This window comes from Schistocerca serialis, chromosome 2, assembly GCF_023864345.2.
Source record: "Schistocerca serialis cubense isolate TAMUIC-IGC-003099 chromosome 2, iqSchSeri2.2, whole genome shotgun sequence".
Lineage (NCBI taxonomy): Eukaryota > Metazoa > Arthropoda > Insecta > Orthoptera > Acrididae > Schistocerca > Schistocerca serialis.
The window spans coordinates 118,683,279-119,259,994 of record NC_064639.1 but is presented as its reverse complement, the minus strand read 5'-3'; the positions used below and the strand labels follow the sequence as shown (position 1 = coordinate 119,259,994).

The 576,716-nt window shown below is 43.2% G+C and overlaps 2 protein-coding genes across 2 annotated transcripts; both read right to left on the bottom strand.

Annotated features, from left to right (window-relative positions):
- Positions 1 to 28,686: 28,686 nt before the first annotated feature.
- LOC126455764 (uncharacterized) lies at positions 28,687 to 232,886 on the bottom strand. Its single transcript, XM_050091528.1, has 7 exons — positions 232,832 to 232,886; positions 153,368 to 153,548; positions 143,478 to 143,646; positions 125,674 to 125,756; positions 97,672 to 97,949; positions 87,705 to 87,866; positions 28,687 to 28,922 (listed from the first exon to the last, which is right to left on the bottom strand). The coding sequence occupies exons 1-7, from the start codon at positions 232,884 to 232,886 to the stop codon at positions 28,687 to 28,689; spliced, it is 1,164 nt and encodes a 387-aa protein (XP_049947485.1).
- Positions 232,887 to 294,091: 61,205 nt separating this feature from the next.
- Positions 294,092 to 537,506, bottom strand: LOC126456794 (solute carrier organic anion transporter family member 5A1). The gene is made up of 16 exons (XM_050092584.1): positions 537,405 to 537,506; positions 367,121 to 367,404; positions 359,742 to 359,868; positions 357,770 to 357,986; positions 352,241 to 352,399; positions 342,788 to 342,988; positions 342,260 to 342,367; positions 339,899 to 340,008; positions 332,570 to 332,699; positions 331,808 to 331,972; positions 330,318 to 330,516; positions 312,342 to 312,514; positions 305,788 to 305,986; positions 303,784 to 303,972; positions 296,158 to 296,306; positions 294,092 to 295,440 (listed from the first exon to the last, which is right to left on the bottom strand). Exons 2-16 carry the CDS (start codon positions 367,357 to 367,359, stop codon positions 295,142 to 295,144), a joined length of 2,664 nt encoding a protein of 887 aa, XP_049948541.1. The 5' UTR covers positions 367,360 to 367,404; positions 537,405 to 537,506; the 3' UTR covers positions 294,092 to 295,141.
- Positions 537,507 to 576,716: the final 39,210 nt, after the last annotated feature.

Genomic DNA, 576,716 nt, shown 5'->3' with positions numbered 1-576,716 from the left:
GAATTTGTCTTTAAAATTGGAATTTCTTTGCAGATCAGTCACTTACACCTGCTCAGGGGCAACTTCAACTGAAACGGCAAACTGTCTCGAAAACAGATACAGGATTGGCAGTGTTCTCAAAACGTTTGGTAAACTACCCTGGTAATTTTTTCAAGGTCACAGTGATTCCTCAGATTTCGCATTTTCTTTGAGGTCAATGAGCTTATGGAAATGGACTGTAAATTTATGAGAGTTTGTCCCTTCTACAGTTCGGTTTTCTTCTTAAATGCTTCCCCCATTAAATCAGAAACACGTCCTTTCTCACCTCGCAATGTTTCAATGTGTGCAGTGGGCAGTCAAGTGCACCTCATGTGTAAGGTCTGATATCCATTTTGCTGTTCTAGTTTTCGTTACTGTACTCTTTTTTTTTTCCTTCATAAATGAGCAATAGCGAGTTTTAAATCGAAAAATCGTTCCAGGTATACCACTTAACCAGTGTACTTTGAAGTACTATCGCCACCACAATCTTCGTTCATTTCCATTGAAAACTGTTGCAAAGTGACCGTAGAACGATGCGTGCAACTTCAGAAATTTTACTATTTGTACCACCAATATTTTCGCGTGCTTCGTGATGTACATAACAATCAATCCCGTTCGTAAATCCTCGTAATTTTTTGCTAGTTCATTGTCAACTAAGTCTTTAAATTCTCCCTGCACGGTACTGCAGTGTCATTCCAAAGCAAATTTGCAGTACCCATCGCTTATGTGACTGCGTAAGATACTGAGAATTCTCATCGCTCTCTTCCGTCATTCTCGTTCATTTTAAAGCCTTGTGACGACATACCACTAGATTGCCTCTTTTTGGACAAACACCCACTGACCTGTGAGCGTCCTTCGTACCACGAACAAATAGCGAAGGGTAAACACGATTCTGCCGAACTGAAGAGAGTCGTGGCGACAGAAAAATGTCACGTCGCATTACTAAACGAAATGCCGCGCTCTGCACCGGTTACTTCCGAGGAGGAGCGAGAAAAGCAGACACAGTCCGCGTCTCGGCCCGCACGCGGCTTGCACGTGCGACTCACGTGGAAATTTGGCACAGAGTGGCCGGCCCTGTTGTAGTCGGACAAAAATGGTCTGTGTTGTCATAATTACAAGGACTGACGACGGTGGGAGGATCGAAAGCGATCCCGTCTTCTGACTTATTTTATAACCTAATGGTATATTTCCCGACATGCGTCCCTCAACAGCCGCTAGAGGCGTGTAATAGGAATTGTGAAACATCCTGTATTTTTTTTTTTTTACCATCGGGTATGTAAAAATAAATACCAAAAAACATTCCTCCCTTTTCCCCAACCCATTTCTGATAAAACCCAAACATATTCTACTGGTTGCGTGAATAGCTGCAACGTATTCATATATAGCCTCACTAAGACTTTTTGGGGAGTGGAGCAGTGGCTGAAAAGTTTGTCTGCTGCATAACATGGCGACTCGTTCATATAGGCTGCCCAGAGGTGACAAAGCAGCATATTTAATGTAGTTTCAACTTCTTTTTACACTAAATATGATGTTAAAATAACGTTTTCTGCGAAATAAAGTGTCGTAATAAGATCTGAAATGGAGGTCCCAGTTGGAACTGCCCCAGTAATATACCTCTCGCCTTAGTTAATTTAATGAGAACTAAAAAGGGATCAATAAACCACAGCACGTCTTTAAACAGATCCACAACAAACACTCAATCAAAAATCATCTTTGTTCTTGATTTCACTAATGTAATATTTTGTGTTAAGAGCCTGAGTGTATCGAATCGTGCACTTAAATAATTTGTTGGTGACTAACTCGATCAAAAATTTCAGAAAATTTGAAGTTTCATGTTTAAAATCATCTGAGAAATTTTAAGTTACTTTCTTGTCTTCGTAATATCAGGTAAAAAGTTTTCAACTGTGTTGATTCACAGTCATGCAATACTTTTTAAAAGAGTAAACCGCCATTTGACTACATTTATCTTCTGTTCGATCTAGATTTCGGCTTTTACGCCATTATCAAGTACATACAATGCAAAAAGTTGTTACAGCGTTATTAAGTCACACCTGTTCAGGCAGTCCGAAGCAGGTAAACAAACCTAAGACATTTCTTTAAGAGGTAACTGTCACAGTCAAATGGCGGTTTACTCTTTAAAAAAATAAATAGGAGAAGTATCAGACAAATAAAATTGTACATACAACGCAATTTTACAGAAGTTGCTCCTGGAAAAATGTATAGGAATTTTGTTAGTAGGATGCTTAATAACGATCTAGAAAAGCGGTCCTTGTCACCATACTTAACTTGGTTAAAGCACTCATATGTATAGCTTTCGTGATTGCGTAAATGGGTTAAGCTCGTAGTTTCTGAGGTCAGACGTGTTTCATGATCCACGAACAGCAGCACAGAGAGCGTTCCGCCCCATTGGGCACCAATTTCATTTGACAGCAGTATCCAGACAAGCGATATCGTGAAACAAAAATAGACTGGCCTCTTCCCCACCGCCTCTTAGCTCAGACAACTGAACGCCGTCAGAGTTTGGGAAACACTAGTCCGCAAGCTGCAAGAAAGTGGAAAATGAAACAAGCAGGAATAGTTATGGGATAAAAGAGACAGCCAACAGGATTGTAATGGTCTACTGCATGACAGGAAAAATAAATACCACAGAAAGAAAATATCGAAGGGTGCAACGATCAGGATCGACAAAATGTGGCTGAGATGAGAGCGTCAGGAAGGTGTGCACCAGGAAAACTAGAGAACGAATAAACTGGTCCCAATAAAGGAGGAAATCAAAGCAAAGAGAGCACGAGCGCAATATCAATAATCAGACTGAAACATGCAAGGTTAGTCGTATATGTGATCAGAATGGAGGTGGATGGACTGGACAGAGCAGACGCTAAGACAGCGGGAGGACGACAGGAGAGGCCAGAATCACGGGTGGTAATGAACTCAGGAAGGAAAATTCTGGCAAGGAGATCAAGATTGAATGTAACAAGTGATAGAATTAAACCACCTAATAGTAGCGTGCAGCAGCAAACGCTCTCCCTACGCCCCCTCCCTGTACGTATGACCATTCTGACATTCTAATACCTTGCGTGTAGCACAACCTGTGAGCAAAATAAGAGCTATATTTACATGTTCGCTAAAGAAGAATAAAGGCGTTCAAGAACAAAACTTTCGAGTGGCCACTTTACGTAATCGCACAAGTAAAAATTGTACTTTGTACTACAGCCCGTATCATTGCTTGATTTTCTTTATAGTTTCGAAGGCTTAAACCTCCATCATCAGGTGGATTTACATTTGTCAGTATGACACATGTGTGTATTGTGTTAAGATTTTGGGGGAACTTGAGGCACTGTCTAGCGGAGAAAAAAACACTATTTCAGAACATGGTTTTGGTTTCTTTTTCTTTTTTTTGTCTGAGAACTAAACAAAACATTTATCAAACAGTGAAAAGAAAAGCAAGTAAAATAGAATACCTCCAGTGCTCACATGTTCCTTTCACTGTCGTACACACTACATGTAAACTGTCATATTTTGTAATCAAAGATGGTTTCCAGACGCCATCTTTGTTTACAAAATATGACAGTTAGACGTAGTGTGTTACGACAGTGAAAGAAACCTGTGACCACTGGAGGTATTTTATTTTACTTGTTTTGTTTTCACTGTTTGATACACGTTTACTTTTCAGTCAGACAAAAAACCAGAACCATGTTCCGAAATAGTGTTTTGTTTCTCCGCAAGACAGTACTACAAGTTCCCCCAAAATCGTAACACAACACACACATGTGTCATACTAACAAATGTAATTCTATCTGATGGTGGAAGTCTAAAGCTTAGATACTTCTCGAGGAGATAAATAAACAGTGACTGGTAACAATAAACTTCCTGTTTCATTCGCTTTCATATCATGCTGTGACAGTCACGATGTCTCCGCTTAAGTCGACCACGATAACTGAACAAAAAAACATAAAAGTAGCATCAATGTCGTGAAAGTAGCGCGATATCAGATTACAGCCATTTTGATTATGGCTTCTCAAGGTCAATGCCGTAGAACGCGACTGGATCTGCACGCGCTAATAAAACTACAAGAGACGGAAATTGGTATCAGTAACGAGCATCTCGTTACGCAAGACAGCGTAGAACTGCATGGACATTCGCCATTCTAAAGTGACATAAAACAGAGGACAGGAATGGTTATCTACTAGGGAGATATAAAACGTGCGATTAAAGCAGGAAAAGAAATGTGACTGTTGATGAAATTTACTTGTCGCATTTCTAAATACCGCGTCTGAAAAATTACTCCGGTATGAAGAGACTAATGAAGTTAAATGTGATCTATTTAACAGAAACATGATTTTTGAATGTTTCGGCGTTTTAGCAATAATAGTAAAAAAAGTATTTACTTCGTTCATAATCAGCTAATTTCTTTTATACACTAGAACTGAGGATGGAGAACTGAGTTTGTATAAAAATTTAGACTAATGTGTTACATTGATTACCCTGTTGCTTTAATGAGACCTAATTATGCCACAAAGCAACATCGCGCTCAAGTCACGAAATGGCACTCCAATTAGGTGTGAGGGAGGTTTAAGACACCTACCGCTCATTAAGTTTTAGGTTTACACCAAGAATTAACAAATGAGTTTGCTTATTACTGTGGGACCGGTATTTCATGAATGTTGACCAAAACCAAATGCGGAAACAAATTTCTCGGAAATAAAAATGGTTTTTTTAAATTTTGTTTGCGATACTGGTCTCTTATGTAAGCAAAACAAAACAGCCGGTCGAGGTGTCTGAGCGGTTCTAGGCTATACAGTCTGGAACCGCGCGACAGCTACGGTCGCAGGTTCGAATCCTGCCTCGGGCATGGATGTGTGTGATGTCCTTAGGTTAGTTAGGTTTAAGTAGTTCTAAGTTCTAGGGGACTGATGATCTTAGAAGTTAAGTCCCATAGTGCTCAGAGCCATTTAAACCATTTGAAAACAAAACAATGTTAAGACCATTATATTGTATCAGACGTATGGAGAATGAGAAAAAAGAGAACGACGTGCATTTTATGTAGGAACGGTACACTGAAATGACTTGGTGTTTCCCAGAGGAGTCTTCATTTTAGTTTTCACCACATTTTCTACATCTACATCTACGTGCATACTCCGTGAACCAGCGTACGGTGCGTGGCAGCTACGGTCGCAGGTTCGAATCCTGCCTCGGGCATGGATGTGTGTGATGTCCTTAGGTTAGTTAGGTTTAAGTAGGTCTAAGTTCTAGGGGACTGATGATCTTAGAAGTTAAGTCCCATAGTGCTCAGAGCCATTTAAACCATTTGAAAACAAAACAATGTTAAGACCATTGTATTGTATCAGACGTATGGAGAATGGGAAAGAAGACAACGACGTGCATTTTATGTAGGAACGGTACACTGAAATGACTTGGTGTTTCCCAGAGGAGTCTTCATTTTAGTTTCACCACATTTTCTACATCTACATCTACGTACATACTCCGTGAACCACCGTACGGTGCGTGGCAGAATGTACCCTGTACCACCATTGGTCATTTCCTTTCCTGTTCCACTCGCAGATAGAGCGAAGGGAAAAAAGACGGCCTATATGCCTCCGTATGAGCCCCAGTTTCTCGTATCTTATCTTCGAGGTCCTTACGCGAAATCTACGTTGGCGGCAGTACACTCGTTTCCGAACCTGAGAGCAAAACCCAATCCATGGACTGGTGTCATGCGGGTTCCCTCGGATGAAGAAACCAAGACTTTCAGCCAGCTTCAAATGCCGGTTCTCTAAATTGTCTCAATAATGTTCCTCGAAAGAAAACGCCGCCTTCTCTCTAGGGATTTCCAGTTCAGTTCGAAAGCAACTTCGTAACACTTGCATGTCGTTCGAACGTAATGGTAACAAATCCAGCAGCCGGCTTCTGAATTGCTTCGATGTCTCTCTTTAATCCTACCTGGTGCGACTCCCAAACACTTGAGCAGCGTCCTATATGCGTACAAATAAATCAAATTTTCTTAAAGGTCTACCAATAAACCGAAGTCGACCATTCGCCATCCTTACCACAATCCAAACATGCTTGTTCTATTTCATATCGATTTCCAGCGTTACGCCCACATATATAAATGGTTCAAATGGCTCTGAGCACTATGGGACTTCTGAGGTCACCAGTCCCCTAGAACCCACAACCACTTAAACCTAACTAACCTAAGGACATCACACACATCCATGCCCGAGGCAGGATTCGAACCTGCGACCGTTGCAGTCGCGCGGTTCCAGACTGTAGCGCCTAGAACCGCTCGGCCACTCCGGCCAGCCACATATTTAAACGAAGTGGCTTTGTCAAGCACGAAACTGCTAATGCTGTATCGGAACGTTACGGGTTTGTCGACATAAAAGTTTTCTGGGTACAGTACCGCGTCATATTATACAAAACTACTGCTGGAGAAAAACTAACGTTTCGGCCACGGTTGCAGCGGCCTTCTTCTGGGTCTGGTAGTTTTATATAATATGACGCGTAAACGTACCCAGACAACTTTTATGTTGACAGACTCTGGCCGCGGAAGCCTACGCAATTATATTACGGGTTTGTTTTTCACTCATGAAATTTAATGTACTCTGCTATGTTGTTGAATGTACCTGACTTTTTTCTGTAGTAATGCAAGGGGTATTCGGAAAGTAAGTTCCGATCAGCCGCGAAATGGAAACCACTGCGAAAATCAGACCTGTTTTATTTGCAACAATTACCTACAACCTGCAGCTACTTATCTACATAGTCGCTGCTCCGACGTAGGCATTTGTCGTAGCGTTGTAAAAACTTTCCAATACCCACGTCATAGAAGGCACTGGGTATTGAATCATGATTCACTACTGAGCGCGGGCCGGTGTAGCCGAGCGGTTCTAGGCACTATAGTCTGGAACCGCGTGACCGCTACGGTCGCAGGTTCGAATCCTGCCTCGGGCATGGATGTGTGTGATGTCCTTAGGTTAGTTAGGTTTAAGTATTTCTAAGTTCTAGGGGACTGATGACCTCAGATGTTAAGTCTCATAGTGCTCGGAGTCATTTTTTGAACTACTGAGCACAATGCGACGCCATTCATCAGCAGTCCAGGCTTCCGGGTCACGCCAGCACCCCAAACGCAGCCCTTTGTGTTGTGGTGTTAGCGGCAGCCTGTGCATCGGACCGTAATTCCTTAGACCTGTTGCCACTAGTCTGCGACCAGTGATGCGGGCTGATACAGAATGTTGTGGGCAGTCCATCAGCTGTTATCTAATGACAGACCCAAATGTGACGTGTTTACGAGGTGCCTGGTGCACGACACGTCGATTCTCCCTAGTAGTGGTCAGTCGTAGCCGACTCGAACGCCGGCCGGGGTGGCCGAGTGGTTCAAGGCGCTACAGTCCGGAACCGCGAGACCGCTACGGTCGCAGGTTCGAATCCTGCCTCGGGCATGGGTGTGTGTGATGTCCTTAGGTTAGTTAGGTTTAAGTAGTTCTAAGTTCGAGGGAACTGATGATCTCAGAAGTTAAGTCCCATAGTGCTCAGAGCCATTTGAACCGACTTGAACATTGACGACAACAACGGCTGGCCTCACGTTCCCGTGCCGTCCAGCATGTGCCACAGTTACATCTGAATGGCCCACAAGTGTGAATATTGTACGATACACCCAATGGACCAACTGGAGCACTACAATGAGGCCCCTTTCGAGGTGTGTAAGGTGCTGATAACGCTGTCTCACTCTAGCACGTGGTATCTCCGTGGTCTTCACTCAACATCTAACGCTGTTCTCGCCCATTATACACCCTACCAGACCCGAAAACAAAACCGAACACCAACCACACTAACGCAGTCTGGCGTCCGTTCTACCTATCACAGAGAACAGCGGCTCAAGTTATTTACATATCCGCCGTTAGTGTGTACGTGTGCGAAGTTACGTTGACATTCGACCATATCATCTGGGTGCCTGACCTTTTTTGTTAAGCAGTATTTTTTTACACTGTTCCTTAAACGCGGCTTATAATCAAATTGAGTATCGTCCCATCTGTGCGATTCGACTCGTGATTTCCTGTCAGAAACGTCACAGTTGGTACTACTTGACAGGAAGTTATCCAGTGAAACTGAAGTGATATCTGTGGTTCGTCGGGGAAGTGTTATAATCCATCTGCTGTTCCTAGTCTGCATAAACGATTTAGGAGACAATCTGAGCAGCTCTCTTAGAGTGTTTGCAGAGGATGCTGTCTTTTACTTCTGATAAAGTCACCAGAAGATAAAACGAGTTACAAAATGGTCTGCACTGTGCATAAACTGGCGTTTGACCCTAAATAATAAAGAGTGTGAGGTCTGCTCATGTGTATTACAAAAATTTCCGTTACACTTCGATTACATGGTAAATAATACAAATTTAAAGCTGTTGATTCAACTAAATACGTAGAGATCACAATTACGAAAAACTTACATTGGACCATCACATAGAAAGAGTTGTGGGGAATTCGCACAAAAGACTGCGTTTTAATGGCAGAACAGTTAGAAGATGCAACAAATCTACTAAAGTGGCTGCCAACACTACGTTTGACCTTTCGCTTTTGGAGTACTGTTGTGCGGTTTGGGATTCTTACCGGATAGGATTAACGGAAGAGTTCGGAAACGTTCAAAGTTTGTTTTGTATAATCAGCGAATAAGGGAGAGAGTGTCAGGAATACAATATGCGCTGGGGTGGCAACCATCGAGACAAAGGTGTTTCTCGTTGCGGCGATATCTTTTCATGAAATTTCAATCACCAACTGTCTCCTCCGGATGCGAAAGTGTTCTGTTGACTCCCAGCAACATAGCCAGAAATCACCATCGTAATGAAATAAGAGGAATCACAGCTCGCGCGGAAAGATTTGAGTGTTTACCTTTACAGTGTGCATTGGAGAGTGGAGTGATCAAGAGATAGTCTGCCACACAGTTAAATGTCAATTCCAAAATAGCCATGTAGATGTAGATGTTTAAGGGGCAATCAAATGACAGCGAGACAGATGGAAAAAAGTAAACCGTTTATTATTTCAAAAGCAGACGCCGTAGCTATTGATGCATTTATCCTACTGTGAAACAAGAGGGTCGATGCCTTCAAGGAAAAAGTTTACGTTTGGCTACGGAGAGATGACTGTACCCATGCGTGCGCCTCTTCGTCCAAAGCAAAGTGGCAATCACGAGTGTCTTTCTTCAGGGCCCCAAAAACATGGAAATCTCGTAGGGAGAGATAGTGAATGAATGGGGTATGGGTAAGGGCTCCCCAGCTAAATGTCTGCAGCGTATTCAAAACAACCTTAACAAAACGTGCGTCCGCTCATACTCTCCATACAGTCCCGATCTCTCCCCATGTGATTTCCATATTTTTGTGCCCTGAAGTAAAACATTCGTAGCCGGCGATTTATTGCCGACAAACAGGTGCACGCGTGGTTACAATCATGTTTGCGCAGGCAACCGAAAACATTTTTCCACGAAGTCATTGACCATTTTTTCTGACAGTAGATTAATGTATTAACAGTTATGGCTATTATTTATGGAATAACGTGTATTTACTTTTTTCCATCTGTCTGCTTTACATTTGACTGCCCCTTATACATTGTGACGTGGATGTCAAAGAGAGAATAGCTTTTTGCAAAATGTTCTGGAACGAAACTAGAACAGCTGTTAGCATGAGTGGCATAAAAGTAGATATCTTAGGTGTTGCGAAACAACTCAGATCACTTAAGAAAGACAAGTCTTCCGGTCCAGGTGATATTCCAATCAGGTTCCTTTCAGAGTATGCAGACACAATAGCGCCTTTCTTAGCAATCATATACAACCGCTCACTTGACGAAAGATTTGTTCCTAAAGACTGGAAAGTAGCACAGGTCACACCAACATTCAAGAACGGAAATAGGAGTAACCCACTGAATTACGGACCCATATCACTGACTTCAATTTGCAGTAGGATTTTGGAACATACACTGTACTCCAACATTATGAATCACCTTGAAGAAAATTACTTATTGATACATAACCAACACGGATTCAGAAAATATCGTTCTTGTGCAACACAGCTAGCTCTTTATTCCTATGAAGTAATGAGTGCTGTCGACAAGGGATCTCAGATCGATTCCATATTCCTAGATTTCCAGAAGGCTTTTGATACCGTTACTCACAAGCGACTATTAATCAAATTGCGTGCACATGGAGTACCGTCTCACTTGTGTGACTGGATTCGTGATTTCCTCTCAGAGAGGTCACAGTTCGTAGTGATAGACGGTAAATCATCGAGTAGAACAGAAGTGATATCTGGCTTTCCTCAAGGTAGTGTCATAGGCCCTCTGCTGTTCCTGATTTACATAAATGATCTAGGTGATAATCTGAGCAGACCCCTTACATTGTTTGCAGATGACGCTGTAATTTACCGTCTAGTAAAACCATCAGACGATCAATGATAATTACAAAATTATCTAGAGAGAATTTCTGTATGGTGCGAAAAGTGGTTCAAATGGCTCTGAGCACTGTGGGGCTTAACTCCTGAGGTCATCAGTCCCCTAGAACTTAGAACTACTTAAACCTAACTAACCTAAGGACATCACACACATCCATGCCCGAGGCAGGATTCGAACTGCGACCGTAGCGGTCGCGCGGTTCCAGACTGTAGCGCCTAGTACCGCTCGGCTACCCCGGCCGGCTGCGAAAAGTGGCTATTGGCACTACACAAAGAAATATGCGAGGTCACATGGATACTAAAAGAAATCCGATAAATTTTGGATATACGATAAATCGCACAAATCTAAGGGCTGTCAATTCGACTAAATACCTAGGAATTACAACTACGAGCAACTTAAATTGGAAAGACCACATACATAATTTTGTGGGGAAGGCGAAACAAAGACTGCGCTTTGTTGGCAGAACACTTAGAAGATGCGACAAACCCACTGAAGAGACAGCCTACATTACACTTGTCCGTCATCTGCTGGAATGTTGCTGCGTTGTATGGGTTGACGGAGGACATCGAAAAAGTGCAAAGACGGGCAGCTCGTTTCGTGTTATCGCGCAATAGGGGTGAGAGTGTCACTGATATGATACGCGAATTGGGGTGGCAGTCACTGAAACAAAGGCGGTTTCCTTTGCGGCGAGATCTATTTACGAAATTTCAATCACCAACTTTCTCTTCCAAATCTGAAATTATATTGTTGACATCCACCTAGCTAAGGAGGAATGTTCATCATAATAAAATAAGAGAAATCAGAGTTCGAACGGAAAGATTTAGGTGTTCCTTTTTCCCACGCGCCATTCGAGAGTACAATGGTAGAGGAGTAGTATGAAAATGATTCGATGAACTCTCTGCCAGGCATTTAAGTTTGAATTGCAGAGTAACCATGTAGATGTAGATCACGATATAAAATTCTCAAAATTAAAAAAATATTAAACGAAGAACTTTTACTGCCTAGACAATTAAAACGATGACTAGTTTCGGCTTTGTACAAAAACCATCTTTAGATCAAACGCCGGGTGATATAACTGAACAAAATCAATAGCGAACGGCATGCAAAATATGCATTCGTATTAAAAATAATCAGACTAAGACAATACCGATGTTAAAAATGCAATCAACGGTGAACCAGGTCGTAACCCACACCGTTGTGAAACGCAAGTAAAAAAGGAGGAGGGGTCAGCTGTAAACTAAAATTCTACCAATCGTCCATTACGTGCAATTGATGCAATCATTTTTGAAACGGCCTTACTCTAAATTCGAACAAAATGAGTGAAGAATGGTACCAGATTCTAGAAACATAGCACACCTTCCTGCATGAAAAGGGTCTTATTCCAGAAATTTTAAAAGTATTTTTGCGACATCGTTACACTGAAGTCATTTTGGAAGGAGCTTTACTCCTGGAAAAATACTCTTCCAGTGGAAATCATATTCGCGTGCCGTCTGTCGAATACCTAATGCGCTATGAGTTACGTTTCGCTTTTCATCGTTTAGGTCCTATGTTGAACGACACTGTTGAAAGAGTAGCTGCTGCGGAGCTTGTTCTACATAAACGCCGAGCTGGTAAGTTCTCTTGGAGCATAAAAATTACTGAGCAAGAATGAAAATATAGTGATTCACTTCTTGGTATTTGATTTGACTTCATGCAAAGCTTGCCACTGCCAAAACTGTTTGTATAGGCTATATTTTATCTTCGGCTTGTTATACATAATGTGAAGAGTAATGAATCAGTAAAGCATGCATACCATGAATGCACTGCGAAGTAAGGAGCATATGAAGTGTGCTCATTCCGATTTGATTATCTGACTTCATGCAAAGGTTGCCACTGCCAAAACTGTCTATATAGGCTATATTTTATCTTCGGCAGTTATGGGTAAAAGTATTTGGTATACTTAAGATGTATATACAATATGTACCAGAAAATGCCAAAGAGCTAGATCTGTTTTCCGACGGTTGAAATGGTTCAAATGGCTCTGAGCACGATGGGACTTAACTTCTGAGGTCATCAGTCCCCTAGAACTTAGAACTACTTAAACCTAAATAACCTAAGGACATCACACACATCCATGCCCGAGGCAGGACCGTAGCGGTCGCGCGGTTCCAGACTGTAGCGCCTAGAACCGCTCGGCCACTCCGGGCGGCCCGACGGTTGATTTGGACAAAATAAGAATCATTTATCACTTTAATCTTCTCTATGTAGTGGCCAACATAGGAAAGGGCTGTTGTCGAACGAATCAAAATGTAGACATGTTCTAAAATACTACAAAATCGTGTTTCAACCATGTTTGTTTACGCATTTTGACCATCCTAAGTAACAGTCAGGTACCATTGCTTTTGAATATAGAGCAGGATTACAGAAGTATACATTCGATCTTTTATTTCTGGAAGTGTCTGTTATTTTTAATTTTGAAAAGGCTTACACTGGAGCGGTGGTTATTAACAGGAACAAAAAGCAAGACCTCCAACGTTTACTTGATTGTATTTCGCATCAAAATAGATACCTCTTTGATGATTTCAGGAAATAGCCTATATGTAACACTGCTGCAGCTACTGTTGCAGGTGGTGATCAATGAAACAGTTTTGTACGTTGTATTGCAATATTGTAAAAAAATTAACAACTTAAAACACTGCTAAAAACGTAACTTGGTCAAGCTTATGCATTACTTTCTGAAGAAAAGGACCTCCTTCTAAGATTTTGGACATTTTTTTTTTTCAAAGAGATTGAAAAACATAGCAATTACAGTAATGGCAAAATATCCACTTTATTATGGTCGTAGACATGTTACAATCCATATATTCACCCACAGAATGTTTCCCTTCGTTCCTGAAGACTGTGGAGTAAGGTCCTTTCAAAAACAACTGTATCAATTGTGGAACAGGCAATACAGCGAGAACTTTAAGCAACTGACACAAGAAATTAAAAACTGTGGTCTAGACAGTAAAATTTTTTGTATAATTTTTTATAATTTTAACTATTAACTTTAAGACTGCTGTGCCCTTCCCTGATAATGTCAGGCTTTACAAACAGAATTCTTGTAATTTGCTTCTGTACTCTGAAAATAATCTCACTGTAAGTTGAGTTCCCCGAAAATGAATTCCATAACTCATTGGTGAGTGGAAATACACGGACTAAACTAATCTACTAATTTCTGAATCACCTACGACAGTAATCCTGCGTACTCCAAACTATAGGCGTTGGATTTTTCATTTAAGTTTGTGATCTGCCTGTAATTCTACAAACTTAGTACTTTTTACTTCTTGTATTTCCCTTTACCATTACACTATTTTAATAGCTTGTGGGGATCTGTCAGAAGCACTGAACAGTAAGTAGTGAGTGCTGTGAACATTTAATGATAATCTTTTTTGCCTTGATCCATCTTTTGATGTTTTCGAATATTTCGCTACCTGCATTTTCAGTAAAGGGAATGGTACTACTTTTATTACTGTGATTATGTATCTAAAAAGTCTACACCTGAGCTACTACTCTTACACTCATTTATCCCACAAACAGTTTCGAATTCCTGTCGTTCCAAGTCACGCAGTACACGCTGGTAGCATGATGTTTCAACACGAGCTGTCCAACGTGTTTACAAGTATTGGTGTACCGCCAGCAGCCTTGTAGCACAGTGCAAAACCACTGGTGGTAAAGAAATACTAACCGGCAGTGTTGGTTGACCAATGTGACGTCTTTTCAAGAAAATCTCGTTTCAAACACAACAGGAATTGCTGTTGTCAGTAAACGCAGATTAGTCTAAATCCGTTTGAAAGAGAAAATTGCTAAGGCAAACAACTGAACGCACATTAAAGTTGCATGTCTTAAACGGGCACGGAGCGAGGTACCGAAGCGGTTAGCAGCACAATGGACTCTCATTCGGGAGGACGACGGTTCAGACCCGTGTCGGGCCATCGAGACTTAGGTTTTCCCGTGTTCCTCCTAAATCGCTCCAAGTAAATGCCGGGATGGTTCCTTTGAAAAGTGCACGGCCGATTTCCTTCTCCATCTTTATTCCGAGTTGGTGCTCCGTCTCTAGTGACTTCGATGTCGACGGGACGCTAAACCCCAATCTTCCTTCTTTCCTTATTTAAAGTATGCAAGGCACCGAACGCCGTAAATAGTCGTTTAACCCTTAAGTGTGTGAATGTGAAGGGTTCGGTTCAGGCTGGAGACAGTTCTGTGTTGTTTTGGGGATTTTTATACCATTCGGTGGGCCCCCTCATATAGCCTACCGTGTACAAGAACCACCATACTCATTTCAACATTATCTGTGACCAAGTGTTGCCTTTTCTTCTACATGTGCGTGATAATTGTGGTATCACCGAGACGACGTGTGGCATCCCTGTTTAAGTCTTACATGTACCAGAGCGATAAAATTGGAAACAGTGTCGTGTTGTGAAAATATGGTGAATTCTGAAATATGTATTGCAAATCTATTATTTTGTGCTTGATTTCAGAGCATAATTCAGTACTTAAAATATTAATCTGCTTTGTTTCGTGTGGAGGACTCCTCTCCTGAATTATTAAGTAAATACATTAGTTTTTCTAACGGTCATAAGCTATTGTGATGACTCGGTGTTGTGTGCTGTCCTTAGGTTAGTAAGGTTTAAGTAGTTCTAAGTTCTGGGGGACTGATGACCATAGATGTTAAGTCCCATAGTGCTCAGAGCCATTTGAACCACCATAAGCTATTGCAGATCATTGTTGGGTCGCGACCATAAACCGCTAATAGCTTTATATCTATGTAATAATTTTCGAGCTTAGTGCTCAGGAATATTTTTTTGCGTATTAAATACTCTGACTTCGCTTGAAGAAATCTGGTAACAATGAATGTTTTATTAAAGACTTAACTTGAAGACAAATACAAAATAGATAATCGAAGTCAAGTTATTTTTCATTATGGATTCTCAAACAATAAAAATTATTTCATTACAATAATTTTTTATTACGTGAGTGTTTGTACTGGCAATCCCTCTCGATAGTGTATATTATATGTCGGTAAAACCTAAACAATTTCATACTGTTGACGTCATAGACGCGAGGCTTTACCGGACATATTCGTTAACAACATTTCATAATCTTTTCTCACGTAATGTCACATCTTTAGCAGTGACAAACGCAAGACAATTTTCTGTGCTTTGTCGTTGTATTTATTCCAGTTGTTTTCACACGCCAAGCGGGAGCGACGAGCGTTTATGTAAATAATTGCAGGCAATTCCGGTAGCTTAACCACCGTCCAAGTAAGATCAATACCATCATTCATTCTTAACTACTATTATATATATATATATATATATATATATATATATATATATATATATCAGATGAAAATATACAGTAAGAGAGGGAGGGTCACTATAGACGGCACACTTGTAGAGAGCGCAGAACATATACGTTACTGATTTGACAAACAGTCAAATGTCCTAAGGCACCTCTGCTGACCCGCTAAATTCTCTCTCTCTCTCTCTGGCTCTGAACACTATGGGACTCAACTGCTGAGGTCATTAGTCCCCTAGAACTTAGAACTAGTTAAACCTAACTAACCTAAGGACATCACAAACATCCATGCCCGAGGCAGGATTCGAACCTGCGACCGTAGCGGTCTTGCGGTTCCAGACTGCAGCGCCTTTAACCGCACGGCCACTTCGGCCGGCCTCCCGCTAAATCGACCTATCTTAATCCAATAACAGGGTGTTACAAAAAGGTACGGCCAAACTTTCAGGAAACATTCCTCACACACAGAGAAAGAAAATACGTTATGTGGACATGTGTCCGGAAACGCTTACTTTCCATGTTACAGCTCATTTTATTACTTCTCTTCAAATCACATTAATCATGGAATGGAAACACACAGCACAGAACGTACCAGCGTGACTTCAAACACTTTGTTACAGGAAATTATCAAAATGTCCTCCGTTAGCGAGGATACATGCATCCACCCTCCGTCGCATGGAATCCCAGATGCGCTGATGGAGCCCGTCCACAATACGAGCACAAAAAGCCTCTATATTTGGTACCGGGGTTGCGTAGACAAGAGCTTTCAAATGCCCCCATAAATGAAAGTCAAGAGGGTTGAGGTCAGGAGAGCGTGTAAGCCATGGAATTGGTCCTCCTCTGCCAATCCATCGGTCACCGAATCTGTTGTTGATAAGCGTACGAACACTTCGACTGAAATGTGCAGGAGCTCCATCGTGCGTGAACCACATGTTGTGTCGTACTTGTAAAGGCACATGTTCTAGCAGTACAGGTAGAGTATTCCGTATGAAATCATGATAACGTGCTCCATTGAGCGTAGGTGGAAAAACATGGGGCCCAATCAAGACATCACCAACAATGCCTGCGCAAACGTTCACAGAAACTCTGTGTTGATGACGTGATTGCACAATTGCGTGCGGATTCTCGTCTGCCCACACATGTTGATTGTGAAAATTTACAATTTGATCACGATGGAATGAAGCCTCATTCGTAAAGAGAACATTTGCACTGAAATGAGGAGTGACACATTGTTGGATGAACCATTCGCAGAAGTGTACCCATGGAGGCCAATCAGCTGCTGATAGTGCCTGCACACGCTGTACATGGTACGGAAACAACTTGTTCTTCCGTAGCACTCTCCATACAGTGACGTGGTCAACGTTACCTTGTACAGCAGCAACGTCTCTGATGCTGACAATAGGGTTATCGTCAACTGCACGAAGAATTGCCTCGTCCATTGCAGGTGTCCTCGTCGTTCTAGGTCTTCCCCTGTCGCGAGTCATAGGGTGGAATGTTCCGTGCTCCCTAAGACGCCGATAAATTGCTTCGAACGTCTTCCTTTCGGGACACCTTCGTTCTGGAGATCTGTCTCGACACAAACGTACCGCGCCACGGCTATTGCCCCGTGCTAATCCATACATCAAATGATCATCTGCCAACTCCGCATTTGTAAACATTCCACTGACTGCAAAACCACGTTCGTGATGAACACTAACCTGTTGATGCTACGTACTGATGTGCTTGATGCTAGTACTGTAGATCAAGGAGTCGCATGTCAACACAAGCACCGAAGTCAACTTTACCTTCCTTCAATTGGGCCAACTGGCTGTGAATCGAGGAAGTAGAGTAGATACTGACGAAACTAAAATGAGCTCTAACATGGAAACTAAGCGTTTCCGGACACACGTCCACATAACATCTTTTCTTTATTTGTGTCTGAGGAATGTTTCTTGAAAGTTTGGCCGTACCTTTTTGTAACACCCTGTATAGGTATGGATCTATGAATGAGCGAGCGGTTTTATACATTTGCTAGATATGGAGCTATTGTATCAGCATGCTATGAAGGGAATCTGACTGGTATACAATCCGCACCGGAGGCCTTGCCTTCATTAAGCGGATAATTGAGGACGTAGGTTGCAAGTGGTACTCTGAGATGAAGAGGTTAGCACAGGAGAGGAATTCGTGGCAGGCCGCATCAAACCAGTCAGTAGACTGAAGACTCACAAAAGCTGCAGTGCGTGGTACTCACGGTAGTAACTGGAGAAGGCGCTGACGGACGCGTTGGTGTAGTTCTGTATGGCCGAATCGCTCAGCTGCGGCCCGTCCGACCTCATGTACAGCAGCCGCGCCATGTTCAGCGTCTGGAACAGCCGAACCACTCAGCAGACACTCTCACTGGTACACGGCTAAAAGAACGTGGTAACGAATGCCGCGCAATGTGTTGCCGGTGTCGCTGCTCACAATTGTCTTTACCCCTTGATCAGTTTCAGTTATAGATTGTTGTTGTCGTGGTCTTCAGTCCTGAGACTGGCTCGATGTATCTCTCCATGCTACTCTATCCTGTGCAAGCTTCTTCATCTCCCAGTACCTACTGCAACCTACATCCTTCTGAATCTGTTTAGTGTATTCATCTCTTGGTCTCCCTCTACGATTTTTACCCTCCGCACTGCCCTCCAATACTAAATTTGTGAGCCCTTGATGCCTAAGAACATGTCCTACCAACCGATCCCTTCTTCTAGTCAAGTTGTGCCACAAACTTCTTTTCGCCCCAATCCTATTCAATACCTCCTCATTAGTTATATGATCTACCCATCCAATCTTCAGCATTCATCTGTAGCACCACATTTCGAAAGCTTCTATTCTCTTCTTGTCCAAACTATTTATCGTCCACGTTTCACTTCCATACATGGCTACGCTCCATCCAAATACTTCCAGAAACGACTTCCTGACACTTAAATCTATACTCGATATTAACAAATTTCTCTCTCTTAAGGAAGGCGGCTGCAGCCTGTACAGTATTGGCTTTGGTTTGGTAGTCAAGGCCGCGCATTTAAAAATGTAAGATCCAAACTATTTAACCTAGCGCAAATTTAAATAACTTATAATTTATGAAAAACAAGGGCCTGTATTCAGTTATTGCTGAAGGAAGTGCTATATAATGCGCCTTTGACCAGAGGTGGATGGGGCGTGGGATGAATTTCATTTATGAAAAGCCTGAATATAGTTACGGGTAAAAATGAACCCTTATTGACTTATACAACCCAACTAAAATTATTTGTGAACGTAATCAAATGTGACGATGGCTTGTCCTACTTAACATGTTATAACATCTGACAATGAGTCTCTTATCAATCGTGACGGCTGTTTCCAGTTGAATTCGGCATGGAATCCAATCGTCGGAAACCTTCGTGTCCTCCGTAGCCGGCGTAGTTATGTGATGAAACCGCGAGAAGACAATCGAACTGATGTCGATGCGGCGAGTTCTCACCACGGAGGGCGTACAACGCCAAGTGACGCCACCACGCAAATGCCGGAGGGGCTTTAAATACCAGAGCTCAGGGAGTTTTCGCCAGTATCACCTCAAGATAGCCAGCAGACTCTGCACCGAAATATTGTGACAGGAAGTTACAAACACCCGGCAGTTCGCACGAAATTTTGTGGAACAATATGTACGCCAGGAGGGTTTTCAATCTCACATAATGTTTGGTATTCTATAAAGCGATAGTTGAAAGGCCCATTTTTCTTCGCGGAAAATCGTTACCTGGACGTGCTTCAGCAGTTAGTTCCTGCTAAGACACATGGGAGGGCTACAGCCGACCATCATCTTCCAGCATGATGATGCTACAGCATGACAGGTGGATTGGTCGTGATGGTCCGGTCACATGACACCCGCCGCTGTCCAAGTTTCACGCCATTAAACGTCTTTTTATGGGGTTGCGTCAAGCGTGGCGTAATCATAATACCAGTCAATGACATTGCTACCCTTCGTGCAACAATCAAAGCCGCAATCATAACTGTTGATTCTGCAACAATGACCCGCACACGGACTGTATTCAGTTATCTCCTTCGTGATCTACGAGTGACAAGTGGGGCAAACACTAGGACTGTGGCATAACAGAAAAAAACTTTGAGAGCTGCTAAATGTTTTACGACAAACCGAAATCCGCTAGCTAATTTTTTGAAGTTACAGTCGAGCTTTATGGAGACTCTGTATGCTTGCAAAGAACGTTTAGCCACACTACGCTAGACTCTGACGAGGAGAACTCGGCATGTGCCATAACCTGATTTCTCAGGAACTTCGCTCGGTGGAGGAAGAGTCAAAATAAGTGAACACGTGTCTCGGGCTATATGCGGATACTCGACCGTTCCCGAGAAAATGACGATCAAAGTTTTTGACATATTGTAGGTATCTTTCAGTGCACTTTACTGTCAGCGAAATGGTGGCGCAGTGGCTAGGGTTGCGGTTCCTCATTTTTGTGTCCCGTTGTTTTCATGTACACTCCTGGAAATGGAAAAAAGAACACATTGACACCGGTGTGTCAGACCCACCATACTTGCTCCGGACACTGCGAGAGGGCTGTACAACCAATGATCACACGCACGGCACAGCGGACACACCAGGAACCGCGGTGTTGGCCGTCGAATGGCGCTAGCTGCGCAGCATTTGTGCACCGCCGCCGTCAGTGTCAGCCAGTTTGCCGTGGCATACGGAGCTCCATCGCAGTCTTTAACACTGGTAGCATGCCGCGACAGCGTGGACGTGAACCGTATGTGCAGTTGACGGACTTTGAGCGAGGGCGTATAGTGGGCATGCGGGAGGCCGGGTGGACGTACCGCCGAATTGCTCAACACGTGGGGCGTGAGGTCTCCACAGTACATCGATGTTGTCGCCAGTGGTCGGCGGAAGGTGCACGTGCCCGTCGACCTGGGACCGGACCGCAGCGACGCACGGATGCACGCCAAGACCGTAGGATCCTACGCAGTGCCGTAGGGGACCGCACCGCCACTTCCCAGCAAATTAGGGACACTGTTGCTCCTGGGGTATCGGCGAGGACCATTCGCAACCGTCTCCATGAAGCTGGGCTACGGTCCCGCACACCGTTAGGCCGTCTTCCGCTCACGCCCCAACATCGTGCAGCCCGCCTCCAGTGGTGTCGCGACAGGCGTGAATGGAGGGACGAATGGAGACGTGTCGTCTTCAGCGATGAGAGTCGCTTCTGCCTTGGTGCCAATGATGGTCGGATGCGTGTTTGGCGCCGTGCAGGTGAGCGCCACAACCAGGACTGCAATACGACCGAGGTACACAGGGCCAACACCCGGCATCATGGTGTGGGGAGCGATCTCCTACACTGGCCGTAGACCACTGGTGATCGTCGAGGGGACACTGAATAGTGCACGGTACATCCAAACCGTCATCGAACCCATCGTTCTACTAGACCGGCAAGGGAACTTGCTGAGGACAATGCACGTCCGCATGTATCCCGTGCCACCCAACGTGCTCTAGAAGATGTAAGTCAACTACCCTGGCCAGCAAGATCTCCGGATCTGTCCCCCATTGAGCATGTTTGGGACTGGATGAAGCGTCGTCTCACGCGGTCTGCACGTCCAGCACGAACGCTGGTCCAACTGAGGCGCCAGGTGGAAATGGCATGGCAAGCCGTTCCACAGGACTACATCCAGGATCTCTACGATCGTCTCCATGGGAGAATAGCAGCCTGCATTGCTGCGAAAGGTGGATATACACTGTACTAGTGCCGACATTGTGCATGCTCTGTTGCCTGTGTCTATGTGCCTGTGGTTCTGTCAGTGTGATCATGTGATGTATCTGACCCCAGGAATGGGTCAATAAAGTTTCCCCTTCCTGGGACAATGAATTCACGGTGTTCTTATTTCAATTTCCAGGAGTGTATATTGTTTGATGTTATTTTTTTAATCTATCTGCCCGTGTCTGTAAAAGGTTACTAGAGAAATGTTATTGTCAGGTTAGAGGTTACGAGGGCTTTATATTAATTGAAAAATTAAAACTGGGTTTCACAATAAGTGTCATACATTTATTATGTAACGTATGTGTGAATGTTATTTTCAAGGGCTATAATCTTTTTGAGTTCTCATATTCTTATACACACATCAAAAAGTTTTGCATCACCCCGGTTCCCAGAACTCCTGAAGATAGACGTTGACTGTGGATATTGTATCACAGACACAGTTCCTTTGATTGTTCAGAGATGTCACTAAACCCGCCCAAAGCTGCAAACAGTCATGCATGAGGAGCGCCTATTAGACGGAGGAGGTCCGACAGCCGATCAGTTCCAGTCATTCCACCAGGAAGGAGGTGCACGGCTCGTGTTATCTGTAGTTCAACCATGCCTAGACGGTCAATACCGAGGTTCGATCGCGTCCGCGTTGTTACTTTGTGCCAGGAAGGGCTATTAACAAGGGAAGTGTCCAGGCGTCTCGGAGTGAACCGAAGCGATATTGTTCGGACATGGAGGAGATACAGAGAGACAGGAACTGTCGAACATATGCCTCGCTCAGGCCGCCCAAGGGCCACTACTGCAGTGGATGACCGCTATCTAAGGATTCTGGCTCGGAGGAACCTTGACAGCAACGACACCATGTTGAATAATGCTTTTCGTGCATCCACAGGACGTCGTGTTACGACTCAAACTGTGCGCAATAGGCTGCATGATGCGCAACATCCAACGTCCATGGCGAGGTCCGTCTTTGCAACCACGACACCATGCAGCGCGGTACAGTTGGGCCCAAAAACATGCCGAATGGACCACTCAGGACTGGCATTACATTCTCTTCACCGATGAGTGTCGCATATGCCTTCAACCAGACAATCGTCGTTTGGAGGCAACCCGGCCACGCTGAACGCCTTACACACTGTCCAGCGGGTGCAGCAAGGTGGAGGTTCCCTGGTGTTTTGGGGTGGTATTATGTGGGGCCGACGTACGCCGCTGGTGATAATGGAAGACGCCGTATGGGCTGTACCATACGTGAATGCCATCCTCTGACCGATAGTGCAACCATATCGGCAGCATATTGGCGAGGAATTCGTCTTTGTGGACGACAATTCTCGTTCAAATCTTGCACATCTTGTGAATGACTTCCTTCAGGATAACGACATCGCTCGACTAGAGTGGCCAGCATGTTCTCCAGACTTGAACCCTATCGACATGCCTGGGATAGATTGAAAAGGGCTGTTTATGGACTGGGCAACGGCCTTGCTGCAGTGGTTACACCGGTTCCCGTCAGATCACCGAAGTTAAGCGCTGTCGGGTGTGGCCGGCACTTGGATGAGTGACCATCTGGGCCGCCATCCGCTGCTGCCATTTTTCGGGGTGCACTCAGCCCCGTGTTGCCAATTGAAGAGCTACTCGACCGAATAGTAGCGGCTCCGGTCAAAGAAAACCATCATACCGACCGGCCGACCGGGAGAGCGGTGTGCTGACCACACGCCCCTCCTATCCACATCGTCATCTGAGGATGACATGGCGGTCGGATAGTCCCGATGGGACACTTGTGGCCTGAAGCCGGAGTGTTTTTTTCTTTATGAACGACGTGACCCTCCAACCACTGTGAGGGATCTAGGACGTATCGCCGTTGAGGAGTGGGACAATCTGAACCAACAGTGCCTTGATGAACTTGTTGATAGTGTGCCACGACGAATACAGGCATGGATCAGTGCAAGAGGACGTGCTACTGAGCATTATAGGTACCGGTGTGTACAGCAATCTGGACCACCACCTCTGAAGGTCTCGCTGTATGGTGGTACAACATGCAATGTGTGTTTTCATGAGCAATAAAATGGGTGGAAATCATGTTTATGTTGATCTCTATTCCAATTTCCTGTACAGGTTCCGGAACTCTCGGAACCGAAGTGATGCAAAACTTTTTTTCATGTTGTATTTCATTCTTATATCGATTTTTATACTTTATTCTAATTTTTATTCTTCAAGAAGATTTGGTGCATTCCCTTGGATGATACTGATCGTAGAAACATTCGAAACAGAAATTCCGAACACCACGAGCATCGCGCGAAGGATATTTCTTCGTACGAATCTCACTTGGGAAAGAAACGTCGTAAACATTGCTGAAGATTCCACGCACTGGAAACAATTTCTTGGCAAACCGTCCACAGCGGATCACACTACTGAAAATTGGCGCTTGCAAATGATTATGAATCAAGATACACAACGGGAATTTCACCGATAACAATTTCAAATACCTATCTCATTCATTTATTTTTATTTAGGTTTTTTTAATTAATTCGCCAGAAATACAATTAGTGGGCGAATAAAGACGGCATTGTTTGATTTTACAGACCAAATCACCTAAAACTTGCACCGCAAATATTGAGGAAATGGAAACTGCTATTGATGTGCGGTTTTCACAGAATGTATTGATAGTCAGGGGCTCGTAGTGTTGGCCAATCAATAGATTGTAATAATAGAAATTGTGTCTTTTGTGCAATTTTTTTTTAAATGCAACCAATGCTATTGACATTAACAATCTAAAATTTGGTAAATTAGAATGACAGCGGCGTTTGTTGCAGGATTCTGTTCCGATACCGACACTTGTACCATACCTGAGGTAGAACACCACAAGTCATACACTAAGTAACGTGGATTCTGACGAGTAACGAGACAACTGAATATAACAAATTGTGCTCAAAATGACCAGTGGAAGGGGCAATACACACTTCCAGTCTGCTATAGAACGACTGTTGCACACGAGCTGGCATTTCAGCTGAAATGTCACAGCAGGCTGTAGCAATACTTCGTTGCATAGCAACGGGTGTGGCTCGTATGTCCTTGCAGACAGCGTGTTTCAGTTTTCCCCCAGAAAATAGCCTACAGCGTCAAATCAGGGGAACGGCCCGACCAAGGCACAGGCCCCTTGCGTCCAAAGCAACGATTCGGAAAAAATTCTTGAAGTCAAACTGTAGTCCTTCGTGCACTATGGGCTGGACAGCCATCACGTTGGTACCACTAGTTCCTTCTAGTCTGCAGAGGAACGTCTTCTAGCACACGTGAAAGATGGTCTGTTAGGAGGCTGTGATACATGTCCGCGTTCAGTGTTTAATCTACACTCCTGGAAATGGAAAAAAGAACACATTGACACCAGTGTGTCAGACCCACCATACTTCCTCCGGACACTGCGAGAGGGCTGTACAAGCAATGATCACACGCACGGCACAGCGGACACACCAGGAACCGCGGTGTTGGCCGTCGAATGGCGCTAGCTGCGCAGCATTTGTGCACCGCCGCCGTCAGTGTCAGCCAGTTTGCCGTGGCATACGGAGCTTCATCGCAATCTTTAACACTGGTAGCATGCAGCGACAGCGTGGACGTGAACCGTATGTGCAGTTGACGGACTTTGAGCGAGGGCGTATAGTGGGCATGCGGGAGGCCGGGTGGACGTACCGCCGAATTGCTCAACACGTGGGGCGTGAGGTCTCCACAGTACATCGATGTTGTCGCCAGTGGTCGGCGGAAGGTGCACGTGCCCGTCGACCTGGAACCGGAGCGCAGCGACGCACGGATGCACGCCAAGACCGTAGGATCCTACGCAGTGCCGTAGGGGACCGCACCGCCACTTCCCAGCAAATTAGGGACACTGTTGCTCCTGGGGTATCGGCGAGGACCATTCGCAACCGTCTTCATGAAGCTGGGCTACGGTCCCGCACACCGTTAGGCCGTCTTCCGCTCACGCCCCAACATCGTGCAGCCCGCCTCCAGTGGTGTCGCGACAGGCGTGAATGGAGGGACGAATGGAGACGTGTCGTCTTCAGCGATGAGAGTCGCTTCTGCCTTGGTGCCAATGATGGTCGTATGCGTGTTTGGCGCCGTGCAGGTGAGCGCCACAATCAGGACTGCATACGACCGAGGCACACAGGGCCAACACCCGGCATCATGGTGTGGGGAGCGATCTCCTACACTGGCCGTACACCACTGGTGATCGTCGAGGGGACACTGAATAGTGCACGGTACATCCAAACCGTCATCGAACCCATCGTTCTACCATTCCTAGACCGGCAAGGGAACTTGCTGTTCCAACAGGACAATGCACGTCCGCATGTATCCCGTGCCACCCAACGTGCTCTAGGAGGTGTCCGTCAACTACCCTGGCCAGCAAGATCTCCGGATCTGTCCCCCATTGAGCATGTTTGGGACTGGATGAAGCGTCGTCTCACGCGGTCTGCACGTCCAGCACGAACGCTGGTTCATCTGAGGCGCCAGGTGGAAATGGCATGGCAAGCCGTTCCACAGGACTACATCCAGCATCTTTACGATCGTCTCCATGGCAGAATAGCAGCCTGCATTGCTGCGAAAGGTGGATATACACTGTACTAGTGCCGACATTGTGCATGCTCTGTTGCCTGTGTCTATGTGCCTGTGGTTCTGTCAGTGTGATCATGTGATGTATCTGACCTCAGGAATGTGTCAATAAAGTTTACCCTTCCTGGGACAATGAATTCACGGTGTTCTTATTTCAATTTCCAGGAGTGTATGAAAAGCGAGCCTTTGAGCTGATGGTTTACTACCCTACACAACACGTTTACACTCCATGGACACTAACGTTCCAGCTAGCGAAACAAAAGGGGAGTGTCAACAGACGAACAGTGGATGTTTCGGCTGTTTACCTGGCCGTGTTTGGTAAATCTGGCTTCGCCACTAAACAATATACATGATACATCTGGAGTATCCTGACTTAATGTCCCTGAGTCTCATAATAGTTTCCATGCAGCTCTTCATGGAGGGAGATGTGGTAGGGATGCAACCTAAGCCGATGGAGAATGCGCAGAACACTTGCCTGACTCGTGTCGCTTCCTCGTGCGATTGCTCAGGAGCTGACGTGTGGATCAATTCCGACAGCACCGAGTACACGAATTTCCTCCTTTTCCATCGCCACTTGTTTCCTTGTGTTACACTGTCAACTTGTACTAGGACCTTCACGTAAGCGGTTGAAGATTTTGCTATGTAATAGCCGAGATTGTTGACGTCTATTCGGATATCTTGCCACATACACCGTTATTGTTGTTGTTGTGGTCTTCAGTCCAGAGACTGGTTTGATGCAGCTCTCCATGCCACTCTATCCTGTGCAAGGTTCTTCATCTCCCAGTACCTACTGCAGCCTACATCCTTCTGAATCTGTTTAGTGTATTCATCTCTTGGTCTCCCTCTGCGATTTTTACCCCCCACGCTGCCGTCCAATATTAAATTGGTGATCTCTTGATGCCTCAGAATATGCCCTACCAACGGATCCCTTCTTCTAGTCAAGTTGTGCCACAAATTTCTCTTCTCTCCAATTCTATTCAATACCTTCTCATTAGTTATGTGATCTACCCACCTAATCTTCAGCATTCTTCTGTAGCACCACATTTCGAAAGCTTCTATTCTCTTCTTGTCCAAACTATTTATCGTCGATGTTTCACTTGCATACATGGCAACACTCCATACAAACACTTTCAGAAACGACTTCCTGACACTTAAATCTATACTCGATGTAAACAAATTTCTCTTCTTCAGAAATGCTTTCCTTACCATTGCCAGTCTACATTTTATTGCATTTTTCTTACTCTCTTCACACGAGCATGTCGGCTTTTTCTGCGCTGGTAAATCTCACTGTGCACTCACGACCTACTGCTTTGACTGTCACTCACTAAGTGAGTAACTCCCTCGGGCATGGGTGTGTGTGTTGTCGTTAGCGTAAGTTAGTTTAAGTTAGATTAAGTAGTGTGTAAGTCTAGCGACCGATGATCTAAGCAGCTTGGCCCCACAGAACTTACACAAATTTCCAATTTTCGTAACCGAGTAACAAGTCGCAGCGCACTCAGGGAACACACAAGCACACTGTAAGCGAAAATAACAACATCGCACCTAGCAACTACGCAGGTTGAATGGCACAAACAAGTGTCGGTATGGAAATTTTACAAAATACCACATCTCGTAAATGACTCGTACATAACCCTGCAACAAACACCACAGACATTCTAATTTACCCTACTTTAGTTGGTTGATGTCAAGGGGCATAGTTCCACTTAAAAATGTGTATGTTCGCACAAAAGGTACACTTTAAAGCAGTACTGTAATCTACCAAATGGCTAACAGTACGAGTCCCTGGCTACCAATCCATTCTAGGAAAACTGCACATTAAGAGCACTTTCAATTTCCGTAATATTTGCGGTGCAAGTTTTAGGTGATTCATCCTGTTCATTGGAAAACATTCGTTGAGGAATCTTCTACGGACATGGGTAGATAACTGAAAAACTAAAATGAAAGTATATATATATATATATATATATATATATATATATATATATATATATATATATATATATAGTTAAGGCCCACCGGCCACTTGACCATCTTCTTCTGTGCGGATGCAAAAACAGTGCCCGAACTCTTACGGGAATCGGCAACGCGCCGCGAGTAATGAGTATAATGGGCGGGGGCACTACGAATGTAATGCGGGACAATACGTTGAGAATGTGAGTCTCGCTGGAGGTGAGCCAGAGATAAATCCCTGCAGTCGCAATATCCTCTGTGTCCTCGGTGTCTCAGATGGATAGAGCGTCTGCCATGTAAGCAGGAGATCCCGGGTTCGAGTCCCGGAAGGGGCACACATTTTCATCTGTCCCCATTGACATATGTCAACGTCTGAAAGCAGCTAGGGGTTGTAATTTCATGGTAATTAAAATGAAAGTAATGAATACGAGGTGCACAAGTGTGAAATCACTGCGCTAGCCATTGTGCTACGGCATTGGTTGTACTAGTCGCTCGCTGAAAGACATATAAACTACCTCGAAAGCTTTGACCGCCGTTTTCTCAGAAACGATGAAATACCTACGGATAAGCAGAGAGCAGAGCCACGTGTTCACTTATTTTAACCCCTCTTCCACTGAGCGAAGTTTCTGGGGAATCGGGGGTAATCACGCTGGTGGTGTTCTCCTCGCGAGGGGAGCACAGTGGAGAATGCTGACCTCGTTGCGCAGGCGCAGCCCGTAGCCCGCGGCGGAGAGCACGCCGGAGCGCTGGCAGGCCCTCAGCTGCCCCTGGGAGTCCAGCACGACGCCGCGCGGCGAGTAGTACATCTCCAGCAGCTGCGACAGCCGCAGGCGGCCCATCTGCTCCAGCCACGCGCGCAGCCCGCCCCCCAGCACCAGGCCTGCGGGGACAATAACACACGGCTGTCAGAGGCGTCTCAGGTATAGCCATACTGAACGTACATTTATTTACACTTCTGGCCATTAAAATTGCTACACCAAGAAGAACAGCAGATGATAAACGGGTATTCATTGGACAAATATATTATACTAGAACTCACATGTGATTACATTTTCACGCAATTTGGGTGCATAGATCCTGAGAAATCAGTACCCAGAACAACCACCTTTGGCCGTTATAAGGGCCTCGATACGCCTGGGCATTGAGTCACACAGAGCTTGGATGGCGTGTACAGGTACAGCTGCCATTGCATCTTCAACACGATACCACAGTTCATCAAGAGTAGCAACTGGCGTATTGTGACGAGCCAGCTGCTCGGCCGTCATTGACCAGACGTTTACAGTTGGTGAGAGATCTGGAGGATGTGCTGGCCAGGGCAGCAGTCGAACATTTTCTGTACCCAGAGAGGCCCGTACTGGACCTGCAACATGCGGTCGTGCATTATCCTGCTGAAATGTGGGGTTTCGCAGGGATCGAATGAAGGGTAGAGCCACGGGTCGTAACACATCTGAAATATAATGTCCGCTGTTCGAAGTGCGGTCAATGCGAACAAGAGGTGACCGAGACGTGTAACCAATGGCACCCCATACCGTCACGCCGGGTGATACGCCAGTATGGCGATGACGAATACACGCTTCCAATGTGCGTTCACCGCGATGTCGCCAAACACCGATGCGACCATCATGATGCTGTAAACAGAACCTGGATTCATCCGAAAAAATTACGTTTTGCCATTCGTGCACCCAGGTTCGTCGTTGAGTACACCATCGCAGGCCTCCTGTCTGTGATGCAGCGTCATGGGTAACCACAGCTATGGTCTCCGAGCTGATAGTGCATGCTGCTGCAAACGTCGTCGAAATGTTCGTGCAGATCATTGTTGTCTTGCAAACGTCCCCATCTGTTGACTCAGGGATCGAGACGTGGCTGCACGATCCGTTACAGCCATGCGCATAAGATGGCTGGCATCTCGACTGCTAGTGATACGAGGCCGTTGGGATCCAGCACGGCGTTCCGTATTACCCTCCTGAACCCACCGATTCCATATTCTGCTTACAGTCATTGGATCTCGACCAACGTGAGCAGCAATGTCGCGATACGATATACCGCAATCGCGATAGGCTACAATTCGATCTTTACCAAAGTCGGAAACGTGATGGTACGCATTTCTCCTCCTTACACGAGGCATCACAACAACGTTTCACCAGACAACGCCGGTCAACTGCTGTTTGTGTATCAGAAATCGGTTGGAAACTTTCCTCATGTCAGCACATTGTAGGTGTGAATGCTCTGAAAAGCTAATCACTTGCATATCACAGCAGCTTCTTCCTGTCGGTTAAATTCCTCGTCTGTAGCACGTCATCTTCGTGGTGTAGCAATTTTAATGGCCAGTAGTGTACTCACTGGCAAGACGTGTCTCGCCCTTGTCGGGCACCATCTGATCAACGTAAGAACGTCCTTTAACGTCAGCACATGGCATTAAGATAAAAATTCTGAGGAAACATTATCCTATCATGATCAGGTAAATAATATGTGCTGCCATTAAAGGACGGATATTGGCTTACCACATTACTTCTTACGTTAATTCGATGATGCCTCACGAGGCCGAAACACGTCATTGCCAATAAATATAGAAAAACAATTTTGCAGGGTTCAGTTTCCAAAAATAGTGAAACACGAATTTTTTTATTTCTGAAAAAGAAGCCAAAATCAAATTTTCATAGATTTTACTTTAAAATGCTTTCATAATGAAAAATTTGATAAATGCCTCCTTAGGGGCTGAATTTCTAAAGACACTGGAACACGTATTTTTTACAAATACTAATTTTCATAGATCTAGATCTAAAAATGCTTTAGTACTTCTTTAATAATAATTTATTTTCAAAAAGACTTTCACCCGCTATTTTTCCCCACAAGGGCTACATTTCAATGAAATGTTGAAGCACGTATTTCATTACTTCTGAGCGAGAAACCAACACCGATTTTTGTAGGTCTAGCTTCAAAATTGACTTAATAGCGACATGTTTTTTTTAAAAAAAGAACATTCATGCCTTACTCAAACGACGCCTACAGTATAGAATCAACACAGTGAGTCAGTGTGTGAATCAGTTGGTGGTAACATTGCCTTTTATATATAGAGACTGTGTCTGCCCTGTATCTGCTACACACAATGTAAAATAAAAGAAAAGTAAAAAGAAAATGCTGGGGATGCCACGATTGTAGCGAAACATTTTTACCTATTAAAGCAAAAGAAAATTTTCAATTGCAAGCACGGAAACGTAGCTCAACATTTCAATGCGATTTGATTTCCACCGTAAATAAGTACTTCATTCCCTCAATATACTACATCTTCGGATTTAAAATCAGTTTTCTCAATTTATTTACCTCTTTATAGCTGTGTGATCATTACGCCTTACCCAGTCGGCCACAATGGCCACTTGGTTGCTCTTCGACTTATTGATTATGTTTAGGTGCTGAAAAAATCAGGCAGGTATGGTGGTAGTGTAACTACACAACCTGCAGTTTTAGAGTTTCTAGATAGATTGCAGCTTATCTAAACAAATTCGCCAAATGTTAGGGCAGCCGTAACGCCCGCCCTTCCCAAAAGGGAAGTTCCAGCGCCATGGAGACGCTGAAGGACTCGAACTGCAAGAGTCTTGAAAATAGACGCCAAATATCCCGTCAAACTCTACAGTTACAAAGTTTCTAGAACTCTTTTTTTCATGATTTCTTACAATTAAGGTCTATGCCTAATTACATGCATGGGTTGTAAAATCAACAAACCATAATTTACTTACTATCTTTACAATGGTTCTAGCTTACATTACAATTACAACTTTATTCTTGCTTTGCAAAGACCACATTACAACTACCATACTTTACAAATTTCCTCCCTGCCTACTTTGTCTTGACAAGCTAAACTTGTTTGTGCCTAATGGCGGGGGCGAGGGCCGGCTACTAATTAGGTACAACCACTGCCTTAAGTTCCCATTTTTTTCCAACATTTCCCATCACCATTACTATCCTACATAAGCGCTCTATTAACTAATTTCTATTACTACAATACTAAGAAAAAAAAAGATTCAAATGGCTCTGAGCACTATGGGACTCAACTTCTGAGGTCATTAGTCCCCTAGAAATTAGAACTAGTTAAACCTAACTAACCTATGGACATCACACACATCCCTGCCCGAGACAGGATTCGAACCTGCGACTGCAGCGCCTACAACCGGACGGCCACTTCGGCCGGCGCATTACTAAGAGCCCCCTATTTCTAATATTTCAGAAAGAATAAGAGGCGCCACCAACTCGACGGAGGATTCAGTCCAAGGCATCCTGTCCAGCGCTGTGCACACAGCCAGTCCACCCGACGGCACTCCGTCGATCTCACAGTCCCGTCGTAGACGCGAGGGGAGCATCCAGCGCGCACCTCGGCGTGGTACTCCACCCTCGTGACTTTTCCGTATTCAGAGAGCTGTTTGTTTTGGTTAAGTATGTATAAAGTCTGCGTGTGTTTTGAGAACTTGCTAGCTAATCTATTACTTTGTCTTATATCATGTGTAGTTACGTTTCTCGTGTCACTTTCTGTGACTTCAGTGAGAACAGAGCAGTCAAATAACAAATGTTCTGGCGTACATGGATTGGCCCCAGAGTCGCAACCTTCTGATTCCGTTCTCCCTATCCTGTGAAAATACATAGGGTAGGGGCCATGTCCTGTAAGAAGATGCACTGTCCCTTTGTTGGGCTGAAGCTATTTTAGTCTAAGCCTTTCTCTTATATCTGGGAAGACTGCATGACTACTTCTTGTAGTATCCGAGTTGTTCTGCTGCTCTTGCCAAACATTAATTACTTCATTTTTGATTTCTCTTTTACTTGTCAAATATTTCCCCATAATGTCCTCTACTGTTTCACCGTTTCCCTTCTTTAATCAGTAACTCGCGGCTCTTTGAAGAATCGTCAGATTCGCTGGCCACAAGAACATAATGACCAGTAGATCGCAAGCCGGCGATGTCACAAAGGCCCAATCGATCTTGTATGTTGCGTCGTATTCTTCTTAAGTCATGAATAGCCTCACAAGCTGTGGGCCCATAGGCTGGGGCCGTAGCTCACCCTCGAAGCCATTATGTTTACGTGATATAGCTTGATAGTATGAGAACAGAGATGAAATCATCGCACCCCTGTACTAATCAGCTTGTGCTTCACCGCTGGAGCTTTTATACCTACTTGCTCGATATGTGCTCCAAAGTTCCATCCCTCATCCAGGTATACTCCCGGATATCTAGAAACTTTTTCGCAGTGGACTACACCTTCATTTATTCTAAGTGTGTGGTCTCTAGTCAGTTTCCCCTTTAGCATGATGTAACATGACTAATGAGGTGCTACTGTCATTTTTGTTCGATTACCATGGTCCATTAAGATACTTACTGCGGTGCTGCACCTATCTTCCAACTGTACTCTACTGTTGCCCTGCACCAGGAACAACAGATCGTCGGCATAGGCCACGGCCCGAATATCGATGCTTCTTGCTGCAGAGACTACATCCTTCGGTGACAGTCTTCGTAACAACTGTATTCGGGGACGTCATCCGTACCGCCCGTTTTACACAGTAATGGCCGCGCGGGATTAGCCGACCGGTCTCAGCGCTGCAGTCATGGACTGTGCGGCTGGTCCCGGCGAGGGTTCGAGTCCTCCCTCGGGCATAGGTGTGTGTGTGTTTGTCCTTGGGATAATTTAGGTTAAGTAGTGTGTAAGCTTAGGGACTGATGACCTTAGCAGTTAAGTCCCATAAGATTTCACACAGTAATGCGTCAGACAACCGTACAGCGGACCTAGGCACCGTATCTCCCGCAAACGAGAGAACAATGCCGGCCACCACAGGCTGTCAAAGGCACCATATATAGCTACCATTACGCCTAGGAGGTACGAGCAGGTAAACGAGGAGGCAAATTCGGCCGCCAGGTTGATGGCGTCCTCTGTGGAACACCCCCGACGACAATCGAAATGTCACACGTACGTATCTGATAGTTCCCAATGATTTGCCAATCGTGAACAGAGCAATTTGTCGAAAGTATCTAACGGACATATAGGCCTGTAAGATTTGAATTCACGTGGGTCCCTGTCCTGTTTCTTAGAATTACCGCCTTTGTCTGCTTCCAAATTTCGGGGAATTGTCGCAATTCCAGACATTTGTTGTACAACCTGGTCGGAGATGCTGCTATTTTGTTTGCAACGATTTAAAGAACCTCGACGGGGATACCATCGGGTCCCTGGAGAGTTTGTCGTTTTCATTTTAACTGTTTTCTGCGCTACTTCTTGGGACGAAAAGGGATAAACTGGCGTTTCGTCTATTGTGTCTCCAAGGACAGTCTGATCTGGGCTTGTGCCGGATTGTCCTGTTCTAGGCAATCGTCCGGAAACAGGACATCCTGCAGTACCTTCATCGTTATACTCTTGCGCTTGTTAACAACTTCCGGCCAGGAATTCCTTATTTTCTCACGAACCACCTTTTATGGTGTTCCCCGTGGAACTCGTGCGAGCTGGTCTTGCACAAATCTCTCCCAAATTGCCCGCCGCAATTCATTAATTGTTTTCTTATATCTTTGCCGAAAATATCTGAACACATTTAATGTATAGTCTCTATTTTCCTGGTTCAGTGATATCTGGTATCAACTTTGTGCTCTGCGCACGGACTGACGAAGTTCGACAAGTTCCGCAGTCCATGGCGCCGGTCGGACGCCAGGGCACGAAAACCGGTATTGCGTGTTTAATTGCCACTAAAATTGCCGTTGCGGCTCCACCAACATCAAAGGCGTCATCCAGTTCTGGAGGATTGCATTCCTTTGGAGCAACTCCCAGTCTGCCTTCTTGTAGTTGTACTGCGAAATCCAGTCCTGCGGCACAATTACGGCGTCTCTAAATAGGAAAAATAAGCTAACATTATTGTCACTGACAGTAACACCACCCGCGAACTTCCACTGATCTATTTTACTGGCGGCTTCACGGCTGACTTGTGTTACATCAGTATTTGCTTTAATTCCTGCCTTAGTTGAGTAAACAGGTATCGAACTTGAACAGTTTACCACACCTAAATTTAATTCACTGATTAAATCTTCTAGAGCCTGTCGTTTTTCATCAAGTTATCCGCTGTGTCACAGTTGTAACTTCGCATTTGCATCCGGTCCCACAACCACCTGTTCACCTTCTAAAGACCTACAAATCCATGTTATATGACCAGTCTAATTGAGAGGAACCACTGTGAAGTGCCTGCCAGAAGGTACGAGGGGTGTTCAACAAATAACGCAACATTTTCTTTTCTCGGTCAGTTTCGGTTATGGGACACCGTGGCATATTCTCGCTTCTCAGACTCTATAGTATCATGAAGTTTTGAAAGGTGACAGCGCTATGCGTTGTCTCCAAAATGCCGTCTGTAAGAGAGGTGTGTTCCAAACACAGAGCTGCCACTGAGTTTCTTTTGGTGGAAAATCAGAGTATCGCAGATATTCGTAGGCGCTACGGAGCCCTCGCAGTGAACAAAAGCACGACGAGTCATTGGCCGAAACGTCTGTCATCATTCCAACAAGTTCGTGCAAACCTGTCGGATTTCCCGCGTGCCGGCTGGCCGCATACAGCTGTAACTACTGCAATGTTGGAACGTGCGGACACTGTCATTCGAAGTCACCACAAAACCTTAAACGAACTTCTCTTTCTCCATTACAACGCAAGGCCTCACAAAAGTCTGCGCAGCCAAGGGTAGCTCACAAAACTTAATAGGACTGTTGTTCTTCAGTCAACTACAGGCCGGATCTCGCACCTTTCAACTTCCATCCGTTTTGCCCAATAAAGGATGCAATCCGCGGAAAACGGTACGTGGACGCCGGGGAGGTTACTGATGCAGCAACACGTTCGTTCCGACGTCGACCAGTACAGTGGTATCATAGGGCATATAGGCCCTTCCAGTCAGGTGGCATGAGGCCGTCTCATTGAACGGAGATTATGTTGAAAAATATCCAAAAGGGTGGGGAATAATATACGAGTAGTGTACACCAACCTGCATTCAGAAAAAAAATGTGTTCCGTTACTTGTTGAATGCCCTCGTATTTTACGTTCTGAACAGTTAAATCAAATTAATAATCGTTGCACCACTTGGAAATCTTATCAAGGTTTGGGTAAATATTTGTAGAGTTCCCAGAATGAGATTTTCACTCTGCAGCGGAGTGTGCGCTGATATGAAACTTCCTGGCAGCTTAAAACTGTGTGCCCGACCGAGACTCGAACTCGGGACATTTGCCTTTCGCGGGCAAGTGCTCTACCATCTGAGCTACCGAAGCACGACTCACGCCCGGTACTCACAGCTTTACTTCTGCCAGTATCTCGTCTCCTACCTTTCAAACTTTACAGGAGCTCTCCTGCGAAGAGCACTTGACCGCGAAAGCCAAAGGTCCCGAGTTCGAGCCTCGGTCGGGCACACAGTTTTAATCTGCCAGGAAGTTTCATATCAGCGCGCACTCCGCTGCAGAGTGAGAATCTCATTCTGGAAACATCCCCCAGTCTGTGGCTAAGCCATGTCTCCACAGTATCCTTTCTTTCAGGAGTGCTAGTTCTGCATGGTTCGCAGGAGAGCTTCTGTAAAGTTTGGAAGGTAGGAGACGAGATACTGGCAGAAGTAAAGCTGTGAGTACCGGGCGTGAGTCGTGCTTCGGTAGCTCAGATGGTAGAGCACTTGCCCGCGAAAGGCAAATGTCCCGATTTCGAGTCTCGGTCGTGCACACAGTTTTAATCTGATAGGAAGTTTCATTTGTAGAGTTGTTCATTCTACTTAATTGCGTAATCTGCAAAACGTCTGATGTTACTATTAACAATGTGTGTAATGTCATTAATACACAACATCAGCAACAACGTTTTCAACACACTCGCATAGGGAAGCGCCCTCTGCCATGCACCAGACATTTGTTTGCAGAGTATGGACGTAGAGTTCGAACCAGACACTACTTGGATGCTCAGCTTCAAACGCAGGCGCTACGAAAGGGTGAGTCATGCATCACGGACTAGTTCCTGTCAAAATTATAGTAACGGTCGTTTCATGAAGAGTTAGCAAATACATTACTACTCATATAAACTACCCAAAAACAACTGTAAACGTGTGAAACGTAAGAATAATGTAGAACAGAATACATAATTGCTCCTGAGATGTTACTATTTTTCTTTTTCGTTGCACTCGTCAGTAACTGACTTGTAATTTTATCGTGACATTTTTATTCTCTTCTTATGTATACAGTTAGTGTTTTATGTACCATGCTGTAATATCTTTTAACACTGAATGCATGAAGAAGCGTTAGTTATATACACTCCTGGAAATGGAAAAAAGAACACATTGACACCGGTGTGTCAGACCCACCATACTTGCTCCGGACACTGCGAGAGGGCTGTACAAGCAATGATCACACGCACGGCACAGCGGACACACCAGGAACCGCGGTGTTGGCCGTCGAATGGCGCTAGCTGCGCAGCATTTGTGCACCGCCGCCGTCAGTGTCAGCCAGTTTGCCGTGGCATACGGAGCTCCATCGCAGTCTTTAACACTGGTAGCATACCGCGACAGCGTGGACGTGAGCCGTATGTGCAGTTGACGGACTTTGAGCGAGGGCGTATAGTGGGCATGCGGGAGCCGGGTGGACGTACCGCCGAATTGCTCAACACGTGGGGCGTGAGGTCTCCACAGTACATCGATGTTGTCGCCAGTGGTCGGCGGAAGGTGCACGTGCCCGTCGACCTGGGACCGGACCGCAGCGACGCACGGATGCAAGCCAAGACCGTAGGATCCTATGCAGTGCCGTAGGGGACCGCACCGCCACTTCCCAGCAAATTAGGGACACTGTTGCTCCTGGGGTATCGGCGAGGACCATTCGCAACCGTCTCCATGAAGCTGGGCTACGGTCCCGCACACCGTTAGGCCGTCTTCCGCTCACGCCCCAACATCGTGCAGCCCGCCTCCAGTGGTGTCGCGACAGGCGTGAATGGAGGGACGAATGGAGACGTGTCGTCTTCAGCGATGAGAGCCGCTTCTGCCTTGGTGCCAATGATGGTCGTATGCGTGTTGGGCGCCGTGCAGGTGAGCGCCACAATCAGGACTGCATACGACCGAGGCACACAGGGCCAACACCCGGCATCATGGTGTGGGGAGCGATCTCCTACACTGGCCGTACACCACTGGTGATCGTCGAGGGGACACTGAATAGTGCACGGTACATCCAAACCGTCATCGAACCCATCGTTCTACCATTCCTAGACCGGCAAGGGAACTTGCTGTTCCAACAGGACAATGCACGTCCGCGTGTATCCCGTGCCACCCAACGTGCTCTAGAAGGTGTAAGTCAACTACCCTGGCCAGCAAGATCTCCGGATCTGTCCCCCATTGAGCATGTTTGGGACTGGATGAAGCGTCGTCTCACACGGTCTGCACGTCCAGCACGAACGCTGGTCCAACTGAGGCGCCAGGTGGAAATGGCATGGCAAGCCGTTCCACAGGACTACATCCAGCGTCTCTACGATCGTCTCCATGGGAGAATAGCAGCCTGCATTGCTGCGAAAGGTGGATATACACTGTACTAGTGCCGACATTGTGCATGCTCTGTTGCCTGTGTCTATGTGCCTGTGGTTCTGTCAGTGTGATCATGTGATGTATCTGACCCCAGCAATGTGTCAATAAAGTTTCCCCTTCCTGGGACAATGAATTCACGGTGTTCTTATTTCAATTTCCAGGAGTGTATATTGTCTGATTTGTTTCTCATAAAAAACATCTGTGGCTGGAATCTCTTTGATTCGTTTCAGTTTAGGTGATTATCAGTTACAAGTATGACTTCAAATTTGAGACCCCACCTCTTGTGCTAGGATACCTGTTTGGTTCTGCAGATTTTGACCACTACATAAGGGGCATTAATTATGTGGATTGCCATACTGATGTATACTATGACATGTGATCAAATTTGATCTTTTGTGATAATTCGTACCACCTACATATAACTGATTGGGCTTTTATATTCGTTTCATACTGTGCTCTGCTATAGGCAGATACCGGGATGATGTGTAAACCAACAGCTATAATAAAAAACAAACAGCTGCGTGTAATATTAGGTTTTTAGGTTTCATAAGGCCTATCAAATTGGTTCAAATGGCTCTGAGCACTATGGGACTCAACATCTGTGATCATCAGTCCCCTAGAACTTAGAACTACTTAAACCTAACTAACCTAAGGACATCACACACATCCATGCCCGAGGCAGGATTCGAACCTGCGACCGCATAAGGCCTATCCTTTTATTCCCTCATCCCTCTGGGCCTAAGCCCACACACGATCGCAGATATGCTGGTTTTTCATCTGACCCAATCACAAGCACAGGAAAACAACCGAAAAGCGAATACACAGACTTATCGAAAGTGGTTTACGAATGGAACTGGAATGGACGGAAAATTTTGTGCTACGCCCCTACGTCGAGCATTGTGCTGAGGCTTGCGGAGTGTAGAGGCAGTTGTAGACACTGGAAAATACGTGAAGCCAACATTCGAGATGCACCCACTAATAACCCAATGCTGGAATGTTACTTCTAGGAAGGACACGGACGATATCCCTCTCCATCTCTGCCCACTTGAGTTAATGCTCAGTCCCTGAAGACACCTATGTCCACGGGGTTTAACCTCCAACACTCCGTCTTTACAAGCCCGCCACAGACAACAACTGCGGTACACGTTGTAAGCCATTGTGCGACAACAGCAGATTTATTTATTGCAGAGCGCATTTTATGGTTGAGCATATTTTAATCAGACTTCCTTGGGTGATAGATTACTCAATTAAGTCATGTTTTACATTGTATTTCTCTGAGTCTGATGTTTATTGGCTACTTTTTCGTGTTTTTTGTACTCTGCTACTTTATTTGCCGAATTTAAAAATTTAAAATGCTTTTATCATCTACTCATTAAGAGGGATAACCTTTCACCAAACGCTTAACACATCCACAGAAAACATTGAAGAGAAAAACAGTTTATCGCTTACTACATTGAGCTGTTCACGCAACAAAACTCCAGCATCAAGAATGACGCTCGATACTTTAAAGAATGGCGGGAGAGGGGGGGGGGGGGAGTAGGGGAGCGGTTACTGATTATTTAGTAAACTGCTACATCACCCAATTATAAAAAAAAAATATGACCGAGCAGAGTTCGTTCGCCGAGCGTTTGAGTGCTTTAAACCTCCACAGGATAAGAGGAAGTACCATTGTTTCATTTAGTTGTTTCTAACAATAGCGTCTCTGAGCCTATTACGCAATTTAATATTCAGAAAAATAACCAGCTCGACTTCAACCATTCTACTTAATACTTCTACATCTACATCTACATTTATACTCCGCAAGCCACCCAACGGTGTGTGGCGGAGGGCACTTTACGTGCCACTGTCATTACCTCCCTTTTCTATTCCAGTCGCGTATGGTTCGCGGGAAGAACGACTGTCTGAAAGCCTCCGTGCGCGCTCGAATCTCTCTAATTTTACATTCGTGATCTCCTCGGGAGGTATAAGTAGGGGGAAGCAATATATTCGATACCTCATCCAGAAACGCACCCTCTCGAAACCTGGCGAGCAAGCTACACCGCGATGCAGAGCGCCTCTCTTGCAGAGTCTGCCACTTGAGTTTGTTAAACATCTCCGTAACGCTATCACGGTTTCCAAATAACCCCTGTGACGAAACGCGCCGCTCTTCTTGGATCTTCTCTATCTCCTCCGTCAACCCGATCTGGTATTCAGAATCATAACCAGCAATACTCAAGTATAGGTCGAACGAGTGTTTTGTAAGCCACCTCCTTTGTTGATGGACTACATTTTCTAAGGACTCTCCCAATGAATCTCAACCTGGTACCCGCCTTACCAACAATCAATTTTATATGATCGTTCCACTTCAAATCGTTCCGCACGCATACTCCCAGATATTTTACAGAAGTAACTGCTACCAGTGTTTGTTCCGCTATCATATAATCGTACAATAAAGGATCCTTCTTTCTATGTATCCGCAATAAATTACATTTGTTTATGTTAAGGGTCAGTTGCCACTCCCTGCACCAAGTGCCTATCAGCTGCACATCTTCCTGCATTTCGCTACAATTTTCTAATGCTGCAACTTCTCTGTATACTACAGCATCATCCGCGAAAAGCCGCATGGGACTTCCGACACTATCTACTAGGTCATTTATATATATTGTGAAAAGCAATGGTCCCATAACACTCCCCTGTGGCACGCCAGAGGTTACTTTAACGTCTGTAGGGTCTCATGAACAAATAAAGCGAGTTGGGTCTCACAACGATCGCTGTTTCCGGAATCCATGTTGATTCCTACATAGTAGATTCTTGGTTTCCAAAAACGACATGATACTCGAGCAAAAAACATGTTCTAAAATTCTACAACAGATCGATGTCAGAGATATAGGTCTATAGTTTTGCGCATCTGCTCGACGACCCTTCTTGAAGACTGGGACTACCTGTGCTGTTTTCCAATCATTTGGAACCTTCCGTTCCTCTAGAGGTTTGCGGTACACGGCTGTTAGAAGGGGGGCAAGTTCTTTGGCGTACTCTGTGTAGAATCGAATTGGTATCCCGTCAGGTCCAGTGGACTTTCCTCTGTTGAGTGATTCCAGTTGCTTTTCTATTCCTTGGACACATATTTCGATGTCAGCCATTTTTTCGTTTGTCCGAGGATTTAGAGAAGCAACTGCAGTGCGCTCTTCCTCTGTGAAACAGCTTTGGAAAAAGGTGTTTAGTATTTCAGCTTTACGCGTGTATCATCCCGGAGTGTCTGGATATGCTGTTTTGAGCCACTTGCTGATTTAACGTAAGACCAGAACTTCCTAGGATTTTCTGTCAAGTCGGTACATAGAATTTTACTTTCGAATTCACTGAATGCTTCATGCATAGCCCTCCTTACGCTAACATTAGCATCGTTTAGCTTCTGTTTGTCTGAGAGGTTTTGGCTGCGTTTAAACTTAGAGTGAAGCTCTCTTTGCCTTCGCAGTAGTTTCCTAACTTTGTTGTTGTACCACGGTGGGTTTTTCCCGTCCCTCACAGTTTTACTCGGCACGTACCTGTCTAAAACGCATTTTACGATTGCCTTGAACTTTTTCCATAAACACTCAAAATTGTCAGTGTCGGAACAGAAATTTTCGTTTTGCTCTGTTAGGTAGTCTGAAATCTGCCTTCTATTACTCTTGCTAAACAGATAAACCTTCCTCCCTTTTTTTATATTCCTACTAACTTCCATATTCAGGGATGCTGCAACGGCCTTATGATCACTGATTCCCTGTTCTGTACATACAGAGTCGAAAAGTTCGGGTCTGTTTGTTATCAGTAGGTCCAAGATGTTATCTCCACGAGTCGGTTCTCTGTTTAATTGCTCGAGGTAATTTTCGGATAGTGCACTCAGTATAATGTCACTCGATGCTCTGTCCCTACCACCCGTCCTAAACATCTGAGTGTCCCAGTCTATATCTGGTAAATTGAAATCTCTACCTAAGACTATAACATGCTGAGAAAATTTATGTGAAATGTATTCCAAATTTTCTCTCAGTTATTCTGCCACTAATGCTGCTGAGTCGGGAGGTCGGTAAAAGGAGCCAATTATTAACCTAGCTCGGTTGTTGAGTGTAACCTCCACCCATAATAATTCACAGGAACTATCCACTTCTATTTCACTACAGGATAAACTACTACTAACAGCGACGAACACTCCACCACCGGTTGCATGCAATCTATCCTTTCTAAACACCGTCTGTACCTTTGTACAGACCTATTCGCTCATCCTCAGAGTTCAACATGGAATCGTAGAAGAATTGTCAATTCATTCTCGTCGACTATGTTTTCGCCAGTGTTGCATGTCCCATACAACTCTTTAAGAATATAGGATGGAATATTTTGTTTTGATTTGCTCACAATAACTTTTTTTGTTCATTGTTACTGAGATCTAACAGTGAAGAGGGTCTCGAGTGTGGTTGTGTTGGCGGTAGCTTGTGAGACACGACTTCGCAATCAGGCATATGCAGAGTGCGTCTGAGACTGGAGAATTTCGTCAGCATCAAATGAACAAAATCACTTTCAAATTTCCATCTTCCCCTCAACAAGATCGAACATCAAGCTACGCTGATCTGAGTAACACGCCAAAGTGGAGAACGCCTTCGGAGACGACACCCGTCTATCGCTTCTGTTTGGTGGGTTGCGGGTTTGCAGGCAGTCGCACGTTCACCTTTCCAGAGCGCTGCTGATCAGCTGATGCGCAGTATGAACCCTACTCCACCGATAAAATTTCGGTGGTTGTTGAGGATATTTTCTGAATATTTTGGTATAATAAGGGACACTTGGTCCCTGATAGCTCGCTAAAGAGTGATTATGTGTTTATGTTTTATGTGGTCTATCACCCCCAGTTGTCACTGCTCCTGTAAAAATACCTTCACAACAGTGAATAATTTTGTGATATGCAATCATCGAAACGCACAATACACAGAGTAACGCAATAACCCTCAAATGATGTAAAAGTACTGTGATGTGGTTACTGTAGCTGCAGGAATAGCTTAGAATAGCGTCATTGAGCGGCACTTCCCTAGCACTCAGTGAACCCACATGCGAGGTGCATATCGGCCAAATCATTAGCACACTTGTAAATGGAGAAAGAAACCAAACGAAACGCAACGAGCCACCACAGACCATGGATCCCTTATACCAAACTACCTTGAATATATCCCTGGTCAGCCTCCAGAATCTTTCCGGTGAATTTCGGGTTCAACCTTTGCGGATTAATTCATATTGCCACAGTTAGGACACGCACTCTCGATGTTTCTATTTCATCTTATTTCACGGCAATGGAACTTTTAACTGAAATACTAAGGGAATTATCCGTCCATGACTGAGAGGAAACTTTATTGGCGATGCGAACCAGCTTTCCATAATACGGAAATTGCAGCCGAAACTTTATTTCATTTGTGGTTACTTTGTTGTCAATAGCTATGTCTAGAATTGTTGATAATATAACGCGCCAAACAAATACGGAGACACAGTTGGATGACGTCTTCTTGTTTAACCGCCGATATTCAACAGGTGCACATCCTGTCGTCTTAAAGGCAAAACTGCAGCAAGTAAGTGTTGTGCAAGAATTTAAAATCTCGCTATGCAGAGCATACCCCGAAAGACAACACATACATGCACACCCGATAAACTCCAGCGCCACCACACAACCAAAGATGACTGACATAGGAAGTTACCGACAACAAATATTTGGAAATTTGTGGTAAGGTCTTATGGGACCAAACTGCTGCTGATGTCATCGGTCCCTAAAGGACTCGAACCTCCGGCGACGGGTGGGGGGGGGGGGGGGGGGGGGGGAGCCGGACGGACCGTGAGAAGGCGCCTCAACCGCGAACCGCGAGGTACCCCGTGCGGCAATAAATATCAATTGCCAACGGGTGAAGTAACATTAACACTCCCCATCTGTTCTTTGTCTAGAGAGAGAGAGAGCAGGATTCCAATTAATATTTAAGCAAAAACCTCCGTCTGTATTTATAACGTCACCTGCTAAATTAATTTCAACTATTTCCTTAATATCACTCTCCCAACAGCTTGTAGTGCACGCCAGAATCTCCGTAGTGTTATATTCTACAGGATGACCAACGCGCATGCAGTGCTCTGCTAGGGCACATTTACTCGGGTGTTGTAAGTGCGTGTAACGCTATGCTCAGTAAGCTGGTCCTCCACGGTGCTGATGGGAGCAATGTAGGTAACAGAACAACTGCAAGATGGCAGTTTCTACTTGCATTCTGTTTTAACATCGCTCTTTCTTCGTGGTCGAACAACAGACGGACAGAGTTTATGCTACATCACCTCTTGCTAATTAGTATTTACTGTCGTTAATCACTGGCGGTCATCTGTGGTTGTGTGGCTACGCTAGTGTTTACTGTGTTTGTGTGCGTGTGTTGGATTTTGGCATATGCTCTGCGCGTCGAGGTTTTAAATTTTCGCTGTACTAGGTTCTCTCGTTGCGTTTGAGCCTCGAAAATGACAGGGTGTACACATATAGAAATATCGGCGGTTGTCGAAGATATCATCTAGACACATTCCCGTAAGTCGTTTGAACATTTTGTATGACAGGAGAAGCTTAAGTTTCATACAGAACACGCCAGTTTAGGCTACTCTATCCGCGAAGAAGTAAGGTATCCACATTGGAAATCACATACTCAGCCGGCCGGGTTGGCCGAGCGGTTCTAGGCGCTTCAGTCTGGAACCGCGCGACCGCTACGGTCGCAGGTTCGAATCTTGCTGTGAGCTTGGATGTGTGTGATGTTCTTAGGTTAGTGAGGTTTAAGTAGTTCTAAGTTCCAGGGGACTGATGACCTCAGAAGTTAAGTCCCATAGTGCTCAGAGGCATTTGAACCACCAGAGCCAAAGCACATAACGTTCATTAGTAAGCTAAACACGAGCCTATCACTCCCCGTGAAAATTTTGTTGTGGCAAACAGAAAACAAACTAAGATTATGGATATGACATAATTCATCGGCCTTTTCGAAATACAGTGGACATTCCTTCCCACCAGCGAACTTCGTCACGCATTATCAGTGTCAAAAAATTTTACCATCTTCCTTCTTATTTAAGTAAAAGAATTGAAGTATGAGAGACAATAAAAATTATCCATCCGTCAGGCAGATGGCTACGATTGTTTTCTGTTTAAGATTAGCGACTGCGGTGGTGCAGTTATTAGGTAAACAGATTCAGCATATGCGCACAGCAGGGTTCAGATATCCGTCCGGATATTCGGTTTTAGGTTTCTCATGGTTTCTCTGAGTCGATGCAGGCGAATGTCGGGCTAAATCCTTTGTAAAGAAACACAGGCTATTTATTTTCCCGACCCAGTCGTTGCTACGTCTTCAAAGAATCAACGTTGCTCCAATGCCGAGTATCTCGCGTGTGCTCAAGTTCTCGCATTCTATATATGACGGGATCGAACTGCATGCAAAATGCTTTTACCTTTGCACGGATCCGGTAATCGCCTGATGAAGCATTCCACCGGTTCCTGACACCAAACAGGGGCATCTACCAACTCCGTGTAGTTTTACTTTGAAGGGCAATCACTTGCTTTCTGCGCAGTGCAAAGCGTCTCTTTCTGTCTACAAGGCGGCAGTAATAAAACCGCCCCGTAAAATGTTTATAAGTGCGGAACTGGTCCTTCTTAATGAACACGAGAGTGGCGTAACACAAAAAATGCTGGAGACCACGATTTCGATGCATCAGCCGCTCCCGAATTCTTCGCTGTGTCATTGCGTTTGACTGAGTGAGATGAGCAGTGACCAGAACATGTGCCATTATGCATCAAAAATGAACCGTGGCGCCTTCTCTTTACCTCTGCCGTAGATTGTGTGTCGGCTCTTGGCTTTAGCTTGTTTTGCCGTGGCGTCATTGGCCACCTGAAGTTTAAAAGCAGCGGGCTAAGACGGGCTGAGAGCTGGGCTTCCAGCGAGGGTCGAGAGAGTTACGAACACGTTCCGGAGAGGGCAGTAATCTCGTGTACGGCCACGGCGGTCGCAGCAACCAGTCAGCTCTGGAGCAGTGTGGGCCGCTGTTGGTTTGTCGTGACGCGGAGGAGCGCCACCCCTGAGTGGGTCGGCGTGGCGAGGTCACATTGGAGTAGCGGAACTGGGGATGTCAGCGTTCCGCAGTGGGAGCCGTTGCTGTCTGTGAGGGGTCAGGCGTGGGTGTGGCTGCGTCCTGTCCTGTGGCATCAAGCAGTATATCTAACCCTCATGCTGTTGTTACAGACGTTGTCCTAGAGCGGGTGAGACGTTCTGAGTTCTGCGCTCCGAAATACCAAGTTGCTGGCAGTTATTTTTCTGGTGGAAACCGTGCCATGTTGTCATTGCACTATTTTGTTTTCTGACTCAGCATTGCCCGAGTCCTTCTCCTTCTATACTGCTATGCATACTTGAGCCGTGGTAAAAATTGCTGTTTTGAAGAGCGCGCCGCAGCGCGAAGTGTGAAGCAGTCGCTCTCCGTTTCTGGCGGTGGCGCCGCTGTGGCAACCGCAGCTTTGGTGTCTCCCTCTGGTGGGAAAGGGGAAAGGTCGCCTGTTCACGTGCATTTAAGAGGGGCTATGAGCTCGCCAGTGAGTCAGTCTGGGGCGAATCTGGTCAGTTGGTCAGCCGGGTCAGTGTGGGGCAGTCAGTGTCTGTCTGTCGTCCGCAGTGCCAGTATGTGTTAGGCCGCCGGTCTGCTCGAGTTTGCTCAGGCAATGGTCATTGGCGGTTGGATCGATCGTTTGGTCGGTGTTTGGTGGTGCATGTGAGGTCGCCACGTCAGTCCAGTAGGCCGCGCCGTATAGCGAAGGGTAGTGGCCTCGCGGCCGTCACGAGAGCAACAGAAGTTAACCCACGACATCGGTCTGGCCGGCGCGAGCTGCGACGCTGTGAGACGGGAGATCGGCGCGCCTTCCTGCCTCCGTTGAAGCGGGTGGCAGCGGACGGTTCGGGAGAGCGATTTCGGGGTGCTGCCCCAGGTCTTCGCCAGAAATCGCAGTTTATTAGAAGTTAAGTGATTGGAGATATGTTGTTTCATTTACTTGTTAAATACTACTTGTTTTCTTGGTGAGGTCACCAGCTGCTTTGTTTTGGGGTCGTCCCACCATTCTTCTCCGTTTGCCCACCAACGGGAAGGTGGTTATTTGTGAATTGGGTGCCCAGTTTTTCCCTTGTGGAGTTGGGGAGGGTTAGAGCAATCTGAGTTTCGGGTTGTTCAGTAATCCCCCTGCCAATCTGCCATACGTTAATAGCTGCCTCTGTCATGTTTGTCGGATTCGGTGTTAACGAATTTATAGAATTAAGGTGTAAAGGCCGAATTCCTGAAATATATTTTTATCTTGCCTATCATCTTGCAAGGCGGTATATATGTAATGTAGAGCATGTTGTACATTTTATGAAGTCTGAATTTTATGGGTTTTATTTAAATAGTCACTTTTATAAAGTTGCTACCCTTCCACCATAAGAGTCCTTTTAAAAACAAATTGCACTTTCGGTGGCAAATAATTTCTTAGTGTGAGTGGTTGTACTACTTCCATCCCTCTTTCGGGGTGCGTAGTTAATGTGTTTGTGTGAGTTGTTACAATTTTTAGTTTAAAGTAATCTGGTGTGTTGCAGATTTGCACCAGTGTAGTCTTTGTGAGCGGTCGTGAGTACGGCCGTGTTGAAAGGGAGCGGCAAGGTTCTCAACCCGAAGGCTCATACTGTCAATATTGTTCTGTCTGCCTCTAAATAAAATTGTAACTTGATATTTTGAGGGTGCTTTTCTGCTTATAAATTTTAAATCTGTTTTTGAAAAGGCTTTCATGAATAAAATTCCCATTTGTTAAAGGTAATTTTATTTTCATCAGTTACTCCCTGGCAACTACTTCCACGCTCACATAGTGTGACTAAATGTGTTAATGTTCTTGATGAATCGCTAGTAAATAAAGTAAATTCTTTAAGAGAAGATTTTGAAAGAAAATTCACGGTTCAATACTACAATCAGTTAGTTGTGCCTTCAAAATGAGTGTCAGGCACGTACCGTTTAAAATGGTTCAACGCGAAGCCGGTAAAAAACGCTAAGCTCCTGTTTGTGATTCTTAAACTAAATTCAATCTCGGAAGTGTCATCATAAACACTGTAAATTTCAAATCTGTCTACTTCACGCTAGTGAGGTTAGTTAACAATAACTATAGTTCTATAACTCGAGTTGTGCAGTTAAATACTAATACGCTGTCCATTTGCACTGTTATGTAAAGAAGAAAGACAGAAGCCGACAAGTCATAATTAAATTTCACGTCCTTGTCTGAAAGTTTGTCTATATGAGCCACAATATGTGCAGTGTGGTATTCACCGAAACAATTAGTTTCTCTGATCGGTCAATTCAGTGTTTGCTATCTTTGCTTAGTGCTGAATAAATGGTTGGCGACTTCATAAGACTCACAACGCTTGGCTATAAATTCATTGGTTTTTTTTTTTTCATGTTGCAAGTAGGCTGATTATGTGGTTCTATGTTGGCAGCAGTATGTAGTGCTCTGCATTAATAGCTCTGACAGCCTAGGAGACTCCGTGGCAGGTCGGGCTTGCAGTGGGAGGTGAACGGCCAGCAGTGATGGGAGGGAGTAGTCAGCAATGATGGATGTTGGAGATTGATAATTAGCAGTGTTGGAGGTTTGAAGCATTAGCACGAGCGGACGGTCTGAATGTGTCTCTGTCACGGAGATTTATTACTGATGATTACATAATTTTTGAACTGGTTGCCACATTATTAAGGTAAATACATTGTTTTTTCTCTGCAACAAACTCTTTCCTTTGCTAATCACATGCCTATCAGTAGTTAGAGCCCTCAATATTTTATTTAGCTGGCAGTATTGGTGCTTGCAGCATCGCTGTAGTTTGTGCAATGAAGATTTCTCTGAGGTAACTGACTTACGAAATGTATAGTTTGTTAGGATTTCCTCTAATTCAGGGCCATTCTTTTCTATTAATTATCTGAAGTTAGGTTACCAATTTTAAAGCAGTTAGATCGCGTTATCCTTGAATATTGTGAGTAATTACTGAATAGGAAAAGTTGGAGTTCTGTATTAGTCAGGGCAAATTCTGTAGGTCAGTGTTGAAATGATAAAGAATAACAAAGAGACAGTATAGTCAACTTCACTCAGCAGTTTAAGAAATTGAGTAAGCATTAAGCAGTGTAAGTAAAATCATATTTAGGACTTTCATCTTCCCAGTTATTTCAGTTTAAGTAAAAATTTAATAAAGAAGTTTCATTGTGTTGTACAGTTTAACTCGTTTGTCTGAGTCGCGTCCGAGGCTGCCTTAGGTTGGGGAGCAGTCAGTGTGGCCTACACCCTCTCAAGGGACAGTAGTAAACCGACACAATGTTGATGAGAAATCGCCTTCCTTAAGGAAAATTTTTATCTGTAAACAATGCTATTTTAAATAACAAGAAGTAGAGGGTACTGATTCAACTGGGTCCATCAGGCTGCAGAGTAGACAAACTAAAATTGCTGTTTGGAGGATTTTATTTTTTCCATTTTTCTCTGAGATGAATTGGTCACGCTTAAAGTCCCCTTGACAAGGGATTGGTTGTATCCTCGTGATGATTATTTTTTTATGGAAATATGATATTTTCTTAAACTGAAGTGTAAGTTCAGTTAAAGTATGATTTCATTATCCACGTTTATTTATTCATGTTATAAGAGTGATTTTTTTTTTTATATTGAGGCATTCATATACAAATATTCTACTTTTCTTAAGAATTTACGCTTTTGTTATTGGGTATTATATTTCACGGGATAATCGTCGATGGCTCCCAACTACAAATTTAATGTATTGTCAGTTTTAGTTTTTCATTTTATTGTTAAGTTTTATTTAAATAAAGATTACCGGCTAAGAACTGGATATTGTAGTCTAAATATGTATGCTGATGCTAGTGTGCCGTGCTATTATGATATTATGCTGTAGTAACTAAAGGAAGTAAAAAAGGTATTGTTATATTGTATCCTGAAATGGATCTGGCCCTCCTATTCCCGCATCCACGTGCTCTGTAGTCACCTATGAAGAAAATCTCCGACAGATCTTTGAACAGCCGGTGAGTAATCTCAAGATCGGTGTTTGACGCGCAATGTCTGGTGTCTAAATCGTAACATTGCTCTTTCACCAAACTGTTAAAGTTAACGTACGTGTCGAGAAACCGTTACACCCCTACGTGGATCAGCTAACAGACGATGAAGGGGTGTATGTATATTTTCAGCAAGACGGAGCAACGAACCACCTTCGCAACCTTGTCACGAGTGCAAGAGGTGTGCGGCGAGGAGAGGACAATCAGCAGAGACAGTGCAGTCCCCCGGTCACCCCGATGGCGTGATCGCTTTCCCTGTGATTCTTACCTGTCGGCCAAATTGAAGGGTGAGATGTACTCAAATAATCCTCACACACTGGAAGAGCTACAGCACAGCACTGAAAGCGCTAATGCTGCTGTCCCTCAGCAAGAGATACTTCGCGTGTCTCACAGTTTGATAAATCGGGCACTACGATACGTCGACGTAATTGGTGGCCATTTCCAGCATCTTCTGTGATGTTCGTTAACAAGAATCAGTCCAGCGTCAGTCTTATTGTAGACACTTTCCGAGCAATTTTTGTTCTGTCCACTACTCGTAGGAATTTTTCTGACAAAAATTTCTACCCCCTACGTTTTCGGCCTGAAGGACACCAAACTTAGCACACCTTCCCCATCTGAACTGCATTACACAATGACATTAAATGTTTGAGCCCATGATCAAAATTCATACTAGGTTATGTGCATCGATACGATAAAAGCGGATACAAACACAAATAATTCAAAAACCATTACTCCCATCACAAAACGGCACTAACCCCAAGAAAGTGTCTAACTACACGCTCCTACCAAGTTTAGTGGTCGTAGCTGTAATCAGGTGCTCACTAGAGCATGAAACTGCGATTACTGGTTCAGAAAACGTGAACACAACTGCGGAATCAAAGTGATGGGCCACCACAGTACGCAATTACTGGAAAATATTGTAACAAGAGTGGTCTCGTAAATACCGGCTCGTTCTTCAGCTGTGCCGACCGGACACTCCATACTAATAGTCAAATAGACTTTGTATCCCCACAACAGTATTTATTACATATAAATCACATTCCAGAAAATACTAATAAAGGCAAATCTAAAGCTAAATTTTTAGGAGACTATGGGAAGCTTTTGATGTGCTAACAGGTGTTGGACAGAGAGGTGATCTATCCCATACTTTGTTCAATTGTGGTCTTGTAAAGGTACTCCGAGAACGGGAAGAAGATCTAATAAAAGAAGGAAATAAATGACCATATGCAACTGGTCTGTAAATACGAGAATCTTAGAATTCAGTGTTCAGTTTTTGCTGACGATCTTGGAACACAATCAGGTGGTATAGCTATGACAACAAGAAAAATCAACATCTTGAAAATAATTGCATAAAAACGGGTCTTCAAATACGTTACACAAAAACTGAATGTATGACAAAACTCATGAACCCAGATTACGGGAAATTAAGTCAATAACTCGAAATACCTTGGTGAGGTAATACAAAAGAACGGTCGTCATCGGGAGGTTAAAAAAAACTCACAGTAAGGAAGTTGGAAAAGGCCTCTTAGGTAACTACAGATATATACAGTAAGCAAACATACAACCAGGATGATTGTACGCAGCCGAGTACCTGTATTTAACTGGGACAGTATAAATAGAAGAGATGGAAAAGAAAGACAGGAAAATCCTAAGAAAGATATTGGATCAATAAAATACAACGATGACTAGAGGAACAGGAATAACGAAATCTGCACAAGAAAAATGAACAACTAAATGCAACGATGTGATAATGTACAATGATGTTTTACGACCATCTGTTCCGAACGAACGAAAACATGATATGCAGGAGAATTGTTGAACATATCAGCCGACTGATCGTCCTGATGCAAATGGCTCCAAGCAATCAGAAGTGATCTGAAAGATATCAAGATTGTAGAACAGAGCTAGGTTTCGAAAGATCGTTTTAGATTCCCATATACAGAGAAATCCAGGAAAGAAAACTGTAGCAAAGTGGTCTGATGCTCGGTAACGGCAGCAGTCTGATCGAATGGAAAAGTAGTGGAAAAACTGGAAGTTAAATCATAAGTAGTTATTTAGGTAGTCCATACGAGGCTCAAATCGAGAAGAAAAAATCACATTAGCTTAATTTAGCCAGTTTTCCACTCTCACTTTTAGGAACGTAGGGGAACAGATATCGCGGACTAGATATTGGAAAACGGACGTTTCGTTGTAGCATAAGTACATAATAGGAAAGCGCGTTGTTGTTTTGGTGACTATTTGAGGCGTGCGTGGTGAGGCGTGCCTGGGTGAGGCTTGGTTGACATGACACCTGCCGCCGGTTACGCCTTTGGCCAGCTGGAGACTACCCGCCATACGGTACTGTTTGGTGGGTAGTCTATCAACGCAGGCTCAGTATTACATGACAGAGTAGGAGCATAATGTAGAAAGAAGCTTAATGCTGACACCCCTTCGACATAGAGGTCATTCTGGATGGAGCACAGGCTCCGATTGGAGAAGGATTAGGGAACTAAAGCTGATGCGACCTTTTCGGAGCAACCATCCCGAATGAGCGCCTTTGTGCCTGGACTGTTCAGTTGGTAACAGCATTGTCCGCAGTCAGCAAGATTCAGAGTTCGAGTCCCGTCACAGAGTTTTGGTCAGCCATAAATAAGCGCTAACTCCGCTGAAGACTGAAATATTCGTTTTGGATTTCTATTTTGCTTTAAAAATTTGAGGGAGTCACTGGAAACCTAAATCTGGATGGCCGGAAAGAGATACGATCCGCCTTCGCCACTGAATACGAATCCGGTGTTTTGTCTCTGTGTCATCTCGCTCGGTTTGGGTGAGAAAAGAACATCGTATAAGCAATGTACTTGGGTGAGAATAACGAACTTATTGCCAGCTACTTGTTTGGAGAGCCGCTACCTTAGATACAACGTTTTACAGAATTAATTTAGTCTTGCATTCCGTTCTTTTCGTAGGCATATATTCGCCCGGTTATCTTAAATACCCGTTACCGCTGTTATTATCGCTGTTTTTGAGATTCGTGTTCGCTGTAAACTTTGTTTCTCTATGCAACGTGTTTATTTTCCGGAATCAGAAAAGTTGAAGCTTAGGAATAAGTGCTCAGACAGGTTGTACGTTAACAATTGGTACATTGCAAAAGCTAGTTCACTTTGCAAATTAACGGCGAAACGCTGTCGCCGTCACCTTCCGTAGTCAGCTCCTCTCGACTGCCAATAATTTCATCGCTCTCATGCAGGGGTAGATTTTCTCATAAAATACTTACAGCCAGAAACCGAGGTTTCAAAGGTTATTTTAGCTAATCAAATAACCGTCTGATATAAGTTCAATGAAGACGATTTTAATTATCTTTGTTATGCTAGGTACCAAAAGCACAGTATGAGGTGGTAAGTCCAGCGTTTCGAACGTCCGGATGAACTGGCGAATTTAAACTTGTTCCTCAGACATCTGCGTAGTCTCATGTCTGATATCAAACAATTAGATCCTTTTTATTAACTGTTGTTCTGACAGCATTTCACTTTCAGGAGACAATCCACATCCAGTGTAGAGATGATCATGTTATTCGCGGTAAAATCCGAACGAGATACGGGTAACGCCTGCAGCTTAGGCCACACGGCGTTGCGAACTGTATTGCGTTTTATCTACATTTATCTGCACCGCAGACATAGCTACATCATCTACATCTCAACCTACGCCGACGAGAAAAAACATTATGACGCTTCCTGGTGGCGTTGGGAGCACGTGACCCTATAAGGAAAGTACAGGTTGGTTATCATTCAGCTTTCAGTACCGGATCCAGTATATACGCAAACTATAGATACTCAAGTTTATAAGGATGATTTTCAGGCTGTGCGCTGTAGGACATGCGTTGTTAGTAGTTTTGGTGTCATTATTTGTCGTTAGGCATCGGTACTGGTACAGTGACGTAGTGTTCAACTACAAGCAGACACTCAACACGTCGGGACAAGGTGAGCAGGACTTTACTCGCAAAGTTGTTTATTCAGCTCAAAAGCAGTAGCGCTGCTGCTCTTCGCGACTATCGACGTATTAATGGAACACTAAGAGGTTAAAGAACGTGACTGGGAAGTTTGAATGAAATGGCAATTTGGTAATTGGTCCTGGGTGCGACTGACGGCGAATTACGCCACAAATTGTTGAAGAAGTTAACATTGCGATGGCTGAGAATGTTGGACGCATTGTACGATGTTCAAGCAGTGCACGATCTGTGTCTCAACATCTGAACATTCCATATGCTACCGTAATTTTGGCGGCAGAGGATCAATCTCTACTGCGGTTCCAGGCCGTCGTGGATGCATATTATCGTCACACTGAGCAACATTTGTAACCTGGAGCGTTAACATGACATGCAATTAACAAATTCTACCCTCTCAAGTGGAAATTAAAATGTCTCTCTTCTATTCGTTATTTCTTTTCCCCATATCCTTACAAATGTTACCGCAAGGTTTCATTTCAAGGTGACGACGACAGCGTTTCATGTTCCGTGCAGCCGTGCAGTAGCGGAAGTTTCATTATAACCACCATCCTGTATACAGGGTGAGTCACTAAGTATTGCCACCAATAATAACCCCAAAAGTATGATAGTAGCTGAAAAGTTTGTAGGACAAAAGTTGCATGGGACAACGGGTGCCATAACATGACGTTGGTTTTTTGTTGCTAGGTGGGGTCGCTTCAGACATATGTAGGTCAACTTTATTTTTTTTAAATGGGATGCTATAGTTTGGTACTTATTTTCCGATAGCGGCTATCGAGAGGAATCCAATGACGTCTAACAGTAAGGTCTTTGAAGCTCAACGAAGGTCAAAACGGTTGCATGAACGTCCATTTACAGGTGGTGTTCGAAGTGATGACGATTGGTATCAATGCAGTGCTGCTATCTTCTTATCATGGACTGAGTGGTATTCTTTATCACATCGGCACTTATCGAAGCACATGCTATGACAATTCTCTCTCCCATATCTTCAGGTATAGTTGGGACGTCTTTACAAACAATGTCTTTTACGAATCACCACAAGAAAAAATCCAGAGGCATGAACTCTGGCGAACAAGCCGGCCACGACCCATCTCCTCCGCGTCCAACCCAACAATTTGTGAATGGTCTCTGCAACTCATTTCTAGCCATCGGCGAAAAATGTGCCGGACACTAATCGTGTTGATAACACATTCTGTTCCTTGTTCCTAAAGGTATTTCTTCCCACAATAGACCTAATGTTTCTTGCAGGAATATGGTGTACTTCCTACCATTAAGGTTTTCCTTCAATGAAATAGGGGCCTATAATTCTGTCCTCCAGAATCCCACACCACACCCACCGATCCCGGTTTTTGGTGTAGAACTTGCCGCAGCCAAAATGGATTTTCAGTTGCCCAATACTGCATGTTATGCAAATTAACATTTCCCTGGTTCGTGAATGTAGCATTTTCAGTAAATGCAATCAAATTAATAAATGTGTCATCCCTCTGAATCTGAAGTTGTCCATCGGCAGAATTCAATGCGACGCATACAATCCGTACCAGTTAATTCCTGGTGGAGACTGATTTGGTAAGGGTGATATTGATGGCTATGCAGAACACGAACTAAATTACTCTGGCTCATGCCAGATTCCCTTGAGATTTGACACGAACTAACAGAAGCATTTCGAACCACAGTGGTAAGAATGTCAATTTCCGTTTCCGCGTAAGCAACTTCCCTTTGCCGGATCCGTTTCCGATGCGTTAAAGATCCAGTTGTTCTCAATTTATCATACACATATTTAAATGTACGACGTTTAGAGTGAATACGTTGAGGATATCTTTCGGCGTATAAGTCTCTAGATCTCACTGAATTGCGTTGGCATTCTCCGTAAATGAAAAACATATCGACTTGTTCTTCCAAGTAATACATCATTCACATTCGGTCGATTCCACGACACTAGTCTTACCGTTCCTAATAGTATTGCATTGTGAAACCATCGAATGGTGTTTACATGTCAATGGCGCGTTAGATGGGTACTCCGTATTCGTCGAATATTTACTATTTGCACTATTTACGAGACAGAATTGTCAGAGCATGTGCTTCGATAAGTGCCGAAGTGATAAGGAATACCACCCAAACCATGATAAGAAGATTGCAGCTCTGCATTGATACCAATGCTCATCACTTCGAACACCTTCTGTAAATGAACGTTCATGCCACCTTACTGACCTTCGGTTGACCTTCAAAGACCTTAATGTTACACATCATTGGATTCGTCTCGACAGCCGCTATCAGAAAATAAGTACCAAACTATAGCATGCTATTCAAAAAAAAAAGTTGACCTTCATATCTCTGACGCGACTCTACCTAGCAACAAAAAACCAACGTCGTATTATGACGCCCGTTGTCCCATGCAACATTTGTCCCTCAAACTTTTCAACTCCTATCATACTTTCGGAGTTATTCTTGGTGGCAATAGTTATGTGTCACCCTGTATAAGCGGAGCCAACGCCCTTGCCTCATTGGTAAGGCAGCTTCCTGCCAGATCACCAAAGTTAAGAGTTGTCAAGTTTGGCTAGCACTTGGATGGGTGACCACCCAGGTTCGCCAAGCGCTGTTGGCAAGTGGGGATCACTGAGCCCTTGTAAGGACAATTGAGGAGCTACTTGATCGAGAAGTAGCGGCTCTAATCACGAAAACTGACAACGGCCGGGAGAGCGGTGCGTTGACCACTCGCCCCTTCCATATCCGCATCCAGTGACGCCTATGAGCTGGGGATGACACGGCGGTCCCTCTTGTTACGTGTCCGGAAACTGCGTCATTCAGGCGAACAACTGCTCGAAACATGCGGCCCGCCATGGGCATCGGCCGGTGGTGGTAGTGTTATGCTAGGGGAGATATTCGCTTCAGCTTTCATGAGAAGATACCAAGACAACTGTGGTCTACTTGAACATTGTCACGGATCACTTGCATATCTCCATGATTGATGTCTTCCAGCAGACGTGAACATTATCGCGGATCAGTTGCATATCTCCATGATTGCTGTCTTCTAGCAGGATAACTATCTGTGTCGCAAGCCGAGGTTCGTGACAGAGCGGTTCGAGAAGCACGAAAGTGTACTCGCGCTCATATCTCGGCCACAAAACTCGTCTAATCTGACCCGATGGGACACCTCTAGGATGCTGCCGGGCGTCAGCACGGTGCCGACAAACCACTGCCTAGTAATTTACGGGAATTGCATGACCTGTGGTAACGTCTGGTGCCACATTCTTCCGAAAATCTGCCAAGGACTTGTCGAACCCATGCTCTGGGTAATCGCCACTGTATTGTGATCCAAAGATGGACCAACATGCTATTAACTGCGTGGTGTATAATTAGTGCATAAAACACAGTCCACCTTACTGTGTATAGAGGAGTGCAATTCGCATACTTATATGATATCTTGCCCCTTCTACTGCATTTGCGAATAGATGGGCTCCAATATAGCTGATTTTTCCTTAGAAGTCATGTTGCCACATCTCTTACATAGTGAGTAATACAGTGAGTTTCAGTAGTGACTGTCAATAATTCACACAGGGCAAGTACGGGACAAAAGTAGCTAACAAGCTCCAACAAACATGGGTCCGCAAATCAACCGTTGACGAGGTATGGCATTAATTCGAGTTGGGAACCAACTGTGAGCACCCCTAGATATCGCGGTATTTGGTATCTTAAGGTTTGGGATCGACTATCTGTGTCCGCAGCTCGTGGTCGTGCGGTAGCGTTCTCGCTTCCCGCGCCCGGCTTCCCGGGTTCGATTCCCGGCGGGGTCAGGGATTTTCTCTGCCTCGTGATGACTGGGTGTTGTGTGCTGTCCTGAGGTTAGTTAGGTTTAAGTAGTTCTACGTTCTAGGGGACTGATGACCATAGATGTTAAGTCCCATAGTGCTCAGAGCCATTTTCGACTATCTGTTTGTTTACCCATCCGCAACTGCTTCCGTTTCCCCCTCCATGGACTGTGCAACAATCAGTTGCTACCTGAAGGCATCATGGAAGGAGGTTACACCAACGAAGAGTACGGTGACATGCACTTCATGTATGGTCAAGCGAATAGCAGTGTCCTTGAGGCTGCCCGATTGTATGAACAAGCTTTTCCTCTTCTCAGGCAGCCCGACGGGCGTACATTTAGCCGGTTACATAAGCGCCTTAGAGAAACTAAGAGTTTCGCACACCGTGTGCGAGAAGGTCGACCCAGGTCTGTAACATCTGATATTGAGGAAAGGGTATTACCCATTGTACACGTACCTCCGAGTGATTCAACAAGGAGCGAAGAGCGTGTCCTGAGCCATAGCAATGTGTCGCGGATTTTTACATCGGCAAGTACTCCATCCACACCATCTCCAGCAAGCGCAAGCCTTCAAAAATGCAGACTTCCCTCCAAGAGAGAATTTCTGCCAGTAGGTGCTACAACAGTGTACCCTGAATCCCCTGTTTGTAAACAGTATTCTGTTCACGGATGAGGCTGGGTTTAGCCGTGACGGTATTTTGACTACCATAACTGTCACATTTCGGCCTAGGTCAAGCCTAATTAAACACACGTATCACATCAGCAGCGTTATTCATTGAACGTCTGGGCAGGACTGCTCGGAGACCGCATGGCTGGACCACACTTCCTACCACAGAGACTAACCGGACAGCAGAACGTGCGGTTTCTGCCAACTGTACTTCCAGATGTACATGATGATGTCCCGCTGAACCAACGACTGAACCTGTGGTTCATGCATGATGGTGCTCCAGCACAATTTCATTTACGACTGCGACGGATTCTAACTCGGGTGCATGGTCAAAATTGGATAGGTAGAGGAAGGCCTGTGCCATGGCCTCCAAGGTTTCCGGATTTCAGTCCCATGGATTTCTGTGTGTGGGATCACGTCAAAAGCCTGGCCTACGCTACCGAGGTCAACTCTCTCGAGGAATTGCACTTTCGGATTGATGCAGCCTTCCAGCATTTACAGAATTCTCCAGGACTGCCCGAGAGGATACGCATTTCAGAGACGAGTTCAGTGTTGCAGTCAGACGCATGGACAACATTCCTAACACCTACTTTAACGTTAGAGATGCCATGTGTTCCTAGACACTGATGAACCGCAACAGCAAATGTGCTGTATCTCGACAGTGGTTGATCTGTGTACCCATGTTTATTAATGCTTTTTAGCTACTTTTGGCCTGTACATTCCATGTGTGAAATATTGACCATCACTTCTGAAACACCCTGTTTGTGTTATAGTGCAGTATAGACAGCCGAATTTTGTATTCGGTGCCTGCAAAACTGAACGAGGTAAAAGACGCAATCTTATATGAAACTTCCTGCATCAAAAAAAAAAAAAAAAATGTATTCGACACCGAGGAACCCTCATTAAACTTGATACGTAACGTTAACCTCTGCCTGCAAATTAACAGTTTGTAGTGCTTTCGGATGTCCAGCCGGCTGCAGTCGTTTACGATACACGATATTCGACAGCTTGCTTTGCGATTACCTTCAAGTGATGCCGGTAGAATGATCGTCTACGTTGTATCGCCCCTCCTTTACACGTTTATCGTTCACCTGCAGTTCTCCCACTACACGACCATAAGTCGAGTTGGGCGGAGCGGTGCAGGTCTGAATAGTGCTAAACTATCGATATATCAACAGTTTTTCAAAAATATCGGTATTTATTGGCTATATTTCTTTCGCCGTTATATCGCTATATCGATTTCTAAATGTCAGTATCGAGTGTCGCCTTTCTTGTTTTATATTATAATTTTTTGGCAATTTTCGCTAAATATTTAAAATTGTTCTTTTGAAATTGCAGTAGAACATAGTTTTACTTTCACTGTGTGAAGGCGTCTTATTATTTTTTGAGCTTTCATCACGTCCAGTCTTTCTCTGTTACCGTCTGAAGGAAGTATAGATGACACAAACAAGAAGTTCGATTGCACTGAGGGGGGGGGGGGGGGGTTGAATATAGCAACAAGATATCCAACGTGAAGAAATAGCGCACCAGTTGTGTTAAAAAAAAACAATTTTAAGGCAACTAGTGTGCTATTTCTTCACATCGGAATTCTTCAAAAACAGTTGCTGAAACCGATAAACAGAAATCTAAATCAGAAGATTAGAAGACTGGTCTTTGCGGTTGGCGGTGTGAGAAGAAGTTCTGATGTAATCGGCGCTCTGCGCTTCCAACAGAAACTGCAGTGTTTAACTTCACCATGCAATTTTTACACTATGACTGCTAGTTGGCTAGCGTTTGCAGAAATGAAAAGAACAGGAAAGTCAATATGAAATGTCCCATACAAAACCGGTATATGACGAAACCGCACGATTCATCGAACATCTTTTATTGTGCCATTTACGTGCAGTTATGATTGTTAGCGAAGTGGTTATCGCCAAGGGTGAACGTGCGTAGTTTTCCTTTCAATTCTTCCCCTGAGGGGCATAAGCAGGCTGCTAGCTTGTTGACATACAGAATATCTAATAATAAATCAATACTTAAATATAAAGTTCTAAAACTGGCAGTATATTTACAATGCGCAGCCTATACTTTTTTGGCCGGTATGTGATATCTTTTCATGGCGATATCTCAATAATTTTTTCGATATATCGAGGACCCATAATGACAATATTTTAAAAAATATCAACAGTCCCGTTCGCGAACACTGACCTCTCAGTACTTCTTCTGCCCACGTCGGGTGTGGAATTGATCAGGACGTATCTCAATAGCCTACTCTGGAACACAGTCGTAAAACAATGAGATCTGTCTTAGCACTATTTGTTCATACTCCGCTGAGTCCCCTGTCACCATGCAGTGTTCTGCAACCGCATACATTGTGGACTGATCGAGTTCAGTTAGTCTCCATCGCTCCTGGCATCTATCCTCTCCTCACTTTCTTAAACACCTGTTACAGTATTTGCCAATATTAATGTTGGTGTCCTAGGGTTATCTGTTCAGATGTATTCGTACTCTTTCTATTTCACTTCGCAACACTGCACTGGCTTTAATCCATTCATACCTCTCATCAGAGTTTCCAGTTCGCTCCTGCTTTTCTCAACTTCTCATATGTCGTAATCGTATCCGCAAAACTTTGACCTTATTCATCCTCCTGATAAACTCTTTTGTGGATTTACTCTTCGCGTCTTCACTTCTAGTGGAATCAATTCGATTCTGCATCCCTATACCGTTAATCAGTGACGATTCTTCCGCATTTATGTGCAGCTTAAATCCTCAGATGTAATAGTATCCTAACAGAGGAGCAAGCGGACCTACTAAAAAGTTGAGAAGAAAAAACGCTGAAGCAACCTAAAACAATTGGATGAAACATATACGCTTAAAAACAAAACTAAATTTCAGTAGCGACAGATGGGTAATGATTATTCTTATTCACAAGGATAACAGCACAGATAATTTTGAAAGCACTAATTTTCTTTGTGAAACGATTGTTACGTTATTCACTGTGCTTACTTAAATCACTTTGTAGTTTTCTATTTCGTTTACAAGCTCTTTGAGTTTCTATAGTTGTCGAGGACAAATCAAACAAGTTTGTTAAATAAAAATAGTTACTATTTACTTTAATACATCAACGTAAGAGAATCGAAGTGTTTCAGATGTGTTGTTACAAGTGAATGTTGAAAACTAAGGGCTCTGATAAAAAACGAGGTTTTCCACAGAATCAGCGAGGTAGACACGCGGTTCAAAAATGGTTCACATGGCTCTGAGTACTATGGGGCTTAACATCTGAGATCATCAGTCCCCTAGAACTTAGAACTACTTAAACCTAACTAACCTAAGGACATCACACACATCCATGCCCGAGGCAAGATTCGAACTTGCGACCGTAGTGGTCGCGCGGTTCCAGACTGAAGCGCCTAGAACCGCTCGGCCACTGCGGCGAGCTAGACACGTGGAAAATATTGAGAATAAGAAGAGAGAGGATGATAGGCCATGCGTTAAGGTATCAAGGAATAACTTCTTTGGTACTCGTTGGAGCCGTAGAGGGTAAATAGCGTAGGGGAATACGAATATTTTCAACAAATAATTGAGGATGAGGAATTCATGGTGGGCCGCATCAGTTCAGTGACAAAACTGATTAAAGGAAAGGAATGGTTATATTTTTGCTGTGAGATCCACACTTGTTTTGCAACCGTTTGTTCAAGACATTATACATGAAATTTCACTATCGAAAGCAATATTTCTGAAAATATCTAGTGGCAGCTGAAGCAAAAGAAGCGTTATCCACCAGTTCATTAGAGAATTACATGTGCTGAATTCTGAGTGGAATTTGGTGACGTCAAAGGCGTCTGAAAATTGTTTTTGCCGTGCGGGATTATCGAAAGTATCAGATTCTTAGGAGCCTCAAGAATCGGCGGATATTAATCTGAGCCGACATTTAATGAAATATCTGGAGAGTTTCTACATTATTACATTGCCCTACAGCATCACCGAATGAATTTTTGCAGTGGATGATTACGATGATGATGGTGATGTTTCGTGTGAAATACCCATCAAAACACACGAGGACTTTTGGAAATCGTCCAGAGCTAAAACGAGCGGATCGATGTAGACGTAGACAACGAATTTGACAATGAAATCGGCGTCGGAGATCCTGTCCTCACTAAATGAGAAATGAAGAACAACATTATAAGTATGTGCAGCTATTTAGACGTGCATTCGAATGGAGACGGTATCGAACATTCTGTTGAAACTGTTACGCTGAATGCGACAAAGGAAAAACCAACAACCGATTTTTTCCCAAAGTGAAAATAATGTATTGTACGAGGGTCATTCCATAAGACATGGCAACTATGGTAAATCGTGCGAACGTATGGCATTACCGTAATCGCAGAAAATACATTCAAAAGCCCACGACAGACACTGTCGAAATCACCTCACGGATTGCGACTGCATGCGAGGATGGCTGAAACATTCAGTGTGATGTTAGATGTGCTACAAGATGCGTTTTCCCGCACCGGTCCTCAGCCCATGAGACTTCCACCTCATCCCGCTACTGAGGTAACCATTGCCTGGGAGGCGCTTTACAACAAAGGCGAATGCCCTCACGGCATTTCGGCGGCGGTGGCATAGATCGATGGCAATACAGTGGCATTCAATTGGCAATACTATGTATATGCACTGTTAAGCTATTTTGAAGAACAGAAGTTGATTTAGAATGACTTTTGTTCTATTTGTGCTCGTGCAAAATAAATTTACACAGAGTTCCAATGGATGTGTTTCATCTCATCCTTTACCGTGACCTCCTGCAGTGGAACCCTATTTTTTGTTGGCATTCAGCTGCATTCTGCCGTACCGGTTCAATGCACATCGTGGAATTCTCATGCTCTCGCATTATCGCAAGACATACCATAGTTGCATGGCTTATGGAACGACCCTCGCATATAGACTTTCACTATATAGTATGTACCAACACGAATAACATTTAAAAAGGAAATGGAATTACTCGACTGTAACGGTACGTGACGAGATCGCAAATACGATGCTGCCTTTCTTGGCATGCATTATTCAATACGGAAAAGTACGGCAACAGTGTAGTTCTTGAGCCATGCGCGGCTGGTGTTCATCCCGTTTATTGTTTGTCATCTTCTCTTACGGTACTGCCGCCTCGTTTTCTTATTCCATTTACTGGGGTCGCTAACTTCCTGCCTTACCTGCCCGTGAGTGACAGTAGCAGCGCTTATCGATAAGTGCACTGTCATACCATCTCTGGAGCGACAGAAGCAGCAATGAGTCGGCGACGGAGCGCCAGTGAGGTGCGGACAGCCAGTGCTCACCGACCGCTGGCGATACACATGAACTGTCCAACGGAAGGAGATTGGAGCGGGACGAGCGTTGGTTGGTCGTTCGGTTGGTCGTCTCATCGCCCGACGTGTATTGGGTCTTTTGACCGTATCTATGCCTCGTCACTTGGTTATCGTGCCGGACATGGGTCGATTCCTTCCTTGCACAGAAATGTCGTGGCCAATGGGCAAGAGTTACCTCTGCATGGGCGGGTCCGAGCCAGTGTACCCCGGTCGCCGTGTCTCCGAGTTCCGAATGGACATGTAGTTGAGTCGGGTTGGAGCTGCAGTCAGCTTCGGACAGCCAAGACTCGCCCGACAGTTGCCGACACACATAACTTGAGTGGGGACGACCCGGGTTGGTCGTTCGGTCTGTCGCCTCACCCGACATCGTGTATTTGGTCGCCGACCGCTTCTGGAAAATCTCTGTGTGTGTCGAAGTGATTCGTCCTTGTTGTTCAACAGTGATTGCTTTAAAGGTTGTTCGGGTTCTTGTGCAAGTGTGTGTACGTGGAACCGTGTGCAGTTTCTGTGATTTCTACTGAGCAGATGAATGCTGTCTGCGTACTGGAGTAGTAAGTCGGTCGGTTGAAACAGAGCAGCGAGTGGAAGGGAATTGATTAGGCTGTTGGTTGGTTCCTCCTCAGCCGTCCCTAGGTCGTCTTGCCACCCGATTGTTCAGTGTTACGCTTGTGTGCCTGTCTCACCTAAACGGTTGTTAAGAGTTTGCTCCCCAGGCCGACCCTTGGAACACTTCTGACCACCACTGTTTGTTGTTTGTCATTGTCATTTCATTCGGTCGCAGGTACTGTGCCAGGCCTTGAGCCGTGTATTAATATTGTCTGTTTTATGTTTAGTATATGGGCTTCATCCGAACTTCATAACAATTTTAAATTAGGCCTTCAGCCGTGTTTCATTTAAAATTCTTGTTGCTCTGTATTTAGGCCTTTAGCCGCGTTTGTTTCAGAATCTGTGCTTTAATATGTAAATCCTTGTGTCTAAGGTTTCTCATCAACTATTTTGAATTCTTGAAACGGCCTTCAGCCGTGTTCTGTAAATGTTTATCTTAAGGTTGTATTTAATTATTCTTGAGTCATTGTTTGGGCCTTCAGCCGACAAGATACTTCATGTTTTCTTAAGATGTTTTTCTGTTGTAATGTGTAAAAGCTTATGTTTAAGTCCTCTCGCCTATTATGCAAAGACAAATTTTTTATTGGGCTTTCAGCCGAAGAATTAACTTGAATTATCCTTAATATGGTCTTTAGCCGGAATTTGTAAATGCTTGGCTTTTAAAGGATTTCCTTAGCTGATCTGAAATATTATTTCGGCCTTTATCCGAGAAGATATTGTAGTTTTGCTTACGTAAGGCCTTCAGCCGTTGCTCTAAATCCTGGTGTTTTGAAAGCAATTATTCAAATTTATTGTGGAGAAGTTACTTGGGCCTTCAGCCGTGAATTGATCTTTGTTGTTTTAAAGAGAAAACTGTGCATTGGTTTGAGGAATAAAGTTGTGTGTGTTCTTGTATAACTAACAGTAATTGATCTTGGCCCCTTTCCACAAACAGATCCGCTCTGTCCTGCGAAACCAGATTTCAATTTTGACTTACGTGATCCTACGGAATATGAGAACAATAGAATAGCGGCTCATTTGCAGTGAAGAGACAGTCTGATAATGTCCTGGAACCAGTTTGCTGAAGTCACGTGCTCAGGCTACGAATATAATCCGGTAGCTACTGCGCTGTCAAGGTTGCTGGTCCACGTGAGCTTGTCTTGCCTTGGGGATCCGTCGCTCACGTGTTTGCATGTGTCACGTCGTTGTTCGGAGAGATTCAGTGGTCGCTGACACACGGAGGCACGCAAAGTTTCCGTTCACGTGTCTCTGTGCCTTGCGCACAATGTCGTTCGGCTGTCGAACGAAACAGCCGCCACTTGCTTGCAGAGTATCTCTCCTTGTGATGTCGTCAAGTCAATGCTGTGAATGCGCTGCGAATAGCATCGCTGTGAGCTGCTCTTTCTCCCGTCACTGTAATGCTTAAGGAATTGTTTTAGCATCTGCAGTTTGTGCGTGCCTGTTGTTGATACAAAGGCTTGTATACTACCACCAGGAGTCACGTGCCGATGTAAAATGCTGTTTGCTGCGTGAAAGCTGCACGTGCACGCAAGCACGTTTGTCGTAGCGCTTCATGACAAAATAAAGTCTGCCAGTGCATCGAAAGAAGCGTGCACGGGTAACTCCTACAAACAGTCCGCTTTGCTTCAATTGGCTACGATTACCAAGTTACCAAGAGACATTTAATGGATCTGAACACAAGCACTAACACTAAACTATTACCGTGAATCTCTGTTTTTGGTATCCTTTACACAGGGTGCACAAAAATATGACCTAAAAACACTGCCGGCCGCTGTGGTCGAACGGTTCTAGTCGCATCAGTCTGGAACTGCGCGACTGCTCCGGTCGCAGGTTCGAATCCTGCCTCGGGCATGGATGTGTGTGATGTCCTTAGGTTATTTAGGTGTAAGTAGTTCTAAGTCCTAGGGGACTGATGACTTCAGAAGTTAAGTCCCATAGTGCTCAGAGCCATTTGAACCATTTTAGAAACATACTGACAGGAAAAGAAAATGGCTAATCACAAAGGAGCCGCAGTGGTAACGCCGATTACGCTCAGATCACCGAAGCTAAGCGCTGCCGGGCTGGTCTAGCACGTGGATGGGTGACCATCCAGTCTGCCGAGAGCTGTTGGCAAGCGGGGTGCACTCAGCCCTTTTGAGCCAAACTGAGGAGCTACTTATTTGAGAAGTAGCAGCTCCGGTCTCGTAAACTGACATACAGCCAGGAGAGCTGTGTGCTGATCACATACCCCTCCGTAACGGCATCTAGTGACGCCAGAGGGCTGAGGATGACACGGCGACCGGTCGGTACCGTTGGGCCTTCATGGCCTGTTCTGCCGGTCTTCAGTTTTTAAGAAAGTGTTGTGCGACATAAAGGAAAGTTGGTAGCCCTTTTTCTACATCTCAAAGATGATGACTGTTCAAATTTCACGCTATTCGCATGGCGACAGTAGCTAGATTTGATTTAAATACGCACTATAACGGTCATGAGCGTTAGTTTAGCTCGAGATTGGACGTGGTGAGTTGATTTCAGCCAAGAATGCCTTTAAGGCGACAAAGACGACATTGACAAACTGCCTATTCGCTTCTGTCTCGGATTCTTCTGCCGTCGTTCATCTAATGATTTTACTGACGTTTCGCCAGCACGAGTGGATGGCATTGTCAAAGCTCCACCCTCCATTGCCGGTGGTGAACTGGAGCCGAGCTCGCAGCCGCAGACTGTATGTACCTGGCGCGCCAACGTCCGAGGGCTTCTCCGCGGTCATTTCCGGCGCGGTTCTCCTCTTGCTACCTGCGACGGTCGTTCGCTGCAGTACGGGAAGCCAGGATCAGTTTACCTTAAGTCTTTCCTCTTTCATGTTGAAGCTGTTCGCGTGTTTTTGAATTTCTACAGCTTCTCTGAACAAGCGCGTGTGATAGTGTTTGTCAATGTCGTCTTTGTCGCCTTAAAGGCATTCTTGGCTGACATCACTCATCACTGGCACACAGTTTTAATCTGACAGGAAATTTCGGCTGATACTCTCTCTTCCGCGTGACATTAGATTTTCAACATCTCGAACGTTTGCTGTTCATGTTGTATATTAATGATACGGCAGACAAAAGTACCCTCAGATTTTTGCAAGTGGTGCCGTTGTGTACAATGAAGTATTGTTTGAAAAGAGATGCAGGAATTTTCAGTCATTCTACGTCAAAATTTCAAAATAGTGAAAAAAGTGTTAACTTGCTTTATGTGTTCATAAATGTGAAACAGTGCGCCCTATAAACCGCAGAAACGGAGTATCCTACTATTACAATATGAATGAGTCACAACTACAGTCAACTTGTACACGTCTCTGAATGAAAAGATTTATAGGGATATGAAGCGTCGTGCCATATAGGATACGTCCTAGCTGAAGCAGGTGGCAGAGTTCGGTTCATTACAGTCAATCTGTAAAGACGGCATCTTTCAAGACACTCATGCGACCCATCCTCGGAAACGAATAAAAACAAAACAAAACAGGATTAACGGCGTATATTGTGCGTGAGGCACCAGCAAGATTCAGCGAAAGGTTGGCAACAGTAGGAGTTTCCTTTGATTTTACAAAAGGATTTGACTGTAGGGTTTGTACAATATTTTCACATAAATCGGAACATTGTGGAACTGGGGAAAAAATTGAGATATGGTTCACTTCCAAGTAGGAAGCAGAAGTTTGTCTTCCAGTGCCAACAAGCAGAAAAGAAGTCTGAATTTGCAAAATGATTTAGACAACATATCTGTATGCTGCGAAAAGTGGCCATTGAGTCTAAATAATGGTAAGTGTGATGTGATCCACATGAGTACTAAAAGAAATCCACTGTATTTCAGGTACACGATACGTCACGCAAGTGGCCATTGAGTCTAAATAATGATAAGTGTGATGTGATCCACATGAGTACTAAAAGAAATCCGCTGTATTTCAGGTACGCGATACGTCACGCGAATATGAAAGCCTTGATTTCAGCAAAATACGTAGCAATTACAATTACGAATAACTTACATTGGAACAACAAAAATATTGTGAAAAAGGGGTCTGCTAGAAATTTACACATGATCAGCAGAGATAATCCTCGTCAGAGATAAAACTCAACTATCGATCGTCACCTGTCAGGGATAAAAACTTAACCTATCGATTTTGCACAGCTACTGTCCATGTATCACTAAGCTTAGTGGCTTCTTCTTTCCTGTTAAAATTATCCCCATCCTCATATGTGGGAAAGCTAACCAAAGACTGCGATTTATTGGCAGAACACTTAGAAGATGCAACAGTTCTACTAAAGAGACTACCGACAATACGCTTATCCGACCGCTTCTGGAGTATTATTGCGTGGAGTGGGATCCACATCAGATACGATAGACGGAGGACATTGAAAAAGTTCAAAGAAGGGCAGGTCGTTTCATATTATCGCGAAATAGGGGAAAGACTGTCATAGATATGATACGCGAGTTGGGATGACGGTCATTAAAACAAAGGCGTGTTTAGTTGCGGCAGAATCTTTCCACGAAATTTCAGTCACTAACTTTCTCCTCCGAATGTAAAAATATTTTGTTAGTGATAATTATAGTAAAAGAAGAGAAATCAGAGCACGCATGGAAAGATATAAGTGTTCGTTTTGCCCGCGCGCTGTTCGGGAGTGGAACGGTACAGAAATATCTTGAAGCTGGTTCGGTGAACACTCTGCCAGGCACTTAATCGTTAGTTGCAGAATAGCCATCTAGATGTAGATGACTGGGTCTTGATATTAGTACTCAACTGGAACTAAGATGATACTATTCAAAATTTTTTCTCGTTATAGATGCCATAAGTGTTATTGTGAAAGAAGTGGAATACGGTGTAAATTATCTAGGTAATAAGGTAGGGAAATCAGTAAAATCAGCACGTGACTTTCAAAGAACTGGATTAACTCGTAACTGAAACAAAACGTAGTTTTTAGAGTTCCTGGCAGTGAGCTGTCGTAAAAGCAACATTTTATTGTCTCAAGGCGTTCTGTCACTGACGACAACCATTTTAATTTCTTAAGAATGAAAATGGATGAAAAGCTTTGATGGAATTGTCACATTGAAGATGTAGTGCAAATACTAAATGCTGCTGTCCCACCACAAGACTACTCTCCACTGTCTTCCGGCACAGAAACGCGAAACTTTGTTTGCTCTGCCTACTTTCACACATCTTTGACTCGATAACGTCGATGTCGTTATCAGAGCGAAATTCAACATCGTTCAGAACTGCGCTGGACATCTTCAGAGCTGATAGTTGTTCCTCTGAGTCTTGCCGACTAATGGGTCAGACGTAGGAGAGCGACAGAAATACTGTGAAAACGGGGTGTGCTAAAACTTTAAACGTGATCAGCAGAGGTAATCCTTGTCAGAGATAAAACTAAATTATCGATTGTCACGTGTCAGGGACTGGGACTTATCTATCGATTTCGCAGAGCCAGTGGCCACGTATCACTAAACTTTCTGGCTTCCTGTTTTCTGTTAAAATTATCCACATGCTTATATTTTTCGATGGCTTCTCTATACAGCCGTGGATAACAGTTTTTCACTGAAGATAAAGTTTTGGTTTCATAAAACTTCGCTTCATAACTTTCAGACTGAAGAGCGTGCTCCACAGAAGCTGATTTTTCTGTATTCCCAAGTCGCAAAGACTTTTACGTTCTTACAGTCTTGTATTCACGCTTCACTTGGTAGCTTCAATGTAGACCTGTCAACAAGAAACCTTATGCACCCACAATCCGACAGAGGAGGGTTTTTATCCTTTCCTCATCGGAGTGGTTGACTTACAGGCTGACCCAAAAGTCCGTTACATTTGAAACTTCTTCACAGTGTAATGTAGAGACGTAAAATTTGACACAAACGCTTGAAATGACATGGGGTTTTATAGAAACCAAAAAAGTGCACGATATCGCCAACAAAAGGCGCTTCGTATAATACAAAACCAATAATTAGCGTAACAACTGATTTTTAAGAAAGACGATGTTCTTTGTAACAATTGTTCACCATGTCTGCAGTTATTCATCAACAATACCTGTAGTCGAATGACAATGTCGTGAACAGCACTGTACAGAAACTCAGTAGATATGGTGAGAAATTGCCGTAGGATGTTGTCTTCTAACATCTCTAAAGGGGTTGGTTAAAGGATATCAATGATACATTTCTATGTTTGTGAAGAACAACTACAGGACGTTTTGAAAGGAATAAACAGCCTAATGAGTACAGAACACGTATTGAGAGTAAATCAAAAAACACAAAAGTGATGACAATTAGCAGAAATGAGAATACTGAGAAACTTAACACCAGAATTGGCGATCAGAAAGTAGATGAAGATAAGTAATTTTGCTACGTAGGCAACAAAAAACCAATGACGGACGGATGAAGGACGTCATAAGCAGACTAGTACTGGCAAAAAAGGCAAGCTTGGCCAAGAGAATTGTACTCGTATCAAATATATGCCTTGATCTCAGGAAGAAATTTCTGAGAATGTACGTTTCGTGCACAGCATTGTATTTTAGTGAAACATGAACTGTGGGAAAACCGGAACAGAAGAAAATCCGAGGATTTGAGATGCGAGCTACAGAAGAACGTTGAAAATTAGATAGACTGATAAGATAAGGAGTGAGGCGATTCTCAGCAGAATCGGCGAGGAAGGAATATATGTAAAACATTGACAGTAAGAAGGGACGGTATGGCAGGACATCTGTTGAGACTTCAGGGAGTAACTTCCATGGCACTAGGGGGAGCTGTAGAGAGTAGAAACTGTAGAGGAAGACTGAAATTGGAATACATCCAGCAAATAATCGAGGACGTAGGTTGAAATTGCTACTCTGGAATGAAAAGTTTGGCGCAGGAGAGAAATTCGTGGCGGACCGTACCAAATCAGTGGGAAGACTAATGTCAGAGAGAGAGAGAGAGTCTGAAGATCCCTATGAACTTCAGGCAACGCCACAGAAATAATCACATTGTTTGAGGTCTGGGTAGCTGGAAAACCAAGTATGACGGAAGTGGCGGCTGAGCTCGCGATCCTCAAGTGATTTTTCACACGTGTAGCAATACGGGGCAGAGCTCTATCCTGCATAAAATTCGTACCTTCCAGCAGGTGTTTATCATCCAACCTGGGGATGATGCGATTCTGCAACATATCGGCGTACCTCGCACCCGGCCCACTGACAGTTTGAAAAACAACACTCCGCATTCCCTCGAAGAGAAAGAGTCCGATCACGAATGATCTGGTAAAACCACACCACATCGTGCCTTTCTCCTCAAGCAAAGGGTTTTCCACGACAGATTTTGGTATCTATCAACAGTTCTGCTTGTTGATAGACCTTCGGAGAGTGAAATGGGCTTCGTCGGTCCAAAAAACGTTAGACAACCAACGGTCATCTTCCCTCACTTTTTGAAATGCCCACACCGCAAATGCCCTCCGCGTCACAAAACAGATCATGATAACGCTGGAGTAAGTACGGATAGCATTGGATGGTATGCCTTGGTGTTTTCTGGACAATAAAGCGTGGAATGCCGGTGTGACGTGCAGCTTCACGAGCGCTGACTTCACCAGGCGGAGATGAACCTGCTAAGGTCTATATTTCGTCCTGAACTGTCCGGGCAGCAGCAGCACTTCTGCCTGGTAGCTCACTAGGGGGCCGATCGTAAATTCAAACTTCGTGATAATTTTCTTCACAGCTACATTTGTTAATGAACCTTTCCCCTGTCGAATATATATTTTATGGCAATAGGATCATAAATCTGCAGTAGCTAATTACTCATTCTGATAGTACAGCTTCACTAACAGTGCATTTTCTGTTAAAGCCAACAGGCTGCAACTGCTGGCGCATCTGACTCCTTCCCTCACGACAGCTCATTTTATACACGATTCTCACGCGGCGTTACTGACGTGTTGCTGTCCAGCGCCATCTTGTTGGCCCAATATTTCTCTAGTTTTTGTCTCTTGTCACTTCAAGCATGTGTGTCAATTTTTACCCCTCTACGGATATGATTCGGTACATTAGTGCAACTTCAAATATTAACGGACTTTTGGGTTGGCCTGCATTTTCTTAGCTGGTCTAAAACCTGGTCTGATGTCATGTTTCTGTAAAATGCTCGCGATCTAACCAGTTACTTTTTTGATGGCTGTAAGCACTATGGGACTTAACATCTGAGGTCATCAGTACCCTAGAACTCAGAACAACTTAAACCTAACTAATCTAAGGACATCACACACATCCATGCGCGAGGCAGGATTCGAACCTGTGACCGTAGCAGCAGCGCGGTGCCGGACTGAAGCGCCTAGAACCACTCGGTCATAGCGGCCGGGTACTTTTATATTTTTAAAAAGGGGACATAAACCGTGTTCTTCCATCATTATGTTCTATCGTTGTCCTTTGCCCTTCCGTTATTTGGTCGCATAATCCTGTTTACTTCTTTGCCTAAATAGCCATTTATCTCGAAAGCCCGTTTCAGGTGTTTAAATTCGGAGTCCAGGCGTTCTGGCGTACAAACTCCTTTGGATCTGTCAACAAGACTGTTAATGTCACCTTTTTGTTGTGGATGACGGTTGGAGTCCTTGTGTGAAAATCTGTCTTTATGCATAACTTTCCGAAAGACTGCATGTTTCAACCTTCCATCAGTCTGTCTCATAAGTCATACATCCAAGAAGAATACTGCGTTGTCATTCCCAGTTTCCATGCTAAACTGTCTCAAAACTAACACATCCAAGAAAGATATTGCGTGGATTTTTGGACTTATATCACCTAGATAACAAAAGAATTCTTCTAAAGTACTTTATCATGTGACCAGATCACTGATGTATCATTCACAAACCGATACCATCGACGTGGTTTATTATTTGATTTTTCCAGAGCTGACTGTTCGAATTTTCCCGTATAAAAATTAGCGTTCGCAGGACCTAATGGGCTACCCATTGCGCGTTACGACACCGTCAACGTCCTCATAAAATCCGTCGTCCCAACGGAACTAACCAGACTTAGAGCAGTCAAATCCTCTGGGAAAACATCCGTTATACAAATCATAACTTCGTTTATTGGAATCTCGGTGACTAAAGACACTCTATCGGAACTTATAAGAATGTCTTCAGGAGCCAAAGTTAGTCAAATTTCCTCAACAAAATGACGTCAGGTTTACCAATATTTGGTTGTAAACGAGTTGGCAGATATCCTACTGTTTGATATGCTGGGGAATTGATTGTTAATTTTGTTCAAGCCGTAAAGTATGGGACACATTGCGCAATTGATTTCTTCAGTATTCCGGCTGTAGGGTCTTTCTTAAGATTTTTTTTATACTGTCCTGAAGTTAAAAGAATCAAAAAATTTTGTTCCGATAATCCTCTTTATTCATAACAACAGTAGCGTTGCCTTTGTCAGCGGGGAGAACAGGTCACCAGCTCTATCCCTATCATCTACTCTTACACCAAGAACTGCACGTGAATCACTTCCAGAATCTTGTACAGTTCTGTCAGTGGACAAAGCAGAAAGTCCTCGCTAACCAGACCTTCTTCTCCTTTGTCCATTTTATCGATGAACGCTCCTTCTCAAGGAACAGGTAAATACAAGGGACATGCATTATTGATGCAGCGGAAACCCACGATGCCGTAGACAAGTGAAAAGCAGCGTCAATGGAGGGTTAATGTCTGATGAGGGGTGCTTGGTACTACAATTACTGCACCTTTATTTTATCAGTCGTAATCTAAATGACGGGGCCTAAGCCAGCTTTCTCACGCGGATTCTTCCTGGTCTTCTGGATGAAGTGCCGTTAAAAACCAAAATGCTTATTTGGCATCAACATAATTTATGTCCAACGCCAAATGCCTATTGTGCACGTCGTGTTCTGAACCAAAGCTATCCTCCCAGATATGGAATGGTCATGGAAGAACAGTATTCTGATTAAACTCCTCTGGACTTTTGTCTATGGGAAAGCATAAAACAATTGTTCTATCGCGACATTCCAACAATTCCAGAGAATATGCAGCACCTTTCGTGATTGCTTATAATTCACGCCAGCAGGCAACACTGAAAGTAGAGATGAATTCTTTCATCCAACGCTTGGATGAATGTACCACTGTCCACGGTCACTACTTCGAGCACCTTTGAATGCTCTACCCCTTTTTGGTCCCCAAAACTAAAAAAAATGATATGAACTGTCCCCGTTTCTGTTTCCTATTAAGTTGAATGTTGTATTGTGTGACACAGTTTTGAGCAGATCTTGAGGAGAGGAAGTAGATTACCGAATAAAAAATTCAGGGTGCTAATGTTCACATCTTCGTAACGAACGAAGTTACAAGAAAAGCAATCATGGTAACTGGTGTAACCCTAAGAACTAAACACCGTTTGCTTGATACATTATTTTATTTTGTTCGTGGGGCGGCCGAGATAAATGCGAAATCCTGTACAGGTTGCACATAAATACAGATGTGACGTATTCCTAAACAAGAAAACATAACCTCCGCAGCGGGCTGGTGAAATTGTAGGCACCACACAGCAGTCGTCAACAGAACATACTTTCCAGGTATCCTATCGCCAGAAGGCGGCATGGATAACAGAATTCCTTTGAGGTTACGAAAGAGCTAAGATTAATCATCACATCCTCGTCAGGATTAATTAACAAGATATCACTATAAGTGGAACTCTTGACTGACACCACCATTTTACATTGTGACGTCATGAGTAATGTACTTGATACTGATTATTTATATTCTTTAATGAATGAGAGAGAATATTTAATAATGTAGGGGTTGTTGAAATTACAAAACAGAAATAGTTACTAATGCGAAGCAAAAAGGAAACACGTCTTCAAAAACTATTTCCTTAACGTTAATGGATAATACCTCACGTGAAGTGTAAGTATTAAGTAACCATACCGTAAGGCTGGAGGTGAACTTCGTCATGATATGTTAAGCATCGATATATCATTCAGTGATCGAGCCATCTCTAGGATGTATGAGTTCAAATGCTTCAAATGGCTCTGAGCATTATGGGACTTAACATCTAAGGTTATCAGTGCCCTAGAACTTAGAACTACTTAAACCTAACTAACCTAGGGACATCACACGCGTCCATGCCCGAGGCAGGATTCGAACCTGCGACCGTAGCGGTCGCGCGGTTCCAAACTAAAACGCCTAGAACCGCTCGGCCACAACGGCCGGCGGATGTATGATTGATAAGTTATATTTGTCATTTATTTTATGCTTGCTAATGAATTCATTGTTGTAGTAATTCAATATTAAATGTCTAAAAAATGTGTTGTTTATGCTTCTGTGTTCCGTGGTCAAAGCAGCAACCGACTACGAACAGACGGCAGTTTTCCGTGCTACACGATGTGTTACTGCGTCAGCGGCCAAAATTCTAACCGGGTCGAAGGCCGTGTACAGCAAGCAGCAGCCAGAAGCTGCACTCGATTACTTCGTTCATTATTTTAATGTATGTCAAGAAGAATGGTTAGCCTGTATCGACAGCATGTGCCACCAATGTACTCCAAAACGCCCTGCATGAAAACTGACTTCTTCCAGGGCTCGTACCTTAGGTTCTGTTGGTGATAGAAGGTTAGGATCAAGTGCTCTGGATAGGTCCTGGACTAGTGGTCATTTGTGTACCCAACAGTATGATCATCTTTGTGTCACTATCCGACGCCACCCGGTCAAAACATGAATGTTACACACTTCCTCCTACTAGGCAAATGGAGCACATCTATTGGTTCTTTTTACATTTGATTGGTCTGAGGTGGGCCTTGAGGGAGTTTAGCAGGTACCGTGTTGGCTGTGCTCTCTCCGAGGTGATAGATAATGTTAGCACACGATATATGTTCCGGACTCCAGCTGCATATCGATGTTAATTATGTGGGCCTGTAATTTAGTGCATTACTCCTACTAAGTTTCCTCAATATTGGTGTGACTTGTGCAACTTTCCAATATTTAAGTGCCGATCTTTCGTCGAGCGAGCTGCTGCTGTATTTGATTATTAAGTATGGAGCTATTGCATCAGCGTACTCTCAAAGGAACCTAACTGATATATATAGTCTGGACCGGAAGACTTGCTTTTATTAAGCCATTTAAGTCCCTTCACTGCATTTCTAAGTAACTCGCGTTGGAAGCTGTTCTTGATTCGAGTTCTGGAATATTTACTTCGTCTTCTTTGGAGAAGGAATTGTGGAAGGCTGTGTTTAGTAACTCTCCTTTAATAGCACTGTCAACGATAGTACTTCCATTGCTGTCGCGCAAAGGAGCCATTTATTGTGTCTTGCCCCTAGTGTACTTTACATATGACAAGAAACTCTTTGGATTTTTCTGCGAGGTTTCGAGACAAAATTATTATAAGCATCTCGCATTGAAGTCCACGCTAAATTTCTAGCTTCTGTAAAAGATCGCCAATCTTGGGAATTTTGCGTTCGTTTAAATTTGGCATGCTTTCCTCGTTGTTTCTACAATAGTCTTCTGATCTGTTGTGTGTACCAGGGGGAGAGGGGGGGCAGCTTCGTCATTTGTTAATTTATTTGGTATAAATCTCTGAATTGCTCGCTACATCTAATCTACATGGATACCCTGCTGGAGTGACCTAGCGGTTCTAGGCGCTTCAGTGTGGAACCGCGCGACCGCTACGGTCGCAGGTTCGAATCCTGCCTCGGGCATGGATGTGTGTAATGTCCTTAGGTTAGTTAGGTTTAAGTAGTTCTAAGTTCTAGGGGACTGATGACCTCAGATGTTAAGTCCCAAAGTGCTCAGAGCCATTTGAACCATACCCTGCAAATCACATTTAAGTGCCACTTTCACAATAATTCTCTATTATTCCAGTCTCGTACAGCTCCCGGAGAAAAAGGAACACCTATATCTTTCCGTGCGAGCTCTTGTTTCCCTTATTTTATTATGATGATCATTTCTTCCTGTGTAGGTTGGCGTCAGCAAAATATTTTCGCGTTCAGAGGAGAAAGTTGGCGACTGAAATTTTGTTTCAAGATTCCGCCGCAACGAAAAAGTCTTTGTTTTAATGATTTCTACCCCAAACCATGTATCATTTCAGTGACACACTCGCCCCTACTTTGCGATAATACAAAACGTGCTGCCATTTTTTGAACTTTCTCGATGTACTCCGTCAATCCTGTCTCGTACGGATCCCACATCGCACAGCAGTATTCTAAAAGAGGACGGACAAGTATAGTGTAGGCACTCTCTTTAGTAGATCTGTTACATTTTATAAGTGTCCTACCAACGAAACGCAGTATTTGGTTAGCTTTCGTCACAACATTTTCTGTGTGTTCCTTCCAATTTAAGATGCTCGTAATTGCAATTCCTAGGTATTTAGTTGAATTTATGGCCTTCACATCTGACTGAGTTATCGTGTAATCGAAGTTTAACCGATCCGTTCCAGCACTCATGTGGATGGTCTCACACTTTTCGTTGTTTAAGGTCAACTGCCAATTTTTGCACCATACAGATATTTTTCTAAATCGTTTTGCAATTTGTTTTGATCTTCTGAAGACTTTACTAGTCGATCAACGACAGCATCATCTGCGAACAACCTAAGACGGCTCCTGAGATTGCCTCCTAAATTATTCATATATATAAGGAGCAGCAAAGGGCCTATAAAATTACCTTGGCGAAAGTCTGAAATCACTTCTGTCTTACTCGATGACTTTCCGTCAGTTACTAGCAACTGTGACCTATCTTACAGGAAATCACGAACCCAGTCACTTAACTGGGACGATATTCCATAAGCAGGTAATTTCCCTACAAGCCTTGCGTGTGGTACAGTGTGAAAAACCTTGTCAAATCCCTTGTCAATAGCACTCAATACTTCGTGTGCGTAAAGAGCTAGTTGTGTTTCACAAGAACGATGCTTTCTAAGTCGGTGTTGACTGTGTGTCAATAGGCCGTTTCCTTCGAGGTAATTCATAATGTTCGAACACAGCATATGTTCCAAAATCCTGCTCCATATCGACGTTAATGATATGGGCCTGTAATTTAGTGTATCACTTCTACTACCTTTTTGAATAGTGGTGTAACCTGTGCAACTTCCCAGTCTTTGGATAGGATCTTACGTCGAGCGAACGGTTGTATATGATTGTTAAGTATGACGCTACTGTATCAGCATACTCTTAAAGGACTCTAACTGTTATACAGTCTGGACCGGAAGACTTGCTGCCAGCTGACTGGACTTGTAACAAACGAAACCGGTAGTTAATAAACATAAATATGTACAGCTGATGGCACAAATATGCTTTTACCAAATGATTTAACAGCCGTAGATAATCGCCTAGGAAGAGCTCAATTTTTGTTTTGTTTTATTTACTAGGTTTATTTTACATTGTACTGAATCACGTACAAAGGACTGAAACCTGCTTTCCTAAGCTACGCATATATAAACGGATACAGAATCTGATTTCCCTGAACTTCGTTCTTCAGTACATTCCATGAGGCCAGGCAGCACCATGATACTAGTCAGTGGTTGTCTCTCAGAGAAACTTGAAAGAACCTGTTCACATACACAATGTGGCGAAAGATTCCATGACTGAACTCGTTCAAATAACCTGTCATTAAAAAGAATAAGAAACCGCTGGTTAATTATATGCAGAAGTGCCCTCCGCAGCTACACGTGTTGGGCAGGTTTCAAACCTGACACTTGCCACTTGTTGCCGGGCGGTGCAGAGGCCCCTCTGCTCCACAGTGCTCCGCCAAGCATGCCGATATCTGTCATCACAGGCAAGCTGAGAATATTACGTAACATTCGGTAACATTGCCAGGTGCACCCGATAATCTTACCTATACGAGAAAAAAACTTTTGTCTCTGTTTCCAATAACAGTTTAACAGTGAGAAGAAAAGCCATGCTAAGCGACTATTACTACAAACAAAATTTTACACGTGACAATTAAAATTTTCTGGGTAGCCCTCATAGAGCTAGAGAGATGATGTGCGCTTCTCCGACGAAGTATGCCATACATGCTGTATTTAACGAAGAATATCTCTTGTCCTCAATGATTTTTTAGTGCAACCTTCTCGTGTGTTTTACAGAATCTTACATAGGACAAAGAGTTATCCTAATTCTTGAGGGTGAAACCTTAAGAAGAAAGACCATTAGCCTTTCGATTGATTCAATCTCATACTTCGTCTCTCTCTATCCTTTCCTACTCTACCCTTTACTAACTTTGCAAGTGTTTTCCTACCTTGTCCTTTTCCATCTTATTCAGTCGTATTCTACACAGTGTTTCAGAATTACAACGATAAACTTCGAGAAGTTGTAGAAGGGAACTTGAGGAACATCATCAAACGACCCTACAGAGCGTCAAAGCTCCATGCGCCGTCGCCTGTATCTGTACACTACGTGATCAAAAGTATCCGGACACCTGGCTGAAAAGTACTAACAAGTTCGTGGCGCCCTCCATCGGTAACGCTGGAATTCAATATCACGTTGGCCCACCCTTAGTCTTGATGACAGCTTCCACTCTCACAGGCATACTTTCAATCGCGTGCTGTAAGGTTTCTTGGGGAATGGCAGCCCAATCTTCACGGAGTGCTGCTCTGAGGAGAGATATCGATGTCGGTCGGTGAGGCCTGGCACAAAGTCGGCGTTCCAAAACATACCTAAGGTGTTCTGTAGGATTCAGGTCAGGACTCTGTGCAGGCCAGTCCATTACAGGGATGTTAATGTCCTGTAACCACTCCGCCACTGGCCGTGCATTATGAACGTGTGCTCGATCGTGCTGAAATATACTATCGACATCCCCGAATTGCTCTTCAGCAGTGGGAAGCAAGAAGGTGCTTAAAACACCAATGTTGGCCAGTGCTGTGATAGTGCTACGCAAAACAACAAGCGGTGCAAGCCCCCTCCATGAAATACACCACCACACCATAACACCACAGCCTCCGAATTTTACTGTTGGCACTACACACGTTGGCAGATGACGTTCACCGGGTATTCGCCATACCTACACCCTGCCGTCGGATCTGCACATTGTGTACCGTAATTCGAAACTCCACACAACGTTTTTCCACTGTTCAGTCGTCCAATGTTTACGCTCCTTACACCAAGTGAGGCGTCGTTTGGCATTTACCGGCGTGATATGTCGCTTATGAACAGCCGCTCGACCATGATATCGAAGTTTTTTCACCTCCCGCCTAACTGTCATAGTACTTGCAGTAGATCCTGATGCAGTGTGGAATTCCTGTGTGATGGTCTGGATAGAAGTCTGCCTCTAACACATTACGACCCTCTTCAACTGTCGGCGTTTTCTGTCAGTCAACAGACTAGGTCGGCATGTACGCTTTTCTGCTGTACGTGTCCCTTCACGTTTCTACTTGAGTATCACATCGGAAATAGTGGACCTAGGGATGTTTAGGAGTGTGGAAATCTGCCATACAGACGTATGACACAAGTCACAACCAACCACCTGACCACGTTAGAAGTCCGTGAGTTCTGCGGAGCACCCCGTTCTGCTCTCTCACGGCCGGGCAGAGTGGCCGCGCGGTTCTAGGCGCTACAGTCTGGAACCGCGAGACCGCTACGGTCGCAGGTTCGAATCCTGCCTCGGGCATCGATGTGTGTGAAGTCCTTATGTTAGATAGGTTTAAGTAGTTCTAAGTTCTAGGGGACTGATGACCTCAGAAGTAAAGTCCCATAGTGCTCAGAGCCATTTGAACCATTTGCTCTCTCACGATGTCTAATGACTACTTAGGTCGCTGATATAGAGTACCTGCCAGTAGATGGCAGCACAATGCACATAATATGAAAAACGCATGTTTCTGGGGGTGTCCGGATACTTTTGATAACTTAGTGTACATATCTGTTACAACCAATATCTCCAGTTACTTGTCTGTCGCCGGCCGCTGTGACGGAGCGATTCTAGGCGCTTCAGTCTGGAACTGTGCGATCGCTGCACTCGCAGGTTCGAACCCTGCCTCGGGCATGGATGTGTGTGATGTCCTTAGGTTAGTTAGGTTTAAGTAGTTCTAGGTTCTAGGGGACTGATGACCTCAGATGTTAAGTCCCATAGTGCTTAGTGCCATTTGAACCATTTGAACTTGTCTGCCTGTTTCTGGACTTTTCACCACACACTGGTCCTCCACTGTCAAAGAGCCATCCAGATTTCGGCATTCTGTGATTTTCCTAAATTGTTTAAGTCGAATACTGGAGTGGTTCCTTTGAAAAGGAACGGCCGATCCCATTCCCCATCGTTACGAAATACGAGTTTTTGCTACGTCCCTAATAACATCAACATCTACGGGACGTTAAACGCTGATTTTCGTTCTCCTACTCCAAGTTTAGCTATTGTCAGATAACGTATGTTAGCAACTGCCCACGAATCTGTCCTTTATTCTGGCACGGGTTTTCCGTAGATTTATCCCTCATCTGTTGCGTTTAACGCAGCGGCGCCGACGTCTAATGCCTGACGACATGTGCCTGCCGACTGCTTAGTAGTGTATGGCTTTGTACTGCGTCTTTATAATAGAATGACAGACAGACGTGACTTGTTGACGAAACATGTACTGTGAATGAATCTATCCTGTAAATGAGATCTTGCGTTGGCGACATATTATCATTTTAGGCTTGGTCTCCGGTGTGGCTTGCTGCAGTTCCTCGACTGCGTTGCCATTACCATTACCAGCACAAGTTTTGTCCTCGTCATTAGTGTCGCTGTCGCTTGTGTCCACGAACGTATCTCTTTCGTCAGACAGCTCTGATGATGTTAGATCATAGATATCAAAATTTGGTTCTTCCAACATCCTCCGTAATTCCTGATCCGTGAAACTAGTCGTTTTTCTATGTTTACAAAATCAGTATGGGATTGTGGGTCCACATTGATGCAAAACACTTTCGTTTTATTTTATTTATTGTCATTCCCAAATTATTTTCAGCGAAAAAACCGCCATTGTCAGTGGTTTTTTTTCTTTATTCTAAAACATGCAAAAAATACTATCGTTATAAGCATCATAAAACATTGGTACATGTTTACTGTTTGTTCCAAATATTGTATTTCGTGAATAGTTTCATTAATAACTTACGCTATGTGATCATATGTATCCGCACGCCCCCGAAAACGTACGTTTTTCATATTAGGTGGTTTATGCTGCCACATACTGCCAGGTACTCCATATCAGCGACCCCAGTAGTCATTAGACATCGCGAGAGAGCAGAATGGGGCGCTCAGCGGAACTCACGGACTTCGAACGTGGTCAGGTGACTGGGTTTCATTTGTGTCATACGTCTGTAAGCGAGATTTCCACTCGTAAACATCCCTAGGTCCACTGTTTCCGATGTGATAGTCACGTGGACATATGAAGGTACACGTACAGCACAAAACCGTACAGGCCGACCTCGTCTGTTCACTGACAGAGACCGCCTACAGCTGAAGAGGGTCGTAATGTGTGACAGGCAGACATCTATCCAGACCATTACACAGGAATTCCAAACTGCATCAGGATCTACTGCAAGTACTATGACAGTTAAACGGGAAATGAGAAAACTTGTATTTCATGGTCGAGTGGCTGCTCATAAGCCATATATCACGCCGGTAAATGCCAAACGACGTCTCGCTTGGTCTAAGGAGCGTAAACAATGGACGCTTAAACAGTGGAAAAACGTTGTGTGGAGTGACGAATTACGGTACAAAATGTGGCCATCCGATGGTAGGGTGTGGGTATGACGAATGCCCGGTGAACATCATCTGCTAGCGTGTGTAGTGCCAACAGTAAAATTCGGAGGCGGTGGTGTTATGGTGTGGTCGTGTTTTTCATGGAGGGGACTTTACCCCTTGTTGTTTTGCGTGGCACTATCACAGCACAGGCCTACATTGATGTTTTAAGAACCTTCTTGCTTCCCACTGTTGAAGAGCAATTGCATCTTTCAACCCGATCGAGCACCTGTTCATAATGCACGGCCTGTGGCGGAGTGATTACACGACAATAACATCACTGTAATGGACTAGCCTGCACAGAGTTCTGACCTGAATCCTACAGAACACCTTTGGGATGTTTTGCAACGCCGACTTTGTGCCAGGCATCACCGACCGACATCTCTCTCCTCAATGCAGCACTGCGTGAAGAATGGGCTGTCATTCGCCAAGAAACCTTTCAGCACCTGATCGAACGTATGAGTGCAAGATTGGAAGCTGTCATCAAGGCTAAGGGTGGGCCAACACCACATTGAATTCCAGCATTACCGATGGAGGGCGCCAGGTGTCCAGATACTTTTGATCACATAGTATATTTACCTCAAGTCACAGCGTAGTTTTCACGTTTGTCACCGTCATTACCGGCATATTTTATATGTTTTTTTGTTGCTGTTTGTTCGGTATACAGAATGTCATCTGCAACCGTATCACTGGATGTTATTAACAAATATGAAAAAGTGAACTTATATACGTCAGCGTTATGCTAATGGGAACTGCGATAGTGTTGCGGATACAGTTCTGGCGTGCACTTGGTTGTTACGTAATTTGTTTTGTACTCACGTTCCTTGGTCGGCTTACAGTTGCTTTTCTATACAGAAAAACATTACGCTACCATGCTGTTAGCGTGTGTCGCGACAATAAATCGCACATTGTGAGACAGTTTTGAAAATGGTGCAAAAATAACGACTTTCTGTGTTTAAAAGCAACTGAAGGCGACCAAGGAACGTGACCACATGACAAGTTACGTAACAACCTAGTGCGCAACACAAGCGTATCCGCAGCACTATCGCATTTCCCATTAGCGTGACGCTGACGTATATAAGTTCCCTTTTTCATACAGTTGCAGATGACATGCTTTATAGCGAAGAAACGGCAACAAAAACACTGAATATAAAAGTAACATATTCACCTTTTTTGTGGTCCGATAGGAGCATTTTTCCGGTTATTTCCTTCTTTTCCCTGCTACAGCAGGGCATGTCGCTCATACCAAAGAAACTTTATGGGCCACTAAGAATTTGGTAATATACTTACGTGAAATTTAAATAACGCAACGCTATAGAATTTTATACCTCAGACCAAATTTTATGTGCAGAAAATTTTTTACATATGCTTGAGTACTACAACAACCTGGGGTCCCCAGATCAAAAAATGGTTCAAATGGCTCTGAGCACTACGGGACTTAACTTCTGAGGTCATCAGTCCCCGAGAACTTAGAACTACTTAAACCTAACTAACCTAAGGACATTACACACATCCATGCCCGAGGCAGGATTCCAAACTGCGACCGTAGCGGTCGCGCGGTTCCAGACTGAAGCGCCTAGAACCGCTCGGCCACCCCGGCCGGCTCCCCAGATCCCTTTTGATGATGGCGGAGACACTTTACAGTACATTTCTCCGTGTTAAATCACTTTATGAACTATGTCACAGCCTCACACCGTATTCAACGTGCGTATTTGACGTGTACAGGTAGGGTAAATTTGAACGTCTGTATATCGGAAACGGATAAAGATATTAAGAAAATTTTCAAGGATTTTCGAAATCTGGATCTTAGGAATGTGTCGTAAAAATTACAAATATTTGGTGTACATAGGCGTCTTCGAACTGCGACTCGGATTTGGTGCCAAAAACTATGTTTTTGTGGTGTTTCTCGATAACGGATAAAGATTTTTGGAAATGGGAAGGTATCAATTGCAAATAATAGCCTAGAGTACATACCGTTAAAATTAATTTGCAGCGGTCATTTATTATCTAGATTTCTCCTCACGCCGGATTTTATGTGTACAAGTAGGGTAATTGGAACACCTGTATCTCGGAAACGAATAAAGGCATCAAAAAAATTTTCAAGGTTGTTTGAGAACGGGATCTTAGAAATATCTAGTAAGAATTTAAGTCGTTTGCTGTGCGTATCTGTCTTGGGATCATACGTTCCATTGGTAGCGAGTCGGTGAAACGGACTCTCTCTCAATTCCTATCTCAAGCAGTTGTCATCGAGCAAAATCGAAACAGGACAAGCAACCATAGTCCGCATATCGCCATGTTGTTCTCTGGCTAGCGTCATTGTCTCGTTTAAAAAATCTATATCTACAGATGCATAAAATAGTGTAAATACCACAAGTTCATGTGTATGATGACGAATCAAGGATTCGTTTCACTACACATTCTGTGGAAAGAGTTAACATCTCCAGCTGAAGGCGAAGATACACTACTGCGCATTAAAATTGCTACACCAAGAACAAATATATTATACTAGAAATGACATGTGATTGCATTTTCACGCAATTTGTGTGCATAGATCCTGAAAAACCAGTATCCAGAACAACCACCTCTGGCCGAAATAACGGCCTTGATACGCCTGGGCATTGAGTGAAACAGAGCTTGGGTGGCGTCTACAGGTACTGCTGCATATGCAGCGTCAACACGATACCACAGTTCATCAAGAGTAGTGACAGGCGTATTGTGACGAGCCAGTTGCTCGCCACCATTCACCAGACGTTTTCAGTTGGTGAGAGATCTGGAGAATGTGCTGGCCAGGGCAGCAGTAAAACATTTTCTGTATCCAGAAAGGCCCTTACAGGACCTGAAACATGCGGTCGTGCATTACCCTGCTGAAATGTAGGGTTTCGCAGGGATCGAATGAAGGGTAGAGCCACGGGTCGTAACACATCTATAATGTAAAGTCCACTGTTGAAAGTGCCGTCAATGCGAACAAGAGGTGACCGAGACGTGCAACCAATGGCACCCCATACCATCACGCCGTGTGATACGGTAGTATGGCGATGACGAATACACGTTTCCAATATGCGTTCACCGCGATGTCGCCAAACACGGATGCGACCATCATGACGCTGTAAACAGAACCTGGATTCATCCGAAAAAGAGACGTTTTGCCATTCGTGCACCCAGGTTCGTCGTTGAGTACACCATCGCATGCGCCCCTGTCTGTGATGCAGCGTCAAGGGTAACCGCAACCACGGTCTCCGAGCTGATAGTCCATGCTGCTGCAAACGTCGTCGAACTGTTCGTGGAGATGGTTGTTGTCTTGAAAATGTCCCCATCTGTTGACTTAGGGATCGAGACGTGGCTGCACGATCCGTTACAGCATTGCGGATAAGATGCCTGTCATCTCGACTGCTAGTGATACGAGGCCGTTGGGATCCAGCACGGCGTTCCGTATTACCCTCCTGATCCCTTCGATTCTATATTCTGCTAACAGTCATTGGATCGCGACCAACGCGAGCAGCAATGTCGCGATACGATAAACCGCAATCGCGATAGGCTACAATCCGACCTTTATCAAAGTCGGAAAGGTGATGGTACGCATTTCTCCTCCTTACACGAGGCATCACAGCAACGTTTCACCAGGCAACGTCGGTCAACTGCTGTTTGTGTATGACAAAACGGTTGGAAACTTTCCTCATGCCAGGAAGTTGTAGGTGTCGCCACCAGTGCCAACCATGTGTGAATGCTCTGTAAAGCTAATCATTTGCATATCACAGCGTCTTCTTCCTGTCGGCTAAATTTCGCGTCTGTAGCACGTCATATTCGTGGTGTAACAATTTTAATGGCCAGTAGTGTATAAATCTCGAACGGTTTCATGGGGAACAACAAGAAAACAAAACGTTATGAAAGAGACCTGTGACGGATGAACCGCGAATCAAACCCCCCAGACGACAAGAATGTGGTAACGATCCCTGCCGATCACTACCGGGAGCAAAGAGAAAGTATGTGTAGCCTTCGCTGAACACCGGGCAGTGGAGCACTCACCGTCGATGCCGCCGCGGAGCTCGGCGTCGGTGAGGTCTATGATGACCTTGTGGCCGATGACGTAGTTGATGGGCAGCAGCGGGTCGTCCCAGAAGCCGGCGGCCCCCACACGGACAGCAGCCACGCGAGGGCCCTGGTAGATGGCCACCTCGGACAAGTCTCCTGTCGTGACATGCATAACGCAGCAGCGTCAGTAACGCTGATAAACGACGGGGCAACAAGATCGCAGATCTGAGCTAACAAGACGAGCTCTGCATTCTTTTAGCTCACTGAAACAGCAGTTGTGCTCTCCGAGTGTAGTGGACATTAAACAGCAAACCACTACCGTCAGGGTTGTAACACTCATATCGATTAGGAGAAGGTTTATTTTCTGTAACTGTGTACCTGCAATTTATGAAGTGTGTATTCTATATTGTTTAAACTCCTTTGTGTATGGCAAGAAAATTAGATATTTGTAATATATTTATGAAAAAAGCAAAAGAATATGATGTTGTTTTAAATTATTGTAAAATCAATATTTTTTTATTTATGAATTTGGCCAGCTATGGACCAGTATTTGTATGGAGTGTAGCCATGTATGGAAGTGAAACATGGACGATAAATAGATTAGACAAGAAGAGAATAGAAGCTTTCGAAATGTGGGGCTACAGAAGAATGCTGAAGATTAGATGGGTAGACCACATAACTAATGAGGAAGTATTGAATAGAATTGGGGAGAAGAGTAGCTTGTGGCACAACTTGACTGGAAGAAGGGATCGGTTGGTAGGACACGTTCTGAGACATCGAGGGATCACCAATTTAGTATTGGAGGGCAGCGTGGAGGGTAAAATGGCTCTGAGCACTATGGGACTCAACTGCTGAGGTCATTAGTCCCCTAGAACTTAGAACTAGTTAAACCTAACTAACCTAAGGACATCACAAACATCCATGCCCGAGGCAGGATTCGAACCTGCGACCGTAGCGGTCTTGCGGTTCCAGACTGCAGCGCCTTTAACCGCACGGCCACTTCGGCCAGCGTGGAGGGTAAAAATCGTAGAGGGGGACCAAGAGATGAATACACTAAGCAGATTCAGAAGGACGTAGGCTGCAGTAGGTACTGGGAGATGAAGAAGCTTGCACAGGATAGAGTAGCATGGAGAGCTGCATCAAACCACTCTCAGGACTGAAGACCACAACAACAACAACAACATCATCTGCAAAGGCTAAATATTTCACATCAGATTTGTTCTTTCCTTGGCCCATGCTTATATCATTTCTGCCTCTGTTTTTTAATGTGCTTTCCCATGTTTTTACTATTTTATCTAAAACCAAGTTAAAGAGAATTGGGGACAGTCCGTCTCCTTGTCGAACTCCTGTTATGATTTTGAATGGTTCAGAAATTTCGCCTTGAAACTTAATTCTTGATGTATCTGTGAGCGTTTGTTCAACAAGTCTTCTGGTGTTTTCATCTATCCCTGATTCATAACGTATCTGGAATAGTGTTTGTCAACTGAGTTTTAGCCCTTCTTGAAGTCTACGAAAGTAACTACTGTATTTTCATTTTGTATAGCTCTCAATCTCACAATTGTCTTTAAATTAAGAATCTATTCTGCACGTGATCTACATTTTCTAAATCCTGCTTGATAATCTCCTATATGAGGTCTTGATTGTTCCTCTATTCTATTTAAAAGTGCTTTAGAAAGTATTTTCTATGTTTATATGTTTATAAAAAGAGTATGTTTCCTAAAAGCTGGTTCTTACTTAGGGCACTCGTATTTGTAACATGTAAACGCTGTAGAAAAGTCTCTCCGCAACGAAAGTGGCATGGCGCGATGTGAAAGGTGGATTTGGCGGTCCAACTGAGCGGCTCTTTTGTGTGAACGACACGCAGTATGCGTCTAGCCTTAGCACGGTATACCTCGACGGTGCTAAGAGAGGCAATATGAAGCTGCTTTAGAAGGGATTTGCCTCGGATGTGGATCTGGTATTATTTTTTATTCACGAAAAAATGGAATGGCTCATATGTTGAAAATCAGACACCAAGAAAAGAATTTATACAGCATTCGCACATCAAGAGCCATTGCGCCTGCCACCAATCTTCATGCAACCTTCATACATTCAGCCAACTAATGTATATGGGCATTGACCAGATAATTCGTGTGTTGTTTCAATAATAATCACATAAAACATAAAGTGGTGTCCGTAACCATATTTTCAATCCTGATCACGAACCTACGCAGCGTCCTCGCCTAAGTGCTACTAAAGCCGAGTATCCTGATTTAAATGAACAGTCCTTGCATTCATGTGTTTAAAAGTGATTTTTTTTGTCTAAAGTAAAAGGAGTAGTAAAAATTAAAGTAAGAGTAACGTTTGGATGCTTTGTTAATGAACTGCTCCAAGTGAAATACAGTTTTGTAGGATTACAGTGCAAGATTGTGTAAATATTATTGCAAAGAATATCCGCTTCACAGGTAATTAAAGTTCAAGTGCATATAAATCTTTAATGAACAGATTTACGATAGTATTGTTAGAAGAAAAATTATGCATGATTTTAAAAGAAGGTGTATTTTTGGTGCCCATGATGAAAGTTTCTTTTTTTTAGTTAATTACGCCCAGTGTTGTATTTTATTGTCCTGCAAAGGAATTTAAGTGAATGATTAGCCTTTAGAGTTAGCCATTACTATTGCAATAATCAAAGATCTTTGACCAGTCAAACTATACTAGTTTATGGGTCCCCATCATATTCTCCACCTATTAAGAAAAAATTGAACTGTTACTGTTACTAACAAAAGCTGCTATATGGAGAGGAGCTTAAACAGTGTATTTACGATGTTATTCATCTTTATTTGTGTTTTTTTCATTTCAGTCAAGTAGAAGCCGCTCATGTCCAAATTTACTTCTGCTTTTCATGCAGTGACATTACAGTATTTGATTAAGTAATGCTTTTGAGTGTGGCTTTCATTAGTATGAGACTGGTGCAAATTTGCTGCCCATAATTTGGCGTGTGTGTTATTGGTAACTGTTGCTACACACAGTACAGAGTTCACTGTGTCAGTTTGTATCCTGTTTGTTATTCAAAGGGAAATCTCAACAAAAGTAACTTCAATAACCAATATTCAATTTTCTCAACGATATATTTCCAAAATAAATTCATTTATGAGTTTACCGCTTTCGCTAACTCCCAAGATTAAAGGCTGTTTGGTTTTTCTATTATTTCACCAAATTCAAAATTATAGTCCGATGCCCTTGTCCATTTGACCTCTCAGAGGATAACATTACCCGGCACTTTAGTGTTATAGGGTGTCTTCAGGTGTGTCCCAGGGTTGTGTGACGTAAATGATCTGACGTATAGGGTGAGGAGAAGTCTGCCGCTGTTCGATGATGACGCTGTGATGTAACGGAAGGCATCGTCGTTGAGTGACTGTAGGAGGATACAAGATTATTTACACAGCCTATTGGTGTGATGAAGCCGGCCGGCGTGGCCGAGCGGTTCTAGGCGCTACAGTCTGGAACCGCGCGACCGCTACGGTCGCAAGTTCGAATCCTGCCTCGGGCATGGACGTGTGTGATGTCCTTAGGTTAGTTAGGTTTAAGTAGTTCTAAGTTATATGGGACTGATGACCTCAGATGTTAAGTCCCATAGTGCTCAGAGCCATTTGAACCATTTTGGTGTGATGAGTGGTAGCTAATTCTAAACGTAGAAAAAAGTAAGTTAATGCAGGCGAGTAGGGAAAACAGTGCTGTAACGTTCGAGTACAATATTAGTGGAGTGCTGCTTGATAAAGCCACGTCGATTACATATCGAGTCCTAATGTTGTAAAGTGATACGAAATGAAACGAGCATGTAAGGACGTAGGACGGCGAGTAGTTGGCTTGGGTTTATTGGGATAATTTTAAGAAAGTGTGGATCATGTGTAAAGGAGAGCGCGTATAGTACACTAGTGCGGCCCATTCTTGAGTGCTGCTCGAGTGTTTGGGATCCGCACCGTGTGGGATTAACGAAAGACATTGAATTAATTCAGAAAGGAAGACGAAATGGACAGAGAAAGAAAAAAGGAGGACATGGACAGAGAGAGGATGGAGGAGGAGACGTACAGATGAAGGAAAAAGGAGAAGATTGACAGAGAGAGGGGTGGAGGAGATGAAGTGAGAGAATGAGGAGGACAAGATGGACAAACAGACGTAGAGGAATAGATAGACAGAGAAAGGACAGACGAGACAGATGGGACAGGGAGGAGATGGACTGAGAGAGGGGAGAGGCGATGGACAGACAGATGGAGAGGAGGAAGGGGAGATGGACAGTAGAGGGTCGTGGAGGAGATGGCGCGAGAATGGATTGAGGGGACAGGAGGAGTTTGATTCTGGGAAGGGAGTTAGACAGAAGGGATGGAGCTGATGCACAGAGGGAGAACGAGCAGATGGACAGATAGAGTGGGGAGTAGCAGCAGTAGGGATAGAGGTGTAGGAGGTGGACAGAGAATGGGGGACGGAGGATGTGGAGAGAGAGGTCGGCGAATAAGAGAAGGACCAAGAGGGGAGTGAAAGAGACGGATAGAGAGGGCTGAAAGTACGAGATGGACTAGTAGAATTGGAGTAAATACAAGCTCAGGCTACGCCGGGTAGTCAGCTAGTTTTGAACAAAAATAATCGGCAATGGCGGGTGAAGACTTCTAGTACAAGGAAGTCTTTCTCCTAACTGCCTTGCCAAAGAGGGCAGAATGGTGGACAGAGGTTTGGGACATCCTCTTGTCGTAGGGTGGGAAACTAGCCCTGAAAGGCGAAACAATCAGCAGTGACCAACTGCATGAGGATACAGAAGGCAATGAAAACCATTGCATTAAGGACACGTAATATGTATCTGCAGGACGTGGGGCCAGTAATTGAAATAGTGTCATGTTGATTTCGCATTGGCAAGAGATTCCGGATGAGCACCCATTCAGACTGCCAGTGGAGAAGTAATCATGAGAAAAAGACTGAATAACCAATGAAAGGGAACATTCTACGAGTCCTCTTTAGTTCGTAGTGATTTACCCACGTGTCATCAATGGATACTACGCGACTGAGAAAACCTTTTTCCTTTCGAAAATGCCTTAAATGTGATTTCGACGTTACCAGACGTTCATGTTTACTTTTGTCCCTATGAGCATAAACTTTACGATAGATATGAGGTTCAGGGTCGATTCAAAGTGTTGAATCGTGCCTAATGTTCAACTCATGCGCACTGTTAATAGTTCTGAACCGACAATCGCCACGAATCAGTGGGTCAGCTGCCGTGGTATCCTTTACCATTTTCGTACTGCGTAGCTTTCTCAAACGCTCCTCTCGTAAAATTTATGTTCACGAGGGGGCCCGTCATCATAATGAAGCATTTTGCGATACTCTCTGCAACTGTAGTTACTTCAAAGAACAACAAAAAACGTATCATTCCACCCATTTGTTCCTCGGCGGATACGGAGAATGGGGCACTGCGAATAAAATTCTCTGAAATCACTAGGGATAGAGCTATTCGCTGACCCGACACGGGTTGTGTACAAGAACAATATGTTAAGTCATATTACTGCTGAGCCAGTGCTGTCAACCTATGGAGGAGAAATAAAAAACTTAGGCCTCACCTAGCTCCTCTGTCAGTGTTGCATATGAGGTTTACTGTGGACACTGCAACGTGATCACGTTAGACCAGTAGTTATTGTGGATACTAGTAGGTAGCCACATTAAACGAGTGTTTCTGTCAACATTATGAGTTGGTCACATTAAAACGGGGATTATTATGGGCGTTAGCAGCTGGCCACGTTAAAACAGGTGTTACTATGGACACAAGCAGGTGGTCACTGTTGTGTCTAGGCATATAGCACGCCAATATAGCGGGGCAGCATCACGGGTTGCCGATACACAATATCTTAGGGGCCACGGCAACGAGAACCAAAACAACACCAGTTGTGGGCGACAACAACATGGAATGCTGTCAACGCCAAATCAAGACGCTACCGGTACAGCCCCAGGTCACTGGCCTCAACAACAGGTGGGCTAGTCCGCGACCAGTTCAAAAAAAATGGCTCTGAGCATTATGGGGCTCAACTGCTGAGGTCATTAGTCCCCTAGAACTTAGAACTAGTTAAACCTAACTAACCTAAGGACATCACAAACATCCATGCCCGAGGCAGGATTCGAACCTGCGACCGTAGCGGTCTTGCGGTTCCAGACTACAGCGCCTTGAACCGCACGGCCACTTCGGCCGGCTGCGACCAGTTCTTCTGACGGCACCGTATTTAAGGCGCCGAAACGCCACTATCCAGCAGTCTAAGTCTTCTCGCCAGAAGAGGGAACCAACGGAGCCTACCTCGAGCCACTAGCCGTCTGCGCCTATGTTACGATGTGACCTCATGACCTCACGAAGCTCTGCCACCAGAACTTTTCTATTCGGCTGTACATTACTGTGTTGTGTTCTTGGACAACCGCCCTTAACTGTCATCCTTTATGTGGTGTCACCGCCAGACACCACACTTGCTAGGTGGTAGCCTTTAAATCGGCCGCGGTCCGGTAGTATACGTCGGACCCGCGTGTCGCCACTGTCAGTGATAGCAGACCGAGCACCACCATACGGCAGGTCTAGAGAGACGTCCTGGCACTCGCCCCAGTTGTGCAGCCGACTTTGCTAGCGATGTTACACTGACACATACGCTCTCATTTGCCGAGACGATAGTTAGCTTAGCCTTCAGCTACGTCATTTGCTACGACCTAGCAAGGCGCCATTAACAGTTTATATTGAGATTATTAATGTACCGTCAAGAGCGATGTACACCAATTATGGATTAAAGTTAAGTATTACATCAACTACGTACTTTATTTGCTACTATTAATTCCCTTAACTGTTCCAGACCTCACGCCAGTCTGCGTGAGCTAAATGCGTGCCTTTCGGCTTCGTCTCATAGTGACTTGGCTGTCTTGCCAAGTCACAACACTTCAGCGCATAGACTTCTGCCTGTTTGGAGTCAGTGAAATTTCTGCTTTGACAAACAGTTACAATCTTTTGTTAGACTGCTTAAGTGCTCGAACAGAGATAGTTACAGTCACAAACAGCAGTTTGGTACAGAATAGTTAAATTTGGTTTTATGTTCTTATTATTTAACATTTTATTCCTTATCTATCTGGAGTGAGTTACTGCTTACCGAGTCCTCGATGGGCCACTTCAGTCACGTTGAAACAGCGGTTATGGTGGACATTAATAGGTTGTTACGTTAAAATAGGGGCTACTGTGGATGTAATGAGGTGAGCACATTGTAATGTGTTTTACTATGGACACTGTCATGTGGTCAGTTAGAACAGTAGTTGCCAAACGTGGTAACAACTTAGAAAACGGTAATCACTTCCGACATTAGAAGGTGCTACATTAAAAACAGGTGTCGCTGCAGACATTAGCAGGTGATCATACAAAATCAAGGGGCTACCATAGATATTAGCTCCATAAGGGTAATTAATGTGGACACTAGCCATTAGGAAGGGGTCACATTAAAATACGTGTTGCTTTTGATAACACCAGGAATTCACGTTATAACAGGGATCACTGTGCACACTAGGAGGGTGTCAGATTGAAAAAAATGGTGGTTACTACAGTCACTAGCAGGTGTCACAGTAAAACGCCAGTAACTGTTGAGATGGACACTAGCAGGTGGTGACGGTAAAACGGTAGTTACTGTTGATATTTGCATGCGGTCACGTTCAAACCGTAGTTACTGTGGACACTAGCAGGTGGTCACGTTAAAACAGATGTTACTGTGGACTCTAGCAGGTGGTCAACTTGAAACAGGTGTTACTGTGCTGTACAGAGCTCGCATTGCCACACCAAAGTCGGCAACGTGAATCTGTGCCACAGTCATTCGTGAGGGCTCGCTGCAATGCAGAACGATATGTGAGTGCCGCTCATGAAGACCACAAATCCCTTCTCAGCACAGCAGCGCCCTCACACTGAGGTCAATAAGTGTCAGGCTAGCTAGATTTCTGCCCCAGTTCGAGATCTCAGCTAGAGCAGCCAACATCATCGCCTAGGAGCAACAAGTAGTTAAAGTTTGAGATGAACTTGTAGTGTTGTTAATACTGAATATTGTTTGTTAGTTAGTGCAACAAGTGATGCTTTGTTAGGCCAAGATAGTTGTAAATCACTCAGTATTCCTGTGGCAAAGGAGTGTGTCAAACTTAAAAAAATCTTTTATTCCTTCATGTGATAAAGTGAACTAATACTTCACGTGTCCTGGTTTGATGTAGCATCTCCCACGGTACTCAAAGAACGCACAGCTGTGGGCAGACGAAAGTGTTTTCGCTTGATCACAACAGTTACTGTGGACACTAGCAAGTGGTCAAGTTAAAATTGGTGTTAATGTGTACACTGGCAGGTGGTCACTTTAAAACGGTTGTTACTGTGAACACTTGCAAGAGATCACATTTAAACAGGTATTAGTGTCGACATTAGGAGGTGGTCACATTGACGTGTGGATTACTGTGGACGTTAACAGGTGGTGACGTTGAAATGGTAGCTACTATGGACAGTAACGGTGGTCATGTTAGAACGATAGTTACTGTTGATATTTGCACATGGTCACATTAAAACGGTAGTTACTGTGGACACTAGCAGGTGGTCCCGTTAAAACAGGTATTACTGTGGTCACGTTAATACATATATTACTGTGGACACTTGCAGGTGGTCACATTGAAATGGTAGTTACTGTAGACACTAACAGGTGGTCCCATTAAAACAGGTGTTACTGTGGTCACATTAATGCAGGTATTGCTGTGGACACTATCAGGTGGTCACATTAAAATGGTAGTTACTGTAGACACTAGCAGGTGGTCCCGTTAAAACAGGTATTACTGTGGTCACGTTAATACATATATTACTGTGGACACTTGCAGGTGGTCACATTGAAATCGTAGTTACTGTAGACACTAACAGGTGGTCCCATTAAAACAGGTGTTACTGTGGTCCCGTTAATACAGGTATTACTGTGGAGACTTGTAGGTGGTCACATTAAATCGGTAGTTACTGTGGACGCTAGCAGGTGGTCCCATTAAAACAGGTGTTACTGTGGTCACGTTAATGCAGGTATTACTGTGGACACTTGTAGGTGGTCACATTAAATCGGTAGTTACTGTGGACGCTAGCAGGTGGTCCCATTAAAACAGCTGTTACTGTGGTCACATTAATGCAGGTATTGCTGTGGACACTATCAGGTGATCGCATTAAAATGGTAGTTACTGTAGACACTAGCAGGTGGTCCTATTGAAACAGGTGTTACTGTGGTCACGTTAATACAGGTGTTGCTGTGGACACTATCAGGTGGTCGCATTAAAATGGTAGTTACTGTAGACACTAGCAGGTGGTCCTATTGAAACAGGTGTTACTGTGGTCACATTAATGCAGGTATTGCTGTGGACACTATCAGGTGGTCACATTAAAATGGTAGTTACTGTAGACACTAGCAGGTGGTCCCATTAAAACAGGTGTTACTGTGGTCACGTTAATACAGGTATTGCTGTGGAGACTAGCAGGTGGTCACATTAAAATGGTAGGTACTGTGGACGCTAGCAGGTGGTCCCATTAAAACAGCTGTTACTGTGGTCACATAAATGCAGGTATTGCTGTGGATACTAGCAGGTGGTCACATTAAAATGGTAGTTACTGTAGACACTAGCAGGTGGTCCCATTAAAACAGGTGTTACTGTGGTCACGTTAATACAGGTATTGCTGTGGAGACTAGCAGGTGGTCACATTAAAATGGTAGGTACTGTGGACGCTAGCAGGTGGTCCCATTAAAACAGCTGTTACTGTGGTCACATTATTGCAGGTATTACTCTGGACACAAGCAGGTTGTCACGTTAAGATAAGTGTTATTATAGACCCGAGAGCTGCGTCACGTTAAAATTGCGGTCGCAGTAGACACTTTGAGGTGGCCGTAAGAACACGCCTGCAGGGAGCGGAGTGGTGGGGCTACCGTACCGGCGAGCGTGCTGGCCCAGAGGCTGTCTACGGCGGCGGCGCTGCCCATGTCGGAGTACGCCTTGAGGCTCTCCAGCTTCTCGCGGTCCCGCGGCGCGACGGCCGCGGTGCCGGCGGACAGCACGGGCGCCAGCCCCGCCTCCGCCGCCGCCGCCAGCAGGTCTCGCAGGCTGACTGTCTGCGGCTGCGAGGCGGCGCACAGCGCGGCCACCACCGTGCCCGCCGACACGGCGCCGCGCGTGTCGTTCACCACGCCGCGCTCCCGGCACCCCGTCGTGCTGCAACACCGGACACGCCGGACACGCCTCACAGCTGCTGTGATCCATTCAGGGTGTTTTGGACAACGTGGTTGTGGAGAGAAGCAGAGATTAGTATGATTAATCAATAATTACAAAAGTCTTAATCGCATTTATTATTATTATTATACCGCCAGCCGGTTTCAACCCGACGTAGGGGTCATCTTCTGGGGGTTTACACCATTGGTCGACTGCTGGTGATGTCACTTCTGTCAACATAACGGCAGGAAACTATGTAGACAGGAGTGACACCACCAGCAGTCGACCAATGGTGTAAACGCCCAGAAGATGACCCCTACGTCGGGTTGAAACCGGTTGGCGGTATAATAATAATAATAAATGCGATTAAGACTGTTTTCGAATTATGTTACTTATAATCCGCCTTGAATGCAAATTTTTTTTATTCATATGGCCGGTTTCGGTTCATTCAGAACCATCTTCAGATCTGATATTTCAGTTACATGCATGTGAAAGTTGCTGGATTTTGACGGGTTACTCCTGTAATTGTAATATCAGATCTGAAGATGGTTCTGAATGAACTGAAACATGTGAAAGTTGCTGGATTTGGACGGGTTAATCCTGTAACTGAAATATCAGATCTGAAGATGGTTCTGAGTGAACCGAAACCGGCCGTAAGAATAAAAAAGTTTTGCAATCAAGACGGATTATAAGTAACATTATACAATGACTGATTGCTGCTATCCCATCAGAAATTACGTCTGTTTTTGAATTATTGATCATTCAAGATGTGCGTTGAGGCTTATAACACTGTTAACAGCGTCACCAAACGGCGTAACCTGTCGCCCGGTTACCGGCTCCAGATGTGGATTCCCTTTCTAATAGCTTCCGAGAGCAACAAATACTTGATTTTCAGTACTTCATCGGTGTGCTACCTACGAACGACGTTCAATACTGATACGCCCTGCTAAACCCGCAGGACAGGACAGGTAGTTGGAGTTGTGGAAAGGGGACGAAAATGAGCGGCTGTCAGTTACACTCGAACTCATGTAACTTTATTTATTTGACCAAACATTAAAGTACAAATTCTTGAACTTAGTTATCGGCTGAATACGCCACATTATCTTATGCCTTAAGGGAACAACCACTATAATTTAAAAAAAAAAGACTAAAAGCCATTAACTCAAAATTCAGACACCAATGAGAATATTTAGAAGGCAGAAGGCCTCACATTAAATAAGTTCTATAATTTGGCTGAAGGCCCAAAAATCTAACACGTGAAAAGCAACAACCTTAATTTAAAGACGGCTGAAGGCCCCATGATTTAAGACTCAAGGTAAAATTAAATAAACAAACACAAGGTAGAAGACGATATCTTAAATTAAACTGAAGGCCCCAAACATTCTCACACTTGACAAGCAAGGAACTTTAATTTTAAAACGGCTGAAGGTTCATGCCTTAAAACACAACTAAAATAATTTTTAGTAGGCAGAAGGCCCAAGCCTTTATCTTTAAACAATATATTAATAAGACTGAAGGGCCAAATAATCGAACACTTGACAAGCAAGGAACTTTCATTTTAAAATGGCTGAAGACCCATAACTTAACAACACCACTAAAAACAATTCAACTTTAATTCAAAACCATTGGCTATGAGCCATAGAAATACACACGATAGAAAATAAGAAAAGGCAGTGCAGCTAACGGCGCTCAGAAGTTTCGAGGGTCGGTCAGCACTTGAAATACTAACGATCACTTACAAGGAGACAGCACGACCGTGGGGTCGGGGATTTGTCCACAATTTTGTGTGGTGAAAGAGGACCCCTAACACCTCACGTGGTTGAAATATTAGGACGCACTACGCGGAAAATCCCGAGAAAAATCGATCCAAAGTTTCTTAGGTGCCTTATGGCCATAAAATTTTAGTCCATTGTCGTGGCTCCGTCTGGCGTACATGGTTAGCGCTCGGACCATTACGCCAGATGTCTCGGGTTCGATTCCTCCGCCGGCACTTTTTTTTTTCTTCTGTTGTTTGCAAAATTGCACCGCAATGTTACAGGAGAATCGTGAAATTCACCATCAATTATCGTCACCAATATTCCGAGACATGATTTAATATGCCTGGATTGCCTCAAAATTGTCAGAAACTCGAAACATTTTCGTAAATGTTAATGGGGAATGTTTTTGTACAGATTTATTGCAAACGCCCTGTGATTGCAAAAAAATCCGCTTTTATATGTTGCGCAAGATGTCGCAAAAATTATTGCTTTGTTTGTTTTTACGATAATTACCACTGCGGTTCTTGTTTATAATTATTATATGTATAAAAATTGAATATTTCCCAATCGACTTTGTTATTCTGATTAAACAGCCAATGTTTCTGCTCATATACTTTACAATGAAAAATGGAAAAACCACCGCCATGAATTGTGTTGTTGGACGAAAAGAAAATAATTTTTATTCAATAATATAACTAATTAGTTAAAGATAATGTAGGTTTGCGAAACTTTCTGAATAATTGGTGGAATAACCAAAGAAAATCAAACAGAAGAAAAAAAAGTGCCAGAGGAGGAATCGAACACGAGACCTCTGGCGTACTTACAACGCACCTAAGAAACTTTGGATCGATTTTTCACGGGATTTTCCGGGTAGTGCGTCCTAATACACTCCTGGAAATGGAAGAAAGAACACATTGACACCGGTGTGTCAGACCCACCATACTTGCTCCGGACACTGCGAGAGGGCTGTACAAGCAATGATCACACGCACGGCACAGCGGACACACCAGGAACCACGGTGTTGGCCGTCGAATGGCGCTAGCTGCGCAGCATTTGTGCACCGCCGCCGTCAGTGTCAGCCAGTTTGCCGTGGCATACGGAGCTCCATCGCAGTCTTTAACACTGGTAGCATGCCGCGACAGCGTGGACGTGAACCGTATGTGCAGTTGACGGACTTTGAGCGAGGGCGTATAGTGGGCATCGGGAGGCCGGGTGGACGTACCGCCTAATTGCTCAACACGTGGGGCGTGAGGTCTCCACAGTACATCGATGTTGTCGCCAGTGGTCGGCGGAAGGTGCACGTGCCCGTCGACTTGGGACCGGACCGCAGCGACGCACGGATGCACGCCAAGACCGTAGGATCCTACGCAGTGCCGTAGGGGACCGCACCGCCACTTCCCAGCAAATTAGGGACACTGTTGCTCCTGGGGTATCGGCGAGGACCATTCGCAACCGTCTCCATGAAGCTGGGCTACGGTCCCGCACACCGTTAGGCCGTCTTCCGCTCACGCCCCAACATCGTGCAGCCCGCCTCCAGTGGTGTCGCGACAGGCGTGAATGGAGGGACGAATGGAGACGTGTCGTCTTCAGCGATGAGAGTCGCTTCTGCCTTGGTGCCAATGATGGTCGTATGCGTGTTTGGCGCCGTGCAGGTGAGCGCCACAATCAGGACTGCATACTACCGAGGCACACAGGGCCAACACCCGGCATCATGGTGTGGGGAGCGATCTCCTACACTGGCCGTACACCACTGGTGATCGTCGAGTGGACACTGAATAGTGCACGGTACATCCAAACCGTCATCGAACCCATCGTTCTACCATTCCTAGACCGGCAAGGGAACTTGCTGTTCCAACAGGACAATGCACGTCCGCATGTATCCCGTGCCACCCAACGTGCTCTAGAAGGTGTAAGTCAACTACCCTGGCCAGCAAGATCTCCGGATCTGTCCCCCATTGAGCATGTTTGGGACTGGATGAAGCGTCGTCTCACGCGGTCTGCACGTCCAGCACGAACGCTGGTCCAACTAGGCGCCAGGTGGAAATGGCATGGCAAGCCGTTCCACAGGACTACATCCAGCATCTCTACGATCGTCTCCATGGGAGAATAGCAGCGTGCATTGCTGCGAAAGGTGGATATACACTGTACTAGTGCCGACATTGTGCATGCTCTGTTGCCTGTGTCTATGTGCCTGTGGTTCTGTCAGTGTGATCATGTGATGTATCTGACCCCAGGAATGTGTCAATAAAGTTTCCCCTTCCTGGGACAATGAATTCACGGTGTTCTTATTTCAATTTCCAGGAGTGTATTTTAACCACATGAGGTGTTAGGGGTCCTCTTTCGCCACACAAAATTCCGGACAAATCCCCTGAAGTGTTGGCAGAAGGCCCGCAGCCCGTGGTCGTGCGGTAGCGTTCTCGCTTCCCGCGCCCGGGTTCCGGGTTCGATTCCCGGCGGGGTCAGGGATTTTCTCTGCCTCGTGATGGCTGGGTGTTGTGTGACGTCCTTAGGTTAGTTATGTTTAAGTAGTTCTAAGTTCTAGGGGAGTGATGACCATAGATGTTAAGTCCCATAGTGCTCAGAGCCATTTTTTTTTTTTGTTGGCAGAAGAGCCAACACCGTGTTGCTAGAGGAGGCCGAAATGCACGTTTTTAAGCTCACGCAGGCTGGCGTGAGGTCTGGAACAGTTATAGGAGCTGAGTCTAATAAAAAAGGTACGTATCTGGTAGAATACTTAACTTTAATCCGTAATTGGTGTACATCGCTCTTGATTGTACATGCTTCACAAGATAAATATCAAATGCTATGGCGCCTTGCTAGGTCGTTGCAAATGACGTAGCTGAAGGCTATGCTAACTATCGTCTCGGCAAATGAGAGCGTAGATGTCAGTGTAGCATCGCTAACAAAGTCGGCTGTACAACTGGGGCGAGTGCTAGGAAATCTCTCTAGACCAGCCGTGTGGCGGCGCTCGGTCTGCAATCACTGACAGTGGCGACACGTGGCTCCGGCGTATACTAATGCACCGCGGCCGATTTAAAGGCTACCACCTAGCAAGTGTGGTGTCTGGCGGTGACACCACATCTCCGACCCCGCGGTCGTGCCGTCTCTTTGTTAGATGAGACAGGCTGTCGTCCCGACCATTCTCGATCCGACGACAACCCAACCAACAGACAGTCAACGAACCCACCGACAAGGTAACTTGCGCTCCACTCGACCAGCACACAACCAGGAGTTCAATCCAAAACGTAAAATGTAACCAGGAGAAAGGATGATCTTCACTACGCAGGGTTAAATCTGTCTTTGGCACAGAAAGGGGTAAATTATGCTGCCACAAAAGTCTTTGGTCACCTACCAAACAGCATCAAAAGCCTGACAGATTGAAGAATAAAATTGATGAGCTTCTGCTTTGTTTAGAAGATATAGAAACTGAGAATGTAATAGATGTACTATGCCTGTCTGAGCATCACATTGTCACAGATATGCAAAAGGTTAGCATCAATGGGTACAAATTAGCTGCACATGTAAGTAGAGATAATAGGATGAGAGGAGGAGTTGCCATATATGTCAAAAGCTTCCACAGTGTAAAAAATTTAGAAACTAAAAAATTTTGTGTAGAGCAACATATGGAAGCATGTGCCACTGAACTAAAACTAAATGATGGCACTTTCATAATTGTAACAGTGTATATGTCCCCCTCAGGGAATTTCCAGCTATTTCTAGAAAACTTGGATGCTTTGTTGTGCTATCTGTCAGACAGGGGGAAGCAAATTATCATTTGTGGGGAGTTCAATGTTGATTCCCTGAATGAGTGTAATAGGAAGAATGACCTTGTAGTATTACTCAGTTCTTTCAATTTGAGCTCCGTCATTGATTTTCCTACTCGGATAACAAAGAACAGCAGGACATTGATAGATAACTTTTTTATAGACCACGATAAGTTTAAGGACATAAATGCTTATCCTGTTGAGAATGGTCTTTCAGATCATGGTGCACAGCTAGTTGCAGTACATGACGTATCTCCATGCAGTATATCAAATCAGAATTTCAAAGCAGTGCATTCAATTAACAATATAAATATTGCAAACTTTAGGGAAAGCCTACAGCAGCTAGACTGGGATGAAGTGTATAAGGAACCCGATGCAAACTTGAAATATAACTTATTTCACGATACATTTTTAAGGGTATTTGAAAATTGTTTTCCCAAGAAAATAGTTAAACATAATTCCAAGAAAACATATAAAAAACCTTGGCTAACTAAAGGAATAGAAATATCTTGCAACCGTAAAAGAGAGCTGTATCTAACAGCAAGAGGGAGTACCGACCCCGAAATTGTTCAATATTATAAAAACTATTGTGCGGTACTAAGAAAAGTTATTAAGAAGTCCAGAAGCATGTGTATCATGTCTGAGATCAGTAACTCTGATAATAAAATTAAAACAATTTGGAAGGGAAACAGGGCAACCAAGAGCACAGGAAGACTTTAGTGCCATAAAACTGAATGACAAGTGTACTAAAAAACAATCAGAAATTGAAAAATTTTCAATAATCATTTTTTAAATGTTGTGGAGAAAATAGGATCTAGATCTTCACTAGAAGAGGCAAGGCTACTAATAGAAGAGGCCATACCTGTGCAGTTTGAAACAACTGTAATTTCACCAACCTTTCCCTCTGAAATCAGTAAAATAATAAACTCACTGAAAAGTAAAAGCTCTTACGGAATTGATGGCATTTCCAGCAAGGTACTTAAAGCTTGTTCCCCACAGATAAGTAGGATTCTCAGCCACGTATGTAATAGCTCTATGGAGCAGGGTGTTTTTCCCGATAGACTGAAATATGCCTTTGTAAAACCATTGCATAAAAAGGGGGATACGTCGGATGTCAACAACTACCGCCCAATCTCTCTTCTGACAGCTCTATGAAACATTTTTGAGAAAGTAATGTATTCAAGAGTAGCCTCCCATATTTGTAAAAATAAAGTACTAACAAAATGTCAGTTTGGTTGTCAGAAAGGCTTTTCAACGGAAAATGATATACACGCTTTCACTGATCAAATATTAAATGCTCTGAATAACCGGATATCACCCATTGGTATTTTTTGTGATCTCTCAAAGGCCTTTGATTGTGTAAATCATGGAATTCTTTTAGATAAGCTACATCATTATGGTTTGAGGGGGGCAGTGCAAAAATGGTTCATTTCATACTTAACTGGAAGAATGCAGAAAGTTGAAATAAGTGGTTCATGTAATGTTAAAACAACAGCTGATTCCTCAAACTGGGGGGCTATCAAGTACGGGGTCCCACAAGGTTCTGTCTTTACTGTTCTTGATATACATTAATGACTTACCATTCCACATTGATGAAGATGCAAAGTTAGTTCTTTTTGCTGATAATACAAGTATAGTAATAACATCCAAAAACCAAGAACTAAGTGATGTAATTGTAAATGATGTTTTTTACAAAATTATTAAGTGGTTCTCAGCAAACGGACTCTCTTTAAATTTTGATAAAACACAGTATACACGTTCCGTACAGTAAATGTAACAACTCCAGTAATAAATATAGACTTTGAACAGAAGTCTGTAGCTAAAGTAGAATTTTCAAAATTTTTAGGTGTGTCCATTGATGAGAGGTTAAACTGGAAACAACACGTTGATGGTCTGCTGAAACGTCTGAGTTCAGTTACGTATGCTATTAGGGTTATTGCAAATTTTGGTGATAAGAATCTCAGTAAATTAGCTTACTATACCTACTTTCATTCACTGCTTTCGTATGGCATCATATTCTGGGGTAATTCATCGTTGAGTAGAAAAGTATTCATTGCTCAAAAACGTGTAATCAGAATAATTGCTGGAGCCCACCCACAGTCATCCTGTAGACATCTATTTAAGGATCTAGGGATCCTCACAGTAACCTCACAGTATATATATTCACTTATGAAATTTGTTGTTAATAATCCAACCCAGTTCAAAAGTAATAGCAGTGTGCATAGCTATAACACCAGGAGAAAGGATGATCTTCACTATGCAGGGTTAAATCTGACTTTGGCACAGAAAGGGGTAAATTATGCTGCCATAAAAGTCTTTGGTCACCCAGCAAACAGCGTCAAAAGCCTGACAGATAGCCAACCAACATTTAAAAATAAATTAAAAGAATTTCTAGATGACAACTCCTTCTACTCATTGGCTGAATTTTTAGATATAAATTAAGGAAAAAAAACAACTTAAACATTAGTGTCATGAAATATTTTGTGTAATGTAATATCTTGTACAGACATCTTTTATTAACCTGACACGTTCCAGATCATTACGAAGTGTCGTATTCATGATCTATGGAACAAGTATTAATTTAATCTAATCTAATCTAATCATGGACGCCCACAACCAAGCATACATTAAGCTATCAGACTACACACCGTGCTGGACAGCGACAACACGGTGAGGAAAGGACAGTGCCTGAATTTATGTTAACGGCCAGGGGAGGTAACCGGAACGTTAACGGCCACAAGGCAGAAAATTCCGCTGGTCTAGTTCAATTGCAAATATGAATATACAGCTAGACTCCACCAGGCGGTGGCTGAACCTTCGCCAACTCGAACACACACGTTGTTGTTCACGGGAATGTCCCATTAGCCAACAACGAGAACCAAACGGGACAATGTGAACAGTCTTGACTTGCTGGTAAATTAAACCCAAACTCAACTTTCGTGCCCAGGCTCAGTGAGCCACGAACCTCGTAGCAACGAGAACAACCTCCACACACTCCGACACTGTGTAGAGACCGCCAGCGGGCCCGGCCAAACCACGCCACGCGGACATTTCCTCGCTGCTCCACGCCAACCGACCGACTGCTCGCACACAGCACAGCCGGAAACTATAAGCACCAGACCGAAGATAGTACAAGGTGAGAATATCGATACACACCGCTGCTGCCTCTCATAGAGAGAGAGAACAACAGCATAATCGCAATAACCGAGGAAAATCAAACACAGAATAGATGCCAAGGTTTAAACCAACGCATAATATAAGCCCAACACAGCTCAAATATGTTACGCAACACATTTTTTCTAGGCCTATCTCGGTTGAAAAAAGGCCTAATTTGTTGTGGGACATCGCGGAATTCCCGCTTCAGCCCATATAGTTTCACGAAATTCCGAAAGATAGAGGCGTTATGCGTAGCCTTCAAAATGGCGCCTGTAACGGAGCTGTGTTCCAAGCAGAGGGCTGTCATTTAGTTTCTTTTGGCGGCAAAACAGAGCATCGCAGATACTCTCAGGCGCTTGCAGAGTGTCTATGGAGAGCAGGCAGTGAACAAAAGCACGATGAGTCGTTGGGCGAGGAGTCTACCGCATGCCGGCCGTCCGCACACAGCTGTGACTCCTGCAATGTCGAACGTGCGGAAACTCTCATTCGAGGTTTTATACGTATCACAGCCAAATACCCTGATGCATTAGTGGACGTCTCTGTTGGTAGTGCTGACACACTGCTCCATACTTAAAGATGTGTGCCCGGATCTCGAGTTCCATTTGTTTGGCCCAATGGAGGATGCACTCGGCGGGAAGCAGCAAGTGGATGATGGGGAGGTTGTTGATGCAACAAGACGATGGCTCCGACGTCGACCAGTAGAGTGCTCCCATAGGGCAAGAGACATATGGACTTTCCCAGAAAGGCGGCGTAAAGCCGTCGCATTATACAGCAATTATGTTGAAAAACAGAGTTTTATAGCCAAAGAGTCGGGAATAGTATGTTGTATTGGAATCTTAAATGAAGCCAACCTCATTATAGGAAAGTCCGCCCTGGTAGCTGAGTGGTCAGCGTGACAGACTGTCAATCCTAAGGGCCCGGGTTCGATTCCCGGCTGGGTCGGAAATTTTCTCCGCTCAGGGACTGGGTGTTGTGTTGTCCTAATCATCAACATTTCATCCCCATCGACGCGCAGGTCGCCGAAGTGGCGTCAAATCGAAAGACCTGCACCAGGCGAACGGTCTACCCGACGGGAGGCCCTAGCCACACGACATTTCCATTTCCATTATAGAAAAAAATGTGTTGCATTACTTACTGAGTGCCCCTCGCAATATGTTCCAAAACGCCTCACATAAAAACGTAATTTTTCTTCGGCTCATACTTTTGGGTATAGTGGTGACAGTAAGGTAGGGTCAAGTGTTTTGAACAGGACAAGGACAATTTGTATACTCAACATAAGGATTGTCTTACTGTAACTAATCTACAGTACAGGGTCAAAGTTTGGCTATTTCACACGTCCTCCAGCTTAGGCAAATGGACCAAACCGCTTCCTTCCTTTTGCATTATATGTGCTCCATATAAGACACTTATGGAGTCACTATTTAGTTTGTTGGAGTTTCCTGAGAAGACTTGAAAAACTTGGTTTTTGGGCACCAAAACCGAGCCGCGGATTCTAAGACGGCTATGCACAGAAAATGGCTGAAATTTTTGCAATATATTCCTAAGATCCCTATCTCAAACAACGTTGAAAACTTTGTAAGAGGTCCATGACTAAGGAATTGGTTGCTAGCGCACTCGAGCAGATGTAACTTCGATGGATTGCTCACGCGCTGCCTGCGATATGTAAGCTACAATAGAATCGCAGACCAGAGAGCAGTGTCGGCAGCAGTAGTAGTAGCAGCTCGGGGTCGGGCGGTTGGGTCGGACGTGGAGAGCGATGGCCGTGCATCAACGATGTAGTATGAGGTAAAAGCAGCCGTGCGCAGGTGTAATTAGTAACAACTGATTTTATACTATTGTTATATCAAGTCCCATGTAAATGTTTTTAAAAATCTTTTAATAAAAATCTTTCTTATAAAGATAACTTTTGACAATTACTCGTCTGAATTTAAAGGATTTTACTAATTTCTCCTATCCATGGTCATCCCTATTATCGCAAACAAAAATCAATTGTTTCTTTTTATGCATAACAAATCTAGTGGCCAGCATTACACTGGGCTCTGCCAGAAAAATTCCTTATAGGAGCAGGTGTATACTCGTTATCCGGCGACTTCATTGAGGTAAGATTATTCAATTTATTCAGAATTAATTTTCCGGGCCATGACAAAGCATTGGTGACGTCCAGATTTACCAGTTTAGGTTCACAGTCAGTTAATTATTAAAAGGTCATATGTGAGCCAAAATTTTTATTGAGAGATTGAAACGTCCCCTTTGAAAAATTATACAAGACTGTGCTTAAACTGACACACAATATTTTTTAGCGCAACGCAATCTGACTTTCAATAATCCCTACAAAAGAATGGCCCTGACTAACATTAACCTATACCTTTCACAAATCACTTACCTCACAAAAATCTTCGTTACTCGAACTACTGCAAATTTCTGAATTTTATTCCAGTGATAAATATTAAAAGAAGAAAAAAATTGACATCCATTTAGGGTAATTCCTGAGATCTTTAAAAGCGTTTAGAGAAAGCACAAAGAATAAGACGTATTGCATTGCTGTAGCTTCAGTAAAAATGTGCTTTCTATTAACTGAGTGGAAACACTCTAAGTATAGAGATTTCTGTTTTTTTTTTTTTTTAAATTTAATAACGGAACTTTTTAATCATTTTTTTCTAATTATTTCACATTCCATCGCGAATGTGTGACATGTTCGGCGTAATACGAAGCGCCTGCACGTCGTCCTGGAACGTTACAGCAGAGAAGGCTGTGAGACGACGCCAGCCAATAGAACGCTGACTAGGACGACACGACGACTGGAACGGCATCTACACGAAGAGAATATAAGCGCCGCTCTGCACTAGAAGACGATCCGTCAGCCACAACGCTTTAGCCGTGACTTGTGAACTGTGTTATTTGCTAGTATGGAAATTGTATATACCAAAGGACATTGATTATTTGCATGTCGCCATTGCTTGCGACATTTTGTAAAGACGCAAAGTATTGTCAATTTAACTTTCTGTAATAAACTACATTAATAAGATTTGCTTGTTGTCTAGCTATCCGAGAAAACAGCTTCCTAGGCGCCCTACATTAGACGAGTGGGCAGGATACGACAACAGATATATAAAAAATATCTTATTTTATATTGTCGTGCTAAACAAAACTGTTTATTTGCATAATCTGTGTATTGCAGGTTCGAATCCTGCCTCGGGCATGGATGTGTGTGATGTCCTTAGGTTAGTTAGGTTTAAGTAGTTGTACGTCTAGGTGACTGATGACCTCAGATGTTAAGACCCATAGTACTCAGAGCCGTTTCAACCATTTGTGTATTGCATGTGAGGAAAAACTCACCAGTAGTTAATTAAATTTTAGAAAATTTGCCATGAGAGTAGACGAAAACTTACAAACATGGTCAAAACTTTTCTGTAAACTATGCACTTGTTGTGCTATACGAAATGGAAATTTTCTGTTCAAAAAATGGTTCAAATTGCTCTGAGCACTATGGGACTTAACATCTATGGTCATCAGTCCCCTAGAACTTAGAACTACTTAAACCTAACTAACCTAAGGACGTCACACAACACCCAGTCATCACGAGGCAGAGAAAATCGCTGACCCCGCCGGGAATCGAAACCGGGAACCCGGGCGCGGGAAGCGAGAACGCTACCGCACGACCACGAGCTGCGGACAACTTTCTGTTAATGACGTCTCGTACACACGGTTATCAGAAAAAGACTGAAAAGCTTGTAAGGTTGTTGCAGGGGAGGCTTTACTGAGAAATGATTGTTAAGAAAAAACAATTCGATACGTTGCGTCGTTCCCGAGTTACTTAACATTAAAGATAGCATATCCGGTCGTCGCGCGCTTAAATTCAAGCAACCTCCAGAGGCTTTGTCGCCAAACTTGTTCTTCGTTTGGTTTCCTAATACCAAATAAACGCAGCTTTTGCTCACTCAGTCTAAATTTATCACTTCCGAAAACGGCACATTTTAACCGGTAATGAGCATCTGAACAAGTGGTAACTCAGATACCTATACCTGTCTGTGCATTACCGCATACCTTGAAATTGCGTGGATAACGACCTGGTTGGCTAGCTTCAGTGCTAAATAACTCGGAAGCGACGCAACGTATAGAATTTTTTCTTAACAATCAATTCTCAGAACAACATCCACTGCAACACCCTTAAAAGCTTTTCCTGCTGTTGCTGACCAGCTGTACAATTCCTATAGTGATCAGCGTATGTTACAACAATTTTTCACTTGGATAAAATTATCATAATCGATATTTTTCTAGCCTTTAACTTAGTAAAATCCTTCAAAATAGAATCTGGATCTATTGAATTCAAGATATCGCTTTCAGTGATTAAAGCCGAGCCAGTCCACACAATACTTCTAGCGAAAGTGTTGACTTAAGGTAAGTACCGAGTTTTGGAAATCTCCTTTCACCAGTAGCTACATACATATAACTATTCAAGAGGATTCGGAAGCTTACAAAAGATGTTTTTATTTTACACCCAAACATCTACCGGTTTCGGTCTTCGACCACCTTCACGGATGAAGGGTTAAAATGGTTTAAGCCACCACATTGCATTAGTCATTACTTGCAATGCGTAGTGCATGCCATGAGCCGCGCGGGGTAGCCGCGCGGTCTGAGGCGCCTTGTCACGGTCCGTGCGGCTCCCCGCGTCGGAGGTTCGAGTCCTCCCTCTGGAATGGGTGTGTGTGTTGTCCTTAGGAGTAAGATTAAGTAATGTGTAGGCTTAGGGACCGATGACCTCAGCAGTTAGGTCCCATAAGACCTTACCACAAATGTCAAAATTTTTCTATGCCATGATTTTAAATATATGACAAAGGACTTTGCTTTTAAAGTCCTGTGTCATATACTTACATTCCTAGCATACACTACATATTTTCAGTAATGACTAACGCAATATGGTGGCTAAAACCGTTTTAACCCTTCATCCATGAAGCGAGTCGAAGACCGAACCCGGTAGACGTTTGGGTTTAAAATAAAAACGGCTGATAGTTCAGATATGCATTTTATACATTACTTAACGGTTGTCCAAAAATGCTTACAAATGCGTTGGGAAGTACGAGGGTGGTTTGAAAAGTTCTCGGAATCACCACGAGAGGTCAGCTCCAGCACAACGAGCTGTTCACGTGATATTCATTGGATTGTTGCCTGTAATCATGTGCCACGTCAGTGCTCTTGGAAGAGAGCTGTGGCGGCGGCGTGGGTCTGTTGTTGTTCCCGCGTAGTGATTTGCAAAGATGGAAAAAATCGAGATTCGAGCAGTGATTAAGTACTTCCTAAAGATAGGTATGAAAGCAAAGGACACTCATGCCGATTTCCAGAATACACTGGGGGACTCGGCTCCTTCATATTCAACTGTTGCCAAGTGGACAAATGAATTTAAATTTGGTCGGGAGGGCATAGATGACGATCCGTGCAGTAGTCCGCCAAGCTGTGTCACTATTGCAGAAATCATTGCAAAAGTGCACAAAATGGTCATGGAGGATCGCCGATTGAAAGTGCGTGAAACTGTTCACGGTTGCAAAATGTCATCTGAAAGGGTTTTGTTTTTTTTCTGGTCATCGGTCTACTGACTGGTTTGATGCGGCCCACCACGAATTCCTTTCCTGTGCTAACCTCCTCATCTCAGAGTAGCACTTGCAACCTACGTCCTCAATTATTTGCTTGACGTATTCCAGTCTCTGTCTTCCTCTATAGTTTTTGCCCTCTACAGCTCCCTCTAGTACCATGGAAGTCATTCCCTCATGTCTTAGCAGATGTCCTATCATCCTGTCCCTTCTCCTTATCAGTGTTTTCCACATATTCCTTTCCTCTCCGATTCTGCGTAGAACTTGCTCATTCCTTACCTTATCAGTCCACCTAATTTTCAGCATTCGTCTATAGCACCACATCTCAAATGCTTCGATTCTCTTCTGTTCCGGTTTTCCCACAGTCCATGTTTCACTGCCATACAATGCTGTACTCCAGACGTACATCCTCAGAAATTTCTTCCTCAAATTAAATCCGGTATTTGATATTAGTAGACGTCTATTGGCCAGAAATGCCTTTTTTGCCATAGCGAGTCTGCTTTTGATGTCCTCCTTGCTCCGTCCGTCATTGGTTATTTTACTGCCTAGGTAGCAGAATTCCTTAACTTCATTGACTTCGTGACCATCAATCCTGATGTTAAGTTTCTCGCTGTTCTCATTTCTACTACTTCTCATTACCTTCGTCTTTCTCCGATTTACTCTCAAACCATACTGTGCACTCATTAGACTGTTCATTCCGTTCAGCGGATCATTTAATTCTTCTTCACTTTCACTCAGGATAGCAATGTCATCAGCGAATCGTATCATTGATATCCTTTCACCTTGTATTTTAATTCCACTCCTGAACCTTTCTTTTATTTCCATCATTGCTTCCTCGATGTACGGATTGAAGAGTAGGGGCGAAAGGCTACAGCCTTGTCTTACACCCTTCTTAATACGAGCTCTTCGTTCTTGGTCGTCCACTCTTATTATTCCCTCTTGGTTGTTGTACATATTGTATATGACCCGTCTCTCTCTATAGCTTACCCCTACTTTTTTCAGAATCTCGAACAGCTTGCACCACTTTATATTGTCGAACGCTTTTTCCAGGTCGACAAATCCTATGAAAGTGTCTTGACTTTTCTTTAGCCTTGCTTCCATTATTAGCCGTAACGTCAGAATTGCCTCTCTCGTCCCTTTGCTTTTCCTAGAGCCAAACTGATCTTCACTAGCGCATTCTCAATTTTCTTTTCCATTCTTCTGTATATTATTCTTGTAAGCAGCTTCGATGCATGAGCTGTTAAGCTGATTGTGCGATAATTCTCGCACTTGTCAGCTCTTGCCGTCTTCGGAATTGTGTGGATGATGCTTTTCCGAAAGTCAGATGGTATATCGCCAGACTCAAATATTCTACACACCAACGTGAATAGTCGTTTTGTTGCCACTTCCCTCAATGATTTTAGAAATTCTGATGGAATGTTATCTATCCCTTCTGCCTTATTTGACCGTAAGTCCTCCAAAGGTCTTTTAAATTCCGATTCTAATACTGGATCCCCTATCTCTTCTAAATCGACTCCTGTTTCTTCTTCTATCACATCAGACAAATCTTCACCCTCATAGAGACTTTCAATGTATTCTTTCCACCTATCTGCTCTCTCCTCTGCATTTAACAGTGGAATTCCCGTTGCACTCTTAATGTTACCACCGTTGCTTTTAATGTCACTAAAGGTTGTTTTGACTTTCCTGTATGCTGAGTCTGTCCTTCCGACAATCATATCTTTTTCGATGTCTTCACATTTTTCCTGCAGCCATTTCGTCTTAGCTTCCCTGCACTTCCTATTTATTTCATTCCTCAGCGACTTGTATTTCTGTATTCCTGATTTTCCCGGAACATGTTTGTACTTCCTCCTTTCATCAATCAACTGAAGTATTTCTTCTGTTATCCATGGTTTCTTCGCAGCTACCTTCTTTGTACCTATGTTTTCCCTCCCAACTTCTGTGATGGCCCTTTTTAGAGATGTCCATTCCTCTTCAACTGTACTGCCTACTGCGCTATTCCTTATTGCTGTATCTATAGCGTTAGAGAACTTCAAACGTATCTCGTCATTCCTTAGTACTTCCGTATCCCACTTCTTTGCGTATTGATTCTTCCTGACTAATGTCTTGAACTTCAGCCTACTCATCACTACTATATTGTGATCTGAGTCTATATCTGCTCCTGGGTACGCCTTACAATCCAGTATCTGATTTTGGAATCTCTGTCTGACCATGATGTAATCTAATTGAAATCTTCCCGTATCTCCCGGCCTTTTCCAAGTATACCTCCTCCTCTTGTGATTCTTGAACAGGGTATTCGCTATTACTAGCTGAAACTTGTTACAGAACTCAATTAGTCTTTCTCCTCTTTCATTCCTTGTCCCAAGTCCATATTCTCCTGTAACCTTTTCTTCTACTCCTTCCCCTACAACTGCATTCCAGTCGCCCATGACTATTAGATTTTCGTCCGCCTTTACATACTGCATTACCCTTTCAATATCCTCATACACTTTCTCTATCTATTCATCTTCAGCTTGCGACGTCGGCATGTATACCTGAACTATCGTTGTCGGTGTTGGTCTGCTGTCGATTCTGATTAGAACCACCCGGTCACTGAACTGTTCACAGTAACACACCCTCTGCCCTACCTTCTTATTCATAACGAATCCTACACCTGTTTTACAATTTTCTGCTGCTGTTGATATTACCCGATACTCATCTGACCAGAAATCCTTGTCTTCCTTCCACTTCACTTCACTGACCCCTACTATATCTAGATTGAGCCTTTGCATTTCCCTTTTCAGATTTTTCTAGTTTCCCTACCACGTTCAAGCTTCTGACATTCCACGCTCCGACTCGTAGAACGTTATCCTTTCGTTGATTATTCAATCTTTTTCTCATGGTAACCTCCCCCTTGGCAGCCCCCTCCCGGAAATTCGAATGGGGAACTATTCCGGAATCTTTTGCCAATTGAGAGATCATCATGACACTTCTTCAATTACAGGCCACATGTCCTGTGGATACAAGTTACGTGTCTTTAATGCAGTGGTTTCCATTGCCTTCAGCATCCTCATGTCGTTGATCATTGTTGATTCTTCTGCCTTTAGGGGCAATTTCCCACCCCACCCCTAGGACAAGAGAGTGCCCTGAACCTCTATCCGCTCCTCCGTCCTCTTTGGCAAGGCCGTTGGCAGAATGAGGCTGACTTCTTATGCCGGAAGTCTTCGGCCGCCAATGCTGATTATTTATCAAAATTTAGGCAGTGGTGGGTATCGAACCCGGGACCGAAGACGTTTTGATTATGAATCAAAGACGCTACCCCTAGACCACGGGTACGATACTGAAAAGGTATATCACATTTTAACTGAAGAATTAGAAATGAAAAAATTATGTGCAAGATGGGTGTCGCGACTCTTGACGCTGGATCAAAAACATGTGCCTTTGCCATGGCAAAATTATATGAACTAAGATATGAACTCTTGCCTCACCCGCCTTATTCACCTGTTATGTCTCCGTCAGACTTCCATCTCTTCCCAAACTGAAAATTTTTCTTGGTGGACGAAGATTCACTTCAAACGAAGAATTAATAGCCGGAGTTGACAACTGTTTTGGAGGCCTGGAGGAAACTCATTTTCGAGATGGGGTCAAGGCACTGGAACGTCGTTGGACCAAGTGCATTAATCTACAAGGAGACTACATTGAAAAATAAAATAGTTTCAGAGATGTACGTACTTCTATTCCGTTCCTGGAACTTTTAAAAACTACCCTCATATGTTAGTAAACTTGCTTTTGAAATACAAGAAAATAAACTTTGTCAAGAATTTCCAGCAAAAAGAACGCGCCTTAAGATCAACAATTCATCGTGTGCTGAAAACTGAGCGCAGTTAAGTGGAGACTTAATCGCAGATACAGTTATGCCAACTAGGACAATTTTTGTACTGAAGCCAGAGGCAGCTCGTAATCACGCATCCGAAATTTTCTCACTCGAGGATCCATGTTTGCTGTAACAGTTTTGCTTATGTTATCATATACTTCTACCTGTGTCAGCTTTCACTATAAATTGTGATCGATCTTGTATACAAAACATACACTTTTAACACCTCATCGACTGGGCCTTAGATCGGTCCTTAGTCAGATTACTTTCATTGATCCATAATGTCACGACTCTCTCAAACGGAGTAGTTCAAATGGCTCTGAGCACTATGCGACTTAACTTCTGAGGTCATCAGTCGCCTAGAACTTAGAACTAATTAAACCTAACTAACCAAAGGACATCACACACATCCATGCCGGAGGCAGGATTCGAACCTGCGACCGTAGCGGTCGCTCGGTTCCAGACTGTAGTGCCTAGAACCGCACGGCCGCTCCGGCCGGCAAACGGAGTAGTAAACAGAGAGACGCGAGAAGAGAAATTGTGTAGTGTGAAGAGTTTGTTACTTCTTTATGCAGTGAATACTTTCCACAGCTGAAAGCTTAATCGTTTTGTCAGATACCTACTGTGACGCTTATCGCAAACCAGACAGATCGGCATGCGATAAATTCTCTCAAGATACACATGCAAGGAAATCATTATGTAGCGCATTCACCACTCTCCCCACTCGCAAAGGTTCCGTAAAATACGCAGGAAACTGAATAACGGCAATTAGGGTCCTCTTATCTTCAGATAACACTAAAAAACCAGGAAAGTTGTTGAATTATATGGCATTGTGTCTTACGTAACTGCCATCGGATGACATTCCGTAGAAAAACTGTTGTCTTACCACTAACCTAAAAATTACCAAGATAACAAACAATATATGGTTTGTTGTATTTAGTGAGTGCTGGCTACAAGCATAATTTGCTTTCATCAAGTAGAAAGTGATGAAAATTTTCTTACAGGCAAATCCACATTTTTTTTTCTAATTAATGTTTCTTTATTTTGCTGAATGAGGAAGGTGTATGTGTTGCAAACAGTACATAACCGGTCTCTCAGTCAGCTGATAATGTACTATGACGTAACAGCCTTTTTTTAACCACTTGCAAACAGTACATAACCGGTCTCTCAGTCAGCTGATAATGTACTATGACGTAACAGCCTTTTTTTAACCACTTGCAAACAGGACATAACCGGTCTCTCAGTCAGCTGATAATGTACTATGACGTAACAGCCTTTTTTTAACCACTTGCAAACAGGACATAACCGGTCTCTCAGTCAGCTGATAATGTACTATGACGTAACAGCCTTTTTTTAACCACTTTTTTTCATTCCACGAAAACAGTAACAAAAATGCTTAGCTTGAACTTACAGCATCCGACATTACGAGAACGCAGCCAGCGCCGAATCGATTATCTGTTGCTGAGGGGAATGTGACGCATTTACTAAATGTCTTCAACTGTTACCCATTGCCACACTATTGAACAGAGGCGTTATCTCTTACATATACGAACTAATCCACGTAACTTTTTACGTTTAAATAGTGTTGTAGACGCCTGGAAACAATCTTTGCCTCTTCATAGATGGGATTAGCGGACAGAAAAATATCAAATACTTTACTTATCAGTATTACCGTAAGAATGCACTAGAAGTGGCCAAGTTTTGGCCAAATTTTATACAACGTAATGTTTGTTAACTTTCTGAGCTGTTGACGAGTCAACAAACACATTGTAAGACGGCGAGTCCGATGTAGCACAATCAGTTATCGACAAAGATGGTGATGGAAATACGTCGTGGTCTTGTCAAAGGAATTAACCAGACATGGCTCTGAAGTCGTTCAGGTAAAAAATAAAACTAAATGTGGAAGGGTGGACGGAGATGTGGACCCCACTTCTTTCAAACCAAGTGACTGTAACAAACATAAAATCTAAGAAGAAATTAGCAAAATGCATTAAACAGAAAAAAAATGAAATGGTGCCTTAACCGCATAATAAACTCAAAGATTTATTGGACTATTTGAAACTGACGTCTGTTCTCGTCATTTATTTAGCTTACAACGAGAAATCGTATCCTAGATTAGAGAGGAAGAGAACCTAATAAATACTATAAAAACCTGATTTCGGCTTACTCTCAGAGGAGAAGATAAGCAATTCGAACGAAGAGATGTATAGCGTCATACGTCGTTCTGTAACACAGTATAAAAATAATGGCACGATGTCTGTGGAGTCATCGTATAGCACTTTGTGAAAACGCGCACCTTATCTTTTACCTAACGAAGAAACTATGCCGCTAATGGCAGGACGACAAGAATTTGCGAGATTGTAACATTTTTTTATAATAATTTTTGACATCATTACTGAACACAGTGATCGTGCTTGAAATTTTAATAAAAAGCAACCCAGATCGCAATAATTTTTTTTTATTTTTAATTCTGATTACCGTTGTCCGTCTGTAAGACCATTCTCATAGGCCAGGGCTCCAGATGACGTCAGCATGTACCTCGATATAATAGACCAAAAACTGATTAACCAAAACGAAAAGTTAAAAAGATTTGTTGCAATCTGGACTGCTTTTTACTGCAATAATTGTTTGATAAACTTCAGGGTTAATAAATGGAGTTAGTCATTTAATACAAATACATCGATATAATGTACGCCTTCCTAGCTGAGTAGCTAGCGCGTCTGACTGTCATGCGCAAGTCCCGGGATCAATTACCGGTACCGCCAGGGATATTTCATTGTTGGGAAGATTGGAACTGGGTTCAGTCAGCCTCGCGGAACCAAATGAGGAGCCACTAGAATGAGAAGTAACGGCTTCAAAGGTCAGTAATGTCGACAACATCCTAGTGAGCTCTCTGATCCTCCTCTGCCCATCCAAATGACGCCATATGACAGAGGATGACACGGCGGTCGGTCGGTAGCGCGCCCCTCTGAGCCAGATCGCGGAGTTAGTGTTATCTTTTTGTGTTTTTTTCGTTTTTGGGGGGGGGGGGGGGGGTTCTTGGATTTCTGACTGATTTGATGCAGCCCGCCACGAATTCCTCTCCCGGGTCAACCTTTCCATCTCAGAGTACCACTTACAACCTACGTCCTCAATTATTGCCCGGAAGTATTCCACTCTGTATCTTCCTCTGCAGTTTTTACCGTCTATAGTTCCCTTTATGGCCATGGAAGGTATTCCCTGATGTCTTAACAGGCGTCCTATCATCGTGTCCCTTCTTCTTCTCTGTGTGTTCCACGTATTCCTTTACTCGCCGATTCTGCAAAGAATCTCTCCTTTCCTTACCTCATCAGTCCGCCTAATTTTCATCACTGTTCTGTAGCATCACATCTCAAATGCTTAGATTTTCTTCTGTTCTGGTTTTCACAAAGTCACTGTGCTCCAAAAGCACATTCTCAGAAATTTCTTCCTCAAATGAAGGCCTATGTTCGATACTAGTAGACTTCTGTTGGCCAGGAATGCTCTTTTTGCCTGTGCTGGTCTGCTTTCTATATCCTCCTTGATTCGTCCGACGTGGTTTATTTTGCTGCCTAGGTAGCAGAATTCCTTAACTTCATCTACTTCGTGATCATCAAATTTGATGTTGTTTCTCGCTGTTCTCATTTCTGCTACTTCTCATTACTTTCATCTTTCTTCGATTTACTCTCAGCCCATATTCTGTACTCATTAGACTATCCACACCCGTCAGTTGATCCCGTAATTCTTCTTCATATCCACTGAGGATAGCAATGTCACTACCGAATCTCTTCATTGATATCCTTTCACCTTGAATTTTAAACCCACTCTTGAACCTTTCATTTCTGTTATCGCTTCTTCGATGTATAGACTGATCAGTAAGGGCGAAAGCCTACATCCGTGTCTTACATCCTTTTTAATCGGAGCACTTCGTTCTTGGTCTTTCACTCCTATTGTTCCCTGTTGGTCCTTTTACGTACTGTCTGTCACCCCTCTTTCTCTACAGCTTACCCCTGTTTTTCTCGTAAACAAATATCTTGCATTAATGGCTCCAAGCACTACGTGACTTAACATCTGAGGTCATCAATCCCCTAGACTTAGAACAACTTAAACCTAACTAACCTAAGGACATCACACACATCCATGCCCGAGGTAGGATTCGAACCTGTGACCGTAGCAGCAGCGCGGTTTCGGACGCAAGCGCCTAGAGCCACTCGGCCACAACGTCCGGCTATCTTGCAGTTTCAAACGCTTTGGCTAGGTCAACAAACCCTATGAACCTATCTCGTTTTTTCTTCAGTCTAGTTTCCATTACCGGCCGCTGCATTAGAACTGCACACTCGTGCATTTATCTTTCCTAACAGCAAACTGATCATTATCGAACAGATCCTCAATTTTCGTTTCTATTCTTCTGTACATTATTACTGTCAGCAACTTGGATGTAAGAGCTGTTATGCTGACTGTGCGATAATTTACTTTACAACGATATGAAAATGCTTAGCGATACGATATGGACCGAGTACATTGGCTCACATTGTAAAATAGGTGAAGGACTTGGGCTTATGGGAAACTATAGTACGACTGTGAAAGGCTGAACTTATAAAACGCTTGTGTGATCTGTAATGGAATTCAAGTGGAACTAACAAGTGTTGTCAAATGTGTTCACAAAAAAGGCAAAATATATTGTCACGGGCTCATCTCTCTTACAGGAATGTCAATGAAAAGCTTGAAAATTCGATCCAGTGGACGATCGAATAGTGATACCAAATACCTCAGAAAAAACTACTTCACATAGTCCAAGAAACGTTTTTGAATGGTGTAACATCCACAGGATAAATTTTAGCTACAGTGCGACGAGAGGAAATTATTCCTCTAACAGTTATAAACATTATCTATCCGACATATGAAAAAACAGTGAAAACGATGATAAATATTAATTATTTATATAATATGTTATGATGTAATTGGACATATCGATGTGTATCATACAAAGACAATGATAATTGTAAATTCCTTTAATGATCGGCGTTTGTCTTCCTTTGTTTTTACCTTTTGTTGGTTAGCTTTTGTAAGTTGCGGACGCAATACGCATATCAGACTGAAGTCTGTTAAGAAATTGTAATTACACTCCTGGAAATTGAAATAAGAACACCGTGAATTCATTGTCCCAGGAAGGGGAAACTTTATTGACACATTCCTCGGGTCAGATACATCACATGATCACACTGACAGAACCACAGGCACATAGACACAGGCAACAGAGCATGCACAATGTCGGCACTAGTACAGTGTATATCCACCTTTCACAGCAATGCAGGCTGCTATTCTCCCATGGAGACGATCGTAGAGATGCTGGATGTAGTCCTGTGGAACGGCTTGCCATGCCATTTCCACCTGGCGCCTCAGTTGGACCAGCGTTCGTGCTGGACGTGCAGACCGCGTGAGACGACGCTTCATCCAGTCCCAAACATGCTCAATGGGGGACAGATCCGGAGATCTTGCTGGTCAGGGTAGTTGACTTACACCTTCTAGAGCACGTTGGGTGGCACGGGATACATGCGGACGTGCATTGTCCTGTTGGAACAGCAAGTTCCCTTGCCGGTCTAGGAATGGTAGAACGATGGGTTCGATGACGGTTTGGATGTACCGTGCACTATTCAGTGTCCCCTCGACGATCACCAGTGGTGTACGGCCAGTGTAGGAGATCGCTCCCCACACCATGATGCCGGGTGTTGGCCCTGTGTGCCTCGGTCGTATGCAGTCCTGATTGTGGCGCTCACCTGCACGGCGCCAAACACGCATACGACCATCATTGGCACCAAGGCAGAAGCGACTCTCATCGCTGAAGACGACACGTCTCCATTCGCCCCTCCATTCACGCCTGTCGCGACACCACAGGAGGCGGGCTGCACGATGTTGGGGCGTGAGCGGAAGACGGCCTAACGGTGTGCGGGACCGTAACCCAGCTTCATGGAGACGGTTGCGAATGGTCCTCGCCGATACCCCAGGAGCAACAGTGTCCCTAATTTGCTGGGAAGTGGCGGTGCGGTCCCCTACGGCACTGCGTAGGATCCTACGGTCTTGGCGTGCATCCGTGCGTCGCTGCGGTCCGGTCCCAGGTCGACGGGCACGTGCACCTTCCGCCGACCACTGGCGACAACATCGATGTACTGTGGAGACCTCACGCCCCACGTGTTGAGCAATTCGGCGGTACGTCCACCCGGCCTCCTGCATGCCCACTATACGCTCTCGCTCAAAGTCCGTCAACTGCACATACGATTCACGTCCACGCTGTCGCGGCATGCTACCAGTGTTAAAGACTGCGATGAAGCTCCGTATGCCACGGCAAATTGGCTGACACTGACGGCGGCGGTGCACAAATGCTGCGCAGCTAGCGCCATTCGACGGCCAACACCGCGGTTCCTGGTGTGTCCGTTGTGCCGTGCGTGTGATCATTGCTTGTACACCCCTCTCGCAGTGTCCGGAGCAAGTATGGTGGGTCTGACACACCGGTGTCAATGTGTTCTTTTTTCCATTTCCAGGAGTGTATTTGTTAATTATTACTTGAGAATAGAGTTCATTATTATTATAAATATGAGTGAATAATTATTTGTAACTTTAATTACTCTCTCAATAAGAATTATCTGTCTTAATTATTTCTTTCCACTGCAAGCAGCGCAGCCATTGATGATAGGGATTTGTATCGCGTTTTCATCTGTGTTTCTTAGGAAAAAATCAAAGGTTTGCTTGATGAAAACTAGTCTAAATAGTGCACAATATGAAAGTAAAGTTTAATAAGCGTTTCAGATACTTATCCTGTTAAAAGGAAAGTTGATCTAACAATAGAAAGTCTCTATCAATTGTCTGCCGCCATCTTAACAATTATCTCAGCGGCAAATTCAAATTACGCAACTCTGCAGACATAAATGCCGAAGGTAATAAAATCGTGTAAAAATAAATGTGCATCGGTGGTCCTGAACTCATTTTGATAAAAATAGTTCGAATAAGATTGGTTCTTTAAAAACAGTGCTCATAGCACAATCCATATAACAAACTTTTTCTTGCTGATGTATGGAGCCGAAATTAATTACGCACGAGTTGCGAAGAATATTGTTTCAGCTAACATACGTCAGTGTTGTGCGCGGCTGATATTCGGTGGTTTTAATGATCATTTTGCTGAAGATAACTGTTTCCATCATAATCAATAGTTGTATAGATTTAGTAACACTTACACAACTTACAGACAACACTTTAACACAACGCTAACTTGGAGTTCTTTAGCAGCTTGACCAAATCTTTCGCCGGAAGAAAAAAATTATTTAGTAATTACTCAATGTAATGAAATAAGATTATCATTTTCATTTTCAAATAACACTCCTGGAAATGGAAAGAAGAACACATTGGCACCGGTGTGTCAGACCCACCATACTTGCTCCGGACACTGCGAGAGGGCTGTACAAGCAATGATCACACGCACGGCACAGCGGACACACCAGGAACCGCGGTGTTGGCCGTCGAATGGCGCTAGCTGCGCTGCATTTGTGCACCGCCACCGTCACTGTCAGCCAGTTTGCCGTGGCATACGGAGCTCCATCGCAGTCTTTAACACTGGTAGCATGCCGCGACAGCGTGGACGTGAACCGTATGTGCAGTTGACGGACTTTGAGCGAGGGCGTATAGTGGGCATGCAGGAGGCCGGGTGGACGTACCGCCGAATTGCTCAACACGTGGGGCGTGAGGTCTCCACAGTACATCGATGTTGTCGCCAGTGGTCGGCGGAAGGTGCACGTGCCCGTCGACCTGGGACCGGACCGCAGCGACGCACGGATGCACGCCAAGACCGTAGGATCCTACGCAGTGCCGTAGGGGATCGCACCGCCACTTCCCAGCAAATTAGGGAGACTGTTGCTCCTGGGGTATCGGCGAGGACCATTCGCAACCGTCTCCATGAAGCTGGGTTACGGTCCCGCACACCGTTAGGCCGTCTTCCGCTCACGCCCCAACATCGTGCAGCCCGCCTCCTGTGGTGTCGCGACAGGCGTGAATGGAGGGACGAATGGAGACGTGTCGTCTTCAGCGATGAGAGTCGCTTCTGCCTTGGTGCCAATGATGGTCGTATGCGTGTTTGGCGCCGTACAGGTGAGCGCCACAATCAGGACTGCATACGACCGAGGCACACAGGGCCAACACCCGGCATCGTGGTGTGGGGAGCGATCTCCTACACTGGCCGTACACCACTGGTGATCGTCGAGGGGACACTGAATAGTGCACGGTACATCCAAACCGTCATCGAACCCATCGTTCTACCATTCCTAGACCGGCAAGGGAACTTGCTGTTCCAACAGGACAATGCACGTCCGCATGTATCCCGTGCCACCCAACGTGCTCTAGAGGGTGTAAGTCAACGACCCTGGCCAGCAAGACCTCCGGATCTGTCCCCCATTGAGCATGTTTGGGACTGGATGAAGCGTCGTCTCACGCGGTCTGCACGTCCAGCACGAACGCTGGTCCAACTGAGGCGCCAGGTGGAAATGGCATGGCAAGCCGTTCCACAGGACTACATCCAGCATCTCTACGATCGTCTCCATGGGAGAATAGCAGCCTGCATTGCTGCGAAAGGTGGATATACACTGTACTAGTGCCGACATTGTGCATGCTCTGTTGCCTGTGTCTATGTGCCTGTGGTTCTGTCAGTGTGATCATGTGATGTATCTGACCCCAGGAATGTGTCAATAAAGTTTCCCCTTCCTGGGACAATGAATTCACGGTGTTCTTATTTCAATTTCCAGGAGTGTAGTTAAATACCAAACCACTGAATAACACAGCGAACGCCACAATGGGTAATCCGGAATGTACTACGCGGTCCACGTAACGCCCTGGCAGGAATCGTTGAGGTGTGAGTGATCTAATCACAACTAACACAGGGAAAACAAGCTATCTTCTCGCAATCCTTTCGCTAGTACAACTGGAAGAACCCTTAAAGCATGTACAATTGTATATGCAAACTGAAGCGACGAGTGAAAATATGTACTAAGGCTGGGACTCTAACCCAGTCCTCCTGCTCACTAGGCAATGGGTTAACCATTACGACACCCTGGCACAGTGGCTTCGCCCAAGCGCTTGGTCTACCCTAGCACGCCTCCCTCGTCAATCCAAATTCTCATTCTCGCCTTAAACCGATGGTATTCCCCCTAAACTGTCTGGAACCATACTTTCATTTGATTAGAAGCGCATGAGCCCGGGTTTCCGGCAGATTCCCCTGTTTCGTTCGATGCTGAGCTGCTACTCCAATACAAATGGAGAGACTCTTCTTGTGAGCTGAGACATAAATGGGAATCTGGATTGAGAAAGGAGTTGCGCAAATCCACTGTGCCAGCGTGGTATCGTGGTTGACACATCCGCCTAATGAGCAGCAGCCCTAGGTTCGAATCCTGGCCTCGGTACAGTTTTTCATACGTAGCTTCAATCTGCATATAAACATCATAGATGTTTGAGACTTGAAAAGGTCTCTGGAACCAATAGTTTCATTTGATACCTTAATGCATGGTATACCAGAGATATTCACCGAGGAAACATGCAGCTGCAGATAAATGACGGCAGAAGCGGCTAGCAGGTACTTACATTGGTACACTTGAGTTGCTGGTCTCCTTTGAGAAGCACTCGGAAGGGTCAACTGAACTCGACAGCATTATATGCAGGGCACACTGTAAGAGAAAACACAAAGCCTTGATAAAAATGTCTTCTTTAACAAAGAGTGTATTAATTAATTAATGAAAAGCGCTAGTTTGCTTTTGTTCTACAGTATTAGTTTTATTGCGTTAACTGGTCCTCGGCTTACGGGTCCATCTTCAGGCATTTACTGACTATTGTCGCCAAAGAAATTACGATGTTTCTATACGACACTGGAGAAGAAGTTAGAAATTTAGATTGAAGTAGAAAAGTTGAGTAAATAACATCTTTGACAGTGTGATGGCAATGAAATGTAAAAAGTAAAAAAGCTGAACGGTAAATAAATTTAAAAAGAGTAGACAGGAAAAACTTTAACACAAAACTGGAACAGCACGTCTAGATAACAGATTATATTAATAAACAAAAGCAATAAAATAGAATAAAATTAGTACTTGTCATGGCTACATCAGGAGGTATAAAACATGGAGGGTGATACACTAACCACCTCAAAGAAGAAAGAATTATCAAGGTTACTACAGGATATATGGGGTACTTAAGCAATATCAGTAAGGTAAACAGAAATGCACGAAAATGATGGAGTGTGAGGGAACATACAGTAAATGCCATCTCTGAGAGTAAGGTGGTACTGCATTTTAAAAAGTAAGAAGTTAAACAATATACAAATATTAAATGAGCAAACAGGAAAAACAATAACACTATACTCAAAACTGTACCTATGTAACAGTTTGCGGTAAATAAACGATCCAAGTAAAATAAAAACAGTACTTGATGAGACAACTACAATAGGCATTAAACATGGAAAGCAATAAATGTACCGGTTAAAAGAAAGACTTAACAGTTGTAACTGAACTCTAAATGGATTACACAGACAGTTTCAATAAAATAAAAGAACTCAATGAAACAGGAAAATTAATTAATTAATCAGCATACAAAGACATTCCTACCTAGCACCTCACAGTATAAAAAATCGTATCGTACTAGGGTTCTTGGGAGAGTATCGGTGATGAACAGGTCAAGTCACAGCTTTATTTGACCAGGTGATAAGAAAAATTGCAAAGGGGCTTGCGGAGTGTCTGTTGTGCTGTTTTGCATACCCCTTTGATGCTGAAGTCCCATCTCTGGTGACCAGTAGGGAAACACTCCGTACGATCAAAAAAATTAATCAAAGGAGATAATAATGTTACATAATGGAAATATCTTACTGAATGATAATTAAAAGAGGTGACCCAGTCAAGCATGGCGATATGGATACCACACCACACACATAGACATGTTAGTAAGTATAGGGATCATGTAACCTATAAAACCAACAAGTGGTCACTATAACAGTCAGATTTACTATCGAAAAGCAAAACACATGAATTACCCATTGAGACATAGAGTCAAACGTTTACTACTTGGATAAAGGGTTGTCATGATGGAGTCTAATCTTGGCGCAAGTGGGTGAACACGGTACATGTAAAGTTACGCGGATAATGCACGAATACTACTGTAAGTTTCTTTAGTAAACTACAGGGAGAATACGGAAAAATAGGGTCGAACAATAGCGAGATCGCCAAAGCGTATATTGAAAGCAACTTCATGGCTTCGAAGTACTAAAACGGAATAACTGGCTCCTGAAGGGAGTGAAAAAATATCGCTTCCTTACGGATTGGCATTCGCATCGATGGCCCATCTTATCAACTCGTAGCGTAATTGCACAAGGCAGCGGCGGGGCCCGCTAGAGACCATGAGTTCGCGTATCTCCCTGTACTAGGCTCTCAAATGGAAACATTTCTGCACGGCCACAAGGCTCGACTCACCAGTCGTCCGGAAACAGGTCTTTGTGCTTCAAACTTCTAACGTGAAGTCATTACTCTCCAAGTAGTTAGTGTTCTCTTTATTGACTCTCTGTAATTACGCAGTTTCTGTCAGAGCAGGGATCTCTTTGGCCAGTGGTGGCAGACATTGCAAGTTCCGTCCTTTCATACATAAGTAAAGATTGAGATTTTCACTCTGCAGCGGAGTGTGCGCTGATATGAAACTTCCTGGCAGATTAAAACTGTGTGCCCGACCGAAACTCGAACTAGGGACCTTTGCCTTTCGCGAGTTCGAGTCTCGGTCGGGCACACAGTTTTAATCTGCCAGGAAGTTTCATATCAGCGCACACTCCGCTGCAGAGTGAAAATCTCATTCTGGAAACATCCCCCAGGCTGTGGCTAAGCCATGTCTCCGCAATATCCTTTCTTTCAGGAGTGCTAGTTCTGCAAGGTTCGCAGGAGAGCTTCTGTAAAGTTTGGAAGGTAGGAGACGAGGTACTGGCAGAAGTAAAACTGTGAGTACTGGGCGTGAGTCGTGCTTCGGTAGCTCAGTTGGTAGAGCACTTTCCGCGAAAGGCAAAGGTCCCGAGTTCGAGTCTCGGTCGGGCACCCAGTTTTAATCTGCCAGGAAGTTTCATAAGTAAAGATGTTAAACGATCTCATACTCTTTCTAACTTTTGCTATTTCCAACCAATAATGCTCTGGCGTGGGGTGAGACGCCTGATACTCATGCACGGACGAAAAACTGAATACTCTATGGAAAATAACACTAAGAATTAATCAGAACTAACGCAACTACGGTCACCATATGAACCTTCTGGGAGTAAAGTAGCTTGTTTCCGGTGCCCCACTGCCCATTTCATGTAACCCTCGCAACCTCACATTGCCGAAGCAAAACACCAATTGCATCGTGGTTCAATACTCTGGGCTCCATGTCAAATTTTCTCCAAGCGACTAACGCGGCTATGGTCACTGTATGAACTTCACCTGTGAGTCAAGTTGCCTGTTTCCGATGCACCACTGCCACTTCACTGTAACCCTCGCACCATCACCCCATTGACGATGCAACACACAAATAGAGCAGCGATTCAGTACTACAGGTCCCATGCCGACGTCTCTCCAAGCAACTAACGCGGCTACGATCACTGTATATGTAACTTCACCTGTGAGTAAACCAGCTAGTTTCCGATGTCCCACTGCCATTTTACTTTAACCCTCGCACCCTCATATTGTCAATGCAACACTCCAATTGCTCTGTGATTCAACACTCCGGGCTCCATGTCAGCTTTCCTCCAAGCGACTAACACATACGGTCACCGTATGGAACTTCTCCTGAGAGTCAAGTTGCCTGTTTCCGAAGCGCCACTGCCAGTTTACTGTAACACTCGTACCCTCACATTGCCGATGCAACACACAAATTGCGTCGCGATTCAATACTAAAGGCTCCAGACGACTTCTCTCCATGCGACTGACACGAGTACGGTCACTGTATGTAACTTCACCTAACAATCAGGTAGCTTGTTTCCCATGCAACACTGCCAGTTTACTATAACCCTCACACCCATGCAATACTACAGGCTTCAACCGAATGCTCTCCAAGCGACTGACGCGAGTACGGTTACTGTATGAAACATCTCCTGGGAGTAAAGTTGCTTGTTTCCGATGCACCACTGCCACTTAACTGTATCACACGCATCCTCACATTGGCAATGCAACATACAAATCGTGTCGCGATTCATTACTACAGGTTCAATGACGACTTTTGTCCAAGCGACTAATACGACTACGGTCACAGAATGGACCTTCTGGGAATCAAGTAGCTTGTTCACGAAGCACCATTGCCAGTTTACTGTAACTCTCGCACCCTCACAGTGATGATGCAACACGCAAATAGAGTCGCGATTCAATACTACAGGCTCCAGCCGACCTTTCTACAAGCGACTAGCGTGGCTACGGTCACAATAAATAAATTCTATTGTGAGTCAAGTAGCTTGTTTGCAATACCCCACTTCCAGATTACTGTAACCCTCAAATACTCACATTGTCGATGCAACACACCAATTTACTAGTGATTCAATACTCAAGGCCACTTGTCAACTTTTCTCCAAGCTACTAACACCGCTACGGTCACCGTATGGAAATAGTACAGTGACTCAAGTCGGCTGTCTTCGATGCACCACTTCCAGTTTACTGTAACTCTCGCACCCTCACATTTAGGATGCAACACACAAATTGTGCTGCAGATCAATACTACAGGTTCCAGCCGACTTCTCTGCAAGCAACTAATGCATCTACGGTCACCGTATGGAAGTTCTCCTGAGAGTGGAGTTGCTTTTTTCCGATACACCACTGACAGTTTATTCTAACCCTCGCACGCTCATCCGGCCATCCTGATTTAGGTTTTCCGTGATTTCCCTAAATCGTTTCAGGCAAATGCCGGGATGGTTCCTTTTAAAGGGCACGGCCGATTTCCTTCCCCATCCTTCCCTTACCCGAGCTTGCGCTCCGTCTCTAATGACCTCGTTGTCGACGGGACGTTAAACACCAATCTCCTCCTCCTCCTCCTCATAGTGAGGATGCAGCACACAAACTGCATCGCGATTCAATACTACAGGCTCCAGCCGTCTCCTCTCGAAGCGGATAGCGAGGCCTCCTGGGAGTCAAGTAGCTCATTTCCAAAGCACCACTGCCAGTTCACCGTAACTCTCACATCCTCACATTGACCATGCAACACACAAATTACGTCGCGATTCAACACTAAAGGCTCCAGCCGACTTCTCTCCAAGCGACTAACGCAACTACGGTCGCTGTATGAAACTTCTGCTAGGAGTGGAGTTGGTTGTTTCCGATGCATACTTCCAGTTTACTGTAACCCTCGGACCTCAACATTGCGGATGCAACACACAAATTGCGTCGCGATTCAATACTAAAGGATCCAATCAACTTCGCTCCAAGCGACTAATGCGACTACGGTCACCGTATGAACGTTCTCCTGCGAGTCATGTTGCTTGTTTCTGATGCACCACTACCAGTTTACAGCATCCCACGCACCTTCACTTTGGCGATGCAACTCGCAAATTGCGTCGCGATTCAATACTGCAGGTTCGTGCCGACTCCTCTCCAAGCAACTAACGCTGCTTCGGTCTTCATATGGTTTCTCCAGGGAGTCACGTTCCTTGTTTCCACTGCACCGCTGACAGTTACCTGTAAGACTAACACACTCACATTGACGATGCAACAGACAAATAGTGTCGCAGTTCAATACCACAGGATCCATGCCGACTTTTCTCCAAGCAACTAACGCGGCTTCAGTCACCGTGTTAAACTTGTACTGGTACTCAAGTTGGCTGTCTCCGATGCACCACTGCCAATTTACTGTAACCCTCGCACCCTCACATTTAGGATACAACACACAAATTGTGTTGCAGATCAATACTACAGGCTCCAGCCGACTTCTCCGCAAGCAACTAATGCATCTAAGGTCACCGTATGGTAGTTCTCCTGAGAGTAGAATTGCTTTTTCCCGATACACCACTGACAGTTTATTCTAACCCTCGCACCCTCATTGTGAGGATGCAGCACACAAATTGCATCGCGATTCAATACTACAAGCCCAGCCAACTTCTCTCCAAGCGACCGATTAGAATTTCTCCTGGGACTCATGTAGCTTTTTCCGATCTAGCACTGCAACTTTATTGTAACACTCGCAACTTCAAATTGAGGATGTAACACTCAGAATGCGCCGCGATTCAATACTACAGGCACCAGCCGACTTTACTCCAAGCGACTAACGCGGCTACGGTCACCCTATGGAACATCTCTTCTGACACAAGTTGCTTGTTTCTGATGCATCACTGCCAGTTAACTGTAACCCTAGCGGCTACAGTCACCGTATGTAAGTTCTTGTGGGACACAAGTTGCCCATTTCCGATGCACCTCTGCCAGTATACTATAACACTCGCCGCTACAGTCTGGAACCGCGCGACCGTTACGGTCGCAGGTTCGAATCCTGCCTCGGGCATGGATGTGTGTGATGTCCTTAGGTTGGTTAGGTTTACGTAGTTATAAGTTCTAGGGGAGTGATGACCTCAGCAGTTCAGTCCCTTAGTGCTCAGAGCCATTTGAACCATTTTTATAACCCTCGCACCCTTACATTGACGTTGGAAGAAACAAATAAAATGATGATTTATTATTATAGGCTCGAGGCAACTTCAAGCGATTAACACGGCTATGGTCACTTTATGAAACTTCTACTGGGACATAAGTATCTTGCTTCCGCTGCACCAATGCCAGTTTACTGTAACCCTTGCACCCTCACATTCATGATGCAGCACACAAATTGCGTCGCGATTCTATACTACAGGTTCCACCCAACATCTCTCCAACCAACTAAAGCGGTTTCAGTCACCGTGTTAAACTTGTACTGGTTCTCAAGTTGGCTGTCACCGATGCACCACTGCCAGTTTACTGTAACCCTCGCACCCTCACATTTAGGATGCAACAAACAAATTGCGTGGCGGATCAATACTGCGTCTACGGTCACCGTATGGAAGTTCTCCTGAGAGTAGAGTTGCTTTTTTCCGATACACCACTGACAGTTTACTGTAACCCTTGCACCCTCACACTGACGATGCAACACACAAATTGCATTGCGATTCAATACTACAGGCTCCAGCCAACTTCTCTCTAAGCGACTAACGCTGTGACGGTCTTTGTATGATACTTCTGATGAGAGTCGAGTTGCTCTTTTCCGATGCACCACCGACAGTTTATTGTAACCCTCGCTTCCTCACACTGAGGTTGCTGCACATAAATTGTATCGCGATTCAGTGCTACAGGCTCCAGACGACTTCTCCCCAAGCGATTAATGCTGCTACAGTCAACGTTTTGAAATTCTCCTGGGAGTCAAGTAACTTTTTTCCGATGCCCCACTGTTTGTTCACTGTAACACTCGCACACTCACATTGAGGATGGATCATTCAAATTGGGTCTACAGCCGACTTCGCTTAAGGAGACAAAGGCGGCTACGGTCAGCGTATGAATTTCTCCTGGGAGTCGAGTTCCTCGATTCTGATGCACTGCTGCCAGTTTAATTTAACCCTCGCACCCTCGCATTGACGAAGCAACACACAAATAACATTGCGATTCCATAGTACAGGCTCCTGCCAACAATTCTCCATGTGACTAACGTGGCTGCAGTCAGCATATGGACGTTCTCCTGGGAAGTTGCTTATTTGTGGTGCACCACTGACAGTTTACTGCAACCATCAGAAACTCACATTGAGGATGCAATACTCAAATTGGGACGCGATTCTATACTTCTCTCCAAGCGGTTAACGCGACTATGGTCAACGTATGGAAACTCTAGTGGAATTCAAGTTGCTTTTTCCGGTGCACTAATGCTAGTTAACTGTAAGACTCGCACCCTCACATTTACGATGCAACAAACTAATTGTGTTGCAATTCAATATTACAGTTTCCAGCCAACTTCTCTCCAAGCGACAAACACAGCTACGGCCACCGTATGGAACTTCTCCTGGACACAAGCTGCCTGTTTCCGATGCAACACTGCCAGTTTACAGTAACCCTCGCACCCTCACATTGACGATGCAACACACAAATAGAGTCGTGATTCAATACTGCAGGCTCAAGCTGCCTACCCTCCAATGGACTAACTCAGCTTCGGTCACTGTATCGAAATTGTACTGGGAATTACGTTGGCTTTCTCCGATGTATCACTGCCAGTCTACCGTAACCCTTGCATCCTCACATCGACTATGAGACACACAAATTTCGTCGTGTTTCAATACTACAGGCTCCAGTTGACTTCTCTCCAAGCGACTAACGCGTCTTTGATAACTGTTTGGAACTTCTCCTGGGAGTCAAGTAGCTCCATTTGGATGCACCACTGCCAGTTCACTGTAACTCTCACATCAAATTTACAGTACCCTCGCACCCTGACATTGACGATTCAACTCACAAGTGTCGTCGCGATTCAATACTACATTCTCCAGCCGACTTCTCTCCATGAGAATAACGCTGCCACAGTGCTATATGGACGTTCTCCTGGGAGTCAAGTTGTTTGTTCCAGATTCACCACTCACAGTTTACTGTAACCCTCGCACCGACATATTGGCGACGCAACCTACAAATTGCGACGCTATTCAATAGTACTGGCTCTGGCCATCTTTTATCCAAGCGACTAATGCGTTGCCAGGGTACTCAAGCTGCTTGTTTCCGATGCACCACTGCCAGTTTACAGTAACACTCGCACCCTCACATTGACGATGCAACACACGAATAGTCATGATTCAACACTGCAGGCTCCAACTGCCTACCTTGCAATGGACTAATGCAGCTTCGGTCACTGTATCGAAATTGTACTGGGAATTAAGTTGGCTTTCTCCGATGCACCACTGCCAGTCTACCGTAACCATTGCATCCTCACATTGACTATGCCACACACAAATTTCGTCGTGTTTCAATGCCACAGGTTACAGCCGACTCCTCGCCAAGTGACTAACGCGGCTATGATCACCATATGGAGCTTCTCGTGGAACTCAAGTTGAATGTTTCCGATGCATTACTACCAGTTTACTGCAACCTTCGCACACTGACATTGATTATGCGTTACACAAACAGAGTCACGCTTCAATACTATAGGCTCCAGCCGACTTATCTCCGAGCGCCTAAGACGGCTAATGTCACTGTATGAAACTCCTCGGGGAGTTAAGTTGTTTGTTTCCGATGCACCATTGCCAGTTTACTGTAACCCTCGCACCCTCTCATTGACGACGCAACACACAAATTGCGTTGCGCTCCAATACTACATTCTCCAGCAGACCTATCTCCAAGCGAATAATGGAGCTATCGTCACCATATGGAACTTTCCCTGGGAGTCGAGTTGCTTGTTTCCAATGCACCTCTGCAAGTTTACTTGACGTTGAGTGTGCAACACACTAATTACGTCGCGATTCAATACTACAGGTTGCAGGTGACTTCAACCAAAAACGACCTACGCAGCTACGGTCACTTTAAGGAACTTCTCCTGAGAGTCAAGGTCCTTCTTTCCGATGAGTCACTGACAGTTAACTGTAACCCTCGCTCCCTCACATTGACGAAACAACGCACAAATCGCATCCCGTTTCAATACTACAGGCTCCAGCCGACTACTCTACAAACAACTGACGCAGCTACGGTTGCTGTATGAAATATCTCCTCGTGTCAGGCTGCTTGTTTCCAAAGCAAAACTGACAGTTTACTGCAACCCTACGGTCACATTGAGGATGCAACACACAAATTGCGTCATGATTCAAAACTAAGGGCTCCATGGAGACTTCAACCGACTAACGCGGCTACCGCCACCCTCTCCTGAGAGTCAAGTTACTTGTTTCCGATACCACTGACAGTTTACTGTAACCCTTGCACCAACACACTGAGCATACACCACATAAATTGCATCGCGCTTCAACACTACAGGCTCCAGTCGACTTTTCTCCAAGCGACTAACGTCGCTACAGTTACCGTATGTACGTCATCCTGGGACTCAAGTTGCTTGATTTCGATACACTACTGACAGTTTACTATAACCCTCGCACCCTCACATTGACACTAGAACACTCAAAATTCGTCGCTATTCATTACTACAGATTAGAGACGACTTCTCTCCAGCGAATAATGTGGCTACGGACACCGTATGGAACTTCTCGTGAGACTCAATCTGCCTATTTCAGACGCACCACTGCCAGTTTATTGTATCCCACGCACCCACACAATGTCGATGCAACACACAAATTCCGTCGCAGTTCAATATTACAGCCTACAGCCTAGTGTTCTCAAAGCGACTAACGCGGCTACAGTCACCATGTGGACATTCTCCTGGGAGACGAGTTGCTTGTTTCTGATGCAGAACTGACAGTTTACTGTAACCGTCGAACACTCACATTGACGACACAATATTCAAAATGTTCTGCAATTCAATAATAGAGTTTCCAACTTAGATCTCTCCATGTGACTAAGCGGCTACACTCAACTTATTGAACTTCTCCTGGGACGCAAGATACCTGTTTCCGATGCACCACTGCCTGCTTACTGTACACTCGCACCCTCACATTGAGGATGAAACAAACAAATAGAGTCGCGAATCAATACTGCAGGCTCCAGCCAACTTCTCTCCAAGTGACTAACGCGGCTACGGTCACTGTATGAAACATTTCCTGGGAAGCACGTAGCTTGTTTCCGATGCACCACTGACAGTTTACTGTAACTCTCGCACCCTCACATTAACGGTGCAACACTCAAAATGCATCACCATTCAATACTATAGACACCAGCCGACTTCTCTCCAAGAGACTAACGTAGCTACGGTCACCGTATGGGACTTCTCCTGGGACTCAAGTTCCTGCTTCCGACGCACCACTGCCAGTTTATTGTATCCCACGCACCCTCACAATGTCGATGCAACACACAAATTCCGTCGCAGTTCAATATTACAGCCTACAGCCTAGTGTTCTCAAAGCGACTAACGCGGCTACGGTCACCATATGGACGTTCCCCTGGGAGACAAGTTGCTTGTTTCTGACGCACCACTGATAGTTTCCCGTGACACTTGCATGGGGGCTTAATTACATATTATGCAAATATTTTTAATTTTAGTGGGTGTCTGTCCGGTTACGCTGTCTCGTAACCGGTTGGCCCTGACTAGTATTAGTACGCAATCTGACTGCATAAAATAACAACAAAGAATGAAAGAAAACTTCCGTTAACACAATTAATTAATTAAGTCCCCAGCAACTATAAAAGCTACGAAACAAAAACTACGAACAACAAAGCACAAGTGTAACTGTTCTGTGTGTGGAAGTGTGATTCAACGTCCACATCTGGCACGGTTCTTCCTCAATAAAACAAGGTAATTTAAGCACCATTTACACTGAAGTAATTAAAAAAAACAGAAACACTATAATTGCACATAGAAACCAGAATTACACTCTAATACATGAACGCAAGCCAGATGCTTTGTTGACTGAACCTGTGACCAAGAGGCATTGTTATTTAGCACGTTTGAAATAAAAAATAAAAGATTTTCTTTACCTTCATAAAAATGGTTCAAATGGCTCTGAGCACTATGGGACTCAACTGCTGAGGCCATTAGTCCCCTAGAACTTAGAACTAGTTAAACCTAACTAACCTAAGGACATCACAAACATCCATGCCCGAGGCAGGATTCGAACCGGCGACCGTAGCGGTCTCGCGGTTCCAGACTGCAGCGCCTTTAACCGCACGGCCACTTCGGCCTTTACCTTCATATATATTGACGAAACATACACTCTGATCATTACGACATCCGCAATCGAACAGCATCAGCTGTCTAGCCCATCAGTACAACTGCATACAACATGCTCACAACTAGTCACGGCTACATCAGAACTCCTACTGCCCACTTCTCAATAAGTACTCTCCACGACGACTTCACGACAAGCACTCTCCACTATCACATCTCAACAAACACTGCCAGTGGAGGCGTCGGAATAATACTCTTTGGCGCAATCTCTGGCGCTGTGGCTTAGTGTAGCCACCTTTCACACTCCCACCCTGATATTGACGATCCAACACTCAAAATGTGTCACGATTCAGTACTCTAAGCACCAGCCGACTTCGAACCAAGAGACTGACGCGGCTACGGTCACTGTATAGGATTTCTCCTGGGAGACAAGTAGATTGTTTCTGATGCACCTCTGACGGTTTACTGTAACCCTCCCACCCTCACACTGACGATGCAACACACAAATAATTTCGCGATTTAATACTACCGGCCTGAGCCGATTTCTCTCCAAGTGACTGACGCGGCTACAGTCATTGTATGAACTTCTGCTATGAGTCAAGTAGCTTGTTTTCAGTGCGCCACAGCCAGTTTACTGTAACCCTTGCACCGTCACATTGAGAATCCAATGCACAAATTGCGTCGCGATTCAATACTATAGGCTCCAGACGACTTCTTTCCAAGAGACTAACGCAGCTACGGTCACTGTATGGGACTTCTCCTGGGAGTCAAGTAGCTTGTGTCTGCTGCACCACTGACAGTGTACTGTAACCTTCGCACCCTCACATTGAGGATGCAACACATAAATTGCATCGCGATTTAATACTATAGGCTCCAGGCGAAATATCTCCAAGCGACTAACGGGGCTGCGGTCAAAGTATGGACGTTCTCCTGTCAGTCAAGTTGCTTGTCTCCAATGCACCACTGACAGTTTACTGTAACACTCGCACCCTCACATTGACGATACAACACTCATAACGCATTGCTATTCAGTACCACATATTCCAGCAGACTTTTTTCCCAAGAGGCTAACACTGCTACAGACAGTGTATTGACGTTATTCTGGGAGTCAAGTTGCGTGTTTCTGATGCTCAGCTGACGGCTTACTATAATCCTCGCACCCTTACATTTTACAATATAACACTTAAAATGCCCCCCCGATTCAATACTAGACGTTCCAACTGAGTTTTCTCCCAACAACTATCGCGGCTACAGTCACTGTATGTAAGATGTTGTGGGACACATGTTGCCCATTTCCCATGCGCCTCTGCCATTATAGTGTAACCCTAGCACCCTAACATTGACGATGCTACACGCAAATTGCATTGTGATTCAATACTACAGGCTCCAGCCGACTTTTCTCCAAGCAACTAACGTGACTGCGGTCACGCTGTGGACCTTCTGGGAGTCAAGTATCTTGCTTCCGATGCCTCACTGCCATTTCACTGTAACACTTGCACCCTCACATAGACTATGCTACACACAAATTGCGTCACGATTCAATACTACAGGCTCCAGCTGACTTCTCTACAATCGACTAACGCTGCTACGGTCAGCGTATGGAATTTCTCCTGGGAGTGAAGCTGCTTGCTTCCGATGCACCACTGACATTTTACTGTAATACTCTCACCCTCATATTGACGATACAACACACAAACTGGGTCGCGATTTAATACTACAGGCTAAAGCCAACTTCTCTCCAAGCGACTAAGGTGGCTACATTCACCATATGGAACCTCCTGGGATTCAAGTTGCTTGTTTTCGATGCACCACTGCCAGTTTACTAGTACTCTCGCCCCCTCACACTGAAGATGCAACACACAAATTACGTCACGATTCAATATTACTGTCTCAATGCTGACTTTTCTGAAAGCATCTAACGCGGCTATGGTCACTCAATGAATCTTCTCCTGGCAGTCAAGCTGCTTTTTTCCGATGCACCACTGACAGTGTAACAGTGTGAGTGTAACAGTGCTGTTACACTCACACCCTCATATAGATGATGCAACCCACAAACGGCGCCGCGATTCAATTCTACAGGCTCGAGCTGACTTCTCTCCAAGCGATTAAGGCTGCTATAGTCAGCGTATGGCACTTCTCCTGGGAGTCAAGTTCCTTGTTTCCGATGCGCCACTGCCAGTTCACTGCAACCCTTCACACCCTCTTATCGACGATGCAACACACAAATTGCGTCGCGATTCAATACCACAGGCTCCAGTCGACTTCTCTCCAAGCGACTAACGCTGCTACGGCCACCGTATACAACTTCTCTTTGGAGTCAAGTTGCTTGTTTCCGATGCACCCCTGCCATTTGACGGTAACCCTCGCACCATTACATTGAGGATGCAACACACAAATTGTGTACAGGGGAGGTAGGAAGTGGGGGTACAAAGTCATTTAATTTGCTATGTGGAAAGATTTTATGTGACAGTAAGACACCTGTAGCATCCTTGTGGCAGGGTGTTTGGAGGGAGAAAGGATTAAGTAAAAGCATAATTCAGGAACACCGGAGGAATTTAAAGCAATTTTGGTACTTACTTGAGGTATTATAAGTATGAAAGCACTGTAGGAGTCAGATAACCCTACTGCCACCAGGGTTGGGGATGAAGATGACAAAAATGTCCCATCTAGAAAGTCCGACAACGACCTTTCAGACGGGCGGTAGCTGGTTCTTATCCCGACAAAAACGTTCACAGGCGTGCGCACAACTCGCCATAGTTTCATTGCAATAGGCTGAAGAGTGTAGCAGAGCATACAAACAAACTTCAAACTAACTTTAAGAGTATGGGACGCGATATGTCTCTGATTTGCATTGTTCAATGCATCAACCACAATGTAAAAAGGCACTGCAACGAACCAATAATTTTTGTAGTGTGTATGGGAGTCAAACTTCATGCCACATGACTGATACCACGGATACAAGCAGCGTCCTGTGTAAAGTCGCATGGTGTAAGACAGCGGAGAATCAATCAGTTGCTACAGACAGTTCTTTTTAGGGCTCGGCACCCCAGTAGCAGGCGCGGCTTGTAAGTAAAGATTTTTGGAAGGTTACTATCAACGGCCGTCAAGTAATGTATAAAATGCGTGTTTGGCCGTCAGCTGCTCTTATTTCAAACCCAAATATCGACTGGTTTCAGTCATGGACCATCTTCACAGATAAGCGTTAAAATGGTCTAAGCCACAACATTACATTTATCATTACTTAAACAATGTGTAGAGCATGTCATAAATATCAATATACGTCACAGGACTTTGAGAAACAAACATACTAACACCAAGTGTACACTGAGCAGTATTCAGTGTACACTTGGTATTAATGGGCTAAATGGCCCTGAACTCCAATTGAACAGGTACGATAACAAATAATGTCTCTATCATAATAGGACTCCAAGCCTAACTGAGGCTTATCACTGCCCCTTACAATAGCAATAGTCAACCAACTATTACCAGTTACAACCTCTGTAGTTGTACAAGAAAAATTAATCTTAGCTCCTACAAAAGTAATAGGTCCATTTAGCAACTCTTCCTGTGCTACATTATTAGGAGTAAGACTAAAAGTATCCACAGTCTTGTAAACAGGCATGGGCTTCTAAAAGTCCTTTGTCGTATATTGATATTCATGACATGAAAGGGTTGTGCAGAAAGGGTATGACTACGGGTCGCAGGATCTCATTCACGGAAGTCACACCGTGCACACATCAACCAGTGATTTGTGGTTGTACCGACCCACTCATTAAGGCCTTGAGCTGGTACTGTGGGCCTTGTGGGTTTGCTGTCACTGTGATGCCGCCCCTCCCCCCCCCCCCCCCCCCCGCCCCTCTTCTGTCACGAACCAAAATGCAGCCATCATTTTCAAACAAACAGAACCTGGGTCCGTTCGAAAACAACACTATCTGATGCCATTCCTGTGTCCAGTGCCATTGTTCCATACACCATTACAGTCTAGCATGCTTCTGCACATTCGTTCAAATGGCTCTGAGCACTATGGGACTCAACTGCTGAGGTCATTAGTCCCCTAGAACTTAGAACTAGTTAAACCTAACTAACCTAAGGACATCACAAACATCCATGCCCGAGGCAGGATTCGAACCTGCGACCGTAGCGGTCTTGCGGTTCCAGACTGCAGCGCCTTTAACCGCACGGCCACTTCGGCCAGCTCTGCACATTCGTCAAAGGTGAAGAAGTAGAGGACGCGCTCTTAACCCTTGTCATAACAAAGGGCGAAGGGCTGCCACCCCTAATAGTGTACGATGTGTTACACTGTTCCACTGTTGCGACAGAGCCGAGGATAAAGCAGGTCTGTCGCGCAATGCCATTTGGATGAGGTGTCGATCTTCAAGGGGGATGGGGTGGGGGGAGGGGGGGGAGGGGAGGTCTCTGCACATACCTGTTGCATTGCCGTAAGTAACACTTCGTCACACGTGAGTAGCAATTTTCCAGACAAATGCACCACATTTCCTCATGCCAATAATGCGCCGTCTTTCAAACCCACGGTGTGGTTCGCGCATTCGTCTGCGATTCATCCTGCACGTCTGTCCGAGTCACACTGGTCCATTACCTGCGGTTTATAGCAACAACGAGAGTCGCAAGCTAATTTTACTAGTTGGTAAATAAATGTCGTGTGACGACGGTCTCCCGTCGTGTAGACTGTTCACTGGGCGCAAGTCTTTCGATTTGACGCCACTTCGGCGACTTGCGCGTCGATGGGGATGAAATGATGATGATGAGGACAACACAACACCCAGTCCCTGAGCGGAGAAAATCTCCTATCCAGCCGGGAATCGAACCCCGGGTCCTTAGAACTGACATTCTGTCGCGCTGACCACTCAGCTACCAGGGGCGGACACCGGTAGGTGGTTTTGTGCCTCGATATCGATGTTGACCTTGAACCTTCAGGTCGACGTGGTTCAAATACTAATCACTTCTGCAGAACCTGCTTAATATACACTGCTGGCCATTAAAATTGCTACACCAAGAAGAAATGCAGATACTAAACGGGTATTCATTGGACAAATATATTATACTAGAACTGACATGTGATTACATTTTCACGCAATTTGGGTGCATAGATCCTGAGAAATCAGTACCCAGAACTACCACCTCTGGCCGCAATAACGGCCTTGATACGCCTGGGCATTGAGTGAAAGAGAGCTTGGATGGCGTGTACAGGTATAGCTGCCCATGCGGCTTCAACACGATACCACAGTTCATCAAGAGTAGTGACTTGCGAATTGTGACGAACCATTTGCTCGGCCAGCATTGACCAGAAGTTTTCAATTGGTGAGAGATCTGGAGAATGTGATGGCCAGGGCAGCAGTCGAACATTTTCTGTATCCAGAAAGGCCTGTACAGTACCTGCAACATGCGGTCGTGCATTATCCTGTTGAAACGTAGGGTTTCGCGGGGATCGAATGAAGGGTAGAGCCACGGGTCGTAACACATCCGAAATATAACGTCCACTGTTCAAAGTGCCGTCAATGCGAACAGGAGGTGACCGAGACGTGTAACCAATGGCACCCCATACCATCACGCCGGGTGATACGCCAGTATGGAGACGACGAGTACACGCTTCCAATGTGTGTTCACCGCGATGTCGCCAAAGACGGATACGACCATCATGTTGCTGTACACAGAACCTGGATTTATCCTAAAAAATGCCGTTTTGCCATTCGTGCACCCAGGTTCGTCGTTGAGTACACCATCGCAGGCGCTCCTGTCTGTGATGCAGCGTCAAGGGTAACCGCAGGCACGGTCTCCGAGCTGATAGTCCATGCTGCTACAAACGTCGTCGAACTGTTCGTGCAGATGGTTGCTGTCTTGCAAAAGTCCCTATCTGTTGACTCAGGGATCGAGACGAGGCTGCACGATCCGTTATAGCCATGCGGATAAGATGCCTGTCATCTCGACTGCTAGTGATACGAGGGCATTGGGATCCAGCACGGCGTTTCGTATTACCCTCCTGAACCCACCGATTCCATATTCTTCTAACAGTCATTGGATCTCGACCAACGCGAGCAGCAATGTCGCGATACGGTAAACCGCAATAGCGATAGGCTACAATCCCACCTTTATCAAAGTCGGAAACGTGATGGTACTCATTTCTCTTCCTTACACGAGGCATCACAACAACGTTTCACCAGGCAACGCCGGTCAACTGCTGTTTGTGTACGAGAAATCGGCTGGAAACTTTCCTCATGTGAGCACGTTGTAGGTGTCGCCACCGGCGCTAACCTTGTGTGAATGCTCTGAAAAGCTAATCATTTGCATATCACAGCATCTCCTTACTGTCGGTTAAATTTCGCCTCTGTAGCAATTCATCATTGTGGTGTGGCAATTTTAATGGCCAGTAGTGTACATGTCCTCTCTCTAGTCGCTCAAGGTGTTCTGTTTTTTCAGAACATTGTACGTGAGATATGGGTACGTGAGTAAAGTCATGGGCAAAAAGCTACTAACAAATAAAGGTGTGAGAGTCCACGGGCCGTGACATCAATTTTATTAGGTTGTATGTCTGCACTGCTCGTCGTGATGAAGTAGCCCCTGCTTCTAAATGCAAACATGCCGTAAACTTGATCGGTGCCACGCCGTGTCTTTTAAGGTGAGGTGCAGGCAGACGGTACCTTCTCGTGGTGCGTGAGGCTCTCCTCGGGGAAGAGCAGCGAGTTGCCCGGCAGCAGCTGCTCGGCCAGAATGTCCCACTTGAGCGCCTGCCGGCCGCTCTGCCTCACCGGCACCACAAATTCGCTGAACACCGCGTCCGGGTCGCGCTCCAGGCCGTCCGCGCGGAACCTGCAAGTAACAGAAACAGCACTCAGGATCTGTGAGCAGCGAACAGGGGGACTCACACCGTACTTAACAAAACGGGATGTTTGAAGTTGTACAACCTAATTAACGAGGCATACATTGTCGACTGTGGAAGTTGGACGTTAATATTTCTTTGGAGAGTTGGCTAGTGATTCTGCTGTGGTGTGCGTATACAAAATCTGAGTCTGAGGTATTAGCGCGAGTAATAGCGAGCGAACAGTTGGAGTCGGAAGGCGTCGGACGCAGCGTGCGGTGGAGAGAAGCCGCGACGACATGAGAGGTCGCAGACTGCCGTGGCCGAACTAGTAGCGCCGGTGGAGACTTTGGTATTAATTGATGATTTTTGGTAATTTGGACTCCTGCTGCACGTAACTGTTGCTTGCTTGCGCACTGGACGGATTTTGTTAGATTTGTGTACGCATTCATTGAGAGAAATTTCGTGCCTTTGTTGTGACCAGAGACGTTAAATCTTGATTATAAACATTGTGGAACAATTAAAGTTGTTACTAACCATAGAGTCGAAACAAAAGGAAAGGTCTGTGTAAAGGTTGTCAGTGTTTAAATCATCAATTTTTCGAATATAGTAAATAAAAGTCTTCATTGGGTTTTTTTCATTTTTTTAGACGTTTAAGGCTTGTTGCCAAACTCCTCCTAATCATTCAGTTTCTTTAAAGAAAATGTTAGTAGTTGTATTCGCAGTTGTGAGCATGGATTGTACTCTGCATGTATCTCAGTGTTCCAAAAAAAATGGTTCAAATGGCTCTGAGCACTATGGGACTTGGAAATGTCGTGTGGCTAGGGCCTCCCGTCGGGTAAACCGTTCGCCTGGTGCAGGTCTTTCGGTTTGACGCCACTTCGGCGACCTGCGCGTCGATGGGGATGAAATGATCATGATTAGGACAACACAACACCCAGTCCCTGAGTGTAGAAAATCTCCGACCCAGCTGGGAATCGAACCCGGGCCCTTAGGATTGACTGTCTGTCACACTGACCACTCAGCTACCAGGGCGAACACTATGGGACTTAACATCTGAGGCCATCAGTCCCTAGAACTTAGAACTACTTAAACCTAACTAACCTAAGGACATCACACACATCCATGCCCGAGGTAGGATTCGAACCTGCGATCGTAGCAGTCGCGCGGTTCCGAACTGAAGCGCGTAGAACCGCTCGGTCACCACGGCCGGCCGCAGTGATCCTTTTCAATTATTTTCAGCATGTTGCTGATCACGCAGTTGCACTAGCAAGAGGAGGTAACTTTTCTGGTGCGTACAGGAGCATTGGAGTATAGCTGTTAAGAGACGTTGGAGAATATACACTCCTGGAAATGGAAAAAAGAACACATTGACACCGGTGTGTCAGACCCACCATACTTACTCCGGACACTGCGAGAGGGCTGTACAAGCAATGATCACACGCACGGCACAGCGGACACACCAGGAACCGCGGTGTTGGCCGTCGAATGGCGCTAGCTGCGCAGCATTTGTGCACCGCCGCCGTCAGTGTCAGCCAGTTTGCCGTGGCATACGGAGCTCCATCGCAGTCTTTAACACTGGTAGCATGCCGCGACAGCGTGGACGTGAACCGTATGTGCAGTTGACGGACTTTGAGCGAGGGCGTATAGTGGGCATGCGGGAGGCCGGGTGGACTTACCGCCGAATTGCTCAACACGTGGGGCGTGAGGTCTCCACAGTACATCGATGTTGTCGCCAGTGGTCGGCGGAAGGTGCACGTGCCCGTCGACCTGGGACCGGACCGCAGCGATGCACGGATGCACGCCAAGACCGTAGGATCCTACGCAGTGCCGTAGGGGACCGCACCGCCACTTCCCAGCAAATTAGGGACACTGTTGCTCCTGGGGTATCGGCGAGGACCATTCGCAACCGTCTCCATGAAGCTGGGCTACGGTCCCGCACACCGTTAGGCCGTCTTCCGCTCACGCCCCAACATCGTGCAGCCCGCCTCCAGTGGAGTCGCGACAGGCGTGAATGGAGGGACGAATGGAGACGTGTCGTCTTCAGCGATGAGAGTCGCTTCTGCCTTGGTGCCAATGATGGTCGTATGCGTGTTTGGCGCCGTGCAGGTGAGCGCCACAATCAGGACTGCATACGACCGAGGCACACAGGGCCAACACCCGGCATCATGGTGTGGGGAGCGATCTCTTACACTGGCCGTACACCACTGGTGATCGTCGAGGGGACACTGAATAGTGCACGGTACATCCAAACCGTCATCGAACCCATCGTTCTACCATTCCTAGACCGGCAAGGGAACTTGCTGTTCCAACAGGACAATGCACGTCCGCATGTATCCCGTGCCACCCAACGTGCTCTAGAAGGTGTAAGTCAACTACCCTGGGCAGCAAGATCTCCGGATCTGTCCCCCATTGAGCATGTTTGGGACTGGATGAAGCGTCGTCTCACGCGGTCTGCACGTCCAGCACGAACGCTGGTCCAACTGAGGCGCCAGGTGGAAATGGCATGGCAAGCCGTTCCACAGGACTACATCCAGCATCTCTACGATCGTCTCCATGGGAGAATAGCAGCCTGCATTGCTGCGAAAGGTGGATATACACTGTACTATTGCCGACATTGTGCATGCTTTGTTGCCTGTGTCTATGTGCCTGTGGTTCTGTCAGTGTGATCATGTGATGTATCTGACCCCAGGAATGTGTCAATAAAGTTTCCCCTTCCTGGGACAATGAATTCACGGTGTTCTTATTTCAATTTCCAGGAGTGTATTAAAACAAGCAGTCGGATGCAAGAGAATTAATTTCTTATCATTTGTGGGAATTAGCGATCTTCTTGGGCGGGCAAACTGCTTATGATAAGATATGTCAGGACAACGTGGAGTATAAAATGCTGACGTAAACGCCTATTCCTGACATCTACGTTAAAATTGTTGACTTGTCCACCGAGACAGTTGGACCGGATCTGAACCGGTGACGCTGTGTCATAGTACACTGCCACAGGATATTAACGACTTACATCTGGAAAGCAAGTGTTAGGCACGTTTCATAATTGCATGGGGTTCCACATTGCTCACTCTTAGATTCTCTTCTGTTTCTCATATAAGTAAGCGAACTTCCGTCTAATTAGGTTTTGCAGGTCTAGACGTACTGCACTAATGTTAATTGTAACTCATGGTGAGTAAATGTTAACTATGGTTTGTGGAACACCTGAAACAATCGACTTCAGCCACATTTGCACCTCCAGTCATTGCAAATATTGGAGAGAGACAAATAATGAAGTTAACACATCTTCCATATTTTCATTTAATAATGTCATATGGAATAATGTTCTACGGCAACTTATCTGCAAGAAAGTGCTCAAAAACTGGAAGAATAATAATTGCTGCTCATCAACGATCGTCTTGTAGAGAACTGCTTAAGGAGATAATGCTTTCGCCAACTGCTTGACAGTATATTTATTCCTTAATGAAGTTTGTTGCAAATATCTCAGTACACTTCAAAAGGAGCAACGATGTACGTAGCTACAATACCAGAAGAAAACAGTAAAACAATGACCTTGAATAGTCTACATTATTACTGTATGTTGACCACACGTTATCTACTTTGGCTCAAAATAAATGCTTTTTTTCAGTTACATCACATGCTGAATGAGATAATTGCTGATATATGGTCACATGCACTGCGTAATACAGATGTAAGTGAGGATCGAGGACTTATACAAACGTTGGTACCGACTGCTACAGTAATGGAAATTTATCTACCCTCCCTCCCCCCATCCCCCACCCCTCCCCAGTCCCCCAGATAATTTCAGGCACCAGCACTTATGCGAGGAATGAACGGTTTTTCTAAGGCTATAGATGTAGCCCAGCCGTGAGAAAAAGAGGTTAATATTCCTCTTTTTTTTTGTAAAACCGCCTGTTTGGCATTGGTTGGTTGTTAGTCTAGAGCCCGAAGACTGGTTTGATGCAGCTCTCCAAACTACTCCACCCTTTGCAAGCCTCTTCATCGCCGAATAATTACTCCAGTCTGCACCCTTCTCTGCTTACTGTATTCATCTCTTGGCCTCCCTCTACAGTGTTTACTCCCACACTTCTCTCCAGTACTAAATAGGAGATATCTTGATATCTCAGAACGTGTCCTATCAACGAACCCCCTCTTCTAGTGAAGTTGTGCCACAGATGTCTTCTATACGCAGTTCTGTTCAGTATCTCCTCATGAGTTACATCATCTACCCATCTAATCTTCAGTATTTTTCTGTAACAGAAAGCTTCTATTCTCAACTTGTCTGAACTACCTATCGTCAATATTTCACTTACATACATACACTACGTTCAAAAGAGATTTGATAACACTTAAATCTACATTCGATGTTAAAAAATTTCGCATCTTCAAAACCGCTTTTCTTGTCAATGACATTTTATCCCTCTCTACTTAGATCATTGTCAATTATTTTACTGCCCAAATAACAAAAATTATCTGCCTCTTTTTGTGTCTCGTTTCTTAATCTAATTCCCTCAACACCTGATTTAATTCGATTACATTCCATTACTTTCGTTTTTGCTTTGTCGATTTTCATCTCATATTCTCCTTTCAGCGCACCGTCCATTCTACTCAACTGCTTCTCCATCTCGTTTGCTGCCTTTGGCAGAATTACAATGTCATCCGCAAACCTCCAAGTTTTTATTTCCTGTCCCTGACATTTAATTCCTATTCCAAATTTTTCTTTCGTTTCCTTTACTGCTTCCTCAATGTACAGATTGAGTAGCATCGGGTATAGGCTACAACCCTCTCTCACTCCCTTCTCTACCACAGCTTCCCTACCTACAGAATTTCAAACACTGTATTCCCGTCAACACTGTCAAAAGCTTTCTCTACCTCTACAAATGCTATAAATGTAGATTTGCCTTTCCTTAACCTATCCTCTAACATAATTCATACGATCAGATCTTGCGAGATGAGATTAAATTAATTAAATATGAAGCCGGCAATAACGACTATATTCCCTCAGTAGTTGATAGCATTTTGGATGAGGAAACCTCTAAAAATGTTCCACATTAGGTGATAGTATTGAACGCACTGGGTGTGACCGGCTGCAGATAGTAGCACATGTCGGAACGAATGACGCCTGCCGCTTGGGTTCTGAGGCCATCCTTGGTTCCTTCCGGCGGCTGGCTGATTTGGTGAAGACAACCAGCATCGCACGCGGAGTGCAAGCTGAGCTTAATATCTGCAGCATAGTGCCCAGAGTCGATCGCGGTCCTCTGGTTTGGAGCCGTGTGGAGGGTCTAAACCAGAGGCTCAGACGACTCTGCGACTATAATGGTTGCAAATTCATCGACCTCCGTTATTGGGTGGAGAACTGTAGGGCCCCCCTAGACAGGTCAGGCGTGCACTACACACCGGAAGCAGCTACTAGGGTAGCAGAGTACGTGTGGCGTGCACACGGGGGTTTTTTAGGTTAGAGGGACCCCCCTTGGGCGAAACGATAAAATACCTGACGGCTTACCAGAGAGGACATTATCATCGTTGATAAAGAACGTCTGTCCTCAGAGACCAAAAACAGGAAAAGTTAACGTAATATTGGTAAACTGCAGGAGTATCCAGGGCAAGGTTCCTGAATTAGTATCTCTTATTGAAGGAAATAGTGCGCATATAGTATTAGGAACGGAAAGTTGGTTAAAACCGGAAGTGAACAGTAACGAAATCCTAGACACAGAATGGAATATATACCGCAAGGATAGGATAAACGCCAATGGTGGAGGAGTATTTATAGCAGTAAAGAATTCAATAATATCCAGTGAAGTTATTAGCGAATGCGAATGTGAAATAATCTGGGTTAAGTTAAGTACCAAAGGTGGGTCAGATATGATAGTCGGATGCTTCTATAGACCACCTGCATCAGCAACCGTAGTAGTTGAGCGCCTCAGAGAGAACCTGCAGAACGTCGTGAAGAAGTTTCGTGATCATACTATTGTAATAGGGGGAGACTTCAATCTACCAGGTATAGAATGGGATAGTCACACAATCAGAACTGGAGCCAGGGACAGAGACTCTTGTGACATTATCCTGACTGCCTTGTCCTAGAATTACTTCGAGCAGATAGTTAGAGAACCAACTCGTGAAGCTAACGTTTTAGACCTCATAGCAACAAATAGACCGGAACTTTTCGACTCCGTGAATGTAGAAGAGGGTATCAGTGATCATAAGTCAGTGGTTGCATCAATGACTACAAGTGTAATAAGAAATGCCAAGAAAGGAAGGAAAATATATTTGCTTAACAAGAGTGATAGGGCACAAATCGCAGAATATCTGAGTGACCACCATCAAACGTTCATTTCTGAGGAAGAGGATGTGGAACAAAAATGGAAAAAATTCAGAAACATCGTCCAGTACGCCTTAGATAAGTTCGTACCGACTAAGGTCCAAAGCGAGGGGAAAGATCCACCGTGGTATAACAATCATGTACGAAAGGTACTACGGAAACAAAGAAAGCTTCATCATAGGTTTAAGAGTAGTCGAATCATAGCTGATAAGGAAAAGCTGAACGAAGCGAAAAAGAGCGTAAAGAGAGCAATGAGAGAAGCATTCAACGAATTCGAACATAAAACATTGGCAAACAATCTAAACAAGAACCCTAAAAAGTTTTGGTCATATGTAAAATCGGTAAGCGGATCTAAATCCCCTATTCAGTCACTCGTTGACCACGATGGCACCGAAACAGAGGACGACCGAAGAAAGGCAGAAATACTGAATTCAGTGTTCCGAAACTGTTTCGCTGCGGAAAATCGTAACACGGTCCCTGACTTCAGCCGTCGCACGGACGCCAAAATGGAAAATATTGAAATAAACGATATCGGAATTGAAAAACAACTGCTATCACTTAGTAGCGGAAAAGCATCCGGACCAGACGAGATACCCTTAAGATTCTACAGTGATTATGCTAAAGAACTTGCCCCCTTTCTATCAGCAATTTATCGTCGATCGCTGGAAGAACGTAAAGTACCTAGCGACTGGAAGAAAGCGCAGGTCGTTCCCATTTTCAAGAAGGGTCATAAATCAGATGCGAATAATTATAGGCCTATTTCGCTTACGTCAATCTGTTGTAGAATAATGGAACATGTTTTGTGTTCTCGTATTATGACGTTCTTAGATAATACAAATCTCCTTCATCATAACCAACATGGATTCCGCAAACAGAGATCATGTGAAACTCAGCTCGCCCTATTTGCCCAAGAAATTCACAGTGCCGTAGACACTGGCGAGCAGATTGATGCCGTATTCCTGGACTTCAGGAAGGCATTTGATACGGTTCCGCACTTACGTTTAGTGAAAAAAATACGAGCTTACGGAATATCGGACCAGGTTTGTGATTGGATTCAGGATTTCCTAGAAGAAAGAACACAACATGTCATTCTTAACGGTTCAAAATCTGCAGATGTAGAGGTAATTTCGGGAGTACCGCAGGGAAGCGTGATAGGACCTTTATTGTTTACAATATACATAAATGACTTAGTTGACAACATCGGTAGCTCCGTGAGGCTATTTGCAGATGACACGGTTGTCTACAAGAAAGTAGCAACATCAGAAGACTCGTACGTACTCCAGGAGGACCTGCAGAGGATTAATGCATGGTGCGACAGCTGGCAGCTTTCCCTAAACGTAGATAAATGTAATATAATGCGCATACATAGGGGCAGAAATCCATTCCAGTACGATTATGCCATAGGTGGTAAATCATTGGAAGCGGTAACGACCGTAAAATACTTAGGAGTTACTATCCGGAGCGATCTGAAGTGGAATAATCACATAAAACAAATAGTGGGAAAAGCAGGCGCCAGGTTGAGATTCATAGGAAGAATTCTAAGAAAATGTGACTCATCGACGAAAGAAGTAGCTTACAAAACGCTTGTTCGTCCGATTCTTGAGTATTGCTCATCAGTATGGGACCCTTACCAGGTTGGATTAATAGAAGAGATAGACATGATCCAGCGAAAAGCAGCGCGATTCGTCATGGGGACATTTAGTCAGCGCGAGAGCGTTACGGAGATGCTGAACAAGCTCCAGTGGTGGACACTTCAAGAAAGGCGTTACGCAATACGGAGAGGTTTATTATCGAAATTACGAGAGAGCACATTCCGGGAAGAGATGGGCAACATATTACTACCGCCCACATATATCTCGCGTAATGATCACAACGAAAAGATCCGAGAAATTAGAGCAAATACGGAGACTTACAAGCAGTCGTTCTTCCCACGCACAATTCGTGAATGGAACAGGGAAGGGGGGATCAGATAGTGGTACAATAAGTACCCTCCGCCACACACCGTAAGGTGGCTCGCGGAGTATAGATGTAGATGTAGATAGTAAACGGGAAGATGTGGATGGGAAATGATGTTTTATGTCAATACCGTTTCTGGTAATGTTTCGTATAAAATTAGACGACTTCTTGCTAACAAGGGAACCTCCCCATCGCACCCCCCTCAGATTTAGTTATAAGTTGGCACAGGGATAGGCCTTGAAAAACTGAACACGGATCAATCGAGAAAACAGGAAGAAGTTGTGTGGAACTATGAAAAAAATAAGCAAAATATACAAACTGAGTAGTCCATGTGCAAGGTACGCAACATCAAGGAATTTGTTAGCTTACGAGCGCCGTGGTCCCGTGGTTAGCGTCAGCAGCTGTGGAAGGACAGACCCTAGATTCAAATCTTCTCTCAGGTGAAAATTTTAATTTTTTATTTTCAGATAATTATCAAAGTTCAGGCACTCACACATAATCAACTTCGCTGTCCAAAATTCCAGGACATGTTCAGATTTGCTTGGACATGTACAGAATTTGACGGTCTACGCACGGAAACATTTGAAAACGTAAAAAAAACATATGTTTTGACAGAGCACAGGGAAAACTGTGCGACTCTGAAACTGTTGCATTCATTTGATGCAGTTTATGTGACAAACTCTTATGTTTTCATCACTTTTTTTGGAGTGATTATCACATCCACAAGAAAACCTAAATCGGGCAAGGTAGAAGAATCTTTTTACCCATTCGCCAAGTGTGCAAGTTAGGTGGGTCGACAACATATTCCTGTCATGTTGCGCACAAGCCGTCACCAGTGTCGTAAAGAATATATCAGACGTGTTTTCCTATGGAGGAATCGGTTGACCTATGACCTTGCGATGAAATGTTTTCGGTTCCTATTGGAGAGGCACGTCCTTTCGTCTACTAATCGCACAGTTTTGCGGTGCGGTCGCAAAACACAGACACTAAACTTATTACAGTGAACAGAGATGTCAATGAATGAACGGACAGATCGTAACTTTGCGAAAATAAAGAAAGTAAAATTTTCACTTGAGGGAGGACTCGAACCAAGGACCTTCCGTCACGCAGTTTCTCACTCTAACCACGAGACCACGGCGCTCATCAACTATTATAGTCCTTTATGTTGCCTATGTTGTACATGGACTACTCAGTTTGTATATTTTGCTTATTTTTTCATAGTTCCACACAACTTCTTCCTGTTTTCTCGATTGATCTGTGTTCAGTTTTTGAAGGCCTATCCACTGTGTCAATTTATAACTAAATCTGAGGGGGGAGCGATGGGGAGGTTCCCTTGTAAGAAATACAGCTGCAATGCAATACAGAGCACATCTCCAGATGGGACAGCCCTACCATTGACTCGTGGTCACTAGGTTTATAAAGCGGCGAGGCCGCAGGCAGCCGCTAGCTCCACCTACCTGTGCAGCAGCGTGTAGGAGAGCGTGCGAAGGTCGAGCGTGGCGGCGTTCTCCATGCGCTCCACCTTGCGCACCAGCGTCACCAGCGAGGCGGTGCTCAGCGGCACCGGGTTCGCCCCCAGGTCGCGGTAGCACTCCAGCAGCTCGTCCGAGATCACCCTGCCCAGCACCAGGCCCGCCCCTGCACACAAACACCGACAACGACTCGTGTTAAAGCGTCCAACAGGTAGGAAACAGAGGAAGACAAACTTCTGTTACGCCTATGCTGATCTCTCCAAAACCAGCGAGGAGTGCTTAGCGAAGGGCAGTTGTACTACATATTGACGTTTCTTCCCTCCCCATTCGTGTATGGTGAGCAGTGAGTCTGCTTAAATGTGCGCTGCAATCTACACTGATCGTCATAGAATGAAGGCTTTCACGACCGTATGACAAGGCCCCGGGAGTAGACAACATTCCATTAGAACTACTGACAGCCCTGGGAGAGCACGGCCTAACAAAACTCTACCATCTAGTGAGCAAGATGTATGAGACAGGCGAAATACCCTCAGCCTTCACGCAGAATATAATAATTCCAATCCAAAAGAGAGCAGGTGTTGACAGATGTGAAAATTACCGAACTATCAGTTTAATAAGCCACGGCTGCAAAATACTAACACGAATTCTTTACAGACGAATGGAAAAACTGGTAGAAGCCAACCTCGGGGAAGATCAGTTTGGATTCCGTACAAATGTTGGAACACGTGAGGCAATACTGACCCTACGACTTATCTTAGAAAATAGATCACGGAAAGGCAAACCTACGTTTGTAGCATCTGTAGACTTAGAGAAAGCTTTTGACAATGTTGACTGGAATACTCTCTTTCAAATTCTGAGGTGGCAGGGGTCAAATACTGGCAGCAAAAGGTTATTTACAATTTGTACAGAAACCAGATGGCACTTATAAGAGCCGAGGGGCATGAAAGGGAAGCAGTGGTTGGGAAGGGAGTGAGACAGGGTTGTAGCCTCTCCCCGATGTTATTCAATCTGTATATTGAGCAAGCAGTGAAGGAAACTAAAGAAAAATTCGGAGTAGGAGTTAAAATCCATGGAGAAGAAATAAAAACTTTGAGGTTCGCTGATGACATTGTAATTCTGTCAGAGACAGCAAAGGACGTCGGAGAGCAGCTGAACGGAATGGACAGTGGTTTGAAAGGAGGATATAAGATGAACATCAACAAAAGCAAAACGACGACAATGGAATGTAGTCGAATTAAGTCGGGTGATGCTGAGGGAATTAGATTAGGAAATGAGACACTTGAAGTAGTAAAGGAGTTTTGATATTTGGGCAGCAAAATAACTGATGATGGTCGAACTAGAGAGGATATAAAATGTATGGCTATGGTAAGAAAAGCGTTTCTGAAGAAGAGAAATTTGTTAACATCAAGTATACATTTAAGTGTCAGGAAGTCGTTTCTGAAAGCTGAGGGAATTAGATCAGGAAATGAGACACTTTAAGTAGTAAAGAAGTTTTGCTATTTGGGGAGCAAAATAACTGATGATGGTCGAAGTAGAGAGGATATAAAATGTAGACTGGCTATGGCAAGAAAAGCGTTTCTGAAGAAGAGAAATTTGTTAACATCAAGTATACATTTAAGTGTCAGGAAGTCGTTTCTGAAAGTATTTGTATGGAGTGTAGCCATGTACGGAAGTGAAACGTGGACGATAAATAGTTTAGACAAAAAGAGAATAGAAGCTTTCGAAATGTGGTCCTACAGAAGAATGCTGAAGATTAGATGGGTAGATCACATAACTAATGAGGAAGTATTGAATAGGATTGGGGAGAAGAGAAGTTTGTGGCACAACTTGACTAGAAGAAGGGATCGGTTGGTAGGGCATATTCTGAGGCATCAGGGGATCGCCAATTTAGTACTGGAGGGCAGCGTGGAGGGTAAAAATCGTAGAGGGAGACCAAGAGATGAATACACTAAACAGATTCAGAAGCATGTAGCTTGCAGTAGTTACTTGGAGATAAAGAAGCTTGCACAGGATAGAGTAGCATGGAGAGCTGCATCAAACTAGTCTCAGGACTGAAGACCACAACAACATGACATAGCTGCTGGTAAACCTTTTGGGATGTGATGTCGTGGTCTCGGACGTCCTACCGGTCAGTCGGCAAGACTCAGCGGAGGAGCGCCTCTGAGGGTATCCAGCGCAGTCCTGGAGGAAACGTCAGGTACAGGAGAATTTCTTCCACCACGACCTCACATACCGAAAGGTTTACCAGCAGCTACACTGATCAGCCAGAACATTCTGACCGCTGACCTACTATCGATATAAACCCGTCCAGGCTGCTGGTCAGACACACGCACGGTGCACGTACTATCATTGAGAGCGCTGTCTGTGATTAGAATGGGGAAGGCGCGATATCTACCTGAGTCTGACCGAGGGCAAATTTTGATGGCCCGGAGGCTCGACACGAGCATTTCGGAAACTGCACGACTTGTTGGGTTTTCGAGAAGTGCTGTGGTGAGTGTCTTCAACAGGTGGCGAAACCAAGGTGAAACCACGTTCAGACGTCGTGTGGTTTGGGCCGTGTAATGTCACTACCGTTTGGACGCAAAAATGAAAAACGTAAATCTAGTCCCCACACCCAAGTACAAGGCCCAAGCCCAGGATCAAAATCTCATAAAAAGAAAAACGAAGTCCCTCTGTACTAACATTGCATGACTAGTAGCAAGCAGACTGAAAAGAAAGTAATATAAAAAGAAATAGAGAAGAATCTTGGAAGAAAAGTAACTTCATGTTTTGAAAAAGAATAAAAAGAAATAGAATCGATTCGTTCCAAGATAAAATAATGGTAGATCGCAAAGTAGTAGACTTTTAGATCATGGAGTATAACAAGTGACCTCAAAGAATATTTCTTGTGAGTACTCCTTGAAGACAATGCGAAATACAGAAGCTAAAGTTGCACATTTTTAGTATGCTTCTGGCGCTTGCAGTGTCGTATCGTAACTGAACTTGTGCGCTCGTGCGTAACATTGGTAGGTGATACGAGATTGTTTGTTACATCTGAAGATTTGCGATCTGCTAGAAATGATTAAAAACTGAAAGAGGTAAATCATCAACTTTGAAAATATCTTTGAAGTAATTCAAGCTAGGAAAATAACCGAATACATCGTCTTCATTTGATTATTCCCAACGAAACACTGAACTTAGACCCAATGCGATAGACAGTTAATAGTTCAACTGATAGGAAGTGATGAGTAGTGTAAACTGTGAGGAATATACCTAAATTGCGTTAAAGTAAATAGCGTAATCTGGATCTTGCTGTAAACTCTTTGGCTGAATTTACGTAACTATCTGAATTTACGTAACCCATCTGAAAGAAAGGTTAGTTCTTTAAGACACTGATAGGATGTGCATAGACTAGCATAAACCGACATAACGTGAACATACAGTGTTTGACATTTCTTCAATCCATTTAATATTACGTGCTCATGAAACATTTATCTGTGCGACAACATAGATTATCAACAGAGCGCAGCATTCATAGATATTCTTTGGCGCTCTAGAGAGTTATCGTACTGATACAGACTTTTTATCTCAAGCGAATTGTAAACTTTCATAGATAGACTCTGGATGTATATAGACTGTAATCATGATTAGGGCAATAATCTCAGTTAGTATGCATTTACGTGTAGCTAGGCTCGCACACGTCGGGGAGCAAATATTCATCCGAGTAAGCCGATACAACTAACACGCACTCGGCGTAAATACAATGTAGCAAGACAATTCTTTGTTTGTGACTTTCCTCGCAAACATCCTACCGTGAGCTAGACGGAGCCTGAGCTTCATCCATTAACAATCAATCAATATAAAAGGCGAAGTTACAGCGGCCTCTCTTCAATACAGATGTCGGTCGGCGTAGACTGGGCAGACTGGTAAAACAGGACAGGCGGCTAACTGTGGCGGAACTAAAATGAGACTTTATAATGCTGGGTAGAGTACAGGTGTGTCTGAACACACAGTGAGACAAACACTCCTAACGGTGGACCCCTGCAGCCGACGACCCAAGCATGTGCCAATGTTAACATCACGACATTGTAACTAGGACTGAAATGGGCGCGTGGCCTTACGCACTGGACGATGGCGAAGTGGCAGAGTGTTGCATGGTCTGATGAATCCCGATACCTTCTTCCTCGCGCCGATGGGAGAGCGCGAATTCATCGTCTTCCAGGGGAACAGCTCCTTGACACCTGTACTGTGGGACGGAGACAAGCTGGCGGCGGCTCCATTATGTTCTGGGGAAAATTCACGTGGCCATCCATGGGTCCAGTGGAGCTCGTGCAAAGCACCGTGACGGCCAAAGAATATCGTACCCTGGTTGCAGACCACATACACCCGTTAATGGCGATCATGTTTCCCGACGGCAGTGATATTTTTCAACAAAATCCATGTCACAATGCCAGGAGAGTAATGGAGTTGTTCAAGGAACACAGTGGCAGGTTCCTATTTATACGCTGGGCTCCCAACTCGCCAGATCGGAACCCGATCGAACACGTCTTCACTGCATGTACATGAACTGGAAGGAAGCTGAAGACATCAGACGCCGACGGCACCACGCACAATCAGTTAGTCGTGCAGGTTGCAGCAAGCCCAGCCCCTACTGTACAGAAGACGTGGAACTTTGCAACCCCGGAACTCTGTTGCCAGACCAGCAGAGGGCGTCAGCAACACTGTTGCCAGGTCACCAGGCTTCAGCAATAGAGATCGTTGGGAAGCCAAAGATCTTCACACGTCCACCATGTCACGAGCCAAAAATAGGCCCGCTCATATCTCTCCACAAGGCTGCTATTTAGGCCCCGGCTCTAGCTCCGGAGAACAGTTCTGTCACACCCAGCAACTATGCTGTGCCAAGGTCTGGGACCCCGACTCCTGCACACTATGCTGCTTCCTCAGCTGGGACCCTAAATGATCAGTGATGTGCTCGTTGGGACTTGGTATAATTGTACTGTAGTTCTTCTAGCCAACGATATAGTATCAGACTGGAAGTTTCCATTCTTTTCAGTCTCATATACTTCGTTGCCATTGGCTCTCATGACTCCTTCAGCGGAGTACACCGTAAAAGTTGTTGAGTATTTATTCTTCTTGACTGAAGGTTGGGTATGAACTTCGGTTTTAAACCTGAAGTGACCAACTTATTTTTCCATGTTAGCCTAAATCTATTAGGACCTCAAGGCTCCACTCACTAAAGAGCGTGTGACTACAGAAATTTAATTCACTGTTTTTAAGGTGAAGCTGTTAAGACTTTAAGATCTTGTTCACTGAAGCATGTGTAACTCTTTCAGGTATCACAGAACTTATTTATTTACTTGGTAATTCTGAAGCTCTAAGTGGCTCCGTTATTTACGAACTACCATTTACTTTGTTTTACTTCCTGAAGGACTAGCATCCATTTTGTTTCACTTATTGAAGAACCAACCTTTCCTTTCTTCCATTTTGGAGACTATTTTTATGGAAATTGTTTTCAATAAACTTCTGTTTTTTTTCCATATAGTTGGGTTGCTTACTTGTGCACGCCACCGGCAGACACAACAACGGCAGCTGATCGAATTCGATAAACTTGTTGCTCGATATGCTAATTAGCAATCGAGGAACTAAGTCTAACGACGAATCGTGCTGGAAATTACATGAGCGTGGTTCTGAGCATGAAAGGGGACAAGAGACTCCGATTACAGCTGCCATTTTCACGTGCGGCAACACGTCGGGTTGTTGTCTAGGAACATCTAGGACCTTGTTCGGAATCGTAAAAGCCTAGCCAGTCATGTAAATTCACTTCAGAATTGTGCAAAGTGTGTTAATAATAATAAAAAAAGCACTTCGTAATTCGACGTTTGGGATTGTTTATAGCAATCTGAGAGATGCGTTTCCAGACTTATCTGTCCTTGTAAACCGACGCCCCTTGAAGGTTTCTCTGTTTTTGGAGACAGAAGGAAGTCCTGCGTGCCGAACATAGGTACTGGGACATCATTGCACAATTTTTTATCGTCAAAAATGTCCGCCCCCGGTAGCTGGGTGGTCGGCGTGACAGAATGTCAATCCTAAGGCCCCGGGTTCGATTCCCGGCTGGGTCGGAGATTTTCTCCGCTCAGGGACTGGGTGTTGTGTTGTCCTCATTATCATCATTTCATCCCCATCGACGTGCAAGTCGCCGAAGTGGCGTCAAATCGAAAGACTTGCACCAGGCGAACGGTCTACCCAACGGGAGGCCCTAGTCACACTACATTAAAAAAATGGTTAAAAATTCAGAACGCTTGGAAACTTCAATTCGCCGCTGTATTTGTTCGGCATTCCGCAATTTTGGGAGAAAAATTTCCTGTCACACATTTCATACCAAAAATATCCGAAAAAACTTATGGCTTGATCCAATTGATATGCCAACATCACACCGGCCAAAATTCGGCGATCGTTCATTACGATTTCTTTCACTGCAGTATATCTACTGTTCCAACGGTTAATGGTGTGTGTGGTGGAACGTCTAGGGCGCTCGTCATTTTCAACGTCTTCGTGGCCTTCTTCGAAACGCTTATGCCTCTCGTAAACTCTGATTTTACTCATAGGAAACTCACCAAAAGCAATATTCAACACTTCTAAAACTTTATTCCGTGCTTACACTAAAAATTAGAACAAATTATCTAATCCACTTTTATACAAAAGAAATAATTCCCGATGCCACCAAAACACACGTGACCTATTTGACAGATGACAACAGACTAAATATACGTCATGACCAATACTGTACAGATTCTTTTCAGACATATTTACCAACGCAACAACGGTATACTCGGTCGAATCTAACACAACACATGAAATTATAAAAATGACTTTACCTCGCATTAACCGTTAGAAGTAAATAATAAGTACTATTCTCTTCATAATCTTTATTCCTAAGTACTGATTGTTAACTTCATATTCGCAGTTAATTTTTGAGAAATATTAATTTTAAACTTTGCGTACTATTTGGTTGCTGCATAAGTTCATAGTGTTTTTCTTTCGCATGTTGGTACTCCGGCTGCAATGTATTTATTTATCGACCGTCATTTATTCGTAATTCGCTGTTGCTATCTGAGTTTGCATATTGTCATTTTTTCATTTGGAGCTGCGCACTCTAGAAAATGAAGTGCCAAGTGGAGAAATCGGAAAATTTCGGACATATTCTTCTGTTTGAATTCCATACAGGGGTGACGGCAGCGGAGGCAGCCATAAACATTTGCGCTGTCTATGGGCATAAAGGGTTAGTAAAAGGGTGAATGGCCTTTCAGACCATGATGCACAAATTTTAACACTAAAAGGCTTTTGCATTCAAATAAATTTCACATATAATTACAAACTATGTAGGAAAGCTATTCCAACGGCAATAGAGAGTTTTTTAAACTTCGTCAAAGAATCATATAACTCTCTTGGCAAATGCCCTTCCTAGATTGATGTCTGAAATACTCCTTTGTGATACAGACAAGGGAGAAATTGAATCAATAATTAAATCACTGAAGACTAAGGGCTCTCATGGATATGACGGATTGCCTAGCAGAATATTAAAGTACTGCGCTGCACATGTTAGCCCTGTACTTAGCCATATTTGTAATTTTTCCTTTACGAATGCTCAGTTGTAAGTAGGCTGTTTATGTTTTCTCTATGTAAGTAGGCTGTTTATGTTTTCTCTATGTAAGTAGGCTGTTTATGTTTTCTTGATGGCAACGTTACGTAGCGCTCAATATGAAAATCACTGGCTGTGCTGTGTGCAGTCTGTGGCTGCTTTGCATTGTTGTAATACTCGCCATTGTAGTGTTAGGCAGCTGGCTGTGAACAGCGCGTAGCGTTGCGCAGTTGGAGGTGAGCCGCCAGCAGTGGTGGATGTGGGGAGAGAGATGGCGGAGGTTTGCAGTTTGTCATGAACTGATATATATATATTATGATTTGTGATGATATTAAGGTAAATACATTGTTTGCTCTCTATTAATATCTTTCATTTGCTAACTACCCCTATCAGTAGTTAGTGCCTTCAGTAGTTTGAATCTTTTATTTAGCTGGCAGTAGTGGCGCTCGCTGTATTGCAGTAGCTTGAGCAGCGAAGATTTTTGTGAGGTAAGTGATTTGTGAAAGGTATAGTTTAATGTTTGTCAGGGCCATTCTTTAGTAGGGAGTTTTGAAAGTCAGATTGCGTTGCGCTTTGAATGATGTATTTGGTATGGATTCATGATTTTTAAAGTACGTTTGAGGTAGATGACATTATTTAAATGAGCAGAGAATTCTTTTTAGGCTTAGAAATTATTGGAGGAAGTTACGACGATTTTGAGATTTGACTGAAGTTTTATGATATTATTACGACGATGATGTGTATTATGTTGTTGAGGAATGTTTATTATGCTACGTATTTCTCACGATGAAATATTGAAGAAGTGTCGACGAATATGTATATGTATAATGAGGTAAGGAGTAATGAATAGTGGGTAGGGACTCTTGACTTGTGAAAAAGGATGTTGGAAACCAAGAATCGTACTTTAAGAGTTATGACATGTGTGAATCATGTGTGAATGTATCACAATGCCACTGAACATTTTTTGGACACTGTTATATTCATAGGATTTTGTTTCTACAGATTTGCAACGCTAATTCTTGACCTGTGAAGTATTTTTATGTGAGACTGTCACTTTAGCGAAAATTGCTGTCGTAAATATTTCCGTACAAAAGTTAAGTGACCACCTGCACGTAATGCGTCGTGGGCACCCAGCTGTGTCAGACGCATGGAGAAAAAGTCATTAGCGCGTGCCTTTCAGAGCACAGGAAGAAAGAAAAAAAAAGAAAGGGAAGGCCATTATCCTGGCCATTGTCATCCCTTTAGAGAAAGCATCGCAAAAACGACACGGTCGAACTTGAAAACATATGATTACACTAGCTCTTAATTTACGATATTTACTGAAATGCCTAATAAAATGACAAGAAATATTTTTACATCTGCACACCTGATTACGACAAGCGTCTTTCTACGAGAGTTGAGAGCTACTAACTTATGAAATTTCACATGACTACTGAATGATATTTTTATGCTTTGCTTTTCATAGTTGCTTATTTCATTTGACATCTGTTTTCCAGCTGTGTTGCAGCATTGCTTTTATAAAATAAAATGCATTTGCTAATGTGAACACTTTCTGTCAACAGATCTATTAAATAATTATTTTATGATCCACATTCTTTAAAAAAGGAGCACTTGGAAAGGAAAGAACAATAAGAAGGATCTAGTAACAGTAACACATAATTTTCTTTTCAAGTACATGGTAATATTTCTTTTTACAATCAGTTGTTGTGGTGCACCACTTTAATTACATAGATATTAAGATGTGAATACACATTTCCCTTATCTGCATTGTTGTTTTTACTGTAATATTTTTTCTGCTTGCGCTATGTCATGTTTAGGTATAAGTTGCTGCTGTTTGCCAGGCATAGTGTTATTGAATTTGACTTTTGCTAATTTATACTGTAGCTTGCTTTGCAATTTTCCATTTTTTTCATTGCTGTTTATATTAATTGTTTTGTGCTGCTGCATTGCCTCGTTCCTTAGTTTAGCATCTGAGCTCAGTAGATTTAAGTTTGCTTAAGAGGGGGTAGACTATATGAGAAACTGACTATGGAGAATAGGTAAAGAATGCATTGCGAAGTTATATAAAAAGGATTTGGGCCCAAATGAGTATTGTACAATCAGAAATAATTATTTTGAAAGAAATATGAACAGAATACAGAAAGCATGCTTGGATAGGATTTTTTTGGTGGAAACAAAGGATGAAATAAGAGGAAAGATATATGAAGTTTTGGGTTGGACTGCAGTACCAAATGTTACACTGAAAACGAACCCTGTCCTTTCCTATTGGTGTTATCCCACTATGTGTGTGTGTACCCTTGTGTATTTGTTTTCTTCCTGTCTCTGTGTAATTTCATAGAATTTTTTCTTTTAATATTAAGCTACATTCACTATGATGAGGAATACTGTTATCCTCAAATACAATTGGCATTAATAATATCTTATTTTCTTTGTGAAGATGTTTAGACGTTATTCATTCTGTTTAAATGCTCATGTGTGAAGTTGATGTTTCAATAATTATTCTGATCTTCTATGTATGTACTTATGTCATAATTCCTGTAACATTGATGTATATGTTTATTTCTATTCTTTTGTAAAGCCTGTTTTACTACAAATGTTATCTGTATTGTTATGTTTTTAATAATGTATTTTGTACCTTTGTTATTGTATTCTTATGTTATAAAATTGTAATTGTCACCAGTTCATGATATTATTAACATGTAAGTTACATTTCACTGCACACGTTTCTGTTGGTCATAGTACATGGACAATATGTGAGAAGTAGGGACTGTTAGTGTTTGCACGTTTGTTAATAATTCTGCAAGGGACTGGATAACAGCATTGCTGGTTCTAAGGACAATTCCAAAAACTTTGTGAGTGCACAAGTGATGGTTTATGGACTTGCTATATTCTCCGCAAGACTCTTCAATGGTGAATGTGCACCTGCACAATCGCAACAGATGGCTGCTGGCCATCTCTACAAGGACTACAGTGGGTCTGCACCTCTGGTGGCCCACCAATACCATTATCTCTACAAGGACTACAGTGGGTCTGCACCTCTGGTGGCCCACCAATACCATTATCTCTACAAGGACTGCAGTGGGTCTGCATCTTTGATGACCCACCAACACCATTATTTCTACAAGGACTACAGTGGGTCTGCACCTCTGGTGGCCCACCAATACCGTAATCTCTACCAGGACTACAGTGGGTCTGCTCTGTGATGACCTACCTACCAATATTCATCAAAACTTCGACTGACTCTGCTGTGGGTTTGCTCTGTTGTGGACCAATACTTGTCTGCATGTCGAGAGTCAGCACTGTCTTTCCGTTGGAAGGACAACACTACTTCTTCAAGACTGCATGGAAATCCACTACTTCTGTGTGCATTTTCTTTTACTGCTCAGACTTTGAGAAAAACACTGCTATTCTCCTGTTATGTACGATTAGGACTGTCTTTATGGACTGTGAGAAAATTTGAGCTTTTGACCAACATAATATCAATAAGTGTGTGCATTTGATTTCTTTGTTATTGTAATTATGAAAAATTTTATCAAATCATTATTGGCCACTGCCCAAAAAAAAAATTTGTAAAATTTTTTGTGGGGAGCATGGGGGCTATGTAAGTAGGCTGTTTATGTTTTCTCTATGTAAGTAGGCTGTTTATGTTTTCTCTATGTAAGTAGGCTGTTTATGTTTTCTTATTGGCAACGTTACGTAGCGCTCAATATGAAAATCACTGGCTGTGCTGTGTGCAGTCTGTGGCTGCTTTGCATTGTTGTAATACTCGCCATTGTAGTGTTAGGCAGCTGGCTGTGAACAGCGCGTAGCGTTGCGCAGTTGGAGGTGAGCCGCCAGCAGTGGTGGATGTGGGGAGAGAGATGGCGGAGGTTTGCAGTTTGTCATGAACTGATATATATATATATTATGATTTGTGATGATATTAAGGTAAATACATTGTTTGCTCTCTATTAATATCTTTCATTTGCTAACTACCCCTATCAGTAGTTAGTGCCTTCAGTAGTTTGAATCTTTTATTTAGCTGGCAGTAGTGGCGCTTGCTGTATTGCAGTAGCTTGAGCAGCGAAGATTTTTGTGAGGTAAGTGATTTGTGAAAGGTATAGTTTAATGTTTGTCAGGGCCATTCTTTAGTAGGGAGTTTTGAAAGTCAGATTGCGTTGCGCTAAAAATATTGTGTGTCAGGTTAAGCACAGTCATGTAAAATTGTTCAAAGGGGACGTTTCACAGTTTCCTGAACGATTAAAGTACTCAGTAGTAAAGCCGCTTTATAAAAAGGGAGAAAATGATAGTGTAGACAATTTTACATCTATTTCTGTCATCTGTGTTAGCTAAAGTTATTGAAAAGACTGTGTATGTAAGGATAATCAATCACTTTATATCACATAATTTTCTATCAAATGTACAATTCGGTTTTAGAAGTTGTTTAACAACTGAAAATGCTATATTCTCTTTTCTCTGTGAAGTACTGGATGCATTAAACAAAAGGTTTCGAACGCTAGGCATATTTTTTTATTTAACTAAGGCGTTTGATTGTGGTTATCACAACATATTCCTCCAGAAGTTGAACCATTACAAAATACAGGGAGCAGTTCAAAGTTGGTTCGCCTCTTACTTTAACAACAGACAGAAAAAGGTTCTTGCTCAGTGTTGAGAATGGCTGTGATGTGGGGTCTGAGAGGGGTACGGTCAAATGGGGGGTGCCCCAGGGATCAGTGTTGGGGCCAATCCTGTTCCTTATTTATATGAATGATATGCCCTCTAATATTATAGGTAACTCTAAAATATTTCTGTTTGCTGATGACACTAGCTTTATAGTAAAGGACGTTGTGTGCAACATTGGCTCACTTTTATATAGTGCTGTTCATGACATAAGTTCATGGCTTATAGAAAACAAACTAACGCTAAATCACTGTAAAACTCAGTTTTTGCAGTTTCTAACACACAATTAAACAAAAATAAACGTTTTAATTTCACAGAATGGGCATAGGACTGGTGAAACTGAACAGTTCAATTTCTAGGTGTTCAGGTAGATAGTAAACTGTCGTGGAAAGCCCATGTTCAGGATCTTGTTCAAAGACTTAATTCTCCCATTTTTACTATTCGAACGGTATCTGAAATAAGTGAACATTCGACACGGAAATTAGTCTACTTTGCTTATTTTCATTCGCTTATGTCGTATGGTATTATATTTTGTGGTAACTCTTCTCATTCTAAAAGGTTTGGGCAGTAAGTTGTGTAAGTTCGCGAATCTCTTGTCGATCCCTGTTCACTAGTCTGGGTATTTCGACATTGGCCTCTCAATATATATCTTCTATACTGTCGTTCCTTGTTAACAATATCGGCTTATTCAGAAGAATAACAACTTTTCACTCATTTAATACTCGGCAGAAATCCAACCAGGATTTGAATCGGACTTCCTTAACTCCTGTGCAGAAAGGTGTGCGGTATACTGCTGCATTCGTTTTCAATAAGCTACCACAAGAATTCAAAAATCTTAGCAGTAATGTACACGCTTTCAAATCGGAACTAAAAAGTTTCCTCATGGGTCGCTCCTTGTATTCTGTTGAGGAGTTCCTTGAAGAATGAAGCTGATTCTTATGTCATATTGTTGATTGCGTTTATTTAAACTTGACTTTTTTTGGATTCACAAACATTTTATTTTTCTGTGTTATTATTTTTATGTTGCAATTTCATGTACTGAGACGTTCCATGACCTTGAATATTTACTCCTCAATTTGGCCCTACGGAACTTGATGTGTGAATAAAATAAAGGGGTTCCTCGCTTTGACGTTAGTGACTCACTGCGTTCAGAAAGACCATCAGGGTTTGATGAAGCTCGTTTAGACGCAAAATTCACGTCAGCGTACTCAAAAACTGGCGAATGTGATGAACTGTGATAATTTCACCATCGTGCGGCATTTGCATGATGCAGTGTGGAAAGTTCAAAAATCATGTGTATGACTACCGCATACTCTTAGCTAAAATAACAAAAATCAGTGGGTGGCCTTAAGTGCGGCTTTGCTTGCTCGTCATCAATTCGCTCGTGAACAACACGGACCATTCCTGTACTGTATCATTATTGGTGACGAGAAATGGTGTTTTTATTCTAACATAACAAAAAAGAAAGGAATGGCTGAGCCCAAACAAAGCAGCAATTCCTCTTAACAGACCAGCGCGCATCCGCAAAAGATAATGTTACGCCGTGTGGTGGAACAGCGACGGTATGGTGTACGACGAATTGCTTCCCTGAAGTGTACCGATCACTGCTGACATTTAATGTCAACAACTGAAACGTCTTCCATACACAATCGAACAACAACAACCAGGAAGACTGCATGAAGTGACGCTACTCCACGATAACGCACACCCGCATTCTGACAGATTGACAAAAAACACTATACAGGAGTTGGGTTCTACATCTACATCTACATCTACATTTATACTCCGCAAGCCACCCAACGGTGTGTGGCGGAGGGCACTTTACGTGCCACTGTCATTACCTCCCTTTTCTGTTCCAGTCGCGTATGGTTCGCGGGAAGAACGACTGTCTGAAAACCTCCGTACGCGTTCGAATCTCTCTAATTTTACATTCGTGATCTCCTCGGGAGGTATAAGTAGGGGGAAGCAATATATTCGATACCTCATCCAGAAACGCACCCTCTCGAAACCTGGCGAGCAAGCTACACCGCGATGCAGAGCGCCTCTCTTGCAGAATCTGCCACTTAAGTTTGCTAAACATCTCCGCAACGCTATCACGCTTACCAAATAACCCTGTGACGAAACGCGCCGCTCTTCTTTGGATCTTCTCTATCTCCTCCGTCAACCCGATCTGGTACGGATCCCACACTGTTGAGCAATACTCAAGTATAGGTCGAACGAGTGTTTTGTAAGCCACCTCCTTTGTTGATGGACTACATTTTCTAAGGACTCTCCCAATGACTCTCAACCTGGCACCCGCCTTACCAACAATTAATTTTATATGATCATTCCACTACAAATCGTTCCGCACGCATACTCCCAGATATTTTACAAAAGTAACTGCTACCAGTGTTTGTTCTGCTATCATATAATCATACAATAAAGGATCCTTCTTTCTATGTATCCGCAGTACATTACATTTGTCTATGTTAAGGGTCAGTTGCCACTCCTTGCACCAAGTGCCTATCCGCTGCAGATCTTCCTGTATTTCGCTACAATTTTCTAATGCTGCAACTTCTCTGTATACTACAGCATCATCCGCGAAAAGCCGCATGGAACTTCCGACACTATCTACTAGGTCATTTATATACATTGTGAAAAGCAATGGTCCCATAACACTCCCCTGTGGCACGCCAGAGGTTACTTTAACGTCTGTAAACGTCTCTCCATTGATAACAACATGCTGTGTTCTGTTTTCTAAAAACTCTTCAATCGAGCCACACAGCTGGTCTGATACTCCGCGACAGTGCGGAACTCTATCGAACGCCTTCCGGAAGTCAAGGAAAATAGCATCTACCTGGGAGCCTGTATCTAATGTTTTCTGGGTCTCATGAACAAATAAAGCGAGTTGGGTCTCACACGATCGCTGTTCCCGGAATCCATGTTGATTCCTACAGAGTAGATTCTGGGTTTCCATAAACGACATGATACTCGAGCAAAAAACATGTTCTAAAATTCTATGCTCTTTTCCAATCATTTGGAACCTTCCGTTCCTCTAGAGACTTGCGGTACACGGCTGTCAAAAGGGGGTTGGGATTCATTCCGCACCCATCTTACCCACCTGATCTTGTGGCTTCCAGAATTTCGCTTTTACCGCTATCTATCGAGTAACCTTCAAGCAGCTTACTTTTCGGATAAAAATGCACTCCGAACGTGGCTCGACGAATTCTTCGCCTCAAAACAACTTAATTTCTACAGTCAAGGAGTCGAATAGTTACCCCAGCGTTGGCAGACTGTTGTAAAAAGTGAGAGAGAATATATTATTGATGACTAAAGTTTCTGTTACGTGTATATGTGTTGGTCATTAAACTTAAGGAAGAATGCTACGAACTTGTGCACCAATCCAGTAACACCAGCAATGTTAAGGAAGCTCTAAGTATTTTCCTAAAATCCAGAAACTGTTTTGCGCCCATTATACCGAACAGCTTGAGTATCTGCGCCAGAGCCACATAGCACCATTGGTCAGTGAATCATTCCATCTCTGTAATAATAGCTAATCTGTGCGAATGGGTATGTGTATGCAAGCTGAGATAGTATGTGCTGATAAGATTGCGAGTGTGTTTAATTGTGTCTTTTTGGCCGGGCGTATTCAGATAAGACTGCGTTGTGATACGCAGTCGTCATTGCAGGGCTTTATTGTTGTGTATGTTGTTTCCTCAATGTTACTGTAAACTGCGAAAGTTATGTGTGCAGTTTTGGAGGCAAGTTGCGATCTTGAAATTTAGTGATGGCTTCAGTCCTTCTCTACACTATCATAGTGTGGCACATTTTTTCCCAACGGTGAATGACTTGCCGGAGAGTTTGACTGTAGGACTTGGCTGTCACGTTTCACGTCCAAAATCGCCTCGTCATCATTCTGAAAATACCTGCCACTCAATGATTTCTCCATCTGAGGAAGGTAGAAGAAGTCGCTGAGTGAAGTATCAGGAGAAAGGTTAAGGCAAAACTGGACAGCCCACATAAGCAGCAAGTGTGACTGCGCCATGTGTAGAATGAACTGGAGCGTCGTAGTGGAGCAAAAACAGATCCTTGGACAGGTTACTGCGACGTCTGGTCTCGACAGCTTCCTGTAACCCCGCCAGGAGATTTCAGTGATTTGCTCCCGTGGGGGTTTGCACCTCACGAGAACAATCTGTAAGCACCACACCATGGCAGTCCCACAAAAACTGACCTTGCCCAAAGATGTTCGGGTTTTCATCTTTTTCAGCGGAGGTGAATGTTTCCAATGTTTGGTTTTTTGCTTTTTCTCGGAGTCATAGTGACACACCCAGCACTCGCACATGGTGATTGGATGGTTGAATAAGTCATCTGGATAGGCCTGACACACTTGCAACATCTCTGTTGTTTCATCCGTTAGACGGGCTTTTTGAATGAATCTGAGTCTTTTTTTTTTTAATTTCTTAGTCATCAGTCTTCTGACTGGCCTAGGGCAAATCACCACGAATTCCCCTCCTGTGCCAAACACTTCATCTCAGAGTAGCACTTGCAACCTACGTCTTCAGGTATTTATTCGATGTATTCCAATCTCTGTCTTCCCCTACAGTCTTTACTCTTTACAGTTCCCTCTAGTACCGTGGAAGTTATTCTCTAATGTATTAACAGGTGTCCTACCATTCTGTCCTTCTTCTTACCAGTATTTCCATATACTCCTTTCTTCGCTCATTCTGAGGAAAACCTGCTCATTTATTACCTTGTCGGTCCACCTTATTTTCATCATTCTTCTGTGGTACCACATCTAAAATGCTTCTATGCTCTTCTGTTCCGTTTCCCAACAGTCCATGTCTCACTGCCATTCAATGCTGTGCTCCAAACGTACATTGTCACTGTGTCATATGACGATGCATTGTTACGGTGCGGTTTCGCCAGTCCAGCACGGCTTGTCGTACACTTCTTCCTCTTGAAATTTAGTAAACGACCCGCCGCTCCACAGTCCACTTTACCAATGAGCTACCCCATTCTGTTCCGGCTCGGCTAACATCGTGCTACGATACCGATGCGAGAGCATTTCAATGTTGAACAGGACGACAGACATACATACAAACAAAAAACCAGCTAAATAATTTTATTTTTTTCGAAGTGATGATCGAAACTTTATGATTAACCCTCGTATTCGTCGTCCTTTTCTACGTCAACCTCTTTGTTAAGCTGGTTCGTTAATGATGTAAATGCGTATACGAGCGTTGTTTGGTAAGTCTCGCAAATATGCAAGAAAACAATGTTTGTTTCCTAAACAACTCACCTTACTTCCCGACATAGTCTCCTTTTAGGGATATGTACTTGCTCCAGCGATTCCAGCTTCTCCGTCCTCTCATGAGCTGAAAAATACACGCTGACTGCAACTATCATTTCCTCATTTGATGAAAATTTCTTCCCAGCAAGCCAAAGCTTCAAGACAGGGCACAGAAGGATGTCACTAGGAACGAAGTCTGGTGAACGGGATGGATGACGAACCAACACAAAGCCCAGTTAATGCACTTCCGTCATTTTTATCGCTGGTATCTTGTATGGCGCATTATCCTTGTGAAAGAGCATTCTTCGCATGCCAACCTTGGTCTCCATTCAGACAACCCAAGATTCAAACGACCCAACAATGGAGCATAATGGGGTCTAGTTATGGTTCTGCCATTTTTCCAAGTAATGTCTGAGGATTATTCCTTGGTAATCCCCAAAAAACAGTGGCCATCACCTTCACAAATCGGCACAAAAAAATCTTGTGGATTGCGATTAGACATCGCCAGACGTGCTGAAATGTTGTCCCGGATGCGATTTTGGTCGACTGTGAGAAATCGTGGCACCCATCTTGCACACAGCTTCTTCATAGCCAATTCTCCACGCAGGATATTACGCGCTTGCTCAGTTGAGGTGCCTACAAACTCCGCAATCGCACGAATTTTTATTCGGTTGTCTTGCATTACCATACCATAAACTTTGTCAGGGGTTTCCTTTGTGGTGATCTTAATTGGACGATCAGAGCGCGTTTGATCTGCTGTGTTAGGCTGATCAAGTTTAAATTCGTTAATCCAATGGTAAATGGTCGTCAACGATATTGCAGAGTTCGCATAAGCTTCATCCAATCTTGTTTTGATTTGTGCGGGAGTCCAACCTTTCAAATGGAAATGTATATTAACAGCAAGAAATTTGGGTTTCTCGATTTCCAATCGCAGTCGACACACTGACCAGCCAGACGGCTTTCAACAATGAGTTGTACGCTGTACATTGTTCAAATTCTCTTCACGATCCTCGGAATAATCACGCTCACCAACCATGAAATGACATCAGAAATGTTCCCTTCTTTCATGGGAATTTACCAGGCTCATCATACAACCCTGGTATAAGGAGACTTCGCCAGAATCTGGGAGGAGAGTACATGCTTCACAATACGTCATCGTGGGCTTAATGCAAAAACCCGTTAACTGCAGATTTGGTTATTTTTGGGCTGTTTATGCTTCACATATCAAAAAATGAATATCTTTTGTCTGGAGAAGCCAATTAAGTGCAGTTCTCGTTCTAAGACGTTAAACAGATGTGCCAGAAATATATTAATTGCGTAATTGAAGTTTCTTTACAGAAAAAATCATTTAGGCACACTTCAATGATTTTTCCTGTCCTCTGTCGATAGGTTTGATGAAATAATTAGATCAACAGCAAAGCATCAAATGCACTTAACGGATTTTAGCAGGAAAAGATGCATGACATACGGGAGATAAATTTAATGAATAGATTGTGATAACCTTGTGTTTATTAGCCTCAGCTACCAGAAAAGTTACTTGAAGTTGATGTGCAATAATATTATGTTATCTGGACAATGTGACGTAAATATTATTTTTCGTTATTTGAAAGATATCGAAGATAAACATTATTATCAGAGTTCGATAAATCCGTGTTTCGTATGCTCAACGGTCGGGAACAATGCAGTTGATTCAAAGTTGGCATGTAATAATACCACATTACCTGAACAATGTGACACCAGTGTTACTGTCGATTTTCTAGTTTACGAGCAGAAACTGCTGTGATTTCAATCAGTGCAGTAGCATTGTGCCAGTTGCTTACAATGTGTTTAATTCCAAAAAATGTTTTCAAGAAGGATACTGCTAATGTCATTGGTCAAGAAAACCATACCCACCAAACTGGAAGTAAGCAATAAAATGATACTCTATAAATGAACTGAATTCTTAAGACACACAGGCATTTTAAAAATTAATGTAAATTTCAGAGTGCAGCAACTGGAAGCAAAGCAGATGATTCAAGCAGAGGATACGATGAAGGCCCCACACAGGCAACTGCAGAAGATAAACAAAGGCAGAAACTACCTGCCGAGTCTGCTGGAAAATACTTTCAGTGGAATGGTCGAGCATAGCGCAGAGGAGACTGATTTTGTCCCTTGATTGTTTCGTCAAGGCTGCTGACTATGAACCAGCTTCCAGAGGTACAGAGAATCCTGGACTCCTGAGTAAAAAAATCAATGCCATACAAGAGAGTAACAGTGGTAAACGATCGACATGAAATCAAAGTGATCCCAAAATATGGAAGAGAAAGATAATTTAAAAAGTATAAAACTGGAACTAAAACTAAAGCCAGTTTATTGTGAAGGATGTAAATACAAGTACAACAAAAATGTTTCACATAAAGCGAGGTACTCCTTTTCGAGTTTCTGTGCAGAGTCTGCAACAACTTCTTCATTAAAACTTTATGGATTTCGGCTAGCGTAATTGATACTACATATATAAAGGTGAGAGTGAGAGTGGACTTTTGATAGGAAGTGATAAGAGAGGCAAAAGAATTCCACATACTAAAACAAAACTAGGTGATGTGGAAAAAGTTAAAGATCACACAGAAAAGTGCCATACAACGGAATCTCCCTATTTAAAGAAATCCACAAAACGACTGTACTTAGTCCCCAAACTAAGTACACTGCTGGTCACCGTAAATGCAACACCAAGAAAGACAAGAGGTAGCACAACAAAATTTATTTTGTAGATAACATGTTGACGAAGTATCAAATGATTAAGTTTACAGACGTCTGTGACATGTGGTTCCTGCCAGAATCAGTAGCCAGAGTAGCCGCCATTGTTGGAGATCACCGCTGCCACACGTCTCGGCATTGAGTCAAAGAGACGTTGGATGTGTTCCTGGGGTACAGCAGCCCAAGCAGCTTCCACACGTTGCCAAAGATCATCTGGTGTGGCAGCTGGGGATGTAATCTGGGTCACTCGTTGAGCAACCATGGACCACATGTTTTCTATCGGCGAAAGATCCGCAGAGCGAGCCGGCCAGGGAAGCAATTCAATCTGGTTATTGACGAAGAACCTTTGGACAATGCGTGTCACGTGTGGTCGCGCATTATCCTGTTGAAATATGGCTGTTGCCGAGCCCTGATTGTAAGGAAGGACAACTGGCTCCAGCACCTCGGATATGTAGCGCCGGCTATTTAAAGTACCGGCAATGAGTACTAGAGGTGTGCGAGAGTAATATCCAATACCGCCCCATACCATAATACCCGGTGCAAGACCAGTGTGGCGGTGCATAATGCAGCTGTCCAGCATCCTCTCTCCACGGTGTCTCCACACTCGAATCCGACCATCGTGGTGCTGCAGACAGAAGCGTGCCTCGTCAGTAAAGACAACGTCATTCCATTCTGCCGTCCACATCCGTCTGTCATCACACCATTGGCGACGGAGACGTCTGTGGTTCTGCGTCAATGATAGACGAAGCAATGGACGTCTTGCGGACAGACCACTCTGCTGTAAACGGCGTCGAATGGTACGCGCAGACACTGGATGATGCGTTACAGACGCAATGTGCTGTGCTATGGTTCGGGATGTCACTGAGCGATCCGTCACTGCCATGCGCACAATTTGCCTATCAGCACGTGCAGTGGTACACCGAGGTGAATGCGATCGACCACGTCGGTCCGTCGTACCCTCCTGCATCCAACGGTCACATATCCGCCTTACAGTTGTTTGGTTTCGTCCAACACGACTAGCGATTTCTCTGTATGATAATCCACAATCTCGGTAAGCCACTATCCTTCCTCTGTCGAACTCGGATACTTGATCAAACGATGTTCGCTGTTGTCTACGAGGCATAGCTGATCGTCTTGTGAAACAACCACAAGGTAAACACAAGTGCCGAACGTACACTCGTCGAAATCGCCAAGCCTTAAATGGCGCTATGAGGTGGCGCCACAGGCGCGCGTGATGTGCGTCTGCGCTGAAATTCTAATCAGTTGCATATCTCATCGCTGCAAACCCATGGTGCAAATTTCACTTGATTCGGATGTTTCCTTCAGGGTGTTGCATTTACGGTGGCCAGCAGTGTATATCTAAAATATATAGTTTATACGTCGAAGAATGTAAGGATTTCAAACCATTCACTGAACTAACTTATAGAAGAATATTTTGTCGGAACTAAAATCTCGTTTTCTACAAACCCAAAAAGGATCAATGTCAAAAATGTGTCAGTTATGAGAAAGCAAAGAGTAATGAAGAAAAGAAAGCATTGGAAATACAGTGTAGTGAGCACACTGTAAGAAAAAATGAATGCAATCAGCCGGCCGAAGTGGCCGTGCGGTTAAAGGCGCTGCAGTCTGGAACCGCAAGACCGCTAATGTCGCAGGTTCGAATCCTGCCTCGGGCATGGATGTTTGTGATGTCCTTAGGTTAGTTAGGTTTAACTAGTTCTAAGTTCTAGGGGACTAATGACCTCAGCAGTTGAGTCCCATAGTGCTCAGAGCCATTTGAACCATTTGAATGCAATCAAGCGCAAGCTAATGGCAGAGAAAAATGTAAAGAAGACAAGAAATTTACATGTTTCACATTTGATTTACAGTCCGTCTTGCAAAGACCTAAAGTGAAGTCAGTCAGATGTGCTATAGTCTGAAAACCTGTACATGCATTTTCACTATCTATGAACTTGCTGAGCCAAATGATGCATTCAGACATGCTCAGACAGAAATAAACAGGAAGAGAGGTAGCTCAGAAATCGAGGTCTTCTTCTCTGACACCTGTGGGGCTCAGAACAGGAATCAAAACGTAGTTCCTTTGTTCACGCACTTCAACCAAAAGATTTAGACATTTCCGAATATGAGCTTCTCGAATATGGTCACACATTCATAGAACTGGACAGCACGAATAGGGCAACAGAACGCACGAAGAAACATATAGATTTCCATGATCGGAAAGAGTTCGAAACAACAGAAGTTCACCTTACGCAGTACATGAATTGAAACAAGCAGATTTCGAGGATTTCTCCAAACTTTCTGCATCTGTCATTAAAACCAGAAATACTAACAGCCAGGGAGAAATAAAGTTAACTGGCTAAAAATGAAATATTTTCGATACCAAAAATGCAAGCCAGAAGTGATCGAGTACAGTTACACTCATTCATCAGATTATAAAGAAACATACATCTGGTAAAGGACATCCTTTAAATATGACAAATATTGACTTACATGTTCTTCCTCCTACGATTCTGCTAATACGTGGAAAGAAAAGCAAGTGGCTGATACAGCTATGCAAAAAGGGAGTATTTCCTGAGGAATTTCACTCTTGGTGTAACTCTCTTCCTAATTCCTCTGCAGCTACTGGCACAGTTCCTGAACCTTGTGTAGAAGACAGCAGCAGCAACGACACTTAGTGCAAGGAAAAAATAACTTTTTCAATGTTTTAAAATTATCTTACGATCTAATAAAATGATTGGCTTTAGTGATTTCAGTTCTTTAGTGATGTGTTTTTATAAAATACAACTTTGCTCAAGTTGACAAATAATTTCAGTGATATCTGCCAAAATCATGTAAGTGCAGCAATAATTGTATTTTCCGTTAATTACTAAAAAAAATAATAATCCATTAACTAGCCATTTATGCATTTGGCTTTCCTAGACATCATCATTAGTTAATTACTGCAGTGCAATAATTCCTATGACGACAAAATTATTTGTGGCTGAACAAAGAAACCACCACTGGAATCGCTTCCCTAGACGCTCATGCGGTGGACCTCTCTGACGAGGCTTCCCCCATGATTAGACCTGACGTAAGGCAGACCACAAAGTTAATAAACAAACTGAAAAATCCATTTTCTCAGAACTTTCTAAAACGTAGTTAACAGGTTTGTGCAATAAGGCCACGTCATTGTCGTGGTTAGTAACGCGAGAACATCTTTTTTATCGATACGACGCGAAAACCCTCATATGCAACCAGTAACTAAAGTTTTAATGTTATTTTACTCATGTTGGATATTGTGAACTCCGTGGCCTTTAACGATAGTTGCGTCTTTCACTAACTAACTATGGTTTTGCTGATTCAGATAATGTGTGAGAGTAATGTGTGAGATAAAAGAAGGGCTTAATGTCGGCCGGAATGCCCCGGAATGACGTTCCTACACCTCCTATGGAATTTCTTTTTGAATTCACTGGAAAAAGTCGGGAACCGATATTTAAAAGGTGCATTCTGCGAAACAAAATAATGCTCCAGGAAGCGCTGGGTTTAGCTAAAGTTGATTATGTTAAGGAGACTGTGACGAAGAAATTTGATTCCACAACGCCTCATAGTCAACTTGACAACTATACTCGAAGAAGGCAATAAAGAAAGTCCGCCGACACAAATGAACGGCTTTTTGCCACTTTCTCTTCGTCTGTGCTGAACCAATATGCTCATTGTTTAGAAAACGGGGAATTTCCATTGAATTATATCACTGCGATCAGCTACATAGTGCTACAACTGGTTAAACATTGCGGATTCACGGAAATTACTCCGAGAAGTGTATGAGAATTCTGTGACTAGTAAAAACTCTGTACTCCAGATTCTTGGGCGAAGAGGGAGGGGGTCTACTGCCCCCTCTCGCCACCCCCTCTCCCGGACGCTTGTAACCGTCGTCTCATAATTTCCCGTGAACATTTGCATCTACATCAATACTCCACAAGCGACTTGATGCTGTGTGGTGGAGGGTACTTCACGTACGACTAACTGATCCCCCCTTCCCTGGCACGTGGGAAGAATCATTCTACGTAAGTTAGCTCTAATTTTCCATGTCACAGAGTTGCAAACAAAGAAATATAATATGTACAGCGATTGCATACGTCAGAGTATTTCCTTGCGCCTAGCAGTGCTAAACCAACAGTTCAGTACAATCGCTGACAACCATTGCTTGAAAGCGAGAGAATTCTGTAATGAATAAAAGGCGTACTCGAGATTCCAGGAGTGGGCAACTGCCCCCTCTTGCTCCCACTCCCCTCCCCCCCCCCCCCCCCCCACCCACCCACCCAAAACGCCATGTACTGGACACATTTTCACCGAGCAGCGGCAGTGCAACTACACTACTGGCCATTAAAATTGCTACACCAAGAAGAAATCCAGATGATAAACGGGTGTTCATTGGAAAAATATACTAGAACTGACATGTGATTACATTTTCACGCAATTTGGGTGCATAGATCCTGAGAAATCAGTACCCAGAACTACCACCTCTGGCCGCAATAACGGCCTTGGTAAGCCTGGGCATTGAGTCAAACAGAGCTTGGATGGCGTGTACAGGTACAGCTGCCCATGCAGCTTCAACACGATACCACAGTTCATCAAGAGTAGTGACTGGCGTACTTGACGCGCCAGTTGCTCGGTCACCATTGACCAGACGTTTTCATTTGGTGAGAGATCTGGAGAATATGCTGGCCAGGGCAGCAGTCGAACATTTTCTGTATCCAGAAAGGCCGGCACAGCACCTGCAACATGCGGTCGTGCATTACCTGCTGAAATGTACGGTTTCGCAGGGATCGAATGAAGGGTAGAGCCACCGGTCATAACACATCTGAAATGTAGCGTCCACTGATCAAAGTGCCGTCAATGCGAACAAGAGGTGACCGAGACGTGTCACCAATGGCAATCCATTCCATCACGCCGTGTGATACGTCAGCACGGCGATGACGAATACACGCTTCCAGTGTGCGTTCACCGCGATGTTGCCAAGCACGGATGCAACCATCATGATGCTGTAACAGAACCTGCATTCGTGCACCCAGGTTCGTCGTTGAGTACACCATCGCAGGCGCTCCTGTCTGTCATGCAGCGTCAAGGGTAACCGCAGCCATGGTCTCCGAGCTGATAGTCCATGCTGCTGCAAACGTCATCGAACTGTTTGTGCAGATGGTTGTTGTCTTGCAAACGTCCCCATCTGTTGACTCAGGGATCGAGACGTGGCTGCACGATCCGCTACAGCCATGCGGATAAGATGCCTGTTATCTGGACTGCTAGTGATAAGAGGCCGTTGGGATTCAGCACGGCGTTCCGTATTACCCTCATGAACCCACCTATTCCATATTCTGTTAACAGTCATTGGATCTCGACCAACGCGAGCAGCAATGTCGCGATACGATAAACCGCAATCGCGATAGGCTACAATGCGACCTTTATCAAAGTCGGAAACGTGATGGTACGGATTTCTCCTCCTTACACGAGGCATCACAACAACGTTTCACCAGGCAATGCCGGTCAACTGCTGTTTGTGGATGAGAAATCGGTTGGAAACTTTCCTCATGTCAGCACGTTGTAGGTGTCACCACCGGCGCCAACCTTGTGTGAATGCTGTGAAAAGCTAATCATTTGCATATCACACCATCCTCTCCCTGTCGATTAAATTTCGCGTCTGTAGCACGTCATCTTCGTGGCGTAGCAATTTCAATGGCCAATAGTGTATTTGAATGTAGTGGCTGGCAATAGTTGAAATGACGTCATAGTCACGATGGCCACCGACTTGTACCGTTATGTTTCGAGTAGAACAAAGAAGCAAAGTGATACTGATGCGGGGACAGAAGGTAACACCTGTTGTTGATACTAAATCTTGTGGTTTTATTGCTTCGATTATAAGAAATTGTCTTCCACAATTCTCAATTTCAGAACAGTGTTTTGTACAAAATTATTTATCATTCTAAATTTTATGACAAGTTATGTTGTTTTTCTTCCAGTGATGATGTTATCATAACCGAAACCGGGAAAGAATGAAGGTGAGTGTGTACAGATGATGGCCATAAAAATGTTTTTCTTCAAATACACTGCCTGAAAAAATATTGCTTCACCAGGAAACACGACGTCGATTTTGATCTGAGGACAGCATATGCCACCTGAGGGTTAATTGGTGTAATGAAAGTGGTTTCAACGTCGTCCGCCTACAAATAGCGTAATAGCATAGCTACTTACTTTATAATAGCGAACGCTCACAGCCAGAAGGCTCAGTTTGGGGCAAACGTGTAAAGCAAGCGGGCAGCCATGCCAGATGCGCTTGCACTTCCTACAGCCAACAGAGCAATTTTGGAAGGGGTGAAATTCTGGCCTTCTGAGTGGCGGGATGGTCCTTTCGGAGAACAGCCACACAAGTTTGACGCGCTGATTCAGCCGTGCAACGGTGCTGGTCACGTGAACATTCTTACACCGACAGGCGAGGTTCTGAATGTCCACGCAGCACAGACGCCCACCAGGATCATCGTGTTTTAAGGGCAGCAGTGGCAGATCGTACAGCTACCACAGCACAGATAAGAGGGCTTATGAGCCCAGATGTGTCAACACGAACTGTTGTGAACCGTTTATTAGCTGTGCGACTACAGGTACGCACACCTATAGCCTGTCTTCCACTCATGCTACAGCATCGGTGTGTACAGCTCGACCGGTGCCATTACAGGATCACTTGGAATGGCGCGCCGTGGTCTTCAGCAATGAAAGCAGAATCTGGCTGCACACAAGTGATGGTCGTTTGCACATGCGCTGTAGATCTGGTGAGAGCTGTCTCCTAGAAAGTGTTCGTCCAAGATACATTGGCCCAATCTGAGACCTTAGACCGTGTCCTACCTGAGCGACAGAAGCGAGAGACAGCGAGCGACTTCTGGATACGCGACACTCCAGCGACAAGCAGCAGCATCGGGCGACAACCTTGGGTGTCCTGCGTGCGTGCGACCATGTCACGCTACGGGATGGCTGTTTAGAGCCAAACAGCTGTTTCTACACTACTGGCCATTAAAATGGCTACACGAAGAAGAAATGAAGATGATAAACGGTTATTCATTGGAAAAATATGTTATACTAGAACTGACATGTGATTACATTTTCACGCAATTTGGGTGCATAGATCCTGAGAAAACAGTACCCAGAACAACCAGCTCTGGCCCCAATAACGGCCCTGATGCGCCTGGGCATTGAGTCAAACAGAGCTTGGATGGCTTGTACAGGTACAACTGCCCATGTAGCTTCAACACGATACCAAAGTTCATCAAGAGTAGTGACTGGCGTATTGTGATGAGCCAGTTGCTCGGCCACCATTGATTAGACGTTTTCAGTTGGTGAGAGGTCTGGAGAATATGCTGGCCAGGGCAGCAGTCGATCATTTTCTGTATCCAGAAAGGCCCGTACAGGACCTGCAACATGCGGCCGCGCATTATCCTGCTGAAATGTAGGATTTCGCAGGGATCGAATGAAGGGTAGACTCAATGGTCGTAACACATCTGAAATGTAACGTCCACTGTCCAAAGTGCCGTCAATGCGAACAAGAGCTGACTCAAATGTGTAACCAATGGCACCCCATGCCATCACTCCGGGTGATACGCCAGTATGGCAATGACGAATACACGCTTCCAATGTGCGTTCACCGCGATGTCTCCAAACACGGATTGGACCATCATGATGCTGTAAACAGAACCTGGATTCATCCCAAAACATGACGTTTTGCCATTCGTGCACCCTGCTTCGTCATTGAGTACACCATCGCAGGCGCTCCTGTCTGTGATGCAGCGTCGAGGGTAACCGCAGCCATGGTCTCCGAGCTGATAGTCCATGCTGCTGCAAACGTCGTCGAACTGTTCTTGCAGATGGTTGTTGTCTTGCAAACGTCCCCATCTGTTGACTCAGGGATCGAGACGTGGCTGCACGATCCGTTACAGCCATGCAGATAAGTTGCCTGTCATCTCGACTGCTAGTGATACGAGGCCGTTGGCATCCAGCACGGCGTTCCGTATTACCCTCCCGAACCCACAGATTCCATATTCTGCTAACAGTCATTGGATCTCGACCAACGTGAGCAGCAATGTCGCGATACCATACACCGCAATCACGATAGGCTACAATTCGACCGTTCTCAAAGTCGGTATCGTGACGGCACGGATTTCTCCTCCTTACACGAGGCATCACAACAACGTTTCACCAGCAACGCCGGTCAACTGCTGTTTGTGGATGAGAAATCGGTTGGAAAGTTTCCTCATGTCAGCACGTTGTACGTGTCGCCACCGGCGCCAACCTTGTGTGAATGCTCTGAAAAGCTAATCATTTGCATATCACAGCATCTTCTTCCTGTCGGTTGAATTTCGCGTCTGTAGCAAGTCATCTTCGTGGTGTAGCAATTTTAATGGCCAGTAGTGTAGAAACAGCTCCTTAACCTGTAGAATACTGTAGCTAGTGAGTAAGGCTACAGAATTAGGTTTACCTAAGAAAATAATGCGAAAAGGGGTGTTGTGCATGAAATTTACGAAGGGACGAATCTCCATGGAGAATTTCATAAGTATTGTCAACTACGAAGATCACCAGACAAGTTCTTCGAATACACGTGAATGAGCAGAGGAGCATTCGACTATCTCATCAATAAATTAAATACGATTGTTTTTTTACGTGATCAAGAACTTTTAGCAGCATATATATTCAGAGCAATGACTATTACATGACTAACTACTCTAAATACAAACATAAAGACACACATTGATACCAAAGAGTAATAGCTAGCTGTGGTGTGGGGGGTAGCGAATGCAGTTCATAAAAAACGTGTGAGGAAAAGGTCCTTAGTTCGATTCTTATATTTTTACCGACTCAGTTACAATTCTGTATACTTAGTTTTATGTATACTGTCTACACTGCATCGCTAAGTGTATTTTTAAGGTCTTGCCAAAGAACTTCACACCTATCCCAGTATATCACACATATTTAATTCTTAATAAATTACAATGAACCATGAAATTTTACAGATGCTCTACTGGCCATTAAAATTGCTCCGCCACGAAGATGACGTGCTACAGACGCGAAATTTAACCGACAGGAAGAAGATGCTGTGATATGAAAATGATTAGCTTTTCACAGCATTCACACAAGGTTGGCGCCAGTGGCGACACCTACAACTTGCTGACATGAGGAAAGTTTCCAACCGATTTCTCATCCACAAACAGCAGTTGACCGGCATTGTCTGGTGAAACGTTGTTGTGATGCCTTGTATAAGGAGGAGAAATCCGTACCATCACGTTTCCGACTGTGATAAAGGTCGGATTGTAGCATATCGTGATTGCGGTTTATCGTATCGCGACATTGCTGCTTGCTTTGGTCGAGATCCAATGACTGTTAGCAGAATATAGAATCGGTGGGTTGAAGAGGGTAATACGGAACGCCGTGCTGGGTCCCGACGGCCTCGTATCACTAGCAGTCGAGATGACAGGCATCTTATCCGCATGGCTGTAACGGATCGTGCAGCCACGTCTCGACCCCTGGGTCAACACATGGAGACGTTTGCAAGACAACAACCATCTGCACGAACAGTTGGACGACGTTTGCAGCAGTATCGACTATCAGCTCGGAGATCATAGCTGCCGGTTACCCTAGACGCTGCATCACAGACAGGAGCGCCTGCAACGGTGTACTCAACGACGACCCTGGGTGCACGAATGGCATTGTTTCGGGTGAATCCAGGTTCTGTTTACAGCATTATGATGGTCGCGTCCGTGTTTGGCGACATCGCGATGAACGCAAATTGAAAGCGTATATTCGTCATCGCCATACTGGCGTATCACCCGGCGTGATGGTATGGGATGCCATTGGTTACACGTCTGGGTCGTTTCTTGTTCGCATTGACGGCACTCTGAACAGTGGACGTTACATTTCAAATGTGTTACGAACCCGTGGCTCTACTCTTCATTTGATCCCTGCGAAACCCCACATTTCAGCAGGATAATGCACGACCGCATGTTGCAGGTCCTGTTCGGGCCTTTCTGGATACAGAAAATGTTCGCTTGCTGCCCTGGCCAGCACATTCTCCAGATCTCTCACGAACTGAAAACGTCTGGTCAATGGTGGCCGAGCAACTGGCTCGTCACGATACGCCAGTCACTACTCTTGATGAACCGTGGTATCGCGTTGAAGCTGCATGGACGGCTTTACCTATACACGCCATACAAGCTCTGTTTGACTCAATGCATAGACGTATGAAGGCCGTTATTGGGGCTAGAGGTGGTTGTTCTGGGTACTGATTTCTCAGGATCTGTGCACCTAAATTGTGTGAAAATGTGTAAAATATTTTTCCAATAAATACGCGTTTATCATCTGCATTTCTTCTTGGTGTAGTAATTTTAATGGCCAGTAATGTATTTGATGTTGTGAACGTCATTCTTCAGCAGTCAGTGTTAAGGCCAAACATTTCAATTACTCTAAATAGTCTGTAAAAATAAAGCTTACAAAATTTTTGAAAAGAAAGTCAAACGATTTGTGTAATTATTTGTCTAAAAGTAGGAAGTAAAAATTTTAGGGAAACGTTTGGTGCACCTCATTTTCTGTTCATGATTTCGAGCATCATTCAAAGGCACGTAGAACGTTTCTCTGATCTACTTATTTCTTTTACTCAAATAATTTCATAAAATATTTGACTAATTTCTTCCATTTTTTAATTTCAAGTTTTATTCAGAAAGCATAATCTTACTGACTCCTCGTTTGCCTTCCTAACGTGCTTGATTCGAAGAAAGCCTTTTTAACATTTAAATACTTCACCAATGTATCTTTTTGTGTGTAAAATAGCTAGGTCTTCACAGATGACATTTTTGACACTTCATTTACAGCATCTTTTCGTGAAATATTTCAATTTTTCCTCAGCTTATTAATTAAGTTTTCGTTCATTACCCTGATTACTTTCAAGCAGTTACATATTATCATGCCAAACTAAACCTCATGCTGGTCACTTTGATACCCCCGTTTACCTGTTTTTCTCCCTTTGTTTGGATATGAAAATCTGGACAGAACTTCAGGGTGTAAGTTATAGGGAGTCTCGTTTTCGCTCTGCTCACGCGTTTACAAAAACGTATCGAGTGTTAATCATATGGTAAAATAGTCCTTTCTGCATGCTGTCATTTCCAAAATTCGTCTTTTCGATATCTTGAACCTTTTATGAAATACGACGATTTTTACGACCACTTGATTCCCGAAGCAAAGGAAAGGTTCGGACGCGCCGCGAGCGACCCGTCCGCGAATATAACAACTAATATCTCAAGAATGAAAAGAGATATCATTTCAGTCTCAACTTTAAATACTATTTAGATATATTTGTTACATTTCATACGCAATAATGTATGGCCTTAAATGAACTATATGGAAAGTCTACACAGTGTGATTTTACCTCGGCAAATTCTTAAAAATTTCGTACAGCAGTCTACTCAATTTCGTGCAGCACAGTAATTATAACGAATAACGAAAATAAATTCTGACCTTTATCATTTAAGGATATCAAGCTATAAGTTGCGGAAGAATCAAATATTTTCACTGAATAGTTTTCTTAAAATCGGATGTTCAGTAATTCATAGCTGCCGTCGATTCCGCTCCACTGCTTTGCCAAGAAGACTGTGTCGCTCTGTGCGCGCGTGCTGCAGCGACAAGACTCAAACATGTTTGAATTCAAACGTCCCCAGTTGCAGCAGGAGACAAGCAGCTACACAGATGTCGCTCACGTAGGACGCTTCCATAACTACACCAGCAGTTGAGTTTTGTCGCCCGAAGCTGTCGCGCGCTGTCGCTCGCTTTTGTCGCTCACGGAGGACCCGGCGTTATTGTCTGAGTGCGATAAGCTACAACTCCCGATCACCTTTGGTGTTTGTGGAGGGGACCCTAAACGGCGCTCTGTACATGCAGAAAGTTGTTAGACGACTTCTTTTGCGGTTCTTGCCAAAGGAAGGTGATGTGTTGTTCCAACAGGACAATACTCACCCACACACTGATCGTCAAACTCAACGTGCTCTGCACGACGAGCAGCAACTTCCCTGGCCAGCATGATATCCAGACCCTTCTCCAGTCGATTATGTGTGTGATATAATGGGACAACAAGTGACTCGTCAACCAACAACTCTTACAGAACATTGTGAATAGGTCGAGCAGGCGTGTTATAACGTATTACAGGACAGTATTCGCCATCTGTACGACTGAATGAATGCCAAGATACAACGTCTGCATTGCCGCCCTTAGAGGCTACACCACATACTAATATGGGTGTTTCAGCACGGGTCAATACCTGGTGCCTCAGGACCGCTTGTGCTATTGATCACTAAGTGTAATCACTTCATATACTTCGTATGCTCTGTTGCAACAATAAATCTTGAGTGAATTGGAAATCTTTAAAAGGATCCAATAATTTTTTCCGGCAGTGTATTTAGCACCCGACACAAGTTACCTTTGTAAAGAGCAAAGCCTAGTTTACACAATGACATTGGGTTGCGCCACTCGTTGCGTGGAATGGGTTGCACGCAAGTAGTTTCATGTATGACAGTAGACACGGCGACACTGGTACACACTTAAGTTTCGTCGTTTTGTGGGTCCCTGAGTCGTGTCTGAAATGAAAGTTTTCGCAGCTGCACGTCGCACGAGTTGTGATGGAGTTAAAGCTTGTTGCGTGGAATCGCTGCATAAGAAAAAAAATAAGAAACGTGTTCCGATTCGTGACTAGATGAAGAAAATACGTCAGCTCGGTTGCTCAGCATCCTTGCTGAAATAATTTATAACGGAAGATACAAGAAGTTCTTTTAATTATCTTAGAATGTCACTAGAACTGTTCACATTTCTTCTAAATAGAGTTAATTATGCTATAGGGAATAAGGGTACTGTAATACGTGAAGCACTGTCGCCATAACTGAAATTACATGTCATATTGCGTGCATTACCATCGAGAACACTCGGCATGCTATAAGATACGGTTTTAGTTCGTGATGACGCTTTTTCATTAGCACGAATAATTATTAACATTAACAATAATAATTACTAACATTAGCAACAATAATTATTCTAAGCAGGCCGCGTTAAGAAGAGAATGATTTGCAAACAACTCTCTTGAAGCCGGCCGGTGTTGGCCGAGCGGTTCTAGGCGCTTCAGTCTGGAACCACACGACCGCTACGGTCGCAGGTTCGAATCCTGCCTCGGGCATGTATGTGTGTGGTGTCCTTAGGTTGGTTAGGTTTAAGTAGTTCTAAGTTCTTGGGGACTGATGACCTCGGATGCTCAGTCCCATAGTGCTCAGAGCCATTTGAACCATTTATTTGAACTCTCTTGAAGATAGATCTGTACAACGCCAATATTTCAAAATTCAAACATATATGAATGGGGAGCACTGCAGCGACGTTTTAAATAGATGAATATTGAATAAAGAATGCAGCTTCTTGAATTTGTATAGTGTTTAGTTACACCAACGAGTTGCGAAAACGCGCGGCGCGCATGCGCAGTGGTCGGTAGTGCAGCTGGCTGCAACCAAGTGTCGTCGTGTAAACTAGTCTTAGTAATGAAATAACTCGTGTTGTACTTTTGTCACATATTACAGCTGGTTTTCTAAGCGTTGTCATATGGCTCAGAGATACGACACGGGGGTTAACTTGGTGACAAAACACATCAAATGATCGTTCACTGAAATCAACGTGTAGAGACTGTGTTTCGTTTGTAGAAGACAGTGTTTCAAGTTTCTTGAGATATGTTAAGCAGTGGATTGTGTAGCTCACCGTGCTACAGATAGCGCTACAATGCTGTACTGAACGAGTCTAAACATTTCGAGTGTTTGCTCATTACGACAGGGTACCTAACAAGAGCATTTAGATAAGAGAAATTCTGAGAATAATTATCACTGACGACACTCTTGACATTAAAGTACTGAAATTAAAGCTCAGCACTGAATAAATGCGACGCTCTCTTCGCAGAATACAGCCTTCTGTCGGAGGAATTGGAGAATTCTTGAGTGTTTCGAAGAAAATGCCAACGACTTTCAAGATGGTAAAGCAAGAAAGCAACTAACACGTAAGGAGATTTATCGCAAAAGAAGACAGATTTACAGCAAGAGTTACAAAAGACAAAATGGAAATTAATCATTGTACAGGGTGTTACAAAAAGGTTCGGCCAAACTTTCAGGAAACATTCCTCACACACAAAGAAAGAAAATATGTTATGTGGACGTGTGTCCGGAAGCGCTTACTTTCCATGTTAGAGCTCATTTTATTACTTCTCTGCAAATCAGATTAATCATGGAATGGAAACACACAGCAACAGACCGTACCAGCGTGACTTCAAACACTTTGTTACAGGAAATGTTCAAAATGTCCTCCGTTAGCGAGTATACATGCATCCACCCTCCGTCGCATGGAATCCCTGATGCGCTGATGCAGCCCTGGAGAATGGCGTATTGTATCACAGCGGTCCACAATACGAGCACGAAAAGTCTCTACATTTGGTACCGGGGTTGCGTAGACAAGAGCTTTCAAATGCCCCCATAAATGAAAGTCAAGAGGGTTGAGGTCAGGAGAGCGTGGAGGCCATGGAATTGGTCCGCCTCTACCAATCCATCGGTCACCGAATCTATTGTTGAGAAGCGTACGAACACTTCGACTGAAATGTGCAGGAGCTGCATCGTGCATGAACCACATGTTGTGTCGTACTTGTAAAGGCACATGTTCTAGCAGCACAGGTAGAATATCCCGTATGAAATCATGATAACGTGCTCCATTGAGCGTAGGTGGAAGAACATGGGGTCCAATCAAGACATCAGCAACAATGCCTGCCCAAACGTTCACAGAAAATCTGTGTTGATGACGTGATTACACAATTGCGTGCGGATTCTCGTCAGCCCACACATGTTGATTGTGAATCGAGGAAGTACAGTACATACTGACGAAACTAAAATGAGGTCTAACATGGAAATTAAGCGTTTCCGGACAAATGTCCACATAACATCTTTTCTTTATTTGTGTGTGAGGAATGTTTCCTGAAAGTTTGGCCGTACCTTTTTGTAACACCCTGTATATGTGCTGTCTGGTCTTTCAGACACGTCAAAACGAACAGACACCAGTTTGATCTTACAGCCACTATGAATCATGATACAAAAGCTGCTAGTGTGCATCGATTTAAATCAATGGAGAAAGTTGAAAATTTGTGCTTTTTTACTTTTTTATTTTATCTGATTTTGTTCGTTTTCGATCGTTGTATCTGGTCCGGGCGGACGTCGAAAGACACCCGTTTCAGTTCGTTGTTGATCCATTAACTCAGTTTTTTTTTTATTACAGAGAGCAGCTAGCCCTCTGACCGAACACGCTTTATTTTATTTATTTATTTATTTATTTATTTTTGTTCGCTTTTGTTCGTTGCATCTGCTCGGGGCGGATGTCGTAAGACATCCGTTTAATTTCGTTGTTGATCCATTAACTCAGTTTTTTTTTATTACAGAGGGCAGCTAACCCTCTGACCGAACACGCTGAGCTACCGTGCCGGCCACGGACTACACTAGCACGCCTGCTGTCAGACCCAAGTTCTCAACTTATCCACGCACTACTGATGAAGTGTCCCTTGCCCATTATTCCCATTACTTGCGACCTTTCGATGATTCCCGCAAGATTTCGAGCATGGCGTGCATCTGCACTGAAGCGGTTAATTCATCGTCCTCGTCTTAATTATATGTTCTTTCAGAGATGTCCGAAAGGACAGACACCATTTCAATCCCGGAGCCTGTATCAATCAAGACACAAAGGAATTACCGATATTAGCTGCAGTGGGCACCGATTTAAATCAGTGGGGAAAGCTGACTACGCCTAGTAAGCAGGAGGCATGGGTTTGAATCCCCGTCTGCCACAGATTTTCAACTTTCTCCATTGATTTAAATTAATACCCACTGGCAGCTAGTGTCACTAATTCCCTTGTGTCCCGATTTAGCATTATTTACGAAGTGAGTCACTGGAGAATAAGGAAAGCAACTGATTAAAAAGAATACATTGTCTTATACACAGCCGATCAGCATGTAAGAGCTCAAGCAGAGGTCAGAAGTCTTCCATTGGGCATTACAACTGCAGTAGTATGAAGGCAGTGGTCGGCATGGAACTAAGGTCAAACTGGCAATTAAGTGCACTGTATGCTTGGTTATGCAAAAGATTAGCATTTCAGCACAACCGCACTAACGATGTAGGAGTAACATTCTGTATAAAAGGAAAGATTAGGCAACTGATTTCTCTTTGAGAAATCGTAGTGGAATGTTGTTTGTTTGTGAGAAGGTCGTGCTGTGCCTCTTGTAAAAAAGAAGTAACGCCTCCCAGCACGTGTTGAGACTCGACAGCGGCAGAATCATGGACTACTAACATTTCTGCCTATCGTTCCGCGATATTGCTGCTCGTTCTGGTCATGCAAATAGGGCGTCGTTGGGTTCAGGAGGGGGAAAATCAACGCCATGCGGGTTCTCAATAGCCGTGCATGCCTACTGTTGTATCCACGGACCCAAACAACCAACCAACTCGCGCACGCACGCCCTGACCGTGACATTGCTGGCCACAGTTCCTGTCGCGGCCGTCGGCGTCTCAGGGCGTTACCGCCGACGGAAGAGGTCGCGCCATGGCTGAGCTCGGGTCCGCAGCGCCCTCTGCCTTTTGCATATAAGGAGGAGCGCTGGCCCCGAGACGCCATGCTCTCCGCCTCGCCTATCGCATCTGTCTCCCCTCCCCCATGCGGATCCTGTATGATCTCATCCCCTTCCCTCACCTCCTCCTTTTCCTTGAAAGGATACGGATCCTGTACACCTCCCATAAACTTGATCCTCCTCACCCGCTCGTCTCCCCGATCCTCTCCCACCCCCTCCCGCTGCCGCGCCTGTATTCCCACGTCCCGCCCGGTCTCCATCTCTCCACCCTCCTTACCCTCTCCCAAGGTGGCTTGCGCCAGCTCCCCCTCCCTGATGATGTCCTCATTCCCTCCATCTACCCCTCCTATCAACTTTGACCCTGCCCCGCCCCCCACTTCCGGTGTCCTTTCCTTTCGGCACCCTCCCTCCCTTCTCTTCTCTTCCCTTCTTTTTCCTTTTCCCCGTCCCCTCCCTCCCCCCTCTTCCCCCGGGCTTCCTCTCCCCCTTCCTCCCTCCCCCCTGTCTCCCCTGCCCGTGGCATTTCTGCTCTCCCCTCCCACTCCCCTTCCTACTCCTCTCTTGGCAGGTCCCCGGACTCGCACACGCATAGTGAACTTTCGCGCGCCGGAGATCATCGCCTTCTGTGTCTCGTGTGTGTGACGTCGTTTAGCGTTTTTGGTGTCCGCCGTCCCACTACTATGTTCACTTGTGCCGTCGGACTCATCAGTGTTCTGTGCGCCGTGCCACCGTGTTTTCAGTGTTGTTATCGTCCCGTGTGAACGACTCCGTGTTTTTTGTGTCTCTGTGACCTCTCTCTTTTGCCCATCACTATGTTAATTATCATTCTCCATTCTTATACTATTGTAATCACTATGGGTGAAGAGCGGCGTAGTGTGCCGCTGCCAGCCTACCTGATTTGTACAGGTATTAAATTTACAATAAAGTAAAAAAAAAAAACAACCCCGAGACGGACAGTCTATTGTCGATTGTCTACTGCTAGCCCTTCGTGGAGTTTATAGCGGAGCCATTGCAGTGTGATATTTGCTATTGTATTCGACTAGGCTCAGTACGCGGATTACTCTTGGATATTACTTGGACTTGTATTGCTGGTGCACGTTTCGTCAGAAATAAAGATACGTTATCTCTTCATTCTAGCTGGCGCAATTCTTGTCATTAATTATTTTTCGGCCAACAGACATAGCTACATCCTGGTCACTACCCACGCTTTATACAATTTGTGGTGGCTGCCCCAAAAGTACCGCCGAGGTTTGGGAGCCGTCACAAAACATACTACCGAGAGGACAGACATACAACGAGGTTATGGGATACCTCCCAATGTCATGTAGGACCTCCTTTTGCCCGGCATAGTGCTGTAACTCGATGTGGCATGGACACAACAAGTCGCTGGAGGTGCAGAAGTATTCAGTTAGACTGCCTCTAAAGCCGCCCAAAATTGCGGAAGCATTGCCAGCGCAGGATTTTGTGCACGAACTCATCTCTTCATTAAGTGGCGTAAATGTTTGATGTGATTCAGGTCCGGTGATCAGGGTCGACTAACCATCCGCTCGAATTGTCCAGAATGTTCTTCAAACCAGTCACGAACAACTGTGGCCCGATGGCATTGTGCATTGTCATCCATAAAAATTCCATGGCTCTTTAGAAACATGGTGTACATAAATGGCCGCGAATGGTCTCCAAGTAGCCGAACACTACCATTTCCAGTCAATAACCGGTTCATCTGGACCAGAGGACTCAGTCTGTTCAATGCAAGCACAACCACCTTCATTATGGAGATAGCACCAGCTTGCACAGTGCCTTGTTGACAAGCTGGGTCCATGGCTTCATGGGGCCTGCGCCACGCTCTAATCCTATCATCACTTCTTGCCAATTGAAAACGGGACTCATTTGACCAGCTCACGGTTTTTCAGTCACCTAGGGTCCAACCGACAAGGTAACGAACCCAGGAGACGCGCTGCAGCTGATATCGCGCTGTAGCAAAATGTACTCTCGTCAATCGTCTGCTGCCATACCCCATCAACGCCCAATTTCTCCTCACTGTCCTAACGGATATGTTCGTCATACGTCCCAAGGTAATTTCTGCATTTGTTTCACGCAGTGTTGCTTGTTTTGCCAGCACTGACAACTCTGCGCGAACGCCGCTGCTCTCGCTCGTTAAGTGAAGACCGTCGGAAACTGCGTTGTCCGCGGTGAGTGTTAATACCCGAAATTTGGTATTCTAGGCCTACTCCTGACACTGTGGATGTCGGGATATTGAATTCCCTAACTATTTTTGAACAGGAATGTCCCATGCATCTAGCTGCAACTACCATTCCGCGTTCAAAGTCCATTAATCCCCGTCGTCCGGCCGTAATCACGTCGGACATCTTTCCGGATGAATCACCTGAGTACAAATGAGAATTCCACGAATGCAGTGCCCTTTCGAGCCTTGTTGACGCGTTACTATCCCCATCTGTACACGTGCTATCCCATCAATTTTGTCACCTTAGTGTTCTGTTCGGTCAGCTGTGTGGAATCCTACAGCACACCTTGTATGAGCATTTCGTGCCGTCGATGAAACTGTACAGTCTTGTACCAGGAGAAGCAAAGGAGAGGATGTTCTCTGGTGGACGGTATCCCCTTCTATAACACAACTGCACACATTTACACTCATGCTCCTAAATTAAGGATAATGCTGATACATGGTGAAACAACACTCTGGTGGGCCGTTTGTGGGCTTAAATCACCTCGGGGTATGACCGTGCGGGGCATTTGAACTGCGGTCGTCGCACGGTGGCGCTGGCAGCAGTCCACATACGCAGAGGTGTGTTGGTGCATGTCAGAGTACGGTGCAGCGAGTAAGCGTGCAGACGTGCTGATGGTGACTGTGTGTTGAAAATGGCTCAAAGAACACATATTGATGACGTTATGAGGGGTAGAATACTAGGGCGACTGGAGGCTGGTCAAACACATCAGGTCATAGCACGGGCCCTCTGTGTGACACAAAGTGTGATCTCAAGATTATGGCAAAGATTCCAGCAGACAGGAAACGTGTCCAGGCGCTACAGTACGGAACGTCTACACTGTACAGCACCACAAGAAGACCGACATCTCACCATCAGTGCCCGCAGACGGCCGCGGAGTACTGCAGGTAGCCTTTCTCGGGACCTTACGGCAGCCACTGGAACAGTTGTCTCCAGCCACACAGTCTACAGACGACTGAACAGGCATGGTTTATTCGCCCACAGACCTGCAAGGTGCATTCCACTGACCCCTGGTCACAGGAGAGCCCGTGAAGCATGGTGACAAGAACACAGTACATGGTCATTGGAACAGTGCTCCCAGGTTATGTTCACGGGCGGGTCCAGGTATAGTCTGAACAGAGATTCTCGCCGGGTTTTCATCTGGCGTGAACTAGGAACCAGACACCAATCCCTTAATGTCCTTGAAAGGGACCTGTATGGAGGACGTGGTTTGATGGTGTGGGGTGGAATTATGATTGCTGCATGTACACCCATGCATGTCTTTGACAGAGGAGCTGTAACAGGTCACGTGTATGTGGACATCATTTTGCAGCAGTATGTCGGCCTATTCAGGGATGCATTTGGTCCCACCTTCTTCCTGATGGATGATAACGCATGGCCCCACCGAGCTCCCATTGTGGAGGAGTACCTCGAAACAGAAGACATCAGGCGAATGGAGTGGCCTGCCTGCCACCCGCACAGTCCGTGACTGCAGCGCCTGAGACCGCTCGGCTAAACCCCGCGCGGCCACGACCGTTACATCGTATAGCTTAAGTAAACTTCTGTTGCAGTGTTGCATCCTCATAGTGGCTGTACTAGCACCACGCTTATTCGACTAGGGTGAAAGTTGCTTTTATAGCTGTTAATGTATTTGATCTTTAAACCTCCTGGGAGATTGAAACTGTGAGCCGGACGGAGACTCGAACTCGGTACCTTGGCAGGACAGCTTCTGTGAAGTTTGGAAGGTAGGAGACGAGAGACTGACGGAATTGAAGCTGTGAGGACGGGTCGTGAGTCGTGTTTGGGTAGCTCAGCTGGTAGAGCACTTGCCCACGAAAGGCAAAAGGTCCCTAGCTAGGGTCTCGGTCTGCACGCAGTTTTAATCTGCCAGGAGGTTTCACATCAGCGCACACTACGCTGCAAAGTGAAAATTTTATTCTGTTTCACCTTGCTTAATCTGTTACTTGAGCTCAAGTTAAACTTGTTTTGATGAGGAGATCTAAGGGGCGAACTGTCAAGTTACTGTAACATTTCTTGTATTTTAAACGTCGCTGTTAAACATATGTATCGATTGTTGCATTTATAACTCACTCAATCAATTGGTTCCACAACTTCATCAAATTGCCCAGTACTGCCACAAGACTATAAGACGAATAGAAAAGTGGCCCAAGGAAATTCTTAGTGGGATTCCAAGAAATAAGAAGGCGATCTAACCGGGGGTGGAAGGGGGTGGTGAGCAGACGACGTTATAAAAGATGCAACACCAACATGAAACCTGTGGCACGCCATTGTCGAATAGTGTATGTCAGATGGCTGCTACTGCTATGGGCAAGTAAAACTATTACTTTTTAAATGATTACTTCAAATTTAATCCGTCTCTATAACCGAAGTGCGGTGGCGGTGGCGGTGGCGCCCACTTAGACGTAAGTTGATTCGAACCCTTTCTTTCTTTCTTTCTTTCTTTCTCGGGCCTTTGTCTCGCTTCAACGCGGGGTCGGCTTTGTTATGACGGATTTGGCAGAGTTACTTGCAGAGGGTGGCCGGATGCCTTTCCTGCTGCCACCCCGAAGCCCCCGGGAGGGAAGTAGTCTACCCGAGCTGTCTGCGTCAAGTGTAAGTCATGAAATAGTGCGAACGTTTTCAAATGTCTGTGAGTCGCGTAACTGAGGCGGAACTGGGGGACCAGCCCTGTATTCACCTAGCGGGATGTGGAAAACCGCGTAAAAACCACATCCAGGCTGGCCAGCATACCGGCCCTCGTCGTTAATCCGCCGGGTGGCTTCAATCTGGGGCCGCCGCGCCTACCCGAGTCCAGGAAGCAGCGCATTAGCGCTCTCGGCTACCCTGGCGGGTGTGAGTTGATTCGAACCCTGTTGGTGGAAAACTTTTCACAGCGAGTACTTGGCCGTCAAAAGGAGGAGAAGTGGTGGCGTAAAGTTCCTCATCGCCAGTCTTTGTGCCAAAGTCTTGGATTAAATTTCAAACCTATACACAATGTCTCATGAAGTGAGGTCATGTGACACTGTCGACGGCGATCAGTCAATCGGATGAGGTAGTTAATCTCGCCTGCCCACGAGTAGGCTAAGTGCTGGCACCGGATTTCACCCTCTCCCTTACCTTCATCCATAACAACACAAACCCTACACTACACTGTACAATTACTTAGACAATGTTTCTAGCTGGTGAGATGATTGGCAGCTAGCTCTAAATATGGTAAATTGTGAGTTAATGCGGATGAGTAGGAAGAACAAACCTGTAAAGTTCGAATACAGAATTAGTAGTGCCCTACTTGAACAGTGAAAATGTTTAAACATATGGGAGTGACATTGCAAAGCTGTCTGAAATGGATCGAACATGTGAGAAGTGTGGTGGGAAAGACGAATGGTCGACTTCGGTTTATTGGGAGAATTTTAGAAAAGAGTGGTTCAAATGTAAGGGAGACCCCATATAGGACGCTGGTGCGACCTACTGTTGAGTACTGCTCGAGTGTTTAGGATCCGTACCAGGTCGGATGCAATTCAGAGGCGGGCTGCTACATTTGTTACCGGTAGGTTCAACCACACTTAAGTGTTACGCAGATGCTTCGGGAATTCAAATGGGAATCCCTGGAGAGAAGACGACGTTCTTTTCAGGAACACTATTGAGAAAATTCAGAGAACCGGCATTTGCAGCCGACTGCCGAACGATCCTACTGCCGCCAACATAGACTGCGCGTAAGGACCGCGAAGATAAGATACGAGAGATTACGGCTCATGCGAAGGCATACAGATAGTCGTTTCTTCCGTCGCTCTATTTGCGAGTAGTTGGTTGATTTGGGGGAGGGGACCAAACAGCGCGGTTATCGGTCCCATCGGATTAGAGATGGGGAAGGAATACGGCCGTGCCGTTTCAAAGGAACCATCCCGGCACTTGCCTAAAGCGATTTAGGGAAATCACGGAAAACCTAAATCAGGATGGCCGGAAGCGGGTTTGAACTGTTGTCCTCCCGAATGCGAGTCCAGTGTGGTAACCACTGCGCCACCTCTCTCGGTTTTGCGAATAGAAGAGGGGAGGGAATGGCTAGTAGTGGTACATGGTGCCACGCACCGTACGGTGGCTTACGGGGTATCTATGTAGATGTAGATCACTCCTATGTAGATGTAGATCACTCTTGACGTATGAGACAGATGCGCAGTTCACACTTCATATCAGGTCGGACAAACCGCCTACACTAGGCTTTTGCCTATAAATGCGATGCAGAACTCCTGCCTCTGCTCCACTTCGCTCATTTCCTGAGTATGTGACTACTTTTCCGTGTTGACTCAAAATTTTCCTGGATGATGAAAGTAACTTAATGCGTCTTAAATATTCAAATTTCTATGAAGAACAGCGCTGACTCCTCAGTGTTAATACAGAGGTACTAGTTGATTCTGGTAACAACAATAGGTTCTGTAAGCTAGGAATACGTGGAGAACGATTATTCCCTTGAATAAAACTTTTTTATGTAACTACGCCACAGCGGTTATTTTGTACGATACTAGGAACATGTTGACGATTTGGACTCGCATTCGAGTGGACCTACGTTTGAATCCCCGTTCTGTTTAAAAATTATGAATTCAGTGACGGTTCCTTCCCTGTCCATTCGCAATACCTTTCCCTACTCCTTCCCTAATGAATGAGTCGTCGATTCTCCCTTTCTTCCTTCAGACCTTTGTAAGGTTTCTTGTTTATTTTTCATATTTAAGGAATGTTATGTGAGCTCTATTTTTTTCATTCGGTGTGTCGTACTTCATGTTTATACTCTGGATATTTTTCAAACAATATTCTTCAATAGTCGATACGCTGTACCACAGGGGTTCTGAGTGCATGCGGTGTGATCTTTGGTTGTCAGTAGCATTCTATGAGAAGCCAGGGAGTTGGGTGTTGATTACACTCACTGATAACGCTACTAAGCGGTCTGAAAATAGGGCTATTACAAATGATTGAAGCGATTTCATAAATTGACTTTAGCTCCATTCATTGACATATGGTCACGACACACGACAGATACGTAGAAAAACTCATAAAGTTTTGTTCGGCTGAAGCCGCACTTCAGGTTTCTGCCGCCAGAGCGCTCGAGAGCGCAGTGAGACAAAATGGCGACAGGAGCCGAGAAAGCGTATGTCGTGCTTGAAATGCACTCACATCAGTCAGTCATAACAGTGCAACGACACTTCAGGACGAAGTTCAACAAAGATCCACCAACTGCTAACTCCATTCGGCGATGGTATGCGCAGTTTAAAGCTTCTGGATGCCTCTGTAAGGGGAAATCAACGGGTCGGCCTGCAGTGAGTGAAGAAACGGTTGAACGCGTGCGGGCAAGTTTCACGCGTAGCCCGCGGAAGTCGACGAATAAAGCAAGCAGGGAGCTCAACGTACCACAGGATGGTGCTCCACCGCACTTCCATCATGATGTTCGGCATTTCTTAAACAGGAGATTGGAAAACCGATGGATCGGTCGTGGTGGAGATCATGATCAGCAATTCATGTCATGGCCTCCACGCTCTCCCAACTTAACCCCATGCGATTTCTTTCTGTGGGGTTATGTGAAAGATTCAGTGTTTAAACCTCCTCTACCAAGAAACGTGCCAGAACTGCGAGCTCGCATCAACGATGCTTTCGAACTCATTGATGGGGACATGCTGCGCCGAGTGTGGGAGGAACTTGATTATCGGCTTGATGTCTGCCGAATCACTAAAGGGGCACATATCGAACATTTGCGAATGCCTAAAAAAACTTTCTGAGTTTTTGTATGTGTGTGCAAAGCATTGTGAAAATATCTCAAATAATAAAGTTATTGTAGAGCTGTGAAATCGCTTCAATAATTTGTAATAACCCTGTAGTTTGCAGACCAACGAGGTAGAGAATGTTGAATTTTAGAAATATTGTTTGGGAAAGACTTAATTTGAGAAGTGTGAAGATCTTCAGATAATGATGTTGCCGCGTTGCTTACCCACACGTGTTTCGGAAGTGAAAAGTTTTAGTGGCAGTTTTCTTTATTAGTTGAGGTTGGTTAGTTTGTGCTCAGACGTGATTAAGTTAAGTTATCAGTTCACATGGCTTGCACTCATAAGTTACATTTAGCACTAGTTTATCAATTTATTAATTAATTTCAAGGCAGAGTAATATTTGTTATATAAAATGGCGATTCCGCTAAATAGGTCGAAGGCAGGAGGCGGCTACGCGGGTAGCGGGGGCTGTGTGTCGTGGACTGGGCGTTTTTTAGGTTAGAGGGTCTCGGGAAACACAAAAAGGGCTTCAGTCTCATAGTGTGCAGGTCGAACACAGGAAGAATGTAGACTAGGAATCACCAGTGTAACACTTGTGTATTGTCGTAGCTGTGTTGGGAAAGTACCATAGCTCCAAGCGCTAATAGAAATCGCTGGTGGTCAAATTGTTATAGGCACTGAAAGCTGGCTAAAGCCGGAGATAAATTGTGACAAAATTTTTGCGAAGAACCTAACGGTATTCAGAAAGGATTGGCCATATACAGTTGACGGTGGCGTGTTTGTTGCCGTTAGACGTATTTATCTTGTAGCGAAAAATGGTTCAAATGGCTCTGAGCACTATGCGACTTAACTTCTGAGGTCATCAGTCGCCTAGAACTCAGAACTAATTAAACCTAACTAACCTAAGGACATCACACACATCCATGCCCGAGGCAGGATTCGAACCTGCGACCGTCTTGTAGCGAAGCTGAAGTAGATATTTCCTGTGATTTAGTGCGAGTATAGGACATCTTGTCAACCGACCTCCCAACTCAGATGGTACAACTGCTGAAAGTTTAAAAAAAACTAATTTCAAACACATACTCGACTATACAATTATAGTTGGTGGTGACTTTAAATTACCCTCGATATGTAGGCGAAAATACTTTTAAATCCGGAGGTATGCATGAAACATCACCCGAAATTATGCTAAAAGCATTCTCTGAAAATTATTTCGAGCAATTAGTTCATGAGCCCATGCGAATAGTAACCGGTAGTGAAAACACCCTTGAATTCTTAGCAATAAATAATCTTCAGCTAATAACGTACATCAGAACGGATACAGGGATTAGAGAACACAAGGGTTGTCGTTGTGAGACTGAATATCGAAACTCTGAAATCCAATAAAAATAAATGAGAAATATATCTACTCAAAAATGCAGATAAAAATTCGCTTGACGCTCCACTCCCTGCAAATTAACAATGTAAGTGTAGAGCAGATGTGGCTTGAATTCACAGAAATAGTATCGACAGCAACTGAGAGATTTAAACCAAATAAACTAAAAAACTGGTCATGACATTGTTGCACAAACGAACGCAAAATCCCCAAGATCGGCGGTCTTTTACAGAACCTCAAAATGTAGTGCAGACTCCAGTGCGAGATGCTAATAGTTTCCACAACGAAAGTTTGCCTCAAAACTTGGCATAAAATCCAAAGAGATTCTGGCCGTATGCTAAGTGTGCTAGCGGCAAGACACAATCAACGCTTTCTCTGGGCGATAGGTATGGAAATACTAACTATGACAGTGCTGCTAAAGCAGGGTTACTAAATACAGCCTTCGTCAAAGAGGACGAATTAAATATTCCAGAACTCGAATCAAGAACAACTAAGAAGAACGTATAAGAGGGATATACTTGGCGTAGTGAAGCAACTTAAATCACTTAATAAAAGCAAGTCTTCCGATCCAGACCGTATACCAATGAGATTCCTTTCAGCATATGCTGACGGAATAGCTCCATACTTAACAATCATATACAACCGCTAACTCGACAAGACATGTACCCAAAGACTGGAAAGCTACACAGATCGCACCGATATTAAAAAAAGAGAATAGGAGTAATTCATGAAATTCTATGCCCATATCATTAGCGGCGATATGCATTAGGATTTTGGAACATATATTATGTCCGAACATTATGAGTTATCTCGAAGAGAACGGTCCATTGATTACATGTGTCACTGCATTGCACTGAGCAGAACATAGCGGCTGAAGTCAAAGCTTAGTCCGCTTAGCACAGTTGCACGTCTTGCATTACACTTGCGCAACGCTTTCTTTCCTGTACCCAGTCTACTTCAGCGCTGCATTCCTTTATTTCATCACTCGTAGCAGTACCTAGTTTCTAGTTGCCCCAAATAAGTCAAGACAATTATTTTTTTTGAATGATTTCGTAAAGCCTTCAGCTCTCATTCTCTTTATTTCCTGTACTATTGTACAATTTCGACGTTAGGCCATTTTCAAGTATTTTAAGGGTGATTTTTTAGTATCATGCAACAACTACTCGAAAGTAACGTGCTCCTAAAATAGCGTGAACAGCTCGAATTACACTCCTGGAAATGGAAAAAAGAACACATTGACACCGGTGTGTCAGACCCACCATACTTGCTCCGGACACTGCGAGAGGGCTGTACAAGCAATGATCACACGCACGGCACAGTGGACACACCAGGAACCGCGGTGTTGGCCGTCGAATGGCGCTAGCTGCGCAGCATTTGTGCACCGCCGCCGTCAGTGTCAGCCAGTTTGCCGTGGCATACGGAGCTCCATCGCAGTCTTTAACACTGGTAGCATGCCGCGACACCGTGGACGTGAACCGTATGTCCAGTTGACGGACTTTGAGCGAGGGCGTATAGTGGGCATGCGGGAGGCCGGGTGGACGTACCGCCGAATTGCTCAACACGTGGGGCGTGAGGTCTCCACAGTACATCGATGTTGTCGCCAGTGGTCGGCGGAAGGTGCACGTGCCCGTCGACCTGGGACCGGACCGCAGTGACGCACGGATGCACGCCAAGACCGTAGGATCCTACGCAGTGCCGTAGGGGACCGCACCGCCACTTCCCAGCAAATTAGGGACACTGTTGCTCCTGGGGTATCGGCGAGGACCATTCGCAACCGTCTCCATGAAGCTGGGCTACGGTCCCGCACACCGTTAGGCCGTCTTCCGCTCACGCCCCAACATCGTGCAGCCCGCCTCCAGTGGTGTCGCGACAGGCGTGAATGGAGGGACGAATGGAGACGTGTCGTCTTCAGCGATGAGAGTCGCTTCTGCCTTGGTGCCAATGATGGTCGTATGCGTGTTTGGCGCCGTGCAGGTGAGCGCCACAATCAGGACTGCATACGACCGAGGCACACAGGGCCAACACCCGGCATCATGGTGTGGGGAGCGATCTCCTACACTGGCCGTACACCACTGGTGATCGTCGAGGGGACACTGAATAGTGCACGGTACATCCAAACCGTCATCGAACCCATCGTTCTACCATTCCTAGACCGGCAAGGGAACTTGCTGTTCCAACAGGACAATGCACGTCCGCATGTATCCCGTGCCACCCAACGTGCTCTAGGAGGTGTCCGTCAACTACCCTGGCCAGCAAGATCTCCGGATCTGTCCCCCATTGAGCATGTTTGGGACTGGATGAAGCGTCGTCTCACGCAGTCTGCACGTCCAGCACGAACGCTGGTCCAACTGAGGCGCCAGGTGGAAATGGCATGGCAAGCCGTTCCACAGGACTACATCCAGCATCTCTACGATCGTCTCCATGGGAGAATAGCAGCCTGCATTGCTGCGAAAGGTGGATATACACTGTACTAGTGCCGACATTGTGCATGCTCTGTTGCCTGTGTCTATGTGCCTGTGGTTCTGTCAGTGTGATCATGTGATGTATCTGACCCCAGGAATGTGTCAATAAAGTTTCCCCTTCCTGGGACAATGAATTCACGGTGTTCTTATTTCAATTTCCAGGAGTGTATTTTATGAGCATAACATAATATCATAGGAGCAACGACGTATATAACTTAATCTCCTACTAAAAAACCATCTACAAAATACTTGAAAATGGCCTAGGGCCAAAATTGTACGAAGGGTGTTCAAAAAGTTTTGCACAGTCGTCTCTAATTTTTTTTATTTTTTGCATGAGGAGAATGAAATTTTTGTGAACGTGCTTGGAACATTTAGCTATAAGTTGCTATATAAAAGTATTTTCTTCCATTTTTGTAGGTGATCCGTAACGCACCGTGAAGTAGATGTCAGGTTGCGACAACGGTCGGCGGTGGAGTTCCTCTTCAAGACCGGAGATGACTCTGCCACATCGATTCACAGGACATTGCTCCCAGTTTATGGGGAGGACACAGTGGATCGCGGCTGTATCCAGCGGTGGTTGCAGAGGTTTATAGAAGGTGATTTCCCTCTACTGGACAATCCACGATGCGGAAGACCACCAATGGCAGTGAGTGATGTGAATAAGGAGACCATTGATCAAATCGTCCAAAATGACAGATGTGTGACGATAAGACAGCTTTCTGAAATGACTCGTTTGTCATTGGGCAGTGTGGTATCACTGGTACAGTCACCACGGTACAGAAAAATCTGTGCACGTTGGGTGCCTAGATTACTGACAAGAGAAGTGAAAACGATGAGGAAGAATGTGTGCGAGGTTCTCATGAAGACCTTTACTGAAGAGTGGAAACAGTGTTTTGACGGCGTCATTACCCAGGATGAAACATGGTTGTTTTTGTCCGAACCTGAGAGAAAAACACAATCCATGGAGTGGCGTCATCCGGGTTCCCCTCGGAAGAAGAAAGCAAGACTTTCACGAACAGCAGGCGGGAAGGTGATGGCCTCCTCCTTCTGGGATCAGTGTGGTATCATTTTCATTGACTTTTTGGAACCTGGCTCTACAATTAACTGGGACCGTTACTGTTTGTCATTGGAAAAGCTGCGAGGTGCCATCAAGACCCACAGACCACAGTTTCAGGGTCAGCTCATCAGACTACACCATGACAATACCAAATGCCATACACCCCTTATGACGCAGGAGGAAATCAGGAAAATGAGTTGGAAAATTGTTCCTCATCCTCCCTACAGTCCGGACTTGGCTCCGTCTAGTTTTTACCTCTTTGGTCGTCTGAAGGCCCACCTGCACGGTAAAACATTTGATAGTGAGAAAGACCTTATTTCGTGTGTCAAGCGATGTTGTAAAAGGCATAATTTTACCAAAGTGCATTTGCATCATGGAAAGAACATAGGGCCAGATGCGTCACAGCTGATGGAGACTACATTGAGTAGGCTCAATGTATAGCTAAATGTTCCAAGTATGTTCACAAAAAATTTCATTCTCCTCCTGCAAAAAATTAAAAAAATAGAGACGACTGTGCAAAACTTTTTGAACGCCCTTTGTACAATCGTACAGGAAATAAAAAGAGAATGGCAGCTGTTGGCTTTAAGAAATCATTCAAAAAATTCATCGCAGCTGCGGACCCTAACGCATTGAAAATCAAGACAATTAGCTAGCGTCCGTTTGACATTATAGAATATAGTAAGGTAATTCAGTTAAGCATTGTATTTTAAAATTATTATCAGATTCAGTAGAAGTAAAGTTCACTGCAGATTTCACTTATTTTGTCAGACAAACTCATTCTCACATTACAAGCTTACAATCGCGTATGTATCATTGTGTTTGAAAATTAGTTTAGTCAAGTTTAACTACGTAGAGTCACAGGGCACGTTTTACAGAAACATTTTGGTTACGTATTCTTTCAAAATTCGTTTTATGATTTTATATAGTATTTTCATGCTGCTAGTTTTGAGTCGGAATTGCAAGTCGGGCATTAAGACGTCACGCAACGTAACTCTGTTTACTGCAGTGCACAGTACAGAATTCCACACGATCGTTCCTTAAATTTAAAGTTTCGGTTTTCTAATTCATTTGGTTGAAGTTAATGGCATCAGTTATACAGCTTCAGATAGTTTGGCGACGCATTTTATCGGATAGCATTTCCGTAAGTACACCACTGGAATTGTTAGGGATTACAACGGCCGGCCGCTGAGATCGAGGGGTTCTAGGCGCTACAGTCCGGAACTGCGCTGCTGCTACGGTATTACGTTCGAATCCCGCCTCGGGCATGGATGTGTGTGATGTCCTTAGGTTAGATAGGTTTAAGTAGTTCTAAGTCTAGGGGACTGATGACCTCAGATGTTAAGTCTCATAGTGCTTAGAGCCATTTGAACCACTTTTTCGATTACAACACAGACACACACACGAAGTTTGTGAGGGGACCACCTGTACGTGGAGCCCGATTTTGTAATATATTTCATGAAAAATGACCTGAAACGGTTATCATATGTAGAAGAAATTATGTCTTTGACACCACTGAACCAAAGACGTTGCCTGAGAGGCAGAATCGATTGTAAGTAGGAGCAAGCGGAACGCAGTAGCAGCTGCCGTTGCACTCTGTTACAGGTGGAATGTAAGACTTAAAGCTAGCTATGAGAATTCAGTTGTTGGTCTATGGACGCAGCATAATAAAGTTTTTAAAAAAGGAAGTGGTGAATGATACTGTTTATGCTCACACAGAGCCAGTAAATGTTAGGTCGTAGAAAACATTATCAAGAATTGATGTGATACTGATCGTTAACAGATATTGACCATTGTCCGTGGCAGTTAGAGAAGAGTAATGCTTGATACTGTAAGTCAAAGGGAACGCAACAAGGCCAATTTTGTAAGGTAATGAAGTTTTGTATATTTAGTTTTAAGTGTGCAGCAACGCAATGTGGATTTCGCTGAATTTTACAGTACTGACCCTTGAATGTAGGAACCAGGTATTTTCCATGAGATTTAATGTATAGGTTGATTACGTATATCCGATTAGTAATATTGTGTGTGTTTTGTAATCCTAATACGGAGAAGCTAAATTGGGGAATCTGTTCCGTTAAACGATGTGAAACTTTTTGTCCTGTAACAATCCAAGTGTTTTTAATTACGTCAGTAAGTGAGAATTGTAGAACAGTTCAGAAGTTCACTGATCTCGAAGTTAATGTAAAATGTTTCATACTATATTTTGTGAAGGAAAAACTTTATTTTGAATACAGTTTTCAAACTGAACCATCCGTCTTTAGCATATCCCATTATCAGTACCTCATCCTCTTTCATGTCGTGTTTATTTAAATCCAACGAATATTTTTCTAAAAGAAATCTTTCTCAGTCAGAATGAGAAAAATATTAATGTGGCAGAATCAGAAAAGTATTAATGTTTGTAACAGTTTCAACGTGGGCAGCATTCCATAACGCTGTGCCAACATCAATATTTTCACTGAAAATTTGCAAGGCTATTCATTTATCAACTAATCTACTGATATTATTTGTATGAAGGTATTTTATGGCCGGCAGTGCACTTCGCTGTGCCAAGATTGAAATTTTCTATGCCTACTGTGGAGAGAATACCAAGATTACAGCTGTTGCGACTCTAGAGCTAAGGAAAATTTATTTCGTTGTTTATTTGCGCAGGGAATTTTATCAGTTTATTGTGCAGGGCCATAGAACTCGGTCCTCACGGGAGTCGGTAAATTTCAGGGGGACTGATTTCATTATAGGCATTGCGTATTGGTTTTTCCAGATAATTTGTTTAATTCTTCTTGGATTACAGTAAAACTGATTAAGCACACATTGTAAGACATTGTGGTCTCCTGACCTTCATTGCTTGCATATTACACCATCACAATCATATTCCGCACATCAAGACGCTTCATTCGAACACAAACTCGATAAGATAAAGTCAATGTTGTATGAATTGATGTAAACGATATGCAAATAAATAGTAAATCGCAAGTGCGCACCGAGATTGAAATACACGAGGCTGGCGTACACACACACATTCAAGACACGACGGTCGCAGGGGCTTTTTGTTCGGGAGGGCAAACCGCACACCGGGGGGCCGGTCCCTTCAGAGGATGATTCAACCTATCTACATCGGCCGGCGACCCCCCGTAGAGCAGACAGCGTTTGCCTGAGTGAAAGGGAGAATGACCCCGTGTTCGGCTTAAAAGCAAATTCCGCTACATTGTGTGGGAGCGCCCAGCCTACTCATTCTTTACAAACATAGTACGCAGTTTCAGAGGTTTTCACAGGGAGACAGCAAACGCCAAACGCCGATGCTACAGATTTCTGGATTGGTCGCCTTAAACGAAACGTCATTCTCCAGTTTTAGAAGAGCAATGCTGATTGGCAGACGATATTCCTGACGCCTTGAGCTGAAGGAGTAATGGAAGATACCGAAAGATATACCCCTTCACGTCTGGCGTGGAGAGGGGCCGTTCCGTTGTCGCTCTTGGAGCGAGAACACGTAACGAGAGCATGTGCGCTCGTACGTGTACTCAAAGAGCGAGGAACAAGTCTCTCCTCAGTACGTCACTGGGAGAGAACCTCTGTCAAGAGCAAATCGGAGTGCGACTCTATATCGAGTCCTTGCGATTAAGCGTTGTTCACTGTGTTGATCGTCACACTTATCGTGCGGTGTGAACGGAAAGAGTGTTAGTTAAACGCCTCCGAACGAATTTTTGAATGGCATCGTGGTGGACTGGCTATCTGACCAGTGTACCATGCCAATAGTTAGACTAGGGGCGAATAGGAGTCCTTGACTTCATTAAGGCGTAGGGAGAGTTTGATTGGCGAAGGTCAATCCAGATAGAACGAGAGTTATCTTATTTGTCAGCAGACAGCAGTAATCGCAGCTTACGGTATTGTGCGCTACAGCTCTTGCGAGCCCCATATTTCCTCCACAACAGTACACTTCACTGCATTTCACACGCGACAGCCTCGACCGTACCTAGCAACATTCTAACAGATAATTATTCAAGTTGAGTAGGTGCGGCTCTCAGCCATTCTGCCAAGTCAATAACCATCTTAAACGTTGTATAGAAATTTCATTAGCGAATCCTATCCTTAAGAGGTAACTTCACGTTCCGAAAAGAACCCCCAAATAACTTGTTCAGTTCATAACTAAAAGGGGAACTGTGATTTCTCAGAATTTTTGCAAAATAATTAATAATTTTCGTTATTTTCGTGTTTTTCTTACACTAACTAGCACTACTCCAGTACCCAAGTATCCCACTAGTTACATAAGAAATTTTGTGAATTTTTGTGTCATTTCTTTACAGCGGACGACTCCAGAAGATATTTATTGCTGAAAGTTTTTCAGGCATTTCTCTTTAGAACGTTAGGAGCGTCTGTCTGACTTCTGTAGTAGTGTGGGGGTGGCAATTGCATCTTGCAGGAGCCACAGGGTAAAGGATACATCTCAGATTAATCTGTTGCGCAGAATGACAGAATAGCACCCACACGCTCACAACATTTGCTCAACAACACATCACGCAGTAAATTTGCAAAATACAAACATTACGGCCGGCCGGTATGGCCGTGCGGTTCTAGGCGCTTCAGTTTGGAACCGCGTGACCGCTACGGTCGCAGGTTCCAATCCTGCCTCGGGCATGGATGTGTGTGATGTCCTTAGGTTAGTTAGGTTTAAGTAGTTCTAAGTTCTAGGGGACTGATGACCACAGATGTTGAGTCCCATAGTGCTCAGAGCCATTTGAACCATTTGAACCACAAACATTACGCATTTCGTATTCATTGGCAAGCAAACACCATTAACATTTTTATAAAGAACGCTACAAGTTTAAGTTAGGAAACCAGTTCAGTTCAGTACAGTTACAGTTCACAATATTCAACTTGTTATTGATTTTCATTCACGACTATTAAACTTCCGAAAATAACGCGCAGCTTCGGCACCGCGTGCTCGCTATCTTATCAGACAAATCGGTCCGAGTGACTCACAGGGAAGTTGTGCAGAAAGACCGTAAGACGCACTTAATTGGTTTCGTTTATCTGCGTGGCGCGGCGCTGCGACGGTCCGCTTTATCTGTGACGAATTTCTGGAGCTCGCCAGTGCGATCTCAGCAAACACTTACGCCAGAGTGTTTGCAACACACTACGGAAACACCAGAGCTGCGATACTGTCTCCAGACAAAGAATGACGTCAGTGAAAGTCTACAGCAAAGACTTAAGGAAAGGTGACGCCCTCACATCAGACGTCAGCTACAATATCGATGTAGGAAGTTAATAAGTCACTAAAACGATGCGTGAATTCCACGATGTCTTATCGTTAGTGAAGGCTGCCCGCTGCTGAATGCTGCAACCTATAATTCTGAATACATTTATTTTTCTCTGTTAAACCCTTTTTTTGTTCTGTCCTTTCCACCCAGTTTTTCTCAGTCTCCATAGTACACTGGAGAGCCAATAAAAAAACTGGTACACCTGCCTAATATCGTGTAGGGCGAGCACAAGTGCCGCAACACGACGTGGCATGGACTAATGTCTGAAGTAGTTCCGGAGGGAATTGACACCATCAATCCTGCGAGGCTGTCCATAAATCCGTAACACTACGAGGGAGTGGCGATCTCTTCTGAACAGCCCGTTGCAAGGCGTCCCAGATTTGCTCAATAGTGTTGGTGTCTTGGGAGTTCAGTGGCCAGCGGAAGTGTTTAAGCTCAGTAGAGTGTTCCTGGAGGCACTCTGCAGCAATTCTGGACGTGTAGGGATGTCACATTGTGTTGTGTTGGCAGAGGAGCCAACACCGTGCTACAACTGGAGGCCGAAATGCACGCGTTTTAGCTCACGAAGGCTGGCATGAGGAGGGAAGAACTATACTGACGTGAGGTCTGGAACATGACAAGGAATGAGAGTTCAGAAATCGGGCATAATTAGTTTGATACTTAACTTTAATCCATTAATGATGAAGGTCGCTCTTGACGGTACATGATTCACAATATTATCTGTTCATATTATAGTAACTGAATATGGCGCCTTGCTAGGTCGTAGCAAATGACGTAGCTGAAGGCTATGCTAAACTGTCGTCTCTGCAAATGAGAGCGTATGTAGACAGTGAACCATCGCTAGCAAAGTCGGCTGTACAACTGGAGCGAGTGCTAGGGAGTCTCTCTAGACTAGACCTGCCGTGTGGCGGCGCTCGGTCTGCAATTCACTGATAGTGACGACACGCGGGTCCGACGTATACTAACGGACCGCGGCCGATTTAAAGGCTAACACCTGACAAGTGTGGTGTCTGGCGGTGACACCACACATTGTCCTGCTGGAATTGCCCAAGTCCTTCGGAATGCAAGACGAGCATGAATGGTTGCAGGTGATCAGACGCTTACGTACGTGTCGCCTGTCAAGAGTCGTATCTAGACGTATCAGGGGTCCCAAATAACTCCAACTGCTCACACCCCACATCATTGCAGAGCCTCCGTCAACTTAAACAGTCCCCTGCTGACATGCAGGGCCCATAGATTTATGAGGTTGTCTCCATTGCCGTACGTGTCCATCCGCTCGATACAATATGAAACGACACTCGTCCCAACAGCTAACATGTTTCCAGTCATCAACAGTCCAATGTCGGTGCTAACGAGCTCAGGCGAGTCGTAAAACTTTGTGTCGTGCAGTCATCAAGGGTACACGAGTGGGCCTTCAGCTCCGAAAGCTCGTATCGACGATGTTTCGTTTAATGGTTCTCACGCTGTTACTTGATGGCCCAGCACTGAAATCTGCAGCAGTTTGCGGAAGGGTTGCACTTCTCTCACGTTGAACAATTCCCTTCAGTCGTCGTTGGCCCCGTTCTTGCAGGATCTTTTTCCGGTCGCAGCGATGTCGGAGATTTGATGTTTTACCGGATTCGTGATATTCACGGTACACTCGTGAAATGGTCATACGTGAAAATCCCCACTTCATTGCTACCTCGGAGATGCTGTGTCCCATCGCTCGTGCGCCGACTATAACACCAAGTTCAAACTAGTTAAATCTTAATAATCTACCATTGTAGTAGCAGTAAACGATCTAATAACTGCGCCAGACACGTGTTATCTCATGCAGGGTGGTCGGAAATTCCCGTTACAGACTTCCACCACTTGTAGAGCGGACTGAGTACATCGCATATTGAGTAGGAACCCATGTCCGGAAACGTCATCCAGCGAGACTACAGAGCGTCAGCGTCATAAGCGCGGGCGTCTGTAAACGTACGTATACACAGGGTGATTCCGTGATGATGTTACAGACTTTCTACGATGATGGAGAACGATAAATATATTAATTTGAAGTAAGGATCCCTGTACCAGAAACGAACGAGTCGAAAGTTGTAAACGAAAACCGTTCTGATACCTCTGACAGTTGAATACATGTACCGGTTCTTGTGTTGCGAAGAGTGTAGGGCTGTAACTTTCAGGGGTGGTAGTGTGGACAAAAACGAGGAAAAATGTCCAATAAACGTGGCCTCTAAATTGCATACCTGAGGAGCCTGACCATTCGTTCATTTTCGCTAATGTGAAACACATCTCCTCTACTGAGCAAGTGTACACACTTTAGAGGCCACGTTTATTAGACATTTTTTCTCGTTTTTGTCCACACTACCACCATTGAAAGTTACCAGTCCTACACTCTTCGCAACACAAGAACCGGTGCATGTATTCAACTGTCAGAGGTATCAGAATGGTTTTCGTTTATGACTTTCGACTCGTTCGTTTCCGGTACGGGGATCCTTACTTCAAATTAATACATTTATTGTTCTCCATCATCCTAGAAAGTCTGTAACATCATCACGGAATCACCCCTTGTATACGTACATTTACAGACACCCGCGCCTATGGCTTTGACGCTCTGTAGTCTCGCTGGATGACGTTTCCGTACATGGGTTCCTATTCAAAATACGCTGTACTCACTCCCCTCTACAAGTCGTAGAAGTCTGTAACCGGGCTTTCCGACCACCCTCTGTAGGTGTTGCGCCGTATTCTGCCTCTTTACGTATCTCTGTATTTGAATATGCATGCCTATACCAGTTTCTTTGGCTCTTCAGTGTAATTAAGGACCTCCTGCGAGTAGGAACGTTTCGGGCGTCTTCCGCGGTCGGCAGTTGAACAGATAATCTGTATTATAATGCCGGTGGCATGTTGATCTTTACCGCCTCTGCAAACTGGGGCATACTGCTTCTATATTATCCGCCTGGGGTGGAAACACTGTTAACATCCAGCGAGAGGTACTAACACAGATCCCGCCCGTAACGTAATGATGATATGGATGATATGGCGTGTGACACCAAATGCATATAAACAAAAAGAGAACAGCACACTGACAATATTTCTTTTGCACCTGTATTGGTTTTTGGATTATACACTGCTTAAGGATGAGATGTATAAAGTAATCATAAAATGTTAATAACTCGCTGGAAATGAGTGAAACTGCGGTAGCACGTTGCCAGAAGTCTCCTAAAGTGCGCGTCATATATGTTGGCGGCCGAGTTTAGGTTTGTTCTGCGCATCTGACGTCACAAAACACAGTCCGCCAATGAACAGAGAACGACGTTGCCAGATCTCGACTGCAGAGCAGAGCACGGACGAGTGTATTCAGTTTTAGAACGTTCAGTCATAAATAAAGTAATTGAACAAAAGCAATGTCTTGATAGCAGACATTCTTTTATAGAAAGTTTGGAAAAAGCATTCTTTATACCAACTGCTTCATACTCTATTAATTAAGTAAACCAAACAAGCAATAAGTCTTCTAATTCAGGCGATAGCAAGGAAAGGTGTTTGAATCAATCTCACTAACCGCTTTTTCGCAATAAAGAACAGCGGTAATTGTTTATTTCCTATTGTACTTCGACGAAGTGTGAGTAATTCATAATCATACCAACAGTGTTTGTCAGTATTTTGCGTGACCTGTTACATACCTCGTGGTGTTACATTGTAGGACGAGTTGCAGTAGCGTAACGGTTGAGGCGTTGTGTTGGCGAAAGGTGTAGAGTTCAAACCTTGTGCGGTGCTTATTATTTTCTTTATTTAAAAACAATATCGAAGTGTCTTACTTCACGAGTTTTATTCGTTTGAATGCAATTTTTTGAAATTTCTAGTGCTTTGTCTCTTCACTAACCCTTTCGCTGCTGCAGGCACGTGCTCCCCGCATTCCGCGCTGTGCGCGATTTTGTCATCACTGCACTGCTCGTCTGTGCAGACACATGGTGTTCCCACTCCTTTGACACACTTATCACTCGATTTCACAAAAACTATTTGGCCCAAAAATTAGATTTTTACACATCTTCTTGACTGACACCTTCCCCCATAAATGAATTAATTTTGTTTCGATGTTCAACCTGTAACGCCGGAAATGCATATCCTCCTATTTCCATCTATTGTACTATTATTTTTTTTCCTTGTTTTGTTACCTCAAGATATGACATTTCTGTCTCTTTATATATTGTAATTGTTTTACTGTTTGTATATATATATTTATGCACTCATGTCGATGTATAATTGGTTTGTTTCGTAAATATTATTTGTATTTTTACGCTGGGTCTTGCCTAGGGAAAACTGCTATCGAACGATTACGTCGATAGGTCGTGTGAAGAATCAAAGTGTGTAGGATCTTTGGTAGTGTTAACTCTGCCGCGTGGAGCGCGGGCAGTGAGAGTCTGGCGGGAGTAGCGAGTGGAGCAGGTGTTGTGTGACGCTCCCGCGAGTTGCCGCGCTTTCGGGGTTTGGCAGCATGTAATTGCGCTCGACTCGCGATGATAGTTTCTGACATGGTGTCGCGGACGGGAAGCATTAGCTGGCGCACATCAAGAGCCCGTTTCGCCTGGTGACCGTGTCGAGAAGAAGGCGCGCCAACATCCAGCTTCTGCAGCAGCGACGGCCGACAATGAGTGACTGTCGCCACCTCCTCGATCGACGGCTTCAAACCATCAATCAACCAACAAGGAAGACTAAAAGCACGTAAAGTTTCAGAACTGTATGGCAGACCTCAGCTTTTCAAATTGTTCCATTTGCCTCGCAAAATTACAGCAACTTAGCATGAACCTTTGTTGCTCATTGTCCCAATTGCATTGCCAAGCAGGGTCCCTTCCTTTTCCGAAATGAACCCGAGTGTCGTTGAAATTCAAACGCCAGCATTAAAATAATATAATTAGATTTCACTGCTTTAATTTCAAAGTTCAGTAGCTGGCTACAATATTTAGGTTACACGAGCACAAATTTAGAGTGCGAGTTTTGTTAGCATATTTTAGCTTACCTGTGACTGCAGCTCAGCTTGGTACGTACTAAATTTTGCTATTGTTAATTGTTCAGAATCATTTAATTCAAGTTCAAAGTTAATTCTCTTATTTCTAAATTGCGTAGATTCAAGTAGCTTTGAAATGATTGTTGAGGTAGTCCAAGACTAACCTTATTTTACTGAATGTCGATGTGCTTCAGAAAGAAAGCTCACTATTAACTTCAGTCACTAAACTAACTTTCGATTTTCCAGTTTTATTAATTCTTTTGCTAGATTAAGTCAGAGTGTAGCGAAATTTATTACTTCTGACAAACTTTCAGTTTTCACACTACACGTGTCAACCTTCAGTTGCCACGCTTCTAGTGCTAATTATATGTGTAATTACCTTTCTTTTTCAGTTACTATAGTAATTGTCCTTAGGACTGGCGACCGTGATTTCCCCCAAATCTCAAATATCTAATTACCGCTAGTTGATTGTTAACGTAACGGCCGCACATTTACTTTCTTTATTAACTTTACCCCTTTTCAAAATTAATTTCCACCAGTTTCATTTGCATTTTTCCTTTCATTTAGATGTAACCCTTTCCTCCCTCTTTACCGATAGATTAACTTCGGTGACGATTGCTTTTCCCAAATTTCCATTAGGTACACGCGGTTTCATTTTTCACTGTCATTGAGGTCGATAAGTGAGGGGGAGGTTACAAACCCAGTTATTGTGCAGCATTAAATATAGTAAACCATTGCACGAAATTTTGAAGAGTTTGCAGAGGTAAATGTCCTTAGAGTATACTTTCCGTGTGGTCGATTTTAGTTGCCACAATGTTGAGAATGAAATGTGAACAAGATACCTAAATTTCATATAAAATTTACTGTGTAACAATATCTCATTTAATTTAAGTACCTCATAGGTGTCGTATGTAATACTGAGAAATATTCCATCTTTCGCGACTGCAACAAAAGTGTGTCTGCACAGACGAGCAGTGCAGTGACAAAATCGCGCACAGCGTGGAATGCGGGGAGCACGTCTCTGTAGCAGCGAAAGGCTTAATGCGGGCGTGGTGGCATTACTTCATGAACTGCGTGCTCCCCCCTAAACGTAAGCTTGCGAACTATGCTATACTATGGCGCTGCTTCTCTTGGCGCGTGCGTCGTGTGCAACTGGCAACGCAGCAATCTCCCGCGTCTGGGCGGCCAAGATAAAAGAATTGAACTATAGTCGTGTACAAAAAGCTGTACGTTACATGGCGTGAGGTCCACGTGAGTATAGTTTCAAAGGGACCTAGCACCACAACACCAGGCAGTTGAAGGAACGGGCAAAGACAGTGTGTGTCAACTAGCGACCAGTTACAGTGCACTGTAATGGTGTTCTTCATTACAACATGTCTCAGAAACAACCTTTGAATGGCTTTATAATGGGAAGAATCATTGCGAATCTAGAAGGACGAAGTGTGACGAGTGAAGCCTAGTGTCACGTGCATGGGGAGTGTCCAGAACCACAGACACAGCTGTCCGAAGGAGAGGAGATGGTCGACCACGGTCAGCTACAGCAGCAGATGACCGCCACCTTGTACCACAGGAAGAAGGGACCTGCGGCAACCAGTGGGCACAATTGTAACAACATTTTTAAAAAATTGCATGGCACCTCGACAGTGGCACGGCGACTGCGTTGGGCTGGTCTCTTTCTCCAACGACAAGTACGTTGTTTATCGTTGACAGCTGCACATCGACTGCACGGTGGTGCCAAGAACATAGGGACTGGACCAACAAAGAGTGAGGTCGCATGCAGTTCTCAGTTGAGATCGGTCTGAATGATTCTGGAAGTACTCTCACACGGCGAGAGGTGGGAACATGCATTGCACCCAGGAACAATGCTGATCATGGTCGTTTTGGTGGACCTGATGTGGGTAGGCATAATGTTGCACGGTCCTACTGACGCGGTACTGTCAGCGGTAAACGTTATTCGCACACTGTGCTCCTTCCCTGTGTGCGTATTTTCAGGGGTGCATTCGGCCCTGACTTCATTTTTGCAGATGTCAGTGTGAGACCGTATGGAACAGTGCCGGTGGAGGAGCTCTTCAAACGAGAGGATATTCGGCGAGTGGACTGCCCTGCGCGTTCCCTGGACTTAAGTCCCATCGAGCACGTGTGGGAAACACTTGGCAGCACTTCCACATGCGCGAACGGCCGTCGAGAACCACGGTGGTGAAGAAATGGAACGCCACACCACAAGAACTCCTTACCAACCTAGTGCAGCATGTTGTAGAGCACGCACTACCGTCCGTGGCGATCACACCTTATTGTAAGCAGGCTGTTTAGGTTTTTATGTTGGTAACGTCACGTAGTGCTCTGTATGAAAATCGCTGACTGCGCTGTGTGCAGTCTGTGGTTGGTTGGACTCATTGTTGGAATATTTGCTAGTGTAGTGTTGGGCAGTTGGGCGTGAACATCGCGTAGCGTTGCGCAGTTGGAGGTGAGCCGTCAGCAGTGGTGGATGTGGGGAGAGAAATGGCGGAGTTTTGAGCGGACGATCTGGATGTGTGTCCGTCAGAAATAGGAAATTTGTTTAATTGGATGTCACAAAATTATATATATGTTATGACTTTTGAACGCTATTAAGGTAAATACATTGTTCTCTGTCAAAATCTTTCATTTGCGAACTATGCCTATCAGTAGTTAGTGCCTTCAGTAGTTAGAATCTTTTATTCAGCTGGCAGTATCGGCGCTCGCTGTATAGCAGTAGTTCAAGTAATGAAGATTTTTGTGAGGTAAGTGATTCATGGAAGGCATAGGTTACTGTTAGGGCCAGTATTTTGTAGGGATTATTGAAAGTCAGATTGCGTTCTCAGTTTGGTGATCAGCTGTTTGAAAATCAAATAACGTAGAAGTTTACCATAACAGTCATTCATAATTTTTCAAAGGAGACGTTACACTATTAAGAATTGGAACGTTCTTTATAAATGTGTAACGTTCTTTAAAAGATTTAGGTGTTTGTTTGCCAATGAATATGAATTGCGTATTGTTTGCGTTATGCAAATTTACTGTGTGATGTGTTGTTGAGCAAATGGTGTACTTAATCAGTTTTACTGTAAACTAAAAAAATCAAACAACTTAATCTGGAAAACCAATATGTAATGCCCATAATGAAATCAATCCTTCTGAAATTTACCCACTCTCGTGAGTACCGAGTTCTATGGCACTGTACAATTAACTGACAGAAATAATTGTGCAAATAAACAGTGAAATAATTTTTCCCTAGTTCTAGAGACGCAACGGATGTAATCTTGGTATTCTGTTCTCTCCACAGTAGGCATAGAAAATATTCAATCTCGGCACAGTTAAGTGCAATACCGGCCGTAAAATATGTTCATATAAAAAACATCAGTAGACTGGCTGTAAATGAATAACCTTGCAAATGTTCTGTGAAAACCCTGGATACTGGCTCAGCTCTGTGCAATGCTGCCAGCATTTTCTTGGCAATCTTATAGCCTCACAAATTAATAAAATGGTTCAAATGGCTCTGAGCACTAAGGGACTTAACTTCTGAGGTCATCAGCCCCCTAGAACGTAGAACTACTTAAACCTAACTAACCTAAGGACATCACACTGATTCTGGCACATTAATATTTTTCTCATTCTGGTTGAAAAAATGGTATCTTTTGGAAAAATATTCATTGGATGTAAATAAACACATGGAATAGGATGAGGTACCGATACGTGCGGCCTCTAAATCGAATGCTTCAGCTTGCAAATTGTATTCAAAATAAAGTTTCGCTTTCACAAAATCTGTGAACTTCTCAACTGTTCTACAATTCTCACTTACTGTCGTAATTAAAAACACTTGAATTATTATATGAGAAAAAGTGTGACATCGTTTCACATAATTTTATTTCTCTGTATCAGGATTACAAAACACACAAAATGTTACCAATCGGATATATACCTAATCAACCTATACATTAATTCTGATGGAAAACACCTGGTTCCTGCATTCAAGGGTCAGTGTTGTAAAATTCAACCAAATCTACATAACGTGTTGCTGCATGCTTAAAACTAAATATACAAAATCTCATTACCCTACAAATTAGTTCCAGTTGCTTTTCCTTTGAGCTACAGTATAAATTCATTACTCTCCCATAATTGCCATGGACAATAGTTAATATTTGTTAACGATCAGTATCATTTCAATTCTTGACAATCTTATAGCCTCACAAATTAATAAAAATGGTTCAAATGTCTCTGAGCACTATGGGACTTAACTTCTGAGGTCATCAGTCCCCTAGAACTTAGAACTACTTAAACCTAAGTAACCTAAGGACATGACACACACCCATGCCCGAGGCAGGATACGAACCTGCGACCGTAGCGGTCGCGCGGTTCCAGACTGTAGCGCCTAGAACCGCTCGGCCACCCCGGCCGCCGGCCAGTCCCATAGTGATCAGAGCCATTTGAACCATCCTGGATGGCACAAATTAATAAAACACACTTTCCACCTTTATAGAAATAACTATGACCTAACATTTACTGGCTCTGTATGAGCATAAACAATATCATCCATCACTCCATTTTAGAAAAACTGTATTATGATGCGTCCACAGACAAAAATGTAAATTCTCACAGATAGCCTCTAGCTTTAAGTCTTACATCCTACCTGTGATAGAGTGCAGTGGCTACTGCTACTGCAAGCCGAGCGCTCCTACTTACCATCGACTCTGCCAGTCAGGCAACATTTTTATATATGACAACCGTTTCAGGTCATTTTTCGTGAATTATGTTACAAAATCGGTCTCCACGTACAAGTGGACCCCTCACATAAACCATGTCTTCCCGTTTTTAATGTCCAAGGGACCATCGCAAATCGTGGTGACTTCATTGTCTCTTTTGTTTTGGCATATAAGTGTCGGCACTGATACATCATGTGAAAATTACTTTCGCCCTTAAGTTTTGCACACACTATAGGTCGTGTTTACAGACCGTTCCGTAACAAAGTCCAAGTTCTACGTTAGGCTGGAAGGTAAAAATATAAATGTCGTACGGCATTGTTGGCTAATGTATCGCATATGGTATGTTCCGTCGCCTGTTGGAAAGGGTCCATGCACAGCGACACTTTTCCTTGTGGGTGCATCTACATCTGCATCATACTCCGCTAGCCACCTAATGGTGTGTGGTGGAGGGTACTTTCGGTACCACTATCTGATCCCTCCAACCCAGTTCCACTCGCCAATAGTGCGTGGGAAGAATGATTGTCGGCAAGTCTCTGTATTGGTTCTAACTGCTCGAATTTTTTCCTCATGGTCACTACGCGAGATGTGTGTGGGGGAAGTAATATGCTGTCCAATCTTTGAAAAGTGCTGTCCCGAAATTTCAATAGAAAATCTCTCCGTGATGCACAACGGCTCTCTTTTAGCGTCTGCCTGCGGAGTTTGTTTAGCATCTCTGCAACGCTCACTCGCCAGCTAAACGGTCCCGTGACAAAATGCTCCGCTCTTCTTTGGATCTTCTCATTTCCTCTATCAGTCCTACCTCATAGGGATCCCAGATAGATGAACAATACTCAAGAATCGGGCGAACAAGCGCCTTATAAGCCACTTCCTTTCGTGGATGAGTTACATTTCCTTAAGATTCTTCGGATGAATCTGAGTCTGGTGTCTGCCTTTCCCACTATCTGATTTATATGGTCGTTCCACTCAAGGTCGCTCTGGATAGTTACGCCCAGATATTTTTTTTTTCCGGCAGACACTGTATCCAGCTGTTCGTCATCAATAGTGTAGCCGTACAGTAGTGGGTTTCTTTTCCTATGTATGCGCAATATGTTACATTTATTTACGTTCAGGGTCAACTGCTAGAGCGTGCACTAATCATCTTTGCAGGTTGTTCTGCAAGTTCTTACTATCTTCTGGCGTTGCTACTTTGGAATAAACAACTACATCATCTGCGAATAGCCTTAAGGAGCATCCGACGCTTTCTACTAGATAGTTTATATACGTTGTAAACAACAACGGCCCTATCACATTTCCCTGCGGTACTCCGAATATTACCTTTATATCTATCGATTTTATTCCGTTAACAGCGACGTGTTGAATTCTGTCTGCAAGAAAGTCTTGAATCCAATCGCAAGTCTGCTCCGATACTCCGTAAGCTCGTATTTCTTTTTCATTAAACGGCAATGCGGGACGGTGTCAAATGCCTTACTGAAATCAACGAACACGGCATCAACCGGAACGCCGTTGCCCACTGAGCTGTGGATCTCACGGAGGAACAGAGCGAGCTGAGTTTCGCGAGATCTCTGTTTCCGAAATCTGTGTTCATTTTTATAGAGGAGATGTTCATTTTCCAAAAACGTCATAATTCTTGAGCATAAAACATGTTCCATAATTTTACAACAGATTGACATCAACGATGTAGGTCTATAATTATGTGGGTCTGCCTTACGGCCTTTTTTAAAAGCGGGATGACCTGCGCTTTTTTCCAGTCATTAGATACCTATCGTTGCTCAAGCGATCTACGATAAATTACTGCTAGAAGGGCAGCAAGTAAATTCGCATAATCTTTCTAGAGTCTTATAGGTATCTCATCTGGTCCTGAAGCCTTTCCGCTACTAAACCGATTGTAGCTACTTTTCAGTTCCGCGATCGGTTATCTCAATATCTGCCATTTAGATGTCCGCACGACGATTGAAAGGAGGGACAGTGTTACTATCTTCCGCCGTGAAACAACTTCGGAAGATCGAAGTCAGTATTTCGGCCCTTTCTCTGTTACCTTCGGTTTCGGTGCTGGGGCGGTCGCTGAGAGAACGAATAGATGATTTTGATCCATGGACTGATTTTACATACGACCAAAATCTTTACGGTTTTTCCTCAGGTCGGTTGACAACGTCTTACTTTCAAAATCATTGAACGCTTCTCTCATTGCTCTCCTTACGCTCATTTGCGCTTCGTTCAGCTTTTGTTTGTCAACTAGGTTTTTACTTCTCTTGAATCTGAGATGAAGTGCTCTTTTCGTTTACGTAGCGCTTTTCTAACACGGCTATTAAATCATGGTGGAGCTTTCCCATCCCTTAGAATCTTGCTCGGAACGTACTTGTCTAGGGCATATGGAACGATGCCTTTGAATTTTTTCCGTGTGTTCTCCACATCTTCGTCCTCGTCACAGAATATTTGACGCTGACTGCTAAGGTGTTCTGAAATTGTATCCTGTCACCCTTGCTGAGGAAATGTATCTTCCTACCTTCCTTAACGTTTCTTGTAGAACCCGTCGTCATAGATGCTGTCACAGCCTTATGCTCATGGGATAGGTGTGTTGTTTGTGTATTCATAGAGTGTAGGTGAGTGTAATGGATGCCTGTATAGTAAAATGATGTGTTTCTGTTGTGTAATGATGAAGAGAGAAGGGAGAGGGTGGTTGAGTATTTAGCATATTTCTGAGATGCTAAGATATCAGAATCTGTAATATTTCTGGCTTTGCAGCCATCATATTCAGATACAAGAAGCTCTTCTTAGAACAGTTGAGAAGGCAGCAGTGGCAAAATGACGTAATGTGGTATCAGGTATCGATGACAGATGGGGTATCGTCAGAAAGACCGTCTAAATCGTGTCCCCTCTCCGCGATTGGCTGCTGCTTTTGGAAGTTGCGCGCCAAAAAGGTAATCTTCTATCATTAATATTAGTCAAACTAAATAGCGTATTTACTTGCAGTTCAAACTAAAGCATCTCTCAATAGCGTGCTATCATTCCGTTATTTTACAAGTAATAATAACCAGCGAAATAGTAAACAACTGTTAAACGAAAAGGCAGAAGAAGCACTTAGGTGATCTTCTGATCGTGCCTATCTTGGATGGTGGGCGCAGTGGTTAAGCTGTAACATCAGAGCACTGTCGGAGGTCAGACATGTTCTCTGCCGCGGTCAGTGTCAGTAGACTTTATTAGTGATCTATGGTTTGTAAGAGTGAGAGCCTCGGAGGACAGACATGTTGTCTGTTGCATCGTTGTCAAGACTTTTTTTAACAATGTATGGGTATTTGGACGTATAGTCAAGAACAGTGTGATAGCACTCATGGAAACACGTAGTTCATTATTATGTTGAAGAATGGAAATTATTTGTGACTCTAAAGTGGAATGTAATTGTACCGATTCTCGTGTTCTGTCAATAAAAAGTGAGTACCATCCCATATAAACAACTTATTTGAGCTGTGCTGGCCCCAGCTTATGCCTTGACTGTTTGGTTTCCCGCAGTTATTGCGATTATGTCGTGGTTCTTACTCTTTCTACGTGTGGCAGCAGTGGTGTGTATCGATATTCGCACCTTGCACTATCTTTGGTGTGGTGCTTACAGTTTCCGGCTAGAGGGTGTTCGGCAGTTGGTCAGGTGGTGTGGATCAGCCAGGAAATCTCCGCGCGCCACAGTTGGCCGGACCCGCTGGCGGTCTCTAGGCAGTGTGGGAGTGTGTGGGAGCTGTTCCGATTGCTACGGGCTTCGTGGCTCACCGAACCAGGACATCAAAGCTGAGTGGTGATTTAATTACCGAAGCCAGGCTGTTCACACTGTGCAGTTGGTTTTCATGGTTGGCTTTTGGGGGTATTCCCGTGAGCAATAGCGAGTGTTCGAGTTGGCGAAAGTCTGGCCACCATCCGGTGTAGTTTAACTGTACTTTGGTTATTTGAAGTCCAAGTGCCTTGTGACCGTTAGCGTTCCAGTTACCTGCCCTGGCCGCTGACGTAAAATTCAGGCAGTGTCCTTCCCCCACCGTGTTGTTGCTGTCCAACACGTGTGTGTAGTTTTGACAGCTTATGCATACGTGGTTGTGGGCGGCTACGCCTTTTACGTTTTGGCTCTGGAGTTGCTTGTGCACTGGTCGGGTGGAAAACAAGTCGTCTTGGCGGTGGGTCCGTTGACTGTCTCTTGGTTGGGTTGCCGGCGGATCGGATATAGCTGGGCCGACTACCTGTCTCTCCTAAGCGAACGTTTAACATCTCAAGTGCAGACCGACCCCCGGAAACTTCTGAGCGCTGCTGGCTGTACTGCCTTTTCTTATTGGTGTTTGATTGCGTATTTTAATGGCTTATAGCCGATTGAATTTGTATGCTTTTAGTTGGGCTTTAAATAATGGGGCTTCAGCTGCTTTAAAATTGAAAGCTCCTTACTTGTCACGTCTTGCATTGTCTGAGCCTTCAGCCTCATTTATAATAATTTTTGAATAAAGCTTTGGGCCTTCTGCCTTTTGAAAATTTATTGCAGTTGTGTTTTTCAATAATGGGCCTTCAGCCACTTTAAAATTTAAATTTCTTACTTCTTAGATTGTTTGGGCCTTCAACCTATGTAAAATATTGTTTAAAGATAAAGCTTTGGGTCTTCTGCCTACTAAAAATTATTTTAGTTCTTTTAAGTAATCGCCGGCCGCGGTGGCCTAGCGGTTCTAGGCGCTCAGTCCGGAACCGCGCGACTGCTACGGTCGCAGGTTCGAATCCTGCCTCGGGCATGGATGTGTGTGATGTCCTTAGGTTAGTTAGGTTTAAGTAGTTCTAAGTTCTAGGAGACTGATGACCACAGATGTTAAGTCCCATAGTGCTCAGAGCCATTTGAACCATTTTTTTTTTAAGTAATCGGACTTCAGCCGTTTTTAAATTAAAGTCCTTGTCTTTCAAGTATCAGACTGTGTGGGGCCATCAGCCTAATTGAAGGTAAGGCTTTCTGCCTTGTGTTTTTCTTTCAAATTAATTTTACCTGCAGTCTTAAATCATGGGCCTTCAGCCGTCTTTAAATTAAACTCGATTGCTTTTCAAGTGTTAGATTTGTTGGGCCTTCAGCCAAGTTATAGAATTTACTTACGTGAGGCCTTCTGCCTGCTAAGTATTCTGAGTCTGAATTTTAAGTTAATGGCTTTCAGCCGTTTTTAAATTTAAGTGGTTGTGCCCTTAAGGCATAATATAATGTGGACTATTCAGCCGATAACTAAGTTCAAAAATTTTTGCTGTATTGTTTGGAGAACTAAATAAAGTTACACGTGTTTGAGTGTAACTGACAGCCGGCTTTTGGCCCCTTTCCACAAGTCCAACTACCTGTTCTGTCCTGCGGACTTAAGCAGGGCTTTCAGTGGGCCCACTGCGCAGCGCGGAGATTTCCTGGCTGATCCACACCAAACCGACCAACTGCCGCACACCCTCTAGCCGGAAACTATAAGCACCAGATCAAAGATACTACAAGGTGCGAATATCGATACACGCCACTGCTGCCACACGTAGAAAGAGTAAGAACCACGGCATAACAGCAATAACTGCGGGAAACCAAACGCAGAGTAACACTCAAGCTTTAAACCAACGCATAAGCCGGGGCCAGCACTGCTCGTTATTGAAAATTTAATCATTCACATAACGCCAGTTCCTCGCTAAGTTTCTTACTGCCTCAAGATAACGAATTCACTACCTACGTGCTGTTCTCTGCGCAGGGCACAACTACTGTAGAAGACTGCAAATTGGTGAACATTTATTAGAGCTTATGCATTCCATTCAGGGCGGTGGAAGCAAACAGGCACCTCACGTGTACTGCAGTCTTAGTACAAATGAGATCAGTGACACGTCGTCTGTGGTAACACGGAGGAGGTACGAAGGGGAGAAACATTCTTGAGGGAAGGGATTTAAAATGTGCATGTATTTGTCGTCCTCTCTCACACTGTTCGCCGCGCGGAGTGGCCGCGTGGTTTGAGGCGCCATGTCACGGATTGCGCGGCCCCTCCCGCCGGAGGTTCGAGTCCCCCCTCGGGCATGGGCGTGTGTGTGTTGTTCTTAGCATGACTTAGTTTAAGTATTGTGTAAGTCTAGGGACCGATGACCTCAGCAGATTGGTTCCTTAGGAATTCACACACATCTGAACATTTCCTCTCACTCTTCCTCTCTCTTCTTCAACTTGCCGTAAATCCAGAGAGCTATACGATGAACCGACTCCTCCCCATGAAATCATGTTAATTGAAAAAACAGAGTCGGGGAAGGCGTGGTCCAGTTGAACGTGAAATATGGGTACCACATCTCACGTAGAAGTACTTATAATGTTTCCCGTAAAACTATTAAATGAAACTAAATGCCACTATAACAATCCGATTTGTTGCTAGATGCGCTTATATTATTCTAATCACTGAATGAACAATACAAATGAGTACAGGTGCGGACAAGGAGGCAAAGACATGTATGCACGACCTTGATACAGGTGGTTGGGTTTGAGATGGAACGATATAAAAACCACTGCCAGTAATTATGCACAGTAGCTACATATAAACAGAGAACTCCGCGGCGAGGGACTTACAATCGGTCGGTTGATGTCGGCACACGTTGCCACTATGTTCCAAAAAGCCGCACGCGAAAATATGATTTTCATTGGGTCGTACCTCAGGTTTGTCGATCACAGAGAAAAGGGATCAAGTGTTGTGGACAATCTTAAAATAACGTTCTCGGGGAACCGTGAAACGTTTTTGGATATCCCTCACCGTTAGCGGGATCCAGTTCAAAATTACCGTATTTATGCACATAAATATGTAAGGTTAATATCCGGTCTGAAGCGTAAATGTAGTGTCAACTGACGTAGTGAACACATGGCAAGGGTTCTATGGTCATTAAAAAGGTTCTGAGGTCACAAAGATATGCTTTTAGTCGGCATTTTCTCACCAATAAAACTTTATGACGTGCTGTCTCTGTATAATGGGCGCTTCACGCCTGTACAATTACGGCTGTGCCCAAAGTGGTAGTCTACTGCAGCGACAAAAAACTTGCTTAAAAAGGTTCTTCACATCCTGAGAAGATCTTAAAAAGACTGAAAAATTGCGTAAAACTGGAGAGACGGCAGCTTCAGCAATATATTTCTAACAACATTTTCACTCTTTTAAGAAACAAATCATAATCTGGCCGTTTTCGATGCTTTCCAGACATTTAATGCCTGAATATTCAGATGGAGACAGCCATCCTCCTGAATGCGAGTCCAGCGTGCTAAGAAGAGGAAGAAGAATAAGATGATGATGATGATTATGACGATGATGATGAATCTATTGGAATATAACACTTGAGAAAACTCCGACGTCTCTCGAGTATCGCTTCTTTTAGTTAACGATTGAAGTGTCAATAGAGAACCTTAGCTTACTGCTGCATACATTTCACTACACTGCATACATTTCACTACACTGCATACATTTCACTACACATCAAACGAACGTCAGTGTTGCTCTCTCTACGTTGAAACCTAAATCTTCCCTTATACGGGAGTGGATATCAACGCTTAATTATTTGCGAAAGGTGGAAAAGACTCACGGGCGACGGAAACTTCTGAGAACAGTGACGAATGGAGCTTAAGCCGGCTTTCCACTTGCAACTAATGTGACGCCACTCGGATAGTTTCACCAGGGCTGTACTTGGAAACACCCGGATTATGATGACGTTACGCGATTGACGGAAATTTTTGCAACGCTACAAGAAGCTCGAATCGTTTCAGCTTCGAACGCCACTTGTCTTTCACAACCAGCGATTAGCATCTTTTGATTGCTGCCTGGCGGCTGTGTCGAGACAACATCAATATGTTCGTGGTTCCACAACAAAGACGTGACGTAACGATTTGTTGACAATAACATGACCTGAAGCGGTCTGTTTTCTACAGCAATACATAGAATAAAACCGTCCGTCCAGAACGTCCTGATCCCAGCGGTAGTTCGAGTCCTCCCTCGGGCATGGGTGTGCGTGTTTGTCCTTAGGATAATTTAGGTTAAGTAGTGTGTAAGCTTAGGGACTCATGACCTTAGCAGTTAAGTCCCATAAGATTTCACACACATCTGAACATTTGAACAGAACGTCCTGAGATTGACTTTATTCCTCGCGTAGAAGCGACGTTGGCGCTGAAACTATGTCGGCGATTTGAACTAACAAATGTAAACAATAGATGTGGATTCGAACAGTCACTTGTGAGCACGCAGTATACAAATAGTGGACGTGCGACAGCAGTGTGTCAACATTGTTGTGCAACAAAGCGCTATGGAGCAGCATGACGTCAATGTGACATGCCAGTTGAACAACTTTCCAAGGAAGGACTTTTCTTTCAGTTTCAACCAGTTGTTTCATCGTTCTGTGCCTCGTGTCGAGAGTGGATGACAGTTGACAGTGTAGAGCACCTGAAGCACTAAAAAAGCAAAAAACATCTTCCCATTTTTCTATGTTTTATCAACACAAACATCTTCCCATTTTTCTATGTTTTATCAACACAGTCTCTAAACTTTTTGGGCTGACGGGGCTATTCTACTTTCAGAATAACTTGTGAGACTCTTTCTTGTACTTGTATCACAACATTATTGAAACACAAGTTTGATAATTTGTGTGAGCTAGAGAAACATTTAAATTCATATTGAAGGTATTTTAAATCTGTCTGTGCTCCCTGCCGCCGTTGGATAAGCAGCTGCAGCAGCAAGTCGTATACTCTTAGCTCACTTATTTGTTACGTAGTTTAATTCTTAATTTCTTTGCGTGTTTTTGGTACTTGCGTTGTTTAATTCATAAATTTCGGGCGTATTGTAGTATTTGAGAGTTGTAGCATCGCGTTTTAGTACCTGAATAGTGTAAAATTGCGTAGTCTCCTTCCGCCGCCGAGCGGTGTCTCAGCAGTGCGCAAGTAGCAGCATTACTGCATTTACTAGGCAATCTTGTATTTTAATAACCGTTTAAATTTTGTGTCGAATTGTTTGTGCTCTCTGTAGATTAGTTTAGACGTTCTTTGCACAACAGTTTTTAGCATGGATAGGGACTGCAACAGCTGTGTTAGGATGCAGGCTGAGTTGGCATCCCTTCGCTCCCAGCTTCAGGCAGTGTTGGCTTCGGTCACACAGCTTGAGGCTGTTGCCAATGGGCATCACTGTGGGGTCCGGATGGGGGTTTGTCGGGGACGGCAAGCTCGTCCGACGCATCCCCCGATCGGACTGTGGCTGCCCGGGATACTGCCCACATTGAGGCTGATCCCTCACCTGTGGTAGAGTGGGAGGTCGTCTCGAGGTGTGGCAGGGGGCGAAAGACATTCCGGAGGGCTGAACGGAAGGCCTCTCCAGTTTGTCTGACGAACTGGTTTCAGGCTCTGTCTCAGGCTGATATTGATCTTCGGCCGGACATGGCTGCTTGTCCTGTTCCAGAGATTGCCCCTGAGTCTGCAAGATCCGGGCAGCCGCAGAGGGTGGGCTTACTGGCTGTTGGGAGCTCCAACGTCAGGCGCGTAATGGGGCCCCTTAGGGATATGGCAGCAAGAGAGGGGAAGAAAACCAATGTGCACTCCGTGTGCATACCGGGGGGAGTCATTCCAGATGTGGAAAGGGTCCTTCCGGATGCCATGAAGGGTACAGGGTACACCCACCTGCAGGTGGTCGCTCATATCGGCACCAATGATGTGTGTCGCTATGGATCGGAGGAAATCCTCTCTGGCTTCCGGCGGCTATCTGATTTGGTGAAGACTGCCAGTCTCGCTAGCGGGATGAAAGCAGAGCTCACCATCTACAGCATCGTCGACAGGACTGACTGCGGACCTTTGGTACAGAGCCGAGTCGAGGGTCTGAATCAGAGGCTGAGACGGTTCAGCGACTGTGTGGGCTACAAATTCCTCGACTTGCGCCATAGGGTGGTGGGGTTTCGGGTTCCGCTGGATAGGTCAGGAGTCCACTACACGCAGCAAGCGGCTACACGGGTAGCGGGGGTTGCGTGGCGTGCACTGGGCGGTTTTTTAGGTTAGATGGCCTCGGGCAAGTACAGAAAGGGCAGCAGCCTCAAAGGGTGCGGGGCAAAGTCAGGACATGCGGGGGCCAAGCAGCAATCGGTATTGTAATTGTAAACTGTCGAAGCTGCATTGGTAAAGTACCGGAATTTCAAGCGCTGATAGAAAGCACCGAAGCTGAAATCGTTATCAGTACAGAAAGCTGGCTGAAGCCAGAGATAAATTCTGCCGAAATTTTTACAAAGGCACAGACGGTGTTTAGAAAGGATAGATTGCATGCAACTGGTGGTGGCGTGTTTGTCGCTGTTAGTAGTAGTTTATCCTGTAGTGAAGTAGAAGTGTGTAGTTCCTGTGAATTATTATGGGCGGAGGTTACACCAAACAACCGAGCTAGGTTAATAGTTGGCTCCTTTCACCGACCTCCCAACTCAGCAGCATTAGTGGCAGAACAACTGAGAGAAAATTTGGAATACATTTCACATAAATTTTCTCAGCATGTTATAGTCTTAGGTGGAGATTTCAATTTACCAGATATAGACTGGGACACTCAAATGTTTAGGACGGGTGGTAGGGACAGAGCATCGAGTCACATTATACTGAGTGCACTATCCGAAAATTACCTCGAGCAATTAAACAGAGAACCAACTCGTGGAGATAACATCTTGGACCTACTGATAACAAACAGACCCGAACTTTTCGACTCTGTAAGTGCAGAACAGGGAATCAGTGATCACAAGGCCGTTGCGGCATCCCTGAATATGGAAGTTAATAGGAATATAAAAAAAGAGAGGAAGGTTTATCTGTTTAGCAAGAGTAATAGAAGGCAGATTTCAGACTACCTAACAGATCAAAACGAAAATTTCTGTTCCGACACTGACAATGTTGAGTGTTTATGGAAAAAGTTCAAGGCAATCGTAAAATGCGTTTTAGACAGGTACGTGCCGAGTAAAACTGTGAGGGACGGGAAAAACCCACCGTGGTACAACAACAAAGTTAGGAAACTACTGCGAAAGCAAAGAGAGCTCCACTCCAAGTTTAAACGCAGCCAAAACCTCTCAGACAAACAGAAGCTAAACGATGTCAAAGTTAGCGTAAGGAGGGCTATGCGTGAAGCGTTCATTGAATTCGAAAGTAAAATTCAATGTACCGACTTGGCAGAAAATCCTAGGAAGTTCTGGTCTTACGTTAAATCAGTAAGTGGCTCGAAACAGCATATCCAGACACTACGGGATGATGGTGGCATTGAAACAGAGGATGACACGCGTAAAGCTGAAATACTAAACACCTTTTTCCGAAGCTGTTTCACAGAGGAAGACCACACTGCAGTTCCTTCTCTAAATCCTCGGACAAACGAAAAAATGGCTGACATCGAAATAAGTGTCCAAGGAATAGAAAAGCAACTGGAATCACTCAACAGAGGAAAGTCCACTGGACCTGACGGGATACCAATTCGAATCTACACAGGGTACGCGAAAGAACTTGCCCCCCTTCTAACAGCCGTGTACCGCAAGTCTCTAGAGGAACGGAAGGTTCCAAATGATTGGAAAAGAGCACAGATAGTCCCAGTCTTCAAGAAGGGTCGTCGAGCAGATGCGCAAAACTATAGACCTATATCTCTTACGTCTATCTCTTGTAGAATTTTAGAACATGTTTTTTGCTCGAGTATCATGTCGTTTTTGGAAACCCAGAATCTACTCTGTAGGAACCAACATGGATTCCGGAAACAGCGATCGTGTGAGACCCAACTCGCTTTATTTGTTCATGAGACCCATAAAATATTAGATACAGGCTCCCAGGTAGATGCTATTTTCCTTGACTTCCGGAAGGCGTTCGATACAGTTCCGCACTGTCGCCTGATAAACAAAGTAAGAGCCTACGGAATATCAGACCAGCTGTGTGGCTGGATTGAAGAGTTTTTAGCAAACAGAGCACAGCCTGTTGTTATCAATGGGGAGACGTCTACAGATGTTAAAGTAACCTCTGGCGTGCCACAGGGGAATGTTATGGGACCATTGCTTTTCACAATATATATAAATGACCTAGTAGATAGTGTCGGAAGTTCCATGCGGGTTTTCGCGGATGATGCTGTAGTATACAGAGAAGTTACAGCATTAGAAAACTGTAGCGAAATGCAGGAAGATTTGCAGCGGATAGGCACTTGGTGCAGGGAGTGGCAACTGACCCTTAACATAGACAAATGTAATGTATTGCGAATACATAGAAAGAAGGATCCTTTATTGTATGATTATATGATAGCGGAACAAACACTGGTAGCAGTTGTTTCTGTAAAATATCTGGGAGTATGCGTGCGGAACGATTTGAAGTGGAATGATCATATAAAATTAATTGTTGGTAAGGCGGGTGCCAGGTTGAGATACATTGGGAGAGTCCTTAGAAAATGTAGTCCATCAACAAAGGAGGTGGCTTACAAAACACTCGTTCGACCTATACTTGGGTATTGCTCATCAGTGTGGGATCCGTACCAGATAGGGTTGACGGAGGAGATAGAGAAGATCCAAAGAAGAGCGGCGCGTTTCGTCACAGGGTTATTTGGTAACCGTGATAGCGTTACGGAGATGTTTAGCAAACTCAAGTGGCAGACTCTACAAGAGAGGCGCTCTGCATCGCGGTGTAGCTTGCTCGCCAGGTTTCGAGAGGGTGCGTTTCTGGATGAGGTATCCAATATATTGCTTCCCCCTACTTATACCTCCCGAGGAGATCACGAATGTAAAATTAGAGAGATTCGAGCGCGTACGGAGGCTTTCAGACAGTCGTTCTTCCCGCGAACCATACGCGACTGGAACAGAAAAGGGAGGTAATGACCGTGGCACGTAAAGTGCCCTCCGCCACACACCGTTGGGTGACTTGCGGAGTATAAATGTAGATGTAGAGGTAGATGTACAAGAAATGCATGGTTGCAAAAACGAATTTAAAGTGTCATCAATTATTATAAAGTAACTACAGACAATAAGACCACGAAAATGAAGAACTTAATTTGTTGTTACTACACTTGCAAGCATGCATAAGTGCATTTAAGGTTCTGTGATAAGATCCAGCAATCATGACAATAAAGTAATAGAGAATTTCAGGTCTGTCTGTTATGCAAGCAACCATTAATTTTATCTCTATATTTATATAATAAGTAGTCTGCAAATATGGTTTTGATTATAAGAGAGTGTTCGCCAAAAACAACATGATATTACCTGTCTATATTTCATTTACAAACAATTACGACTTTTGGAATTCCTTCTATTAGCACGTTATGTGCTGAAAAGGTTCATTCTATCATATGTGTGGTTAAGAGTTGTTTTTATGCAAATCGTATTAAAGGAAGGCAAATAAAATTGATTCATCATTAAAAGAACACCATTTGTATTTTCTCAACAGCTCAGTTCTTCATAAAGCCGAGGAAATTAAAGATACACATTTTATGACAACCTATATTCACTACAGGTAATTTATTCAGTTCCGGTTTATGGCGCCACAGTCTGGTTATAAATGCACTAAAAGTCACAAGAGTATAAGCTAGAGTCAGAATAGTTGTGATTTACTGTAAGATCTTCTTATTGGAAGATTAAAGTATAGACGTCAGCTTTATTTACTCTTGCTTATTTAATGCCAGAACTTACGAGTTCTGTTTTTATTAACTTGGATAACGCATGTTAGCTCTAAATTTGGTACAGGATGGTGAATGAACCTTCGTGTTCGCCAGTGTATTTCATACCCACGTGTTATTTTTAAGCATAATTCACATCTGGACCCAACATTTGTGTTTTCTGTTCCTCTTACCTACACTGTGGCGTAGTTTTACTGGCATAATATGCACGCTGACAGCCATGCCCGTTCTTATGATTTTCGTTTACCCCGTATTGGGAGCAGCGGAACCGGAATTTTTATTGTGGAGGCGTCATGCCACTTGCTGTGGCGCCACTTGACTTGCGAGTGTAAACCCGGCTTCACGGGGTTGTCAAACAAATAACGCCGCGATATTAGAGTGACTGTTTTGTTTACACATACAGCGCCACAGTTTTCCACTTTACTGGCAGGAAACTAATTACATGGTCCGTGCACTAATTACGAATTTGAGAATATGTAAGGTACTATGATGTCGGCTTTCAGTCTCCAGTAACGCAGTTCCTAAAAACAAGCAGAAAAACTGGCGACTGTGCCTACTGGAAAGTTTAACACTAGAAACATGCCAACTATATGAAAGAAAACAGTTAGTTATACAAACAAGAATAGCACGATACTAGCGAAATTTCGGAAAGTAAGAAGCGAATGTACACGCCACTGCCTACCGTATATTTGCCATGATTATCGAACGTTTACATGGTCTAAAACGCAAAAGACAGGCAAATACGTATGTTAACTACAAAGAAAACATTTATTCGTATGTTCTGAATGCGTGTTGCGCAAAGATACTGTAACAGTTCAGTCAGAACAAAGACCGAGAGGTAAAGAAAATGCACGCAATACTTCTCGAGTCGCGCTAAAATCAAATAAATGACTGGAACTGAAAGCAACAGTTAAGCGTCCGCCGAAGCCCATATTGACACGACAGTCTTCTGGAATAGTTCATCATTTTGAAAACGCATCCTGTGCTGGGATACCGGACCGCTGCCTTTATCGAGCCAACCGACCACTGACAAAGATGAACGTTCACGTAGCACAGAAAACTAGATAATGTGTACGTACCGTAACAGGCGGCCCCAAGAAGAAGGAAGAGCGAGGTCGCCCAACGGGGCTTCATGCTGCCGACAATCCCGGCGCTATAGGAGTCGCAAAGATGCGGTGAGACTTTCCGTAGACTCAAAAGCACGTTCACCTGCCTTCGCCACGATCAGCTCACACATGTGAAACAATGAAGAGTCGCGACTGATAATGCTATCGGCGGCGCCTGTCTTATCTCGCGTGCCGTAGATTACAGAGATCGAATGAGGTCTGTCCATTAGCAGGCGTCAAAGACCTTAAGATATATCCCAGTGTGCGTTCCTGTCTATAATCACGTCTGCTCCACCATTTTGCCCATGCGAAAGTATAAGGTAGTCTTAACTGATGAAGCAGAGTTTTATTATTAGTTACTAGCTTGGCGTCCGCTGCTCCGGTCTACTAGACTGTGTGGTCTTCACAAGTGTTTTTTTTTTTTTTTGTTTTGTTTCCCTTTAATCGAATTTTTATGTTGTTCACAAATTGCAAAACTTTCTAAACTGTTCACGCTTATTAAAGTCATATAAGCGTGATCTTTTCCGAATTTTCTTCTGACCACAAAGCGAATCTGGTAGCTGGAGTCCAAGGTTTTCTGTTAATCATGCCTTCTGCGTTCTTGTGGTATTATTTCCCTAGAAGCTTTCATCCTCAAAACATATTTCTTTACATCCAACCGAGAAGTGAAATACGAAGTTTCATAGGGATAGGCCTAAAAAAATTTTTTAGTAAAAAAATATTTTCTTAAATATTATCATCTTAAATATCATCATCCGGAATACTTGAAGATAAACAGGGATAAAATCGTTGAAGAAATTAATAGGCACTCAATAGACACATGGACAGATCTGGCGAAGGCAGTTCAGAAGACTACGTGCTGGGGACAACCACCTAGAAAACGCAAACATAGGTGGTGGAACGCAAAGTGTGATGAAGCCATTGAGAGAAGAAAGCAAGCATGGGACATGTTCAGTAGCTACAGAAATTCAGAAACATGGAAAAAATTTCACGAAGTTCAGAAACTAGCATCGAAGGAAATCAGAAAGGAAAAACGAGCATATGACAATAACAGACTAAAAGAAATTGAGGAAGATTTCAAAAGAAATAACACAAGAAATTTTTACAGAACTTTCAAAGAAAATATTAAGGGCTATCAACCCCCTAGCCTCTGCTTCCGAAGAACAGATGGATCCCTGGAAACAAACACAAAAGAAAACTGCAAAATTCTCAAACATTACTTTGATAAACTTCTTAATTGCAAAAAACCTACAGGAAAATTAACATTCCAAAAGACCACATCTAATGCCGATTCTGATCCACCCACAATAGAAGAGATAGAGGAAATCATAAAACAAATGAAAAATAACAGAGCTGGCGGAGAAGATGGTATTATCGCCGAGATCTGGAGACTCCAAGATGAAAACATCACCAAAAAAATCCATAAGATTATCTCCGAAATTTGGATCACAGAGAAAGTGCCAGAGGAATGGAAATGTGCATTGATCCATCCGTTACATAAAAAGGGTGATAAGTCAGATCCAAACAATTACAGAGGCATTTCGCTAGTACCAGTTACATACAAAATTTTCTCTAAGGTGCTATTAAACAGACTAGAACCACAAGCAGATCTGCAAATTGGGGAATACCAGGCAGGCTTCAGAAAAGGGAGATCATGCATCGAACAGATCTGGAACTTGAGAACACTTTTGAAAGTCAGACAGGCAAGAAACACTGTAGTTACCTTTGTGGACTTTAAAAAAGCATATGATTCCATAGACAGACAGACACTCTTTGACGTACTGGAAGAATATGGTATCGACAGAAAAACCAGGGCACTTATACAACAGACGCTTACAGACACTACCTCCAAGATTAAGTTCATGGGAGAAATTTCGGAACCCTTCCACATACACACAGGTGTCCGACAAGGAGACGGGCTCTCACCAATCCTGTTCAACATGGTGTTAGACAAAATTACCAAGCAGTGGGAGGAACAAGTTAAAGGAATACAGCTGGGAAGAACACGTGAAACCAAAACAATCATAAAATGTCTGGCATTTGTAGATGATATAGCCATACTCAGCAATAATACACAGGAGGCAAAGGAAGCACTGGAATGCTTGCACGAAATAGCTGCCAAAACAGGTCTGCAGGTATCTTACGAGAAGACACAATATATGGAACGACAGACCAACAATGTACACACCATGCATACGGTATATGGATCCGTAGAAAGAGTCGAAAAATTTAAGTATTGGGAGGATCAAACAAGGCGGCTAACATGGAACGAACGAAGAAACTCCAGAAGGCATACAAACTCACATGGTCACATTATAATAAGAAAAGCATATCGAGGCAGGCCAAACTTAGGCACTACAAAACAGTTGTATTACCAGAAGCATTGTACGCGTCAGAAACAACCACAATTGGAGCATCAGGCATCATAGACACAGAAAAAATAGAACGCAAAATTCTCAGAAAAGTATTTGGACCAATTCACAGAGATGGCATATGGATGAAGCGACCTACCAAAGAGCTGTACCAGCACACTGACAGACTAACAGACGCGATCAGAAAACGCAGATTAACTTTCTATGGGCACATACAGAGAATGGACAACAACCGACTTACAAAGAAAATTTTTGATGTAGTAAACAGCTCAAGCAAGAAAACAAATTGGTATCATGAAATAGTCGAAGACTTAAGGCAGATAGGGATCAACAGGCAAATGATAGGAGACAGGAAATACTTCAGAAACAAAGTTAGGAATGCAAAATTTATTGTAAAGGAGAGAAAGAAGAAAGGAACATTATGGACAGAGCAAAGGAAACAGGAGCACAGCCAAAGGATGAAGAGATTTTGGGAAGAGAAGAGGAAGAAAGGAAAGAAGTGAAAATTGTGTCATCATGTGATTTTCGAGTTCAAACACTGTCCATAAGGGCAACAATGAAATGAATGAATGAATGAATTATCATCCCCTATTTCATCCCCTTGGGGGTTAATTTTCCAAACACAATGAAACTTTTTTTTTGTTTCTGACGGAGGAACCAAATACCAGTTTTCGTACTTCTAGCTTCAAAATTGCCTTAATAGCGACATACTTTCAAAAAACTTTTCATCCTCTATTCGCAATTTCGAACAACACTTTTTTAATGATGCCTGCATTAGAAGATCCACACCCTATCCAAATTTCAAGTTTCTACCCCTAGAGGTACGGGCTGGGCGATGACGAATCAGTGAATCAGCCTGGCCCTATTTCACCCTCTTACGAGTTGAATTTGCAAAAACAGTAAAACACGTATTTTTTCAGTTCTAACCGAGAGGCCAAATACCAATTTTCATAGATTTAGTTTTAAAAATGTTTTCGCAATGAAATATTTTGATAAAACATTTGATCCCTATTTCTCCTTCTTAGTGGTTGCATTTTCAAAAACAATGAAATGCGTATTTTTTTTATTTCTAACAGCGAAGTCAAACACAAATTTTTATAGATTTAGCTTCAAAAATGCTTTCATAACGAAATGTTTTGCAAAACTTTTCATGCCCGTAGGGTTTTAATTTCTAAGAGCACTGAAAAACATTTTTTTTACCGAGAAGTCAAACACCAATAGACGTAGCTTTAAAAATACTTTAGTAGTTCTTTAATAACGATTTATTTAAAAAAGACTTTTAGCCGCTATTTCACTCCCATTGAGGTTAAATTTCTTAAAATTCTGAACGCGTATATTTTTTAATTTCTGAACGAGAAAGCAAATATCAGTTTTCGTACGTCTACCTTCAAACTTGTCTTAATAGCGACATATTTTCAAAAAATATTTCCTCTCATATTCCACCCCCTTAGGGGTGTAATTTCCAAAAATCCCTTCTTAAACGTCGCCTACAGTATGAGGGTTGGAAATTTAATAGGCAACTATTTGTTTACAGCTCGTACAAAATAGATATGTGTTTCAAAGTTTTACTGGCGTTCAAAGTAGTCACCAGCATTGTGTATAACCCGTTGCCAGCGATGTGGAAGTCGTAGGCTCCTCTTAGCAGTGCTAGTTGTGTTGACAACTCGAGCGCCGCGGTCTATTGCCCGACGAATTAATAGCTATTCTGGAGCGAATGCCGTGAAGTGTCTTCTTCAGTTTAGAAATCGAATTGAACTCACTTGGGCTTAGGGTAGGGGAGTGCAGTAGGTGGTATAGCACTTAGCAGCCCCATCAGTCAAACAAATCAGTGACAGCTTGCACTCTACGTGCTCGAGCATTGTCCTGCAAAATGATGGTCAGGTCCGACAGAAAGTGCCATCACTTCTGTCTCTATGCTGGTCATTTTTGGAACACAACCTACGACCAGCACGGCTTGCGTTTTCTCAGAGCTGATGGAGATGCGCCGCTTCTTTGTGCAGTTTTCCGTCCTTGCAGACATCTTGTATCCAGGTTCCTAATTGTCGAACAGGAGAAGTATGCGGTGTCATCCGCGTCTTGCGTCGTTGGGATGTCTGGCGTTCAAAGTAAAGGACGGTCCCCAGGACCGAACCTTGGACCACACCTGCACTGAATGTTCTCCTGATCGACAAAATGGCTCTGAGCACTATGGGACTTAACATCTATGTCATCAGTCCCCTAGAGCTTAGAACTACTTAAACCTAACTAACCTAAGGGCATCACACAACACCCAGTCATCACGAGGCAGAGAAAATCCCTGACCCCGCCGGGAATCGAACCCGGGAACCCGGGCGTGGGAAGCGAGAACGCTACCGCACGACCACGAGCTGCGGACTCCTGATCGACAGGGATCCAGCGATCTCGACTGCGAAAGCCATACCGGCGGAAGAGCTGTTTTCGTCTCGCAGACGGCAGCCGTTTCCCTTCTCGCACATGCAAAGCGGCCTGTTCCCTGGGTATAAAGTAGTCGCCATATCCGATGATACCTCAGTACCGGCGTGATTGTGCACCCACAATCTCACCTGATGAGGGGGCCAGTTGGATCGTTGAAATATCGTGTCGTCAGGTCGATGAATCCGTGAAGAATATCATAGATAAATTGTAGTAATTGCGACTGCGAGTGCAATTACTCTAAAGATCTGGGAATGTGTTAACTGCAGTGCAGCTACTGTTTACAGCCAAACAGTACGTTTAACATGGTTATGCTTGTAAAGTAAACCCACTTACACTTATTTTTTATGTACGCTCGCGCCGCCTCTACCCGCTTAGCTCGTGCGCTACAATGCGATACTTCCACCCAGGGGGGCGCAGAAAGCTATGCGCAGAAAGCAACGTGTTTTCTCAGTTGTGCGCATGACGTCACGGTGTAAGCAGCTGAGCCAAACAGTACACAGTTCGAATTGCGTGTGATTGTTTTTCTTGTGTTGTTTTGTGTTTGAAGGAGTGTTTTGATTGAGTTCTTTCTTCTGAGGTACTCAGTCAACAGCGGAAACATTCGGAATTCGGGAGTGTTAACGGTTTTTGCTGTAATTGATATTTGATTCGGAACTGAAATAGTTTAGCGATAGTGGATAGCGGAATCAACATTGTGTTCGCCAGCTCTATAGTTTATGGTTCGTCCTGTGAAATTCTTATTGGAGAATCTACAAGTGAGTGAGAAAATTAATTTTTACAATGCCAGGCTGTGCTGTGACGGGCTGTTTTTCCTACAACTGGAGCACAAAGGGAACTGACGTAATGTATCACAGTTTCCCGCGTATTGAAACATTACAAAAACTATGGTTGTCGAAATGTTGAGGGAAAGACAGTGTAAATGTTGCGCATGCAAGAATATGTTCTCGCCATTTCGCAGAAACAGATTACTTAAGGGATTTACACTCTGAATTGCTTAATTTGCTCCGAAAAAGAATGCTCAAGGCAGATGCAGTTCCTTCGCGCAATTTGCCGTGCAGTAGTGCGACTGTCAATGTGTCACCCGCAACAGAAGACAGAACCAAACGGTATAAGAAACGAGAACTACATAAGAAATCTCTGGAAACTCTGGAAAAGCTGTCACCAAATAAGAAACATCATAATAAGAGCACATGTTTTTTTTTGAGACACAGATAAAGTTACTTTGATGAATACTATAGCGGCTTTAGAAAGAAGGAATGCTGTTCATACAAACAAGTGTGTGCAACTTCGAGCTCTTAAGTAAATTCATTTCAATGCGATTAAGTGAATAGTTTCTGATTTATTTGAGCCGAGGTTTCGAATTTCAAGTGTGTGTCAGTGTGGTTGTGATCTAACATTTTACCGATGTGTGAGGCATAAGCTGCGAAAGAGTATAACTCATCAGTTTTAATTGTAATATTTTAGCAGCAGAAAAGCAGTTTAGACATCTCATTTCTGGTATAAACAAAATCTTCCGCCAAAAACTTGACGTAAACGCGCATGCCGTGTCGTCTGCTTGTGAGCGCTTGCTTCCACGCTGACGTCACTAGGCCAGCCAATGGCAGAGCAGAGCGCTTACTGCCCAACCTTATTATTTAGTAACCTTGCTTCCACCCCTCCCCTGCGTTTCCCTTCTGCGCTTACGCGTACCCTCCGTTTGTGTGAAGTGTACATGGTTACTGGTTTGTTTTGATAACAGCCCAAACAATACCTGAAATGAAAAGTGTTCCACCAAGCAACAGCATTCAGATATTTGTCAAACATTGTGGAGATGTCCGTCACGTAAGGTATATTAAAGTGTTAAACTTCCATTGCTGTAGCGTAGAGATAACGTTACTGCCTACGACGCAGGGGGCCCTGGTTAGATTCCTGGCAGGGGACTGGGTGTTGTGTGTCTTTCATCATCGTTTTCATCGTCATTGACTAGCAAGTCGCCGATGTGGCGTCAACTAAAGAGGACTTGCGATACGGAGGCAGAACTCCCCCGCATGGGGCCTCCCGGCCAACAATGCCATACGATCATTTCATTTCACTTCCATTACCTTCGGAACTGATCTCCATCATCAATGTCAATATGACGTGTGACCCACGAGCACGAATACACTCTCGTATTTGTTGTACATGGAAGCAGACAACCCCTGAATGTCAGGGTGAGGAATTTCTTGCCAAGACCGAAACATTCCGTGTGGATTCTCGCAGACTGGTGGCTGTACTGCGTACAGCAAGAGAAATGCGCTGGCAGTTGGCAGCGTAGTTGACAGTATTCGACACGGAAGTGCAGTAGGCCCGCGGCAGGCAGGGTTACAAAGCCTAACAATGCCGCACAATTCATTGCAGCATTCTTGGTAGCGTTCTTCTGCGTGACGTGTTCCTTGATAAAATGGTTTTTTTTTTCCCCTCATGCGCTAGCAGTGTTTGCCTCCTAACAATGCCGCACAATTCATTGCAGCATTCTTGGTAGCGTTCTTCTGCGTGACGTGTTCCTTGATCAAATGGTTTTTTTTCCCCTCATGCGCTAGCAGTGTTTGCCATGCGCTAGCAGTGTTTGCCTCCTTACGCAAACTAGCACAAACAGATTTTAGACGTTAACAAGGTATTGCAAAATTCACAAATGTTATGTGTAAAATATCGAATGAAGACGTTAGCTTCATTTTTCGTGGGGGAGAACGGAAACCGAAGATCACTGATCATTGATCATTGATCGTCTCACGTCACGAACACACAGGCCTCGGTATTTTCGATGCTACTGTTTTTACCGTCTGATAAAGAAATTACAAAATTTTGTATAGATTCTTCTGTTACGCCTTCTTCTATATTTGACCTTGGAATCTCTTTCCACACGTTGTTCACGACGTCCTTCCAATTTTCTGGGATTATTCGTGTGATAGCCTCATTTACCAGGCTCTCTGTGTCTCGCAACATAAAAGTTTTATTTCGCTCCGCGACATCTGCTTTTATTTGACCTCACACAAGTTCGATGGCGTTGTAATTGTAGTGGTACGGTGAAAGACGTGTAACTTTGTGGCCATGGTTCTTTGCTAACGTGTCCTTTACGTACAATAGTGGAAATTAGTATAAAGACTGGGTTCCTACGAGAGTAATAATACAATGTCTGTAGCTCACTATACTGGATTAATTATGAAAGTATTACACACATATAAAACGTAAAAAATCACGACGGAATTACATAGTTTCTTTCATAGCACGGGTTACAAAGTAAGGCGTTTGCATTTCCTGAGTGACAATTAGTATAAAGGCACTTGCTGTCCTGTGGTGTTATTGCACTGTTAGTACTTTGTCCAGCCTCCGTTCTTTGACCTCAAAAATTCTCTTCGGCATTGATTTTGTTAGTGTTTGTAGTTGTCGTAGTGAAATTGTCACCCAGTCTTCTCGAATCGCACTTGTCGTCCCACATACGGCCTCTAATTGCCTTCCATTCCGATAAGCACGCCTTGCAAGTATTCCTCAACGGTTTTCCATGGGGCTCATGTCCGGGCTATGTGCAAACCAGGCAAGACATCGACATATTTTCACTTTTGGCTGTAACACAAACATGCACAAATACATTATCTCGTTGAAACATTAGACTATCGTTCCATAGGTCCTCATATATTCTAATCGGTTCTTTCTCTAACATCTCAGTGCACATGTAAGCGTACATTGTAGTGTTCAGCCAAGCAATCTTTAGTGCACAAGGCTGTGTAAATCACAACACTCCCACCATAAAAATTTTTGCTGATTCTTACCGCTGCTCTGTTCGTATATGATGCCAATAACATTAGAACCCGAGCGGCTCTTGTGCATTAAACTCTTCTCATAAATGAAGATCAATTTACCCCATTTTCAAGTCCATGACATACTTTTTTCACCAAAATCAGATCTAGGCTGTTTATGTTTGAGTGTTAGAGCAGGTTTCTACAGTCGTTTCTTGAATGCAAATTGTTTGTCATGTGCCAAAATTTGTCGTACATGTCTGACAGTTACCGAAAACTGTAAATTACCAACAAGGTGAGAAGAATAATGGTTTGTGGCCCTAGTTTTGCGCAAAAGGAAGTTTCGGTGCCTCAAATAACTTTATAGGTACCTCATTTTTACGTACTGTTCATATCGTGCACCCAGTCTAACTAAATTATCAGTCACTGTGCTTGAACGATTCAACTTCCTCGCGATATGACGATTAGAGAGACACTGATTTTTGCTTTTTCATTTCATGATAACTAATGCAGCGTGGCATTGTCAGAATCGTGATTTAAGTACGCAACACGCACTGTCAGTAATAGTGTCCGTTTCCCATCTGAGTAAAGGCACAAATGCACACGCACCACACAGAGGCAACTGCCTTTATAATTAATCCCACCCTGTACCACCGGAATCATTGACGCCGGCCACTGTGGCCGAGCGGTTCTAGGCGCCTCAGTCCGGAACCGCGCGCCTGCTGCGGTCGCAAGTTCGAATCCTGCCTCGGGCATGGATGTGTGTGATGTCCTTAGGTTAGTTAGATTTAAGTTGGTTGGTTTGGGGAAGGAGACCAGACAGCGAGGTCATCGGTCTCATCGGATTAGGGAAGGACGGGGAAGGAAGTCGGCCGTGCCCTTTGAAAGGAACAATCCCGGCATTTGTCTGGAGCGATTTAGGGAAATCACGGAAAACCTAAATCAGGATGGCCGAACGCGGGATTGAACCGTCGTCCGCCCGAATGCGAGTCCACTGTCTAACCATTGCGCCACCTCGCTCGGTCTACGTTTAAGTAGTTCTAAGTCTAGGGGACTCATGACCTCAGATTTTAAGTCCCCCATTTGAATCATTTGATTTGAATCATTGATGTTTTGTTGAATACTGTTCTATCACATCAAATGCGATACCATTTGACTGCATTTGTCAGGATACTGGATCTCATGCTGCTGCATATACATTGTGCCCATCTATTCCAGCCAAAAATGTTAATTTTCCTACGTGCATGCCGTTATACTAATTCCCGCTAATGTATTGCTTCTTCTGTGGCTTGCATAGTTTCATTAATTCCAAAAGTTCAAAGCTTATTTTACCATCATTCAACCAGCTGACCATTTCGTCTCTCCTTGCAGGAGCCTTTGGTGCCTTATCTAACTGCAAAGAATCGTACGGCGCGTTGTTCACTATAAAAACGCTACCAGAATCGACATTTGGTAGCAAACAAGTAACAAATGTATGTGCTTTCATTTCCTCGTGGTAATCGACTGTTTCTCTGATTGAAACATCGTCACAAATCCGTCCATAGAGCCAGGTTTAACAATAATTAGTCGCCGCCCTTACCAGTTCGCACACTCATAGTTCCGTGGCACGTGTCATTTGTCCAAGCGACGGATCGTGCATGACGCATATACATTCTCCGGATTCATTGCTAGCAGGTCACGCAGGAAAGGCACCTCCATGCCGCAATGTCTCCGCGTTCCATTACTGCATTTCTTCTTGAGAACTTTTTCCACCGAAAGGCAATTTTTTTAAAAAGCATTGGAAAGACTTGTCGTTCTGCATTTTGACAAACCACTGTCCGACAACGATGTCATTAACTTCTTAAGTTTCGGTTACTCCTTCCTGATGCAGTACGCTTCTGCTGGGTGATTTATCCCAGCTTGTACAGCCTCTAGGGATTAATTGATCAGAGTGTACGGAACAAAAGAAGGTCTAATGAACTCATGTCTGAAAATACATGGTTTCCATGCTAGAGACCATTTATTCGACCATACAGTGTTACAGAGACTGCGGTATAACACACGCTCTGCCATGCAACCACTCGTAGACGGTGGTACAGTTCCTCATACGCCATCCCCTAGCGCCCACTCCTGCCATTGTAATTGGTGATATGTGTCCGATTCACTTCTCTTGCTCACTCACCTTGTAGTGGATGCGATAAAGCGTTGTACACAATGGTTCTGTATTCGAAATCGAGAGCTTGCGGCCATGGTGTTTACCTGTGTCGTTGTTGTAGTCTTCACTCCAGAGACTGGTTTGATGCAGCTCTCCATGCTACTCTATCCTGTGCAAGCTTCTTCATCTCTCACTACCTACTGCAGCCTACATCCTTCTGAATCTGTTTCGTGTATTCATCTCTTGTTGTCCCTCTACGATTTTTGCCCTCCACGCTGCCCTCCAATACCAAATTGGTGATCCCATGATGCCTCAGAACATGTCCTACCAATCGGTCCCTTCTTCTAGTCAAGTTGTGCCACAGACTCCTCTTCTCCCCAATCCTATTCAATACCTCCTCATTAGTTATGTGATCTACCCATCTAATCTTCAGCATTCTTCTGTAGCAGCACATTTCGAAAGCTTCTGTTCTCTTCTTGTCGAAACTATTTATCGTCCACGTTTCACTTCCATACATGGCTACACTCCATACGAATACTTTCAGAAACGACTTCCTGACACTTAAATCTATATGCGATGTTATCAAATTTCTCTTCTTCAGAAACGCTTTTCTTGCCATTGCCAGTCTACATTTTATATCCTCTCTACTTCGACCATCATAAGTTATTTTGCTCCCCAAAATGCAAAGCTCATTTACTACTACAAGTGTCTCATTTCCTAATCTAATTCCCTCAGCATCACCCGATTTCGTTGTTCGAAAAAACTGCCGAAAATCGTCTATCTGCAGTATGAGGACGGACTAAACACATCTCCACGTGGACTCACTTGGATCAACATCACATCTCGTAAATAACACCAAATGATAATTTAATCTCATGAAGCTTGGGTTGCAACAGTTATTTCTAACTTGAAAAACAAAGCAATAACAAAGTAGACCGTAATATAGTTACATATTTATAACTATTACATAATGTGTTTATTTATTACTACATAATATATGTGTATATTATATTCATAAAAAACGGGAAGAGTTTGACAGAACACTGAAAGATGCATGGGGGCTTAATTAAATAAAATGAAAATACATTTTTAAATTTTATTGGCTGTCTGTCCGATTACGAAGTCTCGTAAACGGTCGGACCTGACTAGTATTTGTACGCAATCTGACTGCATAGAGCCGGCCGGTGTGGCCGTGCGGTTAAAGGCGCTTCAGTCTGGAACCGCGTGACCGCTACGGTCGCAGGTTCGAATCCTGCCTCGGGCATGGATGTGTGTGATGTCCTTAGGTTAGTTAGGTTTAATTAGTTCTAAGTTCTAGGCGACTGATGACGTCAGATGTTAAGTCGCATAGTGCTCAGAGCCATTTGAACCATTTGACTGCATAGAATAACAACAAGAATGAATGAAATTTTCCGTTAACACAATTAATTAATTAAGTCCCCAGCAGCTATAAAACCAACGCAACAACAAAGCACAAGTGTAACTGTTCTGTGTGTGGAAGTGTGATTCAACGTACACATGTGGCACGGTTCTTCTTCAATAAGACAAGAAATTTTAAATATCATTTATACTGAAATAATTAAAAAAAATAGAAATACTATAATTGCGCAAGAAAACCAGAATTGCACTCTAATACAAGAACACAAGCCAGATGCTTTGTTGACTGAACCTGTGATGACGCATTATTTAAGACATGGAAATAATGAAAAAAAAGGAATATTTTACCTCCATATATATTGACGAAAAGCACTCTGATCATTACAATATTTCCATTCGAACAACATCTGCTGTCTAGCCCATCAAACAACTGCATAAAACATGGAACAAGCACTCCTTACTACAACATCTCAACACCGACTCACTACTACCACATCTCAACAAGCACTCTCCACCACGACTTCTCGACAAGAACTTTTCACTACGACATCTCAGCAAGCACTCGCTACTACGAGTTCTCGACAAGCACTGCCAGTGGAGGCGGCGGAATAATACTCTTTGGCGCAATCTCTGGCGCTGTGGCTCAGTGTAGCCACCTTTCATATGCCCCTCCTCCACGGGCCAGAATTTGATGGTATTTTTGCCAGCATTGGTGGTGAAAATACCACCAAATTCGTCCACAAAAATACAGACAAAAATAAAAGATAATATTAATACGTAAATATCACATAATTAGATAAAATTTTGGCTTTGCACTGACCTTTCAATAATCTAATATATGAAATACAGTAAGCAGTACAACTTCTTTCATACATGTGACTTTACATAATAGTTCACACAATACACAAAAAATCAGTTTATACAAATGTTCACATAAAATGCTTTCAATGATTAGTTCCAGCAGCAGCACCCAGCAATGGTCAACAGGTGCAGACACCAACAAGTGACATCATTCAGCAGAAGCAGTTCCATTAGTGGCACTCTGCAATGTTGAGCAAGTACAGACACCAACAAGTGACATTTCAGTAGAAGCAGTCCATCAGTGGCACCCAGCAATGTTGAACAGGTGCAGACACCAACAAGTGACATTATTTCAGTAGAAGCAGTTCCATCAGTGGCACCCAGCAATGTTGAGCAGGTGCAAACAGCAACAAGTGACACCATTTCAGTAGAAGCAGTCCATCAGTGGCACCCAGCAATGTTGAGCAGGTGCAGACACCAACAAGTGACATTATTTCAGTAGAAGCAGTTCCATCTGTGGCACCCAGCAATGTTGAGCAGGTGCAGACAGCAACAAGTGACATTATTTCAATAGATGCAGTTCATCAGTGGCACCCAGTAATGTTGAACAGTTGCAGACAGCAACAATTGACATCATTTCAGTAGAAGCAGTTCCATCAGTGGCACCCAGCAATGTTGAGCAGGTGCAAACAGCAACAAGTGACACCATTTCAGTAGAAGCAGTCCATCAGTGGCACCCAGCAATGTTGAGCAGGTGCAGACAGCAACAAGTGACATTATTTCAATAGATGCAGTTCATCAGTGGCACCCAGTAATGTTGAACAGGTGCAGACACTAACAAGTGACATCATTTCAGTAGAAGCAGTTCCATTAGTGGCACCCAGCAATGCTGAACAGGTGCAGACACCAACAACTGACATTATCTCAATAGAAGCAGTTCCAGCTGTGGCACCCAGTAATGTTGAACAGGTGCAGACACCAACAAGTGACATCATTCAGCAGAAACAGTTCCATTAGTGGCACCCAGCGATGTTGAGTAGGTGCAGACACCAACAAGTGACATTATTTCAGTAGAAGCAGTTCCATCTGTGGCACCCAGTAATGTTGAACAGGTGCAGACAGCAGTCCATAATATTCACTATCACTAATCACACTGTTTATCAGAGCTTATCAGCAGAAATTAAACATGTCCTAGTGGCACCAATCATGTAGAAAAGGTGCAAGTAACAGTCCATAATATTCACTATCCTAATCACACAGTTCATCAGAGTTTATAAGCAGAATTTAAACATGTCCTAGTGGCACCAATCATGTAGAAAAGGTGCAAGTAACAGTCCATAATATTCACTATCCTAATCACACAGTTCATCAGAGTTTGTAAGCAGAATTTAAACATGTCCTAGTGGCACCAATCATGTAGAAAAGGTGCAAGTAACAGTCCATAATGTTCACTATCACTAATCAGACAGTTCAGGCATGAACAATAGTTTGAATGCACACACAATTGCTTTTACAAAATTATTCTCAATGCTCTTACACTAAACATACAAATTATAACAAACACACAAATCATATCAGATAATTGTCATCTTAACTATTACAAATGCACAAATATCAGTAAACCTATAATATTTATGGGTGTCAGTGCAAGCCACAACAAACAAGTAAAATAATATTTAGGAGGCAAGTCGGTACCACTTTTCTGGGATTAGGAAGGGAAAACACACAAAACACACTCACTCATCTTTCATCCACATTAAGTACTACTGTGTAATTAAATAGTGTTAACTGTGTAAATGCAATTCTGTCAAAATTTGATGTTCATCATGTGAATCAAGTAGTAGTGGCAGCAATGTATAACAGTCAATAATAGTTAGTCAATGTCATAGTCATCATGTCAAGACCAATGTTTGCCAAGCCAGATCAAAATGTATGGTTGCTGAACAACTGTCAGTGAGCCAAGATATGCAATTACTTCCTCTCTCCAAAAAAAAAAAAAAAAAAAAATATGTACTGCTTATTGATTTAACAAAGTGTGTGTAGACAATCTTCCTTCCACTTCAGTGTTCTAGTCTGCTATCTTCATCCTCCTTGTTCCATAAAACCAACAAAAAAAAAAAAAAATGCTCCTCACTTACTTTACCTCTTATCCACCAAAACTCCAATAATCATTAGCATCACATAATCTTAATACTTCAATAATACCTCTTACGTCGATACATATAAACCTTATCATTAATATCATTTACCTTACCTCTTGTCCACCAAAACTCCAATAATCATCAACTTCACATAATCTCAATACCTCAATAATACCTCTTCAATACGTCGATACATATAAACCTCAGCGCCAATATCATTTCACTTCCATAATAACTCTTTCCTCTAGTCAGTCTCCTCGAACAAGTACAGATAAAATCCTAGTGCAAACTTCAGTTCATCATCCCATACAATCCGAAGACACAATGTCCACACACAACCTCTGTGTAGTCCATCTGACCCATATCTTCTACTCATTATGAATTATAAAATACATTTCGGTTACCTTGTCCATCATTAAATAAGAGAAATGCATACATGACCTCTAACAGCCTTTAGTTTGACTAGCTCTCAGTAAGTAAGTACGAGTACGTAGTGTGAATAATCGTGATATTTCAGAATTATGGCATGTAGGAGGTTATTCTGTTCGAGATATCTCATTATGTTTGAAGTCAGAATATGCTCTAAGATTCTACAACAAATCAATGGCAAACAGAAGCAAATATGTGGAGTATTTCTTGTGTCAAGCGTCACTTGCTATTTCAATTGCTCACGAAGAATGCAGTGTAATAACTGTCAAAGGTCTAAACCTAGTTTTGGTATGTCATGTCGTTAGTTTCCTTTCTATTAGCATAAATTTCTACAGCTTCCATAAAACCTCCAGCTCATGTGACTTCTATGAAGTTTCTTGTACTAATGTCGTTCGTCGAATTATAGCAGTTCATTTTCTTATCTTAAAAATATAAGGCACTGAGCGTAAGCAAAACATGCAATAGCGAGTAAATATACCAGTAGAGAACAGAACGTCAACAAGTGGATGCAGCACAATTCCTACAACGAGGCTCTGCCAAGCGAATAATCTATAATTAATAGCATAGTGTGACCTAAACTCTATGTTTGTACACAGTAAATCAGCATTTCTATATACCAAATTAAATAGTAGTTATGACAACAAACAGAAATGTATAAATATGCAATCCATACGCACAGCAGCAAACATATATCTTACGTACTAAACAAGTCATTAGCATCATATCAGCATAAGCAAATAAATGTTCATATGCAATCTTAATAAGTAAACATGAAGGCGCAAGCAGATAAATCACAAAGTATAACTTACATACATAACCATATCAGCACAATTAATCAGGTGACAATTATAATTTAAATAAATAAGCACAGCAGGCACATAATAAAAAAATATGACATCAGTGAAAAAGCATAGCAGCCAAGCGATGCATAATATACATAAGTAACAACCCTGTTCATTAATCAATCATTGTCCAAATCAGTAAACACAAAGTATAAATCACGTAATCGCGAGCAGCAAATTACGTCTAAAGTACGTACCTAAGTGGAATTATGTTACCTGAAAAATAAACTCAATTAATAGTTACCCTTTTTAGTTTATTACTTTCTTCTTCGAAATTACATTCTTCCTGAAATTTTCTCGATAGCAAGTCGTCTTAACGTCGGACACGCACTGAATTTACCTGAAGTTCTTAAATATTTTATACAACCGTATCCTGAAAAATACTGAACGTTAATAACATAATTTATCAAGTCACTATAGCTTTATACTGAATTTAATCGGAGACTTTAGACTGTGTATTTGTTTACTGCTGTCAGTGCATTCGCACTGAGCACTCGATCAGCTGTAGGCGCGTGACGTAGGAAGTAATTGTTTGCGGTCAACGACTGCCTTGTGCGGCGCGCAGACTTGACTGTTGCTTTGAGTATGTGCCGCCGCCAAAACACAGCACGGTATCCTTGTATTCTCTGCATGTTTACATGTAGCTGTTAGTTTCTCAAAAGTATGTCATTCCACAAAAATTTTAACGTTAGATATATGATGTATTCCCTTAGAGCGTCGAGATTTAAGAGTTTCTACTTCGATAGTGTTATCATGAATAATTTTGCGAACTCTATATGGACCGTTATAAAGCAGAAAAAATTTGCGACATAAGCCTTTTCCTTTGAGAGACAAACGATGAGACTTAATTAACACCTTTTGACCAACTGACAAGATTTTTAAACGACCAGGACGCTTAGCTGATTTCTCTCTTCTGGCAGCCGCAGATGCAATATTTTGCAGAGCCAGGTTCACAACTTCAGAATGCCGCAGTTTCCGTGTAGGCGGAAAAGGAACGATTTCAGAAATGCGATTTGTCGGTGCTTTGTTTTTTAATATCAGTAATGGCGGTAAAGAAGTTGAGTCATTAGGAAGTTCATTCAGAATGTTTTGAAAAATATGAAGATACTGATCCCACGTTCTGTGATTCTGATGACAATAAAGACGACACAATTTATTTATTTCCTTCATCCATCTCTCTGAAGCGTTAGATTGAGGGTGAAAAAGTGAAATGAAGATTGGTTTAAGCTTACGACGCCGTAGAGTACGAAGCCAAATTTTAGAGCGAAACTGTGATCTATTATCTGATATAACCTTATCAACATGACCCACTTCTTTAAGAAAATGTTTGATGAAAGCGTTAGATACTGAACGAGCTGTTGCTTTGCGTAAAGGTGTAAAACACACATATTTTGATGTCAATTCCACTGCTACCAAAATGTACGCCGTAGAACGAACCACTGGACCGAACAAATCGACTGCAGCCATCTCCTTTAATTTCGCTGGAATGATAGGAAACAACGGTGCTCTGTGAGAAACAGTTGGCGGCTTAGCCTTTTGACATAATTTGCATTTGGCAAGAACAGATCGAATACGTTTTTCCATATTACTGAAGTAGCAATTTTCTCGTAATTTATGAAAGCATTTTCTGGGACCAAAGTGTGCATAACTGAAATGTGTGTATCAAATCAATTTATTGACCCACTCATCAGGAATACAAACTAACCAAACAGAGTTGTCGACCGATTTTCGTTTAAAAAGAACTTTCCAGATAGTTCACATAAACAAGGTGTGGCCGAATTGTCCAATCTAACAAAGCGTCTAAGAAAATTACAGACACCAAGGAAACTACGAACATCACGTTTTGTAGTAGGAACAGCATAATTACGAATAGCGTCTAATTTTTCTGGATCAGGAAGAATACCTTCTGTAGAAATAATGTGACCGAGAAATTTCACCTGAGAACGACCAAATTCAGATTTTTCCAAGTTCACCGTAATGCCAACTCTTGCAAAAACACGTAATAATGAATCCAAAATTTTGTTGTGCTCACTCCAAGAACGTTTAGCAATAAGAATGTCGTCAACATATGAAGTAATATTGTCACGAAGATAAACAGGTAAGATTTCGTTTAAACTACGAATGAATGCTGCCGAAGATACAGTAAGTCCAAATGGTAATTTCCGAAATCACTTTTGGGTAAAATAGTCATGTACGGTTATTCTTTACCGATTCTCTAGATAGATTGATAGTTGAAGAGTTGTTTTTGACAGATGCAAAGAATAGTAAAAGAGTAGGCAGCGGTGCAGAAAACTAAAAGAGAAATAGCACCACTACAGCTCGGGGCCCTATGCACGCTACGGCACATATTCACTTAGTGTAGTGAATCCCCTGAGGACTTTAATAGCCGCACATAATTTTTAATTTGTGACTTAGTGGCCAATTTGGTGGAAGTGCGTACATAAATTGATCTAACCATGAACATGGATGTATGTCATTCTTAGAATTACGAAAGATCTTAAATTTCCGAACAGTCAAGAAGTGTTTATAGTCAAAGTTTTCTCCTCGTGGCGACAAAGACCTACCGCGACTGTTCCAGTCCGAATGTCAATTATTGTCAAGTTCACGCGCCTGGCGCTCTCTTGTTGCATCCCGTGAATGAAACAAATTATTTTCTTCAAAGCCCTCTGCTATCTGTGATTCTAAATTTCTTCTGCTGTCCTTTCCTATGATTTCGCCTTCAATTTGTTTGACTTGCTTTCGTAATACCTCAAATTCCCTTTTGACGCGTTCATTAAATTTTCCCTGATTTTCAACATGCTTATTTATGTTCTGGTACTCTTTGGTTTCTGCAAATGGCAATGGTGCTGTATCATCTGAATCTCTGTCCCCATTTAAGCTAAGACTTGTCAATTTATCTGAAATCTCCTCAACTCTTTCCGATAAGTCACCTAATTGTTCTTTCTGTTTATTTACGTCTTCCGTAAGTGTCGCGACTTGGGTTTCAGTATTAACACATTTAGTAGTTAACTGTTCAAACTGTTGTGTTAGGTTATTTAATCTATCATTTGGTACGGATTCCTCGATTCTCTCAAATATTTCTTCCTTATGGTGTGCACGTTGTAAATTTAACTCTGAAAATTTTTGTAGTATCACGCAATCTCTTTCTTCCTGTTCTCTATCCTGTTCCTTTTGTCTGATTTCTATTGAAATTAATCTATTATTGTGAGCATTCAAAATCGGTTGTACTTCTTCTCTAATTTCTTTCTTTAATTCATCTTTTATGTTTTTGAAACATGTCCCTATTCGTGAGTCTAACCGTGTTTCCATTGTTTGCATCTCTGTTTTAATTGTTCCTATTTGTGATCCCACTGTTTTTAATTCAGATCCCAACTGTGATCCCAGCGAGTCTAACCGTGTTTGCATTGTTCCCATATCAGTTCTAATTGTTCCTATATTAGTTTTAATTTCAGATCGCAAAGTTCCCATCTGTGATCTCAAATGTAATATAGCACCCATCAACTGCTCCATGTTAATTGATTCGAAATTCTTTTCCCGCAAAACTAACTTCCTTCTGCATAGCCATAAAGCTATCTGTGTTCGATACTATTTCAGAATCTTCTATTGTTTATCTCGTATTCTGTGAATTTTCTGATTGAGAAAAATTTTGAAATGGTTCCGGACTATTTTCCCGACTTATTAAATTGTTTTCCACTTCATTATTCATCATACTGTTCTCCTGTGTTGGCGAGTTCGCCATGTCAACAATTTCGTCCTTCTGACTATCCATCATTTTTGCCTTTTTCATCGATCGCGTAATCATTTACAAAATGTACAAAACTCGTCACTGTACGAAAATTATACACAATGACCCCTTATCTTCAACAATACCATTCACACGAAATGTTTCCCTCAAACACGATTAACGAACAATTGAAATAATCCCACTAAATTGTCAAACTCGTAGACAAGACAACAAAAATTAAATTCTACAAACAAACAAAAAATACCATTAGAAGAATGACAATTACCAAATCTACACATGCAATATAGACTACAATTACTAAACTACAAATTACTACAACAATACTACTGTCGACTATTTTTACAATCAGAAGAATTCCAAGGGACGATCCGAAGTAGCGGTCGCCACGTGCATGGGGGCTTATTTAAATGAAATGAAAATACTTTTTTAAATTTTATTGGCTGTCTGTCCGATTACGAAGTCTCGTAAACGGTCGGCCCTGACTAGTATTTGTACGCAATCTGACTGCATAGAATAACAACAAGAATGAATGAAATTTTCCGTTAACACAATTAATTAATTAAGTCCCCAGCAGCTATAAAACCAACGCAACAACAAAGCACAAGTGTAACTGTTCTGTGTGTGGAAGTGTGATTCAACGTACACATGTGGCACGGTTCTTCTTCAATAAGACAAGAAATTTTAAATATCATTTATACTGAAATAATTAAAAAAAATAGAAATACTATAATTGCGCAAGAAAACCAGAATTGCACTCTAATACAAGAACACAAGCCAGATGCTTTGTTGACTGAACCTGTAATGACGCATTATTTAAGACATGGAAATAATGAAAAAAAAGGAATATTTTACCTCCATATATATTGACGAAAAGCACTCTGATCATTACAATATTTCCATTCGAACAACATCTGCTGTCTAGCCCATCAAACAACTGCATAAAACATGGAACAAGCACTCCTTACTACAACATCTCAACACCGACTCACTACTACCACATCTCAACAAGCACTCTCCACCACGACTTCTCGACAAGAACTTTTCACTGCGACATCTCAGCAAGCACTCGCTACTACGAGTTCTCGACAAGTACTGCCAGTGGAGGCGGCGGAATAATACTCTTTGGCGCAATCTCTGGCGCTGTGGCTCAGTGTAGCCACCTTTCAAAGACCTGAGTCGAAACAAGGCCCCGGGAGTAGACAACATTCCATTAGAACTACTGATGGCCTAGGGAGAGCAAGTCCTGACACAACTCTACAATCTGGTGAGCAAGATGTATGAGACAGGCGAAATACCCTCAGACTTCAAGAAGAATATAATAATTGTAATCCCAAAGAAAGCAAGTGTTGACAGCTGTGTAAATTATCGAACTATCAGTTTAATAAGTCACGGCTGCAAAATACTAACAGGAATTCTTTACAGACGAATGGAAAAACTGTTAGAAGCCAACCTCGGGGAAGATCAGTTTGGATTCCGTAGAAATGTTGGAACACGTGAGGCAATACTGGCCCTACGACTTATCTTAGAAGATAGATTAAGGAAAGGCAAACCTACGTTTTTAGCATTTGTAGACTTAGAGAAATCTTTTGATAATGTTGACTGGAATACTCTCTTTCAAATTCTGAGGATGGAAGGGTCAAATACAGGGTGCGAAAGGCTATTTACAACTTGTACAGAAACCAGATGGCAGTTGTAAGAGTCGAGGGGCACGAAAGGGAAGCAGAGGTTGAGAAGGTAGTGAGACAGGGTTGCAGCCTATTTCCCGTGTTCGTCAATCTGTGTATGGAGCAAGCAGTAAAGGAAACAAAAGAAAATTTTGGAGTAGGAATTAGAATCCATGGAGAAGAAGTAAAAACTCTGAGGTTCGCGACGACATTGTAGTAATTCTGTCAGACAGAGCAAAGGACCTGGAGGAACAGTTGAATGGAATGGACAGTGTCTTGAAAGGAGGATATAAGACGAACTTCAACAAAAGCAAAACGAGGATAATGGAATGTAGCCGAATTAAATCAGGTGATGCTGAGGGCAGCAAGATCCCTGGGGCCCAAGTCTCTCGCTTTCGGATCCCCCCGGGTGCTAAGATGGCAGAAATCAACCTGCTATTGTAACATAATTTTTATATCATATTATAACTAAAAGAACATTACCCCAGCACCAGCTTAACCAGTCTGGCTCTTCCTTTCCATTTCAGTTTTGTGAGTCATACAGACCAATTGCATACAGTTATATTTCATGTCTTATCTTGAATGCTCAATATTTTCTTTAGATTTTTAAATGAGCTCAGCGCTATTTGATTGTATTGTTGTTTGTTTAATTACGACCCAGGTTTCGGCCTTTTATGCCACTTTCATGAGATTGAGTTCATGTCATTACCATGTATTGCAGGACATTAATCTCAAAATTGATCATAAATTAAGAAAAATAATTAAAATCTGGCATTTCGCGGGGAGCCAATATTTTGACAATGCAGTCAAATGGCGGTGTGTTCATTTAAAAATTATTGTATGACTGTTGCTCAGCAACATCAAAAACTGTTTATTTTCCGTAGACACTGTGCACTTAAACTACCTTGCGACGGGTTCGAAAATGCGCTTTCTTTAAATTTTGAAGGAAATGCTATCAAACATTTCCCCAACAAATGTACAAGGCAACAGCTGTGAAACGTCGTCAAAATTTGGTAGGTTTGCCAACAACATTCAAAGATAAGGCACTTCCGATTTCATCACAAGATGATTTTATACGAAAAACAAGTATACAGAAAATATTTTGCATTCAAGAGTAAACACAAAATAAAACATTTCTGACGTGTCCAACGGGCACAATATTTCGTCAAGCCACCACGTTGACATCATCAGATGCGCGACGATCTGACTGCCGAGGCGCCAGCGCCGGGCGTTTATCTACTCCCCCGCCTCCAGATGTCTACTCCCCCGCCTCCAGATGTCTATTCCCCCATCTCCAGATGTTCCCAACGCGCTCCGCTCCCGGGCGCGGAGCATCCGGCATTCGTTCCGTTCGCTATCCGCGCCCAGGGGCGGGTGTTGGCGGCGTCTTCTTAGTGCCTCTGCCTGTTCTCGAATTCGGTTCGTGGTGGGATGTCTTCTTTCTCCTTTTAAATAGATTCAAAATGGGTTCCCAGGCCTTACTAAGGATGTAACCGCTATCTCGATTGATCAGCGGTTCCCGTACTCGAATCTCGATAGATTCTTTAATGACACAGACCGTATTTGGACGTCTGTATCAGCGTCTTCGTCTGGTCTAATTCATTCTCTGTAATTCCTAGAGCCAATGTTCAGCAACCGCTGACATGACAAGCTGCTGCAGTCTGGTGTGCCATTGTTGTTCTTGGCAACGATCTTCGTTAGTACGCACCGTTTGATCTATGTAAGTCAAGCCACTTTCGCAGGGGATCTGGTAGACTCCAAATTTCCGCAGTCCTAGATCGTCCTTGACATTACCAAGCAGTGCTAGTGTCTTGGTGGGCGGAAGACAGTCTCCACTTGATGTTTTTGAAGAATTCGATGTATCTTTCCCGATAAAGCGCCACAGAGCGGAATAAATGCTATGCCCCCATCCTGCTGAGCTTCCTCTTCTGTTTCCTTCGTTGTACAGTCGGTGTGGGACGTAGAGCTCTCCGAATTTGCTGCTCTGTGTAGCCGTTTTCCGGAAAACTGACCTCAGCTGTTCTTCTTGTGTAAAGCTCTCTTTGTCAGACGGGGTACGGGCCCTGTGAACCAATGTTTTGAGGACGCCGTTCCTCTGCACTGGATGGTGGCAACTGTTTGCATGTTAGTAAAGGTCGGTGTGCGTTTTCTTACGGTACGCGCTGTGGCCCAACGTGCCGTCTGTTCTTCTTTTAACCAGGACATCCAGAAAGGAAAGCTCTCCATCCACTTCGACTTCCATGGTAAACCTGATGTTCTGGTGTATGGAATTGAGATGTATGAGGAAACCATTCAGCATGTCTCTACCGTGTGGCCATATGACAAAGGTGTCGTCAGCATAGCGGAAGAAACAGGTAGGTTTCCACTGCGCTAAATCCAGGGCTTCCTCCTCGAAATGCTCCATGCTCGAGTATCATGTCGTTTTTGGAAACCCAGAATCTACTATGTAGGAATCAACATGGATTCCGGAAACAGCGATCGTGTGAGACCCAACTCGCTTTATTTGTTCGTGAGACCCAGAAAATATTAGATACAGGCTCCCAGGTAGATGCTATTTTTCTTGACTTCCGGAAGGCGTTCGATACAGTTCCGCACTGTCGCCTGATAAACAAAGTAAGAGCCTACGGAATATCAGACCAGCTGTGTGGCTGGATTGAAGAGTTTTTAGCAAACAGAACACAGCATGTTGTTATCAATGGAGAGACGTCTACAGACGTTAAAGTAACCTCTGGCGTGCCACAGGGGAGTGTTGTGGGACCATTGCTTTTCACAATATATATAAATGACCTAGTAGATAGTGTCGGAAGTTCCATGCGGCTTTTCGCGGATGATGCTGTAGTATACAGAGAAGTTGCAGCATTAGAAAATTGTAGCGAAATGCAGGAAGATCTGCAGCGGATAGGCACTTGGTGCAGGGAGTGGCAACTGTCCCTTAACATAGACAAATGTAATGTATTGCGAATACATAGAAAGAAGGATCCTTTATTGTATGATTATATGATAGCGGAACAAACACTGGTAGCAGTTACTTCTGTAAAATATCTGGGAGTATGCGTGCGGAACGATTTGAAGTGGAATGATCATATAAAATTAATTGTTGGTAAGGCGGGTGCCAGGTTGAGATTCATTGGGAGAAAATGTAGTCCATGAACAAAGGAGGTGGCTTACAAAACACTCGTTCGACCTATACTTGAGTATTGCTCATCAGTGTGGGATCCGTACCAGATCGGTTTGACGGAGGAGATAGAGAAGATCCAAAGAAGAGCGGCGCGTTTCGTCACAGGGTTATTTGGTAACCGTGATAGCGTTACGGAGATGTTTAATAAACTCAAGTGGCAGACTCCGCAAGAGAGGCGCTCTGCATCGCGGTGTAGCTTGCTCGCCAGGTTTCGAGAGGGTGCGTTTCTGGATGAGGTATCGAATATATTGCTTCCCCCTACTTATACCTCTCGAGGCGATCACGAATGTAAAATTAGAGAGATTAGAGCGTGCACGGAGGCTTTCAGACAGTCGTTCTTCCCGCGAACCATACGCGACTGGAACAGGAAAGGGAGGTAATGACAGTGGCACGTAAAGTGCCCTCCGCCACACACCGTTGGGTGGCTTGCGGAGTATAAATGTAGATGTAGATGTAGACATGAACAAGTTGGCGACGGCTGGTGAAATTGGACTCCCCACGGCTACTCCCTCCGTCTGCTCGTAGTATCCACCGTCGAAGAGAAATGTCGCCGTCAGGGCGTGCCTGAAAAAGTTGGTCGTCTCCGTGTCCAATTTCTGACCAATAAGTTCCTAGGATTCCTGCAAAGACACCCTCGTGAAGAGAGAGACAACTTCGAAACTCACAAGGATGTCTGAATCAAGAAGTCTGAAGTTATTAAGACGCCCAACGAAATCCACTGAGTTGCGAATATGATTTGGACATTTTTCGACGTAAGGACTAAGCACATCCTGCAGGTATTTTGCAAGTGAGTACGTCGCAGCAGCCCTGTTGCTGACAATCGGGCGTAAAGGCACTCCCAATTTGTGTACCTTCGGGAGTCCGTAAAGTCTCGGTGCAATACATGCTCTCCGTCGTAGCATCTTCACAACATCGTCTGGTAAGCCGGATTCCCTGAGAAGAACCATGGTCTGTTTTCCTCTCCACTCTAGCCGGCCGCGGTGGTCTCGCGGTTCTAGGCGCGCAGTCCGGAACCGCGCGACTGCTACGGTCGCAGGTTCGAATCCTGCCTCGGGCATGGATGTGTGTGATGTCCTTAGGTTAGTTAGGTTTAAGTAGTTCTAAGTTCTAGGGGACTGATGACCACAGCTGTTAAGTCCCATAGTGCTCAGAGCCATTTGAACCATTTCCTCTCCACTCTCTTGATAGGAAGCTGTGTTGATATTCCGATATGTGCTGTCTGTCTTCTAGCATTTTCTCAATGCAATCCTGATGAGATAAGATCACAGTTGCGTCGCCTTTGTTGGCTGGTAAGACCACGATATCTGGATCTTCTCGTAGCTCCCGTATGGCCGCTCTCTCCCTGCTAGAGATGTTCGGTTTCACAGGTTTAGTCTGCGTGAGAGCGCGACAGGTTTCGCGACGTACTTCTTCAGCTGCTTCAGGTGGAAGTCGTGCGGCTGTCTGTTCCACTGCACTGATGGTATCCGTAATAGGTGCGGATTCAAGAGTTGGTGGAAAGTTGAGTCCTCTCTTAAGAAATGAGACAGCGTCCTCGTCCAGTTGCCTGACCGTGAGATTGATGATAGTCCTGCGGGGAGCCTCAGAAGGTTGTCGTTCTGATAAACGCTCGATTTTTGATGTCTGACGCCCAGTGGGCTTTCTTTGTGCAGAATCCGCAGTGGTCCACGTGACGCCATCAGTTCATTCCCACGTCCAGGTATTGACCTGGTTGGCCAGCTGTAGATGCAGTGTCAGAAGCTCTCTGTCAGTCGAGTCTAAGCACCAGTGAGTGAAACGTATTCTTTCACGAACCATGACTAGGCTGGCACGTTTCTTGATCCTTCTGGCTGCCGCTGAATCAATGTGACGCATCACCTTGGAGAAGTACGGTACCACATGCTCTTCATGGCAACTCATAAAGAATGTGAATGGACTCAGTAAACGGCTTGTCCTGTGACGCAACTTGTCAAGTCTTTTCATGCTGCGATCTCCCGTGTGACTTGATGATTTTTTCGTCAAAGATGATTGGCCTTCGGTGGTTCAGCTCAGGATATTGGAGATTCAAATAATAAAAAGTTCCTCGTAGTATTAGAGCTCTTGAGTTACTATGATCCAGTACTGGCAAAATGTTGCTAGTTTTCTGAAATAATAGAGGACATGAAAATAAACATTTTCCTTAATAAAATGGAAAGTAAGGTGTCGTTTTGACCTTGTACTGGGATTAGAGATGGGTCGTTCGCAAACTATCGGCTCCAAAGGAACGGTTCACCAAGAAGAATGGAACGACCGAGGAACGAATTCTAAGGAACGGTCGTTCATAGTTCACTTCGGTCGTGGCTTTCTACTTATAGTTCCCGGGAACGGGAAACGGTCGGTCTCGTTCCCGCAACGGCACGTCTACTGGTTTCGTTCCAGCCTCGGTCCCGTTCCCCTCTGTCGGTCTCGGTCTCGGTCGGCCGACTGCTCATAGTTCAGTATCGAGTTGTTCGTTTCGTTCGCTGCACGCGCCCATTCTAGATCTGTTTCAAACCTTTCTTCAACTCTGACCTTCTGGTTCTTTTCGTATTCTAGTCAGCGTCCACGACCGGTTATTAAAATGTATTTTAAAATTACGTAAATTACATAAAAATTACGTTGTATGCAATACAAACATCCTTTCAGGTAACAGAACGGCATATCAGGTTACTTCGCCATTTCGATAAACAGCAAAAGAAATACTTGTAAAAAAAAGCAAGATTTTTTGTTATTACACGTGCAAAGGAAGTCGGCACGGCACACACGAGTGGCCATTTCCCGTCTTTTTTTGATCCAAGGTAAAACGGCATGTTCATTGTTATGGAAGGCAGACCGACTTACAACTGAATGAAGCCCGCGCTACATAATCAAGTGTCTGGTGTCACGTTTTGTAAAGAGAATATGATAACTTCTACTATACTATTTCAGTGGTACGGGATGGCACACGAAAATTCGGTCCCATTGTCGCCCACCAATCGTCATCTATTGTTGCGAAGTTGTTTTTTGCATTAGCTTATTTGTTATTTCTTCACTGCCTAATCATTACATGTTTATCTATTCTGCTCGTAGCGGTCAACAAATCGTGCGTAATTGGCGAGCGGTCTGTACTCGGGCCGGTTTTCCGTGCGCAAGGCTATATTATTTCATTGCGATCAGCCACATAACGCTACAGTTGGCTAAACGAGAGGTTTTGTAGAATGACGCAAATTACAAGTGTGTGAAAATTCTGTTATGAATAAAGACTCTATACTGCAGGGCGGAGGCAAGTGCCCCCTCTTGGCGCCTTCCATCTTCGGTCACCTATGGCACTATTTTCAGTTTTTCATAAGAACCATATACCAAGCACAAATGAACGGTGAACGAGTAAAAATGAACGGTTCCCAAAAAAGAGCGATCACCAGTGAACTAGTTCCCAAGGACGAACGCGTTTGCCCATCTCTAATTGGGATGAGTGGAACTGGATATCATTGGATAACGAGTGCGAAATTTAGAGCACGATCTTAACAAGGGCACATCATGCACGCGTGATATTGTTTTCTTTTCTGAACAATTATTGTAATTAAAAACGATGAAAATTATAAATAAATTGATAAATAGGTATTTTAAACATAGCTGCACAACAGCAACGGTTCCACGTAATAAAATTATAAACAGCCGACCAGTTGCAATGGATAAAGGAATCTTTACCTAGGTTTCAACAAATTTAAATTTGTCTTCTTCAGAAGGTGGCAATTTTACATTAGTATGGACTGATGTATCATCGCCGCTTTTACAAATGTCTGCATAGATCCATTTGTCAAAATTAAAATATAGCCCTAAAAATAGGGTTTGTCACGTAAATATAAATTACGTACTAATTTATATTTATGTGCAGACATCGCCGTTTTTACAAATGTCTGCATAGATCCATTTGTCAAAATTAAAATATAGCCGTAAAAATAGGGTTTGTCACATAAATATAAATTAGTACGTAATTTATATTTACGTGACAAACCCTATTTTTAGGGCTATATTTTAATTTTGACAAATGGATCTATGCAGACATCTGTAAAAACGGCGATGATACATCAGTCCATACTAATGTAAAATTGCCACCTCCTGAAGAAGACAAATTTAAATTTGTTGAAACCTAGGTAAAGATTCCTTTATCCATTTCAACTGGTCGGCTGTTTATAATTTTATTAAATTGATAAATGTTATTTAAATTTGTAGCAACCGCAATCTACTCAAACTAAGTGAAAATACGTGTGGAAAACAGAAGTGTGAATGCAGAGAATGTGCTCGGAAAAAAATTACGTACTGGAGGCAGCAAATTTCACCTACAGTGTCAGTCGTGTGATTAGGTAGCCCGTCCTCCCCCCCCCCCCCCCTTTCGTCGAAAAACAATGTTACATATTTTAATACCAGAAACTAAGTACACAAATTTCATACAAGATATTCTGTGGTCAATAGTAACACACTTTAGCAGTTCACTGTTTCCGTGGTAAGAATAATGCTGAAGCAAAAGCATCTAAACTCGGCCTGATGAGCACTCGATTTTGTATAGTAAAAGAAGCATTGCAAGCACTGTATTTACAAGGTGACAGTTATTGAACTGTATGATATAAAAATCGTCATTCTTCTGAACAGTTTGCGTTAGGATGTTCAAACTGCACGGTTGGCTGGGGGGGGGGGGGGGGGGGGGGGGTAATTAGTATGTGCATGCGTGATTTTGTTTAGCGAGGAAGTCCGCTTTCATTTGGACGGGTTCATCAATAAGCAAAATTGGGGCAATGGGGAAATGAGAATCCGAATTTCGGGATCGAGAAGTCTCTGACTGTAGTGAGCAATGTCCAGTCACGGAATAGTCGGTGCGATATTCCTTGATGACACGGTGACTACCGAGCGGTACGTGAGGGTTTTGGAAGATGATTTCATCCTCATAATCCAAAGTGACCCTGATTTCGTCAAGATGTTGTTCATGCGAGATGGAGCATGAGAATGTTTGATGTCCTGGAGGATCTCTTTGGGGACCGCATCCTGGCTCTTGGGTACCGAGAGGCCAATGGCATAGGTCTCGATTGGCCGCCATATTCTCCGGATCTGAACACACGCGATTCCTTTTTGTGGGGCTATATTAAAGATAATGTGTACAACGATAACCTCTAAACCATTTCTCAGCTGAGAACAGCCATTGAGGAAGTCATTGATAGCACCGATGTTGCGAGACTTCAGCGAGTCACGCAGAATTTCGCTATTCGTCTGCACCACATCATCGCCAACGATGGCAGGCATATCGAACCTAAATCCGAATATCTGTAGGGACAATAATATCAGAAATTGAGTCCGTCTTGATGCAAAACACCTTGTTATTCCTTTATTTTCCCAAACCATCATCAGTGGGTTTTTTAATCTAAAACATGCAGAAAATAGCATGGTTATACAAACACAGTGGCACCTTATTACATTTTTAATATTCGTTTTTTGAAATATAGTTTTCTATGGATACTTTCATACTACCTTATTTATTGCATGTTACAGCATGTTTCTAAGAATTATTGTCGCTGTTTGCGACATATTTTCTGTGCGCTTTTTTTTTTTTTTTTTTTTTTTGGTGAAGCCTTCAGACTCAGCAACTCTCTCTCACTGCCACTGTCTATATATCTCTCCCATTGTCTCATTTTTCTCCAGTTGATTTACAGTATATTCCACTGCCACTATCTCCTCTCTCACTTACATTGTCTCTTTTTGTCGTTCTTGGCCACTGCCACTGCCTCCATCGTACCTTGGCAGCACAAAAATTCTGGGGGCGGGTGGAAGGATCCAACGTATCCTTTCCTCTATACCCAAGTGCCTAAAATTTCGGTCAAAATGCATCTTACCCTATCCTAGGTGTTAAAGTTCCCCAGTCTACGAGGGTTCAGACCCCAGTGTATAGCACCCGCTCTCTCTTTTTCATTTCCACTGACTCCTCTCTCTTTTCCTCCCTCCCGTTCTATGTCCATCCATCTCTTTTACTGCCACTGTCCCTCACTGTTCATCAGAGCCTCCTCTCTCTTTGACTGCCACTGCTATTGTCTTCATCCATCTCTCTTTCACTGACACGTACTTCCTCTTTGTACCACCATCATTGTTTGTCTTCCATTGGCACTATCTCCTCCCTTTTCCACCGTCACTTCCTCTCTGCTATTCTCTTTCAGCACAAAAAAGCGTGAATACGTTCGCATTCCGAAATTTTTGGTGAGGATGGAATCAACATAGGTAGGGGCAATGAGAGCTGGGACTGGCCCCAGGGCAAGATGTGTGATTGGGCCCCATCTCCAAGTATAGCAACCCAATTTTATTGTTGTTTTATAGGTTTACCATTATTTAAACATAATGCAATTCGGGGAATGTTGGAGATACGGAAAAAGTAATGAGGACTGACGCAGCTTGTCCCCCCTAATCTGTCAGATTCTTTTCAAGAGAAATATAGTCGCCATTTTGTGCTCTCCAGCGGGAGCACTTTTCCGCTGCTTCCCCTCTTTTCTCTGCTTCAGCAGAGTATGCATTGTATACCTCAGTAAAGTTCAGACGGTTTATGTACACACATCAAAAAAGGTTTTGCATCGTCTCGGCTCCGAGAGTTTCGGAACCTGCACAGAAAATTGGAATAGAGATCAACATAAACATCATTCTCGCCCCTTTTATTGCTCATGAAAACCACACACTGCAGACCTTCAGAGGTGGTGTTCCAGATTGCTGTACACACCAGTACCTCCAATAGCCAGTAGCACGTCCTCTTGCATTGATGCATGCCTGTATTCGTCGTGGCATACAATCCCCAAGTTCATCAAGACACTGTCGGTCCAGATTGTCCCACTTCTCAACGGCGATTCGGCGTAGAACTTTCAGAGTGATTGGTGGGTAACGTCGTCCATAAACAGCCCTTTTCAATCTATCCCAGGCTTGTTCGATAGGGTTCATGTCTGGAGAACATGCTGGCCACTCTAGTTGAGCGAGGTCGTTATCCTCAAGGAAGTCATTCACAAGATGTGCACGATGGGGGCGCCAGTATGGTGCAGATATGGTTGCACAATCGGTCGGAGGATGGCATTCACATATCGTACAGTCGTTACGGCATCTTCCACGACCACCAGCGGTGCACGTCGGTCCCACATAATGCCACCCCAAAACATCAGGGAACCTCCACCTTGCTGCACTCGCTGGACAGTGTGTCTAAGGCGATCAGTCTGACCGGGTTGCCTTCAAACACGCCTCCGATGATTGTCTGGTTGAAGGCATATGCGACACTCATCAGTGAAGAGAACGTGATGCCAGTCCTGAGCGGTCCATTCAGCATGTTGTTGAGCCCATCTGTACCGCACTGCATGGCGTCGTGGTTCCAAAGATGGACTTAGCCATGGACGTCGGGAGTGAAGTTGCGCATCATGCAACCAACTGCGCACTGTTTGAGTCGTAACACGACGTCCTGTGGCTGCACGAAAAGCGTTATTCAACATGACGGCGTTGCTGTCAAGGTTCCTCCGAGCCTTAATCCGCAGGAAGCGGTCATCACCTTGGATGGCCTGAGCGAGGCATGTCGTCGACAGTTCCTGTCACTCTGTATCACCTCCATGTCCGAACAACATCGCTTTGCTTCACCCAGAGACGCCTGGACACTTTCCTTGTTGAGAGCCCTTCCTGGCACAAAGTAACAATGCGGATGCGATCGGACCGCGGTATTGACCGTCTAGGCATGGTTGAACTACAGACAACACGAGCCGTGTACCTCCTTCCTGGTGGAAAGACTCAAACTGATCGGCTGTCGGACGCCCTCCGTCTAATAGGCGCTGCTCATGCATGTTTTTTTTTTACATCTTTGGGTCGGTTTGGAGACTGTGTCTGTGATACATTAACCACAGCCAATGTCTATCTACAGGATTCTTGGAACAGGGATGACACAAAACATTTTTGATGTGTGTATATGCTTCGACACATTTATATAAGTCGACACATATTATAAACAACAAATAATCGCGCACAGTATAAGGCCGAAGCAAAATCTTTTGCTTTACGTTTCTCTCAGTACACTGATCTTTGAATCATAAAAGACTGAGAAAGTTGTTAGAAACATTTTACTGAATTTGCAGTCTTCCCAGTTTCACATAATTTTTGAAAGTCATATTAAATTCATTTTAGGCATGTTCTGACCCTTTTTAGATTTTTTTTTTTTTTTTTTTTTTTTTTTTTTTTTTTTTTTTTTTTTTTTTACTGCAGTACTACTTTGGGCATATTTGTATAAGTGGGAAGTGCCCATTATACAGAGACAGTGCGTCATAAAGTTTTTTGGTGAAAGAATGCTGGCGAAAAACATAGTTTGGTGCCCTCAGATCCCTTGAGCCATTGCCATGTGTCTGCAACGACTGTTAAAACTACATTTACATCACAAGCCCGAAATTACGTCCATATTTTGCTCTATAGGTATGACAAATTTGGACCTCTGGATCTTGGCAAAGGATAATAATATTTAAAAAAGTTCCCTAGAATATTAACTTAAGAATATATGGCAAAATTTTCGACGATCTTTCATGAACAGAAATTATGGAAGTGGTAATCCTCAGAACTAGTACTTTTCGTGTCCAAAAGTAGTAGTTTTTTTGGGGTTTTCTCACGAATCTCCATTAAAAAATAGTGATTTTATAAGCCACCTAAGGTCCATCCTAGACCACACTGAGTCAAAAGAGCCAAGCGATTTGCTCAATTTGTCTGGGCTGGAGAAAGTGTGTAATGTTTAAATTTTGACCCTGTACCGTAGGATAGTTAGTGTACCAGTTCCTCCAATAGGTGTACACACACACATACACTAATTCTTGTTCCATAGATCATGAATACAACATTTTCTAATGATGTGGAACGTGCGACTTTAAAATAAGTTTTCCTTGTGCAAAATAATTAATATTTTATTACAGTTACTACTTCATATCTGAAAATTCGTCTGTTGAGTAGAAGGAGATGTCACTCATAAATTCTTTTAATTTGCTTTTAATGTTGGTTGGCTATCTGTCAGACTTTTAATGCTATTTGGCAAATGACCAAAGATTTTTATGGCAGCATAATTCACCCCTTTTTGTGCCAAAGTGAGACTCAATCCAGAATAGTGAAGTTAATCCTTTCTTCTAGTTTTGTATCTATGCACTTTGCTGTTGTTTTTGAATTGGGATGGGTTATTAATGGCAAATTTCATAAGTGAATATATTTATTGTGAAGGTACTGTGAATATCCCGAGTTCCTTAAATAAATGTCTGCAAGGTGATCTTGTGTGGGCTCCAGCTGTTACTCTAATTACATGTTTTTGTGTAATGAATACTTTCTGTCTTAATGATGAATTACCCCAAAATATGATGCCATATGAATGCAGTGAATGAAAATAGGCTCAGTAGGCTAATCTACTGATATGTTTATCAACAAAATTTGCAATAACCCTAATAATATAAGTAGCTGAACCCAACCATTTCAGCAGATCATCAATGTGTTTCTTCCAATTCAATTTCTCATCAATGCACTCACCCAGAAATTTTGAATATTCTACCTTGGTAACAGGATTCTGTTCATAGTCTATATTTATCAATGGTGTTATGCCATTTACTATAAAGAATTGTATAAACTGTGTTTTCTCAAAATTTAGTGAGAGCCCATTTGCAGAGAAATTGTAGCTACATTGAAGGCTATCCAAAACAGTTGATTTCTTATCTCTGTGATCAATAGAATCTGAATAGGACCACCTGAAAATCTGATTTTTTTGCATGCACCTTTTTGGAACATATTGGCACCACGCACTGCCATGAAGATAAGCTTAGTTTTTAACAGGAAATTATATATATTCCATATTTAATCCCAATGAGCATCTTTTGTGTAGCTCCAACATTCCCCAAATTGCATTATTTTAAATCACGTCAAATCTTCTTTAAAGTAACAATAAAACTGGGTTATTTAACTGGATAGATAAAAATCTACTCGCCAAGTGGTGGCAGAACACACACATAAAAGACTGTTGTGATTGGCAAGCTTTCGGAGTCAGTGACTCCTTCTTCGGGCAGAAGGGTTGAAGGGGAAGGAAGAAGGGGTAGATTTTGGGAAAGTCACACAGAACTGCAGGTCATTCTGTATGGTAAGTCTCCCCTGACCTGCAGTTCTGGGTGACTTTCCCAAAATGTACCCCTTTTCCTAGATCTCTCCAGTGCTTTTCGTTCACACTTCTTCCTTCCTCTTCAACCCTTCTGCTTGAATAAGGAGCCACTGGCTCCAAAAGCTTGCCATTCACAACAGTGTTTTATGTGTGTGTTCTGCCACCACTTGGTGAGTAGATTTTTTATCTATCCAGTTAAATAATTTTAAATAATTTTATTGATAATTGATTGTTTTTGTTGTAATAAAATTGGGTTGCTGAACTTGGAGATGGAGCCCCATCACACATCTTGCCCCAGGGCCAATCCTGGCTCTCAGTGTCCCTACCCACCTTGATTCCTACAGAGGAGATTTTCGGTCTCAAGAAATGTCGTAGCAAGTGAGCATAAAACATGTTCCGAACTTCTACAACAGACCAACAACGGAGATACAGGCAAATAGTTGTGTGCATTTTCCCAGTATCCTACAAATGAAATTAAGCCTGCCACTTGGTTTACCTACAACTGAGCCTAGGTAGTCTTCCAATTTCATATCACTACAAACTATTACACTATGGGTTGACTGATTACAGTTTTGGCCCATTGGTATGGTAGTAACAGGATACCACATTTCTGCATTTTGTGAAGTGTGCAAATTTACATTTCCAAACATTTAAAGCAAGTTGCCAATCTTTGCAGCACTTAGAAATATTATCAAGATCTGCCTTAATATTTGTGAAGCAGAGCTTACTAAGACTTCAGCATGGTTCAAAGAATGTATATATCACAAAATGCTATGACTATAGTAGCAGTGAGTCATAAATGAAATCAGTAAACTCATACAAATTCCTAGGTGTAACAATTTCTATGGATATAAACTAGAATGGTCAGATACACATTGACATTGTCATAGGTAAAGAAGGTGGTGGTTTTTCACTCATTACCAGAATAGAAGGAAAATAAAGCAAGTCTACAAAGTACATTGCTTGCAAAACACTTTTGCATCTTAGTATATTACTCAAGTGTGTGTGGCCCGAACCACATAGCACTGAAAGTAAATACAGAACATACACAAAGAAGGGCTGTACAAATGCTCACAGGTTCTTTTCGCTAATAGGAGAGCATCACAGAAATGCTGAAAAATCTGAACGTGCAGATGTTTGAAGACAGATGCAGTTTATTCCATGAAAGCCTGTTTAAAAATCTAGAGATTTATTTCAATCTCCTACGTGTCTCCCTTAGGACCTGTGAAGACATGATTATACTTAACTGTTATGTGCTCGTAGGCACTGAAGCTGCCACTATTCTTGTTCTCCAAACAGGGTGACTCTTATTAACGTTTAAAAACCCCTGAAGTGATGTAGATGATGCTGAGACAAGTAATTTAATATAAGACACATGAGGCCACACATGTAGGGAAATACTGTAAAGTGGGAGTACTTTGCTCCACTTTTGGACAGTTTTTCAAACAAAATCATATAATGCATAGTAGTTTTGTAAAATTATTTTTTTAAAATGAGGTTAGTCTGTTGTAAAACAGTATGAAACCATGTAGTAAGATACAAAGACATCACAATGGAATTTTTAATGTTATAGTGTTTTAAAAATTGGAGCAAAGTAGCTCCTGGAGCAGGCTACATTCCCCCACAAAATTAAACATTATTTTAAAACACCACAACAGGTTGGAGCAATGTTACCCTCTTTAAAATTTATTGTGTCATGGTGAGGACCTTAGTAAGCCATCATTTATGTACTAGAGAAAAATAATGAAAAACTGCTTTTTAAAGATATTAAAAAGTAACAAACATGATCAAAATTTAGATTTTTTTTTATCAAAGAAAAGGCCAATGTTTCATCAAGTATGTTGGTGTGTCAAAATGTCAGTGACTATTTTGCCCAAATTCATCACCATTGACTCACTCTGGCACCATGAAAATTCCTCTTTCACTTATCCATTTTGAGGCGTTTGTAACTTCAATGTATCATCCCATTTGTGAAAAGGTACATCTTTATTTACAGTCATCTCCAGGCAAGACGAGATGGCATCATGGTATTTATGGTTGCATAAAATTTTCAATAACATCAGGGTAATATTTATTTACATACTGTGTCACCACAAACACACCAGTCTGTTTGCTGTTTGGTTTCAGTTTTTCCTGTGGTTCTGACAGGCTTCCTTGATTCTCAGTAGATGCTGCTAACACTTCCATTTAATTTCTCCTCTATGATGCCTAAACTTCATCCAAACTTTCATCAACAATTTGTTCTTCTAATAGGTCTTACCTCTAGAATAATCAAGTACTGTCTGGACTTACCCCTTCTTAAGTTGTTTGCTACTATCTGGAACTGGTTTAGAAGCACCTAGTAACATTTTAAGCAAGAGTTCCCTCTCTTGTGGGTTCCACGCATTCTTTCAGATTTTTAATTGGCAATTTTTTTTTGTCATCAGTCTTCTGACTGGCTTGATGCAGCCCACCATGAATTCCTCTCCTGTGTCAACCTCTTCATCTCAGAGTAGCACTTGCAACCTACATGCTCAATTATTTGCGGGATGTATTCCAGTCTCTGTCTTCCTCTACAGTTTTTACTCTTTATGGCTTCCTCTAGTACCATGGAAGTCATTCTCACATGCCTTAACAGGTGTCTTATTATCACGTTCCTCCTTATCAGTGTTTTCCACATGTTCTTTTCCTCTCTGATTCTGTGCAGGACCTCCTCATTCTTTGTATTATCAATCCACCTAATTTTCAGCATTTGTCTGTAGGACCACATCTAAAATGCTCTGATTCTCTTCTGTTCCAGTTTTCCCACAGTCCATGTTTCCCTACCATACAATGCTGTACTCTAGATGTACATTCTCAGAAATTTCTTTCTCAAATTAAGGCCTATGTTTAATACTAGCAGACTTCTCTTGGTCAGGAATGCCCTTTTTGCCATTGCTAGTCTGCTTTTGATATCCTTCTTGCTGCGTTCATCACTGGGCATTTTACTGCCAAGGTAGCACAATTCCTTAACTACATCTACTTCATGACCATCAATCCTGATGTTTGGTTTCTCCCTGCTCTCATTTCTGCTACTTCTCATTACTTCCGTCTTTCTTTGATGTACCCTCAATCCATATTCTGTACTCATTAGATTGTTCATTCCATTCAGCATGTCATTTAATTCTTCTTCACTTTCACTCAGGACAGCAATGTCATCTGCGAACCATATCACTGATATCCTTTCACTTTCAATTTTAATTCCACTGCTGAACCTTTCTTTTATTTCCACCATTACTTCTGTGATGTACAGATTGAACAGCAGGGGAGAAAGACTACATCCCTGTCTCACAGTCTTACACTTTGTTTAATCTGAGCACTTCATTCTTGGTTGTCCACTCTCATTATTCCCCCTTGGCTCCTGTACATATTGTATATTACCCATCTCTCCATATAGCTTATCCCTATTTTTCTGAGAATTTGGAATGTCTTGCACCATTTTACATTCTCAAATGCTTTTTCCAGGTCAACAAATCCTATGAACATGTCTTTGTTTTTCTTACAAGGGAACCTCCCCATCGCACCCCCCTCAGGTTTAGTTATAACTTGGCACAGTGGATAGGCCTTGATAAACTGAACACAGATCAATTGAGAAAACAGGAAGAAGTTGTGTGGAACTGCGAAAAAATAAGCAAAATATACAAACTGAGTGGTCCATGGGGGACATAGGCAACATCAAGGAGGACGTGAGCTCAGGAGTGCTGTGGTCCCGTGGTAGCGTGAGCAGCTGTAGAAGTAGAGGTCCTTGGTTCAAGTCTTCCCCCGGGTGAAAATTTTACTTTCTTTATTTTTGCATAGTTATTATCTGTCCGTTAGTTCATTGACATCTCTGTTCACTGTAATAAGTTTAGTGTCTGTGTTTTGCGACCGCATCGCAAAACCGTGCGATTAATAGACGAAAGGACGTGCCTCTCCAATAGGAACCGAAAACATTTGATCGCAAGGTCATAGATCAACCGATTCCTCCACAGGAGAACACATCTGATGTATTCCATACGATACTGGTGACGGCATGTGTGTCACATGACAGGAATATGTTGTCGACCCACCTAACTTGTACACTTGGCGAATGGGTAAAAAGATTCTTCTACCTTGCCCGATTTAGGTTTTCTTGTGGATGTGATAATCACTCCCAAAAAAGTGATGAAAACATAAGAGTTTGTCACATAAACTGAAAATAAAAAATTAAACTTTTCACTCGATGGAAGATTTGAACCAAGGACCTTTTGTTCCAAAGCTCCTCACTTTACCACCAGACCACGGCGCTTCTGCGTTCCCAGTGTCCTAGATGTTGTCTATCTTCCCATGAACTACTCAGTTTGTATATTTTGCTTATTTTTTCATAGTTCCACACAACTTCTTCCTGTTTTCTCAATTGATCTGTGTTCAGTTTTTCAAGGCCTATCCACTGTGCCAACTTATAACTTAATCTGAGGGGGTGCGATGGGGAGGTTACCTTGTTAGTCTTCCTTCCATTATCAACCACAATGTCAGAATTGCCTTTGCCTCTCCTAAAGCCAAACTGATCATCATCTAGCACATCCTCAGTTTTCTTTTTCATTCTTCAGTAACTTGAATGCATGAGTTGTTAATCTGATTGTGTGATAATTTTTGCACTTGTCAGCTCCTGCAGTCCTTGGAATTGTGTGGATGAGATGTTTCCAAAAGTCAGATAGTATGTTGTCAGACTCATACATTCTAGACACCAACATGAATAGTCATTTTGTTGTGATTTCCCCCAATGATTTTACAAATTCTGATGGGATGTTATCAATCCCTTCTGCCTTATTTGATCATAAGTCCTCCAAAGCTCTTTTAAATTCTGTTTCTAATACTAGATCCCCTATCTCTTCTAAATCACAAATCTTCCCCCTCATAGAGGCTTTCAATGTATTCTTTCCACCTATCAGAGAAAGACGAAGGTAATGAGAAGTAGTAGAGATGAGAACAGCGAGAAACTTAACATCAGGATTGATGGTCATGAAGTCAATGAAGTTAAGGAATTCTGCTACCTAGGCAGTAAAATAACCAATGACGGACGGAGCAAGGAGGACATCAAAAGCAGACTCGCTATGGCTAAAAAGGCATTTCTGGCCAAGAGAAGTCTACTAATATCAAATACCGGCCTTAGTTTGAGGAAGAAATTTCTGAGGATGTACGTCTGGAGTACAGCATTGTATGGTAGTGAAACATGGACTGTGGGAAAACCGGAACAGAAGAGAATCGAAGCATTTGAGATGTGGTGCTATAGACGAATGTTGAAAATTAGGTGGACTGATAAGGTAAGGAATGAGGAGGTTCTACGCAGAATCGGAGAGGAAAGGAATATGTGGAAAACACTGATAAGGAGAAGGGACAGGATGATAGGACATCTGCTAAGACATGAGGGAATGACTTCCATGGTACTAGAGGGAGCTGTAGAGGGCAAAAACTGTGGAGGAAGACAGAGATTGGAATACGTCAAGCAAATAATTGAGGACGTAGATTGCAAGTGCTACTCTGAGATGAAGAGGTTAGCACAGGAAAGGAATTCGTGGTGGGCCGCATCAAACCAGTCAGTAGACTGATGACCAAAAAAAAAAAAAAAAATCCACTCTCTCCTCTGCATTTAACAGTGGAATTCCCACTGTGCTCTTCATGTTACCAGCCTTGCTTTTAATTTCACTGAAGGTTGTTTTGACTTTCCTGTACGCTGAGTCTGTCCTTCCGGTAATAATTTCTTTTTCAATTTCTTCACATTTTTCATTCAGCCATTTCGTCTTACCTTCCCTGCATATCCTATTTATTTCATTCCTCAGCAACTTGTATTTCTGTATTCCTGAGTTTCCAGGAACATTTTTGTACTTCCTCCTTTCCTCAATCAACTGAAGTATTTCTTCTGTTACCCATGGTTTCTTCGCAGCTACCTTCTTTGTACCTATGTTTTTCTTTCCAACTTCTGTGACTGACCTTTTTAGAAATGTTCATTCCTCTTCAACTGTTCTATCTACTGAGCTATTGCTTATTGCTGTATCTATAGCCTTAGAGAACTTCAAGCATATATCGTCATTCCTTAGTACTTCCGTATCCCATTTCTTTGCATATTGAATTTTCCTTATTAATATCTTAAACTTCAGCCTACTCTTCAGCACTACTATATTGTGATCGGAGTCTATATCTGCTCTTGGGTATGCCTTACAGTCCAGTATCTGATTTCGTAATGTCTGTCTGACCATGATGTAATCCAACTGAAATCTTCCCATATCATCTGTCCTTTTCCAAGTACACCTTCTCCTCTTGTTATTCTTCAACAGAGTATTTGCTGTTACCAGCTGAAATTTATGACAGAACTCAATTAGTCTTTCTCCTCTCTCATTCCTTGTCCCAAGCCCATATTCTTCTGTAACTTTTGCTTCTACTCCTTCCCCTACAACTGCATTCCAGCCCCCATGACTATTAGATTTTCATCTCCCCTTACAAACTGTACTACCTTTTCAATAACCTCATATACTTTTTCTATCTCTTCATCTTCAGCTTGCAATGTTGGCATCTATACCTGAACTATCATTGTCGGTATTGGTTTGCTGTTGATTCTGATAAGAACAACCCTATCACTGAATTGTTCACAGTAACACTCTCTCAGCCCTATCTTCCTATTCATAATGAATCCTACTCCCATTGTACCATTTCCTGATACTGTTGGTATTACCCTGTATGTATATGACCAGAAATCCTTGTCTTCTTTCCATTTCACTTCACTGACCCCTAGACTGAGACTTTCCATTTCCCTTTTCAGATTTTCTAGTTCCCCTACCATGTTCAAGCTTCTGACATTCCATGCCCCGACTTATAGAAAATTATCCTTTCATTGATTATTTAATCTTTTTCACATGGTCACCTCCCCCTTGGCAGTCCCCTGCCAAAGATCTGAATGGGGAACTATTCCAAAATCTTTTGCCAATGGAGAGATCATCATGACACTTTTCCGATTACAGGCCACATGTCCTCTGGATACATATTACATGTCTTTAATACAGTGGTTTCCATTGCCTTCTGCATCCTCATGCCGTTGATCATTGCTGATTCTTCCTCCTTTAGGGGCAGTTTCCCATCCCTAGGACAAAAGAGTGCCCTGAACCTCTGTCTGCTCCTCCACCCTCTTTGAAAAGAATGTTGGCAGAATGATGGTGACTTCTTATGCTGAAAGTCTTCAGCTACCAAAGCTGATTATTAATCAAAATGGAAGCAGTGGCAGGATTTGAACCCAGGACCAAGGATGTTTTGATTACTAATGAAAGACGCTACCCTTTTTTTTTTTTTAGTGCTTGGTCTGGGTGGACATTACAAGACATCCGTTCAAGTTGATCATTGATTTCTGGACTCAGCTTTTTTGTTACAGAGAGCACGGAGCCTTCTGACCGAACACGCTGAGCTATCATGCCAGTCCCCTAGACCATGGGTGCAATTGTACTGTACTATAGCAAAGTTAATTTCTTAGCAATACTCTTTTTCAGCATAATAAGATTCATCTCAATCTGAATCAGGTCTAAAGGAAAGCAACGAAAATACTGTGGAGGTACTCTGATCCACCTGTTCAGTGGTGCAAAGTTGCCCTGTTCTTCCCAGAAAATAACCTCCATGACTGATTTTGATCATCCAGTATAAATACCATGCTAGTTACATGTTTGTGGCAATATTAAGAAAAGGATAGTCGCTACTTATCACATAGCCCAGATGCTGAGCCACAGATAGGCAAAACAAAAAGACTACATTTTTGGCCAACAAGGTCGGGTTTTTTTTATATATATATATATATATATATATATATATATATATATATATATATATATATATATATATATATATATATATATATATATATATATATATATACACACTCCTGGAAATGGAAAAAAGAACACATTGACACCGGTGTGTCAGACCCACCATACTTGCTCCGGACACTGCGAGAGGGCTGTACAAGCAATGATCACATGCACGGCACAGCGGACACACCAGGAACCGCGGTGTTGGCCGTCGAATGGCGCTAGCTGCGCAGCATTTGTGTACCGCCGCCGTCAGTGTCAGCCAGTTTGCCGTAGCATACGGAGCTCCATCGCAGTCTTTAACACTGGTAGCATGCCGCGACAGCGTGGACGTGAACCGTATGTGCAGTTGACGGACTTTGAGCGAGGGCGTATAGTGGGCATGCGGGAGGCCGGGTGGACGTACCGCCGAATTGCTCAACACGTGGGGCGTGAGGTCTCCACAGTACATCGATGTTGTCGCCAGTGGTCGGCGGAAGGTGCACGTGCCCGTCGACCTGGGACCGGACCGCAGCGACGCACGGACGCACGCCAAGACCGTAGGATCCTACGCAGTGCCGTAGGGGACCGCACCGCCACTTCCCAGCAAATTAGGGACTCTGTTGCTCCTGGGGTATCGGCGAGGACCATTCGCAACCGCCTCCATGAAGCTGGGCTACGGTCCCGCACACCGTTAGGCCGTCTTCCGCTCACGCCCCAACATCGTGCAGCCCGCCTCCAGTGGTGTCGCGACAGGCATGAATGGAGGGACGAATGGAGACGTGTCGTCTTCAGCGATGAGAGTCGCTTCTGCCTTGGTGCCAATGATGGTCGTATGCGTGTTTGGCGCCGTGCAGGTGAGCGCCACAATCAGGACTGCATACGACCGAGGCACACAGGGCCAACACCCGGCATCATGGTGTGGGGAGCGATCTCCTACACTGGCCGTACACCACTGGTGATCGTCGAGGGGACACTGAATAGTACACGGTACATCCAAACCGTCATCGAACCCATCGTTCTACCATTCCTAGACCGGCAAGGGAACTTGCTGTTCCAACAGGACAATGCACGTCCGCATGTATCCCGTGCCACCCAACGTGCTCTAGAAGGTGTAAGTCAACTACCCTGGCCAGCAAGATCTCCGGATCTGTCCCCCATTGAGCATGTTTGGAACTGGATGAAGCGTCGTCTCACGCGGTCTGCATGTCCAGCACGAACGCTGGTCTAACTGAGGCGCCAGGTGGAAATGGCATGGCAAGCCGTTCCACAGGACTACATCCAGCATCTCTACGATCGTCTCCATGGGAGAATAGCAGCCTGCATTGCTGCGAAAGGTGGATATACACTGTACTAGTGCCGACATTGTGCATGCTCTGTTGCCTGTGTCTATGTGCCTGTGGTTCTGTCAGTGTGATCATGTGATGTATCTGACCCCAGTAATGTGTCAATAAAGTTTCCCCTTCCTGGGACAATGAACTCACGGTGTTCTTATTTCAATTTCCAGGAGTGTATATATATATATAATGGAAGGAAACATTCCACGTGGGAAAAATTATATATAAAAACAAAGATGAGGTGACTTACCGAACAAAAGCGCTGGCAGGTCGATAGACACACAAACAAACACAAACATACACACAAAATTCAAGCTTTCGCAACAAACTGTTGCCTCATCAGGAAAGAGGGAAGGAGAGGGGAAGACGAAAGGAAGTGGGTTTTAAGGGAGAGGGTAAGGAGTCATTCCAATCCCGGCAGCGGAAAGACTTACCTTGGAAAAAAGGACAGGTATACACTCGCACACACGCACATATCCATCCACACTGCTTGTGTCTGTATGTGTGGATGGATATGTGCGTGTGTGCGAGTGTATACCTGTCCTTTTTTCCCCCTAAGGTAAGTCTTTCAGCTCCCGGGATTGGAATGACTCCTTACCCTCTCCCTTAAAACCCACTTCCTTTCGTCTTCCCCTCTCCTTCCCTCTTTCCTGATGAGGCAACAGTTTGTTGCGAAAGCTTGAATTTTGTGTGTATGTTTGTGTTTGTTTGTGTGTCTATCGACCTGCCAGCGCTTTTGTTCGGTAAGTATATATATATATATATATATATATATAAAAAAACAAAGATGATGTGACTTTCCAAATGAAAGTGCTGGCAGGTCGACAGACACACAAACAAACACAAACATACACACAAAATTCAAGCTTTCGCAACAAACTGTTGCCTCATCAGGAAAGAAGGAAGGAGAGGGAAAGACGAAAGGATGTGGGTTTTAAGGGAGAGGGTAAGGAGTATTTCCAATCCTGGGAGCGGAAAGACTTACCTTAGGGGGAAAAAAGGACGGGTATACACTCGCACACACACACACACACACACATATCCATCCACACATTTACAGACACAAGCAGACATATTTAAAGACGGTGGTAGCGGAGATTGAGGCCTCAATCTCCACTAATGTCAAGTTGCCGCCACTCGTACCTCACCTGTCATTCAACAACATCTTTGCCTCTGCACTTCTGCCTCGACCGACATCTCTGCCCAAACTCTTTGTCTTTAAATACGTCTGCTTGTGTCTGTATATGTGTGGATGGATATGTGTGTGTGTGCGAGTGTATACCTGTCCTTTTTTCCCCCCTAAGGTAAGTCTTTCCGCTCCCGGGATCGGAATGACTCCTTACCCTCTCCCTTAAAACCCACATCCTTTCGTCTTTCCCTTTCCTTACCTCTTTCCTGATGAGGCAACAGTTTGTTGTGAAAGCTTGAATTTCGTGTGTATGTTTGTGTTTGCTTGTTTGTGTGTCTATCGACCTGCCAGCACTTTCGTTTGGTAAGTCTCATCATCTGTGTTTTTATATATATACAGGGTTATTACAAATGATTGAAGCGATTTCACAGCTCTACAATAACTTTATTATTTGAGATATTTTCACAATGCTTTGCACACACATACAAAAACTCAAAAAATTTTTTTAGGCATTCACAAATGTTCGATATGTGCCCCTTTAGTGATTCGGCAGACATCAAGCTGATAATCAAGTTCCTCCCACGCTCGGTGCAGCATGTCCCCATCAATGAGTTCAAAAGCATTGTTGATTCGAGCTCGTAGTTCTGGCATGTCTCTTGGTTGAGGACGTTTAAACACTGAATCTTTCACATAACCCCACAGAAAGAAATCGCATGGCGTTAAGTCGGGAGACCGTGGAGGCCATGACATGAATTGTTGATCATGATCTCCACCACGACCGATCCATCGGTTTTCCAATCTCCTGTTTAAGAAATGCCGAACATCATGATGGAAGTGCGGTGGAGCACCATCCTGTTGAAAGATAAAGTCAGCGCTGTTGGTCCCCAGTTGTGGCATGAGCCAATTTTCCAGCATTTCCAGATACACATGTCCTGTAACGTTTTTTTCGCAGAAGAAAAAGGGGCCGTAAACTTTAAACCGTGAGATTGCACAAAACACGTTAACTTTTGGTGAATTGCGAATTTGCTGCACGAATGCGTGAGGATTCTCTACCGCTCAGATTCGCACATTGTGTCTGTTCACTTCACTATTAAGAAAAAATGTTGCTTCATCACTGAAAACAAGTTTCGCACTGAACGCATCCTCTTCCATGAGCCCGTTGCAACCGCGCCGAAAACTCAAAGCGTTTGACTTTGTCATCGGGTGTCAAGGCTTGTAGCAATTGTAAGCGGTAAGGCTACTGCTTTAGCCTTTTCCGTAAGATTTGCCAAACCGTCGGCTGTGGTACGTTTAGCTCCCTGCTTGCTTTATTCGTCGACTTCCGCGGGCTATGCGTGAAACTTGCCCGCACGCGTTCAACTGTTTCTTCGCTCACTGCAAGCCGACCCGTTGATTTCCCCTTACAGAGGCATCCAGAAGCTTTAAACTGCGCATACCATTGCCGAATGGAGTTAGCAGTTGGTGGACCTTTGTTGAACTTCGTCCTGAAGTGTCATTGCACTGTTATGACTGACTGATGTGAATGCATTTCAAGCAGGACATACGCTTTCTCGGCTCCTGTCGCCATTTTGTCTCACTGCGCTCTCGAGCGCTCTGGCGACAGAAACCTGAAGTGCGTCTTCAGCTGAACAAAACTTTATGAGTTTTTCTACGTATCTGTAGTGTGTCGTGACCATCTGTCAATGAATGGAGCTACAGTGAATTTATGAAATCGCTTCACACACACACACACACACACACACACACACACACACACACACACAGGGCTAGATGGGTGAGGCTAATAACTAACGAAGGTTGAAGCCAGGAGGGTTACGGGAACATAGGATATATCGCAGAGAGAGTTGCCACCTGCACAATTCAGAAAAGCTGGTGTTGGTGGGAAGGATCCATATGGCACAGCCTGTGAAGCAGTCATTGAGATGAAGAATTTCATATTTGGTGGCGTGCTCAGCAACAGGGTGGTCCAGTTGGATGACAAGTACTGAACATGTGACATCACCTATGACGTGCCTCACTGAACATTCTTAGGTTGAGCTTGTCAAACCTGACAACTGAACAACTGGACCACCCTGTTTCTGAACACATTGTCCAAAACAATGTTCTTAATATCAACGACTGGTTCACAGCCTGTGCCATATGGATCTTCCCAACCAACACCAGCTTTACTGAGTTGCACAGGTTGGAACTCTCCCTGCAATACATCCTAAGTTTCTGTAATCCTCCTGGCCTCAAACTTCGTTAGTCATTGTCCTCACCTACCTAGCCCTTCCCCTGTTCCCATTCCAGCACTACAGAGCCCTCTATTCAACCAACACACCTAGTACTTTTTACTTCTCTCCTTTTCCACTACCCCCTCTCTCCCCCTCCCTTCGTCTAACCTCCTGACTGCACCTACCTGCCCCACCCTCTCTCCGCATCGTTCCTGTAAGCTCTGCAGCAGCAATTTACCATTCCCGACCCCTACCCTGCTATCCCTCCCCCTCCCCATCCCAGCCTCCTCCTTACATCCACCCAGTTGCCTGTCCCATCATGCACTGCTGCTGCTGCTTCAGCTGCCAGGCTATGTGCCCATGTGTGTGGGAGTTGCGTTGGGACAAAGGCGTTTTTGGCCTAAATCTCATTTTGTGACAGTCTTTTTGTTGTTTCTATCTGTGACTCAGCATTTCCACTATATGGTGAGCAGCAACTATCCTTTTTATAATATTGTTACATTCCATCCTGGCTTCTGTTTAAGTAATTCCCTGGTAACATAATACCACTTTTTCTTGACAAAAATTAGCTTAAAAATACTGTAGTGCAGATTTGGCTGCCAAAAAGTATGCAAGATAGCAAGTTGAGAATAACTCAGTCATATGAGCTATTAGAAACTATCAACTGTTGAACAGAGTCAAAATTGTTACAAAATGTTTTCTAGAGTCGGTGCTTGGCAGGACTGAATCGTTTTTTGGAGCTGAAGCATAGTTACCCCCTACGGGCAAAATAGCTGTGGTTTGCAGTACTCCAGAAAGTGGATGACAAATACTGATCATGTGATGTCACCAATGACATACCTCTCTGTACATGCACCAGCTGGGCTCATCAAACCTACCCTCACTGGTAGGGGACAGTGCAACACATCGCTCCACTAGCGTACTCTGCTTTTGTTCTCGCTTATCCATATGTGATATGGTAGTGCTTGTAGTAGTGGTAATACAAGACTACGATGAATCAGTTTATAGCGAATATAGCATATCTTAGTGGATCAATGTTTAGTATTGCTCCCTACCATCTAGAGTACAATCAATAAGCTCCACCACTGCGCATGTGGCAAAGTAAGTCATCTGCTGACGTCACATGTGCAACATTTGTTATCCATTTCTGGGATATTTCCCAACATTTGCAGCTTCATGTGTCTTATATTAAATTTCTTGTCTCAGCATCATCATTATCACTTCAAGGGGTTTTAAACATTAATAAGAATCACCCTGTATTCAGTCAAAATGGGAAGAAACCCTAATATGATGTAGAATCCAAAGTGTCCTCTGCTGTGCACTTCATACTTATTTTTGCAGAGAGTGTAAGTAGATGCAGATGTAGATGCCTTCAAGCAATTATTACCTCTATATTATGGGGGCACATTGTCCATATAAGAGAAGGATGTTGGTGCCTCTCAGACTCAGTTGGTTTCTCCTGAATTCATTTGTAGGACACAATATTGCAATCAGTCTTTGCTTGATACAATCTTGTGGACAACACATCATGCTGTAAGCTGTTAGTCAAGACTAGTAGCAGTATCACAAACAACCACGTCACTTATTAACGTTTCCAGTAATTGACATAGAATTATAAATGGAGCCAATCACTTTGTGATACAGCGCATTTCTTCCAAACAAACAGGTAATCAATTGGTGCCCCTTTCTCAGGCAGCGTGGTATAATATGCTGCCTGGTATAATGGTGTATAATATGTCTATGTGATGGTTATGAGTTTATGTCATGCCTATCCTCAACCACTTACGACACTGGTTCATTTCTGCAGTAGATCCAAGTGCAAGTCACGCATTATGAAAGCTATTATTTGTGAGTTTATTGTAATGATCGAGAGAAATGGTAAAAGGTGAGAGCGTAGGACAGAAGAGGGTGGGAGAGAGGAGAATTTTTGTATACAAAATGATCTGCTGCTGTTCCTATTCATGAAGAGTTGTGCTTACACACAAGTACCTATTATGAAGTAGGGATGGGAAAATTTACCAGCAGAAGGCAAATCAGTGCTGACAAGTTTGTATGGAATACTTCTGTTATGGATTTTGTATTCCTCACCGACCTGAATTCCAGGAAGAAACTGCTGTGTCCCCTTGCAAAAGCCTCTGACGACAGCAAGATTCATTCATAAATGGGGTGACAGGTGGAAGACTATAACTGTGAAGCAGGTACTTGGCCAATCGGAAGTATGTTATAGGTTCTGATGAGTGAGTTTGCAAGTATCAAAATATGTGACATAATTTGCCATATCTTTTGATTGCATCAAAGCTTAAGTTTTCTGAACTGCTAGGAGACAGGTTTCAACTTGATATGCCTACACATTCATGAGAGAAATGAGTCTTAACAAACTGACCGGCAGGCAGACAATCAGATAGCAAATGACAAAAAACTTTTTCCTTGTGATACAATTACAGATTAAAAGTTTAGGATTTTTGTCTTGAGTTATACTGTGAAACCTTATTTCTTGCCAAATTTCATGATTCTAGGCCAAAGGGAAATACCAATAGGTTTTGATTAGTGAGTTTGAAAGTATCAAAATATATGACATAATAGGCTGTACTTTTTTATTGCACTGACACAGAAGCTTACACCTTTCACACCACCAAGAAACCACAAACAGTAGTAGTATGTGGCACAAATTTTAACTCAATATATCTACACATTACTGACAAAAAGGGTTTTTAACAGTTGAACAGACAGACAGACAGAGAGAAAATAAAGTGGTCCTATAAGGGTTCTGTTTTTACCATTGAAATACAGAACCCTAACATTGAGGCTCGTTCCAAAAGTAATGCCTCCTATTTTTATGAATGGAAACTACAGGAGATACATGAATCACAACAGCACAGCTAAACGGAGCAATATTTCAGCTAATGACTGTCATTTTTCCACATCACCATCATTTGTTATGTAATTTTGCCAATGATGAACAAGGGCTTGCATGCTGCACTTGTAAAAATCAGAATCAGCTGAGGCTAACCAGTTTCTTACAGCTTTGACAACAGCATGTGAGCCTTCAAAATGTTTACCACATAGTCCATCTTTTAGTGGCCCAGAGAGATGGAAGTCAGAAGGCACTAAATTGGGACTTTACAGTGGATGTGGTAAGACAGTCCAGCCGAATTTTGCAATGAGTCGCATGGTCACAAAACTGGGGTGAGGCCTGGTGTTTTCATCTTTCTGGTGAAAACTGATCTTCTTCTCTCGCCTTACCCTGGAAATTAGGGCTTTCAGCTTAATCTATGTTGTCTTGTAGCATAGTGAACTGACAGTTTCTCCAGTCTCCAGAACATCCAAAATGCCACACACTGGCTGCTCCAGAAGACTTCGCATGTCACTTTCCCTGCAGGCAGCTGTGTCTTGAATTTCTTTTCTGACAGAGAATTCACATGTTGCCATACCATGGACTGTCTTTTGGATTCCAGCTCATAGTGGTGACACCTGTCTCACCTCTGGTGATGATGCTATTCAGAAAATTATCTTCAACTTCATATTGGTCCAGCAGGTCCTGACAAATTTTCATTCTATGAGATTTTTGTTCATCTGCAAGAATCCGTAGGATCCATCTCGCACAGACTTTGCAGTAACCAAGATGTTCCAACATTGCTTCCAAGGCATTACAGCCAACATTCAGCTTTGCACACAATTCTCTGGTCATTATCCGCTGATAAGTACAGATGAGGTGATCAAGACACTTTTCAATGAGTGTGCAGAGTCGGCTGGACCGTGGCTTGTCATGCATACCCTTTTCATCATCTTGAAAATGCTATAACCATTGTCTCACATTGCTCAAGTCTGTTGTATTGTATCCATACACCTTTAGCAAGTGTCAATGGATTTCAATCAATGCAGTTTCTTCAGCAGTGAGGAATTTAATCACTCATTGCTGTTTTATACATGCGCCCATATCTGACTCTATTTTGGAACAGTCCTCTGCTGACACTAACTACTGCAGAACAATGGAACCACCTGCAGATGAAAGAGGAAGGTGCAAGCATTACCACTACACCAACGACATATGCCACAGGCAGGTAAAGTAATACTTTCGGAACAACCCTCGGTCACATAGATGTAAAAAAAAAGTGAAAACCCAACTAAAGACATTTTGAAAAAAAAAATCAGTGGTATTTAGGTACTGGAAATAAAGAGGAACTGACTAAAAAAAGGTACTTTTAATATACTGAATAAAGGGTGTGGAATTTGGGATGCATTTGTTGCACATGAGGAGACATTATATACTTCGAACTTTAATCTCGATGTTACAGAAGCAGCTAATGGTGCAGTGCTTAGACAAAATAAATTCCTTGATGTATGACTAAATTTGATATACCTGACTTGAAATTGACAGGTATATAAAATAAATCCATTGATTACAGTAACACAAGGTGGAAAATCATCAGTTCTTTTCTGACAGGTCATGCTCCTCTGTACAGATGGAATCTCAGCTTTCATGCAGTTGTTTCATTCTTCCATTTCTTCATTTGGATAGGTATCAAAATTGAAAGAGCACTGTTCAGTTTATGGAATAATCCAATTCTGTTTATTGTGAAAATAAATTAACCTCATTACATGATACTTACATAATTACATGTATATTTTACAGTATCCTCTCATATTTCATTGTCATAACAACTTGTTTCAAAATAAAATATAAAATTTTAAACATTCAGTTCATTGTGTGCCCATTGACTATTTACAGTAACATTTAAATACCTGAACTTACAATTCCTTGCACATATGTATGTGCACATGCTTCCAGCTAGTATCTTTACCTTTGCCCCATCCATAGATATCTAATGCACGTACCAATCCACACACGCGCGCGCGCGCCCACACACACACACACACACACACACTTGTGAATACAAACACAAATACATAAAACACACAAAAAATTTACTCCTCATTAGTTCACAGTATGCAGCACATGTACAAACAAACTTGTTTTACAACAGGGATCAATATTTTCATGAATTTCAGATTTTGCAGAAGGTTAACTGGCATCCAACAGAGTTTAGTCTTTGTGATGAAATGCAGGTAAATAAGAAACATTACATACCATGCCTATTTCTCTGCATCATTTAACCTTGGTTATACAGAACTGCATTCACTAGTCTTTCACAACCAAATTATTAATATTAAAGAAAAAAAGGCTTAGTTTACATAGTACACACCACAGAAGATATAAAGTTTAAAATTTTCATAGATTTATGTGGATCATTATTTTGGAAATTAGTATTCTCTGGTATCCAAGAGACAAAAATTGTGAAATATTTGTAATGAAACATATTACTACAGGTCATCTTCTAAACACAGTCAAATTAAAGTACTCATAACTCAGTGTGTCATATATATTCCAGTAATAAACAGTGTATAAAAATTTACAATAAACTGTCTTGGTGGTCACATCACAAGAGGTATGAGGTGCAGAGGGAAGGGGGATATAATTTGGTGAAAAATATTACTTTTAAATTTGAACATTAAATATTATATAAGACATTCCACTATATGGCATGTGCTGTTTTCATTGCCCAGAAGTATGACTGAAAGAAAGCAAAATTGACTGACTGTAACTAATGGCATAGTTTCCTTTAACCATTTATAAATATCATTAAGTAATGCTACTTAGGGATGTGTTATATAATTACTTCTTAGATCTCTTTCCAGTGTCAGTCATTGAGAAAAATGAATTTGTATTAATAATTTAATCTCAGTTAATCAATAACAATAATTACAGATCAGTATTTGTGTTCAATCCCACTGACAGTAACATCCCTGACACTCATGATGAAGAGCAGGTCAATTCTAAAAAGTGCCTATGACAGAGAATACCTCTTGCAAGACCTAAAAAAATAGCTTAAAAGGCAAGTTACAAACATACTTAAAATGAGAACATGTTTAGAGTAATATTTGTGATAGTATACAACAGATGTATTATTTATTAAAATAAGGTCTACAGTAGATTATAAGTTTTTCATTAAAATATTATGTAGCACTGTTCTACAGAATTCACTGTGCAGAGGATTTCCAGTTGGTACATGTAATGAAGCTTCGCACGAAAGACAGGGTGTCAATACACTTTGTGTTCAGCAATAAACAAAAGCAAAAGCATTGTGCGAATGTGTTGTACTTCAGGAGATATATAGAGGGGTTTTTAAATGTGTTGGGTGATGTGCTCAGCAACAGTGTCGTCCAGTTGGATGACAAATACTGAACATGTGACATCACCAATGATGTACCTCACTGCACATGCAGCAGTTGGGCTTGTCAAACCTGACAACTGAACAACAGTGGAAACCACAAATTGTAGCTTGTTCACCACTCTCACTAACTCATAGCTCCAACCTGTCATGAAAGTCCAACAAAAGGAATTATTTGCCAAAAATAAAAATAAAAGCAACTTTGAGTGGTGTAGCAACTGCGCTGACTGAAGCATATAGTCCTTGTGGATGTAAATGTTTTATGTAGTTTAGTTCACCGGTTTGATACTTTTTATTTGTTGACATCAAACAAAGCTTTCTTTAGGCGCTATGTTATTGTCACTATCATCATCTATTTTCAAGATTCTGAAATTAAATATGTGAGTAGGGACCAGTAATGAATGCAAGTAAGTTCTGGGAGACAACAATTAAAAAGGAAAAAAGTGTTTCAACATAAAAATGATTGTGAGACAATTTTGCAACCATCTGAGATGCAACAATTTCCCAATCAAATTTAAGTCTGTATCACTACAAACTCCAGAGGAAACGAGAGAAGATTGTCAGCAGTAAAGCTGAAGACCGGAGACTGCTATAAAATAATAATAATAATTATTATTTATTTATTAAGAATTATTATTTATTTATTAATAATTATTAATTAATTAATTTTATTACTTTTATTTATTTATTTGTTTATTGGCCAACATCTAATGACCATGATAAGCTTACAACTATTACAGCAGCTTTGGTCACTTATTATTTTTCCGATTTTGCTGCATGTTATCATCCATGCACTGTGTCTACGACACCATTCATCTGACCACTTCTTTGTTTCTTATCTTTGTATGTCCCTACCATCACTACAGCTGTTATGAAGATGGGTCGACTTGACATGTATTCTGATTGTATACCTATTTCCTTTTTGTATTTTTAAACATTCATGTACCATGGTATTCATGTTTTTGGTTTCAAGTCGACAGATACTGAAGATACATTGGGCAATCATTTATTTATTTATTTATTCATTCATTCTTCTTTTATAGTCATAAAACTGATATCTCTGTCAGCAAATTGTCTCTGACTTTTTTTTCTATTTTCGTATGAGATTGCTGTAACAGTTTTGACCCAGTATATTGCGTAAGATCTTTATTTTTTTCTGATTTGACTACTAAACATATCTCAGTGAACCTAAGACACTTGGTTCCATAAAGACACTGGTTTTATGGTGGAGTTGTAATGATTAATTATTGCTAACTACAGAAAACCACTTTTGGTTTTAAACAGTTAGTGTGATTTGAAGAGCCATTTCCATTTTTCTGGCTCTTCCATTCAATGCTTCTCTGTCTACCTCAGTGGCTGTAATACATTTGCCCAGATATTAATAGCTATGAGATTATTATCATTATTATTATTATTATTATTATTATTATTATTACTATAATTTTTTATTAGTACAATAATATGTTGGTGGCAATAACTGATAGAATTATAATGGAAACTCCAGGTTGGAACATCAACAACATAGGAAAAGATAGATTGCTATCCACTGTAAAGATGAAATACTGAGTTCCAGACAGACAACAAACAGACACTTACACATTAGCTTTCAGTCAGAGCCTTCTTCAGAAAAGGAAACACACACACATTCATTCACACAAGCAAGCACACTTCACACACACATTACCGCCATCTCCGTGTCAGCTCAGACCAGTCAGAGTTGCAACTCAATTTGTCATCTTTACAGTGAGTGGCAAGGTATCTTTTCCTATATTGTTGATAGGATTATAAGCTACAAAAAACGGTTGAAAATGAACAAGTTCAACTTCTGACTGATCAAACAAAACACAAGATGTTGGACATCACAATCATGGAGAAAATTTTTGTGGACTGTCACAGATTCCTATTATAGACTGACAAAAATTTTGAAAATGCTTACAAGCTTTCAAGATCTAAAAATCAAACTCTAAGCAGTAAAAGTGATCGCAGTGGTTCTTGACACATGGTGTGCAGTGATGAAAGATCTCAGTGGACGTATGTAAACCATTGTCAAAAGTCAACTTTGTTGCAATCTGTATGCATTATCCATTGCTAACATGACATAATCCTAGGTATATGGGAGGTGTCCAATGGATGATAAAATATGAAATCCAGTATGGAGACCTTGTTTCAATTTGTTTACTAGTGCGTCCATTAAAATAACAACAAAAATAATAAATTATTATTATAAGAATTACTAGGATTATTTTGACAGCCTAGAAGGGTACAAATTAGATACAAAGACAGTAAACCTCATCAAGCAAACACTCAAAAACACAACATCGAAAGTAGAATTTATGGGAGTAACTTCAGAGCCCTCCAAAATTAAAACCAGTGTTCTCCAATGAGATGGACTGTCATCACTTGTCTTCAATCTGATCCTTGATAAAGTCATTACGAAATGAGGGAAAGAATTAAAATCCAAAATCTCTGGAAGGTAAACAAACAAAAGATGATGTTAGGATCTCTTGCTTGGCTTTCACAACAATTTAGTGATATTACAGACAGTGAAACCACAGAAATCAAACAGATAAGAAGCTCTCAAAGAGTGTGCTTAAAAAGCTGGCCCATAAATCTCTTTGCAAAACCCCAGTGAATTTGCACTGAATTGAACTTTCAGGAATTAAACACAAAGCACAGGCAAATCGAGAGGGTCAGACACTTCAAATATCTCTCTGAGATCACTGAACCAGAAGGACTAGAAGAGGAAGCTTGGTGAGTCCAATACAGAAACTCAAGAGAGTACATGGGAGAATGCCTGACATCTACAACAGGAAGACAATCTTCATGTAAACAAAGGTTGGACACTACAACATGGTGATTAAACTTGAAGCTCTATACACAAACGAAACTTTAATTCTCAGCATAAAAGACAATCTGGAAAACATCCTGAAGAAAGAATGAAGCATTTTGAGGAAAATCATGGCCCAGAAGAAAAGAGGATGAAATAGGCTGAAATCCCATTAAGTAATTAAGAAATTATTAAACTTGCCAGCATACATTATGAAATGACGGCTGAAATGTTATGGGAACACCCCAGCAACAAGGCTGCAACCAAACGGACTGAATAAAGGAAAATATCTCATAAGAGACAATGGGAGCCATGTGGAAGATCAGAAAAACAATTGTAAAAGCACTGTGGGATCCAACATGGTCCATTTGCAAATAATAATAATAATAATAATAATAATAATAATTACAACATAAACTTATAAAACAACACGTTCCCACATACAAGTATGCGCCACAAAATGTACTGGAGAATGATGAATACAAATTATACTCGAACAGAACCATTATAACAGATAAAACAACACCACATAACAAACCTGACATCATACTCACCAATAAAAAGAAGAAATTAACACAACTAATCGAAATATCCATACCCAATACAACAAATATACAAAAGAAAACAGGAGAAAAAATTGAAAAATACATCCAACTGGCTGAGGAAGTCAAGGACATGTGGCATCAGGATAAAGTTGACATTATACCATCAATTACAGAAGTCATACCAAACAATATCCACCAGTACATCAACGCAATACAGCTACATCCAAACTTATGTATACAACTACAGAAATCTGTAATTATTGATACATGTTCAATTAGCCGAAAGTTCCTAAATGCAATGTAACATATACCTTACAGTTAAAAGGAAGTCATGCTTCATCAAGGTCCGCGTCATTTCCATTTTTGACCAGACATAACGTCTGAGAAAAGAAAGAATAATAATAATAATAATAATAATAATAATAATAATAATAACAGAAGAAAAATTGTGGTTAAACATCTTGTCAAAGATGAATTGATTAGAGATGGATTATGAGCTTGGATTGGGAAAGGATGAAGAAGGAAATCAGCCATGTTTTTTCAATGGAACCACAGCCAGTCTTTTACCTTAAGGAATTTGGGGAAATCATGGAAAACCTAAATCTTGATGACTGGGTAGAAATTAGAAGTGCTGTCCTCCTAACTACGAGTCCAGTATGATGGCGGCGGTGGTGGCAGGTGGTGGTGGTGTCACATTGAGAGTGCAACAGCAGTTAGTGAACAGTATCATAGCTGCTTTATTTTATAATAATTAAATTCTCGTGAGTTGTGAGAGAAGCATTAAACTGGAACTAGATTTATACTATAAAAAATCCTATTTAGATTGGACAATGAGATTCAGGTTCTCTACACTTAGGTGAATTCTGTATGTTGCCAGCTTTTTCTTTTCTTCTTTTTATTTGATCTATTATTTCTCATTTGGGAATTCATGCTGTGTCTTGTGGCATTACTGTGTACTTCACTTTAATTATTTTGCACAGGTGAAAGTGTTTGAAACTGTGTCTGCTGTCTGTGTCATGAAAAACCTGACAGCCTCCTTGACATGCCAACATTACTTCTTACCTCAAAATATACACTGTGGTGTGCAGAAGTCGTAATGCTACAAAGTTCCCCACAGTATGTCACCAAAACCAAAAGTGTTTGCACATTCACCAAAGAAATAAGTTTTCAAAATACAAATTCTCACACCAACAGACAGTATCCGATTTCTGTGTTCACATAGTGCAATTTCATATCAGACCCCAGAACTATTGTAATCTAAGTTTTAAATTTACCAAGAAAATATGTTTGGACAGCATTGCAATGCAGTGGTATTGCAATATTAAGTGTTGAAACATAGAAATAGTGTTACTTGTCAAGAAAATAAAGGGGGCATGAATGGAGTGGGGGATGGGTGGTATGAAAAAAATAATATTGTAAAGCCTTGCTTGCAAGAAAGACATGTGACAGTTCTGCAAGGGAGAGGAATGTATCAAATCAATTAACCTTCAATGGGCACATTACTTCACCAAAAATATGTTGTGCACCTCTAAAAATGATTGTTAAGAGTCTAAAAATGGTGTGCAATAAGTGCAAATATGTGTCATGATGCTACCTTATCGGAAGAGAGAAGTTACCTTTATATGTTAACAGAACATTAGTGAGCCTCACTCTGGTACACAAATAATGAGACAGTTGCCACAGACACGCACAAATTATGAGATGTAATAGTCACGCTAGATAGTTAATAATCAGAAAACAATATAATTTGTGAAACAGATAATGCAACTGTGAGCAATGAAATGAAACAAATCTAATTTTGTCTCTCCCTACTTTTGTCTATTCCTTTTTCATATTAATATACTTAAGTCATCCACATTCCCTGATTATTGTTCATATGCACCTTTTCTTTTCCTTTTCTTGATCTTTACTTTTCTCTGATTTCTTGTTACTTAGTTCCTACAATGTGTAGCATTTTCCTGTCTTTTCCTACTATCTGCTCTCATGCCCCCACTTGTTGCCCCTGTTTCTATTAACTGCTGTCTCAAATGCACATTGTATTTTCGTACTTAACAGTACTTTTTTGCCTAGTAGGCAGTATCTTCTTTTGAAGAACTGCATTCGTATCCCAGGAACAGACTGTTCCACTCCACTTCGTGACAACCACACCACATTAATCCCTGTGCAGCTCACAAATTTAAGAGTATGAGTACTTTTTTTCCTGTAGTTTGTATGTTCTGTCCTTTCTTCCCTAAACATACTGAATTTTTTCCGTAATATTAAGATTTTCTGTAAATTTTGTATGTTCATCCATGTTATAAAAATGCAGTATCTGACCACCAGTTGCTGGCAGAATATATTAATATATATCTCTCTCTCTCTCTCTCTCTCTCTCTCTCTCTCTCTCTCTCTCTCTTTCCCCCAGGTTCAGATGTATGTATATCACTTTGGGTGACTGTGGTTTCATTCACGGTCTTATCACTTGCCCTGGAACAATTTGTTATTGTAGTGCAACTATAAAAGACATAAAAATGCATGTCTTTAATTCCATTACAATCAACATATAGTTCATCACCCAATTCACTGAATTATTGCTGGATATGGAAAGCCAGTACCAAGGTATTTTCATTTTACTTAATAAGACAGAGATAACTTTAACACTTTCTAATGCCTTGTTCCTGCAGCCATTGTCCCATTAAATTAAATGGAAAAAATTCACTCAACTAAAATGTATTAACAATTCAGTGAAGGAGGTGAGGAATCTCATGTCTCTACAAGTCTTGCATGCAAAGTTCACTTCTTCAATAACAAATACATTGACAAGATAATAACAGGTAAGACATGGAGAGAGCTAAAATTGAATAAAATACCCTTCCTACACCTCAACCCTGGTGATTCACATGCACATATCAAACTTAAAGCTTAAGAAATACTTGATGCAATGAACTGGGCTATCGACAGCCAGAGTTAAGAGAAACTTGTCAACTGGGTTGTAACAAATATCTGCTGCATTTGACAAAACAGATGGAATACAATGAATTTAGACCACAATAAGGAACAGATTAAAAAAGGAACATAAATGAAGTGCTGACTACAGCAGTACACGTTGGAGTCTCATCTGTGGAGAACACAGCGTGTTAAAAGAGATAAAACTAACTTATTTTAGTCTGTGACTGATTACTATAAGAAATGATTACAGTTTGTTCTGTACCATTTGCATAAAATAACAACAAAAAGCATTATCTAGATAATAATTTTATCAAAGCACAGGACTGCGATCAAAAGGAAAGTAAATTTTGTGCTTGTTTGTCACATATTTTAATTAACAGTTATTACAAAACAGTCAAAAAGGATTCCAAACATTTCAACTTTCTTCCTTCCAAAGCTATGAATTTTCCTTCAAACATTCAAACAAACAGCTGTATTACAAAAAGTAATAACAATAACAATTTCATACGCAATTCTTACTTCTTCACATGCAAGTTGGACCCTCTGCAGTATCTAATACTGAAGTCATTTCTGATATTAAGTGACAAAAAGTCTGTTAATTATTTCAACACTAATAATAAAAATACCACACATCCTTGATTTACAATGTACTGATAACTTTTAATATCATCAAAATTAATTGCATGAGGAAAAGCTTATACTAAATCACTGAAGAATTACATATAAAAAGTCACATGGAAAGAGAAATTAACTGCTTCAGTAGTTGTCACAAATTTTATCTCTCCTTTCAACCAAAGGAAAAAAATCCTATCTCAGCAGTATGAGAAACTGAATTTAATTATGACTATGCATTTTATTATGAAAGTGTGCTACAGTCAGGGAAGGAGAAGCAAGATGCATGCAAAAGTTTCAGAAAAGCAAATTAAAACTATTGTAATGAATCAGCGTTGGACACTTGCCTCTCTAGTGACAGACAGCGGAATTGGCTGCAGAAATACAATTTAATATTCTCCCATAGCAACTAATAAGCAGTTGCACTTGATTAGTTAATTGTATCATTGTGCCAAATTGTGTGTTAAAAAAAACTAAAGACAACATTAGGAAATTCTGATGTCCATTGATTGTTAAGAGGTTTGTAAAAATTTATACAATGCCATTGTTAACGCTATGCAAAATATATTTTTGAGCTTGCATCAAAATTATTTAAAATAATTTTGGATATTAAAAATATTGAGTCTAAAATACAGCCTCATATAAATTGCTAAAAACAATCTGCAATTAAAAGAGTAAGAAACATAGAAAGAAAATATGAAAACTGTTGACTCACATTGTTTCACGTGTCACAATTATGAATTATATAATAAGGTATTTTACAATTACATACATACAATATGGCATATAAATATATGCCTTTATATCGTTTTTATAAAATTATAAATAGTAACAAGATTTTCTATTTTATTTTTTAGAAAACTATTGACATTCACATTATTCACATTTCTGTCTTACTTTTCAGTGACCTCACAGCACTTCACAGCATTATTTTCTCAAGATTTGGAATTGACTTACATGTTTTGAGATCAACAAATTATAGAAATTCCATTCAATCACAGACATTTATTGATGAAACACACCCTTAGTTATATCACTTACAACAAATCAATGTACCTTTTCATCAATTTTACATTGTCATTTAACTGAAAAATAATTATTAATAATAAATAATTTGTTTAATACATATCAACGTATCACAGCTTTAAGCTGTCATCATTGTAACTACTTTAGCCATGCTATTTTCAGCACAGAGCTTAAACTGGAAGCAACTTGGATGTGCAAGATAACAATACCAGTGTCTTGGAATCAGCAGTTATTTCATATGCTGCGAGTCTTGGATCCCCACAATGCTCATTTATGCATTCACATTTCACTGTAACAGTTTTTATGTTCATAAGGCAGGAATTAAATAAGTTACAAAATTAAAATCTCTTTCACACACCATTCGTCATTTCTGACACACCAGCATCACAGGAAACTCCAGTATGTGCAAGGAACATACAGCCAATACGACAGGCTTAGCTACAGAAAATAAAGCTTGATGCATCTACCTTCTACACATGCCTCTGTGTAATAAAATAAGTCTTTTATGCTGCTGCAGCAGTAATCTGAAATAACTCAGCTGCATGTGGAAAGTCCATCTATGTAAATAAATATCACACTCATCACGGATGAGTTAACCATGTTTCTAAGGCAGCAATTTTCATTAAACTCCTACACCGGCAGGACTATCTTTACTGTGATCCCATTTCTCACTTTTAGTCACAGATGGTACACACGACACATCATCACAAACTGGATCACAGGAAGGTGACTGGACTGATTCAGGCGGACCCTCAAGCTTTTGCAGTTCAGAGGGCGGTGGAATCACTGGCACCAGTCGCTGCTCAACAGGTTCAACTGATGAGTCCGACGAAGGCGTTGGTTGTTCAGATGCTGGGTACGATGTAGTCACTGTGAGGGTCTTCACATCTGTTTGGCTTGTGGCGGGACGTTCCTCAAACACTGAAATTTCACAATGATTAAATTATGTTAATGGAATGTAAGCAACTACAGCTCACATACTTTGGATAAACATGAATAAAAATTTATAAGGCAAGTCACAGTCATAAAATTATCATTATGTTATACCTGTTGTATGTGTAGTGGAATAGCGTATTTGAACAATAGTTCCAAAAACTCTATGGGGCTGGAGGCATCATGATATAGGATTTTAAGAAAAGAAAATTTCTCCTCTGTTAAATTTTGTGCTGTGATTTCAATTGTCTTACTATCATTTTATAACTTCATTAACACACGTACATAAATCTGTTCTATAACATGTTTCTTTTTCCTTATATGCAACAGTAAAAGCCAAAAATACTCTTTCTGTATTGTCAGTATAAGAAAATTTTCAACAGTATTCATTTTGAAAAGTCCTGATACCAGATCAAAAACAGAAGTTAATTTTCCCTTGCAGTACAATCCAATATCATATTAATAAATGTTCTTTATGGATCTTTATCTTTTTCTCCTCTTTGGATTTTTTCCTAAATCCATTTCCTCCTGCTCTGCCTTTCTCCCTCTCACATTTAAGTACCATAATTTTGTGCCAAATTTAATTGTATAGCATATAATATGTTATATGCAGGAAATAATGTGCTCACTACAGTGGCTTTATAAGGAGTTATACTTAACGTACCCGCAGTTTTAAACTGACAGCTATAAAGAAGCATTACTTACATTTGTCAAGGCTAATGATTGAACCAACAAGATCATTAACTGTCATTACAGCTTGCTCTTCCAATTGTCGCCTCCTCCGCACCAACCACCAATCAACAATAAAGAGGGCTAATGCCAGTATTTTAATTCCGGCACATATACCCACATACCTGCAAATATAGAATCTTTTTTATAAGCAGTGCCTATGGAATGTTATTTGCCACTAAATGCACTCAGAAACAAAATTTTGTGGATGTTTGTTTACTCATTTTAACTATACAACAACTAAAATATTTTCCAAGTTTAAGATACTTCCAGTTTTTTACTTTGAATTATAATATCAGTTTTCAATTAATCAATTTTTTACTACTAAGAAAAACATCTTTCATAAAAATAAACTATGCTTGTATGATTCCTATCAAAATTTGCAGCCATCATTCAAAGGAAAATTTTGCTCATTAATGTTGTTGACAAATGTAATTTTCAGTTTGTAACATTTTGCTGGCACTCCTGACATAATCGTGAAAAGGTACAAATTTCCATACCTACACTCCTGGAAATGGAAAAAAGAACACATTGACACCGGTGTGGCAGACCCACCATACTTGCTCCGGACACTGCGAGAGGGCTGTACAAGCAATGATCACACGCACGGCACAGCGGACACACCAGGAACCGCGGTGTTGGCCGTCGAATGGCGCTAACTGCGCAGCATTTGTGCACCGCCGCCATCAGTGTCAGCCAGTTTGCCATGGCATACGGAGCTCCATCGCAGTCTTTAACACTGGTAGCATGCCGCGACAGCGTGGACGTGAACCGTATGTGCAGTTGACGGACTTTGAGCGAGGGCGTATAGTGGGCATGCGGGAGGCCGGGTGGACGTACCGCCGAATTGCTCAACACGTGGGGCGTGAGGTCTCCACAGTACATCGATGTTGTCGCCAGTGGTCGGCGGAAGGTGCACGTGCCCGTCGACCTGGGACCGGACCGCAGCGACACACGGATGCACGCCAAGACCGTACGATCCTACGCAGTGCCGTAGGGGACCGCACCGCCACTTCCCAGCAAATTAGGGACACTGTTGCTCCTGGGGTATCGGCGAGGACCATTCGCAACCGTCTCCATGAAGCTGGGCTACGGTCCCGCACACCCTTAGCCCGTCTTCCGCTCACGCCTCAACATCGTGCAGCCCGCCTCCAGTGGTGTCGCGACAGGTGTGAATGGAGGGACGAATGGAGACGTGTCGTCTTCAGCGATGAGAGTCGCTTCTGCCTTGGTGCCAATGATGGTCGTATGCGTGTTTGGCGCCGTGCAGGTGAGCGCCACAATCAGGACTGCATACGACCGAGGCACACAGGGCCAACACCCGGCATCATGGTGTGGGGAGCGATCTCCTACACTGGCCGTACACCACTGGTGATCGTCGAGGGGACACTGAATAGTGCACGGTACATCCAAACCGTCATCGAACCCATCGTTCTACCATTCCTAGACCGGCAAGGGAACTTGCTGTTCCAACAGGACAATGCATGTCCGCATGTATCCCGTGCCACCCAACGTGCTCTAGAAGGTGTAAGTCAACTACCCTGGCCAGCAAGATCTCCGGATCTGTCCCCCATTGAGCATGTTTGGGGCTGGATGAAGCGTCGTCTCACGCGGTCTGCACGTCCAGCACGAACGCTGGTCCAACTGAGGCGCCAGGTGGAAATGGCATGGCAAGCCGTTCCACAGGACTACATCCAGCATCTCTACGATCGTCTCCATGGGAGAATAGCAGCCTGCATTGCTGCGAAAGGTGGATATACACTGTATTAGTGCCGACATTGTGCATGCTCTGTTGCCTGTGTCTATGTGCCTGTGGTTCTGTCAGTGTGATCATGTGATGTATCTGACCCCAGGAATGTGTCAATAAAGTTTCCCCTTCCTGGGACAATGAATTCACGGTGTTCTTATTTCTATTTCCAGGAGTGTATTTGCTTCTGTTAGCAGATGATGCCATTGTCACAGAGGAAAGAGTGTTGATGTGTGGACAACTGTTTAGCTTTATTGTTCTTACTAGTCAAAACTATGATGTAATGGCTGCACTAAAGTGTCATTCAGCTGTGGTGCACACAACACGAGAGTAAACAAGACATTCTTGCTATATAGTTACGCAACACGACATAAATTCAATAGCTTAATTCAAGTGTTCATTAGGAAATAGTTAATATAATAGAGGGAAACATTCCACGTGGGAAAAATATATCTAAAAACAAAGGTGATGTGACTTACCGAACGAAAGTGCTGGCAGGTCGATAGACACACAAACGAACACAAACACACACACAAAATTCAAGCTTTCACAACAAGCTGTTACTTCATCACCCTCTTCAAACCTTCCACGACTTTCTGACTTCCAGCCTTGCATCTAAATCCTTCTTAAAAAACCTTAATCCTACTCCCAGCATCACCACTGCTGAAGCCCAGGCTATCCGTGATCTGAAGGCTGACCGATCCATCGTCATTCTTCCGGCGGACAAGGGTTCCACGACCGTGGTACTTGATCGTCGGGAGTATGTGGCTGAGGGACTGCGTCAGCTTTCAGATAACTCCACATACAAAGTTTGCCAAGGTAACCCCATTCCCGATGTCCAGGCGGAGCTTCAAGGAATGCTCAGAATCTTAGGCCCCCTGCAAAACCTTTCACCTGACTCCATCAACCTCCTGACCCCACCGACACCCCGCACCCCTACCTTCTACCTTCTTCTTAAAATCCACAAACCCAATCATCCCGGCCGCCCCATTGTAGCTGGTTACCAAGCTCCCACAGAACGTATCTCTGCCTACGTAGATCAACACCTTCAACCCATTACATGCAGTCTCCCATCCTTCATCAAAGACACCAACCACTTTCTTGAACACCTGGAATCCTTACCCAATCTGTTACCCCCGGAAACCATCCTTGTAACCATTGATGCCACTTCCTTATACACAAATATTCTGCACGTCCATGGCCTTGCTGCAATGGAGCATTTCCTATCACGCCGATCACCTGCCACCCTACCTAAAACCTCTTTCCTCATCACCTTAGCCAGCTTCATCCTGACCCACAACTTCTTCACTTTTGAAAGCCAGACATACCAACAATTAAAGGGAACAGCCATGGGTACCAGGATGGCCCCCTCATACGCCAACCTATTCATGGGTCGCTTAGAGGAAGCCTTCTTGGTTACCCAGGCCTGCCAACCCAAAGTTTGGTACAGATTTATTGATGACATCTTCATGATCTGGACTCACAGTGAAGAAGAACTCCAGAATTTCCTCTCCAACCTCAACTCCTTTGGTTCCATCAGATTCACCTGGTCCTACTCCAAATCCCATGCCACTTTCCTTGATGTTGACCTCCACCTGTCCAATGGCCAGCTTCACACGTCCGTCCACATCAAACCCACCAACAAGCAACAGTACCTCCATTATGACAGCTGCCACCCATTCCACATCAAACGGTCCCTTCCCTACAGCCTAGGTCTTCGCGGCAAATGAATCTGCTCCAGTCCGGAATCCCTGAACCATTACACCCACAACCTGACAACAGCTTTCGCATCTCGCAACTACCCTCCCGACCTGGTACAGAAGCAAATAACCAGAGCCACTTCCTCATCCCCTCGAACCCAGAATCCCCCACAGAAGAACCACAAAAGTGCCCCACTTGTGACAGGATACTTTCCGTGACTGGACCAGACTCTGAATGTGGCTCTCCAGCAGGGATACGACTTCCTCAAATCCTGCCCTGAAATGAGATCCATCCTTCATGAAATCCTCCCCACTCCACCAAGAGTGTCTTTCCGCCGTCCACCTAACCTTCGTAACCTGTTAGTTCATCCCTATGAAATCCCCAAACCACCTTCCCTACCCTCTGGCTCCTATCCTTATAACCGCCCCCGGTGTAAAACCTGTCCCATGCACCCTCCCACCACCACCAATCCAGTCCTGTAACCCGGAAGGTGTACACGATCAAAGGCAGAGCCACATGTGAAAGCACCCACGTGATTTACCAACTGACCTGCCTACACTGTGATGCATTCTATGTGGGAATGACCAGCAACAAACTGTCCATTCGCATGAATGGACACAGGCAGACAGTGTTTGTTGGTAATGAGGATCACCCTGTGGCTAAACATGCCTTGGTGCACGGCCAGCACATCTCGGCACAGTGTTACACCGTCCGGGTTATCTGGATACTTCCCACCAACACCAACCTATACGAACTCCGGAGATGGGAACTTGCTCTTCAATATATCCTCTCTTCCCGTTACCCACCAGGCCTCAATCTCCGCTAATTTCAAGTTGCCGCCACTCATACCTCACCTGTCATTCAACATCATCTTTGCCTATTTTGTGTGTGTGTGTGTGTGTTTGTTTGTGTGTCTATCGACCTGCCAGCACTTTCGTTCGGTAAGTCACATCACCTTTGTTATTAGGAAATATTTACATTTAAATAGCTTTAAAAAATTTTGTTGTTGCTATTGTTGTGTGTCCTGAGACTGGTTTGATGCAGCTCTCCATGCTACTCTATCCTGCGCAAGCTGCTTCATCTCCCTGTACCTACTGCAACCTACATCCTTCTGAATCTGCTTGGTGTATTCATCGCTTGGTCTCCCTCTACGATTTTTACCCTCCACACTGCCCTCCAATACCAAATTGGTGTTCCCATGATGCCTCAGAACATGTCCTGCCAATCGGTCCCTTCTTCTAGTCAAGTTGTGCCACAAACTCCTCTTCTCCCCAATCCTATTCAATACCCCCTCATTAGTTATGTGATCTACCCATCTAATCTTCAGCATTCTTCTGTAGCACCACATTTTGAAAGCTTCTATTCTCTTCTTGTCCAAACTATTTATCGTCCATGTTTCACTTCCATACATGGCTACACCCCATACAAATACTTTCAGAAACGACTTCCTGACACTTAAATCTATACTCAATGTTAACAAATTTCTCTTCTTCAGAAACGCTCTCCTTGCCATTGCCAGTCTACATTTTATATCCTCTCTACTTCGACCATCATCAGTTATTTTGCTCCCCAAATAGCAAAACTCCTTTACTACTTTAAGTGTCTCATTTCCTAATCTAATACCCTCAGCATCACCCGACTTAATTCGACTACGTTCCATTATCCTCATTTTGCTTCTGTTGATGTTCATCTTATATCGTCCTTTCAAGACACTATCCATTCCGTTCAACTGCTCTTCCAAGTCCTTTGCTGTCTCTGACAGAATTACAACATCATCGGTGAACCTCAAAGTTTTTATTTCTTCTCCATGGATTTTAATGCCTACTCCGAATATTTCTTTTGTTTTCTTCACTTCCTGCTCAATATACAGATTGAATAACATCGGGGAGAGGCTACAACCCTGCCTCACTCCTTTCCCAACCCCTGCTTCTCTTTCATGCCCCTTGACTCTTATAACTGCCATTTGGTTTCTATACAAATTGTAAATAGCCTTTCGCTCCCTGTATTTTACCCCTGCCACCTTCAGAGTATTCCAGTCAACGTTGTCAAAAGCTTTCTCTAAGTCTACAAGTGCTAGAAACGTAGATTTGCCTTTCCTTAATCTAGCTTCTAAGATAAGTTGTAGGGTCTGTATTGCCTCACGTGTTCCAATATTTCTACGGAATCCAAACTGATCTTCCCCAAGGTCAGCTTCTACTAGTTTTTCCATTCGTCTGTAAAGAATTCGCATTAGTATTTTGCAGCCATGACTTATTAAGCTGATAGTTTGATAATTTTCACATCTGTCAACAACTGCTTTCTTTGGGATTGGAATTATTATATTCTTCTTGAAGTCTGAGGGTATCTCGCCTCATTTTAACAAATTTATTACTTTCCTTATCTCAGATTTGATGAAAATATTAAAAGGTAACAGCAGGCAAAAGTATGTTAAGTGTACTCAGGTACAACAAAACATAAAAGTTTAAAGGTTGAAATAAATTCTATTCCATTTGAAATTATCTGTAGTAGTGTCGGTAACTTTCACAGACAATGAAGTATGGACACAAAAAAATGTTGTATGAAACAGAGTCTGGAAACATATCTGTCAAGTATTAGAGTCTGTTAAAACACATAATGATACTCCCTAAAGTAAAACAGAAAGATCTGAATATTTTTGTATATAGATTTAATATGAGCTCCACTTGTTTTGATGCTGGTGTTAAAATGTCAAACTTTGTTATCTTGCATAAAGTCATAGGTTCCTACAGTCTTTAGATGGGCACAGAATGACAAGAAATCCATTCAATAACCTGGAAGTTATCTAATGGAGAAGATGGACTACACAACTCCCACAAATATTGTATGCTTGACAGCACTATTTTTAATTTTAGAAGCATACTGTTTTATGCACAGCTGTCTGTTATTAAAAATGTCAGTAACCAATATTGTGGTAAATCTAAAATTATGTTGCTTGTGACATAAATGACCTTGAGATGGGCTTTTTTATCTCTCTCATTACCCAGCGGTAGTAATTACAAGCTGAGGCAAACAAGTTATCCATATACATATAAATTTTCTATAGGTTAGGAACTCCTGCACAATGTGTGATATATTATGACACAAGAGTTAACATTTTTATATATGGCTGTAATAACTACAACCAGCCACTTTTCCCCCCAAACAAATACGATAACTAGTTTCTAGTGGATAATTACTCAGATGGCTGAAACTTTCACCAATACAGAACTTTACCAACTAGCTCATGCTTTCCCAGTGCGTGAACACGGTACACAATTAGCAATCAGCTATATGCAAGCTAAGGACTATGTCAAAAGAACTATTTATTTCTCTTTTACTTCATTCCCCTCCAAGTTTCTTTGATTTTTTTCAGAACGAGCCTTTTTCCCCATTTCACACTAGATGTTTTTCTGTTTGTTTTTTCTTACCAAAATTTCTTTACCTCTAAACTGAACTTGTAACTGTTCAGTATGTCTCTTGTTCAGTGTGCATTTCTTCTAAGCCCTATTTTGTCTTACCTCCCCTCCCACTTTCTTAGCCTGTTTTCCCATTTTGTGGATCTTCTTTGTTATTCTGTCTTCTTTCGTTCTCTTTACATGTCCACAGAGTGTAGCACATCTTTCCCTAATCTCATCTATTATTTTAGGGCAGAAAGAGTATATTCCTTATTTGTTCTGAGAAACCAATTTACATCTTTGATCTTGATTATGCCTAATACTTTTCCCAATCTTCTAATGCCATTTTGCATCCAAATGAAAGTAGTGCTTCTGAGCCATATATCACCTCTGTTTTTACCACTGTATTGTAATTCTTTAATTAACACCTTTCATGTATGCTCTTTTAATTTTTCCAGTTCTGATTTTAACTGCTTCTTTTTCACTTTTTACATTTATATTTTCACCAACTTGTTGCAGGTTTTATAATTGCGTCTAAAACTGCATTCCACTCTCACAGAATTCAGTATACAAGTGGTAATGGATAATATCAAACACTTCACTGTTTAAAAATGAATAACCATAACACATTCACATCCTACAATGCAATAACCCATTCTACAGTATAAATGTTTAATCTATGTTCTCAATGTATTAATGTACTACACATAACAGTTTGGTACACAACCAAGTTTCTCTATGAAATACTGTGAGGGTACATACCTAAAGCGAAACTGTTCAATATCGTACAAGAGGCAACGTCCACCTTTCTCTCCACATTCACTTTTCCAAAGAAGGCATGTGGAATCAATTAAATTACCAAACAAGATAGGAGCTGGTATGTAGCCAAAGAGTCGAAATATGACAAATTGCATACCCAACGCAAAGGACCGTTCCTCCTCACCCACAGATCTGAAAGAAAAGAATAATGGTAATTCAGTTATCTTGCAGTGCTACACAATGTGACAACAAGTTTGTTACACAATAGCATGCAGTAACACAAAACTAAATAAAAATACCATTTACAAGAAATAATTAATTCATGACAAGTTTTTTTGTTATAGTGATAGTGATACAGATTTAGTAGAGTACTGTATAATATACTTTCTTGTACAGCAAAGAATTTAAAAGTTGAAAGGTTTGGGAAGCATGGATATTCCATGAATCTTGTTTTGTTGTGCATGTACCAAGTGCAAGATTTTCATATTCTCTAGCTCAGTACATGCTAACTATTAGTCTCACAGAAAAAAATGAATATGACCTTTCTGTAGGAAATTTAATGTAGTTATATTTTGTACTGGGATACGTTTTTGTTACAGGCCACAGTATTCAAAGTATTCAAGAAATAGGTATAAAAGTGACCTTCAAATAAGTTTTTCTTCAATAACTAAAAAATCATAGCCTCAATGAAAACTTACTGCAGAACAAAATTGAACTACATTAAATTCCCTACAAAAAGGTCTCATTTTATTTTATTCTATAGGACAAAGAGTTTGCATGTAGGAAGCAAGAGAATATGAAAATTTCGCATTTGGTTTTTTGAGAGTGTTGTGGGCTGCACAAATCCCATAGGTATGGGCAGCTGAATCAACCAGTATGTGGGAAGAACTGCTTAAATATCTCTATGCACCCTGTTATTAGTTTACATTTTCCCTTGTGGTCCCTACAGTTCATTCATTCTTACTTGAGATGGGTCCCAACACTTGAGCAATATTCTATGATGGGGCACACAAGTGTTTTGTAAGCAGCCCCTTTGTAGACAGACTGCATTTTCTCACTATCCTGCCAATAAACTGACATGTTCCACCTGCCTTATCTATATAATTCCATCTATGTGAACATTCAATTACACATGCATATAAATTGTGACTTCCTAATATTTGTATCAGTTAACTGATTCCAACTATGACTCACTGATATTGTAGCATGTTCTAAATCCAGTCTACTACTAACCAGATTCAGTGCTATGGATAAAGCTGTATGGCCAGGTTATCATCATGCTAATAAGATGTCATTTGTCTTATGCAGTATTCACTTTAGCTGATCAACTGCTCATTCTTCTTTTGTATAGTTAATCTCTGTCACTCTCTTAAGATCACGATTTTTGCAAACTAAAATGATACAGCGTGAGGAAACTATTTTCCCAACAACCAATCGTTCTGCTCACACTGAACTTATTATGCTCTCTGATACTCAATAGGCATACTACACTTGCTGCCACATTTCCAGAACTGTGATTACTGAGTGTGATCTAATATGACCTTTCCAGTCACACAAGAGAATTTGATGATGGGTCTACACTTATGCTATCTCTTTGCTGGACCTACATGTATGCTATCCCTATCCCTTTACAGTCTCAATTATGTATTGTTGATTTCATAATGTCTGGAGGTTACAGTTTCCACAAATATTCATGAACACAGAGAATATTTTTCATACAGGAAATAAAACAGTTCAGTGAAGGTCACACTGAATCTGCCACATTATAGAGAAATTGTTTATCATATGCGCTGTAAAATGTACATAAATAATAAAATGTTAAAAATGTCATTCTGCAAGAAACAGACATGATTTAGTGTCTATTCCAAAGAGCTTTAATCAGTTTTAGTACGACAGTCTGACAGTCTGATTTAATATCAAGTGGTGAAGCAGTACGATAATTACAAATGCATCACAGACTACACAGTAAAATATCTATCACCGAATAAACCTTTTTCAGTTGCTTACCTTAGTACTATCATTAACAGTGGCATCTGGGTAACAGCAACTATGAAGGTCATGAAGAAAAGTAGTATAAGAAATGGAAAAATTGTTCTACAGGGGGAATTACAGGGTCCAGCAGTTGCTACAGGAACAACTGTAACTTCTGCAAACTCAGCCGCTTGTGGACCCGATCCAGTCAGCAGGCTGAAGTTTCCATGGATGCCTGAAACATATTTGATAAATCAATTAATAACTACTTCAAAAAACTTAAATGCCAGAATAAATTAGCATTGTTGTCAAGGCCTGTTTATTCTTTAAGAATTCAAAAAATTACAATACAAGGTGCTGTTTAAATTGTTCTTAATACATAAATTACAAGGGCTGTTCGATAAAGAATGATTTTTTTTTTTTTTTTTTTTTTTTTTTTTTTTTTTTTTTTTTTTTTTTTTTTTTTTTTTTTTTTTTTTTTTTACGGGCAGAATTTCTCAAGCTGGAATTTAATCTCTTGATTTTCTGTTAGCTTAGTGTGTAACAAACATGCCATAGTAGTTTCATTATTGGTACTCCTAGTTCCCTCCTGTGAGAGGTGGGCAAGCTGTGACAGACAATGAACAATATGCATCTTTGTAATTCTGCTTTTGTCTCAACAAATATTCAGCTGAGACCTATGCAATATTATAGGAGGTCTATGGAGAATCTGTTCGCCCTATAGCACAGCTTGAAGATGGTTTAATTTTTTAAAGAGGGTAGACAATCCATTTCAAAGGAAAGTGGACCTGGAGCTCCAGTTACTGATCTTATGGAAGAAAACATCAAGACTGCTGCTGTCATTGTGAGAGAGAATCAACTAATTAATTATTAACACATACTGAAAACTTCATTGGGTGCCACCCACAATTTGGTGACAGAAAATTTACAGGAGACATATTTGTGCATAGTGGGTTTCAAGAGCGCTGATCCCAAACAAAAGAACATTTATGTACAGATCCGTACGCAGTTGAAGTTTATGTTAGAGGAAGATCTGCAGTTTCTTTCAAAGGCTGCTGATGAAACTTGACTACATCATTTTGATTCTGAGAGTAAACAGCAACCTTCAGTGCTGAAATCTCCATCGTCCTCACTGTGGAAATCTCCAACACCAACCCTTAAAAAACCAAAAGTGGTTGCTTCTGCTGGGAAAGTTATGATCATCTCATTTTTTTATATTCATGGCATGGTTTACCTGCATGTTGTATCTGCACACACATCAATAACTGGACAATACTATGGGGATATCCTGAAAATTTTGCAAGTCTGTATGAGGTGCAAAAGAAACAGGCTGAATGCTGCACTAAGACAACGCACAGCTGCATATTGCAAATATTGCTACTGAAAATCTTGAAAAAAAAAAAAAAAAAAATGATGTGCATCCTCCACCCTCCTTATACACCCAGTTTATTCCCATGTGACTTTTCAGCATTTCCTGAGCTAAAGCACATTCGTGGGAGCCACCGTCCATCATCAGAAGCAGTAGTGAAGGCTGCAGAGATTATTCTGAAACACCTTTTAGAATGTGGTTTCCAACTTGTCAGGCTGGGAAAAGTTCATCACATCTACATGAGACTATTTTGAGAAGGACCATTAATATCATAAGCACGAGTGAAGGTATGTTATCAAAAAAGTTATGATCATTCTTTACTGAACAGCCCTCATACATAAGTTCTGGTGTGATTTATTTTCAGGAATGTGATCAGTAAACGTAAAGGTTAGGTACATAATAAGTCTGTATCACATATGAAGAAGCCTTTTTCAAGTGTGCACCCACTTCAAGCGCCATGTGTTCCAACTTCTAAAACCATGTGACGAGGCTCATCTGGAGGAGAAAGCTGACCTTGTGATGCCTTATTCTCCCTGCATACAGTGGCTACTGCAATCAGCAAGAGTGAAGTGCACTCTGCTGTTGCACAAGGCATCATAATAAAGTTTCTCATGAATGAGGATGTTAATGCTGCTTAAATTCATTGCTGTTTACTATCATAGTCTGTGGAAAGAACACTTTTAGGGGCCCATGTGGAAGGTTGTTCTAAGTAGTTGGAGAAAGTATGACGGCTTGCTAAAAATAGGGCCTATTTTGCACCATCCCTGTACCAACCACATGATACAGAACACACAGGCTATGAGTGAACCTGTTGCAGATGGTAGGCATTTAGCTGTGCTTAAATTTCTCAGAAAGTTCGAATAGAAGAGTGGAGACAATAACTTGGAGTGGACTGGAATTTCATAAAGTATCAGCTTATTGGGTTCCAAAGTTACTAGATAAAGAACAGAAAGCTGTGCATATTGCAATTTCTTGCACATTTCTCATGAGGTATGAGGAAGATGATGATACTTAATTGGCAAAAAACACACAACACATGATGATAATGTAATATGGTGTGCAACATTCAAAATTTTCAGAAAAATATGTGTAAGCTACAGGGAAAGACAGGCAATATATAATATGTATAAGAACCAAGAAGGAACAATAAGAATGCAAGTCTAAGAATGAAGAGCTCAGATTGAAAAGGGTGTAAGACACATATGCAGTCATTTGGCCCTACTGTTCAATTTGCATATTGATGAAATTGTTGTGGAAATAAAAGATAAATTCAACGTGAAAGAATATCAATGACAAGATACATTGATAACATTGCTATCCTCCATGTAAGTGAGGAGAATTAGAGGACATATGTTATGGAACAAACAGTCTGCTGAGCACAGAATATGGATTGAAAGTAAATCAACAAAGTATGAAAGTACTGAGGAGTAGAAGAAATAATATTCATGATAAACTTAGTATCAAAACTGGGGACCCTGAAATATGTGAAGTGATAACCAATTCTATTATGTATGAACCAACGTTAACACATGATGATGAAGCAAGCAGCGCATAACAAGCAGACTTGCATGGGCCAAGATGACATTCCTGGTTATGAGAAGGTAGCTGCTATCAAACTTTGGCCTTAATTTGAGGAAGGGATCTACGAGAATGCACATCTGGTGCACAGCATTATATGGCAGTGATTCATGGAATGTGGCAAAACAAGAAAAGAATAGAACTGAGGACTCTGAGATGTTGTTCTATAGGATACTGAAAATCAGGTGCACTTATAAGATAAGGAATGATGAGGTTCTCCCTGTATTAGTGAAGAAAGTAACATATGGAAAACTACGACAAAAAGATGAGATGAGATGATATAATAGTACCTGTTAAGAAATTGGGGAATAACTTCCGTGGTACCAGAGGAAGCTATAGAGTGAACACTGCAGGGAAAGACACACATTGGAATATATCCAACAAATAATTGAGGACGTATGGTGCAAGAGCTGCTCTCAGATGAAGAGGTTGCCACTATAGAAGAAGTCATGGTGGTCAGTCAAATGACTGATGACCACAAAAACAGTTACTTGAGATGACACTTCAGGCTCTCACTACATCCCCAAAACCAAGAACACAGTATGGAGTTAGGGAGGAGGAGGAAAGGGAGACCAGTGCAATCAAAGATCCAGTTGTTTCCTGACAAGGTTGTGGACATCACCAAAGTGTTCTGGTAAACATCAGACCATTCATGCTGCTTACTACTGTGTTATTGTCAGCCAGAGCTGCCTACCACACACAAAACACAGCAAACATTTAAAAAGTAGATCGTCAGCCATCGCACTGCAACAGTAACTCAACAAACGCTGACAGATTTGACCTTGACTGTCCTATTAAAGCCTACACCTCAGACTTATCATGTTACTTCCACAAGTTTAGGCCACTCAAAGGACACCTCTGTGGAGAATGCTTCATGGCCAACTAGAGGTGCAACAGTTTGTGCGCTGTTGGTGTTAGTCCATTCATTCTTTGAAATGACATCAAACATTGATAAGGACAGTGGTAAAAATGCTTCAGTAAGATGGATGATTATGTAGAAAAATAACCAAACATCTTAATTTGATTGGATTTTAAACAATAAAAATTTTATTACAAAATGCTTGTTTATGTCTAATTCACACCATACGATGTAACTTATAAGCCACTTCTCTGACAATCAGACTTGAGGGGGGGGGGGGGGGGGGGACTAAAGGAATTACTTGTTTCAGACACACTGGTGATGCCTGATAAGCAAAGGCTGCAATTTGCATAAAAGCATTTTGAGACAAGGCGGCAGTAGGTGCACTTCCAACACTTTGAGTTATCTTGACCACACACTGAAATAATAAAATAGTGGTCAAGACAACTCATAGTGTTTAGTTAGAAGCAAAAACTGCCAACAACAAGATTCAATGTCTTGAATGAAAAATAGCTCACAGTTGCACTAATTATGTTTATGGTCAAGGTTTTGAATAAACATGATTAGTGCAACTGTGGGCTGTTATTCATTTGAGACAGTTTCATAATGGTTGCTGGTGTTGCTGCCATGATGAAAATAATAAAATAAAGATTCAATGTAAATTACAGATAATTCTAAAATTTAAGTGGACACAATAAACTGGAAGCAGTTGTGTGATTTTAAGCACTGCAGTAAACAGAAAATTAATTACAAGAAAACATTAAATGTAACTAAAGCATGGCAGTCACATATTCCAATTTAAAAATACTCCTGTGTCACAGATTTTTAAAAAAATTCTTTTTCCTGTTGTTCATCCTGGTCTCTAGCTTGACACAGAAATTTAAAAAGCTTTGTATTCAGCCATATTTTTATATTTGTGTGTGTCTAGGAACATTGCTAGCTGTTTCAGTGGCATGGTATGTAAAAGGACAGTCATCTTCTGTCAATTATTACAAGTATTAATGTTTTTTACCACATCGTGTTATGAGAAGGGCAGTACTGGGAAAGATTTACAATGACTGTACTGCTGATTTTGACATATGTGATTTAGAGAAACCCCAAGAAATGATAATAAGATACACTCATAATATGAAATGAAGGAAGGAAGAGAAATTTATGAGTTTGACACCCTGTAGACAACACGAGTACTAGAGATGCAGCATAACTCAGAAGTCACAAGGATCAGGAATGAAATCATCATTTTTAAAGGAACCACCCTGACCATCACCTTAATTGATTTGGAGAAAACATAAATCTGCTCAAGAGTTTGAAGTTCCTTCCTTTCAAATACCTTCCTTTCAAATACCAGCCTAGTGCTTTAACCTCTACCACAAACTGTGGTTCACAATATGAATGTTGTCCTCTCAACTCAAATTACTGTAACAGTTAGTTTGATTTCTGTGCCAAATGTCTTAAAACATATAAACAATCTGATAGGAATTATAGTTCATTGTGGTCTCATCATTTACACAGAGAAAAGAAAAGTTATTCCTTTTTCACTATGATAGTTACTTTTAGCACAGAACTATGTACTTCCAATTTTGGAATCAGAGAAAGTTAAAATCTTAATAAGTATATATGTTCTAAGATGGTGAAACATTACCTCATAAAAACATAGCAGAAATATAGAGCATGTCTTTACGACAGTGGCCAATGATGAAGATGTAGGAGCGAGATACTAAACTGGTGAATATAAAGACACACGAACACGTTACATAACAAAATGTATTTCATTATGATACACTACCACAAACTTTGTAATTCACTACTGATCACAATGGCAAGAAAAAACAGACGGAGTCAAACGAGATATCAATCAGCTTCGCAGCAGTTTAGGCAGACACTCAATAGTCGATCTGCTGTCGACACTTGCCACAAAGAGCTCAGATACCACCACAAAGAGACTACTAAGTTATATACTACAGAATTTGTGATTAATGGATATTCTCTGAAATATTTTTAGGCCACAAATTATTGTTTGCTTTCATACCCATCATTACATTATCACCAAATAAATATTTGAAAAATCACTGCATGTCTCAGCATTTTGTAAATTGTAGCGTACAGATTATGCCACAGTTTTCCGAGATGACAAGCTTTTATTTTCATTTCTGTAATGATATTTTCAATGTAGAAATAACTGGGTGCCCCTAAGTAAACTGAAACAAGTCTGTTGCCTGTTTCTCTGTTTATAGCTACAATGCTGAAAATAAGCAGATGAGATGATCTCATATCACCTTATTCCAAATAAGGGAACTGCATGGCAATGAACACTAATGTGTGCCAGTCAGAACCATAGCCTGCATCCTCACTGTAAGTGATGTTCACCATAGTAAGTAAAATTTTAACTTACAAACATGTACGTGACTATAAAACATAAATGGAAAGGGTAACTACCAAAAATGTACAGTCAAATTTAACAGACAAAAGATAAAATAAGAAACAATTTATTGTTAGGATTATTATGTTGCAGCAGATATTGCTATGAACAAAATATGACAAAAATAGTAGCTTCCAGAATAACAGTTCCTTCATCTGGGAACAGGGAAGGGTTGTAAAAAACAGGATTATTCACAGATTAACTGAAAAATCAATCAGGGAGGGACAAGTGAAACACAGTAGGCAATGCAACAGGAAAACCAAAAGACTCAATATCAGATTAACCACTTGTGAAAATACATGAAAAAACGTGGTACATTTACATATTTTAAGAATTTTTTCCCATTCTGTATGTCACATACTTACAGGCACAATTAGTGTAGTTTGATCTGGATGAGAATGCAGTACATCCAGCATGGCAAGGACTGAAATATGTCAGCCCATTATTGCCACATACAGGTTCGACATCATTCATGCGACACTCACAGCCAAAATTACACGCAGCTGTTAAATTGACTTGGAATGGCTCATGTTTGGAGCTGAAAAGAAAAATATTATAATGAGGAGTTGAAAATGTAAAGACTGAGACAATTAAATACTAAACAAATTAATCACATGACTCTTATCCACTGAACAACTATGGTTTGGTGATTTCTAATAGTGGATTTAATTTCCTGTATTACTACATTCTAAATGTGGGCTATTTTAATTTTTAATCTATGAAACTGCTACATGGTGGTTCTCTGTATCTCATGTACTGAAATTGTGGCTTTTACTCAAATACATCATTTTTGTATTTGGTAATAAGCACGAGTATTTTACCTGCATTTACTTAACACATCAGCTATGAAGAATTAAAATGAAAACACACCACGGAAGTCGCAGAAGCATTTGTATCAAAGGGGGTAGTGAAGTTTGGAAAGGTATATGGCAACCAGTACATGACAAGTGCTAAAAATATGGAATGCTTTAAATGAGTAAAAATTATGTATGACATATCAATACAAAGGGCACACTACTGCATAGAAAATTAGCATCTTCAAATTGAAAAGGGTTAAATTTGGTTTAAGAGATACTCTACATTACTGCAAAAGAAATGAGGCTATTCACATGACTAAGGAACTCTTTCTCATAGTGTAAGTGTATAGATAAAAAATATACTCATGAAGTGACTGATACAGAGATTAGTGATCACAAGGTCGTTGTAGCTAGGCTCAATACCGTTTCTTCCAAATCCACCAGAAACAAACGCAAAATAATTTTATTTTAAAAAGTGGATAAAGTGTCACTAGAAGCCTTCCTAAGAGACAATCTCCATTCCTTCCGAACTGACTATGCAAATGTAGACGAGATGTGGCTCAAATTCAAAGATATAGTAGCAACAGCAATTGAGAGATTCATACCTCATAAATTGGTAAGAGATGGAACTGATCCCCCATGGTACACACAACAGGTCCGAACGCTGTTTCAGAGGCAATGGAAAAAGCATGCGAAGTTCAGAAAAACGCAAAATCCTGAAGATCAGCTAAAATTTACAGACGCGCAAAATTTGGCACGAACTTCAATGCGAGATGCCTTTAATAGGTCCCACAACAAAACATTGTCTTGAAATTTGGTAGAAAATCCGAAGAAATTCTGGTCGTATGTAAAGTACACAAGCGGCAAGACGCAGTCAATACCTTCGCTGCGCAATACCGATGGTACTGTGACCGATGACTGTGCCACTAAAGCAGAGTTATTGAATGCAGTTTTCCGAAATTCCTTCACCAGGGGAGACGAAGGGAATATTCCAGAATTTGAAACACGAACAGCTGCTAGCATGAGTTTCTTAGAAGTATACCTTAGGGGTTGCGAAGCAACTCAAATCGCTTAATACGTCTTCAGGTCCAGATTGTATACCGATTAGGTTCCTTTTAGATTATGGTGATACAATAGCTCCCTACTTAGCAATCATATACAACCGCTCGCTCACCGATATATCTGTACCTACAGATTGGAAAATTGTGCAGGTCGCACCAGTGTTTAAGAAGGGTAGTAGGAGTAATCCATCGAACTACAGACCTATATCATTGACGTCGGTTTGCAGTAGGGTTTTGGAGCATATACTGTATTCAAACATTATGAATCACCTCGCAGGGAACAATCTATTGATACGTAATCAGCCTGGTTTCAGAAAACATCGTTCTTGTGCAACGCAGCTAGCTCTTTATTCGCACGAAGTAATGGCCACTGTAGACAGGGGATCTCAAGTTGATTCCGTATTTCTAGATTTCCGGAAAGCTTTTGACACCGTTCCTCAAAAGCGACTTCTAATCAAGCTGCGGGCCTATGGGGTATCGTCTCAGTTGTGCGACTGGATTCGTGATTTCCTGTCAGGAAGATCGCAGTTCGTAGTAACAGACAGCAAATCATCGAGTAAAACCGAAGTGATATCAGGTGTTCCCCAGGAAAGCGTCCTGGGACCTCTGCTGTTCCTGATCTATATAAATGACCTGGGTGACAATCTGAGCTGTTCTCTTAGGTTGCTCGCAGATGATGCTGTAATTTACCATCAACTAAGGTCATCCGAAGACCAGTATTAGTTGCAAAGCGATTTAGAAAAGGTGTGGCAGGTGGCAGTTGATGCTAAATAACGAAAAGTGTGGGGTGATCCAAAAGAAATCCGTTGGAATTCGATTACTCGATAAATAGTACAATTCTCAAGGCTGTCAATTCAACTAAGTACCTGGGTGTTAAAATTACGAACAACTTCAGTTGGAAAGACCACATAGATAATATTGTGGGGAAGGTGAGCCAAAGGTTGCGTGTCATTGGCAGGACACTTAGAAGATGCGACAAGTCCACTAAAGAGACAGCTTACACTACACTCGTTCGTCCTCTGTTAGAATATTGCTGCGCGGTGTGGGATCCTTACCAGGTGGGATTGATGGAGGACATCGATAGGGTGCAAAAAAGGGCAGCTCATTTTGTATTATCACATAATAGGGGAGAGAGTGTGGCAGATATGATACGCGTGGTGGGATGGAAGTCAGTAAAGCAAAGACGTTTTTCATCGCAGCGAGATCTATTTACGAAATATCAGTCACCAACTTTCTCTTCCGAATGCGAAAATATTTTGTTGAGCCCAACCAACATAGGTAGGAATGATCATCAAAATAAAGTAAGAGAAATCAGAGCTCGAACAGAAAGGTTTATGTGTTTGTTTTTCCTGTGCGCTGTTCGGGAGTGGAACTGTAGAGAGATAGCATGATTGTGGTTCGATGAACCCTCTGCCAAGCACTTAAATGTGAATTGCAGAGTAGTCATGTAGATGTAGATGTAGGAGAACACATGTATAAATGTATTAAAGTTAGCAAGCTTTTAGAGCCAGTGTCTCCTTCAAGCAAAAGAGTTGAAGGGAAAGGAAGAGGGGTGAAGGAAAAGGATTGGTAAGGTTTAGAAAAAGGGGAGACTTCAAAAATGTCACACAGAATACTGTGTCACGGGATACTTTCTCATCCCATCTAATAAGTCTCCCCTGACCTGGGGTTCCGGGCAACTTTTCCGAAATCCACCCCTTTTCCTAAACTTCACCAATCCTTTCCTTTCACCTCTTTTCCATCCCCTTTAACCCTCCTGCCAGAAGAATAATTCACTGGCTGCAAAAGCTTGCAAACTTCAGTAACTTAATAACTGTTTTCTCCTATCACCACTTGGTGAGTATATTTTTTTTTTTTATCTATAGAATTACATTTTCAAAAATTGATTATTTTTGTTGATATATTTCTCATTGCATTACTGCATGACTATTTTTCTACCTTGAACAGTAACCTTATGCTGTGACAACTTTCATCGAAGCTGATCAACTTGGTGGCAGATTGGACCAGTTTACTGCATGTGTGATCTTACACACAGTTGGAAAATGTTGTATATGAAGTGAGACACATAAGAAATAAGACAGATTTTGTAGCTTTTGTGCACTTCAGAAAATATGTCTCAATTTATAGTAACTATTTTCAACGTAAGACTTAACTGAATCCACATGTACCTAAATTCCTTTCTTTCACTGCTCAAAACATTACTGTGAGAATTTACAGGTGCACTGCCCTCCTTGGCTTTTCAGCAGTGTGTCAGAACCTGTCTGTTGTAAACTGGTCATCTCCTGCCACTGAGTTGATCAATTCTGATGGAACTTATAATGCCATAAAGACACAATTCAGGATAGAAACAGTTGTTTACTAATAAGTTATGATAAATATTTCCATAGTTACATGAGCAGTCACTTATCTTGTGTTCTGTACTACCATTTTCCATCCCAGTAATAGCTGAATTTCAATATCAGTAGTACAAATTATACATTTCCCCCCTTCATGGCATGGTAAATCATTGAATAATATTGTAGCTGCAAGGCACAAGCACAGTAATATCAATGACCTGGCAAAGGAATTGACGTTGCCTTGTTCAAAGAAGGCATATCATTATAAATAGAACTGACTTGGGAGGGGGGGGGGGGGGGTGTCACAAACAGTCACAATTGTTGGATTGGCTTTTGATACCAACTACACTTGAATAAAGTGCTCTGTTTCACCACAGTATCATTTCTCGCGACAAATTATGAAGAGAATAAACAAACTAACTGTTACAGGCTCTGTTAAGCGACTGAAGACTGTAGTAATCATGGGCATCAGTCTAAGTGCTCAGGTCCTTAAAAGACACAGTGCATCTTCTACCATGCTGAAGAGAAACATTTCTGGATCCTTCCCCCACCCCTACCCCCTTCCCCTTGGATTCCTTTTCTTGTGAAGAATACACACCTGTCAAAATTAGGACAGCCCATGGCCCAAAGCCAAAATTAAAACCGTGAATAGTAGAGAAGATATTCCTATTGGCATAACTTGCATAAAAAGCTTCCAGAACTGCTTCCCTCATACAAGCATTTTCAAGTATAAAAAGCATGTATCATTTTACATGTTGACAAAATGGTAAAGTATTTCATTTGTGCAGAATGCTCAGTGCAAATAACCACAAGCAGCCAATAACAACATTAACATTTTCACATTTCACTTTATTACCATTACAACACACTGTTGTCAGAACCTAAAGCTGAAAAAAGTTCCTCTAAATTCAGGTTAGAGTTGTGGTGCTTTTCACTCACTATATGACACAAATGCATTATGTTCACATGGTAATATGAGTTTAGTTGCCACATATTAGAGCACGACTTAATTTCACTGAAAGGCACATCTGATAAAAATTGCAGCAGCCACAAAATTATCTGCACTAACAGAGTTATTTAGGAAGATGCCAATAACAATGGTCAGATCAGTCCCTTACACAATGGAATCATGCTGCATATAAAGAACAGAACTAATATCAAGCAACATTTGTTTAGCGTTACCATAGAAAAGTACCATTTCAAGAAACTTCTGGAATTATAGGTAAAGTAAATCAGTACAGCAATTAACATAGTGGCAATTAAAGCCACTTTTTATGAAAAAATAAAAATGTTCAATTAATTTGTTTTATAAATAATTCAAAAGCTAAGATCGCGTACATACTGTTTACTGGATAAAAGGTTTCAACACACTAAAGGTGCCAACATTGGATCTGAATGTAGATTATCATTTATAAACTACATTCAGATTCAATGATGGAACCTTTAGTGTGTTGAAAACAGTTATCCAGTAAACAGTATTTAAGCGATCTTGGCTTTTGAATTATTTCTACAACAGAGTGATCACCCCACTATGCACTACGTGTTCACTGCATAATTTAGGCCACCATCTCCACCCTGATAATATCAGGCCTCACTGAAGCCATTTTAAATCAATAAATTCATCTCTGGACTGAGAAAACATGAACTAAACCATTTGTCCAACACTGAAGTGGCTGATAAGGTTTGTTTGGTACAACAACAAAGAAAATATAATGAAAGTATAAAGAAATTTCACACTTTAATTTAAGCAACCAAACACACATTTCGTTTCCAAATGCTGATATCTGACACTTAGCTGAACTTATTATCATTTCAGTCAAAAACTACATTGCTCTATCAATAACTTAAAACTATCATCAATCCAAAGACTGGTCTGAACATCACAGTTCATGGTCCTGTCAAAATTCATACACCATTGCCTTCCTCTGATCTTCAAACAGACTAACAAAGCTATTTACAAGGCACCTACAATTTAATGTGTAATTTGAACCACAGAGCACCTCTGTATTTTTCCTACCAATGAACTGTACCAGATGTGAAAGAAGTTGGAAGTGACAGACAAAAATCCTAGGACCGACTAGGGATTGAACCTATAATTTGTGGAGTCATAGTCTGTCACTTTACCACTGAGACACTGAGCCACCAAGCCACATAATATCATTACCCACATTAAAATAATAATAATAATAATAATAATACCACACGTGGCCAGAAGGTAAAAACTGTGTGTCACATTGAAACACACCAAATGGAAGGCTCGACTTGCTATAATATCACTCTTACAGTAAATATGATATTTTTCTTTTGTGATCTCTATTCCAAATGTAATGTATATATCGTGAAAACATGAAAGCTCTAAATTCTTAACCAAGCTACTTTTTCATAGCTTTATTATCCACCACATTTTTTCTGGATTGCTGATTAAGACTGTAAACACAAGGTTCATCAAACATTTTCTTTAGTGAAAACATCAAATTTATGATCTTCTAACTATACTCTTACCTCAAAATTTGATCTCACCAGTATTTGTTTCTTGTTTTATGATTGATTTACCTCATTTGAAATACCTCACTTGTGTCTTAATGAATAACATGTTATCTTGTCTGAAAACGGAGTGATTCAAAAGTTATCTTTATTCAAAACTAGCCAAGAAACCTGGTATTGCCCAGGTATATATTTGTAGCTGCACCAGAGACTTCGTATGTGTCGAATTTATTTTTGATTTGGGAAGCTTCTTTGTATGTAACATCTGAAGCAGTATGATCGTGGACGTGAATGAAGAGACTGTCACTAACAACGGAAAGGGCTGCACAGAGCTAGCCATGCGAAAAGCAACTGAAACTAAGGACCATTCCCACAACATACAGCATCTGGTCTCATGCTTTGCTTATGGTCACAACACAGTGTAAGCTCACCAGGAATTATACACATTTAAAGTGAGACGGTAAACTAAGCAGGAATCGGGGTATAAAAACTCACTTGCCTGTCACATTCCTGTCAATATTTTCCCTCTTATTACATTACACTGAAGAGAAATAACTAAAAGCCTCTGTGGGTGATGAGGGTGAAGGGTTCCAACAACCGAAATAATCCACGACACACTCAATCAGAGTTATGTCGCATTTTACTTTTGGAAGGAGTTTCCAAAGACTGAGCTAAAGTGTGATGTTCTCAAGCTGCAGCAAGTCTCACCTCACAGTCTTCTGGAGACCACACAGTCCTCAGTCTTTTAGCCATTCTGGTAGATTCAGAAAAACTTGACCAGTTTCTTGGCATTTTTATTTGTAAACAAAATTAAATCAAAATATAATGAGTGGGCACCCAAATCACAAAGCAAGCTTAATAAATTCATTTTTCCTAGCAAAGAATATAAATAAAATTTATAAAAAGAACCAAAGCAATGTTGTTAGGTTTCTGATACACAAAGCGAAATTTGGGAATCCGTGTATCCTAGCCAAGTAAATCTGCTGTTAGTTTGCATTCATAAAGTGTTATAATTTTGACAAAAAAAATTATATATGTGCCCCAGGCTATGCTCAAGTTACCTGTGAGGCCCTCATGAAAATTCCTGAAGTAGTTTTGGAGACTGCATCTTCGAACATACAGACATGATGCTTTTAGATAAAATATCTTTTTTCTGCGATCCTATTCTGATTAAATAAAAAAGCCTACATGTTGCTCCAAGCTACACTCAAGTTATCTGCAAAAACTGCATGCAAATTCATATAAGTTCTGGATATTAGTGTGTTGAAAAAGACAGACACAATGACTTCACAGTTTCATTATTAGTAAAGATTGCTGTTTTCTAGAATGTTAAAATCTCCAAATTTAATCATTTCTAAAATTCAGTTGTAGCTGCTTGAAGCCCAACTTTTTTTCTTTTAACTGCTTACTCCAACATAAAACTGGCGAGAGGTAGAAATGGGCCCTGTAGGGGTCTCAGGTACTGTGCCTGTTGAAGACCAGAGGTCATACATCAAGATTGAAACTTTAAGTGGTAAAAACCAGACAGAAATCCACAGTGCATTAAGTTTAGATTGGGGGCGAGTTTACAGTGGACCATAGTACAGTTTCACATTCGATTAATCGTTTTCGTAGTGATCGTATGAGGATAAACAATAATCCGAGACCCAGAAGGCCAAAAATGTCAATAGATGAACAAAATGAGAAACTTGTGGCAGATGCTCTTGAAGAAGATTGCAGTGTGACTTGTGAGGAACACTCTGAAACCAAGGGAGTTTCCCCAAGATCAGTATTCCATATTCTAACAAATGATTGAAGAACAGAAAAATTTCTGCGTATGGGTCCTACACTGCTCGACTGCTGAAGAGAAGCTCTGACCATGAAGGTCAAGGATTCTTGTGTTGAACTATCGGTATTGATGAAAACTTGGATTGGGGTTGGGTTGATTTGGTGGAGGAGACCAAACAGCGAGGTCATAGGTCTCATCGGATTGTGGAAGGATGAGGAAGGAAGTCGGCGATGCCCTTTCAAAGGAACCATCCCAGCATTTGCCTGAACCGATTAAGGGAAATCACAGAAAACCTAAATCAGGATGGCTGGACGCGGGATTGAACCGTCATCCTCCCGAATGTGAGCCCAGTGGGCTACCCACTGCACCACCTCGTCCGGCAAAAATTTGGATAAGAGACTTTGAACGGGAGTTGAAATCACAGTCCAATGAATGGAGGGCGTCTGGTTCTCTGTGCCCAAAAAAATTTCAATGAGCTCAATCAAATGATGATTTTTGGTTAGGATCACCACGGAATCATCGTAACAGTTCTGAGTCCCATGTGTAGCAAGTGTCACAGCAGTGCATTATCATAACTTTGTGCAAAACCTGAGCAGAAAAATAACAAAACCTAAGCTGCAAGGACCTGGTAACTCATTCTCCACTACAATGCTCGCCACATATCAGCAACGTTGGAGCCCAAAAATTGTGTGAAAAGTGTTGCTGGATCCTCCCTACAGTCCGGACATGAGTCCACCAGACCTCTACTTGTTTCCGAAGTTGAAAAAACCTTTGCATGGATGTTGTCATCTTTCTCTGGAAGAGCTTTCTACCACCCTTATCCAAACCATTGAACAGATGAACAGAAGTGGTGTCCTGGATGGCCTAATAGAGCTTCTGAGACATTGAGATAGAGAAGTAGGGAGACTATAGTGAAGGACTGTAAGAGATATGGAAAAAATAAATAAATACATGAATGTTTAAGTAAAAAATTAAATATATCTAAAAACAAAGATGATGTAACTTACCAAGCAAAAGCGTAGGCATGTTGATAGACACACAAACAAACACAAACACACACACAAAATTCAAGCTTTCGCAACCAACGGTTGCTTCGTCAGGAAAGAGGGAAGGAGAGGGGAAGACTAAAGGATGTGGGTTTTAAGGGAGAGGGTAAGGAGTCATTCCAATCCCAGGAGCAGAAAGACTTACCTTACAGGGAAAAAAGGACAGGTATACACTCGCACACACACATATCCATCGGCACATATACAGACACAAGCAGACATTTGTAAATGCAAAGAGTTTGGGCAGCCTCAACTGACATCTTTGCCCAAACTCTTTGACTTTACAAATGTTTGCTTGTGTCTGTATATGTGCGGATGGATATGTGTGCGTGTGCGCGAGTGTATACCTGTCCTTTTTCCCCCTAAGGTAAGTGTTTCCGCTCCCAGGATTGGAATGACTCCTTACCCTCTTCCTTAAAACCCACATCCTTTCGTCTTTCCCTCTCCTTCCCTCTTTCCTGACAAAGCACCCGTTGGTTGCAAAAGCTTGAATTTTGTGTGTGTGTTTGTGTGTCTATCAACATGCTAATGCTTTCACTTGGTAAGTTACATCATCTTTGTTTTTAGATATGTTTTTAGATATATTTTTAGATATATTTTTAGATATATTTTCCCACGTAGAATGTTTCCCTCTATTATATTCATATCATTAAAAAATTAAATAATTATTTGTAAAATATTCCTCATACTTAAATTAGAAAATCTGAGCTCCCAGAAAAACTTTGGCCAGCTGTAAAAATCCCTGTGCAGGATCCAAAATTCTTGTCACATAAAATATCACTATTTGCACCAATTTAAGGACATCATCCATCTATACTTTTATGTTAACACCTAAAATGTAATATCTTTATATTATAAAATTTTGTCCAACATGCAGCTTTAAATATGTGGTGAGCACATAGCCACACTCAGTTGATAGCTAGCATTCAAAGAGCATAGTTACTGACTATTTGTCAACAAGTGGCCACGAAAGCCTTAACAATTTTGTAGCGTAGTTACTGTGTTACATGCTGGCCACTTTGTACATCCAAGCAATGTGTGTCAGGCACTTAACCAGTGCAAATGCTGCATTAATCAGTTTATTAATTTAGTCAGTTGGCATTAAGTGATCATTATGAGTCTGCAACTATACATCAGTGACTGTGTAGGATCCACCTTAATTTGAACAAACAGCTATTTTGATATTTTAACACTATTTCAGCACTGCAGTTAACATGATAACAGAATACAGAGAAACTGCACAACATGTTGACACATACTGTGCCTGAAAATGCCCAGTAAGGCTGAAACTGGCCAATTGTGCAAAGTAATAAACTGAATACTCGTGAAAAACAGCCAAGATGGAAAACTTCAAAATGTCCTTAAACGTATGACAAAGTAGATACTGTTAATAGTTACAGTTTAAAAGTATGAGATGCTTGTAAATGAAGTATGTCAATAATGACTTTATCATGGGACGAGATGATCTCCTTGTAATGTAATTGAACTAAATAAATATCTGTATGCCACTTGGGCACCGAAAGTTAACAATAATTTACAAGCATTCAGGAAAATGTAAAAGTATTTTAATACATTTCTTTTGTTACATGTGAACTTAATATAATCAATTATGCCTGGAGTCATGAGGAAAGTAGAAGCCTTGATGACTACATGACTGAAGGTCCATGTCAAAAGCAGAGCACGAGTGTAAAAAAAGAGAAGGGAAAGAAAGAGAGAAAAGAGAAAGAAAGAAAGAAAGAAAGATAGATAGATAGATAGAGAAGGATAGATGTGGTTGAAGGCTGTGTGATGACGATGATGATGATGACAGGTAACAGTGAGTCAAGCTGAAACCAAGCATCTTCATATTTACCTTAGAAATGAGTGAAAAGTGGTTTAAAAAAAAAGTCATCATCTATATGCATAACAAAGTGACAAGAAAAATGTATCTGTTGTGTTTAGAGTATATATACATCATGAACAACAATGAGCTGAAATTAAAGGCAACGTACATCATATTTTAAGTTTGTGTAATGATAGGATACTAAATAGTGATCAATAATACTGCCAAAAGGTGGTGCCCAGGCCACAGAATACGTAAATATAATGTTTTTCTTTGTGTACAGAGTAATATAAAAATGAAATTTGTGTAAACATTATCTGCAAAACTTTATTTCGTGGGAATAATTTAAATTAGTGCAACATACAATTTGAAAAAAAAAAAAAATTGTAAATAATTACTAAATTTCGTTCTGCATAAATAAGCAGCTCATTTGGTAGAAGATATTATTTTCTTAAAGCATTAATTTAAAATATTGCATATTCTTTGTATTGTTAGTTATTAAACTGAAAATTCTAATTAATATTCCACGATATACTGAATAGTACATGACTCTTACAGTAATCTGAAGGAAAACAAAGTTAGTGTGCATTTTATTACATCTGTAATTTAGTGAAATTTGCTTATTCTGTATTAAGTCTCCCAAGAAACCAATCAATGAAGGTTTATAGTAGGAAAGTTCTGGTGGAATGTAAATACTTTAAGAATGAAGTGAGACTACTTGCCAAAAAGGAAAAGCATCGAGTCATTGACAGGAGCACACAAAAAAGACAGAAAACTAGCTAGCTTTCAGAGTAATTCATTTCTTAAGCTACAGTACACATACAAACATGTCCAAGCACACACTTCCCTGGTCCTAACACAGTGCCAACTGGGTGCAAAATGCTGGGAGTGCATTTCAGCAGGTGCACGAGGACAGGGGGGTGGTTTTGTCAGGTACGGTGAGTAGAGTGAGAGAGAGGTGGGAGGCAGGAAGAGGGATATGAGTTGGGTAGCTAGTGCCTTGGATAGAGGTAGCAGATTTGCTGGCTAGGAATGGGGGTGGCAGGGGCACAGGCTAGGCATGTGATGCACATTAAGGGTGAAGTGGAGAGGCGAACTGGGAGGTGGTGACATGACAGAGGAAGGGGAAGCCACTGGGTGGAGGGTGTGGGGACAAAGTAGACCACCCAGTCGCAAAACATGCAGCTGACCACACCGCTCAATTTCAATGGCTGCTTCACTACCCAAGTCGTCTGGATCCTTCCCTCCACCAGCAGCCTCTCTGAACTATGCATATGGGAGTTATACTTGCAACACAGGCTTAGCTCCCGGAATCATCTGGCATCAATCTCCATTAACCAACTACCCCGACATCCTCCACCTAATGGCTTCCTCTTCCAATTCACTTCTCCATGTCACCTGCATCATGTGCTGTTCTGCTCTGGCTCTAGCACTTGGCTCTACCACCTGCCACCAATCCAACCCGCATTTCTAACCAGCAAACAAGCTGCCTCCCTCCAAGGTGCTAACTGTCTTCCTCCAACCCCTCTTCCTGCCTCCCACCTCTCTCTCCATTTCCCACCCCACCTAACACAATCTCCACTCCACTCAAGTCAACCTGCCAAACTGCATCCCTGGCACTGTGCATGCATCTAGCACTAGGTAACAGCACAGGTGGAGTGTGTGTGTGTGTGTGTGTGTGTGTGTGTGTGTGTGTGTGTGTGTGTGTGTGTGTGACAGAGAGAGAGAGAGATTTACTTTGATAGCAAGTTTTCTGTCTTTTTTATATGTTCCTGCTGATGACTCCACACTTTTCTTTTGATTTTCAGTGAGTGGTCTCCTTTCCTCTTAAAGCAGTTAATGAAGAATTTGTGTTTAGCGAAGATTGTGATGAAAATCTATTTTTTAAGCAATTAAAAGGGTTCATTAAAATTTTGTTTTTGGTGGTAAGGAAATCTATAAATATTAATGCATAGAGAAAAATGACAAAATGTAGAGGCTACCACTGCATACTATAATACCATAACAATACTGATTCTCAAAATTAGAATGTTATTTCAGGAAACCCCAATTCTGAAAAGGAAACACTAAAGGGAATGTGGGAGGTTCATTTTAATTTGAACACTCATTTACTTTGTTTTTTCAACATTGTATTTGAGCACTGTGGTTAACTACAGCTACAGTGGTAAGTAGGAAAGAAGTTCTCACAATTCAAAGCCATGTAGTGAGACTGGCTATGACATGCAGTGTTGAAACAATGCCAGCAGACTGAGGAGCTATGAGTAAGCTATAGGAATGGATTCAACTTTGCAGTCTCAAACGATGGGCACCTTCAATATTTAGGCATGAAACTAAGAACTTTTCCGTATCAAATATTAATAATAAAAAGTGCCTTTGGCATATTAAATGCTAGGGGGAGCCTGAGTGTCAGAGTTTTGTTACCATAATTTCTCTATGTGATAAACTATTTATATTCAGAAACAAATGCCAATTAATAGTCTGCTGAAAAATGCTTGAAGAGTTCCGAAGTTAACATGAAGTATACTAGAAATCTCTGTTAAGTGCTAAGCTCTTCAGTCAGCATTAGGATGTAATCCAAATCTGATCACTGTGCAAACCATGCTGTCAGTTTTCAATAACTTACAGAGTTTTACATTGTCAGACTGTTTGATGGTGTTTGTTAATAAATGCACTGTCATGACATCCCAGAATTTATTTAAAGTACCCCTGCTTCCATTCATCATCTCACACACAGGCTGTCTGCATCTCTGGATGAATCCGATGTACTACGAGAATTGCTTCAAGGGACTGCATCAATGAGAGGATTCCACAGAACAAAAAGCAGGAAGTCCTACACACCAATTCACTAATCTGGTCCAGTAAAGGGTTAACTTAACTTCTGCAATCTGAAATGGGAAGGAAGACCAGTTGTACTGTATGTTGCCTATACCACTTTCTATGAACTCGTGGCTAGATTGACAAATATTTATGGAGATTTAGTACCACAGTGGAGGACTTACAAGTGCTTACATTACGTAAAGCTCTGTGTCACCAGGATCTATTACTGCCATTTTCTGTGAGATTACTGACCTTTTAAATGAAGCACTGAATATTAATTTACAGTTGATCATCATTGCAACTGATAATATTGATAAACATATATAAATGTGAGAACCTAACTTCAAAATGGTGCATGAAACTCACATAGAAAGTGCTTCAAATCATATTTCATCGGTAAATAAAAACTGGTCCAAAAAAGACTAAGGAGAAGCCTAGAAGCATGTCATTTACATTCAAAAGCAATCATTTTTACAAGCGTTTTCATACTAACATGGTAGCACATACAGCAACATGTTTTATTTCATCTACCTGAGACCTGAATATGTTAAATCATGACAATGAGAAAACTTAAAATTATTTCTTGTGGAAAATTTATACGTAACTAGCTGACAAACCCGGCATTGCCTGGGTGTTCATTTTGCCAATTTTCTATTAGAATCAAAAACAAAAAGATGAACTGTGTTTGTCAGAAAGTATAGAAAAAATTTCTTTTCCATGTATTCGTGAAAACACCTTTGAAATGATGAAACAACTGTACAAAGAACTATGCACAATTTACAAATGTGTAAGTACAGTATCCAAATTAAGAAACCTTTTCTCTACCAGTTTTTGCGTGCTGAGCCCAGCTGCTTCACATGTTTACAAACATCTCTATGGCAACATCTCTTCACAGTTCTGTAGATGGCTACTGCTTTCACCTACAGTTGTTTGCACTTTGCAGTTGTATGCTGTAAAAAGTACTGCCAGGTGTTGACCTGACTGTAGAGTGTCTTAGCAGTAAAGAGTAAATGTACTAAAACTTCATGCATGATGCCATCAGCATTTTTTCACATACCTCAGTGCTTATGACATCATATCTCTTGAACTGCGTGTCGCACAATGATATGTTTTTGCAGGTACATTCAGAGGCATATGTGTATAATGTCCTTTTTTCCCCCTAAGGTAAGTCTTTCCGCTCCCGGGATTGGAATGACTCCTTACCCTCTCCCTTAAAACCCACATCCTTTCGTCTTTCCCTCCCCTTCCCTCTTTTCTGACGAGGCAACCGTTGGTTGCGAAAGCTAGAATTTTGTGTGTATGTTTGTGTGTCTATCGACATGCCAGCGCTTTCGTTTGGTAAGTCACATCATCTTTGTTTTTAGATATATTTTTCCCGCGTGGAATGTTTCCCTCTATTAATTCATATATATATATATATAAAAAAATAAACAAAGATGATGTGACTTACCAAATGAAAGTGCTGGCAGGTCGACAGACACACAAACATACACACAAAATTCAAGCTTTCGCAACAAACTGTTGCCTCATCAGGAAAGAGGGAAGGAGAGGGAAAGACGAAAGGATGTGGGTTTTAAGGGAGAGGGTAAGGAGTCATTCCAATCCCGGGAGCGGAAAGACTTACCTTAGGGGGAAAAAAGGACGGGTATACACTCGCACACACACACATATCCATCCACACATATACAGACACAAGCAGACATATTTAAAGACCAAATATGTCTGCTTGTGTCTGTATATGTGTGGATGGATATGTGTGTATGTGCGCGAGTGTATACCCGTCCTTTTTTCCCTCTAAGGTAAGTCTTTCCGCTCCCGGGATTGGAATGACTCCTTGCCCTCTCCCTTAAAACCCACATCCTTTCGTCTTTCCCTCTCCTTCCCTCTTTCCTGATGAGGCAACAGTTTGTTGCGAAAGCTTGAATTTTGTGTGTGTGTTTGTGTTTGTTTGTGTGTCTGTCGACCTGCCAGCACTTTCATTTGTTAAGTCACATCATCTTTGTTTTTAGATATATATTTCCTACGTGGAATGTTTCCCTCTATTACGGAATGGACAGTGTCTTGAAAGGAGGATACAAGATGAACATCAACAAAAGCAAAACGAGGATAATGGAATGTAGTCGATTTAAGTTGGGTGATGCTGAGGGAATTAGATTAGGAAATGAGACACTTAAAGTAGTAGATGAGTGTATATATAGTTTGATGCAGTTCTCCATGCTACGCTATCCTGTGCAAGCTTCTTCATCTCCCAAGACCTACTGCAACCTACATCCTTCTGAATCTGCTTAGTGTATTCATCTTTTGGTCTCCCTCTACAATTTTTACCCTCCACGCTACCCTCCAATACTAAATTGGTGATCCCTTCATGCCTCAGAACATGTCCTACCAACCAATCCCTTCTTCTAGTCAAGTTGTGCCACAAACTTCTCTTCTCCCCAATCCTGTTCAATACCTCCTCATTAGTTATGTTATCTACCCATCTAATCTTCAGCATTCTTCTGTAGCACTACATTTTGAAAGCTCCTATTCTCTTCTTGTCCAAACTATTTACCGTCCATGTTTCAGTTCCATACACGGCTACACTCCATACAAACACTTTCAGAAAAGACTTCGTGACACTTAAATCTATACCCGATGTTAGCAAATTTATCTTCTTCAGAAACGCTTTCCTTGCCATTGCCAGTCTACATTTTGTATGCTCTCTACTTCAACCATCATCAGTTATTTTGCTCCCCAAATAGCAAAACTCCTTTACTACTTTAAGTGTCTCATTTCCTAATCTAATTCCTCCAGCATCACCTGATTTAATTCGACTATATTCCATTATCCTCGTTTTGCTTTTGTTAATGTTCATCTTACATCCTCCTTTCAAGACACTGTCCATTCCCTTCAGCTGCTCTTGCAAGTCCTTTGCTATCTCTAACAGAATTACAATGTCATCAGCGAACCTCAAAGTCCTTCTCCATGGATTTTAATACCTACTCCGAATTTTTCTTTTGTTTCCTTTACTTCTTGCTCAATATACAGATTGAATAACATCAGGGATAGGCTACAACCCTGTCTCACTCCCTTCTCAACCACTGTTTCCCTTCCATGCCCCTCGAATCCTGTAACTGCTATCTAGTTTCTGTACAAATGGTAAATAGCCTTTCACTCCCTATGTTTTACTCCTGCCACCTTCAGAATTTGAAAGAGTATTCCAGTCAACACCGTCAAAAGCTTTCTCTAAGTATGCAAATGCTAGAAACGTGGATTTGCCTTTCCTTAATCTATCTTCTAAGATTAGTTGTAGGGTCAGTGTTGCCTCACGTGTCCCAACAACATTTCTACGGAATCCAAACAGATCTTCCCCGAGGTCGGCTTCTATGAGTTTTTCCATTCATCTGTAAAGAATTTGTGTTAGTATTTTGCAGCTGTGACTTATTAAACTCATAGTTCAGTAATTTTCACATCTGTCAACACCTGCTTTCTTTGGAATTGGAATTGATTTATGAGTACCTTCATTTGGAGACTGTTCCAGTCGACCAGGAAAGGAGGAGTCAAAAGGATTGAACAAGTTTAGAACATCTTAAAGCTAAAGACAATCTAGGAATCATTAAGTGGCTTATGGTTGGAAACTATGTCTGAGTGTTTTTTCTGCTTCCGTTATGACACAAGAAACAAAATTACTCCAAACAGTCAAGGAGACATACTCTTCTTGAATGAGATTAGAAACACAAATATTTCAAATTAATTTCAACAGAAGAGTTTGGGTTTGATAACATACAAAGGCAATAAATCCACTGTTGCATGGGACCAGTCCACAGAATTCTTTCAAGGGAGGAAGGCAACAGTAGAAACAAATGAAGTACCACAGAACATCTCTCGAAGGCCATCGAAGGCCACTGCAAAACAATGACTTTGAGATGGTAGCTTCCAAATGAGGAGCTGATGTGAGAGAGACAGGTCAAATTCAATGATCAAACACATTTCAGGTAATTTGACAAACCTCGACTATTACTCTGAAGTTGTGCTTCTTCAAAGTGAAGAGCTACACATGCGTAACATTTGTAAATCATACAACACTAATGCATCATATTCTCCTTTCGAAATAACCGTAGCTGTGGCTTTGACAGACCCACCAAATTTTTGCATCATTTAGAGCTGAATCAGTGACTCAAGAAATATTTAGTCATGGGGTATTACATAGTTATTTATGCACATGCCGTACCTGTTGAAGTATGGTATTGTTGTTCCTGCCATCTTCACATTGTCGCAGCCAAGGAAGAACAACAACCCATAACAGGCTAGACATATTGTGTTAGAGATCAGAACAAACTGCACAGCACCCCTAGGTCGCAGTTCCAAACGTTTAAGGAGGCAGCCACCCATGAAGATGCCGATACAGGCTCCAGGTATTGCTATTGAACCTGCAAGGCAATGATAAAGATAACTTTCAAGAAAAAAATGAATACACAAAGTGCACAATTTTAGTATTTGCAACAGAGCCAGTGAAAGATTCACTAGCTTCCAGAATATGGAACACTCTTATATCTAGACAAATAAAAAAGAAATAATGAATAAGAAAAATGAACATTCATAGAGGTACATGGCAAATTCTTGAATGTCTGTAAGTCCAAAAATGCACTGCAAATCTGAGTTGGAAGTTAGCTATGAAAAGCAAACAATAGAGGAGATGCACTGAAGCTTAACTTGTTAGAGTGAGGTGATTAGAGATGAACTTGCTTACACAAAGAAAGCTGTGGTGTTGTTATATGAGTAACTGCAGTATTTATAGATTGATTTAGTGAACCTACAGAGGAAAACATTACGCTAGGTAATGAGCATTTTAAAGTCGCCCGTCTAAAATACAAATACAATGTCATAAATGAAAACTTTATCCTACACCGTGCAAATTGGATTTGAATACACATGAAATTGACTATTTGTAACTTCTTAGGTTTTCAAATACCATCCATATGCTGGATTTTCAATGTTAACTGCCATACCACGTGTCCCATAATTCAACTTTCGGATCGCTTTACTGCCTCATTCCTTTATAAGATCCCCATTTTTCCTTCATCATTTTCTTTTACTTTTTCCTGAAGATAGACTCCCATATTACAGTACAATAGACAGTGAGTTTTTCTCCTTTTGCATATCAAAAGCATTTCATTCTTTTTTTGGCTGCCTGCCTGGTACACCAGAAGGTACACATTAAGAATATATTTTAGTTAGTTTTGCACATATATACAACTGATGTCCAATTATTTTTTGACCATTGGGAAGAGTGTTACTGATTCCAGCGCTATATATGCATTACATGCTTCTCATTCAGTTCGACATTACCTCTCAAACCTTAAAGTTGTCAGGGAAAGTATTCCCACATAGATATTCTTTCAACTTTGGAAACAAATGAAAACCATAGGGTGCAACATATGGAGTGTATGAAGAAAGTGTAAACTTTACATCCAAAAGATTGAGGGCTCCACTGTGCAATATGCACAATCTGCAGACAACTTTTGTCACACAGTAAACAAATATGGTCATAGCACTAGCTGATATGTAACACTGTACTCATAATATGTCATCAGTTGTGTTAAAACTTTCACTTATTCAAGATACTTAAAGGAATGACCATCTACCTTAAAATATATGTATCAACTTATAATAAATGACAGCAATGTGAAGCTCAAATGCAACTTTTCTCTTTATACAGACCTGTAAATACACTGGCTTGACTTTTTCCAAGACTGAACTGCGTCTCCAGGTATTTTGGTAGGAACACAACAAAACCCGATACAATAATAAGTTCCATACAGGCACCCAAACAAGTAACCACGTAAACAGGATTGCACACAAGTCGCCACATTGAGCGTGGAATGTCTACAACAAAAATAATAAAAATCATTGTGGGAACTGATTAAATAGTTCATAAAGTGCAGATCATAAGGTAAAAATAATTGGTGTCAGTCATCACCAAGTTTAAAGAGTAAAGTCAATATTTAACACAGCAATGAAATGCAACAACTATTATCTCATTATTAACCACGTGAACAGCAAAACGAACAGTCTTGCAAACAGTTAATAAGACTTCATTCAAAATGTTACCCCCCACTAAATTGATCTTTTCATCTCAACATCAAACTTAATAAGTACTAAATAGTAAGTAAATATAAAATTTCCTTTTTTGTGCAGATTTCATGCTGTATTCTGAGTTGGTCAGATAACTGACTTATTTCTCCCACTAAATTTGTACAGGAACAAAAATGCTTACATGGTGGCAGACAAATCAAATTAAATGTTCATATAAATATAAAATATTATAAATTAAAAGCACAAAATTGTGTGTTTTACAAAGCATTATAACCATGAAGGTGTTCTACCAAGAAGTGATGGAAGAATCAATTACTGCAATAAAAAATATCAGTACTGTCATCAAAAGAGATAAATTAATAAATGTCCATTAACCATCAATCTCACCTTTTATATCTTTCCCATAGCCTGAATCATTTGTTTGCCCACAAGACGTGTTTGGGTCTGTAGACTTATGTGGCCTAGGGGCATCTGGTGGACGAGCTTTTTCCAACATACGAATTTTCTCTTTTTCTCTCTAGTGAAGAACAGAAGCATAGGTAGTTAATAATCTGTCATAAAATACAGCAGGATTCATTTTACTGCTAAGAGACTAAAAATGAGAAAAGGTAAAAAAAATAAATCGAAAATCGGAACTTAAAGTGTAGAATTAAAATTAACTGATAAACACTCTCCCAAAAAAAAGGACAAATCAACATTCAGCAAGATGAATTTCATGCTTTCAGAACCAATGGTTTTTCAAGAATGAATGTTTTTTTTCTTCAACTATTTTTGGGACATTTTGTAAAATTTCTCAATAGATTACATAGTTTCTTTTCTGTTAACACCCTCACTACCCATTTCTTAATATTTGTCACACTTGTTTTCAGCTATAGAAAAACCTTGATTGATTCTGAAAATATCAGATTTGTCCATGTTTATGTTTGTGTCTCACTGTCACAGTATCATCACTCATATGCATAAAATATTACAGAAAAAAAATAACATAGAAACTGACACTTTTAAATTACTTTATTTCTAATTTATCTTCGTATGTGTGTAAAGCTTGTAAAATAAAATGAACCAAAGGTTTTGCATTGCCCTTAAGTGAATTTTCAATTGGAGGATTTTTCCATAATGATTATGAAAAAATCTATGCTTTGCAGCATGTTTGATTGATTGTTTGGCAAGTTACAAAAGTGTGCCAAACTGGAACAAGTACCATGTTACCTGCCTTTCCGAAGCACAGCTCTGCCAATCTAAACATCTGCAGGCTGATTTAACTTCAATTTCCTACTAGCTTCTTTCCATTTCTTTCAAGCCCTGCAATGATGGTGATGTGAAAAATCAATCTACCTGCTACATTCGTATACCTAGAAGTGCTGGTCTCACATTACTGTATGGAGCTCTGTAGAATTTTGAAAGAATGAAGGGAATCGAAAGGTGATTTTCAGCTTATCAAACCACTATCATTGTGAAAAGAAAAAGTAACCACTTTTACACAATTCTGAGCTCTTGAAATAAACTAAAGAGAAATTTGGGATATTTTTCTCACATACAAGTAAACTCTTTCTTTCATATAAGTATGCTGTGTAGTATTCCACTCAATGTTTAAGCATCATTTCCAGTGAAAGGTGGTAAATTTTTTAATATGTTCAAATGAACATAGGAACTTATTCAGAAAAATATGAGGGTGGTCTGATGTGTGGAAAATTTCCATGAAAGAATGGAACATTTTTGTTGTGCCTTCATGATTGGTAAGCTTGATTATTCTAAGAATTGTGCATAGAATTTCAACAATGTATAGCATACAGTTCAGTACAGTTCATTACGGACAGCATCCGAATTGATCAGTGTGTCGACTGCGATTGAAAATGGGCAAAACCAAGTTTTGTGCTGTTACTAAACATTTTCGTTTGAGGGCCTGGACTGCCACTCAAATCAAAACAGAATTGGATGATGTTCACATACACTCTGGACCAACACTAAAGACCATTTGCTTGGTAATTAATAAATTGGCAATGTTTTGTTGCCATCTGCAAGACTTTTTGTGTTGATGTTTGACTGCTAATGAAACCCGGATCTATTGTTACATACCAAGGTCAAAATGGCAGTCAAATCAATGGACAAAGGCTGGTAAAAGTGCACCGAAGAAGGTAAAGACTTTTTGTCAAGCAGCGAGGTGATGGCACTGTTTTTAGGAATTCGCAAGGAATAATTCCCTTAGATTACTTAGAACGAGGCAAAGTTAATAACTGGATGCTATTATGCTACACTGCTGCCCTGTTTTCAACTGGCATTGGCCGAAAAAGGCCTAGGTTGGCATGCAAAAAACCTACTCTTTCGCCAAGATAATGCAAAATCACACAAATCACCAATAACAACAGCAAAAATGCATAAAATGGGTTTTGAATTGGTTCCTCATCTATCCTACTCATCAAACATAGCCCAAAGTGACTTCTTCCTGTTCCCTAACTTGACACTTTGGCTTTCCAGGAGGAAATTTTCATAAAATGAGGAAATGATAGTTGCACTCAATGAGTACTGTGGCCGACAAGAGCACTGTGATTCCATATTTGCTGCTAAAGGGACACACCCAGAGTGAGCTTGCACATGCACCGACCACTGACTGCACTCAATCTTAGTGACAGTAGTTAAATGGAGGCTTCAAACGGTCAAAGAGGCGTATTTCCTGACAGTGGAAAGAGTGCAAGGAGCAAAGATTGATTGAATAATGGCACAAGTGTATGGAGAATACTGCATGTCCATTGGGACGGTCAAACCGGGCTAGGAGCAGGAGTGTGCAGAACAAAAGGCTCGACTTGTTTTCAAATCTGCATCCGGCCATCAAGATTTAGATTCTTCCTGATTTCCCTAAGGAATTACTGAGATGACTCCTTTGAAATGGCATGGCTAATTTCCTTCTCCATCTTTAAAACAATCTCAGCTTGTGCTCCATCTCTAACAGCTTCACTGATGACAGGACATTAAACCCTAACCTTCCTTCCTTCCTTCAAGGGTCAAGTGATTGTCGGAAGGACGGATGTCATTGGCCAATGATGCACAGGCTGGAACACCACACTGTTTTACTGATGCCATTACCCAGCAGCAACATGCTCTCATTACTCATGAGTGGTGAGTTATGAAACCAGCCATTGTTGCAGAGGTCAGATTAAGCATCAGAAATGTTCATGCCATCATTAAGGACACCTTGAAATTTTGCAAAGTGTGCGCCCAGTGAGTGTCTTGCACTCAATCAACACAGGAAGCATGTCAAATGAAACTCTCCATGGCACACCTGCAGTGCAATGCCAAGGAAGGGATTGAGTTCCTATCACAAGTGTTCACCGGTTCACCGGAAATGAGACAATGTGTCGTCACTTTCAACCAGAGGCAAAGCATTTAAGTCCCCAGTGGAAGAATACAGAGTCAACACAACCAAAAATGATACACTTCACCATTTTGCTCTTTGTTTTGAGTCCTTCATTCTTTTCAGCATGACTGACTGCAGTGGATGGTTGGCACATGCATGTACTTGCTCTGGTGCCACAGGGATGTGCCTGTCTCCCTCTAGCAGTGAGTTTGTTATCTCAGCACTCTCACAGGGACCACACCTCGTTCCACAGGCAACAACATTACAATCTTTTCAGCTGTTTTCATTTTACAGTCTCTGGCTCATTTCTTTTTCATTGCACCTTATGCTTCAGGAAGACACAGTCCATGTATTTTTCTTTACGTCCAGTGCTCTGTCAGGTGAGATACTGGAAAAAGTAGTTTTTGATTCAAGGCTAACAAACCACACAAAGTCAATATCTATTAACAAAATGGACAATTCAATATCTGGCATAACAGCCCTCTTCCACAACCACAGAAAACAAAAGCAAACTATACCAAAATAAAAATTTAAATACCATAAAACTATCATCAAAAACATAATTCTAGCACATAACATGGTAGTATCCAGATATTGGTCATTTTCCCCATGACTGGAAGATGGTTCATGTACCTGATCCCCTTCGGCATTGTGCAGTTTATGTTGCATAAAGAGCAGGTACCATCTTGTTTTGCTTGGTAGGTAAATTTTAATCTTTTTAATATTTGACACCCACTGAAACTTGCTATTATGCTTACAATTCTGGTATTATTATTATTTTTTTTTTTTTTTTTTTTTTTTTTTTTTTTTTTTTTTAATTTCACACAAGTACCTCACCTTATTCTAACTCAGATTTGCACCTATAATCAACAGATGTGAACCATTTGTGGTGTGTGCAGTGCACTCTTTATCTGTTTTCCTGCTATATCAATGCTACTGCATCTATGACTGATAAAGCAAACTCATGTTTCGGTAATGCACTGCATTCACTATGATAGAAAGAAAATAAAAAGTGCATTCAGTTAAGATAAGATTACAGTTTTTTAGAATAGTTTTTTTATATATTTAAAAACTTCTGTTAGCTAATGTATTTTAGTTTTGTCTTCTTTGGTTTCTGATAACACAGTACAGGGATGTTGGTTGACACCAGTTTCACAATTGTGAATTAACATTTGCTCTCTGCTTTTCAGTCAATAGTCTACCAAATTAGTCAGTTCTCTTCCATTGCATATGAAAATTGAATAGGACAGGTACTGCCTATCACTGGTATTAAGTAATTTCCAACATGTGTTATACAGTAACTTGTAAGTGGCAAGCTTTCAGAGCCAGTTCTTTCTTCAGGCAGAAGCGTTGAAGGGAAAAGGACTGGAGAGGTCTAGGAAAAGGGCTAGATTTCAGGAAAGTCATACGCAACTGCTCAAAATTGTATTTAGCTGATGCGACAGAGAAAATGGAGGGAAACTAGAGACAAATGTTCAAGAGTTCAGCTCAATGTCAACAACTTATTTCATATGCAATTGTAGTGTTGTAAAATTCCCGGGAATTTAAAACTGAAGAAATATTCCCAGGGAATATTGCTGGCAATATTCCAAAAATTCATAAATTCCTGGGAATTTATGATTAATTAGTAAGATAGCTCAAAAAACTGTTAATAGATAAAAGCAGTAATTATATGGTTAAATCTTATATGGGTCTGGACTTAACCTCCTTGTTAGAAATAAACACAATTTTTGATTTTCAATGTTTTAAATATCAAAGAATTAGCACTAGAACTGACAACCGTCAACATTTATGACTCTTACATTTCCTAGAACTGCCAACGTCAAAATAATCAACCTTTAGAAAAACCGAGTTTATAATAATGATATGCCATCTAGTAACTAAAGTTACTAAAACACACAGGAAAGTTTGTTTATTCGATTTATTAAGTCTTCTGTCGGCGTTAGAGGTATTTTAGGCAATTAAGTTTAAAATAAACTCGTGAAAATTTTGTAAACATTAGTCATTGAAAATGACATTTCGGGGAAAAATTATGTGAATAATCCAGCTGAGAGCTATTATTTACTTGAAAATACAAGTGATTTTATTGACATAGAACATGGTAAAATATTAATTAACAATTCTAAAAGTGAAAGTAATTGCAATATTTCAGAAAATAATTTTATAAATCATAATTCATCACATGAAATGAGGAGTCTTTACATTCTGAAAGCGAAACACCTCTAGTCATTCATTTGGAAAAATTAAAAAAAACACTACAGATAATGCACAATTGAGAATTACACCTCCAGAGAGAAATGTGGGGTTTCTACCTGCCTAAAAATGGTAGACCTAGTGAATATTTTAAATTATTTTTTTCCACCAGACTTACGGTAAATGATGTTTTGCATGGATTTTGGGAGGAAATTAATGCATGGAATGATAAATCTTGGGTTAAAATGTACGAATTTACTTAGTTAACCTAGCTTTGAGGTTCTTTAGCTGTTAATAAGTGTTAAAACATTCAAAATCTAAAAATTTTCATAAATTCCCAATTTTTGGAAATCTTTCCATGCCAAAGAAATATTCCTCACAATATTCCCATTTTATAAGTTCCCTCCCACTGGGAATATACTGGGCCACATCACTATGCAATGGGCAACAATATGGCAACCAAGCAAAAAAATTATAGGAATGAGACTGAAGCTTCACTTGACTACTTCTGATCATGTAATTTCTGTTGCAGAAAATAGTGTAAAATAGAGTTCCATGAAATTTAAACTGTTCTTCATGAAGTAGAAATTCAGCCTGAAAACACAGTACAGTAACAGCTCCTTTTTACAGTTTTCAGTGGACTAATCCAAAAAGTTGTAAAATGCAGGGAACTGTAAAAAACAGGAAAGCAAAGGAAATATAACAAGCAAAAATGAATAAATTTCTCTTACTGTTATACTCTTTATATTGTTCAAAATATGAAATTAAAATAATTTAAATTTTGCCTGTTTAAAACATCTGAAATAATTGTTTTTGTTTCTTTCTAACAGCAGTTAGCTCTACTTGTCTCTCCACAGTATACAAAGCATCACAGGCATTATCACCACCTGCTGCACTATCAATGAACTGCCTCAAATGTTAACAGCTTCCATAGCTTCTCTGCTGCTTAGCACAACTGGTTCTTGAAAATAATTATAAAATTATGGTAAATAAAGCTTGTCGCATAATATTGGTTAAATCCTAAAGTTGGCAGTGTTCATAAACAGAGACCAATAGGCATGAAATCTACAGCTTCTTGCCAAAAAGGATGTCACTCTGGTCAGGAACGTCCTGGATGAGAAAGAGTATGGAAAAAGAGTATGGAAATCGTTATCACGTTACAGAGCATCTTGCGGTGGAATGTTTATGTCTGACATCAGTTTATAAGTCCGCCCCGGTAGCTGAGTGGTCAGCGTGACAGACTGTCAATCCTAAGGGCCCGGGTTCGATTCCCGGCTGGGTCGGAGATTTTCTCCGCTCAGGGACTGGGTGTTGTGTTGTCCTAATCATCATCATTTCATCCCCATCGACACGCAGGTCGCCGAAGTGGCGTCAAATCGAAAGACCTGCACCAGGCGAACGGTCTACCCGACGGGAGGCCCTAGCCACACGACATTTCCATTTTATCAGTTTATACCAACTTAAGACTACATGCCTAGTACAAATTAGCATATTTTATGCAGAAGTAACAATGATTAGTGTAAGCCTATTACAGAGATGACTATCTTCAAAAGCAGTGTTTATTTGTATCAATGACTGAAAGTAAATTAAAGCTGTTGTAATGCAATGCAATAAGCAAATGGAAGGTTGCTAGGAGAGTCATTATTGTTAGATCGTGATTATCATTAAGGCAGTGACTCAGTATACTTTCCACTCTTCCAAACACTGTGAACCTATAGTACAGGTGGCCATGACACAACATGCCGACAATGAAAATCCTGCTTCCTGTGCTAACACTACATTACATGACCAATATCTTTGCATATCGTCTGCTTTTTCTGCTTTGTTTCAAGGATGATTTTGAGCAGGAATATGATGCACTTTTTGCAGAAATCTGTATGAAAATCAATGTTAAAGGTCATGGTAATATCAAAGAAAACTTAAAATGCAGAAAATGCTGAAAAACAGAATCATTAACAAGAGGAAAGGGTTGTATTGGGAGAACAGGACTTTTGTTAGGACCGACAAAAAACGAATGTAAAAACTGGGAAAATGTAAAATGCAGCAACGTAAAAAAGGGACTTTACTTCATTTACTTGCATATATAATTCATTAATCTCAGACATTAAAGGCATTATAATCAAAACTCATATAGTTTGTATATATTATGTATCATCATAACCATAGTTTACCTGCAGAGTTTTTGGGAAGGCATAAAATGGAATGGCAACAAGAATCAGTAGGAGGCCACACAAGAGGAAACCTCCCCACCACATTCCCACCCAACGGCGGTCTCCAGGATCTGTGAACAAATAATTTTGTGTGTTGTTTTTTGAAAGAGAGAAAAAAAATCTGTTTCTGAATAATAATGGATTCAGTCAAAATAATACCAAACAAAAAAAAGTCATCAAGGTTTTTTCCATGACTGATGTTTGAGTTATAAATTACTACTTACCATCTTCGTAACTTACGGGTTAATGTAACACATAACAAAAGTATGATCTAATGAATAATAAAATGCAAACACAGGTCTCAATATCTGAGAGCACTGAAGGACTAACAGCCTACTAAACACCTTGCATAAGCCATCTTTCAACTATGAGAAGCTCATTTGCCTATCAGCCAATTTCACTATACATAATGGACTGCATCAATAGTAATATGCAGGTCTCTCCCAACACAGAAAAAAATATTTGCTCCATTGGTTCCACAACATATTTTCACTATCACTATAGAGCAAGAATACTAAACAAAAATGAAGAAATGTGCTCAATCTCTCACACGTAAATGTGTTTTGTATTCATACACACATAAAGGGAAAAGCATGTCGAGTTTCTGAGGACCCAACCTTTTACAAGTACAAGGACCCATCACCACACAGATAATTGAACATGTACACCGATGGCAACACCATGTGATTACTCATACTGACAGATGGGAGGGGAGGATAGTAAAGCAATGTAGCAATTAAACTATCAGGAGGTATGGTGTTCAGATACTGGAAAAGATTAATGGGTCATGGGAAGAAGGAGAGGAGGAGATGTCTACGAGTTTGTTATGGGGAAGGAGTTGTCTGGAAAATGACAAGACTGAAAAATATGAGTGAGGAGGAAGAGGCTAATCAAGATTTTGGCCATGAGCACAGCTCCCATATGTTAGTTAACAGGCACAAGTACTGAAACAGCTGTTAAGCCACTTGTGTTTTAGTGTGCAGAATGTTCAACAACTAGGTAGTTGAGTTTACGGTTCCTACACTTTGGTGTTGACTAGCAGTGGGTACACAGCTGATTAGTTTTCATTCCTACAAAGAAAGCTGCATCATAATTACAGCACAGCCAGTGTATGATATGGATACTTTCACTATGACTCTAGCCTTATTACGGAAAAAAAGAGCACATGACTGATCTGCAGAAGGAGGTGATGAGTGGGTTTATATACAACAGATTTAGAATCAAGATCATCCACAGAAGAAGAAACTGTGCAGTTTAGCATTGGCTGCAGGGTTGGCATAGAGATGGACTAAGTGGGTAACAGATGCTACTTTGACGATGAGGATAGTATTTTGGGTAGGCTCTAGGGCACTGCAAGAGTGTGCTCAATCTGCATGGCATTCAAACTGATGATGTGTGCAAGAGAGAAGGTGAATAAACTTCACACAGCTTGATGGAAGTTGCTGAAAGATGACCGACACTATCTTGTCTTATGACACAGCTGCCTGCACGGCTTGCATAGCCACGTGGAAATCAGGTGGATGCAATATGATCACAAAGCTGCAATGTGCATAGGCTCAATATTTTTCCACAGGCCTCATACTGCGTTGTGATGTAGCTAATTGCCACGTTTCCTTTGCCACACACCTGTTAGGTTGCACCATATTAGAAATGAGCGGATAGAAAGTGATCGGGAATGACCGACACTTACTTGGAATGCTATGCGGATCCATGGCTGTAGCAGATTCTCTCTCATCATTGGACATGTTGAGTAGTAGTCAAAGCACTGGTGCAGGATGTGGTTGCCCTTCACAATGCTCGGGTGGTATTAGATGACAACAGGAGTACTAAGCAGTACAGTTGTGATGGGTTCATCGGAGTCAGAGGAAGTAAGGGCACAGAAAACTATTTCTAGACTATTTGGGCAGGACATTGTCTGTCTGTGACAGTTTTGGTAAGATCATTTCAGATTTTTGGGCAAAAGCAGATGCAAAGCCCATGGGTGCAACTGAGGGCCTTTTTAATGTAGAACAAATGACAACTGTGAAACCTGAGGTACCATTGCTTCTTGGTGGATCTGAAATGGTCTGAGGTTTTTACAGAACCATCTGAGTGTTGGAAATGAACACAAAGTAAAGTATGTCATTGAATTAATGAGAATTTTTGTTTCATTTTGTAAATGGGAATTTCATATGACTCATACTACTTCAGGACAATCTTATAAAGGGTTGGTGTCTGTATTGTACCATTTCTAAAAGCTGATCAACTTACAAATGTAGTAGATTATAAAACTGTAGTAGTCAAATTTGAAATCTGGTAACTGATACACTACAAAGTCCTTACCTATATTAACTATGGTTCCAGAAAAGGAATCCATATGGAATGATAAAAGATAAGCTCCAAGGAGAAATCCTAGGACTGGTCCAAATGCTGCCATGCTGTACATGCAGCCTGCAACAAAAAGACAGAGTGTTAGCTGAATTCTGGTGTGTGAAAATCCAATACAGAACTATATTTAATGTAATAAATGCCCCTCAGATTATTCTGTAACAATTAATTATAACATTACTGGGACTGAAAGTGAAAACTATCTTTGTAACTTAGAGTGACTATTCAGATGGAACAGCCTTGAAGGCCAAAAATAAATTTTTCAAACACTAAACACATTTCCACAGTTTTGGTACACTATGTGCTGAAAACAATTGAATAACTCTCATACAGACCCTCTTGTGTAAAATACAGTATATGCACTACACATAAAATAATAATTAGTACTAAAATAAAGTATATTAACAGATTCAAACTATTTTAGTTGCAGTCAGCAACACTTATTATAAAATGAAGTACTGATCACATGAAACATAAGATTACCAATATAGAGAGAGGCACTTTCTGGTCGAACATGGTCATCTATGTACGTTGTTCCAAGGGTGAAAAGTGGTGAACCTCCACAACCAAGTAAAAGTTGTGCCACTAGGAACAGCATGACGGGGCCAGCTGTTGATGGTGACCCCTGTATGCAGTTGTCACCACGGAGGTTGTTGTGTGGGGCCAACGGTGGTGACGATAGGCCTGAAACAAAATGTTGATGCAGTAACTGTAATTTTAATTCCTTTAAGTTCAGTATTCTGTTAAGCTACATATGCACCATTCCAGTGTATAAAATGAAAGAATAAATTTCTACAAAATAATATCCAGCTGTAACCAGCATGAGGAAGGCAAGAAAAGCTCACATGAGCATACACTAATGATATTAGACCTAATGTAGATAAAATTGTATCAAAAGAATAAAATAAATGGAAAAAAATGCCTTGATTGTGTTTCTTGACTCTTAATCTAAGACTGATATCAACAGCTCAGCTGTAACCACAAGACAGTTGGAAAAATTTTAAAATGAAATATGTTTTACAGAGAGCAGCAATAAAGCTCATCTGCTTGTTAGGTGTTGTCATGCAACAAAAGTTTTAAGCTCATGCATCTTATGACAAGTGATACGGCAGAAATGTAAATGCCTGATTGTAATGTAGACTGTTCACCTCTTGAGGCAGTTTACAGCCACAGAATGATTAAGAAACAATTTTCTCTGTTAACTGTACTTTATTTCTTGAGGAGAATATAACTCTACATTTCCAAGACAATAGTCTTCCAAGAGACTCAATTCAAAGTATTCTGCATGAATATGCAACAATAACAACATTCCCTGTCAAAAGGCATAATAGAGACCATTTGTGTTTGAGGAATAATACTTCCTAATGGTGATTAAAATCACGAATATTGATGTGTTATATCAGAAGTATGTCAATGAAGTTCAGATCTTTCCATTCAAGAGGTGTATAAATGAAATCAGTATTTGAAATTACACACATGGTACTACACATTCTGGCAATGTATTGGGGAGCTTTTAACATATGCAACATTTTTGATAGTTCAAAAACTGTTTATTGAAGGATGGCTCCTTCTTTAGATGGTGCTCTTACCTTTGAAGCACCTGAGAATATATTCGCAAAGCATCAACCTGCCTTTGCCCCTTTCCTTCCTTTACAAGTTTTACAGAGTGTCAGGTGCCAAAATTTGAGGTGCTACAGTTAGAAGTACAAAGGCATGATCTGTACAGAAAACTTTATCCGACATACATACTTTGTTGCTGGAAAATGTTGTGAAGGAAGTACTGGGAACAAATGCTTCAAATAATAATAGACAGTATTCATACATGGTCTATAAGTAATAAATGACTAATGTGGGAGAATTGTACACAGGTCCTAGGTCTGATTCCCAGTAGCCACCTCGTATTTTGCAGTGATTAGATCTGGAACTGCATCCACTCAACCCTTTTAGGCCAACTGAGAAGTTATTTGAGCAAACAAGCAGTAACTCTGAAAAGCAGCTTGTTGAAGCAGTGTCAAATCTGAAGGACTGGGCAGGCCAGCCATCTATAAGCCATTAAGTATGTGCTCAGCCACATATTCAAGATATATATTGTTTGGAAATAAAGATAAAAAGGCTCCTGTAACACATAACTGTTTTCTTCAATGTACAATGTATAATGGACCAATTAAGACCAGTCATATAGCTTTGTTTGCTATACTGGCATTAGGATGGGTAACCATCACCACAATATGTTGTCATAGTACCCAACTCATTTTTTCTATTATTTACAAGCAATAATATCATCAGTCCAGGCAGAAAGCAAACACTTCAAATACATCACACATCACATGTAGATAAACAAATATTCTGGCACATAATCTGATAAATGTTTATTGCACTGTACAAATGCATAAGAAAGGAAGGAAGACAGACTGGGCTTCATTGCTTTGTCAACAATGAGGTTACAACAAACAGAGCACAGGCTGTTTAGACAAGCGTAGGGAAGGAAATCAGGTGTTAGATGAAAAGCAGTTATGTCCTTTTCAAAAGGAGCATCTCAGCATTAATCTTTTATCAACTATCTGCCATGTGAGCTGTGGTGGTAGAGCACTTCTGAGAAAATGTGGAGAATGTGGCAAGTAAGTTTCCTGTTCATGTCACCATAATAAGGGGAAATTTCAATTTGCCAGTAAAACCATGAGAGAAATAATGCTATTAAAATTGATGCCAGAGACAGTGGTTCGTGTGAGAGTGTTTTCAATATCTTATCTGAAAATTACTTTGAATGGGTAATTACAGAACTGACACATGACGGTAATGTCTTAGACCCTGCAGTAACTAACAGACACAAGCTATTCAAATCAGTTAATGCAGGTGAGACCATTAGTGACTGAAAGGTGTTGCAGCATCATTGACTACAAGTGTTAGAAGGAATGTCCAGAAACATTGGAAAATATCTTTCCTCAGAAAAGTGATTTGAAACACACTGCAATTTATCTGAGTAGTCAACATCAAATATTCAGCTCCAAGAAAGAAGATGTGGAACAAAAATTGACGAAATTGAGAAACATTATACAAGACACCTTAGACCAGTATGTGCCGAGCAAGATTGAGGGTGGTGATAAAGACTCATTGTGGTACAATAGATGTGTTACAAAGTTGCTATGAAAACAAAGAGGGTTCCATCACAAATTTAGGTGAAATCAAAGTCTAGTTGACAACCAAAGATGAATTAACTGAAAATTAGTGTAAGGAGAACAATTAGGTAAGTTTTTGATAAATTAAAAAGTAAAATTTCGTCAACTGATCCAACTAAAAATTCTAAATAGTTCTGATCTGTGCTAAGTCAGCAAAAAGATAAAAAACAAAGCATCTAATTAGTTGCTCAGTGGCCATAAAGCCACCAAAATGGAGATGACAGGCAGGACAAAATTCTGAATTACGTATTCCAAAAATGTTTCACTGCAGAGTATCATAGCACAGATCCTCCTTCAATCACTGCAAAAATATCAAAATGGTAGATACTGAGATAAGTGATCACAGAATAGAAAATCAGCTGATATCACTAAATACGGAGAGGCATCAGGACAAGATGAGATACTTTGGACCAAATGAGACACCCTTGAGATTATACAGAGATATTCAAAAGAACCTGCCTTTCCCCCCATCCCAACTCCAATTGCAGCTTGTTACATGTGACTGAAATAATGAAGATGTCCCAGTGATTGTGAAAAAGCACATAATTCATTCCTATTTCCCAGAAGGGTTACCAAATCAATGCAAATAATTTCAGGCTTTTATTGCTGACATCAGTCTGTTGTAGAATTATGGAACATGTTCTGCATTCACACACTATGATATTTCTTAAGAATGAAAATATCCTCCAAAAAAGACCAAAATGATTCTGTAAACAGGGACCTTGTGAAACAGTTTGCTTATTCATCCATGATATTCGGAGTGCTGTAGACAAAGGCGTGCAGCTTGATGCCACGTTCCTTGACTTCCAATAGGAATTTGAAATAGTCAGTCACTGTCATTTAGTGAACAATATACGAATTTACCGAGTACTGAACCCGATTAGTGACTTGATTCAGGACTTTATAAGAGATGACACTCACTCAATACGTTATTTTTAATGGGTTGAAACTGGCAGATGCAAAGGTAGTTTCTGGAGTATGCCAAAGTAGTGTTAGAGGACCTTCATTGTTTATAACACATATAAATGATCTAGTCAAACCTCAGAAGACTGTAGCAAAATGCAGGAAGGCCTGTGGAGGAACAATGCTTGGTGCAGGAATTAGCAGCTGATCCTGAACATAAATAAATGAAACATATTGCATATAAATAGGCAAAGAGATCCATTACTCTTTGATTACATTACTTTTGAAAACTCGCTGGAAGCTGTAACAACTGTAAAATTATGAGAGTGACCATCTGGAGCAACCTGAAGTGGAATGACCACATACAATCAGTTGTAGGAAAATCAAATGCCAAGATGAGATTGATTGGAAGAATCTTACCCAAATATAATTCATTCACAGAAGAAATAGTTTGTGTGTGTGTGTGTGTGAGAGAGAGAGAGAAAGAGAGAGAGAGAGAGAGAGAGAGAGAGATGCTGCATTTCCAAGAGTGTGAATTTCCTCCTACATACATTTTGTGAAATGTCCATGACAAGGAAATCTGATAAATCAGAGCTCATAGAGAAGTTTATCAACAGTCACTCTTCTCACGTACCATTCGCAGATGGAATCACGAAGAGAAAAAGTGACAGTGATACTTGAGGTAACCTAAATCACACACTGTAAGGTGACATGTTAAGTATAGTTGTAGATTTAGATGTAAAAACAATTTAGAGAAATTAAGAGAAATCTAAATCTGAAAGCTTGAAAGGGATATGCAGCCCACTCATTCTGAATATGAGTGCAGCTCCTTGACCAATGCGCAGTCTTACAATTACAGAAGGCTAGGAGGTGGAGACATGGGAAACAAAAGGCTTGGAAACCATTAGAATGCTATAGCATATCACACACATATACATCACTTGACTTATTTTCTCCTTTCATAGGAGACTTTATGTGAAAATTACCCTTAAACTAAATGAATAAATAAGGCACTACTTTACATCATAAACAAAAGTCTCTTCTTACAAGAGAAATTATAGCCAAATGCCCTTCAGTTAAAAACATTTACACCTAAATGATTAAAACACCTGCCAAAATAAGAGTGAAGAGAACAAAAAAAGTATAGATTAAAAATGAATAAAGAAATCTACAGTGGCTCACTGCATCTTTGGTGAAGCTGTTCACATAACACGCAAAATCATTGTTTTATGGCACTAAATAATTAGAGTACACTCTAGCATTCCCATCAGCTGCATCCAAGATTAGAAGACAGGTCAGTTCAGCAATGCATATTTTAAGGCAGAATATCAACAAAAAATGTTTTACAGTCAACAGCCACTATACCCAAAAACCGAGTTTGTGGTCAAGCCCATAAACAGCCACTCTGAAAAGTGTGAATTACTTCACTGCTCTCTCAAACAATTAAAACAGCTACAGTTCACTACATCGTTAACTCCCATTGGCTATCAATTGAAACGTTTTACTATATTTGGGCTGCTACATCTCATAAACAGAAAACTGTGACTCCTCATGCTCAGATGAAAACAATTTGGTCCCGTTAATATAGTTAGCAGCTGTTTCATAAGTGCTAACAATATTACAAAGTGCACATAAAACTTAAGCAACTAAAATTATTACTTTTCAAGATGCAAGTGAAGCTGAATTTCATGTGAGTTTGCACTAATTAATTTAAATATCATTAATGAAGATAATATTTATTATTAGTTCTGCAGTTACAGAATGTTTAAACTAAGTGAAAATGTTTCAGAAGCTCAAAGAAGAAAGATTTTGATGAAGTACCAAAAATTTGTCATATAAAGCACTACTCTAAGTGACTTCCTTTTACAAATAAGCTGACAAAATGGTCATCCACTGATTATTAATATAATTCACTTGTTTGACTTGTTAATCCAGATAATAAGGCCAGTGTCAAATGATTTTTTGACCATTTTATCAGCTTATGTGTACTTACAACGGAGACGACATTGTAATTAGGTGACATACTATGACTGCAACATCCTAAGAAGTAAGAAAAGAAAAATTTAGATTCATATTGGTAGAACATATACTAAACTAATGCAACTCAATAAAACATGGATACTGTTACAAGGGACATTCAGCAATTTACCTACAGATAATTACTATTTAGCATTTATCATAGAAGGGTGCATGTACCGCCCAACCAACAGTATCCCCCCCCCCCCCCTCGCCACCCCATTTGTGTGTGTGTGTGTGTGTGTGTGTGTGTGTGTGTGTGTGTGTAAAAAATCCAGGATGGAATGTACCATATATCTATCATCTACAAGTGAGTGGTTGCCTTTTTGTGTATTAAAAATAGATATTTCAAGAATGGTATTTATACTGTCCCTTGAACTGTCAGCATGAATGTAAATGTTTTGTATCATCTACAAGATGGAATTTATAAAACCATTCAATAAAGTTTACATCAATTTTGTTTGATAGATGATGTAATAACAATGCACTACAATGAGAAAATTGCTGCACTGCAGGTAATATTTTTGAATGTCCCATAAAACTGTATATCAAAACAGTGGCAAATTAGCGTTTGGGGAACACTTACAGAATGCATTCACTCACATTGACTTATCGTCTCTATTAAGTACAGAGTAATACTAGCATGTCTGACTTACACACATCTTCAGAGGACAACAGGAAAAAGTTATTTCACAATAGTCTGCAATTGAAACTGTTTCCAATTTATAATCCAACACTTACAATATCAAAAAGCATTAATGTGAATGAATTTTGAATGGGTACAAAAGTTTGGTCTCTGGGAAATTGTTTTTACTGCTATTATTTTTTTGGCTTGGGCAGGACTTGTTGAGTTGGGATTAACATTTCAGTAACTTGAATGGTAGGGGTTAGCCATTAGCCAATCTGCCAATAACAGTTCTTTTTCAAGTACTACATGCCTGCTGTATTGCCTCTTTTGTAGATACATACAGAACCTCACCAAGCAGGCGGCTGTATACCATCAACATCCCCCTACCTATTTCGGGTTATCTGAACTAGAGATATTCTACAGCCTAAGTACTCCTCTTTCTGGTAACTTCATTTACATCATCAGTAAAATGGTTGGCCACATGTGGCATGGAATACACAAGTGTTCTTCAAAGAATGGAGAGTGCTACTACTTCCCTGACATGCACTATTTATCTATCATGTGGTCTTTCAAACATCTTTGTGATATGATTTGTCAGCAACTTGGACTTTCACACAAATCACATGGAGGATGATACCTCAGGAACATATTTACACGTTCTCCGTTTCTGTGTTATGATATTCAGAGGCTCAGTTGCACCATATAGGATGTCTCAAACCATACTGAGCTTGTAGAGTCAGAGATCAACAATTTCATAATCTTAATCACCTGTGAACTTCAAAGTTCATACATTGTTGTATATAGTTCCTTTTAGCAACACTTACCCTCCTCAGTTTTGCAACTTTCACAAATATTAGTGTATAACTGGAACAGCAGCAGCTAACGCACACCCTCCCTGTCCAAGGAGTGTCCTTTCCGTGTACAGTGTAAGACGAACAAAAGCGACAAGTTTCCACACAGAGTATATAATTAATATAAGTATTATATGAATAAGTAGTTTGTATTAACTGCTCCCCTCCATTAATATTTTCCAAAACCAGTCAATTACCTTTGAACTGTTGATATAAATGAAACATGATGTATGAGTAAGTGATTGCCTTGAGACTTTTTTCACACAAATTTTAAATGACAAAGATGTTGCTGTTCATAACTGCCCTTGTTGACATCATACCATTATGTCATCTTGTATTCTCTTTTTTTCTCTACATACACTATAGGAAAATGTGTTTCCAAGTACATGACAGAAATACTGCGAAAGCAATCATTTAAACTGATATTCAATGTCTTATCTATTTTCCATTATGACTGTCCAATGAGTACATAAGGCCTCCTGTTATGATTTCAATTGGTGAATGTAATTAATGTCATACGAATTCAAATCCTTGTTAAATAATGTTTATAAGAAATGAAACAAGTTACTTTTTATCTTACTGTTAAATATGAATCTACTACTTATTATTACTAATAGACAAAGCATAGCATTTAGGGAAATGGAAGGTTATGATAAGATAAATAAAAACATTAGCAGCATGATAGTTGTAAAATGTCAACTTTCATAGCTGGAATTGTCACAGTTACTAAAAAATTGCGGGCTAGTACACTATTATCGGATGAATTTATTGCTGAAACCCAATGTTTCATCCTCGTCTGCAGTCTGCAAGGGACATCTTCAGAGGAGGGGAGGGGGGGTGGGGGAGGGGAGGCTACAATCCCTATGAAGATTACCTCGACAGACATAAGTAAAGAAGATTTAAACATCCCCTTGACAGCAAGGTCACTAGATTAGACGCAGAGCACAAGCTCCGATAACGAAAGAACGGGGAAGGAAATTGGCCTTGACTTTTCGAAAGAACCTTCCCAGCAGTTACATTTAGGGAAATTATGGTAAACATAAATCTAGATGGTGGGATGGGAATTTGAACTATGGCCCACAGACAAGGCGAGATGCTGGGTTCCAGCAAGAAATTTGCCCAACCACAGCATAACAGCCCAGATAATTTAATAAGTGTAACGTGATACTAACAGTTATTTAAAGAAAACAGAAGCCTCCAAAGATTTCCTCCTCCACCCCCCCCCCCCTTTTCCGTATCCACGATGGAAACACGTACAAAAATGGTTCACGAAATCTTTAACTCCAAAGACATTTTATCAAAATCATATAATTTTTGTTTTATTTAAAAAAAATGTATGTTCATCATTATCTTAATAACTCTATTTTGTTCCTTCAGTCACCATTACTATGGCTATTTTCTTGTTTGTGACTGACCTACTCACACATTTTATACTATGAAATGAGTATTGTTGTCCTAGAGAAGATGTGTGTACTCATACCTTTTCTTCAACATAGAACTGATGGGAAAAAATTGCTCTGTTACCATATGAACAATATTAAGAACTACTTGAAATAAAAGTGATGCTATATTCTTTGGAGAATTTCTAACTGAGCCTAATTTAGAATGAGGATGGATATCTAGCTAAGTAGTCAAGCAAGAATATTAAGGAATGAAACTTTTATTAGCAGATACGTATTAACACTTACTTTCAGCAAGATTACTTTTTATTGTTTGTGTATGTCCAGAGTATGCACTTTAAGTTTGAATAAATACATACAGCAACTTAAAAAAAACTTTCATATCTCATTCCAGCACTCTTTCTGTTGTTATTCAGCAGTCACTTTTCCTGCCATAATACACGCCCTCTATACATTTACATTCCTATATACTAAATTGTCTAATCCACAAACTATGAAATACAGCAACTAATAGATGAGCTTGATGGTATAAAAATGGAATTAAATTAAAAGAAAGAAATCACAACAACAACAAAAACACAGACTTTCTAGTACTAGCATCAATCAAAATACAGGCACAAAGAACGGCAATTTTATCAGCTGAACATGAGAGTCAATCAAGTGAAACTAAAAAATGTTTCAGTGTACCAATACAATGTTTGCTTGACTCCTCTTATTTGTGTATTCATATATGGGATACAGCACCACTATAATGTCCCAATGCAAGCCTGTGTTCCACATCAATAACTACAGGAGGAAATCATTATTTATACTGTATAATCATTTCTGCTTCTTTTCATTATAAACTTAGCATAACACTTGTGTTAAGTACACAAAGGGAATCATAAAATATGAGTTAATGTATACTACTTAGTTACATAAAATATGAAAGATGATGAACATAAAATGAGTGTTTACAATACCTGAAGATAATCTTCCAAGTCCCATGTCCTGTTCCCTCAAAGACACTCCCCTACAAATATTGTCTGAGCTTGAGTTGGCAAGCATCGTGCCCAGATTTGGTTCTGCTATAAAGTGTGGGACCATAAAAACCATGGAACCAATGCCCATGATAACAGAACCTGTGAAAAGTTTTGTGTGTTACTGCCTCATAACATAAATTACACATATAGGATACTGAGAATACTAATATATTACTTAACAAGTGAAGATACAATGATCCCTTGAATCTATCCCAATCCTCTTCTACAATTTTTGGTTAATCCTTTGGGATGTTTTCCTTTACTACTTGTAGGTACTGTATCCTGCTTTCTTCCTCCCTCAACTTCAATACCCTTATATGTCTTTCCTGGTTTTCTGTCCTTTTAATCCTACCAGCAAATGATGGTCGCTATCCAAGGCCTCTGATGGCATTAACTTAATGCCAATGATGTTCCTATTCATCTCACTATTATACAGGAAGTAGTCAACTATTGATTTCCTCTTTAAGTCTTGAATGTACGATGTAATCTTGTGGCTCTCTCTTTTCCTGAACCAAGAGTTCACAACCAGAAAGCCATTCCTTTGACAGAACTCCAATAATCTATCATCTTCCTCATTTCGGCAGCCCCAACCCTCTGGTCGAAGCACACTTTCGCAGCCTTGTCTTCCTCTTGCAATGTGTGGGTTTAAATCCGCTATTACTATCACATTCTTCCTTCCCATCTGCTTCTGCATTTCCTCTTCAAACTCTTGCTTCTTCTCAGAAGTGCAAGCCACCTGCAGCACATACACTTGTATTGCCTCTATGGTCGTCCCCTTGAGTGATATTTTGATCTTCATCATCCTATCATTTATTCTTTGCACTTCCTCTTTTAATCCATCTCTTACTACTATTCCCACTCCATTTTTCCTTCCCTCCTCATTTCAACTCCAGTACATTCAGTAGCTTTTCCTCAATTCTCTCCTTCCTTCTCCTTTCCATCTCGTTTCAGCTAACCCTAATATGTCTAACTTTCTTCTTTCCATCAAGTCTACCATCTCCTCCACCTTTCAAATCAATGTTTGTATATTTAATGTTCCAAATCTTAGTCCTTGTTTATAGCCAGTCCGTCGTCAATTAAATCCGTCCTTTCCGAGGTCCTTTCTGTTTTTGAAAGCAGAAATCGTAATCTACTACAGGCTTGCTGGGCCTATTGTAGCTTCACCAGCTATAGTAGCCATCACTTTTCAGGGTTCCTGTAGCACCTTCACAGCTACCATAGCAGTCCCAGGGCATACACAGTACCCACTGTACCTCGCTCCTACAGACAATCCCCTACTTCATGCTGTTGCCCGTCTCCCACAACTTGGACAAGGGGTTGGACTTGTGGGAGATACCGATCCTGACGTGTGCATATGAAACCTGGGTTATGAAAGGAAGAGAGAAAAGCAAAGTACAAGCTAGTGAGATGAAATTCTTGAGGAACATAATTAGAGTGACAAAGATAAACAGGTTAAGAAATGAGAGGATCAGAGTGTTAATGAAAGTGGAACCATTACAGGAGGAGATAGAAAAATCAAGGCTGAGATGGTATGGGCACGTTAAGGGAGTGGATGAGAAGTGGATTCCCAGGAGGATACATGAGATGAAACTGGAAGGAAAGAGACCAAGACCAAGAACAAGAGACAGATGGCTGAAAGGAGTGGAGGGATGCATCTAGAAGGAAGGAGAAGACTGGACCAAGGTGAAGACGGAGAGATGGTGGCAAGACAGAAGATGATGGAGACGCTTATGTTCCAAACAGACCCTGCCAGAGGGTGGACACTGCCCAAGATGATGGTGGTGGTGGTGGTGGTGGTGGTGGTGGTGGTGAAGTGAAGATACAATGATAAATTAATGTTGTCACAAATTTGAAACAGACAACAAAATACATATTGAAAAAGAAAGTAACACAATACATAAAAAAATCAAATCAATGGCAGAAATAACACTTGTGTGTATATAAATGAATTCTATGAAAATTATGGTGAGCAAGCTGACACTGACTTAGAGATCCCACAAGTAAATGGTCTACGTGTATCTTCTATATTTTATAATTATTTCATGTGAATGCAACAGGAAACGTTGCAGCAAAAACTTGCCAGGGCAAATGGTAAGAATGAAATATCTCTCTCTCTCTCTCTCTCTCTCTCTCACACACACACACACACACACACACACACACACACACACACACACACACACACACACACACACACACATGCACACGCATTCACTTTTTTGTGGCCCAGTCAATGACTCAATGCTACCACTATCAAGACTAAAAATAAAAATAAAATTTTGTGAAAGAGGAAATTGTTAAAGTTACCAAGAGACAACACAGTTAGCTAGTACTTGCTGCTGATAATAAAAATCAGTGTCAGCTAACACAAAAAAAAATTTCATATAGACTCTGCTTCCTTGTCCAGGATTCAGAATGGATTTAAGTACTGTGGTGCGAAGATATAAAAAAGCTCAAGCCTAACATAAAGTCAGAAATTAGGAATCCCTACCAATTCAAAATAAAATTAAAAATATACTTTATTAGCCACACTTTCTACAAATTATCTGAATAGATCCAGGGACTGAAAAATTCTGTTAATTACATGTAAAATAGCAGTATTTGTTATAAAGCTGTACAACAAGTAGTAATGAACTGTAAATAGGACTCAGCATTTACAGATTTTCATAAGTTTTCTGTGAAAATAAAACTGTAATCAAGTAAACATTAAGCTGCTAATAGCAGACAAACAGCAGCTTTATAGAGAAACTGAGGAGGCAGCAGTTTTTTTCCCAAATTTACTCAATTAAAAACTTTAAAATCAGTCTCCCTCCAACCATTATCCTCCTCCCCTTCCACCCATTCATCCTCCTGTAACCTTTCAGGAATTCCTCCTCAAAGTCCACATACCCAGCCACATTGGTTGTCCCATTATGGCTGGGTAAACTGCTCCCACGCAACAAACTTCTGCTTTTGTTGACCAACACTTCCAAAATATTGTCCATAATCTCCCATCCTACATCCAAGACACCATTCACTTCCTTCACCATCTTTCCACAGCTCCTGTCTCATTACCTCCACACTTCTTGTCAATGTAGATGCAATGTCCCTATACACCAACATCCCCCTTTCCCAATGTCCTCCTCATACCAAACCCGCCACTTCTTTCCTACTCCTCCTAGCCAATCAATTCCTGACCCACGATTATTTCACTTTCAAAGTTTGAATCTATAAATAAATCCAAGGCACTACCACGGGTAATCACATGGTGCCATCCTGTAACAATTTGTTTATGGGCCATCTGGAGGAATCCTTCCAATCAGCCAACATCTAAAACCTGTTGTCTGGTTCAGATTCATGGGAGACATTTTCATGATCTGGACTCAAGGCAGGGACAATCTTTGCTCTTTCCTCCCTAACCTCAACACCTATTCCCAAATCTGCTTCACCTGGCCCTTCACAACTCAACATGCCATCTTCCTAGAGGTTGATATCCACCTCTCAGATGGCTCTGTAAATACATCCCTTCATATCACACACACTAACGAAAACATTACCTTCACTTGGACAGCTGTCACCTGTTCCATGTCAAAAAGTCACTTCCATACAGCCTGGCCACCCATGGATGATACATCTGCAGCAGAAAGCAGGAGCCGTCAAAACACACTGCTACCCTTACCGGAGCCTTTACTGACAAGATAGTATCCTATCGAACTCATCCACAAATCAATGTTCCATGCCACATGTTCCTCTTACACTAGTAAAACTGTTAACCATCTACCAGCCAGAACTCCTCCGATTTCCCTCCTGGCCTTGAGAAGCTCAACCACTTCCAGAGCTTCGACCCATCACACAATGAGATGAGGAATATTCCACCCAAACTCCTACTCTCATCACCGAAAGTAGTGTTCCACAGGCCCCCCCCTCTCTACAAGTATCCTTGTCCATCCCTACTCCTATGTTGCTCCAATCCTGCTCCTCGGGCGTCATTCCCTTGTGGTCAAGTCACAGCTTAGTCACAGGCATTTCCTACCATATAAAAAGGCAGGGCAATGTGTGAAAGCAGCCATGTCGTACATTAGCTATGCTACAATTACTGTGCACCATTCTCAACCACCAGTTGCCGAACGTGTTTTGCATAACAACACAAATGACTTCAACAGCTGCTTCACTACACAAGCTATTTGGCTCTTCTCTTCGGGCACTAGGTTTTCTGAAATATGAAGGTGGGAATTGTCTCTTCAGTATATCCTGTGCTCTCACAATCCTTCTGGCTTAAATCTCCACTAACCTGTTTCCCACTGTGGCAACTCCATAAAATACTCATTGACTGCAACTATCATTTCTTCATCTGTTGAAAATTTTTTCCCAGCAAGCCAAAATTTCAGGTTAGGGAACAGAAAGTAAACACTTGGGGATAAGTCTGGTCAATAGGGCGAAAGATGAACCAGTTCAAAGCTTAATTCATGCCCTTTAGCCTTTGTCATCACTGTGAGGGATTATGCACTAACCTGGTGAAAAATCACTCTGCGTGCTAACTTCGGTCATTTTTCAGCCAACACAAGTTTCATGTAATACAAAAATGAAGCATAATACGGTCCATTATTGTTCTGTCTTTTTCCAATTAATCTGTGAGGATTATTCCTTGGGAATCCAAAAAAAGCCATTACCTTGCCAGCTGGAAAAATGGTCTTTGCCTTTTACAGTTCACTTTCACCAGCCTTGGTCCATTGTTCTGACTGCCGTTTTGACTCCGATGTGTAATTACGGATCCAATTACGGATCTAGGCTTCATAAACAGTCACAAATCGGTGCAAAAAGTCTTGCAGATTGTGATTAAACATCACCAGATATTGTGTTGAAGTGTTATGCTATATGTACTTTTGGTCAACTGTGAGCAATCGCGGCACCCACCTCACACACCTAGCCAAATCTCCATGCAGGATATTATCCACTTTCTAAGCTGAGATGCCTACAACCTCAGCAATCTTGTGAATTTTTGTTCAGTAGCCTTGCATTACCATACAACAGATTTTGTCAATGGTTTCCTTTGCGGTAACCTTAATTGGAAGGCGAGAGCACACGTCATCTTCAGTGCTTGTCTAATCAAGTTTAAATTCATTAATCCAAATGTAAATCATCTTCAACGACACTGCAACATCTGTGTGAATGTCATCCAATTCTGTTTTGATTTGTGTGGCAGTCCCATCTTTCAAATATAAATGTTTAATAACAGCTCGAAACTTTGTCTTATACATTTTCAGTCACAATTGACACACTGACCGATTCAGACATCTGTCAACAATGGAATGTATGCTGTAAACCATTGAAATTCTTTATACAATGCTTGTAATAATCAACCTTATCAACTGTGAAGACGCAACAAAAAATGTACCATTATTTCATGAAAATTTACCAGACTTACCAAACCACCATCGTATATAGTTGATAACCTAATACAATTTTCTTTCTTATCTTATATATACTCACCAATTGCTATCCACACAGGAATGTGCCGACGACTGCCCAGATAGCTAACAAATATAACTGTGATGACATTTCCAATCTCATATGATGAAGCTATTAGGCCTGAGAGACTGGACGGTATTTCGAACCTCTTCTCAATTGTTGTAATTACAGAGTTAATATACCCTGAGCTAAGTGCTTGTTGCAGTGTTACTAGGAATGATAACAATAGGACAAACACCTGGAATAAAGCAAAGGATAAAGTTATGCATTATTATATAGTCACACTGGGATCATTCATTCATCACAAATGTATTTCAATATTTTGCTTTCCTGTTATTCTAATGTGAAGGTAACTGTAAAAAGTTAAGTGTATCACAAATATTTTTTACGTTGTATAAATTATATGTTATTTATAGATAGAACATATGCTTAAATTTCAAGCGCATACCATCAAAATCTGTAAAAAGATTAAAACTACTTCTTTTATTTTATAATGTTCACCACAGCAGAACTTTTGCAACTTCATGGGACAGCAATTTTGTTTAACAAGCAGTCCTTGGCAAATTTTGAGTGCCAAGACGGTCAAGCTTCCTGTGCAAATTAATTCCTCTCAAATTAATCTCTAATTGACATTGCCTAATCTCATACACTGAGCCGACATCCTAAGATATTTATTATTTTCACTGCTATATGTGTATTTACAAATACTGGAGCTGTATGCCTTTCATTACATGAACCACCATTTAGTCTGCTGCATTATTGTGTTCCGTGCAGGCAAATTATAAAACAGGAAGTGAAAGACTACGATAGCTCTATGTTTATATGAATTTATTCATTTTATATGAAATAACACAAAGCATACGAATGCATTTGCCAACAGATCAATCTCAGTAACTACAAGTTGTACAAATAATTCTGACTGAAATATACCAAACAAGCCACTGAAACCATGTGGTCAGGAAATTTGTACATAAAAATTCACAGTGTATGACATTTGTTCTGCAGACAAAATATGAGGGGCATTCAATAAGTAAAGCAACACATTTCTCCCTGAAAGCAGGTTGGTTTTATTCAGCATTCCAATACACCATATTATTTTCCACTGTTTTAACAACAAACTCTATTTTTCAAAATATCTCCTTTCGATGCGATGGCCTTACGCCATCTTACTGGGAGGGCCTGTATGCCCGCAAGGTACCAGTCTACTGGTTGACACCAGAGCCAACACTTTGCTGCATCAATAACCTCCTCATCATCCACATACTGCTTCCCATGGAATACATCCTTCATTGGGCCAAGCAGATGGAGGCTGGAATCTGCGAGATCTGCGCTGTAGGGTGGATGAGGAAGAACAGTCCAAGGAAGTTTTGTGCGCTCCTCTTGGGTGTGCAGATTTTTGTGAGGCCTTGTGTTGTCATGCAGAAGAAGAAGTTCATTTACATCACCTCAAATGAGAGTTTCCACACATTCCAACACTGCAGGAGCTACAGTTGTGTGTGGCCAGCTGGTCCACAGTAGATCGGGCAGGTTTGCATGGCTCACAGTGCTTTCGTTCACTGACAGGTCTCCGTAGACATTCTGTAAGCACCTACAAATAAATGCGATGCTCTGGTTTTCTTTGAAAAGATACTAAATGTCTGCTCTCTGCTCGAAGTGTAGTTCTGTTACAAATACCATCTTGAAGGCAATGTATAGTGCTGCAACCTACTGGAACTTTGTGAAAATATAGGAGCTAAGTGGGAATATTCCACCATGCCCCACCACAAATTCTGCATTTTTTCAACTGAAACTGGGAAAACTGGCATTGCATCACTTATTGAATGCCAATTAACACTCTATATTGAAATAGGCTGAGACACAATAACTTATTTAATTTAAACCTTTCACATCAATTCAGGTTTACTTTCTTGGACCACAGCAAACATACTCAGGTCCCACATTAAAACTGACTTCACTGTTGTGTATACAACCTATGCAATTCCAACTTACTCACCTTTATACTCGCAAACCTCTGCAAGAATGGAGGCCTACAGTTAAGGATACCACAATCCTTCGAATCACGAAGAAGGATGGCAGCAGTAAGTTCTGGATACGCGGAATGTGCACGTTCCTTTTCACTCCTGAAAGTTACATATTAAATGATTTCACTATAGAGCTGTGATTATGTATGACATATCTACAGTCTATTAGTTATCCAACAATGAAATTACAAATACAGCTTGAGAAAGAGAAACTCCGTGGTTTACAGTAGGTAGCACTTTGAGGGAAACCAAATGCAATCAAATTTACACGTAATTTATACACTGTTCAGGAAAAATAATGGTTTTGTATCAAACTGGAGCTCATTGGCAGACTACCTGCATTCACAGTTGTAGTAGTTAATGTCAGTTTCAGTTCTGATGGTGGAAGAAATTTTTATCTGCAAACTTTGGCTAACAAAGGAAAAACAGATAGTGGCACGCTCTTCAGAAGTACCAGACTGCAAGACAGTGTCTTGACTTACACTTCAAAGTTAACAGTAGCAATTCATAGAACAAAGCAGTGTGGTATTATTAAAGATGTGTCATCTGTTGGATGGGGACACAAAAATCAGTGGCACCCTTGGCAGATTTTGAGAGGAGTACGATGTGTGCCTGTACTGGGGTTACTTTCATTTCAACCCATAAAAATGCAAAACCACACGGCATTGCAGGAGTACTTTTAACTCTCATCCACATATTGCAAACATTAATTAGATACTCTGCATGAGACTGGAACAACACAATGGAAAACCAGTTCCAAAAGGACCTCACCAATTTGCCAAGAGTGTACCTGGACACGAGTTGTGGAGGAGAACTAATGTTTGTTTCGTGGTGAATGATGAAATAAGTGAAAGATTCAATTGCAACTGGCTCTGAATATACTCACTCCTAGACAGCATCCATTAAATGTTTTGAGTTCCTTCAGTCGTATTGAAATGGTATGACCCTCTATTTAGCAGTTAGCAGGGCTAGCAGACCGCGTCAACCCCCCCCCCCCCCCCCCCCCCCGACAATGACCTCTCCAGCATGCCAACTCTTATGGCCCAAGTGTGGCTCTGATTATCAGGATGGAAACCAGTAAAAGATGTCTAAAAGTTTGATGACCTACAATTTAATCAGCCAGTGAATATGCTCGAGAGAATTAAAGCATGAAATATACTGTAGGAAATGCGTGGAGGAGCATTAAACTCACACCTCAAAACTAATGTAAGTACAGAACTGTAATTACAGAAAAACGCCATCAGATCATAGCCAAACAACTCAAATTTCCTGAATCTAACACAAGCAGAAATAGAAGTTCCTGCATGTCACATCACACTGAAGTTACATTTGATGGATTTTAGGGATACAAATTGCCAGGCTGCATTAAGCCAAATTAACAGCTTACTGCTATTCATTTGCTGAATACCTGGCACACTCACAACCAGGTGACAATTAACTTAACATGCCTGACAAATCGGTAAAACCAAAGGAGACTTTTAAACAGCTAGGACTGCCAATAACACACAATGGTCCACAGCATAATTTTCATTGTCAATGTCAGATAATAACGTCAAGCAAATGTAGTAATATGATACTGAGCAGTGAAGACTACATATTACAATCTATGACAAATAATAGCATAGACGTTGGAACTGTTTGCTGGAACAAGACTCAAATTCAGGGCCCTTGCCTTTCAAGGGGAAGTGCCCTACAGACAAGGCTACCAAAGTAGGACTCGCAACCCATTCCCACAGCTTTACTTCCACTATAACTTCATCTCCTACCTTCCAATCCTCATTTTCTGTTTGACTATGCAGAGCTACAACAGCCAAAGCATCTACATGTTTTCTGATAAGTTTGTTATGAACTGCTAAATGCAAATTTGTTGAAGATTTTTTTTAGTTATTCCATATAGTGACATAGTCACTTATGGTTATGGAAAATAGCAGGAATAAAAAATCGAAAATCAAGTTATTTCAGAAACTGGTTATTTTTAGAGGATTTAACAGTCAGGTTAAACTGGCGTAAAAAAAAAAGGAAACCAATATAACCAAAATCCCTACATTGTGGCTACCAGCCGGCCGGAGTGGCCGAGCGGTCCTAGATGCTACAGTCTGGAACCGGGCGACTGCTACGGTCGCAGGTTCGAATCCTGCATCGGGCATGGATGTGTGTGATGTCCTTAGGTTAGTTAGGTTCAAGTAGTTCTAAGTTCTAGGGGACTGATGACTGAGAAGTTAAGTCCCATAGTGCTCAGAGCTATTTGAACCATTTTTTTTTTGTGGCTAGCAGATTGACGACCCTGGGCTTCCAATTATTCAACCACCATCTCCACTCACGAAACCTAGCCCCCTCGGACTATTACCTGTTTCAGAATTCGAAGAAACAACTGAAGAGTAATGTTTTCAGAACAATGAAGTTGTCAAATACTCTTTTGGAAGCTGGTTTCGTGACTGATCACATGACTTTTCTTTGCACAGACTAGAAAATCTGCAACAACAACGTACCAACTGCATCAAGCTCAGCAGAGAATATATTGCATACACCTAGTTGACAAACGTCATGGAACAGTGATACGCACATATCTACATAGCAGTAGTCTAGCATACACAATGTAAAAAAGGCAGTACATTAGCAGAGCTGTTAATTGTGCTCAGGTGATTCATGTGAAAAGGCTTCCAACGTGATTATGTCCACACGACAGACTTTGAACGTGCAATGGCTGTTGGAACTAGATGCATGCAACATTCATTTTGGAAATCGATATTCCAATATCCGCAGTATGTGCCAAGATTACAAAATTTCAGGCGTTTCCTCTTACCAAGGACAACACAGTGGTGGTTTGTCTTCACTTAATGACGAAGAGCAGCGCCATTTGCACAGTTGTCAGTGCTAACAGACATGCAACAAATGAATGTGGGACATATGCTGAATATATTCATTACGACAGTGCTGTCGAAATGTAGTGTTAATGGGCTATGGCAGCAGATGACCAATGCGAGTGTCTTTGCTAACAGCATGAGATTGCCTGCAGTGCCTCCTGACCTCGTGAACATAACGTTTGTACCACGACTGGAGAACCATGGTCAGATGAGTCCCAATTTCAGTCGGTAAGAGCTGGGTTCGAATGTGGCCCAGGCCCCACAAAGCAGTGGACCCAAGTTGTCAATGAGGTACTGTTCAAGCTGGTGGTGGGTCCATAATTGCGTGGGCTGTGTTAACATGGAATATGCTGGGCCCTCTGGACCAACTGAATCTATCATTGTCTGGAAATGGTTATGTTCCGCTACTCAGAGACCATTTGCAGCCATTCATAGACCTCGCGTTCCCAAACAATAAGGTGTCAACAGACCACATTAGTTCAAGAATGGTTTTAAAAAGAACATTCTGGACAATTCGAGCTCTAGACACCCAGATCACCTGACACGAATCCCATCGAACATTTATGGATCATAATCGAGATTTCAATTCGTGCACAAAATCCTGCACCACACACACTTCAGCAATTATGGACGGTTGTTGTTGTGGTCTTTAGTCCTGAGCCTGGTTTGATGCAGCTCTCCATGCTACTCTATCCTGTGCAAGCTTCTTCATCTCCCAGTACCTACTGCAACTGACATCCTTCTGAATCTGTTTAGTGTACTCATCTCTTGGTCTCCCTCTACGATTTTTACCCTCCGCACTGCCCTCCAATGCTAAATTTGTGATCCCTTGATGCCTCAGAACATGTCCTACCAACCGATCCCTTCTTCTAGTCAAGTTGTGCCACAAACTTCTCTTCTCCCCAATCCTATTCAATACCTCCTCATTAGTTATGTGATCTACCAATCTAATCTTCAGCATTCTTCTGTAGCACCACATTTCGAAAGCTTCTATTCTCTTCTTGTCCAAACTATTTATCATCCATGTTTCACTTCCATACATGGCTACACTCCATACAAATACTTTCAGAAACGTCTTCCTGACACTTAAATCTATACTCGATGTTAACAAACGCTTTCCTTGTCATTGCCAGTCTACATTTTATATCCTCTCTACTTCGACCATCATCTGTTATTTTGCTCCCCAAATAGCAAAACTCCTTAACTACTTTCAGTGTCTCATTTCCTAATCTAATTCCCTCAGCATCACCCGACTTAATTCGACTACATTCCATTATCCTCGTTTTGCTTTTTTTGATGTTCATCCTATATCCTCCTTTCAACTGCTCTTCCAAGTCCTTTGCTGTCTCTGACAGAATTACAATGTCATCGGCGAACCTCAAAGTTTTTATTTCTTCTCCATGGATTTTAATACCTACTCCGAATTTTTCTTTAGTTTCCTTTACTGCTTGCTCAATATACAGATTGAATAACATCGGGAAGAGGCTACAACCCCGTCTCACCCCCTTCCCAACCCCTGCTTCTCTTTCATGCCCCTCGACTCTTATAACTGCCATCTGGTTTCTGTACAAATTGTAAATAGCCTTTCGCTCCCTGTATTTTACCCCTGCCACTTTCAGAATCTGAAAAAGAGTATTCCAGTCAACAATGTCAAAAGCTTTCTCTAAGTCTAGAAATGCTAGAAACGTAGGTTTGCCTTTCCTTAATCTAGCTTCTAAGATAAGTCGTAGGGTTAGTACTGCCTCACGTGTTCCAGCATTTCTACGGAATCCAAACTGATCTTCCCCGAGGTTGGCTTCTACTAGTTTTTCCATTCGATTGTAAAGAATTCGTCCGGCCTGTGTGGCCGTGCGGTTCTAAGCGCGTCAGTTTGGAACCGCGTGACCGCTACGGTCGCAGGTTCGAATCCTGCCTCGGGCATGGATGTGTGTGATGTCCTTAGGTTAGTTAGGTTTCAGTAGTTCTAAGTACTAGGGGACTGATGACCTCAGTAGTTAAGTCCCCTAGTGCTCAGAGCCATTTGAACCATCTGAACCAAAGAATTCGCGTTAGTATTTTGCAGCTGTGACTTATTAAATTGATAGTTCGGTAATTTTCACATCTGTCAACACCTGCTTTCTTTGGGATTGGAATTATTATATTCTTCTTGAAGTCCGAGGGTATTTCGCCTGTCTCATACATCTTGCTCACCAGATGGTAGAGTTTCGTCAGGACTGGCTCTCCCAAGGTCGTCAGTAGTTCTAATGGAATGTTGTCTACTCCTGGGGCCTTGTTTCGACTCAGGTCTTTCAGTGCTCTGTCAAACTCTTCACGCAGTATTATATCTCCCATTTCATCTTCATCTACATCCTCTTTCATTTCCATAATAATGTCCTCAAGTACATCGCCCTTGTACAGACCCTCTATATACTCCTTCCCCCTTTCTGCTTTCCCTTCTTTGCTTACAAGGGAACCTCCCCATCGCACCCCCCTCAGATTTAGTTATAAGTTGGCACAGTGAATAGGCCTTGAAAAACTGAACACAGATCGACTGAGAAAACAAGAAGAAGTTGTGTGGACCTATGAAAAAATTAAGCAAAATATACAAACTGAGTAGTCCATGCGCAAGATAGGCAACATCAAGGACAACGTAAGTTCAGGAGCGCCGTGGTCCCGTGGTTAGCGTGAGCAGCTGCGGAACGAGAGGTCCTTGGTTCAAGTCTTCCCTCGAGCGAGAATTTTATTTTCGCAAAGTTATGATCTGTCCGTTCGTTCATTGACGTCTCTGTTCATTGTTGTAAGTTTAGTGTCTGTGTTTTGCGACCGCACCGCAAAACCGTGCGATTAGTAGACGAAAGGACGTGCCTCTCCCATGGGAACCGAAAACATTTGATCGCATGATCATAGATCAGCCGATTCCTCCACAGGAAAACACGTCTGATATATTCTATACGACACTGGTGACAGCATGTGCGTCACATGACAGGAATATGTTGTCGACCCACCTAACTTGTACACTTGGCGAATGAGTAAAAACATTCTTCTACCTTGCCCGATTTAGGTTTTCTTGTGAATGTGATAATCAGTCCCAAAAAAATTAAATCTTTCACTCGAGGGTAGACTTGAACCAAGGACCTCCCATTCCGCAGCTGCTCACGCTAACCACAGGACCATGGCGCTCCGAAGGTGAGGCTATCCTTGAAGTTGCCTATCTTCGCTATGGACTACCCAGTTTGTATATTTTGCTTATTTTTTTCATAGTTCCACACAACTTCTTCCTGTTTTCTCAATTGTTCTGTCTTCAGTTTTTCAAGGCCTATCCACTGTGCCAACTCATAACTAAATCTTATTCATGCAAGTGGTTCTCTTTTCTCTAAAGGTCTCTTTAGTTTCCCTGAAGGTGATATCTATCTTACCCCTAGTGAGATAAGCCTCTACTTCCTTACATTTGTCCTCTAGCCATCCCTGCTTAGCCATTTTGCACTTCCTGTCGATCTCATTTTTGATACGTTTGTATTTCCTTTTGCCTGCCTCATTTACTGCGTTTTATATTTTCTCCTTTCATCAATTAAATTCAATATTTCTTCTGTTACCCAAGGATTTCTAGTAGCCCTCGTCTTTTTACCTACTTGACCCTCTGCTGCTTTCACTACTTCATCCCTCAAAGCTACCCATTCTTCTTCTACTGTATTTACTTCGCCCATTCCTGTCAATTGTTCCCTTATGCTCTCCCTGAAACTCTGTACAACCTCTGGTTTAGTCAGTTTATCCAGGTCCCATCTCCTTAAATTCCCACCTTCTTGCAGTGTCTTCCGTTTTAATCTACAGTTCATAACCAATAGATTGTGGTCAAAGTCCACATCTGCCCCTGGAAATGTCTTACAATTTAAAACCTGGTTCCTAAATCTCTGTCTTACAATTATATAATCTATCTGAAACCTGTCAGTATCTCCAGGCTTCTTCCATGTATACAATCTTATGGTGAAAATCGAACGTTTATGGGTAACAATCGAGATTTCAATTCGTGCACAAAATCCTGCACCGCCAACACTTCACCAATTATGGATGGCTAGAGAGGCAAAATAGGTCAATATTGCTGGGGATTTCCAACGACATGTTGTGTCCGAGCTATTCCGAGTTGCTGCGCAACACCATATTAGAAGGTACCCCTTTACGTTTGTCATGAAAAAATGAGGTCCCATGCTTCTTTACAGAGCGTAGGGGAACGATGCGGAAGACCCGTGGCAAGGTCCTAGTGGAGGTGGTTTGCCATTGCCTTCCTCCGACCGTAATGTGGATGAATAATGATGATGAAGACGACGCAACAACACACAGTCATCTTGCGGCAGAGAAAATCCCTAAACCCTCCGGGAATCGAACCCGGGACCCCGTGCTCGTGAAGCGAGAACGCTACCGCGAGACCACGAGCAGCGGACACTTCGTAATCTCAGTGGAAATGGGTAAACTCAACACTGTAGCTTTATTCTCTGTGGGAGGTCGGAACTGACCTGTCGACGAGCCCGGACGAGGGGTTCCTGCTGTGGCACTTGACCACGGAGTCGTGGCAGCAGCCGCCGGACGTGCCGGCGCTCACCGTCGTCGTGACGGTCGCGTTCGAGTCGTTGAGGTCCTCGTCTGCGGACGCGGTCTCCGAGTAGAGGCCCGTCATGGCGTACATGGACTCCTGCCGGCGGTGGCCGTGGTGGCCGGCCCCGCCGCCTCCTCCTCCCGCCTGGCACGTCGCCATCTCCTCTGCCGCCCCCGGGCTTCAGCTTAAGGACTCGCACATCACCTGCACAAGCAAAAGCGAACGGTCTACAAACAAGTGCTCTGCCCTCAGCAAACTGCGAAATAACAGGAAGCAAAACAACGTCCACTCCACACTAGTAAAACAAAAATAAAACCCTAACGTAAGATAATGTTGACGTGCTGACAAGGGAACCTCCCCATCGCACCCCCCTCAGATTTAGTTATAAGTTGGCACAGTGGATAGGCCTTGATAAACTGAACACAGATCAATTGAGAAACCAGGAAGAAGTTGTGTGGAACTGTGAAAAAATAAGCAAAATATACAAACTGAGTAGTCAATGGGCGACATAAGCACCATAATGGACTCTGTGAGATCAGGAGCCCCGTGGTCCCGTGGTAGCGTGAGCAGCTGGAGAACGAGAGGTCCTTGGTTCAAGTCTTCCCTCGACTGAAAATTTTACTTTCTTTATTTTTGCATAGTTATTATCTGTCCGTTCGTTCATTGACATCTCTGTTTACTGTAATAAGTTTAGTATCTGTGTTTTGCGACCGCATCGCAAAACCGTGCGATTAGTAGACGAAAGGACGTGCCTCTCCAATGGGAACAGAAAACGTTTGTCGCAAGGTCATAGGTCAACCGATTCCTCCACAGGAAAACACATCTGATATATTCTATACGACACTGGTGACGGTATGTGCGTCACATGACAGGAATATATTGTCGACCCACCTAACTTGTACACTTGGCGAATGGGTAAAAAGATTCTTCTACCTTGCCCGATTTAGGTTTTCTTGTGGATGTGATAATCACTCCCAAAAAAGTGATGAAAACATAAGAGTTTGTCACATAAACTGAAAATAAAAAATTAAACTTTTCACTCGATGGAAGATTTGAACCTAGGACCTTCCGTTCCGCAGCTGCTCACGTTACCACGAGACCACGGCACTCCTGCGTTCCTATCGTCCTTAATGTTGGATATCTTCCCTTGAACTATTCAGTTTGTATATTTTGCTTATTTTTTCACAGTTCCACACAACTTCTTCCTGTTTTCTCAATTGATCTGTGTTCAGTTTTTCAAGGCCTATCCACTGTGCCAACTTATAACTACATCTGAGGGGGGTGCGATGGGGAGGTTCCCTCGTGAGAAGCATAAGGGCCTAAGCACACCATCATCGATTTTGAGGTTTAGCATGTATGCACCTTCCTGGCATGTGTTGATCTTGCCGGCCGCTATGGCCGAGCGGTTCTAGGCGGTACAGTCTGGAACCGCGCTGCTGCTATGGTCGCAGGTTCGAATCGCGCCTCGGGCATGGATGTGTGTGATGTTCTTAAGTTAGTAAGGTTTAAGTAGTTCTAAGTCTCGGGGACTGATGACCTCAGATGTTAAGTCCCATAGTGCTTAGAGCCATTTGAACCATTTGCGTTGCTCTTCCGGTGACCTAGTTTCATCTCTAGCTGTAGTCCAACATTGTTCTTATCACGCCGCGCGGCATTAGCCGAGCGGTCTCGACGCTGCAGTCATGAACTGTGAGGATGATCCCGGCGGAGGTTCGAGTCCTCCCTCGGGCATGGGTGTGTGTGTTTGTCCTTAGGGTAATTTAGGTTGAGTAGTGTGTAAGCTTAGGGACTGCAGACCATAGCAGTAGAGTCCCATAAGATTTTCACACACATTTGAACATTTGTTCTTATCAGGAGTGTCCAACCGGCGGCCCACGGGGAGCAAACGGCTCAATGAAAGTATCACTCGCTACGTTTACTTGCGATACACCTACTGAAAGACGAAAACCAAATTTCGAAAAGCATTTTTCGTTTTCGTGTTTACATGTTAAGGTCTGAACCGGATTTGCTAGCCCTGTGTAATATGGGGCCTGGAAAACAGCTGTTCAAATGGTTCTGAGCACTATGGGACTTCAACTTCTGAGGTCATCAGTCGCCTAGAACTTAGAACTAGTTAAACATAACTAACCTAAGGACATCACACACATCCACGCCCGAGGCAGGATCCGAACTTGCTACCGTAGCGGTCGCGCGGCTGCAGACTGTAGCGCCTAGAACCGCTCGGCCACTCCGGCCGGCAAATCAGCTATTATAGTTTTTGATTTTGCCAGCACAATCACTATTTCTCTTCAGTTAATGAGATGTAAATAGCTTCAGTCTAATATTTCTACTTATCCTTTACGGTGCAAAAAGGCACTCCGTCCATATTAGCGGAAAATTTTCGGAAACAAGAAGAAACCACGCACGTGTCAAAACCGCATGCGTTTACATGGGAGCAAAAATCGACTGTGGAATTAGAAAACTGGCAACTACACTATGTTCATCATTGGATAAACCTGATGTAAACATTACGCCATGTATTCTTCCGTGTCTGCTTGGATCTCATTGGATTTCGTTTCACGTGGAGCGGAAGCCAAACTGTGACCAGCACAATCAAGTACGATTATAAGGGTACTTTTATGCTGTGTTACACGCACACAGACAACAGCTTTACCGGCGCATTAAACTTGGACAGCACTGGCCAGCCAGCGGTCCAGCTAACCTGCAGTGGTGTGAGCAGTTGCAGTTCAGAAGTAAAAACGGACAAGAAACAATATAGCTTCGAATGTCATTTAATTTTTAATAAGAATGAAATAACATTCGGTAATATTCCAGTACTACCGCGCGCTTCTTAGGTGACCGGACGGAAATCAAAAAATGCTTTACAAACAAGAGTGATGAAAATTCCTAACTTCAAATGGCTCTGAGCACTATGGGACTTAACGTCTATGTTCATCAGTCCCCTAGAACTTAGAACTACTTAAACCTAACTAACCTAAGGACATCACACAACACCCAGCCATCACGAGGCAGAGAAAATCCCTGACCCCACCGGGAATCGAACCCGGGAACCCGGGCGTGGGGAGCGAGAACGCTACCGCACGACCACGAGATGCGGGCAACTAACTTCCCTGTGCGAACTATATGTGGCGCAAAAGCGTACTGCAGGGATTATGCAAATAAAAACTACCACGTTTTTGTCTAGTGTACTCGAATTATTATTTCCTTAAGAGCCCCACACACGAGCATCGGATCGCAACAATGCAAAATTGTTACGAATTCAAAAAGAGATGTAGGGCTATTTTCTATTGTTGGGAATTCAAAAACGGATGTAGGGCTACATTCTAAAAACAATCAGTTGGTAAGTTTAATCAATGTATTTACGTGCATTCGGTCGTTAGTAACTGTTAACTGGCTAGATGAATCTCACCAACGTCTGAAGGGAAGACACATTGCATTCAAATTGTACGGAGATAAACCTGGCACGCACAGTACTAACATGACCACACTCGTAATAACATGACAGACGAAAGTATATATTCTTACGTTACAAAACACACAGCAAAAGAGCAAAGGTATGCATAATATTAACGTACCTTAGTGCCGTGGGCAAACATTATGTATGCCCTATTGAAGATCATAAAAGGCTGTAAAGATAAACATTTCTTATTAGAGATTTGAGTTAAAACTAATGTAGACGCAGTTAGCCGCCATTTAATGTGGCTAACGTGAAATTTTAATTGTGGTTAACACTATATCTAACAATACACTGATAATTTTGCTCACAACTCTAAAGGGGATGAAGAATTCGCGGAACTGTCTAGTGTTCCTGGGCGCGCAGACTTTCAAAATTTGTAATTACTCTTTGCCGTGTAAAACTGGAATATTTGCTGATGCTTACGAAGAACAATCTTTGGTATCAGCGATGCACGTAACGGAACCGGCTTCCACGCTTGCTAAAAAGATAAGATAATATTGTATAGAGCGTAAGAAGTATTCACATTTTGACGAGGTTAGCAGTTAAAGAATTAGACTGCTAGTGAGTAAAAAGTTACGACTGCTTCTTTGGTTCTTGTCCGCTACAAGAAGCGCGAAAAATTGTTTATTACTGCTTGGTCGTCCATTATTCATGAACAATCTGTCTTAACCTGGCAACGTGGGCAGACGCCCAATAGGTCTTCGTTATTACTGGAAACTAAGCCTCGAGCAATATACTCTATCGTATGCTCTGCTGTATACTAATACATATTAATATCATTAGATTACTGACTTAAACAGAATCTGCAACATCCGCGTGCAGGTGAAGAAGGAGGAGGAAATTATTTTTTAATAAAACTGAGGACAAAGTTACTTTTCTTGAATGGTGCTACAGGTAAATGTGAGGAGTGGATTTTCCGTCGCACAGTACAGCCAACATATCTGAGTTTCTTGTTTCTATTTTTCTGATAGTAATGCATACATTAAGCTTGCTTTTCCGTCAAGGAGCTGTCGGCAACACCCACAATGGAGTAGGAAGTGCTCCTTCTTTCATTTTAACAAAATGAAACATAAGACAGCACGACGAAACGAAGCACAAATCGTCAATGAGTACTGTATAGTTCAATCGCTGAGGACGGCAACAACGGATAGCAACTGCCGGAGCCAAAACACCAGCGACTCTACGTACCGTACAAGAACTGCCACTTCTGACGACTGAAAACTTGGGAGCTGCGATAAAAAGAACAAGTGTACTTAAAATGCTTGTTAATGAGGCAGCGGTATACATGACTACGTTTTTGTACTATAGGTCCAAGTATTCCAAGGCACTTCTATCCACCTTAGAGTGTTTAAAACCAAAATAAATAAATAAAAGTTGCGACATTGAGTGGAATAGCGCAAGTGTGGAAGTGTAGCAAGCATATTCCTATAAATATGACTCGCTAAGCGTTCAGAACAATCATGTGAATGGATTTTTCTTTCTTTTTGTGGTGTCACCGCCAGACACCACACTTGCTAGGTGGTAGCTTTAAATCGGCCGCGGTCCATTAGTACATGTCGGACCCGCGTGTCGCCACTGTGTGATCGCAGACCGAGCGCCACCACAAGGCAGGTCTCGAGATACGGACTAGCACTCGCCCCAGTTGTACGGACGACTTTGCTAGCGACTACATGGACGAAGCATTGCTCATTAGCCGAGCCAATAGTTAGAATAGCCTTCAGCTAAGTCAATGGCTACGACCTAGCAAGGCGCCATTAGTAACATTGCATGTATCTAAAGAGTCTCACTTGTATCGCCACAAGCTCCAGATGTACCAAAAGGATGGATTAAAGTTAAGTATTCCAGAAGCTATGTACTTTTCTTTATAGCATTCATTACGTATCCTGTTTCAGACCTTCACGCACCCTGCTTTGGCTTAGCGCGTGCCTTTCGGCTTCCTCTCACTGTGTCTAGGCTGTCTTGTCTAGACACAACACTTTTCCTGATGGAACAACATATTTACGAATTCATATATAAAAGTGTGTATATCCTGTTATACTGAAGAGCCAAAGAAACTGGTGCGCCTGCCTAATATCGTGTAGGACCCCCGCGAGCACGGAGAAGTGCCGCAACACGATGAGGCATGGACTCGACCAACGTCTGAAGTAGTGCTGGAGGGAATTAACACCATGAATCCCGCAGGCCTCTCCATAAATCCGTAATAGGACGACTGAGTGGAGATCTCTTGTGAACAGCACGTAGCAAGGCATCCCAGATATGCTCAATAATGTTCATGTCTTGGGGGTTTGGTGGCCAGCGGATTCTAGACGTTTGGAGTGTGGCATTGTCCTGTTGGAATTGCGCTAGTCCTTCGGAATGCACGATGGACATGAATGGATACAGTGATCACACAGGATGCTAACGCATGTGTCACTTATCACTTGTCAGAGTTGTATCTATACATATGAGTGGTCCCATATCACTACACCTACACACGCCCCATACCATTACAGTCTCCGCCAGCTTGAACAGTCCCGCTGACATCCAGAGTTCATGGATTCATGATGATGTCTCCAACCCGTACACGTCCATCCACCCGATACAATTTGAAACGAGACTCGTCCGACCAGGCAACATGTTTCCAGTCATCAACAGTCCAATGTCGCTGTTGACGGGCCAGGGATAGGTGTAAAGCTTTGTATCATGCAGTCATCAAGGGTACACGAGTGGGCCGACTGCACCGAAGGCCCATATCGATGAGGTTTCATTGAATGGTTCGCATGCTGACACTTGCTAATGGCCCAGCACTGAACTCCGCAACAATTAGTGGAAGGGTTGCACTTCTGTCATGTTGAACGATTCCCTTCAGTCGTTGTTGGTCCCGTTCTTGCAGGATCTTTTTCCTTCCGCCGCAATGTCGGAGATTTTATGTTTTACCGGTTTCCTGATATTCAAGGTACACTCGTGGAATGGTCGTACGGGAAAATCACCATTTCATCACTGCCTCGCAGGTGCTGTGTCCCATCGCTCTTGGTCCGACTATAACACCACGTTCAAACTCACTTAAATCTTGATAAGCTGCCATTGTAGCAGCAGTAACCGATCTAATAACTGCGCCAGACACACAATATAGTATGTACGGGTTGTCTTGGAACGACAGAGATTAAAATACCTTCACTTTGCCGCGTTGTTAACATACAATATTATTTAAGAACTTATTCACAGTTGTGTTTGTACAGTATGTCGCTTCACGTGACGCCCAAAGGCAGTTCATACCTGATGACCACACTGATTTCCGAGTAAGATATTGCTAGCAAAATTGTACATCAACAGTCTCTAAGATTGTGCGCAAAGAATACCGACGCTTCGCTGTAATGAAACCACGTGAACTCTTGCCAATTATCAACAACACTCTTCCAAGATGTGAAGGTGGTAAACTCATAATGCACAAGTAATGTAAATGAATTCGTACCTACTGTAGCGGTTTCCGGAATAAAATCCACTTTCCATTGGTCCTGGCTAACCTGTTGCAGACACCCTCACTGTAATCGCAGAAATAATGCCTATCAACGGGAATAAAAATTCGTACCTAGCTGTTCTTGCTGTGTTGCCGTGGTCTTCAATACGAAGACTGGTAAACAATGCCGTTCTCCACGATAGTCTGTCATGCACAAACCTATTCAGTTCAGCAGAACTATAGCTATTTACTTTTATCAAGTCTAGGTCTACCTAAACAACATTTATCCATAACACCCTCCTCCATATTTTGTGAAAAAAAAGTGTAGATCACTTAATAAATATAATTATTACGTCGTTTCAAATACTGCCATCCTCAGACATTAAAAAACTTAGAACCTTCAAAACAAAGTATTAAAAACCTATGCCTAATCGGGAGTAGTTGAGGCCTTGAGCAGGCATAAGTTTTTAGTACCGACATTGAATCTTTTCGCTAGTTCTAAGTTGTTATATATATACCAGTGAGATTATTTATATATAATGTCTCACTGGCTGAGTCCCCAACGTTGCCCACATATGTATTTACTCCATTCTTCTAATGGCCCATCTCGTCCTTCCCTCTCACTCTATCCATCTCCTCCTCCACCATCTCTCTGTCCACCTCCACCCCCACCCTCTATCCATCTCATTCTGCCCCTGTTTATCTCCGCCTTCCCCCTCTGTCACTTTGCTCCTTCCCTGTCTTGTCAATCTCATACTTCCCCCTCTAATTCCATTTCCACTTTTCTCTCTATTTGTCCATCTGCTTCTCTTTCCTTTCTCTGCCGATCTCCCCTCTCACTACCCACCTCTCCCTCTCCCTGTCACTGTCCATCTGTTCCTCTTTTCATTCTATGTCTGATTCCTCCTCCCCTTCTGCCCATCCATCTCCTCCTGCCCCCTCTCCTTTGCCCATCTCTCGCTCCTCCTGCCTCTGTCCACCTCCTCTTCTTTCCTTACTTACTCTGTTCGTCTCCTCCTCTTTCCTGTCTCTGTCCATTACTCTGTTCCCCTCTCTCTGTCCATTTCCTCACTTTCCCCTCCCTGTCTGTTCGTCTTCCCCCTCCCCCTTCTCTCTTCAAGTTACCACGCTCACCTCAATAGAAGGCTGGTGATTCTTACCCCAACAGTATTCCTTTCCAGATTGTAACTGGTATGTGTATCAGATTTGGTTGAGATCGCTCCACGAGTTTGTTTGTAGCTTTTTACCCTTGGCTTTGCCCACGTACGCACACGTCAAATATATTTCACATACCGGGTGATCAAAAAGTCAGTATAAATTTGAAAACTTAATAAACCACGGAATAATGTACATAGAGAGGTAAAAATTGACACACATGCTTGGAATGACATGGGGTTTTATTAGAACCACCCCATATTGCTAGACACGTGAAAGATCTCTTGCGCCCGTCGTTTGGTGATGACTGTGCTCAGCCGCCACTTTCGTCATGCTTGGCCTCCCAGGTCCCCAGACCTCAGTCCGTGCGATTATTGGCTTTGGGGTTACCTCAAGTCGCAAGTGTATCGTGATCGACCGACATCTCTAGGGATGCTGAAAGACAATATCCGACGCCAATGCCTCACCATATGTCCGGACATGCTTTACAGTGCTGTTCACAACATTATTCCTCGACTATAGCAATTGTTGAGGTATGATGGTGGACATATTGAGCATTTCCTGTAAAGAACATCATCTTTGCTTTGTCTTACTTTGTTATGCTAATTATTGCCATTCTGAACGTTTGTAGTTTTTTGGTTCTCATAAAACGCCATGTCATTCCAAGCATGTGTGTCAATTTGTACCTCTCTATCTACATTATTCCGTGATTTATTCAGTTTTCAAATTTATACTGACTTTTTGATCACCCGGTATATTTAACATAGTTCACACGTATTTCTACTCATATTTCACCTTTCTCTAGCGAATTTCGTTCTGCAGTTTCATTTACACGCAGTTTACTGTTTATGAAGTCTTATCTCCAGAACTATGTGTTGCACAATGATTTCATTTTGCAGATACATCCACTGTTGTATGTGGCTACTGTCTGTGAAACGTGTTTATAGTGGTAGAGAAGTAATAAATGAAAACGTCTCTCATGATGCGGCAGTTTTTCACGCATGTCACTGTCATGTATCCTGAACTATACTTCGTACAACAATATAATTTTTCTGGTACATTCAGTGGTATATGTAAATACTGTCTGCGAAACGTGTCACGATACAGATTTTAGTAACGTAGTAATATATTAAAACGTCATGTTTCGTGCGGCAGTTTTTCTGCATGAACAGCGAAACTGCTTTAAGCGACAACTTTTTTTTCATTTCGTCATTTTGTGGGGGTCGTCAGCGAGACAAAGTTTCGAAAATGTTTGAAATTATGCGTAAAGTTTGTCGCAAGTCTCTACGTGCTCTCACTCTCAAATACTGGGTGACTAAAGTTTGGGTATCCACGTGTTCACCCCCACTCTCACCCCTTTGAAGGGAAGGTGGCTCATACCCACACAGCGATGATTTCCAGACGGCAAGCGATACGCTTATCAAGTTTGGTTTTAATCGGTCCAGTGCTTTAGGAGGAGTTGTGGAACGTACATACATAAATACACTCCTGGAAATGGAAAAAAGAACACATTGACACCGGTGTGTCAGACCCACCATACTTGCTCCGGACACTGCGAGAGGGCTGTACAAGCAATGATCACACGCACGGCACAGCGGACACACCAGGAACCGCGGTGTTGGCCGTCGAATGGCGCTAGCTGCGCAGCATTTGTGCACTGCCGCCGTCAGTGTCAGCCAGTTTCCCGTGGCATACGGAGCTCCATCGCAGTCTTTAACACTGGTAGCATGCCGCGACAGCGTGGACGTGAACCGTATGTGCAGTTGACGGACTTTGAGCGAGGGCGTATAGTGGGCATGCGGGAGGCCGGGTGGACGTACCGCCGAATTGCTCAACACGTGGAGCGTGAGGTCTCCACAGTACATCGATGTTGTCGCCAGTGGTCGGCGGAAGGTGCACGTGCCCGTCGACCTGGGACCGGACCGCAGCGACGCACGGATGCACGCCAAGACCGTAGGATCCTACGCAGTGCCGTAGGGGACCGCACCGCCACTTCCCAGCAAATTAGGGACACTGTTGCTCCTGGGGTATCGGCGAGGACCATTCGCAACCGTCTCCATGAAGCTGGGCTGCGGTCCCGCACACCGTTAGGCCGTCTTCCGCTCACGCCCCAACATCGTGCAGCCCGCCTCCAGTGGTGTCGCGACAGGCGTGAATGGAGGGACGAATGGAGACGTGCCGTCTTCAGCGATGAGAGTCGCTTCTGCCTTGCTGCCAATGATGGTCGTATGCGTGTTTGGCGCCGTGCAGGTGAGCGCCACAATCAGGACTGCATACGACCGAGGCACACAGGGCCAACACCCGGCATCATGGTGTGGGGAGCGATCTCCTACACTGGCCGTACACCACTGGTGATCGTCGAGGGGACACTGAATAGTGCACGGTACATCCAAACCGTCATCGAACCCATCGTTCTACCATTCCTAGACCGGCAAGGGAACTTGCTGTTCCAACAGAACAATGCACGTCCGCATGTATCCCGTGCCACCCAACGTGCTCTAGAAGGTGTAAGTCAACTACCCTGGCCAGCAAGATCTCCGGATCTGTCCCCCATTGAGCATGTTTGGGACTGGATGAAGCGTCGTCTCACGCGGTCTGCACGTCCAGCACGAACGCTGGTCCAACTGAGGCGCCAGGTGGAAATGGCATGGCAAGCCGTTCCACAGGACTACATCCAGCATCTCTACGATCGTCTCCATGGGAGAATAGCAGCCTGCATTGCTGCGAAAGGTGGATATACACTGTACTAGTGCCGACATTGTGCATGCTCTGTTGCCTGTGTCTATGTGCCTGTGGTTCTGTCAGTGTGATCATGTGATGTATCTGACACCAGGAATGTGTCAATAAAGTTTCCCCTTCCTGGGACAATGAATTCACGGTGTTCTTATTTCAATTTCCAGGAGTGTACATACATACGTAAGTCAATTTTTATAGCATGTGTGGATATGGATGTATGGATGGTGGCAGTAGCCGGAACGGCGCAACAAATAAAGAGATTTATTAAGCGATCTGAAGGGTTTTATTCAGAAAATATTCACAACGCTCGCCGACTCATAGAGGAAATTTATCTCCTTTGTTAATTCACTGTCTTCTTATCACAATGTCGATTCCTTGACGCTCGACAATTGTGTGCTATCAACTGATCCCTTCTTTTAGTCAAGTTGTGCCGTATATTTCTTTTCTCCCTGAATCAATTCGGTACCTCCTCATTACCTAATCTAATCTTCTTCTGTAGTATCACATTTCTAAAGCTTAAAGCCTCTTCTGTCTTCACTTCCGTACAAGGCAGGCAAATGGCTTCTATAAAAGACCTCTGGACAGAACTATGGTTAATAGGAGCTAGAGACTTTAGGCTTTTTTTTATCACTAAGGGGAGTAGTGCGCTGTGATAGATGCCTGCAGACACTACTTCTCCCGACAATGGTACGTCCATTTTCTGAATTTACCTTGCAGTTTCAGTACTTATTATGAAAAGTACGTTGCGTGTGTTTAAATATGACACAAACGTAAACGTAAGGCTAAACTACAGTGGTGGAAATTAGTATAAAAGCACTTGACTGTTTGTGGAAAAACATATCTATTTACGTATTTGGAATTGTACGCATTTTTCCCGTAAAGTTTACAACAAAGCAAAACAAAACACATTTTTATTTCACCACTAGATTAAGCCCGAGTACTTGAGCAAGTAATTATTGTGGCGCACGAAGAAATAGGCCTATCTAATCGCCAGACTGCTAAGAAATTAGGGCGTTCCAGTTGTGTTATTGATAATTTTTTCAGATTGGGTGCATAGTATGACAAAATGGCGAATATGTCCAAACACGAAAATTGTCAGCAATAGGTACATGTTTGATTCTGCCTAAAGCAAAAGTCAACGGCTTTTGTTCATCTCAAATCGTGGGTGATTTGCAGTTATAAGTCACTTCCAGACGTTTTAGACAAAACCTGGCTCAAGACGCGAATCTGGCATTCATGAAACGGCTCCATAAGCCACCTTTAAACGATGACTTTTGCGCAAGAACGCTTAATTTGGATGTGCCAGACGGTTTTCAGCATTACTGGCATAATCCCCGTATAGATGAACGCGTTCGGATGAGCAGAAAGTCTGGTAGTGGCAGCGTTATGATCTGGGCAGCATTTTGTGCTAAAGGCACGTCCAACACAGCATGGCTGCACCCCAAAATGAAATACGATGATTATACAGGAATACTGGAAACTGAAGTGGCTTGTGTTTATGAGGAATTTGACAATGATAATTTCTTATTACGACACGGTAACGCTGAGATTCATAGGTCTGCCAAGACAAAGTCGTGATTTCAAGATAGAGGAATTCTGTTTCTGAGCTGGTCATCGGGAAGTCCGGATTCAAATCCCGCAGAGAATGTATGGGGATCCAGCACCTCGTGTTTATCGCAATGGACGAAAACTTGAGACTGCGGCCGAGCTGATGACTGCAATTCGAATGGTGTGGACCTCAGTCTCTGAAGAAGAGATAACTACCCTTATACAATCAATGGCTAAGAGGATTTTCGCAGTTATTAACAACAATGGAGGTTCGACTAAATACTAATTGTAATCTATTTACTGTATACGTTAGGTTCTCCTCCTGACAACAATTCATAAGTGCTTTTATATCAATTTCCACTCCTAATGGACTCGCATTCGGGAGGACGACGGTTCAATCCCGCGTCCGGCCATCCTGATTTAGGTTTTCCGTGATTTCCCTAAATCGCTCCAGGCAAATGCCGGGATGGTTCCTTTCAAAGGGCACGGCCGACTTCCTTCCCCGTCCTTCCCTAATCCGATGAGGCCGATGACCTCGCTGTTTGGTCTCTTCCCCAAAACCAACCAACCAACCACTCCTAACATTGTCTTGTATCTTGAAATTTCATGGGTACCAATGCAAATCGTAAAATGAGAGTGTATTTTGATTTGTTTTATTGCAAACCGTACGGGAAAAATGCTTGCAACATAAAATCCGTAAATAAGCATCTTATTTTTCCCACAAATACCCACGTGCCTTTATACTAATTTCCTCCAACGTACACGTATCTTCAACTCTTGCACTTAACCTATTCCTGATGTCAGCTTTCAGCTGGAAGGTCTGTATTTACCATTTTTTCATTAGTATATCATCAACGTTACAACAAATAACGAAGTCCTTGTCAACAGCAACTTGGCAGAAAATTTGGTGGTGTCGGACGACTTAACAAGGGGAGAGTGGTATTTTCATTATTCAGTCAGAGTCCACATCACATTTATTTATCACCCCCCTTCAAATCGCATTACAACTTCAGTGGCACGCTGTTGAAAAACACACACACACACACACACACACACACACACACACACACACACACACACACAGCCGGCCGCGGTGGCCGTGCAGTTCTAGACGCTCAGTCCGGAACCGCGTGGCTGCTACGGTCGCAGGTTCGAATCCTGCCTCGGGCATGGATGTGTGTGATGTCCTTAGGTTAGTTAGGTATAAGTAGTTCTAAGTTCTGGGGGACTGATGACCACAGATGTTAAGTCTCATGTGCTCAGAGCCATTTTTTGAATACCCATACACGCGCGCGCAGATCACTTGGCCAGAAATACTAGATAGCAAATAATTGCCAGTGCCTGTTATATTAGTTGCTACTTGCGATCACAGTGTTAACATCTACGGCGACAAATCGCAGAAGTCGCAGGAACCGCATTTTAACGTTGGTAGACAGCGAAGGAATACAAGTTGCGAATTCGTGAACCTGCATTTTAAACTGTGACAAACCGCAACTAACAAAGGGCGGCCACGACTTTCGGATCACGGATTTTCTTCAAACTTTGTATACTTTTAGTAGTCATTTAGGACAACATAATGTGAAAGCATTAAGGCAAACTAGCTAGACGATTTTTGGCAAGTCGTAAGAAAAGTTTCACTCGTCAGTGATGTAGACCGGTGCGCTGCAACACTGGAGACCAGATAGCAGCATTCATGTGGCGAGCGTTCAAGCTGCGCAGTCGGTGAATCGCTGGATCGATTCCTGCTCATGTCTTTTTTTTTTAATTATATTTTTTCGACATTAGTCATTATTTCATACATACTACATTTGAAGAGCAATATGACGAAAACACACGTGTTTTTGTATAATCTTTTATCTAATTTTCTATTTTATTTTTCTGTTTACTAACGTTTATCTTTGAAACAAATATTATGCGACTTTTATTTCTATAGGCAAGTTAAAAAACTTACCAAGCGCCTTCAGACTTGTTCACATTTGATTGGCAACGAACGAGAAACTGCTTGTCGTGAAAACGCAATTAAAATACAGGGTGATTCAAAAAGAATACCACAACTTTAAAAATGTGTATTTAATGAAAGAAACATAATACAACCTTCTGTTATACGTCATTACAAAGAGTATTTAAAAAGGTTTTTTTTTCACTCAAAAACAAGTTCAGAGATGTTCAATATGGCCCCCTCCAGATACTCGAGCAATATCAACCCGATACTCCAACTCGTTCCACACTCTCTGTAGCATATCAGGCGTAACAGTTTGGATAGCTGCTGTTATTTCTCGTCTCAAATCATCAATGGTGGCTGGGAGAGGTGGCCGAAACACCATATCCTTAACATACCTCCATAAGAAAAAATCGCAGGGGTAAGATCAGGGCTTCTTGGAGGCCAGTGATGAAGTGCTCTGTCACGGGCTGCCTGGCGGCCGATCCATCGCCTCGGGTAGTTGACGTTCAGGTAGTTACGGACAGATAAGTGCCAATGTGGTTGATTGTGGAATTTGCAGCTTTCTGCTAGCTCTGCGAGTCGATTTTCCTGGGCTGCGAACAAATGCTTGCTGGATGCGTGCTACATTTTCATCACTCGTTCTCGGCCGTCCAGAACTTTTCCCTTTGCACAAACACCCATTCTCTGTAAACTGTTTATACCAACGTTTAATACACCACCTATCAGGAGGTTTAACACCATACTTCGTTCGAAATGCACGCTGAACAACTGTCGTCGATTCACTATGCTGTACTCAATAACACAAAAGCTTTCTGTTGAGCGGTCGCCATCTTAGCATCAACTGACGCTGACGCCTAGTCAACAGCGCCTCAAGCGAACAAATGTACAACTAAATGAAACTTTATAGCTCCCTTAATTCGCCGACAGATAGTGCTTAGCTCTGCCTTTTGTCGTTGCAGAGTTTTAAATTCCTAAAGTTGTTGTTGTTGTTGTGGTCTTCAGTCCTGAGACTGGTTTGATGCAGCTCTCCATGCTACTCTATCCTGCGCAAGCTTCTTCATCTCCCAGTACCTACCGCAACCTACATCCTTCTGAATCTGCTTAGTGTATTGATCTCTTGGTCTCCCTCTACGATTTTTACCCTCCACACTGCCCTCCAATGCTAAATTTGTGATCCCTTGATGCCTCAAAACATGTCCTATCAACCGATCCCTTCTTCTAGTCAAGTTGTGCCACAAACTTCTCTTCTCCCCAATCCTATTCAATACCTCCTCATTAGTTACGTGATCTACCCACCTTATCTTCAGCGTTCTTCTGTAGCACTACATTTCGAAAGCTTCTATTCTCTTCTTGTCCAAACTGGTTATCGTCCATGTTTCACTTCCATACATGGCTACACTCCATACAAATACTTTCAGAAACGACTTCCTGACACTTAAATCTATACTCGATGTTAACAAATTTCTCTTCTTCAGAAACGATTTCCTTGCCATTGCCAGTCTACATTTTATATCCTCTCTACTTCGACCATCATCAGTTATTTTACTCCCTAAATAGCAAAACTCCTTTACTACTTTAAGTGTCTCATTTCCTAATCTAATCCCCTCAGCATCACCCGATTTAATTTGACTACATTCCATTATCCTCGTTTTGCTTTTGTTGATGTTCATCTTATATCCTCCTTTCAAGACACTGTCCATTCCGTTCAACTGCTCTTCCAAGTCATTTGCTGTCTCTGACAGAATTACAATGTCATCGGCGAACCTCAAAGTTTTTATTTCTTCTCCATGAATTTTAATACCTACTCCGAATTTTTCTTTTGTTTCCTTTACTGCTTGCTCAATATACAGATTGAATAACATCGGGGAGAGGCTACAACCCTGTCTCACTCCTTTCCCAACCACTGCATCCCTTTCATGGCCCTCGACTCTTATAACTGCCATCTGGTTTCTGTACAAATTGTTAATAGCCTTTCGCTCCTTGTATTTTACCCCTGCCACCTTCAGAATTTGAAAGAGAGTATTCCAGTTAACGTTGTCAAAAGCTTTCTCTAAGTCTACAAATGCTAGAAACGTAGGTTTGCCTTTTCTTAATCTTTCTTCTAAGATAAGTCGTAAGGTTAGTATTGCCTCACGTGTTCCAACATTTCTACGGAATCCAAACTGATCTTCCCCGAGGTCCGCTTCTACCAGTTTTTCCATTCGCCTGTAAAGAATTCGCGTTAGTATTTTGCAGCTGTGACTTATTAAACTGATAATTCGGTAATTTTCACATCTGTCAACACCTGCTTTCTTTGGGATTGGAATTATTATATTCTTCTTGAAGTCTGAGGGTATTTCGCCTGTCTCATACATCTTGCTCACCAGATGGTAGAGTTTTGTCAGGACTGGCTCTCCCAAGGCCATCAGTAGTTCTAATGGAATGTTGTCTACTCCCGGGGCCTTGTTTCGACTCAGGTCTTTCAGTGCTCTGTCAAACTCTTCACGCAGTATCTTATCTCCCATTTCATCTTCATCTACATCCTCTTCCATTTCCATAATATTGTCCTCGAGTACATCGCCCTTGTATAAACCCTCTATATACTCCTTCCACCTTTCTGCCTTTCCTTCTTTGCTTCGAACTGGGTTGCCATCTGAGCTCTTGATATTCATACAAGTGGTTCTCTTCTCTCCAAAGGTCTCTTTAATTTTCCTGTAGGCAGTATCTATCTTACCCCTAGTGAGACAAGCCTCTACATCCTTACATTTGTCCTCTAGCCATCCCTGCTTAGCCATTTTGCACTTCCTGTCGACCTCATTTTTGAGACGTTTGTATTCCTTTTTGCCTGCTTCATTTACTGCATTTTTATATTTTCTCCTCTCATCAATTAAATTCAATATTTCTTCTGTTACCCAAGGGTTTCTATTAGCCCTCGTCTTTTTACCTACTTGATCCTCTGCAGCCTTCACTACTTCATCCCTCAGAGCTACCCATTCTTCTTCTACTGTATTTCTTTCCCCCATTCCTGTCAATTGTTCCCTTATGCTCTCCCTGAAACTCTCTACAACCTCTGGTTCTTTCAGTTTATCCTGGTCCCATCTCCTTAAATTCCCACCTTTTTGCAGTTTCTTCAGTTTCAATCTGCAGTTCATAACCAATAGATTGTGGTCAGAATCCACATCTGCCCCTGGAAATGTCTTACAATTTAAAACCTGGTTCCTAAATCTCTGTCTTACCATTATATAATCTATCTGATACCTTTTAGTATCTCCAGGATTCTTCCAGGTATACAACTTTCTTTTATGATTCTTGAACCAAGTGTTAGCTATGATTAAATTATGCTCTGTGCAAAATTCTACAAGGCGGCTTCCTCTTTCATTTCTTCCCCCCAATCCGTATTCACCTACTATGTTTCCTTCTCTCCCTTTTCCTACTGACGAATTCCAGTCACCCATGACTATTAAATTTTCGTCTCCCTTCACTACCTGAATAATTTCTTTTATCTCGTCATACATTTCATCAATTTCTTCATCATCTGCAGAGCTAGTTGGCATATAAACTTGTACTACTGTAGTAGGCATGGGCTTTGTGTCTATCTTGGCCACAATAATGTGTTCACTATGCTGTTTGTAGTAGCTTACCCGCATTCCTATTTTCCTATTCATTATTAAACCTACTCCTGCATTACCCCTATTTGATTTTGTATTTATAACCCTGTAATCACCTGACCAAAAGTCTTGTTCCTCCTGCCACCGAACTTCACTAATTCCCACTATATCTAACTTTAACCTATCCATTTCCCTTTTTAAATTTTCTAACCTACCTGCCCGATTAAGGGATCTGACATTCCACGCTCCGATCCGTAGAATGCCAGTTTTCTTTCTCCTAATAACGACGTCCTCTTGAGTAGTCCCCGCCCGGAGATCCGAATGGGGGACTATTTTACCTCCGGAATATTTTACCCAAGAGGACGCCATCATCATTTAATCATACAGTAAAGCTGCATGTCCTCGGGAAAAATTACGGCTGTAGTTTCCCCTTGCTTTCAACCGTTCGCAGTACCAGCACAGCAAAGCCGTTTTGGTTAATGTTACAAGGCCAGATCAGTCAATCATCCAGACTGTTGCCCCCGCAACTACTGAAAAGGCTGCTGCCCCTCTTCAGGAACCACATGTTTGTCTGGCCTCTCAACAGATACCCCTCCGTTGTGGTTGCACCTACGGTACGGCCATCTGTATCGCTGAGGCACGCAAGCCTCCCCACCAACGGCAAGGTCCATGGTTCATGGGGGAAGTTGTGGTATTCTTTTTGAATCACCCTGTACATTCAATCGCAGATCGGCAATTTTCGGCACCAAAGTCAAACATCAATAAATGAAGGTGTAAATAACTTTATTCAGTAATATAATGAGTAACAATATGTGAGATGAATCGTCGGGTGTGCTTTCGACATTACAAAATGATATTTTTCACACAGACGCGGGCCGGACGGGGTGGCCGAGCGGTTCTAGGCGCTACAGTCTGGAACCGCGCGACCGCTACGGTCGCAGGTTCGAGTCCTGCCTCGGGCATGGATGTGTGCGATGTACTTAGGTTAGTTAGGTTTAAGTAGTTGTAAGTTCTAGGGGACTGATGACCTCAGATGTTAAGTCCCATAGTCTCCAGAGCCATTTGAACAATTCCAACTTAATGCACATTACGTTGTACTAATGGACTACTAGCACTGAAAGTGTACGAAGTTTGAAGTAACTCCATGATCCGAACGTCGTCGCAAGTAGCATGCACAGAAACCATTGATTTCGTAAAGTCAAAGTTTAGTCCATTCCTAAAACGTAGTACACACACAGTAATGGCGGCGCATTTAAAAGGCAAAGCTTGAACCCAGACGTGACTCGGCCCTATCTCCTCTTTTGGACGCTGTTACGGCAGTTGGAGAGCACATTCGGCTGCTTAGTGGCGCTAGTAACGTCGTTAGCCAGCCGCCCACTCGCTGGAAGCTTGCCTGGTGCCGGTGGACGAAGAGAAGCTGCATTTGACCTGCCGCTCGCTGCCGCTAGCCCTGCAATTGGGTGGACAAACGCTCGAGGGCAGAGGTCACCGTACCCAGCAACGCTGCTGCCATAACGGCCCCTTCAGCTTCGCCGAACCACAGTCTAACATAACAGTCGCGACACTTCGCCTCGATTTTGTTGCCTGCCGCGCCAGCAGCGCCCCAAGCGGCCAGTAACAAACTATGAGTTCGGCGCGATCGTGAGAGCGTATAGTGGTTGTTTATTTTGATTTCTACAATGGTTTTTACAAGTGGGAGCGTTTGTAGCGTAATAAATTGCAGCAACAACAGGAAGAAGACACCACAGCTGTCTTTTTAGGTTTCCTAAGAATCCTGAGAGGTATATATCATCATGTTACTAAACTGTATCGAAAAAATGGTTCAAATGGCTCTGAGCACTATGGGACTTAACATCTATGGTCATCAGTCCCCTAGAACTTAGAACTACTTAAACCTAACTAACCTAAGGACAGCACACAACACCCAGCCATCACGAGGCAGAGAAAATCCCTGACCCCGCCGGGAATCGAACCCGGGCGTGGGAAGCGAGAACGCTACCGCACGACCACGAGATGCGGGCAAACTGTATCGTCTGTATTCACTTGCAAACTACATGTGTATTAATGATTAATGTTTCGTTTTAGAGCAGAAAATGGCTAGTTAATAGCAGACGAGAAGACGTTATGAAAAAAGACCCAGTTTACCTGTATAATAATATTAGGTTTTGTTCGCTACATTTCGAACAAAACCAGTTCATGAACGCAGACTATAATAAACTCGAGTGGAATGCAGTCCCTCTCTGACATCCCAAATAAGCCACCTCAACTGACGATGAAGAGGAAACTGCCACAAATGTTCGACAATCCATCTAAAGCTGTAAAACAGTCCTATGACATAGAAGCAGCCAGTTTAGCTCTCCGTGTATCAGTGCCAGATTCGTGTGAATCGTCAACACAGACCTGCTTTGACGATGAAGTGGTTAGATTAAGTGCAGTTATTCGTGTCTTATAAAAGCGTAATGTTTGGTATGTATTTCATTCACTCCTGTTGTTAGTCAATTTTCCTTGCTTCCTTCGTGTGATGACATTATTCTGTTAGCATCTTGTTCACTGACAGATTGTTTGAAAATTATTCAAATATTTGGTTTCGCGTAAAATTTAATCAGCTCATTACAATGTTTTCAACGTACTTCACCCACTATTTGGCAGTTGCTTGTCCACTTAGAATAATATAAAGATGAAGGGAAGAAGTACTTGTGGCAACAGGCGACAATGACAAACACAGTAGGCCTACCGAACGATAAATGAGCTGTCGATTGCTTTTGCATGTAGCGGTACATGTCTGTGCTTCTTACGTGTGAATCAGTGTGTTTATTTTCTTTTGATCCCAACGAGGGAAGCTGCAATTCTATCCAACGTCACAAGTGTTTCTTCACGAACGTGTTGTAGCTTGCCACTCCATTCATGGTTTTTGTCCGTACTTGCGCTTATTTTAGAATCATTTTTAGAAACATATATGCCTTCTGATACTACACAAACCCTTGGAGGCAAGAAAATAACTCAAATATTTCGCAAATTACGTAGGAAATGGATGCAAAACAAACATTATGCTTACGACGCGTCTGATGTTCACCTTACTCCCCGCTTGGAGCGCTAGTGTCGTTCCATCTGTCAAACGGTAACAACTTTTACAGCAGTGCTGTCGCTACTGTTATGTTAGACTGGCCGAACAGCAGCCCTACACAGCCTTGTCCCTCCGAATAAGTGCGAGGCACGCAGATGGGAAGACAAGGTCTCCTGAAGATGTCTTCGGCATTAAAACGTGGTTGCGTTGCAGAGGACTCTTAACTGTTGTGCCGCGTTGGTGCTTCTCCCAGGAGGAGCCTCTTCCAAGTACTTTCATCGCCATAATTTTAAGTAAATGTAACTGGTAGCGTAATCTTAGTCACTAAGAAGAGGTACCTTAGGAACTGGTTCTTTTCCGCTTCCTACTTACTGCTTCTACAAGATACCTGATATCTGTTAATGACGATGACCAACGTTGTAAAATTATAATCATCCGGCCCTGACGCGGCTCGTAATTAAAGGCGCTGAGGCAGAGCCGCCCCAAAATATATATTAAAATGAATTTCTCAATAACATGTTACAGAATTTACGTTATCTGAATGCATTTCGCGTATTTCCCACGCGGATTTAAATAATGCCGGTCAACGTTTTTGGAACTGTTGTTATGTGGTGCCACGCGATGTTTTTCGAGCCGGTAGTAGCTAGTCTTAAGGCTGCGCCTTGAAATACCGTTTGGTTCTATGTAGCTGAGATTTGGGGGCGTGGTTTTCTTGAAGTTCTGCTCTAATGGGCGTCCTGAAGGCTCTGGTGTTTCAGTCTACGGGTGTCCTACCAACCTGCACACAATTTTCAAGTTCCGCTACACATCAAAAGGGAATTAACAGAGTCGCTGAATCTTGGGTATCGAATCACTGTCTCTGTGCATCTCTATTACGCTTTGACGCGTCTTTAATCGATGTTTAGTATTATTGTTTTTGTTTTGGTTGGCAGGAGAGCCAACACCGTGTTACTAGAATGAGGCCGAAAGGCACACGTTTTAGCTCACGCAGGCTGGCGTGAGGTCTGGAACAGGGCAAGGAAATTAGAATTTAGAAAAACGGACGTAGCTGGTGGAATACTTAACTTTAATCCGTTAATGGTGAACATGATTCAATATCGATAGTAACTGATAATGGCGCCTTGCTAGGTCGTAGCAAAAGACGTAGCTGAAGGCTATGCTAAACTATCGTCTCGGCAAATGAGAGCGTATTTTGTCAGTGAACCATCGCTAGCAAAGTCGGTTGTACAACTGGGGCGAGTGCTAGGAAGTCTCTCTAGACCTGCCATGTGGCGGCGCTCGGTCTGTAATCACTGATAGTGACGACACGCGGGTCCGACGTATACTAACGGACCGCGGCCGATTTAAAGGCTACCACCTAGCAAGTGTGGTGTCTGGCGGTGACACCACAGTTTTGACAGTGTTTTAGACACGTTTTTTGGTTTTGCCGCTGGCTATTCTGTCCACCACAGGAGTAAGTTTGCAAATGTCTCGCCAGAGTGCACTGGAGTACGGTAACGTCCATCTAACGAACGTTTCACGAATGAAGAGGAAAAGAGCGCGCAAAATATACCCTTTGCGCATAATATGTCCCGTTACTTTAGTTTCGTAGTTTGCTGACTGCAGGTAACGTGCCTTATTAGAAAGTCTTGTGAGAGCGCTATGAATGAGTTTAGTAAGTTCGACTTTCTTGAGAATAACAGTGTACCACGTGCTCGAAAACAGCACAATATGAGTTCAGTGTGGAATTTATGAGGTAAAATTTTGGAACATAGAGTTAGGTTAAAAGACGAAGAAACTTGGTGCGCCCAGCTTCGATGTAAGTATGAATCACGAACAAAAAATCCAGGAAAGGGCATACACACTAATTTAACAGAGCAATGTACAGTGCAGGTGAGTGGTTGTGCGCGCTACGTCACTTAAATGATGGGTGGGTCCCGCAGAAAGTGTCGACGCTTCCTTCTCTGAGCTGGACGCAGGCTGGGTTCCAGAACTGAACAGCTTATAGGAAAAAGCAGCTACACTTTCTGCAGGTCCCGCCCATGATTTTGCAGGACAATACTCGGGTGCATATGGCCCTAGTTGTGACTGATTTGTTCGATCGATGGAGGTGGGAAGTGCTGCACCACTCACCGCTCTCCCTGGACGTAAGCCCTTGTGACTACAACTTAATTCCTAAGATGAAGGAAGCACTTCATGCCATTCACTTCAGAACTGTTAAAAGAGATTCGTCGGGCAACAGACCGCTCCACATGAACCACCGACGCAACTAGCGCTGCTAAGACTATCCTACTACAGCGTGGCGTACGGTAAGTCACCCGATTGAATTTTGATCCTACAAGTACACTATTGAGGCAATAGCTCTCAAATTGTGCTCTCAACTTCGTGCAGTTCGTGGAAATTACGCCAGATGTTGTTGCGAGTTCATCGCTTCCGTTGTGAGTCCTACATTTCAGTTTGCCGCGATGGCGAACAAAGGACGGTTGACCGTCGCACAAAATGGTTCAAATGGCTCTGAGCACTATGGGACTTAACATCTTAGGTCATCAGTCCCCTAGAACTTAGAACTACTTAAACCTAACTAACCTAAGGACGTCACACACATCCATGCTCGAGGCAGGATTCGAACCTGCGACCGTAGCAGTCTCCCGGTTCCAGACTGAAGCGCCTAGAACCGCACGGCCACCACGGCCGGCTGTCGCACAAAAGACGAAGATTGTGTTACTGTTCGTGGCGACGAACAGCGCTACGTTGACACAGAAAACGTTTCGTGCTCATTTCGGCACACGGTGGGTTCCCAGCCCACAGACAATACGCAGATTACATCAAAAATTTGAAGGTACTGGATCTGTTTTGGATTGTCAGCGGCCACAAGTACGTACCGTACGTTCGCTGCAAAACATTGAAGCAGTTCGAGGGGCTTTGACTCGTAGTCCGAGTGAACCAACAAGAAGAGTCAGTGCCGAGTTGGGAATTTCACGCCGATCTGTAAAAAGAATTATTCAATCCGACCTTCGCTTGTATCCATACAAGATGACTGTAGTGCATAAGCTTACTGCGAGAGAAAAGGAGCGGAGACTGCAGTTTGCAAGGTAGGCAATCGATCAAGACAGAGAGGCAGTGGTACACCACACATGATTTTCTGACGTAGCTTATTTTGACGTGAACGGTGTTGTGAACAAGCAGAACGTTCGATTCTGGGCACGTGAACCTCCGCGAATAATCAACACGAAAGAACACATACGAGGAGAAAGTGTGCATGTGGGTCGCGATGTCAAGCCACAGAATGATCGGTCCGTTCTTCTTCGATGCCACAGTAACCAGTGAAAGCTATTTACACATGCTGCGAAATCAGTTCCTTCCTCAACTCGTGACCTCTTCTCTTCCACTGCAAACACAATGGTTCATGTAGGATGGAGCACGCCCCCATACTGCCAATGTTGTGCTTGATTTCCTACATGGAAGACTTTGCCTTAGCGTATTGTCAAACAGGTTTCCAGAACGTTATGCAAGAGGAGGAATGTGGCCGCCCAAAAAAAAAAATGGTTCAAATGGCTCTGAGCACTATGGGACTTTTAACTTCTGAGGCCATCAGTCCCCTAGAACTTGGAACTACTTAAACCTAACAAACCTAAGTGCATCACACACATCCATGCCCGTGGCAGGATTCGAACCTGCGACCGTAGCGGTCGTGCGGTTCCAGACTGTAGCGCCTAGAGCCGCTCGGCCACCCCGGCTGGCTGTGGCCGCCCCAGATCCCGGACTTCTTCCTTTGGGGTTTCCTTAAAGAGAAGGTGTACCACAGAAAACCGGAAAATGTAGTGCAACCTAAGGCCATCATTGTGGAGTTATGCCGCGCCATTCCAGAAGATTTGTGTCGGAGTCAGAAGTGCCCGTGTGTGACTTGAAGATGTAAACCAAAATGGCAGTCATACTGAACATGTGATTCATTAGGTTGTATTTCCAAGCTGTATTCTTTACTTCTACATCAATAAATTACAAATCTTGTGAACAACAATCGTGTTATTCATGAAACAAATCAGGTGACTTATCGTGCGCCAGTCTGTACTTCCATATCGCTGGCTACAGGTTCCACAATGTTGGTGGCTACTCTGAAGGACAGTATTTTGTAGTAGTAGTAGTAGTAGTAGTAGTAGTAAATAAATAAATAGTTGCCACTATTAAAGTACCAACCCTCGTAGTATCTCTTATACTTTAGAAAGCAAACTTTAAAATAAATATAAATTAAAATATTGTTCATACTCGTGGGTCAGCATTATATGGTACACGTAATGTGCATAAGTAACGTTGTCGCACTAAAATCGAAGGGTTATTATGCACGTAAACAGATGACATTAGCTGTACATAGCTTCTCCTCCCACACTTAGCGCTACATGGGCGCTTTCTCCACGTGTGACTTGTATTGTTGTGGTCTTCAGTCCAGAGACTAGTTTGATGCAGCTCTCCATGCTACTACATACAGTAAAGCTGCATGCCCTCGGGAAAAATTGCGGCTGTAGTTTCCCCTTGCTTTCAGCCGTTCGCAGTACCAGCACAGTAAGGCCGTTTTGGTCAGTGTTACAAGGCCAGATCAGTCAATCATCCAGACTGTTGCCCCTGCAACTACTGAAAAGGCTGCTGCCCCTCTTCAGGAGTCACACGTTTGTCTGGCCTCTCAACAGATACCCCTCCGTTGTGGTTGCACCTACAGTGTTGCTATCTCTATCGCTGAGGCACGCAAGCCTCCCCACCAACGGCAAGGTCCATGGTTCATGGGGAGAAGACATGTGACTTAAAAACATGAAAACAACTTCCCTTATAATCTAAAATGAAAAACTTTTTTGTTAAGTGAGAATTCATGACGATTTTTCGTATTAGCCTAGAGAAGGCAGCGTAAAAGATGGAAAAGTAGGATTTAAACGATAAAACAACTAGAATCAGTAAAACATCTATATGCTAGAGGAACTTTACGTCGACCATTCCTGGCGATCTTGCTCATCTTTCAGCGGAAGAGCTGTAGCGAACGTCTCCAGGGGGAAGCAGGTTACTATTTGAGATTACTTTAACACATCAGCCTATGTGTCTAAATAGACTTACGCTGCAGATGACACATGACAAAGTTAAGGAGTTCATTGGGTACTGATTTCCTGCCTGGATCCGTACGTAACCGAGCGTTCGCGATGTATTTTGGACTAGGCAACTAGCATGACGTCACAACTTTGTTGCGTGGCCCGTATTTCCCGTGGACCCCACTGTAGAACGTGCGTTGCGTACACGCACTCGGAAGGAATCCACAGCAGTTCCCTGCTGCCATACTGAACGTTTACTTCGGACTTTGCTCTCAGGATGCCAGGTAGGTCGTGAGTTACAGGAAGCAAGTAGTTTTCAGCAATACTGGACGCAAATTTCACCGGTTTTTGTACGGACGCAAATTTCACCGGGTGAAGTTTTAATACATCGCGCTGTGGATGCTCCGAACTTTACGGGCATCTAAAAAGGGATGAAACCGCTAACCCCCTCCCCGTGACCTGCTGCAAGAGCCGGGCCGTTGGTTAGCCGCTGCGGCCGCTGGATACCAGGCCAACTTTCATCTAAATCCGTAACAACATTTACAAAGCGCACAGGGAAGCCGGCGGGGCGGGGATCGATTTCTCTTCGCCCCGAAAGTCTGGCCGAAGCGCCGGCCATCCACAGCACACCACACGGAAGCTCGTGCCTCTGACACGGGGATCAAAGAGCGACGCCTGAACACGGTCCACCTGCTGCTACAGTCACATGCAGCACTACTATCTGCCGTGCGGAGGACACAGAAGTAGGCACCCCTAGCGTTGGTTGCATTCGGGAGGACGACGGTTCAAACCCACGTCCGGCCATCGTGATTTAGGTTTTCCGTGATTTCCCCAAATCGCTTCAGGTAAATGCCGGGATGGTTCCTTTGAAAGGCCACGGCAACTTCCTTCCCTAATCCGATGGGACCGATGACCTCGCTGTTTGGTCCCTCCCATAAAACAACCACCACCATAGCGTTGAAAGGCAGTTGAAAGAGTTGAAAATGTGTCGCCAGATCCGCATTCGGTTTTACAGAGGGTACTCTTCCGTACTCAGCTAGCATGTATCGTAATATCTCTCGCCCAACGCAAAATCCTAAGTGACTTTCGTTGAATGGAGCCCTTGCCACAAAAAGAGAGATTGTGCACGGCAGTTCACAATCTAGCTAGCTGCGCAGAATATTGGGCTGTTTCCAAACACTCCGATTTTGCTAAGTCAACAAATTTATCGGCATTTATATCGGTATCTATTTTCGTCTAAGGAAGATGTGTTTTCTTTCTGCATCACTACCACCAATTGAGCACGCGCGTTGTGAACTACCAGCCCCACTTATACTGGAGAAAGTTAATAGTTAGACTACACTTCTGTATTAGATTAGTACCTGTAAGTCATTTTATCAAAATTATTGAATTACAAACAGTGAGAAATTGTATTGCAGTACTGTCGGAACTAATACTTGAGTCTGTACAGCCTCTCTCTTGTAAAAGTCAGCGGTTGAAAAGAAATACCCTTTCACGCGAGCAACTTTCTCTATCGACTACTACAGGCAAGCGAGTTTACTGCAGCGCCTAGAGCGTTTTATTTCTGTCCTATGTCCCCTGTCACGAGTTTACACGTCAGCGCAAAAACTGCGTGTATTGTGAGAGCTGTCTGCTGTGCTTTTTGGAACTGAACGGTGCAAGTACAATTGTGAGAGACCATCTTTTTTACGGAAAAATCAAAATATAGTAACAGAATGTAGGTAATAAAAACAGAGTTTATACAGGCTAAAGCAAATTTCGCAGTCACCGTTCTTAACAAGTCTCCACGCTCTTGAGAAACGAAACAATAGGAAAAGTGCCGCCCAAACACTTCAAAACATTCATTCACATTTAAATGCTCGACAAAATATACAGGTTATTTGTTTTAACTTAGAACAACTAAATATCTCGAAAAATATGTATCGTCCGAAAAAAAATGTTCCATATGAAAAGTTAATATTTTCAACGGGACATCTGTCTATGCTAAAACTGACCACCTTCTAACCTCTGCCCCCCCCCCCTGCTTCCCTCATGCAAATTCGGATTCTACGCCAGATAATATGTACGGTTTACCTAAAACTTTTTTTTTCGTGGTAGTTGGCGCTGTAATCGACAAAACCCAATTTTCCGGTTTTTGTAATTAACAACCGACTCGTTTGATTCTACAACACATTTTCAATTAAAAATGTAAACGTTCTGAACAACTGATATTTTTGTTCAAATTTAATTGGTTCTGCAAATATGATTGTACAGTAAAACTTCGACAATGCATTTCAAGATATTTTGTCGTTCCAAGTTAAAACAAATACCTTTTATACTAACAGACACATCAACCACATTTTAAAAAGCTGTAAATTATGCCCTTTTAGGTTATAGTTAATGTCTTGTTTTCTTCCTTAGTGTCAAATAATATCGAAAATTACGTTACTCGTTAAACAGACCTGACTTTTTCGTTGTCGAAACAATTTTCAATAATAAACATTTACCTTGGTTCAAATGGCTCTGAGCACTATGGGACTTAACAGCTATGGTCATCAGTCCCCTAGAACTTAGAACTACTTAAATCCAACTAACCTAAGGACATCACACAACACCCAGTCATCCCTGACCCCGCCGGGAATCGAAACTGGGAACCCGGGCGTGGGAAGCGAGAACCGCACGACCACGAGCTGCGGACAAACATTTACCTTGTCACGTTCTTCTTATGTATATGTTGGCGTTTCCTTAGCCCAGGTATTGTAATACGTAAATATCTTCTTGCTTTCAGACATTTCGTCTTTCTTTTGAAAGAACACTAGTAGCAAAAATATCAGACTCTCGTGTAACCTTTGCAATGCATCACGAAAACACAGCAAACAACGAAATGAAGAAGACACAAAAGCACAAAATCCACTACTACGGCCGGAGTGAATTCGTCGAGAAAACGCTCACTTCCGTACGTTAGCAACGACGCTACAGTTCCCCGTTTCTGCACATGCGCAGTCTGCAGCACACGCAAGATTTTATGACTCCACACTCGGCACAGTCAATTATCCACTGACGTCACTGTCCCGTCTGCAACGTGATTGGCGGCTCATTTACACGCAGGCACGTGACGCGTACCCGCGACGAACAGTCAAGTTTGAGCAGTAAGTCGCTCGTGTGAAACGGACTTGTCAGAAGACGCCACTGCAATAAATAATGTGTTCCGTCACCTTCTGCCGCCGTGACTGGCTGACAGACACTGAACAAAAGCGACGTTCACCAAATGCCGTTGGAAGAACGGTCTATGCAAATGCGGCTCGCAGGGTGGAGGACGATTTCCTGCCGGATGCTCGTGATTCGATTACGACACACACACACACACACACACACACACACACACACACAAAGACAGTGGTTATTGCAGAAGGCGCAGTCATCTCCGCGAAGGCATACCCATAAGGCGAAGCATCGACGTTGTGTTGACGTCCTCTCGGACGCAAACTCCTGCTCTAGTGAAGAGACAACCGCCTAGTGTTAACAACCGATTGGTCAGTCACTGATTTTTTTTTCGTCAGTCTGGTTTTTCAGTCGAATGGAACAACCGAATGAAAATAATATCTGCGGCCATGTGAACTACGTGAATATTTTCACTTACTTTCCAGGTTTGAGAGGTTTCATTCGTGAGACAACCGGACAAAGCGTCTGACGGTCTTGGTCTGACAGATTTTATTCCATTTACATATTTTTTTTCAGTCTTTCGATTATACTTGAACCATGACTAGGGTTGCCAACTTTTCAACTTTTTTGGTGACAAATAACGTATCTTATTTCAAGAAGAAATGAATAAAAGATACAGTATGTTCGGGCTAATCATATGGCAACATAGAATGTAATAACTTGAAGTAATTGAGATATTTATTGACGCTAACTCGACTTTTTTTTTTTTTTTTCACTCCTAACACAACCCGCCTTCGTGGCCGAGGTGGCAAAGCGCACGCTTGTGCCGTGGTGCTCGACCCGGGGTAAGCCGGTTCCAATCCTGGTGGAAAAAAAAAATTTCACTTACAGTATACGGTCGGCTCAAGAGGGGAGATGCGGGCACAAAGCTGATGACCAGCAGACGTTGAGCCGTCAGTGTCCTGGTTTGAGTACCAAAACTCTATTCAATGTTTCATGACGTGAGGGCATGTGAGACTGTTAACGGTGGTTCGTCAGTTGGAGGAGGGCGTTAAAGCTTGGCGGCAACCTTGGAGCTATTCGCGAATAGTAGGCTACGTGCCGGCACCGGGTTTCACTCTCTCTCTTCTATCATCATCATCATCATCACGCAACACAAACATAACACTATAGACCACTCACATGAGGTACACTAAGTGATCAAAAGTATCCGGACACCTGGCTGAAAATGACTTCCAAGTTCGTGGCGCCCTCCATCGGTAATGCTGGAAATTCAATATGGTGTTGGTCCACCCTTAGCCTTGATGATAGCTTCCACTTTCGTAGACATACGTTCAATCAGAAGTTCTGTACTGAGGAGAGGTATCTATGTCGGTCGGTGAGGCCTGCCACGAAGTCGGCGTTTCAAAACATCCCAGAGGTGTTCCATAGGATTCAGGTCAGGTCTCTGACCAGGCCAGACCATTACAGGGATGTTATTGTCGTGTAACCACTCCGCCACAGGCCGTGCATTATGAACAGGTGCTCGATCGTGTTGAAAGATGCAATCGCCATCGCCATCCCCGAATTGCTCTTCAACAGAGGGAAGCAAAAATGTGCTTAAAACAGCAATGTAGGCCTGTGCTGTGACACTGGAACGCAGAACAACAAGGGGTGCAAGCCCCCTCCATGAAAAACACGACCACACCATAACACCACCGCCTCCACATTTCACTGTTGGCACTACACAAGCTGCCAGATGAAGTTCACTGGGCAATCGCCATGCCCACACCCTGCCATCGGATCGCCACATTGTATACCATGATTCGTCACGCCACACAATGTTTTTCCACTGTTGAATCGTCCAATGTTTACGCTCCTTACACCAAGTGAGGCGTCGTTTGCCATTTACCGCGTGATGTGTGGCTTATGAGAACTCGCTCGCCGGCCGAAGTGGCCGTGCGGTTAAAGGCGCTGCAGTCTAGAACCGCCAGACCGCTACGGTCGCAGGTTCGAATCCTGCCTCGGGCATGGATGTTTGTGATGTCCTTAGGTTAGTTAGGTTTAACTAGTTCTAAGTTCTAGGGGACTAATGACCTCAGCAGTTGAGTCCCATAGTGCTCAGAGCCATTTGAACCATTTTTGAACTCGCTCGACCATGAAATCCAAGTTTTCTCACCTCCCACCTGACTATCGTAGTATTTGCAGTGGATACTGATGCAGTTTGAAATTCGTGAGTGATGGTCTGGATACATGTCTGCCTATTACACATTACGACCCTCTTCAACTGTCGGCGGTCTCTGTCAGTCAACAGACGAGGTCGGCCTGTACGCTTTTGCACTGTACGTGTCCCTTCACGTTTACACTTCACTATCACATCGGAAACAGTGGACCTAGGGATGTTTAGCAGTGTGGAAATCTCGCGTACAGACATATGACACAAATGATACCCAATCACCTGACCACGTCCGAAGTCTGTGAGTTGCGCGGAGCGCCCCATTCTGCTCTTTCACGGTGTCTAATGACTACTGAGGTCGCTGATATGGAGTAACTGGCTGTAGGTGGCAGCACAATTCACCTAATATGAGAAACGTATGTTTTTGGGGATTTCCGGATACTTTTCATCACATAGTGTATACGTGTAGTATTACAAACACTGTAATGTAGCACGTCGTAAACCAACAAAAATAAACACAACACATCTCGATATGCGCACCATCAGTGGCGCAACAGACACCTGACCTGTACTCCACTTCTCTCCACGTGTTTTGCAGAACTGCAGGCGTAACATTTACGACAGCTGCACGCATGCGAAGGCGCATTTCTGGTACATCACAAAATGGTGCTTGGCACACTTAATTCTTGATAAACAGCCATAGAAAGAAATGTCTGGTCTTCTACGGGGCCAAGTAATTGATAGTTTACCTCTCCCATTCCACTGATCTGGGAACTCATCACCCAAGAAATCCCTCACAATGTTCGCAAAATGGCATGGTGCGCCATCTTGTTTAAAGATCACGAGGAAGTTGTGGCACAGCTCTAACATGTTTACGTACGTTGTTGCATTAACTGTGATCTCCGCAAAGACGAATGGGCCTATAAACCCGTCGTTCAACAATCCGCACCACACATTCACTTCCGTAGAGTCACATTCGCACTCAGTCACTACGCTGGGGGTGTTAAGATCCCCACAAGCGGCAATTGTGCGTGCTTACCGTGCCCGAAGTGTGGAGTGCAGCTTTGACAGAAAGCATAGTAAATCGAGGAAAGCCTCGTTTCCATGCATTTTTGCCAAAGTGTATCCACAAATGCCTTCCGTCGCGGCCTGTCCTCACGCTTGATTTTTATGACGAAGCTGCAGCTTGTACGCCCATAGGCGCAACATTTCTTACGGACGATATCGTGTACTGTCGAACGAGGACATTGTAACTGCCTAGTTGCCTGTCGGACTACCTTACGAGGGCTCCGATGGAAGAACGTACGGATTAATTAAACAGTAGTCTCTGGAAATGCATGCTTCACGTGGTGTGGTCCGACATCGAAGCAAACTCCCAGGTTTCCCGAAGCCGTTTGTCCCATTTCTCGATTGTTACGCAATTGGGAATATCGATACTCTGTCTCATACTGTACTCACGCATAGAACGACGTTATACCAGTGTAACAAACAGCCTTTAGCCGTGCGGGAGAAAGCACACAAAATGCCTTCTGCTGTGGAAGTGGAATTCACACGCGGTTACGTGAACAACGCAGAAAACATTTTGAATTATCATACTTGTAGAAGCATTCAAAATTTATGTCTTTTTAAATACCAGTTTCTCGTACCTCTGGCATTAAATATGGATTTTTAAATTGATTTTGACAGAGTAATAACTGATGGTACGTTGTAAACTATATTTAACTAAATTAATAATTACATTTTTGTTTATTGAAGCTCTCTCTATCTCTCTTTCCTTTGATTTGCACCCTTCATCGATAATTGTACCTGGGTAAATGCTGAGAGGCATGGCAGAAAACATACAAGTCACAATGTTTTTAATTCCGTTGGTGATCATCGTCATTTGTCGGAAGTTTTTTTTTTTATTTTTTGCACGTAACATTTACCCACATTTCTTAATTTTCTTTCCACATCTTTAATTACTAGACTTTTATATCATCAAACATCCTTGCAGATACTGTATATAGCGTTTAATTTATTTAGAAGATCATTCCTTCCATCTCCACGACACAGCATTTCGGCATTTCGATCCAGACACAAAAGTTCACAAGAAAAGGGTCAACAATAATGATTCAGCGATGCCAAAACGAACGAATGTTTCCGCTCCGAGTCGAATGCTCCGGACTGAGTCGACTGCTTTCATTCGGTTGCTCCCAGACACTGGTTCGACTAAAAAAAAATTGAATGAATAATTCTACCGAAGCGTAAAACTACAACTGAATGAGTCGATCGTTTTTCAACGACCGATTAAATCGATTGTCTCATTCGATTGTTCGCATCATTATCCAACTCGTTCCTCTCCCGCGTGCTTTTTGCAGTGCTCACGTAACCAGGAGAGAGTCTAGCACGTGCTACAGAAGGATACTGAGAAAACGAGGTGTTATTTTTGACGGCTTTCCGGAACATCAAAGAAGAGAAAAAGAAAGCAGGCGATAACGCAGCTGTGAAGAATTCGTTTCACGCCAGTTTCTTTTTTTCCTTCTTCTTCTTCCGTCAAACAGTAGACTTTACAGCTCGTAAAGACTTCAGTTTTACTTTTGTTGGACCTATCTTCTATACTTGGTCTTCCAACGTCTCTCTTTACCTCTGATGATAATGTATTTCTTCAGATAATCGCGTATTGCAAGCAATAAAGGAAGTCAAGGAGGAATTTGGGAAGGAGAAGGAATAAAATTTTTGAGGTTTGTCAGTGACATTCTAGTACTGTCACAGTTGGCAAGGTACCTGGCAGATCAATTGAACTGAATGGATAATGTGTTAAGTAATTATGTAAACGGAAATTTTTTAAATATAATACTTTTTTTTAAATCGCACTAAAAAGTGTATAATAATTTCTCGTAGTCCCATACGGATAGGCCTGAAAATTTCTGCTTATGAATTTTTAATAGCTATGACAATACTAACAAAAGAAGGTTGTATACATGGAAGAACCCTGGAGATACTAAAAGGTATCAGATAGATTATATAATGGTAAGACAGAGATTTAGGAACCAGGTTTTAAATTGTAAGAAATTTCCAGGGGTAGATGTGCACTCTGACCACAATCTATTGGTTATGAACTGTAGATTAAAACTGAAGAAACTGCAAAAAGGTGGGAATTTAAGGAGATGGGACCTGGATAAACTGAAAGAACCACAGGTTGTACAGAGTTTGGTTGTACAGAGTTTCAAGGAGAGCATAAGGGAACAATTGACAGGAATGGGGGAAAGAAATATAGTAGAAGAAGAATGGGTAGCTTTGAGGGATGAAGTAGTGAAGGCAGCAGAGGATAAAGTAGGTAAAAAAACGAGAGCTGCTAGAAATCCTTGGGTGACAGAAGAAATATTGAATTTAATTGATGATAGGAGAAAATATAAAAATGCAGTAAATGAAGCAGGCAAAAGGGAATACAAACGTATCAAAAATGAGATCGACAGGAAGTGCAAAATGGCTAAGCAGGGTTGGCTAGAGGACAAATGTAAGGATGTAGAGGTTTGTCTCACCAGGGGTAAGATAGATACTGCCTACAGGAAAATTAAAGAGACCTTTGGAGAAAAGAAAACCACTTGTATGAATATCAAGAGCTCAGATGGAAACCCAGTTCTAAGCAAAGAAGGGAAAGCAGAAAGTTGGAAGGAGTATATAGAGGGTCTATACAAGGGCGATGTACTTGAGGACAATATTATGGAAATGGAAGAGGATGTAGATGAAGATGAAATCGGAGATACGATACTGCGTGAAGAGTTGACAGAGCACTGAAAGACCTGAGTCGAAACAAGGCCCCGGGAGTGGACAACATTCCATTAGAACTACTCACAGCCTTGGGAGAGCCAGTCCTGACAAAACTCTACCATCTGGTGAGCAAGATGTACGAGACAGGCGAAATACCCTCAGACTTCAAGAAGCATATAGTAATTCCAATCCCAAAGAAAGCAGGTATTGACAGATGTGAAAATTACCGAACTATCAGTTTAATAAGTCACGGCTGCAAAATACTAACGCGAATTCTTTACAGACAAATGGAAAAACTAGTAGAAGACGACCTTGGGGAAGATCAGTTTGGATTCCGTAGAAATATTGGAACACGTGAGGCAATGCTGACCCTACGACTTATCTTAGAAGCTAGATTAAGGAAAAGCAAACCTACGTTTCTAGCATTTGTAGACTTGGAGAAAGCTTTAGACAATGTTGACTGGAATACTCTGTTTCAAATTCTGAAGGTGACAGGGGTAAAATACAGGGAGCGAAAGGCTTTTTAAAATTTGTGCAGAAACCAGATGGCAGTTATAAGAGTCGAGGGACACGAAAGGGAAGCAGTGGTTGGGAAGGGAGTGAGACAGGGTTGCAGCCTCTCCCCGATGTTATTCAAACTGTATATTGTGCAAGCAGTGAAGGAAACAAAAGAAAAATTCGGAGTAGGTATTAAAATCCATGGAGAAGAAATAAAAACTTCGAGGTTTGCCGATGACATTGTAATTCTGTCAGAGACAGCAAAGGACTTGGAAGAGCAGTTGAACGGAATGGACAGTGTCTTGAAAGGAGAATATAAGATGAACATCAACAAAAGCAAAACGAGGATAATGGAATGTAGTCGAATTAAGTCGGGTGATGCTGAGGGAATTAGATTAGGAAATGAGACACTTAAGTAGTAAATGAGTTTTGCTATTTGGGGAGCAAAATAACTGATGATGGTCGAAGTAGAGAGGATATAAAATGTAGACTGGCAATGGCAAGGAAAGCGTTTCTGAAGAAGAGAAATTTGTTAACATCGAGTATAGATTTAAGTGTCAGGATGTCGTTTCTGAAAGTATTTGTATGGAGTGTAGCCATGTATGGAAGTGAAACATGGACGATAAATAGTTTGGACAAGAAGATAATAGAAGCTTTTGAAATGTGGTGCTACAGAAGAATGCTGAAGATTAGATGGGTAGATCACGTAACTAATGAGGAGGTATTGAATAGGATTGGGGAGAAGAGAAATTTGTGGCACAACTTGACAAGAAGAAGGGATCGGTTGGTAGGACATGTTCTGAGGCATCAAGGGATCACCAATTTAGTATTGGAGGGCAGCGTGGAGGGTAAAAATCATAGAGGGAGGCCGAGAGATGAATACACTAAGCAGATTCAGAAGGATGCAGGTTGCAGTAGTTACTGGGAGATGAAGAAGCTTGCACAGGATAGAGTAGCATGGAGAGCTGCATCAAACCAGTCTCAGGACTGAAAACCACAACAACACATGACAATCCTTGTAAGACTTATAAAGAAAAAGTGGGGCAAATGCCATACATAACAGATGTGTGAACAGTTGACCTCCAAACTATCACCTATTGCAGGCACTCATGTTTTTTGATCTCATTGCTACTATAAATCCACGAGCACATTTGGGGTTAGGAATCTGCACGGGGTAGGAGAAATTCTTTTATACTTTTTTGTTGATTAAAAAACGTGTTACATTATAAATTTATTTTCATTTAAATTACTGTTTTCTATCTTTTAGTCTTTCGTGTGTTTGAATTTTGTTAATTGATTTTAAAAATTTTTCTACAATATATATGCTTTGCCCTTGCACACGTTGGTCACATATATATTGCACACATCCTCTCTTAGCATGATTTGTCCAATCCTTCCCCCCCCCCCCCCCCCCCCCCCCGATCCATCGTCCACCGCTCGCATACCGCCTGGAACGCACTCTGATACTACCCACAAAACATGTCAGTCCTCGGGGCAGATGAGATGTCAGCAGTTCCAACCTCTTCCACCCCCAATACCAACCTCACCGAACCAACCGACAGTGAAGTGAGTTCATATTGTATTGTTATCCAGTTCTGAGTTTTGTTTGAAATTTCAGTTGTCTAGCTCATCGGAAACTTGATTTAAAATCAACTGCAAAATTTTTAGTGGACGAACAAGAAAGTGATCTCATAAAAACGTGTTAAAAAGAAATTTTGAGGTGAACGCCAACAAAAGTCAAAAAGGGTGATAAGTGTTGGGCTGTTTTTGGGGGAAGAGACCAAACAGCGAGGTCATAGGTCTCATCGGATTAGGGAAGGATAGGGAAGGTAGTCGGCCGTGCCCTTTCAAAGGAACCATCCCGGCATTTGCCTGGAGCGATTTAGGGAAATCACGGAAAACCTAAATCAGGATGGCCGGACGCGGGATTGAACCGTCGTCCTCCCGAATGCGAGTCCAGTGTGCTAGCCACTGCGCCACCTCGCTCGGTGGTGATAAGTGTGCCCACAGTAATTAATACTCTGCTGGGGAATTAGATTAGGAAAATATTTGCCAGAGGAATTTAATGTGTTTTGCTAATTGGGTAGCAAGATAACTGATGATGGCGGAAGTAGAGAGAAGCTATAATGCAGCCTTGTGGTACCAAGGGAGCGTTTCTGAAAATCAGAAACTTGTTACCATCTAATATAAATTTAAGTGTGAGAAATACTCCAAATTTGACTGGAGTGAAGCCTCAAACGGTAGTAAAACGCGATCGATAAAGAGTACGGACAAAAACAGAACAGAAACATTTTAAATTTGGTATGACAGAAGACTACTGAAGATTAATGACGAGGCACTGAATCGCTCTGGGAGAAAATAAATTTGCGAGACAACGTCACTAACGGAAGGCATCGGTTGATACGACACATACCGGGTGATCAAAATGTCAGTATAAATTTGAAAACTTAATAAACCACGGAATAATGTAGATAGGTAAAAATTGACACACATGGTTGGAATGACATGGGGTTTTATTAGAACCAAAAAACAAAAAGAAAACAAAGTTCACAAAATGTCCAACAGATGGCGCTGAACAGCAAAACGTCAGTGACTGCGTATGACAATCGTGTATAAAAGGAGCTGTAATGAGAGAGAGAATCAGATGCGCCAGCAGTCGCAGCATGTTGACGTTACCTGAAAAGGCGCTTTTAGTGAAGCTGTATTAATCAGAATGGGGAATGTGCTAGTTCAGCGTTACTATCCTATCGCCATAGGAAGGCGATTTGAACAGGTGAAGGTCCGTTGACAAATGCAGGTGTGGCGACAATGACTTAGAAGTTCGAAGCCACGGGTTGTTTAGAGGATAGACCACGTAGTGGCCGACCGAGCACAAGGCGTAATGCCGCTGAGACAGTTCAGGAAGAAATGGAGACTGTAGCGGGTTCGTCTATGCACGGGGAAGTCAGCGCTCGTGCAGTCGCACGTCGCACCGGCATTCCATACACTACTGTTTGGTTGGCACTTAGGCGTACCCTACGATGCTATCCGTACAAAATCCATCGACATCATGAACTGTTTATCTGACGATTTAGTGAAGCTGAGGGCATTTGTGGTGTGGGCGTTTCAAAAGATGGCGGAAGATGACGATTGGTTGAGTAACGTGTTGTGGACCGACGAAGCTCATTTCACGTTCCGAGGGTCTGTCAACGCCCACAACTGCAAAATTTGGGTCACCGAAAATCCTAGAACTGTCGTGGAAACTCGATTGCACGACGAGAAAGTCACGGTATGGGTTGGATCCTTCACCGCGTTTTGGGTATAGCAGAACCAACAGTAGAAGGCGTTGTAGAACGATTAAATAACGCAAAACACGTTCCCCTGTGGCCCAGAAAAGAAGAGAAAGACACCTTATATTTGCCGTTGGTGCAAGAAGCCAATTTGACCAGAAATCTCTACAAAAATTCCCAGCGAGTGCAAAGAAAACCTCCGGAAGGAAACACCTAAAGACCTAACACCTGAAAAGTACTAGTGTAATTTTTATTTTTAGAATGTTTTGTGAGAATTTTTATTTTTTTATTATTGCATGTATAATAAAGAATAAAAATATAGCAAAATGTAAAATTTTGAGTGCAGGATATTTGAGTTTTCACAGCAGTAATATTATCATACAATGTTATGTTCATTTTGTGCAGTTTTCTGTTTAAATGCGTTATTTTTATAAAAATAAACTTTAACATTTATTTGAATATATATTTTTTGTGTGGTATTAATGTAACTTTTTACATAAAATCTGAACTGTGCCACTGACAATGCGCAATGCAGTTTTTTCGGCTATTTAAATATAGCCGTCACTCGGACCGCCCCTGGGCCAGTACGTGACTAAAATACATGGGGAGCTAAGAATTAAGAAACTTTAATTACATGCACAGATGGTTCCATTTGGCTGCTGGGCAATATATAGAAGGCTGAGTGGGGCACAGCGCGATTCGAGGGGTCTGGCGATAGCGACGGAGGCGTTCTCTGCAAAAAGTCGATAGCGGAGTGGAGTGTTCGGGAGTAGCTCCGTAATGGCGGGCAGGTCTGGCGATTAGGGGGAACGCTTCCTCCGCGCTAACGGTCCACGCTCGTTAAGGGGCACCAGTGGCGATGTCTGCGCCGCTTGGCCGTTGCCCCCGAGGAAGTAGTCCACTTAATCCTGCTCGTTCCCCGAATAGGTGCGACTCGTGCACCAGTTTCTGGAAATGTTGTCTGTCGTACTGCCGTTGGTGAAAGCAGAGACGTTACCTACCCGAACGATACGTTGTAACCGTCTGAAAAAGGCTGTGTTTGTTGTTGTGTATTACAAACCAAACTGAATTGGTATTCTGTTGTAATTCTTCAGGCTTTCCCCTGAGATAAGATCACATTTGAAAAATCGGGTCGTCTGCCAGTTATTCGCGTTGTTCTCGCGCAATATTTCGTCAGGTGCTCCTTGAGGGGGACCCAGTTATTTAAAACGGTTTCCCGTTCTTTAAGTTTCGTGTATGTCTGTGTTGTAATTTTGAACAATGCAAGTGGTGTAATTATGAAAAATCTGGCTGATACAATGAGCCTCAGACTAGCTGAAACTGCACGGAATTAACTTTTACCAATAAGATTTAAAAGCTGTATACTGTATAAGCTATCCTGTAGCGTGGAAACGCTCTGTAATTTTATGTACCAAAAACAGACTAAACAAAATTCCAAACGATAAATGATACATACGCAAATGTAACAATGCATTACGAGAATGAGACTGTCTGACAAGTAAATGAAATCGGAACAGAATCTTACGTATACTGAACCTGATAATTTTGAAATGCAAAGCGTAACTGTAAATAATGTTGATGTATTACGACTGTGATGTTAAACTGACCCTAGCCGATTGTCATGGCTTTAACCTCCGTACTGCTCGAAAGTGATGAACACTAAAATATAGTATATATTAGTGTAAACAGCACATCCATTATATATACTGCCATAAAAGTGAGACATTTAGTTGAAAGTCGTTTGCCCGGTGTCGGCGGAGAAATACGATATTGCAGTCAAGTGTAATTATGAACTGCATGTCCAAAGCAACTTTGCATCGTAATTCAGAATAAAATAGTCATTGCAATATCGAATTAAAATATAGCGTAGCATCAAACCAGCTAAAGAAAAACATAGTCTTGCGCAGTATAATGCAAGGGAATGTTAGTATCTGTTGTGTCTAGACAAGACAGCCTAGACACAATGAGAGGAAGCCGAAAGGCACGCGCTAAGCTAAAGCAGGATGGCGTGAGGTCTGAAATAGGATACGTAATGAATGCTATAAAGAAAAGTACGTAGCTTCTGGAATACTTAACTTTAATCCATCCTTGGTACATCGCTATTGACGATATAATTGAGACTCCATAGATACATGCATTGTTACTAATGGCGCCTTGCTAGGTCGTAGCCACTGACTTAGCTGAAGGCTATTCTAACTATCTGCTCTGCAAATGAGCGAGGCTTCGTCAGTGTAGTCGCTAGCTATGTCGTCCGTACAACTGGGGCGAGTGCTAGTCCGTATCTCGAGACCTGCCATGTGGTGGCGCTCGGTCTGCGATCACACAGTGGCGACACGCGGGTCCGACATGTACTAATGGACCGCGCCCGATTTAAAACTACCACCTAGCAAGTGTGGTGTCTGGCGGTGACACCACAGTATCCTATGCTTTAGTTTTACTTTTGTGCAGCAGTGTTCCGCTTACAAGGGAACCTCCCCATCACACCCCCCTCAGATTTAGTTATAAGTTGGCACAGTGGATAGGCCTTGATAAACTGAACACAGATCAATTGAGAAAACAGGAAGAAGTTGTGTGGAACTGTGAAAAAATAAGCAAAATATACAAACTGAGTAGTCCACGGGTCGCATAGGCAACATCATGGACGAAGTGAGATCAGGAGCGTCATGGTCCCGTGGTAGCGTGAGCAGCTGCTGAACGAGAGGTCCTTGGTTCAAAGCTTCCCTCAAGTGAAAATTTTATTTTATTTATTTTTGCATAGTTAATATCTGTCCGTTCGTTCATTGACGTCTTTGTTCACTGTAATAAGTTTAGTGTCTGTGTTTTGCGACCGCGTCGCAAAACCGTGCGATTAGTAGACGAAAGGACGTGCCTCTCCAATTGGAACCGAAAACATCTGATCGCAAGGTCATAGGTCAACCGATTCCTCCACAGGAAAACACATCTGATATATTCTATACGACACTGGTGACGGCATGTGCGTCACATGACAGGAGCATGTTGTCGACCCACCTAACTTGTACACTTGGCGAAGGGGTAAAAAGATTCTTCTACCGTGCCCGATTTAGGTTTTCTTGTGGATGTGATAATCACTCCCAAAAAAGTGATGAAAACATAAGAGTGTCACATAAACTGAAAATAAAAAATTAAACTTTTCACTCGATGGAAGATTTGAACCAAGGACCTTTCGTTCCGCAACTGCTCACGTTACCACGAGACCACGGCGCTCCTGCGTTGCTATTGTCCTTGACGTTGCCTATCTTCCCATGAACTACTCAGTTTGTATATTTTGCTTATTTTTTTACAGTTCCACATAACTTCTTCCTGTTTTCTCAGTTGATCTGTTTTCAGTTTTTTAAGGCCTATCCACTGTGCCAACTTATAACTAAATCTGAGGGGGGTGCGATGGGGAGGTTCCCTTGTTAGTACAATACGGAAACACGCAATTGAAAACCCAAATTTTTGTGAGGAGGCAGTGGAGGATACTACATGTACTAAATAACGTAGAAGGGCCCAGCTTTCAAAAACAATAATGTAACTGATTTTTGTTAATAATTACACCATTTTTACTAAAATTACTTATTATTAAAAAGATGACTCTGCCATGAAATTGATCATTGAAATGGTAAGGAAGTGGTAAATCTATATCTCAGAATAAAAGTCATGTGCACAGATGACTCTAATTACGTCCGATCAATGAAACTAACTTGAACCAATAAAGAACAATCCCTTTTTCAAACACATCCTATATTAAGCGCAAGCAAGTATTGCAGCGACCTTACCTGAGTATCTTCATTATTCTCAAATCAACCTTTACCAAATCGCATTTCCAAATAACAACATCGTCTGCATTTGTATCTCTGTGCTCTGCTAGATACTTCCCGATAGCGTAACCAACACACAGCTCACTCACTTGGTTCTCACAGAATACTACTGGCAACGACCGTGCTACAACGTTCTTTCTTTCGCGAATTAAGTGTGGGTTCGTAACTACCATTGGAACGTGCGTGTCCCGTGATAGGTTATCAAAGAACCAGTAGGAATTTACCGCATGTTGTTGCTATATAACATGTGTCAAGTTTTTTTGGTGTCAGAACTGTTTCACACGGTATCACCATCAGGAGAATCGATGTGAATGTCACTCGAGAGACTAGAATTCGCATGAAGTAATAAAGAGCTTGTCACAAGGAATAATATACCAAAATGTCAATATTTGTAATCATAAATACGACCCGTGTGCTTTCATGAAAATATACAGAGTGAACCAGAACTCCACCACCGAACTGTCTGAGGTGGTAGTATGGGGTAAAAAATAAAAGTCTAGTAAATATGGACTCTACGAGTCAAATGCGTATTTTAAGAGCTAAGAGCATTAGTTCAGTAGAAGAGATGTGTTTCCTAATAGCGAAGATGAACAAGTGTTCTCAAGGTATCCACTTTTGAGTCCATGTTTACTCGACGCCTTTTTCTTTCTTTGGGCCTTATTACCACCTCTCAAAGTAAAGATAAGTGAGCAGCTTTCAGTAGAAGAGGTGTTTCACAGTAACGAAGATGCATAAGCGCTCACAGCTCTCAAGGTATTTTATAGTTTCTCTTTAGCAGATTTTTTCCCCTTGTTTTGGTTCTTACTTCCGCCTCTGAAAGTTTGTCTGTCGAGTCTGGTTCGCCTGTACTTCATTTCATTACCAATGGGACATGATATGGCCCACGACAACATATCAATGCAACACTTACGTCCCTGCCCCCATCCACCCTCGCGTTGGCAAACGAAAACAGTGGGAAATATTTTCTTCATGTTACTTCTGGCGACGACATTAATTAAAATAAAGATATATTAATGTCTTTCACTCCGAAAAAAGAATATTAGTGAAAGGGTACATACAGATATAGCAGCAATTGAGAAAGCTATTGCTCACAGTATTGGTTGCACTGCAGTATTCTGTATCCTTTGCATACTGCGTTGTGGTTCTCCAGAGCCTGTACAGTGAGGTGACAACAGTCATGGGATAGCGATATGGACACATACAGATGCCGGCAGTTTCACGTACACATGTTATACACTACTGGCCATTAAAATTTCTACACCAAGAAGAAATGCAGATGATAAACGGGTATTCATTGGACAAATATACTAGAACTGACATGTAATTACATTTTCACGCAATTTGGGTGTATAGATCCTGAGAAATCAGTACCCAGAACACCACCTCTGGCCGTAATAATGGCCTTGATACGCCTGGGCATTGAGTCAAACAGAACTTGGGTGGCGTGTACAGGTACAGCTGCCCATGCTTCAACACGATAGCACAGTTCATCAAGAGTAGTGACTGGCGTATTGTGGCGAGCCAGTTGCTCGGCCTCCATTGACCAGACGTTTTCAATTGGTGAGAGATCTGGAGAATGTGCTGGCCAGGGCAGCAGTCGAACGTTTTCTTTATCCAGAAAGGCCCGTACAGGCCCTGCAACATGCGCTCGTGCATTATCCTGCTGAAATGTAGGGTTTCGCAGGGATCGAATGATGGGTAGAGCCAAGGGTCGCAACACATCTGAAATGTAACGTCCACTGCTCAAAGTGCCGTCAATGCGAACAAGAGTGAGACGTGTAACCAATGGCACCCCATACCATCACGCCGGGTGATACGCCAGTATGGCGATCACGAATACACGCCTCCAATGTGCGTTCACCGCGATGTCGCCGAACACGGATCTGACCATCATGATGCTGTAAACAGAACCTGGATTCATCCTAAAAAAATGACGTTTTGCCATTCGTGCAGCAAGGCTCGTCGTTGAGTACACCATCGCAGGCGCTCCTGTCTGTGATGCAGCGTCAAGGGTAACCGCAGCCATGGTCTCCGAGCTGATAGTCCATGTTGCTGCAAACGTCGTCGAACTGTTCGTGCAGATGGTTGTTGTCTTGCAAACGTCCCCGTCGGTCGCCTCAGGGATCGAGACGTGGCTGCACGATCCGTTACAGCCTGCGGATAAGATGCCTGTCATCTCGACTGCTAGTGATACGAGGCCGTTGGGATCCAGCAAGTCGGAAACGGGATGGTACGCATTTCTCCTCCTTACACGAGGCATCACAATAACGTTTCACCAGGCAACGCCGGTCAACTGCTGTTTGTGTATGAGAAATCGGTTGGAGACTTTCCTCATCCCAGCAAGTTGTAGGTGTCGCCACCGGCGCCAACCTTGTGTGAATCCTCTGAAAAGCTAATCATTTGTATATCGCAGCATCTTCTTCCTGTCGGTTAAATTTCGCGTCTGTAGCACGTTATCTTCGTGGTGTAGCAATTTTAATGGCCAGTAGTGTAAAAGTGCACTGCATTCACGGAGTCGTCCTTTGTATTCATGTGATTCATGTGAAATGGTTTCCGACGTGAACGTAGCCGCACGACCGGAATTAACAGACTTAAACGCGGAACTGTAGTTGGAACTGAACGCATGGGACATTCCATTTCGGAAATAGTTAGACAATTCAATATTCCAAGTTCCAAAGTGTAAAGAATGAGCCGAGAGTGGCAAAATTTCAGTCATTACCTCTCACCGCGGGCAACGCAGTCGCCGATGTCCTTCACTTAACAACCGAGAGCGGCTGCGTTTGCACAGAGTTGTCGATGCTAACAGAAAAGTAACACTGCGTGAAATAGTCGCAGAAATCAATGAGGGACGTGAGACAAACGTATCCGTTAGGGCACTGCGGCAAATTTTGGCGTTATCGGGCAATAGTAGCAGATGTCCGACGCGAGCACTTTCGCTAACAGCACGATATCGTCTGCACTGCCTCTCCTGGGCTCGTGCCAGTACCGGTTGCACCCTAGATGACTGGAAATCCGTGGTCTGGTCAGATGAGTCCCGATCTCAGTTCGTCACAGGTGGTGGTAGAGTTCGAGTGAGGTGCAGACCCCACGAAGCCATGGATCCAGATTGTCAACAAGGCGCTGTGGTGGCTCCACAGTCCTGTGGGCTGAGTTTACACGGAATGGACAGCGTCCTCTGGTCGCACTGAACCAATCCTTGATTGGAAATGGTTATGTTTGTCTACTTGGAGACCATTTGCAGCCGTTCACGGATTTCATGTTACCAAACAACGATGGAATTTTCATGGATGACAGTGCGCCATGACACAGGCCCACAATTGTTCACGATCGGGTTGAAGAACATTCTGGACAGTTCGAGTGAACGTTTCGGCCGCCCAAATCGCCCAGAATCCCATCGAACATTTACGGGACATAATCGAGAGGTCGGCCCGTGCACACAAAATCCCTCACCAGCAACAGTTTCGCAATTATGGACGGTTATAGAGATAACATGGCTCAATATTCCTGCAGGAGACTTCCATCGACTTGTTGAGTCCATGCCACGTCGTCGTGCTGCACGACGCTGGGCAAAAGGAGGTCCGACCCGATGTAAGTAGGTTTCCCATCACATTTGTCACTTCAGTAGAGGAAGCTTGTGCTCCGTCTCTAATAGCCCTGCCTTCGACAGCCCTAGTCTTCAGAATGAAATTTTCACTTTGCGGCAGAGTGTGCGCCGATCTGAAACTTCCTGGCAGATTAAAACTGCGCGCCGGATCGAGACTCGAACTCGGGACCGATGCTTCCTCGTAGATTAAACGAGTTTCGGTCCAGTATACAGTTTTAATCCGCCAGGAAGTTTCGGCCCTAACCACGGTGCTTTCCTAGGTATGATACTGTTGGCGGTGGTGTGGCGTTGCCTTTCCCCGGCCTCTGAACTGAATTACCCAGACAGTTGCAGTGGGACCACAGTTTGACGTGGACTCCGAACCGGGGCGCAACTCGGCTTCTTCATATACACTTGTCGTTACCAGAAGTGAAAGTAGGGATAAATGAAAGAAAAAATCCATGGGCCAGCTCGGGATCGAACTCTGAAGCTCTGGATTTGTACTGTGATAGCCACTGCTGTGCACCCAGCCACTAGGTCTAGCTGTCCTCCACTCGTACAGATGGCACCAATACATCGAAAATATCGATACTTTGCCTTCGATATATCAGCATGGATATTACTCCGACGATATAGCGAAAAAGTATATGAATCAATATTCAATAAAATATTGGCATCTCTGTCCACCCGAAGGTTGGTTTGTGCAGTGCAGTGCGGTCATGTACTGACTGTAATTAAAAATATTTAAAAATGTGAGTACTAGTTCTAAAAGTTAGTAACTTTGGTGATTCCTTGCCTTCCTCAATCTTTGAGGCGACGTAACCGGCAATTTAGAGAGAAGGGTCGGTGGGAAGGGAGAGATTCTATTTAAAATGGACTCTGAACCATGGTTGCGACTTGTCATTTTTCAGTTAAGGAATTCATTGCCAGTGGTGCAGGAGGTGACATATGACAGAATGACAGCAGGATCGAATGAGGTTTGAATACCGCGCTTTTAAATCTACAATTTGATACGTACCCAACAAAGCCGTTGAGATACACAAATGGAATTGTTTGACGTAAACAAAAGTATCAAGAAAATATCAACTTCCCGCTAACTAAGAGGGATAGTCACAAAGTTTTGATTATCACATTGAATAAATAAAGTTAAGTAATTAATTTTTGTTCGTCTGCTGGTACATGTCTGTAGATCTGGTACACGCTGCGAACCCCTCACCATAGTAGTAGCACGCCGCTAGAGAAATCAAAGTGGCACGAATTGAAGATTTGATTGTGTATCCTGACTTTAGACATGTACCTCGAAACACGTAAAAAAATTAAAGAAACTACAGGATGCGGCAGTTGAGCGCGAAGATTGAGGACTGGCATGCTCCGTAAGTGGGAGGGGAAACTGGGGGGAGCGGGGGTGGTATGGAAGGGAGTACTTGACGTCTAGTCAAGTGGAAGTTGCAGTAGCCACAGTGTACTGGTCAAGTACGTAACATGCGTTTGCTGTAAAGGCGTATTACAAAAACGCAGATAGTTTTGTTGGAGCTCAGTACACTTTCCAGCGAGAGTTTAATTTACCCTCACGGGCTCCCGCGCCGTCTCCCAACGCTATCGACCTATGGGGTGAAAAACTCTGAAGCCACAGGTAGCACTACAAAGTAAAGAGGTGGTAGTGTAATAACGAGCTGGGCCCGAGGAGAATATTGATCAGCTAGAGATGCGGGCTGTACAATCCCTCCAACCTCAGTACTATAACTCCATATACTTTTACCAAGCGATGTTAACACTCCAAGTGCCATGCTCGTAACATTACATTGCCTTGAATGTTGGAAAAAATAACATGCCCGTACTAGACTGTTCAGTCACATTAATGTGGCCACCTGTCAAAAGTCTGAATACGGTCTCCAAAGATAAATGCAAAGTTGTGTTGACCCATTGTGCCTTCCAGAATGACGAGACCACCCAGTGAACGCCACAAAACATTTGCTAGACCATACCGCTCCCTCCTCTGGCCTGGATCCTTCAGACGACTATTGCAGGGTGTTTCGTTTCAGAAGTTTCAAGCGTCGTTGAACATCAACGTCGACCACAAGACGGTGGTCACTCGAATGCGACTAGACCGCATATTTCGGGCACAACATCTGGGTGAGAAATATCATACTCGTAATATTACGGGCGTGGCAGTCTTAACTAAGATGCTATGCCCAAGTATAACGGGCATGACATACTTTCCAACACTAAAGGCAACGTAATATGACGGGCATGGCACTGAACGTTATCGGTAAAAATAGGGAGAGAGTTCACAAGTTACACATGAATGATCAAGCCCACTTTCACGTTAGCGGTTTCGTCAAACAAGCAGAACATTCTATATTGGTCTGATGAAAACTCAGATCGTCTCTACGACCCCAACCCCCCCTCTATCTAGAAAAAAATAATAGTTTAGTGCTCAATATCATCTTGGTCAAAAAGCAGACTTCCCTTTTTTGAGGATGAACAAGGTAATACGGTGAGTGACGCTATACTATAAAGTTATCGTGACATGTCGGTAACATTTTCTCTGCGTGAATTCGATGTCGATAACTCTCGTCGAGTAGGATGGCGCAAACAGCCATAGCCTTACAACCCTCAGACTCGCATTTCTGGTCGTTTCCTCAGCAGAAATGGCGATATTCCACGGCCTCAACGTTCAACAGACTTATCGGCTCAAGACTTTTCTTTGAGGTTACCACAAGTCCAAATTGTTGGATGTAAGGCCTGCCAGTTATGCAAAATACCGTTTTTCCCATGTTTTCGTGTGGCAAGTGTGGTTTGGTCGTAAAAGCACTTTGATGATGATGATGTTTGATTTGTGGGGCGCTCAATTGTGCGGCTATCAGCGCCCATACAAATTCCCAACCTTTGCTCTTCCCAAGCTGGCGAATGATGACGAAAATCCCTGGCCCCAAAAGCACTTTGCATTTCACTAAAAAAACACTGTAATTCAGTTTATTTTGGTGAAGTGCAAAGTGCTTTTACGACCATATTTGTGAAAATACGTATCGTATTCACGTGTGTTTCACAATACCCCAAAAAAATGGTTTAAATGGCTCTGAGCACTATGCGACTTAACTTCTGAGGTCATCAGTTGCCTAGAACTTAGAACTAATTAAACCTAACTAACCTAAGGACATCACACACATCCATGCCCGAGGCAGGATTCGAACCTGCGACCGTAGCGGTCGCTCGGCTCCAGACTGCAGCGCCTAGAACCGCACGGTCACTCCGGCCGGCCACAATACCTCACTATGATGCTGAGAATAAAAGGGCTTGCCACACGAAAACATAACAAGCTACCTGCAGTAAATAATACACAAGTGGTCCTGAAAAACCATGCAAATCGAGTGCAAACATTAATTAAAACAGTAACCCACTGATGATGGCACAGAGGTGCTGAAAATCCATCCATCTGTTGCGATACAAAGTATCAATACACCAGAAATGGTCGAACGTTTTGCACGTATACGTCGATGGCTCCAAGTTAAAAGAATGAAAATATGTAGGCTATGCCTCCCTCTTACACGACTTAAAAATGTTGCAACTCCCAAAGGAACCTTTTTTTTCTTCGGATACCTTAAAATATGTCACCTCTCTTTAGATTTCCAAGGTCCTCATTCTATCCGGTTCTATGTCGGTTCTCCATGTCCAAGATGCAAGAAAGGGAATTCAGAGACCATCAGCCTCCACTTGGCAATCATTTGACGGTGCATCCAGCATTAAAATCCAAAGCTCGATCTTATAATTCCTCTGGGTTATATCTCACTGCGAAATCACTTATGATGAAGAAGTTGTTATTCTTGCTAAAAGAAGCCACAAAATCCAGAACTTTCAACAACTTCAAACTTTCGCTCTTTGAATTGTACCGCCTGGCCACACAGAATGCCCTTCAACAATGGCAGGATGCCTGGAACGAGTCTCAGTTTTTGAGGAGAAGACATTATGCCTGTGTTCGGCCTGTTATCCCACGTAGACGGGTTTTGCGATGTTGGCCTACCTAGATGGCTGTATGAGGTTTAACCACGGAAGTTTTCCGAAACACCTTAACCGCAATGTAATAACACCAACTAGGTTCTATGACTGCAATACCATTACAGAAGGTGACATAAATCACATCCTCTTTGCATGTTCAGAATAGGACAGACACACACAAAAATCGCGTCGTCTAAAAGGGGGCCGGCTGCTGTGACCGAGCGGTTCTAGGCGCTGCTGCTATGGTCGCAGGTTCGAATACTGCCTCGGGCATGGATGTGTGTGATATCCTTAGGTTAGTTAACTTTAAATAGCTCTAAGTCTAGGGGACTGATGGCCTTAGATGTTAAGTCCCATAGTGCTTACAAGGGAACCTTCCCATCGCACCCCCCTCAGATTTAGCTATAAGTTGGCACAGTGGATAGGCCTTGCAAAAATGAACACAGATCAATCGAGAAAACAGGAAGAAGTTGTGTGAAACTATGAAAAAAGTAAGCAAAATATACAAACTGAGTAGCCCACGCAGAAGATATGTAACATCAATGGGTATCTGAGTACAGGAACGCTGTGGTCTTGTGGTTAGCGTGTACAGCTGGGAAACCAGAGGTCCTTGGTTCAAGTCTTCCCTCAACTGAAAATTTTAATTTTTTATATAATCAATTTCGCTCTCCAAAATTCCAAGACATGTTCAGATTTGGTAGGACATATGCAGGATTTGACGGTCTACACACGGAAAAATTTGAAAACTTGAAAAACACATGTTTTGGCAGAGCACAGGGAAAACGGCGCGACTGTGAAACTGTTGCATTCATTTATTGCAGTTTATGTGACAAACTCTTATGTTTTCATTACTTTTTTGGGAGTGATTATCACATCCACAAGAAAACCTAAATCGGGCAAGCTAGAAGAATCTTTTTACCCATTCGCCAAGTTCGGTGTGTCGCCAACATATTCACGTCATGTTACGCACATGCCGTCACCAGTGTCGTATAGAATATATCAGACGTGTTTACCTGTGGAGGAATCGGTTGACCTATGACCTTGCGATCAAACGTTTTCGGTTCCCATTGGAGAGGCACGTCCTTTCGTCTACTAATCGCACGGTTTGCGGTGCGGTCGCAAAACACAAACTAAAGTTATTACAGTGTACTGAGACGTCAAAGAACGAAAAAACAGATCATAACTTTGCGAAAATAAAAAAGTAAACTTTTCACTCGAGGAAAGACTTGAACCAAGGACCTCTCGTACCACAGTTGCTCACGCTAACCACCTGCGTGACCTGTGTTCAGTTTTTCAAGGCCTATCCACTGTGCCAACTTATAACAAAATCTGAGGGGGGTGCGATGGGGAGGTTCCCTTGTTAGAGCCATTTGAACCCAAGCAACTATGGATTACTTGATGATGATGATGATGTCCCGTACTCCGTGACAGAGCGTAGAGGAACGATGCGGGAGACCCGCACCACCGTAGTAGGCAAGGTCCTAGTGGAGGTGGTTTGCCATTGCCTTCATGATAATGAAGACGACACAACAACACCCAGTCATCTCGAGACAGGTGAAAATCCCTCACCCCACCGGGAATCGAACCCGGGACCCCGTTCTCGGGAAGCGACAACGCTACCGCGAGACCACGAGCTACACTGGGCCACAATTTTTCGCGGTTAGTCTGAAGAACATCCTGGACAATTCGAGCGAAAGATCTGGCCACCCGGATAGTCCGACGTGAATTCCATCGAACATTTATGGGACATAATCTACAAGTCAGTTCGTACACAAAATCCTGAAACGGCAACATTTTTGCAATTACGGACGGCTATAGACACAGCATGGCTCAGTGTTTCTACAGGGGACTTCCAACGACTTGTTGAGTCCACCCCATGTCGGGTTGCTGCACTACGCCGGGCAAAAGGAGGTCCGTCACGATGTTAGGATATCTCACGTGACTTTTCTCACCTCAGTGTATGCACTCCCTAGTAAATGGTTGAAATGGCTCTGAGCACTATGTGACTTAACATCTGTGGTCATCAGTCCCCTAGAACTTAGAACTACTTAAACCTAACTAACCTAAGGACATCACACACATCCATGCCCGAGGCAGGATTCGAACCTGCGACCGTAGCAGTCCCGCGATTCCGGACTGAGCGCCTAGAACCGCTAGACCACCGCGGCCGGCCACTCCCTAGTACTGTGGTCCGCGAAGAAAAGTGGACGAGAGAACCTGAACGAATTTGTGTTGTCATCTGCACTATAAAACGAGAATTCGCCAAGTTACGCAGCAGAGGTGGAAGTGAGCGTTTGGCGTCATTGGTAGAGATGGGGGATCCGCTCCTGAACTGATTCATAGAGTTGAATCTTTCAAAGGAGTGAACAACCAGTGATTCAGATAAAGAGAACGGTAGCTCCAAACGTTTCCCACAGCAGAGAGAGAGAGAGAGAGAGAGAGTCGGAGCAGGTCAGCGGGGCCTCTGCTGGTCAGTGCACACTGCACGCCACACAACACAGCCAGCGCCGGCCTCTGCACTGCTTCTACCTTGGCTGCCTGCATTATGCAGTGCCCCATTGGATTTTGTGTTTCACATATGCCGTGCTGTCTCTCTGCTTCCTCTGCTGCGTGCAGTGTCTGGCGCAGCTTGACTTCGCATCGCACTCTGTCGGCTATCGTTTCAGTCGCACGTCCTGCCCTCTGGGCAGTTGATGCGAGCAACAGGTCAGAGAGCCTCCTAGCGGAGAAGAACTGCTTGCAACAACCTGCTCGTAAGAGAACGGACGATTTGTCTCGGAGCGGGTGACTGGTGGCCGTTCACCGCTCCCCCCACCCTCGGAACTCGCCCGCTCAACGCTCATCCCACCGTTCTCGACTCTAGCCAGAGCGTTGAGCAAAGCAACTCAGGTGTCACTCTGGTCTCTGCAGTCTTAGCTCACGCAGTAATACAGCTCGCAGCTCGACCTGCTTGACTCAGCGCCTCTGCAACGGAGTTCGTCTCTACTGGATATTGTTCTTCGTAGTAATACCACTATGTATATTACATTATTATGTTATGTATACATCATTTGTTTTTATTTTATTTTTATTTATTTAAACTGATCAGATTAGATTCCTGTCGACTCCTCTTACTAGAGGATTTTTAATATGGACACTAGAATTTACGCTTTCATTACGAGCGAACTGATAAACGTATCGCAAAATGTGATACACCAATATTTTCCTTGTTTTATTCTGCGTAAAGCTATATGCAGCACTTTAGTCTTACAGTAAAATTTATATATATTTTTTTTCTTATTCTGGTACGGATTTTGCGATTTTAGGTGTCTTCGGAAGGAACCGTTCACTTTAAAAATATATGGCTTGCGATGTATTTGTACGAGGTTAATGAAATTTTAATACATTATAGCCAAATATATTGTTAATGTAAATCTCAAGTTACAACGTTTTCCGATCACACAAAAAACCACAATGGTGCAAAATAAATCAATAATCAAAAACTTTGTCATATCGTGGAAATTTCAATAAACAATACAAAATTCTTACTCATTATCTGTGTTACTTCAAAACAGGATCAAATAAGATCAAAATACAGGTATAGTACTGCAATAAACCAACTTTAAAGGGCAATGTGCCTTCCATTTATTTTCTATTGTGAATGAGTGGTGAGTCATGGAAAAGAGCTAGCTCATTTCAGGGAGTGAACGGTTCTGATCCGATCTCTGAAAAGAACAGTTTTGCCCATCTCTTAGTCACTGGCCGGGAGGCCCCTTGCGGGGCAGATCCGGCCGCCTTGGTGCAGGTCTTACTGCATTCGACGCCACATTGGGCAACCTGCGCGCCGGATGGGGATGAGATGATGATGATGATGATGATGATGAAGACAGCCCAGTCCCTGAGCGGAGAAAATCCCCGACCCAGACGGGAATCGAACCCGGGCCCACAGGACGGCAATCCGCTATCGGGGGCGGACACGCAACTGAGGTTAGGGGCGGTCTCGGCGACAGCATCTGCGGTACCGCAAGAGCAAACAGTGCGCCGACGAGTAGCGGAGAACACGGACGACCGAGCCAGCCGTTGCGCCAGGAGCCCAGCTGCGGACTGTGGGGCAATCGGCAGAGACCGCGGGCCGCACGAGCAGCGCCCGGAACCCGCCGGGGTTCTGCAGCGGCCGCGGAAAACCTGCAGCCGGCGGTTCCGGTTCTGTCTGCGCCGCTATCTCCCACTTGCGTCACACTGTGGCCGCTACCAGGTGACTCACCGCCTCTCCCGCGCACCGAAGGTCGACGACCGTCTTCCTCCGACAGTTTGCATCATCCGATAGGCACTTTAATTACTCAATATGGCATTAAATCTTCTTCTTCTTGCGTTACAAACTGTGTAGGACCATGGAGTGCCCCGTCATTGACTTTATTCATTGTTATCTACACCTCCCAGAACCTTTTCATCCTTTCTCTTGTTCTCTTCTCTGCTCTTCTTACGGAATATTCTCTTGTCTGCTAAACTGGTGACTGGATCCATTTCCTGTATCCCTCTCTGCTGTCGATCTGCGGCATTCTGGCCAATGTGTACCTGCTGCTCCAATTTTCCTCTCCTTCCAATTTCTTCTCCAATTCCGACCACTCCTCCCAGAATTAAGCAACCCTCTTCGTCCCTGTCTTTCTTCTTGTACTCCCTATTGTTTCTCATACTATTTTCGTTGTTCGATCCATATGCATCCTCATTATGTTGCGTACAACTTCGTATACAAAGGTAAGGAGAGATGGGCTTGAGAGTGGTCCGGCGACTGTGATCGTAGGAAAGCTGGACAGGAGCAGAAATGATTGGCGAACATGTTAACAAGCAGTAGATCTATTTAACTAATATTATTCCAAGCCCATGAAAACTCATTACGAATAATGCAGCAAGTGACAGAGTCCAGTTATCTCAATGTCAACGATGACGAAGCGCACATGAAGGTGCAGTAGCCTATTGGCTCCAAGAGCAAGTGGGATGAGCGGCTGCCGCCGGCCTTCCTACAAAAAAAAAAAAAAAAAAAAAAAAAAAAAAAAAAAAAAAAAAAAAAAAAAAAAAAAAAAAAATCGCCCTGGCAGAGGGAGCTCTAGTACAAAGCTCTGGGGGTGCGGTTCAGTGGACGTGCGCCATTGGGTCCACCAGAGCACGAGAAACCGCTATCGGCATGAAACGGAAACTTTCCATTTCGTTACCAAATTTGATACGCCGTGGGGTGGTATCGACGTGTGCTACTACAGATTACGTGTCTGCCAAGCCTTGCCCTTTTCAGTCTGATTTCTCCTAATGCTGTGCTCTTGCCCTGGCACAGTTCTTCCCTAGGCTTTCCAATCCTTTTCTCAACTCTTCTTTGAGGACCTACTATGAGGGGCAGTCAAACGAAACTGAACACACAGTAAAATGGGACCATGGAATCTTTTCATTCAAAAGTAATCACCACGTGCGTTAAGACATTATGCCATTGGGAGGCGAGATGATCACTTCCTGTAATAACACAAACTGTCATTTTTTTTTATCACAACACTTTTACCAGAAGCGAATGTTAGGAGGCTACTAACATTGTGGCTGTCTGCCTCAAGTTTGTGACGTCATGACAGTTCCACGTATTATTCCTCCATAGCTGATCTAGAAAACAGCGCAAAGCGAAGAGCGCTGTTGTATCAAGGAGGTTGCCAACGTTCAACTGTTTTCTCAATTGACTCGCTCCGAGAAAGAGGAGATATGGGTCCGGAATTTTATTGTTAGCTTACGATTAAAGAGACACAGAATTGTTATGACACCGAACTATCTGTAAAAAAGTTTACGCACGATCTCAAGAAGTGTCGACATAATATGGAAATGAAGAAGACAAACGGTGTGGCGAGATCGTTACCTCTACTTATCGACTTTAATTTCTAAGTAGACAACTTCCTTATGCTCTAGCTTGTGCGCTCGCGTTATTGCGATAAGAGCGTGCAATATTCCAAATTTGTGATGAATATTTTTACGTCCTAAAAACAAAATACAATACACATATCGAAGGGTGGCCGTTAGCGCGCATTATATGCGATACTTCACCAACTATATAAGACGTTACATTCTGCTCATAAATGGAAATGCCGTGTGGCTAGGGCCTCCCGTCGAGTAGACCGTTCGCCTGGTGCAAGTCTTTCGAGTTGACGCCACTTCGGAGACTTGCGTGTCGATGGGGATGAAATGATGATGATAAATGATGATGATGATGATGATGAAAGGACAACACAACACCCAGTCCCTGAGGGGAGAAAATCTCCGACCCAGCTGGGAATCGAACCCGGGCCGTTAGGTGTTGTGGATTGGCAAGAGAGCCAACCCACTATGAGAGGAAGCCGAAAGGCACGCGTTTTAGCTCACGCAGGCTGGCGTGATGTCTGGAACAGGTCAAGGAAATGAGACTAGCAAAAAAGGACGTAGCTGTGGAATACTTAACTTTAATCCATAAATGGTGAACATCGCTCTTGACGGTACATGTTTTACAGCATCAATAGTAACTGGTAATGGCGCCTTGCAAATGACGTAGCTGAAGGCTATGCTAACTATCGTCTCGGCAAATGAGAGCGTATTTTGTCAGTGAACCATCGCTAGCAAAGTCAGCTGTACAACTGGGGCGAGTGCTAGAAAGTCTCTCGAGACCTGCCGTGTGGCGGCGCTCGGTCTGCAATCACTGATAGTGGCGACACGCGGGTCCGACGTATACTAACGGACCGCGGCCGATTTAAAGGCTACCACCTAGCAAGTGTGGTGTCTGGCGGTGACACCACATTAGGTATGACATTCCGTTGCGCTGACCACTCAGCTACCACGGGCGGACATTCTCCTCATGTTTATATATTTTTGTAAGAGACAGTACAATATTCTATTCCAGTGGATCCCGGAATCTTTCCTGAAAGAAGTTAGACTGCGACACGGCTCTCAGTTACTGACTTTCAAGTTGTGAGAAGTTTGATCCCGTCTCGCAGGTCAAAACGAGGCTACTCTGACCGATTTAGTAGTGTAGCAGCGAAGGGAATTAATCCTGGTGTCCCAACAAACGTTTCCGATTAAATTCGCAGAGCAGTGTGTTGTGTAAGTTGGGCGTTCGCTGGCCGAGGCTACAAGTGCGACATTGCGCGACGCCAGGTCAACTCCGAGACACGGACGAAACGAACGTTTAAAAACTGAAATAGGGATTACGAAGAAAATGGCAGGGACGAGTAATTTAAAATATGTACAAGACTGAGAATAATACACTGAGGTGACACGAGACGTGGGATAGCGATACCCACATTTACAGATGGCAGCAGTATCGCGTACACAGGGTATAAAAGGGCAGTGCATTGGCAGAGCCGTCATTTGCACTCAATTGATTCAAGTGAAAACGTTTCCGACGTGATTATAGCAGCACGATGGGAAATAACTGGCTTTGAACGCGGATTGGTAATTGGAGCATATTCAGGGTGTATATGTGGACAAAGAAAAAAATTCCCGGATTTTTCCCGGATTTCCCAGTTAAAAATACACTTTCTCCCCGGTGAAAATACACTTTTTTCGTGTTAAGTGACAGTATACTCTTCCTCGGCACCATAAAGCTCATCAATCCTTTGAATGTTTATGGTTTTACATACTAATGTAGAATTTCGTGGCACTTTAGAAAACGAAACTCAGGGGGGAAAAAACACGTTTTGAAAGACCTTTCATGTGCCGCAACATGTACGCTGCATATTTTCGTATTACGAAGGTATAAATCTGAATTCCACCGTACACTGCATGTCACTTTCCGCAGCATTCAAATCGAGATTGTGCTGCGCTTTTGTAAGCCAGTCATAGCTCAGGTCACGTAATCTCGCAAGCTGATGACAGCACAGGACACGTGATGTAGTCAGCCAATAGCAAGATCACTCTTAAGTAGCACGAACACACAAGTAAGTAAAGTTAATGGTTTAAATTAATATACATGGCATTCACATATAATATTGATCTTGAAGATTAATAAGCTGGAAGAGAAGTAAAGCTTCCACATATAACGTTTATCTTTTTTGCGCGTGTTACACTTTAAGATACATCACACAAATGCGCCAGTAAAATTTTTAATAACGACGTAAATGTCTGATCTTCTAGGCTCGAAATTCTTCTAAATGATCGTTGTCAAAGAGTTGATTTTGAAATCAAGAGTCAAACGCTTTGTGATTTAAGAAATTCATCGTACATTCTCGCAAATAGTTCATCTTGCGTGAAACGAAATTTGCTTTGAATGTAACGCTTTTCAAACCACCATTCGTAATATTTTCCTGCGACCTGTTAGAAATAGGTTCGTTTCAGCAGTTGCAAGTGAGGGCGAGATAACAGGCGTCACCGCCCTTGCGCAGCTACGATGACGAAGGAAGCCCATATGTTAGTACGTACAAAACATTAAAAGATCTTGCATTATGTCATAAAAGAAACAAGAAAAAAGAGGATACTTCAAGAGCGTCGGAATTTCGTGAACCACACTCAAATGCATAATTCGGTTTAAAATGCAAATTCGTATTTTAATTTTCTTGGAGTACCAGTACTGCATTATCTCATGTTTGGTTCTTTATTATGGCATAATGCCATACGTGCACTTCAAATGCAGCGAAAAGTTGAAACTAGTCAATAGTGTGACATTAAACACTTCGTATCAAAAAAATTGACTGCCTCAGCAGAAAAGATTAATAAAAGCTAAATCTCTTTAGCAAACCGGCAAAAATAACTTCATTGTTCTGCAAGGCGATTAATGCTTGTCTGTCAGAAAGGTGGAAATAATATCCGAAACTCGTAACGTATTTTAGCCTTCCGTAATTATGCGAACATATTTTAATTCGCTTGATAGCTCCTGGCCACAAAAATCCGTTTAACGTGAGAGCAATAAATGAAGAGGAAACAACAAAATCACTGAACGTAAACACAGGTCACGTGGAGACGACCCACCTTCCCACCACAACTCAAACTGCTCCGTGCATCAGCCCGAGATTTACTACCTTTCCGAACAGGGGCAGTAGTGCCAAGCCACACTTCTGTAACCAGAAGCGGGAGAAGATACTACTCATACGAGACTCAACTGCGCATGCGCAAGGGCCCGCCCGCAACTGCTCAAAAGAATTTAATTTAAACAGTTGCCATGTCACGCTCATCGGAGGCAATTTGTTGCTATGAAGCATTGCATAGTCTTCCTAAAGCCTTCGACACACTTTTCTGTTGGCAGACGCTTGTATGAGCACTGTTTTGTTGTATACAGCGCATTTCCTTACCAACTTGCGTTTTGTTTTGTTTTTTTTCCCCCTCGGTCATGTTCTGATGCAGCAGTATTACGAGATGCATTCAAGTTCTAAGGCCCCCGATTTTTTTTCTAATTAACTACTCACCCGAAATCGATGAAACTGGCGTTACTTCTCGACGTAATAGCCCTGCAGTCGTACACATTTTTCACAACGCTGACGCCATGATTCCATGGCAGCGGCGAAGGCTTCTTTAGGAGTCTGTTTTGACCACTGGAAAATCGCTGAGGCAATAGCAGCATGGCTGGTGAATGTGCGGCCACGGGGAGTGTCTTTCATTGTTGGAAAAAGCCAAAAGTCACTAGGAGCCAGGTCAGGTGAGTAGGGAGCATGAGGAATCACTTCAAAGTTGTTATCACGAAGAAACTGTTGCGTAACGTTAGCTCGATGTGCGGGTGCATTGTCTTGGTGAAACAGCACACGCGCAACCCCTTCCCGAACGTTTTTGTTGCAGTGCAGGAAGGAATTTGTTCTTCAAAACATTTTCGTAGGAAGCACCTGTTACCGTAGTGCCCTTTGGAACGCAATGGGTAAGGATTACGCCCTCGCTGTCCCAGAACATGGATGCCATCATTTTTTCAGCACTGGCGGTTACCCGAAATTTTTTTGGTGGCGGTGAATCTGTGTGCTTCCATTGAGGTGACTGGCGCTTTGTTTCTGGATTGAAAAATGGCATCCACATTTCATCCATTGTCACAACCGACAGAAAGAAAGTCCCATTCATGCTGTCGTTGCGCGTCAACATTGCTTGGCAACATGCCACACGGGCAGCCATGTGGTCGTCCGTCAGCATTCGTGGCACCCACCTGGCTGACACTTTTCGCATTTTCAGGTCGTCATGCAGGATTATGTGCACAGAACCCACAGAAATGCCAACTCTGGAGGCGATCTATTCAACAGTCATTCGGCGATCCCCGAAAACAATTCTCTCCACTTTCTCGATCATGTCTTCAGACCGGCTTGTGTGAGCCAGAGGTTGTTTCGGTTTGTTGTCACACGATGTTCTGCCTTCATTAAACTGTCGCATCCACGAACGCACTTTCGACACATCCATAACTCCATCACCACATGTCTCCTTCAACTGTCGATGAATTTCAATTGGTTTCACACCACGCAAATTCAGAAAACGAATGATTGGCTGGCGGTAAAATTCCATCTGCCGTACGGTGCTGCCATCTCTGGGACGTATTGACAATGAACGCGGCCTCATTTTAAAACAATGCGCATGTTTCTATCTCTTTCCAGTCCGTGGAAAAAAAATTGGAGGCCTTAGAACTTGAATGCACCTCGTATTCTGCAGTGGCGTGATACTGTAATATCCTTTGTCAGAGTATTGGTTCTTATCAGTCAAAATCACAAAAATTTAACTGCAAATTAAAACAATGAAAAATTCCCGGAATTCTAAAAAATTCCCGGGTTTTTTCCCGATTTTCTCCCGGATGAAAAAATTCCCGGGTTTCTCCCGGATCTCCCGGTTGTCCCGGGTCGTATACACGCTGATATTTGGGAAATCGATAGAGATTTCAATATTCCGATATGCACAATGTCAAGTGTGTGCCGAGAATACAAAATTTCGGGCATTGCCTCCCACCACGGACACGCAGTGACCGACGGCCTTCACTTAATGACCAACAGCGGCGGCGTTTGCGTAGAGTTGTCAGTGCTAAAAGACAAGCGACACTGCGTGCAATAACAGTAGAAATCACTGTGAGATGTACCATGAGCGCACCCGTTAGGATAGAGCGAAGAAATATGGTGTTAATGGGCTATGGAAGCAGACGACCATCGCGAGTGCCTTTGCTAACAGCACGACACCGCCTGCACAGACTCTGCTGGGGTCGTGACCATACCGGTTGCTCCATAGACAACTGGAAAACCGTGGCCTGGTCATACGAGTCCCAATTTCAATTGGTAAGACCTGACGAAGCGATAGACCCAAATTGCCAACAAGGCACTGTACAAGCTATTGGTGGCTCCATAATGGTGTGGACTGTGTTTACATACAATGGACTGGGCTCTCTGGGGCAACTAAACCAATCACTGACTGGAAATCGTTATGTCCGGCTACTTGGAGACCATTTGCTGCCATTTGTCGACTTCATGTTCCCAAATAACGATCGAATTTTTATCAGTGACAGTGTTCACGATTGGTTTGAAGAACATTCTGGACAATTTGAGCGATTGAGCTAGTCACCTATATCGTCCGACATGAAAGCCAGCCCTACAACGCCCGACATGAATGCCATAAAACGTTTATGAGGCCTAATAGGGATGCCAGTACCTGAAAAATCCGCACGCAGCTCGTGGTCTAGTGGCTAGCGTTGGTGCCTCTGGATCACGGGGTCCCGGGTTCGATTCCCGCCCCCGTTGGGGATTTTCTCTGCCCGGGGACTGGGTGTTTGTGTTGTCCTCATCATTTTATCATCATTCGTGAAAGTGCCTACATTGGAGTACGTAAAGATTGGAACTTTGTGTGGTGTCACCGCCAGACACCACACTTGCTAGGTGGTAGCCTTTAAAATCGGCTGCGGTCCGTTAGTATACGTCGGACCCGCGTGTCGCCACTATCAGTGATTGCAGACCGAGCGCCGCCACACGGCAGGTCTAGTCTAGAGACTCACTAGCACTCGCCCCAGTTGTAGAGCCGACTTTGCTAGCGATGGTTCACTGACTACATACGCTCTCCTTTGCAGAGACGAGTTTAGCATAGCCTTCAGCTACGTCATTTGCTACGACCTAGCAAGGCGCCATATTCTGTTACTATGTTTTCTGAACAGATAATATTGTGAATCGTGTACCGTCAAGAGCGACGCTCATTATTAAATGGATTAAAGTTGAGTATCAAACTACTTCCGTCCGCTTTCTGAATTCTAATTCCTTGTCATGTTCCAGACCTCACGTCAGTATAGTTCTTCCCTCCTCACGCCAGCCTGCGTGAGCTAAAACGCGTGCATTTCGGCCTCCTCTAGTAACACGGTGTTGGCTCTTCAGCCAACCCAACACTTTGTACGGGCGCTGATGACCACGCAGTTGAGCGCCCCACTAACCAGAAGTCATCACCATCACCATCACCATCACCATCATCATCAATTCGTGAACAACACACTGCACCGGCAACATTTTCGATATTATGGACGGCTATAGAGGCAGCATGGCTCAATACTTTTTCAGGGAACTCCTAACGACCTGTTGAGTCGATGCCAACGACGAGTTGAAGCATTACTTCGGGCAAAAGGAGGTGCGACACGATATTAGGAGATAACCCATGACTTTTGTCACCTCGAATGAGGCGCCGTGATCTTCAGCGACGACTGCAGATTCTGCCTGCACGCAAGGGATGGTTGTTTGTGCGCATGACATAGACCTGGAGAGCGTTGTCTCGTAGAGTCCATCCGTCCAAGACTCTTTGGCCCGACCCCGGACCTTATCGTACGTGGTGCGATAAGCTACAACTCTCGTTCACCTGGGGTGTATCTGTAGGAGACGCTAGCCAGCGCTCGGTACGTACAAAAAGTTGTTAGATCTTTTCTTTTGCCGTTCTTGCAACATGAACGTGATGTGTTGTTCCAACAGCATAATGCCCGGCCACACAACGACCGCGAAACTCAACGTGCTCTGTACGAAGCGCAGCAGCCTCCCTGGCCAGCACCATCTCTGGACTCGTCTCCAGTCGAGCACATATGAGATATGATGGGATGGGGAAGCGACTCGTGCCACTCAACAACTAGCGACTCTACGTGAACAGGTCGAGTAGGCATGGCATTATGCATCCCAGGGCAGTATTCGCCATCTGTAAGATCGACTAGATGTCAGAAACAGCGCCTGCATTCCCGCCCGTGGAGGCTACATCAGGGTGTTTCAGCATTCGTCGATACCTAGCACCTCAGAGTCGCTTGTGCCACTGATTTATAAATTTAATGTACTCTGTATCCACTGTTACAACAATACATCCTGAGTGAATTGAATCTACTCTATAGGAATCAATATGGATTCCGAAAACGGCGATCGTGTGAGACCCAACTCGCTTTATTTGTTCGTGAGACCCAGATAGGGCGTCCGATACAGTTCCGCACTATCGCCTGATAAACAAAGTAAGAGCCTACGGAATATCAGACCAGCTGTGTGGCTGGATTGAAGAGTTTTTAGCAAACAGAACACAGCACATTGTTCTCAATGGAGAGACGTCTACTGACGTTAATGTAGCCTCTGGCGTGCCACAGGGAAGTGTTACGGGACCATTGCTTTTCACAATATATATAAATGACCTAGTAGATAGTGTCGGAAGTTCCATGCGGCTTTTCGCGGATGATGCTGTAGTATACAGAGAAGTTGCTGCATTAGAAAATTGCAGCGAAATGCAGGAAGATCTGCAGCGGATAGGCACTTGGTGCAACTGACCCTTAACATAGACAAATGTAATGTATTGCGATTACATAGAAAGAAGGATCCTTTATTGTATGATTATATGATAGCGGAACAAACACTGGTAGCAGTTACTTCTGTAAAATATCTGAGAGTATGCGTACGAATAGATTTGAAGTGGAATGATCATATAAAATTAATTGTTGGTAAGGCGGGTGCCAGGTTGAGATTCATTAGGAGAGTCCTTAGAAAATGTAGTCCATCAACAAAGGAGGTGGCTTACAAAACACTCGTTCGACTTATACTTGAGTATTGCTCATCAGTGTGGGATCCGTACCAGATCGGGTTGACGGAGGAGATAGAGAAGATCCAAAGAAGAGCGGCGCGTTTCGTCACAGGGTTATTTGGTAAGCGTAATAGCGTTACGGAGATGTTTAGCAAACTCAAGTGGCAGACTCTGCAAGGGAGGTGCTCTGCATCGCGGAGTACAGGATTCAAGAGGGTGCGTTTCTGGATGAGGTATCGAATATATTGATTCCCCCTACTTATACCTCCCGAGGAGACCACGAATGTAAAATTAGAGAGATTCGAGCGCGCACGGAGGCTTTCCGGCAGTCGTTCTTCCTGCGAACCATACGCGACTGGAACAGGAAAGGGAGGTAATAACAATGGCACGTAAAGTGCCCTGCGCCACACACCGTTGGGTGGCTTGCGGAGTATAAATGTAGATGTATATGTAGATGTTGACAACCTAATTTTTTCCGTTAGTGTATTTTAAAGATACTTGTGATGAAGCTAATTATAGCAAGAGATCAGTAATGAATAGACAAGGACTGGATGGTAAGGAAGACGGATGATACAGAAGAGAAGCGTCATCCCTGCCTGTGGGCGCTTATTGCTCAGCACCCACGACTCATGCCTGCTACAAGAGGCCGAGAAGCGCAGGGAAAGCGAAGCTGGTCGTAGAAATCCGCGGGGGAAAATCCCCGGATAAAGTGCGCGAGGCCGTAGATAGCGGTACAGCGGCGACGTCTCCGGTTGTCCCTCCGAAGCTCCGCGGCCGGGAGAGACGGTCGCGCGTGGGCGGCAGACAGCCTTGTGGGCGGCAGAGGGCAAGGCCGGGTCGAGCCAGCACTTTGTTGTCCCAGTCCTGCGGGCCGCAATTAGGGGGCCCAGATGGCCGTGCAGATAAACCCGGCCCGCCGTATCCCCTACTATCTTAGGGCGCGGGGGCCCGATTACTGCTCCGGGTCTGCTAACTCTTGGGCCTTTATATGTCCTGGAGACCCAACAGACAAACAGCACGGCGAAAAGAGGCCTGCTGCTCCGGAGAGAGATGTAGCAGAAAACAGACACGCGGAGCAAACACTGGCCTACTCTAGACTTCCTGGCACATTAAAACTGTGTGCCGGACAGTACAGGTAATGTAACTTTGCTGACAGTAGGGGTAATGTAACTGATGATTATAAACAGAAGGCCGAAATTCTAAACCTAGCTTTCAAAAACTCGTTTACGATAGGGGACTGAAGCACCACTCCCCCTTTCAATTATCGAACAAACGAAAGGATCGCTGACATAGTGTTTAGTGTATCTGGGATTGTAAAACAGTTAAGATCCTTAGACGCCAGAAAGGGATCTGGCCCAGACGGTATCCCCGTAAGATTTTATGTTGACTATGCTACAAATATAGCACCATTCTTATCCGTCATCTATCAGACGTCATTGGAACACTTCACTTTTTTTTTCATTGGAACAGCGGAAAGTTCCACGGGACTGGAAGAAGGCCCAGGTCATAGCAATCTATAAAAGGGGGAGAAAATCGGATGCACACAATTACCGGCCAATTGCACTGACATTGATTTATTGTAGAATCATGGAACATATTTTGTGTTCAGAGATAATGAACTTTCTAGACTCTGAGAAGCTCATCTTCAGAAACCAGCACGGTTTTAGGAAACAGCGGTCATGCGAGACACAGCTGGCCCTCTTTCTGCATGATATACAACAGGCTCTAGATACCGGATCCCAGGTTGATGCCATATTTCTCGACTTTCGAAAGGCGTTCGACTCAGTTCCGCACTGTCGCTTGCTACAAAAAATGCGCGCTTACATCTATCCAATGACGTATGCGGCTGGATAGAAAGTTTTCTAACAGGTAGGGAGCATTATGTCACCCCAAACGGGGTAACTTCAACAGAAACCAGAGTAACTTCAAGTGTGCCCCAGGGCAGTGTGATAGGTCCTCTCCTTTTCACGATTTACATAAACGACCTGGTTGATGGTATTGACAGCGGCCATAGATTGTTTGCCGATGATGCTGTAGTCTACAGGAAAGTAGTGTCACACGAAAGCTGTGAACAGATCAATGAGGATTTGCAGAAAATAAATGCATGGTGTAATGACTGGCAGTTATCTCTCAATATTAGTAAGTGTAACCTACTGCGTATAAGAAGCCGAAAATCCCCATTAATGTATGAGTACAAAATGAATGATCAGTCTCTGGAAGCGGTAACATCAGTCAAGTATCTGGGTGTGACTATTCGTAATGATCTCAAATGGAATAATCAGATTACACAAGTAACGGGTACGACGAACTCTTAGATTGCAGTTTACTGGTAGAATCCTGAAGCGATGCAGTCCTTCAACAAAGGAAATAGCTTACAATACGTTAGTTCGTCCAGTATTAGAGTATTGATCGTGTGTATGGGACCCTTACCAGTTGGGTCTGATTCAAGAGATTGAGAAGGTCCAAAGAAGAGCGACAAGATTCGTGACTGGTACATTTAGCCATCGCGAGAGCGTTACAAATCTCATAGAAAGTTTGAAGTGTGACACACTTGCAGGTAGACGACGCGCTAAACAGAAGGGGCTGCTCACTAAATTCCAAAAACCAGTCTTCACCCAGGATGTAGAGCATATATTATTACCACCAACTTTCAAATCGCGTAATGATCATCATTCAAAGATAAGGGAAATAAGAGCTCGTACTGAGGCGTTCACGCCGGCCGGAGTGGCCAAGCGGTTCTAGGCGCTACAGTCTGGAACGGCTCGACCGCTCCGGTCGCAGGTTCGAATCCTGCCTCGGGCATGGATGTGTGTGATGTCCTTAGGTTAGTTAGGTTTAAGTAGTTCTAAGTTCTAGGGGACTGATGACCACAGCAGTTGAGTCCCATAGTGCTCAGAGCCATTTGAACCATTTTTGAGGCGTTCAGACAGTCGTTTTTCCGTTACGCGATCCGCGAGTGGAACAGAGGGGGGAATTGTGTCCCCCGCCACACACCGCTTGGTGGCTAGCGGAGTATATATGTAGATGCAGATGTAGACCGAGACTCGAATTCGGGACCTTTGCCTTTCGCGGGCAGGTGCTCTACCAACTGAGCTACCCAAGCACGACTCACGCCCGTCCTCATACCTTTACTTCTGCCAGTGCCTCGTCTCCTACCTTCCAAACTTTACAGAAGCTCTCCGGCAGGAGAGGAGTTTGGAAGGTAGGAGACGACATACTGGCAGAAGTAAAGGTGCGAGGACGGGACGTGAGTCGTGCTTGGGTAGCTCAACTGGTAGAGCACTTGCCCGTGAAGGGCAAATGTCCCGAATTCGAGTCTCGGTCCGGCACACAGTTTTAATCTGCCAGGAGTTTCATATCAGCGCACACTCCGCTGCAGAGTGAAAATCTCATTCTGGAAACTGTCCTACTTGATGCTTAGTGGAAATATTTGTAATTTTCTTACGAGCTGTACTTCAGTGAAACATGTAAGGCTGTTAAAATCTGGGCGGAAGAAACAAAGGTCGAGTTTGTGTCCTGGAGCGAATGAGGCTGTGCAGTGGTTAAGACACAACATACGATCAGGAGCGGGAGAAGAAGGGCAATACTGCACTCGCTTACAGAGGTAAATCAAGCGTCAGAATACATCTACATCTACATCTACATCTATACTCCGCGAGCCACCTTACGGTGTGTGGCGGAGGGTACTTATTGTACCACTATCTGATCCCCCCTTCCCTGTTCCATTCACGAATTGTGCGTGGGAAGAACGACTGCTTGTAAGTCTCCGTATTTGCTCTAATTTCTCGGATCTTTTCGTTGTGATCATTACGCGAGATATATGTGGGCGGTAGTAATATGTTGCCCAGCTCTTCCCGGAATGTGCTCTCTCGTAATTTCGATAATAAACCTCTCCGTATTGCGTAACGCCTTTCTTGAAGTGTCCGCCACTGGAGCTTGTTCAGCATCTCCGTAACGCTCTCGCGCTGACTAAATGTCCCCATGACGAATCGCGCTGCTTTTCGCTGGATCATGTCTATCTCTTCTATTAATCCAACCTGGTAAGGGTCCCATACTGATGAGCAATACTCAAGAATCGGACGAACAAGCGTTTTGTAAGCTACTTCTTTCGTCGATGAGTCACATTTTCTTAGAATTCTTCCTATGAATCTCAACCTGGCGCCTGCTTTTCCCACTATTTGTTTTATGTGATCATTCCACTTCAGATCGCTCCGGATAGTAACTCCTAAGTATTTTACGGTCGTTACCGCTTCCAATGATTTACCACCTATGGCATAATCGTACTGGAATGGATTTCTGCCCCTATGTATGCGCATTATATTACATTTATCTACGTTTAGGGAAAGCTGCCAGCTGTCGCACCATGCATTAATCCTCTGCAGGTCCTCCTGGAGTACGTACGAGTCTTCTGATGTTGCTACTTTCTTGTAGACAACCGTGTCATCTGCAAATAGCCTCACGGAGCTACCGATGTTGTCAACTAAGTCATTTATGTATATTGTAAACAATAAAGGTCCTATCACGCTTCCCTGCGGTACTCCCGAAATTACCTCTACATCTGCAGATTTTGAACCGTTAAGAATGACATGTTGTGTTCTTTCTTCTAGGAAATCCTGAATCCAATCACAAACCTGGTCCGATATTCCGTAAGCTCGTATTTTTTTCACTAAACGTAAGTGCGGAACCGTATCAAATGCCTTCCTGAAGTCCAGGAATACGGCATCAATCTGCTCGCCAGTGTCTACGGCACTGTGAATTTCTTGGGCAAATAGGGCGAGCTGAGTTTCACATGATCTCTGTTTGCGGAATCCATGTTGGTTATGATGAAGGAGATTTGTATTATCTAAGAACGTCATAATACGAGAGCACAAAACATGTTCCATTATTCTACAACAGATTGACGTAAGCGAAATAGGCCTATAATTATTCGCATCTGATTTATGACCCTTCTTGAAAATGGGAACGACCTGCGCTTTCTTCCAGTCGGTAGGTACTTTACGTTCTTCCAGCGATCTACGATAAATTGCTGATAGAAAGGGGGCAAGTTCTTTAGCATAATCACTGTAGAATCTTAAGGGTATCTCGTCTGGTCCGGATGCTTTTCCGCTACTAAGTGATAGCAGTTGTTTTTCAATTCCGATATCGTTTATTTCAATATTTTCCATTTTGGCGTCCGTGCGACGGCTGAAGTCAGGGACCGTGTTACGATTTTCCGCAGTGAAACAGTTTCGGAACACTGAACTCAGTATTTCTGCCTTTCTTCGGTCGTCCTCTGTTTCGGTGCCATCGTGGTCAACGAGTGACTGAATAGGGGATTTAGATCCGCTTACCGATTTTACATATGACCAAAACTTTTTAGGGTTCTTGTTTAGATTGTTTGCCAATGTTTTATGTTCGAATTCGTTGAATGCTTCTCTCATTGCTCTCTTTACGCTCTTTTTCGCTTCGTTCAGCTTTTCCTTATCAGCTATGATTCGACTACTCTTAAACCTATGATGAAGCTTTCTTTGTTTCCGTAGTACCTTTCGTACATGATTGTTATACCACGGTGGATCTTTCCCCTCGCTTTGGACCTTAGTCGGTACGAACTTATCTAAGGCGTACTGGACGATGTTCCTGAATTTTTTCCATTTTTGTTTCACATCCTCTTCCTCAGAAATGAACGTTTGATGGTGGTCACTCAGATATTCTGCGATTTGTGCCCTATCACTCTTGTTAAGCAAATATATTTTCCTTCCTTTCTTGGCATTTCTTATTACACTTGTAGTCATTGATGCAACCACTGACTTATGATCACTGATACCCTCTTCTACATTCACGGAGTCGAAAAGTTCCGGTCTATTTGTTGCTATGAGGTCTAAAACGTTAGCTTCACGAGTTGGTTCTCTAACTATCTGCTCGAAGTAATTCTCGGACAAGGCAGTCAGGATAATGTCACAAGAGTCTCTGTCCCTGGCTCCAGTTCTGATTGTGTGACTATCCCATTCTATACCTGGTAGATTGAAGTCTCCCCCTATTACAATAGTATGATCACGAAACTTCTTCACGACGTTCTGCAGGTTCTCTCTGAGGCGCTCAACTACTACGGTTGCTGATGCAGGTGGTCTATAGAAGCATCCGACTATCATATCTGACCCACCTTTGATACTTAACTTAACCCAGATTATTTCACATTCGCATTCGCTAATAACTTCACTGGATATTATTGAATTCTTTACTGCTATAAATACTCCTCCACCATTGGCGTTTATCCTATCCTTGCGGTATATATTCCATTCTGTGTCTAGGATTTCGTTACTGTTCACTTCCGGTTTTAACCAACTTTCCGTTCCTAATACTATATGCGCACTATTTCCTTCAATAAGAGATACTAATTCAGGAACCTTGCCCTGGATACTCCTGCAGTTTACCAACATTACGTTAACTTTTCCTGTTTTTGGTCTCTGAGGACGGACGTTCTTTATCAACGATGATAATGTCCTCTCTGGTAAGCCGTCAGGTATTTTATCGTTTCGCCCAAGGGGGGGTCCCTCTAACCTAAAAAAACCCCGTGTGCACGCCACACGTACTCTGCTACCCTAGTAGCTGCTTCCGGTGTGTAGTGCACGCCTGACCTGTCTAGGGGGGCCCTACAGTTCTCCACCCAATAACGGAGGTCGATGAGTTTGCAACCATTATAGTCGCAGAGTCGTCTGAGCCTCTGGTTTAGACCCTCCACACGGCTCCAAACCAGAGGACCGCGATCGACTCTGGGCACTATGCTGCAGATATTAAGCTCAGCTTGCACTCCGCGTGCGATGCTGGTTGTCTTCACCAAATCAGCCAGCCGCCGGAAGGAACCAAGGATGGCCTCAGAACCCAAGCGGCAGGCGTCATTCGTTCCGACATGTGCTACTATCTGCAGCCGGTCACACCCAGTGCGTTCAATAGCTGCCGGAAGGGCCTCTTCCACATTACGGACGAGACCCCCCGGCAAGCACACCGAGTGCACACTGGCATTCTTCCCCGACCTACCTGCTATTTTCCTAAGGGGCTCCATAACCCGCCTAACGTTGGAGCTCCCTATAACTAATAGGCCCGCCCTCTGTGACTGTCGGGAACTTGCCGGAGAATCGGCCACTGGCCCAACAGGCGAGGCATCCTGTGGTGGCTCGGAAACGATGTCATCACCACTAGGAAGCACCCCGTACCTGTTGGAAAGGGGTAAGGCAGCTGCCACGCGGCCAGATCCCACCTTCGCCTTTCGGCCAGGCACGCGCGAGCCCACCACTGTCCGCCATTCACCCTGGAGTGATGGCTGACCGGTAAGATGCTCACTGCCGGAAGACGCAGCGACATCAGGGGTTCCATGTGATTCCAAGGCCACCGAAGTAGGCATAGGTCTCACCACATAAACAGAACCTACGTAGATGGGGCTTCAAGATAAACTTTATCTTTCAGTGCTCCCCACAGAAAGAAATCAAAAGACCTGCACATCCACTGTCCAGCAGCATTCTGTTCTATGCAATGGACAGGAAAGTTTTTATTCAATATTTGCGAGGTAACACGGGAGAGTGAGCTGGGCAGCCATCATGTTGGAACCACATACACTGACGCTTATCAAAAAAATGGTTCAAATTGCTCTGAGCACTATGGGACTTAACCTAAGGTCATCAGTCCCCTAGAACTTAGAACTACTTAAACCTAACTAACCTAAGGACACCACACACATCCACTCCCGAGGCAGGATTCGAACCTGCGACGTAGCGGTCGCGCGGTTCCAGACTGCAGCGCCTAGAACCGCTCGGCCACTCCGGCCGGTGAACGTGCCATCAGGGCTCATCGCTCCCCCTCACCCCCCCCCCCCCCCCCCGCTCCGCCTGCCGACATAATTTTCTGGCTGATCAGTGTATCTCGTGGGCCACGTGTGTAATATTAGGTGACGAAATAGTACTTCCGCATTTGACGCCCGAAATCTGCCAGAGTGTTCAATGCGCCATGAAAACATAGACATGTACTTAGATACTGTGTTGCAGCGGGCATCCTGAGACAGCGCCTACGCAGGTCGACCTTCAGAGTTCAAAATGGTTCAAACGGCTCTGAGCACTATGGGACTTAACATCTATGGTCATCAGTCCCCTAGAACTTAGAACTAGTTAAACCTAACTAACCTAAGGACATCACACACATCCATGCCCGAGTCAGGATTCGAACCTGCGACCGTAGCAGTCCCGCGGTTCCGGACTGCAGCGCCTAGAACCGCACGGCCACGACCTTCTGAGTTGAGGCGGCGTCCGCAAAGCCTTGCAGCTTGTACTCGCAGCGAGTGACTAACGCGGCGGACATTTCGCGTGAGCTGGCAGGACGGGCGTCCTTACTCACCGGCCTTACCCTGAGACTGCTGGAGAACCGTTCCAGAGGTCACCAGCCGCTGTGCAATTACCCGGCAAGGCAATGCCGCTGTTGCCCTGCATAACGAGTGCTGCGCATGTTACCTGCCGGGAACCACTACTTCCTACGCGTCTTTAAGTACTCGCTAGCTGTGCGCTCAGAACAGAAAACAGCAACGCGACGGACATATTAGAGACACTGCCCAACACATCTGTGGAGAGCTTCATAGAATTTTCTCTGTGGTTCCATTTCACGACAGATCGGAACTTACTTTCCGAATAGCCCGCATAAGATTCCACAAAGTTTAACTATCCGTTTTTCATGCGGGCTCTCTCAATTAGCGAAAGTTTAATTATAACCATGCTGTAAGTAACGATTTCATTTTCCAATTGAAAATATCAGTTACTTTACATCATAATTTGTAGCTAGAAATTATTGTTTGTCATAATTTTCTAGGTAACAGCTTACACCACTGAAGAAGGTACTCATAGTAGTACCAAACCTAGGTCAAGTTTAAATGAACTAAAGAACTGTTGGTTGGCTGTTCATTTTATCAACTGAAGGTATGTTAGGAGCCACGTTCAAGACTGCGGCATGTTACAGCACTGTTTACTACTTACAATACAGGTACAGTTCGGAAATGATTGTATCAGCGTAACAACACACCCTGCCCTAAAACAGCATATGTCAGGCAATGTTTTCTGACAGGACTGTTGATATCTTTAAAAATATAGGGAATCCGATATATCAATATTAAAAAAAATATCATTATCGGCTCTCGACATACCAAGAAAAAGTATCGACACACAGATGGAAAAAATATGGACGCACTGACCCGTAACAATATTGGCTTCACATTTTACATATATTGTCGGTTTTAGAGCTGTAGATTTAAATATTGATTTATAAGTAGACATTCTGTACATCAACAAACAAGCAGCCTGCGAATCCCCGTTAGAGCAAGAATTGAAGGGAAAAGGATGCACGTTCACCACCGGCGTTAGCCACTTTGCTAACAGTGACAACCGCAGGTAAGTGGCGTAATGAAAGGTGTCGGATGGGTCTGTGGCTTGGTTTCTTCAGACATCCGATTTGTTCGCAACACTTCATTTTTCCCTCCCTGTTTTTTCATTTCTGCCAACGCAAGCGACCTGACAGATGTAGTATCAAAACTGCGTGGTGAAACTAAACGTTGCAGTTTCTTACAATGAAGGCTGTCACGACCGGATGTTTCAGCTGCCGAGAAAAAATGGTTCAAATGGCTCTGAGCACTATGGGACTTAACATCTGAGGTCATCGGTCCCCTAGAAGTTAGAACTACTTAAGTCTAACTAACCTAAGGACATCACACACATCCATGCCCGAGGCAGGATTCGAGCGCGCTATGGTCGCGCGGTTCCAGACTGAAGCGCCTAGAACCACTCGGCCACTGCGGCCGGCAGCTACCGAGAATTCTTCCGGGTTGTATGGCCGTGGCCTATGGACCACGGGCGTACAACCCGGAAGAATTCTTGGCAGTTGCAGTTTCTGTTGGTAGTAGGGCCGATTACGCCAGCTTTTCCCCTCACACGTCTCCGCCCACTGCAAAGACCAATCTTGTCATTTAGATTTTTGTACATCATTTTCAGCATCTGTTTTTGAAGAATGCCGATGTGAAGAAATAGCACACTAATTGCGTTAAAAATTGGTTTTTAACGCAACTGGTGTCCTATTGCTCCACATCGGAAATCTTGTTATTTCCATTCACCCCCCCCCCCCCCCCCCCCCGCCAATGTCATCGGACTGCTTCTGTTTGTGCCACATATACTTGCTTCACACAATAAAAGAGAAAGACTGGTAGTGACGAAACCTCAAAAAGTACCAAGACTCCTTCACACACGACAGCAAAATTATATTCCACTACCATTTCAAAAACAACAACTTCAAATATGTACCGAAAATTGTGAACAAATATAATATAAAATACAAATATCGGCCCTCGATATTGCCACCTTGATATCGATATATCGGGGGGAAATATCGCCAAAACAGCCCAATTTTGTGAACAATGACATTCCTCAAATGGACTGCCCTGCCCATAGTCCCTACCTGAACCCAATGAAACACCTGTAACAAGAGTTAAAATGGCAATTCCGCTCCAGACCCTAAAGTCTAACACCATTACCTTCTCTAATTTCGGCTCTTGAGGACGAATGGGCTGTCTTTCCTCCACATTTAGACAGCTGCTTCAAAGTGTTGCCAGCACAGTTGAAGCCGACCTAAAGGCGAAGGATAGACACACCCCATATTAATATCAACTAATAGGTGACTGGATGTTGTTGTTGTGGTCTTCAGTCCAGAGACTGGTTTGATGCAGCTCTCCATGCTACTCAATCCTGTGCAAGCTTCTTCACCTCCCAGTACCTACTGCAACCTACATCCTTCTGAATCTGTTTAGTGTATTCATCTCTTGATCTCCCTCTACGATTTTTACCATCCACGCTGCCCTCCAATACTAAATTGGAGATCCCTTGATGCCTCAGAATATGCCCTACCAACCGATCCCTCCTTCTAGTCAAGTTGTGCCACAGATTTCTCTTCTCTCCAATTCTATTCAATACCTCCTCATTTGTTATGTGATCTACCCATCTAATCTTCAGCATTCTTCTGTAGCACCACATTTCTAAAGCTTATATTCTCTTCTTGTCTAAACTATTTATCGTCCATGTTTCACTTCCATACATGGCTACACTCCATACAAATACTTTCAGAAACGACTTCCTGACACTTAAATCTACACTCGATGTTAAAAAATTTCTGTTCTTCAGAAACGCTTTCCTTGCCATTGCCAGTCTACATTTTATATACTCTCTACTTCGACCATCATCAGTCATTTTGCTCCCCAAATAGCAAAACTCATTTACTACTTTAACCGTCTCATTTCGTAATCTAAATCCCGCAGCATCACCCTATTTAATTGGACTACATTCCATTATCCTCGTTTTGCTTTTGTTGATGTTCATCTTGTGTCCTCCTTTCAAGACACTGTCCATTCCGTTCAGCTGCTCTTCCAGGTCCTTTGCTGTTTCTGACAGAACTACAATGTCATCGGCGAACCTCAAAGTTTTTATTTCTTCTCCATGGATTTTAATCCCTACTCCGAACTTAGATCGAATAACCTACACGTCTCGGCACATGGCGAGGGTGTCTTGAGTTGTAGTGCGACTCTGCGTCAGAATATTTGCCCGCTGCTATAACTTTGCAACAACCGCACTTCGAGCTCTTTACCCGTTGTGGCTATATTTGGGTCGCTCTTACTGTGCTGCCTCACGCTGTATATTAATAACATTCGTAATACTCGACTGTTTTTCATGGTGCCCATCTGTGTTCAATCATAGTCTGCATAACACGGAGAGATCTATATATGCCGTATTGTTATCGGCTCACTAACTGGCACTAAATGGATGTGCAAACCTATTCCGCGCCGACGTGAGCTTCCTGCCTGAGACGCTAGAGAAGCCTTTGTGTCTCTTAAGGCGCGTGCGCGTGCCGCGAGCTGCCTCTATGACCCCTGCGTCCTGTCAGAAGGTCGCCCTGGCCTGCGTAGGCGCTGTCGCTAAGCGCCAGGTGGCGGAGGGGAGGGGAGGGAGCAACGCCTTATTGGCTGGCAGGGTGTGTGCCGCCGCCGCCGCCTCCGCAGGAAGAAAGTAGTCCCCGGGGCCGACTCGGCAGCCGCTAATTGCCCCGTGGGGCAACGCCGCCGAGCCGAGCCGCCACTGGCGCAACCCGGCTGCGGACCCTGACACACTAACACGCTCCCTCCGCGCCGACAGCCTGCGTATTGGTTCCCAATTCGCGAGTTCATTCAGCTCTCGGGACTCAGGTCCGCTATTATGCTGACGATTATTCATTTTAATGCCGGAACATGTTTCGGCATATTTGTCCCATCATCAGTGGGTACTTTTACTCAAGTGGAAACATTTTTAACCGTTTAATGCTGTGGGGGGGAGGGGGGTATGTACTTCCCCCCTTTCAAAAAAATGTAGATGGCCAGGACATCAATGCATGTGAAAAATGTGAATATTTGGGTAGCATCACATCGGAAGTGGAAACAATTTGGATATACAGCAATGAGTAACCTGAAGGAAGCTAAACCCTCTGTTATTGTCGTCCAAAAAAAATCAAATGGCTTTGAGCACTATGGGACTTAACATCTCAGGTCATCAGTCCCCTAGAACCTAGAACTACTTAAACCTAACTAACCTAAAGACATCACACACATCCATGCCCGAGGCAGGATTCGAACCTGCGGCCGTAGCGGTCGCGCGGTTCCAGACTGAAGTCATATTCTGTAAACAAATATGGCGTCTGTTTACAGAATATGACTGTGTACATGTGATGTGTTACGACAGTGAAAGGAACCTGTGACCAATGGAGACAGTGCCACAAGTTCCTCCAAAAAATCGTAACACAACACACACAAATGTCATACCAACAAATGTAAATCCACCTGATGATAGAGGTTTAAACCTTTGAAACGCGGCGTTACAGTAAACTTCTTGTTTCATTTAATGACCTTTTTATTATTGAATATCTTGCCATCTGCATCTAAATGTAAGGTTGGTAATTATATCTATAAAAGTTATTTTGATTGCGTAACAGTATTTCGAACGGTATTTTGTAATTACTTACAGTTATTTTCAGATGCATACTCATTTGTTGAAGAAATGCACACTGGCACACCATACATGCTTCCACTGAAGCACAATTGCGAGCTAAGGCTCGCATTTCAGAGAAATATAATGTTTTAAGTTTTTACTATGTGCTTAGTCTCCGCTGATGTTCAACTACTTGCAAAATGCAGTGACGAATTATTTTCGCACTACAAAATTACGTTTATAGATTAAGTGATTTGTTAGCTCGGCAACCAATCCTATAATAACATCACTTCGTTACAAACTGAAAGCTATGCAATAAAATAAACGATGTCCTAGATAACATAGCATTCCAGACTATAATATCATAAAGTTGAAGTTTAGGGTGACTTGTAACAACACTGATACTTGCCTGTTTAACTTAATATTAAGACAAGAAAAATGGATAAAATAACAATTTTAATACCTCAGAAAGCAAAATGTTAAAATGAAATATTTTTAACCAGTGTCGCACATTGATACGTTATATACTGACATTATGTAATACATTATACGTCTTTATGCAATTTTTTTAATTTTGACAGTCCAGTTGACTAACAGTATTATGGCCTGTTTTTATTGTTAATTACCAGGAGGTAGAAAATGTTTCGTGTATTAGAAAATGTTTCGTGAATATGACAGCAACTAGTAGCAACTTAGTAAAGTTTTTGACAGCAGCTGATGGTGTTATAAAAATGTCTTGTATGATTCCAACAATTATTACTTAAAATATTTGCATCTTACAGATTTGAACGAAAGCATCCACTGATGATGTGCCGAAACATTTTTGGCCATTAAAATGAGTAGTAATGCGTGACCATGAATCCCCATTATTTAATCTGCAAAGAAGGTTGCCGTCAGAGCTTCAAAACCAAATCATGACGAGTCCATTCTGTTTGTAGCGAAGGAAGGGAGATAGCTACACTTTGGTTTCCCGTCGACGACATGGTCATTAGAGACGGAGCATAAGCTCGAATTGTGCAAAGAAATCGACCGTGCCCTTTCAAAAGAACTGTCCCTGTTTAACGTCGAGCGATTTAGGGAATCACTAAGACGCTAAGTATGCTTGGCGGTAGGGACGGCGATTATCGCTGAAACAACCGGTTCGGTTACATCGGTTTTTCTCCACGCCACTTTAACCTATTACAGCTGTCCAAAATAACCAGTTTGTGAAAAACCCGATTTTCGGTTTTTCATTGCAGTTTATTTCTGTAATAAATGAAGAAATCGAACAACAACTGAAAAGTCTTGACACCTCAACTTCAAGGTTGATAGATAGACTCAAAATATTGAATTTAATATGCAAATAAAGGAAAGCTTAATTTGTCCACCGTTCGTTCCTTACATGGTTGAACTCTACTAAAAAGTCATCAGCATTCTTCTATTGAGTCTAAGCTCTGCTCAAAAACCATGTGGTAATCGGGTATCGCACCACTATTAGAAATAGTAAGTGCTAAAGGGTTAAAATTTATGCTGAAGAACTCTATTTTTGTATTAATTTGTCCGTTTCGGAGGGTTACAAGCCGATAAAGGCATGCAATGTAGACACAGTCAAGAGCTCAGCCACTTTCTATTTTTACCGTAAACTACACTCCTGGAAATTGAAATAAGGACACCGTGAATTCATTGTCCCAGGAAGGGGAAACTTTATTGACACATTCCTGTGGTCAGATACATCACATGATCACACTGACAGAACCACAGGCACATAGACACAGGCAACAGAGCATGCACAATGTCGGCACTAGTACAGTGTATATCCACCTTTCGCAGCAATGCAGGCTGCTATTCTCCCATGGAGACGATCGTAGAGATGCTGGATGTAGTCCTGTGGAACGGCTTGCCATGCCATTTGCACCTGGCGCCTCAGTTGGACCAGCGTTCGTGCTGGACGTGCAGACCGCGTGAGACGATGCTTCATCCGGTCCCAAACATGCTCAATGGGGGACAGATCCGGAGATCTTGCTGGCCAGGGTAGTTGACTTACACCTTCTAGAGCACGTTGGGTGGCACGGAATACATGCGGACGTGCATTGTCCTGTTGGAACAGCAAGTTCCCTTGCCGGTCTAGGAATGGTAGAACGATGGGTTCGATGACGGTTTGGATGTACCGTGCACTATTCAATGTCCCCTCGACGATCACCAGTGGTGTACGGCCAGTGTAGGAGATCGCTCCCCACACCATGATGCCGGGTGTTGGCCCTGTGTGCCTCGGTCGTATGCAGTCCTGATTGTGGAGCTCACCTGCACGGCGCCAAACACGCATACGACCATCATTGGCACCAAGGTAGAAGCGACTCTCATCGCTGAAGACGACACGTCTCCATTCGTCCCTCCATTCACGCCTGTCGCGACACCACTGGAGGCGGGCTGCACGATGTTGGGGCGTGAGCGGAAGACGGCCTAACGGTGTGCGGGACCGTAGCCCAGCTTCATGGAGACGGTTGCGAATGGTCCTCGCCGACACCCCAGGAGCAACAGTGTCCCTAATTTGCTGGGAAGTGGCGGTGCGGTCCCCTACGGCACTGCGTAGGATCCTACGGTCTTGGCGTGCATCCGTGCGTCGCTGCGGTCCGGTCCCAGGTCGACGGGCACGTGCACCTTCCGCCGACCACTGGCGACAACATCGATGTACTGTGGAGACCTCACGCCCCCACGTGTTGAGCAATTCGGCGGTACGTCCACCCGGCCTCCCGCATGCCCACTATACGCCCTCGCTCAAAGTCCGTCAACTGCACATACGGTTCACGTCCACGCTGTCGCGGCATGCTACCAGTGTTAAAGACTGCGATGGAGCTCCGTATGCCACGGCAAACTGGCTGACACTGACGGCGGCGGTGCACAAATGCTGCGCAGCTAGCGCCATTCGACGGCCAACACCGCGGTTCCTGGTGTGTCCGCTGTGCCGTGCGTGTGATCATTGCTTGTACAGCCCTCTCGCAGTGTCCGGAGCAAGTATGGTGGGTCTGACACACCGGTGTCAATGTGTTCTTTTTTCCATTTCCAGGAGTGTATGAATGAACTGTTAACTTTCCTCTTTATACTAGACCCTAAGTTTGCTGTGGTTCCTCTCGTTTTTAATCTTTTAAAGCAAATGGAGTATAATACTTCACTGATACCGTACTTCGTAAAATACTTCGAGACTTAGAATACAGCTGATGTCCGATGATGATGGTGAAAATGTTGTGGATTGGGAGGAGACCAACCCACTAAATTGAGAGGAAGCCGAAAGGCACGCGTTTAAGCTCACGCAGGCTGGCATGAAGTCTGGCACAAGACAAGGTAATTAGAACTTAGAAAAAAGGTGGTAACTTGTAGAATACTTAACTTTAATCCATTAATGTTGAACGTAGCTCTTGTCTGTACATTCTTTACAATATCAATAGCAACTGATAATGGCGCCTTGCTAGGTCGTAGCAAATGACGTAGCTGAAGGCTATGCTAACTATCGTCTCGGCAAATGAGAGCGTATTTTGTCAGTGAACCATCGCTAGCAAAGTCGGTTGTACAACTGGGGCGAGTGCTAGGAAATTCTAGACCTGCCGTGTGGCGGCGCTCGGTCTGCAATCACTGATAGTGGCGACACGCGGGTCCGACGTATACTCTCGGACCGCGGCCGATTTAAAGGCTACCACCTAGCAAGTGTGGTGTCTGGCGGTGACACCACAGAAAACATACAGACCGCTCTGCTTGTACATGCGTACCATCTAATAGGCTACGCCAAATGGTAAGAGGTTCACTATTGTCCAGGCAATGCTGTACGAGTTCTTATCCAATGTGTTTGTTGCTCGTTTCCGTCGATTTCGTTAACAACATAGCATTGATCGCTTTTCCCATTTTCTATAATAACGCAATATTTCAAAGCAATTACTCGTTCTTTACAGAAGGTCTATTTAAAAACGAAAAAATTTGGCACTGCTCCAGTGGCTAACTAAAATTTTTTTTCACTCGGATATTTATAAAGAATAGAAACAGGCTATTATAACCGAGACCAAACAAATATCAAAAAATACCGGTTGGTTATTCGTAACTAAGATACCAGTATCGGTTTTATCTGGCCGGTTTTTCCCACCCCTGGTTGGTGGATGGGGATCTGAAGCGCCGTCCTCCCGAGCGCGAGTACAGTGTCTTACCACCGCGCTGTCTGTCTCTGCATTCAGTACGCCGGTGATGAATGGCGTTCTTAAGATGTCAACGGTGTGGTTATTAGTGCCTCTAACCTCATAGCCAATGAGCCAGCATCAAGATTGATGAATGGCGTTTCTTAGGATCACAACAACATCGTTCCTCTAAGCTCATAATCAATGAGCGAACAGTAGGGGTTGGTGACTAATGTAGGCTAGCGTTGAGTCCAGAGGTTTGACGGTATCACAGGAAATGATTCACGGAGAAAGTGAACACATATTGGTAAAAGAAGATGTAGGACATGCATCTCCTCCGGCATCTCCCCCCCCCCCCCCCGCGCCCATCCGGCCATATCGACACCAGAAGAGCAAAGCAAAGCTGGACGTTTTGACCCAGTCGGGACCGACCGGTCGCCGTGTCATCCTTCGCCAATGGTGTCACTGAGTACGGTATGAAGTGTCAGCATCCCGCCCTTGTCGGATTTCGTGGTCTTGGAACCGCAAATAATCGGTCGAGGAGTTTCTCAGTTGCATCACGAGGCTGATTCCACCCCGTTCCGAACCGTCCACCAAGGAAAAATCCCTAGGGGTACGGGGATTCGAAACCTTGTCCTCCTCACAGCAGACACACACACACACACACACACACACACACACACACACACACTGAGCACTGAGCTACAAAGGCGACGACCCCACAAGAGGGTACAATAAAGAACAAAAGAAGTCATTCAGTGCATTGTGGGTGACAAGGACTAATAACGTACTGAAGGGTTGAGAGTTGGCAATACTGTCTTAGGATTTAAAGGTTGGCTACAGGGCGCATACAGAAGCTCTGGAATCTAAGATATTGTTGTCGCGCTTCGCAGCGCACGGATTAACTAGTGACAGTTTGGAAGCCAGTGTAGGAGCCCGCCTGCTGTGGTGCGCACGTGTGTTGGGCGAGGGGTCGTCGCCGAGCTGCCGTACTGCCGCCCTTATTAACTGAAAGAAAAGGGTTCGTGTATGTGCGTAGCAGCAGACGGTAATTTTGATAATGATAGAATTCTTAAGGAAAACCATTGTTAGGCGAATAGATTAAGTATTGATTTTTGTCATTGTAATTGTCAGGGAATTGTTTCGCTATGTATTTAAATGAGAAGTATTTCAGTCTGCCTCAAGAGTCTGATTAATTTGTAATATTGCTCTAATGCCACTGGAGGCAGTTTTACATACGAAGCGATTGTTCAAACAGCTTCTAGCGCTTTGTTAATTGGATGAGAAAGAATCGCCTTCAGAATATAGTTTTTGAAAAAAGGAATCACTTGTTTGGATTATCATTTATCGAGTTTAGATATGACCAAACCCTTTCTCCTGAATTATATGTAATTGTAGTAAGCAGCAGCAACAGCAGCAGCCGCCATACAGAACATGCATTGCACTCAGCATGAATAATAGGTTTTTTATGTTTTTGTTAAATAATGGAATGCAGAGATCAAGCAGTGGCAGCAGAAAGACCAAGTAAGTTATTTGTTGCGCAAAGGACCAATTAATAAAGTTTAGGCGATCTCTGTAATAGTAAAGTTAACAAGAGTACAAACACGAGATTTTCAGTAGAAAACACGACATAAGAAGATAGAGTTGGCGACTTTCAGGATCGCAGTTACATTCGTCGGACAAAATGCAACGGTCGCTCCAAAAGAAATGCACAACACTGTTTTCTAAAAAATCCAACTTCTACATCTTTTCTGTTCACGGAAGAAATAGAAACATTCTCCTTGCTTGTACTGAAATTAAATTCAACCTGTTACCGCAGGCCGCGCTATCGTAGCACGTAGCCAAGATGGCTGCAGCAATTGATGTTCATCTGAAGCAACGGGCTGTAATAAGAGTTCCTGTGTTGTGCGGACGAGACCGTGACAAACATTCAAGAGAGATTGGACAAGGTGTGTGGGTATGACGCTGTTGATCGCAGTTTACTTAGTCATTTGACAAAGAGCTTATAATGTTGCAGTGAACGTGTGCACACCAATACCAATATTCGGCATCTCCCGCATCTCCGAGCGCTGTACATATTCCTGACAATGTGCAGCGAATTCACGATCTGGTTTTGGCTGATAAAAGCGATGACAGTGAACAAACTGTCAATCTCGGTGCGAGTACGAGAAGCGAGTGTGTACAGCATATTCACATAGTTGAAACTGAGAAAAGTTTGCGCCAGGTGAGTTCCAACAATGTTAGCGTATTCCCACAAGGACAGGCGAAATTTCGGAACAGTACGAGAATACTGAAGATGATTCCTTGCATGTATTGTGACGGGAGATGAAACCTTGTTCGATCACTTTGAACCACAGACTAAACGGCAATCGATGGAACAGCATTATGCAAACTTTCCGAAGAATAAATTCATAACTGCATCTTTAGCAGCAAAAGCGATGTCAGGTGCACCACACTTACCTGTGTAATTGTAGCATTTCGATAAATACAGTGCAGTTAGTGAACTTTACAATAAACATGTACATTATTAAGAAATCCGGGTTTATTTGAATGCCGTGGTGTGAATGTGATTGCATATAATGTTTAAATCAAGATTTTGTGGCAACAGGTCGACCACAAGTTGACAGTCTTGACAAAACTATTGGCTGAATACATAAACTCCTACCGCAGCTTCTTGGTGGTAATGGTTTTTTTTTTTTTTTTCAAGTTTTTCATTCCTCCTTGCCTGATCCACTAATCTAGTGACCAATTCCTTTCTGCACCTCTGGTTAACAGAGCTATCTGTCATTATCGATCTATGAGTCGAATAAATTCCCCCCCCCCCCACCACCACCACCCTCTCCCACAAGCCCTCCCCCGCCCAATCACTCCATCCGATCTTAAGAGGCAATTGTTACAGCTTTCCATATTTTCCTCACTCGAAAGTTGAATACGATGGCATAGTCAAGATCCGGCTCTCAACAAAATGTATGACTACTCAACAAGCAAACAGTAGCATGCGGTAGCGTTCTCGCTTCCCACGCCCGGGTTCGATTCCCGGCGGGGTCAGGGATTTTCTCTGCCTCGTGATGACTGGGTGTTGTGTGATGTCCTTAGGGTAGTTAGGTTTAAGTAGTTCTAAGTTCTAGGGGACTGATGACCATAGATGTTAAGTCCCATAGCGCTCAGAGCCATTTTTGAAACAATAGCACAGAAATGTTGCCAATTACTGTTGAATTAACCTAGTATGTGCAAGATGAAGATTTGTTATTCCACATGCTCCAAGTTTTAAAATTCTGATTTAGCAGGGTGGAAATTAACGCGTCGCTGATATTTACCTTCTATGCTGGAAGCCTGTCACTCAAAAACTGACCGGCCCACCATCAGAGAATTCTGTCGCAATATTTCCACAGATACGAACCTGGAAAAACATATGAAGATAGAATTAACGTTACGAAAATATCAAAACAACATGTGTACTTAATGCCATTTTAATCTAGAAAATAAACTAATAATAACACGATAACAGAATCGGAAAAACGTACCAGGATATATAAAACATTTGGTAAAAGATGCAACTCTTGGCTGAAACTGTACCGGTTTTAGCAGGGACACACGCGAATACAAGAGTGTATCCGTTTGTAGAAACATCTGGGAGGTCTTCAAGGGTCTTTTGAGAGATGTAAAGTACCTTCGGCCATGTACTCGCAGCAAGAACTTTTAGAATTCATGGAATGCCGAATTGCAGCCATACTGAGCTACTCCAGTGGCCTAAACGCTACGAGAAGTATGTATGAACTGATTTGGTTGACTGATTTTTAAGAACCAACAATATGATAGTAGTATAAAGTTTTTTACACGTAAATGTGCCTTGCCGGCATCAATAGTTAAACAGCCACTGAGAGACTAATTTTCCTCCCTAAAACAGAAGGAAATCCTGCAATGAAACTAAACTGTAAAGCCCATGTCACGGCAGATCCAAGCCAACTGGAGTTACGTTCTCAAAATACAATGAAATAACATATGGTATACCATACCGAATGAAGCGCTACACTATTTTTACATTGTTATGCCGGCAAAGGCTACAAATTCGACTATTCATCTTTCGAACTTAAAACTTGTCAAGGATATTCTGAATGGGTCATTCCCTAGGTAATGGAGTACACGCTATTGTCTAATACGTAAGGACCTAGATTTGAACCGGGATTGCACAATTTTTAACGATTCGGTAACAGCAGCTTACTGGCAATAACAACAGACATTTTTGGAAAAACTGAATGAGTATACATGAAATGCAGTGGGAGCGCTTTCTTGGTAAGGACTACGAAAAAGTGCTGCAGAAGACACGACACATTCAGTTACACCGTAACAGCCAGTGGACGTACAGTCATCAGCACACCATCACCAAAAACATTTACGTGACAGCACATATTTTGGATAGAAATATACCTTACATTTTTTTTCATATCTATGAGGGGAGATACATCTTCTGCACCTAATGAAGCCTCTGGCAACAAAACAAATTAACCACAACCCAGCTAGTAGTGTTAATAGCACAAGTAATATTTATGTGAGTTGATGGTAGAATGCTTCATGGGGAGAAATAGCTGCTCGAAATGTACCGCTAATAAAGTATTATCATACGATAAATACTCCCTCAACACTGTGGCTCGTTGTGGTACATGCATTAAAGATTTTATTATGAGACAGTCAAGGACAAATAATCTGTCAATATGGCTCACGATTATAGCTTTCGTACGAATTTCTTCTGCGTAGTATTTTTAAAATATATCGCAGCTAATGTACTGGCTCTGAGCACTATGCGACTTAACTTCTGAGGTCATCAGTCGCCTAGAACTTAGAACTAATTAAACCTAACTAACCAAAGGACATCACACACATCCATGCCCGACGCAGGATTCGAACCTGCGACCGTAGCGGGCGCTCGGTTCCAGACTGTAGCGCCTAGAACCGCACGGCCACTCCGACCGGCGCAGCTAATGTACTAACATGTAAACAACATGGAGTGTGTGTGACTGTCTACTACCGCAAAACATATTTTAATATTAAAAATACCGCTAATATTATAAAATTAAGTTTTTTGCTCATTTGTATACTCAAAATGGATATATCTATACACTGTGCGCGACATGCAATATATTCTAGCGTCCACGTCTCAAAAGACATGTGTTCTAGGTACCTTGCCCCGAATAAACCGACCAATTACTCATATTCAAAATTATACCTTATTCTGTAAGGGCAATACATTGTTGTTCGATTATATACGTACAATTTATGTTAACGCCATCAGCACACTTGTACTGAAGCACTCACCATGTCCTAGATAACATGTTCGTTAACATAATACTTCCTAGTATTTAAAACACGATTAATTATAGCTACTACACAATGATAGCATTTTTTTTCACTTTTTGATTAGTTTGTACAAGACAGATTTTACAGCTCAAATAGGTTTTTTTTTTAATTTTATGACAGTTTTTATAAGATACAGTGCTTAATTTGTATTGTTTAATAATTACTTGATGATGTTACAATGGTCTGTTGTCTATACTGAGAGAATGGACACCAAAATTGTAATGCTATAGAGAATGGCCATACTGAATATGAAGATTGTAATGCTACTTACAACATACACTGCAAAATTCGAGATGTACTAATCTGGCCTTTAAACAAATCAGTTCGAAACCTGACGATGTCATGTCATATTGTTTTCCTCTTAGTGAAAATAGCATGCTCTTGTTGTGTATTGTATCCAAGCTCTGCCGGAGGACAACCTTAGGGTTGCAAACTAGTTGCAGAATTATTGAAGATATTTTAAATGTATATGTGCAACTACAAGAATATGCGGATTTTTTCACCAAATATGTTTCGTTTTGCTAATATAAAAACATAAACAGCGGTCTGTAATGAAACATTGGTACGATTTGGTCCGTTTTCTACATCTTCAAAGGGCACGTTCAAATGATATTGAGGTGTGATTCGTTGTGTCCACTGTGGATGACCAGCTGCAACTGTGACCTTAATTGACGACTTATGTAGGTATAATTTGTAGCCAAACATTTTTTTTCAATTCGCCACGGGTTATTGTACAATTGAATAGTTTTTCTGCCACTGCAAGCTCGTTATCAGATGGAAGCTTTACAGAAGCACTGTATCTCCGACAAGTGCAGCTAGGCTAGATGCTAGGAGAGGGGGGGGGGTGATGGTGGTTGCATTGCCTCCTTGCACGTAAATACTGCGTGTGTGTGTATGTGTGTGTTCCACATATCCTCCTAAGCCAGTGGATCGATTTCAACCACACGTAATACTCATACACTCCTGGAAATTGAAATAAGAACACCGTGAATTCATTGTTCCAGGAAGGGGAAACTTTATTGACACATTCCTGGGGTCAGATACATCACATGATCACACTGACAGAACCACAGGCACATAGACACAGGCAACAGAGCATGCACAATGTCGGCACTAGTACAGTGTATATCCACCTTTCGCAGCAATGCAGGCTGCTGTTCTCCCATGGAGACGATCGTAGAGATGCTGGATGTAGTCCTGTGGAACGGCTTGCCATGCCATTTCCACCTGGCGCCTCAGTTGGACCAGCGTTCGTGCTGGACGTGCAGACCGCGTGAGACGACGCTTCATCCAGTCCCAAACATGCTCAACGGGGGACAGATCCGGAGATCTTGCTGGCCAGGGTAATTGACTTACACCTTCTAGAGCACGTTGGGTGGCACGGGATACATGCGGACGTGCATTGTCCTGTTGGAACAGCAAGTTCCCTTGCCGGTCTAGGAATGGTAGAACGATGGGTTCGATGACGGTTTGGATGTACCGTGCACTATTCAGTGTCCCCTCGACGATCACCAGTGGTGTACGGCCAGTGTAGGAGATCGCTCCCCACACCATGATGCCGGGTGTTGGCCCTGTGTGCCTCGGTCGTATGCAGTCCTGATTGTGGCGCTCACCTGCACGGCGCCAAACACGCATACGACCATCATTGGCACCAAGGCAGAAGCGACTCTCATCGCTGAAGACGACACGTCTCCATTCGTCCCTCCATTCACGCCTGTCGCGACACCACTGGAGGCGGTCTGCACGATGTTGGGGCGTGAGCGGAAGACGGCCTAACAGTGTGCGGGACCGTAGCCCAGCTTCATGGAGACGGTTGCGAATGGTCCTCGCCGATACCCCAGGAGCAACAGTGTCCCTAATTTGCTGGGAAGTGGCGGTGGAGTCCCCTACGGCACTGCGTAGGATCCTACGGTCTTGGCGTGCATCCGTGCGTCGCTGCGGTCCGGTCCCAGGTCGACGGGCATGTGCACCTTCCGCCGACCACTGGCGACAACATCGATGTACTGTGGAGACCTCACGCCCCACGTGTTGAGCAATTCGGCGGTACGTCCACCCGGCCTCCCGCATGCCCACTATACGCCCTCGCTCAAAGTCCGTCAACTGCACATACGGTTCACGTCCACGCTGTCGCGGCTTGCTACCAGTGTTAAAGACTGCGATGGAGCTCCGTATGCCACGGCAAACTGGCTGACACTGACGGCGGCGGTGCACAAATGCTGCGCAGCTAGCGCCATTCGACGGCCAACACCGCGGTTCCTGGTGTGTCCGCTGTGCCGTGCGTGTGATGATTGCTTGTACAGCCCTCTCGCAGTGTCCGGAGCAAGTATGGTGGGTCTGACACACCGGTGTCAATGTGTTCTTTTTTCCATTTCCAGGAGTGTATATCTTCCTCTGAAGCAACAATCGCTATGGGATAAGAATCACACACCTATCATATAGTTCACGAGATATGACGTCAAAAATAATGGAATGTGTGAAAAAAAGCCTCATTGTGCATGACGTTTGAAGATATTACTTCTTTGCTAGTAACTCTGACCCCCACATATTTCGCAAACAGTACCCAAATATGCCGCTAAAACTACTTACAGAAATATATCGCTGCACAACACGTAGTTCAAGAGCTATGACGTTATAAACATTGAGACGCGTGAAAAAACGCTGCATCATGCACGAAATTTTAACACATTTATTCTTTGCTACTAACACGCTCCTACAGTCGAGACGACTTAAGGTAATCAACACCGTCAGCGCTTTTGACAGATTTCAAGTGCGAAGCGCAAACGGCTATAGTCGAAAACAATAGTTGTGAGCTATGAAGAGGCATTGCCATAGAGACGTTTACAAAATCGCGATGCAGACACGCGAAGCTGCCGTGGCCAGCTTACAGAAGCTGACTGGGATACTGTACTTAGAGATTTGTACATTACGCATACTGCTTTGTACCATTCTTTCATGAATTCAAAGGTATTTCACAAATACATGGAAAAGAAACTTTTTCGATATTTCACTACGAAACATTCACTTTTTGTTTTCGTAAGTTCATTTTCTTGTTTTCCTTTCTAAAATGGCTCTGAGCACTATGGGACTCAACTGCTGAGGTCATTAGTCCCCTAGAACTTAGAACTGGTTAAACTTAACTAACCTAAGGACATCACACACATCCATGCCCGAGGCAGGATTCGAACCTGCGACCGTAGCGGTCTCGCGGTTCCAGACTGTAGCGCCTAGAACCGCACAGCCACTTCAGCCGGCCTTTCTAAAAGAAAATTGGTAAAAATGAATACTCGGGCAATGCAGGGTTTGTCAGCTAATAATAAAAATGATGCAATACGCAATTCGTGGCGGTTACTCAAAGAAAAATGTAGACTACTGGCCATTGAAATTGCTACACCACGAAGATGACGTGCTACAGACGCGAAATTTAACCGACAGGAAGAAGATGCTGTGATATGCAAATGATTAGCTTTTCAGAGCATTCACACAAGGTTGGCGCCGGTGGCGACACCTACAACGTGCTGACATGACGAAAGTTTCCAACCGATTTCTCATACACAAACAGCAGTTGACCGGCGTTGCCTGCTGAAACGTTGTTGTGATGACTCGTGTAAGGAGGAGAAATGCGTACCGTCACGTTTCCGACTTTGATAAAGGTCGGATTGTAGCCTATGGTGGTTGCGGTTTATCGTATCGCGACATTGCTGCTCGCGTTGGTCGAGATCCAATGACTGTTAGCAGAATATGGAATCGGTGGGTTGAGGAGGGTAATACGGAACGCCGTGCTGGATCCGAACGGCTTCGTATCTCTAGCAGTGGAGATCACACGCATATTATCCGCATGGCTGTAACGATCGTGCAGCCACGTCTCGACCCCTGTGTTAACAGATGGGGACGTTTGGAAGACAACAACCATCTGCACGAACAGTTCGACGACGTTTTCAGCACCAAGGACTATCCGCTCGGAGACCATGGCTGCGGTTACCCTTGACGCTGCATCACAGACAGGAGCGCCTGTGATGGTGTACTCAACGACGAACCCGGGTGCACGAATGGCAAAACGTCATTTTTTCGGATGAATCCAGGTTCTGTTTAGAGCATCATGATGGTCGCATCCGTGTTTGGCGGCATCGCGGTGAACGCACATTGGAAGCGTGTATTTGTCATCGCCATACTGGCGTATCACCCGGCGTGATGGTGTGGGGTGCCATTGGTTACACGTCTCGGTCACCTCTTGTTCGCAATGACGGCACTTTGAACAGTGGACGTTACATTTCAGATGTGTCACGACCCGTGGATCTACCCTTCATTCGATCCATGCGAAACCCTACATTTCAGCAGGATAATGCACGACCGCATGTTGCAGGTCCTGTACGGACCTTTCTGGATACAGAAAATGTTTGACTGCTGCCCTGGCCAACACATTCTCCAGATCTCTCACCAACTGAAAACGTCTGGTCAATGGTGGCCGAGCAACTGGCTCGTCACAATACGCTAGTCACTACTCTTGATGAACTGTGGTATCGTGTTGAAGCTGCATGGGCAGCTGTACCTGTACACGCTATCCAAGCTCTGACTCAATGCCCAGGCGTATCAAGGCCGTTATTACGGCCGGAGGCGGTTGTTCTGGATACTGATTTCTCAGGATCTATGGACCGAAATTGCGTGAAAATGTAATCACATGTCAGTTCTACTATAATATATTTGTCCAATGAATACCCATTTATCATCTGCATTTCTTCTTGGTGTAGCAATTTCAATGGCCAGTAGTGTAAGTAAAACTGCAACAGCTTTAAAATTTTATGTTCGCAAAATAAGAACCCACATGGATTAGAAATTGCGCATGCCAGTAGTAGTTCAGGGCAGCGGAGAAGTACATTCATAAACTGCGGCAGCAGTTAATTGCCACACTTCCCTATTCTGTCACACAGCCGGAGCGTCGCTTCGCCGCGGGCGGTAAATAACTCTGGGGCCGACCTTTGCCTGACGGCGGTGAGCGTGCAGCTTAGGCTAGCGGGTCAGACACGTGCTGGGCCGCCGATGGGACGGGACGAGCGGTCGCCATAACGCACGTGCGCACCCCGCGACGGAGAAAGCGAGCGGCTTTCTTTAATGGCTTGCGTGTCGTGACATCACGCATTCCTATTGTGTGTGCCTAACTGATTGCCATCGGGGACGGCTGCGCGTTGGCCGATACGTTGCTAACCTGAGCAACCACATACGACGTGTTGAGCTGCCCCTACCGCTCTCATTTTATGCAACCCGCAATGTTATATCTGGTCGTCAAAATACACGAACGAGATTTTCATATTCTCTCGCTCGCTACACGCAAATTATTAGTCGTACAGAAAAAAATGAACAGCATCTTTTTGTAGAATATATAATGTTGTTAATTTTGTAGCGTATTACGTTTTTGATAGAGGCCGTAGTTTTTGAGTCACAAAAGTGACCTCCAGAACCACTGCCAGACTCATTCATCAGCCGTCAGAATTTCTAGTATGTTGTTTGTGGCACTCCATCCTACCGCCGTACAAAAAATTGCGACCATGCAAGCTATTCCCGACATTTGGCCACTCCTGATTGGGCTATAACGCTTCTAGCATAGTCGGCTACTTCGTTAGTATCACCAATTTAAACGTACCGGCGAGGATAAGGAACGAAAAACGACTTTTGTAAACGTTAGGCTAAAACCAATTATCCTGAAAATCCAATCCAAACTTAACCATTACAAGCACAGTGGTTTCGCAGGCAGAAAGCCTGACAAGTACAATGATGTAATTGTATATTTTATGCTGTTAAAATTCATAAAATCCGTGGCGTAACAAGGCCTGTCGACGAAGACCAAAAAAGGTCGAAAGTGGGAAATAATTCTTGCAGTCCGAAATATTTGTACGGTGATAGGAGGGAGTGTAATGAAGAACATACTAGAAATCCTGACCGGTGGGAGCTAAGTGTGGGAGTAGCGATGCGTTTGAAGGTCACTTTTGCACGTTTTTGAGGACATATCACAGCACAAATTTTAATTACATTAAATTTCGTACAAGAAGGTTCTGTTCATTTCTTCTGGAGGAGTAATAGTTAGCGTGTAGCGTGCGAGAGAATAAGAAAGCCTCGTTGTTGCAGCATTGCGGGCTGCATAAAACGACAACTGTAGGGGCAGCTGAATCATCTTGTATGCTTGACGAATAAGGAAAGTGAGGTTTCGTATGAATTTCCCAGATGTGGCAACAATGATGTCTGGAACGAACTGCTCCGATTCTGCAGAAGAGAAAACTGGATGCAGACAAGAATAACTCTAGAACAGTGGTTCCCTACTCGGGGGTGGTAATTACCCCCAGAGGGATAAAATGAAATTTTCTGAGGGGTAAAAACTAAACTATTCTATTATGTTTCAGTCAATTATTTTTAAAAAGTCTTACCACTATCACAATTTTGTAGTACGTTAAGTTATCAGTCATTAGTTTTTCTCAATCAGTAGCATTAATGCAGTGGAGATTACAGATTCCTCACATATATATCTTGTACTTTGTCCGGTACATCGTTGATAATAAAAGTAAGACATAATGTAACAAATGCTAAATATTTCACGAAAACCTCTTTAAGCCATAGATAGTACCTGCAGTAGTCCATAAATTGCTTCAATACTCGCGTCGAAACAGATAAATGAATTAACTGACAGTGCGACACAGCAGTAACAACAACAGGGGCTACAGTAGTGCTGTACACAATATTATTATTAACAGAGTGGTTAGATACGAAACGTTAACAGTCTGAAGTCTTCCAGTTTCTGCCATTTCAGGAGTAAGGAGTGCACCAATCAAGTGATTTACGGACTGTAAGTATAACGCACGCATTTGAACTTGTTTGATTTTAAATGGGTTGTAGTGTGCAGATCAAGCAAGTGCCGCAATGGAACGTTGTCATGCGGGGGAAGTATGTTTTGCAACAAGTGTCTACCCTCCCTGTGGATAGTTAGCTTTATTATCCGAGGAGGACTTGTGCGTAGAGCTTGGGATGCACCCACGAATTTCTTCGTCATTCATTCTAACCCCCCCCCCCCCCACACACACACACACACACACACGCATATACAATAACTAAATATCATTCATCTGTCATCATTTTTTATAAATAAAAGTGTTCCAAGAAAAATTTTTCATTCTACAGTTTAGTTGGGTACTAATGTTGGTGATAATGTGAGGGACCCGGAAGAGCGGAAGAGCTGGGGGGGGGGGGGGGGGGGGGGGGGAGTTACTAGATAATGTTTGACTGCACACAGGGGTAGTGGTCTAAGAAACGTTGGGAACCACTGCTCTAGAAGATCGTATGCAGGGTATTTTACTACATCGGATGTGACACTAGACATCTTCCCTATCGTCAGTGTCCAGCTCTGGAAGTGCGCTCTGGCAGAATTTCTCGCGGCTGCTGCTCCGGTTTGCAGCAACAACAGGGTGCGACCACGGAAGCACTGCCTCGTGGCGGAGGCTCCATCGGAGAGCGGTTCCAGCCGACTCGCTCTGCTGCAGCTGCCGCCCGCCCCCGCGAGGCTCTTCCTTCCGGCGGCCCACTTACGCCTTCCGCTGCCTCGTCGCCGTCCGCGATCGCGCACGAGATGCTATGCGCGCCAACTTTCGTCCTCCATTACGGCGACAGCGACTGCGCGACTTTCCTTTTCGTCTACGGTAGTCAATTCAGAACAACCGGTTCAGAAGAGAGCCAGGGACGAATGCAAAACGACGCTCGAGCATGAAATGTATTTGAAGTTGCGAATATGGATAAACGTCATCCTTACGATGGAATGGCGACAATGAAAGTTACTGCCGGACCGGGACTCGAACCCGGATTCCCCGCTTATAGCATGCGGTCGCCTTACCATATGGCTATCCGAGCACGACTCACACCCAGACCCAAACTTCTATACGTCATCAACCATGTGTCTACTACTTGCATTCGTACATTCATTACGTACTGGGTGAGTATAATTAAACTTTCGATACACTGTAGACGTAACACCAATGGCCGTAATGACGTCAAATTGCAATGGAATATTATCGGAGAAGGGAGAAAACGTGTGACAGAAGAAAAAAATAGTGCGAAAATTGATCAGTAGACGGCGCTGTATGTCAGAATACGTAAATGAAAACACCTGTCATGCGCAAGACCCATTGAAATTGGTACAAGGGTAGTTCAAATGAAGACCTTAAATATTTTTTTAAATATTATTTACTGTGCAGAAGTGGTACAAACCTGTATTGCTTATCAACATAATTAACATCTGAGGTCATCAGTCCCCTAGAACTTAGAACTACTTAATCCTAACTAACCTAAGGACATCCATGCCCGAGGCAGGATTCGAACCTGCGACCGGAGCGGTCGCGCGGTTCCAGGCTGTAGCGCCTAGAACCGCTCGGTCACCTCGGCCGGCAACATAATCTCCCCCACGCTCAATGCAACTCCTCCAGCGCTTACAAAGTGCATAAATTCCTTTAGAAAAAAATTCTTTTGGTAGTCCGCGCAACCACTCATGCACGCGTGGCGTACCTCTTCATCAGAACGGAACTTCTTTCCCCCCATTGCGTCTTTGAGTAGTCCAAACATTAGGAAATCACTCGGGGCAAGGTCTGGTGAGTATGGTGGATAAGGAGCACACTCAAAATGCAGGTCTGTGATTGTTGGAACTGTTGTACGGGCAGTGTGGGGCCTTGCACTGTCATGTTGAAGAAGGACACCTGCTGACAACAATCCACGTCGCTTTGTCTTGATTGCAGGCCGCAGATGATTTTTTTTAGGAGATCTGTGTATGATGCACTGGTGACAATGGTCCCTCTAGGCATGTAATGCTCCAAAATGACGCCTTTTTCGTCCCAAAAGAGAGTCAGCATAACCTTCCCTGCTGATGGTTCTGTTCGAAACTTCTTTGGTTTTGGTGATGTGGAATGGCGCCATTTCTAGCTCGCTCTCTTCGTTTCCGTTTGGTGGTAGTGAACTCAGGTTTCGTCCCCAGTAACGCTTCTTGCAAGGAAGCCATCACCTTCTCGTTCAAAGCGCCGAAGAAGTTCTTCACAAGCATCAACACGTCGTTCTCTCGTTTGAGGAGTCAGCTGCCGTGGCACCCATCTTGCAGACACTTTGTGAAACTGGAGCACATCATGTACAATGTGGTGTGCTGACCCATGACTAATGTGCAATCATGCTGCAATGTCATTCAGTGTCACACGGCGGTTATCCTTCACTATGGCTTCAACTGCTGCAGTGTCCTGTGGAGTCACAACTCGTTGTGCCTGACCTGGACGAGGAGCATCTTCCACTGAAGTCACACCATTTGCGAACTTCCTAATCCATTCGCAGACTTGCTGCTGTGACAAACATGCATCACCGTACTGAACCTTCATTCGTCGATGAATTTCAATAGGTTTCACACCTTCAGCACGTAAAAACCGAATAACAGAACGCTGTTCTTCCCCGGTGCATGTCGCAAGTGAGGTGGCCGTCTTTATACTGATACTGCGACGGTATGTGTGCATCTGCACTATTCTGCCTCCTACAGGCCATTCTGCACGTTGTTTGTAGCACGCTTACCAACTTACAGGATAACGGCTCGAAATTTCGATTTGTTATTACAAATTTAAGGTTTTCATTTGACTCACTCCCGAATAAACACGCCGGTACACGGCTTTTCCTCCTTTCGCGACTGCGACGTTCGCCATGACTGTCTCAATTCAGGATCGCGCTCTGCTTATAAAGCTGCATTACAAGAATGATGACTGTGCACACGTCGCTCTGCAGAAGTTCAGGACACTGAAGGGTTTGAAAAAAGGCGTTGGTCCGATGACTGCCATGGGCCTGGAGAAAATTATTCGGAAATTCTAAAAGAGGGGTGCTTTTGGTGTGCAACCTGGTAGAGGGAGGAAACGAATTGATTCGACGTCAGTAGACGCAGTGGCCACAGCAATGCAGGAGGAGTCGAGTGGTGGTGTGCAAACGTGTAGTGTACGGAGAACTGCCCGAACATTGGACATACCCGTGAACACTGTGCGTAAAATCCTACGAAACATCCTTCTTTGCTATCCATTCAAAATTACCCACGTGCACGACTTGCTTCCTGTTGACCTGCCAGCAAGAGAGACGTCGGCTTTAGAATTTCTTGCTCGCGTGGAATTGGACAATGATTGGCCGTGGAAAATTTTGTGGACAGACGAAGCTCACTTCGCTCTGACAGGATATGTCAATACACAGGATTGTCGAATGTGGGCAACGGAAAATCCACACGCAAATCAACCAGTACCACTTCATCCTGAAAAGGCCACTGTGTGGTGTGGGTTTACGGCATCATTTATCATACGGCCATATTTTTTCGAAGAGACAGGTGCTTCCGGCCCTGTTGCGTCTATCGTCACTAGCAAGCGCTATGAGTGGCTTATTGCGCAACCACGTCATTCCAGCTCTCCAGCCGGCCGTTGTGGTCGAGCGGTTCTAGGCGCTTCAGTCCGGAACCGCGCTGCTGCTACGGTCGCAGGTTCGAATCCTGCCTCGGGCATGGATATGACCAGCACTCCAACAGCGTGGATGTATGGATGGGATAATTTTTACGCAAGATGGCTCTCCTCCGCACATTGCAAATCCAGTTAAGGAGCTGTTGAAGCGCCATTTCGGAAATTCTAGAATTATCAGTCACCATTTCCCTGCAGCCTGGCCGTCCCTTGTAACGTTGCGCTTTCGGGGCACACGATACTCCTTAAAGCCTGTACTATGGTAAGTTGACGGGCTTCACCTTTGAGAAAGGATTTTTGTATAGAAATTGACCGCGTGTACCTGAATGGAGGCAAATCAGACTTACACCCACTCTGTAATAACGATGATACGTCAAGCAAGTCCGAAATGCAACTACACGTCAGGACGGACAAGAAACAACACAGAAGATGCTACCAATTTGTTAATAATACGGTCGCCAGCCTAATTAGGCATTAACTGAGTTTCTTCCCTGTACAAGTTCATGTACGTTCATGCAAAACCACACGTAATAACACTGCATAATATGGTAAATCTTAGAACCAGAAAATCTACTGAACTGATAATTTCACTTTCTGTACTAATATGGATAAACCATATATATATATATAACATTACACTATAATATTTACTACAAAACTTCGTACTGTCTATTGATCTGATTAATATCGGGCATAGGTTACCCTAGAAATAGCACTTTCGAAACACACACACAATGTCAATTTTGATAAAGGTAAAACACTGACAAATTTTGGTTTCTATTTTGGCTTTGACTGTGCTGGTCAAACCAGTTTAGAACACTCACTTCAGAATTCAAATGAAGAAAAAAAGTGGGGGGGGGAGGACCCTGAAACTGTTATGATCACTGTATTAAAACAATTAATTACTGAAATCATTATGCCCTCAAGATTTCCAATATATGATTTACTACTCTTTTTGTCTTATTTCCTGCTCATTTAAATACCATTATATCTGTCTCGAAATAATTAAGCTTCATTACTAAATAAATATCAAAATTATCTTCCAACTTTGTCAGACCTTGTTATTCGTCTATTGGTTCATTAACAAAAAAGTTCTTTAAACATCATTCTAACATAGCTAGGTCTGCCGGTAATTATTATTAACATAAACTTTAATTCTTCATTTCGGGACACTCGGATTGCACAACATTTGGAAAGGACCCTGTCTAGGTTAGTTGTGAGGATAATTAAATGATAGGACAGTTCTGGTAAAATTTAAGTTGTTATTGAACAGTATGGAACAAAAGTAACACTGGTCCACACGAATACAGTACTAAAAGTTTCAACCTCTTTGTATCGATGTGGTGGTTGGCGGGCGGCGAGATGGCGAGGCGCAGAGCACACATACAACCACAGCAATGGCTCTTGATGTATCGGCACTTTACTTCTTCATAGCGTCGCAATACTTTCCCATTTAGTGGCTATGGAATTTTGCCATGCTGTATAGGCGTCGGAACGGCATATCCGAGGCTCAATGAAACTACGTCTTCCAGGAGAGCCTCCTCGATCCAGAACGTGTTGCTCAGACCAATGCCCAACTCCGACCACTACTGCTGAGCCCGTTATGCCGTGCCGCGCCCGTGTGCATTTTCCCGCGCTCGCCTCCCATCCACCTTTTACCGCTCCCCTACAGACAGGGTATTCACCCGAGGTTTTGCATTCTACATATCCTAATACATTACCTATGTATGGACCAGACGCACAATTACAATTTTAACATCTTACAATAGTTTCAACGTTTCTTACATTTCAATTCTGTTATTATATTGCTTGAAATTTGACATAAACATTAATATTCACATCGAAAATTGTTTACAGTTTCTTTAACATAATGGCATGAAACAAAAAAAAGAAATGAAATCAGAACATCGATTACACTAATTTATCGAAAATCAGAAGAAAAAATTATTATATGTACAATAGTACAGCGTTGTTGTTGTTACACCCTGTCACCTGATCTTAATCCGCGTGACTTCTGGCTGTGGGGCTATCTGAAAGATGTTGTGTTCAGTGTTCCGACTGGAAACTTAGCTGCACTGAAGGCACGCATTGCTCTACACATTTTGAACGTGACCCCGAGAACACATCGATCGGTTGTGAAACCCGCTGTTTCTCGATTTCAACTTGTTGCAGAAAACGGTTGACCGAATATTAAACATGTTTTGCGCCATCACACGGAAATTAATAATCCGATATGATTTTGATTGATAGTTTTTATGGGGTTTTTGGCCTTACGACAGGTAAAAGCCGATGTGATTCGTGCTTGTTATGCGGTTTTTGGCCTCAGGACAGTTAAAAACCGATTTTTCCCATCCGATGTGATATGACCTTGCCGTGGTGGATGATCTTACGAAACTAACAGCATCACACCTGTACACCCATGCACATTGAGTAGTACAGCTTAGGCATTGTGTGATTCATTTGTCATCTGTATTCGACCACTATTGAATTATATACTGCGCCATATTTTGCCACATTTTGTAACTACACTCCTGGAAATTGAAATAAGAACACCGTGAATTCATTGTCCCAGGAAGGGGAAACTTTATTGACACATTCCTGGGGTCAGATACATCACATGATCACACTGACAGAACCACAGGCGCATAGACACAGGCAACAGAGCATGCACAATGTCGGCACTAGTACAGTGTATATCCACCTTTCGCAGCAATGCAGGCTGCTATTCTCCCATGGAGACGATCGTAGAGATGCTGGATGTAGTCCTGTGGAACGGCTTGCCATGCCATTTCCACCTGGCGCCTCAGTTGGACCAGCGTTCGTGCTGGACGTGCAGACCGCGTGAGACGACGCTTCATCCAGTCCCAAACATGCTCAATGGGGGACAGATCCGGAGATCTTGCTGGCCAGGGTAGTTGACTTACACCTTCTAGAGCACGTTGGGTGGCACGGGATACATGCGGACGTGCATTGTCCTGTTGGAACAGCAAGTTCCCTTGCCGGTCTAGGAATGGTAGAACGATGGGTTCGATGACGGTTTGGATGTACCGTGCACTATTCAGTGTCCTCTCGACGATCACCAGTGGTGTACGGCCAGTGTAGGAGATCGCTCCCCACACCATCATGCCGGGTGTTGGCCCTGTGTGCCTCGGTCGTATGCAGTCCTGATTGTGGCGCTCATCTGCACGGCGCCAAACACGCATACGACCATCATTGGCACCAAGGCAGAAGCGACTCTCATCGCTGAAGACGACACGTCTCCATTCGTCCCTCCATTCACGCCTGTCGCGACACCACTGGAGGCGGGCTGCACGATGTTGGGGCGTGAGCGGAAGACGGCCTAACGGTGTGCGGCACCGTAGCCCAGCTTCATGGAGACGGTTGCGAATGGTCCTCGCCGATACCCCAGGAGCAACAGTGTCCCTAATTTGCTGGGAAGTGGCGGTGCGGTCCCCTACGGCACTGCGTAGGATCCTACGGTCTTGGCGTGCATCCATGCGTCGCTGCGGTCCGGTCCCAGGTCGACGGGCACGTGCACCTTCCGCCGACCACTGGCGACAACATCGATGTACTGTGGAGACCTCACGCCCCACGTGTTGAGCAATTCGGCGGTACGTTCACCCGGCCTCCTGCATGCCCACTATACGCCCTCGCTCAAAGTCCGTCAACTGCACATACGGTTCACGTCCACGCTGTCGCAGCATGCTACCAGTGTTAAAGACTGCGATGGAGCTCCGTATGCCACGGCAAACTGGCTGACACTGATGGCGGCGGTGCACAAATGCTGCGCAGCTAGCGCCATTCGACGGCCAACACCGCGGTTCCTGGTGTGTCCGCTGTGCCGTGCGTGTGATCATTGCTTGTACAGCCCTCTCGCAGTGTCCGGAGCAAGTATGGTGGGTCTGACACACCGGTGTCAATGTGTTCTTTTTTCCATTTCCAGGAGTGTATTTATTTTTCTTCTGCCACACGTTTTCCCCCTACTCTCATAATATTCCGCTGCAATTGGACCTCATTCTGACCAATGGTGTTATTTCTACAGCGGGTTGAAAGTTTAATTATAATCACCCTGTATATTTCCGTTCAGGTGAGACCTTTTAACTGAAAGTCGTTTGCCCAGTATCGGCGGATATATATGATATTACAATGCCTGTGTTATTCCGACGTTCAGTGTAATGTTCCTTTGGACATGTCCGCAAGAACAGACTCAATTTTGATCCTGCTGCCATCACGAATCACGACACAAAGGAATTAATGACTAGTGGGCATTAGTTCACATCAATGGGGAATGTTGAAGACTTGTGCAGCTGGGATTCGAACTCGGGTCTCCTGCTCACTAGACAGATGCTCTGACCACTATGCCACCCGGACACAGTGGTCATCACAACTGCTCGGATACCCTGGCATGGCTCCCGTCAGGTCAGATTCTCAACTTATCCACACACTCTTCTGAAAAAAATGGTTCAAATGGCTCTGAGCACTATGGGACTTAACATCGGAGGTCATCAGTCCCCTAGAACTTAGAACTACTTAAACCTAACTAACCTAAGGATATCACACACACACATCTATGCCCCAGGCAGGATTCGAACCTGCGACCGTACCTATCGCGCGGTTCCAGACTGAAGCGCCTAGAACCGCTCGGCCAACACTCTACTGACATAGTGCCCCTGTCAATTACCCTCAGCACTCGCGGCGTTTGGCCGATTCCTATAAGAGCTCGAGCGTGATGTCGAACTGCACTGAAAGGATCATTGGACAGCCTCACCTTATTTATACGCATAGTGTCTGCTCTTTCGGACACGTCCATAAGAACAGACACCAATTTTGATCCTGCAGCCATCATGAATCACGACACAAAGGAATTAATGACATTTAGCTGCTTGTGGGCATATACACTGATGAGCCAAAACATTATGGCCGCCTGCTTAATAGTTTGTTTGTCCGTCTTTGCAACGAAATATACCACCGAGTTTCTTTGTAGGTTTGTGGAGGTATGTGGTATTAGATGCCAACGTAAAGGTCACATAATTCGTGTAAATAACGGACCGCTGATTTGCGTACGCCGTGATGGCGCCCGACAGTGATCCAGACGGTTTCCACAGGATTTGCATCAGGCACATTTGGTCGCCGAGACATCAACGTGTGGTCACTACAATGCTCATCACTTAGCACAGTTCTGGGTACCAGACACGGCCAATTTCACTGCTTAGAGACGGCACCGCCATCGGGGAAGATATCAAGCATAAAGGGATGCAGGGGGTTCGCAGCTGTAAGCGTGTCTTCGATAACTACCACAGGTACCATGCAAGCGCAGGAGAAAGTCTCTCGTAGCATAATACTGCTCACACCGGCATGCGTTGGTGGAGCACTGCACGTTTCAAGCCGCCGTTCACCTCGATGTAGGCGTTTGTGGAGACGAGCATCGACCTAGTGTAGCAAAAATGTGATTTACCCGAAGAGTCCACGCGTTTCCATTGATCGACGGTCGAATCCAGATGATCCCGTGTTCGCTACAATCGTAATTGACAATATCGTTGGTTCAACAAGTGAACAGTTAGAGGTGGTCTGCTATTGAGCTCAATGTCTAAGAATGTACGATGAATGGTGTGCTCCGAAGCACTTGTGCGTGCACAATATTGTGCTCTTTCGGCAGAGATTCCAGAGATCACCAGCTATCCCACTTCACAGAGCAGACAAGCCTCCAAACCTCACGTTCTGTGAAGAGTCGTGTACATCCAACCATTTAGCGCCTAGTGGTAAATTCACTGTCCTACCTCTTTCCGTAGATGTTCACGACAGTATCACGTGAACATTCGAGCAGATTCGCCGCTTTCGAGATACTCGTTCACAGGCTCTGGGTAACAATGACCTGCCCTTTGTCAAAGTCGCTTATCTTAATGGACTTCCCCATTTGCATCCCATATCTTCTCTCTCGGGTGAACCCCTGTCCGTGTATGCTCCGCTTGCGTACTATTGCTACCGCGCCACGTACCCACAACGCCATCCGGCGGCATCCAACGTTGCGGGGGTAAGCGGTCTTTTGGTGGTGGTGGTGGTGGGTAGTGTTTAACGTCCCGTCGACAACGAGGTCATTAGAGACGGAGCGCAAGCTCGGGTTAGGGAAGGATTGGGAAGGAAATCGGCCGTGCCCTTCCGAAGGAACCATCCCGGCATTTGCCTGAAACGATTTAGGGAAATCACGGAAAACCTAAATCAGGATGGCCGGAGACGACATTGAACCGTCGTCCTCCCGAATGCGAGAAGCGGTCTTTTTGGCTCAGTGGATATTTATGACTAAGGCGAGGCTGGCCAATGATCCCTTCCCGGTAGATGTACAATAGGCTCGGAACCTTACGGAAATTGGCGGAACGCCGCGCGTAATAAGAATAATGGGCCGGTCACACAACATTAGTAGTGTGTGGATAAGTTGAGAATTTGGGTCTGGCGGGGGCGTCCTAGGGTAGTCCGTGCTGTTGTGATGACCATTGTGTCCGGATAGCTTAAGTGGTCAGAGCATCTGCCAACTGAGCTGGAGACCCGGGTTCGAATCCCAGTCCGACACAAAATTTCGACTTTCCCCGATATAAATCAATGCCCTCTAGCAGCTAAATGTCATTAACTCCTTTGCGTCTTGAATACCTATGGAATGAGCGTAGCGAACTGCGCATGTCACCGGTATGAAACTGGAACTTTTACGCGAGTTTCATTAAGACAGACACTGTAATATTACAAGTATCTGTCCTGCTTTTAAACTTGTATGTACTTATCAGGCAGAGCATGTTTAGTCAGTTGCCTGAGCTAGAAAAAAAAAAATTAAAGGCGGGGTGTGTCGCCAGGTGACACTGAGGTGACAAAAGTCATGGGTTGGTTCAAATGGCTCTGCGCACTATGGGACTTAACATCTGAGGTCATCAGTCCCCTAGAACTTAGAACTACTTAACCTAACTAAGGACATCACACACATCCATGCCCGAGGCAGGATTCGAACCTGCGATCGTAGCGGTCGCGAGGTTCCAGACTGTAGCGCCTAGAACAGCTCGGCCACACAGACAGCCAGGAGATTAAAGAGAAGCTTGATAAACGTTACGGTGACTGCACCTTCGATTAGAACAGTTTATAAGTGGTTTCAAAATTTTCGGATTGGCCATATGGGCACAAGTGATGATGAACGGTCTGGACGCCGTTTGGAGGTTACGACTCCAGAAATAATTTATAAAATCCATGATATGGTGATGGATGACAGAAGAGTTAAGGTGCGTAAGATTGCTAGTGCTGTGGGCATCTCGAATGAAAGGGTACATAATATTTTGCACAAACATTTGGACATGAGAAAGCTATCCGCAACATGGGTTCTGTGATTGCTCACGCTTGACCAAAAACGGAATCGTGTGAAGTGTTGCAAGGATGGTTTGCAGCTGTTCAGGAAGAATCCACAGGACTTTAAGCGTCGTTTCGTCACTGTGGAAGATAACACGGATACATTACTATAGTCCTGAGACCAAACAACAATCTAAACAATGGGTTACCGAGGGAGAATCCGCACCAAAAAACACGAAGACCATTCCTTCGGCCGAAAAGGTTATGGCGACTGACTTTTGGGATTGGCAAGGGATAATCGTCAACCCCTATCTGGAAAAGGGTAAAATTATTACAGGCGCATATTATTCATTGTTATTGGACCGTTTGAAAACCGAGCAGCAAGAAAAGCGCCGGCGATTGGACTGCAAAAAAAGTCCTTTTCCATCACGACAATGCACCAGCACACACCTCAGCAATTGTGGTCGCAAAATTAATGGAAATAGGATTCCAACTCGTTTCACATTCACCGTATTAACCAGACTTGGCTCCCTCGGGCCGCTGTTTGTTCCCCAGTTCGAAGAAATGGTTGGCGGGACAAAGATTTTATTCAAACGAGGAGGTGATTGCAGCAACTAATAGCTATTTTGCAGACTTGGACAATTCCTGTTATTCGGACGGGATCAACAAATTAGAACAGCGTTGGACGAAGTGTATATGTCTAAAAGGAGACTGTGTCGAAAAATAAGAAAGGTTTACCCCAAACACGTAAGTAGTTTCTATTTTTGCACGGACTCTTCAAACGCCCGTCGTATATACCGGGTGTAGAATATGTGCTACACGAGGAATGAGGAGGCTAAGCCTGCGGCGTCGGGAAGCGGACTCCCCACGTCCCCACCAGATGCAGACGCAGCGCATTGTGTCCCGCCCCTGGAGGCTGGCGGACAGGGGGGCGGGCTCAATACCCGCGAACGCCGCCCCCCGGATCTTGTTGAATATTCCATATCCGAGGCGGCCGCCTCCCCTCGTCCGGAAACTGCGTCTGACAGCCTCCCGGCTTCTACCACAGGCGACACGTCCGCGCCTACCGCAAATGCCGTACACGCAGACAGCCTCTCTCTCATCCCAGCCATTCAGCGCGTCAACACGACAGGCCGCTTGCTTATCTGCCCTACCCCTACCCTCGAACCAGCACTACACCTGTCGCTATTACCAAGTGCTATTCCGTCGGCAATAAGCTATCCTTGTGTGGTGTCACCGCCAGACACCACGCTTGCTAGGTGGTAGCTTAAATCGGCCGCGGTCCATTTAGTACATGTCGGACCCGCGTGTCGCCACTGTGTGATCGCAGACCGAGCGCCACCACGAGGCAGGTCTCGAGATACGGACGAGCACTCGCCCAGTTGTACGACGACTTTGCTAGCGACTACACTGACGAAGCCTTTCTCTCATTTGCCGAGAGACAGTTAGAACAGCCTTCAGCTAAGTCCATGACTACGACCTAGCAAGGCGCCATTAACCGTATCTGAAGATAGTCTTATTTGTATTATCAAGAGCGATGTACCACAAGGATGGAATAAAGTTAAGTATTCGAGGAGCTGCATACTTTTCTTATTAGCACTCACTACTTATCCTGTTCCAGAATTCACGCCCGTCTGCGTTAGATAGCGTGCATTTCGGCCTCCTCTATCTACAAGGTGTTGGCACATTTACCAACACATCACCTTGTGTAACATGTAGAAGTAACTTCAGGCACGCCCAAGCGAAGTTCAATTACTTCTGAGCTGAAGTATTTTAGGGAATGTGCGATCTTGTTTGGCACTAACAAATTACTTGATCGCCAATATTTCTTTTTATTTTTACTCCTTGTGACGCGTTTCGTTCTCAGTATCATCTGATATTTAAAGATACAGTGGTTAATTAAGATATCTGTACAGATTTTTTGTTTTCCTTTAATCAAATTTTTCACTTTTAATTTTTAAATTTCTAACAGAGAAGTCAAAAATTTTCATAGATTTAACTCTGAAACTTTTCCTCCCCCATTTTAACTCACTAGGGGGCTTTATCTCCAAATACAGTGAAAAACTTTTTTTTTAATTTTTAACCGGGAAGTCAGTTTTCATAGATGTTAAAACACTTTACCCGTCCCTTAATAATGATTTACGAGGGTAATCCCAAAAGCAAGGTCTCCTATTTTTTTATAAGTACATAGACCTGTTTATTTCTACAATGGCTTACATCAGTTTACAGCTTGAACATTTAGCTATTTTCCGACATAATCACCATTTCTGTCGATGCATTTATGTAGACTCTGTGGCAGATTTTGTATGCCCATGTCATACCAGCTCTCCGCCATGCTGTTCAGAAAGTTATGAACCTCTTCTTTCACCTCGTCGTCGGAGCAGAAACGCTTTCCGGCCAAATGTTCTTTTAACCTATAGAACAGGTGATAGTCACTGGGCGCCAAGTCAGGACTATAGGGTTGGTGGGTGATTATGTTCCACTGAAACTGTTGCAGGAGAGCAACGGTTTGCCGAGCGATGTGTGGGCGAGCGTTGTCATGGAGAATGTGTACCCCCTTGCTCAACATTCCTCTTCTCCGGTTCTGAATTGCCCGTTTGAGTTTTTTCAGATTCTCACAGTACCTGTCAGCGTTAATTGTGGTCACCCTGAACACATGAAATACAACACCCCCCCCCCTTCCCCCGTGCAAGAATTGTAACGGTAAGTTATTTTGTTCCATTAATATTGCCTATCAAACAGTTCTACATTTTTCTGGACTTGTATACAGATGATGATAATATGAATAATAATAATTATAATAATAATTTCGTGCGGCTCAGTGGCCAGCGGGTCTGTGGTTTAATTTGGAATCCGAAACACGCGTTGTTTCGCGCGAATTCTCATATCGTTAAGTGAAGGCTAGGTTAGAATGAAGACTGGAAAATCCGTGGCCCGACCGAGATTCAGTTACGCCACCTCTCGTCTTCCGGAAACGCGCTTTACCGCTTTAATGTAATTACAAATTAACAATTTTATTTTTTTCCATTTATACAATTAAGCCCTGCTTCTAGTCAAACTTCATGATTCTAGGCCAACGGGAAGTACATAAACGTTTTGAACCATGAGTTTGCGAGTATCGAAATATGTGATATAAGTGGCCGTATCTTTTGATTGCATTGAATTAGAAGCAAAAATTTTTCACACCGCCAAGGGATCGCTGATCATACTACGAGGATGTGCTGAAATGTAATACTCCGAATTTTTAATGGGAAAACTCTTAAAGCTATTTAAATAAAACCAACGTTATTAACATTGTGCACTTCTATTCTTCATGTATACGAGGGTAGTTCAATTACTATCCGCAATTTAGTTATATTTTTCTTTATTTTGGTAGTACTGTCGTTTTACGTTGAAGACGCATGCTTTGTTTATTTGTTGTTATATCTTTGCAATTTTCAAGCTGCTAGGTTAGTTTCGTTATCGCTGCCGTGCTGTTAATCATGGCTGCTCCGCTGTCTATTTGCACCACAGAAGAGCAACGTTCAGTGATCCGTTTTCTGTGGTTGGAAGGCGCATCAGGGACCGGAATTCATCGAACACTTTCGGTACAGCACGGGAACAGTGTTTTGCCACAACGGAGTGTCTACGAATAGATTGAAAAATTCCGAAGTGGTCGCACAAGTGTTACGCACGATGAAGGAGCCGGACGACCGTTTACCGCCACAAACAAAGAAACCATGAGCGTTCACGTGGAATGATTCTCTTAGACGATTATCTATTGACGAAGTAGCACATCTTCTGCAAATTAGTCACCGATCCTCCCTACGAAATCATCCACAACGGACTTGGGTTACATAAGGTTTGTGCAAGGTGGGTCCCGAAACAACTCACACAGTTGCATAAACAAACGCGCTTGGACATCTGCAAGAAACATTTCGATCACTATGGTAACGATGGGGACAATTTCTTAGACAGGATCGTTACTGGTGACGAAACATGGGTCCATCATTACGAGCCGGAGAGTAAACGGCAGACAATGGAATGGAAACATCCAAATTCGCCGTGCAAGAAATGTTCAAGACCCAACCGTCCGCAGGAAAACTGATGCTTACGGTTTTTTGGGACGCACAAGGTCCAGTACTGGAACATTATGGGGAAAGGGGCACAACAGTAAACAGTGTACGTTACAGTGAGATGCTTACTGCCAGGATACTGCTGCCCACAGTGCTGAAACGCTCCAGAAACTCAAATTTGAAGTACTGGATCAGCCTCCACAAAGTCCCGATCTTGCCCCCTTCTGACTATCATTGGTTTGGTCCACTCAAACAGGCATTTAGGGGCCGTCGATTTGTCTCGGACGAAGCAGTGACAAAAGCGGTGCATTCCTGGCTCGCAGCTCAACCGAGAACCTTCTTTTATGAAGGCATCAGGAAGCTTGTACAACGATGGACCAAGTGCGTAGAAACGCAAGGAGACTATGTCGAAAAATGATGTTCTTGTAAGTTTTCTATTTAATTACAATAAAATTCTATAAATTACTTTTGAATGCATTATGGGAACAGCAGTGATCAATGTCTTATAAATAATTACTATTAAAAACAGTCTTGATCACGATTTATTTAACAAGGTGACCGGTTTCGACCACTACTGTGGTCATCTTCAGACCCTTGAGTAGGAACCTCTTTCTGTTGGAGAATCACTACTCACAACAGATTCTCCAACAGAAAGAGGGTCCTACTCAAGGGTCTGAAGATGACCACAGTAGTGGTCGAAACCGTTCACCTTGTTAAATAAATCGTGATCAAGACTGTTTTTAATAGTAATTAAAATTCTATAAGTACTTTGCGGATAATAATTGACACATACAACCTCGTACATATGAGGGTTGTCCAGAAAATAAGTTGCGATCGGTCGCTAAATGGAAACCACAGAGAAAACCAGAAACATTTTATTTGCAAGAGTTAGGTACACTTTCCAGATACTTCTCTAGATAGTCGCTGCTCTGACTTAGGACATCTGTCGCAGCGTTATACCAAATTCCCCACACCGCCTGTGCTTTCCGACAATTCTCTACGACGGTCTATAGCGCGTAGCCTGCGCCCAAGTGTTGTTTTCAGCGTTTCATGTGAACAGAGAAGATGCTCAGGACGAACCAATTAGGGCTGTGGTGTGGATGATCGAACACTTCCCATCGCAAAGGCTGCAGGAGCGTCTTCACTGCCTCTGCAGAGCGCGGCTGAGAATTACCACGAAGAAGGAAGTGCGTGGCAGTTGTGTCAGGTGGGCTGCATTCATTAAGGCGAAGCCTCTCAGCGGGCGCTCCTACTTGGCGGCACACATCGTTGTTCTGGGCACCTTTACTCGCTCACAGTGCGCTCACAACTGAAAAGAGCGTCTTGATGCGATCGACGATCATACTAGAGACACTACCCAACACATCTGTGCAAAACTTCATCGGGTTTTCACTGCGGTGCCCGTTTCGCGACCGATCGGAACTCACTTTCTGGAGAACCCTCGTATTTGCAGCTCTTTGCCGCTAGACGGCTCCGAGTCGTTGCGTGTAACACGACGGTGTGTAACGTAACTATGTCGGTGCGTGAGAAACAGCTTGCTGTAATCGAGTTTCGAATTCGAAGAGATCGTCCACAGGTGGAGCACCCCCACCCTCTGCTTCAGCATGACAATGCGAGACGACACACGAGAGCTGCAACGTCTCGAACAATGCGATTCCTTGGCTTCACTGTCATCGAACAACCTCCATACAGTCGCGCCTTGGACCCATCCGGTTTTCATCTGTTTCCAGAACTTAAAGAACACCTTCGAGGACTTCATTTTGACAGTTATGAAGCGGTGCAAGCAGGGATGAGGTTATGGCTCCTTCAACGGATAGAACGTCGGTATCAACAAACTGGTCTCTCGCTGGGAGAAATATGTCCGTCGCCAGGGTAAAAATGTTGAGAAATACAAATGTAGACATAAAAAATAAAGATGTAGACATTAGTGCGGTTTGCTTTATTTAAAAAGCTTTACGAGTTTTCAAATAAATTCGGAGGCATTATGTTTCAGCACGCCCTCCTAGTTATTGTACAGCTTCGCGATTTGCAGATGCGAGGAGGAAGCCGTCGACGAAGGAGTTAGTAGGGATCAGAGACCGCGGCGGCTGATCCCGCGATATCGACCGCTACGTGGCCTTTGTCCTGGAGCACGTGGCGGCGCCCTAATCACGTGGACAGACACTGTGCCAGGCGCCCTGCGCTGTCACGACTGCCATCGCCGCATCAGGGAACATCTCCCCTTCCCGCACGTCCGATCGATGGGCAGGGTTGACTTCCGTCCCCACAGCTTCCGCAACAGCGGCGGAATCAGTCACTGTCGGCAGTGCCTCCTCACACAAAGACGTGTCTCTCATCTGGCTACACCGTTGGTGCTGCCTTAAGTTCTTGTGCAGCGGGTAAGAAAGTAAGCCATACCCACGGACAGAATCAACACCATCATTAATTTTCTGCTCAAGGATGTAGCCAGAATTTTATTAAAAGGGGGAGGGGGTGTCCGATTTGTAAAGAGGACCTTAAAATGACTCACACTCCGTCTTCAGGCCACTCGTGGCCTACCGGGACCATCCGACCGCCGTGTCATCCTCAGCTGACGATGCGGATAGGAGGGGCATGGGTCAGCACACCGCTCTCCCGGTCGTTATGATGGTATTCTCGTGTTTTTCATTTATTGTGAAAATTTCAATAAAACACAGTAAACCATTTTACTCGACAATGATCTCTGAATATATTCACCAAGACGAGGTATAATCTCGTTACTTAGGAGTGCTGTATTCTGGCAAACCACAAACAAGCAGTAATGCTCCAAATCCAGGGATTGCTACCTCAGCGGTTCAACACGCAGATCTACTTCTAGTAGGTGGAGAATGTAGAAAAACTGGTTGTTGTATAAGGACACTCCGTCTCCAGGCTACGAGTGGCCTACCGGGACCATCCGACCGCCGTTTCATCCTCAGTGAAGGATGCGGATAGGAGGGGCGTGGGGTCAGCACACCGCTCTCCCGGTCGTTATGATGGTATTCTTGACCGAAGCCGCTACTATTCGGTCGAGTAGCTCCTCAATTGCCATCACGAGGCTCAGTGCACCCATAAAAATGGCAACAGCGCATGGCGGCTGGATGGTATCCCATCCAAGTGCCCACCACGCCCAACAGCGCTTAACTTCGGTGATCTCACGGGAACCGGTTGTTGTATAAGGGGCGTTCAAAAATAGACGAGCCGGAGGCATAATTACAGAAACCAATACCTGTATTGACCCTGGCTGTTGAGACTCTTGTCCCACTGTGACACAAGGCGGTGAATGGCTTTCTCATAAAATTCCCGGGGCCGCGATGTTAACCAGTCCCGCACGAACAGCTGGAAGTCGTCGTCCGAGTTAAGGCCGGTATTACACTATCAAATTTCTTTGTCAAATATCTTTGTCAAGGAAATTTGATGGTGTAATAGGGAACTTCATCATATATTTGATCAAATCTAGGGCCTCGCTGTAGATTTGATCAAAGAAGTCTCTTGTCTTCTGTCCACTGCAATGTGACATGTTACTACGTGGAGCGCTAGCATCGCTGCAGCGTTCTGTCACCTGTAGTGTTTTTATAAACATTGCCGGTAAATACAATAGGTGTGTACCGACAAATACAAAATTAATAGAGATGTATCAAGCTGATTAGGCGCTTTACCTGAGGCACCCTGAATACAAAAATAGATTACGAAGATTGGAGACCTAACCTAACCCAACTCTCTCCTGTAGCAAGGAATCTGAGTGTTACAGTGAGCCTGTCTTCTGCAGGAGAGCTTCTGTAAAGTTTGGAAGGTAGGAGACGAGGTACTGGCAGAAGTAAAGCTGTGAGGACGGGACGTGAGCCGTGCTTGGGTAGCTCAGACGGTAGAGCACGTGCTCGCGAAAAGCAAAGGTCCTGAGTTCGAGTCTCGGTCCGGCACACAGTTTTAATCTGCCAGGAAGTTTCATATTTGACGAATATTTGATCACATCTTTGATCAAATCTCTGACAAAGAAATTTGATAGTGTAATATCGGCCTAAGTGCAGGAAAGGTTATGCTGACGTTCTTCTTTGACCAAGATGGCCTCCTGATTCACTTACTGCAGCACTGGGCAACAGTGAATGCCCAGCGTTACTCGCAAACCTTGACCGCCCTTCGCCAAGCGATCAAATCAAAACGACCAGGCAATCTCACCCGTGGGGTCATTCTGCTCCACGACAATGTAAAGCCTCATACGGCCGTCGTGGCACTCCTGCAGAAATTCAAATGGGAGGTTGTCGGCCACTATCCATTCAGTCCGGACCTCTCTCCATGTGATTACGCCATTTTTGGTCACTTTAAAAAGGCTCTGTGGGACAAACGATTCACCTCGGACGACGACGTCCAGCTGTACGTGCGGAACTGGTTAACATCGCAGCCCCGGGAATTTTATGAGAGAGACATTCACCGCCTTGTGTCACAGTCGGACAAGTGTCTCAACAACCAGGATGAATACTTCTAACGTACAAGTACTGGTTTCTGTAATTATGCCTCCAGCCTTTTTTTTTTTCTTTTTTTTTTTTTTTTTTTTTTTTTTGAACACCCCCTTATACACAATTTTAACTAAAATAAAATTCATCACAACAAGAGACTTAATTCTGATATTGCATGTTTTTCCTTTAATTGTGCATGCTTCGTCATTTGATAGTGCATGAATGGATGAGTATTTTAAGATTTAATTGTGCATGGAAGTGCTGGCTTCAGTTATTATAGTATTTCATCATCATCATCATCAGCGTTCTGGCCAAAGGCACGTTTTACTTGCTCTCCCGTCTCTGCCATCCTGTTCAGATCCGCGTAATTTCCAGTTCCTTTTATGTCGTCTATCATCTTGTATCTCCTCCCTCCTCTCAATCTCCTTCCACGAACTCGACCTTCCAAAGCGTCTGTCAGCACCCACTCCCGTCTCATGGAATGTCCCATCCTGTTCTTCCTTTCTCTTACGAACTGCAGCTGCCTTCGCCTGTCTCCAACACTTTCCAACATTCTTGCCTTACATACTCTTTCTACGCATCCTCTGTAATTCCTCTGTAATTCTCCTCCACATCCACATCTCAAATACTTCTGGCCTTTTCTCATCCTCTCGACTCAGAGTCTATAGTATTACAAGAGCGTGAACACATTCTGGACGATAGGGTGAGCGAGGGATTCAGGGCGCAGCCGTTTGGCGCGAAATCAAGCAGCCCGCTGAAAAAGCGATGTGTTGTCATCACGTATCCCTTTCGCTCTCCAAACCCCCTCCCCCCCCCCCCCCCCATCTTTCCCTATCGAATATGGTTATCGTAATTCAGTACCGCTCGGGTGCCCAGACTGAGTGATATCTTGCCATTTGGCTACTATAGTTCAATTCTTTTATCTTGGCGGCTCGCACATGCCCGCCCAGACGCGGGAGATTGCTGCGTTGCCAGTTGCCCACGACGCACGCGCCAATAGAAGCAGCGCCATAGTATAGCATAGTTCGCAAGCTTACGTTTAGGGGGGAGCGCGCAGTTCATGAAGTAAAGCCACCACGGCCGCATTAACCCTTTCGCTGCTACAAAGACGTGCTCCCTGCATTCCGCGCTGTCGGCGATTTTGTCACTGCACTGCTCGCCTGTGCAGACACATTGTGTTCCGACTGCTTTATCATTCGATTCCACAAAAACTATTTGGCTCAAAAATTAGATTTTTACCTATCTTCTTGACTGATACCTTCCCCCCATAAATGACTTAATTTTGTTTCGATGTTCAACGCAGTTATTATGCAGCATTAAATATAGTAAACCTTTGCACGAAATTTTGAAGAGTTTGCAGAGGTAAAAGTCCATAGAGTATACTTTCCATATGGTCGATTTTAGTTGCCACAATGTTGAGAATGAAACGTGGACAAGATACCTATATATTTCATTTAATTTAAGTACCACATAAGTGTCGTATGTAATATTGAGAAATATTCCACCTTTCGCGACTGTAACAAAAGTTTTACTTACACTGGGCACGTGTGGCTTTATTTTAAAGCACTTCAATCAATCAAAAGGAAGTAGACAAAATACATTAAACAAAACTGTGGACTTACAAAAACATTAGGTCTTGAATATACGGTCTGTCAGTGAAGTGCTCAGAGCTATGTCAAATATAATTTTGTGTGTGGCACACACAAACAGCATTTATTTGCTAAAACACTGATGAGCCAACACAATCGTTGAATATTGTGCTACCGCAGCACAAAACTACGAAAGGTTACTTGGCAATGGAGGACACAAAATACTGTCCTCTTATGATGCTTCAAAAGAGAGAAGCGCGTCTGGTCTAAATAAGTCGCTTATTACAGTTGCAGAAGAGAGATATATTTCAATACCATTGGTAAAACTGCGACTGTGGAACAAAAACAAGAAATAGAACACGAATACCATTGTGTATGTGCCATACCTTTCACCGATGGAAGTGCTTTAAAATAAAGCCAAACGCGCCGTGTGTATATAAAACTTTTATTACAGTCGCGAAAGATGGAATATTTCTCAATATTACATACGACACCTATGTGGTTCTTAAATTAAATGAGATATTGTTATACAGTAAATATTATATGAAATTTAGGTATCTTGTCCACATTTCATTCTCAACAATGTGGCAACTAAAATCGACCATACGGAAAGTATACGCTATGGACTTTTACCTCTGCAAACTCTTCAAAATTTCGTGCAATGGTTTACTACATTTAATGCCGCACATCAAAACAAAATTAAGTCATTTATGGGGGGAAGGTATCAGGCAAGAAGACGTGTAAAAATCAAATTTTTTGGCCAAATAGTTTTTGTGAAATCGAATGATAAGTGTGTCAAAGCAGTGGGAACACCATGTGTCGGCACAGGCGAGAAGTGCAGTGATGACAAAATCGCGCACAGCGCGGAACGCGGGGAGCACGTGTCTGCAGCAGCGAAAAAGTTAATGAAGAGGCAAAGCACTAGAAATTTCATTCAAACGAATAAAATTCGTGAAGTAAGGCACTCCAATATTGTTTTTAAATAAAGAAAATATTAAGCACCGCACAAGGTTTGAACTCATAACGTTTCATTTGGCAGCCCAACACCTTAACCATTCCGCTACCGCAGCTCATTGAACAGTGAAACTCTTTAAGGACTCTAACAGCTCACGCAACTACTTATAAACACTGTTGGTATGACTATGAATTACTCACGCTTCGTAGAAGTACAATAGGAAATAAACAATTACCGCTGTTCTTTATTGCGAAAAAGCAGTTCGTGAGATTGAAACAAACATCTTTCCTTGCTATCGCCTGAATTAGGAGTCTTATTGCTTGTTTGGTTTAATTAATTAATAGAATATGAAGCAATTGGTATAAAGAATGCTTTTTCCAAACTTTCTGTAAAAGAAAGTCTGCTATCAAGATATTGCTTTTGTTCTATTACTTTATTTATGACTGAACGTTTCTAAAATTGAAGACACTCGTCCGTGTTCTGCACTGCTGTCGAGATCTGGCAACGTCGTTCTCTGTTCATTGGCTGACTGTGTTTTGTGACGTCAGATGCGCAGAACGAACCTAAACTCGGCCGCCAAGATATATGACGCGCACTTTAATAACAGGTTACTTAGCAATTTTTTAAGGAAATGCAACAATCACCGTTCGGGCGATATTTTTGTTGATCGATGCGATTTTTGGGCGACACAAGACATATTCAAGTGCAATTTTTCACGCAGATTTTTATTTACTGTTCTTCGTAATGATATTTACCGCTCCGCTGTCTTGTGAAATACTGAAACATTGCTAACCCAAAATTCTACCAATCTCCAAATAACAACTACAGCGCTAACATTAAACTGGTATACATAGTTAATTAGTGTATTACAGCAGTGTGTACATATTTTTAAGCATAATGCTAGCGGACGAATCAAAATTGGTTTTCCTTTTCTTACTTGTCGCAAACTTATCCGCAATTAGTCACAATACAAAACCACACCACACAAAAACAACAAACGGCAGCACTTACATTAAATTCAACTGCAAGTAAGAAGTGAACTGACTAACAGAACAACAAATGAGCTCAAGCAAGGCTAACAATAGGTCTTGGCTAAAATAGGGATGAGCGATAGCCGTTAGGGCTATGGACGTACAGATAGTTTAAATCTATAGTCAGCTTTGCTATCGATAGTGCGTATCCCTTTTCCGTCGTGTGATTGAAAATCAAGATACCTTTCAATTTCACTACATGGTAGCTAGGTCGAGTTTAATTGCATTTAGATGAAAGGCGGGGGGGGGAGGGGGGGGGTGTCCTCAACCCCCTGGACCCTCCCACCCCCTGTAGCTAAACCCCTGTTCTGTTACGTCTTGCCGCGCGGGTACGCTGCGCGGTTTGAGGCGTCATGTCACGGACTGCGCGGCCCCTCCCGCCGGAGGTTCGAGTTCTCCCTCGGGCATGGGTGTGTGTCTTGTTCTTAGCATAAGTTAGTTTAAGTAGTGTAAGTCTAGGGACCCATGACCTAAGCAATTCGGTCCCTTAGGAATTCACACACATTTTGACCACTTGTTACGTCCTTTGCGTTTCCCACGAAGACGCCACCTGTTTCTAAGTCGACCGATACGTGTGCCCGGTTTCGGGGAAATCTAAGCACGCCTAGAATATTGACACTGTTCTTAATGACAACTACAGAAAGATGATTGGCTGCATGAAACCAACAAGTGTACATCGCTTGTGTTCATATCGAGTATTGTTCCGTCACTTATCAGAAGATCGTTCGTTAGCTCAAAAGAACGGAACAAACAGATAACTGACAAGCGCATCCAGAATACAACCATCAACTCGTGCTCAAACTACTTGAATCCAGGCGAAGTTTTATAAATTCTGACGTGTGCATATAGTCACTCTGGCAACAAGAATGTCCCAACGTCCTTAAATTTCCACCCTCTGATTCTCATTCGGACTGGTGTAGCGGAGAAATGTGAACCGACTTCGTCCGGGAATAGGACGAACTAAACAACTTATGAGCAACCTGTTTCGACCATACAGTTGTAATCACGAGCGATGGTGGCCGAATTTAGGCTTGTTCTGCGCATCTACGTCACGCATTTTCAGACAGCCAATGAGCGTTCAGAAGTGTTCTGAGTACTCTGAAGTGAATGCCGTAGCTAATACGAGCATTTAACATGATCGTAGCGAGTTGTTTAGTGAATTTCTATCCCATTTGTTGCGAGTTGTCATCGTTGATGGTGGTGGTAAGTGATAAATTCTGTATGAGCAATCGAGAAACATAATTTGCTGGATATATGCTTTCTTCAATCGGAAAGAAAGCGCATGCGCGTACCGCAACTGTCGCTTGGAATCGCCAACAATGCAATCCCCCATTGTTCGTGGATGGGACTATAGCAGTGCGTCTCCGAATTCTGCTGTCATGGCTGTTTGATAGGGACTCCAAACACTGGAACAATAAAAGCGGTCTGTAGGAAAGGTAGTATCGCACGAATTTTTGGAGCGAACAAAAGAGAAAGAGAGGCCAGCTGCTCTGACGTCGTATCGAAGCTACTACAACGGCTTCGCAGGATGGCGCCGTGTTGTAGATAACAAACTGGCAGTTACTTGGAAATAATAATGCGGCGGTGTGACGGCAGCGCGCGAGGCACACAATACGGGCCCGCTTTTGGTAGCCAGCGCGGGCGGTAGCTGCTTTGTCGCTCCCCTGGTGCCGGCACACAAAGCGCGCAGGCGCGGGAAAGGAGGCGTGTTTGCCGAAGCGATTAAACGGGAGCCAGCGACTGCCGCGGCGGGTTGCATAATCTACAGGCGCACAGGGACGCACACGTTCTCTCTCTCGGCTACAGCGCGCGACGGCGTATCGGAGCAGAATCTGTTCCCTCAACTTCCTGCGTCCATCAGTTACGCTGGCACGGGACTGCTGCTGTGGATAAAACAAAGAATACTGCCGACTCTTGATAGTTGAAATGGACTTCAGAAAGATGTCATGACATGCGGCTGCCAATGTGTCCTTCATTATCACTACCGGTTTTGGTTAATACCCTCACAGTATAACAGTGCGCAACTCTCTCTCTCTCTCTCTCTCTCTCTCTCTCTCTCTCTCACACACACACACACACACATACACACACACACACACAAACACATAATATACATGGCAATGTTTAAACCTCAACTTCCCTCCAAGCTCGTATAGACGCATTTGTTGAATAGTTTTGTTTTTTCTTCACTGTCAGCTTACAATCACTTTTCGTGTTGACAATCATGCATTCTTGTTAGAGAAGGTTTTAATTCTACATTTTTGCTTAACACTCCATTATTAACACTCCCATTGTGTTCGTGGCAGTCTGTACTATAACCAGTGCTTTAACGACAGCAATGGAGCGTAATGGTGTAAAATAAGTATTGTTTCACGAAGAACTTCATTGTTCTTGTAAGTGGAACTGTCTGCAGTGGAACTAAGTACGCTGACTGAGTGTTCCGTTTTCAGAGGTTGTCATCCGCCGATTCGTTTTTTGTTTATGAAGTGATTATTTCAGCTGTTTTCATGTGGACACGCTGTACAGTTACAAGGTCAAAACTGAACTGGTTCCTTTTTCTCCTTCCTTTATTTCACATAAGAGGCCTCGGTTCGACTGCGCAGGATGTCTTAGACATCCTGTTTGAGGAAACAAACAGTCGTCTGTCTAATACAATTTTCGTAGCGCTCCCTGAACCAGTAGTGATGAGGATGTTCCTCAGCAACATGTCTTAAGCCAACGACCTTACCGCAGAGTTAAGACCGGTTCCCGCCAGATCAAAAATGGTTCAAATGGCTCTGAGCACTATGGGACTTAACATCTATGGTCATCAGTCCCCTAGAACTTAGAACTACTTAAACCTAACTAACCTAAGGACATCACACAACACCCAGCCATCACGAGGCAGAGTAAATCCCTGACCCCGCCGGGAATCGAACCCGGGAACTCGGGCCCGCCAGATCACCGAAGTTATACGCTATTGGGCTGGGCTAGCACTGGATGGATGACCATCCGGTGTGCCGAGCGCTGTTGGCAAGCGGGGTGAAAGCAGCCCTTGTGAGGCAAACTGAGGAGCTACTTGAGTGAGAGGTAGCGGCTCCGGTCTGGTAAACTGGCATACGGCTGGGAGAGCGGTGTGCTGACCACATGCCCCTCCATATCCGCATCGAGCGACGCATGTGGGCTGAGGACGACACTGGACTCGAATTCGGGAGAACGACGGTTCAATCCCGCGTCTGGCCATCCTGATTTAGGTTTTCCGTGATTTCCCTAGATCGCTTCAGGCAAATGCCGGGATGGTTCCTTTGAAAGGGTATGGCCGACTTCCTTCCCTATTGTTCCCTAATCCGATGGGACCGATGACCTCGCTGTTTGGTCCCTTCCCCGAATCAACCAAACCAGGCTGAGGATGACACCTCTGCCATTTGGTACCGTTGGGCCTTCATGGCTTGTTCGTGCGGAGTTTAGTTTTAACATCTGTCTTATCATGAATCAATGAATAAATATGTTGGGAGACGCAAGCAATTTATCAGGGAAAACCAATCCTATTTGGATATATAGCGTGACGTTTATGCACCTCTTCTGAATATCTTGTAAATTTTTCCTTTTATCAAAGGATATCACCAAATGCAAATAAAGCATATTAAGAACAAATGGGTAAGAACACTGCCCAGTTTTTCAGGTGTCTGATCCAGTGTGGGCTGTAATAATTATCGTACCGGGGCGAAACGTGATAGGTAGTTTAATGCGTTAATTCGAGACTCATTTATTCAAGAAAAAAATAGTTCCAGCGGTTAATAATAAAATCAACATTATGAATTTCCGAGTTGTTTGTATACGTTCAAATGGCTCTGAGCACTATGGGACTTAACTGCTGTGGTCATCAGACCCCTAGAACTTAGAACTACGTAAACCTAACTAACCTAAGGACATCACACACAGCCATGCCCGAGGCAGGATTCGAACCTGCGACCGTAGCGGTCGCGCGGTTCCAGACTAGCGCCTAGAACCGTTCGGCCACTCCGGCCGGCTTGTATACGTTCCCTAATCGTAGATCCATCACGTAGACAACAGTCTCTCCCCCTTCTTTAACACCAGGTCATGTTAGGTTAAAATTTAGAATCGTGCCTTACATAAGGGCGGGGTCGATCCCATGCTCTTGTGACGGGTATATGAAATAAAGTGCTTTAGGCGATTCAAAGCTGTTGGTGAGTAGACGTTATGAAATTCCTTTGGTAATTCGTTTAATACCGCTCTGCTTATCAGCTGCGCAGAGGTGCGTTTTGATTTTTATTCTCTTTCAAGGACCACGAGTCGCTTTAAACTGTTAATTATCACGAACGTGCCGGTTTAAACCAGCAGTATACGGATAAGCCTTCCACGTTAATTCATTATTTTGTTGCTGACAGCAAAATAAGCTTTGTTATAGAAAACTGGATTCAGTGATACTGAACTCGATAGCTGAATGATGTATTTCATGAATGGCGTGCAACGTGCCGCGGAGTCCCTTAATATTTTGTAAACAGGTAATACCGACACAAATCTCTCCCTAACTTCTTTTTCTTTTTAGGTTTTCAACCACACCGTCGGTTAGCAGCTTTTCGTCGTTCATTTCTGTCTTCGGCCTTCCTCTTGAGAGCGGTGTCTTTGGTGCAGCTGGTGTCCTCCATGATCTGGTTGATGTGTTGAAGTATGAGTATGCCCCTCGCGTTTTTCCTTTGAACAGTCCCTTCAATGATACTTCTGACGAAACCGTCACGTCTCAGCAGATGTCCAACCCACCAGTCCCTTCCGTGTAAAGTAAGTCTCAGCAGACAACGTTCATCTACCTCGACCCTGTGAAACATACACCCCCAAAAATAAACGTTTTCCATGTTAGGTCCATTATGCTGCCACCTGTTGCCAGGTACTCCGTATCAGCGGCCTCAGTAGTCATTAGACATCGTGAGAGAGTAGAATGGGGCGCTCCGCGGAACTCACGGACTTCGAACGTGGTCAGGTGTCTAGATGTCAGCGGTAGCGTTCTCGCTTCCCACGCCCGGGTTCCCGGGTTCGATTCCCGGCGGGGTCAGAGATTTTCTCTGCCTCGTGATGGCTGGGTGTTGTGTGATGTCCTTAGGTTAGTTAGGTTTAAGTAGTTCTAAGTTCTATGGGACTGATGACCTAAGATGTTAAGTCCCATAGTGCTCAGAGCCATTTGAACCATTTTGTCTAGATGTCACTTGTGTTATACGTCTGTACGCGAGATTTCCACACTCCTAAACATCCCTAGGTCCACTGTTTCCGCTGCGATAGTGAAGTGGAAACGTGAAGGGACACGTACAGCACAAAAGCGTACAGACCGGCATCGTCTGATGACTGACAGAGATCGCCACAGTTGAATACGGTCGTATTGTGTAGTAGGCAGACATCTATCTACACAATCACACAGGAATTCCAAACTGCATCAGGGTCCACTGCAAGTACTATGACAGTTAGGCGAGAGTTGAAAAAACTTGGATTTCATGGTCGAGCGGCTGCTCATAAGCCACACATGACGCCGGTAAATGCCAAACGACGCGTCGCTTGATGTAACGAGCGTAAACACTGAGCGATTGAATAGTAGAAAAACGTTGTGTGGAGTGACGAATCACGGTACACAGTGTGGCGATCCGATGGCAGGGTGAGGGTATGGCGAATGCCTGGTGAACATCTGCCAGCGTGTGTAGTGCCAACAGTAAAATTCGGAGGCGCTGGTGTTATGGCGATGTCGTGTTTTTTATCGAGGGGGCTTGTACTCCTTGTTGTTTTGCGTGACACTATCACAGCACAGGCCTACATTGATGTTTTAAGCACCTTATTGCTTCCCACTATTGAAGAACAATTCGGAGATGGCGATATCGTCTTTCAACACGATCGAGCACCTGTTCATGGACTGGCCTGCACAGAGTGCTGACCTAAAACCTGTAGAAGAGCTTTGGGATGTTTTGGAACGCCGACTTCGTGCCAGGCCTTACCGACCAATATCGATACCTCTCCTCAGTGCAGTACTCCGTGAAGAATAGGCTGCCATTCCCCAAGAAACCTTCCAACACCTGATTCAACGTATGCCTGCGAGAGTGGAAGCTGTCATCAAGGCCAAGGCTGGTCCAACACCATACTGAATTCCAGCATTACCGATGGAGGGCGTCACGAACTTGTAAGTCATTTTCAGCGGGAGGTGTGCGGATGCTTTTGATCATATAGTGTATCTTGTCTACCCAGGAAATCTGAGTATTCTGCGGTAGTACTGCATCTCGAAGGCTGTTATTTTATGCTTTTCTGCTTCTCCGAGTGTCCATGCCCACTTCCGTACAGCAGCTCACTCCAAACGAATGTTTGCTTTAAAAATCATCATTCTGTGTTTTACGACAGTATACAAATCAATATTTAAAAAAAGTTGCTCAGCTTCACACGGGTACAAAGACAATAGTTTCGCCGATGTTAAGAGTAGCAAATGCTGTACAAAGTGTATTGTCACAACGAAACATGTGTTCCCTAGAGGGACGAAATTAATTAGAAATTTGGAAACGAAAGTTGGATTTCGTACAATAAATTCTAATAAGAAATTGTAATAAATGACCGAGATTAAACAAACAAATATTAATAAATACAATGAAAAGTTTGTATGTGTGAACTATCTAATAGGACCAGCACTGAACAACGGCATTACAGATTTTGTATGAAGTACAGGATGCGGCGTAGGAACTTCCTTATTTTGAAAAAACTCATAAAACTGAAAGTTCATGAGATATCAACAAAATTCTCTTTTCTGTACTTAGAGGTACAATTGAAGATTTATTTCATTAGGTTTTGAAAATAACATCTGGAAGAAGGCTTCCGTTCTGCTCAAGGCATCTGGAAAGTCGACATCAGTAGTTTCATTCCACATCCTCCAGCATGTCTCTGTCTACACTGGCAACAGCAGCACGAATATCCTACCGCAGCTCACCCAGGGTCCGTGGACGATTGGTATACATCAAGGATTTAAGATAGCCCCATGAGAAAAAGTCGCTGGGGGCTAAACTTGGTGAGCGTGCTAGGCCACTGAAGGTCGTCCATCAAAGAGATGAGGCTGGCCGGGAGACTGTTCGCGTAAAGAGTGAGTCTCATTGACGTTCGTGACGTGGCGCCGAGTTGTTGGAACCAGAGATCTCCTACATCCATTTCTTCAAGTTCGGGAAGAAGAAACTCAATCGTCTGGACACAACGCTCACCTCTATGAAACATATGGGCCGAATAATGCTAATTTTGGAAAATGCACACCAAACAGTCACACGTTCTGTACACAATGGCTGCTCATGCAGTTCTCAGTGGTTCGCGACATTCCAATATCGCACGTTTTGTTTATTCACGCATCCAAACAAATTAAAATTTGCCTCGTCGCTGAAAAACACAAGGGCAGCAGGTTTTCGATCAACTTTCCACATGCATTTTTTCTTTAAACAAAATCGCGTGGATTGTGTGCAATACTGCCACATTGCACGGATGGAATTTCACGCCTTCATGAAGAACTCGTCTTAAAACTATACCACGAGCGGCTGCGTGCTTGCGTGCAATCGCTTGGTTAATTCAAAACCGCCAGCCTTCCTTTCTGGACGTTTTCTGGTGTCCTGATAATTCTTGGAGGTCCTGGTTTCTTTTTCCACACACTACCAGTGTATCTATAAAAGTGTCCATCCAGTGATTTTCGATCAGGAACAGGACCTGCAGGCGCGATGCTGAACTGCTCCCTGCATGCACGCTGGGTTGCGATGACTGAACGGCCATTGGAAAAGTCGCCAAGGCGGAATTGCGCTCCTCTATAGCGCACAGCATTATCGCTATTAACTTAACCTTAAAAAACCCTTTAGGTCCCGACCTTTCGAATACGCTCATTAGACGAGCGGTCTAAGGCGCTGCAGTCATGGACTGTGTGCCTGGTTCCGGCGGAGCTTCGAGTCCTCCCTCGAGCATGGGTGTGTGTCTGTCCTTAGGATAATTTAGGTTAAGTCCCATAAGATTTCACACACATTTGAACATTTTTGAATGCGCTCAACCCCATACAACAATGAGTAACTGCTTTTCTTGATGCAATAATTTACCAACAGCCGTATGTATTGTAGAAACTTATTTTATGAGCTGCTTATGTGGTACCAGTTTTGGCATTACATTGATGCCATCTTCAGGCCCCACACATCATAGTCGAAAAATCGCTATACACGGAAGGAGCCATATAACTGTGTCACCTGGCCACCAAGAGCTGTTGCATAACGATTTGATTCACGGATCCAGTATGTGGCTCCTTCCGTGTATAGCGATTTTACGCCTACGACGTGTGGGGCCTGAAGATGGGATCAATGTAATGCCGAAACTGATAGCACATAAGAAGTTCATAAAATAAATTTCTACAATACATACGGCTGTTGGTAAATTATTCCATCAAGAAATACATGCCAGCCGTTGTCCCGTGGTCGACAGTTGTTGGTAAGGCGGGTGACAGGTTGAGATTCATTGGGCGAGTCCTTAGAAAATGTAGTCCATCAACAAAGGAGGTGGCTTACAAAACACTCCTTCGACCTATGCTTGACTATTGCTCATCAGTGTGGGATCCGTACCAGGTCGAGTTGACGGAGGAGATAGAGAAGATCCAAAGAAGAGCGGCGCGTTTCGTCACAGGGTTATTTGGTAAGCGTGGTAGCGTTACGGAGGTGTTTAGCAAACTCAAGTGGCAGACTCTGCAAGAGAGGCGCTCTGCATCGCGGTGTAGCTTCAGGTTTCGAGAGGGTGCATTTCTGGATGAGGTATCGAATATATTGCGTCCCCCTACTTATACCGCCGGCCGGTGTGGCCTAGCGGTTCTAGGCGCTTCAGTCTGGAACCGCACGACCGCTACGGTCGCAGGTTCGAATCCTGCCTCGGGCATGGATGTGTGTGATGCCCTTAGGTTAGTTAGGTTTAACTAGTTCTAAGTTCTACGGGACTGATGACCTTAGATGTTAAGTCCCATAGTGCTCAGAGCCATCTGAACCTACTTAAACCTCCCGAGGAGATCACGAATGTAAAATTAGAGAGATTCGAGCGCGCACGGAGGCTTTCCGGCAGTCGTTCTTCCCGCGAACCATACGCGACCGGAACAGGAAAGAGGGGTAATGACAGTGGCACGTAAACTGCCCTCCGCCACACACCGTTGGGTGGCTTGCGGAGTTAAATTTGCAGATGTAGATGTAGGTAATGGATCAACGAAGATGAGTAACTGTGCCGCGCGTTTCAAATAAGGGAGTTCCCGCGCCGCATTCCGCACAAGAAGACCTTTATTCTTCTTTTGTTGTTATGGTGATAAGACTGAACATACATATAGCTCTAAAGGAGGAGGAGGAGATTAGTATTTAACGTCCCGTCGACAACGAGGTCATTAGAGACGGAGCAAAAGCTCGGATTTGGGAAGGAAATCAGCCGTGCCCTTTCGAAGGAGACATTCCGGCATTTGCCTGAACCGATTTAAGGAAATCGCGGAAAACCTAAATCAGGGTGGCCGAACGCTGATTTCAACCTTCGTCCTCCCGAATGCGAGCCCAGTGTACTAACCACAGCGCCACCTCACTCGGTCACAGCTCTGAAGTGGCATTCTATAATATAAGTTACATTATCATATATTTTACACCAATTTACCACCTACAATGTTAAGTGATTTGCTGTAAGTTTCTCATGTTTGTTAAACGCTTCCGACGCTGTGCATTCGTCCGGCACACTTGTGCTCGAAACAGTACCGGGGAACGTTCCATTCCATTCCACGGTCTCTCTGCTCAGGAATTATTCCTGTTTCTGTTCGCCCGCTCCACCTTCAAGGCCAGGGTTCAAGGGCCTTGATGCCTGCGGCTGGAATGTGGCGCCTGCAGTTGCGGCCGGAGCGGTCTGCGTTTTCTTTTGTGGAGCCCGGCCGGCTGCCGACAATAGGCTCCCAGCAGGCGTCCATAATAAAAGCGTGCGCACACACACATAGCGACAACTTGCAGGTGCACAAGAAGGTGGCAGGTGTGCCACTGTGAACGAAACACGCACTGTCCTATAAAATTATTATGACCTCTACCTAGATGCTCATCACATAAGGTACACTGCCAAAAAACTAATGCTTGACCACTCTGCAGTCCCTACAAGGGAAATGAAGCCAATACAATGCACTTTCGCATGATGTGTCGCTGTCAACTAACCTAACTCGATGAAATTTAGAACCATACATAAAAAGACCTGCTATAGTGTGGCACAGAAATTAACTGAAAGAATTACGCAATGAGACGAATAGGACTGATGACCATAGATGTTAAGTCCCATAGTGCTCAGAGCCATTTTTTTGAGACGAATAGAAAATACACTTATATGCCAAACAGTAAATACACAGAAGTCATTGCGATTTACGATTCTCCCCTGCACATTATAAAAGGAGAAACACGGTTTTTAATAGAGGGTGTGATCACCATCGATGGCAATGCAAGCTTAAACGTGCTCAAATTTTGCCCACAAGGATGGTAAGGAGTTCTTGAAAGTCCCTTTGGGTTTGCTGCCGGATCCTAAATCACCTCTATTAAATATTTCACCGATGCAACTGTTCTCAGCGGGAATCAGCAGCAGATGCAGAGTTCTCCTGATGATGCAAACAGGTGGATCGCCGAAATATTGAATCCAATTGATTGTACACTGAAGTGCCAAAGAAACTGGTATAGCTATGCGTATTCAAATACAGAGATAGGTAAACAGGCAGAATACGGCGCTGTGGTCAGCGACGTCTATATAAGCCAATATAAGCCAGCAAATGTCTGGCCCAGTTTCGGAATCGAAAGCCCACTCGTCCACGCTTGATGACTGCACTACACAAAGCTTTACGCCTCGCCTGGGCCCACCAACAACGACATTGGACTACTGATGACTGGAAACATGTTGCCTGTCAGACGAGTCTCGTTCCAAATTGTATCGAGCGGATGGACGTGTACGGGTATGGAGACAATCTCATGAATGCCTGGACAACGTATGTCAGCAGGAGTCTGTTCAAGCTGGTGGAGCCTCTGTAGTGGTGTAAGGCGTGTGCAGTTGGTGTGATATGATACGACTCGAAATGAAACGTACGTAAGCATCTTGTCTCATCACCTGCATCCATTCATGTCCATTGTGCATTCCGACGAACTTGGGCAATTCCAGCAGGACAATTCGACACCCCACACGCCCAGAATTGCAACAGAGTGGCTCCAGGAACACACTATTGAGTTTAAACACGTCCGCTGTCCACCAAACTTCGAAGACATGAATGTTATTGTGTCTAAGACATACGAGACAGAAGAAAATGCCTCAGAATAAAATAAGAATTAATAATTGCAGCCTCAAATGCTTCGATTCTCTTTTGTTCTGGTTCTCCCGCAGTCCATACAGTCCATGTCTCACTGCCATGGAGTGCTGAGATCCACGTACATTTTCAGAAATGACTTCCTCAAGTTAAGAGCTAAGTTTGATGCTAGGCCAGGAATCCCTTTATCACCTGTGCAAGTCTGCTTTTTATGTCTTCCTCACTCCGTCCGTTACAGGTTATTTTGCTGCCTATGTAGCAGAATTACCTCGCGATTGCCAATTGTAATGTTAAGTTTCTCGCTGTTCTCATTCCTGTCACTTGTCATTGCTTTCGTCTTTCTTCAAAATGGCTCAAATGGCTCTCAGCACTATGGGACTTATCTTCTGAGGTCATCAGTCCCCCAGAACTTAGAACTACTTAAAACTAACCTAAGGACATGACACACATCCATGCTCGAGGCAGGATTCGAACCTCCGACCGTAGCGGTCGCGCGGTTTCAGACTGTAGCGCCTAGAACCGCTCGGCCAATCCGGCCGGCGGTCTTTCTTCGATTTACTCTGAATCCATATTCTGCACTCATTAGACTGGTCATTCCATTCAACCCATCGTGCAGTTCTTCTTCACTTTCACTGAGAATAGCAATGTCATCAGCGAATCCTATCATCGATCTCGATTGACCCCGAATTTCAATCCCATTCCCTATCGACAACAAATTTAACTGTATGTTCTTCCTTCTCTAGTGTGTACGTATAATGCGCGAATTTTCGTTATTTGCTACTCTTCCTGGCGTTGCGATATTAACGGCAACCCGTGTAAACGAGAACGGCTGGATGAGGATCTGAGCCACGCTATTCATGCGGCAGCTTTCTAGGTATAAGCCAATGCAGCATGGCTCTTCTGGATGTGACATGACCCAGCCGTGGTCGTTATCCAATGCCGATGGAGAACCCTTCACGGACATAAACGACAGACTTTGTCGGTACGGCTCCATCCCCCTTTGAACCTCGCAACTGGGTGGCGCTTCTGGCAGTTGTGCCCTACACAGGTCGGGCAAACAGCTAGCGCTCTCGGGCGGCGAGCACAATAATGGGAGGAGCATTACGCGGCGCGCGCTAACGACGTTAATCAGGCCGGCCATGCGCCGCACAGCACAGTACTGTGCGAGCGCGTCGTTTTCCCGCGGCGGCGGTGAATGCGCGATGATGAGTAATTACCCCGGCCCGGCTGCAGCCGCCGCCGGGCAAAAAGGGAAACGAGCCAGCGGAACGCCACTGTGGGGGATGGGAGAGGGGAGGGGGGAAAGCAGAGCAGCTGAAAACACTGGACTGGCGCCCGCTGGTCGATACCGGCGCGACTGCGACTGGCACCGCCCGCGCACTGCACAGCCGCCTGGCCCGGGCACAGAACGTCCATCCCCCCCCCCCCCCCCCCGGGGCCACCTCACCAACACGTCACGCCGACTCAGCACCCGCCATTTACATCTTAGACTGCAGCGGTGTCTTCATCAAGTCTGAGACCTTGCGGCGCCTCTTCTCTTCTCTTCTCTTCTCTCTCTCTCTCTCTCTCTCTCCCTCTCTCTCTCTCGCCATTTTCCTGTTCCTGCCCCAAGTTTCACGCTTTGTCGACAAGGGACGCGAGTGCAGTTTGCGAAGAATCAGCCTTTTCGATCTTCATCGAAGCGATCCATATACGAGTGCTATTCGGAAAAAAAATCTACGCCCAAATAGGTGATGAAGACCCAACGGTACCGACCGGCCGCCGTGTCATCCTCAGCCCACAGGCGTCACTGGATGCGGATATGGAGGGCCATGTGGTCAGCGCACCGCTCTTCCGTATTTCAGTTTACGAGACCGGAGGCACTAACCCTCAGTTACATTGCACCTCAGTTTGCCTCGCAAGAGCTGAGTGCACCCCGTTTGCCAACAGCGCTCGGCAGGCCGGATGGTCACCCATCCAAGTGCTAGCCCCGCCCGATAGGGCTTAATTCGGTGATCTGACAGAAACCAGTGCTACCACTGCGCCAAGGCCGTTTGCTGTTCGTAAACTAATTTCTTTATTTATTGTTCCGTGGGACCAAATTAAGGAGAAGTCTCCATGGTCATGGAACGAGTCAATACATGAAATTACAACACGATAGTAGAAACACATAAAATGAAATATAAGTAACATATTCAGGCGAGAAATAAAGAAAATCAACTGGAATCTGCTTAATTTTTCAACTCTTCCCGCAGCTCCTCGACAGAATAAAAAAGTGTTTGGGCTACTGCTAAGATTTTTTGGTTCTTGTGGTAGCTTATTGAAAATGGATGCAGCAGAATACTGCACTCCTTTCTGCACAAGAGTCAAGGAAGTCCATTCCACATGCAGATTTAATTTCTGCCTAGTATTAACTGAGTGAAAGCTGCTACCTTTTGGGAATAAGCTAATATTGCTAACAACAAACGACATTAAAGAAAATATATACTGTGAGGGCAATGTCAGAATTCCCAGATCCTAAAAATGCAAACGTATTTTCCATAACGCGTATTACCATGAGGGAGGGGAGGTAAAATGGAAATAAGCGTATCCCATCGTTGGCCGGGAGGCCCCAAACGAGGAAGTCCGGCCGCCAAGTGCAAGTCTTCAGTCGACATCACATTGGGAAACTTGCGCGCCGGTGGTGAGGATGAAATGATGATGAGGACAACACAACACACAGTCTCCAAGCGGAGAAAATCTCCAACCCGGCCGCGAATCGAACCCGGGCCCACTTGCGTGGGAGACGAGCACGTTACCACCCAGCTAAGCAGGCGGACGGAAGGGAGGCGGGGGGGGGGGGGGGGGGTACTTTATGCCGAGGACAAAGAAATTTTTAGAAAACGACAAATTTCGTTAATTGTTGCTAGTTTTTTAGAATAACATACTTTTTAAATTGGTGCTGATGTATAAGAAGGGTCCGGGACCAAATAATAACTATTAGCACAATCTTAGCAGTAGCAACGCGTTTTCCCGAATGAGTGCACACAGACGATGGGTACCCTATGAACAAAACAAAAAAAAAATCTTAAAGATTGCATGGGGGCTTAATTAAATATAATGCAAATATTTTTAATTTTAGTCGCTGTCTGTCCGGTTACGCAGTCTCGTAACCGGTTGCCCCTGACTAGTATTAGTACACAATCTGACTGCATAGAATAACAACAAACAATGAAAGGAAATTTCTATTAACACAATTAATTAATTAAGTCCCCAGCAACTATAAAAGCTACGAAACAAAAACTACGAAACATCAAAGCACAAGTGTAACTGTTCTGTGTGTGGAGGTGTGATTCAACGTACACATCTGGCACGGTTCTTCCTCAATAAGACAAGGTATTTTAAGCACCATTTACACTGAAGTAATTAAAAAAAACAGAAATACTATAATTGCACATAGAAACCAGAATTACACTCTAATACATGAACACAAGCCAGATGCTTTGTGACTGAACCTGTGACCAAGAGACATTGTTAGCTAGGAAATTTGAAATAAAATAAAAATGTTTTTTTACCTTCATATACATTGACGAAAAATACACTCTGATCATTACAACATCCCCATTCGAACAGCATCGGCTGTCTAGCCCATCAGAACAACTGCACACGACATGCTCACAACTAGTACTGCTGTCGACATCCTCTCAACAAGCACTGACTACGGCAACATCCGAACCACTACTTCCCCCAGCAACTTCTGAACAAGCACTGCCAGTGGAAGCGGCGGAATAAAACTCTTTGGCGCAATCTCTGGCGCTGTGATTCAGTGTAGCCACCTTTCAAGATACATGTCTCGATCATTACGTTTCATTCACAACATACTTCTTTTAAGTGTGTAAGAAGGGTCCTGAACCTGAAAATATCAGTTTGACATTTGTTGTCAAAAGTCAGTTTTAGTACTTACTGGAGGAACAAAATGGTTTTAGAAAAGAACAACCATGCGGTGACAATATTACAATGTTGTTGTTGTGGTCTGCAGTCCAGAGACTGGTTTGATGCAGCTCTCCATGCTACTCTACCCTGTGCAGCTTCTTCATCTCCCAGTACCTACTGCAACCTACATCGTTCTGAATCTGCTTAGTGTATTCATCTCTTGGTCTCCCTCCAATACTAAATTTGTGATCCCTTGATGCCTCAGAACGTGTCCTACCAACCGATCCCTTCTTCTAGTCAAGTTGTGCCACAAATTTCTCTTCTCTCCAGTTCTATTCAATACCTCTTCATTAGTTATGTGATCTACCCATCTAATCTTCAGCATTCTTCTGTAGCACCACATTTCAAAAGCATCTATTCTCTTCTTGTCTAAACAATTTATCGTCCACGTTTCACTTCCATACATGGCTACACTCCATACAAATACTTTCAGAAACGACTTCCTCACACTTAAATCTATACTCGATGTTAACAAATTTCTCTTCTTCAGAAACGCTTTCCTTGCCATTGCCAGTCTACATTTTATATCCTCTCTACTTCGGCCACCATCAGTTATTTTGCTCCCCAAATAGCAAATCTTCTTTACTACTTTAAGTGTCTCATTTCCTAATCTAATTCCCGCGCCATCACTCGATTTAATTCGACTACATTCCATTATCCTCATTTTGCTTTTGTTGATGTTCATCATATATCCTCCTTTCAAGACACTGTCCATTCCGTTCAGCTGCTCTTCCAGGTCCTTCGCTGTCTCTGACAGAATCACAATGTCATTGGCGAACCTCAAAGTTATTTCTTCTCCATGGATTTTAATTCCTACTCCGAATTTTTCTTTTGTTTCCTTTACTACTTGCTCAATATACAGATTGAATAACGTCTGGTATATATGTGATATATACTAATAGAATGGGAACGTTATAAAAATGTAAATGTTGGGCCGGCCGGAGTGGCCGAGCGGTTCTAGCCGCTACAGTCTGGAACCGCGCGACCGCTACGGTCGCAGGTTCAAAGCCTGCCTCGGGCGTGGATGTGTGTGATGTCCTTAGGTTAGTTAGGTTTAAGTAGTTCTAAGTTCTAGGGGACTGATGACCTCAGATGTTAAGTCCCATAGTGCGCAGAGCCATTTCAACCATTTTTGTAAATGTTGGTTTGTTCAAAATCATTGACCTCCGAAGTTCTTGACTGACTACTTTCAAATTTTGACACAATGTTGAATTTTAATACGGGCATGTTTTTAGGTACCTAACTATTTAATATATATAAGAAAACATTGTTAGCAAAAATCTCAAAATGCACCTTTACGATTTACTTCAAATTTTTGCAAGTTACTGTAATAAACGTTAAGACACAGATATAAAATATTAGCGAAACGTTGTTAGCAAACAGTGAATATGTGGTTATGGCTTATTAGTGGCCGGGTTCATCTAGTACATAATAATAAAGGTATGGGATATTTGATTTCGCTACCCCCACTCGCACCCGTACACGTCATAATATTTGAGCTCAGAATAATCTCTAAGATCCTGCAACAGACGGATGACGGCGGTAAGGATCTTGAATTCTGTGATTCCGACCTTTAGCCTCTTTTGTAAATAGCGGCACAGTGCACAGACTGAGAAGGGTCCAGCAAGGGCAGAAGGGCAGCCGGCAGGCCGTCTTCATGAATGCTGCACACGGCGTCGGCTCCCTGGCTGACTTCCCCACCTCTCTAGGGACCGGCCGTGAATACTGCAGCACTCTGGGGACGGACAAGTCGTCTTGGGCAGCCGGCTTTGCTCTGCCCTGCCCCGCCAGCTGCAATACCGATGGATGACGCTGGGGCTGACGGCCTGCGCTTAGGGATGGGAAAAACCGACAGATGGAAACCGAAATCGGCATCTTAGTTCTGAATAACCGGTATTTATCGATATTTATTTGGTTCCGGTTATAGCATGTGTTTTTCTCATTTTTTTGGGTACTAATAACAGAGTAAAAATTAAGAAATATCAATTAGCCATAACAGCAGTGCTAAAATTATTCGTTTTTAGAAAAACCTTTTTTACGAAGAGGAGTAACTTTTATTCGTAAACTTTGCACTGATTGTGCCGAGCACCTCATTCTTAAACTTCAGTTCATTTTGTTCCCTCTTTCTTCTTTTATATACTGTATAGTGTTGGTCTTTTCCTACAGCTTCCTTCTATTTGTATCAGAATTTCGAACATCTTGCATCATTTGACATTGTCGAACACTTTTTCAAAGAATGGTTCAAATGGCTCTGAGCACTATGGGACTTAATATCTGAAGTCATCAGTCCCCCTAGAACTTAGAACTACTTAAACCTAACTCACCTGAGGACATCACACACATCCATGCCCAAGGCAGGATTCAAACCTGCGACCGAAGGAGTCGCGCGGTTCGGGACTGAAGCGCTTAGAACCGCTCGGCCACCGCGGCCGGCAAACGTTTTTTCCAGGCCGATAAATCCTCTGAATGCGTCTTGATTTTTCTTACTTCTATTATCAACCACAACGTCAGCAATGCCTCTCTGGTGCCCTAACATTTGCGAAAACCAAGCTAATCGTCACCAAACCGATCTTCAAATTGTTTTTCCATTCTTTTGTACGCGGCGTATTCGGAAAGTAGGGTCCGATTAGGCGCGAAATGGAAACCACTGTGAAAAATCCGACGGAACTTTGCACAGATGTGTTGGGAAGTGTCTTTAGTGTGCCTGTCGATCGCTTCACGTCGCACTTTTCAGTTCAAAGGGTAAAGTGATCGCGTAAGAAATGTCTAAAACAACAGTGTCTGCCGCCAAGTATGTGGATCTGGCGAGAGATTTCGCTTGAAGCTATGCAGCCCACATCACGTAAGTGTCGTGCGTTTCCTTCTTGACAACAATTCTCAGCTGCATTCTCCACGGGCAATGAAGACGCTCGTACAGCGTTTTCGATTGGAAATGTCTGACCATCCACAACACAGCCCTTAATTGGCTCCCTCCGTTGTTCATCTCTGCCTATGAACCGCTGGCTACGAAGACAACGTTTTGCCGCAAACAACGAAAGACAGACCAGCCGGGCGCGCGGGATTAGCCGAGCGGTCTGAGGCGCTGCAGTCATGGACTGTGCGGCTTGTCTCGGCGGAGGTTCGAGTCCTCCCTCGGCCATGGGTGTGTGTATTTGTCCTTAGTATAATTTAGGTTAAGTAGTGTGTAAGCTTAGGGACTGATGACCTTAGCAGTTAAGTCCCATAAGATTTCACACACATTTGAACATTTTTGCAAACCAGCCTACAGAATTGGCGGAAAGCACAGGTGGCTGATTTGTGTGACGAGGGTACTGAAAAGTTTGTACAAAGCCACGACAAATGTCTAAGTCGGAGCGGTGACTATTCAGAGAGGTAGCTGGAAGGTGTGGTAACTGCTGCGAATAAAACATTTTTGATTTTCACTGTGGATTTCATTTCGCGACCGATCGGACCTTACTTTCCGAACAGACCTCTTGTATTAGTCTTGTAAGTAACTTGGCTGCATGAGCTGTTAAGCTGACTGTGCGATAGTTCTCGCACTTATTTGCCCTTGCTATTTACGGAACTGTGTGGATGGTTTGTCTCCATACTAACAGAGTGTACACACCAAATTGAATAGCCGTTTGGTTGCCATTTAAGCCGATGATTTCAGAACTTCAGAGAATGTTATCTATACCTTCTGTCTAATTTGATCGCAAGTGTATCAAAGCTCTACCAAACTTGTCTCTCATATCCGATTTCTTCCTCAATTAAGTCAGGAGACAAGTCCTGGTCCTCGTCGTAGAGACCTTCAGTGTACTCTTTCCAACTTTCCGCTCGATACACAAATGAAATAGTGCAGAAAGGAGTGAAAGGGCCAAATACTGTTGACCTGAATAGTGTCTTTCAGTATTTTCCGCTAAACTACTCTCTCCAGCGACTAGTTACCCACTTCCTGCTCTACATTTACATCTACATACATACTCTGCAATCCACCATAAGGTGCGTGGCGGAGGGTACCTCGTACCACAACTAGCGTCATCTCTCCCTGTTCCACTCTCAAACAGAACGAGGGAAAAATGACTGCCTATATGCCTCTGTACGAGCCCTAATCTCTCATATCTTATCTTTGTGGTCTTTCCGCGACATATAAGTTGGCGGCAGTAAAATTGTAATGCAGTCAGCCTCAAATGTTGGTTATCTAAATTTCTTGAGTAGCGATTCACGAAAAGAACGCCACCTTTCCTCTAGAGACTCCCACCCGAGTTCCTGAAGCAATCCGACCTGATAGGGATCCCAAACGCTCGAGCAGTACTCAAGAATAGGTCGTATTAGTGTTTTATAAGCGGTCTCCTTTACAGGTGAACCACAAACCTCCCAAAATTCTACCAATGAACCGAAGACGACTATCCGACTTCCCCACAACTGCCATTACATGCTTGTCCCACTTCATATCAAATGTCTTCTGAGACATAATTTATACTTAGCTAATTTACTTGGAAAGAATACAGACAAATGATACTACACCAATCAATGTTTCAAATTTCTGTCTCGTATCAGTTCTGTTTTTAGTCGACAAGTTGAAGTAGAATTGCTAAATCGGCTGCAATATATCTCTTCTTGCCTTTTACTAGAATTGCCTGCAGGGAGTTTCTGAACCGGAGAGGTCCATTTCAGGAGTGAATACGTAGCAGTAGCGAAAAAGCTTACTCGTATCACGTACTCGGAAATGCGCGATTAGAACAGCAACAGAAAGACGTCTGCTTGTGACGTACGCCTCTGTGGAGCCGTACCTCGTGAACACACAAGGACCTGCCCGTTGGAAGGCAGGAGGGTGCACCAGCCGGCTTTTGTTCTCTGCTCTGGGAGGGGACCAAGTACCTGCCCGCAACGCGATGAATGCGGAGAGTTGTGTTGACATAAGAGGCCTGGCAGGAGCACGTGGCGGCCACGTGTGTTCCCCTCTACCTGCGCCCGTACTCTTGTGGAAGGCCCTCGGGCCACGCAGGCAGAAGCGGTAAAGGGATGCTGGCGAGGCGAGGCTGCACCGCTTTGTATACTGTGTTCTTCTCCGATGGTGGACACCGGCTTGAGACAAATCTGCGTTGTATTGCTGCTTTTACTAACGTGAGGGGCTGGAGCTTCCACTTTCTGTGTTCCTTAGACATTTATATTATTTGCTTGTGCACTACATGTTTCATTTATGCACTATAAATATTTCTCCTTGGAGAGAACTCAGCAATGACAAAACTGTTCCATGTGGTATGCAAGATATACTAATCAGCGAAAGCACAGAACACCTACTCAGATCGTGTTGGTCCACCTCTGGAACGCAGTACGAAAGTAGTTCTCAATGACACTGATTCGACAAGTCACCGATAGATTCACGAAGGCATGCGCCACCAGATACTGCACACCAGAGCTGTTGACAGAGTATCGATATATAGATATTTTTCCTAAAAACATGGATATACGAGGGTGAGTCAAATGAAAACCTTAAAATTGTAATAACAAATCGAAAATTCGCGTCGTTATCCTTTAAGTTGGTAAGCGAGCTACAAACAGCGTGCAGAAAGCATGTTGGTGGCAGAATAGTGCAGATGCACACATACCGTCGCAGTATCAGTATAAAGACGGCCGCCACACTTGTGACATGCACCGGGGAAGAACAGCGTTCTGTCATTCGGTTTTTGCGTGCTGAAGGTGTGAAACCTATTGAAATTCATCAGCGAATCAAGGTTCAGTAACGGTCATGCATGTTTGTCACAGCAGCAAGTCTGTGAATGGAGTAGGAAGTTCGCAAATGGCGTGACTTCAGTGGAAGATGCTCCTCGTCCAGGTCAGGCACAACGAGTTGTGACTCCACAGGACATTGCAGCAGTTGAAGCCGTAGTGAAGGAAAACCGCCGTGTGACACTGAATGACATTGCAGCATGATTGCAGATTAGTCATGGGTCAGCACACCACATTGTGCATGATGTGCTCCAGTTTCACAAAGTGTCTGCAAGATGGGTGCCACGGCAGCTGACTCCTGAAATGAGAGAACGACGTGTTGATGCTTGTGAAGAACTTCTTCGGCGCTTTGAACGAGAAGGTGATGGCTCCCTTGCAAGAATCTTTACTGGGAACGAAACCTGGGTTCACTTCCACCAACCGTAAACGAAGAGAGCGAGCAAGGAATGGCGCTATTCCTCATCACCAAAAGTAAAGAAGTTTCGAACAGAACCATCAGCAGGGAAGATTATGCTGACTATCTTTTGGGACGAAAAAGGCGTCATTTTGGAGCATACATGCTTAGAGGGACCACTGTCACCAGTGCATCATACACAGATCTCCTAAAAAATACTCTGCGGCCTGCAATCAAATCAAAGCGACGTGGATTGCTGTCAGCAGGTGTCCTTCTGCAACATGACAGTGCAAGGCCCCACACTGCCCGTACAACAGTTGCAACAATCACAGACCTGCATTTTTAGTGCCTTCCTCATGCACCATACTCACCAGACCTTGCCCCGAGTGATTTCCTAATGTTTGGACCACTCAAAGCCGCAATGGGAGGAAAGAAGTTCCGTTCTGATGAAGAGGTACGCCACGCGGTGCATGAGTGGTTGCGCGGACTACCAAAAGAATTTTTTTCTGAAGGAATTTATGCACTTTGTAAGCGCTGGAGGACGTGCATTGAGCGTGGAGGAGATTATGTTGAAAAGTGATACAGCTTTGTACCACATACGCACAATAAATAATATTTAAAAAATATTTAAGGTTTTCATTTGACTCACCCTCGTACATCGGCGATATTGATGAGCTCTTCTCGGCTGATCGGCCGAGTGGTGGCGCCTGGAATACGCCGAGAATGCCAGCAATCGCATCGGCGATATTGTATCACCCGAGATATCGATATCGAAATGGCTATATCGATACCCGAAATTTTTATTGTATATTATACTTTTTTCGCAATTATTGATAAATATATGATTCTGTTCTTTTGTTCGCAATTATTGATAAATATATGATTCTGTTCTTTTGAAATTGCAGAAGAACGTAATTTTACTTTCACTGTGTGGAGGAGTCTTACTAATTTCTGAGCTTTCATCACGTCCAGTCTTTCCCTTTGACTGTGTGAAGCAAGCATACATGCCCAAAGTTAACATAATTAGTGCGCAATTTCTTCACATCGGCATTATCGGCATTCTTCAAAAACAGTTGCTGAAAATGATGTACAAAAATCTAAACGACGAGATTGGTCTCTGCGGTGGGCGGAGACGCGTGACGGGATAGGCTGACGTATAATCCGCGCTACCAACACAAGCTGCAACGCTTAACTTCACCACGAAATTTTGGCATTATAACTGCTAGGTCGCTGGCGTGTGCAGAAATGGAAAAACAGGGAAATCGACATGACGTGTTACAGGCAAATCCGATATGTTACGAAACTGAAGGACGGATCCACCGGACACTTCTTACTGTTACACTTACCTGCAGTTGACCTTGTTAGCAAAGTGGGTATAGACAAGCGTGAACGTGCATCGTTTTCCTTTCAGTTCTTGCTCTAAGGAGGATGGGCAGGCTGCTAGCTTGTTGATGTACAGAATAACTAATAATACCGGGTGATCAAAAAGTCAGTATAAATGTGGAAACTGAATAAATCACGGAATACGAGGTGCATCCAAGTTCTAAGGCCTGCGATTTTTTTTCTCCGGACTGGAAAGAGATAGAAACATGCGCATTGTTTTAAAATGAGGCCGCGTTCATTGTCAATACGTCCCAGAGATGGCAGCACCGTACGGCAGATGGAATTTTACCGCCAGCGGCGAGAATGAGAACTGTTTTAAATACTTAAAATGGCGACGTTTTCCTTACTTGAACAGCGTGCAATCATTCGTTTTCTGAATTTGCGTGGTGTGAAACCAATTGAAATTCATCGACAGTTGAAGGAGACATGTGGTGATGGAGTTACGGATGTGTCGAAAGTGCGTTCGTGGGTGCGACAGTTTAATGAAGGCAGAACATCGTGTGACAACAAACCGAAACAACCTCGGGCTCGCACAAGCCGGTCTGACGACATGATCGAGAAAGTGGAGAGAATTGTTTTGGGGGACCGCCGAATGACTGTTGAACAGATCGCCTCCAGAGTTGGCATTTCTGTGGGTTCTGTGCACACAATCCTGCATGACGATCTGAAAATGCGAAAAGTGTCATCCAGGTGGGTGCCACGAATGCTGACGGACGACCACATGGCTGCCCGTGTGGCATGTTGCCAAGCAATGTTGACGCGCAACGACAGCATGAATTGGACTTTCTTTTCGTCGGTTGTGACAATGGATGAGATGTGGATGCCATTTTTCAATCCAGAAACAAAGCGCCAGTCAGCTCAATGGAAGCACACAGATTCACCAACACCAAAAAAGTTTCGGGTAACCGCCAGTGCTGAAAAATTGACGGTGTCCATGTTCTGGGACAGCGAGGGCGTAATCCTTACCCACTGCGCTCCAAAGGGCACTACAGTAACAGGTGCATCCTACGAAAATGTTTTGAAGAACAAATTCCTTCCAGCACTGCAACAAAAACGTCCGGGAAGGGCTGCGCGTGTGCTGTTTCACCGAGACAACGCACCCGCACATCGAGCTAACGTTACGCAACAGTTTCTTCGTGATAACAACTTTGAAGTGATTCCTCATGTTCCCTACTCACCTGACGTGGCTCCTAGTGACTTTTGGCTTTTTCCGACAATGAAAGACACACTCCGTGGCCGCACATTCACCAGCCGTGCTGCTATTGCCTCAGCGATTTTCCAGTGGTCAAAACAGACTCCTAAAGAACCCTTCGCCGCTGCCATGGAATCATGGCGTCAGCGTTGTGAAAAATGTGTACGTCTGCAGGGCGATTACGTCGAGAAGTAACGCCAGTTTCATCGATTTCGGGTGAGTAGTTAATTAGAAAAAAAATCGGAGGCCTTAGAACTTGAATGCACCTCGTAATGTAGATAGAGAGGTACATACACGTCTTCTTCACTGACTTCTTCACTGTTTGTTCCAAGATGGCCGCCGAGTAAGTGACGCCAGAAACCATTTCCAGAAAGTTAAGTGATTTAGACAGGAATATAATTTAGTTTAACGCTGACAACAAATTAAATACGTGCATTAGTGTATCGTTTAGTCTTGCCGTTAAAGGTTTGACTTTTATTTGCGTATTTTTTCAGAAAACACGAAAAGATCGTAACTTCGCGAAGTCGTGCTTAGGCTTAAATTTTGTAAACGTGTTTGTTTCTTGTTTCAAGGTAATTTAACTAGTTTCTCGGTAACAAATAAGTAAACTACCGTAAATAGCGTATAACTTCATTGTTTTAATACAGATTTCAGAAAAACAGCGTAACTTTATATCAGAAACTTGCCTATATACATTTGTTTATAGGCCTATTCTCGTAACGTTTTTGGAGAATCAAAGTTAAAGTATCTCGTTTAATTGCCCTTTTTTCATTCCATCGAGTGAAATATATAATAAATAGCGTATACCTTCGTTGTTTTAAAACAGATCTCAGAAAACCAGCGGAATTTTAAATCAGAAACTTGCTTATATACATTTGTGAATAGGCTTAATTCTTGTAACGTCTTTTTTGATTTTCGGTAATTTAATTGATTTATTCTAGCCAAAGTATTATTTTTGCCATGAGTGAGAAGTGCCTGACTTGCCGTAGAATTGTTAGTTCCGGGGTTTGGTGTGATGGATGCAGTAGTTTTTTTCACTGGGGGGACTGCAGTGGCGTGGGTGTTGGGAAAGTGGATCAGGCTCATCAGTGGTTATGTAGGATTTGCAGCAGAGATAGGAAGATAGTGGAACAGGAGGGGAAAATTGCTGCCCTTCAGGCTGAGCTAGATCAGGCTAGGGAGGGAGAAGGTTAAGGAGGGAGAAGGGCAAAGAGAGGTGGGAAGTGGCAACAGGTAGCAGAAGGAACAGGCCTAGAACTAAGTCTGACAGTTTTGTGGTGAATGTCAAAAATAAGTTTGACCTGTTGCTTCAGTTAGAAACTGATGAGCCTCAAGCAGAGGTAGGTGTAGACAGGACACAACAAACTTTCAATAGGAAATTGAAAAAGAATGTAGGAAAGTCATCGAAAAGGAAGAAAGTTTTGTTGTTAGGCAGTTCTCATGCCAGAGGTGTAGGCCAACTTCTGCAGGAGGAATTAGGACCAGAATACCAGGTCACAAATTTTTTCAAACCAAGTGCTAGTCTGGAGCAGGTGACAGAGGATTTAGGTTCACTCTGTAAAGGATTTACCAGGGAAGACACCGTGGTTATTGTGGGAGGGCCAGGGAACAGCATCGACAGAGATCCTGGGTACAGTATAGAGTGTGACCTGGTAAAGATTGCGTCGGCATCGAGACACACCAATGTTGAATTTGTATCTGTCCTGAGACGCCATGGCCGGCCTCATTTGAACTCTTCTGTTGGGAGAGTTAATTTGGAGTTGGAACGGCTGCTTGTGTCGGGTGCGGGGGCTCATATTGGTGTGGTTCCTGTTGATTATCTCAGTAGGTGGGACTATACCAGGCACGGCCTACATCTCAACAGGAAAGGGAAGGGGAAACTGGCTGGGGTAATAGCAGGAAATTTAAGGGGGGGAGGCACTGCCATGAATGGTAAAATACCAGTGGTTACAGGCGTTGGAGCAGCACCTTTTTTAGGATAGGTAAGACAGAAAGATGTCAAGTTCTACGAGAGGTCAGGATTGAAACAAATCTTCAGTTTAGGAAAGAAATTCAACAGCACAATTCTAGCACATTGGATCACCAATCACAGCTATCAATTATAAATTTTCACCAATCACCAGAAATTTTATCTCCACCAAGTTGTATCTCAGTCCTAGGTAATTGCATTGATGAACTCAAGTCACCCAACCCAATTGACATAATCTGCCTCTCTGAACACCATGTGACCACTGGTATAGGAACTAGGCCTAAGCACAATGAGAAACTCAGACAGGAGAGTACTGCAAATGTTAGAATAAGGAAAGGTTCTCATAAAAGTATAATTAAAAATAATGTAAGTATATTTCATCAAAATATTGGGAGTTTAAAGAATAAAGTAGATGAGCTTCTGGTTTGTTTGGAAGATTTAGAAGCTGAGAATGAAATAGATATACTATGCCTGTCTGAGCATCACATTGTTACTGATATGGATAAGGTAAATGTAAGTGGTTATAAGCTCTCTGCACATGTAATGAGAGAAAATATGGAGAAAGGAGGAGTTGCCATATATGTCAAAAGTTATCATTGTGCAAAAAATATAGAAACAAAAAAGTTTTGTGTAGAGAAACATATAGAAGCATGTGCCTGTGAGCTTAAATTAAATAAAGGCACATTTATAATTGTAACTGTTTATAGGTCCCCATCAGGAAATTTTCATCTATTTCTGAAAAATTTGGACTCCTTGTTGTGCTATCTGTCAGACAGGGGGAAGCAAATTATTATTTGTGGGGACTTCAATGTAGATTCTCTGAAAGAGGGTAATAGGAAAAATGACCTTGAAGTATTACTCGGTTCTTTCAATTTGACACCCGTTATTGATTTTACTACTCGGGTGGTAAAGGATAGCAGCTCACTGATAGATAACTTCTTTATAGACCAAGATAAGTTTAACCAGATAAATGCTCAGCCTGTTGAGAATGGTCTTTCTGATCATGGTGCACAGCTAGTTACAATATATGACATAGCTCCATTCAGCAATACTAAACAGTCCTCCAAAGTAGTACGTTCAGTCAACAATTTAACAATTGCAAATTTCAGGGAAAGCCTACAGCAGTTAGACTGGGATGAGGTGTACCGTGAACCTGATGCCAATTTAAAATATAATTTATTTCATGACATTTTTGTAAATGCATTTGAAAACTGCTTCCCCAAGAAAATAGTTAAATATACTCGTAAGAAACCTTGTAACAAACCATGGCTTACTAAGGGTATAAAAATATCTTGTAACCGGAAAAGGGAAATGTATCTGACAGCAAGAAAGAGTAGTGACCCAGAAACTATCAAAAATTATAAAAACTACTGTGTTACATTAAGAAAAGTTATTAAAAAATCCAGGAGTATGTGTATCATGTCTGAAATCAGCAACTCTGATAATAAAATTAAAACAATTTGGAATATTATTAAAAGAGAAACAGGTCAACCAAGAGCAGAGGAAGACAGTATTACCATCAAATTGAATGAAAACTTTACGAACAAAAAGTCAGAAGTTGAAAATATTTTTAATAATCATTTTCTAAATGTTGTGGATATAGTAGGATCCAGGTGTTCATTAGAAGATGCTAGGCTGTTAATGGAAGAGGCCATACCTATGCAATTTGATACAATTGAAATCTCACCCACTTCTCCCTCTGAAATTAGGAAAATAATAAACTTGCTTAAAAGCAAAAACTCACATGGAATTGATGGCATTTCCAGCAAAATACTAAAAGCTTGTTCTCAACAGATAAGCAAGATTCTCAGCCACCTGTGTAATAGCTCTCTGGAACAGGGCATTTTCCCTGATAGACTGAAATATGCTATTGTTATACCTTTGCATAAAAAGGGGTATAGATCTGATGTCAACAATTACCGTCCAACCTCCCTTCTAACAGCTTTATCCAAAATTTTTGAGAAAGTAATGTATTCAAGAGTAGCTTCACATATCTGTAAAAATGAAGTACTAACAAAATGTCAGTTTGGTTTCCAGAAAGGTTTTTCAACAGAAAATGCCATATATGCTTTCACCAGTCAAATTTTGAATGATCTGAATAACCGAACACCACCCATTGGGATTTTTTGTGATCTCTCAAAGGCTTTTGATTGTGTAAATCATGAAATTCTGCTAGACAAGCTCAAGTATTGTGGCATGAGTGGGACAGTGCACAAATGGTTTAATTCGTACCTAACTGGAAGAGTGCAGAAAGTTGAAATAAGTAGTTCTCGTAACATGCAAAGATCAGCGCATTTCTCAAACTGGGGAACTATCAAGAATGGGGTTCCACAAGGGTCAGTCTTGGGTCCTTTGTTGTTCTTATTATATATTAATGACTTGCCATTCCATATTCATGAAGAGGCAAAGTTAGTTCTCTTCGCTGATGATACAAGTATAGTAATCACACCTGAGAAACAAGAATTAACTGATGAAATTGTCAATACTGTCTTTCAGAAAATTACTAAGTGGTTCCTTGTAAACGGACTCTCACTGAATTTTGATAAGACACAGTACATACAGTTCCGTACAGTGAATGGTATGACGCCATTAATAAATATAGACCTTAATCAGAAGCATATAGCTAAGGTAGAATATTCCAAATTTTTAGGTATGTCCATTGATGAGAGATTAAATTGGAAGAAACACATTGATGATCTGCTGAAACGTTTGAGTTCAGCTACTTATGCAATAAGGGTCATTGCAAATTTTGGTGATAAACATCTTAGTAAATTAGCTTACTACGCCTATTTTCACTCATTGCTTTCATATGGCATCATATTTTGGGGTAATTCATCACTGAGGAATAAAGTATTTATTGCACAAAAGCGTGTAATCAGAATAATAGCTGGAGTCCACCCAAGATCATCCTGCAGACATTTATTTAAGGATCTAGGGATATTCACAGTATATATACTCTCTTATGAAATTTGTTATTAACAACCAAACCCAATTCAAAAGTAATAGCAGTGTGCATAACTAGAATACTAGGAGAAAGGACGATCTTCACTATTCAAGATTAAATCTAACTTTGGCACAGAAAGGGGTGAATTATATTGGCACTAAAGTCTTTGGTCACTTACCAAATAGTATCAAAAGTCTGACAGATAACCAACAAGTATTTAAGAAGAAATTAAAAGAATTTCTGAATGACAACTCCTTCTACTCCATAGAGGAATTTTTAGATATAAATTAAGAAAAAAAAAGAAAAAAAAACAAAAATATTAAAAAAATAAAAAATAAAGAAAAACAAAAAAAACACAAAAAATAAAGTTGTTATATTAACTTAAGTATGTTGTTAAATTAACCTAATTATGTCATGTATTGGAAAATTCGACTCGTTCCACATCATTACGACATATCGTATTCATGATCCATGGAACTAGTATTAATCTAATCTAATCTAATCTAATCTAAACAAATTGACACACATGTTTGGAATGACATGGGGTTTTATTAGAACCAAAAAAATACAAAACTTCACAAAATGTTCCACAGATGGCGCTTCATCTGATCAGAATAGCAATAATTAGCATAACAAAGTAAGACAAAGCAAAGATGATGTTCTTTACAGGAAGCCGGCCGAAGTGGCCGTGCGGTTAAAGGCGCTGCAGTCTGGAACCGCAAGACCGCTACGGTCGCAGGTTCGAATCCTGCCTCGGGCATGGATGTTTGTGATGTCCTTAGGTTAGTTAGGTTTAACTAGTTCTAAGTTCTAGGGGACTAATGACCTCAGCAGTTGAGTCCCATAGTGCTCAGAGCCATTTTTTTTTCTTTACAGGAAATGCTCAATATGTCCCCCATCATTCCTCAACAATAGCTGTAGTCGAGGAATAATGTTGTGAAGAGCACTCTAAAGCATGTCCGGAGTTATGGTGAGGCATTGGCGTCGGATGTTGTCTTTCGGCATCCCTAGAGATGTCGGTCGATCACGATACACTTGCGACTTCAGGTAATCTCAAAGCCAGTAATCGCACGGACTGAGGTCTGGGGAACTGGGAGGCCAAGCATGGCGAAAGTGGCGGCTGAGCACACGATCATCATCACCAAACGACGTGCGCAAGAGATCTTTCGCGCGTCAAGCATTTTTTTTTTGTTCTAAAAAAACCCCATGTCATTTCAAGCATGTGTGTCAATTTTTACCTCTCTATCTATATTATTTCGCGGTTTATTAAGTTTTCAAATTTATACTGACTTTTTGATCACCCGGTACGTCAGTGATTAAATATGCAGCTCTAAAACTGGCAGTATATGTACAACGTGCAGCTCATTTCTGTATTGGTCGGTACATCGATATTTCCGCCGTCGATATATCAATAAGTTTCTCGAATTACGACCTCATATATCGACACCCTTTCAAATTTCGATATATCGGCCTCCTGATATTTTAAAAAAAATCAGCAACGTGCGCTGAATGGTGTGCTCCAAAACGTGCCTGCACCCGCACTGCCCTCTCTTCTCACATTTGCCTCAGTTTTTAGAAAGTTGAGACAATACGACAAAATAAGTGCGGACACCCGCACAACAACACAGAAACACAAAACAGAAGAGAAACCAGAAAACAGATATAAATTAATTCTCCTTTAGTAATAACAGCAATGTACACAGTGTGTACACGTCTAAGCTAAGGCTCTAAGATCTCGTGAGGGGGAGGGGGGGGGCGAGGGAATATAGATGACAAACAAAAAACCAGCAGTAAAACTTTCAAACTTACAAAGGGAGGACCACAGCGGTGGGATCGCCTTTTTGAAACCAAATGTACGGTGATGTAGATAAAGATCCCAGGTATCATACTCTGCAACCATTCACAATGGAGCGATCACGTTTGCGGGTAATTGACGAAAAAAATTCTCAATTTTGAGTGATGCTCAGAAGCGCTAAATAGATTGTATTACATAGACTGGTTGCGTGGTGTAATGGATAGGACAATAGCTTCATGTGCAGAAAGTTTTCGGTACTATCTTGTCAGATGCAGTCTTTTTTTTTTTTTTAGTTTTTCATCTTTATCGAAATGACTAATAATTATTTCTATTGTATTAATTGGTTCAAATTTAATTTTTATTTCTACTCCTTTGCCACCTCAAACTTTTTCATTTGTTTTATTTTTTCTCTTTATCGCTATTTTTCCAATCGGAATTTTTGTGAATGTGAATTTAATTGTATTCGTCTATTATAAAAGTAAATTATTTGAAAATTCCGACTTAAGAGTTAAAAACTACAGACGAAATAATCTAGTTATATTGACTATCCAATGGTGTGAAAAATTTATGTTTTGTTACCAGATGTGCAGTTTTTTTGCACAGTAACCGTCATAAAACATTTAAAACGTAACCTAAATTCCTATTGCATTATGGAGAAAATAACGCACATGAAGACGAAAATGAAAGAAGGGTTTATAAGTAAAGCAATATTCGAGCAAGGGAGAAATAGATATAATGACCGCAATAAGCAGGACAAAAAAAATGGTAAAACTAAGGAAATGAAATCGAAATTAATGAAAACACACGATCAATGATCTGAAGTGGAAAAGGAATGGCAGGCACAAAAATGAGAGCAAATGAAGAAGTCGGTATTATGACTAAAATGCAACGAAAGAATGGATAGAAAAAAAATCTCCTGTATGTTAAGCTAGTAGCCAAGCCACCACACCACGTCACCACATTACGTAGTAGAGTTTTTTTTAACGCTACTGAGTGAGACACAAAATTTCAAAACTTCTTTCCGTCAATTACTCGCGAATGAGGGCCCACCAGTTTGAATGGCTGCAGCGTGTGATACCTGGGATCTTTACCTACACCACTGTACGTTTGGTTTCGAAAGGCTATCTCATCGATGGGGACCTCTCCTTGTTCAACTAAATATACCGTTTAAACGTGTCCTTGCTGGTTTTCGTTCACAGCCGTGGCCGATCCGGTCAGTTTTACTAGTCGTTAGCGTTGCTGACTGCTGTCTTGGAGACCTGGAGTTCAATTCCCAGTAATAGCGCTGGTTTTCATCACATGGAAAAGTCTGTAATGGCTCTACAGATCCAAAGTACACCGGATGACACTCCGTCGGATTAAACAAGAGCCGAAATGGGCGCATCATTTCACCTAAGTGGGCCGAACGAAATGGATTACGCCACGCTGGGATCCACACAACTTTTTACTAATTTATCCACTGGTTTCGATGTTCTTTTAATTAGCAATACACGTTCGAGTGACAGAGTCCACAAAATTATATGGATGTATCAATTTTTTCTCTCTCGGTTGCCAGTAGATGCTTTCAAACGTTGTGATGTCGGTTGGATTTCATTGTAAAGAACACACGTTGTCCTATTTCTGCATTCGAAAATTCATCCCTCTACAGTTTTTCGCTGCAGCATCGTCTTGAAGTACCGGCTTAACTCTGCTCTCTAACCTATCGTCTTTCATAATCACCTATATAATTAAACGGATACGTTTGCGACGTAGTTAATACTGGGAAAAATCCCTCGGATATATATGGTAGAGAGGAGAGGGAGGGAGGGAGGGAGGGAGGGAGGGGGTCGACGGAGATGCTGCGTTTTAGAAAATAGGTATTGACGGTTGCACCACAGGGAACAAAAGCCGGATTTAAAGGTTTAATTAAAATCGAGAACACAATCCTCTGAGCGAGAACTTCGCTGTGAGATGAACAATTGCCGTAAAAGAAAATACAGATTACTGTAAAATGCCACAGAGGCAGAATTTTACTCAACGAAAATTAAAACGTTTTCTATCGTCACGCCCCAGGGCATGGCTCGAGAATTTTAGTCATCGGGTACCGATTACAAAGTCATGACAGCTTGCACAGCTTTTAACTGATGATTATACACTACTGGTCATTAAAATTGATGCACCAGGGAGAAATGCAGATGATAAACGAATATTCATTGGACAAATATATTATACTAGAACTGACATGTCATTACATTTTCACGCAATTTGGGTGCATAGATCCTGAGAAATCACTACCGAGAACAACCACCTCTGGCCGTAATAACGACCGTGATGCGCCTGGGCATTGCGTCAAACAGAGCTTGGACGGCGTGTACAGGTACAGCTGCCCATGCAGCTTCAACACGATACCACAGTTTATCAAGAGTAGTGACTGGCGTATTGTGACGAGCCAGTTGCTCGGCCACCATTGACCAGACGATTTCAATTGGTGAGAGATCTGGAGAATGTACTGGCCAGGGCAGCAGTCGAACATTTTCTGTATCCAGAAAGGCCCGTACAGGACCTGCAACATGCGGTCATGCATTATCCTGCTGAAATGTAGGGTTTCGCAGGGTTCGAATGAAGGGTGGAGCCACGGGTCGCAACTCATCTGAAATGTAACGTCCACTGTTCAAAGTGCCGTCAATGCGAACAAGAGGTGACCGAGACATGTAACCAGTGGCACCCCATACCATCACGCCGGGTGATACGGCAGTATGGCGACGGCGAATACGCGCTTCCAATGTGCGTTCACCGCGATGTCGCCAAACACGGATGCGACCATCATGATGCTGTAAACAGAACCTGGATGCTTCTGAAGAAATGACGTTTTGTCATTCGTGCACCCAGGTTCGTCGTCGAGTACACCATCGCAGGCGCTCCTGTCTGTGATGCAGCGTCAAGGGTAACCGCAGGCACGGTCTCCGAGCTGATAGTCCATGCTGCTGCAAACGTCGTCGAACTGTTCGTGCAGATGGTTGTTGTCTTGCAAACGTCCCCATCTGTTGACTCAGGGATCGAGACTTGGCTGCACGATCCGTTACAGCCATGCGGGTATGCCTGTCATCTCGACTGCTAGTGATACGAGGCCGTTGGGATCCAGCACGGCGTTCCGTATTACCGTCCTGAACCCACCAATTGCATATTCTGCTAATAGTCATTGGTTTTCGACCAACGCGAGCAGCAATGTCGCGATATGATAAACCGCAATCGCGATAGGCCACAATCCGACGTTTATCAAAGTCGTAAACCGGATGGTACGCATTTCTGCTCCTTACACGAGGCATCACAACAACGTTTCACCAGGCAACGCCGGTCAACTGCTGTTTCTGTATGAGAAATCGGTTGGAAACTTTCCTCATGTCAGCATGTTGTAATTGTCGCCACCGGCGCCCACCTTGTGTGAATGCTCTGAAAAGCTAATCATTTGCATATCATAGCATCTTCTTCCTGTCGGTTACATTTCGGGTCTGTAGCACGTCATCTTCGTGGTGTAGCAATTTTAATGGCCAGCAGTGTATCTAGTTTAATTTTAACACCATTCTGTTGGTGTGCGGACGCTGTGTGGACACTATAGACATAATAATCAAACGCGCCCACATTGTTTAGGATTTTCTGCTATCCTTGACTGGTAATAGATGTAAATCACTCCACGACTCGAAGGTTGATTTCAACATCACGGTGATTTACTAGACAGAATCCTATAGGTCAGGGGATGTCCTATCTTTCCGAATATCGGCAGAAATGGCAGAACTGTCACGAAAGTGTGTCCTGGATAACTTTACATCAGTCATGTACCAGCCACTGTGACGTGAACATGTGAAACAGTTATCAGTCAACCTCGGTAATACGAGACGTATTACTCATGAAATAGTTACTTTCATGCAAATGGAAGTGATATGCAAGGGCAGTCAAATGAAGACGGGACAGATGGAAATAAGGAGCTAAATTATTCATTGTTTCAAAAGTAAATGCTCAAACTGTTAATACATTTACACCTTGAACTTTTGTAGTCCTGTCTTCCTCAGTTGCGCGTAATATTACGGTATATTGAGACAAGCGTTCAGTTCATAGTGCTGTGGAATGTGGGAAAGAAACCGCAAATTGGCATTCATAAGAAGAACAACAACACCAAAAATGTAACAGGAGCGTAATATGTAAGAAATTGTCCACGCAACCTGCCACTGATGATGCCTTGCAGAAAATAAAGGCGAAACGCGTATGGCACTAAAATTGTGTTTTATTCAGTTGCTGTCAGACGGTCCATAAGTAAAAATTATCAATATACCGTAATGTTAATACATTTATTCCGCACTGAGACAAGACGACCGACGTCTTTATCGTAAAATGTTTGCGATTGTCTACGCAACCACGATTGAATCCACGCGTGCAGCTCTTCGCCTACGTATGTTTCTTCAGGGCTCTAAAAATATGGAAATCGTATGGGGAGAGATGGAGAATGTACGGAGTAAGTGTAAGGGCTTCCCAGCGAGACTTGTGCTGTGTGGTTTGACTCGCTGCAGAGTGCAGACTGGTTTAACTCAGAAGAAGCTCAACGAATTGAAACACAGTAAAGAGTGACTTCAGTTGGAAGAACAAAACCGACAGTAAAAACAAAGGCTGGTTTCACTCATAAGAAAGAATGAATAATATAATACAGTCATTACGCAAAACTATAAAGGCCTGGGTCGACTGTTTTCATTCGGTTGTTCACGCAGAATAGTTTCACTCGAAACAAATGAGTGAATAATAATAATAATCCAACCGATTCGTAAAACTATAACCGACTGACACGGCTGGTTTCATTCGGTTGCTCTGACAGTTTGGTTTCACTTCAAAAGAATGAACGAATAGTCCAGCCGCTTGAATCGACCGTTTTCATTCAGTTGCTCCCATAGACTGGTTTCAGTCACAAGGATGAATGAATAATGCAACCGATACGTAAAACTATAGGCGAATGAGTCGATGGTTTACAACAACCGTCTGAATTAATTGTTTTCATTCGGTTGTTCCTACAACTACTGTTGTTTAAAGTTGTTCAAGCTGCCGCCATAGTTACTGCGCTGACGTCGCTTATAAGCCAGGACTAAAATCTGTCCCGGAACTTCTGAGAATGTTCCTGGTAGGATTGTATCCCTTAATAACTAAAAAGGCAAGTCCAGTAGTTCTTTTCAAATGTTCGCACGAAATCACTTGCTTGTCTATTTGCGATGTTTGAGCCCTAAAGACCAGGTCCCATCAGAGATCAAAAACGTTTATGCAGGTCTCATTGTACTTACATTCGACGTTTAACTTAAATTACATTCCGCCAAAAGGGTGAGAATCATGAATTAATTGGCACACTAAGTATTTTTTCCTATAGCAGTTCAAGAAATTGTCTACAAGTCGTTAAGATACAGTACCATGTTAAGGAATGTGACTTGTTAAGTGTAACCCCGGGGCTAGTTCAAACAACAAAATCAGAGCACACATTGTAGAGAATACTGAAATTCCGGATATTTAACTCCAAGAGAAACAAGGAGCGTAATTACAGAATTGGGTGCGTTTCGTCTTTATATAGAATCGCGCTAGAATATTGTATGAGTTCGGTTGAGTATTACTTGAAATTTCCCTAGGTCAAATTATTCCTTTTTAAATAGATTTAATAATGACTGTCAGACTCTGTTCATCAAATTACCGATATGAGCAGTATCTATTAAAATAAACAGAACCGATTTATACTTACACTATGCGAAATCCTGACTTTTAGGTACGACATCCATGCTGATTATAAAGATGTGTACAAAAAATTAATTCTTAATTACGATAATTACATATTTATTTGTGTCCTTGGGTCCAGAAAATTTAGCCCATAAATACTATGTTAACATATTCTACGAATTTATAATAGTCTGGTCACAGCATAAGCTGGAAGTTTGTGCTGGTTGAAATCCTTAATTAATTATATCTCCTGAATTAATTAGGTTCGAACTAAAATAAACATGTATTGGGAATAAGCAAAAAATTGTCCACATTTTAAAGATAATCTACTTTTCTGAATCTATTTATTAGCTTACTAGATTTTTATGGATGCGTTAGAGATCGAAATCTTTGAAATACAATAACTTCTGAAATATATCATTTCCAACAAAACATTCAGAACAGTGAATCACACGATCTGAATAAATAAGTTTCACACGAGAAATTAATTTACATTATGTAATTAAATTTTTCTCGAATCTCGTCTTTATCTACGATGATGATGGAAGCTGGAGAAATGAATTAAAATTTGTCTTCAGCTTATTTACAGTGACGATCTAAGAAGGGAAGATGAGAACTGAAGCCGGCTGCAGTGGCCGAGCGGTTCTAGGCGCTTCAGTATGGAACCGCGCGAACGCTACAGTCGCAGGTTCGAATCCTGCCTCGGCCATGGGTGTGTGTGATGTCCTTAGGTTAGTTAGGTTTAAGTAGTTCTATGTTCTAGGGGACTGATGACCTCAGATGTTAAGTCTCATAGTGCTCAGAACCATTTGAACCATTTTTTTGAGAACTGAAGTTTGTGTCAGGGGGGCATTGGACTAGGATAGTCCGTGCAGGCATGTTAGCTATAGTGTTGTGGTGGTATAATGGCTAGTATTTCTGCCTAGTAGGCAAGGAGACCCCCAAGTGCCAGCCATGGCACAAATTTTAATTCATTTCTTCAGCTTCCATCATTAATTTACATTAGTAATGTATGCTCAGATGATGTTGTTGTGGTCTTCAGTCGCGAGACTGGTTTGATGCAGCTCTCCATGCAACTCTATCTTGTGCAAGCTTCTTGATCTCCCAGTACTTAGTGCATCCTACATCCTTCTGAACCTGCTTAGTGTATTCATCTCTTGGTCTCCCTCTACGATTTTTACCCTCCACGATGCCCTCCAATGCTAAATTTGTGATCTATTGATGCCTCAGAACATGTCCTACCAACCGATCCCTTCCTCTTGTCAAGTTGTGCCACAAACTCCTCCCCAATTCTATTCAATACCTCCTCATTAGTTATGTGATCTACCCATCTAATCTTCAGCATTCTTCTGTAGCACCACATTTCGAAAGCTTCTATTCTCTTCTTGTGTGAACTATTTATCGTCCATGTTTCACTTTCATAAATGGCTACACTCCATACAAATACTTTCAGAAACGACTTCCTGACACTTAAATCTATACTCGATGTTAACAAATTTCTCTTCTTCAGAAACTCTTTCCTTGGCATTGAGACTCTACATTTTATATCTTCTCTACTTCGACCATCGTCAGTTATTTTGCTCGCCAAATAGCAAAACTCCTTTACTACTTTAAGTGTCTCATTTCCTAATCTAATTCTCTCAGCATCACCCGACTTAATTCGACTACAATCCATTATCCTCGTTTTGCTTTTGTTAATGTTCATTTTATATCCTCCTTTCAAGACACTTTCCATTCCGTTCAGCTGCTCTTCCAAGTCCTTTGCTGACTGACAGAATTACAGTGTCATAGGCGAACCTCAAAGTTTTTATTTCTTCTCCCTACAAATTGTAAATAGCCTTTCGCTCCCTGTATTTTACCCCTGCCACCTTTAGAATTTGAAAGAGAGTATTCCATTCAACATTGTCAAAAGCTTTCTCTAAGTCTACTAATGCTAGAAACATAGGTTTGCCTTTCCTTAATCTTTCTTCTAAGATAAGTCGTAAGGTCAGTATTGCCTCACGTGTTCCAATATTTCTACGGAATCCAAACTGATCTTCCCCGAGGTCGGCTTCTACCAGTTTTTCCATTCGTCTGCAAAGAATTCGTGTTAGTATTTTGCAGCTGTGACTTATTAAACTGATAGTTCGGTAATTTTCACATCTGTCAACACCTGCTTTCTTTGGGATTGGAATTATTATATTCTTCTTGAATGCTCAGATAACGGATTCTATTATCAAAATTTTTGGAAACAATAAGAGCAAGAAAAGAGAAAAAAAGCCTAGTACAGATCCCAGCTATCGTTATTAGGAGTGTAAAAGACAAAGTAGGATGGCGGGGGCCGAACCCGCCTTGCCACACGGTGTACAGCAAGTCCATTGTGTGCTCTCTCGTACAGTCGCTTCGGGGTTCGGCGTCGAGCGACGGTGGTTCCTCAAAAGCCGGGGTCCCGATGCGTCTGCGCGCACGCACGTAACCCCCCTGCCAGTAGGGTTACAGACGCCATTGGCCGGCCTTCGGCAACGATAAGGCGGACAATGCGGACACCTGGTCCCCAGGGGCTGCTAAATATAGAGGGCTGAGGACCAGCTGGAGGATGGCAGCCCCTAATGAGCTGCTCTGTAGGGAAGGGCCGCCTACGTCAGCGCAGCTAATCCTGGGGCACTCGTGCGCCTCCCACCACACACTTGTCGTTTTCCTGAATTTATCAGCAGCGACCCCTACACTGGTAGCAGCCTTGTCCATTATTCTCGTGCCATTAGTAAGTCTACAGTGGGGATTAAAACTGCCGGAGACGGCAGATCACGGGGCGTCACTTGGTGCTATTACACTGGTGCATAAGTTCGTAGCGTTTTTTGTTTTGCATGTTGGTATTACGGTTGTTATGGGTTTATTCATCGATTGTATTTGTTATCTGTACTTCACTGTTTCTATCTGAGTTTACATATTGTCATTTGGAGATAGTGGGCGGAGCTGTGGACGCTAGGAAATGTAATGCCAAGTGGAGAAACCGGAACGTTTCCGATATATTCTTATGTTTGAGTTCAATAGAGGGATGACAGCAGCGGAGGCAGCCAGAAATATTCGCGCCGTGTATGACGATAATGCCAGTAGACAAGGCACTGCAAGAAAATGGCCTCCTCGTTTTAAGGAGGATTGTTCTGACATTAGCGACTCTACATTCAGGAAGACCTTCGGAGTTTGATGAAGATCGTTTCATCATTTTCTTTGGACCTTTGTCCCACTTAGGCAACGGCCTTGCCGCAGTGGATACACCAGTTCCCGTCAGATCACCGAAGTTAAGCGCTGTCGGGGGTGGCCGACAGTTGGATGGGTGACCATCCGGGCCACCATGCACTGTTGCCATTTTTCGGGGTGTACTCAGCCTCGTGATGCCAGCTGAGGGGCTACTCGACCGAATGGTAGCGGCTCCGGTCATGAAAATCTTCTTAACGACCGGGAGAGCGGTGTGCTGACCACACGCCCCACCTATCCGCATCCTCAGCTGAGGATGACGCGGCGGTCGGATGGTCCCACTGGGCCACTTGTGGCCTGAAGGCGGAGTGCTTTTGTCCCACTTCAACGCGGGGTCGGCCCTGTTACTATGGATTTGGCGATGTTAGCGTCAGAGGGTGGCTGGATGCCCTTCCTGTTGCCACCCTGTAGCCCAGCAGTGTGCATCTAGTGTAAGCCATGAAATACTGCGAACGTTTTCAAATGTCTGCGAGTCCTGTAACTGAGGCCGAGCGTGGGGACCAGCCAGGTATTCACCTAGCGGGATGTGAAAACCACCTAAAAACCACCTCCGCACAGGTTTGCGCGACCTTGTTGCGATGATGAGAGACCCTTCGCCAACGACTCACCTTGCTTTTGTTCACTGCCAGGTCTCGGTAGCGCCGCCAGTTACCGCAACTTCATGAAACTATAGGTGCTGAAGCGGGAAAATTCCACGACGCTCCACAACAAATTCCGCATTTTTCAACCGAAAATGGCGGATAAAATAACTGTTGCATTACTTGAACGTCCCTCGTATCAACATCATCTCTCCATTTAAGTCTCTTCTCTTCCATCTTGTCATAGACAAAAAAAAAAAATTTAACTGATCTTACTGAATAAAATTACTTATTTTTATCCATTTTATTGCTTCCCCTTACATACGTCATGAACGTCATCTCTGTTGCTTGTACACTTGATTTTTTTTTTGGTTATTATCCGTAATTCTTAACCATATACAAGAGTAGGTACAGCGTTACCAGATTGGATTAATAGAAGAGAAGGAGAGCGATGGGGGGAGGGGGAGAGGGAGGGAGGGAGGGAGGGAGGGAGGGAGGGAGGGAGGGAGAAAGAGAGAGAGAGAGAGAGAGAGAGAGAGAGAGAGAGCGGCGCGATTCATCACGGGATTGTTTAGCCGGCGCGAGAGCATTACAGAGATGATCAACAAATTCCTGTAGGAGACGCTACAAGACAGCAAGCAGAGGTTTACTACTGGAATTCCGATAGACTACGTTCCGGGAAGAGTCGGGAAACATATTACTCTCCCCCATATTAGTCTCGCGAAACGACCATAACGAGAAAAGACGACAAATTAGAGCTATTACGGAGCTTCACCGACAATCATTCTTCCCACGCGTTATTAGCAAATGGAACAGGGAAAGGAGGGATGGAAGGGAGGGGGGAATAGTTAGTTACTGGTACCAGAGATACGCTCCGCCAATCACTATGACGTAGCATTCGCAGAGTAGATGGAAATGCTGGGAAATTAGATTAGGAAATGCGACACGAAGATAGTAGATGAGTTCTGCCACTTGGACAACGCTATAACTGAAGATCGATAAGGTAGGGAGGATATAAAATACAGACTGGCAATAGCAAGAAAATTAATCCTGAAAAACAGAAATGTTTTAAAATGTAATGAATATGTTAGAAAGTCATTTCTGAAAGTAAATGGAGCACAGCCTCGTACCACAGTACACCATGGATAAAAGCAATACAAGCGATGAAGTGCTAGACTACAGTGTCTCGAGTTCGATCCCCAGTCAATTATAGTATATTTATCTGTCACTTTTCACTTTTTCCATCACTTGCAATGATTGATAAGGTGACAAATGCCGAGTTGCACTACGACCGAAATCTAAGATGAAAGGTGGTAGACGATGAACGGCGTACACGAAGAACTATGGGTAGAGATTTCGAAAAAGGTTTCTAATTGAAAAGGAACGGGCGAATGCAATGAACGAAAGGAACTACAGGGAGGTTATAATTGAACTTTCGGTATTTGATTGGGCGCTCATGACAAACGAGCGATCCTAGGACAATGGAACTACGTGAAAACATTTATAAGGACACGCAAAGAAAAAAAAAATAACGATTTGAAAGAAATGTATTTGTAAAGGACATCTTATTCGTCGTTGACTACAGAAATTATTTATTTCACAATTGCAATTTCGGCTCAAATGGCTCTGAGCACTATGGGACTTAACACCTGAGATCATCAGTCCCCTAGAACTTAGAACTATTTAAACCTAACTAACCTAAGGACATCACACACATCGATGCCCGAGGCAGGATTCGAACCTGCGACCGTAGCGGTTGCTCGGTTCCAGACTGTAGCGCCTAGAACCGCACGGCCACTCCGGCCGGCTGCAATTTCGATCTTTGGGGAGTTCTGATGTGGTACTGGGGAGGAATGCAACCACCTCCGATAATTATTCCCAAGAGTATGACATAAGTCAAAATGAAAAGCACATTTAACTCAAAATAAAGGTATAAACAGTTCCCCAATCGGATCTCCGGGGGAAACTGCGTTAAATGCCGCTGAGAGTACGAACATACATCTCCGAAACGAAGTAAGGATCAGTACCTGAAAAGTACAGAGTCTATATGAAGCTGGTAAATTAGCTAACTTAATGCAGGAAATGGGAAGACTGAAAATAGAAATTCTAGGAGTGGCAGAGACATGGTGGGCAGATGCTGGAGTGTGTGAATTTCACGGAGTAAGTATCTACTATTCAGGGAACCAAGGCATTAGGCACAGAAAAGGCGTGGGAATAATTGTCTAAGAAAAAGTTTTGAAATTTAATTAAACTTAATGCCGTTCCAATTAATATCAACACCATCCAAGTATATGAGCGCAGTACATCAGATTCAACTGAAGATGAAATTGAGGTATTCTACGAAGAGTTGAAACAACTTCTTAAGCTGGTAAAAGAACATGAGATGAACTTAATAATGAGTGATTTTAACTCTAAAATAAGAGAGGGAAGATTTGAACAACTAGTGGGTCCATTTGGGCTAGGATACGACGTGATCGAGGCAAACGGCTTTGTCAATTTTGTCAAGAGGAAAATATGAAGATCACAAATACTTGGCATGAGCTGCCACCTAGGCGCTTGTACACATGGAGAGCTCCAGCTGAACACCCTGACAATATTCTACGGAATCAAATAGAATACATTCTGAGTAACAAGCGCTTTGGATCCTCGGTAACGAGGGCATGCACCCATCTGGGAGCCGACATTCCCTTATACCATGTCCTGCTAGTAGCGGAAACAAAAGTAAAAATTACAATTGTCAAAAAACATACAAAACAGCGGAAAATAGAATACAATCGGCTTAAAGATTAAGATATTAAAAACAGGGTAACCACAAAAATCAGGGAAAGAATTACAGATACAATCAAATCACAACTAGAAGAAGGAACAGATATAAACAACGTATGGGTAGCAAATGTAGAAAATTAGGTGCTGCGGAAAATGAAATAGGTTAAAAACAGAAAACACGAAAGAAAAATTGGATGACAGACGAAATTTTGGCATTACTTGGAAAAAAAAGGAAAATGTAAAAACGAAAGAAACCAGGACACATATAGGGACATGCAGAAAGTCATAAGAAAGAACGATTAGAGCAGCAAAAAGTAACTGGCTGAAACAATAATGTAAAGAGTTGGAACGCCTGCAACAAATACATGACGACTTTAGCTTACATAAGAAGACAAAGGAAACAGCTGGTATACATCGTAAGAAAACCTTCTCAAATACAGAAAATGACCCAGGAGAAATAGCACAGGACAATCAGCAAAAGAAATCTATCTGTGAGAGCTAGATAAACAATCTTTTTGCATATGAAAAGACCTGAAATAGAAAATAAAGATGCCGATGGTCTATCGGGTCCTGCTATCACAAAAGATGAAATCAGAAGGGCAATAAGAACGGCGAAAGATAGGAGAGCAGTTGGTCCAGATCAAATACCAATTGAAATTCTGAAATTGTTAGATGAGAACGGCGTCTCCGTTCTCCAAAAAATATTCAATCAAATTTGTAATACGGGTAAATTTCCTAAAAAGTGGCTGATGCCACACTTCATCTCTTTGCCCAAGAAGAACAATGCAAGAAAATGCGGAGACTACAGGCTAATTAGCCTGATAAGTCATACTCTAAAGAAATTTCTCATGATCATTCAGTATAGAACCACAGCCAAGTGTGAAAGGGATATGGGATATTCACAGTTTGGATTTAGACGGGGTAGGTATGAGGGAAGCATCGGTCGCGATTCAGGTATTTGTTCGAAAGTGCTACGATCAGAGGAAGAATGTAATGCTGTGCTGCATAGTCTATGAAAAAGAGTTTGACAGAGTGCAACATGATAAACTTGTACAAATTTTGAGAAGAACGGACATCGACCGAAAAGATATTCGGTGTATAGAAAATCTGCACTGGAATCAAACTGCTGACGTCTGAACTGGAGGCCAATTGAGAGAAGCACAAAAAATCGGTAGAGGAGTTAGACAAGGCCGTGTACTCCGACTACTGCTCTTTAACCTGTACTCAGAACATACTGTGTATTCCAGGAGGCGCTTGAAGATTGTGAGATAAGTATAAAAGTAAATGGGTTATGGGTTATGGATTAACAACATAAGATACATAGATGAGACAGTCTTAATTGCAGATAATATAAACGATCTTCATGATCTTCTGACTACAGTGGGGGAACAAAGCAGGAATATGGGTCTCAATATCAACATAAAAAAGACCAAATTTATGATAGTCACTCGCAATTCAGATGAGCACCAAAATGCAGAATTTATGCATAATAATCAACCCATAGGGTGAACAGATTCGGGGCGTCCTTGTGGGAAAATTGGTCATCGGACATGGAAATCAGAGGCAGAGTAGGCCCGCAGCACATTCCTGAAATTGTGTTCACTGGCACTGACCTTAACGTCAAAAGATGAAGAGCTATGTGTGGTCAGTGCTTTTGTACGGAGTGGAAAGTTGGACGTTGAAAGTGAACATCATGAACAAATTGGAAGCATAGGAGATGTGGTTATATCGAAGAACACTTAAAATTCCGTGGGCAGCAAGGAAAACAAATGAAAAGATCTTAAGAATAGCAAAAAGAGACCGCGAATTGCTAATCAGAATCAAACGTAAGAAAACAGCTTACTTAGGCTGAGTGATACGAAATGAAAGATATCCACTTTCCTAAACCGATAATCAAGGGGGAAGATTAAAGGCAAAAGAGGAATTGGTAGGAGAAAAATGTCATGGCTCCGCAACATCAACAGGACAGGAATAAGAAACGCCGGCGACTTGATCCCTGCTGGAAGAGACAGAGGAGACTGGACAAATGTGACCGCAAACATCCATTAGTGGATACGCAGCAGCAGCAGCAGCAGAAGAAGAAGAAGAAGAAGAAGAAGATGTGGTACTGCAAAAGATTTTGCTTCAGCACATTTCATTAAAATCCTCCGACATACATACTAAACGGCAGTGCGGGTCGGTGTCAAATGCTTTCTTGAAGTCAAGGAAGAAGGCATCAACCTGGGCGTCGTTGTCTACAGCGCAACGTGTCTCATGCAGGAACAGAGCGAGCCGAGTTTCGCAAGGCCTCTGTATGAGGAATCCATCTTGATTTTTATAGAGGAGATCTTCGTCCTCCAAAGAACGTCATAAGTTTTGGACATAAAGCAGGTTTCATTATTCTACAACAGATTGACGTCAACGATAAAGGTCTATTATAAGTTCCTTCTTAAAAAGCAAGTGACCTGAGTTTTTCCCCAGTCGCTAGGTACGTTCGTTGGTACAGAGATCTACCATAAACTACTGCTGGAATGGGAGCAAGTTCTTTCGCATAATCTTAGTAGAATCTTATCATCGTAGAATCTCACCTGGTCCAGATTAGAATGCTTTAAAGAAATTCTATGAACAGGAAAAACACATTGTCTTCCAACAGCACTAACTTCAACAGCAAGAAAAATGTACACGAAAATGTTTCTGTTTCGTTTTCCTTAACTCTGAGCTAAAGTCGCACATCTTATGATTGTTTTCTTTTCTCAAATGCCAGCATGACGAGCCCTACAAAGTACAGAATTTCTTACAGTAGTCTTGACATATCTCAACTATTTCCTCTAATACGAGGGGCGTTAGAAAAGTCCCTGCAAAGTCCGAGAGATGGCACGACCGGCGCTAATCGAGGTCATGTTTAGTTAGTAGCATCTTTGGAAACAACACACACCAAGTTTCAGCCATATTGATCTATTCCTTTGTGTTTGGCATTCGTGTGAATCAAGGAAGTCGAGTGATTTTCAAAAAATGGAGACTAAAGAAAAGCTTGATAAACGTTACGGTGACTCTGCACCTTCGATTAGAACAATTTATAAGTGGTTTCAAAATTTTCGGAGTGGCCATATGGGCACAAGTGACGCTGAACGTTCTGGACGCCCTGTGGAGGTTACGACTCCAGAAATCATTGATAAAATCCTTGATATGGTGATGGATGACAGAAGAGTTAAGGTGCGTGAGATTGTTAGTACTCTGGGCATCTCAAATGAAAGGGCACATAATATTTTGCACAAACATTTAGACATGAAAAAGCTATCCGCAACATGGGTTCCGCGATTGCTCACGCTTGACCAAAAACGGAATCGTGCGAAGTTTTGCACGGATGGTTTGCAGCTGTTCAGCAAGAATCCGCAGGATTAATATACTCCTAAGACCAAAAAAGAATCTAACAATGCGTTACCAAGGGAGAACCTGCACCAAAAAAGGCGAAGACCAACCCTTCAGCCGGAAAGGTTATGGCGACTGTCTTTTGAGATTCGCAAGGAATAATCATCATCGCCTATCTGGAAAAGGGTAAAACTATTACAAGTGAATATTATTCATCGTTATTGGACCGAGCTGCAAGAAAAACGCCGGCGATTGGACCGCAAAAAAAGTCCCTTTCCTTCATGACAATGCACTAGCGCAAACCTCAGCAGTTGTGGTCGCAAAATTAATGGAAATAGGATTCCAACTCGTGTCACATCCCCCCCCCCCCCCTATTCACCAGACTTGGCTCTCTCTGACTACTATTTGTTCCCCAATTTGAAGAAATGGCTGACGGGACAAAGATTTTATTCAAACGAGGAGGTGATTGCAGTAACTAACATTGCAGACGTGAACAATTCCTATTATTTGGAAGGGGTCAACAAATTAGAACAGCGTTGGATGAAGTGCGTAAGTCTAAAAGGAGACTACGTCGAAAAATAAAAAAGGTTTACCCCAAACAAGTAAGTAGTTTTTATTTTTGCACGAACTTTTCAAACTCCCCTCGTAATGACATAAGATATGGCCTATTCATCCAGAAGTGCAGTGACTGAAATTACGTGCCCGTTTCTGACTGCATGAGCGATTTTTAGTTTTTAAGCAATTAATGCCAGATAGCAATTAGTAATTAACTGTTAAATAGCCTGTTCTGCCAAAAAGATTCATTGCGCCATTTACATCTTCCATAAAGCGCTACTGTGCAGACAGTAAAGATCGTGGCAAAATGCTCGTTTCGTCAACTGACCTAGCAGGAGAATTTCATTCACGCGAAACTAAAAATAGCGACTCTCTAGGGGAGCGGAAGAAGTAGAACAGGCGAGTGACGTTCTATTATTAACACGAGGACCAACGGAGTGCCCCAGAGTTGGTGCCCTCTCGTTACTTTTTTGTTCCATTCTCTTCTTCCCGCAGCCGAGAGTCTTTTCCGCTGCGGGGAGAGCTTTGTCTGCTGTCTCTCATTTCGCCAAGATAGCACCAGCAGGCTGAAGCAGCATAGCCAAGCTTTGTACTCGTAACGGGCAGATGTTGTTACAGACATATTATGACGCCCTACGATGTTTACTTAATCTAAGACCCAGATATTCAAAGGACAGCTGAGCCTTCCGTTCGCGTACACTGTGTGATCAAAAGTACCCGGATACCTCGCTGAAAATCACTTACAAGTTTGTGGCGCCCTCCATCGGTAATGCTGGAATTTAATATCGTGTTGGCCACTGTTAACCTTGATGACAGCTTCGGCTCTCGCAGGCATACGTTTAGTCAGGCGCTGGAAGATTTCTTGGGGAATGGCAGCCCATTCTTCACGGTGTGATGCACTGAGGAGAGGTATCGATGTCGGTCGGTGAGGCCTGGCACGAAGTAGGCGTTCCAAAACATGCCAAAGGTGTTCTGTAGCATTCAGGTTATGACTCTGTGCAGGCCAGTCAATTACAGGGATGTTACTGTCGTGTAGTCACTCCCCCACAGGCCGTGCATTATGAGCAGGTGCTCGATCGTGTTGAAAGATGTAATCGCCATCCCTGAATTGCTCTTCGACAGTGGGAAGGAAGAAGCTGCTTAAAACAGCAATGTAGGTTTCTGCTGTGATAGTGTCACGCAAAACAACAAGGGGTAAAAGCCCCCCTCCATGGAAAACATGACCAAACCATACGTCATCGTCTACGAATTTTACTGTTGGCACTACAAGATGACGTTCACTGGGCATTCGCCATACCCACACCCTGCCATCGGACCGCCACATTGTGTACCGTGATTCATCACTTCACACAACGTTTTTCAACTGTTCAATCGTCCAATGTTTACGCTCCTTACACCAAGCGAGGCGTCGTTTGGCATTTATCGGCATGATGTGTGTGGCTGACGATCAGCCGCTCGGCCGCAATATCCAAGTTTTCTCACCTCCCGCGTAACTGTCATAGTACTTGCAGTGGTTCCTGATGCAGTTTGGAATTCCTGTGAGATGGTCTGGATAGATGTCTGCTTATTACACATTACGACCCCTCTTCAACTGTCGGCGGTCTCGGTAAGTCAACAGACGAGGTCAGCCTGTACGCTTTTGTGCTGTACGTGTCCCTTCACGTTTCCACTTCACTATCACATCGGAAACAATGGACCTAGAGATGTTTAAGAGTGTGGAAATCTTGCGTAGAGACTTCTGACACAAGTAACACTCAATCACCTGACCACGTTCGAAGTCCGTGAGTTCCGTGGAGCGCCGCACTCTGCTCTCTCACGACGTCTACCAGATCGGAACGGGAATTAATAGATGTGTTGTACATGTACAGACAAACAAATAATACAATTTCAGAAAAATTGGATGATTTATTCAAGAAAAAAGGACTTCACACTACGGGGCGTCAATAACGCGTTGGTCTACTTCTGGCCCTTATGTAAGCAGTTATTCGGCTTGGCACTGATTGACACGGTTGTTGGGTGTTGTCGTGAGAGATATCGAGCCAATTCTGTCCAACTGGCGTGTCAGATCGTCGAAATCCCAAGGTGACCGGTGGGCCCTGCACATAATGCTCCAACACTTCTCAATTGCGGAGTGGTCCGACGGCCTTGTTGGTGAAGATAGGGTTTGGCAAGCACGAAGACAAGCAATAGCAACTCTCCTCGAGTGCCGGTGGGCAGTATCTTGCTTAAATGCAAACCCAGGATGGCCTGCCATGAGGGCCAACAAAACGGGTCGTACAGTGTCGACGACTTAACCGCTGTGCTGCAATGACGCCCCGGATGACAACGAGAGAGATCCTCCTGTGAAAAGAAGTGGCACCCACAAACCATCACTGCTGGTTGTCGGGCTGGTTGGTGGACTACCGTCAGGTTTGTATCCCACCACTGTGGCCCCTGGTCATCGAGGCTCAGTTCGAAAAGGAACTCATCACTGAAGGTAATTCTGCTCCAGTCGATGAGATTCCAGGCCGCCCCATTCTTCGTGGTGCGTTCTTTTTTCTTTCTTTCCTTTTTTTTTTTTTTTTGTCTTATTAGAGCGTGCTGTCGACTTAGATTCGCCCGTGAAGAATACCTTGGACCATCGTTGCACGCTCCAGCTTTTATGTTTCTTTGGCCACAGCAGTAGTTTCACATTTTGTTTGTGCAATTAAGTTTTCGTCCGCTGTACGCTAGTTTAAACCTTGTTTATGAAGACGGTGTTGCACTCTTCAGCCAGCGACTGGAGCTGCTCGCATTCTGTGTACTTCCTCTAGGATTTCAGGTGCAGTACGAGTCCTCTTGTTATTGTGTTGTTGTATAAATGTTTGAATGAATGAAGAAACACTTTCCGGCCGATTAACCATATGAGGGGCGGCGGGTGGAATTAATTGTTATATATATAAATGTTCCTATTATTTAGAATGTTATTTATGCTGTCTTTCGCCGTTCTCAACACTGGCTCTCTAACTACAATATTGGCAACCAGAAAGTGATTAACAAAACGTGAAGCCTGTAATTAGAATTCCTAGTGCCCACTTCATCTGAGAATACACTTGTAGTTACAGTTTATAGCTCTGATGAATTAGGAGATTGTCTGGGATTTATAATCAAAAACGGCCGTGAAAAAACGTTCTGTATTCTGAAAGTCACAGATGAAAACAATAGAATCCACACAATCTAACTAACAAAAATGGTTCAAATGGCTCTGAGCACTATGGGACTTAACTTCTAAGGTCATCAGTCCCCTAGAACTTAGAACTACTTAAACCTAACTAACCTAAGGACATCACACACATCCATGCCCGAGGCAGGATTCGAACCTGCGACCGTAGCGGCCGCGCGGTTCCAGACTGTAGCGCCTTTAACCGCTTGGCCACCACGGCCGGCTCTAACTAACAGAGCAGTTCAGAGTCTAATGCGCTGATGCAACTATAAATGTCCAAATTAAATGTTTAAATGAATGCTCGCCGTAATTTGATGATTAGGTTCATCAAACGCCACGCTAAATAATGGTAGAATGTTTGTCCCGCGGCGGCACGTGAAAATACGACATACGCAAACTGAAGCTAGGTAATTAAAGTCATCCCAGAATTAACACTTCACTCGAAAATGATTTCATGGTTACGCATATCTCGAGTAACTTAATACGGCATCCGAGGCTGTTTATAGCAATGAAACCGACGCGACGCGACTCCCGACACAGATGGCGTGCTATTCGGCGTCTGGGGAGAACTGGGGCCTTGCTTCCTCGCGCAGCGTTCTTATATACTCGTATAAAGCCGCGGTGCGGACGGCTAAGGGAACGCCTGATCAAATCGGCTCTCCCGAATAGCCGCTGGGCTAGTAATGCACCACATTAAGTTATTGAATAAATCATAGCTCCTTTTGCTGATGGCCGATGAAGCTCTCAATTTAAATGCGCATTCAGCACACAGGTAAGTAATCATAATAAAAGTTTGACGTGGCTAAGTTAAATATTTTGGGCGAGAGAATTAATTTAATTACACTGCACGCAGTAGACGAGCTCTGAACTTGCCCTTTGGAGATACGCTATCACTATAGTTTTATAGTTATTCAAATGAAACTTCTCACATCTTTATGGTTATAGCGGATCTCCATTCTACTTAAATACAAACATCCTAGCCTTATTTATTAGCCTACTTAATCTATCTTGCTTCCTTAAGTTTTAAAACAAAAACCAGAAAATCATGAATTTCAACTAAAATCTTAATTTGTGAGATCCAAAGTACTGTTTCTATTAAATTATTATTGAAAAGGAATCTAAGTATAAATTTTTAAATCTCTAGCTCTTTTCTGTTGCGCCAATGATTTTTACAGAAAAACGTCCAAATTTCGAAAATGGTTAAAGTTATTGAACTGACATTCAACACATGTTGATTTAGTAGTACTCCTGAAATGCTAGAACCGTTTCAGGTTATTTATTTGATTTTTAATGTATTGCGCAACATTTATGACGTCAGAGCTAGTTACAGCGGACTAGGCTAGCACACAATGGAAAGACTGATGAGAATTTATTACGGCGTGAGTAGGCTGCTTCCCTACATTACGTTTACTCGGTACTGTATGATATTACTCGAGGTCTTCCAGATCGCGAAACTCTTGCAATGGCGACAGTTTGCTTGAATCGCTGCAACATCAACTTTTGTTGCTATTGTTTTACCAGAGTAACCTTTCTGATGCAGAGCTACAGTTACACCGCGTTTTTCAATTCCCGTCTCCTGCAGCCGGCCCATTAACAGATAATATGGTATAAACCTGATCAGGTGTATAAACACATTGCTAGATGCAGACACTGTAATGTAAACTAATGCGAACTGATTGCAACACAGACAGCTGAAGGAATGAGGCCTGTTTGAACAGAACCGTGTTGGGCAAAGGTACGTCATTGTTGCGGGTACTCATCATTACCGCTCTAGGCTATCAACCAGTCAGATAGACAACAGAGGCGTCCATCTTTCTGATTGGAGGTTGGACGGACTTCGGCCGTTCTCTTGTGTAATAAAATGGTACATCTTCAGCCCTCCTTACGATGTCATTTATAATATGGCTAGCAGTTTCGGTGCTTCAGTGCAACATCTTCAGCCTGTAACTGACGCTGAGGGGTGTTAACTCCAATCGTATACGCTATTCATGAGTGGCCAACATTCATGAACTTGCTTTCGCAGATTATCTGTAACAACGATGTTGTGTCTCTAGCCGTCAGCTACCACCACCATCGTTGGCCGGCCGAACGGTTCTAGGCGCATCAGTCTGGAACCGCGCGACCGCTACGGTCGCAGGTTCCAATCCTGCCTCGGGCATGGATGTGTGTGATGTCCTTAGGTTAGTTAGGTTTAAGTAGTTCTGAGTTCTAGGGGACTGATGACCTCAGATTTTAAGTCCCATAGTGCTCACAGCCATTTGAACCATTTTTGAACCACCATCGTTGTTGTAGGTAATCTGCGAAAACTAGTTCATAGATGTTGGCCACTGATAAATCGTATAAGCAAGTGGAGTTAACCCGCTCAGCGTCAGTTAAGGCCTGAAGATGCTGCACTGAAGCACCGAAACTGGTTGTCACAAAATAAATAACATCGTAACGACGGCAGCAGGTGTCACATTTTATTACGCGTTTACACTTGTTTTATTTTCAGAATGAGGATATGATAGGATATTTAAAGCTAAATCGCTGTTTTAACCACAAATCCAAAGTTTTTATGAGTAACGGAAAACTTTTGATTGGTAGTTTAACTTGTTATTATTATAAATAATATGTGGAAATGAGACCAAGTTTATCAAACTTCTGATATTATGGGTGCAGATTATATATAATTCGGCAGGCTTTAAAAAAGCAAGCCTGTGTTTTATGTAAGTCTGCGGGCTTTCGTAGCCGTTGTCACTGAAGTCAAAATCTTCTGGGTTATTAGGCCGCGTCATGTTTCTTCTGAAATGTTCGACGTTTCGACCTCTCTGCTGGCATCTTCCTCAGGATCTTTTGGTGTCCACTACTGCTAGAACACTGTCAGAGACGAGTGTCGCGTCCACTTACAAAGGGGGAGTTTTCTGGCGTTCGTGCTGGAGAAGTGATAGTATTGGTTAAAATTCATATGGCTAACATTGGTGGGTCATAGTCATAGGCTAATATTCCCGCTCTGCTCCCCCTTTATAAGTGGACGCGACACTCGTCTCTGACAGTGTTCTAGCAGTAGTGAACACCAAAAGATCCTGAGGAAGATGCCAGCAGAGAGGTCGAAACGTCGAACATTTTAGTAGAAGCCTGTGTTATTCTACTAAAACGAGCAAAAATATGTTCATCCAGAATACAAATTTCTGGTTGTGAAACGAGGATGATGAAAACATCCGTGAATAGCTGCATAACGATGTTTGTAAAGCGGGATTAGAACAGCTAAATGACGCGGATATAGTTAAGAAAATGTGTTCGGTAGAAGAAGAGGGTAAAGACGAGGCGATAAAAGAAACCGAGAACCCGTTATCAGGGACACTGAAATACGTTGATCTGTTATTTGAATATGTAGAGGAATTGACTGTACCTTAGTACTGACCCTCCAGAAAATGACAACCGTGCATTAAAAAACAAAACAAAAAAAACGCATTGTTTTACTTGAAGGTCAATAGGAGACGAGACTGTGATTTCTGGCAGTGGATGTTCGTTTCCCCATCTCGTTTAACACCGTCTGTCATACCCCCGAAAAGTAAGGCTTACGGTCACGCGGTGACTTTGATTCAACAGACAAGGGTGTCGGGGTGTCGCAAGCAGACACTGTAGTCAGCAGCGCTAGCAGTTCAACGTGCACGCAGGAGCGAGCCTTACCTTATTAGGAACGAGGCGCTATCAGCTAGCTGTCAGTCGCCCCTACGAGCAGCCCAGAGCCATCGCTGGCTGAATCCGCAGACTTCTTCAGCAGGAACTTCTGCAAGCAATGACAAAAAAAGAAAAAAGAGGTCAATGTTAGCTAACGGCATGTGGACACAGATTCTGCTAAACGCTCAGGAGCCCTGACGTCATCCACTCAGAGCTAATGGTGCGTCACCGGATGTCGTTACGGAGCAAAAAACAAAACGCTCCACAGCGGACTCACTACGTGTATTGTGGTACTCTTCGCGTGAGGGTAATAGCGTCTGCATACGGCATTCTGACGTAACACTTTGAAGGACAAGGGCACGTTTTCCAATTTGTAGAATCATTTTAAGCTGCGGTCATTACACGGAGCAGACGAGTCGAAACCTCGCTGTAACTGTCACGCAAGGTCTATAACGTGAAGTCGCGTACAGCATGAGCCCCTACCTCAAGGTAATCCATGTGAACAGTTTTTCGGTGACAAGTGGCCCGTATTGATTCTGACCGACATGTATCCCCCCACCCTCAAAAAAAATAGTAACCACAACGTATGGAGAGAAAATTCCTTAATATAGACGTGAACTAGAATGACAGTGCGGCTGCTCCCGGCGGAGGTTCGAGTCTTCCCTCGGGCATGGGTGTGTGTGTGTGTGTGTGTGTGTGTGTTTGTCCTTAGGATAATTTAGGATAAGCTGCATGTAAGCTTAGGGACTAATGACATTAGCAGTTAAGTCCCGTAAGATTTCACACACATTTAAACTTTTTTTTTTTTACTAGAATGAGATTTTCACTCTGCAGCGGAGTGTGCGCTGATATGAAACTTTCTGGCTGATTAAAACTTTGTGCCGGACCGAGACTCTAACTCGGGACCTTTGCCTTTCGCGGGCAACTGTTCTACCAACTGTGCTACCCAAGCACGAACCCAAGCACGACTCACGCCCCGTCCTCACAGCTTTACTTCCGCCAGTACCTCGTCTCCTACCTTCCAGGCTCAGCCACAGCCTGGGGGATGTCTCCAGAATGAGGTTTTCACTCTGCAGCGGGTGTTATGCGGCTACAGTCTATAGTTTACAGAAGACTTCCGGATAGCGAGTAAGCTGAAGTACGATCACTCGCCATTTTAGTTGATCCTACCAGTTGTGGTGTAGCTATACTCTTTGACGTTCACGTGATGCAACTAGGCAAATGCAACACACCGGTTACCATGCTATGTGCCTTAGTATGAAGTCGTTTGTGCTTTGAAATCGAATAGAAATTAGTGAAAAAAAGAAATACAGGAAGTTTAACGTAGTTGTGTAACTTAATGCCAAGCGGCCTAGACTGCGAGGCTAGGAGGTGAGACGAACACGCATCAAGTATGGACGGTGGTTTGGTACACTGGTCAAGGTGAGTGTGGCTTTTTGGTGGTCTACCACGATCGTTTGGAGCGGAGCTTTCCAAGCTGCGTGTCCTAACACTACGGGAGATCAAGTAGCTGCCTCAAGGATGGCGGGAGTCTAGTAGAATCGGACTTGTAATGCTCGTCAAGCCCACGTGAGTCATTGAATTCATAATAATACTGAAAAATTTTGTATTTGTGGTTAATGTGTAATTGTACTGCGCCTAGAAATCAACTATAAAAAATCACTATTTTTTTGAAATATGGTTACTTACATCAGAATCTTTCTTTAATATTAGCGGAAGGCTGTCGTGAAATTTTATGTATTAGAAGGGTGTCGCCATATGGAAAAGTTTGGAAAGCACTGGTTTAGAGAAATATTGGCTTTGTCTCTAAGCTCCGCCTAAGAAAATACGACACACAAATACTTGAGAATACGGTAAGATTTACACACAGAAGGCATCATTCATTTATTAGATACTTTCTTTTAGTCTGTTATCTACGAGGATTGACTGAAAAGTAATGCCTCCACCTTGGTAACTCTTCAACAGTTGGCAACATTGGTATGCGGCAGGTACTGGCTTCTTCCGTACCCTCTTCTCTACAACTCCGGTTGGCGGGAAGCCGTAGCATTGAGCGGTTGTGTTGTTACAGCGTAAAGTATGGTACCCTGCGCAGACGGTCTGTCAATGCGATTTAAGCAACGTGCAGTCATTGAATTGTTGATAGCAGAAGGTGTCACCCCAAAGGAGATTCATCACAGAATGAAAGCAGTTTATGGTGGTTGTGTTGGTGTGAGTACTGTGCGTCGTTGGGCGAATAAGTTTAAAGATGTTGAGACGGGTACATCTGACCTGCGTGACAAACAAAGAATTGGAAGTCTTGTGACAGCAACCACCGAGTTTCACAAGCAAAATGTTGACGGATTGATTCAGGACGATCGTCGTATCACTCAGAGAGAAACTGCAAGCACAATCGGCATTTAACAAGAGCGTGTGGGTCACATTATTGCCTTGCTTGGCTATCGGAAGATCTGTGGACGATGGGTACCCCCGATACTGACTCCTGCAATGAATGCACACAGACTTGAAATCTTCCAAGAACTCCTCTCGCGTTACGAGAATGAAGGTGACGCCTTTTTCTGTTCAATTGTGACAGGAGACGAAACGTGCGTACACGGTTACGACCCGGAGACGAAATGTGGTTACACGATTACGACCCGGAGAAGCAGCGTCAGTCTGCGGAATATCGACACAAAGACTCGCCCCAGAAAAAGAAATTCAAGACGCAGCTCTCAGCTGGAAAAATCATGAGCACAGTGTTCTGGGACGCAGATGGTGTAATCCATGTTGATTTCCTTGATCTTGGAACAACAACAAATTCAGTGTTACATCACAACGCTGCGAAAACTGAAACGACGGCCAACAAGGGCTCGAAAGGAAAAGGGAAATGTTTCCCTGCAGCATGACAATGCCAAACCACACACTTCACGTGCCACCACAGCATAGCTTCAGAAACTGAATCTCACTACTGTACGGCATCCTCCATACAGTCCAGATTTAGCACCGTCTTCTGACTTCCATATGTTCCCGATATTGAAAAACTTTCCGCGGGGACATCATTATGCTTCTGATGAAGATGTTCAGAGAACTGTGAGATTCTGGTTGCAGAAACAGAGTGTCGACTTCTTCCGTGACGGCTTCAGAAAACTTGTCCGTCGTTGACAGAAATGTATCCAACTGACTGGTGATTATTTAGAAAAAGTGAATATTGGTAATTAAAGATCACATTCTAAGGATTATTTCAGCGTTTGATTTATTAAAATATTCCCATCCAAACCCAATTAACGGAGGTGGAGGCATTACTTTTCATTCAACCCTCGCATATAAAAAAACAGACCGAATGTTGAACATAAATTGGCATGAATGAAGCACACACACAATGTCGTAAACATGATTTCAAATGTGTTAGTAATAACTAAGGATTATGCTGTTTAATGGGGGAAAACCTACGTAGAATAACTATATTAAGACAAATAATAGCAACAATAATAATAATAATTATAATAATAATATACATACCCACACATAATAACACATTTGCTATATATGGATGATCTAAAACTACTGGCAGCAACAAATCAATAACACAACCAATTATTAAAGATAACAGAAGTATTCAGCAATGATATAAATATGGTTTTTGGAACAGGCGAATGTAATAAAAAGAGCATAGTCAAGGGAAAACACACTAAACAAGAAGATTACATATTGGATAACCACACCGACTGCATAGAAGCGATGGAAAAAACAGGATGCCTATAAATATCTAGGACACAGAAAAAAGAATAGGAATAGATAATACAAATATTAAAGAAGAACTAAAAGAAAAATATAGACAAAGACTAACAAAAATACTGAAAACAGAGTTGACAACAAGAAAAAAGACAAAAGCTATAAATACTTATGCTATACCAATATTGACCTACTCATTTGGAGTAGTGAAATGGAGTAACATAGACCTAGAAGCACTGAATACACTTACACGATCACAATGCCACAAATATAGAATACATCACATACATTCAGCAACAGAAAGATTCACATTAAGCAGAAAGGAAGGAGGAAGAGGATTTATCGACATAAAAAACCTACATTATGGACAGGTAGACAACTTAAGAAAATTCTTTATAGAACGAGCAGAAACTAGCAAAATACACAAAGCAATCACTCATATAAATACATCAGCTACACCATTGCAATTTCATAACCACTTCTACAACCCTTTAGATCACATAACATCAACAGATACGAAGAAAGTAAATTGGAAAAAGAAAACACTACATGGCAAGCACCCCTATCATCTAACACAGCCACACATCGATCAAGACGCATCCAACACATGGCTAAGAAAAGGCAATATATACAGTGAGACGGAAGGATTCATGATTGCAATACAGGATCAAACAATAAACACCAGATATTACAGCAAGCGTATAATTAAAGATCCCAATACCACAACATATAAATGCCGACTTTGCAAACAACAAATAGAAACAGTAGATCACATCACAAGAGGATGTACAATACTAGCAAGTACAGAATACCCCAGAAGACATGACAATGTAGCAAAAATAATACATCAACAACTTGCTATACAACATAAACTAATAAAACAACACGTTCTCACATACAAGTATGCACCACAAAATGTACTGGAGAATGATGAATACAAATTATACTGGAACAGAACCATTATAACAGATAAAACAACACCACATAACAAACCTGACATCATACTCACCAATAAAAAGAAGAAATTAACACAACTAATCGAAATATCCATACCCAATACAACAAATATACAGAAGAAAACAGAAGAAAAAATTGAAAAATACATCCAACTGGCTGAGGGAGTCAAGGACATGTGGCATCAGGATAATGTTGACATTATACCAATTATACTATCAACTACAGGAGTCATACCACACAATATCCACCAGTACATCAACGCAATACAGCTACATCCAAACATATATATACAACTACAGAAATCTGTAATTATTGATACATGTTCAATTACCCGAAAGTTCCTAAAGGCAATGTAACATATACCGTACAGTTAAAAGGAAGTCACGCTTGATCAAGGTCCGCGTCACTTTCCATTTTTAACCAGACATAACGTCTGAGACAGGAAAGAGAAATAATAATAATAATAATAGTAACTAAAAAATCGGAATACTACGATTTGGCCATATGGAGCACAGATATCTGTTCATACGAAATCCAGAACGCACACTACTCGTCTGTTACACAATGCGGCACTGGTATGTCACAAATTTTGTAACAATTCTGAACTACACTACTACGACACTGTACTACACAGCAGTACAGTACTTGGTATTAGAACCAGGCTGGATCTCTCGTTCGTCTGGATGGTTAGCCTCTGACGTGCTGAGGTGCAACTCAGGATTCATAGGGGCTGCGCTGCTGTGCCACCCAAGATGTACAGATTGGGAGGTGGCTGTCAGGGTCTCAGGAAGTCCTTCCTACTCCTCCCCGAGTCTCATCTCCTCCCTGCTTCCAGGAGGTGGGCGTTCTGCCGTGACCCGTCTCGCTATCATGATACAAGGCACGTTCGTGGTTCTCTCGCGGCCATGAAAACGGCTTGCAGTTCGTAAGCTGATATCTTAACTGTGGAAGAATTCAGTTCCTCATTCCTTGTTAAGTTATAGACTGTTGCATTTCCAAATGCCTTCCTGTCCTGATCTGTAACATCTTGTTTAATGGCATACTCCCAGACGATGTGATCCGAGGAACCGATTGCTCCAGATTCACAAATGTCTGTGGTACGCGGTCCTATTTTCTAACAAGGGAACCTCCCCATCGCACCCCCCTCAGATTTAGTTATAAGTTGGCACAGTGGATAGGCCTTGAGAAACTGAACACAGATCAGTCGAGAAAACAGGAAGAAGTTGTGTGGAACAATAAAAAAAAAAAGCAAAATATACAAACTGAGTAGTCCATGCTCAAGATAGGCAACATTAAGGACAGTGCTAGCTAGCATAGTAGCGCTGTGGTACTGTGGTTAGCGTGAGCAGCTGTAGGACGAGAGGTCCTTGGTTCAAGTCTTCCCTCGAGTGAAAATTTTAATTTTTTATTTTCAGACAATTATCAAAGTTCAGGCACACACACACACAATCAACTTCGCTCTCCAAAGTTCCAGGACATGTTCAGATTTGCTTGGACATATGCAGGATTTGACGGTGTACACACGGAAAAATTTGAAAACGTTAAAAACATATGTTTTGACAGAGCACAGGGAAAACTGTGCGACTGTGAAACTGTTGCATTAATTTGTTGCAGTTTATGAGACAAACTCTTGTGATTTCATCACTTTTTTGGGAGTGATTATCACATCCACAAGAAAACCTAAATCGGGCAAGGTAGAAGAATCTTTTTACCCATTCGCCAAGTTTACAAGTTAGGTGGGTCGACAACATATTCCTGTCATGTGTCGTATAGAATATATCAGACGTGTTTTCCTGTGGAGGAATCGGTTGACCTATGACCTTGCGATCAAATGTTTTCGGTTCCCATTGGAGAGGCACGTCCTTTCGTCTACTAATCGCACGGTTTTGCGGCGCGGTCGCAAAACATAGACACTAAACTTATTACAGTGAACAGAGACGTCAATGAACGAACGGACAGATCATAACTTTGCGAAAATAAAAAATTAAAATTTTCAATCGAGGGAAGACTTGAACCAAGGACCTCTCGTTCCACAGCTGCTCACGGTAACTACGAGAACACGGCGCTCCTGAGCTCACACTCTCCTTGATGTTGCATATCTTTGGCATGGACTACTCAGTTTGCATATTTTACTTATTTTTTTCATAGTTTCACACAACTTCTTCCTGTTTTCTCGACTGATCTGTGTTCAGTTTTTCAAGGCCTATCCACTGTGCCAACTTATAACTAAATCTGAGGGGGGTGCGATGGGGAGGTTCCCTTGTAAGTAGCTGGATACAGAACCATTCCCGACAGGTAGTGTACAGCTCCCTTGATCCGAAGCAAGTATGTCATTCATGGTCTTTCTTTTATGTTAGGTAGGAACTGGTAGGTTCTCCTCCCCGTTTCTGCCCTATCCCAGATTTGTTGCCATTCTCCGTCAATACGTTCACTGCTTCCCTCCCTTAGTTTAACTGACTACTGTGGCGACAGAAATGGCATCACGGGCATCATTGCCAAATAATGGAGACCGTGCAAAGCGATAAGCGCTTGGGAGCGAGTGAGGTGACGTAGCATTTCAGACACTAGACTGGCGTTCGGGAGAATCGGTGTTTGAATCTGCACTCCGCCACCCTACATTCGGTTTCCCACAACGATTCATTCAACAAGGTCACGACCGATATACTGACTTATTTTTGTCTCACTTACAAGGGGAGGCCGCCAATTGGGAAATTCAGATTCGATTCATACTGCGCATAATTAAAGCTCATGGCCAGAGGTGTAATGTGGCAAAGCACCAGGATGCACTTCTCAGCCGTTGTCCAGAAAATCGACAGTTAAAAGAAACCGTTGCGGTGAAATACTCTCTACGATTAATAATTTTCTACAGCGTCGTGGCGCAGCGGTAAGCGCTCGGGTTCGTAATTCGAAGGTCGCCGGTTCGAATCTCGCGCCACGCAATTTGTTTTTTATTATTAGTTTTTTGTAATTCAAATATATATATATATATATATATATATATATATATATATATATGTACATACTATTAATGAATTGCTTATGCATGTTGGTGAAGGCGGATCGCTCTCCAATTGTACCGCCTCCATTTTTCCGTTTGTTTAACAGGGTGTACCAAAGCTCTCACGTCCGCACTGATTTTCGACGATGTTATAAGTTGCGCTAGGGACCGCATCTACCATCTTTCGAAGTTAGCAGGCAACCACGCTTTTATGCGGCGGCTCGTTTCGGCCCATTCAACATCTGTCCTTCAAGTGTAACGAGCGAGTAACGGAGTTTATATTTCATACCTGCCACAGCAAGTTTGTGTTCGTGGGGTCTCTATTCTAATTCGAACGTTTGACTTACGCTATACGTATTCGTTTCGGAATATCGTTTCTACGTCTTCCGTTAACTATACGTGGTTAACATTATGAAGATAATTAATAACATTTGTGAAATACAACTTTGTTTGCGGAAAACATAATGATGTTCGAAGTCGCCAGTTTTTCCACGACAAACGACTTTCAACAACTTATTATATGCATAATTGTTGCAACTGATTGCCGGGAATTATATATATATGTATGTATTTGAATTACAAAAAACAAATACTAAAAAAAAAGGTAGCATGGCGCGAGAATCGATCCGGTGACTTTCGGGTTACGAATCCGACCGCTTACCGCTGCACCACGACGGTGTAGAAAATTAGTAATCGTAGAGAGTATTTCAACGCAACGGTTTCTTTTAACTGTCGATTTTCTCGACAATGGCTGAGAAGTGCATCTTGGTGCTTTGCCACAATATACCTCTGGCCATGAGCTTTTATTATGCGCAGTATGAATCGAATCTGAATTTCACAATTGGCGGCCTTCCCTTGTTAGTTATCCGTCACCTAAACATCGACGAGACGTTCAACTCTAAACATCGTTCCGCTTTTCCCTTCATATCTCCTTGGGACAGCTTGTACGCCCGCTGTGGCTCTACCATTTGTCTCTATTTCACCTTAACCCGTTCTTGAAATAATGTACCCTCAATTTGAGATGATGAACGGAGGGGTTAGTCTGTTGCATATGTGAGGGGCAAGGGAGGCGGGATGGAGAGGCAGACGAGAGGAGCGGGCCAAGGTTCGAGTAATTATAGTTAGAGGTGGTGGTGGTGCTGGGAGCAGCACCCGTAGCAGTGGTTACAGTCCTGTTAAGCTGTGTGTGAGCAACTCTGTAAGGTAAGCTATATACAGGGTTATTACAAATGATTGAAGAGATTTCACAGCTCTACAATAACTTTATTATTTGAGATATTTTCATAATGCTTTGCACACACATACAAAAACTCAACAAGTTTTTTAGGCATTCACAAATGTTCGATATGTGCCCCTTTAGTGATTCAGCAGACATCAAGCCGATAATCAAGTTCCTCCCACACTCGGCGCAGCATGTCCCCATCAATGAGTTCGAAAGCATCGTTGATGCGAGCTCGCAGTTCTGGCACGTTTCTTGGTAGAGGAGGTTTAAACACTGAATCTTTCACATAACCCCACAGAAAGAAATCGCATGGGGTTAAGTCGGGAGAGCGTGGAGGCCGTGACATGAATTGCCGATCATGATCTACACCACGACCGATCCATCGGTTTTCCAATCTCCTGTTTAAGAAATGCCGAACATCATGATGGAAGTGCGGTGGAGCACCATCCTGTTGAAAGATGAAGTCGGCGCTGTCGGTCTCCAGTTGTGGCATGAGCCAATTTTCCAGCATGTCCAGATACACGTGTCCTGTAAAGTTTTTTTCGCAGAAGAAAAAGGGGCCGTAAACTTTAAACCGTAAGATTGCACAAAACACGTTTACTTTTGGTGAATTGCGAATTTGCTGCACGAATGCGTGAGGATTCTCTACCGCCCAGATTCGCACATTGTGTCTGTTCACTTCACCATTAAGAAAAAACGTTGCTTCATCACTGAAGACAAGTTTCGCACTGAATGCATCCTCTTCCATGAGCTGTTGCAACCGCGCCGAAAGTTCAAAGCATTTGAGTTTGTCATCGGGTGTCAGGGCTTGTAGCAATTGTAAACGGTAAGGCTTCTGCTTTAGCCTTTTCCGTAAGATTTTCCAAACCGTCGGCTGTGGTACGTTTAGCTCCCTGCTTGCTTTATTCGTCGACTTCCGCGGGCTACGCGTGAAACTTGCCCGCACGCGTTCAACCGTTTCTTCGCTCACTGCAGGCCGACCCGTTCATTTCCCCTTACAGAGGCATCCAGAAGCTTTAAACTGCGCATACCATCGCCGAATGGAGGTAGCAGTTGGTGGATCTTTGTTGAACTTCGTCCTGAAGTGTCGTTGCACTGTTATGACTGACTGATGTGAGTGCATTTCAAGCACGACATACGCTTTCTCGGCTCCTGTCGCCATTTTGTCTCACTGCGCACTCGAGCGCTCTGGCGGCAGAAACCTGAAGTGCGGCTTCAGCCGAACAAAATTTTAGAGTTTTTCTACGTATCTGTAGTGTGTCGTGACCATATGTCAATGAATGGAGCTACAGTGAATTTATGAAATCGCTTCAATCATTTGTAATAGCCCTGTATTTATTCCGCATGTCCGGTATCCATGTGTAACTATATGATAAGACGGACGAAGTACTGATGCAACACATTCCTGTTTTACACCTCTAAATTAAAGGAAATGCCGCCTGACTACGACTGAACTCAATATTACAAATAAGTAAAGCATAATTTGCTGCAAGGAAAGAGAAAAAACTCACAACTGACGACAATGAGCGCAAAAATCTACAACTTGAACAGTACTTGTTTCACAACAGGTATGGCTTTCCGAGGTAGGTGCACCCTTGAATCTAGCAAAGAAGTATCTATCCTTGGCTGATTTTATCCGGCGCTGAAAATGGAAAATATGAAGGCTGGAGTCAGCTAGTGTTTCGCCAGACGGATTGTCATGCGAGATTCTGCACACGCCTGTATCACGTGCGGGCAGCGCCCATGCGGCAACATGAGAAGCCTGCTGAGGCACGGGGGATCATTTTGCCGCGTGTCAGCCGACCACTTCTCACGCATATCGCGTAAACAAAATGAGGCTACGTTCAGATGTAACGCGGGTTGTCGCGCGATCGAAATCAGGAGTAGGCATAGTTCAGATGAGCGTTGGAGGGCGCCTGTTGTCTCTTCGCCTCAGTCACTTGTGGTCGGCCGTAGAAAATGGACGTGGAGGGTGCAGTTTGTCTGTGGTTCATTTGTGACGTGTAGATATGGAAAACGCACATACTGGGTCCAACCTGTTTTAAATAGCAGGCTTACTACAACTCTATCATTAAATTCCAAGCTATAGGACAACGAATCCAAATTACTCAGTTACTTGACGTTGTATATAAAATAGTTTAATCAGTTGCTTCAGTTTAGTCATGATGACATTTCACCAGACTCGAAAAAAAAAAAATTGCGCCACCCTAGTTCCCAGAACTCCTGAAGATAGACGTTGACTGTGGACATTGAATCATAGGCACAGTCCCTTTGACTGTTCAGAGATCACTAAACCCGGCCAAAGATGTAAACAACCATGCATTAGCAGCGCCTATTAGACGGAGGGGGTCCGACAGACGATCAATTCCAGTCATTCCACCAGGAAGGAGGTATACACCTCGTGTTGTCTGTAGTTCAGCCATGCCTACACGATCAGTACCGCGGTCCAATCTCGCCGGCATTTTTAACTTATACTAGAAAGGGCTCTCGACAATGGCAGTGTCTAGCCGTCTCGGAATAAACCAAAGCGATGTTGTTCGGACATGGAGAAGATACAGAGAGACAGGAAGTGTCGATGACATGCCTCGCTCAGGCCGCCCAAGGGCTATTATTGCAGTGGAGGCCACCTACCTACGGTTTACGGCTGGGAGGAACCCTGTCAGCAACGTGTTGAATAATGCTTTTCGTGCAGCCACAGGACGTCGTTTTACAACTAAAACTGTGCGCATTAGGCTGCATGATGCGCAACTTCACCCCCGACGTCCATGGCGAGGTCCATCTTTGCAACCACGACACCATGCGGCGCGGTACAGACGGGCCCAACAACATGCCGAACGGACCGCTCAGGACTGGTATCACGTTCTCTTCACCGACGAGTGTCGCATATGCCTTCAACCAGACAATCGTCGGAGACGTGTTTGGAGGCAACCCGGTCAGGCTAAGCGCCTTAGACACACTGTCCAACAAGTGCAGCAAGGTGGAGGTTCCCTGATGTTTTGGCGTGACATTATGTGGGGCCGACGTACGCCGTTGGTGATCATGGAACGCGACGTAACTGCTGTACGATACGTGAATGCCATCCTCCGACCGATGGTGTAACCATATCGGCAGCATATCGGCGAGGCATTCGCCTTCATGGACGATAATTCGCGCCCCCATCGTACACATCTTGTGAATGACTTCTGGATAACGACATTGCCCGATTAGAGTGGTCAGCATGTTCTCCTGACATGAATCCTATCGCACACGCCTGGGATGGATTGAAAAGGGCTGTTTATGGACGACATGACACACCAACCACTCTGAGGGATCTACGCCGAATCGGCGTTGACGACTGGGACAATCTGGACCAACAGTGCCTTGATGAACTTGTGGACAGTATGCAAGAGGACGTGCTACAGGTATTATAGGTACCAGTGTGTACAGCAATCCGGACCACTACCTCTGAAGGTCTCGCTGTGTGGTTTTCATGAGCAATGAAAAGAGCGGAAATGATGTTTATGTTGATCTCTGTTCCAATCTTCTGTACGGATTCCGGAACTGTCGGAAACGAGGTGATGCTAAACTTTTTTTTGTGTGTGTATATCTCACCGGAGGAGAAACTCATTCTTACTTTAAAGTAAATATTTATTAGGTTTAGTTACACTTTCGATATAACTAGTAGCACTTGGAGCATATAACATCGTCCACTAGACGTAAATGTGAATTGCTCCGGGAAAACATTGTAAGAGCTGTGTTCACTAAGAGACTGATATAATCACAAAGATACATGGAACAAAATCTGGGAAGCATACCCTCTACCTACAACGAACTAACCAAATTACCCGTAGATGGATTTGAACGAAGGGACAGTCGATTGGCAAAGGACGGAGTGGCCGTGCGGTTCTAGGCGCTACAGTCTGGAGCCGAGCGACCGCTACGGTCGCACGTTCAAATCCTGCCTCGGGCATGGATGTGTGTGATGTCCTTAGGTTAGTTAGGTTTAATTAGTTCTAAGTTCTAGGCGACTGATGACCTCAGAAGTTAGGTCGGATTGTGCTCAGAGCCATCTGACTGGCAAAATCAAATAATATAGACGCAAAATCCACTCGCTATATTTCAGGAAAAATAATAGAAGAATTGGAATGGCAGTATCAAATGTAACTGAGCATGTCAACAATATGAGGGCACGTAGAATGATGTGAATCTGAACTTTTTTTATTCAAAAGTATTAATTGGCAATATTCTTCTTATTTTTCACTGTAATAATTGTATCTAGGAAATATCTCGACTAATTCCTCTTTATATTTATTTACTTCTGAAGCTGCAGGGTATGGACAAAAATATGAAAACACAACAAACACATTAGCACACCTAATACGGCCTAGGAAAACTGTTGGCGCTCAAAACAGTTTCCAGACGTCTCGGTATGCGTCAGTACAGATCCTGCATGGTTTTCAGGGTAATCTTATACCATTGTTACAGTGAAATAGTGGCAAGTTGAGATGAGTGATAATGCGCTGTTCTCTCCAAAATAGACCACAAAGGCTCATCAATTCTCTGGAGGTCATTCTGCGAATAGTTGCTATGTTCTAGCGTTGCTACCAGTTATAGACAACCGCAGCATCTGGGAACAGCCTTAAACAGCATCCGACGCTTTCTATAACATCACTTATATATATTGTAAACAGTAATGGTGCTTTCACACTTTCTTGAGGTACTCCGGAAATTAACTTCCAATTCAAATGTCTCTGAGCACTATGGGACTTAACATCTACGGTCATCAGTCCCCTAGAACTTAGAACTACTTAAACCTAACTAACCTAAGGACATCACACAACACCCAGTCATCACGAGGCAGAGAAAATCCCTGACCCCGCCGGGAATAATTAACTTCACATCTATCGATTTTGTTCCGTTAAGAGAGAGGCTTTGAGTTCGATCTGCAAGAAAGTCTTGAATCCAGTCGAAAATCTGCTCCGATACTCGGTAAGCACGCATTTTGGTTTTCACCGAACGGCAGTGCGGGACAGTGTCAAATGCCTTCCTGAAGTCAAGGAACACGACGTCAAGCTGATCGCCGTTGTCTACAGGGCTATGAGTCTCATGGAGGTAACGAGCGAGTTGAGTTTCGCAAGATCACTATTTGCGGAATCCATGTTGACTTTTATAGAGGACATTTTCGTTATCCAAAAAATGCCATAATATATGAGCATAAAACATGTTCCATAATACTGCTGCAGACTGACGTCAACGATATAGGTTTACAATTATGTGCATCTGTCCTGCACCATTCTTGAGAAAGGGAATGACCTGCGATTTTTCCGAGCAGCTAGGTACCATCCTTTGCTCCACCGACCCTCGAAACATGACTGATAGAAAGGGGAGCAAGTTCTTTCGTACAATCTCTATAAAATCCTACAGATATGCCTCTGGCCGTGAGGCCTTCCCACTACAGAGTGACTTAAAGCGATTGTAGTTGCTTTTCTATTCCGCGATCAGCAATCCCAGTATCTGCCATTTCGAAGTTCATACGATGATTGAAAGGAGGGATCGTATTAAGATCTTCTGAACTCAGTATTAACTTTTGTAACAAAGCCCTTTCCTTGGTAATTTCTAATACGTTATCTCCCTGTTTTTCGCCTTTTCCGTTTTCTGATCGGCATCAGTTTGGTACTCGCGAATCGCGTATGCAGGCATGCGTCGCTTGACCTGCTTCTAGTGTAAATCCAGCTTTTTCAATGACTGTGTATACGAACTAGTCATTGGATGTCACCTGAGAAACAAAATCAGTTCCAAAGTGCTCCCAGTTGTCTAATAGCACAATGAATGTGCGTAGGGAGTTTAAAAGTTACGTACAAACAGCGAAATAACAGTAAACACATAGGCAAATCAGCGTTTGGAAGAAAGTAAAACACCATTATACGTACCCAGGGTTGACAGTACTGTACAATATGGCACAAAAAAGGACGAAAACTAGCGTAGTCTACAATACGAATCGAACCATACAATTGAGTGCAGAACGCCTAATGGTAGGTAGAGTACTGTGAGTAAGACATCATAATACCCTGTCGACACATTTGACGGAGCGCCAGTGCAACGACTGCGCTAACATCCGCAACCAAGTATCGCGCAGCCCTTCCTATAAACATATGCTGTTTTCGGAAAGCATGCGTTTCCAGACCCTTCTTTGCTGGACTTACTTTTGTTTCGATGACTACTACAATCTCTCAAAGTATTCGACACTTTTTTTGAACATCCTGTACGTGTCGTGTGTCTTCTTTAGGGAATTTCCGTAAAAACGACACCACACATGTAAAAAAATATACGCACCTTGAGGGCAAAGAATGATACCTTCACTTTTCGTTCGACCTCTTACGGGAACGAGGTGAGACTGCCAGTAATACGAATAATGGACAGGGAGCTCGACGTACGTCGTGTGCGACGTACGGGAATTTGGGTCGGACGGGAAGCGTGCTCTGATAGCTGAAGTTGTTGAGGCCAGCGCTAGCGATAAGAAGGAAATCCAAGTCGAGTCCTGGACCGGCGCAAATTTTCAGTTGTCACCCGTGCATTATGCCCGATTGCAGCTAATGTCAGAATTTGTCTTTCGTTACGTATTTCATTCAGTTGTGAAACTTCCTAGCAGATTAAAACTGTGTGCCGGACCGAGACTCGAACTCGGGACCGTTGCCTTTCGTGGGCAAGTGCTCTACCATCTGAGCTACCCAAGCACGACTCACGACCCGTCCTCACAATTTTACTTCCGCCAGTACCTCGTCTCCTACTTTCCAAACTTCACAGAAGTTCTCCTGCGAAACTTGCAGGACTAGTATTACTGGAAGAAAGGATATTGCGGAGACATGGCTTAGCCACAGCCTGGGGCATGTTTTGTCAGGTAGCCATACAGCAACAGCTGGTCAAAGTAACGAGCTATAGCAAGTTAAGGGTGTAGGACGTCAACCGGGCCGACTTGGAGCAGGAGAGGCATCACAGGACATTTTAATTTCCCTGTCTATACTTTTACAAATAAATTCATAAAACTTTGTCAGCATGACCAGGAAGGATTCAGGATTCACATTCACTACAGTGGAAGTTCGAAAACATAACAAAATAATTTTTTTACGTGTGAAATTTCATTTTTTCACTTACTAATGGCTGCATTTGTTGCTATAGGTACACATTTCTTCATAAGTTACAGAGATTCTTCGATGAATTTGGCACAGCATAGATACCATACTTACAGGTGTATGAAACTCTAGAATTTATTTAATTTATTAAAAAACGAATGAACTGTTGAATTTTAAACTTCATGTTTAGAAAAAACACAAATTTTCTACTTAATTACCTCAATTTTTATCACAGTTTTTAATAGATGTGGAAAATTCTAGAGTTTCATACACCTTTAGGTATGGTTTGTATGCTGTGCAAAATTCATCGAACCATCTCTCTTACTTATGAAGAAAAGTGTACCTATAGCAACAAATGCTGCCATTAGTATGTGAAAAAAAATGATGGAATTTTACATGTAAAAAAAATTACTTCGTTATGTTTTCGAACTTCCACTGCTCAGAGTGTGAATTCTGAATCCTTACTGGTCATGCTGACAAAGTTTTATGAATTTATTTGTAAAAGTATAGACAGTGGAAATTAGAATGTCCTGTGGTCCCTCTCCTGCTCCAAGTCGGCCCGTTTGACGTCCTATCTCCCTTAATTAATGGGAGGCGGAGACCTATGGGTAAGCAATGCCACAGGCTAATGGGTGCTTCGAGTGTAATCTAAATTACTGTGAAAATGAAATATTTAACGGTTTTCCTCTTTTCGTAAAGTAACTACGTTCCTATCGCCTTCGACAGGATTTGCCGTAGGGCGTCAGCTGTTGTATGACGTAAGCAGCAGCAGAAGCGGCGGCGGAGAACGAGTGAAGGGGACCCGGGGTTTGGCGAGCTCGCCGGCGCGGCCTGCCGCAACGCTTTCTGCCACGGCCGACTGCGACAGAGCCGCTACGCGGCCCGTGTGCGCCGCCACTCCCACCCCGCACAAGGACGCCTACTTTTCCCCGGCACGTCCGCCACAGTCAAGGAGAGCCCGTGTCCAGGCCGCCGCGGCTCGATACGGCACTCTGACGCGTGTCGCAGGTACTTAATACGAGGACTGACCACTCGCCTCAATACGGCTGGCCAATAATCCAGCTTGGTTTCGAATCTCAAGTAGGGGCTGTTTTTGCAAGCCAAATTACGGGAATTCAGATCCGCCTACTATGCAAACAAACACTGTTTATGAATGCCAAAACAAGTTTCAGCACCTTTGCACCGCCATCAGTAGGTGCTTTCACTGTTTTGTAAAATGCAGACAAGTATTAAGTACTAATTATTTTAAGGCCTGACATCTACACAAAAAGTCGACACAAGGAGACAAATAAAACACACCCAGACGCACAAAATGGTTCAAATGGCTCTGAGCACTATGGGACTTAACATCTATGGTCATCAGTCCCCTAGAACTTAGAACTACTTAAACCTAACTAACCTAAGGACATCACACAACACTCAGTCATCACGAGGCAGAGAAAATCCCTGACCCCGCCGGGAATCGAACCCGGGCGTGGGAAGCGAGAACGCTACCGCAAGACCACCAACTGCGGACCCAGACGCGCGCGCACACACGCACACACACACCCGCACACACACACACACACACACACACACACACACACAACATCAATACTGTAACAAATCAAGGAGATGGTGTCCTACTTTTCTTATACTACCCCATATACAAACTTTTTGGTCTTTCTTCTGGTACTTTATACATTATAAATACACCACGTATATCTGAAATCGTCACAGTCTTGTTCCTGATGTTAATTTATAAGTTTTCATGTCACTGTTGCTCTCGATATAATTAGTTTGGATGGATGTATTTCATTTAAACATACACTACTGGCCCTTAAAATTGCTACACCAAGAAGAAATGCAGATGATAAACGGGTATTCATTGGACAAATATATTATACTAGAACTGAATGTGATTAGATTTTCACGCAATTTGGGTGCATAGATCCTGAGAAGTCAGCACCCAGAGCAACCACCTCTGGTGGTAATAACGGCCTTGATACGCCTAGGCATTGAGTCAAACACAGCTTGGATGGCTTGTACAGGTACAGCTGCCCATGCAGCTTCAACACAATACCACAGTTCATCAAGAGTAGTGACTGGCGTATTGTGACGAGCCAGTTGCTCGGCCACCATTGACCAGACGTTTTCTATTGGTGAGAGATGTGGAGAATGTGCTGGCCAGGGCAGCAGTCGAACATTTTCGGTATCCAGAAAGGCTCGTACAGGACCTGCAACATGTGGTCGTGCATTACCCTGCTGAAATGTAGGGTTTCACAGCGATCGAATGAAGGGTAGAGCCACGGGTCGTAACACATCTGAAATGTAAGGTCCACTGTTCAGAGTGCCGTCGGTGCGAACAAGAGGTGACCGAGACGTGTAACCGATGGCACCCCATACCATCACGTCGGGTGATGCGCCAGTATGGCGATGACGAATACACGCTTCCATTGTGCGTTCACCGCGATGTCGCCAAACACGGATGCGACCATCATGATGCTGTAAACAGAACCTGGATTCATCCGAAAAATGCCGTTTTGCCATTCGTGCACCCAGGTTCGTCGTTGAGAACACCATCGCAGGCGTTCCTGTCTGTGATGCAGCGTCAAGGGTAACCGCAGCCACGGTCTCCGATCTGATAGTCCATGCTGCTGCAAACGTCGTCGAACTGTTGGTGCAGATGGTTGTTGTCTTGCAAACGTCCCCATTTGTTAACTCAGGGATGGAGACGTGGCTGCACCAGCCGTTACAGCCAAGCGGATTAAGATGCCTGTCATCTCTATTGCTAGTGATACGAGGCCGTTGGGATCCAGCACGGCGTTCCGTATTACCCTCCTGAACCCACCGATTCCATATTCTGCTAACAGTCATTAGATCTCGACCAACGCAACAATGTCGCGATACGATAAACCGCAATCGCGATAGGCTACAATCCGACCTTTATCAAAGTCGGAAACGTGATGGTACGCATTTCTCCTCCTTACACGGGGCATCACAACAACATTTCACCAGGCAACGCCGGTCAACTGCTGTTTGTGTATGAGAAATCGGTTGGAAACTTTCCTCATGTCAGCGCGTTGTAGGTGTCGCCACCGGCGCCAACCTTGTGTGAATGCTCTGAAAAGCTAATCATTCACATATCACAGCATCTTCTTGCTGTCGGTTAAATTTCGCGTCTGTAGCACGTCATCTTCGTGGTGTCGCAATTTTAATGGCCAGCAGTATATTTTCCGCGTCTTTTAGCGATTTGGTTGGGATACACTGGAACGTCCTCCGTAGGGTCCGCATCTTCCACCGTGTGGTTTTCATATCTTTGGCGATGGGAAGAAAGCCACGCGTGGACATCGGTTTCAGTCGGACGAGGATGAGCAGGAATGGGGGCGCGCGGCTGTGGACCTGTCGCCGGACCGCGTTCCGTATTCTACGAAACGGGAATGCCAGTGGCATAAATGTCTAGATGTATAGTGATTACCTCTCGAATGGTACCGTTCCTCGGACCCGTTGTGGAGGGTGTTCGGTTTTAATTTGAGATGTTTATGTAGCTGCAGCAGCTGACGCCGTATCATATGGTGTGCCTAGCAGCGCGAGACAGCCAAGTGGAGCAGCGCGGCTTTGCACCATTTCAGTCGCCGCACTGCGACTGCTTGGTGAAAGTACCGCTCGCGCGAGTGCCTACTTAACACGCTTGCTCCGTCCTCGCAGCATCTGTTGACTTCGCACACACTTCAGCACCACGTTTTAGAAAAGATTATCTTCTCGCAGCACACTGCAGATGAATCGGTAACGGCAACAAAGCTGGTGGAGCCAGTGACAGTTGCGAATATCTGGCGAGCGAATAAAGAAGGTATTGAGCAGTGCGCGGCTCGTGTTGGTGCCGTTTATTACTTGACATCTTCTCTTTGCGGTACTGCCGTCCCGTTTCTTATTCGATTTACTGGCCTCACTAAGTTGCTGGCTTGCCTACCCGTGAGTGGCAGCAGCAGCGCTTATCGATAAATGCCATGGAGGTAGGAATAGAGGGAGACGCCGTGACGTCACAGCTGTGAAGCTATGTGAAGCCGAGGGTAGCCATTTCAATCCGACCAAAACATTGCTGCTGTAAGCTTGCGTGCATAGGCTTGTCGCTCGCTTTTGGAAGAAATTTGCGCTATTATGGTGACTTGTGTGGTGTTCAGATGTACGAATCGTTCTGATTGTGATGCGAAATCGAAGGGAATAACATTTCATGTTTAAGTTGTCTCGGTAAGTGTGATTTTACAACTTCATTGTGAAAATGAACGTGTGCTACATCGGTACTTTTACTATAGCGTGTTTTTCTCCTGTATGATTTTAAATTTCCTAAAAATGAAAGTCGGAAAGCTCTGTGGGAGAATGCCGTGAGGAGGAAGAATTGGCGTGCGTCTAAATGGAGCACTATATGTTCTCGGCATTTCCGAGAAGAGGACATAGACCGAACTTCCCTTTCAACAGTAAGGCTCCGAGAAAATGCAGTACCATCAGTTTTCCCTACACACCCAAAACATTTGCAAAAGGTATGTTAATTGAAAGAACTAAATTCTTAGTTTTCAAGTTCACGTTTCAGTATAATACGTACCTATCGTCGATAATCGAAGTGTTGAGTAACTCACTTTGTCTTCATCGTGTACCAAATTAAAAGCTAACACTACATTAACTGGTGTAAAGTATAGGCCTAACAGGACACTGTGTAGATTTGCCATTCTATGTACCGTATGTCAGTAAATATTGGTGGTAATGAACAGTGTTTCCCAGTAGTGTAACGCAACTGAAGTGTCCCAGTACGTATTACAAACAAGATGTATTTATGGGGCTTTGGATGGAAGTATAGCTAACTTAGTTTTCAGTTTCTATTATTTAGTTTGTGATACACGTTTATTACTGAATTAACAAAATTGAATCGTTTACATTGAAGGCTAGCTATTCGTAATATTACATTAAAAACTATTTTTAATCAGAAGAAATGCGGAATTTCGCCTTTACGAGATTTTTATTTTAAACAAAAACTTTTAAACAACCAATCTGATGACGTTACATGCGTATATGGTGCAATTAGCGACTGTAATACACGCAGCGCTATAGCACACTGGCAATGTTTTGGTCAGAGTGTCATGGCAGCGAGCCACGCCCCCATGACTTCAAAACGTAGTACGGCTGGGATACGTAGCGCCATCTCCCCTTACTCTTACCTCCATGATAAATGCACTGTCGTACTATCTCTGGAGCGACCGTTACTATTTCCGGGTCGTCGCGTGTCGGGAGTTCAGTCGGGATGGGGCTCCAGGAAGGTCTGCACAGCCACTACTCGCCGACCGCTGGCGACACACATGCACTGTCCGGCGGAAGGAGACTTGAGCGGGGACCGCCGTTGGGTGGTCGTTCGGTCGGTCGCGTCATCAGGCGACGTGTATTTGCTCTTCTGACCGCTTCTGGGCCCCTTCGGCTGGTCATCTTGCGGGACTTGGGCCGGTTCCTTCCTTGTGCAGAAATGTCGGGTGGCCAATAGGCCGTTGTTACCTCTGCACGGTTGGGTCCGAGCCAGTGTCTCCTCGTCGTCGTGTGTCCGAGTTGCGAACGGACATCAAGGGAGTCGGGGGCGGAGCAGCAGTGAAGTCCGGACAGCCGCGACTTGCCCGACCGTTGGCGACACACATGACTTGAGTGCGGACGATTTCGATTGGTCGTTCGGTCGGTCGTCTCATAGGACGACGTGTATTTGGTCGCCGACCGCATCTGGGTTCTCTCTCTCTCTCTCTCTCTCTCTCTCTCTCTCTCTCTCTGTGTGTGTGTGTGTGTGTGTGTGTGTGGACTTGTGATTGATTCGTGCTTCTTGTTACACAGTCACTGGTTTTAGTATTGTTCGAGCTGTTTGTGCAAGTGTTTACGTGGAACTGTGTGTAACTCCTGTGATTGCCACTGGGCAGATGAATGCTGGTTGGCTGGGTTGTTTGCGGGAGGAGACGAGACAGCGAGGTCATCGGTCTCATCGGAATAGGGAAGCGTGGGGAAGGAAGTCGGCCGTGCCCTTTCAAATGAACCATCCCGGCATTTGCCAGGAGCGATTCAGGGAAAGCACGGAAAACCCAAATCAGGATGGCCAGACGCGGGATTGAGCCGTCGTCCTCCCGAATGCGAGTCCAGTGTGCTAGCCTCTGCGACACTTCGCTCGGTACACGAATGCTGTACTGGAGCAGGCAGTCGGTCGGTTGCGACAGAGCAGCGAGTGTGTGTTTCCTCGCTGTGTTGATGCTGTCCGCCACGGCCTCTAGTTCGACAGCCTTTGTGTTTGTTCATATTTTTGAGTGGTTATTGTGCCTTGGGTGTATTTAGACGCCAATATTTGAAGCCGTTGGTCGGGTGAAGGGAATTGATTAGGTTGTTGGTTGATCCTTCAGCCGACCCTACGTCGTGTTCCCATCCGATTATTGAGTATTACGCTTGGCTAAACTTACGTTAGAGTTACCTCCCCAGGCCGACACCTGGAACACTTCTAAGCACCATTGTCCTGTTGTTTGTGATTTTCTTTGGTCGCAAGTACTGCGCCAGGCCTTCAGCCGTGTAATAATTTGGTCTGTTCTATGTTCAGTATATGGCCTTCAGCCGAACCTTATGTGAAGTATTTTAAGATTAGGCCTTCTTGTTTGCTCTGTATTTAGGCCTTCAGCCGCGTTTGTTTTAAAATTTGTGGCTTTCAGCCGCAAAGTGTAAATGCTTAAGATTTGTCTTTTAATTATTTTGAATAATTGTTTGGGCCTTCAGCCGTGGAGATATTTCAAGTTTTCTTAAGATGGCTTTCTGTTGTACTGTGTAAATGCTTCTCTTTAAAGGTTGCCTTTTATTATTTTGAAATATTATTGGGTCTTCAGCCGAGGAATTATTTCAAATTTTCCTTACTATGGCTTTTACCCGAAATTTGTAAATGCTTGCCTTTTAAAGAATTTCGTTTGGTCATCTGGAATATTATTTGGGCCTTCTGCCGAGAAGATATTTTAATTTTACGTAAGTAAGGCCTTCAGCCGTTTGTCTAAACCCTTGTGTTTTAAAATGAATTATTTAAACCCTTTGTTATAGACAAGTTACTTGGGCCCTCAGCCGTGAATTGATCCTTGTTGTTTTAAAGAGGAATGTGTTTGTATTTTAGAAGCAATAAAGTTGGGTGTTCTTGTGTAACTAACAGTAACTGGTCTTGGCCCCTTTCCACAGCCGGCCGCGGTGGCCAAGCGGTTCTAAGCGCTTCAGTCCGGAACCGCGCGACTGCTACGGTCGCAGGTTCGAGTCCTGCCTCGGGCATGGATGTGTGCGATGTCCTTAGGTTAGTTAGTTTTAAGTAGTTCTAAGTTCTAGGGGATTGATGGCCTCAGATGTCAAGTCCCATAGTGCTCAGAGCCATTTGATCCATTTTTGAACCCCTTTCCACAAGCTGATCCGCTCTGTCCTGCGAAATCAGATTTCAGGCATATGTAAAATAAATGGTTCAAATGGCTCTGAGCACTATGGGACTTAACTGCTGCGGTCATCAGTCCCCTAGAACTTAGAACTAATTAAACCTAACTAACCTAAGGACATCACACACATCCATGCCTGAGGCAGGTTTCGAACCTGCGACCCCAGCGGTCGCGCGGTTCCAGACTGTAGCGCCTAGAACCGCTCGACTACTCCGGCCGGCTCAGGCATATGTAACATCCCTTCCGAGTTTGCTAGGTGATGGGTGAGTTGGTAACCGAACGACTATTCAAATCAACTTGTGGAGTATACGAGACTTAAGATATACACCATCAGACTGTCGGGAAAGGATTACCCACGGATTCCCGAAGACAGAACGGGCAACTTAACAGCTCATGCAACCAAGTTGCCGACAAGAATGATATATATAATTATGGAAAACGAAAATGAGTATGTTAGACGCAGATCAGCTACGCTTTTGAGAAGTTAAAGGCACCAGAAAGTCACTTTTCACGTTGAACGTGACGATGAAAACGAGACAAGTTCATGCCATTTCTAAAACGTACAATGGCGCAAGACGCTCGAAATTCTAAGGAAGACAGGTGTGAGCTACAAGGGAAGAAAGGTGACAAATGATATCTATAAGGAGCATGAAGGAACAATAAGAATGGAAGACCAGGAACGAAGTGCTCAGATTAAAAAGAGTGTGAGACAGGGATGGAATACATTGTCCCTATTCTTATACGGAAAAGAAGAAATGAATGGAGCAATGGCAGAAATACGAGGATTGGAACTTAAATAGTGGCAACTATTTATTCACAACCGATACAGAAGAGTTACATGTCTGAACCTGTTAATGTCCTTCAAAGTAGTCACCAGCGTTGTGTAGAACCCGTTGCCAGCGATGTGGAAGGCGTAGTATACCGTTAGCAGAGCATGTTCTGTTGATGGTGCGAATGGAGCGGTCTAAAGTTGTGGTGATTCTCGTGTGCGACTGTGATGGCATTATCCTAAGGCATTACATTCCTCCGCGGCAGACCATCAATGCACAGTATGACTGTTCGTTTTTGGAGCATCACCTGCGACCAGCTTTGCGAAAGAAGCGCCGACACTTCCTGCGCAACCCTCCCTTGTACGACAATGCGCGGGCGCATACAGCGCAAGCTGTAGCTGCTCTGTTATGTCGATGGGACTGGGAAGTGCTGTACCGTCCACCATACTCCCCGGACTTAAGTCCTTGTGACTTTGATTTGATTCCGAAGATGAAGGAACCACTTCGTGGCATTCGCTTCAGAAATGTTCCAGAGACTCTACAGGCGGTAGACCGCTCCATTCGCACCCACCATGAGAACAGGTTCTGCTAACGGTATACTACGCCTTCCACATCGCTGGCAACGGGCTCTGCACAACGCTGGTGACTACTTTGAAGGACAGTAACAGGTGAAAATATGGAACTCTTTTGTATCGGTTGTGAATAAATAGTTGTCCCGGAAAAGAAACGTTCAGGAGTGGGATTAAAACTCAGGGTGAAAGGATTTCAATGATAATATTTGTTGATTAAGTGAAGGAATTCTGCTACCTTGGCAGAAAAATAACAGATGGCGGTGGAAGCAAGGAGCATATAAAAACCAAACCGGCACAGTCAAAAAGAAAATTACTGGCCAAAAAAAGTCTATTAACATCAGAGAGTGGCCTTAATTAGAGAAAAAATTTCTGAGAAAGAACATTTGTAACACAGTACTGCACTGAAGAGAGTCATGGACAAGAGAGGGGGTATGGGGAGGGGGGAGGGGGAAGAGAAGAAAAAGAGAATCGAAGCTTCTAAGGTGTGGTTATACGGAACGACGCTGAGAATTAGGTGGACTGATAAGAAATGAGGAGGCTGTCCACAGAATCGGCGAGGAAATAAATCTTTGGGAAATACTGAGAACAAGAAGGGACAGGGGGATAGGAAATGTGTTAATTCGTAAACTTCGAAGTGACGGAGCTATAGAGGTTAAGTTCTGTAGGGAGAAGACAGAGGTGAAACAACATCCAACAAATAATTGTGGCCGTACGGTGCAGGAACTACTCTGAGATGAAGACGTTGGAATTCCTGGTGGGCTGCAGCAATTTGATGACAAAAATTAAAACAAAAATTGCAGACACTCAAAGATAATACAATCGAATCATATAACATTCTGGATCAAATACAACTTAACGTAGCTATTTGCAGAGCAAGCGGCATCTGAGTATTGGTTAAACTTCATAATATTTCTATAACGCTACAATTATTACCAAAAAGAGGACACCAAGAGCGAATTTAGAAAGGAACTACTACGACACTAATTTCTTTGTAGATGCAATGGATTGGAAGATCAGTTGAACGGAATGAATAAAGCAGTTGAACGGAATGGATAATGTCTTCAAAAGATATAAGATGCAAATCAACAGATGTACAATTACGCTAACGAAATATAGTCGTATTAGGCGATAATGAGAGAGTTAGAAAAGTAGTGGATGGTTTTGTATTTGGGCAGCCTAATAACTGACTATGTTCAAATGAGAGCGTATGTAAAATGCAGACTAGCAAAGAAAAATAGTTTGCCACCATCGAATATGAATTTACGTGCTACAAAATTGTTCCCGAAGGTTTTGTGTCTGAAATGTAGCACTTTCCGAAAAAAAAGGGGATAAGAAACCGTTCAGCAAGTAATTTTTTTTTCAGGGGAAAATACGAATTTTTTAAGGGAAGACAATGACACCACGGTAGGAAACATGATCTTCTTGAACAGCAGTGGACTGTTATGTTTCACTATTCTATGCACTTTGTCGCTCCAATTAATCGCGTTCTGTGTATCTTCATCTCACATCCCATTCGCCAGTTGGTGAGGTCGTAACGAAAAAAGCAATACGCGGTTTTCATTGCCGAGATACCTTGCGTATATCCCGTTCATATATGCGGCGTCTGAGTGGAACATCTTAGCCGTTTCGATGAGCTCCACATCATTACTGACGAGCCAGCGCACTTTCCGCTTATCCACTTTTGAAACAATCTCGCGCAACAGGAAGGAGCAATACCGTTAACTATGACGAAGGCCTCTTTTATCTCTTGGCCGTGTATACGAGGGACGTATAGCGGCAACTGTATCACTTCCGTAACATCAAGGTTACACGGAACAGCCCAAGTTGTTGTACGCCTTCGTGAACGAGGTCGTGTGGTGACGCAGTACCTCTGAACCTGAAGGTAGGCGGCAGCTCGGATGCCCGTAGTTGGGAGAACTGGAGCTCGGCGCATTGTACCATTGTGTGTGTGTGTGTGTGTGTGTGTGTGTGTGTGTGTAAGGAAGGAGATGGAGATATACAGTTACTGGTGGACCGATGAGTCACTTGACACAGTGGATAAACAGATCAAAATGAGCACGACGCGCCACGAATAACCTCACGCAGTAAAATGAAAACGATATTTTCAGCAGCATTCCGCTATACGATTGACGAAACACTCTCAGCCAAAGCCAACTACTGTCGTGTTCTGAAAAAAAAAAAAAAAAAAGAAAAAAAAAAGCAGAACACCTTGAACGACTACAAGTGGCTCTGAGCACTATGGGACTTAACAGCTGAGGTCATCAGTCCCCTAGGACTTAGAACTACTTAAACCAAACTAGCCTTAAGGACATCACACACATCCATGCCCGAGGCAGGATTCGAACCTGCGACCGTAGTAGCCGCGTCGTTTCGGACTGAAATGCCTAGAAACGCTCGGCCACCGCGGCCGGCTGAACGACATCAGATAGGACGTTCATATTCACAAGACAGGTATATTAGCATGTTTTGCAGAAATGATTAGCATTTGAACCATGTCGACCCGCTGGTTCAAGGTCAACATCGATATCGCGGCGCAACACCACCTGCCGGTAAAATATACCTGCGACTCTCGTTGTCACTGTAAAACGAAGGCATTGCATAAGACTGACTTGAGCAGACGTGCAGAATACCTCGGAGACGTATGCGCGAACCGTGCCATCAAAACAGTGAGTTTGAAAGAGAGCGCATTATTGGCCTGAGAGAATGTGATGCATTTATCCGGGAAATTGCTGCTCTTGAGGGACCAAGTGTTTCGGCAGTGCAACGGGTGCGTGCAGAATGGTTCAGGGAAGGCCGCAGAACAGGTCGCACCACCCAGACCACCCCCAAGCAGATCGACACCTCATCCGAATGGCATTGCAGGATAGATCTGCGTCCTCCTCGGCTCTGGCGCAACAGTGGAACACATCGTACACTATCCGTCGCCGTTTATTACGGCATGGGTTGCGTGCGCATCATCCACTTGTAATGGTTCAAATGGCTCTGAGCACTATGCGACTTAACTTCTGAGGTCATCAGTCGTCTAGAACTTAGAACTAATTAAACCTAACTAACCTAAGGACATCACACACATCCATGCCCGAGGCAGGATTCGAACCTGCGACCGTAGCGGTCGCTCGGCTCAAGACTGTAGAGCCTAGAACCGCACGGCCACTCCGGCCGGCATCGTCCACTTCTCCGCCTACCTTTGACGAATGTGCAGAAACGTCCTAGATGGCAATAGTATGTAACGACGTCACAGGGGACAGGAATGGCATCAGATAGTGTTTTCGGACAAATTCACTTGCTGTTTGTTTGAAAATAATGGCCGCATTTTGGTTCGCCGCAGGCGAAGCGCTATCTCAGTGACTGCATTCGTGCAAGACATCAGTGCCAACGCAAGGCCTTATGGTGTGGGATGCTATTAGTTACAACCACCAATCACAGTTGGTGCGTATCCAGAGCACAGTGACCAATGCGACGTAAGTGAAGACATCCTGCGATGTATAGCCATATCCTTTCTGCACAACACCCCAGACGCCATTTTTCAGCACAACAATGCACAACCACAGGTTGCTGCACGAACACGTGCCTCCTTGGCGTCAAAGGATGTCAGTCTTTTGCCCTGGCCCGCGAGATGACCAGACTTGTCTCCAATCGAAAATGTGTGAGATACGGTGAAACGATGGGTGCAGCGCTGTGACGCAATGCCCACCACCACAAACCGTATGTCTATTCTAAGGTCTCGTACCGCGCCCCACTGCTCCATTTACGTGCAGGCATTCAGAATCTAAGGAGGATGTCCTCGCTCAGTCTTTGTTTCACGCGAAGTGAACCTCGGCCGTGTTTAACGACACTGATAGCGTGGCCTGGATCGCGAAACATTCATAGGTCGAGTCGATAACCTCCGTATCAGTTTTAAAAAGAGAACTCCGAAGCTGGCGTAGTATCCGTTTCAACTGCTACAAATCAATGCTAATTTACGGACTCGATTCTGAAACAGGCAATAAAGTAATAGATCTGTGAAATTCTCTATCGCACTACGATTAATGCTCTCAACAGCTGTTACTCAGCGAAGTTACACAATAACTTCGAAGTCAACGACAGTATCAGCTAAAATCGCACTTTCTTAAACTACTAATGGCACAGGAGCCCGGATATAACACTTTTCACATCTACCGGCAATTTGTAACATATTTATTCACACCTAACGGAAATTTGTAATGGACTCTATTCACTGAGCATAATCGTTGTTCAGATAAAGAAACATTACTTCGAGAGACTTAATAACATATGCCAGTAGCCGCCTTGCCACGGTTCGCGCGGCTCCCTCCGTCAGAGGTTCGAGTCCTCCCTCGGGCATGTTGTTCTTGTAATTTAGTCTAAGATAGATTAAATAGTGAGTAAGCCTAGGGACCGATGACCTCAGCAGTTTTGTCCCATAGGGACTTACCCCAAATTTCCATTTTCCATATGTCAGTATGTATAAGCATTACGTATTCAGAGTCGTCATAAATTTACCAAATGATTTCCCCAAAAAGTATTTTGAGCAATTAGTTCAGAGCCACACTGGAATTGTAAATGTTTCCAAGGACGTACTTGACCTCTTAGCAACAAATAATCCTGGGCAAACAGGGAACATTTATGACGGATACAGGGATTAGTGACCGCAAGATCGTCGTAGCGACACAATCACAACAACCAAATACACCAGAATTAATATATATAATTTTTAAAAAGTAGATAAAAATTTGCTTGAAGCATTCCTCAGAGACAGTCTCCATCCCTTCGTAACTATGTACGTGTAGAACAGATGTGGCTTAAATTCGAGAAAATAGTATCTGCGGCAACTGAGAAATACATAAAAAAAGATGGTCCTGTTTCTCCATGGTACACGAAACAGACCAGAACATTATTGGGGAAGCGAGGAAAAAACAATGCTAGATTTAAAAGAACGCAAAATTTTCAAGATTGGCGATGTTTTACTGAAGATCAAAACTTAGCGCCGACTTCTATGCGAGATGTTCTAACAGCTTCTACAATGAAACCTTGTCCAGAAAGCTGTCAGAAAATCCAAAGAGATTCTGGTCTTATGTACAGTAAGTCAGTGGCAAGACATAATGAAAATCAATACCTTCGCTGCACTATACCAATCGTAATCTCGTATTACCTATGACAGCAACACTAGAGCGGAGTTATTAAACCTAGTTTTTCGAAATTCCTTCGCCAAAGATAATGAGGTATACGATCGAGAATTCGAATCAAGAATAGCTGCCAACACGAGCAAGAAGTAGATATCTTCGGTGCAGCGAAACAGCTTAAATCATTTAATAAAGGCAAGTCTTCAGGTCCAGATAGAATACCAATTAGGTTCCCTTGAGAGTACATTGATACTACAGCCTCGTACTTACAAGGGAACCTCCCCATCGCACCCCCCTCAGATTTAGTTATAAGTTGGCACAGTGGATAGGCCTTGAAAAACTGAACACAGATCAATCTAGAAAACAGGAAGAAGTTGTGTGGAACTATGAAAAAAATAAGCAAAATATACAAACTGAATAGTCCATACGTAAGATATGCAACATAAAGGAAGTACAACCAAGGAGCGTCGTGGTCTCAGGGTTAGCGTGCGCAGCTGCGAAGTGAAAGGACCTAGGTTCAAGTCTTCCCTGGAGTGAAAATTTTAATTTTTTATTTTTAGTTTACGTGACAAAGTCTTATGTTTTCATCACTTTTTTGGGAGTGATCATCATATCCACAAGAAAACCTAAATCTGCCAAGGTAGAAGAATCTTTTTACCCATTCGCCAAGTTTACAAGTTAGGTGGGTCGACAACATATTCCTGTGATGTGTCGTATAGAATATATCAGACGTGTTTTCCTGTGGAGGAATCGGTTGACCTATGACCTTGCGATCAAATGTTTTCGGTTCCCATTGGAGAGGCACGTCCTTTCGTCTACTAATCGCACGGTTTTGCGGTGCGGTCGCAAACCACAGACACTAAACTTATTACAGTGAACAGAAACGTCAATGAACGAACGGACAGATCATAACTTTGCGAAAATAAAATTTTACTCAAGGGAAGACTTGAACCAAGGACCCCACTTTCCGCAGCTGCTTACGCTAACCACGAGACCACGGCGCTCGTGTACTCACACTATCCTTGATCTTGCCTATCTTGCGCATGGACTACTCAGTTTGTATATTTTGATTAATTTTTTCATAGTTCCACACAACTTCTTCCTGTTTTCTCGATTGATCTGTGTTCAGTTTTTCAAGGCCTATCCACTGTGCCAACTTACAACTAAATCTGAGGGGGGGTGCGATGGGGAGGTTCCCTTGTTAGCATTCACGTACACACCATTACCCAAGAAAAGAAATGGGAGTACGTCAAAAAGATACAGACTCATATCACTGACTTCGATTTGCAGCAGGATTTTGGAATATACTCGTATACTGTGTTCGACTATTATGAATTGCCTTGAAGAAAACGCGCTCTTGACACGCAGTCAGTACGGATTCTTCTGAAACAGAACCGGCTCTTTATTCGCGCGAAGTAATGAATCCTATAGATAGGAGATCTCAAATTGATCCCATATTTCTAAAATTGATTCCATATTTCTAAATTTCGTTACAAGAGACTTCTAATCATACTGCACGCCTATGGACAATCTCTCCAGTTGTGCGACTGCATTCGTGATTTCCTGTCAGAGTGGTTACAGTACGTAGGAACAACGGAAAATCATCTCGTAAACCAAAAGTGATATCCGGCGTTCCCGAGGGAAGTGTTATACCCCTTCTGGTGTTGCTAATCTACATGAACGACTTAGGAAGCAATTTTAACAACCACCTCAGAGAGATGCTATCATTTACTCTCTAGTATTGTCATCAGAAGATCCAAACCAATTGCAAAGTAACTTAGACACGATATGTATATGGTGTGAAAAGTGGCAACTGTCTATCAATGAGGAACAGTGTGAGGTCATCGACATGACTACGAAAAGAAATCCGTTAAATTTCGGTTACACGATAAATCACGCAACTGTAAATGGTGCGGCCGGCCGAAGTGGCCGTGCGGTTAAAGGCGCTGCAGTCTGGAACCGCAAGACCGCTACGGTCGCAGGTTCGAATCCTGCCTCGGGCATGGATGTTTGTGATGTCCTTAGGTTAGTTAGGTTTAACTAGTTCTAAGTTCTAGGGGACTAATGACCTCAGCAGTTGAGTTCCATAGTGCTCAGAGCCATTTGAACCATTTTTTTTTTGTAAATGGTGCCAGTTGAACTAAGTACCTAGGCATTACTATTACGAACAACTTAAAATTGGAACGAACACAAAGATGATGTCGTGGGACGGCAAAACCAAAGGTTGCTTTTTATTGGCAGAATGCTTCGATAATGCAACAGGTGTACTGAAGAGACTACCTACACTACGATTGTCCGTCCTCTGCTGTGCAGTATGGGATCGTTACTAGATGGGATTCACGGAGGACATCAAAAACTCCAAAGAAGGGTAGCTCGTTTTGTATTATCGCGAAATAGAAATATGGGAGAGTGTGTCGCGGATATGATACGCAAGTTGGGGTGGCAATCATTAAAACAGTGGCGTTTTCCGTTGCGACAAAATCTTTTCACGAAATTTCAATCACCAACTTTCTCCTTATAGTGTGGAGAATAGAATTCAAGACAGAAAAGGGAAAAAAAATCGTCGGACCACGAATGAATCATCGAAATGGGACCGAAATCGGTAGATGTGATGTACATCTATAGACACACAAATGAGTACAATTTAAGAAAACTAGATGATTTATTGAAGAGTAAGAGCTTGACAAATAGAGCAAGGCAACAACGCATTGGTTCACCTCTGGCCCATATCCAAGCAGTTATGGCGTACATTGATTGACAGGGTTGTTGGATGTCCTCGAGAAGGATATAGTTTCAAATTTTGTCCAGCTGGTGCGTTGTATCGTCAAAATCTCGAGCCGGTTGGAGTATCCTGCCCATAATGCTCCAAACGTTCTCAGTTTGGGAGAGATTCGGCTACCTTGCTGCCCAAGGTAGCAGTAACATCTCTAGCTGTGTGGGATGAGACCAGGATGGCTTGATATTAACAAAATGGGGCTTAGAATAACGGTGATGTACCGCTGTGGTGCAAGCTGGCGTGTATGACAACCCTAGGGGGGGATGCTATGAAAGAAATGGCACCCCATACTATCCCTTCTGGTTGCCAGGCCGTATGGCGGGGCGGGCGACAGTTAGGTTGGTATCCCAATGCTGTCCGGGGATCTCCAGACATGTCTTCGGCCTTGAATCTCATTGACTAGCGTAGAATTAATATTAGTAAAAAGCAGTCTCGATCGCACAGTCATGTATTTAAAAAATGTGACCGGTTTAAGCCTCTAGAAGTAGGCCGTCTTTAGATAATGCACCATCACACCTGGGACAGATGTGGCAACTCCAGTCGCAGCACAGCCGTTCCAAGAGTCATCATCGCCAGCCGGATGGCACATCATCTGAAGGTGGCCTACTACTAGAGGCCGAAATAGGTCGTATTTTTAATAAATGACCGTGCGATCCAGGCTGCTTTTACTAATTTTATTCAACTGTTAAATCCAAATAACGTTAACTAAAATTACGGAGTAGAATTGTCTCCAGTGATGAATCCCTCTTCGAACTGAGCCCCGATGGCCAGCGTAGAATCTTTTCGAAACCCTGTTTATGGTTCACAGAGGTAATTCTGAGAAAGCAAGCGGGCCCAGTGTACTGCAGCTACAAAAGCTGATCAGACCTCTTCGATTCTAATACAAAAAACTTTGTGTTCTGCCTTATGGCAGGTCTTGTCATGGGGGAATCCTCTTCAGAGAGGTCCACCGCATGAACGTCTAGGAAAGTGATTCCAGAGGTGGTTTCCCGTTGCCTTCCACTGGTGATGATGAAATGATAATGAGGACAACACTGTGGTGTCACCGCCTGACACCACACTTGCTAGGTGGTAGCCTTTAAATCGGCCGCGGTCCGTTAGTATACGTCGGACCCGCGTGTCGCCACTATCAGTGATTGCAGACCGAGCGCCGCCACACGGCAGGTCTAGAGACACTTCCTAGCACTCGCCCCAGTTGTACAGCCGACTTTTCTAGCGATGGTTCACTGACAAATTACGCTCTCATTTGCCGAGACGACAGTTAGCATAGCCTTCAGCTACGTCATTTGCTACGACCTAGCAAGGCGCCATTATCAATTGCTATTTATCTTGTGATGCCTGTACCGTCAGACCGATGTTCACCAATTATGGATTAAAGTTAAGTATTCCAACAGCTACGTACTTTATTTGCTAGAATCAAATCCTTTAACTGTTCCAGACCTCGCGCCAGCCTGCGTGAGTTTAAGCGCGTGCCTTTCGGCTTCACCTCCTAGTGGCTTGGCTGTCTTGCCAAGTCGCAACAAACACAACACCTGGTCCCTGAGCGGAGAAAATTCCCGACCCAGCTGGGAATCGAACCCGGGCCCCTTGGCGTGACATACTGCCGCGCTGACCCCTCAGCTATCAGGGCGGACAGATTCTAATATGGAATCTGGTAATCTAAATGAAATGGCTGTGGCGCATCCTACAGCAGAAGCCTTTTCAAGCGCGATCCAAATAAACAAAAGGGTTCGACTTGTACGCTTTATCTTCAACGTTCGGTCAGCTGTGTGCTGCGGCGGCAACTCCTGCACGAGACGCTCGCGCGACAGCTCCGGCGAGAGGCGAGACCAAGGTCAGGCCAGAGCCGACTGTGCTCAAGGCCGCCAGGGCAAGAGAACGCCGGCCAGACACCAAGGCGCTGGGATGACGGCGGCACGGGCTGGTCCAGCACAGTGGCGTGGCCTTCATTACGAGGGAAGTCTCTCAGCTCCAACAGGAATTCGGTGTTCCAGTTGTATTCAGAAGTTCTACGAACCACTGTGATTAGGATGGTGAAAACATTCCACTGCGTCACTCTTAGCCTGCCCACTATCAGACGTTAAAAACGTACATGAGGTTCCTCAATAAAATACGTAAAGCAATATGCAGAGTCACAATAAGAACACGAGACGAAAGCAATATCTGGAAATCCTCACATTCTTAATTCTACTCCAGTCAGTCAGATTCCAGGCCGAAAACGTGTCTGGAGACGCCCTGGACCTTGGGTTGTCATCCATGGCAACCTTTCAGAACAGCTGTACTTCACCGACATTCTACATTAGATTCTTGAAGCTCAAAGTCGAATGCTACTTGAATCACACCCTTTAATTCAGCATAATGTGTGAGTATTTTACCTAGCTGCTTGGCAGGAATACTGAAGCATAGGCTGATACACAGGAGCAGACAGCTGCACCGGGCGAGGGGGCGCAGCGGTTAGCACACCGTACTCGCACTTGGGAGGACGACCGTTCAAACCGCGTCCAGTCATCCTGATTTACACTACTGGCCATTAAAATTGATACACCACGAAGATGACGTGCTACACACGCGAAATTTAACCGATAAGAAGAAGATGCTGCGGTATGCAAATGATTAGCTTTTCAGAGCATTCACACAAGGTTGGCGCCGGTGGCGACATCTACAACGTCCTGACACAACGAAAGTTTCCAGCCGATTTCTCATACACAAACAGTAGTTGACCAGCGTTGCCTGGTGAAACGTTGTTGTGATGCCTCGTGTATGGAGGAGAAATACGTACCATCACGTTTCCGATTTTGATAAAGGTCGGATTGTAGCCTATCGCGATTGCGGTTTATCGTATCGCGACATTGTTGCTCGCGTTGGTCGAGATCCAATGACTGTTAGCAGAATATGGAATCGGTGGGCTGAGGAGGGTAATACGGAATACGACCTCGCATCACTAGCAGTCGAGATGACAGGCATCTTATCCGCATGGCTATAACGGATCGTGCAGCTACGTCTCTATCCCTGAGTCAACAGATGGGGACGTTTGCAAGACGACAACCATCTGCACCAACAGTTCGACGACGTTCGCAGCAGCGTGGACTATCAACTCCCAGACCGTGGTTGCGGATATCCTTGACGCTGCATCACAGACAGGAGCGCCTGCGATGGTGTACTCAACGACGAACCTGGGTGCACGAATGGCAAAACGGCATTTTTCGGATGAATCCAGGTTCTGTTTACAGCATCATGATGGTCGCATCCGTGGTTGTGCGACATCGCTGTGAACGCACATTGGAAGCGTGTATTCGTCATTGCCATACTGGCGTATCACCCGGCGTGATGGTATGGGGTGCCATTGGTTACACGTCTCGGTCACCTCTTGTTCGCATTGACGGCACTTTGAACAGTGGACGTTGCATTTCAGATGTGTTACGACCCGTGGCTCTACCCTTCATTCGATCCCTGCGAACCCCTACATTTCAGCAGGATAATTCACGACCGCATGTTGCAGGTCCTGTACGGGCCTTTCTGGATACAGAAAAAGTTCGACTGCTGCCCTGGCCAGTACATTCTCCAGATCTCTCACCAATTGAAAACGTCTGCTCGACGGTGGCTGAGCAACTGGCTCGTCACAATACGCCAGTCACTACTCTTGATGAACTGTGGTATCGTGTTGAAGGTGCATGGGCAGCTGTACCTGTACAAGCCATCCAATCAGTGTTTGACTCAATGCCCAGGCGTATCAAGGCCGATATTACGGCCAGAGGTGGTTGTTCTGGGTACTGATTTCTCAGGATCTATGAACCCAAATTGCGTGAAAATGTAATCACATGTCAGTTCTCGTATAATATATTTCTCCAATGAATACCATTTCTTTTTGGTGTAGCGATTTTAATGGCCAGTAGTGTAGTTTTTCCGTGATTTCCCCAAACCCCTTCAGGCAAATGCCGGGATGGATCGTTTGAAAGGACACAGCCGACTTCCTTCCCCATCCTATGGGACCGGAGACCTCGCTGTTGGTCCCCTCTCCCATGCCAACCGACCAACCACACAGCTGGTTGTGAATAATAAATGCATTTTCATTGTGAAAATTTTATTTCCTAATCTAGTGTCGGAGTCACAGCATAGAATCCTTATAGAGGCTATTATCGTTACATTAATAAAACCGACAAACTGCAGGAACGTATTCTCATTTGAAATGTAGGAAACGAGGTCCTACGAACATGTGTCGTGAAACGCACCGTTGCTACAGCAGATGGGGCTTATGAATGACAGTTCATCTGACCACGTGTTGCCTGTTCCTTGCGTGTTGCAGGCTGTGTGATTTACTCAGAGTACTGCAAGCAGCAGAATGATCCGATATTCATGTCGGAAACAAGCTGAGATGGTGTTTGCGTGCGGCCAAGCAGATGGAAACGGTCGAGAGGCAGCACGCCTGTACCAAAAGAATTACCCTCACAGACACCAACCACACAAGCCCTTTATGGGCGTTTGTGCGATCAAGGGTCTTTTCAGACAGACAAACGGGGAAGGCGGCGACACCAGAGTTAGTGGAGCGGGTCCTACAGGATACTGATTATGAATCCTAGTACAAGCTCCAGGCAAAGTACGATTATGTGTATCATGCTACTATCCCTATCACTGCAACGGGCTGAACATCTGTTTTTCCTCCATTTCCAATCGGGAATCCGTCCCTGCAGTTTGTCACTTTTATAAATGTTCACCCTGTATTTTATATTGCCAGAAGAAATATACACCCAATGGCTGTACATATTTTGTCGTTTTTTTGGCGGACTCCTCATACTTCAATATCTTTACCGCCAAACGCATCATTTACTATTGTCGTGTCCTCGTGAACACTCCAAGAATCACAATGTAGTAGACACTTCTGGTTATTTGCGATATTTTCATTTACAACATTCACGAAAATGGATTTTAAATGGTCTTTTGACATTTTCCCACTTGTGTTGGACTCCAAATGCATGTTTGGTGGAAGATTGTCTTTTTAACTTTCGGGTTGAAAATATTTTCCTAAAGACAAGTATACAACTATTTTGTTTGGTGTCCTCTCATTTGAAGTCAAACATGTGCAAACGGGACGAGTCAAAAGATGATTTTCCCCTTTACCTGTGTCACCACTGCGTACTAAGCCTATAGAACCTTGGGAAGACATGAAAGTTTTGTTCCCCCAGTTGTATAAGCTAGCCAACCAGTACCTGGCATTTCTGCCGGTATCAGTGCCCTCCGATCGTTTAGTTTCAAAGGCAGGCTCCACGTAGTCAGTCACGCGACGCATTAGCAGCTAAACGACACGATAAAATACTGTATTGTTTCTGAGAGAGTATGCAGAGGAAGAATAGCAAATTTAAGTAAGATTGGTTTATTCAGCCATGCTATTCAGCCATTTTTTTACCATCCTATTCTGCAGTTTCATATTTCAAGTTCAAAATTTTTAAAAATTATTACCTTTGGACCTAATCAAAATTAAAACATTGTTGTTTTAACGTTTGTAGTGTTCCATTTAAAACTTGTGAAAATCAGTTCTCTCTCACTCTCTATTATCGATAGATTTTAAAAGCACAAGATGACGACACTGGAACCAACAGACTTTTTACTCTAATCTTTTATCAGATATGGGTGTGGAGCAAAGTATGGGTACTTTTAGTTCGAAACGTGCCACTACCACCAGGACGACGCCATTTTTTGCTTCCATTTTCATAATCAAGGAAATATAACGAAATCAACGGTATTCTGCACCAGAGGTTAATAGAGCTTTGCAACCAAATAAGGTGGAAGTCTTGCATAATCAATCCTTCGGAATTACTAAGGTCTCGTGAAAAGTGGCAAAGAAACGGCTGTTCAGGTTGGTAAGCAGAATGTATGAGACTAATGACATGTCATCAGACTTCCGGAAAAATAGGCTATAATCCACACAATCTCGAAAATAGTGAGGGCTGATAAATGCGAGTAATATCGCACAATCCGCTTAACATTTCATGCCCTGAAGTTTCTGAGAAGAATAATATATAGAAGAAAGCAAATCAAAATTATGTATTATAAAAGGTGACGATCATTTTGATTGTCGGAAAAGTAAAGGCACCACAGAGATATTAATGACTTTGCGCTTGATACGGGAAGCGAGACTGAAGAAGAAGCAACACGTTCATAGACTGATGACCTCAGCAGTCAAGTCCCGTAGTGCTTGGAGCCATTTGAACACGTGCATAGGATTTGTCGACGTACAATAAGCGTTCGACAATATAAAATTCTTCAAGATGTTCAAAATCCTCCCAAAAAGAGGTGTAAGCTATAGCGAATAACTGATAATGTACAAGAACAAAGAGGAAACAATAAAAATGAAAGATCAAGACCGAAGTGCTGGAACTGGAAAGAACACTACATCGAAAAAGTAATAATGGAAATAAAAGATAGCTTCAAGAGTGGGATTAAAACTCAGGATGAATGGATTTCTGAAGTAAGTTTCGTTGAAGACATCGATATGCTCAAAGTGTGGAAAAATTAAAGAACCTATTGAATGGAATGAACAGTCTGACAAGCACAGAATATGGACTAAGAGTAAACCGAAGAAAGTCGAAAGTAATGAGGAATAGCAAAAGTGAGATTAGATATAAGCCTAACAAAATTAGGGACGCAGA

Bases quoted from the DNA above. Each gene is read 5' to 3' on its own strand.
- LOC126455764 (XM_050091528.1), bottom strand. From the start codon at position 232,886: ATGAAGCCCCGTTGGGCGACCTCGCTCTTCCTTCTTCTTGGGGCCGCC. The intron at 153,549-232,831 runs GTACGTACACAT...GTTTGTGTGCAG, and splicing joins TCTTGGGGCCGCCTGTTACG to GGGCGGGCCTGGTGCTGGGC. The intron at 125,757-143,477 runs GTACCGTCTGCC...TTTCTCTTACAG, and splicing joins GCCTCACGCACCACGAGAAG to TGTGCCCTGCATATAATGCT.
- LOC126456794 (XM_050092584.1), bottom strand. From the start codon at position 367,359: ATGGCGACGTGCCAGGCGGGAGGAGGAGGCGGCGGGGCCGGCCACCAC. The intron at 342,368-342,787 runs GTAATCTTATGT...TTTTTGTTGCAG, and splicing joins AAGTGCCTCTCTCTATATTG to GCTGCATGTACAGCATGGCA. The intron at 332,700-339,898 runs GTAAACTATGGT...GTTCTTCACTAG, and splicing joins CCTTCCCAAAAACTCTGCAG to AGAGAAAAAGAGAAAATTCG.